We start from the raw sequence: 576,716 nt of genomic DNA on the forward strand, positions 1-576,716 counted from the left end.
CATTTTATTGGCGGAAGAAAATGGTATGTAGTGCAAGAAATCACAATGTAACCAGATTGCAAGGTGTTGGGTAGATTTTAACATTTGAAGAAAGAGAAACAAATGCTTCTGAAAAACAAAATCAAACCCATTATACCCCCATCAAAAAAACCCCAAACAAATCCAGATTGTTTTCATTTTGTTACTTTGCCTTTGAACAAAAATCTTAACTTTTCTTCACCACCTGATTATCAATAGTTTCTAAGGACCATATTAAAGTCAGCTCTACCAAACAGACTATCTGCAGTATACTATTACCAGGCTGATTTTCTTTTTTTGTACTGAGGCTCATGGAGAATATTTAGTATCCCTTTAAATGGTCATGATAGAAAATTGGGAAGTTCATACACATAGGAAGGGCCAAACTAAAACTTGACCTATAGCCTTGTCATTGTGGTCACTGTTAGTAGTATGTATGTTTTTTTTCTCCAAATTGTTTGTTTAGTTCCATGGGGTCTTTGTGGCCTGTGTGAGAGTAATGGGATGGCACAGAGCTTCCCTTGAAGGCCTCTGGGAAGAGGTTAGCCACCCTTGTGATTTGCCCCCTCCTCCCTTGCTGTAGGTGGTGGAATTGGCAGCCCCCAGAAGCTCTGGGAGGTCAGGAGGGAACTCTGCTGGGGAGAGGCTTTGCTTCCTAACCAGGTGGCTATGGGTGAGGGAGGAGGAGACCCTGACTCGGGGGAGGCTGCTGGCGCTGAGAGGGAGTGTGGCAGCCGAACTGGTCTGGTGGGGAGGAGGATTTCAGGGCTGGACAGTGGATCCGAAGACCAAAAGCATGTACTTCAGACTTCAGGGTGAGGTGGCCCTGCTCCTTGGGCAGTCCCTTAATGCACTCTGGGCCGCAGTTTCCCCATCCATGATTTAAGTGAGAGGTAGGCCTACATGACATCCAGGTTCTACCCAGCGGGAAAATGCTTCGGTTCTGTGTTGGTCGGTGAGGCGGAGGCCCAACAAATCTTCATGCCTTTTTGTAACTTTGTTTATTAGGGCAACCTTTAAATCTTTGTGTTTTTCAAATATAATTTTATTTTTCAAAGTCAAAAGAGTTAAAACGAGATGTTGCTAGTCCTGCTCAGGCAGGCCCCATGGGTCCTCTTTACAGGAATGTAATGGCTGCTGCCTGGCCCCTGGTTCAGGGCACCTTCTAACTGCTCTGAGAGGCCTTGGCCTGCATCTTGTCAGATTCTGGGGAAATCTGATGACCCTAAGACACATGGTCCCTTGCCCCACTGAGCCCAGAGAAGGAGTGAAACAAGATACAAGTACCACATGTGTATAAGACTGTGGGTCTCATATGGGAGGACCAGCAGCTGTAAGACTGTGGGGGCCATTATGGGAGGACCAGCAGCTGGGGCCCCAGGCCAGAGATGAACAGTTCAGAGGAGTGAGATGAACTGCCACAGTGATAGCACTGAGATCTGTCTTGGCACACAACCAAGGACTAAAGGATGTTTTGGGGGGATTAAAAGGAAATTCTAACAGGCATCTAATGTCCCCCTGGCTTTTTCCTATGTTACAAGTGCTTGTGGCAGGAGGGGCTTTGTAGATATGGTCTGAGGATTGATGTGCAGTCAGCATTTGGTCAGTGTAGCTGTTCTCATAACTGTTGTCTTGTTTGTAGAGGGGCCCAAAACGACACAGGATGCAGAGCTTCCTGAAGTTGCTGAGAGGGAGTGTGGGCACCGGCCCACCCTTGGTGGAGCTGGTGACCCTTGCAGGCACGCTGTGCCGGGACCTTCAGGATGACCTTGCCCAGGTGCAGCCATTAGTCACAGCCATGCTGGACAGCCAGCTCCACCTCTATCTCCTGGACAATGCAGATGTGGCCCTGATGTGCGCCCGCATGCTGGTCCAGCAGGAGCAGCACCAGGCTGCCTGCCAGCTGCTGAAGGTAGGACTGGTCTGCAGGAGGGGTACAGAGAGAGGTGCAGAGGCCACCACCATCCTGAAATGACAGAAATGCCCAGAAGCCAGCAAGAGCTATAAACGAAGCCAGGATGGACCACTCTCTCATTACAAGTTCTAAATAGCTTAGTAACGTGAGCCAAAATTACCCATTTACCCAACCTGTATTGCATATTGGGTCCTGGCTTGGAGATCTGGCATCCCAGTCAGTGAGACAGTTAAACAGACCCAGGATTTCAGTCCCTTAGCCACAGGTCTGCAATGGAGTACTCTGGAACCAAGAGTATCTTTGTCACTCATCTAGTGGTGCTTTGAACCATAACCCATTTGGCATCAAAACCAGACCTGCAGGGATGTGAAGCTATTTATGGTCTTTATTTATTGACTTAATGTGGCTGTGGTATATCTTCATACATAAATACTGCTATTTTGTATGGCAGGACACTGCCACAGATTATACTGGGATGGTGCTTATCATGCAGTATATTCCTGTGTTACTTCCTGAAATCTGAGAAATTCTGAATTCCAAAATGTACCTGGCTCAGAGGGTTTCCAATAGATTTGGGGATGTTTTCCCTCTTTTAACCCATAGTAGAGAGCATGTGTCATTCACACTGAGGTTAGGTTCAGGTTACTCAATTCTTCTGAGCTCTGTTTTCATTCCATCCACTGCAAGCCTTGTGGCGTCCTCCTGGCCACTCTCCCCAGGTCCTCCCCTGCCTCCTTGATCTGTTCCTGTTCACATAGCCATAAAGTTTCAAACTGCAGGTGCTATCATGGTATGTGGCTGGTGCAGGTGCCCCAGAACCTGCCTGCTCCCCACTGTCTTCTCCAGACCCTCCCTTGCTTTCTCCCCAGTGGCTATACTGGCTTCCTTGCTGTTCCTAGAACTCGTGTGATATTTCTCTGTCTCAGGACTTTTGCATGTGTCATTCCTTCAGCTCTCTGTGACTGGTGCCTTCTGACCTTTCTGGTTTCTGCTTTAAATGTCAACCCATCTAGGTAGTGTCATTATAGCCTTTTGTTCCTCCTACAGCTCCTTTCTCAGTTACTAATTAGAATCTTATTTATGTTTCAGTCTGTTTCATCTGCCGCCCCTCACTGCACTGCAAGTCCTCTGAGGGAGGAGCCACCTCAGTTTCGTTTATTACAGAATCCACAACACCCAGCAAATCACCAAGTTAAGGGGCATTCAGTTTTCAACTCCATCAGCATAAAGGGATGAAGCAAACAAGGCAATGTGCAGAGCTGTAGTAACTGCAGGGAAGGCAATCACTGATGAAGTGTGTGGATTACATCGGTGTTGAACAACTCACAGGAGAGTGATTATAAACTGTCAAGATGGTCTAGAAATGTCTCTGCAAAGGTGACACAGAGCTGAGAGTTGAAAGCCACACCAAGAAAGGGCATTTCCCGAGGCCGTGTCTTGCAGACGGGGGTTCCCATGTGGGATCCCTGATGGTTGTGCCCTAGATGGATGGCTGCATCTTGGTAGGAGACTGCAAGTCACAGCCCAGGAAAATGGGCTTTCTCAGGTGTTGTGGAGAGAAAGCACAATGATGTTGAGCACCTCCCTTGCTAAGATGGTCCTAAGAACACTGGAGTTAAAGGCCAGAACCATGCACACTGACCACAGGGGGCTGTGTTGGTAGGGTTGCCAATGCCAAACATCCTTGGCTATCTCCAAAGTGTGGTTATGTGAACAAGTCACACTAGGTCAGTAAGCTGTCACCAGGCACAGACTAGGATCAGTTCATTCCATTTAGCTCAGAATGTACCTGGTGGGAGATTGGTGCACTGGTCAGCTGGCTCAGGCCCTCGCTGCTTGGCACATCAATGAGCAGCTTCCCAGGGGTCAGGGTGGGTCACGTGGCAGTGCTCCAGGGTGGGCGAAGGCAGCCTGGTCTCAGGAGGCTTTTGTCAGCAGAGTTGCCGGGTGCCAGGAGGCAGCCAGGAGCTGGTGCAGCTCTGGCATGACATTCACTACCATCTGTTCATGAAGAAGATGGGTGTGGCTGTGCTGACCCCGGTGCAGAAGTTCCGCTGCAGGAAGAGGTAGGCTGCTGCCCTTTATTTTTGCTTTTCACCTGGGGTTCCCAAGGGATGTGTTATGTCCCAAACCACAGAAGGGCTGAGGTGCAGCAGAGGCAGGGAGATATGGCAGGAAAAGTCAGACAAAGCAGTAATAGTCCAAAGCTAACACCTTCAACATCAGCCAGTGTGCCCTACACAGAGCTGTGCCCTCCAGCCGCTCAGCTCACCATGGGGTGCATTCCTTCCTGTGCCTGGGGGCAAGGAGAGGGAGCCATCCCGGGACCCAGGCAGAGTTCTGTCTGCAGCAGGAGCCCCTACCTACCAGTGACGGCCTTGCATGGAAGAAGCCAGCATGTGGGCACCCTGACTTTACTCCCAGCCACCCCCACATCCCTCTCCTGTGGAAGATGCCCAGCACAGTCATCAGATTCTCACAGTGAGGCTCTGCAGGCCACAGCCTGGATCTCAGCTCCGTCCCGCAGAGCTGCAGGACCTTTTAAAGAGAGATGGGAGTGCTGTGAGCATTAGATAAGATATAAGTAGTACTTAGAAGATGGCATACGATAGACACTATATAGATGTTAGTAATTGCCACCGTGACATCACCGGTACTAGGAAATGGTACAACTGCCAATTATTATTACTATCATCACCATTCACGGATGAGGAAACAAAGGCACAGAAAGGCAGTGACTTGACTGGGGTTACTCAGAGAGATGCAAAGCCAGAATTGCAGTCCAGACACTAAGACTGTAGAGCCTTTGTTCTTAATCTTGGGTGTGCTCACTGGCCAGGAGGGAATATCACTTCCATCTCCTGACAGCCCAAATGGTGGGGATTCCTGAGACATGGGTGGGGCCTGGTTGATGGCCTGGTTATTGGAAGAAGAGATGGATTCCTTTTGGACCAGAGAATCTTTTTCATGGTGCCTACTAAATAGGGTGAGATGTGACCTCAAACCTGACAGTTAATCAACCTTGGGGTCTTCAGGGATGTAGTTATGTCCCTCTATATAGGTGCTGATGGCCTGCTGGAGTGCAGTTCAGCAGTCCCCCTGATTTGGGGCCCAGCCTGCCATTTCTGTGAAGATGCTCCTGGTTGCTGGACGCTGTTGGAGCTGACATTGGGAGTGGATGACAGACAGTAGACAAGGAAACCAAGTAGATCCCTTATTTCAGAGCAAGAAGCACTAGACAGACATAGTGTTAAGAACTGTGACACACTGGTTTTTTGCTGTGGGGAGGGGGCTGCAGCACATGCTTGGAGAGACCTGAGCATGGGGATGGTGGTCCCTGGCAGCATGGAACAGGGGTGGCAGTGGAGTTAACAGCAGATGGTCATTGCCAGAGCAGAGGCAAGAAGTCCTTGAAGTCTCGGATTGACTGGAGAAAGGGTGTGTCAGAACAGATCCTGAATGATTGACTGATGGGTTGGATGTATTAGAGGAGGTAAAAATAGAATAAATGCAGACTCCAGGGCTCTTGGCCCAATTGCCTGGAACATGGTGGTTTCTCACCGAAATGCACAGGATTGGGGTTGGAGGAAGGTTTGGAGAACAGGGGATCAAGCTCCACCTGGGTTGTGGGATGTATGGGATGCATTTTTGACATCTGTAGGGATTTATTCAACTGATAATTGGACATCAAGTGTTTTATAGGCAGGTGCTATTTGTTTTCATGTCACTACTTTCTTCTGGAAAAATTCAAATATACACAACAGTAAAGAGGACAGAATAACCCACCTCAGTAGCCTCACCATCCAGCTTCCAGTTATCGGCTGCTGATCAGCTTTGGCATCTCAGTGAGTGGTACTGGAAATTCTGGGAGACCCCTGTGAGAGTGTGGAGCAGAGTAAGGGCCCAGCCCACTCTGAGCCCCTCTGCCATTCAGAAGATGGACGCCTGGGACTTTGCAGTGCACAGTGGGGCGAGGAAAGGCCACCAGTGAGATGAGAGGAAGTCCGAGGGGTGTGTGGCATTTGGGAGCACATGAAGTGCATCCAGAAGGGATGTCTGTAACCGCCTCAACATTGTCCTCATCCAGGAACCCACCGCCCCCCTCCCTCTGCCCTGATGGCCTGAAGAGCCGGAACTTCCCCAGAGAAGTTCGCCAGAAGCTGCACGACTTTGCCTCGGGCGTGAGCACCAACCCCAGCAAGGCTGAGCGGGTAAGAGCAGAAGACAGTGGGGCCAGGCAAAATCCCCCGTAGCTGAACCAAAGTCCTTAGGGGACTCAACCCTTAGGCCACCCTCACCATCTCTGGAGTGCCGCTCTGCCAGGGCGCCGCCTCCCTTTGACTTCTGGGACAGGAGATAACTGGCTGGCTGCTCATGACAGTCAATCTTGAACACGTGGAGTGTTTAGTTTTCTCACGTGGGGCCATTAATACCCCACAGCGGCCATGCCGGCCTACTAGGGTGAGGAGATTCGAATCTCTGGATTCGCTGAGCTTCCAGGGTGGGAGAAGCGGACGCCCACGGCACTCAGTACCTGCCAAGGCCAGGGTGCAGGAAGGAAGGAGGCTTAGCGCCCCCGGGGTGGGGGCCCAAGCGGCAGGGTAGTTTGCCGCGGCTCTTTTCCGGCCTGCGTCCTCCACCCACGTGTCTGCTCTACCCAATAGGCAGGTTCTCCTGTGTTTGCCCACCCTCTTCTCTACCCATCCACTCAGCAGAGCTTTCCCAAGAGGAGCTTATGCTCTTTCCTATTTTGGTGCCTGTTCAATCTAGAAGGTTGCTCCACCCACCTAGTTTCGGTCCCGACGGCAGGGGTCTCGTAGGGGCCCCGCGCCCGCCTCCGTCCCATTCCAGCCCTTGGGGTCCCTGCGCCCGCCTTGGTCCCCTTCTAGTCGCTGGTGTTCCTGCGCCCGCCTCCATCTAGGTCCAGTCATTGGGGTCCCCGCGCCCACCCTATCCCGTTCAGCTCCACTGGCCTCTCACAGAGCTTCTGTGCTGTGGTCCTTGGACAGCGGAGCCTGAGGCTGACTCCTGGGGAAGGAAAGGGCCTGGCCCCGGGTATGGGTCAGCGGCCAAGGCGCTTCCCCGCCGGGCGGTAGTTCTGTGCGGCCCGATTCCTCCCCAGCTCTGGTGACCATGGCGGCCGCGAGGGAGGAGACCGGCCGGAGGACGTGCTGGGGCTGCACAGATGGAGGCAGTTAAGTGCCCCTAGGGCCTGCGTGGGCTCTCTGAGAGACAAGCCGGGCTCAGAACACCGTTTCGATGGACGCGCTGTTGGGCTGCCCCTGTGCACCCCTGCGGCTCAGGGAAGCAGGGCTAGAGGTTGTGTCGTTTTGGGGCAGGAGAACCTGGCCTCAGAGACGAGCTTGACCGCAGAGCAGGTCTACAACTGGTTTGCCAACTACCGGCGGCGCCAAAGGGCCTTTCTACAGCACTTGGAGCCAGTCCCAGAGGGCACTACAGAGGATTCCAGCACCTGGGAGAAGGGTCTGAACCCCCCGCAGCCCTCAGATCATCACCTTGGCTCTGGGTGTGTGGATAGGCCTCAGTGGTCAGGTGAGTGGCCCGAGGGTCCCAGCCTTCTTGTGGTTAGGGGCTCATTTCTGTCACCCCTTTCACTGCATCCTGTGTCTAGGGCCAGGCCTAGGTTGGGTCACTCATGTTACAGGGATAGCCCCCCTTCTTCTGCCTCTAGTTCGCTCATTTAGGACCTCACCCAGTGGGAGGAATCACTGAAGCTGAGGATCAGGTTGCCGTCAGGATGGGCTTGGGTGGAGCTGCAGTCACTGTTTTGCATTGACAGGTCCTGTGTGGACAGGTCCAAGAGTCAGTGAGATTTGGGAGGAGAGCCAAGTACTAGTATTAAAGGCAGCCTTTAATTATGGATTGCTGTTTGGACCAAAAATGGATTAAGGGAGAAACAAAGAATATTGGGATAATTCAGTGGTGACACTTATACAGCTAACAGGGTGGCTCTTCATCTGTTGGGAAGGAGGCTTGGACTCTGAGCCTCCCCTCTCATTTGGCCGGTTTTCTGCAGGAGGTGAGGAAAACAGGCCTGCACAGTCCCCAGTGACCACCCGTGGGCCTTGGGAGCCGCTGGTCCTGGCCCAGGACTTCTCTGGAGATGAGACTATGCCAACGCCACTGGCTTCCAGGTACTGCCGTCCTCACAGGCCATGGGACCATCTCCCTGTTCAGCTCCCCCTTCGTCTGTCGGAGAGACCAGGCCTAGAGTGCAAATGGGAATGCCAGGGCTGACACTGGGCCCAGGACAGTGACAGCTGAGAGCAGAGAGAGCTGTGACCCCAGGGGCAGGAGAGCCACTGGCAGAGCCCATGTCGAGAACCCCGCTTTGGCTTCCCAGATTCTGGCTTACAGCCTGACTCCATGTATATTTTAGAGAATGGGGAAAACAGGAAAACATTCAGACCTGCCTCCTTAAAGGCAAACCTCACTGTCCTGTGGTTTCTTTTTAATATTTTGTATGGTTTGTATTTCCTTCAGCTAGTAGCAGCCAGCATTTCTTGAATTTCTACTACATAGTAGGCACTGTCCAACCATTTTCCATCACCCTGTGCTCCTCCTGGGATGAGACACATACCTGATGTAAGGATAAGGGAAGTGCGGGCCCTCAGCAGGACTAGGTCTGAATGCAGGGGAGGCCTGTGTCTTGTGTAACCATCAAGCTGTGTATATTTTTTCTCTTTAGTGTTGTGACATTAGCATCTCTCATGGCACTACCTGGGCCTAGCACCTTGTGTCCAGGTGTGTGAACTTAGGCAAATTCCTGTGACCTCTCAATGCCTCACTTTTCTTACCTGTGAAATGGGAGGGACCTGTCATACAAGTTATTGCAAAGATGATGGTTGTGGGTGTTAATAAAGGTCCAGGAGCACAATCTGAGACACTGAGCATTTGTGGAGTGTAACTCTTTGAACTATTATTAACTAGTAATATTCACATAAGACCAACCATTATTTATTCACTCAATTATTAGGTTCTTTCTAATCATTTTCAGCTTTCAGTTACTGTAAAACAATGCTTCATTGAAGGTTCTTGAAAATTAACTGCTGATGTTTCTTAGGTTTCCACTGATAGTGTTTTTTAATTGTCTCTAGAACACTTGCAGCCACAGGAAGAACAGTGAAGGCAGCAGTTTTAGGAATGTGGTGGGCTCTTCACTGGCTGAGTTGAGTTGGGAACCCATTTTCCCAAACTCCCAGGCCCCACTGCCCCACCTGAGGGAGCAGCTGCCCACCAAGGGATGGTGTTTGCTCTGTTTCCCAGGTCTCTGCAGAGTGGTGAGATGTACCGGGAGGAGCCTCACCACAGTCCTGTCATCTTACCCCAAGTCTGCCCTGGCTCTAGCCTCCACTCTCTGACTGCAAGCAGTGACATGCTGGACCCATCTCTGGCTGCCCCGAAGTCATTGCTGATGTCTCTTGCAATGGCATCCTCCAGGGAAGTTTCCTTCCAGAATGAGCAGCTGGTCCACGATCATGGGATGGACATCATGATGCGTCCTGCAGATGCTACCATGTCTGTGTCCGTTGCCACCTTTGGTGAGCCCAGCTTCACAGGTGGGTCCGCTCCAGACAGACCATGAGTTTCTGCATCAGATGCTGCAGTTACCTGGGTCTTGTTTAATGGGGCACAAGTGTGGGAATGGCAAGGACTTTCTGCTTAAACTCCTGTATTTTATTAGACCCAGAACCTAGTGGTGCTAGAAAAGAAGCCCTTCCCACAACCATCCAGATAGTTCTCATTTATTTTAGTTTGCAAAATAACACATGAATATGAATAAAAAACAAGGTAGCGAAGAAAGACTTAAAATTAAATGAGACAGCCACCACCCCTGTGCTTAGTAATCCAGCTCACTTCACTTACCTGTCAACACATGCTGCAGCAGAGGAGGGTAGAGCTTCTGAGACCCACTACTTCTCCCCTCTCATTCCATGATACAAACATCATTATTTAGTTTCTTTCTTAGTTACCATGGTAGCTGTAAGTACCTTCAGGGAATTTATATTCAGATATATATTTTGTCCACCAAATAAAAAGCATCTTGTGAAATCCCGCCTTGTAAGGAGAATATGGGCATGATGAATCCATCCCATCCCCTAAATTTCTTGGTCTTCTATGGTCATACACATGTTTTCTTGGAGTTTCTAATGGCCTATCTTTCTTACATTGTCTGCTCTTACCACATCCTTGACGTCTTTCAGTGTTGCCAGTGTACCCTCTGAGGACTGGCTGCTGGGAGCTGACTTCTTCCATTTCCCATCCAAGTAAAGCCTCCCTTGGCCTGGGTGCAGCCATCACCCTGAGAGCTCCTTTAACTGCCGCCTGGGGTTTGCTCCTGGGTTTCCTGAGTTGCAGCCCTTGTTTCTTTCCTGACTCTTGTTATATTCAAGAATGTCCTCCATCAGCTTTGCAAGAAAGGGTTCCTGTGAAATAAATCTCAAGTCCTTGCATGTTCTGAAATTGTCTTTAATCTTCCCCCACAGTTGATTAATCAGTTGGCAGGCATAGGATGCTGAGTTTTATATACTTTTCCTTAGAAGACCTTCTGCCGTCTGTAGTGTCCAGCATCGTTTTTGATAGTCTGATGGGATTCTGTTTAGTCCTTTGCAGACCATCTATTTTTTCTTCTTGGAGTTTGTCTTAATTTTGGTGTTGTGAAATTTGACAATGTGCTTTTGGGGGTTTCTTAAACTCAGTCTTGCAATACTTTATTTTGACAGTTAACATGTTCTAAGAGATTTCCAAGCTCTTTTCTCTTGTCTCTGGGTTTTCCGTTCATCATACATCATGTTACTTTTTATAGATTCAATATATTGTATGTTTCTGAGTATTTTCCTTTAAAGGTTTCAAAAATGTGCTTCATTTTCTGAAGGTGGGAGTAATGAGATTGTGGATTCTGGCCTTTCCTTGATTAGAGAAGGACAAAGGGCCAGAAAGAGGAAGGGGCCTGGGCAGTCAGCCCCCTGGAGGCAGCTTTTCAGTTCCATCACTTTGGCCTTTCATTTCTTGCTGTTTTTTGTTTGCTTGTTTTCACCGCTGGAGACTCACATTTGCCTGCCATATTTGCTAGCAAGGCTGGAGTGGGGTGGTCACTGGCCAGCTTCACACTGGGATGAGAGGAGGTGGTCTCCATACCAGGTCCAGCACGTGAGGGGTGATGTTCTCTGGGGATTGGTGAGCTTCCCTGCTGATGCCTGAGCACTGTCCCCCCTCAGTACAGGGATATCATCCCTTCCCTGTACCCCAATTCTTTTCAGATGCTCTCCCACCATAGGACTGGACATGTGCTCTGAGTCTCAAGGACCACGCACCTCTCCCACCCGCCGAGTACCCCTCCCTGGACACTCCCTTTGTCCTTGGCTTATGGCATTTTACTTCTCTTTCTCTCCGAAGAAGAAGATGTAACCCATTGATCTATTATGTTTGAACCCAAATGTTCAGATTAGCATGTAAGCTTTAATGTGCCTCAGAGTATCTTTAAAGTTCTGCAGAAAAGAAGAAACAGTGGGAAGCAGAAACATACACCTAGTGGTCAGGAAGCTTCTTGATCTGAGAAGGTCTAGACAGCTGGCCAGCTGTAAGTGCTTGATCTGGCAGATGGGAGGCAGGATGGTGTGAGCCTGGCCCAGACTGCCTGTTGTTTTGGGTCTGAAATGAGGGACTCATATGCTAGCTGTACCACCTGGTAAGCTCAGGTCAGAAATGGACCTTCCTTCTCAATTCACTTTGCTCCTGAATGGCTGTCAACCCCACACTGATAAAGAGTAGAAGATACTCTGGCAGTATCCTCTGAAAAATTTATTTTTTTAAATTTTGTTATCATTAATCTACAATTACATGAAGAACATTATGTTTACTAGGCTCCCCGCTTCACCAAGTACCCCCCCCATACCCCACTACAGTCACTATCCATCAGTGTAGAATCACTACTTGTCTTCCCTGTGTTGCACAGCCCTCCCCATGCCCCCCCCACATGCTAATTATACATGCTAATCATAATACCCCCTTTCTTTTTCCCCACCCTTTTCCCTCCCTTCCCACCCATCCTCCCCAGTCCCTTTCCCTTTGGTAACTATTAGTCCATTCTTGGGTTCTGTGATTCTGCTGCTGTTTTGTTCCTTCAGTTTTTCTTTATTCTTATGCTCCACGTATGAGTGAAATCATTCAATACTTGTCTTTCTCCGCCTGACTTATTTCACTGAGCATAATACCCTCTAGCTCCATCCATGTTGTTGCAAATGGTAGGATTTGTTTTCTTCTTATGGCCAAATAATATTCCATTGTGTATATGTACCACATCTTCTTTATCCATTCATCTACTGATGGACATTTAGGTTGCTTCCATATCTTGGCTATTGTAAATAGTGCTGTGATAAACATAGGGGTGCATCTGTCTTTTTCAAACTGGGCTACTGCATTCTTAGAGTAAATTCCTAGAAGTGGAATTCCTGGGTCGAATGGCATTTTTCTATTTTGAGCATTTTGAGGAACCTCCATGGTTGAACTAATTTGCATTCCCACCAGCAGTATAGGAGGGTTCCCCTTTCTCCACAACCTCGCCAACATTTGTTGTTTGTCTTTTGGATGGCAGCCATCCTTACTGGTGTGAGGTGATATCTCATTGTGGTTTTAATTTGCATTTCTCTGATGACTAGCGATGTGGAGCATCTTTTCATGTGTCTTTTGGCCATCTGAATTTCTTCTTTGGTGAACTGTCTGTTCAGCTCCTCTGCCCATTTTTTAATTGGATTATTTGCTTTTTGTTTGTTGAGGTGCATGAGCTCTTTATATATTTTGTATGTCAACCCTTTATCGGATCTGTCATTTATGAATATATTCTCCCATACTGTAGGATACCTTTTTATTCTATTGATGATGTCCTTTGCTGTACAGAAGCTTTTCAGCTTGATATAGTCCCATTTGTTCATTTTTGCTTTTGTTTCCCTTGCCCGGGAAGATATGTTCATGAAGAAGTCACTCATGTTTATGTCCAAGAGATTTTTGCCTATGTTTTTTTCTAGAAGTTTTATAGTTTCATGACTTACATTCAGGTCTTTGATCCATTTCAAATTTACTTTTGTGTATGGGGTTAGACAGTGATCCAGTTTCATTCTCCTACATGTAGCTGTTCAGTTTTGCCAGCACCATCTGTTAAAGAGACTGTCATTTCCCCATTGTATGTCCATGGCTCCTTTATCGTATATTAATTGACCATATATGTTTGGGTTAATGTCTGGAGTCTCTAATCTGTTCCACTGGTCTGTGGCTCTGTTCTTGTGCCAGTACCAAATTGTCTTGATTACTGTGGCTTTGTAGTAGAGCTTGAAGTTGGGGAGCGAGATCCCCCCCACTTTATTCTTCCTTCTCAGGATTGCTTTGGCTATTCAGGTCTTTGGTGTTTCCAAATGAATTTTTGAACTATTTGTTCCAGTTCGTTGAAGAATGCTGTTGGTAATTTGATAGGGTTTGCATCAAATCTGTATGTTGCTTTGGGCAGGATGGCCATTTTGACAATATTAATTCTTCCTAGCCAGGAGCATGGGATGAGTTTCCATTTGCTAGTGTCCTCTTTAATTTCTCTTAAGAGTGTCTTATAGTTTTCAGGGTGTAGGTCTTTCACTTCCTTGGTTAGGCTTATTCCTAGGTATTTTATTCTTTTTGATGCAATTGTGAATGGAATTGTTTTCCTGATTTCTCTTTTTATTAGTTCATTGTTAGTGTATAGGAAAGCCACAGATTTCTGTGTGTTAATTTTGTATACTGCAACTTTGCTGTATTCCAATATTAGTTCTAGTAGTTTTGGAGTGGAGTCTTTAGTGTTTTTTATGTACAGTATAATGTCATCTGCAAATAGTGACAGCTTAACTTCTTTACCAATTTGGATTCCTTGTATTTCTTTGTCTTATCTAATTGCCGTGGCTAGGACCTCCAGTACTATGTTGAGTAACAGTGGGGAGAGTGGGCATCCCTGTCTTGTTCCCGATCTCTCCTCTGAAACATTTTAAGTAGAGAGAAGGTGCAGAGTAAGGTAGTGACACCTTGTACCTCCACAAAATTGTGATGGAACCTATGGTAAAAGGTAAAAATGAAAATGGCCCAGGGCTGGAGGCCCAGCCTTTGAGGAGCCTGTGGGCAGCTCACAGCTTCCTTACCGAGCAGCAGTGGATGTGGGGGCAGTGGAGGCCAGCATGAAGCCTGGAATGACAAAGCAGAACTTGAATCAGCAAAATTTGACTTGGCTTTTTTTTCTGGAAGGCTGAAGAGGCCGGTCCTTCCTTAGTTAGGAAGGGTGGAGCCCTTGTCTCTGTGGAGGTCTTGGCGTGCTGCTGCAAACTGTGTTTCTTCTTATTGTCGGGTTGTGCAATTTCTTTCCGTGCAGGATTTACTGACCCACCTGGCAGCAACCTGCAGAGGACATACCTGGAGTTGGGTCCAGGCTGCAGCAGTGGCCAGGCAGAACGACAGGTGGGCAGCTTCCTGGTGACACAGCCCCCATCGGAGGCTCCTGAGTTCTTCCTCCCCCAGAGGTAAACTCCACAGAGCTGCAGGGCTTAGGCAACACTTTCCATGGACCACCATCAGGGTGGTGCCTTGTTTATAGGTGTCCATCTCAGATTATGCAAATTGATTCCTGTCCTTACGGGTTTTTGGAAACTATAATGTCTCCACTGGCCTGCGTCTGTCCAGTGAAAAGAGTAGTTTTGCACTCAGCTGAAAGAACCAACTGGAAATGGCAGAGCAGACATGGGCATCCATCCTGTGGATGGTGCTCAGGCCTCACCTCTTCCCTGAGGTCACTCTGGGCCCCAGCAGCCTCTTTTTGGTATTACTTTTTTTCCCACACAAAGGCTGTCAGAGTTTCTGAGCAGTGTCAAGGTTCTGATTTTAGATAGTAAATTTTAGTTGCAAGGGGGTTTGCATGGCTGTGAACAGTGCAAGTGCTGTAGATTGTGGCCGTGTGAGCCAGGACGCTGAGGAGGCAGAGGAGGGATGGAGGAGTGTGACAGGCAGGGGGTCCTCTGGTGGACACGAGGTCTGCAACGGGCCACCACGACCAGGTCCATGGGGGTTTTGGTCTCCATAATATGGAATCTGAAGGCTGTCTCCCCACGAGGGCAGAATTACAGGGGAATGTGAGAGAGAGAGGAGCAGCTGTCCAAGTGAGAGGCTCTGCTTGCTAAAACCACCAGATGGTGAGAAATTGGAGTCCATGCTGATGGACTCAGTTTTCCACTCATGACCAGAAGCCATGATGGAGCCAACGCCACCACAGGGTGCCCTCGTGGCTTCAGACCTATCCACTGGCTACCTCGTCTGTGCACACTGATGCCTCAGCCTATCCCTGTTCTCTGATGACTTGATTCCTTCCTAAAAATAGCTTTATTGGGGTACAAATTGGCACTTGTAAACCCACAAGGGCAGATGGTACAAACGATAGTTTGCTGAGTGTGGCCAGGGTACCCACCATGAAGCCGTGAATGCTACTGCCCACCTCTGCTCCTGCCACCCCCAGGACTGTGGACATGCTTTGTTTAGCTGCATGAACGCATACAGTACATGCAAGTTTTTAAATTAAAAATTTTATTCTGGCTTCTCCCTGGGCTCCCTACTTTGAGTTTCCCCCTGTTGCTAGGTCAGAAGTGCACTCCTCTCTATTCCTGAGGCCTGTTTCTTGGTGTGGCTGGTCTGCTGGTGGGCATTTGGGATTCCCAGTTTGGGGCTTCTGTGAGCATTCCCAGATAAATGGATCAGTCTGCACACTTGCCTTTGCATCTCTGGGGTATGTGTACACCTAGGATTGGAATGGCTGGGTCACAGGGAAGGTGTGTATTTGCTTTTTAAAGGAACTGTCAGACTGTTGTCCTGAGAGGCCATACCTGTCTGCTTCCCTGCTCTCTCTGCTTCTCGCCCTGACTTGATCCTAATGGCTTCTTCTCGCCTTCACAGCCCCCAGGCCTGTCCCTTCATCTCGAACTTCTATTCCTTTGCTTTTTTGCTCACCAGCCACTTCTCTGTGAGCCTGCTCCAACATCTCCTGACCCACCCAAGCCACCTGTTGGAGGTGTTACATCGGCCCTTCTAGCAGCCTTCAGCACCTGAGGGCCCTGTGGCAGTAGACTCTTTCTGAGTAGCATCCAGGACTCGGAAGGGCTCCTGATGTGCTGAGAACTCTCAGAGCATGTTGCTTACATGGTGGACCTTGTGCCCAGTTGCCCCCTTGAGGCAGGCCCTGTCCTGACACCATCCCTTTTCCAGCCCCCCAGGACTGGCACCAGCCCCAGACACCTTCCCCGGCCCTGTGTCTGCTGTGGAGCTGAGCCAGCCCCTGCCCTCCAGCCAGGTGAGGCCTTCTAGCGAGGTGTGTGGGTTTCCCCTCCTCACTCCCGGGTCCTCCGCTTATGCCTTTGGAGTGAATAAACCAGCAAAGATGTACAAGGGCCTGGGTACCTTGAGGCGGGACATTGGGAATGGCAGCCGGGATCGCGTGTTTCAGGCTAATGTTACTGAGTCCAGAAGATGAGGTTCCCAGGGCTGGGGTCCCAGGTGCCCCAGGCAGAGAGTGACCCCGCGTGTAATGCTGTGTCTGCTTTCCAGGTTCAGTGGCCCGATGACCAGGCCTCCAGCGATGCCTTCTGGGGGGCCAGGATGCTCCTCGAGCTTTCAGGGAGCAGCCTGGGCTGAGCTGTCCCCCAGGGGCCCGGCCGCTGCTCCAGGGCAACAGTTGTGGGCGTTGGCCTTTCACCGCGAGTTACAGGCGTCCGGACTTGAAAGAGCACTTCCCCAGAGTTCCCTGGGGCTTCCACTGAGAGCACTGAGGGCACTGAGCCCCCTGCCATGTTCACATAGTTTGGTTGCCAATTCCCTGTGTTGGGGGAGCATTTAACGCTCATCCAATCAGAAGTCAAAAGTGGGTCTACTTCACTCAGGCAGTGGCAGGTTACAGAGCTGAACTCCTGGGGGTTCCTGCCAGGGAAGGCCTTTCTAGAGAGAGAAGGTGGTTCTGCTGGCCACCCTACCACGGACCCCGTGACAAGGCCAGACTTCTCTACCTGGGTAACTTTGTGAGTGAGGCATGGGCAGCGTTTGGACATGTCTGTGTCTGGGCCCTTTTCCAAAGTAACTGTAGTTAGAGTGGCCTGGGCAGGGGGCTGCAGGGTGTCCCCTGAGGTTGTCATTTATTGTGTTTTCTAAACAATGTTGTATTTCATTAAAGTTGGATGTTCTGGACTGCCCCAGCTTTATTCACATAGCCGTGTCCCAGACACCTGTCCTTGTCTGGCCTTGGCTAGTGTCTCACAACATGAGTGTGCATGGATTGGTGCAGCCGTACCCTGCTGATGGACATCCAGGTTGTCACGTTTTATAAGGACCATCACAGTGGGTATCCCTGCCCTCTGGCCTTTGTTTTTTGCTCTTCGCCTGGTTATGTTGTCGTGGGAACGAGGAACTAACCCTGGTAGTGGAAGTACTGGGCCCTGGGGACCCAGTGTGGAGTGACTCCTGGCACATCTGACTCCCTTCTGGATGGTGACTTTGACACGCAGGACTGTCACCTCCAGGTATAGGCCTTTGCTCCTTGGCTCCCCCCTTGTATTAGTCGACGTGTGTGCTAAGCAGCTTGTGTGATATGGCAGAGAGCAAAGTCAAGTTCGTGGCCTCAGTGCTCTTGGAATAGTGGGGCAAATAGAGGAATCAGTGAGCCATTATAGGTAGTTGCTGATAGGAGGGTGTGAAGCGAGGGGTGGGTGGGGACCTAGGATATGTGGAAGCCCTGGAATGGAGCTCCCAGCTTCCTGGGGAGGGGGCATCTCGTCTCGTCTGAGGCCACCTGTACTCAGCCACCACACAGCTCAAGGGCCTGCTCAGCCACACGCCCTTTACGCCCACTCTGCAGACCCAGGACCCATGGCTTCTCTGTTGCCAAAACTGCCTGTCCATGTACCAGTAATAATCTCCTTCCATTTGGGACATTCACTCCCATTATGTTCCCTAAAAATATGAATATTTGAGTTTTAAAATAATTTTCTGAAATGATCACAAACTTACATAAAGTTACAAATTGGATATAAAGTTCTATTTTTTTATCCATTTCAATATAAATTACTGGCCAGATGCCCCATTGTTCCCCCCATTTCCACATAAAATACCTGTATGTGTTCCCTTCCGGTAAGGGCTCCATAGCACAGCCACCAGTTAGGAAACCAATATTGATCCTTTACAGTTTTTTGACTGTCAGACCCCATCAAAATTTACTTATCCTGGGAATGCCCTAAACTGGGAAAGAATCCCATCCCACATCACATGCTGGCTGCATGTACTCACTGCATCTCTCAATACCCTTCATCCTAGGAACACTCCCTAGTCTTTGACTTACCTAACCTTGACACTTTTGAAAGATTACAAGCCAGTTTTCTGTAACATGTCCCTCAAAGTGGCCATGTCTGGTATTTCCTTGTAACTCAGGATATGCATTTTTGGGAGAAGGATTCCAGAAGTAACACTGAGTCCTTATTGCTTACAGGTAAGGTAGCACATGATTCTGATTGTCCCATTATTGATGGTGTTCACTTTGATCACTTGATTAGGGTGTTTTTTCCCCAATTGTCTCCACTGTAGAGTAATTCCTTTACTCAGTGTATAAGCATTTTGTGGGGTGGTGCTGTGAAATTTTGTTAAATCCTGTTTCTCATCAGATTCTGTATTAACTAACTGATTTCCCCAATCTGCTTACTTTATTCTCATAATCCATGAACACATTACTGTCTGTCTTATCTGAATTCTGGAATTTGAAGCACCATCAGCTTTCCTCCACATATATACACAGTGTACACCCAGTCACCAAGATTCACTCTTTGACTTTATTATTTCCAATCACCCTCATGGTGATAGGCTTAAATTAATTTCAGGAGCTGTTATTTCACCTACTTATATCCACATCATGCATTTTCATGTCACACTCTTCAAAGTCATCCAACCCTCATTCATCCCTGTTTTGGAGGAAGCATTTGAGAAATGCTCATCAGATCAGAAGTCAAAAGCAGGTCTGTTTCACTCAAGCAGCAGCAGATTACAGAGGTGAGCTCCTGGGGGCTCCCGACAGTGAAGGCCTTTCTAGAGAGGAGAATGTTGTGCACAAAATGTTACCATGCCCAGTGAACATGCAGGGTCAGAGTTTAGGGTTTAGTGCTTAGATTTAGAGGGTGAGGGTTAGCCCTTGGCTGCTACTGGTGTGCCAACCCTTGGATCTTCTCAGGGAACATGTGGCACTCTGGCCTCATCCCGGTCATGTAGCTCTTCATGTGGCCAGGAGAGTCTGGATGCCCATCAAGGAGGTGTCTGTGTGGGAGGTCATCCAGTCAGAGGCTAGACCCTTGGCAAACAGGCCATGTGACAGTCGGGGGCATTTTCCTCCCACCTACCCTTGGCAGACACTGGTCTCAACCCTGAAAATTCTACAGCGTTTACTTGGCCAGCTGTGTCATGCCCACTTGGGGGTAGACAGACTAAAGTGTCTGGAGCTGACTCTTGACTGAGATTGGACCTTGTGCAGAGGTCTACGCATGCAGTGGAGAGACCTTCCGTGTGGATGGAGGTGGGTGGCCCCTCCTTTCCTGCTCCACTCAGTGCTTGTGGGGAGCAACCTCCACCCTCTGCTTCCTGCCAATCACTTCCCTGCTTTCAGGCTGCCCACCACTTCCCTCCCTGCCTTCTGGCTGAATCCCAGGCCCTTCTGAGAAGAGGTGTGTTAGCCCTACAGCCTGTTCTGATCTGACACCTTAGAGAGCCAGCCCAGGCCCAGTGGACATGGTGAAATACTGTGACGAGACCAAGTGTCCCTTTCTGAGCACCTTTCCTCATTAACAGGGATAGGGGGCTGATCCAAACTGTGCATGGCTGGGGGAGGGGTTCCGAGGAGGTGTGAGGGGGTGTGGTCTGCCCATGCGTGGGCTTTCTGGGCTTGGGGGTGCTAAAGTTTTGCAGGATAAAATGGAGGCTTGTCTCTCTCTGGATGCTGAGTCTTCCCCGGGGCTCCACTGGTCCCTGTTGCCTGGGCAGAAAAAAGCACTCAGTCCCAGGCCCCCAAAGGCAAAGGCCCCTCCTGTCAGGCATCCCCTCCCCACTGTGTGCCTGTGGGGCCCCCGAGGTTTTGTGAGGAACCTCCGTGGGGCTGGATCCTGGCCAACCTGAGCAAGGAAAGACCCAGAATGTATCTTTAGTATCCAGAGAGCTGGAGGGGTGTGGACGACAGTAAGGTGAAAGCATCCTCGGCTCTAACCAAGTATAAAAATACCAGCATGCATCCACTTCCTGCCCTCTGGGGAGCCCCAGGCCAGTGTATATAATAACAATTTTTGTGGCTGGTGCAACTTCACATGGAAGCCAGACCACCTGCGTGATGAGCCACACTTGGGACACCTCGGGAAGGAAAGGCTGAGGGATGGTTTCTTAGTCTTTGTTCTGCAACAAAATAAAACTGACATAATATAAAATGAACTGTTTTAAAGTGTACAAATCAGTGACATTCAGTACATACATAAAATCATAACCATCCATATCTTTGGAGTTGCAAAAGATTTTCATCACCTAAAATGGAATACCCTCCCCATTATGCAGTCACTCCCCATTCTGCCCTGTGACCTCTGGCAACGACTAATCTACTTCCTGTTTCTAAAGATTTAGCCATTCTGAATTTTCGTATAAAGAGAGAGCTTGTGTTCACCTTTTTTCTGTTAGCATAGCACTTTCGAGGTTCATCCCCACTGCAGTATCGGTACCTCAGCCTTCTCCTGGCTGAATATTGCAGTATTTCATTTTTTGGAGATACCATATCTTGTTTATCCATCCACCCTTTCACTATTGTGAGCAGTGATGCTATGAACATTCATGTACAAGTTTCTGCTCTCAGTTCTTTTGTGTATATTCCTAGGAGTGGAATTGCTAGATCATATGTTAAATATTACAGTTTTGAACTGCCAAACAGTTTTCCACAGTGGCTGCAACATTTTATATTCCCTTTTTTAATGTATTAGCATTCCAATTTCTAAGATATGTAATTTGCAACTATTTCCCCATTCCTTAAGTCATCTTTTTAGTTTCTCAGTAGTATCTTCTTTAAAAAAATTATCAAATGTACATCACAGTGGTTCAACAGTCCCCTCCCCCAGCCTCCACTCACTCTCCTCCTCCTTGGTAACCACTAGTTACTTCTCAGTGTCTGTGAGTCTACTGTTGTTTTGTTCCTTCTGTTATGCTTTGTTTTGATATTCCACAAGTGAAATCATATGGTATTTGTCTTTCTCCACCTGTTGATAGTGTCTTTTGATGTACAAAAGTTTTAATTTTTATGAAGTCCAATTAATTTTTTTCTTAATCTGCCTGTACCTTTTGTGTTATACCCAAGAAATGATTGCTAAGTTCAGTGACAAACACATGAAAAAAATGCTCAATATCACCATCCTACAGGGAAATGGAAATCAAAAGCACAATAAGACACTTCACATCCATTAGAATGGGTGTTATATAAGCAAGTAAAAAGATACACTCAAGAATTGGGGACGATATAGAAAATTGGAATTCTAATCGTGGTTGATGGGAATGAAAAATGATAGCAATGATAGTTATGTCACAATGTGAATGTACTTATGCCACTGAACTATACACTTAAAAATGTTAAATATTATATTTTTCAATGATGTAAATAATAAAACTTTTAAAAAGAAACATTTTATGTATATTTTAAACACAAAACATCCACCTCAGAGCTGAAATAGTTCCACATGTGAATGAAGAAGATCCTTGTCTTCTAGAGAAGTAGCCTTCTTGTGGACCTGGTACTGCAGACCCCAGGCTTATTCACACACTCCCAGCCTGGTGTAACCAACCCAAGGGAGTCCACTCCTACCTGGCCCATTTGTATTATTTTATTTTCCTATCTTATTCTCTATTTAGCTCCCCTCCCCAAAAAGCATTATAAGTCACTGTTTTGTTTACCAGCATGGCAGTTTTTCCTTTTCTATAATGTCATATTGGTGGGATCATACAGTGTGGAGTCTATTTAGATTGACTTCTTTCACCAACTGAGTAAATGATATAAGATTCATCCGTGCCTTGCCGTGGCTTGATGGATCCTTCCTTTCTATTGCTCAATAGTATTCCATTGTACGGATGCATCTCACTTGGTTATTGATTCACCTGCGGGTGCACATCCTGATTCTTTGATGTATGTGGCCACAATGAAGAGAGATGCTGTGCATACTTGCATGCTGGTTGTTGCTTGGACATAAGATTTCAAAGAAGTCCAGATGGCTAGGAATGCAATTGATGGATTTATATGATGATACCATGTTTAGTTTTTGTTAGAAAAGACTGCCAAACTGTCTTCCCAAGTGGTTATACCATTATGCATTCCACCAGCAATGACTTTAAGTTCCTGTTTCAATTGCTATTTTTTCCTCTAAGATCTTACCCATTTAAATACACATACATTGTTATGTCACTGCTGTTTTAATTTGCTTTTCCCTCTTGACAAGTGATGATGAGCATTATTTTGTATGTGTTTTTGTCATCTGTGTATCTTGTTTGGTGAGGTGTGTGTTCAGGGCTCTTTCTTGGGCAGACTTCTTGTGTTCTCACATGGAGGAAAGGGACTGAGGTCTCTTACAAAGCAGACTAACCCGGGTATGAGGACTCTATCCTCATGATCTAAGCACCTCCCAAAGGCCCCACGTTCTAACGCCATCTCATTGGGTGTTAGGATTGTTAGGATTCCAAGATGTGAATTTATAGGGAACCCAGACACTCAGATCATAGTACTAACATCTAGGAAATCGATTGACTTTTACATATTGACCACCTACTTTGCCTTTTGTTATCGCTCTATTTCCCCATCAAGGCACTGGAATGGTAGCCTCTATTTCAGTTGGAATTTCTGAGCACCAAGTAGTTGGACACTGAACTTCTGCCGCGAGGGGTGAACAGTCGGCGAGGACAAAGCGCCCCCTGGCGGCCGGAAGGCCCGGGCCCGAGCTCGGCAGCTCCAAGGAGCCTGGTCTCCCCCTCAGCACAGGACCTCCTGTCCCACGGCCTCTGCGGCTCCGAGGCGTTTTCTCTAAGGATTTCATTGTGTCCCTACGTCCTGGCTTCTGCCACTGGGGACTGGCGCTGGGGCGGTTCGGAGAGCAGCAGGCGCGCCCGAGGCAGTCTCCTCACTGAGCTTTTTCGGTGCATTGTGAGCACAGTCGAGAAAGTAGATGGACACATGGAGAAGTAAGTGGGTGTAGCATTACTTAGGTTTTACATGTTATTCATATCCAAGCCAGAATTTAGTAAATATTAATTATTCTGGTTTTAATGGAAGTTAATCTTTTTTTGTTGAGAAAATCGCATTTTCATTGACAACCTATTTTTAATAGTACAATGTTTTCTAAACATTGACATCATGCATTGGAAAAAAATGCAAGTTTATGAAGCTTTGATATTAAAATCATAGTTTGTTAAATGTCAGCTAATACTCATCTGTTCACTGTAAATCCATATGGTTGTGGGTAAATTTCCAGTGGGATATTTGTAAACTCCACTGCAAGCTTTTCTGTGTTAATTGGTCTGTGTATATTTTCCTTATTTTAGGGTCCCTTTTCTCAATGTATTTTTTTTTATAGGAAATAACCCATTTCCTCTAGGTTTCCAGTTTGATTCAATGGGTTTCTATTAATTGGTTTTTAATTTCTTCTTTCTACTTTTCTCCGGAGTTGATACAATTCATGAACAAATATAAGGAAATCGTATTTATTAAGATTCCCTCCATTATATATTTTCCTGTTCCAGGATCCCATTTAGGGCGCCATATGACATTTAGTCATCCTGTCTCTTTAGGCTCTCCTTGGCTCCTTTCACAGTTTGTCAGACTTTCCTTGTTTTGATGAACTTGACAGTGTTGAGGAGGACCATCCAGATATTTTGTGTCACTGGGATTGGCTTGGTGATTTTTCATGATTAGACTGGAGTTAAGGGTTTTGAGGAAGCAAATCACAGAGGTAAAGTGCTTTCTCATAACTATCCTAAGGGAATATTCATCACTATCCTAAGGGAATATGCTCTGGAGGCAACTTATCACTGTTCATGTTTTTGATGAAAAATTCACAAAAATCACCCTGAAAATGAAGACAGATTTATTTGAGGCCCAGGCCCAGAAGATACATTCCTACTGTGGGGTAGGAGATATGTTCCAAAGAGCCCAAGTCATAAAATGGCTCTATATACTCAAAGAGATAGGCAAGAGTGACAGAATTCATAAAGATATATTTCATTTATGTAAGATGTATTATGTAAAGACAAGTCTCGGTTGGAGGGGGTGGCAGTACACTTCCTAGTAGTCACCTGGTGCAGAAGGAAATTAAGGGGAAAGGAAAACATTTTGCTATTCCTTTAACAGGAATTTGGATGCAAATTGTTTAGCCATTATCTCAATTAACAGATGGGTGTGATTTTTAGTTTGTTTTTCATGGGTGATCCTTTTGAGATTCCCAGAGTTAATGAAACCTTCAATGCTTAGGCCTTAGAAATGTTTTTGGTGGTCCCCAGTATAGTGGTCATCTTATCTTTGATTTCACAGTGTTATTTTGGTCACTGGTTGAGGTAGTCTCAGATTCCCCCTCTTATTTTTTCCCCATGTCCATTCTGTTTCTTTTGCAGGAGGGAAACAGTCTGTGGAGCTCACACCAGGAGAGGGTAGTTAGCTCCACCTCTGTGATGGATTCTGAGGGTCTACATCAATTATTTGCATTTCTTCTGCGTAGGAGATTTCTGCTCAACCCCATTCATAATAAATCAGTGTAATCACTTATTTTGATAGTTATGTTAGGCTTTGGGTGGTACTGCAGCAGTACAGTGTTTTGTAGTTCATGTCATGCCCACTGTGGCCTTGGGAAGCTCTTTGGCTCCTGGTTTTCTTCGACATATTATTGCATTATTCATAGTATTAGCCATTTCTTCACAGAGCTCTGAATCCTTTTTTTCGAGAATAGTATTAAAAACTTGCATGTAGGAGGTACATGTGCTCAGAAGATAATTCAAGGAAATATATGTAAGTCTTCCAACCTATGTATAATACACTACTGATTATAAATATTTTTATGTGGAACTTTCTGTATCCATGTTAAGCTAAAGACAAGTTTATACTGGTCTCTCTAAAAGGATCCATTATTACATGGATATCATTACTTTCTCCCCTTGCTCATATATAACCTCCCACTCCAGTAGGAAACAGTACGAAACCTATAAAGAAAATAACTTATATTTAGAAGAGTCCACTTTTTGTATAAAGTATATTGTGCCTTTACAGATTCCCTTCATTTCCAAAGTTACTTATGATGCCGTGGTTCTTGGTCACAAAGCCGAAGAATGAGCTTCACAAACACTCGTAAGAGAGCAAGGTACAGGCTTTTATTTAGAGATAAAGTGAAAGGACAGAGTTCCCGGCTCACGCCAGGAGGGGACAAGAGAGTCCAGGGTGGTGCATTGTCTAGGGGTTTTATAGGCAGTTGAGGATTTTTCAAGAACATGTAAAAAAGCTTAGGGGTGTGGACTTATTAAGTGGTCCCAGAATGTTTAGAATTAACAACACAGGCAACTTCCTGCTCTGATGATTTGTCCCTGAGATACCAGCATCTTGGTCTGGCGGCATTTGGAACAAGGCCACCTGCTCAGCCCCCAAAGTGGGCTGAAGTATTGTTTGCTAAAGAGTAAGTTAAGAATTTCTCACGTCTTAACTTCTTGGGTATGCAATCTTATCTTTAAGGTGGAATCCTTCTTGCCTTTTACTGTGTTGTTTATGCCTGGGCTTACCCCCTAAATTAGTTGCCCAGTTTGCAAAATCACCTCATCAGATCTGAAGGAGGAAAGACAGCACATAGGCCTGGGCCTTTTAGCATGCTCAGGTGAATCTTACACATGATTATAAATGATTAGCTTAATAAAAACATGTGCTACTCTTCTTTCTCTGGGGAATATTAACTGATTTCACTGAAGAATGACTCTAGAGCTGAATGTTTAACACAAAATTTTAGTAGGGGATTTCCTTGCATGTAGTTACATTGCTCTGACTGCAAATATCCTATCTTGCTTTTTCCTGAGGCCCCTCACCCTACTCTGACTACACCCACAGCCCCTGTCTCACTTAGGTCAGCACCTTTTACCCTACCACAGACAGTTTTTTAATACATATTTCATTTTTGTCATTTGGGGAGTACCTGTACTTTGAGGTTTCTTATCTGGGGAGTGTCTGTGCCCTTAAAGTCACTCTGTCTCTGTGGCTTTATTTAATCAATCCTCTGAGTCATCTCTGGCTCTTTGGCTTTATCCAGTTAACTACCTGAGTTCTTGGTGGGTCCCACTCTCTTTTCATCTTGCTGGAATCTGTCTTTCTGCTTGATGGATTCTTTGTGACATCTGTATACTTCATTCTGTGACACTCCCACATCCTAAGTAACAAAATTTGAATAGTTTTTGATTTCCTCATTGCATTGTGAAAATATAAGGTATCTATCACTGAAGTATCCCATGAGATACTCCAAACCCCAATGCATTCACCATCTCTGTAGTTTTGCCTTTCAGAATGTCATATAAATGGGGTCCTGCAAGTGTATGGCCTCTTCAGGCTGGATCCTTTTATTCAGATGTCTGTATGTAACATTCATCCACATCTTTGCATGGGTTCATGTTTCTTCCTTTCTGTTGCTGAATAGTATGCCATCGCTTGTGTACAGGTTGAAAATAATTTTTCCTCTGTCCTTCCAGGTTCTTGGCTGAGACTCTCCTAGTAATAAAATACAGATCAATAGGAGAAAAACGTAAGTTTAATAACGTGTATGCTTCCCGTATACATGGGATATTCCCAGGAAAAGGGAAGTTCTCCAAAGACCCAAGTCATCACCTTAGCCATTTTCATCTACAAACAAAAGAAAGATGTTTGGGGGAAACCAGTTAAGGGAGGTTATCAGGCAAATCTTCTGTAACCAAGGGTGTGGTTGTCATGCAAATTTAATTAAGTGTTTGCCTTTTCCATTGATAAGAGTTTCTACCGAGGGAGTCATTACCCTTTTCCCTGTGTAGACGGGGAGACAGCCTTACAAAGGGAGATTTCCCTAATACAGGTAAACATCCCTTACAAAAGGTTAAGTTCTAGTAGTTTTTCCTAGTTTGTGTCTGCAGTTTCTTAAAAATAATCAGTATGCCAAGGAGATATATCTTGGGATTGTCAAATAGGCGTCCCTTCACTTCCTTAACTATGAAGTAGTCAGGGAATATTAGGAGACCCGCTTCTTCCGGACTTGGGAGGCACCGGCGCTGGAGGAAAGGGTGCGGGAAGCGTCGTGGGCGCGGGCTGCTGAGGGCTCATTCTGAGAGAACAGGAGAGGAGAAGTCCGCCACGGAGGCCCTGCGGGTCGGCTGCGCCCGCTGTGGAACCTGTGGGTCGGTGTGTGGTGCGGCCCTGTGCACTGGGCCGGGCGGGTTCGCTGCAGGCCCGGGTCCCGCGCCCGCCTCGCCTCCCTGGTCCTTGCAGCGTCAGCCGGGTAAAGCTTGCGTTCTGCGCTCCTCGGGGACGCCCGACAGTGAGAGGCCCCTGCGGATCCACAGCGTCAGGGTGATTTGTTCTCTTTCCGAACAAGACGCCGTGGGGACCTTGGGGCGGGGGGTCGCCTAGAACCGTGGGCTGCATTCAGCCTGAGACCCTGTGCAGTTCCCGCTTCCTGTCCGCGAGGGCCTTAGCGCTCCATGGTGTCGCCTGTCACCTGTCGCTGGGTCTGACAGTGTCCTGAGCGCGGGCCTCTCCCCTCCTCGCTGGAATGCGTCGGCAGGTGTTTCGTTGTTTATGATGCAGTCAGTCGTACGTGGATCGTGTTCCTAACTTCTCTTGGAGATGGTTGGTTATTAGTGCAGAGAAACGACCGATCTTTGCATATCAGTGTGTTGTTCTTCAACTTCACTGGTTTTGTACATTAATTCTAACTTTTTTGGTGGAGTGACGTGAAAAATTGTGACCCCACCCCGCTGATTCTACCGCAACCTGGGTCATCACAACACCGCAGGCACAGTGCCTTTAGGATCCTCCTGCTGCACCCTAACCCATATCCTAACCCCAATCTCTAACCTCTAATCCTAACGCCTAACCCCACAACCCTAACCCATAGCCCTGGCCCTAACCCCTAACCCACATCCTAATCCAAACCAAAATTCCTAACCTGAGCCTTATATCCAAACCTCTAATCCTTAAATTCTAACCATTAATCTTCTAAATAAATACCAAACCTCTGAATCCATAAATTCACAAATTTTAAAGCTCTAAATTCACAAAGCCATAAGCATAACATCATGTACATAAACATAAACTTAAGCCATAAACCACAAACCTACTTTAAAAATAAACCATATCAATATCCGTAACTGTAAAACATAACCATAATGCATAACCATTAGAACAATGCCTAGCTATCATTAACTTTTATCCATAAAGTATATTCAAAACCATGAATAATAATCATAAACCAATAGCAATTACCATTACCTGTAAGTTCAACCATACAACAGTAACTTTTACTCATAACAGTATCCATTATTTATAACCATAAATCATAAAAAAACATTTACCTTTAACCATAAATCCTAGCCCTATCCTTTAACCAAATCCAAAATCTTTACTATAAGTCCTAACCTTAACTATTAGCCATAAATTTAAACCAATAATGTAATCCATTATAATCCATAAACATACATAAGTACAAACAACCCCCATGAACTAAAATAAAAATTAAACATGAACACCAACTGTTAACTATTACCGTAAGTCATAAACATTAACAAGTATCCACATTTACTGCACACTGTAACCATAAACAATAACCATTGCTCATAAATGGTAATGTTAAACCAAAACAATAAAGGATGAACCATAAACCCTGACCTTTAACCATGACCATAACTTTACATCATAATCATAACCCATAACCATAACCATAGCTGCTACCCTTGTCCCATTCTTGGCCCCTGCTCTGCAGCCCCAACCCTAGTCCTAGCCCTAATAGCTGCTGAGAACAACCCCTTTCCAATGAGGTGGCACAAAAATAACACAGAGAATAAAAAACCACAGACCAACATCCCTTATAAATATGGATGTAGGAATACTCCACAAAATAACAGCAATATAAAACCAACAGCACATGGAAAGGATTAGGCACCGTAAGCAAGTGTCTCTATACCAGAAGTTCAACAGCTTTTCAACATAGTAAGACTATGTAAGCAAAAAACAGTCAGCAAGGTAATACACCACAATAATCATATGAAAGAAAACCATGTGGTCAGATGAATTGATGTAGAAAAAGCTTTAAACAAAATCCACTAAAGAAAGTAGGCATAAAAGGAAATTTGGTCAATATGATAAATGGCATTTATACAAAACCCAAAGCAAATGTCACAGTCAATATTGAAAGGGTTAATTCTGAAATCAGGAACAAACCAGTATGTCTGCTTTCCCCACTGTTATTTAATATTTTACTGGATGTTCTACCCCAGATCAGTGAGTAAAGAAAGCCATCTTCATGTGAAAGAAATAAGTAAAACTAGTCTCTGCATGGATCACAGAGGACATCGTCCTATATATAAAATTTACTAAAAAATCAGCAAAAACTTATTACAACTAGTAAACTAACTCAGCGAAGTTACAAGGCAAAATATCAGCATTCAAATATCTTGTTTTATTTGTATACACTAGCAGTGAATAGTTTCAAAAATAATTTTTTTAATTACAATTAAATAATGTCAACATTCATAAAATGGGAATAGATTTAATCAAGGTGCAAAACTTGTACATTAAAAATTATAAAACATCGATTTAAAAAACTAAAGAAAAGCTAAATAAATGTAAAGACCTCTCATGGTGATGGAAAGACAAATACTGTTAAGATGGCAATGGGAACAGATTTAATGTGATTCCTATGAAAATTCCCAAAGCCTTTTGGGAAGAAATGTGCAAGCTGAGTCTAACTCATATGGAATTTCAAGGGACCCCAAAGAGCCCTTGAACACAGTCTTGAAAAAGAAAATCAAAGCTGGAGGCTTTTGCTTCCCAATATCAAATTTAGTAAAAAGTATAAATAAAACATTGTGACACTGGCATAAAGATACACAGTTGACCACTGGACAGCATGGGTATGAACTGCATAGGTCCACTTAAGCAGGTTTTTTCCCACAAATATATTTAAAAATTTTTTAAGATTTATGACAATTTAAAACATTTTATTTTCTCTAGTTTATTTTATCATAAGAATACAGTATGTAATACAGTATATGTAGATCAATGGAAATGAATGGAAAGCCCAGAAATAACCCCAACCATCTAGACTCACTTGATTTCTGACAAAGGTAGACAGCATTAATTTGGGGAAATAATGGTCTTTTCAACAAATGGTGCTCGGTAACTGGCTATCCACGTGTGGAGGAATAAAACCGAACCCTTAACTCACACCATATATAAAAATTAACTCAAAATAGATAAAAGGCTTAAATGTAACAGGTAAAATTATAAACTTTAGAAGAGTAGATGGAGATAATCTTCATGATTTTGGATTTAGCAATGGCTTCTTAGATGTGACACCAAAGTACAAGCAATGAAAGAATAGATAGATTTCCTCAAAATTAAAAAATGTTTCTGCATCAAAAGATGCCAACCAGAAAAAGCCACAGAATGGAAGAATATATTTGCACACTGTACATCTGATAAGAGCCTGTTACCTAGGAAACATGGAGATCTTGTACCTCAACAAGAAGACACCCAACTTTTAAAATGGACAAAAGACACCAGATAAGACGTATAAATGGTCAACAAGCACATGAAAAGGTGTAGTTATGGAAATGTGAATTAAAACCACACTGACACGCCTTCACACACACTAGTATCGTAAGTGTGAAGTGGTAAGTGTGGTAAAGTGGGACTGCGGGGAACAGAGGTAAGAGTATTTGTACTGACACTGCAAATTTTCTGTATGCCTGACATGTCTGGAAAGTAAATTACTTTTCAAAACAACCGCGTCAGTCCCTCAAAAACAGCAGAGCAGACATGACAACCCCATCATGGAGGCCATGCCCTCCCCCGTCCAGTTAACACGAAGTGGAGGTCTACTCTTCTTGCAGGGGTCCAAGTGTGATCAGGAGGCAAGTGGGAGGATTCCCCTGCAGCCACTGGGCCTTGGGTGTTGAGGAGGACCTGCGGTAGAAACAGTGAGATTTTAGAATTCCAGTGTCCCACATCACTCCACCGCAGGCTTCTCAAGAGAAGCGCTCAGCAGTCAGCGCACTAGAAGCTTCTCACCTTTCTCTCCCGCCGTCGGTCCTGCCTGCAAGCAGTCGCGGCCCCGGCTCCGGTCTGCCCTACGCGAAGCCCAGTCCAAGGCACCAGCGCGCATGCGCCGCACGGGTCAGGGGTTTAGGCACAGGCGCCCCCTGGGGGCTGTGGTGAACGGTGGAAGACGCGCGCTCTCAGCTCGGGAGGAGGCGCCCCCTCGCGGCAAACCTGCTGAACAACGAAACTTTGTTCATACGCAGTCGGCACGAATTTCCCGTGTTCTCTGAACAGTTAAGGAACAATTCGTAGGAGACCATACGGAATGTAGATATAAGCTTTACAACTTATACCAAAATTCACAAAATTATAAAAATCTAGATGAAACCAAGAAAATCTACACTATCTTGTATTTGCTGATGAGTTTTAACACCCAACACCAAAAGTTTATCCACAAAAGAAAAAGTTACGTGGGATTTACAAAATTAAAATTTTATACTACAAAAGACCTTTTTCATAGAATCCAAAGACAAGACACAAACTGGGAGAAAATATTTGCAAAATACATTTTTGGTAAAGGATTTGTGCTCAAAATATACAAAAGTAATAAAAAAATTAAAAATCTTTTAACATTAAAAATAGATAAGGTTCTGAACACACACCTCGCCAAAGATATGCAGATAGTAAATAAGCATACAAAAATATGCTCAACATCATGTATCACTGGGGAATTACAAATTAAAACAGCAACATAGCACTGCACACCTAGGAGAATTGATAAAACTCCAAAAAGATGACACCACCAATTGTCATGGGGTGAGGAACACCGGGAACCCTCCTGCATTGCTTCCAGAATGCAAATACAGCCCCTGTGGAAGAGAGTCTGGTAGTTTCTTTCAAAACAAGTCTCACCTTAGGATACAAGAATTGCACCTCCAGTATTTAGACAACTGCTTTGGAAACCTATATCCCAACAAAAATCACCATAGTCTGATTCAATAAATAATTCAAGAATGGACACAGAGGAGCCATTGAGTATTGATAGTTTATTTGGAGATTTAGAGTTGAAAGAAAGGAGAGTACAGGAGTTTGGGGCACGGGCAGACCCAGAGAGCCTTTTTTATATGGAAGATGAATATTCATTAAGTGGCGTTAGGTTTCAAAGGGAACAGGTGGAGTCTTGTGGAGTTCGGACTTGCTCCACACTCACTTCTGATGGAGGCGGTTTTTTGGTTACATTTAGTTCTCCTTGGAACTGTCATGGCAGGGGAGGGGTGATTTTTTACTGTGCTAGTGAGGTTGTAATGTATTTGGAGGTGACGTCAGCATCAACTCCTCTTCCATGTTTGAACTAGCCAGTTTTGGCCAGTCTATTATCTATAGACCCTTTGCCCATGCCAGTGGAACAGCTTGTACAGAATGTGTAGAATGTAAACAAGCATCCCACCAAAGTCCCCCTCCCTCTCGCTACTTCTGTCTGGCTATCTACTCTAAAAGAGGGGAGATCCATTGAGCTGCAGAAAAAGAAAGGTTTTTAAAGGCAGTGAGAGAAAGGAAAAACAAAATTATTAACAAAGAATGTATTGTTTTAGGCAAGGTTGCCCTCCTAGAGGGAATGGAAGAGGTCTATCATTGGATTACCTCCTAGTGTTGACCAGGAAATTGAAATTTGGCTGGTTAAATGTTATTATATTCCGGGGACAGGATGAGGGGGCAGAGATTCAAACTGCAGTTTCGTTAGGTGTTAAATCTCGGTTCACTGACATGGGGCCTTAATATAAATGACTTCATTTTGAACCTGTGACTTTATTTTTAACATATGTATAATGTTAAGTGAAAGAATCCAGTCTGGAAGGCTTTACACTGTAGGGTCCCATTTATAGGACATTATGGACAAGGCAAAACTACAGAGATGGTAAATATATCATAGGGTAGGCGGTTTGGAGTGTCCCATAGAATACTTTAGTGATGCATTTGTCTAAGCCCATAGATTTTTACAGTTCAACAAGGAAGTCAAAATCAATTCCAATTTTGTTACTTAGCATGAATACAAAGAGAAATACAAAATATGACAAAGAATCTAACTTTATTAAAATGTATGAAAACAATGTCTTGGTGGTGGGACAAAAGTTTTTGATATAAATAACTTTGGAAATGAATGGAATCTGTAGACTAAAGACAAACTGTACTGGACATAAACAGTGGACCCTATTTTATAAAGATCTCTCCCATGATAAGGAAAAATTCAAAGATGTCCTAAAGTAAAGTGACATATGGGCCAGACAATGAGGTAGAGAAGGGCAGGTGATCAGTCGATAGCAATGAAGTGTAGCTGACCAGAAACTCCCATGTCTCTGGATAAAGTCATTTCAACAATTATCTAGAAGGTCCCCAGAACCACCACATCCCTCTTGTGTGTGAACAGTGCCTGATCATCGTCAAAAACAATCTGTATTGGTGCACATGGTGTCACGGGGAAGACAGTGTAGCTCTGAGAAGACTAATAGGGACTCTGTGGCATCTTACTACACTGATGGACAGTGACTGCAATGGGGTATGGCGGGGGGACTCGATAATAAGGGAGAGGGTAATAACCACATTGTTTTTCTTGAGAAATCTTCATAAGAGTGTATATCAATGATACCTTAATAAAAAAAGAGAATGAAAATAAAGGTAAAGTATCAAGCCAAAAAAAACAAAAAACAATCTGTAAGCCTTCTTTATGGACTATCCACCTGTCCCCTGGACTTGCCTCACTTCACATTACCCTATTTTCCTTGTCTACAACCAATGTAAATTTAAAGAACTTTCTTTCCTTGAAACCCCTTATAAATATCTCCTGTTTCTTCAGTGTGGCAGACTAGTTGTTTCTGTTAACTGGCTTTGCTGCTGGTGAAGCAGAGACTTCTTGTTCCAGGATTCAGTGCTTTTTTGCTAACATCTGAAACAGCTCAACAAACCCTTTTACTTCTGACATCCTTAATCTCTATAGTTATTTATTTATCACCCATGAGGGTAGTAGCTAACAATCCTGAAACCACTTTATCTGTAAATTTGAATGGAACAATCAATGAATTAAATAAACGACAGGTGATGGGCACCAGGTTTCTCCATATTACGGTGGGAGCTTACAGATAAACAGAGGAAGATGATAACATCCATGTGATAATAGATCCAGGTGAATCATCAGTGTAAACGCACCTTTAGCTTAATGTGGATACAGAAAGTTCCACATAGAAATCTTTATAATTAGGTGTGTATTCAAAGGCTGCTGTGCATGCATATATTTACATGCATGGTCCACTGAGCACATTTAGCTCCAACATTTAAATTTGTAATACCATTCTTGGATAACAGGAGACAGGACATTATTGAAGTATAACAAAGTAGGGAAGTACAAAAAAAAAAGGGGGGGGGGCCTACAAAGATTGAGTATGTCAAAGGGAAACAGGAGCCAGTGGAAGGGGCTCTCCATAGCCAGAGCAGCCATGACCTGAGCAACCAGACTCTAGGGCTGGACTGCCACCAAAGAGTAAAATAATGAACTGGGCATCCACACTGGTAAAAATAAGTGATTACACTGATTTTTATACATGGGGTTGAACAGAGATCTCCTATTGCAGAAGAATTCTGAATAACTGATGTAGATACTCAGCCATCCAGCATGAAGGTGGTGCTAACTCCCCTTTCCTGAAATGGGGGATCCACGGAGCATCTTCTAAAGAAGATGCAAAGATTGGACCTGGGGAAAGGTAACTTCCCAGTAGGGAAACTGGACAAACACTACCTCAACCAATGACCCCAGTTAACACGAACAGTCATAATTTGCCTTGAGAGCATGTTCAGAAATGAACTGCATCAACCTGGAAGCCTAGAGGAATTGGGTGATTTCCTAGTAAAAATACACACTAACAGAATGGGTCCTACGACAAGGAAAACACAAGCATACTAGTTACACACACACCATCCAGAGTCCTCTTTCCTAACTTTTCCTTTCAGTATTCTGGGGAAGGAACCGGGACAGAGCTGTTGGGAGCCCCCTTGAGATCTGACTCCATGCAGTGTCTCTCCCCCAGCCATGCCCCATCCAGGGAGGACTTCAGGCGAGGGAGTCTCAGGGATTATTGATTCTGATGTGTCAGCTAGGAATTTTTTTTATTGCAAGACACTGGACACAGCTATTGGAGTAAAATACATTATTTAATGGCGAAAGTAAATTAATACTTGCAGGAGGCTTAGGGCCAACTATAGCATTAGAAGTTACAGATTCCACACAAGACCACTGTCAACTTATGATACCAGCTGTTCGGGGGTCTTCCACACACGTCCAGGCTTGACAATACACTGGAAGGACTCCCAGTGCTTACTGCAAGTGGATATAATCACCATTACAGTTTATTATGGGGAAAGGATACAGGCTAACATGACTCACAGGGAAAGAAGCAAAGGCCAAGCTCAGAGGGATTACAAACATAAGCTTGCATTGTCCTCTCCCCATGGGGTCAAGATATGTTACTCTCCCAGCATCAATGTGCCATAATACACATTGAGTGTCATCAATCAGTGAAGATTACCTAAGCCTTAGTGTTCACAGTTTTTATTGGCACTCTATTACATAGGCAGGACTGATGGATTAATAGCCTAAGTGGTTGAACTTAGTCTACAGGTCAAAAGATACTGAGGAGTTAAAAGATTCCATCCTAAGTCACGTAGTTGATCTTTCTGGCATGGACAGCTCCCACCTTAGCATCTGGTGAGGCCAGCCCCCACCCAGACCAAAGACACTCCTATCACGTATGACATAGGTTACCTTCCAGAAACTAAAGGCAGAAGCCAGACTATATCTTCAGGCAAAGCTAAATTCTTTACTACACAATCCTCCATATTACTCATACATGTAAAAAATGACACACACATAAAGCTTAATAACCACAGCATTGTTTGTCATATTAAAAATTTGGAACAACTTTTCCAAACTCAACTCCCAGTAGAGTGCTAATTGAACAAATTTATTATATATTTATGCAGTGTGCCTGAAAAAAGAATGAAGTAGCTCTTGTAGCTCTTTACATACCAATATGGAGCAATATATTTCTTAGGAGAACTAGTGTTTACTATCATTGTGCAAAAAAAAAAGTATGAATTTGTTTCCAAAAGCCCAGGCCAACTCTGGAAGGATAACCAAGAAGGTAATAATATTGTTTATCTCTAGGGAGGGCAGCAAGGTGGCTAGAGGATGGGCTGGTAGAGAAATTTCCATGCTATACCCCTGTTTATTTATGTGTTTTGAATTTTGAAGAAACATCATCTACTAATAGATAAAATAACTTAAAATTTAAAAAAAAGCTCAAAGCCCTACTTACTTGAGGTCTATGCTATGGCTAATTCCTCCTACTCTTGCTGCTGGCTTCAAATTTCTGGAAGATACCCACCATCAAGTTAAGGGAGTTTTCCTTTAATTTATTTTCCAGGGAATACTTAAAAAAAAATTAATATAGGAATTGATGTCAAATTTTGTCAAATAATTTTTCAGCATTTACTGAGATAATATTTTCCCTCTGTAGTCTCTTAGTATACTGAATTACAGTAACAGATACCTTAATGTTGAATCATTTTCCCATTTTTGGAATAAATCCATAATATATTATTCTTTAAATCCACTGCTGGACTCAGTTTGCTAGTATTTTATTAGGATATTTTTCATCCAGATTCCTAAGTAGAATAAACCAATCATTTTCTTCTAATTCACTAATAATTAGTATCAGACTTATGCCAGGATCTTAAATGAATTGGGAGATGTCCCTCTTTCTATATGTAGAACAATGTATGTAACAAGGAAATTCTCTTGTCCTGTTTGACTACTGAGCCACATAAGCTTTGTTTAGGGTAGATATTTGACTGCCTCTTCTTTTCTGGTTGTTTTCTGCTTCTTAAACCATTTTTTATCATCTGCATTGCCCTAGAAAACCATCCATTTCCTCTAGTTTTCCATATTTATTCATATAAAGTTTCACATAATTGATTTATCCTTTAAAAAATTCTTTGGTATTTGCAACTGCTTCTCCTTTACTGATCCTAATTGTATGTGTTACCTTTTTTCGTGATAAGGCTTGCCAGAATACTTTAAAATTTTGATTTAATTTTTTAATTTTGGGGATGTTGCTACAGTCAAACAGTTGGCATGCTCAGATTGGATAATTTCAGATGAGTTTAACAAAGGACTCTGCAAAGGCATAGGCAGATTATAGGGGGCTATAAATGCAAGGGGCTAGTAATTGGGGGGGGTGATCACTCCTGGACATAAATGGGTGAAGGAAGAGCACAGAGACCAAAACCTGGGAGAAAAGAGTCATGGAGGGGCTCACCCCGAGGGGAGCTCTGATTTGACAATGGGAGACATAGGCAGACACAGCCTGCAGAGGGAGAGACAGGACGAAATGCTCTGACCTGCCTGCCCCTCTTTTCTCCCTCCCAACTCTAGCTAGTGCTCCCCATTGGCCAAACTCAGCTGGGGACCTGTGGATATAGTCCATTGGTATCAGTCTCCTGGGACACAGAATAGGGTGGTGAGGGGTGAAGGCTCTGGTAGAGCAATGGAAGATGTCCAGTGCTTCTTAAAGAGCAAGCATTTGTTTGATGATGTATGTTAATGTTGTTTTCTTTTTCATCTATTTTTGCCTTTATGCTTACTAATTCCTTTCTAATTTCTTTAACTGCTCTTTTATAGACTTAGTTTACTTTCTATCTTTTTTGTTCTAATATATTCATGTAATGCAAAAAATTTACCTTTAAGTACAACTAGATTGTACATAGTTTATTTTTTTTTGTTTCAATACATTGCTGGATTTAGTTTGCTGATGTTTTACATACATTTTTATCTTTCTTCAAATGTTTATAAAACAATTGTGAAACCATCAAGGATTGTTACTTTTTGAGTACCATTGATATACAATTTTCTGGTTTCACATGAACAACATTGTAGTTTCAACATTCACCCATATTATCAGGTCCTCACCCCCGCCTCCATTGCAGTCACTGTCTATCAGTGTAGTAATAGGCTATAGAGTCATTATTCGTCTTTTCTGTGCTGTACTGCCTTCCCTGTGACCTACCTATATTGTGATTGCTAATTATAATGCCCCTTTATCCCCTTCTTCCTCCCCCCCCCCACTCCCCAACCCCTCCTCTTTGGTAGCCACTAGTCCCTTTTTGGAGTCTGTGAGTCTGCTGCTGTTTTGTTCCGTTTTGCTTTGTTGTTATATTCCACAAATGAGTGAAATCATTTGGTACTTGTCTTTCTCTACCTGGCTTATTTCACTGAGTATAATACCCTCTAGCTCCATCCATGTTGTTGCAAATGGTGGGATTTGTTTTCTTCTTATGGCTGAATAATATTCCGTTGTGTATATGTACCACATCTTTACCCATTCATCTGCTGATGGACACTTAGGTTGCTTCCATATCCTGGCTATTATAAATAGTGCTGTGATAAACATAGTGGTGCATATGTTTTTTTTGAATCAGGGATCTTTTTTTCTTTGGGTAAATTCCTAGAAGTGGAAATCCTGAGTCAAATGGTATTTCTATTTTTAGTTTTTTGAGGAACCTCCATATTGCTTTCCACAATGGTCAAACTAATTTACATTCCCACCAACAGTGTAGGAGGGTTCCCCTTTCTCCAAATCCTCACCAGAATTTGTTGTTTCTTGTCTTTTGGATGTTGGCCATCCTAACTGGTGTGAAGTGATATCTCATTGTGGTTTTAATTTGCATTTCCCTGATGATTAGCGATATGGAGCATCTTTTCATGTGCCTGTTGGCCATTCGAATTTCTTCTTTGTAGAAGTGTCTGTTCAGATCCTCCACCCATTTTTTTAATTGTTTTTTTTTTTTTTTTGGGTGTTGAGGCATGTGAGTTCTTTATATATTTTGGATGTTAACCCCTTATCAGATATGTCATTTACAAATATATTCTCCCATGATGTAGGATGCCTTTTCATTCTGCTGATGGTGTACTTTGCTGTACAGAAGCTTTTTAGTTTGATGTCTCATTTGTTCATTTTTTAGTTTGTTTCCCTTGCCCTAGGAGATGTACCCAGGAAAAAGTTGATCATGTTTATATTCAAGAGATTTTGGCAATGTTTTCTTCTAAGAGTTTTATGGCTTTGTAACTTCAGGTCTTTGATCCATTTTGAGTTTACTTTTGTGTATGGAGTTAGACAATAATCCAGTTTCATTCTCTTACATGTAGCTGTCCAGTTTTGCCAACACCAGTTGTTGAAGAGGTTGCCTTTTCCCCAGGGTATCCATGGCTCCTTAACCATATATTGATTGGCCAAATGTATGGGTTTATATCTGGGCTCTCTATTCTGTTGCATTGACCTATGGGTCTGTTCTTATGCCAGTACCAAATTGTTTTGATTACTGTGACCTACAGGCTTTTATATACCATGCTTTTATTTCTAATATAATAATTTGTACTTTCCTTTTTTTCTGGTCTATAGACTAGGAATTATTTAGAAATGGATTTTTTCCCTGTATCATTGTGTTTATTTAAAGTCCAAATATAGGCAAAATTGATCCATGGTGTTAGAAGTTAGTATATTGGCTAACTTTGGGAAAAAGGGGCCTTGGGAGGGGAAATGATGAGGTTGTTGGGATGCTGGTAAATTTCTATCTTGTCCCCAATGGTGATTACATGAGTGTATTCACTTTGTGGAAATGCATTGCACTTGTGTTAGTTAGCTTAAGCTCCCATGACAAAATAACAGAGGCTGGGTGGCTTAAATGTTGAAATTAATTTTCTCACAATCCTGGAGGCCAGAAGTCCAAGATAAGGTGCCAGTCAATTTGAGGGCCCTTTTTATGACTTGCAGATGGCTGCCTTCTCCCTGTGTCTTCACATGGCAAAGAGAGAGAGAGAAAGCATGCGAGAGCACACTTGGGTCTCTCTTCCTCTTCTTGTAAGGGTACCAGCCCTATAGGGTTAAAGACACACCCTTATGACCTAATTTAACCATTATCATCTCCCCATAGGCCTAATGTTCAAATACAGTCACACTGGGCCTTATTGCTTCAACACAGGACTTTTTGGGGGGTATACAATTCAGTATGTGGCAAGCTATTCACTTATGATATCTGCAGTTTTCTAAATGTATGTTATAGTTCAATTTAAAAAGTATATTCAGTAAAGTAAATGAAAGAGAATACAAACATCTGATATCCAAGTCCCATGGTCACATCTGCTCTTGGAGACATGTGGACCACATAACCAAGCAATGCAGAGATGGGCCAGTGCTCATACCCAGTGTATAAACCTCAGCCAGATTTTGACTCTCCAGGCTTGATCAAGCTCTTTGCCTGACTGCCTACTGTGGGGCATATCTTAGATTGGTAACAAAGTGCTCATGGTCCCTGCACAGGTACCTGTGTGCTATACCTCATCTCCCCTCCAATCTTCTCCATCATCAAGCTTATAACTCATAAACAGGCTGTGGTCTGTAGTTACTATGTGAATGGTAGTGGCAACTGCAGCCAGGGAGCGGGTCCAGGCCACAGGGACTATAGAAGAAAATGTAAAAGAAAATACATATCTTAATGACACCATCATAGACAAATCTTGTCCATCAGGTAGGATCCATGCAAGAGAGTGGTCCTGTGATAGGACAGTGGCAGGAAAGGATCTTGTTCTGGCCTAGTATACCAGACTTGTACCCACCTCCCTGTGGGAGTTACAGATGGGTCAATATATAGGGCTACGGGAGGTACATGCACTGGCCATAAAGATAAAACAAAACTTCCCCATAAGATGCTCTTACTTCCTGAACATTTTGGGTATGCTACTATGATCTTTGGGGTCCACTCTACTGTTACTCCAGGAATACACAGGAGGTCACTCCAGGGCTTTTCCCCAAGGTGCCAGAAGGGCCAGCCATCACTGATTCATGTGTCAAAATGTTCAATGCCACATCCATTCAACAGTATCTCCAGGGTTTAATGCAGTAGGAGCTGGCAGCAGGATGTTGCTCTGCTGGCCATACCCTGGCTTCAAGAACTCTCCTTTGGCTTGCACATACAGTTATACAGGAAAGGCAGCAAAGTGTGCTAGCATATCCACAGGGTGGAAAGCTCATTCATGGGGCTTCTCATTCAAATACTGTAGCACTGTCCATAAGCGAAATGACCAGCCCTGTAGACTACTGGTATCTGACTTCAGGCCAGATTTCAACAAACCATTGTACCTCTCCATCATGCCTGCCCCAGAAGGGTCATAAAACTTCCACTTTATCCCTAATTGCTGCACCCATCCTGGTAATGCATATCTAGTAAAGCCTCTGTCATTCTCAATCACCTGTGGCTGGCCATAGGCTGCAAAGAGATGCTCTAGGCCCCTCTTGGTGGTTTGCTGATTTGCACAACATGCAGGAAAAGCCACCAATGCTCCAGTAGCCATGTCCACACAAGTCACGGCATACTGATATCCTCCTGATATGGGCAGAGGCTCAATATAGTCTATCTGCCACCTGACAAGGGGTATTGGCCCTCTTAGTGTTGTCCCATGTTGCTTCAGGACTCGGTGTAAGTCCCTCTTAGAGCACACAAGGCACTCCTTCTGGCCTCTGCTGACTTCTTCAAAGGTCAATGGCAAGCCCCATCGATGGGCTACAGCCCACATTGTCCTTTGCCCTGAATGCAACAAATGCTGGTATAGCCATTGGGCCACATCAGAGGCAGGCTTTCCTTTTAGCCAGAGCACCTGGGCCAATGTGTGCTTCATCATTCGCTGGGGATGCCAAAGGCACATGGCCAGTCACATGATATACAGTAACAGTCTTAGCCTGACCAGAGGCACATAGGTCTTGCCACAACTCTTGCCCCCAAAGATGCCGGTGACTAACCATCCAGTTGGCATTATACCATGTTGGTAGCCACAGGGTCAAGCCCCTATAGACGGCCCAGCTGTCAGTGCAGATAACCATGTGGAAAGGCTCCTGAGTGATCATGAGATCATGAGCCATACTGCCTGCAACTCAGCCCATTGGCTGCTCTTCCCCTCTCCATTTCCATCCACATTATCTCAGTCTTAGGATGGAAAGCCACACAGTCCTCCACTTTGGGGGCTACCCACTATTGGAGCCATCTGTATACCAAGCATCTTCAAGTATAGGGGCTTTTCCCTCCTTCTAAGGCCTCTCACCTACCAATAGCTCAAAAGCAAGTTCTTCCTGCTTTCCACTAATATAGATCACTGGCCCCAATAAGCATTGGAGTTTTCCACTTAAGGGGCTAGTAGAGAGGGCACTATGCTTCTGTAAATATGCATGCCATTTGGCCAATGCAGGTGTCTGCCACACCACTCCATTGCCTTTGGGTCCAGTCTTGCAACCACCCCATGAAGGGATAGGTGGTTTTTACCTTGGTCGGAGCTGTTTCAGAGATGGGCTCCATAGCCAGCAAGGCATGTTACACAGCAGCCAGTTGCTTCTCTATCAAGGTGTACCGGACCTCTGCTCCTTTCCATAGTTATGACCAGAATCCAATAGTTTGCCATGTCCGTTTAGGCCATTACCAAAGACCCCATCCATAACCATCTTTGATTACATGAACATCTAGTTCACAGAGGGCCTTGATGAGTCCATACACTCAAGGCCTGTATGGCCTTGACTGCCCACTTATCAGCAGTAAAAGCAGCTGCACATGTCTCATCCAAGTCTCACCTGATTCCCTTTCATACCAACCGGTATAAGGGCTTCAGAATTTGTGCCAAGTGCAGGATAAACATGCTACAGTAGCCCTATCAGATCAATAGGCTAGACTGGAGAGCCAAGATATAAACCCAAGCATATATACTCAGCTAATATGTGATAAAGGAGCCATGGACATACAATGGGGAATGACAGCCTCTTCAACAACTGATGTTGGCAAAACTGGACAGCTACATGCATGAGAATGAAACTGGATTATTGTCTAACCCCATAGAAAGAAATAAACTTGAAATGGATCAAAGACCTGAATGTAAGTCATGAAACCATAAAACTCTTAGAAGACAACCTAGGCAAAAATCTCCTGAATATAAACATGAGCAACTTTTTCCTGAATGCATCTCCTCAGGCAAGGGGAACAAAAGCAAAAATGAACAAGTGGAGCTACTTCCAGCTAAAAAGCGTCTGTACAGCAAAGGACACCATCAGCAGAACAAAAGCATCCTACAGTATGGAAGAATATATTTGTAAATGACATATCTGATAAGGGGTTAACACCCAAAATATATAAAGAACTGACATGCCTCAACACCCAAAAAGCAAATAACCCGATTAAGAAATGGGCAGGGAATATGAACAGACAATTCTCCAAAGAAGAAATTCAGATGGCCAACAGGCACACGAAAAGATGCTCCACATCACTAATTATCAGGGAATTGCAAATTAAAGCCACAATGAGAGATATCACCTCACACCAGTTAGGATGGTCAGCATCAAAAAGACTAAGAACAACAAATGCTGGTGAGGATGCAGAGAAAGGGGAACCCTCCTACACTGCTGGTGGAAATGTAAACTAGTACAACCACTGTGGAAAGCAATATGGAGGTTCCTCAAAAAACTAAAAATAGAAATATCATTTGACCTGGGAGTTCCACTTCTAGGAATTTACCCAAAGAATGCAAGTTCTCAGACTCAAAAAGACATATGCACCACTGTGTTTAGTGCAGCAGTATTTACAATAGCCAAGATTGGAAGCAACCTAAGTGTCCATCAGTAGATGAATGGATAAAGAAAATGTGGTATGTATACACAATGGAATACTACTTGCCATAAGAAAGAAATCTTACCTTTTGCAACAGCATAGATGGAGCTAGAGGGTATTATGCTCAATGAAATAAGCCAGGCAGAGAAACACAAGCACCAAATGATTTCCCTCATTTGTGGAGTTTAACAACGAAGTGAAACTGAAGGAACAAAACAGCAGCAGACTCACAAACTCCAGGAAGGGACTAGCAGCTACCAAAGGGGAGGGGGAGGGGAAGGCAGGTGGGTAGGAAGAAGGGGATTGAGGGATACTAGGATTAGTACACATCATGTAGGGGGGGATCATGGGGAAGACAGTGTCACACAGAGAGGACAAGTAGTGACTCTCTGGCATCTTACTACACTGATGGACAGCGACTGCTATGGGGTATTGGGAGGAGGACTCCATAATATGGGTGAATGTAGTAACCACATTGTTTCTCATGTGAAACTTTCATAAGAGTGTACACCAATAATACTTTAATAAAAAAACTGTAAAGGAAAAAAAAAGACAGGGAGAGTGGGCATCTTTGTCTTGTTACCAATCTTAGAAGAAAAGCTTTCAGCTTTTCACTGTCAAGTATAATGTTGGCTGTGAGTTTGTTATATATGGACTTTATTATGTTGAGGTACTTACCCTGTATACCCATTTTGTTGAGAGTTTTTATCATGAATGGATGTTGAATTTTGTCGAATGCTTTTTAGAGTCTATGGAAATGATCATGTGGTTTCTGTCCTTCTTTTTGTTGATGTGGTGGATGATGTTGATGGATTTTCGAATGTTGTACCATCCTTGCATCCGAGATGAGTCCCATTGATCATGGTGTATAATCCTCCTGATGTATTTTTGAATTCAGTTTGCTAATATTTTGTTGAGTATTTTTGCATCAATGTTCATCAGGGATATTGGTCTGTAATTTTCTTTTTTGGTGGGGTCTTTGCCTGGTTTTGGCATTAGAGTGATGCTGGCTTCATAGAATGAGTTTGGAAGTATTCCCTCCTCTTCTATTTTTTTGGAAAACTTTAAGGAGAATGGGTATTATGTCTTCTCTATATGTCTGATAAAATTCAGCGGTGAATCCATCTGGACCAGGAGTTTTGTTCTTGGTTAATTTTCTGATTACTGATTCAATTTCTTTGCTGGTAATTGGTCTGTTTAGATTTTCTGTTTCTTCCTTGGTCAGTCTTGGAAGGTTGTATTTTTCTAGGAAGTTGTCCATTTCTTCTAGGTTTTCCAGCTTGTTAGCAAATAGATTTTCATAGTATTCTCTAATAATTCTTTGTATTTCATTGGTGTCCGTAGTGATTTTTCCTTTCCCATTTCTGATTCTGCTCATGTGTGTAGATTCTCTTTTTTTATTGAGAAGTCTGGCTAGGGGTTTATCTATTTTGTTTATTTTATCAAAGAACCAGCTCTTGGTTTCATTAATTCCTTCTATTCTTTTATTCTCAATTTTATTTATTTCTTCTCTGATCTTGATTATGTCCCTCCTTCTGCTGCCTTTGGGCCTCATTTGTTCTTTTTCTAGTTTCAATAATTGTGAATTTAGACTGTTCATTTGGGATTGTTCTTCCTTCTTTAAATAGGCCTGAATTGCTATATATTTTCCTCTTAGAACTGCCTTCGCTGTGTCCCACAGAAGTTGGGGCATTGAGCTGTTGTTTTTATTTGTCTCCATATATTGATTGATATGTTTTAATTTGGTCGTTGATCCATTATTTAGGAGCATGTTGTTAAGCTTCCATGTGTTTTGAGCCTTTTTGTTTTCTTTGTATTTGTACAATTTATTTCTAGTTTTATACCTTTGTGATCTGAGAAGTTGGTTGGTACAATTTGAATCTTTTTGAATTTACTGAGGCTCTTTTTATGGCCTAGTATGTGGTCTATTCTGGAAGATGTTCCATGTGCACTTGAGAAGAATGTGTATCCTGCTGCTTTTGGGTGTAGAGTTCTGTAGATGTCTGTTAGGTCCATCTGTTCTAGTGTGTTGTTCAGTGCCTCTGTGTCCTTACTTACTTTGTGTCTGGTGGATCTGTCCTTTGGAGTGAGTGGTGTGTTGAAGTCTCCTAAAATGAATGCACTGCATTCTATTTCCTCCTTTAATTCTGTTTATATTTGTTTCACATATGCTGGTGCTCCTGTGTTGGGTGCATATATATTTATAATAGTTATATCCTCTTGTTGGACTGACCCCTTTATCATTATGTAATGTCCTTCTTTGTCTCTTGTTACTTTCTTTGCTTTGAAGTCTATTTTGTCTGATACTAGTACTGCAACACCTGCTTTTTTCTCCCTATTGTTTGTGTAAAATATCTTTTTCCATCCCTTGACTTTTAGTCTGTGTATGTCTTTGGGTTTCAGGTGAGTCTCTTGTAAGCAGCATATAGATGGGTCTTGCTTTTTTATTCATTCTGTTACTCTGTGTCTTTTGATTGGTGCATTCAGTCCATTTCATTTAGGGTGATTATTGAAAGATAGGTACTTATTGCCATTGCAGGCTTTAGATTCATGGTTACCAAAGGTTCAAGGGTAGCTTCTTTACTATGTAGCCATCTAACTTAACTCTCTTATTAAGCTATTATAAACACAGTCTGATGATTCTTTATTTCTCTCCCTTCTTATTCCTCCGCCTCCATTCTTTATATGTTAGGTGTTTTATTCTGTACTCTTTTGTGTTTCCTTTGACTGCTTTTGTGAGTAGTTGTTTTATCTTTTGTCTTTAGTTAGTCATTGCATTAAATACATCATGCCATTCTCTTCTGGCCTGTAAGGTTTCTGTTGAGAAGTCTGATGATAGCCTGATGGGTTTTCCTTTGTAGGTGACCTTTTTTCTCTCTCTGGCTCCCTTTAATACACTGCCCTTGTCTTTGCCATTTTAATTATTATATGTCTTGGTGTTGTCCTCCTTGGGTCCCTTGTGTTGGGATTTCTGTGGACCTCCATGGTCTGAGAGACTATTTCCTCCCCCAGTTTGGGGAAGTTTTCAGCAATTATTTCTTCAAAGACACTTTCTATCCCTTTTTCTCTCTTCTTCTTCTTCTGGTACTCCTATAATACGAATATTGTTCTGTTTTGATTGGTCACACAGTTCTCTTAATATTCTTTCATTCCTGGAGATCCTTTTATCTCTTTCTGACTCAGCTTCTTTGTGTTCTTGTTCTCTGATTTTCTATTCCAGTCATGGCCTCTTGCACCTCATCCAGTCTGCTCTTAAGTCCTTCCAGAGATTGTTTTATTTCTGTATTCTCCCTCCCTATTTGCTCCTTTAGCTCTTGCATATTTCTCTGTAGGTCCATCAGCATAGTAATGACCTTTATTTTGAATTCTTTTTCAGGAAGATTGGTTAAATCTATCTCCCCAGGCCGTCTCTCGGGGGTTGTCTGGGTAATCCTGGACTGGACCAGATTCTTCTGCCTTTTCATGGTGATAGAGGTAGCTGTAGGCAGGTAGTGTGTGTGTCAGCTGGGAGAACAAAAGTCCTTTCCTGTTTGCTGGTCACCCTGCCCTTCTCTGCTGCCTGTGTCAGTTCCTGCACTCCTGGAGCAGCCTCAGGGTTAATCCCCTAAGCTGCTGTGGGCGGGGTCGCCATCAGGGTAACCCAGAGTCCTGTGGGGAGTGGCAGGTGCACTGGGTGTGCTCTCCTGTAAGAGCAGCGCCCCTCTGCGCCTTGTCCCGGTTTCTTCTGCCTGTGCTGGGCAGCTGCGCACTGGCAGTGGCCTTTGGGTCTGACCCGAGCGGCTGCGCGCTGGGAGGAGATTCTGGGAGGCTGCTGGGGGCGCAGCCACTCCCAGGTCGCTCAGTCCACCGCCACCGGTTCGCGCGCCCTCTTCCGGGCCGCTCGGCTGCCACTGCTGCCGGCTCACACGCCCTCTCCTGGGCTGCTCGGCCACCACCGGCTTGCGCGCCTGCTCCCAGGCCACTCGGCCTCTGCCACCGCTGGCTCACATGCCTGCTCCCAGGCCACTCTGCCGCCACCACTCTCAGGCTACTGGGCCACTGTGTTGGGGGCAGTGCCGGTGAGGGGAACAATTGGCAGGCTGCTTGTCACCATGAGAGCCTTCACAGCTGCGCTGCTGGGGGTTAGGCTCCTGGATTTCCCTGGGATTCCCAGCAGCTGGGCTGAGTGTAATGGGATGATATTGTCCAACTGTGAGGTCCTTGTCCCTTTAAGACTTTCAAAAAGCACTCCCTTTTCTTTTGTCCCAGGGGAGGTGGTTGTGGGGATCTGCTGGCAGATTTTGCTTTTCTATTTCTCTAATATGCAGCCCACTGTGCACTGTGTGTCTGAGCTCTTGGTGCAGATTACTAGAGCTGGTTGTTTAGCAGTCCTGGGCTTTCACTCCCTCCCCACTCTGACTCCTTTCCTCCCGCCAGGGAGCTGGGGTAGGGGGAGCGCTTGGGTCCCGCCAGGCCGTGGCTTGTATCTTACCCCCTTCATGAGATGCTATGTTCTCGCAGATGTAGATGTAGCCTGGCTGTTAGACATACTGTATCCACTGGTCTCTCTTTTAGGTATAGTTGTATTTTCAAAAATATATATGGTTTTGGGAGATTTCTGCTGCCCTACTCACGCCACCATCTTGGCTCCCCCCAAGCTTTCAGCTTTTTGTTATTAGGTATGATATTACCTATGGGTTTGTCGTATATGGCCTTTATTATGTTCAGGTATGTACTCTCTACACCCTTTTTGTTGAGAGTTTCTATCATGAATGGATGTTGAATTTTGTCAAATTGTTTTTCAGCATCTATTGAGATGATCATATGGTTTTTATCATTCTTTTTGTTAATGTGGTATATGATACTGATGGATTTATGAATATTGTACCATCCTTGCATCCCTGGAATAGATCCCACTTGGTCACACTTGGATGATCTTTTTGATGTATTTTTGAAGTTGGTTTGGTAATATTTTGTTGAGAATTTTGTATTTATGTTCATCAGGAATATTGGTCTGTAAATTTTGTTTTTCAGTTTTTGTCTGGTTTTGGTTATTAGAGTGATGCTGGCTTCATAGAATGAGTTTGGAAGTATTTCTCCTCTTCTACTTTTTGAAATGCTTTAAGAAAGATGGGTATGAGTTTTTCTTTAAATGTTTGGTAGAATTTGGCTATGAAGCCAACTGTTTCTGGAATTTAGTTTTTGGGGAGTTTTTTGATTACTAATTTGATTTCATTGCTGGTAACTGCTCTGTTCAGATTTTGTTTCTTCCTGGGTCAGTCTTGGAAGGTTACATTTTTCTAGAATGTTGTCCATTTCTTCTAGGTTATCCAATTTGTTGGCACTTAATTTTTCATAGTATTCTTAATTTCTTTGAATTTCTATGGTTTCTGCAGTGATTTTTCCCTTTTTATTTCGGATTATTTATGTGTGTAGACTCTCTTTTTTTTCTTGTTAAGTCTGGATAGGGGTTTATCTATTTTGTTAATTTTCTCAAAGAACCAGCCCCCTGTTTCACTGATTTTTTTCTATTATTTTATTCTTCTTTTATTTATTTTTGCTCTGATCTTTATTATGTCCCTCCTTCTACTGACTTTGTGCTTCATTTGTTCTTCTTTTTCTAGTTTCTTTAATTGTGATTTTAGAATGTTTATTTGGGATTGTTCTTGTTTTTTGAGTTAAGCCTGTACTGCTATGTAGTTTCCTCTTAGAAATGCCTTTGCCATGTCCCATAGATTTCAGGTTGTTGTATTTTTGTTTTCATGTGTCTCCATATATTGCTTGAACTCTGTTTTAATTTGTTCACTGATCCATTGATTATTATTTAGAACCATGTTGTTTAGCCTCCATGTGTTTGTAGGCTGTTATTTTTGTGTAATTTATTTCTAGTTTACTACCATTGTGGTCTGAGAAGCCACCTGATACAATTTCTATGTTTTTGGATTTACTGAGGCTCTTTTTGTGGTCTAGTGTGTCATCTGTTCTGCAGAACATTCCATGTATACTTGAGAAAAATGTGTATCCTGTTGCTTTTGGCACTAATCTATTCTTAAATTCCTCCATTATATGTTGCAGATACTGCATTCTTCAGTCTGAGTGCCTCTTTTTCAGGTCTTGTAGCTCTTTGCTGAAGTCCTCCCTGAGATCTTGAATACTTTCCTGCAAATCTGTGAGCATGTTTATGACTTTTATTTTTGAAATCTTTGTCAAGAAGATTGGTGATCTCTGCTTCATTTAGTCCTCTTTCTGGGATTCTGTCTTGTATTTTTGATTGGATCAAACTCCTCTGCCTGCTCATTTTGTCAGGGATTCTGTTTCTTCCTTTGTATGAGATATCTCTTCTGTGCTTTCTGATCTAAAGAGTAATAGCTTTATAAAGAAGGTATGCTATGGTGCCCAGATGTTCAAGGTTCTTTACTTTCTAATGCCCAGTTTTGTTTTGCAGGGGCTCTAGACGTTGGTGTGCAGCAGGTGTGTGCCTTTCAATCTGGTGCCTGTAGTGGCCCCAGTCTGGGTGGGAAGTTTGCTTCAGCTGCTGCCTTTGTGATCAGCTCAGGAGTCTCTGCTGAGCTCGCTGGGGGAAGGGCCACCCTCTGCCTGGCCGGCAGCAGTGGTGGGGCTGCAGGGTTAATGGGGTGGGGAGACAGATGTGCCCCAGCCAGATGCACAGTAGTGGGTTTGGACACCCACAGGGAGGAAGGAGCTCTTGGGGCTGGCTCCTCCAGGCATCTCCTTGGTTGGCCTGAAGTGGAGCCAAGCAAGCTGGGAGAGTCTCCCTCTACCTGTCAGGCAGCAGTCTGATGCTGTTGCTGGGCCAAGTGGGTTGGATCCTGGCAGCGCATGCAGGGAGGCACTTTGGGGCTGTGTTGCCAGCAAGGGGGATGGAGCTTCTGGGGCTCCCAAGAGTTTCTGATCTGTTGGGCTGAGGAAGGACTGGGGAGGTATCCTCCACGTGCCCTTTCTCCTGAGGAGAGAGTTCCATCCAACCCTTGCCCCTCTGATACCCCTCCCACTGCTGGCAAGTCTTTCAAACTGCCACCTCTGCTTTGGGTCTTAGGGCTGGTGGCACATGCCTGCCCTCCACACTGGCTGGACTCTCAACCTCCCAGAGTGTTTAGCATGTACTTGGTGTCCAGCCCCACTGTCTTGCCAATGGGTTTCAGCCCTGGGAAAGTTCGCTATGTATTCAATGTGACCAAAGAAATTGACAGCAAAATGTTCTTGGGGTGAAAGGGTTATACCCAACTTTATTTCCAGGTGGCAGGTCAGTCACTAAAATCCCGTTCAATCAGAGTGAGTCTGTATGCAGCAAGCCGGTCTCTGCCTCTGGGCCCCTCTGTCTGCACAGCCATCCGCCAGGCCTCTCTGCCTGCACAGCCATCCCACACAGCCGTCCCGCACAGCTGTCCTCTGGGCCTTTGTCCTCGGCACTGCCACCACTCCTGGCTCTGTTCTGCTCTCCTGCATCCTTTCAGCCCTTCACCATGTCACATGCAGAGCACTGGGCAGAGCTCTTTATATAGAGTCAAATTGCCCACAGGTGTGCAGTGAGCTAGTTAACCAGGGCCAGGTGAGAATCCTGGCCACAGGAACTCTCATTTTATCCACACTCAACCCCTCCAGGATTCTCTCCTCTCAATCTATGTGCCCTTAGTCCTCTGCAATGGTCCCTATGCAAGGAAGCTCGAACATTGTTATCCAGCCTCTCCAGCAAAAAGTCTTGCAGACACACAGGCCAGACTCATGGCTCTGTCTCTGACCTCTGCCTCTTTAGTCTTAATGGCTGGAACTGCTGCACTGGTTTCAGTTGTGGCCATAGCTCCAGTAAGATCCTATTTGGCTTCCCATCTAATTTCCTTCCATCTACTCCTGCCCGTATCAAATCAACCCACATCTGGGTCCTTGTAACCCACACAGGGCCCCTCAAATTCCTCCTGTGAGTAAGAGGTCTTATTTCTTTCCAGGTTCTCATTGCTTCAGCTACTGTACATGTCGCCTTGCATTCTGTAATTGCTGCCTCAAGGTGGGCTGCACTGTCAGGGAAGCCAGCTTTCCCATCTCTGATCCTGACAGAACAATTCCATCCACCCCTAGGTCCCACAGCCACCAGCTCAGCCTGAGTATGGGGGCCAAGCATAGAGTGCTCTACAATCTGGGGAGGGGGCTGCTCCTCTCCTTGGGAAACTTTCAACTGTTGGGTCTTTATTTTCTTTACAACCACTGGGCATGCTTTCAATACAGGAGGCGCCAGTGCCTCTGGCACCACCCCTTCATTCTTCCCCAGCTCCTCCATTTCTGGGGCTGATGGCACCTTTCTCTCCACTCCCCCAAGTGCCTCCTCTGCCACAGTGCCTCACAACAATGCCAGCTCAGTCTTCAGAAGCTCTCTTACCTTCACCTCAATGCTTCACAGCTGACGTTCTCATGCCACCTCTGCCTGTGCTTCCCTCAGGAGCTCGTCTTTTTCCTTGATGGCCTCTTCCTCCTCCTTCACAACACCTGGCAGTGCTGCCATCTCATCTCCAATGGCACTTTGCTGCCGGCGCTCTTGTACTGCCTCCTCTGGCATCAATGCCATCTCCTTCCTCAGGGAATCCACAGAGGTTTGCAGCTCATGTTCTCATGCCACCATTTCTTGGGTCTCCTCTGTAGACTTTTTTAATACTGTGAGAAGCAGCCAACCCACAGTCCCCGCTGCCTCACGGGCACTCTGCTTCTCAAAGGATCTGCTTACTATACCAAGAGCCACCCCTACAGCCTCAGGTGTCACCTCCACTTGCCTCCAGTCCTGGGGTGGGGCCCAGTCCTCTAGGAGGCAAGCCACCTCAGACCACATACCCATTGGGGGATGATCCACTGTGTCCTCATTCACAGGGGCAGCCCGCTGAAGCACCTCCCATAAGGGCAGCCTGTCTTTTTCCTTGGTCAACAATGAACCCTGCCGACTTTCACCAATTGTCTTGCCAATGGGTTTCAGCCCCGGGCAAGTTTGCTATGGATTCAATGTGACCAAAGAAATTGACAGCAAAATATTCTTGGGGTGAAAGGGTTATACCCAACTTCATTTCCAGGTGACAGGTCAGTCACTAAAATCCCATTCAATCAGAGCGAGTCTGTATGCAGCAAGCCAGTCTCTGCCTCTGGGCCTCTCTGCCTGCACAGCCATCCTCTGGGCCTCTGTCCTTGGCACTGCCACCACTCCAGGCTCTGCTCTCCTGCAGCCTTGCAGCCCTGCCACCGTGTCACGCGCAGAGCACTGGGTGGAGCTCTTTACATAGAGTCAAATTGCCCACAGGTGTGCAGTGAGCTAGTCAACCAGGGCCAGTTGAGAATCCCGGCCACAGGAACTCTCATTTTATCCACACCCACCAATCACCAGAACCCAATAATAATGTGGGCTTGTGCTCAGGAAGCAGACCTCTAGGGCCAGGTGTGCAGGGCTCCTGGGCTCCTACCCTCTCCCCATCCCATTACTCTTTTTCCCACCAGTAGGCTGGGGTGGGGGAAGGGCTTGGGTCCTGCTCAGTAATGGCTCTACCACTTTACCCTTTTCTGTGAGGTTTTCTCTTCTTCCTCAGGTGTAGGTGTCTGTTCTGCAGTCTTCAGGTCATTTTCAGGTTTAGTTGTATTTGCTGTATTTTCTTCCTTTATGTGTTTTTTGGAGGCAGTTTCTGCCTTGCCTTCCTATTCTGCCATCTTTTTCCAGAAGATCAGTACATTTGATGGTATGTATATTTCACTACAATAAAAAACTCCTTTTACATCTGAAACCACAACATATTCTACTCAAATTAATTTGATTACCTTTATATTTTTGCCTTTCACAATTAGATCTTTAATCTGGAATCCACCATCATTTATGGTGTGAAGTAGGGACCCAACGTTTTCTCCATTTAGCCAAGTTTCCCAACACCTTCAACTAGAGAATTCATTCTTTTCCCCAGTGGATACCCATTACATCATAGAAGGATTGTGTTAAGAGTGTAACTAAGTCTCATCCAGCATCTTGGCAGGCCAGGACAATGCTGGCTAATGGCAAAGGGGGGCTAGAACCCATGTCTTTCTAAGGCCCTGGTAGAATATGCCTCTGCCAGGCATTCTGCCAGCTCTCTTTCTCCTGGAATTGAATTCCTCTCTCTTCCCCTACTCCAGGGGAGACAGCATGGAATACAGAAGGAATAAGGAGAAGGCTAGCCAGAAATAACTGTGTTCATACAATCCTGTGACAAAAACCTTGGCTATCTCCCATTTCACGGATGCACAGACTGCTAACGCCCTCAACACTGGGAATAATCCACAGCTATGCTACATAATTAGACTGGAATCTCCCCAAGGCTGAGTGGAACACAGAGGAAGGGAGATTTAGTCATTTGCTCAACAAATATTCATTAAGCACCTACTGTGTTCCAAACTCTGTTCTAAGCACTTTAAGGGAGTTAAGGAGGCATCTTGGGTTGGGGTCTCTCAGAAGGTTGTAAATGCAAGTAATTTATCTGGGAGGCGAGCTTGGCAAGTACTGGCAGAAGTATGGGAAAATGAGGCAGGAAAGGAAAGGAAGACAATAAAGGGTGTTTTATTGACAGGTTACCATTATGGGCAACTGAGGTCCAATCTTGCTGGGGAATTCTGGGAGCCAGTACAGAACATGCTTCCAAGTTTTCCCCCTGAGGGTGAGGGATCAGGGATACTTACCAACTCCCATCAGTTGTTGATTGAGGGCCTCTGAAGCAGAGGCGAGGGCAGGTGTCAACTCCCCAGGACTTCCATCCTGCCCTGTGTGGGCTCAGGGTGCTCCTGTGACCAGAGAAGGCACTTGAGCAAAGGTTACAGACACTTGTAGCTGGAGCGCCCAGTGAACCAGCATGGGAATGTGAGTGCCAAGGGGATATGGAGAGGTACTGACAGCATCTCTTACAAACGTTTCTTACATGACTTATATATGTTAGCAGTGGGGAGATAGAAAGTAAACTGGCAAAAACAAATGAACAAGATATTTTTGGATAAAGATAACTATACCAAAGAGAGCAAAATACAGAGTGCCTCTTAACAGTGGATGGTGGGAGGCTTCTTTAGATGGGGTAGTCATGGATGGCCTCCTTGAGGTTGAGCTAAAATTGAGGGACAAGCAGCAAGATGGAGAAAGGGCAGAGCATCTGAGGGGAAGTGAACATCGAGTACACGTTCACTGTGGATGAGGACCAGTGTGTTTGGAAGTGTGGTGGAGTCAGAAGGGTAGATGGTGAGAACAGAAGGTAGGCAAGAAACAGGCCAGACGGATCCTGTAAGCCACTGTAATATGTTTGGAGTTAGTATTAAGCACAGTGAGAAACCTTCAGAAGATTTTGTGCAGAGAACTGATGTAATCTATGTGAATTTTATAAAGAATCCTCAGGCTTCTTTGTGTGGTCAGTGGATACAAGAAGACCATTTGGAGGAGTCACTGTAATAGTGCAGGTGAAAGATACTGGAGGCTTGAACTAGGCTGGACTAGTCAGGAGATGTGGGTGCGGGAGGATGGATATAGATATATTTTGCATATAGAAACAGTAAGACTTCATTAAATAGGATAGGGATTCAAGGAGTAAAGGAAAGGGAGATTCAAAGTTAAGTTTTAGGCTTGAGCTCTTAGGATGGTGGTGTCATCTACTTAGACAAGGCAGACTGGTAAAAGAGACTGTGGTGGAGGATGGAGTTAATGTTCTCACATCAGTTGCATTGATTTTTGAGATGCCTGTTACACATCCAAACGATGTCAAGCCGGCTTCTAAGTAGCTGAAGGGGATATGAGATCAAGAGAGGTTTTCTTTTCTTCTCTTTGAGATATTAAAGGGCATTTCTATCTGATGTATCTGATGAAAAGGATTCAGTGGGGAGGAAGAAATTGCTGATTAGAAGAGAGTAATTACAGTGGTAATTCATGGAGGAGAGCGGACATCACCTGGGACACAAATGGAGGGGTTGGTTTTGATGTTAGCAAGTACACTTCATCTAATACAAACAGGACAGAAGACAGAGTGCACCATTATCTTAGAAGGGAAGGTTTGGAGGTGGAGAAATGAGGGAGCCTCAAATACTCAGTGGTGGATGAGGCAAAGCCTTCAGCTGTGCAAGACTGGGTGGGAAGGGAAAGGAAGAAAATCCTTCAGCTGCTCTGAGTAGGTGCAGGGGTGGGGGACGGGGTGTCAGCGGTTGTTTAACAAGGGCTGGGGTTTTTGACAAATGAGTACAAAGGAAGGAGAAAGGATCAAAGGAGACGGGGTATTTGCAAGGAGATGATCATGCAGGTAAGACAGGGCCTCCATGAGCACCTGAATCCGCAGAGCACTCAGAGCTGCAGGTTACAGGGCTGCAGGTTAGTCATCTTTACTTTTATTGCCTGAGAAATGAGAAAAGGAGGGACAGTGCTTGGTAAGAATATGGAAAGGTTCCAAGGGTCTGTTGTTAGAGACAGAGTGAGTTTTCTTAAGTAGTGCCTCCCAAAGGGCTTTCCTGGTCAGGGACCCATCTTGTGATGCTGACATTGACTCATGTGGAATCAAATCCCTAAAGTACAATGTCCAGATTGCCATTGGGCTCTCATCAGGACCCCCTGCTTGTGAAGGTGGGACCTGCCAGAGGCTCTGAAGGTGGGTATATTACTTACAATTGGTCTTCCAAGTGAGTCCTGTGGTAGTACCTCTAAGGAGTGTGTGTCCAGTAGCTGAAGGCACGCTAACCTGTGTATTGAAGACCGAGGTTTAATTAAAATGAGGTTTACTTAAAATGAAAGCACTATATATTTAGGTTTTATGTGTGCATGTGTGAAATTCCAGATCATTTCCCTCAACAGGTGACCATTTAGGAGAAGCCTTGCTTTCCAGTTTAATCACCCATTCTCTGAAAGCCAAAAACCACTGTCTGTTACATTTGAGTTAAATTCCTTCTAGTAGTGTTGTAGCAGATAGGTGAGGGGGCTTTACATATCACCAGGGCAAGACTGTGAAGGCATTTTCTCTCTCCCAGGTAAAAGCAAATTGCAGATTTTTATGGATTGCAATAATAAAGGATTGGCTAGATCAATTTCTGCAGAATACTGGAGGGATGACAAAATTAAACTTGTCAGTTGGTGCTTTCATGCCTGCAACTCAACTACAGTAATTCACCATAACCTGCCAGGAATGTTTTAAGCCGCCACATGGGGGTGGTAAAGGGTTTTAATACTTGGCCCAAGGAGTGGGTAGCAGGTATCCCTGGTCTGATCTGAGTGCAGAGCTAATGTTTCCTGTTTTTAGCAAGTCAATGGCAATAACGCACTCAGAGTGGATGTCTGTGACCAGGGAGCACATAGGCCTTTCTCCTACTTCAAAGAACTGTACCTTTGCAAATGCTTGGCGACATCTCCGCCACAGAACCTGTCCTGGCTGACATGCATTAAAGTACTTCCTGACTCTCCCTCTACTCTCCAGACTGTACGCCGTTCCTTGTCCATGGACTTGGGAGGAGACGCCTGGGGTCCTGACAGTAGTAGGTGAAAGACACATGGAGACAAACCTGGGGGTTACAGCTAGCCTTTTAGACCATTCTGTAGGCCCAGAAACCCTTCAAAACCCTCTGGTCCAGGCTGAGGGCTGCTAGGTTCAAAATCATACTGGGGAGCTATGGGTGAGCCACCTGGCCTGCACTGGCTTCCTCACAGCCAAGGCTGAGTTCAAGTTGCCATTTCAGTGCTCTGTATAGGTCAGAGAATCCCACACGCACACGTCACCTGGTGCAGTGGTGCTGGGATCAGGGACACACCAGGACAGTTTGGCAGCCCCTTTTATTGGCACTAATTCTATGGTGGGTACTTTCCCAGGAGTGAAGGAACAGCAGCTCCTCCAACGTAACACTTTCCACTTTCCTTTTTACAAGTTGCCATTACCCAGATGAAAAGGGAGTTAAATGCCCACATAGCCACATGCAGGGCTGTCAGTGCTGGGGGCCCCTCACATGGTTTGCTTCTGCTTAACTCCAGCTGGTTTACTGGGCCTCTGATCCCAGACAAGCACGTCACCTGGCTACTGTCTGTCAAGTGAGGGCAGTTTGCTGCAGTCCACCACAAAGGATTCCCTGGGTTTTAGGTACAACAGGGCCATGCCTCCCAAACTCCCTCCCCACAGAGAATTCTGGCTTGGTAAGGGAAATCTTCATGGGGCCAATGGCACAGGTCTGTGTGGGCGATCTAATGAGGTTGGTTTTTCCTGAGATGCAACTACCCACTCCTTTAGCTGGAGCCCAGTTGGCGACAGGTGGCCAGAAGTCTGTTAGCATTGTTTCTTGTTATTTTGGATCACTGACATCCTGATTGGGACTAGAACCGTTCTTTCCATGATTCGAGCCACTCCCTTTTTAGGGTGGCTCAGAGAACAGCTACTGGCACTTGGTTTCCTAAACAGGTAGAGCAGGTGGCTTCCCAAGCTTTCCTCTGCCTCACGGGGGGTTAAGGCTGACGGGAAGAGGACACCACTGCTAGTGCTGGTAGCACTTTACAATGTGCCTCAACCATTTCCTAATGGCTTTGCCAAGACCTCCAAGTTGACAGGTTCAGATACAAACCTACTTGTCCTCGGGGACTCATTTTGCACCCTGAAAGTACCAACCACTAAAGAAACTACAAACCCAAATCTCCCCACGTAGGTGTGAGGAGGCACCGTTTGGCTACTTTTGCTACAGTTGTGAAGACATTATCCCTTCTCAGTTACGCTATCCTGTGGAGTCCCTTTTGTCCCTGAAGCAGATGAGCAGTCAGTCCTCTCCCAGTTTCTAAGCTGAGGCACCCAGAGCTTTTCCATGAGGGCAACATTCCAAGGTATCCTTTGACCAGTTTCAGTAACTGCAGAAACCTGTAGACATACTTAGCCATGTCCTTTATATTACTGCACAGCTCAAAGACAAAGGGTATGTGGTCTGTGCTTGCTCCAGGATGCCCTGGAGGTGAGATGTCCAATCAGGTGGCTAGGCCTCACAGGCTGAAGGGAGGATCCAGACAAGCCCTCCTCCTAAAACTCAGTTTGCTCAAGGATTTTTTTATCATGTCCAGTGGGAGTGCCTGCTACTCACCTTACCTGTGAGTGTCAAGACAGGGACCTTTGTCTTCCCATCCACAGGGCTCCCCTTATCCCTCTACCTGCTTGGTCCAGTCAACCTCACCTGAACAGACAATTCTTTCCTGGGCATTAATTAGCTCAGCTCTCAGCAGATCTCCTTTAAATAAACTTGTTAATATAAGTTTCTGCTTTTATCATTTCACAAACTATTTCCATAGCACCTCAACTGGAGTTGGAATCATTACAAAATGTTATAGGTAAAGAAGTCAGGATTTCTAAGTAAGTTGGAAAATTCTCCCAAACTTCTTCATATTCCTGGTCACATTATATTGTTTTTTCAGAAATGAGCTCAAATTTGCACTATATTCTGGTGTTCTCATTTCTTAACATCCTAGTCTTCCTTGATTGGAGTTAGGATAGGATGAGAAAGTAACAAAACCTATTTCTTTGTGTCTTTAAAAGGTACATTCTGTGGGGGTTGACTGTTTTACCACAAGCAGTATCAAATAGGGGCAAGGGTACAAGTGGTACAGACTATAGTGACCCAAATGAGACATTTTTCATGGAATCACTATCCCACTAAAAAGTATGAACTTATGGATGCATTTCTTTGCCTTGGCTAAATGGTTTCAATGACACAGCCTGTATAACTAAGCAAATGGTTACTAAATAAAAAGCAGAAGTCTGGTACTCAAGAAGATGAGCTGCAGAAATCATATAATTAAGAACTACAAATCTCATCAGTTCTCAATCCCAACCCGATGTAGTATCACCAATGGCTCGCATTTCTTTTGGTGAAGCATAAGCATAGAAAACCACGAGGTCAGGAACGAATACGGCTTTTCTGGCTGGAAGCCCTGGGCTGGCACCGCAACTCTGTCACTGTCTAGCACTCTCAGAAAGCTAACTTGAACCCCAATGTCTGCCATGTGAGACAATGATACCAGCCACCTACACTTACAGGGCAGTTCCTGTGACTAAATTTATTTTATGTCAGATCCTGTGTATTATTTGGCAGGAGCTAATGTTGGCAGCCCAGTAATGTAATCAATAAAAACACAGAAGAACTCCATGTGGTGATACTTTAAAAGCTTAAACTATACTTCCTATTCCTTTTAAAAACTTAATACTACATTCTGATAAATTCTCCGCTCCTGTTTCTATTCTTATTTTTAAGGCAGTAAATGAAAAATGCAAGTTACATATAACAAAGATTCTCCTCTAGCTTTGGATTTAACAGTAGCTGAGCTGAAGCTAATTAGAAAGAATACTTGCAGAATGAGAGCTCCAATTATGAAAAACAAAATATATACGTATCTTACTTGCTCGGATTTGAGAGCCTAACTACTCACAAGAGGATTCAGATTTTTTTTTTATTGTTAAGCTGCAACATACATGGTTTAATACAACAAAAAACATTTAATCAAGTGAAAAGTAATAAACTAAACAATAAACACTCAAAATATTTTCCATTGGAAACATGTTAAGATGAATATGGGGTTTCATTACCATCTTACTGCAATTTTCTTATGTGTTAAGAGCTTACATACCCCATGTTTCCTGTAATCATGCAGATGTGAATGGAAGTTTGAATGACTGAATAAATGAAAAGTCCGTTTACTGCAGGGAATCATTTCACAAGGCAGCCAAACTAGGTTCAGACAACAAAATTATTCAAGAAATTCTCCACGTTTTTAGGTTCATTTTAGAATCCATGAACCTTCAGCTGTTCCTCCTTGACAATGCCAACCTGTGAAATAAAATTTAATTTCCAGAATCATTCTGAGGAATATATAAATTCGTCCCTAAGAACATATGGAACAGAGATGAAAGAATCATGTTAACAGCTTATTGCAACACTATGACTTGTGGCACTGACTGTTAAAAACAAATAGTTCAACACATATTTGAATACCCTGACATGCTGAAAATTATCCTATGTAGCTACAGGAATGATCAGGTCATTCTAATGACAAAATAAACCCCATAAAGTTCCTACTGCTTTCAAAATAAGTACCAACTCTTTATTTCACTCAATTAAATAATGTACCCCATGGTACATTATTCACTTGGTTTTTAATAAGTAGAAAATAATTCACTTTGCCCTTAAAATACAATTTTAGAAGCAATCTGAAGGTTGTACATAAAGCACCCAATCACTCACCTCCAAGAGAAACTGGCAAATGTTTTTCCTTTGGTCACCTTGAAGCTGAATAACCTCTCCGTATTCGGGATGCTCAATCACAGTACCATTACAGGCAAATTTCTGGAGGAGTAAATAAGCGTTCAATCTAACAGTCATATGCAGCAAGGTTTTACTTTCACAAGACTCAAACCAACTATTTCAGTAGACTTCATTACATTTAAGAAACAGGTTTTATGTCCAGCAATCCCAATATGCTCAAGTTAATTTGCAGATGAATTCAGCAGGTCATAGAAAGGAAATATTTTACTTGGAACATCTAGAGCTAAATATCTCACATTTTATTTTGTTTGGAAACAATGTAAATCTTATTTTAAGACTGGACACCAGACATAAAACATATGGGTGTTTTCTTGGGTCCAATCATTTCCACCCCTGGCTAATAGGTAAGGATGTGAACCATAATCCTGTTTAGAGGTGTGCATCAGTAACTATATTTTAATCTTCCTAGCAGCTTTACCTTTTTGAAAGCTTTCACAAGTTTCTTTTTGTCATAATCATCTGCAATGCCCTGAACAGTAGTCAATGTCTTTCTGCCGTTCCGTTGCTGGATTCTTATATGAATGTAATCCTCAGTCCCTGCCGGGAGTAAGTCGTCACCCTTAGTTGCATCAGCAAAGGGGTCTGTAAATACAAATAAATCCAAAGCCAAAAAAGTATCTTTTAGTAAGCAATTTCCAGAGACCTGGTACACCACAATCTAGACAGTCAGCAAGGAAGGTTCTAGTGCCTCTGCTTTTTTCTGCAGGTGGTGGGGCGCTGATGGGGGTGGGGTATTGGATAAAAGCTTCAACATACTCCCACAAAAAAAAAAAAAATAGAAACAGGAATTTTCCATTGATATTTGAACCAAAACACTATGTTACAGGTAGATAATGCAATCGTTTAACATCATCCTGTGATGAGAGATTTCTAAAACTGTAATTTTATGGTCACTATAAGAATGTGCGTCATCTCTGGTACATCCTGATGACAACAGAAACCTTCAAACGTGCCCACCCCACAGTGATCATTTAACCTAACTGTGCCTTGCAAAAAAAGAAACGGACACACCCGTACAGGTGTGTGAACCTATCTACCCAGGAGCGTGACCTTACAAATGACTCTGCACGTAGAGCCCCGACTGCCCAGAGACAGCCCGATGGCCTGTACCCGCAGCGCGGTGACAAATTCCTTTCCTGAGTGCCCCCAAGAGCTGCTCAACAACTGCGCCCAACGCTGAAGGATGCCCGGCCCGGCCCCGCACCCCTGCGAGTAACAAACGGGGCAGGTTAGGTTTGGGGCCGGCGGCAGGGTCGCGGGAAGTCGGGGCAGGGTTGGGACAGCGCGACAGGGTGGGTGCCCGGGAGCCGGGGGGGCGGGGGGCCGGGGCAGGGCGCGGAGGCAGCGGCGCAGCCCGGGCTCCAGCGCAGGGTCCGCTCGGCCGCCGTCCTCGGGAGGGGTCTCCGGTGGTCGCCATTTTCGGGCGCCGAGACAAAGCGGGGTCGGAGTGCGGGCGGGCAGCGGGTTTCGGGGCGGTGGTCGCGGCGGCCGGCCTTACCGAAAGATTGGAGGTTCTGGATAGTGGACATGCGACACTAGTGTGAGGCCAGCGAGGGGGTAAAATTCCTGCGGGGCCCGCCCGGATCACCGTTGTCAAGAGGCTGCAGCGGCGAGAAAATGAAAATGCGCTCGGGGCCGCTTCGGCGGGGCTGGGCTCGGCGGGGGCGGCGGCGCGGGCGGCGGCGCGGGCGGCAGGAGGCAGGCGGCGGGGGAGGCGGCGGCGGCGGGCGCAGGAGAAGAGGCGGCCGCGGCGGGTGCTCCACAAAATGGCCGACAGAGGCTCCTGAGCCGTGCCGCCGCCCCTCCCGCGTGACCCGCCCGCGCCGGGCAACCTGGGACTTGTGGTTTCCGGGGGCCACGAGCCGGAGTGGGGGTCCGAGTGGGCGGCCCAGCCCTCCGCGCGCCCGCACGCTCGGCGCGGGGGCTCGTTCTCTTGCGGCGCAGTGGCGGTGGCGAGGCCTGGCTGCTGGCACCGCGCGGCCCGGGGTAATGCGAATAACATCGGGGAGCAGGAGCCCCTGAGCCCAGCGTTCGACCCCACTGCAGCCCCTGCACCTACCTCCCGCGTGGGAAGCACCAGGTTCCAGGCGGAAGCCTCCCGGGGTTGGCCCGTCCCGATTCCCTAGCCGAGGTCCCCAAGGTGCAGGGCGCGTTCCTGGGCTTCAGGAAAACCCACTGCAGACTTTTAGAGTTTCTGCTTCAGGGTCCAGGGTGCGACCCGAGAATCTCCAAGTGCACCAAGCTGCCAGGAGATGGTCACCTGCGCCTGGCGCCCTGGAGGCCACTACCTGTCCACAGAACGAGCCGGAAACCCGGCCTTTTGGCTCGAACGCAAAATCGGGACCAGCCTTGGCGCCGGGTGAGCTGCAGGGAGCTCAGCAAACAGGGTAACGACACTGATGCCTTCCTGCCCAACTACACAGAAAAGCAAACCGAGACCACGGGAGTGGCTTACCCAGGGGGTGCTCAGTTGTGAGACATATTTGGTTTTCTGGAAAATTTAGGTATTCTTACCCTTTTTGTGTGCCAGGCCAGTCTTGTGAAGCCCATGGACACCTCAGAATAATGCTCTTAAGTGCATAAAGTAAAACAGGTAGGATTACAAAAGAAAAAGGTCATATTGAAATTAGAAACGCTACATTGACAGCATAGTATTGTTTCTTTACTAATGCATTAATAAGCTCTAGCAGCAGGTCTAGTAACTCTGGAATTTCAAAAAAGGTGCTGAAAAGATATTTTGAGATGTCTGTAACATCAGAAATGTAACATGAAAATATCTGTGATTTATCTTGGTGCAAAATGACAGGTTCAACTACTCTTGATGTTGCCAGTATTCATAATGGAGGAAATAAATCTTGCTTAGAGGTTTGTGAAAATGTAGCTGTAATCTTTTTTCCCTTCCATTTTTTGAGATTTCCCATCCTGTGGTGCAGTTTCATCCATGAATCCAAGGTCTACAGACCCCAGGTTAAGAATACCTGGATCAGCAATCTAAGTGTTCATCAGTAGATGAATGGATAAAGAAGATGTGGTACATATACACAATGGAATACTATTCAGCCATAAGAAAGAAAGAAATCCTACCATTTGCAACAACATGGGTGGAGTTAGACGGTATTATCCTCAGTGAAATAAATCAGGCAGAGAAAGACAAATACCAAATGATTTCCCTCATTTGTGGAGTATAACAATGAAGCGAAAGTAAGGGAACAAAAATAGCAGCAGACTCACAGACTCCAAGAAGAGACTAGTGGTTACCAAAGGGGAAGGGTGGGGAGGGCCAGTTGGGAGGGAAGGAGAAGGGGACTGGGGGGTATCATGAATGGTGCACATGGTGTGTGGGAGGTCAAGAGGAAGACAGTGTAGCTCAGAGAAGACAGATAGGGACTCTGTGGCATCTTACACTGATGGACAGTGACTGCAATGGGGTATGGGGGAGGGACTCGATAATAAAGATGAATGTAGTAACCACATTTTCTTGTGAAACCTTCATAAGAGTGTATATCAATGATACCTTAATTTAAAAAATACCTGGATCTATTAATTAATCTTTTTTGAGTAATGATGGTAGGTCCATTATTAAATGCTTGCTAGTTGCCTATTAAAAGGCTTATACACAATATTATTAATCTTCATACCATTCTATGATATAGTTATAATTCTAAACAGATGTAGAAATGGAGGCATTGTTTGGTTAAGAAATTTGCCTAAAAAGAGAAAATCAAATTCTTAACTCAGGAATCTAACTACATTTTTGGTCTTCTAGTCCATATTTAAATGAGTAACACTTTTCTTATCCAAACTTAAGGTATAAAGTTTTAGAGAAAGGAGAATCAAAACTTTTTGTTGTTTTTTAAAATATATTTTTGTAATAAATATTTTGTATAAAATTTGTCATATATATCACAAACTTTTGTCCAGTGGTTTCTGTTCTTTGGTCTTAATACCTTTATAGTCATGCTTTAAAGTAATTTTTACTACTACTGTAGATGAAGTGAAGAATAAACAAAATGCATCTCTATTTCTGGATGTCCATAATCATTTTATATTACATTGTTTCTCAGAAGGAGCCAAGGGTGGTCCAGTGAAGGAAAGAAAAAACAATTTAAAAAAATCCAGAAATGTTAGGGTTTTCATGGTTGTTAACGCTTATCATGAGAACTCATCCTTTCTAATTCTTGGTGTTTACATCAGAAACCCCTATGAGCTCAGAAATCTTCAATCAAAGAAAACTATAAATACAGGTTAGGTGCATTTACGATTATTATGTTAAAAACTCTTCTGACTTTGGTCATTCATAGTCTTTGTTTTGAGACCTGCGCTGTCCAACACAGGAACCACTGGCCACATGTGGCCACCAAGCACTTGGTGTTGCTGGTCCAAATTGAGATACATGAGATATGTTTCTAAGTATAAAATGCATGCTTTCAAAGGCCTTTCTTAAATTGTTTCATGTGCTGCTTTTTACTTTTTAAAATGTGACTAGAGGAAATTTAGAATACATGTGCTTCACAAACTTAAATTTATAGCACTGGTTTAGAGTGAGGGGATTGACTTACATGTAAAGTTGTCATGAAAGAAATAAACTGAAGTACTTCAAGTCTAGTACTTTTCATTTTAAATATTGCCAGCCTAGTTTAACGTGATTATTTCCTGTCTTATTTCAGGGGCGAGTTTAGATCACTTGCAGAGAACAGTAGTATTGACTAAAGGAGTCAGGGAAGATTTAAAAAAGGAGAATAGTTGAAAAGTCAAAGCCCCCAAATCTGGCTCTTCACTTTCTAATGGTTAGGACAAAGAGAAAATCAGCTGAAAGATCTGTATGTCTACAGGATGAAAATGTACCAGCTGTGCAGGAGGAATGACTTGCCTGCCCTGAGCCACAGGTGTTTTTCTTGAGCCCTCATAAAGGGGACACTGTGAGGTAGTGAAAGCATCCCTAGCACTTTGCACACTATGAAGACAATGGGTTTTACACACCTGTTTCTTATATTTGCTAGTCACAAAAATGTGCTTACCTGGTTATACCCTCGGGTCCACATCCATCTTACTGTGATGTGCATGTGATAATGTGCCACTCAGATTTCCTGCCTCAGCGAGCGCAGTTGACCTGTGTACAGCCCAGCTGCTGTACTGTGAATTCAACATTGCATCCTGCTGAGGCCGCACTTCTCACCAGCTGCTCCCAGCCAGTGAGTGCATCAGGATCCTACTGCAGGTTTGTTCTGCAAGATGTGGGCCGCCTCTGATGGGTGACCCTCCTCTAGGACTCCACTGGCCTGGCCGAACTCTCTTAGACTTGTGCTGAATTCTAAGACTTCCTGCTAACTCTTCTTCCTGCTCTCCTTCCCAGGGTCATCTTCTGTGGCACTCTTTACCTCACAGGTGTTTCCCCTGGTAAATCTCTTGCACATCTAACCCCACCTTGATGCCCAGTTCTCCAAGGACCTAAATTAATAAACCTAGCTCCATCTTGGGTGGAATTCTTGGGAGATTTGGGAAGTAGCAGGACAGAAAAACTTGAGTAGCTGACTCACCTCTGTAATAAAGCAGTATTTGGGTCTGCAATTAATTACTCTACCCTCCCTGGATTCTGCTTCAGTTTTCTTTTGCATGAGCCAGGTGTGCATTTTTAGTCGCCAGGCTCAGAGGCAACAAGGCAAAAAAAGGACCTGGGTTTCCAGCTCATATTTGCAGGGTTCCAGCTTGCATCTTCTCTTCCTGACTTTGCCTTATGGACGTGATTTCCTTCGCTGTGGACTCTGCATCAGATACAGAGGTATCTGTATGGGTAGAGCTCTAGAGAGCCTTACAGTACTGTAGCAAATTCCTTCCTGTGTATTTGTGTTTTCAACCAGAGAAGAGGGACCAATAAGAGATATATACAGGCACTGTTCCTGGCCCTGTGTGAGTACTGTGTACTGTTCCCCCATGCCTTTGGGTGGTTCTTTCCTAGGCCTAGCATGGTTTCCTTACGTTCGTGTGCTGGTCAGTCCACCAGTGTATCCTGGAGGAGGACCTGAGAACAGCTAAGAGCTCCCTGTCTCTGAAGCTCTACCCAGTATTTTGTGAACTCTTGCACCTTGCTGTGCTCGGACTCTCAACCTTTCCTACCCAGTGCAGTGTGTCTGCTGGGCTCTGCCTGTGTTACCCTTGAGACCCTTTCAAGGCAGTAAGATGGGACTTACTCATCTTTTCCATCTCTCAGGGATCACTATCTTTTGTTTGATATTGAGAGTCTTGAAAAACTCTTGTTTCTTAAATTGTGGCCTGTGTTATTTTTTCAGGCGAGAGTAATGGAATGCATTTCTCTTGACTGAAAGCAAAAGTCCAGTATGTGTGTGTTTTGAGTGAGTGAGTTTCCTGGCATCTCTCATGAGATTAAAACTTTAGCTATAAATGTCTCACATGTAGGAAAGGAAAATGGACTTCTTCAGAGTGACTATTCTTTATCCACCCATGGTGTAAATGTGTGTGTGTGCAAATTTGTATCCACTGGTGCTCTAAATTTCTTACAGTCCTAAGAAGCTGCATTGAGAAGACTCTGGGAAATGTGCATTAGTGCTGTCCTCTAGTAGGGAGGCTCTGTGTTGTTTTATGGCAGGGAAAGGAGCCAGCCAACCTGTCAGTTACACAGTTGAATTTCTGTTATATTAGTTTGCCCATCACCCACTTTTATAACTGAGACCTTGCAGATTTTCTTAGTACTTCCAAGTACTGGGTAGGGAGTTAAACATACTATGAATACTTGGTAAACGGGAATTGTAGAGGAAATACATTCTAAACAGGCATGCTGCTTAAGTAAGCAAAAATAATTGCTACTACTGTTTTGTATCTTCCACTGTGGGCCAGGAAATGTGCTAAGCATTGTATGTTATTTACTATTAATAATTGCTGTTTTACAGGTGAGGAAAATGAGACCTCTGGGAGTTTATTACTTGCTCAAGAACATATAGCCAGTAAGTGGCATAGCCAGGATTTATACCTAGGTTTGTCTACCTCCAAATTTCATGTTCTTTCTCTTATATTCTTACTCCCTTATGGAGGTCCAGCATATACTTCGAGTCATGCTATGTTTATTAGTGTTTTTATAGGAAAAGAATGAGAAATCTGGCCAACTGGGGACATATAAGACTTGAACCAGTGAAATAGAGTTTCAGTGGTTGCTGATGAATAACCTAGTCACTCGTGAATAAAGAAGTCACTAAAGCTTGTTTAAAGTATACACCAAAGCTAAGTTTTCAAAATCATAGGGTTTTAGTTGATAACAAATTAAGTATAAAATCATAGTATTCTAATTAATTGGAAAGAAAAAAATGATTCGATCTCCCTCACCTTCATGAGAGCCAGGGTAATATTTCTCTTTCCTTAACCTTACCCAGGTCCTGAAACTGTCCAGAAATTCATCACCTTATCTTAGTTTTCTTCATATCGTTGGTCACACTTTCCAACTCCTAAGCTGGCTCCTTCTCAGCTTAGACTATGCCAGTGTGATCATTAAGCTAGGAGGAGGATAAGGAGATGATGGTGTCTTGGATGCCAGGGGAAGAAAGTGTGCATCCCAGAGGCTGGGTTAGGAGTGGTGGTCCTCCTCAGCAGAGCACAGCAGACTGGCAACCTCACAGTTGCACTCGGAGGCATCATGGTGTCAGGATGAGAAGGATAGAGCTGAAGTGGAGTAGGTAGCTCTTCCCAAACATTCATGAGACCAGGGAGGGTCTTAGATAATTTCCATTTGGTGCAATAAGCTACCAGCAAGAAGGAACTGCATTAGAACTTCCCCTTGTGCTAAAGAAGAATAAAGATGGAGAGGAGGTTATCCTGCATCAAAAACATCTTTGAGGAAGGGAAACAGGTGGGCAATTATGTAAATAAAGGCATTCAGCCTTGAGAAATGGGTAGGACATGAGAGAGCATGAGAAAACAGATTAGATTTTTTAAAAAAACCTATTCTTCAGCAAACCTTATTTCCCATTGAGTATGTTCTCTTTAATAATGACACTCCTTAATGGAAACATGAGAATTTGCAGATCTGTCAGTAACAGCAATGAATTCGAAGAGCAGCATCATTTCTTCTTGGAGAATAATTTCAAAGTAAATAAAGGACCCCAGGCAATATAACAAATAATATACTTTATAGCACTTTTCACATAACTGCAAAAAGGGATTCCATGTGGCTTTTTCTTACAGATGAAAAAGAATGAAGGCATTCACCTCTTAGAAATATCAAAAACCAATCTGGCTTTCAAAGTAGCATGGTATTTTCTATGTAATTGCTCTAATTAGCTGTGGGGACATCACTGACCCATTAGCAGAGAAAACAGATGGAATGAGATTTGTCTTCATGCATAAGCTAAGATGTTGTGAAAATATTATAAACTGTCAGCCATCAACTCAGCCATCATGTTTTGTAGCTGAGGTGCTGAGTTACGGTACTGGGAAAATGGTACCACTGGTGCATGAATGATTCTTCTAGTTAGTCAGAATGATACCTTAGGTGTCTTTCAGGGTAGCTAATCAAAATGTGTGGAGATTGCAAAATCAGATCAAGCAAAAATCTGAGCAAACTTCAGAGCAAAAGAAAATATTACTACATCCCATCTCTATTCCACTGCTTCAGCTAAGGGAGCTGCTGCTGACCCTGCAGCTCTGGCAGGAAATGAGGGGGGCCTTTCCACCCTCTCCTTCCCCCCTCACTCTGGCCTCTGTGACTGCTTCTGACTCAGCAACATCTGCTTTCAGCGTCACTGTTGCCTTGGGCCGGGTAGGGAAGTGGTTAGGGAACAGGCTAGTGTGAGATACTAGGCTTTTGGAAGGGGAATGGGCTGGCAAGTGTGTTCTTCAAGAGCCCCCCAGAGATTCTGGTTCTCCTCCCTGGCAATTAAGAGCCTCAGGGCACAATACAGATTCTCAAGATCAAAGGAAACACAAGAACTCTCACAGCAGGAACAGATTTCCCAGCCCCAAAATGTGTCATTCCAGAAAATAAAAAGGCACCTCGAAACCTGTGACTCCTCCACCTCATCCTTGAGCAGGATGACGGTGCTCTGTGCTGACTGCATCCTCTTGCATTATTAATTCTGTGTCTTTTCTCCCTTCCTGGACTGCAAGCTTCCAGAGGGTAAGATTATACCTTCTCCTTTTAACCTCTCCAATGCCTAGTACTCTACCTGGCAGAGGGTAGACACTAAGCATTGTTGCTGAATTCAGCCAGTGAACGTGTGTTTATTATCTGCATATGGTATGTCTATCAAGATGTTGTAGAAGCACTTAAATTCAACATGACCAAAAACTGATCTTCTTATCTAGATTCTGCTCAACCTGGTGCTTCCATTTCCTATTGGTTGGTGGAATTGAGTCATGATCCAGTGTTTGTACTACTACTGGATGTACTACAGTAGCCATTCACTCTTTCCATTTTAAACTTCCTTGTTTCCTGACATTATTCTCTTATGACTTGCCTTATACCCTTCTGACTGCTCATCGTCTGCCCACACAGAGTTGCACAGGTGCAGGGCCCTGGGTACTTACTGCATGAGGTCCTCAGTGAGCCATCCGTGTGCACCACTTCCAGCTCCATCGTGTCCTGGCAACTCAGACCTCTGGCTCCAGCTCTGCTGTCTACAGATGGTGACTTCCCTACCTCCTGGACCGATCCACCTGGCCAGTATCTCAACTGAACGTATCCAAAAGAACACTGTCTTCCTTCAGAGGGCTGCACCTTAGGCAGAAGAACCAGTGTTGTTCTGGGGTCTGAGAGTGTCCTTTGCACCACAGTCCTTTTCACTGCCCATTAATCCAACCAACTCCCAAACCGTTTCTGCTTCCACACTGTCTTCTCAGTCCTTCAAAATTTTTTCCCACTGCCCTAACCTAGGCTGTCTTGATTCCTTCCTGGACTCTATAGAAAGTCTCCTAGCTAATTTACCCACAGTCCTTACACTAAAAAATCACAGTGATTGACTAAGTAAACTCACAAATCTGATCAGGCCACTTTCCTCCTGAACTTTTCAGTGTCTTACCATTAATCATGATTAAAGACAATGCACTGTATCAGTCCAGACATACAAATAGATTATATATATTCGTGATAAATGGGATGATGGGGGGGACCATGCGCAATGCTCTGCATGCAGTGAAGAAGGGAACCGTGCAACTAGGTGGGAAATGCTGTTTCCACAGTGAGTCCCAGTGTCTGCACAGGTGGAGAACTGTCTCTGCATTAGAGCTTAGGCCAGACAGTGTGACCTATGCCCCAAGGTTTCAGCGGGGCCAAGTCATCAGGAAGGCCTGTGTAGTTGGTCAAGCAATCCTGGAGGACAGAAGGAGGCAGGGCGTAGCAGGAGACTAGGCTGTGTGGAAAGTGCTATTGGCTGGAAAGAGAACTTTTGAGGAACAGAAATGTCTAAAATGGACTTTCAGTTAGGTGACACGATGTACCCTCTGCCTCCCACCCTACCCCACCCTCTGCCAGCTCCTGCTGCCCATCAGCCCCTGCTGTAAGGCCAACTCTATAGGGTTGCTGATTGTTCTCTTTGTTGTTTTAAGTGAAAATGGTAAAGGGGTCGAATTTCCTGTCCGAATTTCTTGTCCGGGTTGATGCAGTGCAAAATGAGGCTGCAATGAGGAAGCAAAGACCAGAAACCTTTAACCTTTGTCCCCACAAATTCACAGGCTTAGAATTAGGGTTTGAACCAGTGTAGATTTGAACCTAGATTTTGAGTTCAACTATCTCCACCTCCAACCATCTGGGTTACACTAGGATTCTCCTGGGCTGGATTGGGGTCAGGGACCAGCAGAGAGCAGGTGACATTTGAGCTGAGGCTCCTTAAAGGATGGGTAAGGATTTTCAAAGTTAGAGGGACTGAATATACTGTGGGAAAATGCAGAATTGAGAAAGGTCCTAGCTCTAATGGTTTGTGACTCACGGAGGGTAAGTGGAGCTATGATCCTGAATTCTCATTTGTCACAGCCCAGCTCTGACAATGCCTGGAACGGGCTTCCTAACTGCATTTAGATCTGTCTTTTTAGCGTTAGCCAAGGTGTCCATTGCCTCCTGCAATCAGAGATAGTGGAGGCCAGGAGAACAGAACGTCAATGCCACAGGACAGGAAGGGGTGATGTGCTCCCTTGTCATCGCACTGTTCACCAATCAGAGGGCACCAGGCTGATGTCTGGCCGAGTGACACAGCAGAGCTGTTGTTCCATAGACAGCATCCCAACAGCTCAGGGCTGCTAGGAAGAGTCACTGCTGGACATGGAAAGATACTTACAGTGTCATTTAAAGACAAAGAAGAACCCAAATTCTGCCAGACTGAGGACAGCAGCCTGCTCACTGCCGGATGCTTCTCCAAAGACCTGAATTACAGATGGGTGGAAACTGTCAGTCATAGTCTGTTCTTAGTAGAACATTCACGACACATGGTCTATGTCTATCAGGGCAAAGAGAACCCTCTTAAAGACTGGCCTTCCTCAAGGATGAAAATCTGTTTCTGACTTCACAGTGGGTTTGTGATGAACAGAAGAGTAGGGCAGAATAAATCAGAAAGAACAGACTTTCTGTGCAAGTTACTGTCATTACCAGGAAACAGGCAAGGGTACATGAAAACACTACCACCACTGCCTGCTAATAGCCCTTTCACCCTCAATTCAGTGATTACCGTACCGCTCAGGGAATGAGGACAGCATCGCCGCCTCTCCTCCTGTCTCCTCACCACCTCGTACCTCATGGTGTTGGCACCTCGTGGCTCTGGGCCAGGGCTGCTGCTTGCCGTCTGGTGCATAGATACGCACACCCATGGAGAGAGGTGGCTCTCCCAGGCTCTCAGTCGTGTCTCTCTCAAACCTAATTGATTAAGTACAGAGCTGAGCACGTGGCATACTCGGTGGGCTGTCTGGGGAGCGCCTAAGGCCCATGGCCCAAACTGCTCTGAGAGGAGTGGAGTACAGGCTGTCCTGGGGCACACCGGGCCTGGGAGCTGACAGTGTGTGGTACGTTGGGTACTCCTTTCCTGTCCAAGACTTCCCAGAGCTTCCCAAGAGGCTGGGCTTTGGGCTCTGAGTGCAAGGGAGGCACCGCTGGGTGGAGGAGGGGCTGCCACCTGGTTCCCCCACCTCACAGGGCTGCACAGCTGTTACCCCTACTAGCAGGGAGAGGTAACCTCGGTGCACGTCCAGGTGCCAGAGAAAACTAGACCAGAAATCCCTGCACCTCAAGGCAGCCCATGGGGTTGTTTCTGGGCAGCAGTAACCAGATGTTCTTCAGAACTTCAGTTAAGATAGTTGGATAGTAAGTAGACGTTCCCTCCCTGCGCTGGGGAGGAGCAAGGAAGACAGGGAAGACCACGGGAAGCTTTTCCCTTAAGGGATGGAACAACACTCACCTGGGGCCCGACCGATAGCTGAGGCCCCGTGGGTTACCTGCCACCAGTGCCATTCTTCCCGCTGCCCCTTGAGCCTTGCTTCGGGTCACTGTTCCCCATGGGCGGGTGGGGTCCGAGTCCTCAGAACCTCACTAGGTTCTCTAGTAGGTAGTCTTGAAACTTTTTTGGCCACACATCCCATCAGTTTGACAATGCACCCCCAAATATATGTATATTCATTTATAGATTATTTACATGTGTGCTCATCTATCTATATATTTAATATTGGTAAGGCTTCTATATTAAAGATAAGCATAAATGGAGGGTCTCCTATTTTCTTTCACCTGCCCCCAATTGACCATCTTCTATACTCCTTGTATAGACTGTACCCTACTTGGGAAACCACTGCTCTCACCTGTGAGTTCCAGTTCTGGCTTTGTATGGGAAAAGATGAAGGAGAGAGATCCACTCAGAAAAGGGGTGGGTCCCGGCTGGGCCTGTGGCTGTGTTCAGAGAGGTCAGCGGAAACAGGTCTCGGTGTCCCCTGCCTTGTCAGTGATGGCAGGGGGTGGGGTGATGGTGTCCGAAAGCTCTGTTAACTCTCTCTTGGCCTAGAGCCAATGTTTTAAGATGCTCGGCTGAACTCAGTGGAAGTTGCTGGTGTCTCAGGGGGCCTGCAGGCCGTGTGGGTGTGTGGGCTCTGGGCAGCGGGTGCCTGGGCTGTGCACTGCCACCTGGGCTCAGCTCGCTGTCTCTAGGAGAAGGCTGAGGTTGAAGTGAAGATCTGGGGGACCTCCTGCTCCTGTATCTTGGTGTTGAGATTCCTCCATGTTCAGTGTTGGGAGGGGCTTACCCCCACCCCTGAGAGGGACCACTCCCCACTGTGCAGTCTTTATGTCACATGGGCAAGGAAGGGGTAACCGCAGTCTGCACAGCTAGGCCCACGTAGCCACCCTAGATGAGCCAAATTTGTTTCAAGCACCTGCTCTGTGCTGGGCTCTGTGTGGGATGAAGAGAACCCAGTTCCTTAGGAAGTTTTCAGGTTGTTGCAGGAGAAAGATGTGCAGATGCATACGTGCAGTGCTGGGGATGGCTTAGCTGGGTTTTCTCCAAATAGACTCTGTTTCGAGCAGTTAATTGGGAGGGGGAACATGAGAATGAACATGAGAATTAACATTAACATGTTGAGGGAGGGGGAACATGAGAATGAAGGGAGAGAAGTCACAAAAGAGGCCTCAGTGAGCAGGTAACCACTGTGGGTAAGGGGCATCTGAGGGCCTCTATGGAATCCTGCCAGTCCAGGTGCGGCCAGCAGCCATCATCACCTGGGGGCTTGTGGAAATGCAGCACTGTGGGCCCCAGACAGGCTGCAGCAGAAAGTGTTTGCACACTGATGTGTGGGAAACTGCTTTAAATGTTCCATTTTTTTCAAACATGATAACTTTGATTTAAAACATATTTTTCTATATTTTAGGACTTGATTCTGCCAAACTGGATCCTTCTGAATAGCTTATTTGAAGTTTCCCATGTTTGAAGTGGGTATTAGAGCTCTCTAGCTCCTTGAAATCTCTTTAAAATGCATCTCCATTTATTTGTACTTTATCATAATTGTAATTCAGCTGCAGAGACTGAAGGCTCACATAACCAACTGTTCTGTAAAATGCAAATTTTGCAGGGGAAATATTTCCCCTGAGAGAAAATAGACTGGCTGATACATTATTTTTAAAGGAACACACCTAATGTCTTCAGTGCTTTAATGTTTTATCAATAGTTTCAATGAATAGAGGGCTGTTTGTGAAAGATCAATACACACACACTAAGAGAGGCTCCCAGAAATGCAAAAGAAGTTTCATATAGAACTTGTGGAATGTCAAAACCAAGTGGCTCAATTGTTTGCTTATAATCCTTTTTATTTATTAAAGTATCATTGATATAAAATCTTATGTTTCACATGAACAACATTGTGGTTTCAATATTCACCCTTATTATCAAGTCCTCACCCGCCCCACACCCCCACCATTGTAGTCACTGTCTATCAGCTTAGTAAGATGCTATAGAGGCATTACTTATCTTCTCCATGCTGTACTGCTTTCTCCATGATCTACCTATTTTGTGATTGGGAATTATAGTGCTCCTTAGTCCCTTCTCCCTCCCCACCCACTCTACCCAACATCCCCTCTTTGATAACCATTAGTTCCTTCTTGGAGTCTGTGAGTCTGCTGCTGTTTTGTTCCTTCAGTTTTGCTTTGTTTTTTACTCCACAAATGAGGGAAATCATTTGGTACTTGTCTTTCTCCACCTGGCTTACTTCACTGAGCATAATACCCTCTAGCTTCATCCATGTTATTGCAAATGGTAGGATTTGTTTTCTTCTTATGGCTGAATAATATTCCATTGTGTATATGTACCACCTCTTCTTTATCCATTCACCTATCGATGGACACTTAGGTTGCTTCCATTTCTTGGCTATTGTAAATAGTGCAGTGATAAACATGGGGGTGAATATGTCTTTTTGAATTAGGGACCTTGTTTTCTTTGGGTAAATTCCTAGGAATGGAATTCCTGGGTCAAATGGTATTTCTGTTTTAGTTTTTTGAGGCACCTCCATATTCCACAGTTGTTGCACCAATTTGCAGTCCCACCAACAGTGTAGGAGGGTTCCTATTTCTCTGCATCCTCACCATCATTTGTTGTGTCTTGTCTTTTGGACAGTGGCCATTCTAACTAGTGTGAGGTGATATTTCATTGTGGTTTTAATTTGCATTTCCCTGATGATTAACGATGTGGAGCATCTCTTCATGTGCCTATTGGCTAACAAAATTTCTTCTTTGGAGAAGTGTCTGTTCAGCTCCTCTGCCCATTTTTTAAAAGGGGTTATTTGTTTTTTGGGTATTGAGGAATGTGAGTTTTAAAAATATTTTGGATGTTAACCCCTGATTGGATAAGTCGTTCATGAATATATTCTCCCATATTATAGGATACCTTTTTGTTCTGCTGCTGATGTGCTTTGCTGTGCAGAAGTTAATTTGATATAGTCCCATTTGTTCATTTTTTATTTCGTTTCCCTTGCTGTAGGAGATGTGTCCAGAGAAAAGTTGCTCATGTTTATATTCAAGAGATTTTGCCCATGTTTTCTTCTATAGTTTTATGGTTTCATGACTTACATTCAGGTCTTTGATCCATTTTGAGTTTACTCTTGTGTATGGGGTTAGACAATAATCCAATTTCATTCTCTTGTATGTAGCTGTCCAGTTTTGCCAACATGAGTTGTTGAAGAGGCTGTCTTTTCCCCATTGTGTATTCATGACTTCTTTATCATATATTAATTGGCCATATATGTGTGGGTTTATATCTGAGCTGTCTGTTCTGTTGCATTGATCTATGGGTCTGTTCTTGTGCTAGTACCAAATTATTTTGATTACTGTGGCTTTGTAGTGTAGCTTGAAGTTAGGGAGCTTAATTCCCCCAGCTTTGTTCTCCCTTGTCAGGATTGCTTTGAGTATTTGGGATCTTTTGTGTTTTCGTCTGAATTTTAGAACTACCTTTTCTCATTCACTGAAGAATGCTGTTGGTATTTTGATAGGGATTGCATTGAATCTGCAGATTGCTTTAGGCAGGATGGCCATTTTGACAATATTAACTCTTCCTATCCATGAGCATGGGATAGATTTCCCTATATTGGTGTCTTCTTTAAATACTCTCATCAGTGTCTTATAGTTTTCGGAGTAGAGGTCTTTCACCTCCTTGGTTAGGCTTATCCTAGGTATTTTATGCTTTTAGATGCAATTGTACATGGAATTGTTTTCCTGATTTCACCTTCTGCTAGTTTGTTGTTAGTATATAGAAATGCAACAGATTTCTGTGTATTAATTTTGTATCCTGCAACTTTGCTGAATTCAGTTATTAGTTCTAGTAGTTTTTTGGTGGAGTCTTTAGGGTTTTCTATGTATATTATCATGTCCTTTGTAAATAATGACAGTTTAACTTCTTCCTTACCAATCTAGATGCCCTTTATCTCTGTGTTGTCTGACTGCCATGGCTAGGACCTCCAGTACTACATTGAATAAATGTGGTGAGAGTGGGTATCCTTGTCTTGTTCCCAGCCTTAGAGGAAAAGCTTTCAGCTTTTCACTGTTAAGTATGATGTTGTCTGTGGGTTTGTTGTACCTTTGTTATGTTGAGGTACATACCTCTATACCCATTTTGTTGAGAGTTTTTTAAAATCACGAATGGATGTTGTATTTGTTAAATGGTTTTTCAGCACCTATTGAGATGATCATGTGGTTTTTTATCTTTCTTTTTGTTAATGTGTATGATATTGATTGATTTCTGAATATCATACCATCCTTGCATTCCTGGAATAAATCCCACTTGGTCATGATGGATGGTCTTTTTTATGTATCTTTGGATTTTGTTTGCTAATGTTTTACTGAGAATTTTTGTGTCTATGTTCATCAGGGATATTGGAATGTAAATTTCTTTTTTTGTAGTGTCTTTGTCTGGTTTTGGCATTAGAATGATGCTGGCTTCATAGAATGAGTTTGTAAGTATTCCTTCCTCTTCTACTTTTTGGAATGCTTTAAGAAGGATGGGTATTAGCTCTTTAAATATTTGGTAGAGTTTGGCTGTGTAGTCATCTGCACTTGGAATTTATTTTTGGGAATTTCTTTTTTATTACCAATTTGATTTCATTGCTGGTAGTTGGTCTGTTCAGGTTTTCTGTTTCTTCCTGGATTAGTCTTGGAAGGTTGTATTTTTTCTAGAAAGTTGTCTATTTCTTCTAGGTTATCCAATTTGTTGGCACTTAATTTTTCATAGTATTCTCTAATAATTCTTTGAATTTCTGTGGTGTCTGTAGTGATTTTTCATTTCTGATTGTTTATGTTTTTTCTTGTTAAGTCTGGCTAGGGGGTTATCTATTTTTATTTTTTCAAAGAACCAAGCTCCTGGTTTCATTGATTCTTTCTATTGTTTTATTTTTCTCAATTTTATTTATTTATCCTCTCATCTTTATTATATCTCTCCTTCTACTGACTTTGGGCCTTGTTTGTTCTTTCTGTAGTTTCATTAATTGTGATTTTAGATTGTTCATCTGGGACTGTTCTTCTTTATTGAGGTAAGCCTGTACTGTTATATACTTTCCTCTGAGAACTGTCTTTGCTGTATCCTGCAGGTTTTGGGCAGTTGAGTTGTTGTTTTCATGTGTCTTCATATATTGCTTGATCTCTGTTTTAATTTGGTCATTGATCCATTGATTATTTAGGAGCATGTTGTTAAACCTCCAATTGTTTGTGGGCTTGTTTTTGTTGCATTATTTATTTCTAGTTCCATACCTTTGTGGTCTGAGAAGCTGGTTGGCACAATTTCAATCTTCTTGAACTTACTGAGGCTCTTTTTGTGGCCTAGTATGTGATTTATTCTGGAAAATGTTCCATGTACACTTGAGAATGTGTATCCTGCTGCTTTTGGATGGAGTGTTCTAAAGATGTCTGTTAAGTTCATCTGTTCTAATGTGTTGTTCAGTGCCTCTGTCTCCTTACTTGATCTGTCTTTTGGTGTGAGTGGTGTTTGAAGTCTCCTAAAATGACTGCATTGCATTCTATTTCCATCTTTAATTCTGTTAGTGTTTGTTCCACATATGTAGGTGCTCCTATACTGGGTACATAAATATTTATAATGGTTATATCCTCTTGTTGGACTGACCACTTTATAATTATGTCCTTCTTTGTCTCTTATTACTTTGTTTTGAAATCTGTTTTGTCTGATATAAGTACTGCTACTCCTGCTTTTTTCTCCCTATTATTTGCATGAAATATCTTTTCCCATCCCTTGACTTTTAGTCTGTGTGTCTTTGGGTTTGAAGAGAATCTCTTGTAGGCTTGCTTATAATCCTTCATATTGACATGTGACTTTACTTTCGATATTAACTCATCTTCACCCCTTGTGTTAATAAGGATTAATCTAAGGTGATGAAAACTAATTTTTCAGTAGTGTATCAGTTAGCTGTTGCTGCATAATAAACCACCTGCAAACTCAGTGTTTAAAAGAATGATCGTTTCTTCTGCTCATATGTCTGCAGGTTGGCTGGGTGGCTTTGCTCATCTTTGCTGGACTGAGCTGAAGTTGTCTTCAGGCTGCAGGTTGGGTCTGAATCTGTTCCTTGGACCAGTGGAATACTTCGTAACGAACGGCAAAGTTTACCTACCAGTAAGTGGACAAGCCTAACTCTATAAACATATTTCAAGCCTCTTATTTAGCTATTTGGCTAATAATCTCATTAGCCAGAGGAAGTCACATGGCTAAGCCCAAACCAATGATATTAGAAGGTAGGGCATTTGGGAGGTGATTAGGTTGTAAGAGGTCTGCCTGCATGATTGGGGCAGTGTACTTTAAAAAGAGGCTCCAGAGAGCTTCCTCACCCTTCTACCAAGTGAGGCACAGTGAGAAGTTGGTAGTCGGCAACAGCTCTCGGTGGAACCCAGCCACACCAGCACCCTGACCTTGGACTTCAAGCCTCCAGGAACGTGAAAAAAATCTGTTGTTTATAAACTACTCTGTCTCTGGTGTTTTGTTATAGCAGCCAGAAGAGACTAAGACACAGAGCTATGCTCCACTGACCATGAGGCAAGCCACACAGCCAAGCCCAGGTTCAGTGGGGCAGGGAAGTGCACCTCCCAGAGGTAGAGTAACAGGAATAAATATTTTAGGGCAGTGAGTAGACTCTGAGGCACAGCGTTTTGCATAAGTCATGGTGCCGATATTTCAACGATTTTCTTCTCCTAAGAGAATCAGAAAACAAGCTCTGAGTGCCTGTGGTTACCAAGCATTTTACTGAATTTCTCTTGTTGATTCATTTAACCTTTAACAACACCATGAGGAAGATTTTTGTAACCCATTTTATGGATGAAGTGATAAGCTGCGGAGACAGTAAATGGAAATCTTTTCTGGCAGCCTTCAATTGCTTTTAATATTGGGTCACATTTTTTGTGTGTGTGTCATGGCAAATCAAACATTTATTTCTTAGGGAAAAATGTTATCTCCCTTCCACTACCCCCATCTGAAATGCCCTGTCAACCTAAATGTGAGCTTGTTATTAATGCTCAGCCAACATTACTGAGCTGGGCACAGGAGTGGTGGTGTAGAAAGGTAGACAAGGACTGGGAGCACTGATTTATCCCATGAATCAAGTGTTTACTGGTGGTTCTGATTCCCACTCAAGTGTGAGCACTGCTGTCTTAGGCCACCTGAAGGAGAAGACTCTCGGCTCTATTAGCATTTTTATTCACTTACTCATTTCAGGTTAGTGGAGGATTCCTTTCCTGTCTGGGGATGACAGGGGCCAGGCCTGGGCAGACCAGCCTCAGAGTAGTGACAGTTGCCACTGAGCCTATGAAAACCTCGGGGAGAATCACTGTGCTGATTCCTGCTCAGCTACACAGACCCCACAGCAATCAGGAGGGGCTTCTCCTCTGACATCCAGGCTTACGTCCAGGGTCTGACCTGGGGTTCTCAGCCTTGGCTAACCCTTTGGGGTGTGTCCTGGTCACTGTAGATGTTCAGCAGCTGCCGCTGTGTGCGAACAGCAACAGCCCTCACCTCATCTGTGACATCAGTGAGGTGACACCCTGCCCACTCCACTCCTGGCTTTGAGAACCTCTCTGTAAACGTGGTCACTGGGAAACCGTATTCTCAGGAGAACAAGTGATGCAGAGGCGAGTGGCTGGAAGGGCCAGCAGCGGCTTTGGGTCTCAGCCCCTCCAAGGGTCACCCATCGACATCTTTCCCTGTTTGTTCTTCGCTCCCAGTCCTCTCCGACCAAAACGGCACATGCCCACAAACGTGATTTTCATAAATGACTTTTACTTCTTAATCATGTCTTTTGACAGTAAGTCTTGGCAATGTGCATGTCACATGAAGGCAAGCATTTCAGAAATCATCAAGACATGGGCCTCTTTGCATTTTCTTAGATCATTAAAATATTTTCATTTATAAAAATTAATCTGAATATAAATATTGACACTGAAGATCAAAATCACTTGATGACAAAATAATTCTTCTGGAACTATAACATATGCTTATGGTTTCTAATAGTAAATTAAATACTTGCACTTATTTGGCACAAGGAACCCTTTATAAAATTTCAAATGCCATAGAGCAGGCAGCTGCTTTTTTTTTCCACAAGGCTTACACAGTACACATTTTTGTCAAAGAAAATTGAAATATTTTAACACCGTGACACAATAGTTGCTTTTCATGCCTCTTAAAGAAAAAAGGTCTGAGTTCTATTTGGAGCTCAGACCTTTTTTTTCATAGTGTTTTTAAATTTTGTATGTTTTCTTTGAATCACACCAACAGAACAAAAATCCAAAGATGTAGCTTATTTCAAAGGAGTCATTTCTGTTTACCACATACACAGCATTGGCAAGGAGTATTATTGGAAGGTAGGTAGACCCCCATCAAGAGTGGGTCATCACACACATTTCAGCAGAACATCAGGTCCAGTCAGGTGCACAGCAGCAAGAATGCAGAGTTGGAAACAGAGTGAGGCTTTTGGGAGGCATCCCAATTATACTTAGCTTAAAGGTGTGACTTGGGAAAAGTAATCTCTTTGGCCCTCAGTTTCCAAATCTGCAAAGTGGGCATACCTACTGAATAGGGTTGCTATAGGACTGAAATGAGGAGAGTATTGCCTCCTTCCACATAGTCACTGAGTAAACATTGGTCATGCTGTTTCCCTGCCTCCTGCTTTCTGTTTTCTTAGATTTAGAATATATCAGAGGCAAATTTTAAAAGGCTGTTAATGTTCAGTTAAGTGAAATTCAATTCCATGTGCTTAAACACACTCTGGGCCATCATACATTTGAGACCACAAATGTGCAGTTCATGTGGATGTTTGTGCCCATTAAATTTAGTTTGTTCTTGTTTTCTTCATACCTGTATGTTTTCTAAGGCTGTTCCTTAACAATTTTTATCTTTAAGTCATTTCATTTTACTACTTTTGCTGAATATTTATTGGGAAATAAATTTTGGAGGACATTTTCTGACATGGTTGAAGTTCATTTAGGTAAGGAACCCACTTACCTGACTCTCATCTGTGGCCATTGCTGGGCCGCATCATGTTGATTCTGGACAGGGCCCCGAAGTTAAGTCAAGCCCCCTCCCCTTCAGAGTGGGGAACCTCAGTAAGTCCAGGGAAGAAGTGCATGTCCTCAAGGGGATGTTGTTGCAGGAGGACCTGGGCAGGGCACGGGTACATCAGAGCTTCTATTCTGGCTTGACCGCAAGCCATGGGAATGGCAGGGAGGGCTGCAGGCAGTCTAGCAGGTAGGAGGTGGCTGAAGGGAGACCCGCATCCTGGATGGGTGAGTGTTCCCCAAAGTAGACAGTTGCTTGTGCATACAGGGGCATCTTCACTTCCCCTTAGCATTGGTAGGACAAAGGTGCTTGTGAGAGACTAACGAGAACTGGTGACAGATGAAATGATAATACCCATCTTCCTCCCCTCCACGCCCCCACCCCAGCCATTTTCCTTTGGAGAAATACTTGACATGTGATTCTAGTTGAACCAAGGGATTAAAAAAAAAAAACAACTAAGACAACACACAGCAGCAAAACAACCTGGGAAAAGGTGGAGCTCTGCTGTTGGCTGCCAGCATCTTGGATTCCCTGGGGGCCTAAGGCAGAGAGTGGACGCCAGTGCCGTGCTGGCTCTGGGAGGGCACTGGGCCTAGGTATCGGGCAGCCCTTGCAGTGGGCAGTGGCGCTGAGCCTCCCAGGCTCTCTCCTCAGGTGGAAATCCGTGCAGGCTTTGGTGGCTGTGGGTCAAGGCACTGTTGGGTACGGCTGGCGGCAGTGGGTCACTGGCAGTGGGGTTCCATGGCGCTAATACATGGCAGCCGACTCCTGGGCAGGCTCCTGAGGGAGACAGCGAATGCCTGCTCTCAGCCACTTGGCAAAACTGAGAAGAGGCGATGAAAACCATGTCTACTGCGCTTTTTTTTTTTATCTTAAAAGGTGTTCGTGCTCATTGACCAGTTACATATTTCACAATACTGAAAAAGTGATGCATTTTTTTACATACATACTTAATCCATCTGAAGCTTATTTTGGCATATGGAGTAAGGCAACTATTTAATTTTATTCCCTTTCCACTACTATCCATGGACAATTTGCCCAGCAGTTTTAGAACAATATATACCTTCTCTATTTGTTAATGTTTTAAAAACCATAAAACACGTTTTTCATATATGCCTGTATCTATTTCTCAGCATTCTATTCTATACCTTTATCATCAACTCATCTATAGCTCTTAATTTGTTTTAAAATCTGGCAGGAAAAATCACTTCAATTTTGCAAAATGCCTTTGCCTATTCTTTCTGGTTTATTCTTATATGAACTTGAGTTCAAAAGAACATCCCACTGAGAATTTCATGAGAATTAGATTAAACTATAAATTATTTTGGGAAGAAATTGCTTTTCTTAATAAATTATTGGTGCTTATTAGTATCTTAATATTAAAGGGATCCTTGCATTCCTGTAAATCCTGTATATCTGAAGAAGTACAACTGGAGTGTGGTTTGTGCATGTCTGTGTGTGCCTGTGTGTGAGGGGCATGGAGCAGATGTACATGCTTATCAGCCATGTCAGGCTCTGGGGGTTGGGGTTATAGTAGTTTCACAACATGAATCTTTCAGTTTGCAATTTTTTTAATGTTCTGGAATATTTTATACTGCATAGGAATTAAACATCCCTGAAAAATTTATTAGCAAAACCATTTTGCCAGAAAATCTGTCTTTGAAGTTTTAATAAATCAAAAACTTTTATTTGTCAGTTTTTACTAATATTCTGATTTAATTAGAATTCAGACTTTAAATTTATTAGCATAGATTTATATTACATTGAATATTTAAATAAAACATTTGCATCTTCACTAGAATCTCTTTTATTCTTTTTCTTGATTTGGCTCACAAACCACTTCCTCTTTCATATTTTTCCAAAGAGTAAGCTCTTGGATTCATGATCATTTTTATAGTTTTCTGGTCTTAATTGGTTTTGCACTCATCTTTCAAGTCTGGAATTCAATGTCCTGTTCATTAGTTTTGCTTCTTTAATAATGGAGAAAATATTCAATACTATGATTTTGACTCGGTGTAGTTTTATATGTATCCCATTTGTTTTGATATATGAAATGTTTTCATTTTCTAAATACTCTGTGGACTTGCTTTCCTCGTAATGCAGTAGTTACTTGGAAACGGCCCACGTGGTGTGCGTGTGTATGTATGGCCGTGTACCGTGTATGTGCGTGCACATACTTTCTGACTTCCAAGTAGAGTTTCTGTTGTAACTTTCATGCTAGTTTTCTACATTTGCTCTGTCCAGTATGGTATTCACTACCCACATGTAGCTGTTTACATCTAAAATAACTAAAATTAAGTACATTTAAAAAATCAGTGCCTTCAAGGCAGTAGTCACATTTCAAGGGATCATAGCCATATGTGGTTGGTGGCTACCATATTGGTCACTTCAAATATAGAACATTTCCATAATTTCAGAAGGCTCTATTAGACAGCACTGTTTGAAATTATTTTCCAAGTTGAGGTCACAGAAGGTAGTTTTATACTTTCTCCTTTTTGGAATTTATGGAGGCTTTCTTTGTATAAAACAAATTTTTATAAATGGTCCACTGATGTTTGGAAAAAAGGTGGATCCTCTGTAGAGTATGAAGTTAAATAAATATCTTAACTAAAGCTTAATGATCACACTATTCAAATTCTCTAACTTGTATTTATTTTTGGTATACTTGGGCTTTCAAGGGCTGACAAAGGAATTTTAAAGTCACCAACCGTAGCACAATAAATTGTGTTGCTCTGTTGTTTGCCAAATCAAGAAAGGATACCTACTTACTGTATCTAAATTGAAACATCTTCTCTCTTTGTTTTCTCTGAAAGCTTCTGCTCTTGAATTCTACTTTGAAAGTAGTGTTTCTGCCCTTTCCTCTTTGTTTGCATTTGGTTAGTAAATACTATCCATTCCTTAATTTTTAACTTCTTTGTGTGAATTTACTTTTAAAAATAATTTATTGAGGTGAAAATTCATATAACATAAAATTAACTGTTTTAAAGTGAACAATTCAGTGGCATTTAGTACATCCACATGTTGGGCAAACACTATATGTAGTTTCAAAACATACCATCATTCTTAAGTAAAACCTCCCCACATCCCCTGGCAACCACTGATCTACTTTTTTATCTCTATGAAAAATAATTTATACTAAACTCTCTTACTTATAACAGATTCTTCCTGGCCCTAGTTGCCTGCTCTTTTAGTGTGATAATGCATCTTTTTAGTCCTTTGTATTAATAGCCAGGAGCACGGTAAGTGGATGTTGAAGGGTCAGGGGCAATGGCTGACCGGTGGGGGAGGCCATGAGCAGCATGTTGCTACATGGTGCCCGAGAGATGCAGCAGCTTCTGCTCAAAAGGGGCTGCCTCCATCAGGCCATGACCTGGCGGTCTGGGCTCCTGACACAGGGATGACAACGGGTGGAGGGCAAGGAGGGGCAGGGAACGCAAAAAAGGCAGCAGAATACATTGGGCCTTGCTTATCTTGTCACTGCAGACACCACCACCCTCTACAATTGCTCATTACGGAACAAAGGCGGTTTAGCTGGATGGTCATCTCCCATGGCAGCGTCATCAAGCATTTGCCAAAATTTTGGAGCATATGTTGGTGTTTAGCCAAACAATCTGTAAGCCCTCTCTATATGATCTCCAGTTTGTGCAAATCAAACTCCCCCTTCCTTTGCCACATTTAGGGGCAGCTGCTGACTTTTTTCAGGAACACAAGTAATTAATGGCTAACAAGAAATTTAAGGAAGAGTGGATAGGGATCAAAGACAGAATAAAAACTTTTATACCTCAACCAGACCTTACATTCCTGTGTACATATTTCTATTTCTCTTACATCAAACCTGGTTCTTATAAGGAGCTGGAGATATTGTTGAGACGGTGTGTCCACATATCAAAGAGGTTAGCAATTCATTACCTCTCTTTACCCTCACCTCCCAACCAACAAACCATGAGACTATATGCCAGAAGACTATGGAGCTGCAGAGCGGAGGTACGCCAGGGACTGAGAGAGTGTGGGCAGCAGGCAGAGCCACTCACCGGCGAGTCCTTGCTGGAGCTTTTCCACTCTACAGTCCTGTCTATCGAGGAGCCTTGGAGAATGAAGTTGCTGTTAAATGTTTTAATGGTCACTGAAGATGCCTCCGTTTTTTCAGCTAACAGGAAACAAATGGGAGTAAGTGTTACCCAGAAGCTGGACTGTTTGCTCAGGAAGAAAGACCAGGTGCCAGATCACCCAGATTTTCACCCAAAACTTGGCATCGCATTCTAGATTTGGTCCATAGGTCTGATTGTGGAATCTTTTTGTTTTGTGTTTATTTTTATGATGAACCAAATAAATCAAGGCATTATTAGTGCTTTCTGGGAGACGGTAGCTTGAGGATAACCCAATACAGCCCGTAAGTTCTCACGTGCAATTCTGAAACATGGCAGGCTCTAAAAACTGCAAATTTTTACAACTTTGGAGCCAAAATTGTCTGATGGCAAAACCTGACTTGAACTGACATGCCTCCACTTGAAATCCTTGTCCATCCCACCAACTGTGAACATTCTCACACTTTGCTGCAAGGATATTAATGGGTTTATCAGACGATGGCCCAGACCTCTGGGGGAGGGGGCTGTTATGAAAATACAGGACATGTAACATATTACCTTTCTAAGGTCCCAGGAATTCTGAAACATGTACTGACACAAGGGTTTCTAACAAGGGATCATCTGTAATAAATTTTGGTTATATAGGGTTTTGTGGAACACAAAGTGGGCACTCCGTATGTGTTTGTTGGACAATGAATGGCAGAATCAAGACTCAAACATGCATCTTCTGACTTTCTACTCTTCTCATTTGTAGACCTAAATTTCTAGTTTGGTATCATATTGGATGGATCCTGAATCCAGGGAGATTAATGAAATGTCCAGTGGTGAGGGTGGCATAACTGGCATTGCTCACATCCCTTCCATGTTGGGCACCCACACCTCCCTGACAGTCACCATTCCAGCACATTCTGACAGCATCCTACTATAAGCACCACCTCTCTTGCTTGGCTCATGTGTGGGGCAGGTCAGAAGTACCAGGGAGTTAATGAGCCCCACTGCCCCAGAGTGACCTCCAGGTAATATCTCACCTTACTGCTCCTTGAGCAGCACACACCCAGGGCAGTCATATGTCTCCCACACATCCCCAGAAGGATTTAGCCTCAGTTGCCCAAAGTAAACTACTAATTGAAGTATGCTGTATTGACTTAATTTCTGTCCCCAAATAACTTCTCTCTTCCTCCACCAGCATTATGTGGAATCACCTCCCTATCACAGCCTTTCCTTGTCTCAGGGTCTGCTTCTTGGGGGATTCAAGTCAAGATAGACTTTCCACAAGAGCAACTCTGGGTGAGAACTCCCCCTTAGATCTAGCCCTCAAATTCAGATCTCCAAATAACTCAAAATAAATGGGTCCGGCTTCACTCTTTGGTAGCTTTGCAGATTTAATTTCAGCATACCTTTCCCAGGCGGAGCCGGCAGTTTCCTCCTCTGCTGCCTTGATGTGTCTATGGTTTGTACCTACAGACAGACATGGCAATCAATATGCCTCCATATCGATACCTTATTTTCCAAATTTCCCAGGTCGTGCAGTCTTCCAATGGAGGGAGGGAAGGACCAACGCACCTGGTTCCTTTGCTTCTGATCTCGTTTTCTGGTGAGGCGCACACATGGAGCTATGTTTAATCCTGCAATGGTCAGGGCTGAAATCCGGCTCTCTATATCAGATATCTTAGTGCAACAGAAAGACAGAATCAGGAGGGAGGAAGTGCAGGAGGGAAGAATCTTTGCTAACGGTGCCATGAGTCTACAAATAGCAGATCGCGTTAGTGTGCGCCCCTTTGTTCATTCTACCAAGCCTTTCTCTGTCTAGTGCTACAGTGAGAAAATGGAACACAGGCCTTTCCGTGTAAACTCACATGTCCAGTTTGGTAGCTAGAAGACCCAACACCCCTGCCGGAGGCCCCCTGGTGTAGAGGGAACCCTGGCCTGGACCATCTGGGAAGCCCGCAAGGGCGGTAACACTTGACATGAGCTTTGAAGGGCAAGTCCCCTTCATAGGTCCTGCTGTTTCTCCCATGACTCCATGAATCCTGAAACACAGCATCAAGTCTCAGAAGGGAGCCCTACCAGTCCTGGCTCAAGTCCATTTCCTCAATTAAGAGGCCAAATGGACTTAAGGAACGGCCTTCTCTCTCTGGGCCTCTGTCTCCTTGGCTATAACATTGGAGGGTCAGAGTTGCTCAGCTTTCCTTCCCACAGTGTCTTAAGGTGGATCCAGAGAGCAAGAACCCACCAGTGGCTGAGGGAACTCTGGTCCTGCCCTGGCCCGGGGATGAAGAGGAAGCCATCAGCCCAAGTACCTTAAATATGTGAGCCCGCCCGCAACCCTAGGATACCGGTGCCCTTCTTTTGGCTTTCAGATTAAGACACTGTGACTCAGCGCGGTGGGGGCATTCCCACATCTCACAGCCAGTCTGGGTCAGGGCTCAGGGCTCAGAATGAGTGCCGACCCTTAGGCCCAGCCACAATGCCACGTTCTCAGGGGACTTTCCAAAGCCTGGCCTGGGGATGCCAGAAGGGGCAGGAGGAGGCCAGCAGAGTCAAGGGAGGGCATGCGGATCACGGCGTCCTGCTCAGACTGCACCGTCTGAGTGTGACTGGAGCATCAAACGGGACCAGAATGTAGGCCCAGCACCCAGTACGTGCTCTGCCTGCAGGCCTCCCTGCCTCCCATACTTTGTGAATTCTGCTGCCATTTACTGAGGGCGTTTCTGGACAAAGACTATAGGAAATGCAGAGAGAAGGGCTGAAAAGCCAGAAAATGCGGAGATGCTTCCCCCAGCTCAGTAGCAAGCAGTTTTCCTCAGAAAAGGAGGAGGAGATAGGTGAAGGCCAAGACTGACGCAGCTGGCGAAAGAATCCAAGTTCAGCTGCCCTGGGGCCAACTGCCGGCAGGGGCCACTGTGCAGCCCTGGCCCCTGGGTGCCTGCCTGCTCTGAATCCTCAAATGTCTCACTGAGAGCTGCATTCCTTTGGTTTACAGACCAACACACAGTACACCCCTCTGAGAAAGGCTGTAGGCTAAACCTTTTTTAGTCATTAGCAATTGGTGTTGGTTAGAGGCCCAGATTCACTCCTGGAAGCAGTTTTGAGGGAGGGCCTTGCTCAGAGGGCCCTGGGAAACAGGTCAATGAGAGAACAAGCTGTAACCTCCAGATTTGCTGGATGCCAGGCTCAGGAATAAGAAACGGTTATTTTTTCAAGTTTTAGTCCATAGGTCAAAGGACAGAGAAAGATGAAAGGAAATGACTGAGGGCTGATTTTGCCAACATTTCGTTATCTATCTTCTCTCCACCGACCTCCCTACCTAATTATGTTCTGTTTCATTCTTGAGGCTGTATATCCAATGACCCTTACACTTTCTAGAAGGGGATGATTAATGCAGCTCTGAGTTTCCTGGGAGCCAAAGCAAGATCAGTGTAGGAAGTACTCAGAAGAACAGCCTTTCCTGGTACGTAGAGTTAAGATTGAGACCTTCCCCAGAAAACGCCCACAGAGATGGCCCCATGCGGCGCGGTTTTGACAACATCCTTGGCAGTGTCCCTATGGGTCATCCTGTCTCCTGCAGCCCCAGGAAAACCTGTCCCAAAGATAAACTCCAGGGGATAGTGTCCCTAGAATCTGACCTAATCCAAGAACATAGTATTGCACAACTACCCTCTCCGTGTGGACACTTCCCCTCCCTGCAGGGCACCATCTGTGACATCCTCTGTGAGATTCAGCTTTGGATGGGAACGGACAGCAGGGAGTCTAAGGTTTCATTCTCTGGCAGCAACTGGCATTACAGGGAGAGGCCCCATGCTAAGGACACTTCCAACGCTGAGAAGATCTAGGGTTGACAGCCACTCTTGCAAATTAAGGCCTCTTTGTAAGTGAATATGTGTCTGTTGGCAGGACAGACACATTTCTCAGGAAACCACACAGCACAACTGGTGCAGAATGTGGTTATGTGGTCAGAAAGATGGGTTCAAAACATGGTTTCATCACTTTCTTGCTACTTGACCTTGGGCAAGTGGTTTAACCTTTCTGAGCCTCAGTCTCCCCAGATATAAAAGGGATAAAATATCAGTAGTCACCTCATGGGGTTGCTGAAAGGATTAACTGCAATAAAGCTTTAAACACAGCTCCTGCCACAAAGTAAGGCTCACTAGACATCAGGATATATATTGGGTAAATATAATATTATTATGAATATTTTAAGATGAATAATAAATTAATAGGCACATTGAAATACACGTAAAATGGACATTTTGGACTCTAGGAATTTCTGCCACAAAACGTGGCTCATAATGTAAGCCTAGAAATGCTTGGGAGCAGGAATAACTAATTGTCCAGTAAAATCCTTCCAAACACCCATAAATAATATTAACTTCTTGCTAAACCATTCAAGAAGTATTTGCTTCAAAAGGTACCCCAGAAAACAAGTGATCTGATTCTACCTTATATAACTTTGACTATAAATTGATTAAATGTTGGGTGTCATTTATGGAAAATTACTTGATTTGAGGAGAGTTGCTCTTTTGCCACTCTTGCTGATAATAAATAGTCAGCAGGGCATCTGTGATGCGATCATTCCTAGCACAGCATTAGCTTTTCTGCACAGGAGAACCTCCCCCATGCTTGTATTTCCAGGAGTGTTAATGTCAGTGGTGGTTGTGACTTTTGATTCTTACAAATATTTATTTAAAAAATAATTACCACCTGAGACTGTTGCTTTCCTATCAGAGGTAGTTTCCACTGACCCCAGTTGTCCCAAGGATGTTGTTTAAGATGCAGAATCTATAGACATAACAGTGAGCCAAGGTATACTGAGCTTATGTTGCAGAGACCAGCATTTCTTCTGGGTCCCTGAGATGGGTCTATGAACCTCAGCTTGAGAGTCAGTGACTTAGAACACAATCAGTTCTGACCCAGAGTCAGAGGCCAAGGAGTTATCCATGAAAACTGCAAATAAGCATCTTCACAAAGTTATAGACAATGTAGTGATCAGTTTTGAAATGCTATATCTAAGTCATGCAAAATATTGGTCTAAGAAATCTATGCTTCCAATTTCACTCATTTATTCAACCCATTTTTTTCTGAGTGCCAAGCCTGTGTGAAGTATCATCTAGGTGCTGGAGTTACTGGGTATACACACAGCTACAGTCCTGTCCCCATGGAGCTTTCAGTCCATAGTGGGGTTAAGTGGCATTAAATAAGTGATCAATGGTGTAATAAGGGTTGGGCGGTCCTGGGGTGGAAAGGTGGTCTAAAGAAGGGTGTGCCATATATGGGAACCTATTAGCAAGGAGACCTACCTATGGGTCAGAGAATTTGTCCTAGGAAAGTGGCATAGGCTTTAAAGAGATGTCTGATCCATTACAAAGGCTATAGTTTGGGAGAAGAGCTGCACTTTAAAAAAGGATTCGTGGAACCCACCTGAAAGGACCATACACGCCCAAGTTACACTGGAGGTGGTGGGAACTACCGAGCCTTTGAAACGACTCCTGTGGAAGAGGGCGCCCTCTCCTTTTGCCAGGTGGTCCTCTGTCTGGGCAGAGAGGAGAGTTCTCACCTGGAGCTCAGCCTGGTGGACCTGGGCTGCAGCTGTGGCCACCTGGTCCTCCAGATGGGCCAGTTCAGTCTCATCAGTGCCGCTGTGGATGCAGCGGGCGGCATCCTCCAGTTCATTCAGCTGGCCTTCGAGTCCATACACAGTGCCTGCTGCCAGGTACACCTGTAGAGGAGGTATAGCCTTTGAGCTCAGGTTGTGGAGCCAGGACAGGGGTGCCCTTGCATGGAGTCCTGGTACTTCCAGGGAGTAAACAAGTGCCAGGCTCCACACTGGGGGCAAAGATAGGGAATGTCCCCATTTGAGACATGCTTCACCTTAAATGGTAGCATGAGGTCTTACCACCCCCTCAGTATCAGCCACACCACCTCCCCCCAACCTTCCTGCAAGAAAAAACAATTTGTAAATTTTGAAAATACAATAAAATAGTACAAAATACATCAGCTACATAAATTGTGAATGTGTCCAGTGACCCTAACAACCATAATATCAAGACAGAAGAAACAAAGAGAAAAGCTCATGATGTGGTTTTTTTCCAAGAAAAATTTTGGTCTTAAATAAAATAAAAAAAAATACATTACTTAATTTAGTAATTAAGAGAAATGCAGAACACATGAAAGAGATGAAATTAATTTAAAACAACTACAAATTTTTAGTGAATTATCTCTGCTTGATTACTTTCAGCTTGCTTGGAATAGGTTAAGGGAATTTAAATCTGAAACTTACAGTAGGGAAATACTTTCTTAGAAAATAGTGTGATGTTAAGAGAAGCATATTAAATCTATTTATGAAATTAAAAAGAACATCAGATAAGGACAGTGATCTGAGGAAAAGTTAAAGGAAAAAACATTTTGACTTTAAGAGTTTATAAAGTGATTCCCATAAAAGTGAGCAAAGTAAAATCGTTGGAATGATTCAGACTGAGGGATGCCAGCCAGGGTGAATGAAACCAGAGCTTCTGTGGCCGAAACAATAATGTGATGAAATAACCCCCACATAAGGAACAAGAAGCCTCTAAAGAAGCTAATTACTTAAAGAGAGGTTTTGAGACTTAATCAATGTATATAAAACTCTAAACATGTAATCACAACAACGTTGAATTTGAATGAAACGAGCGCAGTCACCCTTTACCAGTTCCTTTCACTTGGGTTAAAAATAAAACAAGATAAGCAAGAGCTTTGCATGCAAGTCAGGCACATCTGCTCTTGGCCACACTGAGGGTTGGTGAGGAGAAAGACTCAGATGCTCCTACTCTCATCAGTTCCTCGGCATGACGCGTGCATCTGCATTAAAAGGGGCAATTTTACAAAACCTTTCAAAGTGGAACCAAGGCAGGTGCGGGTTTGGTGAAAGCAAATTCGTGCATCAACGTGCACTACCGGCGGGGCTGGGGCTTCTGGTGGTGACTGACAGTGGGCTCAGTGCTTTGTAGGCCACAGAGGGGGGGGAGGGGTGCGTGACTCTGGCGCCTGCAGTGCCACACTGCTGTTCAGAACACCTGTTTCTAAGATCCTTGTCATTTAACACAGTCATTTACTCTTTGTCTTCAGAATTAGACTCAGTGCTGTATTATTTGCCATAGCAAGGAAATGAATATTTCAAAGATGTTTGGGTGGAGAAATCATTTAGTATTTGTCTTTTAAAAGGGTTGAAGTTAAAAGATGTCTCTTCAGAAGGAAGAAAAAATAAGGAGAGAATGAGAGGAGAAGAGAGCCAGGACAGTTTTGAGTTTGGCTGTTACTTTGCTACCCACACCAAATTTATCTTGATAAGGTAATTTAAAATGCAAATTTAAGTTTTGCACAATGAAACAAAATTTGGAATTGTTATTTGAATGAAATGGTTGAGTGTGGCTGTGGTTAAACCTAACTTGACATAACGTTGGTCTCAGAACCTTGATTTTTCCAGAAACACGCAAAGCTCAGCACCATCTCACTCTCACACCCCACTGCCGTCAGCCTGACAGCACTGGCCTCTGGTCTTCCACGTGGTCATCCGCTGATGCGGTTTTTCTGCCATGACAAAGCAATACGAAACAGTTCTGAGCCGACAGCAAGGCCAGAATGTTAATTTTTAACTTTGGGTTCCCTAAAAGACTGTTTTCCTGGCCTGGGGAAAGGAGAGCTTTGGTGGTTTGGCACTGACACCGGCTGAATAGGACCCTACAGAGAAGGCGAAGGTGTCTAAGGAATGGGAGGTGACAACCATGTTCACTGGGCCAGGCGCTAAGCCAAAGGTTTGATGTGGCTTACTTAATGCTCGCGGCAGCCCTTGATGTAGTAGGTACTCTTCCAGTCACGTGCTAACGATGAGAACGTCCTGTCCCAGGGGCTCGGTGCCTCCTGCAGTCTCATAGCTGGGAAGTTGTGCAGCCTGGGTTTGAGCTCTGGAGGGCTGCTGCCAGGTCTCAGGCCTCTATCCACCTTGCCCTGTGATGCCTTGATAGCTAATCTCAGTTGTAACGTTACAACTGACAGATTTTGATGTAAAGGTACTACATTGACATGACATCGGCTCTGCTGCTGGGCTCACATAAGAAGTTAACATGTTACAATAACAAAAATGTTATTCTAGCCTTAAAAAAAAATTTGGAAAACATTAACCTGATTGCTTGTTTTAGTGAGGGTCCGATTTTGGCAAGAACTATGGTTATTACCATGTTCGAGTAATCTAGGACTTCTCCACACTCTAGTCACAGGTGCCCATGACCACACTGACTGGCCCCTGTTCAACAAGCCTTTCTCAAAGTGGCTCAAGGGATGAGACTAGGTGTTCATTAGGAAGGACTTTGTAGCCAAAGCCCCCAGGAGAAAGATAATTAAACAGATTTCTTTACTGCAGGCTTTCTCAGAGTCTGCAATGTGCGACTGTATATATCTCAATTTTCCTGGAAAAAGTGTACAGACACACCAAACTTAATGTGATCTCTTAGATCCAAATCCTTGTTGGATTTGGCTTCTATGGAATATACTTTATGGGACTTGTGGTGGACAGGAACTGATAGCATCTCTCTTCTTGTTCTCTCAGGGCACAGAACTGCCTGAGTAACCGTGGCCACAGTTCCAGCGCCGCACCCTCTCTCCGTGCTGTGGGCTTGTACAGAAGCCTTGAGGAGGACCAGCATCCTCCATCAGGTCCCGGGTTCTCTGGCAGAGCGGGGCTTCCGTGTGGGGCACTTGCACTGCGTCTGCTGCCTGTGGGTGTACACACATGGGCCATGTATGTGGCATTCCCCAGAGTTGTAGGACAGCCGGAACAGCCCCCGGGACTGTCCCTCCACTGCCTCCAGGCTGGGAGCTGTGGGGTACCCCAGGTTGTCCCTTGTTTTCCCCTGATGAGAATGAGGAAGGTCCTCTGATGGGGATGGGCGGGTAAGGGAGTCAACTTGTCTCCCCCACGACTACCTCCATGCACAAGGTGGCCCTTGTGGGTCCCTGCCATTCACGCAGCAGGCCTAAGAATAGTCTGCCAGTGGTCCTCAATCCATTTTCCACCTCATTTGTTCTGTTTGCTGGGAGGCTGGCCTGTATGGACTTCGCTCAGGCCTGCTGGCTAGGCCTGGCCCATGGGAGACACCAGCAGGAGGTCAGGGCAGCAGACAGGGGGCAGCCCTTCCCCTGCTCTCTCCTCGTCCAGCTCCCTGGCGACTGCCCTCTAAGCTCCAGGTCTCCCTGCTTATTCTGCTGTTCTCTGGGTGCCCCAGCCCCCTTTAACTTATCCACACCTCATTTGACAGCTGGCCTCCACAACTGCAGTGGAGCCCACGCCTAACAGCCCTCAGGAAGAGCTGCAAATACCAGAGATCAAGACATTCAACCCAGAGACTGAGGCTGCTGTGTACGCCGGGGGCTAATATCGGCCCCAAGCCCCTCCGACTTTTGGGGGGACAGTAGCTGACTCCCGGTGCCAAAGCCAGGCAGCAGGGATAAGGGCCGAGGCTGGGAACTGAGGGGTTCCACCCCCTGCTCTGCGAAGGGGACTAGTAAGAGGTTACGAGAACAGGGTCGACCTACAAATGTGACATTGCTTGTTTCTTCTCATGTAGCTCTGAAACCTTCAGAAATAGTTTTAGAAATGAAACCTTCTCCAGTAAGTGTTCTCTTTCATCTCAGAGTCCTGGTCTGCAGCAGCCAGTGTTCAGAAGGCGAGGACAAGTGTTGCCATTTCTGTTTTTGACAGACAGTCCTGGGCCCTCAGCACCAGACAGGTGACTGGGGAATGGAGGAGGGCTCCTTGGAGCAGCAGACAGAGCCACTCATTAAATCGGCAGCGCCCAGCGGCCAGCTTAGAATCATCCCACTCTCCTGCTGCTCAACAGAAGTCCATGCTGAATCACGGCACCAGCAAGCCACCCAGGCTGTGATCCAGTAAACTGCAGAAAGACAAGAGCCGTCTCTTCTTCAGCCCAAAGCTCACAGAATTCAAAGAAAGATGAAGTTTCTCCTGAGGGGGATTTGAGAAGCTCATGAGAGGAAGGGCAGGAGGAGAAGCAGCCCTTAGCTTTTTGGGAACAGGAGCAGCACCTGGGAGGAGCTGGATAGGAGCAGAAAATGCCAGCCCCACCAGCACATGGCCCTGCGGGCTTCCTACCTCGTAGGTAGGTGGACAAGCGGTGTTTCCACCTGAGACTGTTAACAGACCCACGGGGACAAACAAAAATGAAGACTCCCAGAAGGCCACTGTGTTTTCCCACACACTCCTTGGAGGAAGAAAGAGGCATTCTGTCTTTGCTCTGAGAACTGATGATTGTCTCTTAAATCTGGATATTCCACACACTGGCATTCTTTAGATACGATGTTAAAGAAAAAATACATCGCTTTCCTGGTGAACCGTATCTTCACTTTAACCTTTTCAGTCCTGAGTGTCCAGGGTTAAGGCCATTACAGGGCTCAACCTCAGGAGAACTGTGTTACAGACACTGGAGAACAATGGCCTTGTACATTACAAGGAAAACATTTCTTTTAAAAAAGGACTTCATTCATTGGTGTAACCACTGTCAGATAGACATTTGTTGAGTCCCTGGCCTGCCTTGGGCCAAGGGTTCAGATTGTAGGGGAAAGACAGCAGGGCCTGTGCTGCGGGGACTTGTACATCTGGCTTCCAGCCTAGGGTGGCTGTGCCTGCATCCCAGCATCGACCCTCCAACATTTGACAGTGGGAAATTTTTGCTTGGTCATAACTAGGAGGGTGCTACTGGCATCTCATGGGTGGAGACCAGGGCTGCTGGTAAACAGCCTACAGTGTACAGGACGGCCCCCAGCACAGAACTGTCTCACCCAGCTGGCAGTGGTGCCAGCATACAGAAAGAGCAGCAAAATGAGGTAAGTAGCCATGTAGTCACAGCCCATGCTGAACATTTAGCAAAAATTACCTTTAGTGACAGTTCCTGACTTCTGAGAGCTGCACTCATCAGAGCACCCCCAAGTCGGGGTGGATTCTGTTTGACTTGGTCTGACACCAGTTCATGGGCAGGGCTGTGCTACCTGTGATGGTGACAGGGGCCTGAGTGGCTAATGTCCAAATGTGTGTGTCATTCCTGGTCAGCAGTGCTGGAAAATTCTCACCAGACATTTAATGAAATGCTTGGCAATGATTGTGGGTATTTATACCTAAGAATCTATTATATTCTTCCTTCCCTTGCAAGTCAGGATAGAAAACTCCATGACCTGGGCACATCTCTGGGAGGCAGGGCAGACCCGCTGCTGTAACCTGCATTGATTCCCAGATTCCTTTTACGGCTTCTGCATACTCCCCTCCCATGCTCCCACTTCTGTCACCCACTCAGTGCTTTTGTTCCCACCGGCTCAAACCTATACAGGAGGCTGCTTTGAGCTCATGTAGGTGCTGTCCCTGTGCAGAGTGAAGCGCCTGCTGGTGTCTGGGAGGCCAGTTCCTTTGCCTTCAGTGGGATCAGGCAACATATACCCCAGAGCCCCCTGTCTCAGGACAGGGTCAGATACTCTGTCTGAGACAGTACATGGCTTGGCCTCCTCCCTCCCAGTTTCTTTCCCTACTGCTGGCCAGCCTCCCCAGGGAGCACTGCCCTAAAGGACCACTTGCACCCAAACCCTGGGGACATAGCCTGCTTCTGGAGCACCCAACTGAGCCCCTTGCTGAGAATGCATGCTGTGGTGGTGCTGACATGGGGGTGGGGTGTCCTCCCACTCCTGTGATGACTTAACTTCATCAGCTTCTTAGCACATGTGCACAGGCACATTTGCCTCTTACATTTTCTTCCAGGGAGGTCAGCTGCTCATCCAGTCTCACTTGGTCTGTCCCAAGAGGAAATGTCCCCGTCTCTCTGTTGGGAGGGGCAGGTGGGCACTCCCAGGGCCCCGCCGACTCTGCTATCAGCTCCTCTGTGGCATTGATGACTTTCAGGACTTCTGTGGAGATGTTGCAGAGAGAAACAGCAGAATACTTCTGTTTGGTCCAATAACAGAAGGGGACAGAAGACAAGAACAGCACATTAACAATGACATGGAAATTCTGCATTATCATGGTGCTCACAGTGAGACTGATTCCATTATGACACACACATCTTTGTGCTGAAGGAACTGGAGGCTGAACTCTGCACAGCAGGAGGAGGGCTGGCTGACACCAAGCCTCGGGATTTGCCCTGAGTTATTTTGGATCCTTGGGGAGAGAGGAGAGCTCAGGTGGAGCCACTACATCCTCTGCCCACTGCTGACCGATTTATGCCCAACACTCATTTTTTGGATGATATTCTGCTTCCTCAACAGAGCTTCAGCCACAGACTCTGTCAAACTGCATCCACAGTGTGGCCCAGCAGTAATACGGCCCAAGGTGTGCACCTGCGAATTTGGGTTCTAACCAGTGACGTGTTTCAAGAGCATTTGGAATTTTAATGCCTTTGGTACCTTGTAAGGTATCCATTTGACTCATATATCCTGGCCAAAACATTCATGACAGCTTTAATTAACAGTCTGATTTTGTAATGTTTGTTCTCCAAGCAGGCTGTACTGTTTGTCCCGAGAGAAGTTTTCCATACCCTCCTACTTCACTAGAGAATCAAAGTGTCTGTGTGTCAAGTTAGAGGATGAGTCCACGGTCTGGAAGCTGGCTCTGGGCTTCCACGCTGAGGCCTGGGTTCTCACATCTGCCAACCCGTCCTAGGGTTAGGGCAGGTACGTGCTCAGGGGCCCCTCTCTGGCATCTATGCCACAGCAGCTCTTGACTCGTGCTTCTCTTGGTTCAAGGGACTTCGCTACAATCTGAAACAACTGGGTCTGGATGTGAGAGAAATGAGATGGAGGGAAGGTGACACAGACCCACCAGGATAAGGGCAGTGTCCAAGGGGGCATCCAGGGCCACCTCTGCACCCTAGGAAAACCTGCAGAGGCTGTACCCCACTCTCTAGGACCCCACAGCTCAATACGGCAGATTTTGGAGATGACTTGGGCGCAACAGGATTTGGGCCACTCTCTAAGTCCACATTAGAAAAGGCAAGGTTATATGTGTGAAGGCAGATTTGTTCCCCTATAGTAAACAGTAGGTTGTGTCTAGTAATAGTAATGAGCATTAGGAAATTTCCCACTTATGTAGTAAAGAAATGCCTTCACATGTCATTTGAAAAGAAAGATTAAGAAGAAAAAGTTAAACCACTGCAGTAGAATGGAAAGTGAAAATTTACCCAAGATCCAATTAGTCCAGGGTCCTTAAAGGGGTAGAGTTACTAATGGGAAGGGCTGAAGAGGTGCTTAAACAGAGAGGTCTCTCATCCTGAACCCAGTGAACATATATTGCCAAAGCGTTAAGTTGGACATCAGTGTTGCTTGGCAGTTATTATCTCATTCCACCCACAAATAGCCTGCTGACTCAGTTATAGGAATTGCAAGCTCGTAGCCAACTATTGCCCAGAGGCCTACTTCTGTGACAAGAATGCCTTCTGTGAGAGGGGCAGAAGATGGCAGCGTGAGTAGAGCAGCGGAAATCTCCTCCCAAAACAACATATCTATGAAAATATAACAAAGACAACCCTTCCTAGAATAAAGACCAGAGGACACAGGACAATATCCAGACCACATCCGCACCTGAGAGAACCCAGCGCCTCGCGAAGGGGGTAAGATACAAGCCCCGGCCCCGCGGGAGCCGAGCGCCCCTCCCCCCAGCTCCCGGCGGGAGAAGAGCAGGCAGAGCGGGAGGGAGACGGAGCCCAGGACTGCCGAACACCCAGCCCCAGCCATCCGGGCCAGGGTGCAGGGCGCTTGATACTAGGAAAACAGGGCAGCAAAAACAGTGAGCAGGCACTGGAGGCTGGGCGACAGAGGACATAAGAAAAGCGCACGACCATTTTTTTTTTTGCTTTTTTGCTGTTTTGTTTTGGCGAGCGCTTTTTGGGAGTTTTAAAGGGATAGGGACCCCAATACTAGGGAAACAGGGCAGAAAGACCGGTGAGCAGAGGCCTGAGGCTGGCACCGGAGAATAAAGAAAAACGAACGACCACCTTTTTTTTTTTTTTTTTTTTTAATTAAAAACTTTTTTTTTTTAATTAAAAAAAAAAATTTTTTTCTTCTTTTTTTTTGGTGGGCGTTATTTTGTTTTGGCGGGTGCTTTTTGGAAGTCTTAAAGGGGCAGGGCGGGTCACTTAATCCAGAGGTAGGGAATCCGGGACCTCTGGGCACCCTAACCCCTGGGCTGCAGGGAGCAGGGAGGCCCCTTACGGAGATAAATAGCCTCCCAGCAGCTCCTGCTCCAACGCGACTCCACCATTTTGGAGTAGCTGCCGGAGCCAGGCCACGCCCACAGCAACAGCGGAGATTAACTCCATAGCAGCCGGGCAGGAAGCAGAAACCCTGTCTGCGCGCAGCTGCGCAGCACAAGCCACTAGAGGTCGCTGTTCTCCCAGGAGAGGAGGGCCACAAACCAACAAGAAAGGAAGTCCTTCCAGCCGTCACTCGTCCCAGTTCTGCAGACTATTCCTATCACCATGAAAAGGCAAAGCTACAGGCAGACAAAGATCACAGAGACAACACCAGAGAAGGAGACAGACCTAACCAGTCTTCCTGACAAAGAATTCAAAATAAGAATCATAAACATGCTGACAGAGATGCAGAGAAATACGCAAGAGAAATGGGATGAAGTCCGGAAGGAGATCACAGATGCCAGAAAGGAGATCGCAGAAATGAAACAAACTCTGGAAGGGTTTATAAGCAGAATGGATAGAATGCAAGAGGTCATTGATGGAATTGAAATCAGAGAACAGGAACGCATAGAAGCTGACATAGAGAGAGACAAAAGGATCTCCAGGAATGAAACAATATTAAGAGAACTGTGTGACCAATCTAAAAGGAACAATATCCGTATTATAGGGGTCCCAGAAGAAGAAGAGAGAGGAAAAGAGATGGAAAGTATCTTAGAAGAAATAATTGCTGAAAACTTCCCCACACTGGGGGAGGAAGTAATCAAACAGACCACGGAAATACACAGAACCCCCAACAGAAAGGATCCAAGAAGGGCAACACCAAGACACATAATAATTAAAATGGCAAAGATCAAGGACAAGGAAAGAGTGTTAAAGGCAGCTAGAGAGAAAAAGGTCACCTATAAAGGGAAACCCATCAGGCTAACGTCAGATTTCTCAACAGAAACCCTACAGGCCAGAAGAGAATGGCATGATATATTTAATACAATGAAACAGAAGGGCCTTGAACCAAGGATACTGTATCCAGCACGACTATCATTCAAATATGACGGTGGGATTAAACAATTCCCAGACAAACAAAAGCTGAGGGAATTTGCTTTCCACAAACCACCTCTACAGAACATCTTACAGGGACTGCTCTAGATGGGAGCACTCCTAGAAAGAGCACAGCACAAAACACCCAACATATGAAGAATCGAGGAGGAGGAACAAGAAGGGAGAGAAGAAAAGAATCTCCAGATAGTGTATATAACAGCTCAATAAGCGAGCTAAGTTAGGCAGTAAGATACTAAAGAGGCTAACCTTGAACCTTTGGTAACCACGAATTTAAAGCCTGCAATGGCAATAAGTACATATCTTTCAATAGTCACCCTAAATGTTAATGGGTTGAATGCACCAATCAAAAGACACAGAGTAACAGAATGGATAAAAAAGCAAGACCCATCTATATGCTGCTTACAAGAAACTCACCTCAAACCCAAAGACATGTACAGACTAAAAGTCAAGGGATGGAAAAACATATTTCAAGCAAACAACAGTGAGAAGAAAGCAGGGGTTGCAGTACTAATATCAGACAAAATAGACTTCAAAACAAAGAAAGTAACAAGAGATAAAGAAGGACACTACATAATGATAAAGGGCTCAGTCAAACAAGAGGATATAACCATTCTAAATATATATGCACCCAACACAGGAGCACCAGCATATGTGAAACAAATACTAACAGAACTAAAGGGGGATATAGACTGCAATGCATTCATTCTAGGAGACTTCAACACACCACTCACCCCAAAGGATAGATCCACTGGGCAGAAAATAAGTAAGGACACGGAAGCACTGAACAACACAGTAGAGCAGATGGACCTAATAGACATCTATAGAACTCTACATCCAAAAGGAGCGGGATATACATTCTTCGCAAGTGCACACGGAACATTCTCCAGAACAGATCACATACTAGGCCACAAAAAGAGCCTCAGTAAATTCCAAAAGATTGAAATCCTACCAACCAACTTTTCAGACCACAAAGGCATAAAACTAGAAATAAACTGTACAAAGAAAGCAAAGAGGCTCACAAACACATGGAGGCTTAACAACACGCTCCTAAATAACCAATGGATCAATGACCAAATCAAAATGGAGATCCAGCAATACATGGAAACAAATGACAACAACAACACTAAGCCCCAACTTCTGTGGGACACAGCAAAAGCAGTCTTAAGAGGAAAGTATATAGCAATCCAAGCATATTTAAAAAAGGAAGAGCAATCCCAAATGAATGGTCTAATGTCACAATTATCGAAATTGGAAAAAGAAGAACAGATGAGGCCTAAGGTCAGCAGAAGGAGGGACATAATAAAGATCAGAGAAGAAATAAATAAAATTGAGAAGAATAAAACAATAGCAAAAATCAATGAAACCAAGAGCTGGTTCTTCGAGAAAATAAACAAAATAGATAAGCCTCTAGCCAGACTTATTAAGAAGAAAAGAGAGTCAACACAAATCAACAGTATCAGAAACGAGAAAGGAAAAATCACGACGGACCCCACGGAAATGCAAAGAATTATTGGAGAATACTATGAAAACCTATATGCTAACAAGCTGGGAAACCTAGGAGAAATGGACAACTTCCTAGAAAAATATAACCTTCCAAGATTGACCCAGGAAGAAACAGAAAATCTAAACAGACCAATTACCAGCAACGAAATTGAAGCGGTAATCAAAAAACTACCAAAGAACAAAACCCCCGGGCCAGATGGATTTACCTCGGAATTTTATCAGACATACAGGGAAGACATAATACCCATTCTCCTTAAAGTTTTCCAAAAAATAGAGGAGGAGGGGATACTCCCAAACTCATTCTATGAAGCTAACATCACCCTAATACCAAAACCAGGCAAAGACCCCACCAAAAAAGAAAACTACAGACCAATATCCCTGATGAACGTAGATGCAAAAATACTCAACAAAATATTAGCAAACCGAATTCAAAAATACATCAAAAGGATCATACACCATGACCAAGTGGGATTCATCCCAGGGATGCAAGGATGGTACAACATTCGAAAGTCCATCAACATCATCCACCACATCAACAAAAAGAAAGACAAAAACCACATGATCATCTCCATAGATGCTGAAAAAGCATTTGACAAAGTTCAACATCCATTCATGTTAAAAACTCTCAGCAAAATGGGAATAGAGGGCAAGTACCTCAACATAATAAAGGCCATCTATGATAAACCCACAGCCAACATTATATTGAACAGCGAGAAGCTGAAAGCATTTCCTCTGAGATCGGGAACTAGACAGGGATGCCCACTCTCTCCACTGTTATTTAACATAGTACTGGAGGTCCTAGCCACGGCAATCAGACAAAATAAAGAAATACAAGGAATCCAGATTGGTAAAGAAGAAGTTAAACTGTCACTATTTGCAGATGACATGATACTGTACATAAAAAACCCTAAAGACTCCACCCCAAAACTACTAGAACTGATATCGGAATACAGCAAAGTTGCAGGATACAAAATCAACACACAGAAATCTGTGGCTTTCCTATATACTAACAACGAACCAACAGAAAGAGAAATCAGGAAAACAACTCCATTCACAATTGCATCCAAAAAAATAAAATACCTAGGAATAAACCTAACCAAAGAAGTGAAAGACTTATACTCTGAAAACTACAAGTCACTCTTAAGAGAAATTAAAGGGGACACTAACAGATGGAAACTCATCCCATGCTCGTGGCTAGGAAGAATTAATATCGTTAAAATGGCCATCCTGCCCAAAGCAATATACAGATTTGATGCAATCCCTATGAAACTACCAGCAACATTCTTCAATGAACTGGAACAAATAATTCAAAAATTCATATGGAAACACCAAAGACCCCGAATAGCCAAAGCAATCCTGAGAAAGAAGAATAAAGTAGGGGGGATCTCACTCCCCAACTTCAAGCTCTACTATAAAGCCATAGTAATCAAGACAATTTGGTACTGGCACAAGAGCAGAGCCACAGACCAATGGAACAGACTAGAGAATCCAGACATTAACCCAGACATATATGGTCAATTAATATTTGATAAAGGAGCCATGGACATACAATGGCCAAATGACAGTCTCTTCAACAGATGGTGCTGGCAAAACTGGACAGCTACATGTAGGAGAATGAAACTGGACCATTGTCTAACCCCATATACAAAAGTAAACTCAAAATGGATCAAAGACCTGAATGTAAGCCATGAAACCATTAAACTCTTGGAAGAAAACATAGGCAAAAACCTCTTAGACATAAACATGAGTGACCTCTTCTTGAACATATCTCCCCGGGCAAGGAAAACAACAGCAAAAATGAGTAAGTGGGACTATATTAAGCTGAAAAGCTTCTGTACAGCAAAAGACACCATCAATAGAACAAGAAGGATCCCTACAGTATGGGAGAATATATTTGAAAATGACACATCCGATAAAGGCTTGACGTCCAGAATATATAAGGAGCTCACATGCCTCAACAAACAAAAAACAAATAACCCAATTAAAAAATGGGCAGAGGAACTGAACAGACAGTTCTCCAAAAAAGAAATACAGATGGCCAACAGACACATGAAAAGATGCTCCACATCGCTAATTATCAGAGAAATGCAAATTAAAACTACAATGAGGTATCACCTCACACCAGTAAGGATGGCTGCCATCCAAAAGACAAACAACAACAAATGTTGGCGAGGCTGTGGAGAAAGGGGAACCCTCCTACACTGCTGGTGGGAATGTAAGTTAGTTCAACCATTGTGGAAAGCAGTATGGAGGTATATCAAAATGCTCAAAACAGACTTACCATTTGACCCAGGAATTCCACTCCTAGGAATTTACCCTAAGAACGCAGCAATCAAGTTTGAGAAAGACAGATGCACCCCTATGTTTATTGCAGCACTATTTACAATAGCCAAGAATTGGAAGCAACCTAAATGTCCATCAATAGATGAATGGATAAAGAAGATGTGGTACATATACACAATGGAATACTACTCAGCCATAAGAAAAGGGCAAATCCAATCATTTGCAGCAACATGGATGGAGCTGGAGGGTATTATGCTCAGTGAAACAAGCCAAGCGGAGAAAGAGAAATACCAAATGATTTCACTTATCTGTGGAATATAAGAACAAAGGAAAAACTGAAATAACAAAACAGCAGCAGAATCACAGAACTCAAGAATGGACTAACAGGTACCAAAGGGAAAGGGACTGGGGAGGATGGGTGGGTAGGGAGGGATAAGGGGGGGAGAAGTAGGGGGGTATTAAGATTAACATACATGGGGGGGTAGGAGAAAAGGGAGGGCTGTACAACACAGAGAAGGCAAGTAGTGATTCTACAACATTTTGCTATGCTGATGGACAGTGACTGTAAAGGGGTTTATAGGGGAGACCTGGTATAGGGGAGAGCCTAGTAAACATAATATTCGTCATGTAAGTGTAGATTAGTGATACCAAAAACAAAGCAAAAAAAAAAAAGGGCAGTTCCTGTGTGGTAACCTCCAACGAGTTCTACACAAGGGTATAAAGGGCATATAAAAGTGTAGGCAAAGGGTCTGTTTGTGTTTATACAGAGGATCAAAGCCTAATTGGGCTACCCCGAAAATGAACTAAGATACGATATGAAAAAGAACTTCCAACATCTGCACTCTCTGGAAGACTCATGCCAGAAGATGATCATCAAAAAACCCCAACAAAGATCCACGCACTGCTACAGCTGTAGATGCACTCATCCCACCAGTTCCTGGACTTGCCATGGGAATGAGGAAGGAGATATCTAAGCTGGCCTGTGCATACAGTAAAACAACAAATTTGACTGAATCTATACTGTTGGAACTCAACCAAGAATTTGGAGAAGTGCAAATTGTAGCGCTCCAAAGTCTTACAACTACAGACTATTTATTGTTAAAAGAACATATGGCATGTGAACAGTCCCCAGGAATGGGTTGTTTTAATTTGTCTGATTTCTCTCAGACTGTTCAAGTTCAGTTGGACAATATCCACCATATCATAGATAAGTTTTCACAAATGCCTAAGGTGCCTTAATGGTTTTCTTGGTTTCACTGGAGATGGCTGGTAATTACAGATATGCTTTGGTTATGTAAATATACTCCTATTATGTTAAGGTGTGTGCGCAATTTAAGTAGTAGCTTAAAACCTATATATGCTGAAGTTACTCTACAAGAAGATATGTCAAAGAAATAATCAATCTTCCCATGTTTTCTTCTGCCTGCTACTTCTATAGCTTTTCTTCTTCCTTCCTAATTACAACCCTTAAATAGAATTCGTGCCTCATATCAAATTTACCGAGTATCATAACTCCTCCAAGTGGTAAAGACACCTCAAGACAAATGCTGGGCATAGAAGCCACAGGGCATAAATATGCAAAGAAGTAAAAACCTAACCTTTTCAAACAATAAGGCTTCTCTCTCACTTACCAACTTTACATTTCCCTGTATGGCCCCGGAAGATGACTGGTTAGCCAGAGACGGGTAAGATTCCTCAAGGGAGGAACAACCTAAGACAGGCACAGTCGCAGGGGGGCCATCAGGTGAGAAATTGGGGATCAACAGAGGTGAGGCTTAGAACCTCACCCCCCCTGTTCTGAGAGAAATCTTCTGCATACGTGGATGTTTTATTGCCCTGGTCTAGCTTGGATTAACACATAGTCTACAGGCACACACCTGATCATCTACATTTGCTCTCTTACAACACTAAACTCTGTTTTCTACCTTTATCTCGTATCTACCTCCCACTTCAGCATTTTATTAAAAATAATAATAATAAAGAGAGAAATGTGGTATCCACATATAAATCAAGTATAAAAACCAAATGAGTATTCATATTTGAACTGACTGTTTAGAGTTCATAATGCATGAGCAAAACCAAAAGTTTCTGTGATGACTGCCCTTGTACTGTTCACCATGTAACTTATTCATTATGTAAGAATTTGTTCTACATGTAAGAACTTGTTTGTTATGCCTCAGAAGATTGGAGACTGACGAAAATTAGGCTTGGGGTGGATTAATGATTGTACATTGAGCATTGACTCCCCTATACAGAATTTTATTGTCGTTAACAACCATTTGATCAATAAATATGAGAGATGCCCTCACAAAAAAAAAAAAAAAAAAAAAGGACAGACTTCCAATGGTAAAATAAATAAGTAACCGGATGTAATGTATAGCATAAGGAATATAGTCAAGATATTGTAACAGCTTGGTAGGGTGATAGCTGGAACCTAGAATTATGTATATAAATGTTCTACCACTGTGTTGTACACTTGAAACTAATGTAATGTAATACTGTGCATCAACTACCCTTCAATAAAAAATAATTAAAAAAAAAAAAAAAAAAGAATGCCTTCTGTGGAGTGTACCCCCAGTCCTGTGCAGTGCACACCCCTGGTTCCGTACCTGTTCCTGGGCCATGCTGTGCAGGCTCTGCTCCAGGTGCTGGCAATGCAGTGACAATGGGTGAAGTCCCTGCCCTTGTGCCCACCTTTGGTCCTGCCCCAGGCACTTGGCACTGGACATCATTTCCTGGCTCCAGTCTGCTGATTTTCTCCACATTCCCACCGCTCCCTTACTGGAGACCACAGAACTGTCAGGTTTGGTCCACCTTATCCAGTCAGTGGCTGCAACGGAGCGCTCTCTCTGGCTCTCAGACTATGCTTTGTGCCACTTGTCTTGTCTCTCTGAGGCTGTACGTAAGGAGAGGCAGAAAGGACCCCTTAGCTTTTCATGGCCCCCACACGCTGGGCTCCCTGCTGGCAGCCAGAATCCCACCAGCTTTTCATCTGCACACAGCCCTGTCTAGTGCTCAACACAGCTTTATGTGACATAACTGTAGAAGGTGCTTCCTATTTTTAAATCATTTGCATCTGCCATTAAGTCAGGGTGTGGAGTCCTGGCAGCTGGTCTGAGGAGGGCACAACAGCTCCACTTGGAGGGTCTGTGGTCTGGTTAAAGCCCTGAACTAGCTTCCGGCTAGACAAAGTGACAGAAGAAAGACTGAAAACTGGGCAAGATCTCTCTGTTTGGTGACTCAGCTTTGCTGGACTAATTGGATCTTGGGTAAATTTTCACTTCCCATTCCACTATACTGTGGTTTAACTTTTTCTTCTTAATCTTTCTTTTTAAATGGGCAAGATCTCCCTGTTTGGTGACTCAGCTTTGCTTTCCACAGGGAAACACACACCAGGATCCACAAGTACATGTACGGAATCCATGCCACTTGTGGCCATCAGGTGCCTGCCTGTTACACAGGGTGGCTGCCCACATGGGGGGGTGGGAGCAGACAGTGCACCCCTAGACATTAGGTAATGAGGCTGAACTAGCTCCGTGGCAGGAGCAGGGCACCCAGGCTCCCTGATCCTTGGTTTTCTCACTGGCTACAGGGCTGGCACTGACTTAGGTGAGTGTCCTGCTCCCTGCTCCATCTAGATTTAAAAATAGGAAGCACCTTCTACAGTTACGTCACATAAAGTTGTGTTGAGCCCTGGACAGGGCTCTGTTCAGATGAAAAGCTGGTGGAGATTCTGGTTGCCGGCGGGGAGCCCAGCGTGTGGGGGCCATGAAAAGCTGAGGGGTCCTTTCTGCTTCCTTGAGGATGGCCTCAGACGAACCAAATGGCACAAAGCATGGTCTGAGAGCCAGAGAGAGCTCTCCGTTACAGCCACTGACTGGATAAGCTGGACCAAACCTGACAGTTTCGTGGTCTCCAGTAAGGGAGCGGTGGGAATGTGGAGAAAATCTGCTGACAGAATAAAGGCTGATGGACCAGGAAGGTTGGCCTCACAGGTGAGGAATTAAAGGGGCCGGCAAACCCACGAAGCAACAAATTAGTGATCAAAGAAATACAAATTAAACAACAAATGTTAAGTGCCAGATGCATCGTGTGATTCTAGGTCAAAGTGCGCTGTGTGCGGGTGTGGCTGCAGATCCACTGTGGACGTGTCTGCCCTGATGCACTCATGCCCCTCAGCCCCTGACCATGGGGGACAGGGGGCAGGTCACTGCCTAGAGCCCAGGGTGCCCTTCTTGGCTCCAGTCTGTGACAAAGCCCCATGTGAACACCAAATCCATGCCAGCTTCACCATCACTGGGCCGAGGCCAACAGCCTACACTCAGGGCCTGGGAGGCGATGAGAAACACGCCAGCGCATCTTCCCCGTGGAGGACAAGCACCCTCGCCAAGGCCCATGCTTCCTGCCTGACTAAACCACAACAGGGCTGATGCAGACCCGTGAGGAGGTTACTGCCTCTCCCAGTGGGGCCTGGCCACAGTGGCCATTTCAGGGGACCAGGAGAGAAGGCCAGGTCAGGCCCAGGTCAGGCTCTGGTCATAAATCCTACCTGCATCATTCTCTACTCTGCAGGGCCTCAGGGCAGAGAAAGCCTTCTCAACTTTTTGTCTCACTACCCACAAGCTTCAGCCCCAGAGATCTTTCCATCCCGTCCCATGCACTTCCTCACCATGTGCAGGAAACCTCCATTTGCTCTTACCCATAAACAGTTTTCCAAAGACATGCAGAATGCAGCCTATTGCCTGGGAGAGATTCTGAGTCTACAGAATCCTGAAGAAGAAAGTATTTTCACCCTAAACACTAGACACACCTATTTATTAACTATCCTTACAAATTCTCCTGAGAATTTTTCAACATCATCATTAATTTCAAAGCCCTGTTGGTCAAAGGAATGCAAACCCATTTCTAGCTGGAATAAATGGAAATGCTCCTCACCAGAATATCTCAAGCTTGTGAAATATGGGCAGCAGGAGAGCGTTAGATGCCTGGCTTGATAGTAAGGGAGCACCCCCAGCCTCAGTCCTCTCCGAGCACATGCACACATGTGAGCTACCACATGCGGCTGGACCTAAACAGATTCAGTGTCTGGCTGTGTGTGAACTGGGCTTTGACGGAGGCTGGCGGTATCTATGATGTGACTTGATATGAAATGTCTTGATGTGGTAATATGATGCTGGAACAAAGCTTGGAGGATTCAGTGATGTGTATGGGTGTGTGGGGCAGAAGAGGGATCTTTCTAGCTCCACTTCAGGGCATGTTTAAAGCAAAACAGCTCCACAGGTGGAGGCTGGGGGACACTGACAATAGGGTTTTGTGGCATCCAGAAGCAGACAGCATGCCTTGAAGTCATGGTTCATCTATGAAACAGGGAGGGGCAGCGGCATGGGACCTGGCATGTCTGGCAAGGGCCAGCTGGGGCGGGGGTGGGGGCAGGGAGCCAGGGCCCACCGTTCTTTTAGGGGCCCATGAAAATGTTTTAGTCTCTTTTAAAATTGGAAGAAACAAGGAACTCTTAGGTCTGGGAACATGTTTTAATACACACTAATGTATTAATCTTGAAAGTACCAGTTGTAAAATAGGAATTTAAAATGTTTTTGAAGGAGGGAGGGGCCCACAAAGGCCAAAGTTTGGGCCCAGGAGAGCTGTGCATTGGCCCCGGGCTGGCTCACCTGAAGCCAGGCCTGAGAGGGCACCGGGGCAGGGCCCAGTTCCCAGTGGCCCCTCCTCATACCCTTCCCTGCTGGCTCTACATGGCACGCTATCAGTGATGGCATGGTGGCTTGGATGCCTGCATTAGAGGCTGTGTTCTTCAAAGACCTTTCCTTGCCTACTTGGTGTTTTGAAGAATATTTTTTCCTGTTCTTTACAAAAAATTAAACACTGCTGCTCTTTGTTTCCCAGTTTTTTCCCTCTTGCCAAGTAAGCATATTTAGAAAAGAAAGTCACTATGATCTACTGCTGCCTACCAGCACCATAATTTCATAAAGAAGAGATTAATTTAACACCAAAGAGGAGAGCATCGTATCAGAGCACAGAATGGCCTGTTCTCAGACATGACAGTAAGCGACCTGGAACTCAGACACACCCACACAAGCCCACAGGACTCTGTATTTTCCTTCCACTAGGAGTAGGCTGAACCGCATGTACTGATATGCAGTAAAAACTCAGAATGTCATTGTCTACCTGGGAAACTGAGCAAACCAGGCCCTCAAACATCATCTCTTCCCCAACATCACTAATTTAATTCATGCCTTCCAGAAACATCAGTAGATGCTGAGGCCCTGCAGGGGATGCAGAAGTGAGTAAGCCACAGGCCCTGCCTTCAAAGAGCAGAGGTCAGAGAGGGAAACAAGACCAATAGCAGGTGGCCAAAGACAGGTCCTGTTCTGCACTGTGAGCAACAGGCTGCAGACCTCAGAGGGGACAAACAGGTCCCACTAGCATGTGATTTTGGGGTTACTCTGGATGCACAGGAAAGATATGGAGAAGGATCATACATGAGAAGAGTACTTCTGGCTGCAGGATGTAAGGACACAGGCCTGGAGGTGTGCAGGGGACAGCACCGCACAGTGTACAGAGGACGGCAAATGGGAAAGGGAGGCAACGCTCTGAATGCCACACTCAGGAGTTTGGGTTTTGTGTGCTGGCCATCTGCAGCTTCCTGCTGCTGTCATCAGGTCATTTACTGAGCACTTAACATGTGCCAGGCTAGGGGATAAGCACTTGCTTCATTTAACTCCTCATGACCCTCCATGTGGGTATGATAGCTGCTCTTATTTCACAGATGAGGACCTGGGGCTTGGAGAGGGGATGTGGTTTGCTCTGAAGGGGTTGGGATTTGCACCCAGGTCTGCCTGATTTCAAAGCTCTGGTAGTTTAGAAATGCTCTAGAAAGGGAGCTCTGAGTGCACAGGAGGGACAGATTTAGGACTGGGGGGTCAGAGGCAGAGAAAAGCACAGGAAATGTACTATAACTGGAATCAAAAGTCACGAGGGCCTGAGGCAGGCAGTGCCCTGGGAAACAGGGCGAAGTCACTGGAAAGAGAGACGAGTGGGTGCTGGGCCTGTGCAACAGAGGAGGTGGCAGACGCTGCCATGCTTGTGCCTGAGTGATCTGGGGGAAACTGACACCACCAGGGAGGTTCAAACACTAGGAGAGAAACAAGGGTCTATTGTGCTTTTGAAATAAGGAAAACAATACATCAAAGCTCCTTTTTCACAACCCAAGAGACTGAGTGGTCACCAAGTGCCTGCATGGGGTCACCTTCAAGTCTTATGCTCAGTCTGTGTTCTGAATCCATGATTTTTGATGTCATGTTTCCTGAGCAGATTTCGGGGATCACAAACTTCATAGCTGGCTTTAGTAAAAATGAGAAAATGGTAAAAACGTGAGGCCCTCCCATTCTCCTTTCCACCCTTTGATTAATGAATGTTCCGTAGGCAGCCAGTAGGGGCAGCGGAGACTCAGAGGCTGGGATCTGAGCCCAGAGACCTCGGTCTCCAAACCCCAGGTTCCTTCCCAACTCCTCCAGGTGCGTAATTCCTGGGATCCAAAGGACCATAGAAAGTGATGGTGAAACAGAACTGGATTGACTCATCAGATCAGTGAAAATTAAATAAGTGAGAGCAGGTTCCAATACAGGGTGCCCTAGGCTCGTTCTGCGCCTTCCACCAATAAATGCCAATCATAGTGAGCCCTTGGTTTGGTGCACCAAGGCACCCATCAGAGCTGGACTCCACCGAGGGACAAACTCCTGTTCTGAGCCTCCCTGAGGCTCCCTGGGTGGAGCCACCAAGGACAGTCAGCATGGAAGGACTGTGGTCTGTAAGAACTCTGCTCGAGGGAGCCAGACCTCACAGGCTGCTCCACACATCTCTGTCCCCTATTTCAGATGCTGTCATGCTTTATGAAATGCTTTTATCAAAATACTAGAGCAAGCAAGGAAATTTGTCCAAATGCCCTGATTTCATGTACTTTTTTTTTCATTTTCGAAGGTAAGGAAAGAAACTCCATATGTCCTCTTAAATAGCTAACAGACATTTGCAAGACAAACATTTTTCAGCTCTCAGGAAACATAAGGAGCTCTGGCAATGTCTCTATGACAGTCAAAATACATTCCCCATGGACAGACTCAGGTCTCTGAAGAGTGGTCTGATGAAAGAGGGCGGCACAGAACTGTGGAAAGAAATTGAGCACAAACCTAATAAATTAGCATATGTAATAAACTGAGCTGCAACAGAGATTAGAGAACTGATCTCTAGGGATGTTTGAATCCTTAAATCATCTAGGTCTTGATGGTCAAGGCTGTTAATGAAAGAAAGAAGATTTTCTTTTTTTAATGGTGATTATAGAAATGAATTTTTTAAAGGCACTATTTGCAGTTCAGTTCTAGAATTAAATCTGCCGGGCTGCATGCTTCCCTGAGGTCATTTCCTTGCCTGGGTGGAGTCCTTGTCTGATGTAGGCCACCTGGGCACGGACACTTAGGACCTGGCAAGGGGAATCTGGCCAGACCTGCCCTGGCAGGTATGCAGCAGGCAGGACTGCCTTTCCTGGCAGGAGGAAATTAGGTGGTCCATCAATCTTTGTTGGGTTTTCATACTACCCATTCCTCAGAAAAGCAGTTCCTGATACCTATAGGGCATTTCCCCACTGCTGGCATGAACCACCTTCCAGGTTCACTTGGGAAGTGTGACCTTTGAAACGCAGCCACGGTGACCTTGCCTATGTGAGGTCCTCCTTCTAACTTCTCTTCTGAAACCCCTGGCAGAAGAAAAGCTGAAGCTCCCTGCCCGGCCCGCGTGGCCCTGCTTGCTCCGGCTCTGACGTCTCTCACGGTTCCCACCATGCTCCCCTTGGCCACGTTGCCCCGGCCGCCCTGGATCTTCAATCCATTCCTTGAACTTGTCGGGCATTTCCACCTCAAGGCCTTGCACGCGTTGCCTCTCCTGGAAGTCCTTCCTTTAGGTCTTTGCCTTTTTCCTCGTAGCCTTCAGGTCTCCGTCTTAAGGACACTTAGTTATAAAGGGGTCTGAAAGGCCTCTGAGGACTCCTGCCCCCAGCTTCCTTCCCACTACCGCCCCGAGTAATCTTCCGAGCTCCTGTCTCTATGAGACTGCAGCTCCTAGACTGGCTCCACAGGTACTGTTGGCGCTCAGACTCCAGAGCATCCGCCACCCTCACAAGGGAAGCCTGCAGTATCGCTGGGCCTGCAAGTGGGAAGGTTCCTTCAATCCTTCATCGCAGTGAAATCGAGGACTGTCCCCAGGTGCTACAGCCTCTCCTCCCAAAGAACAGGTGAATATTTGTTCCTTTATCATTTAATAAGAAGGGTTTCTTCCCAACCAAGAAGAAAGGCAGGTGGGAATCATGAGATAAATCATGAGTTAAATTTTAAAACATTCTAGAATGTACTTCTGGGTTATTTCATTATATCTTGTATCAACATCCCACAAACTTCATCACTGTGCCTTTAAAATATAATGTAATGCCTTCATAGCTAGGTCCTCTCCATTCCTATTTTTTCTAAACTATTCTTGATGTTCTTCTATCAGATGATTTTTAAAATCCTTTTGAAAACTTCAAAATGTCTGTTTAGATTTTGAATTGAATTACATTAAACTTCTACACTAATTTTGAAAGAATTCATCTTTACGTTGTCTCTCCTACCAGCAAACTGCTAGGTTTCTTGGAGACCTAGTTTTCTTGTTAAATTTTAATGTCTCATTTTTTGTTTCTATTATGGATGGAATTAGTTCCCATTGAATCCACATACCCACCCCCTAAATCTGGTTTGAGATTGATTCATCTGCAAATTTTAGTTCTTCACGAATTAATGGCCAAACTAGAAACCGCTCATACAGGGGGTTCGAACGTAAATCCCAGAACCACTTGAGCTGTACTGTAATTATTCTGGATGATGTGGACTAATGAATACATTCTGCTATTACAGACCTTGTCTTAAAATAGGATGGATTTTTATTTTGTATTTATTTGTGTTCAAGGTTGCTGAATCCTTTTACAGGCTTTTCATATCTCAGTAACTGCTTGTGATCTCTGGCCCCATCGAGGCCTTCACTGCACTTGGGGGGGTCCTTTGCACTTCTCAACATTGCTTTCTCTCCCTTCTAGACAGTAACTCTTTCAAATCTTCTCCACAATCTTGATTCTTGCTTTCAGAAGACAAACTTGCCTTCTAGTTCACAGAGCTGGCGAGACGCGGAGAGGCACAGAACACAAAACCTTACCAACCTCCTGACATCGGATCTACACACTCACTTTACCTGGACCAAATCCATGTTTGCCATTCCAATGCTGATGCCCTGTCTGTTTCCTGGACCTCATCCCCTCCACTTCCCTGAGAGTCCCTTATTGTTGGACACCAGGTTGTTTATGTTTCCCTGCAGTAAACATGCAATGCTCGATGAACTGCTTTTTTATACTCTGGGCCGCTTGTCCAGCTTCTCCTTAGGATACATGATTGAAGGTGCAATTGCTGGGTCAAAGGGTATGCACACTTTGATTGCTCCAAGTTACCAATGAGCTAATATGTGCTCCAGCTATACTGTGTGTATTAGACTGCCTGCTTCCCTGAATTCTTATATTAACTATGGTCCTTTTAATCATCCAAGTGATTAGGCAAAGTGGCATTTATTTCAATTTACATTTTTATTGCTTGTCTGAAAAGGACAAATATTACCCTGCTCATGGCTATGTTCCCAGTGTCTCAATGTGTGTTTGATGAATGGGAAAGATGAATGCGTAACCATATGTTAAGTTCCGAGCTAGGTGTTTGTACTGAATACAGTTGAAACACAGTTGAAATTGAATATTTTTTCAACGTGCATATTGGTCATTTACATTCTTTTTTTTGGGGGGGGGTGAGTTGCCTGTTTATGTGCATTGCCCCTTTATCTAACAGCATTATAAAGTTATTAATTATTGCCCATCATATGTGTATGCAGTATGTCCTCTGAACTATTGTTTGCCTTCTATATGCTTTTTAAATGAGCATGTCTTTTACCTCCAGCTTTATAAAGATATAATTGGCAAATAACTGTCTGTGTTTAAGGTGCACAAGATACACCTATATAGTGTAAAATAATTACCATAATAGGTTAGTTAATGCTCCCGTCACCTCACATAATTACCATTTTTTGTGTGTGTGGTAAGACTAAGATTTACTCTTAGCGACTTTCAAGTATATAATACAATATTGTGAGCTATAGTCACCATGCTGTACATTATGCTCAGAACTTACTCATCTTAGAACTGGAAGTCTGTGCCCTTTGACCAGTGTCTCCTCATTTCCTCCATCCTTGGCAATCACCATTCAACTCTTGTGAGTTCAGCTGTTTTATATTACACATGTAAGTGCTAATATACCATATTTGTCTTTCTCTGTCTGACTTATTTCACTTAGCATATTATGCTCTAGGTCCATCCATATTGTCACAAATGGCAGGATTTCCTTCTTTTTCATAGTTGAATAATATTCCATTGAATATATATAACCCCTCTTCTTTACCTAGTCATCCATAGATGGATGCTTGGTGTTCAAACAACTTCCATCATCTTGGCCACTGTGAGTAATGCTGAAATGGACATGGGGGTGCAGGTGTCTCATCAAAAACCCAATTTCATTTCCTTCTGATAAATAACCAAAAGTGAGATTACTAGATCATGTAAAATTCTATTTTTAATTTTGGGGGAACCTCCATAATGTTTTCCATAGTGTTTGCACCAAATTACATTCCTACCAGCAGTGTACAAGGGTTCACTTTTTTCCACATTCTCACCAATACTTGTGTCTTGTCTTTTGGATAGTGGCTATTTCAACAGGTGTGAGGTGATAGCTAATTGGGATTTTGATTTGTGTTTCCCTGATGATGAGTGATATCAAGTATCTTTCTACATATCTGTTGGCCATTTGTATGTCTTCTTTGGAAAAATGTCTATTCATGTCCTCTGCCCATTTTAAAATTGGATTGTTTACTTTTTTGCTATTGAGGTATAGGAGTTCCTTATATATTTTGGATATTGTTGCCTTTTATTTTATTGTTTGTAGCTTCTGCTATGCAGGACCTTTTAAATTTTATTTATTTTAGCTTTTGTTACTGGTGCTTTTGGTGTCATATCCAAAAAACCATTGCCAAGATCAATGTCAAGGAACTCTTTCCTTATGTTTTCTTCTAGGAGTTTTAGAGTTCCAAGGTTTTATGTTTAAGTCTTTAATCTGTTTTGAGTTAATTTTTGTGAGCAGTGTAAGATGGGCCACTTTATTCTTTTGTAGATGATTATCCAGTTTTCTGAATACCATTTACTGAAGACACTACCCTTTCCTCCATTGAGTATTCTTGGCTCCCTTGTCAAATTAGTTGTTAGGGGGTTATTTCTGAGCTCTTGTTTCTGTTCCATTGGTCTGTGTCTATGTTTATGCCAGAACCATGCTATTTTGAATATTATAGCATTGTAATATAGTTTGAAATCAGGAAGTGCAATGCCTCCACTTTTGTCCTTTCTCAGAATTGCTTTGGCTATTTGGGGTCTTTTGTGGTTCTATACAAAGTGTAGGATTGTTTTTTCTATTTCTGTGGAAAATGCCATTGGAATTTTCATAAAATTTTGGTAGAGATGCACTGACTCTGTGGATGGCTTTGGGCAGTCTGGGCATTTTAACAATATAAATTCTTCTGATCCATGAACATGGGATGTCTTTCCATTTGTCTTCTTCAATTTCTTTCATCAAAGTCTTATAATTTTTAGTGCACAGATCTTTCACCTCATTGGTTAAGTGCATTCCTAAGTATCTTATTGTTTTTGATACTATCGTGAATGAGGTTTTCTTTGTTTCTTTTTAAGATATTTTATTATTATTATATAGAAATGCAACTGATTTCTGTATGTTGACTTTGTATCCTGCAATTTTACTGAATTTGATTAGTTCTAATAGAATTATTCTAATTAATGTAATCTAATTAGTTATAGGATTTCTTTTTCAATATGAGCTTATGTCCTCTATAAACAAAGACAATTTTACTTCTCCCTTTTCAACTTGGATGGCTTTTTTTTTTCTTGCCTGAGTGTTCTGGCTAGGACTTCCTGTACTATGTTAAGTAGGAGTGGTAAGAGTGGCCACCCTTGTCTTGTTCCTGATTTTAGAGAGCAGCTTTCAAACTTTTATCCTTGAGTATGATGTTAGCTGCAGGCTTCTCAGGTATGACTTTTATTATGATGAAATATGTTCCTCCTATACTCAATTTATTGAGAGGGTTTTTTTTTTAATCATAAAAGGGTGTTGAATTTTGTTAAGTGCTTTTTCTACACCTGTTGAAGATCATATGATTTTTATCCCTCATTCAATTAATATGGTATATCACACTTATTGATATGTATATATTGAACCATCCTTCCATCCCAGGGATAAATGCCACTTAATCATCATGTGTGATCCTTTCAATGTGCTGCTGGACTTGGTTTGCTTATATTTTGTTGAAAATATAGCTGCATTTATTTTCATCAGGAATATTGACCTGTAGTGTTCTTTTCTGATAGTGTTTGTACCTGGTTTTGGTATCAGGGTAATGCTGGCCTTGTAAAATGAGTTTGGGAGTATTCTTTCCTCTTCAGCTTTTTTGGAATTGTTTAAGAAGGTTGGCATTAATTCCCCTTTAAATGTTTGGTAGAATTCGCCAGTGAAACCATCTGGTTCTGAGATTTTTTTCTCTGTTAGAGATTTTGATTACTGATTCAATCAGTTCATTCATGACTGGCCAGTCCAGATTTTCTGTTTCCTCATGGTTCAGTTTTGGTAGGTTGTACATTCCAAGAATTTAGCCTTCTAGGTTATCCAATTTGTTGGTGTATAGTTGCTCATAGTAGTCTCTTAAGACCCTTTGTGTTTCTGTGGTAATAGCTGTAATGTCTCCTCTTTCATTTATAATTTTATTTGAGTCATCTCTCTTTTTCCTTAATCTAGCTAAGGGTATGTTAGTTTTCTTTGTTTTTTTTTTTTTTTTCAAAAAGACTAGCTCTTAGTTTTGTTGATCCCTTCTGTTGCTTTCCTGGTCTCTATTTCACTTATTTCTACTCAGTTCCTTGTTATTTCTTTCCTTTTGCTAAATTTAGGTTAAGTTTATTCTTTTTCTGGTTCTTTGAGGTGTAAAGTTAGGTTGTTACTTGAGAGCTTTCTTTTTTCATCATGTAGATATTTATCACCATAAACTCTTAGAACTGCTTTTGTTGTGTCCCACAAGTTTTGGTATCTTGTGTTTCCATTTTCCTTTCTTTGAAGATATTTTTTGATTTTCTTTTTGATTTCTTCTTTGATCCACTGGTTGTTTAGGAGTGTAATTTCCACATACTTGTGAATGTCCCAGTTTGCCTCCTGATTTATAGTTTCATATCATTATGGTTGGAAAAGATACTATGATATCAATCTTTTTACATTTATTAAGATTTGCTTTGTGACCTAACATGGCCTATCCTGGAGAATAGCACCTGCGTAGTTGAGGAGAATGTGCCTTCTGTTGCTGCTGGGTTGAATGTTCTGTATATGTCTGTTAGATCCACTTGATCTAAAATATAGTTTGATTCCAATGTTTCCTTATTTATTTTCTGTCTGGATAATCTATATAATTGTTGAACTCCCCTATTATTATTGCATTGTTGTTTATTTTTTCTTCCTTTGGATCTGTTAGTATTTGCTTAGTATATTTAGGTGTTCTAATGTTGGGTGCATATATGTTTATGATTGTTACATCCTTTTGATGAATTGACTGCTTATCATTATATAATGATTTTCTTTGTCTTTTCTTATAGCTTTTGAGTTAAAGTCTATTTTGTTTGCTATAACTATAGCTATATCTGCTCCCTTTTGGTTTCCACTTGCCTGGACTATCTTTTTCCACCCCTTCACTTTAAGCCTATGTGTGTTCTTAAAGGCAAAATGACTCCCTTGTAGGTAGCATATGGTTGGGTCTTGTTTTTGTTTGTTTGTTTATCCATTTGGCTACTCTGTATCTTTTGATTGATGAATTTAATCCATTTACACTTAGAGTAATTATTGATAGGTGAGGGCTTACAAATGCCATCTCAGTAATAGTTTTCTGCTGTTTTGCTTTTCCCTTGTTCCCTTCTTTCTCTCTTGCTGTTTTGAGAATTGATGCTGTTCCACAGTAGTGTGCTTTGGTTCCCTTCTATTTATCTTTTGTGTACCTACTATAGGTATTTGCTTTGTGGTTACCATGAGGTTTACATATAACATCTTAAAGATCTAACAGTCTGTTTTATACCGATAACTTATCTTCAATGGTATACAAAAGTCTACACTTTTACTTCCCTCTTTTATGTTTTTGATATCACAGTTTATCTCTTTTTATATCATGTATTCATTAACAAATGATTATAGCTATAATTATTTTTAATACTTTTTTCCTTTAGTCTTTTTACTAGTGTTAAGTGGTCAGCACACTACCATACTGACTATAAATTTACCTTCACCAGTGTGTTGTATATTTTCATATATTTTCATGTTACTAATTATTGTCCTTTCATTCCAGCTTGGAGAACTCCTTTTAAGCATTTCTTGTAAGGCAGATCTAGTGGTGATCAATTGTCTCAGCTTTTGTTTGTCTGGGAATGTTATAATCTCTCTATTTCTGAAAGAGAACTTTGCCAGGAAAAGTATTCTGGGTTGGCAGTTTTTTTTTCTTTTTAGCACTTTGAATATATCATCCACTCTGTTGGGCCTGTATCATTTCTGTTGAGAAACTGCTGATAGCCTTATTGGGGGTTCCCTTGTAAATGGTAAGCTTATCTCTTGCTGTTTTTAAGATTCTCTTTTTGTCTTTCATTTTTGACAGTTTCACTATAATGTGTCTTGGAGATTTTGAGTTGAATTTGTTTAGGGGCCTATGAGCTTCATGAGTTTGGATGGCCAAATCTCTCCCCAGATTTGATAAGTTCTCAGCTATCATTTCTTTAAACAAGCTTTTTGCCCCTTTCTCTTTCTGGAATTCCAATAATTTGCAGATTGCTTCTCCTGATGGTGTTTCATAGCTCATGTTACATTTCCAGACCTGCTCCCAACCATGCACTGTGGGGCACAGACTGCTGTGGCTAGATCCCAGGGGAAGTTAGTCATTCTGATCCTGATGATGGGAACCTAGGGGCCTGATGCAGTGCTTCCTCTTACATGCTGCAGAACATGATGCAGCGCCGAATGAGCTTACAGAGCCACAGCTTGACACCATGAGGGCTGGCTGGCAGTAGCACTAGACTCCAGTCAGCACTGGCAGCGGGGTGCTACTTCACAGCAGTGAGGGCTTTTCCCCGGGGTTGTTATGGGGGGCTGCAATGACTGTTTTCTGAGCTCCTGCTCTGTGTGCTTTATGCTGCCTGGTTAAGTCCTCACAGTTCCATAAAGAGCAAGATGTACTTTTCTACGATGGACACCTGGGCTGAGTGATGGGCTCAATTTTAAGAACAAGGGAGATGCAGGTCTGTGAATATGCCAGGATCAAGTCTGGGGCTTCAGGGAAGCTCCTGCTGCAGAATGGAGAACAGACTGGAGGGGCCAAGAAGGGCCTGGGAGGTCAGTGAGAACAGTTCAGAGACAGGGCATAGTAGGTGGGCAAGAATGACACTGGCTTGTTTTAAGGAGTGCTATAACCAGTCCAGAGTTTGCAAATTGCATGGCTGTGTTTCAAACTCAATTTAATCTTAAAGGCTATCTCTATATCCTTCTTCTTCTAAACAATATTCAATACATAAACCTGTATTTCTGTTTTCCTTTAATCAGAGTAGCCCATGCCTGATGGGGAAAAATATGTTATCTCTTTTGTTTGCTACATCAGGCAGCCATTGAGGCCTGCAGGCTGATGGGGGGTGGTGTGCATGGCTCATAATGGCCTAGCATGCCACTGTGCAGAATGAGTTTGTGGAGCCTTGGGACCATGGGCAGCAAAGCCAGCTGTAAGAAATCAGGTGTTCTTCAGCTACCATCTGGCTCTCAGCTCCAGCACTCAGGTATGACTATAATGGGGAACTGGTTCTAGGAACAGAAAGCATCCACTTGTTACTTGTGATCACACCCACTGACACTGAGAAAGCAATGGGTCGGAGCCCACATCCCAGGGAAGGGCTGCCTGGGAGAGCCATGCTCTGCTCTCTGAGCCACGGACATGCCAGGAGAAAGACATGCGCCACACACGGGCAGAGCACCCTGCAGGTTTACGAGTGAGGACTCAGTAGCTGTGGAGGCTGAATGGGGTGAGTGACAGGCAGTTTGGGGTGTTGGAGGGTTCAGGGGCTCAGCAGGAAGAATGGGCTCAATTCTATCTGGGCCTGCTCTTGACCCTCTGTGGTCATCCTGGGTTGCCCAGCCCCTCCTTGCACCCCAGGTTGGCTGTTGAGCAGATGAAGGGGGGTTGCCAGCAGCTTGTTAGCCTATGCAACTCTCTCAGAATAGGGTGAACTGGTTGCTAGTGCAGACACATCTAAATGTTTCCAGATGAGACAGAAGGGCAGGGGCCTGTGATTTGAGGCCAAGCAGTTTTGCACGCAGTCCCATTTCTGAAACTGACTAGCTGTGGGCCTTCAGTAAGTACCTTATGACTAGCCTCAATTTCCTCATTTGCAGAAAGGGGCTGCATTTACTTCAGAGGGTGTTATTAATTAAATTGACTAACACATGCAAAGCACCATCACATAGACCTTCAGCAAAGGTCAGCACCCCCCTGACTCTTAAGTGGCCAAGTGTAGCATGAATGTGTTCTGGGAGGCTGTGCAGGGGACCCAGGCAACTGCCCCAGGACAGTGGGTGGAGCACTGACTCTGGGTGGGAGGCTGGGTCCCTCCTGCCAGAGGTTGGGCCTGTCTCCTGTGGTTGTCAATGTCCCTCAGAACTCAGGGCTTGGCTTGGGAGATGGGGAGGGAGAGGTTGGGACTGGAGATCAAGGGGTTTGTCCATGGTTCCTAGATGCTCAGGGACCCAAAGAGCAAGGGTGCTCTATGTAAGGCTGGAGGTACTGGAGGGAGGAAAATGAGGACAGTGCAAACGGAACAAAGACAGCACCAAATAGCTCTGTGCCATATAAGGAAGGAATGGACAGCTCTTCCTGGATTCCAGTCCTGTGACGTGCTGACAAACCCCGGATGTAGACCCCCTCCATCCGGAAGGAGGAGACCCCTGGTTGTCCATCACCCAACCATGAGCCAATAAAAATTCCTCACATACCCCTGGTGTGGCCCACTTCCCCCTCCCTTCCCTGTGCTTATAAAAAATCCCCGCCTGTCTGGCTGAGCGCGACTTCTCCGGCCTGTGTTTGTGCAGACTGGTGAACCTTGCCCGGTATTGTGCTCAAATAACCTGCCTGGCCTTTTGTTGCCTCTCATCGCCTGCTCATTTCGGTTAGAATTTATCTTACACTCTTGCCTGTTTAAAATTCTGGAGTACCACATAAGGTTTGCTTGAAAATGGATTCTGAGGCCAAGACAAGCCAAAATCTGAAAACTGCAGAGAGCCACAATGGCCACTTTCAACACAACGACCGTGGAATGAAGCTTCACTGTTGACTGAAGAGGACCAGCTAGATATTCTCAATCCACAGGCGAAATTCCTCCCTGCTCTTTACCAGCAGGAGAGATCATGAGTACTAAACAACAGGCTCAAACTAAAGGGCCATCTTGATGAAGCATAGTTAGAAGGAGACAAGAGGCTGGGAGGCTTCCCCAGGTCATGTGGAACTGTTTCCCTGATTGAACCACGAGTGATAAGATGGGTTTTCCTGGGCTTTCCCAACTACACAGGGATGGGTAGTTTAGAGATTGCTCTTTGGGGACCCAGCACATCTCTGTACAAATACAGGACCTTCCCGCCCACCCAGTGTAGAAGCTGAGCTGTCCGCAGGTGCCTGCACGGCTCTTACCTTCTGCAGCTCTTCCTGGACACTCTGGCTGTTGTCCTCAGAGAACAGATTTTCCTTCTGGTTCTCAGGCTCTGTCTTAGGCTCAGATTCCTGGTCCTCCCCTGAAGAAGTGTCCTTCTCATTCATTTGCGCCGCTAGCTCATACAACCTGTTTCTCAGTTTCTTGTCCGTGGTGACTGTGTGGGTCTCCGGCTGCAGAGCCTCATTAACGACATCATTCTCTGACAAGTCAGCCCACGCCTAAATGAAAGCAGAACCATAAGCTGAGGACTGCTCTGCTATGGTGGAGTTGCTCATTGTCCCCTGTAGCCCCTGAGGAAGGACCCCAGGGAAATAAAGCTCTCTTCCCTCATCTACTTTCTCTATAAAAGGGCTCACATTTTATTCTCTCAAACACATGCATCTGAACACTCTTCTAAGTGTTCAGGCAGGCGAGCATCTGTGCTCAGAAACGGATTTGGACTCATTCAGTTTTTCATTCACAAAATACTAACTGAGCGCCCACCAGGGCATCCCTGTGCTGGTGCTGGTGAGGCAGGCTGCACAAACCTGGCTCCAGCGCCCCCTGGCCCACGGCAGGAGACAGGAACCCACACTGTCAGGCTGGTGGTGCAGAGAGGGCTGGGAGGGAGGCTCCCACAGCCAGTAGGGCCCACGATGGGGTCACGGGAGCTTCTTTGTGGAAGTGAGGTTGAGCTGAGACTCAAAGTGTAGCAGTTACCCAGCTGAAAGAGGGAGGAGGAGCAGTATCCTGGGCAAAGGGCAAAGGTCCTTGCACTTATGTGAGGGTCGCAGGGTGGCAGTCCCTTGACAGAGACAGTTCTGGCTTGAGAATTGTCTCCAGCTTCCCCCTCCCATGTGGTGAGTATGCATCAAGCTCCATGAGTAGAGCCTGCCAGGCCTGGGAAACCCCAGGAGGACATGGAGAACGTTGCTCACTCTGTTCTCACTGATAGTGGGACAAATGTGTATGGAATTTTAACAAGGTGACCTTCACTGTACTGTTGAGGCCCATAGATCCAATTTTAGTTTTTGAGTTGTACTATTTATGAGGCTTGGTATTTCATGGCCTTTGTTCTTTCTTAAAGGGCTTCCAAAGAACAAAGAGAAAATTTACCTATTTTTACAATAAAATAAAACTCTTATTTTGTAATTACTATATGGTTTCATGGACCCTTTCATAAATATACATGATGGAAACTTTGTGATCTTATTTTTCCTATCTTTTGAAATATTTTGCTATTTTATCAGTCTGGGAATTGTCCTTCATTATTACTCATCAATTATTTCCGATTAGGCTAAAAGATTCTAAGATAATAGGACAGCGGAATTGCCTAGAAGGGTGATTCAATAGCGACATAAATCATCACCATTTTAGTCTATTTTCAGCTCAACACATACAGTTGACAATTCAAATTTTTTTCATAATTGCAAAGAGAAGAAACTGACAGAGAGTAACATTTCACAATTATTGGATGACTCAAAAGATGCATTCCAAGAGAGCAGCTCCCCAGACTCTAACAATAATAGTGAAGTTGACTGTATAATCTCAGACTAGGAGTCTCCATGTGACAGCATCGTAGGTGAATTTTCTTCAGCTCAAGATTCGATGAGTAAACAATGTATTTGTAAGGACCAAAGAAAATATATTTATTCAGTTAGTCACTCAGGAGAAAGGGCTTCACCACACATCTGCAACCAGAATCTGGACCATCCTGTTTTGCTAAAAAGATGTGAGATATCATTTCATTCCCTAAGATGTTTGTACATCATGTTTGCTTGATACAGTTTGTAACTGGACAAGTACTAAAGGCAGCTGTCTGTATTAAGGTGATTAGAAGGTAACAGGCAATATAGAAATGAAAAAAGAATCACTGGACTGATAAAGAAAAAGGGCCCATTGGAAATGACTGTTTTTAAGAGGCATTGTTACTCAGCAAATATCTCGCTCTTTTCTAGACTGTTCTCCACAGTTGGTTTACTTTAGAGGACATGCCCAACAGTTCTCATGTCAAGGGGAATTGATTGACAGACACTTGACCAAGGTTATTCTTCTGTTCAGGGGACACTGGTCACACTTGCTTTAAACTGTTTCCAGATTATTGTTTGTGTTTGCTTAGGCTGCTGTAGGGGTGGGGTGGGAGAGAGGATGGCCTTGTCTCAGAACGGTCCCTCTTTCCGCTCTATTATTGTCTTCTCTTCAAGTTTTCACAAAAAGCAAGGTTTTAGCCTAAAAAGATCTGCAAATCAATGGTGAAGACTGGGGATGGGACTGCAGGGTTTACCCCCTTTGGTCTGTGTACTGGAGGAAATTAAAATGCAATCTGAGTAGATTTGAAGTTTGCTTGGCACACGTCAGAGGTAGGCATACCTGTTGGATGCCTCACTGTCCACAGGGTGGGTGTGTCATACTACCCTCAACATGCACAGTCTTGCAAGCACCTGTCAGAGAGCATCCCCTTGAATTCAGAGCTGCACTCATGAACCAGGGCTAGGGAGGCAGCCATCTGCTCCTCTGCATACTCAAAACCTAATCCTGGACCAGCCTAGACCAGCAGGGGTCAGTGTCTGTTGACCCCTCATCGGCCTGGCTTGACTAGACTGTGCTTGGGTGTACTGTCCACAATAAGTGGTGCTGAGAAGCAACTTTCCAAGGGTATTCATCTGAAGTGGTTTAGGGTGGAGGAGCTGTGTTCTGCATTCTCCCCACGTGGACCCACGAGGTAAATTTCTTGGTTCTCAGCTCCAGGAGCAGCATCCTTTAAGGCATGCATTCACTGTTCTAATATGGCTTCCATGGCTCAGGACACTGCTCATGACATTCTTCTAGAAAACTCAGAGCCAAGTGTTTGAGATCTGCAGCCCATGAGGTCCCATTATGACCTCATTGCACCCATTTTGTGAACTAACATCATTCCTGGCTTCATTTTATTTTTCCTATCCTTATTTTTCCTTTGTCCCACTTATCGTTATATTTTCATTTTATTCTCTCCTGTTTGTATTTACATAAACCACTTTATATTCTTTCTGTAGCAAGGCATAAACATAAAATATTTACAGATTATTAGTTATAAAGAGTTGGTAGCTTCTCAATGTGGCAAGATTCTTAACACGTGTTTTAAGAATAATTGGGACCTAGAAGGCTAGACAGGGGGCAGATTTACTCCAAGGAAACAAGTTTCACTAATGAGTACAACAAAGAAAATGAAACATCAGAGAAACTAAAACAGCAGCCTTCTGCAATCCTGACATGTCAATCAACAAAACAAAAAGTAATTAGCAGGATCCGTTTAAAAATGGTGTCTGGGAAACATCTCTCAACAACCTCTCTAAATTTTTCCACCAAAATTGCATGGGAAGACACAGAAAAAAGTGAAAAACTACATACCTCAAAAAGTAATGGCCAAGAGCTTGTTGCCAGTAAATGGATGGGGAAAACTTACATTAAATACAGAGTCCTTCGGAATGGACTGAAAAAAAAAAACTCCATTCTCTCCCGCATCTAAGTAGGATAAGTGCTGACCACTCCCCTCTGCCCTGTATTCTGCCAATCTCAAGTCCTGGCCCAGGAAGTAAGATAAATGCTCACCACACAACAAAATGAACAAAAACTAACCAAACAAAAACCCCACACCTGAGCCTTCTATTGTGGGGTGGGCTGTCCAAGCATCCAAGCCCTACCCCCAACTCCCTTTAATTCCTCTTTGTTTATAGCCACGTAGAAAATGTATCTCCCCGCAAACATCCAGGTAGGCAGAGGGAAGACCTGGCGTGTGGCCATGAAATGTAAAGGTTGGGGTGGAGGCTGCAAAAGCCAGGCCGGGCTGCAGGGCTTTTATTGTTTCCATCCACCCACTCATTCACTGTATGCATTCAACAGGTGGCTAGGTTTGCCTAGAAACACAGAGGAAGACAATGAGAATGGGAAAAAACTCCTAATTTAAGCTAGCAGAGGGGAAATTGGAATATGCTGGATACTGGCAAACTAATGACGATGCAAGGACTAACAGGAAAAGTTAGCAAAGAACCTATGGGAAAATACCGCAGAGCAAAGGAAACAAAAGTGTGCTTGAAGACATCAGGTATATTCTACTAACAACCAGGACACACTGTCTGGTAATAGTTTTGCATATTCATCGGGGCATAATAATGCAGTGTCAGTGAAGAGGTGTAGAGTTATAAGGGATCAGTACCCAGACTAAAAGACTATGGATGAGACAAAAAAATTGCAGAGAGACTGAAAACACTGCAGCAGGATTAGAACCTGCATTTGAAGATTGTATCAGCAGAATTAATCTTGGGAAAACCAGTAAGTAATGTGGAGGACAAACTGGGAAGGTTTCCTAGAGGGTGGAGGAAAAGATCAATATGGGAAAACAGTAAGAGAAGGTCACAGACATGAAGACAGAGAACCGAGCTCACCATGAGAATTGTGGGTGGCCTGGAAGAGGTAATAATAACAATACAGAAGAAAACACTCCTGCGTTGGAAAGACACCTGAGTGTGTACATATCATGTGCAGCAGCATGAAATGAGTACACACTTGCCCTTGTGTAAACTGGCAAAATGTTGGCTCTTTAAAGATACAACATGTCAAGCAAACATGTAAAAGATGAGAAAATTTCACACATAAAGGAAAAGTCAGGCTGTTTTCAGGCCTCTCTTCAACACTAACTGCTGAGAGGCCATGAAATATCTTCTCAGAGCGCTGGAGGAACAGAGATGCAGACACAGAGACTTCACCCCATCTGTGGGCATCAGGGTTTGGGGTTTCAGAGGATGGGAGAGTGTGTTCACTGGCCTGTGAGGACGAGTTACATAGAGCTACATGTGAACTGAGATTTAGGCCGGGGATATGGCTGGAGACTGTGGGAGGGGACTTCTTGCTCTCAGTGGCTTTGTCTGGCAGTCACGGCTGGCGAGGTAAAAGGTCTAGAGTGGGGGGAATGGCAGACACATGCTGCTACGTCTTCTGGGTAACTCACCAGATTAAACACACAGAAAGGAAGAAAACTACAGAAGGATAAAGACAATAGTAAAAAGAGTGAGGAATCAGGGAAATGAAGACTACAGACATGGAGGCACTGTCTGTCCTGTTAATGCCCAGAACAATGTACACAGGTACATATGGCTTGTCCTCAACAAACAGAAGAATATATGTGTTTTTCCAACACATGTGGAACAGTCACAAAACTGGCCATGTATTCGGTCATACAGGAGATCCCAACAAATTCCCTGCAACGAAATCACATAAGTCGTATTTATTACCATAATACTAAAAACTAGCCAAGCAAGCAAAACCAAAAATACAACAAAGCAAAAACCTATAAATCCTTCTAATTATCTCATAATTTTCATTAAAATAAGACTTGCATTGGACATGATAATTAGAAAAGTTTGACAATGCTTACTACTCAGAGCCTATGGGATGCAAACAAAACTGCATTTGAGGGAAAATTTATTTTTCACATATGCATGTGTATATGAACCAGCTTTTCATTTTAATAATCTCAAGGGATTTTGCTTTTACATTAATAACTTCTTCTTTCTTGTTTTCTATTTCTGATATGTTTTCCATATATTCTAATATATATAATATTTCATATATAAAATTCACCTATGACTGTTAGTAGAGGAGACTTGGATAGCTTTATAGGTGAATTCTTCTAAACTTTCAGAAAATTATCGGTCATAGAAACATTCTAGAAAATAGTCAAAAATAGAGAATCCTTGACCCAATACCCAAACTGAACAAGATAGCATAAAAATGGAAGCCTGCACATAGAAACCAATTTTATAGAAAGGAATCATGATCCAATAAAACTTACAAAACAAATAAAAAGATGTTCCAGAATTAAGAAATCTATTAATGCAATGTACAACATTAACTGAAGAAAAATATGATCCTCTCAACAGATACCAGAAAGCAGTAGATAAAGCTTACATTCCTGATTTGAATTGTTTTGGAGGCTAGGAATAGATAGATATTTCTTTGTTTTGATAATGTCTACTACACTTACAGAAGGCATCATATTTAATGGCCAAACACTGGAATCAAGTGACTAAGGACAGAAGCAAGGCAAAGACAGGGTGCCAGGTGTCACTGCCAGGCCACAGCGTGGCACCGTTGTTGCCAGTGCAGAAATACAAGCAAGAGAAATGAGCATAGGTAATGGAAAGGAAAATAGGAAAATGTCCTAACTTGTAGACAATATGATTACCTACCCGGAATAGCTAAGAGAACCATCTGAAAATTAATTACTAATAAGATTAATAAGAGAACCTACTAGGTGCTGTTATAAAATATAAAATCAGTAGTGTTCTTTTTAACCACTGAAAACCCATTAGAACAAATAATAGATAAAAAAGGGATCTCATTCACAGCACCAACAAAATGTATGACATACTTAAAAGCTTTTTAACCAGAAAGGCATAAGAGCTTTGAAAAAAATCTGTAAAACTTTACTGAAAGTAAATAAATGGAGACAAGATGATACTGTTGATGGGAAGGCTCAATATTATAAAGACATAAATTACTCCCAAATAGAGAAACACATTTGGAGCAATCCAATCAAATGTAAAAAGTTTGCCACTTGAAGAGCAGATTGTAAAAATCATTTATATGAGTAGAGGATTGAGAAAAGTCAAGACATTTTTGTGAAATATCATCAACAGAAACAACAGTGAAGGGAAGACTATCAGATATCAAAATATGTTATAAAATTTTATAATTGAAATTGTATTTGTACAAGAATGGAACTTCTAGGTCAATGGAACAAAACAGAGTAAGAATCCAGATTCTTGGAAATAAAAGAAGGTTAATGTACATCAAGGGGAGCACCTGAAGCCAGCAGATAAAGGATGAATCATTTAATAATGATTTAGTGACAAATGTTTAACTTGAAAATAAGGTTAGATATTATTGCTTATCATCCAGAAAAATAAAGTACAGATGGACAAAAGGGCTAAATTTAAAATTAAAAACTGCAAAATATTAGCAAAAATTAGGAAAATATTCTTATAATCTTGGGGGAGTTTAAAGCCTTCTTATGGCACAAAATTAACAATGGAATAACTGATAAATTATTAGTAACAAAAATTTTCCTATGTAAAATATACTTAAGGCAGAAGTGATAGGCAAGAAGAGAATATTTTCAATGTGTAAACATCAAAGATCTAATACCTACAAGATAATTAGAAAAAAAATTCCTAAAAATCAGTAAGAAAAAGACAAATAGTCCAATAAAATAATAGAAGAAACATGTAAAATGTGCCTTTACCAGAGGAAAAAATGTAGATAGCTTTAAACATAGGAAAAATGCTCAACCTCAGTAGTAGGAAAATGTTGACTAAAAAGAAGTATTTTTTTTCTCCCATAAAGTTGGCAACAACTTAACAGACGGACAACCCTGGGTACTGTGGACGATACCAGAATGCACGTTTGGCAGCAGTGGCCTTGTAGCTGTGAGGCTCGGAGCCTAACTTGGCAAGTGCTCAATGGAATTTAAGACCCACATATGCTGAGTCTACAACTCTACTTGCAGTTGTATAGAGAGGTCTGCACAGTGACATGCTCTGCGGTGCCGTTTACAACACCCAGCACTGAAAAAGTCCTGAACACGGCACTATAGGAACTGTTGTGGCTCCTCCTGTCCACACAGCAGGTGGACTGGGGTTCGGAGCAGCCGCCCCAGCGTCACCAACATGGCTTGGAATTGTCCATGCACAGTGCCGAATGTAATGGGATGACTGACTTGTTTAAATTCTCTTTGGGCAACGCACCCTTACAGTTGCCCTGACAGAAGCTCCTGCGGGGGCCACGGCGACGCAGTCTTCTGCAGGAGCTGTATGTGGATGTGTGCTGATAACTCTGGCTCACCGTCAAGGGGAGAGGCTGATGGATGTGCAGAGCACAGGCCGATTCCTCTAACACATGGACACTTAAAGAGCCTATTTCTAAGTGTCCTATACCTAGTGATGTACATACAACTGTAGTCATTTCAGGTGATAAAAGGATTTAGGGCTGTGGTCAAGGGAGGGCTATATCTGTATGTCCTAAATTTTTAAAATTACATTCATTTATACGATTAAAAAATATGCAAACAGTTTAAAAAAACATGCATATAAATGCAGGGACCAGGGTTTTGAAATCTCCAGAAGTACCACACTTCTGCCACCTACGGGGAGGAGAGGATGCTGCCAGCAAGGCCCCTGCTCTCCTGCTGGCCCTGCCTTCTCCCCATTGATGCCTTGCAAAGAGTAACACCAGAAGACAATTTTCAAACCACCTCAAATGAATAAGAAGATTTGGGCACCTAGCTCTGGTGGAGACATAGCTTTTTTTGCCTGCAGGTGAGTCATGCAGACAACCCTCAAGAATATGCCTTGAGGCAAGTCATCAAAAGTGGCTGCAAAAAACTACACTTGAGCTAGATAATGAGTCACAGTTTGACAGAACCTTCTATCTCTGTGATCACAACAACCTCATGAGGCAGATTTGTACTGACCTTGTTTCAATGAGGAGAAAACAAGAGCTTGGGCTATGTAACAGACATTTTCTAGGCAATATTAGCAGGTTAAACAGGCCTGATGCCATGTTCTGTGGCCAGAGTCAGAGCTATCCTCCAGGGTCAGGGGTCAGTGTCTGGCTGGTACATTCCCAGAAGGTCACTGTAGATGCTGGCAACATCGGCCTGTATGGCCTGGACACACAGGAGTTGTTCACAGCCACGGGGAACAGTTTCCCTCTGCAGACCTGGGTCTGTCTGCTCCATTGGAGGGATTTCTCAGGCCCATTCACGCATGCCTGGCTAGAGTCAATGCCGTTCCTGGGCGGGGCCCCTCTCCACCAGCAGTAGGCTGTGGATGAGCACTCCAGTCCTGGGAGAACCCTGCGATGTGCCCCTCAGGGCTCCCAGACTGTCCCAGGTGGGAAGTGCCAGCTGCTGATAGCCCACTTTACCTGGCCATTCACTTCCGCATCTCTGGGGCCTCCTGGGACCTGCTCCCACATAAACTATACCAATGCTTGGCCTGGGGCCTGCTTTTGGCAGAACCCAAATCTGGAGTGCAGAGCAGGTAGCTGAGTACTACTGGGGATGGTGTGGTTTTTGCAGAGCCAGAAAGTCAGGTTGACAGGAGTGTGAGCATGACTACACACCTGCAGAGGCAGGGGCCACAGAACTAAGTCTTTTGCTAGACCCTGATAATGTCACAGTGGCACTAATGGAAGACCATTTAAGCTTTCCAGTTCAGAGAATGTTGCCATGGGCGAGCCACAGTGCACTCCACAAAGTCGGGCCTTCAAGCCAGTGATGCGCTTTGCCAGGAAGAGGGCAGGATTGGGTACCATGTGGTCCCAGGTGCACAGCTGGGAGTCGGTGGGTGTATTCAAACTAACCTGGTTGGAGGCCTAGGAACCACCGGAAAAGTGTAAGCAAAATGGTGTGAGTGCATGAGTATGCATGTGTGAGTGTACAGGTGCAGTTTTCTAAGGCAAGAGTCCATAGCTTTAATCACATTCTCGAGGAGGGGTCGTGATGTGGACCAAGGAGTCAGAGTATCAGTAAACCATGCCCTGAATTATCATATTAAGATAACATTTTACTGAGCACTCATGTATGTCTAGGACAGAGCTTAGTCCTTCATAAACACTGTCTTATTCTCTCATCACATCCATTATTCGAAGCTGTAATATTATCTCCATTTTACCGATGCAGAAACTGAGGCCTAGAGGGATGCCTTCCCAAGGCTGCACGGTGGGACAGGCACCCAGGCAGGCTGACTCTAGAGCCATACCCCCAGCCCTGAGCCAGTGGCCCTGGAATCTGGGCACAGCAGAATTGCCGGGTGCACCTGGCCCAGCAGAGATGGCCAGGCCTCATCTCCAGAGTTTCTGACTCAGCAGGTCTGGGTGGGGCCTGAGAATCTGCATCTGTAACAAGTTCCTGCTGCTGCTGCTGCTGGCTGGGGGTGGGGATGGGGTGGGAGAGTGGGGTGGGACACATAGAAACCCACTCTTCATAATCCCATCTCCAGAGGGTCAGACATGGAGCCCAGGGCATGGATGTGGGCCGCTGGGTCCCTCAGAATGTAGCAGCCAAACCCAGATGAGAATCTGGGTCTGTGGCTAACCCAGGACCTGCTAGACCAGCCGTTTGGAGAGCACATCCTGCCCAATGTGTGTGCCTGTAGCCCCCTGGTTTATTACCTGATGTGCATCCAGCTCCTGGGAAGGGGCGCTGGGGGAACATAATTCCTTGCTTGGCTCCTCCGAACCCACTTGGGCCCTTCTCCCCACCCTGGCCTGCTGGTCTGCTGCATGGGGCGCCTCGCCAGGGTCGCTGTTATCTGAGGTCTCCCTGCTGGCAGGCTGCGGGTTGAAGTTCACGTCCAGCTCTCCCTGTAGGCACATCTTCTCAGCTGCCAGGTCCCTAGGGGTCTTCCTCTGCCACCAGGACGGTCCAGCCTGGCCCCCCCCTTCCCGGGAAGACTCTGCTGAGGAGGTCTCTGAGTCAGAAAACATGGCCTCGGGGCTGGGGGAAAGGCCAGAGGGGGCAGAGGAGGCTGAGGGGCCCTGGGCTGAGCCCTGGGCCTGCCTGAGCCAGGGCTGGGGGTCCCTGGGCTGGCCTCGGGGCCGCGGGCACAGCACGGTTGAGGTCTCACTCCAGTCCAGGTCCTCCTCACTGTCAGAGCCCAACACATCGTAGGCAGATGCTGCGCTGGAGGCGGCCTCCAGGGCCTGAAATGTGCCGCTTTTGGGTGTGGCCAGCAGAACGCCACCCCTCAGGGCCAGCCAGTTCCCGTCGGGGCTCTGCAAAACCGGGGCCAAGTCTGTGGAAGGAGGGAGAAACCAGAGAGGGGCAGTTACCACCTCACAGCCGGCAGGGCCGCCACCCATCAGTTTCCAGGACTGCGCAAAGGGTCTAGGCAGCTGACCTATGAAGTCCCAGGGGGCACATGGGGTAGGGGTGGGGACACCCCCCCGATGTGGGGGGGCACGCCCGGTGGGGGAGAGCACACTGACGGGGAAGTCCCTGGGGTCTCTCAGATGGAAGGAGCTCCCTTGGGGCTGGTCACCTGGGTCTCCTGAGGATTGCCTCCTCCCACGCAGGGCCCCCTTGGGTGCAGAAGGGGGAGAAGAGGGAGCTGTTGGCAGCCCTGGTTCTGGCTCTCTGGCCTTCTGTCCTCTGGTTGGATGGGAGATGAGTCAGCCACTTGCACATCCTCTTACAGGTGAGCACACCTACCCTTGGCACCTTACAGATCTCACTCACATCCACACATGCACACACATACACATACTTATGCACACTGCAGACCCTACAGTAGTGAGCTGTGAGCTGGCACGTGGAAAACAAGCTATATATGCATGCATATGTGTGCACATGCCGATCTCCGTCCCCAGTTCCTGCTACTACTTGGTCTTCGACCCCAGTTCCTACTCAGACCTCCTAAATCTCTTGGAATTTCCTGGGTGGTAGGAGCATTTTTGTTCTAATGAAGCCACTCTGGGCCGGCCCACGGATGAAGGCTTGTCTCCAGAAAGACAGAGCTGTGATCAGCGACCCGAAACTCTCAGCCCCACCCCATGCTGCAGAGCGGAGAGGGGCTGGTTGATCACGCCCCCATAAATCCCCAAAGTACGGGGTTCAGAGCTTCTGGCTGGTGAACACATCCATGTGCCGGGAGGGTGGTGCGCTACAATCCGTGGGGCCACGCCCTGTGCACCTCTTCACCTGGCTGTCCGTCTGTGTCCTTTATCATGTCAGAAACCAGTAAATGTGTTTCCCTGACTTCTGTGGGCTCTTCTAGCAGGTTGTCAAACCTGAGGAGGGGTCATGGGAACCCTGACATATAGCTGGTCAGTCAAAAGTACAAGTGACCACATGGCATCTGAATTCCTGCAGGACTGAGCCCTTGACTGTGGGGCCTGTGCTCCTTCCAGAAAGGCACCTTGAACCAGATTGGGTGCATGACACACACCTGGTGCCGGAGAGTTGGTTGGTTGGGGAAAAACTCACACATCTGGCCAAAGGAGTGTTCTGTGTGAGCTCGGCATTCAAGTTTATCTTCAACTCAAGGAACCTGCCTCATTCTGGAATGATCACAGGGAGAGAGAGAGGTGGGCACTTCTGATCTCATTTTACGGGTGAGGGAACAAAAGTGAGTAGCAATTTGTCAAAGGCCACAGGACCGTGATGGGTCGGGTCTGAAGGAAGCACCTCTGACACCGAGGCAGCTCGTGGTTGAACTGCCGCAGGAGCCCAGGCCAGCGCTGGAGCACGTGGGCAGGCTGGAGCGGGCCTCAGGCTGGTGTCGTGGTCCGGAGTGGCCTGAACTGGGCTCAGTTCTTCCCAGAGCATCTGCGATGACTGGTGGCTGGGCTCTGAGGGTTTAATGTGAGTCAGGGGCAATACTTGCTTTGTCTTATTTTTGCTGAAGGCAAACAGGAAATATTTTCTGCCCATGTGGGAGGAAGGTTCCCCTTTAGTTGTGGGTTCCTGGCACCCCGGGGGCAGGGTGCTGGCCTCAGGCACACCAGTTGCCAGCAGAACTATTTTCCTTTATTAGGAACCTCTCAGGTCTACCTGGGGATGGGTGAAGAGTGCCCCAGGGCTCTGGCGGGGGTCGGGGGCAGGGCATTCCCTAACTTGCATGTGGACACGAGCTTCTGGGCTTGAGGTCTACAGGGGCACAGCTCTGCAGTGCTAGGACTGTGAATCAGGGTTTTCAACCCATTAGACGGTCACTGCCTCATGTGATGAGACCTAAGTGTTCAGGAGTCCACGAGGCTGTTCACGGGCACCACACCTGCCAGACCTCTTTCAGAGCCACAGCCTCGGGGAATTCAGATGTTGGGCGAACATATCTTCCACTCAGTGACCCAGTTCCACCCCAAATGCCTGACGACAGCCCAGGCTGGTGGGACACCGAGTTTCCTTTCTTCAGCGGGTGGAAGGGGGCTCTCTCTCCTCCAGGAGGACCCTGGGCCCCGGGGCTGGTTCAAGCACCGTCCTCCTGATGGCCCGTCCTCTCTCCTGCTGCTCCGCAGGGTTGGCTCCACCGCCTCCATGAGCCCTCAGCTCCTCTGCCTCCTCTTCCTAGAGGGTTTTCTTGCCTCCCTGGCCAGATGGGCCTCCTGCGTCCCTGAGTCCCCTGGAGTCACACCTCCCTGGCTCATTCCACGATCCAACTTGTGCTCAGGCTGAACAGGCCACAGCTGAGCCCTCCTCCCCTGAACTAGGCCCTGGGTCAGGATCTGAGTCGCCTGGTGAGCCTGCTGCACCCCAGGGCCACTTGTGCAGTGGGAAGAGCAGAGGCCATGGGGGAGAGCCTGAGTGGGAAGCCCACTCAGCCTCAGCCTTGGCTCTTGCATGCATGTGGGGGGCAGAGTCAAAGCCTCCCTGGGCTTCTGTGAGGACCACGTGTGGCAATGCTCCCAAAGTGCTGACCCCTGCCTGCGTGGAGCAGATGGCTTCTCAATAGTATTTTCCCCTCATGTGAAAATGCACCTGCTTTAGTGCACGGCAGAGAACGGGGACTCGGGGTTAAGGCAGATCCAGGGCTGAGCCCAGTTACTGAGATTCCTAGCCGGCCTTGGGCAGAGAGAGCCTCGGGGCCGCTTCCCGACTGCAGGTGGGGCCTGAGACCGGCTGTTGCTGTCGATGGGTGTATTGTTGCCAGCCCACACATGTAAAGCATGGATCCCTGAGGACCTCAGCTGTTTTTATCTTGTATCTGTTGAGTTGGATTACAATACTATTTCACATTTGACTATGGATCAGCCCCCCTACGTATGTACATGGAAAGCATGCAGAGCTCCGACAGTTACTATTTTCACTGATGGTAGGAGGGAGTCTAACTTCGATGTGTTTACCATGTACATGTTATGGCCTCTACTTGTGGTGGGAACAGTAGTCTTCTAGGGAAAAAGGTCTATTTCGTTGGCATTTTCCCAACGCTGCATCTCAAGACTGTCAGACAGGTGGTGTGGATGGCAGGCCCATCCGGGATTCTCCAGAAATGCTCAGTCTCTCAGTGAAGCTAAAAATGGCTGCTCAGTGGTGATTGTGGCATTCCCTGGAGTGCCCCACGTGCGGCGCGGGCCTCACTCCTTGGTGTACACTCTCTGGGCTTTGACAGCCTGCACATGCAATTCTTTGCCTGAGGCTCCTGGTGGTTCCCCGGACTGGCTGCCCATGGCAGGTGGAGCCACTGCCTCCTGAGGGCACCCTCAGCCAGCACAGGGGCAGGGGTTGGGCAGGTGAGCCGGCTGTGCTGGCTCTCAGAGTCTCCAGCAGGGATAAACCCAGTCACCTGCAGTGGTGCCCTGCTTGGTAACAAGGCATATATTGCCTGCCTCCCCTTCCCTGTGTTTCTGGGCTCACCTCCAAATAAACTACAGGTCCCCCAATCCTTATGTTAGAGTCTGAACACAGAGGCAGCCACGCCATGCAGACTCAGCCCCACCAGGCCATGCGTTTGCTCCAAGGCAAGAGGTATATCCACTGCGCCTTGGCAAGCCTGCCGTCAGCACCATCCTCAGAGACCTGACCCCATGTTGCTCTCAGGGGCACACCCTTGGCTTTTCTTCTTGGAGGCACTTGTAACTCTGTTCTCTGAGCTCCAAAAAGCTTTCATTTTAAGCACTTAAACTATATTACAGTTTATTTTCTTGGCTGTCTACTCCAACCCCCAACCCTGACTACAGGCTATGTCTTCTTCGCTGCTCAACCCCAGCCCCTGGCCAGTTCTGGAACCCATCCTGGACTCATAAAAATGACTCATTAATGCATTCAAGCCCTGAAGGCCCAACTGCAGCCTCTCCCAGGCCATGGAGAAGCCAAAGAGGGAAAGCCCTCAGTAATGCCACCCTGCCCGGCTTGGGGCTGACCATGCTGAACATGTCCTGCACTTGCCTCCAATGTCCACCCCTGATATGTGGGTTCAGCCCACTGTCGGCTCCTCTCTTCTACTGCTTACAATCCCGGTAACTGTGTTCCTCTGGGGAAGCTAGAAGTTGGCTAAATTTATCTCAGAAATGCACAGATGGTCCCTGAATACCAACCCTGTGAGAATCCTGGGCACCAGGCCAAGTCATCAGAGCAGCTTAAAGCTGTACCTGGGCTGCAATGTCACATTCTCTTGGTCCCTGGGAACATCCCTCTGGGACCCTCCATTCCCTCCTTTCCAAAGTTGCACCTTTCACATTGTGCAGACAACCATCAGCGAGCAACTCAAAGAGTAGGGACTGTCCGTGGTCTTTATCCCGGAGCCCTGAGCACATGCTGTGCATACAGAGATGCCCAGGCAAGGTCTATAAAGTGCAAATGTGTTTAGGGGAAATCCATTAACTGCCATAAATATGGTCAAGCCTGAAAACGGACCTGCTGTGGCTTACTCAGCCCACAGTGTGCCTGGGCTGACCCCATCCATGGACCTATAGGCTCAGGAACTATCCCTTGTCCTGAGACATAAGCAGAACTGTTGAAAATAGCCCTGAGGACATTGGCCTTCTAGATGCCCTCCGCCTCTGCTTCTCCTCTGTTCTCCATTCCTGCTCTGCTGAGACAGCCATGCCCTTGGGAATAATCTGCTTCCTGCTAAGCACTTCAGACATCCGTCAAGACTTCTGGGGTTGGTCTGAACATCTCAGCATGTCCTCAGAAAAACCAGCAGCTTTCTAAACAAGTGCTTTATGTTTTTCATTTTAAATCTTCATCTTGAGAGAGGCATGGAGTTTTTAGAAAAGCAAAGCATGAAGTCTTTCTTATGTGTCATGCTGTTGACTTGAGCTTTATGTTTATATACAACTGATAAATTACACACAGGTGCCTTATTTTATAGAAAGTTAGGTACAAAGTCATGTTTGAAAACCAAAATCCTTTACAGATTTATTTGGAATGCTCATAACTTGGCATGGGACTATTTTGTGAAATGGGATGTCTTTTAGAAGTTTTAATAACATCCTCTAAATGTATTGGTTTCTAAGTGTGAATTTTGAATTGCTGATTTTTTTTTTTTCATGGTGAGGAGACACCTGTTATCAGGCACTTGAAAAGCCTGATGACTGGAGCTGTAATATGTGGTTTTGGGGACCCCATTAGCTGTGGGATCCTGGACAAATCACTGTCACTCAAGGTTTCTATCTGCCACACAAGATGATGACAAGGCTTAGTAACTGAACACAACAGTGCCACCGATGGACCGTGCACCTTGTAAAGTGATTTTTAAAATGCAGTTATTGTTTATTAAAGACCTATTATATGACATTCTCATACAACCTGTGGAATCTAAAAGTCCCTTCTCTGTCGGAATTTTCAACCCCGATAAGAGAGAATGAAAGAAAGAAAGAATATGGGTGAATGAATTAGTATGGATATGCTGGGCAGCAGGGGAAAGAAAAAAATGCACTTAGAAGACAAACAAAAACCATATACATAAATAAGGAACATTTCATGTGCTCACAGAATCTCTGCAGTTTCTACTGATAGGTACTAAAAGGTTAATGTGGAATTGCTCTCTTTTGGAAAAATCTTAGAATGAGTGTTAAAAGATACTTAAAGTTTTCGATTCTTTGTGCTGTAATGCAGTGGGATTTGTTTATATGGCTGTTAGTTTACATCTTTTCCCTTATTATATAAAGTAGAAATGATAGAACAATAGCATGATCTTTAAAAGCACATTGCTCAGATGAATATTTTGCTAATTGTATTGTTTAGGAGAGGGCTGTAGATTTGATGTTAACGTGAGTTGAGAATCCTTCTAGTGTTTCTTCTTGTGAGGACAAACACCCTGGCTTCCAGCTTAAGTATGTGTATCTCGGTGTGGGAAGGACAGACCTGTGCTGGTGGCAAAGGAATCTTGAATAGGTCACCTGTCTCCTAGATGTAACTTCTAAGTCATATTTACCTGGATAGTCAGCCACGGAGCCCAGGAGACCTGGCTGGGATGAGCTCCTTTGTCCATGTGACCCTGCAGCTGACTTGGAGCTATGCAATCTCACACCTGCCCAGGAGCCCCATCACCCCACTGGTCTGGGAGGAAAACTCCCCCTGGAAGACACGGCTGCCTTTACGTACTGTGTGTGGGGCCAGAGGCTGCCTCAAATGGGCACAGGCCACCTCAGAAAGATGGGAGGAGGGGCCGAGCAGCCTCAGAATAGCGCCTCTGAAACTCACAGAACAACTGACGCTGCTCAAGACAGTAACTTGTCTCACCCAGCCTGTCCGCGAGCTTCCAGCCAGGCAGCGCCAGCTCCTCCCTCGGCTGCTGGCCCCGGCCCCTCAGCAGCCTCGATGCAGTCTCCACGGATGAGGTCTTCAGGGCATCTTCCCTGGTGAGTGAGAACGCAGACCTGGACCGCTGTGGAAAGAAGAGCACAGAGCTGAATGCACAAGGTCTGGGCCTGGAACTCCGCACAGCGTGTAGAAGGCATGTTGGAGGGACTGGCTTTCCTCATGTGGAGGCTTCAAAGCTGCAAGTCAGAAAGTGGTGCTGTTTGACAGGGCACATGGTTTCGTCTGTTTCATTCTAAGCAAGCCAGGCTACCAGAAAGCATCGGGGATGTACTGGAATCCCACAGAGCCCATTCCATCTACTCCTCCTCTGGCCAGTCTGCCGGCCAGTACTTCTCGGGGCTGACTGATGAGAGGGGCAGCAGCTTCTCCTCAAAGGCACCCCACCCTGAGAGTTTCAGCCACATACATAGAAAGCCATAGTGTGATGCAGATGGTACAGTGGATGAGTGAGCCATGAGTGGTCAGTCCACAGAACTACAACTATTTCAACGTATCTCCATTGGTGCCCGAGTCAAAAGGGAAAATAAACTCCAACCTAAGAAGTGGTAAAAATAAGATTTCAGATAGCAGGCAGGAAACATTCAAATTATATTTTAAAATATATTTTATATATTTATATATTACTATGAAGTATTTTGTATTGTAACAAATGTATAGAGAGAATTTCATCAAGCAGAAAGAGACCAATTTTTCCTCTGTCATTTCATAAAAGAATTATCTCCTATTTATTTTGCTCTTTTTATATTGATAAACTGAGGTGGGGGGGCATTGCAAAGCCCCTGAAAGCACCTATGACCAGAGTGTGAAACTGTCTCTAACTGGCCCACCCCACACCAGCAGCCCCATGGCCTCCTCACCCAGGAGAAACGTGCTCATCTTGGAAGCTTTGGACTTTCCCAGCACAGATGCTAAGAACAGGAGATGAAAGGAGAGCGCCTGGAGGGCTGTTGGCAGGGCCCTGGGCTGGTGGGCTGGGCTCGGGTCAGCTGTACCTGTGCTGCAGCACCTGGGCCCGGGACTCATTTCTCCAGAGGTGTGGATGCTGATCTTGCCGGCACAGTGCACAGGAAGTGGGAGCTTTACAAAGGCACTGGAGAGAAATAGTGCAGACCCATGCCGGGATGTCTGGTGACAGAACAGAGCTGCAGGGATGGGGTCTGGGAGAGCACAGCGCAGTCCGTGGCCTTAGCCAAAGCGTGGGGAAACCAGTGTGAGAAAAGACACAGAGGGAGTTGCGGACCATGGTCCTGCGTCCCCATGGTCACCGGCTAGGACCCAGGAGCCCCGAGATACAAGGCATCTGGCACACTGGTTTTGGAGATGGTGGTGCATGCCCCCCAGTTCTGGTTCAGACAGAGTCATAGGAAACTTCGGCTTCCCCACAGGAGGAAGATGGGTTTGCAGAATAAATATGGAACTCTAAGCTGTGTACCCAGGGTGGCAACTTGCCCCCATCCTTGTGAATACAGATGACAGCATGGTGGGCCACTAGACCTGCCTTTCATGCAGCAGTCACAGGTTAGGCCCCAGGGAGATGAGCTCTCCCGCCTTATCAGTTCAGTAAGATTCTGTGTGCTTCTGCCGGGCAGGAGTCCTGGGCTTCCTCCAGGCTAACTTGTTCCTCACTGCATGCTGTCACAAACATCTGTTTTTTGCCTAATGTCCCATTAGAACGAGAGCAACTGAGGGCACTGAATGGCCTGTAAACAGTGACATCCTCAGCCCTGGCCCAGCAACTGGTACAGAAGAGAAACAGTGGGTGTGTGCTGTGGGGTCGATGATTTGGGGTGGGCTGCAGGATGGGTTTTCAGAAGTGCCTGTTTTCTCCTACTAATTTTCTGGATAAAATTGTGGGGCAAGAAGGAAGAAGAGTCCAGTGTCATCCTCATGCACATCGTGGAGGACAAGGTCTAACTTGGAGGAGGGCTATGCCCACACGTGCAGCAAGTGGCCTCCGCCACACACAATTCCTTCATCCCCAGGGCACAGCAAGCACCAGCCAGACCCTCACATCCTATTAGTTTTGATGCTTGACAACAACCACAGTCCTCCCGGGGCTGGGTATTCAGGGAGCTGTCTGTGATTTTGCTAAATCCTTGACAATGATGAGCAGCTGTCAGGACAGAGATCAAGGCTGGTGACCAACTGGCAAGTGAAATTATTAAAAACGCAGGGGAAGATCCTTCTCTGGAAAAGTCATGCATATTCAGGGAGCATACTGTAACGTTTCTTCCCTGTGGACTTTCCATATTCTGTCACAGCTGTCCTACAGTTTGCTGACTCTCCCACAGATGGTGAGCTCCTTGAAGGTGGAGATGGCCCTTGGGTAGGATCTTTGGTCACAGGTTTGTGACTGAATTTACAGGATGTAAGACGAGGTCTGGCCCTTAAGGAGCTGACAGCCTATTACCCCACGGAGTATTACTACAGCCTCGGTGAGCTATTGTGTACGTCCTAGGCTTCTTTCTCATGTCTCCAAGCTCCTTACTGTACATCACAGTCTTCAAAAAGGGGGAAATAATATCTGTTTCATTTTGCAGTGGCTCAAATGGCTGCAGTGGCTTGTGTGTGTACATGTTTGTCTGCAGGAGGTGGCTGGGGTCCATTTCTATGGGACAAACATGCTCCCCGCCTACAGAAGCCATAACCAAGAAAAGTCCCTCTTTGGTCCCAACAGCAAAGATGGGATCTGTGTTCCTGAGTTAGGTGTACCAGGACTACAACCTATTTCAGGCAAGCCATTGTTTTACACTAGAAAACACTATACCCTGACAATCACAAAATGCCCCAAAGGGCCACCCCCAGCAGGCCTCAGGTCTAGGCTGGCCCAGTATGCAGGGTGGAAACATGGGTCAACCTGACCTGATGGGCACCAATTGGTTGTGATGAACACATAGCCCAGCAGGTGGCGCCACCACAAGGCTTTTTTATTACCGGGTTCAACCTGTGGATCTAGGAGGTGATGGGACCTAAGTGATCTGTTTGCTCATTCCTGTGGCTGGGCCCTCTGCGCCTGCTCTTCGTTCCCACCCACGGCCTCTGATTTTTTCTATTCCCTTCCTCTTACCCTCCCAGGGTCCACGGAAGAAGTAGTGCTGGTGACACCAGGGAGGGATCCTGGGTGCAGGGTCTGCACCTTGCGGGGAGAGGGTGTCCTGGGTACAGGGTTTGTACTGTGCAGGGAGGGCTGGTGGGTTGGTGAGGTCCATGGTTCTAGGGATGTTAGCATGCCAGCAAACCTTTGCAAAGATGACTTGAGGTTTTGACCTTTAAACAGGCCACCTGTGGCTCTTCAGGCGCTAACTAGCACTGTGGGAGGTGGTGGATCAACACCAGATGCTCCTTTGCCACATGGGATCTTGGGGGAACTTGAGCTGTGCTAAGCCGGTTTCCTTGCCCATAGGGGTCAGTGTTGTGCCTGCCACATGTAGATCACAGTCAGAATAAGAGCATATTGCCAGGGCAATATGACCACTCCATTGCTTGACCTGATCGAGTGCGCAGGAGTAAACCGAGGCAGCACTGAATAGCACACAAGAGGTGGGGGCAGAGGCAGGAGTTGAGCCCTGGTCTTCTGGCTCCAAGCTGCTTTCCTCCGTGCCCCTTGGGCTGTGCCAGAGCCTTTGCTGAGTCAGGGACAATGCACTTCTGGCCAACCTGCTCCAGCCGAGCAGGACTTGCCCTCTGAGCCAGCTGGCTCTGAAGCTCTGGGTGAAACACGCAGCACAACCACCAGTGACCTTCATTACACGCTCTTTGCAGTCACTGTGTCCCCGTATGTCTTTCCTGTACCTCTTGGAATGGTACACCATTGCTGTGACTGCTATCATGACCCTTGCCACCAGAGGGGCAGGCTCCCCGAGGCCCTGATCATGCCTTCAAAGCAGTCCTTGCTCTCAAGGAGCCTACACTATAAATTGGGGGGCAGAAGTTTTTAGTCAAGGGTTTGGGGCAAAGGGATCAATAACAGGGTGCATACGAGTAACAACTGAGACATAACTTTGCTTTGAATTGTTAGGGTCAGGCAATGGCTATTAAATTCAATCTAGTAGTTATAACAATAATGAAGAATACTTTAGGTCTATAAGATAGTCATTCAAAGGAGGGAGAAAATATGAGGGAGGAAATGAAAGAAACACAAAGAGAAAAGGCTGAGGAAAACGGAAAGCCACAGAGACAGAGTCAGGCAGAGACGTATCTTAGCTACCGGGCGCATTGTAAGTGCCCAGCCCCTGCTGTCACCATCAGCAACAGCATTGCCAAGTCATTGCAGAGATGACCTTGTATATACACACACGCCCAAGGAGAAGGGCCTTAAATGAATTATAACCCTGTACCAGTCCATATACACACGCCCAAGGAGACAGGCCTTAAACAGATCATAACCCTGCACCAGTGCGTCATAGGGTATCATATCTCGAGGTTGTGAAAGGTGGATTGCAGAGAGCCACATAACCACAGATGAAATTAAAGAGAACACACACTGAACTTTCTCCTAAGAAAATAGATGAGAAATCCTGTCTGACTGGGAATGGATGAAGTCTGGGTGTTGCAGTTAAGCCCAGGTAGTGGGGGTTGCTGTGCTGGAAATTCTGCACGGATATCCCCTGAGGTCACTGGAAAACTGAGGAAAAAGGAGGGAGCATGTGAGGAGGCCACAGGTTTGGGAGCCCCTGGTCTGGTGGTCAGGGAGCCCTCCTCAAGTTAGAAAGAGGCTATCCTGCAATGTAACCTGCAGCCTGCTGGCATCTCCTGGGAGGTTTTGGTCAGTATACAGATGCCGTCCCCAGAACTGGGAGTCAGAACTTCTGGGGGCAGGTTTGCATGGTGATGCAGAAAGACATCCAGGATGAGAAGCCCCCCCAGAGCCCAGGCTTGGCCTGCTGGCTCTTGTTCCAGCTCTGGCCAGGGTCCAGGTGCATTTCTGCTTGTATGCCCTCTGCTCACCCCTTCTTCACCCGAGCTCCTAGACCAGGGCTGTGCAACAAAACTGAGCTGATGGACATGTTCTGTATCTGCTCCTAGAGCAGCCACCAGCCGGGGATATTGAACACCCACAGGCCACCAATGTGACCGAAGACCTGGATTTTAAATTGAAATTAAGTGCAAACAGTCAGTGTCTGGTGGCCATTGTGTTGGATGGTGCAGCCCTAGAACCTCTGAGCAGAAGAGACTGTGGAGATCAGAGGCCACTGCCTCATTTTACAGAGGATGAAGATACAGCAGGGGCTTTGGAGCGGGAGAAGGGTGTTTGACTCCTGGCTCCACCAACCACTAGTTGTGGGGCCTTGGGGCCTTCAGCAAGTCATGTCAAAGCTTTGGCTTCAGTTTCCTCATCTATAAAATAGGTCTGATAACACTTGAATCCCCACCTTGTTGGGAGGAGTGAGAGAAATGACATGACGGGCAAGCACAAGCTCCCTTCCCAGCGGTCCGTCCCTGGGCTCAGCAGCAGCTCGCACGGTGCCATCACGCTGCACACCCAGGGGGCACCTCTCACACTGTATCCAAAGAGGGGCTCCTGAGGTGGGCAACGTGGTGGCCTCAGCCATGGGCAGCCTCTCAGGCCCTAACTCCTGGGGGTGAGCCCAGCACCGCTCCTCCACCACAGGGCCGAGTGCAGGCCAGGCGCAGGGACAAGCATCGGCTGAGCCCACAGGTGGGCAGTGTGCCCAGTCACTCTGCGTGGTGTGTTTGAGAAGCTGACCTTGTCCACTGGGGTGTCTGAAAGGCCCAGGCTGGCCCGCAATGGTGTCATAGCCAGTACCACTTGGGGCTGAGACCTGGGCATTACATCAAGGGGAGTCTTCAGGCAATAGAGGGGGTGCAGGACAGAGACAAGGATGAAGGGAGGAGGGGGACCACCATGAGAGGAGGCAGGTCAGGGCCACAGGGGTCCAGCCGTGTCCCGAGAGCCCCCTCGGAGTCTGTGGCTCCTCTTCCTGGGCCGGTCAGTGTGGCATCTGAGGGCTACCTCAGTTTCTCCTATCAGTCTGTTAATATGGTTGGAACCAGACGGGGATGCCTTCAGACAGGGGAGGTGTGCCAGTCTCTTTGTCCCCAGAACAGCTGGAACTTGGTGTAAGCCTTTCTGAGCAGCCAGCTTCTCAGGAATCAACGGATTCTTATTGCTGACCGTGAGGTAAGGCACACACTCTACTTCCAGATGCTTTTTAAAAGCTCTAATCACAGCACTTATCTTTAAACCAAACTGGGAGCTAAAAATGGTCATTTATGAGGGTGTGGATCCTGGTGTTTTGCTGGGAATTTACTACATTCTCCTTTCTTCACAGGTGTCCTGGGAGGCAGACGGGAGGGTTCAGATCCAGGTCATCACTAAATCTCCACAAATCAACACATTCTGCCATCAGCTGTATCTGCGGGGCATCCACCACATGCCCAGTGCTGAGCTGGCCCAAGGCCAGAACACATGACCACTGACAATTGGGGGCTAGATAATACTGTTTGGCCAAAGGGACAAACTGTGTCAGGGACCCAGTTGGTTGCTGGATTTCTCTTTATTTCCAGATTCAGGCTGCTTTGTTCAGGTGTCCTGTGAGTACAAGTGTGGAGGGAGAAATTCATGTCTTCCTGACTGATACTGTAGACAAACATATGCTCTTTATGTGTCGCAAATCATGGCATGAGAGAACTCACAGGGAGATGACAGGAGGGGCCCTCCTTGACTAAACGTCCCAGTTAAGAATGAGGCTATAGTTTTAGGAGCCTGCCGCTCTCGTCCCTTCTGTAAGGTGCCAGCTCCCTGGCAGGCCACTTGGGTACTTGCCCAGGGGGTGTATCAATGTCCTTTATGGGGGCTTCTCAAACTCTGACCTTAAAGTTCTCTCTGACACACCCCCACAAAGGCTGGCAAAGGAGGACATTGCTTGTAAAGTCTTGCACATCAGAGATTCAGAAGATCCTGAAGAATCAAGAGAGGGACTCCCACTGGGCCTTATTCTATATCAGAATCTAGGACTAAATCATATTCTGTTATTTTCATTAGGAAAAAACTAAGAAGTGCATCAGCTCTGCCTACACTGGTGTTGAAGCCGAAGTGATGATCCTGTCGTGCAGGAGGCAGGCTTTTGGCAAGACAGATTTTCTGATGAGAAAATAAAACCCAGAGAGGTCCTGTTGTAGCAAACCAAACAGGAACCGAGTGACTCTAGGCACACCCCCAACGTTGCCCTCGGTGACGGCAGCCCCCATCCAGGCCTGGGTCCTGGTGGGCCAGCTCTTCCCAGCCGGCCCAGAGCCTGTGGAGGCATCGTGGCTGCCCACTTCCGGCTGGTGCCGGGCTGAGGACCCTGGATGAAGTGCTGGCCCATCCTGCTCTGTCCACCAGACTTGGCAGCCATGTGCGCTGTGCTAGAGCCCCCAGCCACGTCCCCTGTGACACATGGCGTCTCTGGTCTCTGTGAGGTGGCAGTGGTACCATCCAGGGGTAACTGTGTGCATGACAAGGAGACCAGAGGGCATCTGGTAGGAAAGCAGGCATTTCGTATCTGAGAACATGAAGCAGGAGACAGCAGAGTGCTGGAAATGCTCAGAGCCAGGAGACCTGGGTTCTAGTCCTGGCCCTGCTGCTTGGTCTGGTGACTCGGGGTGGCTGGGCCTCAGTTTACTCCTCTGTAAAATGGGGACGATGCAGGGTGCTCAGGTGGTCTAACGAAATAACATGCATGAATATAAAGTTTATATAAAGGAGAGATATGGGTCATATTCCTGAATAAACAGATTGACAATCCTGTTATTTTCTACAATGACTCCCAAGCCTCTCTCTTCAGGGGTTTACATGAGAACTTGGGTCACTGTGCTGAGCTGCAGCCAGGTGGTGTGAACAGGAAGCACCGGGAGAGGGTTTCTGGGCAGTGAGGTCTCCTCGGTGTGAGGGGAGGCAGGACAGGGAGCTCTTGGTCCTCCCTGAAGAGCAGGACAGTCCAGGGTGCAGTGAGTCAGAGACACCCAGTGGTGATGAGATGGCGGAGATGCATCTGGCCATGTGGGGGCACCCGCGAGGACAGAGCAAGCCGAGCTGGTGGGGTTGGGTGGCCTCCAAATTGGGGCAGGTGGTCAGTGATGCATAGAGAGCTGCTGCCTCTGGGTCTGGAGCCAGACGTGGTGAGGCTCAGCTCCTAACTCGCGGGGCTACTCTGATGGTGCAGACCTTGCTTTTAAAAAGTAGAGATAAGGTAATAAGAACAACAACCATCATTTAGGGTAGACATCCATGTGCCATGTGGCCAGTATCCACTTCTTATCTGTCACTGCCCTCCAGACAGATGACCACAATTCTACTCCTTGACCATGTCACGTTTTTTCCTGCTTAGAGCCCCCACGTGTGCTGTTCCCTCTATGGGAATGCTTTTCCTCCCACTGCTTCCAAGTCTCATTTTTCAAGCCTTAGTGTCAGGTCACCTCCTAGGAAAGGCTTTCCCTGGCTGCCCCCAGACAGGACTTCACCAGCCCCAGGACCCCCTCCTCCACCCTCAGGGCCCCCTGGGCAGTGACTGGAGTTTGCACCCTGTATTTGTGGCTTAGCATTCACCGTGCCTCCCCACGAGACTGTGGTGGCATGCACAGCCCTGCAAGAGCCCTGCCCCTGTGGCACCGAGCACTCTGTGCACAACAGGAGCTCAATGACAGTGGTGACCACCAGGAACCCTCAGAGCCCTTCTTTGGGGTAGGTCTTGTTATCCCCCTTTTACAGACAGGACCTAAACTGTTGCTTAAGGTCATAGTTAATGGCAGGTCCAGACCCCACCCAGCACGCTGGCAGCAGAGCCTGTTCTTCCTATACTAGCCTGACCCCTTGACTCAAGGCCAAGTCTGGTGCTGCAGGGACTTCCACCGCAAAAGCCCCTAAACTTGACCTGTGGTTTGCAGAAAATGTCTCAGAAAGACTCCACTGAATCACTGGGAACTGCAAGTCTGAGTTGGCAAAGTGTTTGAAGACAGGCTATGTGGAGGCCACGTGCCCTCCCTGCCTTCCCTGGGTCCCAGTCCTTGCCAGTACCAGCCTCTCAGCTGTGGATGGGCCCACATCCCCTCCTGCTTTGTAATGGGATCACAAGGCTGGGGGCAGGGACTAAGTCTTTTCATTTTGTTCCCCGTGGTGCCATGTGCACGACCCCAGCAAAACAAGCTGACAGTGCATCGAGGGGAGCATCACACCAAGGAATCAGGGCAGTTACATCTCCAAAGAGCCAGAGAGCCGGTTCTTGTCACCCTGGGCACCTGGCGGCTGGTGAGGACTTGGAGAACTGATCCGCCACGAAGCTGCCTGCACACCCTCTCAGTGAGCTCACTAGGGGGATGAGTGCCCCCGGCCCTTTGGACGGGCAGGGTAGCATGTGGCGCAGCTTGCCCATGCCTGAGTCCACACTTCACCTGTGTGCACCCATGTGCTGCCTGAGCCCCAGGCTCTGGCCGTGGGCACCTGCAGCTGACAGGACTCTGGCCCTGCTGGTCTGTCCCTCCATTTCTCCTGAATCTGTGCACAGAAGGCCCAGCCACACAGACTCAGCCTCTGCATGTCCTGTACTGGAACCATTTAACCAACAAGCAAGGTTTTTACAGGCTCGGCGACTCTACTACAGATACAAGCAGACCCAGACCTTAGAGTCGCAGGAAGGCCACTGTGCTTTTCAATGTGGCCCTTGGCTTCATTTCGGGGTGACAAACAAAAAGGTGGATCCACATCAGGCCTTCCCAACCACGTTTGGTGGCTCCAATGGCAATTCTTGGTTTTGGCAAAGCAAGAGATCTAAGCTGTAGGAATACACATAGTCCTCATCAAACTGTTCCTGTCAGGGACTCAGCACAGCACTTCAGAATGAATAAAAAGTGCCCATCGATACCAATTTTTCCTAAACTGGTCTGTGTGTGCAGACCACCTCCACATTCTTCAGGGCCTATGCGTTTGCACTCTGCTCCCCCTTCTACCCCCTGAACCCACCCGCCCACGTTTTCTCTTGGTTACCCCCCTTCGGGAAGCTTTATGCTGTTTGGGGGCATGGGGTCAACCACAGACGGTTGAGCATGAGGCTCCCACTCCTACGTGACTCATGTGCGGGGCCCTGTGGGACTGGGCGGGCACTACCCAGGGACTCACCCAGAAGGTGGAGGCTGGGAGGCTGCCTGGAGAGGCCATGGCCCCCCCACCGGCTGCCTTTGAGCTGCTGGGCTGTGGCCACTGTGGCTCCTCTTCCATTGGCTGCTCACTTCTGCTCTTCTGTTTTCTTATGATCTGGGAGGGTGGTGACAAAGGGGCAAGTTACTTCAGGGCCCCAGGGGCTAGGGAGGGCAACCGGGGCCATCCTTGGGGCCTTGTTAGCCAGGTAAGAGCTGAGTTTCAATGGGATACCAGCCTGCTGCCCATCTGCCTTATGACGGAACAGCACAAGCACGGTCTTGAATGTTCACAGCACTTCACAGTTTACAGGTTATCCTTTTATGACACCAACAACTTCTGTTCAGGAAGTGGCCCCCCACGTGCCAGGCCATGGAGACACAGCACATACTTGCCTAATCTGTACAACAACTAAGGGCTCCAAACCACAACCGCCTCATGTTACGATGAGGAACCAGGCTCAGAGAGCTTATCAGTTACGGCCGCTGGCTCGGAAAGAGTGGAGCTGGGTCTCAAACCCAGAGCTCCTGACAGTCTATCTGACTTCGGGATGCTTCTGCAGGCCCTGTGGAGGATCACCAGGGATGGCTCCAGCTTGTTTGCACAGCTTGACATAGGATTTACTGAGCCCACGTACACAAAGGTCTCTGGGTTCCCTCCCAACTTCTGACAGCAGGAAGCAGCCAAGAAAATAGTGGGCATGGCCTTCAAGCCTTTTTAGACCAGAAGGGATGAGGAGGAGGAGGGCCACGGGCTGGGAGCCAAGGTGATGGGTCAGCCACTCCCACCTCCGAGCTGCCCAGCGGGCCTCTGGTCTCTGCAGCCGGCGGCTGCTTTCCAGGCGTGTATCTCACGGCATTGGGTACATGGGAACAGATGAGTTCTTTGCTTAATCCAAAGGTCCCCTGCTGAAAAGGAGCCAGATCTGCATCAAACGGCCTTTGAGCTGTAACTGGATGAGCCCCTGGGGGTCTTCGGTGGGAGTCCCCGGCATGTGCCGGATGTGAGTCACCGTTACCAGAAAAGGCTGCACATGGTCAGGGCTCCCAGCGGACCTCTTGCTGTGGGACTGCACGTGTTGGGGTGCTCCTCAGACGCCCTTTTCATGGGACTGCATGTGTTTGGGGTGCCCCTGGATGCCCTTGTCATGGGACTGCACATGTCAGGGCTCCCAGCAGACACCCTTCTGGGACTGCATCCCTCCAGGGACAGGGAGTGTGTACCTCCCACCTCGTCTCGGGCTGACTGTGGGCCTCACTTCGGCTGACCTCAGCTGGACTGGTAGCAGTGCAGGCTGGGCCCAGACCACTGTTGACAGCACTGGATCCCACTGGTCTCCTGCTTCATCAGGGCTGTGAAGCACTGGTGTGGGGAGTCGGGCCCCGAGCAGACATACTGCATGGATGTGATCCCACCCATAGCTTGAGATGGAGCCACTGAGGTGCACAGTGAGAAAGATACTGTAGTTTAATAGAATAGTATTTGGCCCCGACTCTGGTTCCAGCTCCTTCAGCAGAGGATTTGCTGAGTGACAGGAGTGTCTCTGTTATGTTAATGAGGTGGCTGTGGCCAGGGCCATCAGCTGGATGGAGGCTAGAGGCTGTAAAAGCCAAGCACGTGGACTGTGGGGCTTGCAACTCCACCCCAACCCCTGGAGGTTGGGTTCAGTTAGGTAGGCAGCCATCCAGGCAAATGCAGAAGCCTGGATGAAAATCTGCCACGGTGAGGCTCAGGCAGCTTCCAGGCCGGTGCAGCACTGATGTGTTGGGAGGGTAGGTGCCAGAAAGCATGGGAGCTTGGCACACCCCTCAAACTGCCTGTGGGGTCCTGTGCACCTCTGCATGCGCTGTTCATTCACATCCTTTATAACAAACCACTAATGGTATGTGTGGCACTTCCTGATTCTCTGAGCTGCTACCTGGACTCCTCCGCAGAGGGGTTTGCCGTTGGCTGGACAGAAGTGCTAAATTGGGGAAACTGGAGACCTCACTGCATCGAAAGTGGGGTGGCCTTGCGGGACTGAGCCCTACTGTGTGGGGTCTGTGCTAAGTCTGGGTAGCTATGCCAGAACTGAACTGAATCGCAGGGCACACAGCTGCTGGGGAGCATTGGCTGCGGACACAGAAGTAATCCTTGTTTACAGCCACACTTTGGGTGGCTGGTTTCTGAGTAGGGGCTAAGCGATACACCAGTAAGGGACAGTTTAGGGCATGGTGGAAGCAGGGGACAGTTCTTCAGCAGAAGACTGAGAAGTATGAGGACGGCACACACACACACACAAATACACTCAGCCCAGGGCCAAAAAGCCCACGAGGAACCTGCTTGGGAACCAGCTCAGCCCCCGACGGCAACCACCTTCGATCCCTCTGCTTAGATCTTGCAGGATGACACCTCTGCACCAGCTCAGAGCACAAGCAGCAAGAGCCAGAAGGCACAGAAATGGCGCCCACGGCTGCTCTGCCGGGCGCCAGGCCTCCCACCTTCTGCAGGATGGCGGCGGCCAGCTCCTCGGTCAGCTCCTCCTTGTGGTCCCGCAGGTAACTGGCCTCATTCTGCTTGTCCTGCAGAGGAGAGAGCAGGGCCACATGCTGTGGGGGACTCTGGGGGCCTTGGCAATACTTCCTTGGGGGTCCTGACCACAAACCCGGGGGAGATTGGCACTGCTCCGGCTGAGGGCGACTGTCATGACACCCGGTTCTGGACAACCCACCCCTCCCGGAGAGGAGAAGGAGCCGTACCAGGCTGTCCCCATAGGCTTCTGCTTTGGAAATCGCCTCCTCAATGGCCTCTTCAGCCACCCGCAGGGCGACAGCCAGCGTGTCCATCATGCTGTGTCCTGGGCAGGAAACAGAACACAGACAGCTTTCTGACAGGGAACAAGGAAATGTGTGCATCTTAAGCTCTCCTGTCTAAATGTTTCAGGGGCTGCCTCAAATTCTTTGTAGAGTGAGCCAGGTGTGATTGCATCAGCTCATTAATTAGTCAATTGCTCAATTAAAAACTTTAATTCAAGGTTCTCAGGCTCCTAAAAACACAAATGTGGACAGAAAGTAGCATTTGGCAAACATAACAAACTGTCCAAACCCAACCCAGGGAAGGTCAGAGTGATGGGCAGTGAAGGGCGCCCTCAGGCCTGCTGAGCAGTTGCAACAGAGCCTTGAGGGCAGAGCCAGTCTGCACCCAGTGGTGGCTGAGCACTCGGTTTCCCCGACATTTCTGGAAGTACAGCCCATGACATCTATGTGCTCCCTGGAGGTAGCCTTGGTGGTCCCCATGTTTCTTCCTCAAGATGCAGTCAGTACAAGAGGAGTGCTCTTCACAGAAGATGCCAGCAAATCCTCACTGGATCACAGTTCACCAGGTGCCACCCAAGGGCTCGGCTCCGAGAGGGCTCCCCGCAATGCCCTGATGACAGCTGTGCCCCACTCTCATGGGCTTTCCATGCGACCGGGTGAAAGGTGCACGAAGGATGCCATGGTGCGTGTAGTGGATCCTGTAAAGAGCACAGCTCCTGAGTGCCTCAGGTCCGGGGAGAGAAAGCTCCTGGCCACCCCAGAAGGCTCTGAGCCACGTGGATGACTTCTGGATGAGGGTGAGGTGGATGCTGAAGGTGCTTCTGCTGGACATGAAGGCTCAGGTTCAGGAGTTGGAGAGAAGACAGGTGGGTGTGAAGGAGGATGTGAGGGCAGAGGCAGATAGGATGGGAGTTTATGCATTGACCTAGACAGGCTCTTGTTCCCAGTTATTTAACTGAACCCTAATCTAGGTGTGGCTGCGAAGGCATTTTGTAGATGTGACTCTAAGTACTGGAGATGATCCTTGAAAACATGGGTGGGCCTCATCCAATCAGCTGAAAGTCCTTAAGAGCAGAAACGGAGGCTTCTTCTAGAAGAAGTCCTGCCTCAGGCCTGCAACATCAACTCCTTTCTGAGTTTGCAGCCTGCTGACCTATACTACAGATTTGGGGCTTGCCAGGACCCCAATTGTGTGAGCCATATCCTTAAGAAAAATGTGTGTGTGTGCCTCAACACCCAAAAAGCAAATAACCTAATTAAAAAATAGGTGGAGGATATGAACAGACACTTCTCCAAAGAAGAAATTCAGATGGCCAGCAGGCACATGAAAAGATGCTCCACACAGCTAATTATCGGGGAAATGCAAATGAAAACCACAATGAGATATCACCTCACACCAGTTAGGATGGCCAACATCCAAAAGACAAGGAACAACAAATGCTGGCGAGGATGCAGAGAAAGGGGAACCCTCCTACACTGCTGGTGGGACTGTAAGCTAGTTCAACCATTGTGGAAAGCAGTATGGAGGTTCCTCAAAGAACTAAAAATAGAAATACAATTTGACCTGGGAATTCCACTCCTAGGAATTTACCCAAAGAAAAGAAGATCCCAGATTCAAAAAGACATATGCACCCCTATGTTTATTACAGCACTATTTACAATAGCCAAGTTTAGGAAGCAACCTAAATGTCCATCAGTAGATGAACGGATAAAGAAGATGTGGTACATATACACAATGGAATATTATTCAGCCATAAGAAGAAAACAAATCCTACCATTTACAACAACATGGATGGAGCTGGAGGGTATTTTGCTCAGTGAAATAAGCCAGGCAGAGAAAGACAAGAACCAAATGATTTCCCTCATTTGTGGAGTATAACAAAAAGCAAAACTGAAGGAATGAAATAGCAGCAGACTCACAGACTCCAAGAAGGGACTAGTGGTTACAAAAAGGGAGGGCTGGAGGGGGTGTGTGGGGAGGGAGGGAGGGAGAAGGGGATTGAGGGGAATGATTAGCACACATGGTGTGTGTCTGTGGTTGGGGTCACGAGGAAGACAGTGTGGCACAGAGAAGACAAGTAGTGACTCTGTGGCATCTTACTGCACTGTTGGACAGTGACTGCAACGGGGTGTGGGAGGGAACTTGATAATATGGGTGAATGTAGTAACAACAATGTTTTTCATGTGAAACCTTCATAAGAGTGTGTATCAATGATACCCTAATTGAAAAAAAATGTGTGTGTGTGTTTCCTGTCGGTTCTATTTCTCTGGAGAACCCCGACTGACCCAGATGGTCAGTGGGATTAATATTAATGCAGGACAGTTTGGGGTAGTTAAGTTCTCAGCCATGGGCCTCAGAACAGAAAAAAAGAATAGGATGGGAATAGAGCTATCAACGGGGTGGGAGCAGGGAGGGAGGCTGAGGGAAAGATAACCTTGCTGGTGGACCTAAGAGGCTGAGGAGCTTGACCAGGACACGCTCAGGTTACGATTCCCCTAGACCTACAGGTCTTGATGGCTGAGATTCAGAAATCCGAGTCTAGAGCTCTGGGCAGATCTCAGAGCTGGGCCTCAGAGGCAGGGAGTGGGGGTGCTCTGAGGCCACAGGATGCTGTGTGGTGACCACAGGGAAGTTTTAGGCAGCAAGGATGACTGAGAACAGGAAAGCACCCAGCCAAGGACAGAGCACACAGAAGCCTCAGGGCCATGGAGCAGGTGGCTCACCGTTCTCCAGACCCAGGACTTTGGGGGAACTCAGTGTTGGTGAAGGTTTACTTGAAACTGGAAGTGTTTTGCTTTTACCTCTGCTCTAACGGGACTATTATGTTGGCAGAAAGAAGAAGAAGTCAATCAGTCTACATCTTATACATTCTGTATAAGAATATTTTAATATGAACTGCACAAGTGTGCTGGTCATTAATTCCAATCCAGAAGGATACTCCAGTTCACGACAGCCTGGCAGTTGGGTAGCAGATGCGCTTCTCTGGGCACACCTTGGATACATACACTCGCCTACTTGGCGGGTGAAGTCACACAGATGGCAATAATAAGACCCTTGTGGGGACGTCCGCACAGCATCAGCAGTGGTGCCCCAGTGGCTGCTATGTGACCGGGAGACCCTGCGCTATGTACGGTCCCCCTAGCTGTGAACTCCTGGCAACCTTACCTTCCAACTGCCTATGAAATGTTGAGTCGCTGCCTGAAATACTTCCTTCATTCTCCAGGTTCGCCTCAAAAAAGCTTCCTCCTAGAGGAGAGAGGGAGAGCATGATACCAATGGTCTTCAGTGAGCGTCCATGTGGCCAAGCTGGCCAGCACTGTGCCCACCATTTGATTAGGTCAGCCTTGCACTGGGTTCATGATAATGCTTGTTTTCAACTGATCACATTTTTCTCCTCGCTCTGATTCCTGGTGTAGCATGGCCGCACCTCCACCCTCCTTCCGTACTTTCCTTGGAGGCGATGTGGGGTCCAAGACGGAGGGACAGATTCAAGTCAGAGAAGCAGGCCTTTAGTGTGCATCCTGCATAGAACGCGGTCTGCCCAGACAGTGTTCTCTGTGTGCGTGTTTTTGTACCAGGCTTTAAAAGGCCTGAAGTCCGCTTATTCCAGCTCTGTGATCCTGAGGAAGTGACTCTGCCTTTCTGGGTCTCCTCACTTATAAAATAAGGCTTTAGGATAAACCGCCCCCTCGGATCCTGCCCACCCATCTAAGTGCAAGTGCTTTGCTTCTGCATGGCTACACCTGCCATTCACTCGCTCATCCGGCAGATATTCCCTGAGCACCTACTGGGTTCCTGGCCCCAGGCTGGGTGTTTGCATAACCTGGTGAGCAAAGTCAGAAATCCTCGCTGCCCCCCAAAACTGGATAGTCTGGTGGGAGAGAATTCATTCATCAGAGATTTGTATAAATCAATATAAAATTGGTAAATGTGTAAATGTTAAGTGCTGATTGGGAGCTGCAGAGCATAGGGATGGGAGCAGGGGTGTGTGCCATCTCGGACGGGTGCAGGGGTGAGGGCCATCTGGGACAGGTGCAGGGGAGCCACACAGAACAAGGACCCAGCGGGGGTGCTACACCGTCTGCGGTGGGTGCAGGGATGCGCTCCCCTGTGAAGGAGGGAGGGCATCTGCTGAGAGGAGGGGCGACTGGTGGGAGCATGAGGAGACACTCTGGTATCACACACTGTTGAACGTTCAGTGAACACTCTCCTGGCCCCGTTAAACCACAGGTGGGGCTCAGGGATATTTAGGACTAGGTGACTTTCCCAAGGGCTGAAAGCAATCGAGCTGCTCTGGAAAGCACCCATGCAGCAGCCAGGAGACAGCAGGTCCTGTCTTCCACGGAAGGAGGAATGTCTGATTTCATGTGGATGAGCATTTTCCAACTATTGTCAGTCAAATCCCAGATGTAATAGATTTTTTCAGATCATGTCAGAGATAGACACATAGTACTGATAGGTGAAGGCCGGGTTCACTTTTCCCATTCTATTTATCCAATATTATATATTATTTATCCAATTGTCTAGAGGTTTCATATGTTAATAACAGCCACTTTTATCATTTCGTGGAGTGCTTCCTTTTAGGATAACTTAAAACTGTCATGCTGCATCTGTCAGATAAACCACATGAGCCCTCAAAACCATTGGACATCATATTTTTTATAAACTTATTTACTTATTTATCTGACTTCTCCACTGGAATGTTGGCTCTGAGATGGCAGGGTCTTGCCTACACTGTCACCCACAACTCTTAAACCAAGTGGGCACATAGTAGGTGTTCAATAAACATTTACTGAAGGAATGAATACATCTCAGCTGACAAAACTATGGGTCTACCTTTAGGCCTAGCCTGGTCACCCAATATGGCAGCAGGGAGAATAGGGCTTGGGAGGGCTGGGAGGGGTGGGTGGCAGTGCAGGGTGTGTGTGGGATAGGTGACCCCCGGGATTCTGTAAACTACATGAATCCTCAGTGGACTGAGTTTCATGGCCAACTACACTGGTCCATGCAGTGGAGACGTTTCATAGGTAAAAGGCGTCTTACACTGAGACTTCGGGAGCACATGCCTCACACACTGTGGATGTTGCACCCTAGGCTCTGTCAATCAAACCCTTAGATAGAGTGGAAGATGGAACCATCTTACTAGAACTGCTGAACAAATCATAGTGAAGTTCTATCTGAGGTTCTCAGCCTTGGTGTGCCCTGAAATACCCAGGGAGCCTTAAAAATGATCTGTCCTGGGCCCACCTGCAGAGATTTGGAAGTAACTGGGTGCGCAAGATGATCTGGGATGTTTGCCAAATCTCCCCAGGAGATTCCAGTATGTAGTCAGGACTGAGGTGTTGGGTATTAAGCAGAAGCTACTGACTCCCAGTCATAAACCTGGGCCAGTGAAGCACTGGGAGATTTCTCCATTCTGGAGGTATAACTAAGGTTTCTAAGTGGTGTGAAGAATAAATCTCATCTTAGGACCATGACTTTATAGGATTGACTGCCATCTATAAAACTGTCTCCTGTCTGCTTGTTCATGTTTATCAAAAGGAAATCTTTGATGATGGGGATAAAAATCCTATTAAAAGCAACTGATTCTAATGTTTCTATGCAGTGTTGTGGTGCCCAAAAAATGCTTTTAATATTGAACTAGTACACACTGAGGACCCCAGATAGGCCAGATTTTGAGCCATGCTTTGGGAACTGTGGATAAAGTGAAGGTTCCTATGGCCATGATTCTCATCTGGCCCTGGTCAGGTAGCTCACTACACAAGTGTGGGCAATAGGGACGAGGCAGGGGTGCTGCACAGTGCTTTTGCGACATGGTAGCATGGCTGCACGGCTGCAAGAGAGCAGAGACTGGAGACAGGAGGGCAGTGCTGAGGACAGAAACTGAGGTGGCTGTGGGGGCAGAGAGGCCCAGAGGCAGAGACCGGCTTGCTGCATGCAGACTCGCTCTGTGTGGACAGGATTCTAGTGACTGACCTGCCACCATGGGAATAAAGTTGGGTATAAACCCTTTCACCCCAAGAACATTCCATTGTCATTCTTTGATCTCATTGAATCCATAGTGAACTTGCCTGGCACTGAAACCCATTGGCAAGACAGGAACACAGGTAATAGAGCTATTGCCTCCACATGGTCCAGCAGGGGAGTGACTCTGCAAACATCAGCTGGGCGCTGTGTGAGAATTGCTTTAAGTTCAGATGGAAGACCGTGAGTTCCGAGGCCCAGAACCTAAGCCTGCTTTGGTCGTAGCAAATGATTCGCTGGAAACAAGACTTGAAAATGTTGAAGGCTTGCACTAGCCCACTGGGATTCACATCCACCTGCCTTCCTGCGGTGGGAGAACAGGACGGTTCTCACCTGTTTGTGGGTTCCCACCTGTTTGCTTTCCCCTCACTTTGCATTAAACAGAAGCCATCTGTGGATTCTGCTTTTGGTGACATGTAAAGGGGGTCAAAGGAGGGGGTGCAAATGAGAGAGCAATTCCCTTCTGGAACGTCCCTGGGATGTCTTGTTGAGTTTTAAAATGACTGTTAACAGGATTACTTTTAAGCTTTACTTCTTTTTCACCTCCATTTCTAGAGAAAAATTTTAGAAGAATCAGCAAAGAGAGGATAATATATGGAGACCTTGGGTTTGACTTCTCCCTGCTGTAGGCTTCCTGAGTAGGTTGCAAGACAGACATTTAAAAACTACCACAAAGGCTCTAATGCCTCCGTGTTTAAGGCCTTCATCCCATTTTCCTCCTGCCTCAGTGCCTGGCATAATTTTAGATGAGACACAACCGAAATCTTTATTGAGAATACAGCAGTGTAAAATAACGAGTGAGAAAGCTCCAAATGAGATGGGTGGCATTTTTTCCCCTTCCCTGTTTCTTGTGGATAAAAATCATTTAGCTGTGTCAGCAAAGTGATGAAAAAAAATCTGCCTCTAAACAGAAAAAACAGCCTCCTTTGAAGGACACTGCTGTGCATATTCCAACGACCATTTCTTGCTCCTGGCTGGTAACGACTAAAAATGCAATTCCTCATTCCAGCTACATGCTCATCTTACTCCCTCAAGAAGCACTGGTAGAATCCCCCCTCCAGGTTCCTGGGAGGGAGCTGATACTCCTACAACTTCCCCACTACGTCACACTCTGGCCCGGGTACGAATGATGTCGGGGTCAGAGGGAAGGGGAGTGGAGGGCACGTCCTCTGAGAGCAGACAGTCTACACAACCAGAGATGACTTTCCATTATTTTAATCACTGGGGGAAGATGATCAAGGATCTTTCATTTCTAGGGGTCTAGAGTTAAAATGTCCACAATCTGCAGCAATCCTTTGGTCTCCCCAGCTCTTGACATCCAAACCAGGGGGGATGCTGAACCAGAGCACTTAACAGAATCCTTGATATCTGTCTTATGTCTGCTCCTCAGAAGAGCCAGATATTTAAGCAACTATCTCTGTCCCAGATGAGTGTGCCCCCGTGTGCAGGGCCTCCAAGCCCAGCCTTCCCCTGCCCCACCGCCCACCAGAGCCTCCCAGGGCCGTGGGCGGCAGCATACCTAGGAGGTCGACGCACGTGCCGCTCTCCAGCCGGTGCTTCCGGTACAGGTTCTTCAGGACCTTGGCGCTGCCAAAGTGCCTGAAGCGGCTCTTCACGCTATTGTAGAACCATTCGAGAGACTGGGTCTTCAGAAGCCTTTGGGAAACAGAAAATCAGAATTAAAAGATTGCATTACTGACAGGTGGTTGCAAAAGCTGCCACTGTGCTGTGCCTCTCCTTCCATCAGGCTGTGGGGTTCAGCTCTCTACTGCGAGACTCCAGGCTGGTCCTGTGACCCTCTGTGAGCATGGGGGCTGGTGCCTGTGACTGCCTGTCTTGACCGCGACCTTGTGGCTTCCTCTTCTGCTGCTCTCGGAAGTCCTGCACACAGTCCCACGGGAGCAGCCCAAGTGGGCCTGGGCGATGACCAGGGACACTCGGCCAGCCATTCCTGTGCCTAAACCTGCACCAGCCACCCCCAGACCGGTGAGTGAGGCCATCAACACCAGCTGTCTGGCGATGTGTGAGTGACTGAGTAAGACCAGAAGACCCAGGTCTCCCATCCACCAAGGGCAAGAGCAAACGCCTGCCATTTTAAGCCACTGGCTGATACGTCTGCTTAACAGCAGGCGTTCTTTTGGACACCCCTCCTGCATTAACAGCAATTCTGATTGAGCTGGGAACACACAAAGCGCCAGTGAGGTGCTGGGACTAGGCAGTACTCTCCCGCCTGCCCCTCGTTCAGCCTGCAGTGCTGTGGGAAAGCTGATTCCCGGGAGATGTCATCACCGTCCGTCCCAAACACTGCCACGAGCCTGCTCTTCTATGCTTGACAAGAGATTCCAAATCCCTTCCATTTTAAGAGTTGCTGTTTTTGTTATTTTTCTTATGAATGTAATAATGTACACTCATTTGGAAAATTCAGAAAAAGGAAAGACTACAAAGGCTTCTAAGTCAAAAGAGGAACACGTACATGTGCTCTTCCAGATGCCAGTGAAATGTGAGAAGATATCCACAGGGAACAAAAATCTGTAAAAATGGAGAATGGGGGTGAAAGCAGAATCAGAGATTCTAACGGATTTCTGGAAAATTGAAAGTGAAAGACAGCATAAAGCCAACAGCAAGAACCTCATCCTTCAAAACAGGCCGAGGAGCTGGGACACGCAGACTGACCGGTTCAGTGGGGAGCTGGTGGGGGCGGGAATAGGACCGGAATCCAGCATTCAGAAAGCTAATTTAATGGTGTGTAGGCAGCCGTGAGGCCTCTGGTCCCCATCCCTGCTCCCAACCGAATGGACAACTGCTCCATGGATGCTTTGTCCTTAAGCCAAAAATAGAGAACAGTCCTCTAATAAAACTGGAAACCTATTTGAATAGGAGCAGGACTCTAACATGAGCATTGCCACCTACAGCCAAGCCCTTCTTGTTTGCCACTGGGGAGGCACATGCCTGCTCACCAGACCCTCTCTGTCTATCCTAAAGCCAAGCCTGCCAGTTGCCTGCTGGCTTTCAAACTTGGAGCTCTCAGTCAGCACCCTACCCCACTTTTCAAAGAAGAGACCTACTGAGAATACTAACCTGCTCATGTTGCTCACCTTATTAGTCAGCTAAGTCTTTTGTTAAAAATCATGAACAGACAACAGGGGCCATCAGACATTTGAAACAATCCAATAGCAAAAGAAAAAATCCAAAGGACCAAGATAAACCAAGAGCAAAATCTTAACAAAGGAAATGAAGGTAATACAGGGTAACAAAAATAACTTTAAAATTCTAATGAATAATAGTATCAGAGGACAATGGCTTCTTGGATATAGAACATTTGATGAGTAAAAAAAGTTTAGTAGAAGATCTTAAAGTTAGCATCAATATAAAATTTTCCAGAACGTAGTAAAGAAGTTAAAAAGATGGGGCATATGAGAGAAAGGGGTATGTGTGGGTCATTCCAGCAGGTTCAGCGAAAGGAAGAAAAGAGAAAATGAAGGTGAGGACAAAAAATCAGAGACACAATAGAAGAAAACACCCCAAGCTAAGAACATAGGTTAAAAGGGCCCCTACCAGTTGCCAAGAAGAACAAATGAAATACAAACAAAGCCCACAAGCCCACCTACATCTTCATGAAAATTCAGATCCTTAAAGACAAGGAAACGGTAGGGGCTTCCAGACAGAAAAAAAAGGGTATTCTGAAAATGAACAAAAATAATAATGACATTAAAATTTTAAACCAGTGTACTAGAACAGAGTGAGCATGGGTTTCCTCAGCACAGAGAAGAAATGACATGACTTAGATTCCTGTGCTCAGCCAAATGCTCATCAGATGAAGCCAAAATAAAGACGTTTTCAGATATGTAAGGTCTCAGAAAGTTTATGTGCTTTCTGGGAGAAAAATCTTAAGTTGTACTCTAGGAGATCCAAAACGATCCAAGAAAGAGGAAATGGTGGGGCTCTAGAAAGAGAGAGTTAGTGCAGGAGCACAGGGGACAGAGGTCGCAGGTGACAGCTGCATGGCCGACCTGGAAGAGAGGTGCACAGAGGCCCCTCGGAAAGTGTATAGCCCAGGAGCTGACGGGATGAAGGGGAACAAAAGGAGGACCCACATATTTCCTCTGTTGATAAGAATGAGGACAGATTGTTAGAAGCCCCAGGAAAAACAAAAGCAACACTAAAGAGCAGCTCCAGGAAGTTGTGGTCTAAACAGGAAGTAAATTAAAAGCTGTAAGGTTTTGTCAACCAGTGGTGTCGGGAACAGATATCCCCCATTCTTGCTTGGCAACCAAGGCCCAGGGCCAAGGAGCACATTTTATTCTCTCTGTGGACTTCACTTCCTGACGTGGTCTGCAGCCAATAATACTTACATAATTAAAATGCTGTTTACTTTTCACATCCTATTAATAGACAAAGCATGAAAGGCCCATGCCATGAAGATACTTGCATTTTTTGCTGAAAGCAAAATTAAATCATCAGATTGCCTGATAGAAGCCTGGATGTAAAGAGAGGGAGGGAGAGAGCGTGGTTCTGAGATGCTAACTCCTCATTTTTATTATACCATTTTATTTTATTTTTTTTAACTAGTTACATGCGTTACTGTAAAAGCACTGAAATAAAAACAAACAAAAGAGGATTGAAAAAAACACCCAAAGTTCTACCTTTGGAGCCTGACATCTGCTGGTGTTTGTTATAGAGTGTCAGTGTTCCCCCAAGTTCACATGTTGAGACCTAACCCCCAACATGGTGGCATTTGGAGGCGAGGCCCTCAGAATGTTAGTGTCCTTACACAAAAGACCCCAGAGAGACCTCCACCCCTTCTGTCATGTGAGGACCAACAAGGTGGCTGACCATGAACCAGGAAGCAGCCCCTCACCAGACACCCAGCCCACGGGCACCTCCATCTTGGACTCCAGCCTCTGGAATGTGAGAAATCCATACCTGTTAGTCACAAGACCCCAGGCTGCAGAATTTTGTTACAGTAGCTGGAATGGACCAACTATGTGTGTACGTGTGTGTGCATAAGTAATCCTGTGTACATGAGCATCGGTGTGCATGGGTGTGTGCACAAGCATGTGTGAACACGAGTGTGTTGTGTGTGCATGTTTTGTGTGTGCATGAGCATGTGTGTGCATATAACCATGAATGTTGTTTCTGTGTGCATGTGTGTACAAGCATGTGCATGAAGGTGTGTTGTGTATGTGCATGTTTTTTGTGTATGAGTGTGTGTGCAATCGTGTGTGCATGTGTGCGGTGCGCACATGTTAAATTGCTATCGACTTCCCTGCTTCAATAGAACATGACCTCATGGAAGACAGGTTTGTTCCCATTCCTGTATCCCAGGACCTAGACCACTGTGGTGCACACAGCAGACAATCAAAGCCAGTGAGTGATGGACGTACACTCTTTTAGACCTATTTTTTCACTTAATATTTCTGATTGACTTTGTGTGGAGAGGTTGTCCCCATGGCCTTTTAGGAATCCCCAAGTTCTTCAGGTATGGATCAGCGTGCCTTTTGTAATCAATCTCCTACCTTTGGACATTGAATATTTTCCATTTTGTTTGCTATTATAAACAATTCTGCAGTGCATATATTGGCAGTTAAATAATCACATCCATGACTGTGCATTCCAGATGCAGACCTGCCAGGTGTGAAGATATTAATCTTTCAGAAAGCTGGTACACACTCCATTCCTCACCCGTGGTGTGGGTGTAAGTCCTTAAAGTAGCCTCACATTGACAAGAGACCCCCAAAGGAGTGGCCAGTGACTCCACACCAAAGTCCACTCTGGTCCCCAAGTGCAGCGCAGGAGGGAGACTCAAGGGCAGGAGGACAGCCTCAGGTGTACAGTCTGGCTCGATTGAAAGATGGCATTCAAAAGCCTGCCTTCTTCACTGAGGGAGAAAAGCAGTTTTGAAAATAGAATGTACACCTGTATCATTCCTTTTTGTTTTGTTTTGTTTTTTCTTTTTTCTTTTGGTATCATTAATTTAGAATTACAGAAAGAACATTATGTTTACTAGGCTCCCCCCTTCACCAAGTTCCCCCAAATACCCCTTCACAGTCACTGTCCATCTGCATAGTAAGATGCTGTAAAATCACTACTTGTCTTCTCTGTGTTGCACAGCCCTCCCTGTGCCCCCCATGCACTATACATGCTAATCGTAATGCCCTCTTTCTTTTTTCCCACCCTTATCCCGCCCTTCCCACCCATCCTCCTTTTGGTAACTTTCCCTTTCCCTTTGGTAACTGTTAGTCCATTCTTGGGTTCTGTGATTCTGCTGCTGTTTTGTTCCTTCATTTTTTTCTTTGTTCTTATACTCCACATATGAGTGAAATCATTAGGTACTTGTCTTTCTCTGCTTGGCTTATTTCACTGAGCATAATACCCTCTAGCTCCATCCATGTTGTTGCAAATGGTAGGATTTGTTTTCTTCCTATGGCTGAATAATATTCCATTGTGTATATGTACCACATCTTCTTTATCCATTCATCTACTGATGGACACTTAGGTTTCTTCCATTTCTTGGCTATTGTAAATAGTGCTGCAATAAACATAGGGGTGCATGTGTCTTTTTCAAACTGGGCTGCTGCATTATTAGGGTAAATTCCTAGAAGTGGAATTCCTGGGTCAAATGGTATGTCTATTTTGAGCATTTTGAGAAACTTCCACACTGCTTTCCACAATGGTTGAACTAATTTACATTCCCACCAGCAGTGTAGGAGGGTTCCCCTTTCTCCACAACCTTGCCAACGTTTGTTGTTGTTTGTCTTTTGGATGGTAGCCATCCTTATTGGTGTGAGGTGATATCTATTTGTGGTTTTAATTTGCATTTCTCTGATAACTAGCGATGTGGAGCATCTTTTCATGTGTCTGTTGGCCATCTGAATTTCTTCTTTGGAGAACTGTCTGTTCAGCTCCTCTGCCCATTTTTTAATTGGATTATTTGCTTTTTGTTTGTTGAGGTGCGTGAGCTCTTTATATATTTTGGATGTCAAGCCTTTATTGGATCTGTCATTTATGAATATATTCTCCCATACTGTAGGATACCTTTTTGTTCTATTGATGGTGTCCTTTGCTGTACAGAAGCTTGTCAGCTTGATGTAGTCCCACTTGTTCATTTTTGCTTTTGTTTTTCTTGCCCGGAGAGATGTATCATCCCTTTTATGTATGTCACCAGCATCACTGCTACCAATGAAAATGGACACAACTAACCGAGAGCTCCTCTCTCGGGCACTGGGCCCAAGCTGTCCTTGCCTCACTTTGATTCTCATCAAGTCGCATGCAGTGAGCATGGGAGCTGGGGTGGAGGGACTGGCCCAGGCCCTGGCATTCACTACGTGGGTGGTCATAATCCCTGTAAACCTTGGGTTCTTTGTAAGGTGCGCTGATGAGAGCAACAGCCTTCTCAGGCTGAAGGTCAGAGGATATAACGTAAGCAGTAAGGTGTCTGGCACAAACTAAGGCCTCAATGATTTCTCATGAAACTCTACAAGGATGAGTCTCATTTTTACTGGTGATTGATCAAAATGTAGCACGACTGAGTAAGAAGAACGTGCCTTAGTAGAGATTCAAATAAGGGAGCTCAACCATGCACGTGTGTGTCCTCAGGCACGTGATGTGAAGGGTGGCTGGCTCTCTTCAGCCGATTTCCCATAGCATTTTAATTTATTACAATAAGCATTTGCCGTTTTAAAAAAATCCCATAAAGCTATTTTCAGAATTTAGAATACTAAAGCAGAAAAGAAAAAAAATACAGAGAACTTTGTCCTTGGGAACCACAACCTCTGGGTTTATGATTTATTTGAAAGCTTTAACAGCAGACAAGAAAAGTGCTTCTAGAAGAGAATGTTCTCAGGACTGCCTCTCCTGCCCCTGGCCCTGCCCCCTGGGCAGCTGGCCCCCAGGGGGACCTGCTGGTGGCTCATCTCTGCAGCTGGGAGGGCCTACAGCGGCTTTGGCCGGGGAGGGCTGTAACTGTGCCCTTCATTCTTTTGACAGAAGACGTTCCTTTTCCTTTTGGGACCCTCTCCCCTCCTCCTCAACTGAGCCTTTATTCTGGAAAGACTGATAACCACCTTGCACCTGGGGGTGACCACATGACATGACACAGACCTTGCCTGTCAGTGTCTGCTGGCAGCCTTTACTGCTGCCCTTGGAAAGGGACTCCCTTTCTGCTTGGCAGCTGTGTGAGAGCTGCTGGGCCACCTCACGAGGTGGTATGGTTCTCTGAACAAAAGCTGATCTGACAGTGGGAGGGGTTGGATCCTGTGGATAGACTTTGAACACCTGCATCTACTCCAGCCTGAGCTCAACACCTCACTTTTTCATTACATGAGCCAATAAATCTCCCCTTTTAAGCCTTTTTGAGTTGCATTTCTATTACTTGCAACCAAGAGTCCTAATACTCCAAGTCCACCATAGGATGGGGTCTCCATTCCCTGGTTACATCAAAACTCAATGTCATTCAGGAGCCCTAATGACCTCTAAAACAGAAAGGGTCAGCTTGCAAGTCTGGGGCTGGAATTGGGGCACGGCCTGGGGCCAGGAAATGGAGGATGGACTGAGTCCTTTGGAGCCTGCTTTGGAGAGCAGCAAGCTCTTCCTTTAAGGTCATGTGTGACTTAGACTTGATGTGGACAGCTTTCCTGGAAGCCCCAGAAAGCTCAGTCATGATTACCCTCATTTGATTACTGCTTTTATTTCACTTACTTTAAAATCCAAGGCTCCCAGGAAACTCACAGGGTGCACATGGTTTGTGGGGCTGGGCTGAGAGGATGCAGCACCCAGTGATCTCTGACCCACACATCGGCCCACCCACTTTTTGCTGATTCCCACCATGAACTAATGGTCTATTAGGCAACACAAGCATGTCCATGGCAGTGTGTTGGCTTCAACAAAAGCAATCTGCAGCAAGACCCTGAGGGCGGAGGGCTGGACTGGGTTGGGGAGAGTGTAACGCTCAGGCTGGACCACTAGCACATGCGGTGTGATCTTGGTGGGCTCTGCTGCTGGAGCATGCCCATCTCTTTGCATTGCCCTCGTGCCCCCATGGGATGACACGAAGATTCTGCACCATCCCTGGAGAGAGCCAGCTGAGGGACAATCCTCTGCGGCCAGTGTTCAAGTCAGAGAGGAGGGGCTGGCAGCAACCTCATGACCCCAAGGTCAGGCTTCTGGAAGAGGCCTGCCTGTGTCAGATTCACTGAGGCATCAAAACCCTGGGGACCCCAGGGACCTTCTGGTCTAGCCCAGGGCCCTGGCCCGGGGAAGTATCTCAAAGTTGATATACCGTCCTCACTCCCACAGCTTTCAGGTGTCTGGGGACCTGCTGAGCCACGGAAGCATTCCAGTTCCCAAGTATTAAAATGCAACAACATCTAATTTCTGGAGTTACAGGGGGACGTGGAGAAGGGCTGGCAAGCAGCTCCAGTCAGAGCGGAGCATCTCTTTTCCACAGCCACAAGGGCTAATCTGTTTGGTTTGCAAAGTGGGGAGCGAAGAACATTTGCTTGGGAACTTCTTGGAGGGCAGCTGGAACCCACTCTGGATAAACTGTCTTCTGCAGTGTAATTCCATCCAAGGCAAAAGGCAAAGCCCCTTCTTGCAGCTACAGAGAATCACTTTCTAAATCCTCTAAGGCTTTTTTTTTTCTTTCTCTCAGCCTTGTCTCATCACCTAGTGTCAAATGTCTTCCCTAACTCCCAGCTCAAGGAAGCCATCTGGAGGAAAACTGATGATTCCATAAGCATTAAATAAGTTGATCTCTTAAATGATATGAGCACATTTGGGATTCATTTGGCCACCAGTTACTGAGGGCTCCAATCCAAGCTTTGTTGGTGGAATTGGTCTGCATGGGCAGAGCTCTGGCTTCTGTGTCTAGAACTCCAGAACAGCCTCCCACACAGAAGGCAGAAGGGATGGAGAGAGTTCTCATGTTTTAAAAAAATTAGGAACTTTTCTCTAGCTAAGAGAAGTTTGAAAAAGAGAAAGCATGGGGCAGGAGGAAACTTGTCTCATCAGATATTAAATTACAAATGAATAATAACTGAAAGAGTATGGTGCATCAAAAACCATAACCACAAATAGGAAAAGTACCTTGAAGGGAATGTAGGGCATGAAACTATTTTATTGCTATCCCTGAATAACATCATGGGTGGTCACATTCACTTTCAAGTTCCAGAAACATACACTATTTTATAAACATAAAAGAATGGCACTACCTCATTTCTAAGCTTTCCAAGTAGAAGAAAGACAGTACTCCCTGGTGAGTTAGGAAGGCTACAGCCACAAGGGAGAGAGAGGTGGCCCTCCAACACACTCTCAGCTGTAGGTGACACTGGGGAAGTCAGTAATCACTCTCTTTGAACCTCAGTGTCCTCATTTTGGAATGGAGTTTACAAAATAGACTTTGAAGATTTTAAAATGAAAGACAGCCTCCTCAAGCGCCTATCATGATGTTGGCACATAGTGGGAATGCATGCAAAAGGGAGGGAGATGGGCTGCAAGAAATGTGGTAAGAAAAAAATACAAAATATATAGATACATAATATGAAAATAAGAATTAAAAAAGATCACAGAGTATAAAAATAAGATCACAGAATATAAAAATAAGAATTAAAAAAGCACCAAGCTTTGCTCATATGGATTGTAGATTCGTGGGAATTCACTGTATCCTGCCAGTAGAAGTAACAAAGAAACTCATCAGGTCATTCTTCACAGTTCTCAGAAAAAATTCTGAGTTGTAAGGATCATTCATGTTTGGAGTTTAGTTCAATTCAGGCACATTTTTAAAGCATTTTGCTGCATCATATCCAGTGCAAGGTCCTGGGGCCCAATCACTGCTCACAGTTTAACAGTGGATGATGCCCCCTGCCAAGATGAGGGGGTTGTGATCGGCACACGACTCCAGGATGGGGAGGCAAGTTTGGAGGGAATATATAAGTTCATTTAGGACACCTGAGTTGGGGTACCCTCATGTCCCCAGTGGCAAGACCTGCTGGGCATTTGGCTATACTCCTCTGGGACTGAAATTTAGACTAGAAATGTAGGCATGGGCATCGTTGGTCCACAGGTAGCACTGAACCAGTAATTGGCATACTGGAGTACAAATCTCCATGTCCATCTCCATTTTCCTGAGGACACTGGAAACAAGTAATTTCTGGGTCAGCACCTTCATGTCCGATCAGGCTGTCTTCCCTCCAGAAATCCTACTCAATGTTCTTCATGCAAATCAGGGCTTTAGCTTCCAAGTGTAAGGGAATAGGAAGCCCCATGAATGAAAGAATATGAAAATAAGAATTTAAAAAGGTCAAAATTCATAAAAAGATCACAGAATATAAAAATAAGAACTAAAAAAACACCAAGCTTTTTGTGTTGTTTCCCTAAAAAACCTACTTATCACACTGTAAGTGCTATTCAAGGCACTTATTGTGAAGGCAGTTTTCTAATAACTATGCTCTGACATGAGTACATTTGTAAACACAATGAATTCTCATTAGAAGACTGACTGGAATCACGCACCTCAATGCAAGAACAGCACTGAAATTTCAATCACGTGAAGCTTTACCCGGAATGCCAGGCTGGCTGTGGTGCATTAGAAGGAGGCAAGGCGGTTGCGCAAAGCGTACGTACTGCTCAGCTCCTGGCCCCAAGTGATGACGTGCCCCCAGCCCTGCATGGCCGGCACCATGCACCTGTAGATGTCGTTACTCCAGTATGGTGTGGGGCAAGAGTGGGGCACCTGCAGGAGGTGACTGGAAATGTACAACCCTGGTCCTCCAACCAACCCCAGACCTGACAAACCAGGTTTTGTGTTTTAGCAAGATGCCCAAGTGATTACTGGCCCACCAAAGCTTGGTAAGTGCTTGACCAGCAAAATCAGCTGAGCCTTTTCTGAATCCACCTGCTTTTTATTTCTTTTAAATTTGAACCACAATTCACACAGGCAGAACAAGAGACAAGCTGACTTGCTTCATTCCTTTCCATTTTTCAAGGAAAAAGAGCTCAACTGAGTGATAAAGAGTTTTGAAGACGAATATTTAAAATGGTATCCCCAAACTCAGGTGCATTTGTTATAAAAAATAAAATGCCAGAAATACTTTTCATACAAATTCCGATCATACACAGAAGGCTCCTCAATACAACCTACAACCACCAAACTAATAGTGAGGAAGAGACACTACATCACTTTGTTAGTAAAAATTAAAACAGCAGTGATTAAAACCCACAGCCAACTAAAAGTGCCCCTGATGGTGTATGAACAATGACACATCTCTCCTGAAAATGGTCAGAACATCTGTGATCTGTGAGCTCAGCCCAGTCTGCATGGAGTACAGCGTGAGCAGGCCCAGCCTGCATGGCACCTGCAGCAGAAGGGGAGACTCCGGGTCCCCCCAGAAGACGAGCTTTCACACAGGCAGTGGTTACACAGACAAGGAAGCCACCAGGACCCCAAAGAGGACAGCAGACCTCCTGGAGACTAAGAACGGGGAAGCAGCTCTCACCCAGGGCAGAAGGATGGAGAGAGGTGGCATCACTAGGACCAGACCACAGAAAGGATGCAGCTGCCGCCAGGGATGCTGCCTGGGGTGTGGGTGGTGACGCCTACCCTGTGTTCCCTTTTCCTCTTGTCTCCCTCCAGGGCCTGCCATTGGCCAGGTCAGAGGGGAACTTGGGGACTCAGCCCCAGGCACAGAGCATAGCAAGTAAAGTCTAGGACGCAGGGGCTGGCTGCACACAGCAAGTGGCTGGCACACATGCCAGTTTATGAACTGAGTGTTAGTTTATGAACCCAGATTCTAGTAACCATTGGCAACGCTATGGATTTTTACTGAGTAGCCTTAATTTTAAATAGGAATGTAAGTCTTCAGAATTGTGACCTGGTTGCCCACAAGAAGGGAAGAAAGGAACAGCCTCTCAAAATGTGTCTAGGACACACTAGGGAAACACTGACGTGGGGCAGAAGCTGGGGTGGGACTAGACTGCATGTCAGCACTTACCACCCCTGTGACTGAGGGCATGTGCCTGATCATTCTGGGTGTTGTTTTCCTCTCCAAAATGGAGACATTAATATTTATCTGGCTGAGTCTTAAGAGGCATTGTTTGCTTACTACGCTCACACGTCACCTGTAGAACTTGAACACAGTAAGCATTAGGACAGTGGTACCTATCTAATCTCAGAACTAAGCATCCATTAAATGTAAGTTCTAGTACAAGAAAAGTTGTTTCCTCTAAAGAAGTAAAATCAAAGAGCCACCCTCCCCCCCAGACCACAATGCAGAGTCAGCAGGAAGACCTTGGTTTGTCCATTAGGGATGATAATAATACCAGTTTGGGCCTCACGTGCAGGCCCAGGCTTCCCTGGTGACAGCATGCCGCAGCAGAGGCCCGTGGAGCCCAGAACTCTCCAGCTGTGTCTGCCACCCTGGTGGTGGCAGCTCATCCTCATGCACGCTCGGCACTGAGGCCAGGTGCAGGGGACCTGCCCTGCTAACAGACATACTCAGTCCCTCAGTCCCGTTTTGCTTAGGGAGAGCCAGCGCTTAGGAATCAAGATTTCTAAATAGCTCCTTGCATACAGTGTCCCTAAATCTAATGCAAGGTGTGATTACTCCACTCACCACACACACCACCGCCCCCCAAAAAACCAACCAACTTATGCTCAGTGAAATAAGCCAGGTGGGGAAAGACAAATACCGTATGATTTCACTTATTTGTGGAATATAAAAACAAAGCAAAACAGAAGGAACAAAACAGTAGTCGATTCATAGACACTGGGAAGTGACTAGTGGTTACCATTGGGGAGGGGTTGGGGTAGGTGTGGGGGTGGGGCAGGGGATGAAAGGGCAGAATAATTTGCAATCACAATATAAGATGATCACGGGGATGGTTGAACCACTGTGATGTACACTGAAACCAACATAAGATTATATATCAATGATACTTTAATCAAAAAATAAATAAAATAAAAGCACAGGCAGTTCTCAGCCTTAGTCTTGACTGGGCCAGCATTCACGTTGCCCTTGGCAACAGAATCCGGAGCTCAGAGAAGCATCATCTGCTGCTCTTTCTGCCACTGCATCCCGAGCTCATGGCCTATCAGTGCCACGCTCAAAACCTTACACATCTAATTATTTTCAAAATAGTCCAAACATGCAGGGTTTTAGCCATTCAGCACCTGCCTGAGCTGCATATCCCACAAAATCAGGCTCCTCACCTGCTGGCCCTCGATGAGGCAGAGTCTGGTGGTGACGAGGCCGGGCCGTGGGGCTCCAGCGCTTGACCCATCACAGCGCTGTTTGACCCTGGGCTTAGGACCCCTCCCCGAGCCGCCACCCAGGGGCAGCTCCGGACAGACCCTGCAAACGGGGACTCCCCTCTCCTGCAACCCAGCCATGCCCTGCCCCTCTGTGAAGCCTCTGGTGGTCTTACCTTCTCCCTAATCAGCCCCAAAGCCCTGAAACCCTGGCACAAGGGACCTGTGGGGCTATGACCTAACCCTGAGGGGCAGTAACTGCCCCGCCACCAGGAAAATTACCTCTGTCCGGGGAGGAGGATGAAATGAACAGCATCATGATCCAGCACAGAGCTTACCTGGGCTTACAGTGAAGCTGTAGTCTGCTGTGCCCGTTCTCAGTTAGGGGCACTAAGCATGCAGGGGTACACCGCAGGTTATGAGACAGTGATGTGACCGTAGTCTCTCAGACAGTCACTGGGTGAGCCCACAAAACCTTTCAGAAGGCAGGAAGGTCCCTCACTTGCTGATTCTCAGGTGCAATGTCTCACTGCCTCAGGTCAATGCTGGGAAAGAAACTATAGGAATTAATTATAAGACTGAGTCATTTTCCTGTGCTGAAAAGTGAAGTCACACAACTGAAAAAAATGCCTTCGTGTGCCGAGGCAGTAACCCATGCTTACTAGGGGAGGGAAGAGCTATTTGACACCCTCAGAATGGAGACAGTCACAGAGCAGCTGTCGGGGGTCTGCAGCACAGCTAAGTGGTCTGCAAGCCCCTCCCCCTTACCTTCGCCTGTTCAGGGAAGTCTCTTTACTGCCAAACTCAACAAGGTCGGATAAGCTGCTCAGGTTAGTGGCTGATCCAGGACTCCAATCCAGATGTGTGTGATGGAGGCCACATGGACTTAAAAAATGAATGTTGGTGGGAAAGAACCTCATGAGATCACAGACCCATCCTTCCTCGGAGAGGCGCTGCCTGCAGAGGAAGGCCCAGCTGAGGGTCCCCACTGTCCTGATAATGGGTATCAGGTTCCATTATCCACGTGTGCTACCAGGTTAGGGAGGGCATGATTATGGGGCAGGGACAGTCACCATAGCCCTTGGTGCCTTGCTCATTGCCAGCACTGTCTCCTCCCTGGTTAGGGGACCGCACGCACACAGAATCCACCGGCATGAACAGAGCCACTCCCTGAACAGCTCTGCTGAGTTCCAGAAGAGGTAGTTCTCATTCATCTCCTGAAATCCAGCCCCTTTGAAAGGTCTGCTGTCCTGAACTCAGGCTTAAAGGAAACAGGAAGAACAAACAGGCTCCAGGCAGCCTTTGCCACAGGGCTTTGTTTAGGCTTCCCTGAAATCTTAACTGAGGCTTTCTGTGCATCCGGGGCGTGCATCTGGGGCTCCCCAGGACGAGGCAGGCCTGGGGGGTGCTGGAGGGCAAGGGTTAGGGTGGGAGGTGGGGGGCATCGATACCAGTATACCACATGCCCCAAGGGCAACACTAACCCGAGGTCAAGCCCAGCAATGACACGACTAACTTCCTGAGTCAGGTGCAGACATGACTGGACAGGTGGGCTTGGTCACCCTCCCTTGGCGTGTTGAGCGGAATGTGAACGCAGACAGGTAGTTCTGTGGTCTGCTGGCTTCAGGAAGGCATGCAACCTGCTTAGTTTTAGGGTGTGCTGTGTGGCTTCTCAGCCCATCCAGGCCCATCTGTTCGGCCAAAGCTGCTTAACAAGCTCTCACCTGTTCAACCTGTTCCTGAACCTCTTCATGGCCGGCTTCCTGCTCTGACCCCACCGTCAACAGCAGAGCCACTACTCACCATAATCCAGAGCATTGCCAAGCACACAGTATTATGTAAGTGGCTGTGATCTAAAATTCTAAGTAAAGCTTCTCCTACGGCAGCTGAGAGAATGGCCACATTCTTCCAGGAAAGAAAACCATGAGCTCAGAGAGTCTGGAGTGGGGAGGACTCGAAGGACAGATGACAAGAAGGTCCTTGCCATGCTGGATGGGGTCAGAAGGGGGTATAGGCCTCCAGCTCCAAGCCAGAGGTCTAATGTTAGCAGGTACTAAGCTGAAAACAGCCCACGTGTCCTATCTTCTCCATCAGGAAAACTGACAGTGAGATTGTGGAATGAACACTGCCAACAGGGACCTGAATCACAGGATGGGTGTGGGCTGCGCCCCCTGCCCCAGTCACCCTCAGGTTGTCATACCCAGGAGCAGAAAATGCTGGGAAGCAAGGCTACTGGTCTTCTGAGAGCCACCGAGCTCTGCGCAGAGCCAGAGGCCTCCTCCCCACTGCCCGGCTCCCCCGCACATCCTGCACCCTCGCTGTGCTGGGCCCCCTCGTGATTTCCTCAGCTTCAGCTGCCCTCCCACTCTGCATGGGGAGGCTGCGAGCACCCCACGCCGCCAGGCAGGGCGGCAGAGAGTGGAACTGGCTCTGCCCAGGTCCTGTGCCCATTTCTGGAGGTGCGGTGCCCAAGAAAGCCTCCTAGTGGCCTCCGTCCCCAGGGCTGTGGACGGAGCAGGGTGTGTGCCGGCAGAGCGTTTGACCTCCCACCCCACCACCTGGCCCCTCATTCGCACGGGGGGAAACCAGACTGCCTCGACTGCCTCGGCCGGGATCAGCGGCTGCAGGGGGATGCATTTTCAGTGTCACCTGCTCTAGAAACCGCTCACTTCCCTGAAACGCAATTTCACAGAACACTTTCTACAGATTTTCTCCCTAAATTTAAGTGGTGCATCAATTAGGGGCTGAAGGAGGAACATTCTCTATGAAGGCAGTTTAGTTCTCATTTGATAACCTTGTTTCACTGTTTGATCAAAAGATGAAATTTCCCTTTTTATTTACTTTTTCCCCTAAAACCTTAGAGCACATTGTGATATATCTAATACGTAAGCCACTTATATTTTCATCCCAGCGTCACCATGCTGTGCCAAGCACTGACGTGGTTGGTGGGCATGTGCTCTGTTAACTATATGCTAAGAAGGTGATGAAGGGAAATGGCTAATGGCCTCAAATTAGAGGACAAAAATTTAAGTGCCAGATTCTAAAATGGTTAAAAAGTTGGCCTTTTTCCCCCTACCATGTCAATGGGCAAAGCTGATGACAACGACATCCACTAGGCTGTCACTGTTGAAAGAAAATGGTGCTGAAGCCCCATGTCTCCAGCCCCACGTTTCCTGTGGCCCTGGGTCTGCAGTTGGCAGGAACGGGGCTGCTGGCCTGAGTGAGAATCTCAGCTGCTGGGATTGCAGTACGGGTGCTCCTGGCCTTTGCAAAGGCCAGGCCCTGCCTGCCTCTCCTCCATCCCTGTAGGCCCTCAATCCCTTTGTAACCCACATCTAGTTAGTGCACCTGGATTTTAGAAAATCAGAAAGTCACCAAATCCTTTCCTTGTAGGTTGCATTTGATTACTGGCTAGGCCTGCCAATCGCAGATGCCGCACTGAAGTGTGAAAGATCAGAAAATGGGTTCAAAGCCACAGGAGCTCCTGCTCAGTCCCATACCAGGAAGGCCGCTGGCCTCTCCACCATCTTGCCTATGGTTTCTGCCTTTCAGCTCTGATGGCATGATCTCTGCTGAGCTGGTTATGTTCTTTGGGTCCTGTTTTAAGCAGAAGAAATGGGCTCTGGATAACCTCTGTGAGGAGGTGGTTTGATGGTAAGTCCTGGTGGCTACAGAGCTGAGAGGAAAAGCTGACAATCCAAGGCCAGGGACCCCAGGAATGGGAACATTACCCATAGCCATCATTTGTCACTGGCCCCAGCTTAATTGTCCCCATTGACATGTGGCTCCATCTGAGGTCCAAGTTCCCAGAGGATCTGACTGATCCACAGTTTGGGTCATGAACCCGCTTACTGACCGTGGTGGTCCACTCTATAATTTTTCAATATCCTGTTTTCCTTCCTCCCTGTTTTGCCCAAGTCAATGCCTGCCTTAATACTACAACCTGAATTTCCCCACATGCTCCCAGCCTGTGGGAAATTACACATGTAACAATTCCAGTGTTATGGTTCTGTGCCTTTGCCTGGCAAAGCAGGGCATCCTCTCCACCCCTGAGGTCTCCTGATCTGTCTCCCAGCCCTGGGGAAGAGTCCTGGGTAGTCACCAAGGGCACCTCTCCCCTCCAGCCCCTGCTGTGGCCCAGCTGCAAGGAAACCACCGGGTTGGGAGTTTCCTCTGCTGGGCCCTGCTCTCCAAACAAATGCCAAACACTGCCTGGGCCCCTGGGTGTTTCCAGGCCCAGAACTCTCCCACCCTTGAACTCCTGTCCACGCAGCAGAGCCCCCATCTGTATCATATGCTGTCCACTCGGCTGCACAGCCTCAATGTTTCCCCACCATGAAAATAGCTTCCTTACTTTCTACATGTAGCCCCTCTGGGACTAGGTTGAAGAACACACCATGCGGCCCCCCTCCCACTTTTCTTCTCTCCTTCCGACCTCCCCTCTCCCCTCTCCCACGGTCCTACATTCTTTGAAGACCCCTGTGTTAGTCAAGGGTCTGCAGAACCACTGGGAGTCTCACCTCCCATCTGTCGGATATTTATTGTAAGGAACTGATTCATATGACTGTGGAGATTGGCAGGTCCTAAACCTTCAGGGGGGCCAGCAGCTGGGGGCACAGGGAATAGCTGATATTGCAGCCAGAGTCCAAGGGCCATCTGCTGGCAGAATTCCCTTTTTCTGGGGGAATCAATCCTTTGGCTCTTAGGCCTCCTGGGGCTCACACGCTTTAGGTAGATAATCTGCTTTACTCAAAGTCCACTGATTTTTAGTCATCTTATCTAAAAATATCTTCACAGCAATATCTAGACTAGTGTTTGACCAACTATATGGCAGCAATGGCCTAGGCAGGCTAACTCATAAAATTAACCATCACAGCCCCTTAAAGAAACTCATATCATTGAAGACCTGTGGCTGCCAGCCTAAAAATGTATCCTAAATGCTCAGGCACTGTTGATACTCCAGATTTAACCAGGAGCCTATCAAACTTTGTAGGTCAAGGTAAAGCTTTCTTCTTCCTTTTTTTAACCTATTAAAAGGTGTGTCAAGAGGCCAATGGTTTACCAAAACACCTCAGATTTGGTTCACGGTCCTAATGTGCACGTCACAGTCTGTACTTTCCTAAAAACTCAGTCACTCATGGATACAGCACCCACTTGCCCCCATGGACCAGAAAGGATAATGTTAGAGCCAAAAGGCCTCAGGTGGAGCAGACTGTGGGCTGCCAGAGTGCAGGGCTGAGGCGGCACCGATGCTCAACATGGTGGGGGCACTGCGGGGCCACTCTGCCTGTCCTCCCTGCGTCCACCCCTGTGTCCTCGCTGCCTGGCTGCACAGGAAACCCAAGGGTGCAGTTACCTGCCTGTGGACACTCGGTGCCTGCAAGAGCAACAGAACCTACACTATCCTTGTGACACCACTTTGGAGCATAGGGCGTCCACTGCTCTACAGACTCAAAAACAGGGTGCAGGTGGCTGGCTGAGCAAAGTGCCCAGATGCCAAGGCTATGCTCATGGAAGATGGTAAGGAGAACCTAACTTGGGACTGACAAGGTGACGTGGGAAAGCCCCATGGTCTTAGACTTCCCTGCCTTGAAATGGGGGCTGATCAGCCCACACAGATTTCTTACAAGGATTCAAGGAAATGACTCCCATGCCTATGCCCATGGCAGGCACTCTTGATATATTTTACCTATCAACAGTAAAGAGCTCGTGAACAGGAAACAGAAGCTTAGCTTTCACTGGGGAGGAGTTAAAGAATTCCCAGCTGCCTCTGGATGCAGGTCACTCTGACAGCGATGAGGCTGAGTGCTGTGTGTGTGGCCTGTCTCCATGGAGATGTGTCATGGACAGGCTTCTCCCTGTGACCTGGGCTGCCCATCAACCAGGCCTGCAAACGACACGTCCCAAGTGGCTCCATCTGCCCCGGGAAGCTGGCTGTTTTGGCTCTGTGGCTTAAGCAGCGGGTTCAGGAGGAAGAGCCACACAGGGTGACGGAGGATAGGACTTCAGCATGGGGAGCAGAGAGAGGAGCAAGCCCCAGCTTATGCTTGTTTTACTTACACCTGGTTATAAAAGCACACATGTGAAATGTGGAAAACTTGGAAATAAAGTAGAAGATAAAGGTAAGTGAAAAACTATCCATAAGCCTACCTCCCAATGCCATGTGAATCTCATGTTTTCTTTGTTACATAGAGATTACATAGACATTTTGCATTGCAGTTTTTAATCTAACATTTTAATAGGAGAATTTACCCGTGCAAACGCAATATGCACATTATTTTGAAGGGCTCATCTTATACTGTCAAGTTAAATGTGCCCTAACTTCTGACTATCCTTTGTTGGGCATTCAGATTATTCCTGTTTTTTATACTACAATTCATTTACTACACCTCATTTTTGAACAGTATTTTTAAAAATTCTGTTGTTTCACACAGAGAAGACAAGTAGTGATTCTACAACATTTTGCTATGCTGATGGACAGTGACTGCAAAGGGGTTTATAGGGGGGACCTGGTATAGGGAGAGCCTAGTAAACATAATATTCTTCATGTAAGTGTAGATTAATGATAACAAAAAAAAAAAGAAAGAAAGAAAAGGGGGATTACTTCCTGATAGGATAAAACTAACTGTAAATCAACGATTAATGCATGCTTTAAATATCCTTAATTTTGATCACTTAAAGGGTGTCAGATGATCTGCTATGGAGGTACATTTCTCTGATAATATTCCTTTCTCTTAAAAAAAAAAAAAAAAAAGCAGTTCCTGTGTGGTGACCTCCAAGGAGTTCTACACAATGGTATAAAGGGCATATCAAAGTGTGGGCAAAGGGTCTGTTTGTGTTTATACAGAGGATCAAAGCCTAATTTGGCTACCCAGAAAATGAACTAAGATACAATATGAAGAAGAACTTCCAACATCAGCACTCTCTGGAAGAGTCATACCAGAAGATTATCATCAAAAAACCTCAACAAAGATCCACGCACTGCTACAGCTGTAGATGCACTCATCCCACCAGTTCCTGGACTTGCCATGGGAATGAGGAAGGAGATATCTAAGCTGGCCTGTGCATACAGTAAAACAACAAATTTGACTGGATCTATACTGTTGGAACTCAACCAAGAATTAGGAGAAGTGCAAGTTGTAGGGCTCCAAAATCTTACAACTACAGACTATCTACTGTTAAAAGAACATATGGGATGTGAACAGTTCCCAGGAATGGGTTGTTTTAATTTGTCTGATTTCTCTCAGACTGTTCAAGTACAGTTGGACAATATCCATCATATCATAGATAAATTTTCACAAATGCCTAAGGTGCCTAACTGGTTTTCTTGGTTTCACTGGAGATGGCTGGTAATTATAGATCTGCTTTGGTTATATAACTGTATTCCTATTATGTTAATGTGTGTGCGCAATTTAATTAGTAGTTTAAAACCTATACATGCTTAAGTTACCCTACAAGAAGATATGTCAAAGAAATAATCAATCTTCCCATGTTTTCTTCCGCCTGCTACTTCTATAGCTTTTCTTCTTCCTTCCTAATTACAACCCTTAAATAGAATTCGTGCCTCATATCGAATTTACCGAGTATCATAATTCCTCCAAGTGGTAAAGACACCTCAAGACAAATGCTGGGCATAGAAGCCACAGGGCATAAATCTGCAAAGAAGTAAAAAGCTAACCTTTTCAAACAATAAGGCTTCTCTCTCACTTACCAACTTAACATTTCCCTGTATGGCCCCGGAAGATGACTGGTTAGCCAGAGACGGGTAAGATTCCTCAAGGGAGGAACAACCTAAGACAGGCACAGTTGCAGGGGGGCCAACAGGCGAGAAATTGGGGATCAACAGAGGTGAGGCTTAGAACCTCACCCCCCCTGTTCTGAGAGAAATCTTCTGCATCCGTGGATGTTTTATTGCCCTTGTCTAGCTTGGATTAACACATAGTCTACAGGCACACACCTGATCATCTACATTTGCTCTCTTACAACACTAAACTATGTTTTCTACCTTTATCTTGCATCTACCTACCACTTCAGCATTTTATTTAAAAAAAAAAAATAATAATAAAGGGAGAAATGTGGTATCCACATATAAATCAAGTATAAAAATCAAACGAATATTCATATTTGAACTGATTGTTTATAGTTCATAATGCGTGATCAAAACTGAAAGTTTCTGTGATGACTGCCCTTGTACTGTTCACCATGTAAGAACTTATTCACTATGTAAGAATTTGTTCACCATGTAAGAACTTCGTTATGCTTCAGAAGATTGGAGACTGATGAAAATTAGGCTTGGGGTGGACTAATGATTGTGCATTGAGCATTGACTCCCCTATACAGAATTTTATTGTTGTTAACAACCATTTGATCAATAAATATGAGAGATGCCCTCTCAAAAAAAAAAATTCTGTTGTTTCTAAGTATATATAGGTCTTCAAAAATGAAATCACTGGGTAAAAGGCTGTCGATATGCTACAGCTCTTGATAAATGTTAGTAAAGTTCATACCCGTTTAGACTTTGCTAGCAATGAGAGTGCCTTTTGCAACCTTTCCTTGCCAACACTGACTAGAACGAGGGGAAAAGTCACTAATTTAATGAGGGAAAAAAGCTACTTGAAGCATAAATCCCTATTCCCTTGCTTTTTAGTGAGGGTCAATAGTTCTCCATGTATTTGTTTATTTGTATATTTGTATTCACATATATCCTGCGAATGTCTTTATTCCATAATGATTTTTTAATAGTTTATCTTCTCCAGGGACATGGCAAACCCCTTGGGATGTCTCTAAAACATAGTGTGGTGTTGATATCAGAAGGGCAGTATGCTAATTTAGGAATTATGTGGTAGTGCAATCAAAGTAAAAAGGATGTTCAATTCCAAGAGAAAAGAAAGGAAGCCCCAAGCTATCTTGAGAAACTGCAGCAAATGCCACAGCATAAGGAGATGTGCTTCGATTTTGGTTCCGAGGATTAAGTTCTCATTCCCTAAAAACAGTCTCCCACATGGCCTGTGTTAAAGGTGTAACACAAAATGACAAAAAAAATGGAAATCAGAGAAAACAGTCTTTATAATGAAGCAAAGGACTAGGAGCCAATTTCGTCCTGAGAAAAGTGCGAACATCATTCTCGAGTCAATTCGACCCCAGCTGACGAAAGCTGATACCGTCTGAGCTCACTCTTAAAACACAGCTGCTCTGTCCCTATTTACAATGTTTGAGTGAATCTATGCAATAAACTGTCAAGAAGATAAATTTCAACCCAATAAAAAGTGACAAAGGGAATACCCAAGGGGCATTCCGTTGCTTGTGTCACGTCCGATACAAGGAACAGTGATCCACCATTCACCTACGATCGAGGCATCTGAAGTCTTTTCACCTCTCAAAGTTAAACATTTTAAATTGACAACAGAAATACATGACAATACAATACATATGGCACAAAAAACTGACAAGAACTAACAGGTGATCCTAACTATAACAACAACCCTTACAAGGGACTTCTCATTTTAAATTTACATGCTCTTAACACAATAGATAACCAAACACAACAGGGGACATGCAGGCTCTTTTTGATAAACTGATAAGGAGATGGCAAAGCAGAAAGCTGAAGTTATGGTTGCAACCATTTCCAGTGACCGGGCACTATCTGGTCCTCTCCGGTGAACCCGCGTTTCTCATTCAAGTCACTCACTCAGAACTGCACCACAGACAGGCTGTGGTGCTTGATACAGTCACATATCTCAGATGCAATTTGGGAATATTTTGCATGATGTCTACCTTTACTCCTAGATCCTTAATTTTTTTGTGGGCAAGAATTTTTATTATTACAATTATTTGTGGCTCCACAGTATTTTGGAAAACATGTATATGGTAGCCCCTGGATAAACAGCTAGAAATTTAACCAATGCAACAAACATGGGATTAATCCACATAGGAAAGGTCAAGTACACTCTGCAGTTGGGTGAAACACAGGGCTGAAAGTGGCCTCACAAAAGTGGCTGTGTCTGCAACTTCACGACAAGCTGCCATTAACTACTTCATTGGGATCTCACATACACACACACATACACGCAGTGTGTTCTTTACAGAATCTGACATACATGATGTTTTTAGATCCAATTGCTTGAGTGTGCATATGCTGCAAGAATGTCCCAAAGACTAATACCCAAAGGAGGTGAATTTCAGATCCTGGGAGTGCAGAGAAGCCATGGACAAGGGTGGCAGCACAGAGAACCCTATAAGGCCACCCTGCCTGGTAAGATGTGTATTTAAAGTATAAATAATCTGCTGTAAACTTTTTTTTTCTGTTTCAAGAAATGGGACAGGCTTGAAAAGCTATTGCTTATCTGAGAGTTTCCATAGTTGCTCCAAGTCAAAATAGTCCTTAAATGTTTCACATGATACATTTGGCTCTGCAATAAGGGCTACACAGCTAGTTACTAGATACATAAAATAAACTCTTCTGAGGTACCCTTCAAAACATAAATGGCCATCGGCCCACGGGCCACGAATCTGAGGTGCCTGGACCCAGACCTACTTCTTCATCATGTTGGGCCTTAAGAGTTTAAGAAGCAAAACCCTGCCAGGCACCATGGATTTCTCTCCTGAACAGGCTCCCGTGATGGATGTAACATGAGAAACAGAAGCAAGCTCAACGTTTCCCCGTCCTTCAGTTCAGACAGTAATAATCACAGGACTCCACAAGACCTCAAGCGGGCCTGAGGACCGCAGCCCAACCTCTCAGCGTGGAGGCTGGGCATGCTGTGTGGGGGAGGCAGCAGGTGCAGGCCCCCTCAGGGACCCTCCCCTTTCTTGAAAAAAATGCAAATGTGCACCAGCTTTTTGGGTGTCATTCAGGTACCCTGCCTGGAATGGCCCTTTACTTCCTGGCAACCCATGTCAAAGACGGAGTTGTCAAGGAATGACACAGAAACGGCCCTGGTGACTTACGTTCTCTGCACCCTGTGAGAAGCGCAAAATGGGAATCCAACATGTAGCCCTGGGAGCCATCTGCTGCTGGTTTTACAGCTTATTTTTCAATATCTGGCTGTTCCTTCAAACAATCCAGTACGAATGAAATAGTGCAGGATTCGAAGCAGAGACTGGCCCCTGGGCGAGACTCTGGCGATGACCCGTGACGCGGTCCTGCGGTCGGACAGCGTCGCTGCCATGGGTTAAAGGAGTGACTGCCCCGGGCCATGCACACACAGGCAGAGGCTGGGGGCCGTGGCTGCCTGACTCGCTGCTACCGCCCACTCAGGAGATGTGGAGGCCTTCTGGTCCCGGGAGCAGAGGAGCAGAGGAAAATCTGAAGAAATGACCGTGAAGGCACCATCGCTTCCCACCAGGGAGCACAGTGAAGGACAGTGAGGAAGCGTGAGTTTAATGACTGCCGGGGGTGGAAACCAGTGATTTCACAACCCCTTGAGGAGCAGACCCAAATGCTTCACATAAACTGAACGACCGCATGTGGTCTGCTCCGGGCCTGCCCCCCGGGGCCTGTCTGCTCCTGGCACACCTTGTCCTAGAACGCCCTGTGCCTCCTCTCTGAGTGCCATCTGGGGCCCCCTCCCACAAAACCTCTTTTGGGCACCCTGACACTCCGGATCCTTTTCAAGGGTCCTTTGTAAGGTTCCTGAAGCCTCAGTGGTACCATGCATTGGCCTGTCCTGCTGCTCAGCCCACCGTGATCTGTGTGCCTTCCACATGCCAGGCACTGGGGCTATGAGCAGGCAAGAAAAGGAGGATCCCTGTGCGTGAGGTGTTTGCCCTGGGCTGGGGACAGGCAGCATGGGGGGCACAAGGGAGTCAGGAGATAGTGACAGGCAGTCGGGGGGCACAGGGAGACATGGGCTGGTGACAGGCAATGGGGGGCACAAGGGAGTCAGGGGATAGTGACAGGCAGTGGGGGGGCACAGGGAGACATGGGCTGGTGACAGACAGTGGGGGGGCACAGGGGGCCACGGGCTGGTGACAGGCAGTGGGGGCGCATGGGGGAGCCATGGGCTCATGACAGGCAGTGGGGGGCACAAGGGAGTCAAAGGATAGTGACAGGCAGTGGGGGGGCACAGGGAGACATGGGCTGGTGACAGACAGTGGGGGAGCACAGGGGGCCACGGGCTGGTGACAGGCAGTGGGGGCGCATGGGGAAGCCATGGGCTCATGACAGGCAGTGGGGGGCACAAGGGAGTCAAAGGATAGTGACAGGCAGTGGGGGGGCACAGGGAGACATGGGCTGGTGACAGACAGTGGGGGGGCACAGGGGGCCACGGGCTGGTGACAGGCAGTGGAAGGCACAAGGGAGTTAGGGGATAATGACAGATAGTGGGGGGGCACAAGGGAGCCATGGGCTGGTGACAGTGGGGCATGGGGGAGCCATGGCTGGTGATAGGCAGTGAGAGGCACAAGGGAGTTAGGGGATAGTGACAGGCAGTGGGGGGGCACAAGGGAGTCAGGGGATAATGACAGGCAGTGGGGGGGCACAGGGAGACATGGGCTGGTGACAGGCAGTGGAAGGCACAAGGGAGTTAGGGGATAATGACAGATAGTGGGGGGGCACAAGGGAGCCATGGGCTGGTGACAGTGGGGGGGCATGGGGGAGCCATGGCTGGTGATAGGCAGTGAGAGGCACAAGGGAGTTAGGGGATAGTGACAGGCAGTGGGGGGGCACAAGGGAGTCAGGGGATAATGACAGATAGTGGGGGGGCACAGGGGAGCCACGGGCTGGTGACAGTGGGGGGTCATGGGGGAGCCATGGGCTGGTGACAGGCAGTGAGGGGCACAAGGGTGTCAGGGGATAGTGACAGGCAGTGGGGGGGCACAGGGGAGCCACGGGCTGGTGACAGGCAGCATGAGGGGGGCACGGGGGAATCAGGAGACAGTGACAGGCAGTGGGGAGGCACGGGGGAGCCACAGCAGAGCCGTGGGAACTCATGCAGCTGGGGGCAGGCCTGAGGCACGCAGCCACTGCCGCCTCCTCTCCTTGTGCTGCTGCCATCTTGGTCACAGCCCTGGCCTCCGCATCCTGTGCTCACTACCAGGCTGCGCCCTGCAGAAATCACCAGTCCGAATGCCTTTCCACACAACTTGCTGGGAACTCCCCACTGACTGCTACTCCCTTCCGTCCCTTGTCTTTACCTCCTGCTTATCTGGATTAGAGTCTATCACTTTAATTTCCATGTTAAACTGTCTTAAACTCCATTACCCTTGCATCTGCCCCAAACCCCTGAAAAGCCCCACCCCAAGAAGAAGCCAAGGGTTCACGTTCCTCACGTCTGCCTCTGGGAGGCGGAGTGGGGCCCAGCTCTGTGGGTCCTGTCGGGCTGCCCTGGACAACAGTCAACACACCACTTTGCCTCTATTGGTGTCTCTGGACTACTTTGTTCCTTAAGGCCCGAGAGCCATTCCTAGGTGTCCCATTAACTCGTCTCTGTGGTCTCTGTGCTCATCCCAGTGGAGGCTTCATGGAGGGAGCAGTGACCTCGGGCAGCTGCCACGCGAGGACCAGCAAAGACGGAGAATTCCACGGACCAGCGCTAGGCCCTGGTCTATCAAACTCCTCAGCCTCAAATACTCCGTGTCTCAGGGGTGCTCCCAGTCAGAGGCACAGCGAGCATGTGCACAGGGCTGCACGCCAGCCGTCCACCATCCCTTCATGGAGGCCACTGTTCCCTTCCTCATAATTAATTCTTCATCTTTCACCTGCTGCTTTTATTTCTTGTTCTCTAGGAAGCTTTTTCTCAACCCTAGGCTATGACTCCTTGCTCCGTGCCCAGAGCCAATGGGGAATAGGTCAGGCATGTGTCACCACGTACTGGGACGCACATGTGCATCCCATCCTCACCAGAAGTCTGCCTGGCTCACCTGGTTCCTGTGCCCCCCACAAGCATGAGAGGATGCAAGCAGGATGGCAATGTGGTCCCTGTGCAGGAGGCCACAGTGTCCAGGCAGCACAGGCTCGGTAAGCACTGCAGTGCTGGACCCCGGTCCCCCAGGTGCCCCCCACTCCCCATCTCCCAGTCTCTCTGTCCCCTAGTTCCCCCAGGGCCCCTCAGTCCACCTGTCCCCATGTACCTCCCTGCCCCATTCCCTGGTCTCTGCAGGTCTCCAGGTGCTCCTGCTCCTGTGCCCCAGTCCTCCCAGGTCCTCAGGTCCCCGTGTTCCCTGTCTCCTATCCCCTTGTCCCCCCAGGGCTCCTGGTCCACCTGGTATCCCCTATCCCCAGATCTTTCATCCCCCATCGCCTTGTCCCCCAAGGTTCCTGGTTCCCCCAGGAACCCCATCCCGTCCCTGGTCTCCCCAGTCCCCCGTCCCCTGTCCCTGGTCTCCCCAGTCCCCCGTCCCCTGGTCCCCCAGTCCCCCTGTCCCGGGTTCCCCAGATACCCCTCCCCATGCCGTCCCTGTGGTGGGGTGAGGTGGTGGCCCAGCCTGTGCTCACCTGGCTTGCTGGCAGACGCAGCAGATCCAGGCCTTCTCGCGCCTCTGGAAGGAGCAGCAGCTCTTGCAGACGCTGAACCTGCAGTCCCCGCACTGGCGCTTGGTGTTGACCAGGAAGGCGAAGGGTGAGCAGCAGCGCATGCAGCAGCCTTCCACGAACGCCCGGTGCCTGGACAGGGTGCTGCTCCTGCCATGCTCCTCCGCCAGCTTCCGCCTTATTTCACTGGGCAGTGGGTAGGGGAGAGGACAGGGCATCAAGTGGGGGCCTCCCCCTCAGCACCCACCGCCCTCCCCCTCCAAGGCATCCCCAGCGCCCCTGCAGGCAGCAACTCCTCATTGTTTACATTTCAGACATCAGACAAGGTACAGATTACTGTGAGGCTGAGCACATTTCTGAAAAATAAAACCCTAATTTATTTAACGCCTTTTTAAAGGAGTGGGAGATCATTTATGCTAAAACTTGATCCTCACAACAGCCCTGTAGGAAATATGGTAAGTCAGCTGCGGCCCCATTTAACACCCCTGAGGCTGAAGCACCAGGGATTTGAAAAGCTTTCAAATCCTGGAGGTCAGTGAGGATTCCCTGGGAGATGCAAACCAGGGTACCCTAGTATCTCTCTGCATTGAGTTGCAAATGGGGTGCTGCAGGGTATGTAGGTTTTGTACTTCTCCAGAAAGCATACTTTCAATCTGCAAGACAGTGGATCCAGAAGAAGCTTACTTAGCCATTACCAGAAGCAGGACCCATATACTAGTTTCCGGCTGTTGTTTGTGTAGATTTCTTTGCTCATCATTGTTTCTTGCAACTGGTTTTTTCCTCTTCTGGTAATTTGTTTTATTGCTGAAGTCGTTCTGGTGATTCTCTCAGCAAGGAAATCTCTAGCAGCTTTAATGTCACCCTTGTATCTGAAGGACAGTTTGGATGTGTACAGGGTCCTAAGCGGCAAGTTCTCCAAAAGCCCCACATAGCACGGACGGTGCCGGCCCACCTGCCCACCTTCTTTCTTCCTGACAAAGTGGTGCGATGTGAAGTTTGTCAGTCTAGTTTTTCCATTATTGGGAGCCTAACTTTTCTCACTGGTTACTTTTAAGAAGTTTTGTCTAGTGTTTTGCTGTTTCACTGTGAAGCATGCAAATGAAGATGTGTTTGCATTCCTCCTCCTCGGGACTGGCCCAATCACATGCGCCCATCCCTGCTCTCCCAGGCCTCCCACTCCGTCATCTCTGTATTTCTGGGATTCAGTGCAGAAAAGCAGGTCTGATCTAGCTTCTGGCTCAGCAATTCTTTCTTCATTTGTGTTTTCTCTACTGTTTAACTCTTTGAAATGTTGCTGCTTTTAATGTCACTCCCACCTAAATCTGCCTGTTCTCTCTGTGTGCTCTTCCTTCCTTACAGTTCCTACTTATTCCTTTATCTTTTCAATTATCTTAAACACACTTAGTTTATACCTCCTTCCTGGTCCCTACACTATCTCAGATTCTTAGAGCTGGTGCAGCTCCTACTGGGTGCATCTTGTTAACTCACATCTTGTTAACTCACGTTCAAGGGGATTTTCCCCTTTCTGGTTCACCATTTTGACCACGGTCATGTTCAACCAGGACTCCTTTTCCTGTAAGTGCACTTTCTACAGAAAGGTCATCACCTCCACATGGTTTCATATTTGTCTCCTAGCTTGGGAGATCCTGTACCACCTGCGTAATGAGATTTTCATCTCCAATCCTGTGTGAACTGGTGACTTGGGTCTTTGAGCACTGAGTCCCAAGTCCTTGGGGGAGTCTTCCTTCCTCCCATGCAGGGGTCTAGGCAAACATCCCCGGAGCTGGAACTCCTTGCAGGCCAGTGGGCAGAGATTTTCTAGTCGCCCCTTCACTGACAGCAAAACCTTCAAAGCTGAACTTTATGCAGGCATCTCATTTTCAGCTGCGTGTCCTCCAGGCTTAAGGCCACATCTCCTGCCCCTGCAGAAATTACCATGGAGCCACTCGCTGCCATCAGAGCCTACAGCCCTGCCTTCCCATTGGCCAAGGCTGCCCACTCTGGTTTTAATTTCTTCTTCATGTCTACCCCCTGGGAATTTCCCTTTCTTATTTTTCCCCCTGGCTTAAAAAAAATTGAGATATAATCCACATTCCACAGCATTTACCCTTTTAAATTGTACAATTCAGTGGTTTTTAGTATATTTGCTAAGTTGTGTAACCACTACTTCTATCTAATTCGGAACATTTTCAGCATCCCCAAAGGAAACCCCATGTAATCACTCCTCATTTCTGTCTCTACTATAAAAGGAGTGATACCATATGTGGTCTTATGTGCTTGGGTTCTTCCTTTGCATGCGTTCAAGGTGCATCCGTGGTTTAACATGTATCAATGTTACATTCCTTTTTACTGCCAAGTAATATTCCACTTGTGGGCACCCCACATTTTATTTATCCATTCAACTGATGGACGGACATCTGGGTTGCTTCTAATTTTTGGCTATTATGAATAATGCTGCTATGAACATTCACGCACAAGTCTTTGTGTGGACTTATCATTTCAAGATCTCCTTCATTTCTGATTTGTCCTGAGGGTGTGACTGACCTGCTCTGTGACCCCAGGAGGGGCCTTGTGCGTGGGGACGGAGCCAGGACAGTAAATGGCTCAGGTGGGCCGCCGCTACAGACGGTCCCACCTGATGAGCCTGCCACCTGGAGGGCGTCCGTCCGCTCTCGGCGGCTGGATGGGTTAGATTCCCTTTGGTTTTTCTTGTCCAAGCCCTGGACCTCCGTGTTTGTAGGGAGGCTCCTGCCTGCTTCCTCCTCCCCTTGCCCCACCACTCCCCCAGCTTCCCCCCTCCGCCCACACTCCACGGCCTCCCCACCCAGCACCCCCAGCCCTGCTCCTGTGTGGTCTCCGGAAATCAGTCTTGAGGCAGTAGTAGGTGGCCCTACAGTGGAAACTGGGTCCTGCTCTCTTCCTGCTCACAACCCGGGGTTACTTCCCACTGCATGAGAATAAAACCCAAACCTGCCAGGGCCTGGGCTTTGCCTCCTTCCCCTCCCCAGACTGGTCCCTTTTCTTCTGCGGGTTCCTCTGCACTGTATGCGGTTTCCCCATGGGCTGCCCCTTCTAACCCAAAGGCTTAGTGAATGTGTCACCTCTTCTCTGGGGGATGTCTCGGTGCCCCATCTGCAGTAGGAACACCTGGTCCAAGTGCTCCACCCAATCTGTAGTAGATGCCCCACAACTTAAAGTCCCTGTAGACTTCACATAGGTTTTCATCATTTGATCACCACTGGGATATATGTTTTGTGAGGGGAGAGACTGTGTCTTGTCTTTCCATTCTAGTGCCTGGAATAGCAGGTTCTCAGTAAATGTGCGTGAATATGTGGCTGTCTAAGCAGTCATGCCTGTGGCCACGAGCTGGATGTGACTCACTGTGTCTTTGACAGCAAGCACATGACATGCACGCTGTACCCATGCAGACACACCAGGGCCCCTTGGGCCCAGGTGCAGCCTCCCCACTCATGGTGCTCACCCCCTAGTGCCACTTGGAGTCAGTGTGTCTGCATGCAGAGCTGGCAGGCCAGGAAGCAGGGAATGCTCACAGGCTTTCAGACTCACAGTGAGGTGTCAGGAGGAGGTGAGATCAGATGTCAAATGGCACTGCTAGAAACCAGACTGGCCATGTCCAGCATCACTAACCATTTGGGAATTTGGGAAATGCAAATAAAACTACAAGGGGATAGCACTTCCCACCATTATCTGGTGCTCAGGCAGCCAACAATTACCCAGATACTGTCAAAGCCTTGGCGTAGAAATAAGTATGATCAGACAGAATGGGTACTCAGACTGATGAGCTTCTTGCCAATCCAAATAAATAGCCAGCATTTGCTTATTGTTGCTTTGCTCACTTAAAATCTCTAGCAACTCTTGGAAGAAGGAATTGTGATCACCACTCAGAAAGCAGATACTCAACAAAAGTTGGGGGCTGTTTGGTGAGTGGCTGAGCCCAGCCATAAACCTGGCCTCTGACTCTAAGTCCCCCACTCTTTACCACCAATTGGGGGCCTGGCTCTCCCCCAGACAATTCGAAGCAGGAGCTGCTCTTGCATGATTCTGGCTGATTCCATGAGGTGCAAAAAGGCAGTAGAATCTGGTTAAACAGGAGCGTGTCCACAGGAAGGGCAGTCTGCTCTTTCACGGAGCCTGTGGTCCACGATGCTCTGTTGGCTTGGAACAAACCGGATGGGCTGGCACAGTTTTATTATTAGACACTAGTGAGTTTTAAAATGCCATTGGAGTTTGCAGTCCTCTGCATCGGGAGAAAAAAACTCATAAGGCTAAGTGCCTGTGCATGGAGTTTACAGAGCTTTTTGATCCCCAGAGACTTTCCTTACTGCATGTTTTATCCCGTTTAATTTAGTGTCTCTGAAATATCAACAAAAGCTAGTCGATTGCTGAGGCTGTTCTATTATTGTTTGCAGAAGTCAGAGCCTTGATGGTTTAGCTCACCTCCTGGTCTAAATCTAAGGGACTGGACAACAATGTCTTCATGCCTTACAGAAAAAAACCTCTATCATGTTCCCCTGGAAATATTCTGTTAAGCCAAGTATGTACATACAGTATATATTCCCTGCATAATTATCAGCTGCCTGATGAAGTCTCCCTTCCAATTGTGGATCCAGCCAACTCTCATGTAACACACAGGACAGGCCTCTATGCAGAGCAGTACCCTGCTGGCCTACTGGCAGGCATGTCGGCCAGCTCAGCACACCTGAACATCGATGCTGCAAACACTCCAAATGGTCATGGAAGATGTTTATGTCATGCTGTTATGAAGTAAAAAAAATAAGGTTATAAAACTACATAGATTTCCAATTCTAGGAGCAGGACAAGATGAGGAGCTGTGACCCTTCTTTGTACTAAAATCACATAAGGTTTAATGTGAAGAGAAAATATTTGCAAATCATATATCCGATCAGGAACTTATATCCAGAACATATGAAGAATTCTTACAATACAATAATAAAACAATCTAAATTTAAAAATAGGCAAAAGATTTGAATATACTTTCTTCCAAAGAAAATGTACAGATAGCCAATAACTATATGAATGAAAAGATACTCAACGTTGCTTGTCATTAGGGAAATGCAAACCAAAACCACAGTGAGATACCACCTTACACCCCTCCAATGGTTATGATAAAAAGGCAGACATAACAGGTGACCGTGAGGATGTGGAGAAGTTGGAACCCTGATATATTGCTGGTGGGGATGTAAAATAGTGCAGTCATTCAAAAAATAGTCTGGCACCTTCTTAAAAGTTTAAACAGCATAACCAAATGAATTGAAATCAAAGCACATCTCCTTATGCTGTGGCATTTGCTGCAGTTTCTCAAGATAGCTTGGGGCTTCCTTTCTTTTCTCTTGGAATTGAACATCCTTTTTACTTTGATTGCACTACCACATCATTCCTAAATTACCATACTGCTCTTTGATATCAACGCCACAGTATGTTTTGTATCTAACTCTGTCATGGCACCAACCACGTTGAATTCTGGTCATTTGTCTGTCTGACTCCTGCAGCACAATGGCTGGTAGCAGACAGCGGGCCTCCTTCCTCCCAGGACAGAAGGACCACCCGGATTGCAGGGCCTGGTGGGTCTTCCCTTTCTTCCCAAGCAAGCTCAGCCAATGGGCAACAGATCACCATGAAAAATGACCACTAGCCAGATGAAAACAGAAACTTCCTGGCAATTGTTTAGGCTGCTGTCATTATGGAAAACATGTAGGCGAACCAGCCGAACATGTGGCCAACTCTCACTTCGCACCTGTAATTGCAATCATCAGAGGCAGGACTTTCTGCCTTCAGTGGCTTATAATCTACCTGAAACTAAGAACCACAAGAAAGCTAAAAAATAAGAGTTCAAACATCTGTTATGAGGAGACCTGGCAAGGAAACAGGATTCTTCTTTGTTTCTGAATAAGAGTATTTCAGAATCTGCCGTGCTCTTATTCCTCATTCACATACTAACATGTGCAAACAGAACTCTAATATTTGCAAATAAATGTTTCTCCAGTCCAGGTCTCAGCCTGAGCACAGGCACCACTTGCAGAGCTGGTCAAACCTGCAGCCCTTGGCATCCACAGAAACAGACACGTTGCCCTGGAGAATTTTCTTCTGCTGTTGGGCTTATTGATATAGATCTGACCTTGAGCAAGAAAAATGTCCCCCATGAGCCTTGGAACTGCCATGACTATTCGGGCTATAAATAAAATAGAAGTGTTTCTGATGTTGTTTTCTCATCTACCTAGGATGAACACAGGCTCGAAGAATCTACAGTTCAGATCATCAAGTATATTCTGACATTCTGCATCATGCACTATGTGTGATTTCCTGTTTTAATTCAATTAATATTTAATTTCTCCATCTAGAAGAAGTCACCATACAGGTAGATGTCAGCTTGCGGAGAGCTGCCACATTTCACTGGTGACGCACTGTGGCCTCTGAGGCAGCTCCCGCTCTGACGTTCTTCTACAGCTGACCCTTCTCACCTGCAGCCCCCTTCTTACTATGATCTACCTTCTTCAATTCTGATACAGAAAGGAAACCACTGGAAACCTTCAGTAAAATTTTTTAAAAGCATCTGAAAGTATTTTATTTCTGTGACATCTCCCTTGCCAGAGCAAAGGGAGGTGAAGACTTCCTCTCTCTACTCACACTTTCACAAAAGAAGCAGCCGTCACATTGTGGAACGCATACCATGTATGGCATTTGGCAGAACTGATCCCTCCAAAACCCTCAGGCAGAGAGGATGCACTCCCACACCCTGTGGGCTGGCTCATGGGAGGACAAAACATGGCTAATCTTCTGTCTCTGGATGCCGAGCAGCTCGTGGACATGGGTGGAGTGCTCTGCCCATATGGCACCTACAGCCATGCTTGTGCTCATGCATTTGGTAAGAGTGCATGGCTTCCAAGGGCTTTGGGGAGGATATGCGCAGCCAGCTTTAGAGTACACAGTGCAAATACCAAAATTACAAATCAGGAAAAAACACAGGCCCAGGAAAGCGATTATTTACATTTACAGTATTTTTTGATAAACTGACAGCTTTCCCTAATGCATCTAATCACACTTGCTGATACTCTGTGCCCTGAATGTCTGAACTCAAGGACAAACTTTTGATTTCCTGGCCCAGCCCTCCCCATCCCACAGACAGGGAAAAGGTGTGCAAGATCACACAGCCCTCGCTTGTCCCCTCATGTCTTTATCGTTCATTTCACTTGAAATTTAACTGGTGACTTGGAGGACCTGTCACACAAGAGCTGCCCTTGGACCAAACACACTGATTCCCAAAATTCAAAGGCATGAGGAGTGAAGCACAAATTCTGTTTAGAAAAATACTCAATTAAGGTAAACAACTGCAAGTATTTGTGGAAACTGTTGCATGTCTGAAAGTTAAGTAGTAAGTAGGTAAGAATAAATTGGTATACAACACAAACATACTGATTCAAACACAAAAGCAACTTTGAAATAATCTTAAAATATGCCGGTTCGAAACGTATCTTTATCACCTATTGTGTTTACTGACTCCATTTGAGCATGTTCAAAAAGCTTCTCTTGCCAAAATAGTGTCTCTAATCTGAATCACTTGCAGCACTTCTAAAAATATACTTTACACGTGTTCTCTAGGGAAAGAGAAAAGATTTCAGTGGTTCCGTTCTTCCTGGGACATTCATTCAGCCAGCCCCACCAAGCTCCTGCTGTGTGCCTGGCTCTCTGCCCCCAGCTCCCAGACACAAGGAGGCGGCAAATGTAAACAAAGATGCAGCTGCAGTCAAGGGTATGAAATGCCAGGCAGCAGGTCAGGACAGGTGGGGTGTGGACTGAAAAGCTGGGGAGCTAGGTCTGCACGGATGCAAGGAGCTCCTGCAGGAGGATGGAGGAACACTTTTTCCAGTTTTACAGAGGTATAACAAATAAAATCATAATATATTGGAGCACTGTGGTTTGTATGTATATACTGTGAAAGGCTTCCCAATAACACATCCATCACCTTGCACGTTTCCCTTTATCCTGTTTTATTTTATTTCTATTTTTGGTGAGAAAAATTTAAAGTTTTACCCCATTAGCAAACTTCACATGCAGCACAGTGTAATCAGTAGTCACCATGCTGCACATGTGATCCCAGGCCTCATCCACTCACCTTAGAGTTGAAAGCTTGTGCCCTTTCACCACCCTCTCCCCCAGCCTGGAAGCCACCATTCCATTCAGTTCCTATGAGTTCGACGGGTTTTGGTTCCACATGTAAGTGATGCCACGAGGATGCTGAGAGCAGGAGTGCTCAGAAGTGCAGGCTTGTAACTGACGTGTTTGAGACGGGGTGAGCTGTGGGTTGGGTGGCTGGCATCAGAAACGCAGGGAACGAGCCAGGGGAAGCTGGTGACTGGTCCCACAGGGCCCAGCAGCCACCCACAGAACAAGCATCTGTCACAGTAAACGGTGAGAAGACACTGACAAGCTCCACTGAGGTTAGATCTGTTTTCAAAAAGGGAACCCCCGACACAGGCGAGCGTGTGGGAAGATGCTGGGTGGACCAGGGGATGGAAACTGGCCAGGACTTTCTGTCCCAGTGATGGCTCCCAAGGCCGGCCCGTAAATATAGACCTGTAAGTAAAAATGCAGAAGGAACTGAGGGGGAGAGGCTAGTTGGAGAAATATCTGGAGAATTTAGGGACTTAGGACTTAAGGAATTTAGGACTTAAGGACTATCTGGAGAAATTTTTTAAGGAGTGTTTGGAATCAAATTGGGCTTCATGGGAAGATGATGGCAGATGGCTCCCGGCAAGGGCTGCCAGGCAGGTGGCGTGTACCACTATTCAGGAGCAATTTCTTCCAGTCTTTTCCTCATGTTATTTGTTTTTTGTGGCCACTTCACTGACTTGATTTTCGGAATGTTAAAGGCATTGCCTGTGGAGTAGCCTCGTCTGGGATCCCAGAACTGCTAAAGTCCCGGGCCTGTGGGCTGGGATCAGAGGACCGGTCCCGCCCGGGCCTGGACAGTGAGGTGGCAGGTAACAGAGGCCGAAATGTGTGGGAGAGACACTGGGACAGAAACATGGCAGACGACTTGGGGCTTAGAACATCAGGACTCTGGAAACGGGCATCTGAGGGCCCTGATGCCCTTAGCTCTCATGACTCACTGGTAAAAGGTTCATGGGTGAACATGAAATAAAGTCGGAATGAGGCCAAGGGGGGAAGGTGGCAGCATGGGTCTGACCCACTGAGCCCAGGGAAGACACAGAGCAAGTGTGCTTCCTGTGACAAGGAAGCTGGGGGCCTCTGCAGAGATGCAGACATGGAGCTTCGCCATCGCCCCAACCCTATAAAAGTGGGAGCTAACTCTGAGCACCTTTTTGAGGAACAAAGAGAAGAACTTTGTTCAAATGCCTGAAGGAACAAAGGGAGGGGGCTGAGGACTGCACGTCGGGGAGCCAAGGAAGAGCACACAGCATTGACAGAGCCAAGAGCTCTGTGGGTGTTGAGGATGTGGCCACATGGAGGCCAGAGAAGGGGGTGGTAGGGAAGGGCTGGGAGACGTGACCCACGTAGAACAGGCTGCCAGTCTAAACTGCCCAAGGTCTCAGTTCTCTTAGGACTCATTTGCATGATAAATCCATTTCTGTCCGCTTCTACTAAACTGTTACATGGCTGATTAAAATGCACAGTCAGCCCAACTCCAAAGGAATACTCACAAATCAGCAAAAGACAAATGAACAAGCCTCCACGAGGTAATCACTCACTTGGCCAAACAGTGAGAAAAAGCAGTTTTAATTTGCTGAACTGAAAACTAAATAGAGCCCTCCTCCAAGAACTCAAGGCTTGGCCCATCAAGCAAGCTGGGTGTGACTCGGGTTCCCAGAATAAATCATCCTTGCCCAATAGTGCTTACAATCAGGAAAAAAAAGCAAATCATTTGTCTAGATTCTCTACTGCTTTCCAGGAAATCTATCCAATTAAGTGGACTTGGAAATTATGCAAAGTTCCTTCAGCATCGTTGCCAACGAAACTTCTTGCGGTAGAGATGGAGATATGTGTAAAGGAAGCTCGAAAGAACACAGGCTCAGTGGTCAGGAGGGCAGGGCTGGAGAATTGGCTTGTCCACTGACAGGCTGTCCCACCCTGGGCAAGGTTATCCTCATCAGAGCTTCCTCTGCTTTTGAGTTCAATAAAGGGATTGAGCTGTAAGGGCAATGAGTAAGTTCAGTTTATATTCAATGTCTATCTGTATCTTCCCGTGTATCTATCTATGCGCCCATGGCGGGCACTGGTCACCTAGAGGACCTTACTGAGAGGATCTGAGGGCATGTCTAACACACCGAGAGAGCCTGCCACAACGGACGGATTAGTGATGTCTGTTCTGCTCCTGGAGGTGTGAGCGTGACGGAGCTCGCATTTGGAGCTTATTACATAATCTCTAAGTCCCCTTCCACTTTTAAAGTTTTATAATCTGTGCATATAGGTCCAACATGTTGTTAAATTGCTTTGGGTAATAAGTTCCAAAAGGAAGAAATCAGAAATGACAAAATCCAAAATACAGCAATTTCATCTTTGTACCTATGTCAGTGAAGGGAACTGCATTTGAAGCATCATATCTACTTTACATGTATCCTGTCATGATCTCAGTTTCCCATCTGGAGAAGAAATTCTTACCCATGAGCCTGGGCCAGCTCTTTACAGGAAACCTGGGCCATGAAATATAGCATCATCTGTAACTCACCATATGGCACCAATTTCAATGGGGTGCACTCAAGGTATGTGTGTATTAATAAGACACTCTGTGAGGGGTGGGGACCTTTAGGTTTTAGGCATAGCAATTTTGAGTTACCAATATGACAGTTGTTCTCATATCTGGTTCTAGAAGGGAGCCTGAGATGGAAAATTCTCTGGAAAGGAGTTCCGTCCAGACAAGGGAAGAGGGACAGTGGACAGGGCAGGGGAGCAGGCCGAGCATCCCATGGGAGTTGTGGGGCAGGAATGGCGTCGCGGTCATTCCCACTTGGGGAACCAATCCATGTCCGCTGGCCACCAGCAGGGGTCTCCCCTCTGGGAGGGGTGGGGAAGCACAAAGGAGGCTGACCCTGCTGGGTGGGGGGCAAGTGTCTGAAAAAGGGGCTGCTAACAGCTCACAGCTGCCCACATCTTCAGCAGCAGGGGTATGGATAAGCCTGGCAATGATGGGATCCCGGGGGTCTCCAAGAGCAGCTACTAAAATATCAATGCAAAGCGTGCAATGGACAAGAGCAGACACAGGCCTGACCCTCAGGAAAAATCTGGGCAGCAGATATGAAAACAGGAGTCACCAGAACGAGATGGGGTGCATGAGATTGTCTAGGGAGAAAGGACAGAGGTTAGATAAGGCAGTCCAGGACTACATCCGGGTTCTTACTGCTGCAAGGTTGGTACGAGAAAGGAAGTGCAAACACGCAGCTCTCCCCGGTTTGGCGCCCTGCCAGCCTCCGCCAAGGCCACATGCACAGAGATGCCAGGGCCAGGGCGTGAGGACGGGAGGGAAGCTGTACAGTCTGGAAAGCAGAAAGGGAGCATGCTGACAGGATGGTCAAGAGGGCAACATCTGCCCCGCTTCAGGGAGACACAGCAGCACAGGCGGGAAGGAGAGTGTGACCCAGGTGACCCCAGTGAGAGGGGATCCTGAGATGCGCCCTCGGAGCCGCCAGAGATGCAGCATCCCAGGAGTTCCGTGACTGCTGGGTTTTATTTCATTTTTAATACATTTAACTATTTGTAAAGTTCTAAGAACAAACACATGCAAACATGCTATGTACTACATTTTCACATTTTAAAGGCACCAGTGTGGGTTAAGTAAATCGGCAGAGGGGTCACTCACCACTGCGCCCTCAGCAGTCAACACACAGAAGAGATGCCTGCAGGTGAGAGGCCGGCTGTGGGTGGCATTATCTGCGTAACGCAGCCATGTGTCCACATCCAGGAATTATGAGACACACCATGGTATGTATTACACACACACACAAAACCAACTGGCATAAGGCTGCACTTGTCAGTTGTTACTTCAAATAGTTATTCCGGTTGGTACGGCTTCATTTCATTGTTTAACTGATGGGGTTTATAGGCAAAATCATACACCTGACTGTATAAAGTAAACTTGTGGAGATAAAATACCACTTGTGTATCTTTACATACTGGGAATTGGCCTGAGGTGGTATTTTTAAGATATTCCTGTACTTTGACTGAAAGTCACTGAACCATTGAGGCCTTGAGCAGGTAGCTTTTGAGCTTTTACATTCTGTGTATCTATTTACTTGTTTTTGCCTAAAGAGCTTCTAAAGTGGGAGTGAGGCGTGTTTATCTTCTAGATGCCCCAGGACTTCTATTTTCTTGCTTCTAACTCTATCTGTAAAGGTTGATTCATTAAACAAAACCAGAAAAGAATTCAGGACAGAAACTGCATCCGTCCACAGCTGCTGTGCTGGTCTGCTTCCCTGGGGTGTAATCACAAACGGCAGGTGTCTGGGTCCACACAGGGGGCCTGGGCAAACACGGTCCGAGGCATCTGTCCCTGCAGAAAGAGGGACAGGCTCAAAGCCTGGCTGTGACCTTAGCAGTGAGGTATGGTTAGATGTGTGTTAATTTTCTTCCAAACTCAAACAGCATAAGACCCCCGAAGGAAAACCCAGACCATGACGGAGGTGAGCCTGGACACTGCAGAACCTGCCTTCTGGCTGGGCCACTGTCGCCCAGATTAAGACCATGCTTCCCAGCACCCCTGCAGCTGTGAGCCACGTGACTCAGCTGGCCCGTCAGACAAAAGTGGAAGGGACATGTGAGGATGGGATGTTTAGAGAAGCCCACTGGTCTAGGAGGGCACCCCCTGCCTTTCTGCTTTTCCTCCCCATCTGCGCTCATGACGGCTGGGCTCCCACTGCCCTGATCTATGACTTGACCTTGGGAGGCTGTGTGGATCAGAAACATAAGAGCTTGGGTCCGCAGTGACCTCACAGAGCCCCCACACAAGTTCTGAACCCACGCCTGGATTTCTTTTACCCGAAACAGAAGTCAACTTCTACCCTGTTTATTCCCTGCCTATTTTTTATCCACTGTTACTTGGGGTTTTCTCGTGTACACAGACCAGCTGAGCTCTGAGAGAGGGAGCAGGGCCAAGCCGAGTGAGTAAAGGGCAGGCTGGGGGGACAGCGAGCAGCAGCAGCTGGAGCAGGCTGCAAAGGCAGACAGTGGGGGCAACAGCAGGGGCAGCCCGGGGCTGGGGCCCCCATCCTGAAGGGCTGCTGAGAGCCCCTACAACATGGTGGGGGTGGGGGAGGTATGGCACCCTGAAGTTTCCTTACTGGGCTGGGGAGCCCATCAAAGTGCAGTACTGGGTGTGGGAGCATGTAAGCCACTGGCGTGGGCCGGGTATGAGCGTGGCCTCAAGGGACCGCTGCTGTCGGGCAGCCTTCCCTGCATGCGCTTCTGATGCCTCTGGTTACGGGCTCGCTAGGGGCTGCTCTATGATCTTGGGACCACGGCGGGGGGGTGTACGTCTGTCTGTCAGGAGCCCTCATTTCAGGACTGTAGGGTTTGTAACTGGTCACAGCTACTTTGTCACCTCTGCGGCTCCTCCTAGAATCCCGGGGTGACCAGCATCTCTGCCCTTCTCTCCCCCCAGCGCTGGCTGTCAGAGGAAGCTCTGCTGCTATCATGGCAGCCTCCCTCACGGGCTGGGTTCCCACAAGTTCCTGGTGCCTGAATCCCAGTCCTGGTACTGCTCTCTCTGTGGCACTGTGGTCCAGCAGAATTCCCAGAATTCTCCTGGCTTTGTGCTTCAAAAGAGCCAGCCCAGCCCCATTCCCTTGGCCTTTCCCTGCCTAGATGTATAGCCACCCTGCTTGGCTGGCTCTTGAACTGCAGGCCTTCTTGGGACGCCCACTGGCTGCCTCTCCTTCCTAGCTCTCAGGACCACATCTCTTTCCTTGCACCCACACTATCCTGGAGAAAAGAAAATGTCTTTACTGAGCAAGCAGTGCATGAAGAGCACAGGTTTTGGCACCAGAAATGCCAAGTGGGTGAGAACCCTGACCTGATAAGGTACTTCTATTCTTGGGCTCAGTTTCTCCATCTGCAGATTGAGGCCAGTGATGCCCCCTCAGAGAGGCTGGGGACACCAGACGTCATGGGCACCTGTTGTTAAAACTGTACCGCATGCATGTGACCATTCCGTGGAACCATTGAGAAACATAGCCTTTTTCTAGGGCTTGGCATCTCATGAAGTAAGGGACTTCAGAGCCCAGGAAACAGCCCCATCTGCCCAGAAGACTGGTGTCCCTGTGGCACCATCTCACACTGAAGATGATCAGTGCTGCTGAGGAAGCCCCAAGCCATGGCTGGAAGGTCGAGGTGATCCCTCCATCCACTGTGATGGCCTGCTCAGGACATCTGGGCCCTCCACCTGTAGGCCACGCACCTCTAGGCTCCCTGCTTGCCTGTCACAGCTCCTGGTCCTGCTGGAAGCCTTGCTTCAGCAGAGACCCCGTGTTGCCACATTGCTCCCCTCCCTGTCCCTCACTGCCTCAGCTTTCCGGGCAGTGAGTCCCAGGCAAGGGCAGGCAGGAGGAGCTTCAAACAAAGGGATGGAAAGCACTCAGGAAGAAGACTGACTCAGTGGGGTCTCCTGCATAAGCATCACCCCATGTCTACAGACCTAAGGTTGCCTGGTCCTGTCTTGGCACAAGGAAACGAGAAGAAATGAGAAGGCAAGAGGCAAAACCAGTTGCAGAGAGCATACAATTGCACAATGCTCATCCCCTTAGCAGCGCTGCTCAGGACGCTGATTGGCATGAGTGTATTTTCTGGCCTTGGGTCTGTCAGGCGGCCTGAGGCCGTGTCCACGTGGAGAGCCTGACGCTCGGTGTCCTGCAGGGCCCTGCTGTACTCACCCAGGTGGCTGGAGAGCCCCTCAGCCCAGCTCCTGTATCCGAGCCATCTCTGGATTCTGGGATCACAGTGACAGTGCCCTCTCGTGTGCCACCCTCTGTTTCCCCAGAGAGATAGCTGGGGCCCAGATGGGGACTTAGCACCCAGCTGAGCCAGAGGACAGGTTCTGAGGTGGAAAACAGGAAAGCCCGACTGGGAAAGGACAGTGTTAGTTTAATGGGCTTTGTGGGCTTTGGTTGTATATTTTTATTTTCACACTATGTTAAAACTTGTGTCCTGAAGCTTAGATCTTAATTTATGCCTTGCTTTAAAATTTTTACTGAATTAATTCCTAGCTTGAAATTTCTCTGTTTTGCTTGTATAAATGAATCCTACATAATTTATGTGGTCCTTTGTTAAGCAGACATATATGGAGATGTCACCTTATGCTAATAATGTCCTAAATGCAGGGAGACAAAAAAGACAGAGTCAAAGGCAAGTAACAGGGAACATGAAAACCCAGCCTAGGGCTCCTCTGTCAGTGAGCGGGGCATGAGAGCCGGGGGCCTGCGGCATCTCTGAGGACCCAAGTGACGCTGCTTAGATGTCCATGTGGCCAGACCATGATACCCAGAAACATGTTTGGATGTTGCTGTCATCTGTTTTTAGATGAAATTAACAGTTACATCAGTAAATTTTGGGTAAAGCAGATTACCTTTTGAAATGTGGGTGCACCTCATCCAACCACTTGGATTTTTAAGAAAAAGACTGGCCTCCCTCTTTGGACTTGGCTGCAACCTCCCAGACCTCCAGTGTGCAGCCCACCCTGCAGTTTGGATTGTCAGGCTCTGCAATCATGAGCTGTTCCTTAACATCTCTCTCTTTCTTTACACGCTCATACTCACACGCACACACACACACGCATGCTCACCCATTGGCTATTTCACTGAAGAACCTTGACTACTTCCACCAGAGAAGAGCTGGCAGTCCGGTCAGACATGCCACGCATGCTGCCAGCTCATCCAGAAGGAGAAACTGGATTATCTTTCTCTTCATGGGGTCAGTGAGGGCTTGAGAGCAGGTCTGGTCGGAGGTTGTGTGCACGGTGGGGCCGGACCTCTGAGCTGAGTCACCTTTCCTGTCCCTTTCTTCCCACAGCTTCCAGTTGGCTCTACCAGCTTAAAATGACTCCCTGTGTATGTTTTATGTTTAGTATATTTATATAAATATATCTGTGTGTATGTTTGAACAAAAACATTAATATATATTTGTATAAATTTATCTGTGTATATATTTAAACAAATGCAAAGTCAGAGGACAGACTGCTCAGTAGCTCATAGAAGAACAGTGACCAGCCATGCCTTGGTGCTCTTGTCTCGACATGAGTTGTCCCCTGACCATTGATCAGGTCCATTTTGGAGCTGCTTTTTCCATGGCGGGATGCATTAGCGTGAAACAGGAGCCTGATAAAAATAAGAGGCTGCCTGTGTTTCCAAGTGAGCCTAAACACTAAGCCAATATAAGTTACTTCTCCAAAGCAAGGAAATCTTCCCCAAGTATTTGCTGAGGCCAGCGCACACATGGGGAGATGGGAAACTGGCCTCACGACAACATGCCCCCTTCAATCAGGCAGCATGCTCATGTCTTGAATGGTACCCAGAACCCGTGCAAATGCCAGACAGTGAATGTTGCAAATAAAAAAAAAGTGTTCTGGAGCCACGCTACTAGTGTTTATATTTATGGGATAGTGTGATTAATAACATGAAAACTTCCAAGAATAGTGTGGCTCAGTCACATTCCTGGAGTGAGTAGGTGGGCGCCATCCCACAGATGCCTCAGATTTAATGTGCTTTAAGTGTGAGGTCAGTTCCTGCAAAGCCACTCTTACCCAGGCTTCGGGCTCCCTGAAAGGCCCCTCCTCCCACCCAACTGCTGAGCCAGACACAGGGCCCTGCTGTGGTCTCTCCTCACTATCTACCACAGTCAGTCCCGGCGGCTCATTGTAAAACACCTGGTGCCACCCACGTGTCTCCCTCCTGGTCCCACCCAGCCTCATTCCCACTGGGCCTGGGCTCCAGCCTCCAGCCTCTGTCTAGCCTAGAGATGCTTCTGCGTCTGCCCTAGTCTAAACTACGGCCAAGGACCTTTGAAAAGTCAGAATCTGCCTGGGCCGCCCCCTGCCTGACATGCTTTTGCAGACGCCAGTTTTCCTCAAGCTGTGGCACTGTGGCGGGAGCCCAGGCAGGGCCCACTCTCACCGGTGGCCCCACAGTCAGGAGGTACACAGCCTCCAGACTCAACCCCTGCCCACCATGTTCCTGCCACACCACCTGCCCTATTTCTTGCTGGGCTTGAAAATGTCATGCTGGGGTCTCTGAGGCTTTCTCCTGGGGTCCCTTTCTGTGAGAGCCCCTCTCACCAATGCACAGTCAGCCTGAGCCCACCCAGCCTCCTCCCTGCCCCCATGGAAAGGCCTTCCTCATCCCCCAGAGCAGATCAGTCACCCATGATTCTCTCTCCTGGCACTTCATTTTTTTTCCTTTGTAGACTTTTTGCAATTTCTAATTTATATACATGTGTGTGCATTATGTTTACATTTTAGTGTATTTTGTTTAATGCCTGTTTTTGCCTCTAAAGACTCAGTTGCAAAGGAGATTTGCAAAGTATCACATGATATTATATATATATACTGTGTTGCAGAATGTACACAAGACGCTCGGAAGATGGGCAGGATGCGTGTCCAGTGCAGGCAGTGAGTCATCAGAGGGGAGCAACCCTACTGTTCCCATTACTGAATGTTCCATTCTGGTGCCCAGGAAGTCAAACCACGTTGCTCCAAGTCACCTGCATGAAGTCTGTTTCCAGTTTTAATCCTCTCCTCTGTATCATTGGAAAGCCATGATCATTCTGGCTTATAAATTAGTGCATTCACTTTCCCTCAGAGCAATCAACAAAGAGAGAGTATAACAGCCAATACAGCCAGAGAAGGAACTTAATTAATTAGAAATAACATGTGATGGTATAACCAGGCCTGAGACAGAAGTGTGTTATTTCATGCATTTAGCCAATATTGACTTCATCCTGACCTCCCAGTCCTTTTCAGGTACTATGGATCACAGAGGTGGATTAGTGAGACAGGAGCCTGCAACATCCAGGTGTGGATGAACACAGAACATACGGAACATGTAGGAATTAGGAAGCAGCAGGATGCGGGCCGCCGGGTGGGCTCTACTTGGGGGCGGATGCAGTGACCCCCCCCAGCTCAGGGGCGTGCAAACCCTTCCTGATCATCAGAGTTCTTTCTGGCAAGGCTTCTGCTCTGTGGCTCTAAGTTCCACCAAATTTCTTGGTCCTTTGACTGGTGTTAAGTCCTGCAGGTAAAAGTAAAAAATACAGTACTTTCGGAGTTGCTTGCAAGAGAAGATGTCAGGTGGTACAGGAGGAAGTTCAGAAACTCAGAGTCCAAAGTGCCTGCGCTGAACACCATGGCTTGAACGTGCTCATGGACACCGAGGCCTCTCAAGAGGCAAGGCCCTAGGGGAGCTGTGAGCCCGCAGACACTGTCTGGAAGTGTCTGCATAGTAAAAAAAATGTCAAAAAGGAAGGATGGCAGGTGAGAGTGCAGGAAGTTCAAACAAACTTCAGTCAGACTTGGGCTTGATCAACTGTGTAGCATTTGCCTGGCCCTGAGCACATCATTCATGAACAAACCTCTCAAAGCCTGAGTTTTGGGGTCAGAAAACAGTATGAATTACACCATGTGGCCAGAGGTCAGGGTGTGCACTTTTCAGAAACAGAAGCAAGAATATAATAATTGCCAGCACTAAGTGAACATGGGTCTGACCTGGTTAGTGAGGCATCTTTGAAAGGGTCTAAGATCAGACTAATGTAACTTAAGCCTTAATTTCTCTTTAAAGAACTCAGTACAGGAGGGAAAAACTGAGTGTGGTGGCTGGCTTTTCTCTTTGGGCCAATTTACCTCTAGTTGAAATTTTAATTACCAGTTCATGCCTGGAAGGATGGGGCTCCTCTATTAATAAAACATGTAGCTTTGTTCTTAGCTTGAAATAAATAAATAAAATTAATCATCAGGCCAAAAAAAGGGAAAAGGTTTAATTGCTGAGAATGAGACAAGGCGCTGCAGGGTGGGGCATCAAGGAGGGGACACGGTGTGAATGACTGAGGTCCTGGGGAGGGGAGAGTGACTTGGGAAATGTCCTGGGGGCTCAGCCACTAACTTGTGGCCATAAATTCAGAGGTGGCCATGATGGTCAACCCCTCCTTCCACACTCAGCTACTCACGAGCAAGAGGTGGTACAGAAGGCCGGGGGCTACCCAGCGTGGGGCCCGCCTGGTGAGCGTGGCTGCAGAGGCCGAGCCTAGGGGCTGAAGGGGAGTGGGAAGGAGCACGCTGATGGAGTCCTGGCTAGGCCTGAGGCAGCACAGGTGGGAGCCTGACAGAGAAATGTGTAAGTCAATGGTTCGCAGGGATACAGAATTACTGGGGAGAAGGCAGGAAGCAGGGGCTGGGGTGGGCATTGCGGGGATGACAGGACTAGAGACGGCCATGCTGGGAAGTGAACCGAGGCAAAGGACTGAGACCAGGAGGCGAATGGGTGCCCACAGGGATGCGGAGGACGCCAAAGAGGAATGGGAGGGCCACAGCGACAGTGGGCAAGACTAAGAAAGAGCTCCAGGTAACAAAATGTGAGTGAGGGGACAGGCTGCAAGGCTGACAGACCATGGGACAGGGCAGTGTGTGTTGTAGCAACACGCAGCAGACGCTACGAAGGACCTGAGGTTCCTGTCTGCAGGGCTCAGAGTTCTTCAAAGGACTTGAGGTTCTGGCCTGGGAGGCCCAGAGTTAGAGTGGGGGAGGGAAGAGACAGCCTCCATCTGAAAAGGCCTCGGGGTGGTGCTGTCTCTTGGGAAGAGGCAAACTTCAGGTCAAGGCTGCAGCAGTGACTTTGAGAGGGGAGGCTGAGAACAGGGGCTTCTGCTGATACGTGAAGAGCTCCAGGGGGCAGAGCAGAGGGTCCGGGGGTAGGGGGCTTTTAGAGGTAGGTCAGAGAAGGGGCTGAACTGCCCTCTGGGGATAGAGGAGGCCTGGCCTTGTGGGCGTAGTGGGACCACAGAGGGGACAGGCTCAGTGGGGCAGGGGGATCCTGGAGGCCTCTGAGAGGTGGTGGGTAAGGGGTCTCATTACAGCCTCCCCCTCAAGATGGTCTCTTGGTTCAGTTAAGTAGCATGGCCTGGTTTCCATGGGGCTTGGGAATATCATTCAATCTCTCAGCCATGTGGAGCCCTTGCACTAAGTGACAACTCATTTTGGAAGGTTAATTAATTTGACACATACCAAGTATGTGTGTGCTGTGCACTTTTCTAGGCACATGACCATGTCATTATATCACATAAGGCAAAGAATTGTGACAGGTGCTGCAGGGAAAAGAAAAAGTAGACCAGGGTGAGGGTGATCTGGATTGCTGGTGATGGGGCCCTCAGTATCAGACAGGGAGATCTGAAGGGGGTGTCTGAGCAAAGGCTCGAAGACAGTGCAGGGAAGAGCATGGCAGGCAAAGGGAACAGCCAGCACAAAAGCCCTACGGTAGGGAGCCTGTCTGTTGTGCTGGAGGAATAGTAAGAGGACAGAGTGGCTGGGGAAAGGTAAGCAAGGGGGAATAGGAAGGTACCCACAATAGCCAGTAGTACATGGGGTCAAATAAATGGGAACTATTCATAAAGAAAGAATCCAGGTCTGCCTGTGCTAGAAACCAGGGGAATTCAGTCTCCATTTACCACAAGAATGGATCAGGCTGCTTCTCCTCTGAGTCCTGAGTTTCTTCTCTGAAAATGGGAGGTTGGAACAGAGATGTCTGTAGCTTCCATCTGGCTCTAAACCCAGGTCTCAAGAGAACAGGGACAGTATGCTTTAAGACAACTGGCTGCTGTGGTTGGTCTTTGGCAGCTGCTAAAGCTTGGAGTCTGAAGCTCAGATGGACCAGTCTCGCAGTTTGCCATGTGGCCACAAGAGCTGTGTTCCATAAGCCTGACTGTCATACCATGGTCTAGAGTCCACCAGAGGGCAGCCCTGCACTGGAAATGGGGACGCTCTCCACTCAGCTGCGGCCTGTAGGCCATCTGTTGTGTGGTGATGCCAGAACAACAGAGTAAATAACAAGACACTCTGAAAGTTCTCAGTAAGGCTTTAGTTTTTCGACATTTCTTTAGTCATGGGGTGTGGCCAAACTTCATAATGATGGTTAGTACTAGCTTTTTAGCTCTTTCTGGGTACTATACATACATAATTTCACTTACACCTCAAAATAATTCTATGAGTTAGGAACTATCTCCATTTTACAGATAGCAAAACAAAGGCTGGAAGAGTAGAGCCTGAGGCAGAGATTCTTGTGCACCTGATTTATTTTGAGAACACTCTCAGAAGGAGGGAAGGCAGTGTGACAGGAGAAGAGGAGGCAAGCAGGGGTGCACTCGCAGCTGGAGCGTGACCCCCACAGAGCTCTAGGGAGTGGGCTGTGCTGCAGAGCTGGTCTCACTGGGCAAAGAGGGAGACTTCTGTGCTCTTGCATCAGTGTCTTGGGAAGCTACTCCACTCCCACCTCGGGGGCTGCAATCTCTAGAGAGGAAAACCCACCCGAGAAGGGAGTGGCTGTGAGCCCCTAGCACTCAGGGACATGGGGTGCCGTGTGTGCAGACCGGCAACTGGGATCCACAGGGGGCTCTGCAGTACCCACGGCCCAGAATCCTGTCCGGGCAGACTGCTGGCTGTTACCAGAGCAAGGGTCCGACTCTCTCACCTCAGGTTCTCAGGGAAGCCAAGAGAGGGATCGGTCTGTAGTCACCACCGATGTTCTTATATATAAACATATAAATACAATAAAATCAATATTCCAGGAAAAGAAGTAACAAGGGAAAAAGACAAAAGGATGAGGAACCAGAAATGTAACCAGAATGAGGCTGGCTTCTCTGGGACATCACTCTGACTCTGGCTAGATTCAGGCAGCCACAACAATTGAATGCATCCCAGAAACACAAGTCAGATCCCACCAAACATCAGAGTAGGGTCGATTTTACTGAGAGTTTTGCGTGCAGAAATGGAGGTGAGTTAGTGGTGCACACGATGCTAAGAAACTTCCTTTTAAAGACTTCCCATCAAACATCTCTGCTCTGGACTGAAAATTCTTTTCTCTGGCCCTGGCCTGCTCCAGAACCACCCACTATCTCATCTCCTTTGGGGACGACTGAGGTGCAGGGGCCAGGGTGGTGGTTAATGCATCTGCTGCACAAATACATGACCAGAAAGAACACTTTAATGCTTTCATTGGCATCAAAGGTTTCTCCAAGCTTCCTGGCAACCACTGCAAAAGAAAAAAAAGAGAAAGAAAATAGGGCAAATGACATAATTATAGTTTAATAAAGAAAGAAGCTCACCAGTTCCTCACAGGAGGTCAGCATTCTCTGGCCCCTGATTCTAAATCTCTCATGTGATGTTTACCTAGGGGAATCAAGTGACATGAAGGCCCTTGCTGTCAAAAATTTTGTGGAGAATGCGACCCCGTGAATGTTCATCTTACAGCTCTATTTCTTTATTTCCCAGCCCTTATCACAACCTGTAACAGACTTTACACATCTACCCGTTTGTTTTCCTGTTAACTGTCTCCGCCACTAGGGCTCCCTGAAGGCGGGGCCTTGCTGGGGAGGCTCCTGAGCTCCCGGATGCGCACCCGGCCCAGCACCGGGCTGTCAGCTTTGTGTTGAGTAAACAAACAATCCAGCATAGAAAGAGTAAGTTAAGTGGTGCGGCCGGAGACGTTTCAGGGACTAGAATCAGCAGCATCAAAATGGTTGAGGGAGACTATCAAACCCAGGTAATTTGTAATGGAGAGAACTCTAATCAGTAACTCATACCACTCCAACTTCAGGGTTAAAAATTATTATACAGCAAAGAGGTATAAATATATGCACACACACCGGATATCCAAAGGAGACAGTTTTGACCAAGGAAACTAGTATTGCCTTTGTTTTGCTTCCTTCCTTTGACTGCAATGCTATTTCCATCTTCCTGACACGGAGTTTAATTTGGTGCCCTACGTACTGTACGTTGCTGGCAGGGTTAAAGAGACCAGGTCACATAAAGGTGAGATGGATTCCAGGCCCACCTTTTCAAATACCAGAACCTGTATTTCAGGCTTATGTTTAGCAATGATATTTGGTTATGGATTAAACTTTGTCAACAGTAAAATTTCAAAAAGATTTCTGAAGAAGTCAGTTACTATGACTGTTTAGATTTTGAATATTACTGATCCTTAGCTAAACACATAATACCCAGTCATCATCACAGTAAATGCTTTTCTGTGTTATTCTAGACAACTCAAACTTATGGAAAACAGAGTTGACATATTCTTATCTACGAATTTGACATTACTGGATAAACAATGCTACAGTGGTTTTTGCTGATGTACCATGATAAATTTTTACCTCAGGCACCAGAAAGTTTTTTAAGATTCCATTTTCAGGGAAACAAGGCCTCATAATTAGGATCACGATTCAGGTAACAATAACAAAAAAACAGAATGCAGAGCCAATACTAAAAGACACACACACCCCTCCTTTAAAATACTGTTTAAGATTAATAATATTTACTGGTGGGTTTTCCCTAGATATTTTGTGATGTTAAGATTACTAAATGTGTTGTGAAAATATTTGATGTCATCCCTAATAGACTTGCAGGTCGTGGCTTCTGAAACACAATGATCAGCAATTATTGTTGCATAACACAACGAAGGCCTTCGAGTATTTGTAAGTAATGTTTAACTGCAGTTGCGAGTGTTTCCTTTGGTCATTTCCTTTGGTAATAAAACTGGCAATTCCATTCACAAAAATGTCAAGCAATTCTAGGGGATCAAACCTACGTAGAGGGGTCCAGTTTTCGTTTATCTTTGTGTCCTCCAGCTCAGCCGGTTCACCTTGATCCCACCTACACATATTTCCTGAGCTCCTCCTAGGGGCCAGAATGTTCTATGTTCCCCCAGGTTCTCACCCCTGGCACCACAGCCGGCGCATAGTAGGTGCTCCATAAACATTTGCTGACATGTCTTAACCCCCAATGTTAAATGAGTCCTTAGCTGTGTATGTCTTATAAGTAATGTACATTCCTGCAATTGGAAGAAATGTGTCAGATAAAACAGTCTCTTCAGGAACTTGGATATGTTCCAGATCTAACAGCCAGGCTGATAATGAAAATGACTGAGAACATCTCAGAGAAAGGATCACAGTGTCTTGAACACAGAGCCTCTCTACACCAAGACCCCCAACAACATGAATCATGAATAATGGAGAAGGGAGCATATTTTTGACAAAGGACAAGATTTCAATGACCTCCCTTGATTTGCTATATAATGGGAGCTGAGCACTAAAAAAACTAAGAAAGGTGAAGAATGCAAGGAGGAAAAAATTAATAGATACCAAATAATAAAGAGAAGTCTTTATTGAAAAAATTAGAGAAAGAGTCCAGACAGCAGAGATCTAAGAGGCAAACCTGAATGTGGAAGGACAGGCAGCTTCAACAGGGCAGGGTGAGCCCAGAGAGGGAGCCCGCTGCATCTAGCAATCTTTTTGTGTAAAATTAAAAAACCTTTTTTGACCTCAAAGACTCTACAGTTTTCTATCTTTTACTCTGGGCTAATTTCAAATAGAGACAGTAATTCTGATCATGTTTGGTGAAGGAAAAAAGATTTCTCTGAAGCCAGTAAAGTCACTCATATGTCAAGTTTTAACTTAGGGCAAAATTCAAGGACACTTAGAGATCTTTGGGAAAAATGTAAGACAACAAAACTGGGTGCCTCAGCACATGCTAAGGAAATGTGAAATAGCGTCCAAAATAAACATGGCTGTGTAAATAGAAAAGACAACTGAAAATCCAGCCAGGACAAGGCTAACCGGAGGAATAATGGGTATCACGTTGAATGATGAGCACTGGGCAATGAGACATCCATGACCTGAGGTCAAAGTGGGAGCCAGTCCCCCGGCCTTGGCAATCTAATTCAAAGATTTGGCTCTTTTTCTGAGTGGTATGGAGGCCATGGGAGAGTTCCGGACAAGGAAGATGTCGCACTGTATGTTCTCTTGGCATCCTCAGAGGATGCTACTGGTGCCACACTCAACTGGGGGCCTCACTCTCTCAGTTGCTGCCCTCCTTCTCTGGAAAACTGCCTGTGCCTAACAGAAGCCCCCTGCCCAGGGGCCACACCCATCCACCCCAGGTTGGACCCTAGTTAATGTCTAACTAGCACAGAGGGGGGGACTACAGAAGCCAGCCCTTTGCCTTAAGGTGGTCACCTTTCCTCCTCATCTGCTCCTGTGGGACCAGGCTGCAGCTCAGTCCCCCTGTGACCTCACCCTTGCCTGCCCCAGCCTGATTTGGACACTCCCCTGCTCCTAAGAGCTCTTCCCCCAGTAAACCAGGGCATCCAAATCCCTGTCTCAGGCTCTGCTTCTGGAAAACCTGTCCTAAGCAGCATTCTGACCCTTTTCCTTCATAACCTGTGCTATAGTTAACAATTTCACACTTCCTTCTGTGCTTCTGTAACTAATTTCTGCTCCCACTGGAGTGTGAACTCCTGTGCCCACCTTTGTTTCCTTAGCACCAACCACAACGTCCCCATTCACTGGATGCCTTCAACAGATCTTGTAAAAATCTCTGCACCGCTGGCGTTAATTTTCATTACAAAAGTATCGTGTTGATGCTAATTAAAGGTGACAAAGTGTTTCTGTAGTGGCTGTGTTCATTTGAAACTATAACCAATAGGCAATTTACTTGCCATTAAAAAAATTATCTATTAAATGCCATGAAAACAAATGCTGCCTGCATTCTCCAGCAGACTGTGTGACAAAAGTCATTCATCGGATGATATTCGGCAAGGTAGCTGCTGCTTAGGTTTAATTACTCAACACTGCAAATCCCAAGAGGGACAGACTTATTAAAAATCTGGGTTGAGTGCTCCACAAAGCTCTAGTACGTGAGAAATGTCAGGCCCAAGCTTTCTGTAGCTATTGAATTTGTTTTCATGCAGCGGTTGCCACCAAGGGACAGCAAACTCACAGGCCCTTTCTATAGAGGGCCTCCTCCTCCCCTGTAATTTCCCCTATTTAACACTATTTTTCAAAAGTAGGGTAATTAGTACTCCTGCATCAAGCATTGTGTTGACAGTGGGAAAATACAATTTAGAACATAAAGGAGGCTGGGGTCTAGGTGACCCACATGAGGATCCTGGTACCGTTAAAAAAAAAAAATCAATGCAGAGTTCAATAAAACACAGAGATAAGTATAAAGCACTTTTCTTCCAAATAAACATCTTTGAGGTTATGGAGTTACCCACTTGAAGATTAGAATTAAACTCAGATTCCATGATCTGATCAACGCTGGAGCTGGAATTGAGTTTGGTGACTGCTAAGACATCTCGCCCCCAGTCAGCATGTGGCTTGTTCCAAATTTCTGGGGAACTGTTTACATCAGCACAAACATATGGCATTGAGGAATCATAATTCCAAGCAGAACAGAGTCCCCGGTTATTTTTACAGTGTAAGAGAGACAAGATGCATCCATCAAGGAGGGGCCCCAAGGTTACCTGAGGGCAGGCAGACAGAACAGACTTCAGGGGACTTCAGCCAAACCCCACCGGTGCCCACAGTGCTCACCACCCACCTTTCACCTAATGTTGCAAACTGAGCAGCTGCCTGCCCAGTGACCATGCCAGTCCAGTACCCGCCCTGAGGCGAAGGGCCGTGCTTCCGGAAGCAGGAGACAGCAGCCTGATGCCATGTGGCCATGCCCACATCACCTCCCTACTACATCTCATCACATGGACATTTTATTATCTCACATCATCACAAGAAGGGTAAATGCAGCACAGCGAGATATTTAGAGAGAGGCCCATTAACCTAACTTTATTACAGTCTATTGTTATGATTGTTCTATTTTATTATTAGTTGTTATTGTGAGTCCCTTGACTGTGCCTAATTAATAAATTAGACTATCACAGGTATGTATGTATAGGAAAAATCATAGTATATAAAGGGCTTGGTACTATCCATGATCCAGGCACCCTAGTAGAACGTATCCCCCAAAGATGGAAGGTGGATGACTGTGAAAACTCCAGTGCCACACAGATATATTGGTCTGATACATACCAATGCACAAAATACAGCTTGTCTAAATTTTTCGTTATATTCACGGTCTCTGATGGACATTGCTAATTCCATGGATGCCACGCTGGTCTCAGCTTAAGAGCCAGTCAGCAGCAGCCCTCATCAGGGGCAGCATGGGACCAAGCCTGCCAGACAGTGGCTGACAGCTCTGCCACATGGTGAGCTCATCTCTCAGGGGTCCTGAGGAGGTAAGGGGTGGGGGGTGGAGAGGCTTTTTGTTAACAAACAGAGGGCACATTTATGGGTCCGTACTAACATTACCTGGACACTGAGGAATGAATGAATGAATTCCCAGGAAAAGCTGGGCCCGGATTGGAAGATGATGACCAGCACTGACCATCTGGGGAGAAGGAGGGAGAGAATGTTATACAAGGAGCCTGGGAGTTTCCATCTGAAGAAGCCACAGAGGAAGTAGTCAGAAGCTGGGAAGGACAGAAGATAAAGGTTGACTTGGGAATTAAGTAGCCTCAAGGTCAGTGGGTGTTACTCTTTCTGTTCTAATGTGTTCTATGCAGATCCATTTTACAAGGCTGGCTTCATCCCAGTCACGCTCAACCACAACATGTGGAACATTTTAACGGGGGCCGGGCAGCCCTCTGGTGGAAGGCGGTCAGCTGGAGGGAGAGAGCCCCACCTTGGCTCTGTGTGCACTGAACAGACATCAGTAGGGGAGGGAATGCACCATTACGGCAGGGGCATTGGCCCCAAGAGCGGTACAGCCCCCACCAGTGGGGCCCTGTGCTCTGACTTTCTGGGAGCCTGGTCTTGGCCGTTTTCCCCTGCGGAGTCAGTGAGCTGAGCAGGCCACCGCCTGACCTGAAGGTCTTGCCTCCCTCACACTCTCCCTGACTGTGGCCTGACTGCCCCCTCAATGCACACCTCCTCCATGTTTCCATAGTCTTCCTTCAGACAAGTACAAAAGGGAAATAAAAAAATCATGCAGAGATAATCATTTTCAATTTCTGGCAATATTCCCTCCAGATGTTTTAAAAATTGATTCAAACACACATATACACATTCTCTAATAATTATAAAATCAGGGTCTCGCTATACATGCGCTTCATTCTCTTACTTTCAAAATACAAAGTCCAGTAACAGTCATACTCCTTATGTCAGCTGAAACAAAAGATGAAGTCAAAGGTTTTGGGGCATGAATTTTTTCCCAGCCCAAAGGAGATGCTCACCAGTGGAGCCTCGCTCCTCTGCGGCTATGGAAGGGGGGAGGTCTGTTCTCTCATTTCAGACAGAAACACTGAGGGGAAGGAGGAAAGGACCAGCAGGTGAGTAGCATGCCCTCCTACCACCCTTAGCGAGCTTCTTGGGTACCCTCATCTCCTGCCCTGAGCTTGTCCTGGGTCAGGAAATGATGAGCAAGAATGTTTCAAAACAAAAATGTCAAAACAACAAAATTCTGACTGGGGTATCATACTTTTCAGGGTACATTTATTCCCTCATTCTTTTCAGCATGCTCAGGATTCAGAAAAGGCAATATTTATAGTTCTTGGAAGTAACTCAGAACTTTACAGTTCGAGTTAAACTCCACGTTAACATCGTTTTGGGTCAGTGATGCCGTAAAACGATGCTCCTGTGCTGACCTGGTGCAATTTTCACCCAACAGAAAAGGAGTTAAATTACCATGTGAACTGTTACACACTGGCAAAGACAGTGGTGCTAGAAATAAGCCTCCAGTACATTCGAGATAAGAACCAACTGGTCAAACATTACTGCCTCAGAGAGAAACTAGTGCCGTTAATAAATAACTAGGCTGTAGGAGGAAATTCCAGGCTGAATGTCCATATTTACTTCAAGTTGTCTTCATGAGTCATTAAGTCTTGCTCACATGAATATAAGATTTTATAAGAAGTGACAATTGAAGTTTACAGCCAACAGTCCCCGAAATGCGGATGCCCATCCTGTGATCAACGCTTAGGAATGGTGACGGCCCATCACTGACAGGTGCATTATTCTGGAGTTTTACTGCTCCGTAAGGTCCTAAAGCCAATCCTGCCTTACCACAGACATTTGTTAGAATTCCTTAACTAGCTTCCTGGTCAACAGATGGCTCATGAATTATTCACAGTGTAATATGATAAACTGGCAAGACCTCTGACCAGGTCTTACCAATGGCCAGGAATGTCATCCACGCAGACAGAGCTTGCCATAAGGAAGAAGAATTTCTTTCAAAATCAGTGCTTTGATGGTGTCCCCAGGACCTTGAAGGCTCAAATTTCATTCTTGCAAAGACAACAGATTCCCCTGGTTTCTCTGAGCTGAATCTGTAAGATTTGGCTTCCTATTTGCCTAACACACAAAGTTCTACTACCTCTATGTACACTACCACTTATACCATTGTACCTATAAAACTTCGTTGTAACCCTGAATTCTGTAGAGCAGAACAATGACAGATGTGTACTGTACCACGGCCGTTACCTGACAAACAGTTTTTACCAAGTCACATCAAATGTAAGAACAATGTAAGACCTATCTGTCATGAGACTGGTAGGAGGGGAATGAGATTCAAATTAGGGTAGGTCACTAATTTTCACTTTTATCCCCAGAAAGTCAGTAGAAGCAAATGTACCCTCCTGAGCAGCATCTAGAGGACACCGGAGTTCTGCCTCATCTGGGGTCAGAGGTGAAGCTAAGGTGAGTGTGTAAATACACATGTAAGGTGCTATGGTTATTCTTAAGCAGGTTAAAAGGCTCTTGACTGTCTTGGCTCCTTCCCTACTGGCAGGTGAACCTCATGTTTACCTTAGGGCTTATCTGAGATGACAATGGGGGTGGCAATATGACAATAACAAGAGCAGCTATTACATTAAATACCATCTATTCTTAGAAGATATTTACATATACTCCTCTGCCCCTAAGCTAACCTGGCCAGATAACTATGATTATTACCCCATTTTAACATGAGAAAATAGGCTCAGAGCAACCGCACAGCTTGTTCAAGCTCACCTACACGGAGCTGCTTATACCTCCTAGGGAGGGCTGACGGCCCTGCATTTGCCCCTCTGAGGCCTTCCCTATGCCCACCAGGTGACTGACCTGCAGGGACCCCATGGGCAGACTCCTTGGCTCTGTGGTGTCTGGTGGGTTCAGCCAACGGGAGACAGGCAGTTGATCACAGGAGAGGGTGAGGTCTATTTCCAGGGTGGGGTGTCTCTTCCCAGCTCCTCTGCAGAGGACTGGTGTCGTTCCCTCACCAGTCTGAAGGCAGTGGCTGCAGGGCACCACCCACAGCTTTACAGATGGGCCTTTTTGTTAGCCCCTTCTCAAACTATCCTAAGTTGAGTACCCTGTTTATTGCTGGGACCCAAACCAATCCAGTGCAGGGCTGTTTGCGTGGCACACTCTGAGGACGCATGCCATCCTAGAGGTAGAGCAGAAGCAAACAAACACAGTTGTTGCTCAGCATTTCAAATGCCTGGCATCTGGACTGCTTTCCTGGAAACTGCTGGGGAGCCATCCCTTCAACATTGCAGGTATTCTTGGTAAAACTCAGGCTGTCCTCCCCTGCCTTCCAAAGCTTCTGGGTTTCAGATAAACATTCAGCAGCAGACACACCGGGAAGCCAAGAAGACATAGTCCTTCAGAAAGGCTAGTCCCGAGGAGCTAGAGAGAAGGACGTCCACGCGGACCTACTGTGGACCCTGGAACATCCACGTGAGCCTGCCCTAGGTCCTAGAATTGCCCAGCTGCTTGCTGTGGCTCAGGGCTCAGACTCTCGGGACAACCACCCACACCACCTCCTAAGTGCCCTTTCTGTCAGCTGAGACAGGAAGGACTGGAGCAGTTACTAAGATGCTCTCACTGAACACTAGAGGAACAACTGGTTTCAACTGATATTAAACAAATACAATTAGGCATAAATCTTTATTATTAGTTCTGCTGAACTTGAAATGTTTTGCCTTTAAATACTGTGATGGTCCATTTTATGTGTCAGTCTGGCTTGGCTGTAGTCTCCAGGTATTCAGACATTAATCTAGTGCAACAGTGGCAGCATTTTGTAGATGTGACTGAAGTCCAGTATTCAGCTGACATAAGTATGTGGGCTATCTTAGTCTGGGTGGGCTTGATTCCATCCTGGGTGAAAGGCCGTTAAGAGCAGAACTGAGGCCCCTGCAAAAGGAAGCCCCACCTGTAGGGGGCAGCATCAGCTCACCCGCGAGCTCTAGCCGCCCCTTGACCGGCCGGCCACATGGATTTGGGACTTGCCTGACCAGTGTGAAATAAGAGGATGTTCTTATGGTCCCCACGGTGGTCCCCCAGGCAAAGAAAGCCATGCACTCTGCAGAGGACCCAGCCGGCCAGCACAGCTCACACGGAGCTGCAGAGATGTCCTGCAAGCGTCACCTGTCAGCAAGTCTGCCGGAGCCCTTCACCGAGAGAAGGGAACCTGCCTGGAGTGTTCAAAGGAAATCTGAGCTGTTGTTAAAGAAAAACCTGAAAAACCTGGACTGGATAGCTGACGGAAGAACCAAGCGGCACTTGGAGGTCTTGGAGTATTGAGGTTTTAATTTTACACCGACGGGCTCAGAGGGGAGTAATCTCCCAAGGTCTGAACCCCGAACAAAGGCAAGGGGAGCAACGTATGTCTTTCTGCTTCTGTATTTGCAACATTCCTACATACATAGCAAACAAGCAGGCAAGGGGGAGGGAGTTTAGGAGTAAGTGCCTGGCAGAGCGGGGAGTGAAGGGGACGGGGAAACTGGAATTCCTGCTGTCCTTGTTAACCAGAGAAGCAGAAGGGAGCCACCTGGACTAGACTGCTGTCCTTGTAAACTTTTCCCTATCACTGGAGCCTGGTTCCACGTCCTTGGCAGAACCCTCAGGAGGACGAGCAACAATCCTAAACCTCGCCTTCTCTCACATAAGGATAGCAACAGAATGTGCCGAGTTTGATCTAATTAAGACACATGTGTCCTGACACACTACTCTGCTGTGCTGGTTAACGTGTCCCCTGTTGTGAAAAGGCATATAACCTGTTCTTAGACAAAAGGCTGGCAGAACAATCTGATCAGAACCCTTTCTCTGATGAGCTGTTTTGGGGCCATGGTCCTCAGTAAGACTCTGAATAAACCTTGCCTTTCTTGATAGAACAGTCATGCTGATTTCAGTTAACACCAGCTCTCAAGAATCACAAGCTAGTTCTTTGCAATAAATCTCAGTACATATCCCCTACTGGTTTTGTTACTCTGGCTGATCCTGATGGGTACCAATATCTACTAGGAAGAGCGAACAGTTGAGATTCAAAAAACACTCTTCATTATTACAATGAGGTAAAAATAAAGCTACTGATTGGAGGCGAGGCAGGGGTGGGGGTTGCAAACTAGCAAATCATGAAGTAGCTCCAAATGGGAAGAATGCAAAGTTTAAATGAAGAGAATCACATTTAGTTCTAAAGAATGCTTTTGGTTTTTTTTCATGCAATTCATAGTTAGGTGGGTCCCAGAAAATGGCCTTAAGGACTGCAAAAGAATTCATGCAAATGAGGTCACCTGGAGGCCTCTGGGATCCACAAATGTGTACACAAAGGTTAGATCCAATTGGATCACACTCCTAATCAATTCACTGAAACAACATTTAATATGTAACATGAGCACTTGGGGGATTTATGGGACGACGTGAAGAAAAATTACAAAGAATAATTTCTGCTCAATTTGTACCTGTCAGTTGTTACCCTGTGCCTCAGACTTAATTGCAAATACGAGTTTTATTGTACATTTATTTAATGTCCACTGTGTCTCAAAGGATGTGGTATTAAAACATTGTGAGTCTGTAAACTGTCTTTTTATTAGCACATTTAGCAAGTACCCCTGTCTTTTTTCCTCTCAAAACTAAAACAGGGCCAAATCAGAATGACCCAAGATACTTATTGCTGACATGATTTTCCAAGCAGTTATCCTGACCAGGTGAGTCCACAATGAACCAGGATTAAAAGAAAAGGTTCAGTTTCTTCAAAAATTGTCATCTTCCATAAAAACTATGATAAATTCTATTCCAAGTCTTTCTTGGAACAGTTTCATGACAATTCTTGAAAGGACAGACGCTCTTCTGGATGATGTTATTATGCCTGCAGCCTGACCCTGAAGGACAAGTTCAAAAACGGCCTCAGGGTGATCTTGTCACTAACATCTAAACGAGAGGGTGAGAGGGTCGCAAGGAGTTCTTAAAGCGGGCAGCCAAATGCTTGAGGGCTGCCAAGTATTTATCTGTAACAACCTAGTAACAGAAAGGCTCCAGAGCACAATTTTTCTCCAGGCTCCCAGGTTGGGACAGCAAACACGGCCGGGAGGAGCCCCACGCTGGGTCCTGTGGACGGATGGTCCACAACAGTGTCTTAACTCTTCTTATTTGGAATCCGTGCCAGCGACTTCTCACCTGCTCTATTGCCATGTATGCCAAACTCATAGTGCTTTGGAAAACAGTTCTTAAAGAATTTTTTCCAAGTAAAACAAAGAAAATAAACTTGAGTTGCTCATAGTGGTAATTAGAGCTGAAAAGTAATTGGGGAGGAGTGAGCTATTGGGGGAAAGAAAATAAGTATTTGGCCATTGCAAATTCACCAGGTGGTAAACAGCCAGACACTGACACAAGAAAGAACTTACATGGCTCAGAAGAGAAACCTAAAACGAGAGCTGCTCAGCACCACATACTGCCCTGGCTGGAAGACAAGCAATGGAAGGCAGGGAACTATCTTAATACTGAGTTTTAAAATTAAGAATAGCTTTTAAACATAAACCTAAAATAACTCATCTTTGAAAATGTGGATTTACATCTAAGATATTACATGTAATATGATTTCATAGTAATATGAATAGATGACATGTTCATATTACATGTAATATGAAAATGTAGATTTCCAGTACATAGTATGAATATGCAGATTTATTGGTAAAGCAGCAAACAACAAGCAAATGAGGTCACCTGGAAGATCTGGCTTACACTTTTAATACAATAAGCGATTTGTATGAAGTTACCCATGTTCACGCCTATTCACATAGACCATCAATCTTCTTTGGGTATCTTTGATTCTAGGACTAAATTGATACCTTTAGTGTGGCCATGTTTCTATATTTAAACACCATACAAGGGAGTGCATAAAGAAGCAAGGGGCCATCCCTGCATCCACACAAGAATTCACAAATTCCAAGCAAAACCACTGGTTGCATCAATAGCATCTTGCACACTGCAAAAATACTCAGTAAAAAAGGGCTGGATGGATAAGCACATGCCCACATGTCTATATGAATAAATACAGTGAAAGATGGGGGGATGGACCGAAGTCAGTAGGATTGGCCTAATGGCAACGATATGACAGGCCCACATTGAGCTCTCTCCTCATACCACCAGATGCCCCTGAGCCCTAACCCGCCCCGGCCAGGAGAAGGGCCAGAAGCTGGCTTTGCGGGCAGTTCACACGTGTATCTGCACAGATGTCAAATCAGGCAGGTGCTCTGAGCGGTGACATGCTCTGACACCTGTTATCAGAAGGTACTGAAGTCGGTTCAAATCCAGGCCTTTTCTAACACTGGTGTGTGTTCTTTCTGTTCATGTTTCTACAACCTCTAGATGGTGTGAGGTTCTTCTCACATGAGTTTATCTAATTATTTGTACGTAAATGTATGCACTTACCTTTGTCTTGTCTTAGGCATATGATATAAGACTGAGGTGTGACAACTTTACATATAAAGCCAAGCTGAAGACTCCAACGTCCACAGGCCACAGCTCTACCACAGAAATTGTTTCCAGGTCAAGGGAGTTCTGGCTTCCATCCTGAGCCTCTCGGCCAGAATGTTTCCCCGTTCCTACATGGGGATTCTCAGCCATTCCACCCCACTCACGGCTGGCCTTGGGAATCATTTAGGAAGCCTGTGCATCCTCTGTTCCTGAGACAGCAGCCCACAGAGGGCACCCTGCCCCCACTGCCCCACGCCTGCCACTGGCCACCACATACCCCTGGCCTCACCTGAAGTGTCCGTCTGTATTTTCTACTCCCCACTTGCTGACTAATGGTCCTGTTGCTGCAATGAGAGGGGGGCATGTCACAGCAGAAGAGGAGATGTGCCTGCTGAGGAAGCCAACTCCAGACTAGACATGATGGGATGGGACTAAAACATGCAGTTTTGTGGACCCTGACATCAGGTATCACAACTAGAAATGGAAGGATTAGTCCAAAATCCAGATCTGGAATTTTCCAGAAAGAGAGGCCAGAAAACGAGGGCACTGAGGCTGACCAAACCCGTAGGCCTCAACCACCAGACTCGGCGCCTCCCTTTCCTGCTTGGACTCTCCGCACCCCAGCGGAAAGTGGGCAGGAGTCTCCTGGACTCACTCCAGAGCAAGGCCCGCTGAGCCCCTCCTGCTCCGCCACCCGCACGGCCTTCCTGGCTCTTCCAGCTGAACTGTGGTTACAGCAGTAAGTCACTTCGCGTCCTGTCTGAAGCAAGACTGAGGTGCAAGTGAATAAACATCACCAGGGAGATGTGTGTGCGTCCCTTGGCCCTCTGGGTCTCCTGCTACCATTTCCCCTCCACCGATAAGCACCAGTCTAGCCTCTTCAGAAAAAATCTAGGAAAACTGCCAGGAAAACGTGTGGGAAACAAGGATTTCAGCCCTGGACACAATGTTCTAAGAAGGAAAGCTAGATTTCCTTCCAGAATTCAGCTTGCATAGGTCTGCCAGATAAACATTTTGCTTTTTTGCATTCCAACAATAGTTAGGCAAACATTTGTAGGCTTAGGTTTGAAAGAGAAGAGGAAACACTGTGGTCGAGAGATTGCAAGGTGAGCTGCGTCTAGCAGCACATCAAAGGCACAAACAATCAGAGCCACCCTTGTCCTCACTGTGAGGCGCCTGCCTGCACGGCTGCCCCCTTGCCAGGGGAAAGGCACCGCTTAAAACAAGCCCTGGCCGATGTTCCATGAGCTCCCAGTTAAGGAAACGTCTGCCTCTATCTTAATTCCCTAATTAGCATCCTGATGTGGCTAAACCACCACAACACCCCAGAATACTCAATTATTTCAAGTTGTTACTTTGCCAAAAGAAATACCCGACAGACGTATGTGGTGCCAAGTGCATCACACGACCTGTGAGCCGGTTGTGCTAGCTTAGCTGTAGGCATGGTACTGTCTTTACGTAACATAGTTCCTCTGTGAAGCTTATGGGTTTCTTAAAGTTCCATCTGCTGGAGAAAAGGAGAGCAAGCCAAGATGTTAATGAACTACAAGTGCCACATTTAAGGAAATAAAGGAAAAAGAACAGTCCTGCAATCACAAGCAAAACTACTTAACTGTTCGCTACTACTAAACTTTGCCTCCCTCCCTAAAATTAAGCACCTCCTTTATCACTGGGCCCATGCTTTTTACACGATGGTCTCAGGAATGGGTGCTGGATGAGCGCTGATTCCCACCCATGGGGTGGCCGTTTGGAAGGACAATGCCGAGGGGCAGGAGCATTACAAACACTCTGACTGTGGCCATGACAGGGCCGAGGGGCCTTGGCTTCTCAGTTACTTCCAAGACCCAGACCCACTGACGCTCTCATGTCCCGGGCCTAGCGATGGGGGCTGGAGCGCAAATCACCTTCACATCTACTGCTGGCCCTGCTCGTTCCCAGGAATGATGCCAGGACAGAAAGGACGGCCTGCTTCGGGCTGGGCAGGGGGAGACACAGGGTGCTGGCGCCGGTTCCTGCCTTGGTGCCAACGGCCTTTTCTGCTGTCGTCTTCATACCTGCCATGGAGGGTGCTTGGTTCAACCTGCCCACTGGTGGGTCATGGAGAACAGGGTGAACTGCTTCCCCATTCTTCCTTTCTCCCTCAGGCCCCCAGGAGAGCCCTGCAAGATGAGGAGACATCAGCCCCGCAGGTGCACGGCCATTCAGCAGCAAGCTGTTCTTCCCAGACCTACTGAGCTCTGTCATCAGTTATTCTTTCTATAACCTTGTAATCATTTAATATTTGCCATCTTCCAAACCTACTTGCTGTCTTACGGCATTTTTGAATAATGTAAATAAAATCCAGTAAGTTTTCTTGAGCCAATAACCCTGCTACAGATTTTACTGATAGTAGCATAAGAAAACGGACTTCTCACAAGCTGCCTAAGAATGGAAGCATTAATTAATAAATGACAACATTGTGGTGTAGGACATCTAAACCACCCCAAAAAGCAATGACAAAACTCAAGACAATTGTCAAAGACAACTGTTTCAGGACTCTGGGCCATTTGGAAATGGCCCAAAAGCTCATGGCAAGTTGAGAAGCATTTGTTCAGTGAAATTACTGAAGGTCAGGAAAGAGCAGTGATAACACGGGGTCTGTGATTTAGCTTGGGGCTGCTCCCCACCACTCCGACAGCTGGTGGTTCTCCAGGGTGAGGCAAGCCATGAAAACCTGCAGGTTTTTAAATTGACGTATAGTTGATATGCAATATTATATTGGTTTTAACCAACACAGTAGTTCAACACTTACCCACATTAGTAAATGCTCACCCCAACTAGTGCAGTTACTGTCAACATAGAAACATGTTACAGAACCACTGAATGTATTCTCTATGCTGTGCTTTCATCCCCATGACTAATTTATATTATAATCGAGATTTTTTGCCTCTTTAGGCCCTTGACCTATCTCACCCACCCTAACCCCTCCCCCATGGTAACCAGTCACTTCTCAGTGCCTATTAGTCTATTGCTGTTTTCTTCATTTTGTTTTGAAAAACCTCAGTTTTGCTACCGAAGGAAGCGCATCTAATTTGGGGCAGCATACAGCAAACCTCATGCCCTGCGGTACAGTCAGAAACAGCAGCCATCCCAAAGGCAAAGAATGGGGAAAAGGCAAAGATGTTATGATCCTTTGTGGGACGAACAGCAGACCACCAGGTGAGCCAGAAATCCACGAGGGATTGCGGGGAAGGAGACAGCCAAAGTGGAGGGTGCTCCGCTCCCAGAGATTCGGGGTCTGGAAGGCTGTGCACGCAGCAGATGGGAAGGCCCCCAGCTATCCCAATACTCCTGTCAATCAAGAACCCGACTGATATCCAGCAAAACTACCCTTAAAAAATGAGGGCAAAATAAAGACATTGCCAGACAAACAGTGAGAGAATTCATTGCTACCAATCCTTCACAAACTCATTCATAACATAGAAAGCAAGGAACACTTCCTGGCTCTTTCTATAAGATCAGTACAACGTGATACCAAAGTTACACAAGACGTGGTAATCAAGGAAAACTACTGACCAGCATCCAGCAAGAATACGAACACAAAGAGCCATGACAAATATTACAGCCCAAACCAGGAACATGGGAGCGAAATTATACATAGGATAATGACTAAGTGGGATTTATAACTTGAAAATCAACTACTGTAATGCACCATATCGGTGGAAAAGGCCAAAACAATGCACGATTATTTTAATAGAAGCAGAAAAGGGATTTCACAAAACCCTACATTCCTTCATGATAAAAAAGAAAACAACTAGGAATAGAGAGGAATTTCCTCACAGCAGCACTGTTCATAATAGCTGCAGAATGGAAACAATCCAAGTGGACAAACTACCCACACAGGAGAATACTATGTAGCAATAAAAGACAATCAATTAATCTTAATTGTGCATGCAACAAGGAATAACTTAAAAGGAGTATAAAGGAAAGAAGCCAAGTGCAAAAGACTACATATTGCAGGATTCTTATGTGTATTAAACGTTCAGAGAAGGCAAATCTACAGAGACCATAAGCAGATTAGTTTTTGCCTACCACTGGGGCAGGAAAAGAAACTGAATGCAAATGAGCAAGAGGGATTTCAGAGGGTATTGAAAATACTCCAAAACTGGGTTGTAGTGATGAAAGCCCAAATCTGTAAATTTACTAGAAATCGTGAAAGTCTAGTTAAAATGTGTTAATTTATGGTATGTAAGTTATACCACAGCAGAGATATTTCAAAAGAAAAACACCGTAGTACCTGAAAAGTGATGTGTTTTTTTTTTTTAAAAGGTGATGGAAAACTCTTCCCAGACCATAGGAAAGTGTTTCATTCCAGGTGGGGAGCTTTTGTCAGCGGGGGTCTAGAGCAGCAGTCAGCAAACAGCATCAGCCAAATCGAGCCCACCTCCTGTTTTTGTATGGCCGACAGGCTGAGAATGGTTATCACATATTTCAATGGTTGGATAAAACCCAAAAGAATAATATTTCATGATATGGGAAATTACATGAGATTCTAACTCTAACATCTGTAGATAAAGTGTTTGGAGGCACAGCTGCACTCCTTCCTTTACATACTGTCTGTGGTTGCTCTTGTGTGACAACGGGGGTTGAATGGTTGCAGCAGAGACCTAGTGGCCTGCAAAGCCTAACATTTTTACTACCTGGCCCTTTAAAGAAAAAGTTTGCTGACCCCTGCTCTGAAGTAGTAGATTCTGGTCACCAAGACTAAGGATGGCTGTTCTAGTTCATCTGTGGAGCTAAGACCAGGGGGTTTGAGTTTTATTTTAATACACTGACTTTATAGCAAGTTTTGACATTCAGTAAGCACAACAGCTTCAGAACAGTGATCCAAATCTAAATCACTGGGAGATTAAACATGCCTATTTGTCACAAAACTACCTTGTCTGTTTCCCGAAGAGGAGAGACCCATGTGACCACTGCTCCTTGGTCATAAACTGGGCTGATCACTGATAACCAGTCTCTATGCCAGAGCACTTCCACAAGGGGGGCTTCTTCTAAGAGCACTAAACCTGGAAACAAAAATGTATAGTTGGAAAGAACATACTGTGCCAAAGTTTTGATTATTCCACTGATATTCTTCACTTTAGATTTATGTACCATGTAGCCCAATACAGTCAACAACTGTTGGGAAAATAAGAGAAACTGGATAACAAACAGCATATGTGGTAGGTTAAGCATGACCACCGGTTCTTTGCAGCTCCTCTCATGAGAGGTGGAGTGTGTTAGCCCAACCCTGAACCTTGCATCAAGAGCCCTTACAGCTTCTACTCATGCTTTTCTTGAAATCCTGAGACCACCACACTGCAAAGCAGCTCAAGATGAAAGACCAAATGGCAGTAGGAACTGAGGCATCCCGGCTATGCCAGATGAGACCAGACATTAAAAATAAAAGTCTCTGTGACACTCAAGTGCCAGAAACCTTGCAAGATCATGTCATCTTGGAATTCTAACAGTGAATAAATGAAGAGTGGGCATAATCAAATGCAGTAAATGACCTCGGGAAGACATGTACAAAACATGTACTGTTAAGAGGCAGGGTCCATGATGGAATACAACTCAACCAGGTATAGAATATTTAAATGAAAATGGGTAATACAATTGTGAATGATCTTGGTAAGAAACAAAGGGGAAGAAATCTTAATAACTAGTGGCCACATAAGGAATATGTTTTGCCTCTGTAAATCCAGGGAGAGGAAATCCCAGGGCAAAATACCTCTAAAAACTGAAATCAGTCAAAGGGAGAAATAAAGTTTAAAACATATTTACTGCTTACAAAATACAATCCAGCGCCATCTCTCTCCCCTGCTCCCGAAGAAGCAAGTAAGCCTCTCCCTTTAACCTTTCAGCTTCAGACATGCCCTCGGTTGCCCAGGTAATTACCCATTGACATGGAGATGAACTTCTCTCCACTCCTGAGGATATGCAAATGCACCAAAGCCAGGGAGATATTCTGGAAATGTTACAATTTTACCCACAGGCCACCCCTCCAGAAACATCACCTTAGAATCTACTCATTCCCCTTCTTCCGCAATGATCCCTGGGAGAGAAAACTGGAGCACTGTGACCAGACTAATGACATAACAATAGCAACAGCAATAAAATCATGACAATCCTCAAACCAGAGGATTCAGCTAGGTTCAAAGTCTTATGCAGATTAAGTCCATAGCACACCCATTCCATAGGCAGGCAGTAGCTGAGGGTTCAGAGCAATCATCATGTGGCAGCTGCAGCCAAGGGGGCACATTCAGGCCACAAGGACTGTAGGAGAAAATGACCTTAAGGGCGGTAAGATACATGTTTTAATGACACCAGCACAGGCAGATCTTGTCCATTAGGTAGGATGCATGCAAGAGAGCGGGCTTGTGATAAAACAGTGGTGGGAATGGGATCTCGTCCTGGTCTAGTATACCAGACTTTCACCCCCCTCCCTGCGGGTCAATATATAGGGCTACAGGAGGTACATGCACTGGCCATAGAGATAAAACAACACTTCCCTGCAAGATGCTCTTACCTCCTGGACGTTTTGGGTACACTACTGTGACCTTTGGGGGCCATTCAGCTGTTATTCCAGTAATACACAGGAGGCCAGCTTCCAGGCCTTTCCCCCAAGGTGCCAGAAGGGGGAAATGTCCAGGGCCGGGTCCATTCAACAGTGTCTGCAGGCCTTAGTGCAGTAGGGGCTGGCAGCAGGATGTTGCTCTGCTGGCCATATCCTGGCTTCAATAACTCTTCTTTGGTTGAACATACAATTGTATAGGAGAGGCAGCAAGGTGTGTGAGCATATCCACAGGGCTCAAAGCTCCTTTATGTGGCTTCTCATTCAAACGCTGCAGCACTGTCCATGGGCGAACGGACCAACCCCGTAGACTATTGGTGTCCGACTTCAGGCCAGACTTCAACAAACTGTTGTACCTCTCTATCATGCCTGCCTTGGTAGGATTATATGGTACATGAAATTTCCACGTTATTCTTAATTGCTGCACCCATTCTTCTAACACACATCCAATAAAGTGGGTGTCTTGATTGCTCTCAATCACCTGCGGTTGGCCAAAGGCTGCAGAGAGACACTCTAGGCCCCTCTTGGTGGATTGCTGATCTGCACAATGTGCAGGAAAAGCAATCAATAGTCCAGTAGCCATGTCCACACAAGTCAAGGCATACCGATATCCTGATATGGACAGAGGACCAGTATAGTCTATTTGCCATCTGACAAGGGGTACTGGCTCCCTTAATATTGTCCCATGTTGCTGTGGGACTTGGTGAAGTCCCTCTTAGAGCACACAAGGCACTTTTTCTGGGCTCTACTGACTTCTTCAAAGGTCAATGGCAAGTCCCACCTACAGGCTACAGCCAACATTGTCTTTCGCCCCATGTGCAACAAATGCTGGTGTAGCCACTGGGCCACATCAGAGGAAGGCTTTCCTTCTAACCAGCACACCTGGGCCAATGTGTCTGCTTCATCATTCCCTGGGGATGCCAAAGGCACATGGCCAGTCACATGATATACAGTAATAGTCTTAGTCTGACCAGAGGCCCATAGATCTTGCTACAACTCTTGCCCCCAAAGGCGCCAGTGACCAACCATCCAGTTGGCATGATACCATGTCGGTAGCCACAGGTCAAGCCCCTATAGACAGCCCAGCTGTCAGTGCAGACAACTATGGGGGAAGGCTCCTGGGTGGTCATGAGACATACTGCCTATACTGCCTGCAACTCAGTCCATTGGCTGCTCTTCCCCTCTCCATCCTCCACCCATATTGTCGCAGTCTTAGGATGGAAAGACACAGCCCTCCACTTCAGGGGCTACCCACGACTGGAGCCGTCTGTGTACCAAGCATTTTCAGAAATAGGGGCTTTTCCCTCCTGATAAGGAGTCTCAGCTACCAAGGGCTGAAGAGCAAGTTCTTCCTGCTTTCCACTGGTACAGGTCACTGGCCCCAATAAGCGTTGGAGTTCTCCACTTAAGGGGCTAGCAGAGAGGGCGCTGTGCTTCTGTAAATATGCACCCCATTTGGCCAGTGTAGGTGTGTGTGCCATGCCACTGTGTGGCCTTTGGGTCCAGTCTCACACCCACCCCATGATGGGATAGGTGGTTATTACCTTGGTCAGAGCTGTTCAAGCAATGGGCTCCATAGCCAGCAAGGCATGGTACACAGCAGCCAATTGCTTCTCTGTCAAGGTGTACTGGACCTCTGCTCCTTTCCATAGTTGTGACCAGAATCGAATAGGTTGGTGTGTCCGTTCAAGCTGCTGCCAAAGACCCCATCCATAACCATCTTCGGGTACATGAACATCTAGTTCACAGGGCCTTGATGAGGCCATTACAGCCTTGACTGTCTGCTTGGCAGCAGTAAAAGCAGCTGCACATGTCTCATCCCAGTCCCACCTGATGCCCTTTTGTACCAACCAGTATAAGGGCTTAGAATTTGTGCCAAGTGTGGGATAAACACTCGCCAGTAGCCCCAAAGACCCCAAAACTCTTGTAATACTGCCACAGCCTGGTAGGGGTAGGGAAAGCCTGGAACTCGTCTATGACTGCTTCAGGAACAACTTTAGTTTTTCCTGACCAGACAACCCTCAAGAATTTAACAGACAAACCAGGTCCCTGAATCTTGGTGCTGTTCACAGCCCATCCTTTTTCCTGTAGATGTTGCAACAGTCTAGGAACTGCCCCTTCTAAATCTGCAAGAGAATCAGATGTGAGCATAATATCATCAATGTAGTGATACAACCACACTGTTTGTGGTTTCTTCCATGTGGCCAAGTCCTGGGCTACAAGCCCATGACAGATGGTGGGACTGTGGAGGTATCCCTGTGGAAGGACAGTGAATGAATGTCCACTGCTGGCCTTCCCGTGTGAAGGCAAACAGCTCCTGGCTTTCCTGTGCTATGTCAATAGAGAAGAAAGCATTAGCAAGGTCTACTACATAATGATACGTTCCCAGTTCATGGCTGAGGGTGTCCAGAATGTCTGCTATAGAGGGGACAGCAGCATGCAAAGGAGGTGTGATTTTATTCAATTCCCTGTAGTCTACAGTCATACGCCAAGAGCCATCTGGCTTTCTCACTGGCCACATTGGGGAATTAAAAGGATTATGAGTGGGCTTTATGATGTTCACCCTCTCCAACTCCTGTAGAGTTTCTCCAATTTCCTTGTGCCCCCCAGGCAATTTATACTGCTTAATATTTGTCACCCGCCAAGGTACAGGCAGAGCTACAGGTGGGTGCTTAGCATGTCCCCTCAGAACTGCCTTTACCACACATACCCTCAGTCTGAACTCACCTGCAATGGTCTGTAACCACAGGCCCTGCAGGATATCTACCCTCTAAATATATTCAGGGATGGGAGAAATGTACACAGTATACTCCTTTGGGGATAAACACCCTATCCCTAATGGGATTTGGTCTTTCTTCACTCTAACTGCCTTACCCCCATAGCCATCTATCATAGCAGGGGCCCTGGGAAAATGCTCAGGGTTGCAATGAATCAGAGAACACTCAGCTCCTGTGTCCACCCACGCCCAGGACACGTTGTACATTTACAAGGGACCAATGAATTGCTAATTCTACATGTGGCCTCTGGTCCCCACCATGATCCCCAAGGTGGGGACTTTCACAGCCCCCTCAGTAGAACCGCGATGCCCAATCATCCTCCTGTGGGGGTGAGGGCCCAGGCGAATCCTGAGTACTGTCTCCCATGAAGTTTTGCAGGGACACAGGCCGGGCATGAGGCCTTGATTCTGGTTTCCATGTCCTGGACCTCAGCAGCTGGAACTGCTGCTCTGGCTTTAATTGGTGCCACAGTTCTAACAATATTCTATTGGGCTGCCCATCAAGTTTTTCTTTTACAACCCTGGCCTTTATCAAATCATCCCACATCTGGGTCCTCGAGACCTTCACAGGGCCTTTTGCACCTCTCCTTTCAGTCGTGGCCTGTACTTCCCTCCATGCCCTTATTGTTTCGACCTCCCCCAGATCTGCTAAAGTACGAATAGCCTCACTTATGGGTTTCCCTAGGTGGGGGCAAGAATACTCACTAGGACCAAAAGAGAGACGTGGGAGCCATATGCGGCACCAGGTTTCTCATTCCTATAGTGAATGCCTCTTCATCAGGGCCCTGGGGGTCCACATTATAGATGATATTTTTCATAACCAATTCCCGCAGTACCTGTTGGAGCTCTGCATATGTTTTCCAAGTACTGGGAAAATATAGTAAATCACCCTGATTAGGCCAAACTACCCTGATGGCAGCTGTCAGCCTTTCCAGGAGTGTGATTCCCTGGGGCATGACGGGCATTTTGCTACTGCTGCTGGAGGGAAAGGCGAGTCGTCAGTGAAGCCAGTCTACTCATCTCAGTACCCAACACAACAATGTTTTCCACCCCCATATCCCAGAGATGTAAAAGCCATGTAGGCCCAGATTCCAATGGCCTCTGCCTATACTGGACGCTCATGTCCACCAGCTTGTCCTGGCTATTGGGGCGGAGCATGGAAAGCGCCACAACCTGGGGAGGAGGCTGCTCCTCCCCAAGGAGCCACGGTTGTTTCGTGTTTTGTTTTTATTTTCTTAATTACAGCTGGGCGGGCCTTTAAAACAGGAGAAGATAGCATGTTCCGCGGTGGCCCGGGCAGCAGATCCACCAATGGCCCCACCTCCTCCTCTTCTCCTTCAGGCTCCTCCACCAACGGCTCCTCCTCCCCCATTTCCGGGGCTGAAGGCACCACTCCTTCCTTCCCCTCCCCCACGGCTTCCTGCAAGGCGGCTTTTCCTGCTGTCTCCCCCCATGCCACTAAGGGGTCTTCTAGGAGCATGACCTGTCTTTTCAGTAACTGTCCCTCTTCTTTAACAGCACCCATAGGTTATCGCCCAGCTGCTCCAAGCGAGGCTGAAGTGTGTCTCTCTCCCACCTAAGTCCCTCTCTCTCCTGTATAACATTTTCCACTCTCTTGATGAAAAGAGACCCTACAATGCCAGCCACTACACGACCCCCTAAGGTCTCCAAGCAGTCTTCCAACTCACGGAGGGCTAATTCTGCAGCTTCCAGGTCTGGGGAAGGCCCCACCCCTCTAGGAGGTACATTACCCGAGACCAATTCCCCTCTAGGGGTTCCCAAATTGGAAGTCCCACAGCTGGAGGGATAATAATAGGTGAAGCTGCGCCCTTTGCGCCGCATCCACTGAGGCGTCCCCGCCATCCACAGGGGGGCTTCCGGGCACAGGTGATCACGGGGGCTGAACGGATCTGTAGTCAGCAGGCTGGAGGACCCGCAGGAGCTAATATGTGGTTCCAGCTCAAGTCTGAAGGCCCGAGAACCAGGAGGTGTCCAAAGCCGGCAGGCCCAGGACCTGGGAAGAGCTGACATTTCAGTCTGAGTCTAAAGGAGGGGAAAGACCAGTGTCCCCAAGAGACGGGCAGGAGTTCCCACACACTCAGCCTTGCCGCTCTGTTGAGTTCTGCAGGCACATACAGCAGGGAGGACAACCTGCTTACTTCCTGTCCACTTACCCAAATGTTACTGCTATACAGAAACACCTGACCGGCCAGCCAAGCTGACCCATAAAATTAACCACTACGTGTGAAGTGAGAGTGGGAGCAGGGCCTAACCTTGCCACATTCCTGGTTTTAAGAGAATTTCTATGTCAGCAGTATATTAAACAACTTTTATGCCAGTTTTGTTCCCATGGTCCTGGGTGAGTAAGCAGAGCAGAAGGTGCCAGAAAGAAGTTATCCAATCTTTCAATATTCCAAGCCAAGCTTGATCTGGTTTCTTAGTTCAAGTTAGCTAACACTTGTCATGCTAATAAAGCATCTTATTAATCCTACTTTAACTAAAAGGTTTTTCAGAAATTAACTTGAATTTTATCAAATGTCCTTTGGGACATTAGACTCTATTAAGTAATCAAGTACACTAGGAAATTTGTTTATATTGAACCATCCTTGTATTTTAAAAATACAGCCTACGGGTGTTATTTCTAATATAAAGTCAGATTTGACTTGCCAATGTTTTATTTGGAATTTAGAAATTTACATTTGTAACTGTAAATGAGTTTCTGGGCTATTTTGTCAGGCTGGATGTTAGGAATATGCTGGCTTCATAAAAAGAACTGGAAAGCTCCCCGTCTTTTACTTGCTTACTGGGAATGTTAAAAAGCACAGCATTTAATGTTCTTTGAAACTCAGCTGGGATGCCAAAGGAATCACTTACCGTTGGGGAGGGTGTCATTTGACATACTTTCAGTTTGTTCACATTTGATGGTCTATTCAGATGATGGATCACATTTTTCTGGAAAGCCATGCATTGCATTGAGATTTTAACATTTATTTGCATAGAATAATTTAAAGCAGGGTTCTCAACTCTGGCTTCACAGCAGTGTCACCTGGGCAGTTCTCAGAAATCCTGATGCCCAAGCCAGTGAAATCAGGTTCCCTGGGAATTTTTTTTTATTTTAACTGAGAGTGATTATGTGTGTGGCCAAGGTTGAGAATCACTGATTCAGAGCAATGCTATCCACACTTTAATGTGCACAAGACTCCTCTGGGGAGCTGATTAATGCAGGTTCTGAATGCAGGTCTGGGGTGGGGCCTCAGAGCCTCCATTTCTAATAAGCTCCCAGATGTTCCTGGTCTGTGGACCGTGCTTTGAGGACCAAGGATTTAGTCTAGTTTTCTCTTGTAAACTTTAATCTCCTTTGCTCCCTCCCACTCCTGATGTTCTCCACTGTTCGTTTTCTGTCCTAGAATAGACTGGTCAGGTTTCTGTTTCTTGTTTTGTTTTGTTGACACTTTATTCTTTTTAGGGGATCTTATTTTATTTTATTTATTTATTTATTTATTTTTTTGTGAGGGCATCTCTCATATTTATTGATCAAATGGTTGTTAACAACAATAAAATTCTGTATAGGGGAGTCAATGCTCAATGCACAATCATTAATCCACCCCAAGCCTAATTTTCATCAGTCTCCAATCTTCTGAGGCATAACAAACAAGTTCTTACATGGAGAACAAATTCTTACATAGAGAATAAGTTACATAGTGAACAGTACAAGGGCAGTCATCACAGAAACCTTCGGTTTTGCTCATGCATTATGAACTATAAACAGTCAGTTCAAATATGAATACTCATTTGATTTTTATACTTGATTTATATGTGGATACCACATTTCTCTCTTTATTATTATTATTTTTAATAAAATGCTGAAGTGGTAGGTAGATACAAGATAAAGGTAGAAAACATAGTTTAGTGTTGTAAGAGAGCAAATGTAGATGATCAGGTGTGTGCCTGTAGACTATGTGTTAATCCAAGCTAGACAAGGGCAATAAAACATCCACATATGCAGAAGATTTCTCTCAGAACAGGGGGGGTGAGGTTCTAAGCCTCACCTCTGTTGATTAGGGGATATTATTTTAATTTGCTAATTCTTCCTTTTTGTCTCGTAGAACATTAATTTCTCCTTGTATTTTTATTCATTCCTTTCTTTTAGTACTCTGAGTTTACTTCTGTTACTCTTTCCTTTTTCTAGCTTTTGAATTGTAGTGTAATTATTTCTGTGTTTACTTGCCTAATAATGAAATCACTGAAGTGAAGACTCTTCACCACGGTCCTGGCTGCATGTCACAAAGCATTTTTATTAACCTCATTTTCTAAACAGCGAGTGTGTGACTGCAGTTATTCAGGAGAGAACTTCTTTTGTTTATACTTCGGTAATTAATTTTTAGATCTTTGTGATCCAAGAAAATAGTCTGTACAATTTCTACATTAGATACTTGATGAGGATTTTTTTTTTTTGGTGGTGGTGGGTTGCTGATATAACTAAGTTCTTAAGTGTTTCATGAAATTTCCAGGGAAAAGCCTGTCTCTCATCTGTAAATTATAAAACATCACTTGTTTCCATTCTGTCTTATCTGTGGGTCCAGAGACTTCCACTGCCCAGGTCTGCATTTAGGCTTAAGTATGTGACTGTGGCCTCCCTCTTCCTGTGCTGTGCAGCTCTGAAACCTTATAGAGCTAATAAAAATTAATATTTTATCCACACCGCCCCATAAAAGCAGAAGAATTAAGACTGCAAAATATTAATGAAGTCTGCTTCTATGTGTTGAAAGATTCAGGTCCGACAGTGATGCACAGTAAACATGAAAACCAGTATTTCTTCCAATGCACTGCTGAGAAGGTAAAAGAGAAATTCATAAACGTGACTCCTTCAATTTACCTGTATGCATTGTTGCATTGGTTCAAAGTCTGGGAAGCAGGAAATAAGCTTGTGATGAACCTTTATATCCATCCAGCAATGCCGCACAAGCAGTAAGACACACCTGGATGTTCTGCAGGCTTCATTTTCAGTGCCACGGTTCAAAATTTAGAAACTGTAGAAGGTTTACGGTGAAGTCACCCCCTTAGTTCTGTCCTTTAGCCACACGATTCCCCACCCACAGCCAGGCAAAGCTGCGACCTCACACAGGTCCTCCCAGGGGTATTTCACACACATGGAGCTCTCTCCTCCTCCTCACTCCTCCTTGTCTCTGTCTCTGCCTGTACTTTTTAATTTTTTTGTCCCTTTTTAATAAAATTAAGGAACTTTATCTCTTACTTAACCTATCTGGCAAATTCTTGTGTGTCAGATCTTGGGAGAGCTTCTTCTACATTCTGCTCTAACAACACACATTCCATTGTCCAGACACACGGTCATTTAACCTCAAACCCAGGCCATCTCAAATGTGTGGGTGGACTTGTAGGATAATTCTTAGAGACGAGGAAACCACTGCTTCCAGGCTGCACACGTTTGCAGTTTTGATCATTCGACCACATTGCTCCCCATGAAGGAGGTAACACTTCACACTCCCACCCAGTCACGTACGCCCAGTGCAGCACAGGTTTTAATAGTTCCAAAGCACACCACATGTAGCTTTCAAATTCCTGTCCCTGATTTCTTGTTTGTTTGGATCCATGGGCTGTTTGGGGTGGGAGTGGGATGGTTGGATGGGTCCCAGTTTATGCCCAAACAATCCTGGTTTGCCTCTTTTTTCCCTAAGACACATGAATACCACAAACACACACTATTGCTATAAAGTGTCACAAATTTTGGACATACTGAAATGACCAGGGTCCAGGGTCCATCCAGCTTGAGTGTGTCTACAAAGCCCCACCTAACGTACCAGCCGCAGAGAGCTGGCGAATTCTCGGTCCTGTGAACTGACGTCTACTGAGAACTGATCTGACAGTCTCTGAGGGACCTTATCATATTGCTAACAAAAGAAATCTCATAGATATTAAACAAGCCTTGTGATGACTAGGAACCAGAAAAGTTAAGTAAGAGGCCATTCTAGGGGAGTGTGTTGATCTCACAGGGCAGTCAGCTTCCACAGGATAAGCAAGGAGAGGAGAGTGGGTACCAAACGCCAAGCACTAGGCAGAGGCCTGGCACCATGCGGAGCCCACAGCCCCAGGCCCAGCCAGGCCAGTGGCAGCTGAGAGCCCTCTCCTAACATGGAAGGGATGATGGCTTCCACTTCACCCAGGGACCCTCTCCAAACACAGGACACTGCCTGGCAAAAAGGACATGAGACAATGTGAGGATCTGCCACTTGCTTTTCTTTACTGGATGGAGCCATCATAAAACTTTAATAATATTAAACAGAGGGACAAGGCTTATAAAAACATAGAACAAATGAGTGTTGTCATAAATCACAGCCAGATGTAAAAGCCATTATGCCCAGGAGTTCAGTGAGCCATAGCTCATCTGAATCAGAGAGAAGAGTCCCCAGGGCCTTAAGCTGCTGTTGCACTCTAGCCACGGCCTCAGTCACAGGGCCCTGGCTGAGTCTGTGGGACACCGGCGCCATGGCTGTCAGAGCTACAAGTGTGCTCCTCCGTGGCCACAGCCAAAGAGCCATTCGAGGGCAAACATGTGCCTTGTTTATTTTTCCAAAAAATTGTCTTGTTGATTACCTCAATACATCTAAAATAAAGGAGAAATTTGCTAATTCCTATTTCTATAAAATACAAGAATCTGACCTGTCAGGCCTGAGGATCAATGCTAATGCCTCAGGGATATGTAAAATACAAGGTTTTCAGCTGGGTTCATGTAACAAAATTTTAACTCTGGCACAAAGTCTCCAGCACTTATTGTTAAGAAACAAGGCTGATGGTCCTTCTTGCCTTCCTGCCTGCCACACACTGACATTAAAGGAAACTCCAGTGACGCGGCTCTTTTTTGATTTTCTAACCTGCACTTGACACATACTTCCTATTCTGAAAGTGCCAAGAGGTACCAAGTCCATGGGGCTACCAACACAGCCATGTCATGTGTGGACTCAGCTCTGTTTCCTTCAGTGACAATAAACAGAGAGCCCTTGCCAACAGCACCTGCCATAAAGAACAGGGTGTGGGGCGCAGTTGCTGGGATGCTGGCCAAGGTTTCAGAAGCAGCAAGCATGCAAGGTCTCACCAGTGGACAAACAGTGCGTGCCTGGGGTGACCCTCTGGAAACCAAATCCCTGGAGTGTCTCAAACAGCCTGGGAAAGTCTCAGTGCACGCATTTAACCAGTCATTCTATTTTAGGAATGGGCTTCAGCGACAAACGATTGGAGGAGAAGACAAAATTTCATGATGTATGAGGACATTGTTGCAGCACTTCATATATGATAAAAATCATTAAAAGATTAAAAATGGTGACGTGAGAGGTGAGACAGAGGCATCCTCCTAAAACCGCATAAAATACAAAAATATAATTAATACAATTAATCCTGAAAGAGCAACAGAAAAGAGGGCTGCGCCAGACTGCATACACCTGGAGAAAAGAGCAGACCTCACAGAACAGGGTAATGTGCCAAACCTGTGGGCTGGTGGAACCCAAGCCCTTCCCCTACCCCAGCTCATCAGCGGGAGGAAGAGAAATGGAGTGGGGAGGTAGTGGAGATCTGGGACTGCTGAATACCTAGCTCCGCAGATCTGCTCTGGGAGCACAAACCTACATTTCATGGTGCTTGCATGGTACTCTCATTAGGGGGTTGGAAAGCTAAGACGGGCTGAATTCCTGGAGAGACTGAGATTCCAGCTGCTTGTAGAAAGCAGGGATCCATATCTGGCTGCTCTGGAACAAAAGAAAGGTGGGCAGTCTGAGAAACTTCCTAACAAGGAAGCCATTAGCAAGAGGCAAGAGGGCTGCTAAAGGGGAAAGACTGCACAGATCTTACTGCTCAGGAGAAAGGACTGGTAGACAAAATTATGCAGGTGCACTCTGCCCAGCAGGTTGGGAGCTTTCACAATCTTCAGGTGCTCCAGCTCCCTGGCTGGCTACACAGCTTCAAGGACCCCCTCCGTGATACACAGCCTACTGCACCTTTCTCCCGGTCAGCCCCACCTGGCTTGCAAACCGGCAAACCCTACCCTGGGGTTAGGCCAGCGAGAGGGAAATTCTGTCTATAGCAACTACAAACGCAGAGCATACAGGCTTAAACTGGTGTACTCAGCCCACTGGTTCAGGCAGTGGAGACAGGCATAGCAGCCAGGAAGCAGGAAACAGCTTTCCTCCCCCCAGGCACCAATACTACTCCCCTACCACCCACTACATTGCTTCAGGGGCTGAGCAACTCCAGAGAGTAGAGCTTCTGGGTACTAGAGGGCACCATATACCAATATGAAACGCCAAAGGAATCTGGTTCAAAGTGAAATTATTAACACAAATCCTGAGAAAGATTTAAATGTCCTCGACCTCATGAATCTTTCTGAAAGGGATTTAAAAATAAAAATCATTAACATGCTAATGGAGGTACGGAAAGATATTCAAGAACTCAGGAATGAATTCCAGTCAGAGACCCAATCATTGAAGAGCACAATGGAGGGCGTTAAAGGCAGATTAGATTTGGTGGAGGAGATGATAAATGAAGTAGAAACTAGAGAAGAGGAATACAAAGAAGCTGAGGCACAGAGAGAAAAAAGGATATCCAGGAATGAAAGAATGTTGATAGAGCTGTGTGACCAATCCAAATGGAACAATATTCATATTATAGGGGTACCAGAAGAAGAAGAGAGAGAAAAAGGGATAGAAAGTGTCTTTGAGGAGGTAATTGCTGAAAACTTCTCCAATCTGAGGAAGGAGATGGTCTATCAGGCTATGGAGGTGCACAGATCTCCCAACACAAGGCACCGAAGGAAGACAACACCAAGATATAGAGTAATTAAAATGGCAAAGATCAAGGATAACGACAGACTATTAAAAGCAGCCACAGAGAGAAATAAGATCACATACAAAGGAAAGCCCATCAGGCTATCATCAGACTTCTCAGCAGAAACTTTACAGGCCAGAAGGGAGTGGCATGATGTATTTAATGCAATGAAGTAGAAGGGTGTTGAACCAAGATTACTTTATCCAGCAAGATTATTTGAAGGAGGGATTAAACAATTTGCAGATAAGCAAAAGCTGAGAGAATTTACCTCCCACAAACCATTTCTATAGTGTATTTTGGAGGGACTGCTATACATGGAAGTGTTCCTAAGGTTTAAAAGCTGTCAGCAGAGGTAATAAAACCACAGTAAAGAAAGTAGAACAGCTAATTATGAAGCAAATGCAAAATTAAATTAACTATCCCCAAAGTCAATCAAGGGAAAGACAAAGAGTACAGAATATGATACCTAATATATAAAGAATGGAGGAGGAAGATAAAGGAGGAGAGAAAAAAAATAGAACCTTTAGATTGTGTTTGTAATAGCATATTAAGTGAGTTAAGTTAGACTCTTAGATGGTAAGAAAGCTAAACTTGAACCTTTGGTAACCATGAATCTAAAGCCTGCAATGGCATTAAGTACATACCTGTCGATAATCACCCTAAAGGTAAATGGACTGAAGGCACCAATCTAAAGATATAGAGTCACTGAATGGATAAAAAAAACAAGACCCATCCATATGCTGCCTACAAGAGACTTATTTTAAACCAAAAGACATACACAGACTGAAAGTAAAGGGATGAAAAAAGATACTTCATGCAACTAATAGGGAGAAAAAAGTAGGAGTTGCAGTACTTGTATCCGACAAAACAGACTTCAAAACAAAGAAAGTCACAAGAGACAAAGAAGGACATTACATAATGATAAAAGGGTCAATCCAACAAGAAGATATAACCATTATAAATATTTATGAACCCAACCCAGGATCACCTACATATGTGAAACAAATACTAACAGAATTAAAAAGGGGAAATAGAATGCAATGCATTCATTCTAGGAGAGTTCAACACCCCACTTACTCTGAAGGACAGATCAACCAGACAGAAAATAAGTAAGTAGACAGAGACCCTGAACAACACATTACAACAGATGGATCTAACAGACATCTACAGAACTCTACACAGAAAAGCAGCACAATACACATTTCTCAAGTGCACATGGAACATTTTCAAGAATAGATCATTTACTAGGCCACAAAAAGAGCCTCAGTAAATTAAAAAAGATTGAAATTGTACCAAACAGTTCTCAGACAACAAAGGTATTAAACCAGTTTTCAGAGCAAAGAAAATGAAAAATCCCACAAAGACACGGAGGCTTCACAACATGCTCCTAAATAACCAATGGATCAATGACCAAATAAAAACGGAGATCGAGCAATATATGGAGACAAATGATAACAACAATTCAACGCTGCAAAATCTGTGGGATGTAGCAAAGGCTGTGCTAAGAGGAAAGTATATTACAATACAGGCCTACCTCAGGAAAGAACCATCCCATATGAGCTGTCTAAACTCACAATTAATGAAACTAGAAAAAGAACCAATGAGGCCCAAAGTCAATAGAAGGAGGGACCTAATAAAGATTAGAGCTGAAATAAATAATATTGAGAAGAATAGAACAACAGAAAGAGTCAAGGAAAGCAGGAGCTGGTTCTTTGAGAAGATAAACAAAATAGATAAGCCCCTAGCCAGACTTACCAAGAAAAAAAGAGTCTACTCATATAAACAGAATCAGAAATGAGAAAGGAAAAATCACTACGGACACCACAGAAATACAAAGAATTATTAGAGAATACTATGAAAAATTGTATGCTAACAAACTGGATAACCTAGAAGAAATGGACAACTTTCTAGAAAAATACAACCTTCCAAGGCTGACCAAGGAAGAAACAGAAAATCTTAACAGATCAATTACCAGCAACAAAACTGAACTGGTAATTAAAAACCTACCTGACAACAAAACTCCTTGACCAGATGGCTTCACTGTTGAATATTATCAAACATTTAGTGAAGACCAAATACCCATTCTCCTTAAAGTTTTCCAAAAAATAGAAGAGGAGAGAATACTTCCAAACTCATTCTATGAGGCCAGCATCACTCTAATACCAAAACGAGGCAAAGACACCACACACACAAAAAAAGAAAATTACAGACCAATATCTCTGATGAACATAAATGCAAAAATACTCAACAAATCCATATCATAGATAAGTTTTCACAAATGCCTAAGGTGCCTAACTGGTTTTCTTGGTTTCACTGGAGATGGCTGGTAATTACAGGTATGCTTTGGTTATGTAACTATACTCCTATTATGTTAATGTGTGTGCGCAATTTTAGTAGTAGTTTAAAACCTATACATGCTGAAGTTACTCTAAAAGAAGATATGTCAAAGAAATAATCAATCTTCCATGTTTTCTTCCACCTGCTGCTTCTATAGCTTTTCTTCTTCCTTCCTAATTACAACCCTTAAATAGAATTCGTGCCGCATATCAAATTTACCGAGTATCATAATTCTTCCAAGTGGTAAAGATACCTCAAGACAAATGCTGGGCATAGAAGCTACAGGGCATAAATATGCAAAGGAATAAAAAGCTAACCATTTCAAACAATAAGGCTTCTCTCTCACTTACCAACTTCACATTTCCCTGTATGGCCCCGGAAGATGACTGGTTAGCCAGAGACGGGTAAGATTCCTCAAGGGAGGAGCAACCTAAGACAGGTACAGTCGCACGGGGGTCATCAGGTGAGAAATTGGGGATCAACAGAGGTGAGGCTTAGAACCTCACCCCCCCATTCTGAGAGAAATCTTCTGCATCCGTGGATGTTTTATTGCCCTTGTCTAGCTTGGATTAACACATAGTCTACAGGCACACACCTGATCATCTACATTTGCTCTCTTACAACACTAAACTATGTTTTCTACCTTTATCTTGTATCTACCTACCACTTCAGCATTTTATTAAAAATAATAATAATAAAGAGAGAAATGTGGTATCCACATATAAATCAAGTATAAAAATCAAATGAGTATTCATATTTGAACTGACTGTTTATAGTTCATAATGCATGAGCAAAACCAAAAGTTTCTCTGATGACTGCCCTTGTACTGTTCACTATGTAACTTATTCACTATGTAAGAATTTGTTCTCCATGTAAGAACTTGTTTGTTATGCCTCAGAAGATTGGAGACTGACGAAAATTAGGCTTGGGGTGGATTAATGATTGTGCATTGAGCATTGACTCCCCTATACAGAATTTTATTGTTGTTAACAACCATTTGATCAATAAATATGAGAGATGCCCTCACAAAAAAAAAAAAGTACACACTTCCAATGGTAAAATAATAAGTAACTGGGATGTAATGAATATAGTCAAGATATTGTAACAGCTTGGTATGGTGATAGCTGGTACCTAGAATTGTCATGTATATAAATGTTGAATCACTATGTTGTACACCTGAAACTAATGTAATGTAATACTGTGTGTCAACTACCCTTCAATAAAAAATAATTATCTACAAAAAAAAAATACTCAACAAAATATTAGCAAACCGAGTTCAAAAATACATCAAAAAGATCATCCATCTTGCTCAAGTAGGATTTATTCCAGGGATGCAAGGATGGTACATTTGAAAATCCATCAAAATCATCCGCCATATCAACAAAAAGGAGGACAAAAACCACATGATCATCTCAATAGATGCTGAAACAGCATTTGACAAAATTCAACATCCATTCATGATAAAAACATCTGAAGAAATTCAGATGGCCAACAGACACATAAAAAGAGGGCAAGTACCTCAACATAATAAAGGCCATATACAGTGAGAAACTGAAAGCTTTTCCTTTAAGATTGGGAACAAGACAAGGATGCCCACTCTCCCCACTTTTATTCAACATAGTTCTGGAGGTCCTAGCCATGGCAATCAGACAACACAAAGAAATAAAAGGCATCCAGATTGGCAAGGAAGAAGTCAAACTGTCCCTGTTTGCAGATGACATGATATTGTACATAAAAAACCCTAAAGAATCCACTCCAAAATTACTAGATCTAATATCTGAATTCACCAAAGTTGCAAGATACAAAATTAATACACAGAAATCTGTGGCATTCCTATACACTAACAATGAACTAGCAGAGAGAGAAATCAGGAAAACAGTTCCATTCACAATTGCATCAAAAAGAATAAAATACCTAGGAATAAACCTAACCAAGGAAGTGAAAGACCTATACTCTGAAAACTACAAGACACTCATGAGAGAAATTAAAGAAGATACCAATAAATGGAAACACATCCCATGTTCATGGATAGGAAGAATTAATATTGTCAAAATGGCCAGCCTGTCTAAAGCAATCTACAGTTTCAATGCAATTCCTATCAAAATACCAACAGCATTCTTCAACGAACTAGAGAAAATCATTCTAAAATTCATATGGAACCACAAAAGACTCTGAATAGCCAAAGCAATCCTGAAAAGGAAGAATAAAGCTGGGGGGATTATGCTCCCCAACTTTAGCTATACTACAAAGCCACAGTAATCAAGACAATTTGGTACTGGCACAAGAACAGACCCATAGACCAATGGAACAGACTAGAGAGCCCTGATATAAACTCAAGCATATATGGTCAATTAATATATGATAAAGGAGCCATGGATATACAATGGGGAAATGACAGACTCTTCAACAGCTGGTGTTGGCAAAACTGGACAGCTACATGCAAGAGAATGAAACTGGATTATTGTTTAACCCCATACACAAGAGTAAACTCAAAATGGATCAAAGACTTGAATGTAAGTCATGAAACCATAAAACTCTTAGAAGACAACATAGGCAAAAATCTCCTGAATATAAGTATGGGCAACTTCTTCCTGAACACATCTCCTCACGTAAGGGAAACAAAAGCAAAAATGAACTCATGGGACTACATCAAAGTAAAAAGTTTCTGTACGGCAAAGGACACCATCAACAGAACAAAAAGGCATCCTACAGTATGGGAGAATATATTTGTAAATGACATATCCAACAAGGGGTTAACATCCAAAATATATAAAGAACTTACATGCCTCAATACCCCAAAAGCAAATAACCCAATTAACAAATGGCAGAGGATATGAAGAGACAGTTCTCCAAATAAGAAATTCAGACGGCCAACAGGCACATGAAAAGATGCTCCACATCACTAATCATCAGGGAAATGCAAATAAAAACCACAATGAGATATCACCTCACACCAGTAAGGATGGCCAGCATCAAAAAGACTAAGAACAACAAATGCTGGCAAGGATGCGGAGAAAGGGGAAGCCTCCTACACTGCTGGTGGAATGTAAGCTAGTTCAACCACTGTGGAAAGCAATATGGAGGTTCCTCAAAAACCTAAAAATAGAAATACCATTTGACCTGGGGAATCCCACTCCTTGGAATTTACCCAAAGAATAGAACTTTTCAGATTCAAAAAGACATATGCACTCCTATGTTTATCGTAGCACTCTTTACAATAGCCAAGATACAGAAGCAACCAAAGTGTCCATCAGTAGATGAATGGATAAAGAAGAGGTGGTACATATACACAATGGAATACTATTCAGCCATAAGAAAGAAACAAATCCTACCATTTGCAACAACATGGATGGAGCTGGAGGATATTATGCTCAGTGAAATAAGCCAGGTGGAGAAAGACAAGTGCCAAGTATCATTTCCCTCATTTGTGGAGTATAACAATGAAGCAAAACTGAAGGAACAAAATAGCAGCAGACTCACAGACTCCAAGAAGGAACTAGTGGTTACCAAAGGGGAGGGGTGTGGGAGGGCGGGTGGGGAGGTAGGGAGAAGGGGATGGAGGGGTATTATGCTTAGTACACATCGTGTGGGGGATCACAGGGAAAACAGTGTAGCACAGAGAAGGCACATCGTGAATCTGTGGCATCTTACAACGCTGAAGGACAGTGACTGCACTGGGGTATGGGTGGGGACTTGATAATATGGGTAAAGGTAGTAACTACATTGTGTTTTCATGTGAAACCTTCATAAGAGTGTATATCAATAATATCTTCATAAAAAATTTAAAAAATAATAATAATTTCACACAAAAAATAAAACAATGGTGGTTGGTTTGATTTCTCAATTGGAAATGAAAAGTCAAGACTGGTTCTATGTTCTCCATGACTCAGACCGGCCCCAGGCGAACAACCTCACTGTGTACATCTGGACAGGACACCTGCTAGGGGCTCACTGAGCACGTTACCTGTGTGTGGGGGACAAGACCACTGGCCAACGGTGAGGTGTCAGTAATCACATACAAACCCGCAAAATGAATGGCTGTTATTTGTCAGTTCTGTGCTATAGGGATTTTCAAAGCAGGAAACAAGTTTTGGAGGTGGGAGGCTTCTTCCATTTTCTATAAACTCATGCTACCTGGGGGCTCAGAGAAGTTGGCAGGGAGGATGGACACAGAGGGCAGCAGTTAGGGGCCAAGAGATTTGCATCAGACTAGGAAGAGACCACAGGTCCTTCGGCCTCTCCTGCTCAGGGTGGCCCTATGGGGTGGTAGCCCTTGGGCTATACTTGGCGGCTACAGCATCGGTCAGCTCAGCCCTGGGACATAAACTCTGTGCAGCAAAAACATGTTTGCTCACTATTACCCAACAGCTGGAATAGCACCTGGCACATGGTATGCAGATCAATTCACTATTAATTAACAGATTTCCTGCCTTCCATCTAACTGGCACATAATGAATACATACAATATGGGAGGGAAAAAAAGAAAGACACCCAGCGAAACAAAAGTCTGAGGTACCCCGAGGGGAAAGGAAGACCATCCCTCCCAGTTTTAAGCAGGTGGGGAAGGACACGATCAGAGCTGAGCCAGCCCACTCCTGGCGGCAGGGTCTTTGGAGAAGGGGAGGCAGAGGGCGGAGGCCAGGGGCCATAGGGAGGGCCACTGCAATGGCTGGGTGACAGCATAGAGGCCGTGTGGGGTCCAGGCCGGGGAGATGGTGAGGAGGCAGCCCTGTGTGGGTACAGAGTCAGGGGATTGTAAAGACAGGTTTTGAGCCCAGTGTCTAGGGAAGAGGATGGCACTGTGATGTACTGACAGAGTGCCGAGGGATGACAGAGTTATGGCCACGGAGAACTAACAGCGATTCACCACCTAGTTCTCAGGTGAGGCTCCAAGCAGGTCCTAACTGTCGTCCCTGTGCTTCTCTCAAATTGAGCTGTTTCTGCCCAACGAAGCTGCAACAGTATTTCCCAGAGGAAATGGCAACTGTGGAGGAATCAGAAGACCCCTCTCCGGGCCTCAGTTTCCTCCTCTGTGAAATGCAGAGGGTGGTGCTGGCCCAGCCCCGAGGCCACCTTCCTGCAGAGGCAGGAGCTTCTTCAGAGTGTTTCCTGCACGGAGCAGAGGAGCGCCAGTTACCCTGCAGGAGCGCGGGGCCTAAAGCACAAGCAAGCTGGGCCAGCCGCCGCCATCAGACTCCACCCTTCCCGCAGCCGCACAGCACCGGTGAGGAGCCTGAGGCGGCGCGGGGCGGGGGCCACCTTTCCCTGCTCATGCTGCGTGCCCACGACAGAAACACTCTGAACTCGGGGCTGGAGGCCGGAGCCCGCCGGGGTCTGCCCAGTGTCCCTGTGACCGCCACCTAGCGGGGCACCCGCGGCGTCTCACCCCAGTCGCTCCTCCTCTTTCCGACGAAGATCGAAGTCTCGCTGGACCACCCGGAGGATATGCTCTGTCTCATCGTTGGTCAGACCAGACAGGTCCAGCTTCCTGCCCATGATTTAAGGCCAAACAGCCGGTGAAGCGAGACCTGAGAAACCAAGGACAGAGCACAAATTGAGGGCAAGACAAAGGCCCTACAGGGACAAAAATCAACCACCTTGTCATTACAACGTAAGTAAGGGCGGTGTTTGTGAGGTAGAATCCTGCTCTACTCTTGTACCCAGCAGACAATTAGGGGACGTCAGCAAGGTGCATCATCATCCCACCCAACTCTTCGGTCGGAAAACATAAACAAACTACTCTTTTCAACAAAATGGGCATAGGGGACCCAGGGTGTATTTACACAAAATGCCAAAAGACTATCCAGAAATTCTAAATTTCTGTGGTTTGAGGCTTTAAATTCTTTGTATGTAATTGCAAAATAAAATGAATTATAATACTTTAAAAATATCCCATATACACTATAGTCCTTGAACTTTTCATCACATTACTGATATATAAATTAGAAATCAATAAACTCTTCTGCAAAAGGTAAAAATAGCAAAATTTTATTTAGCCATTTTAGGCAGTAGAAAAGATGGTATTTCAAAGAAACCTCCCACAGTGCATACCTAAAAGTTATGGGAAACTATATATTTAAAAGTCATTTTTAATGAATGGCTGCACCCAGGGATGAAATCAATAAATAATACCAGAAAATTGCCCAGAACTGAAGGCCATCAAAAACAGGAATGCAAACATCCTCCATAAAACATTAGTGGAACCAATCAGCAAAATTTCAAACTTTCAGAATTATTACATATCATGACCAAATGGGTTTTATCTAAGTGACATTCAAATATCAATCAGTGTAATTCACCCTATTAACAGGTGATAACTACATTAATCCTGGTGAACATCTATACTGCATGTAACCTGAAACTCATATAATATTGTATGTCAGCTATACTTCAATAAGTTGAAAAAAACCAAACAAACAGAATGAAAGGGAAAATCATATGATCATTTCAATAGATGCCGAAAAAGCTTCTGACAAAATTCAACACCCATTCATGCTGGAGACTCTCTGCAAAAAAACACTGGAAGGAAATGTCTTCAATCATAAAAGACTTTCTCTTTAAAACAATTAAAACAATAAAAATCCTATAGTTACCATACTTGATGAGAAAGGCAAAATGCTTTTGCCTAAGATGGGAACAAGGTGGGAATATCTGCTCTCACTACCTCTCCTCCACACTGAATGTCTTCACACTAAACCTACATTAATCAAGACAGAGCAGGGCTAGTGTGTGGGTGGTGTGCTCCTTAGCTGGGCATTATAGTGGGGCACCACAGGCCGGGTGACTTGACTAACAGAACTTTATTTTCCCACTGGCTGAGGCTGGAACCATGATACCCAGGTGTGGGTAGGGCTGGCTTCTCCCCAGGGCCCCCTCCTTGGTCTGAGACACCATCTTGACGTGTGTCTTCCAAGGTCTTCCCTCTGCCCATGTGTGTCTAAGTTCCTTGTTCTTGTAAGGACACCAGCCACAGGGCATTAGGGTCCATCCTAATACCTCATTTTAACATGGTGCCTCTTCAGTGTCCTATCTCCAAATACAGTCACAATCTCAGGTGCTGAGGTTGACACTGGGACCATGAGATTAGACAGAATAGGACACGGGCCTCTGGAAAAAGCAAGGCAAGATATTTACAGTCAGAGCAATGTAACTACATGCAAGGAAACCCCCTACCAAAACTCTGTGTTAAACATTAAACTCTAGGTCATTCTTCAGTGAGACCAATTAATACTCCCCAGATAAAGAAGAGTAGCACATTTTTAGTATGCTCATCATTTGTAATCATGTGTAAGAATCACTTTAGCATGCTAAAAGGTCCAGGCCTACGTGCTGTCTTTCCTCCTTCAGATATGATGAGGTGATTTGCAAACTGGGCAACTAATTTAGCATGCAGACCCAGCCATAAACAACATAGTAAAAGGTGGGAAGGATTCCACCTTAAAGATAAGATTTTATTTTAACACCCAGGAAGTTTAAGAAGTAAGATTCTTGACAGGATTCAAGATGGCAGTGTGAGAGGTGAGATGGAGAGCTCCTCCCCAAACCACAAATAGTATGAAAATGTACTTAATTGATACAACTAACCCTAAACAGCAACAAGAAAGAAGGCTTAACCAGATTGCATACAGACCTCACAAACAGAGCAGACCTCAAGAAACAGGGGAATGTACGAAAGCCTTAATCCAGTGGGACCCAGGCCCTTCCCTCAGCTCACTGGTGGGAGGAAGAGAAACAGAGCGGGGAGGGGGTGGAGGCCTAGGACTGCTGAACACCCAGCCCAACGTCCTGGGGAGCTCAACAGGTGGAGTGCTTGAGAGACTGAGATTCCAGCCATTTGTGCAGAGGGGTTCCACATCCGGCCACTCCGTGTCAAGAGGAAAGGCAGGCAGTCGGAGAGGCTTCCTAGAAGCAAGAGGGCTGCTGAAGGAGTGGGGTTTGCATGGACCTTGGAGGGGAGAGCTGGACAAGGTTGTCTGGGCACACTCTGACCAGCAGGTTAGGAACTTTGAGGAGCTTCTTGTGCCCCATACCCCTGGTTGCCTACTCAGCTCTGAGGCCCCTCACTGACATGCAGCTTGCTTGCACCTTCCTCCTAGCCTGCCGGCACCAGCTTGCAAACCGGCAGTCACTGCACTGACGTCAGGCCAACCAGAGGGAGGACCCGCCCACAACAGCTAGAGACATGGAGAACAGAGGCTTACACCTGTGTGCTCGGCCCACTGGCTTTGACATTGGTGACGGGCACCACAGATGGGAATCAGGAAACAGACCTTTCCTCCCCCCAGGCACCAGCACCACTCCCCTACGACCCCCAGCCTCATGCTAGGGCTGAGAAGCTCCAGAGACTGGACCTTCTGGGCACTAGTGGGCACCACACAGAAACAGGCAATGTCAAAATAACATGGTTCAGGCCAAAATCTCACAAACCCCAGAAAAAAGGCCAAATGAAACTAAACTCACTAATCTTCCTGAAAGAGAGTTCAAAATCAAAATTATAAACATGCTTATGGAGGTACAGAAAAATATTCAAGAACTCATAACGAATTTAAGTCAGAGATTCAATCATTAAGAAATTCCATATCTAAAATCTGAAATGAAACATACAATGGAGGGATTTAAAAGCAGATTAGATGTAATAGAAGAGATGGTAAATGGAATAGAAATTAGAGAAGAGGAATACAAAGAAGCTGAGGCACAGAGAGAAAAAAGAATCTCTGAAAATAAAAGCATGTTGAGAGAACTGTGTGACCAATCCAAATGCAACAATATTCGCATTATAGGGGGACCAGAAGAAGAAGAGAGAGAAAAACCGATAGAAAGTGTCTTTGAAGTGGTAATTGCTGAAAAGTTCCCCAATCTGGGGAAGGAGATAGTCTCTCAGGCCATGGAGGTGCACAGATCTCCCAATATAAGGGACCCAAGGAAGACAACATCAAGACATATAGTAATTAAAATGGCAAAGATCAAGGCTAAAAACAGACTTTTAAAAGAATCTAGAGAGAGAAAAAAGATAACATATAAAGGAAAACCCACCAGGCTATCATCAGACTTCTCAACAGAAACCTTACAGGCGAGAAGGGAGTGGCATGATATATTTAATGCAATGAAGCAGAAGGGCCTTGAACCAAGAATACTCTACCAGGCAAGGTTATCATTTAAATTTGAAGGAGGGATTAAACAATTTTCAGATAAGCAAAAGTTGAGAGAATTTACCTCCCACAAACCACCTCTAGATGGTGGGACTCCCATAGATGGAAGTATTCCTAAGGCTAAATAGATGTCACCCAATGGACAGACAAAGAGTACAGAATATGATTCATAACATACAAAGAATGGAAGAGGAAGAAAAAGGAGAAAAAAAAAAGAACCTTTAGGTTGTGTTTGTAATAGCATATTAAGTGAGATAAATTAGACTCTTAGATAGTAAGGGAATTACCCTTGAACCTTTCGTAACCACGAATCTAAAGCCTGCAATGGCAACATACCTATCAATAATCACACTAATGTAAATGGTCTGAATGCACCAATCAAAAGACATAGAGTCACTGAATGGATAAAAAAACAAGACCCATCTATATGCTGCCTATAAGAGACTCACTTCAAACTCAAAGACATGCAAATACTGAAAGTAAAGGGATGGAAAAAGATATTTCATGCAACTAATAGGGAGAAAAAAGCAGGAGTTGCAGTACTTGTATCAGACAAAATAGACTTCAAAACAAAGAAAGTCACAAGAGACAAAGAAGGACATTACATAATGATAAAGGGGTCAGTCCAACAAGAGGATATAACTATTATAAATATCTATGCACCCAACACAGGATCACCTACACATGTGAAACAAATACTAACAGAATTAAAAGGGGAAATAGAATGTAATGCATTCATTTTAGGAGACTTCAACACACCACTCACTCTGAGGGACAGATCAACCAGACAGAAAATAAGTAGAGACAGAGGCACTGAACAATGTATTAGAACAAATGGACCTAGTGGACATCTTCAGAACACTTCATGCAAAAGCAACAGGATACACATTCTTCTCAAGTGCACATGGAACATTTTCAAGAATAGATCATATACTAGGCCACAAAAAGAACCTCAGTTAATTCAAAAAGATTGCAATTGTACTAACTAGCTTCTCAGATCACAAAGCTATGAAACTAGAAATAAATTACACAAAGAAAATGAAAAAGCCCACAAACACATGGAGGCTTAATAAATGACATGCTCATAAATAATGGGTCAATGACCAAATTAAAGCAGATATCAAGGAATATATGGAGACAAATAACAATAATTCAACAACACAAAATCTGTGGGACGCAGCAAAGGCTATGCTAAGAGGAAAATATATTGCAATACAGGCCTACCTCAGAAAAGAAGAACAATCCCAAATTAACAGTCTATACTCACCATTAATAAAACTAGAAAAGGAAGAACAAATGAGGCCCAAAGTCAATAAAAGGAGGGACATAATAAAGATTAAAGCAGAAATAAATAAAATGGAGAAGAATAAAACAATAGAAAGAATCAATGAAAGCAGGAGCTGGTTCTTTTAGACAATAAAGTAGATAAACCCCTAGCCAGACTTACCAAGAAAGAAAGAGAATATACACAAAATAAACAGAATCAGAAATGAGAAAGGAAAAATCACTACGGACACCACAGAAATACAAAGAATTATTAGAGAATACTATGAAAAATTATATGATAACAAACTAGATAACCTAGAAGAAATGGACAACTTTCTAGAAAAATACAACCTTCCATGGCTGACCCAGGAAGAAACAGAAAATCTGAATAGACCAATTATCAGCAAAGAAATTGAATTGGTAATCAAAAACCTACTTAAGAACAAAATTCCTGGTCCAGATGGTTTCACTGCTGAATTTTATCAAACATTTAGTGAAGACCTAATACCTCCTTAAAGTTTTCCAAAAAGTAGAAGAGGAGGGAATACTCCCAAACTCATTCTACGAGGCCAACATCACAATAATACCAAAACCAGGCAAAGACACCACAAAAAAAGAAAATTACAGACCAATATCTCTGATGAACATAGATGCAAAAATACTTAACAAAATATTAGCAAACTGAATTTAAAAATACATCAAAAAGATCATCCATCATGATCAAGTAGGATTCATCCCAGGGATGCAAGGATGGTACAACATTAAAAAATCCATCAACATCATCCACCACATCAACAAAAAGGACAAAAACCACGTGATCATCTCCATAGATGCTGAAAAAGCATTTGACAAAATTCAACATCCATTCATGATAAAAGCTCTCAACAAAATGGGTATAGAGGGCAAGTACCTCAACATAATAAAGGCCATATATGACAAACCTACAGCCAACATTATACTTAACAGCGAGAAGCTGAAAGCTTTTCCTCTGAGATCGGGAACAAGGCAAGGATGCACACTCTCCCCACTTTTATTCAACATAGTTCTGGAAGTCCTAGCCATGGCAATCAGACAACACAAAGAAATAAAAGGCATCCGTATTGGCAAGGAAGAAGTTAAACTGTCCCTGTTTGCAGACGACATGATATTTGTACATAAAAACCCTAAATAATCCACTCTAAAACTACTAGATCTAATATCTGAATTCAGCAAAGTTGCGGGATACAAAATTAATATGCAGATCTGTGGAATTCCTATACACTAACAATGAACTAGCAGAAAGAGAAATCAGGAAAACAATTCCATTCACAGTTGCATCAAAAAGAATAAAATAACTAGGAATAAACCTAACCAAGAAAGTGAAAGACCTATGCCCTGAAAACTATAAGACACTCTTAAGAGAAATTAAAGAGGACACTAATAAATGGAAATTCATCCCATGCTCTTAGCTGAGAATTAATATAGTCAAAATGGCCTTTCTGCCTAAAGCAATCTACAGATTCAATGCAATCCCTATCAAAATACCTACAGCATTCTTCAATGAAGTAGAGCAAACAGTTCTAAAATTCATAGGGAACCACAAAAGACCCTGAATAGCCAAAGCAATCCTGAGAGGGAAGAATAAAGCAGGGGGAATTATGCTCCCTGACTTCAAGCTCTACTACAAAGCCACAGTAATCAAGACAATTTGGTACTGGCATAAGAACAGACCCATAGACCAATGGTACAGAATAGAGAGTCCAGATATTAACCCAAGCATATATGGTCAATTAATATATGATAAAGGAACCGTGGATGTACAATGGGGAAATCACAGCTTCTTCAACAGCTGGTGTTGGCAAAACTGGACAGCTACAGGTAAGGGAATGAAACTGGATTATTGTCTAACCCCATATACAAAAGTAAACTCAAAATGGATCAAAGACTTGAATGTAAGTCATGAAACCATAAAACTCTTAGAAAAAAATATAGGCAAAAATCTCTTGGACATAAACATGAGCAACTTCTTCATGAACACATCTCCCTGGCAAGGGAAACAAAAGCAAAAATGAACAAGTGGGACTATATCAAACTAAAAAGCTTCTCTACAGCAAAGGACACCATCAGTAAAAAAAAAAAAAGACATCTTACAGTATGGGAGAATATATTCATAAATGACCTATCTGAGAAGGGGTTGACTTCCAAATTATATAAAGAGCACACCCAACTCAACAAACAAAAAGTAAATAATCCAATTAAAAAATGGGCAGAGGAGCTGAACAAACACTTCTCCAAAGAAGAAATTCAGATGGCCAACAGACACCTGAAAAGATGCTCCACATCACTAATCATCAGAGAAATGCAAATTAAAACCACAATGAGGTATCACCTCACACCAGTTAGGATGGCCAACATCCAAAAGACAAGGAACAACAAATGCTGGCAAGGATGCAGAGAAAGGGGAACCCTCCTACACTGCTGGTGGGAATCTAAACTAGTTCAACCATTGTGAAAAGCAGTATGGAGGTTCCTCAAAATGCTCAAAATAGAAATACCATTTGACCCAGGAATTCCACTTCTAGGATTTACCCTAAGAATACAGCAGCCCAGTTTGAAAAAGACATATGCACCCCTATGTTTATCGCAGCACTGTTTACAATAGCCAAGAAATGGAAGCAACCTAAGTGTCCATCACTAGATGAATGGATAAAGAAGATGTGGTGCATATACACAATGGAATATTATTCAGCCATAAGAAGAAAACAAATCCTACCATTTGCAACAACATGGATGGAGCTAGAGGGTATTATGCTCAGTGAAATAAGCCAGGCGGAGGAAGACAAGTACCAAATGATTTCACTCATACGTGGAGTATAAGCACAAAGAAAAACTGAAGGAATAAAGCAGCAGCAGAATCACAAAACCCAAGAATGGACTAACAGTTATGAAAGGGAAAGGGACTGGGGAGAATGGGAGTGAAGGGAGGGATAAGGACGGAGAAAAAGGAAAGGGGCATTATGATTAGCATGTGTAATGTGGGGGGGGCACGGGGAGGGCTGTACAACACAGAGAAGACGAGTAGGGATTCTGCAGCATCTTACTATGCTGATGGACAGTGACTGTAATGGGGTTTGTGGGGGGGACTTGGTGAAGGGGGGACCCTAGTAAACATAATGTTCTTCATGTAATTGTAGATTAATGATACCAAAATAAAAAAAATTTAAAAAAAAGAAGATGTGGTACATATACTCAATGGAATATTATTCAGCCATAAGAAGAAAACAAATCCTACCATTTGCAATAACATAGATGGAGCTAGAGGGTATTATGCTCAGTGAAATAAGCCAGGCAGAGGAAAACAAGTATCAAATGATTTCACTCATTTGTGGAGTATAAGAACAAAGAAAAAACTGAAGGAACAAAACAGCAGCAGGCTTACAGAACCCAAGAATGGACTAACAGTTACCAAAGGGAAAGGGACTGGGGAGGATGGGTGAGAAGGGAGAGATAAGGGGGGAAAAGGGGCATGTCGGGGGGGACTTGATAATAGGGGGAGTCTAGTAATCATAATGTTGTTCAAGTAATTGTACATTAATGATATCAAAATAAATAAATAAGTAAATAGATAGATAAGATTCTTAACTTATTCTTTAGCAAACAATACCTCAGCCCACCTTAGGGGCTGGGCAGGCAGCCTTGTTTGATATGCTCCTAGACCAAGACCCCGGTATCTCAGGGAGAAATCAGTGCAGGAAGTTTCTTGTGTTAATTCTAAATATTCAGGGAGCACTTAAGTCCATGCCCCTAAGCCTTTATCCGGTTCCCAAAAATCCTCAACTGCCTGTAAAACTCCTAGACAAAGCACAACTACAGGCTCCCTTGTCCCTTCCTGGCGTGAACCAGGAACTCTGTCCTCTCACTGTTCCTCTCAATAAAAGCCTCTCCCTGGCCCTCCTACCTTGGGTGTTTGTGAAATTCATCCTTTGACTCCACAAACAAAACACCGGCATCAGGGTCAGGACTTCAACATTCAAATTTGGGTTGACGCAATGAAGCCCACAGCACCCCACCTTTTGCCCCCCAAATTCATGTTCTTCTCATGTGACAAATATATTCACACCATCCCCACAGACGTAAAAGTCCTACCTATTCCAACAGCAACTTTAAGTCCAAAATCTCCTTTAAATATCATCTAAATCAGGTATAGGTGGGACTTGAACTATGGTCCATCCAGAGACAAAAATATTTTCAACTTGTGAGCCTGTAAAACTGGGCAATAAGTTATCTTCTTCCAAAATACAACAGGTGGGACAGGCACTGGATAGGTGTTCCCATCCCAGGTGGGACTAACTGGAAAGAAGGAAGGAGTCTTGCGGTTCCACTAGGTTTGAAGTTTCCAGATACTCCTCTGTGGCTCCATGCTCTGCCCTCTGAGCCCACCGGGGTGGCTCTGCCCTCTGTAACTGAGGAGCATCCCATCCCCCATGCAATTCACAGAAGGCTGAGCCTCAGACAAGCGGCTTCTACAGACCTTCCCTAGACAACAAGTCTCTTACCTGAATCATGAGTCTCTGTTCCTGATTTCTGCTAAAATGGTCGGATGGATCCTTGAGTCACACTCTGATCTTTTCAGCAAGTGGAGTCCACCCACACCCTCGATGGTCTCTCCAGATGTGCCTTCTCATTTCTGCAGTATGGATAGACTGACGCCTTCCCAAGTTTTCACTTTCTGGTTTCTTTTGCTTAACAATTTCTTGCATTTCTCTCTCTGCTCTCGTCTTTTACTGTAAGCAGTAGGGACAAACCATGGCGACACTTCAACACCTGGCTTAGAAATCATCTCAGCTAAATACCCAAGCTCATCATGTACATGTACTGCTTTGCACAAAACACTACAACCCGACTGGGCCAGTTCTCTGCCACTTTGTAACAAAGTGGCCTTTCCTCCGTTTCTGATAGCATGCTCCTCCTCATTTCCATCGGAGGCCTCACCAGAAATAGCTCTAGCATTCATTTTTCTGTTCATGACGATAAACGTGTCTCTAAGGGGATAGACGCTTTCTCTGCAGCTCTCCTCCTCCTCCTGAGCCCTCTGCAGGATCACCTGCCATGTCTGTAAATACCTACACCTACATACCTGCATAAATGTTGCACCTACAACAGCCTCCTGCAGGCAGCTGGGCTTTCCCAGCACACAGGCAAAGCCCTTCCAGCCTCCACCCATCTGCCTGGCTCCAGGGCCACTTCACATTTTTAGGTAGAAGAAGAAACACAAACAGCAAATGTGCATATGAAAAGATGCTTAATTTCATTGGTAGTTACAGAACTGCAAATTAAAACCACATTTCACACCCACCATAATAAAGTCTTCATCAAGGGTTGGCAGAAGGTGGGACAACGGTTAACTTTTACTAGTGGGTCTGAACTGCCATAGTCTCTTTGTGACACAATTAGGTATCGTTTTCAAAGAAAAGAAGAATGTTCCCTAGAACTAACATTGCTGCCACACGCAGGTATATTCCTCAGACATAATCTTGTAAAAATACACCTAGAGATAAGAATTGGGCAGAATCATATGACATCCCTAAATATTAATAACAGTCACATTTCTAAAGTAAAAAATAAAACAAAATAAAATAAACAAAACCCAAAAACTATCCCAAACATCGGTAAGCAGGAGGAAGGATAAACAAATAGTACATATTTGTTCTTACTGCTGTGAAATCACACTGAAAGCATGTTCATCAGCAGGCATGTTCATAAACATAGATGTTGAGACAGAGACGGCACCATATGTGCACACAACAGGATCCTTTACATAAAGATCAAAAATACAGAAGCCAAAGCATATATATTTTAAGGAATAAATGTGGTAGAACTATGAAGAGCAAAACAGAACCTCTGAGAGGAGAGGGGCTAAGACTAAGGAATCACGGAGGGGCTTCGAAGCAATCGGTAATGTACTGTCTTGCTGCAGGACAGCATGCCTGCCTCATTATTATCATTATTAAAAGGCTCAAGCTACATACACTTTAGTCAGCATACAAAGTAAATTAAACCTAACACTAAACAAAAATGATCTAATCTCATCACGAGTAAAACAAATGTTTGAAACTCTGTTCCAGGAACATGCTGAGTGAGAATTACAATAAAAAGTAAGGGTGATAATGGTTCTGATAGCTCTCCTATTTTAGATGAACATATACAATGTTCCAGATAGTTTAGCTTTTTATATATACATCTGTAGGTTACATATACAATTGACTCTTGAACAACATAGGGGCACTGACCTCCCACACAGTCAAAAATCCACATATAACCTTTTACTCCCCCAAATTCAACTACTAATAGCCTACTGCTGACCAGAAGCCTTACTGATAACATAGTTGATTAATACGTATTTTGTATATGTATTACACAGTCTCTTCTTACAATAAAGTAAGCTAGAGAAGAAAAAATGTTGTTAAATCCCCCCAAAATTTTCCAATGTATTTACTGAAAAACATCCGTGTGTAAGTGGACCCATGCATGGTTCAAGGATCCACTGTATATTACATTTACTATTCTTAACTTTCACAAAATCCTACAGGCCATCTGTACCACTGCCACTGTGTACAGATGAGAGAACAAAGGCTCACGGCTACATGATCCGGCAGAGACAAATGACAGGTGACAGCTAGGGTTTGACTGGGTCTCGGGGTGGCCCAGAGTCCATGCCTTGACACCATACACACACCTTTCTGTGAGATGCGACAGGAAACTGTCCTCAGGTTTGCAAACTTGAGGTCCCGAGGTCCCTGACTTCTTTCTAGCACGAGACAGCTGAACAGGAGACCCAATTAGTTGGTGTTCTTCAGAAGAAGGTGATCTTCCTTTTTAATTTCCAAATAATGGCAATAAACAGAGAGCATAGAACAGTTTCAGTCCATAAAAGTCTTTTGTTAAATGACTTAAAACCTCATGACTGTATGATGCAAACTAATCTCAAGATTGAACCAACAAATTCCAGCAGGAATTCTATTTTTTAAAAAGATGTTTTCTTTCATGCCACTATTGCTATTTGTCAAAAGTAAATATTGAGCCCACTTTGTCCAAGTGATGGTGGGGGCAGGGTGAGGACCTGTGACCTGCTGGTTTGCAGCAGTAAACTGGACACAAGACTCCACTGCAGGCCAAGCTAAGGGGGAAGCTTCTAGGCTGCATCCTGCAGTCTCAGGATGGGCAGGAAAATCTGTTTAGATTAGAGGGCAAAGGGAACATGCAGACGGGCTTCTGCCTTTAAAATGCCCCAGTAAAGGTGATAATGGCACCCTACAGTTTCCTGGAAGTCTATCCACTTCACTTCACCACTTTGGTTTCTGAGAATTCCCAACAGGATTCTAAGATGCCCAGCTGGTGAAAGACAGAAAGCCCAGCTCTGATCATATCAAATCTAAATAAATGATTGGGACTCAAGTGAAACAAATGGTTTCCATAAAGAAATAAAGTTCTCAAAATGGACAAGACAGAGAAGAATGGGAAAGCCCTTTTGGGAAATGGTGAAAGTTTCTTCCTTTTGGTCACAACCAGACTCCCTGTGCATCTTAGGGCTGGAGAAGCCCCAATGTCTCTGTGACAGGAGTGCAGGCCCTGAGCAAGGGGGCAGTTTCTGGTGTCTTCCAGACCAGGGCTCCTGGACCCCTCTGGTTAATGCCAACTACAATAGCAGCAGAGAGAATCCAGTGTAAAATTAATAATGAGAAAATCAATACAACCTCGAGATTTAATTATATCACCATGCTCTAATGTGTGTTCCTCAGCTTGCTGTTCCCAAGTGGTCTAGGAAAGGGGGGCTCTGTGATGAAATACATCTGAGAAATGCTCAAGCTGCATGGCCCTCTTGGGGACGCATAATGCAGGTAGCTTATCAAAGTCTCCGGGAAGTCTGTTACAAAAGAGTTTGATTTTGTTTAACCCTGATTTCTCTGCAGATACCTCTTTCTTTAATAGCAGCTACCTCTTGACGTCCAAAGAAATGACCAGCTGGGAAATACCACTGTAAGTCCTTCATGACGGCAAACGCCAGTAGCTATTTCTAATATGATTACTGAATTGACTTCGCTGTTTTTTAAACATAATTAGCATAAGAAGCTACAGAGTTAGATGAAAGCTAGAAGCTAATGACTTAAAAAGGAAAGTAGATGGATGTAACTTTAAGGCTAGAAGACCAAAACAAGGGTAGAGCCATCCGTGCTCTTCCTAGATGGTAGCAAACGTGGGGAAGGACCTAGACCTTTAAGAAACTGGTTAGCAAGCCTTGCAGAAGAGGAAATCAGAAACCCCAAGAATACTATGTCCATACATAGCAGAAGGTTGAATATTAGAGGTCAGTGTCTACACAAGGACATTGGAGAAATTTACCTGGAGCAGAAACAAGTCAACAGGTGGCCTTGGAGCAGCCAAAGTCCTAAAAGCAGTAAAGGATGAACACTGCTGTGGCCCCTCTCTGAGCACGGCCGCATCTTGATTGAGATGCAAAGAAACTTATTCTTCTAAAGGAATTTGAATGTTAGCACTCTACCATGTAAGGCACTTGCTATCAGAGAAAAAAAGAAAAGAATGTGGCCTAGGAAGGAAAAGACGCACACACTCACGCACTCATGCACACACGCACACACTGTGCCTTCACAGTGTTCTTTGGAACAACTGGTACTTGAGCTGTAGCTCCCTGACCTTCATGCCCTCACCTTCGAGGATGTTGCCCTTGCCACGGACAGTCCCCTCTGTGAGGCCATACTTTACTCACACATGGGAATGGCCCAGAGCAGACATGGTGACGCCCCCAGGGGACAGCTGACAGGACCGGGATGTCACCTGAGCCACGCTGGATCAGAGTATCTCCTGGGAATGACACCAACATTCAGCCAGGGTGTGCTTATCTTGCTGGCCCACTGCAGCCCCTCTGAAAATGCCACCAAATGCCCTTTTATGTCTGCAATAAATTCTCCATTTTGCTTTTGTGTCTTTTTATCACTTCAGTTTATTTAACTAACAACTGATCCTTAGACATCTCAAAACCTGCACGGTCAGCCAGCTCTCCCAATACCATTTATTGATCAGTCTGGCTTTGATGGCCCATGAACAGACAAAGAGATAGGTGACAGAGAGACAAACAGACACATGCACACACAGGACTTTCTGTCCTGACCTGTCCTGAGCCTGTGATCTACCAGCTGATCACATGTCATGAACACACTTGGTATTGTGAATAAACTCCCATTATTTTTCCTTTTCAAAACTGTCTGGCTAACATTATCCATTGATGTCCCCAGATGAATTTTAAAATAATTTTACCAAATTAGGAGTAAAACTTCAAATATATTTTTTATTTATGAAATGCATATCAATTAATTTGGGGAAGAACTACCATCTTTACAATATTGGGTCTTCTCATAAAGGAACTGAAAATAGGCAGAGGTTTACGCAGACTTGATGGATAACCCCAAAATAAGACCCAGCCTTCACTGCAAAAAATAAGAAAGTACACATAGCAAAAAGCAAAAAAATTAAAAGGCAAGTGACAATCTGGAGAAAAACAGGACAGATGATTATTTTAATATGCTAAGTATCCTTTCAAAATACTAAGAAACATACAAAATTCTCTAGAAGACAAAATTCAAAAGGTCATGAAATAAGATAATTCAGCAACTATCAATGTCCAAAAAAAAAGGGCAAGGATATTCATCTTAGTGTTGTTTATTATATCAATAAAAAGTAGAAAATACAGTATAAACAGCATGAACCCATGTAAATAAATGAGAAATACACTGAAAGGTAGTTGTAAGAAATATTACCAATGGTTTTCTTTGAGTAACATTTCAGATGATACAATTTTAAAAATCTACTTTTGCATATATTTTCCCTTCCTTCTACAATAAATATTGTTTGAATGAACAAAAATTGTCAAGGATACGTATGAGGACATTCACATTTGTGCCTTTATAACAGTAAAATGGTTTAAGCAGCTAAAATGTCCAATGATAGAACGCTGGCTAAGTCTGCTTTGCTGTGTCTCTAGGGAGGACATTACACCATGTAAAAAATAATGCATGCTGACATGGAAAAAGTGTTTACAACATATTTCCGAATGAAAATTACAGATTGAAACACTATATAAAAATGATCGCAATTGTTTTGGTTTTCTAAAAATGTTTGTGTGTGTGTGCGCGTGTGTATTTCATTGAAAATAACTGATCAACCATATGCCAAATGCTCACAGTTGTTTCTTTGGGTATAATTTTTAGGTTTTTTTTTGTGTGTGAATTTACGCTTTCCAATTTTCCCCACAATGAACATGGATTACTTTCTTAATGAAAAAAATAAATGTTATTTTGAACACTAATGAAAGCTAATAATAACGACACAGGAATAACTCAAGATTATAGAATAGTAATATGTCTTGACATTGCAAGAGGACCACAATACCTAAAATGTCAACAGAGAAGCCTAGTATTGATGTTACAGGAAACAGCCTGAAAAATGGTCACTACTCAATTAGATTTGATTTCACATCAGTTTATAGCTGCAGAGACCCTAAAACAACAAAAATTACATTACTAATTACTAGGTTTCTATTATGCTCTAAGAAACAAAGAATATTTGTATCTCAGGAACTGGAAAACTTTCAAAAACCAGGGCACATACAAAGGATAATTGGAAATTTTAGTGTAATTAATGCAGAAATGAGCAATGCTTCTGATATGAATAGGCCAAAAAATGAAAGCATACAATTTAGCCTGAGGCCATCTGTAAACAGCACAATTCATAAAAATCTGTAAAACAGAAAACCCACCTGCAGAAGAGTTTTGGGGCAACATTTACAAGGCCATGCAACTCACTCGAGACTGAACTGTGTTTAATTCTGTTTGGTCAAATCTGATTTGACAGTAGCAGCTGAGACAGGAAGCAAAACGAACGGTCACCATAGTCAGATTGCAGGACAGTCTCAGAACACGAAGAGAGGGTCCATTTGGAGATGCCATGTGACACAGAGGGGCCACGTGCTCAGCACATTTATTTACCTGAACTTCCACAAGACCTTACGGGAAAGGCATTTTATTGCCAGCGTTAGAGAAAAAGTGATCTGTGTCTGCCACCTGAGAAAGCAAAGCCCGAGGAGGGTTATGACAAAGTGGCGGATGTCTGCCAGCAGTTGTCCAGGAGGGACTTCTCTTACTTCTCCGAAGTTCTCTATAACATAACTGTATTAATGTTACAATTCAAAAAGTCACTTTTTAAAGCTGCCTGATTTATCGGTCCTCACTCATGATTGCTCAGCTTCCACATCGTGTTACAATTTACTTCTCAACTTAATAGAAAAAAATTCACACTTTTCGAGGTATTCTGCTCACTCACTAGCAGGAGTCAAACTAAAATTAATTTACATAGAATTTCTACATAGATTTACATAAACTCTAAATTTCTAGTACCCTACTTATATAAGATGCTCTTTCAAGTCCCAAACTTGGTCCATAACTGAACCCCTAAGAGCTTGTCCCCTGAGGCCCCTGACCACCCAATCTCCACCCAGTGATCTTCCTCTCACCGGCCACCCTCAGGAAGTTGCTCTCACTCCTAAGAAATCCTACCTCCAGTGGCTTCAGTTCTGCCTCCTCCATCCTCCGCCTACAACCTCTGCTTGCTGCTGGGCTCTCGCCAGTTCACACTGAGTGGAGCAGAGTATTTCCAGCTGCCTTGTTCTCCAAATCCATCCTCACCCTACAAGCATCACTCACAGAGCCAGAGTAATGGCATCTCCATGTATTTACAGTGAATGAAAAACCTACATTTTTGAAAATAATAAAAATGTCAGAATAATTTTTAATTAATATTTATATAACTTCAGGATTGGAGAAACTTTCTGGAAGAACATAAGAAATCCATAAATGCAAAGTACAATGTATTTGTCTATAAAAAAATTTCAAAGGATGTACTAAAGACATCATAAGCAAAGCCATTATACATAAAATCAAAAGAAGAAAATACAGAGAGTACATATGACATGCAAGAAGAAACTATTTGTAGTCCCAATATTCACAAGGACCTTTCTACAAAATGATGAGAAAAAAAGACAAAAAATTGACAAGGGACAGAAAAGATTTTCATCATAGGGTAACACAAATTAAAGTAGAGAGGTCATCATTTCCCTCCCTTGAATTAGCAAATATAATAGAGCTGGTTGCTCCAGTGGTAACACAGATGTGGAAAATGGGTTCTTTCATTGACAGTGGGAAGATGAGCTGATACGAGTTTTTGAAAAGTAAACTGCTATTTATTTAAATAAAGAACCTTTAATCAATCCAGCAATACCAATTCTGGAAAGTGACCTTAGAAAAATGAAAACACCTGAGTGTAAAGATATATGTAAATTACTGGTTCCTTCAACTGTTCATAGCTGCAAAAATCTGGAAAGAATCTGAAAGCCTATTAATAGTGAATGGCTCAGTAAAATGTTATATTTGTCCCTGCATTATGCAGATATTATCAAGAATAAGGCAGATCGATTCTCATTGACACAGAAGGAAGCTCATGAGACATAGTTAAAAGAAAAAACTGCTGAACAATGTGAATATCACAAACTTTTATACAATAAAACCTATATATGTGGGTTTATACACCTTCTTATGAATATGCATAAGAGCAGAGAAATGTTAACGAAGCAGATCAAATGTTAATATTGGATATTTCAGGAAGGCAGCCTCTAGTAGGTCAAGAGGAGAGTTTGAAAATTTTCTTCATACTACCCTGTCCTTTAACTTTTTAAGTAAATACGTATTATTGGGCCTTTTACAGCTTAAATCAAAATGTAGGCTGACTTCTAGTTTGAACTTGGTGTGCAAAAGCTAACATTTCTTGCTTCTCATTCTGGAAACCGTCCAAAATGCAACAAGAAAAATGAGAAACAGAGAAATTCACTTCAGTTAAACCAGGAGACAAAACTTCAGAGACCAAACCTAAATGGAAAGGCATCTACAGTACAGGAGCTGGAGCTGGAAGAGATGAGAGGTCGCAGAGAGCTGGCAGAGGCTGCAGGGTTTGGCAAGCACCAGCCAAACTAGCTCTCCCCAAGGCAAGGCACGCAGGCTGAGGTGCCCACCTTGCTGGAAACAGCAGAGGGGGATCTACTGGCTCACCTGCCTAGACCCAGGGTTGTGTCTCTTGTTTGTTTCCCCCCCAAAATGGTAACAAGAGATAAGGAACCGCAGAGAAAACATGTTTACTGAAAGCTGCCTTTCTTTCATACAGCAGAGAAATGACAGTCTTTTCATGACCCCCAAATTAAAAAGTCAAATCAAAACAAAATTTAAAAATGGTCCTTTCTTCATTGGCTTTGGTGAAATAAAGGTCACTCATAAAAAAAGTTCCAGCCAGGCTTGGACACATCCCCATTCCCTATGAACCAATAACTATTCAGGAAAAATTAAACTCCTTTCATGGAATTAAAAAATGAAAGAAACTTGGGAACTATACAAGAGCACTAGAAGATAAAAATAAATGAGCAATAAAGGCAGGCATCAGGGACGCTCTCTCATTGTAAGACATTTAAGGAAACAGTGGGGTGACCAGATATGTTTTAAGAAATTAGACTTAACGATAGAACCATACCCATGAATGAAGAAACAGGGGAAACTACCAAAGCAACCACAAATGATAAAATGTGAATTGACAGTTTGGGAAATTGACAGGGGTAGGGGAAAAATAATAACCATTGCAAGATTATGCCAAAAAAGGCATCCAAGGTGGTTGAGAAAACTAATGGAGCAAAATAAGAGACATAGTAGGGAGCAAGACAAGAGAAAAGAGCCAAAATGAAGTAGAAACAGAGCTTTTAAAAATTGGGGAGGAAATGGTAGATATGGAGAAAAAATAGAAGAGACCTCAAAAAGAAGGAAATGGAAATATTGGAACAAATAAGTAATTAATTCATGATATTGTTGAGACTACATTGGGTCCCAGGAAAAAACTTATTTTTTGACTTTTCAATTTTTTGAGCTATAAAAATAATGAGGAATGTAAGCATACATCGTGTACCACCAAGATAATTCCAAAATGGGTGACAAACTCAAAGGTAAAAAAAACCCACTAAGGTAATAAAAGAAGACATCAGAGAATTCTTTCACAATTTCCAAATGGGAAAAGCATTCCTAAATATGACACAAAATTCAAAAGTCATTGAAAACACCAGATAAATTAAACATAGAATTTAAAGTGTCTGCATAATAAAAAAACAGAACATTATAAGCAAAATGACAAATATGGGGAAAATATTGCATCTTGTATCAAAGACAAAAGGATAATTTCCCTCAATATAGAAACTTCAACAAGTGGATAAGAAAAAAAGAGCAAAAAACCCAATAGGAAAATGGATGAGAGATTAAAAAACAAAGGAAACAGACTTCACAAAAAGAACTATAAATGCTCATAAGCCTATCAAACACATAAAAAGACAAATACAAATTGAAAGCCTTTTTTTTGACCTGTTGGGTTTGCAAAGGTTCAAAAACTTAGTACCACAGTGTGCTGGTAAGTCTGTGAGGAACGGGGCACTTTCAATCTTTGCTTTTAGGACTGTAAATGTATACCATCTCTAGGGAAGGGGATCTGCCCAAATCTGTCAGTACTATTAGGAAAGGGTAGGTAGGTAGGTAGGTAGGTGGGTAGACATACAGATGGATGATAGAGAGAGAGAGAGAGAGAGAAAAAGAGAGACCCTTTGATTCAGCAATTCCACCTCTAGGAATTTATCCCACAGTGATGAGATACTTTTATTTATGCAAAATGACATATTTAGAAATATCATTAGAGAATTAAGTGAAAAACAATGATGGTATAGCCATTCAGTGGAAAACTATGTAGCTGTAGAGGACAAACACAGGATGAAAAAATTCTTTATGAGCTGTATGGAAAATTCCTTAAGATCCAGGGGAAATACAGGTTGCACAGCAGTGGGTGGACCATGCCACCATTCGCATGTAAAAAGGAAGAACAAAATACAGGCTTCTAATGTGCTTGTGTCACACATCTGCCTGTATATGCATAAATATTTATAGAAAAATTCATGGGAAAAGCCCAGTTACACGTATTACCTAAAGGGAATGATGGCTGTGGTCAGGTCCCTGAAGTATCCTTTTAATGCTTTTGAAATTTTGAAACATTTTAATGTATTGTCTAATTCAAAATTTTCAATTAAAATCATGAATCTCATCTTCTTTAAAAGAGAAAATCTGATCAAGTTACCCCCAAGCATAAAATCCTTTTATCATTCTCTATAGCTTGGGGAATAAATGTCAAAGGACTGGGCTTACACCTTGGCCCTTGAAGACCCCTGCCGAACCTGTTCTCTCTTCAGGCCTGATGTCCGCCCTCCTCCTGGGACTCAAATCCAGCCACGCTGAGTTGCTTATTAGAACACATCCACCTCTCTCCTGCCCATGACCTTGCACATGCTGGACCTTTTGTTATTGTCCCACAGGCCCGTGAGGCCCCATTCATTAATTTTTTCAGTCTATCTTCTCTCTGTTGTTCAGACTGGCAAATTCTATTGCTCTGTCCTCATCTTCACTTACTGCATTCTGCCACCTCCACTCTGGTTTTTTGCTCATCCAGCAAGTTGTTAAAAAAATTTCTGTTGTGAAATTTTTCAGTCCTGTAATTCATTTTTGGTTCTTTTAACTATTTCTTCATTGTAATTTTCTGTTTATGATTTGTTTCAGGAGAATTTGAAATGATTTGTTGAAGCATCTTTACTTTAAAATCAGTTGAAGCTGCTTTAAAATCCTTGTCAGATAATCCCGACACCTGATTGGGTCTGAGAAACCCACCTGACTCAGCTCGGTGGTAGCATCAGTTAATTGTCTTTCCTCATTCAAACCATGATCTTCCAGTTCTTGGCTTGACGAGTGCTTTTCATCTGTATCCTGGACATTGTGGCTTTTGTGTTAGGAGACTCTGGGTCCTATTTACTATACTTCTGTCCTGTCCTACTTTTCTAGACTGAGGTTCCAACAACAATGTATTTTCATAGCTTTTGCAGCATAATTTTCACCCATTTGGTTTATACAGTGCCACTGAGGCTCACACCGGTCCCTGTTGTGTTGCATGAGGGGACAGATGAGGTTTCTCCAGGCTGGACTACTGGGTTCCTCTCACTGGGGAAATTGGGCTGTGTCTGCGGATCCAGCCTGCACAGGTGCACTGCTTGCTATGGTAGGACCTCCCTTGCTGGTGCAGCTCAGTAGATGAGGGTTTCTCAGACCCAGCAGGGAGGGAGGAACTTTACCTGCCACTTGATTCCCAACTGGTCCCCCTTGTGTGTGGTGCCATGCTCATCCTGAGTCATTGTCCAACTTCTGTTCAGCCTGGGGAAGGAATGAGCCTACCAACAGGCTGGAATTCAAGAAACACTGGGCCTGAGTCATTTTCTGTATCAGGTGGGGTATCACAAGATGCCCGCCTGCTGTGTTGTTTCCCAAACTAGTTTGCTCTCCTCCCAGAATTCTCCTCTGGTGGTTGCATGTGTCTCCAGAGCAAGCTGTTGCAGGGTTCTCCAGGGAAACAGAACCAACAGGAAACATTATACACACATACCTGCTTTAGGACTTTGCACATACTGATTACACTTTTCTCACGACAGCTCTAGGAAGTGGATATTACTATTTTCCTCACTTTACAGAGGAACAAACTAAAGCAAAGAGAAAGCAAATAACTTGCCCAAGATCATGCGGCTTGTAACTGGCTCCCAAGTCTATACTCAGCCACCAGCAGAGCTGCCTCCCCTAGTCAAAATCATACCCACAGCCAGAAATAATGTGTAATCTTACTCTAGCATAAGAAAAGAAAAAATTTAATTATATTCAAGATAATTTTCAATGCCATTACATCTCTGTTCTAATATGCCACCCAACTATCTTCAGGCTGGCGGTAGGATGTCATGTGTCCAACTGGCCTAACACAGCCTGAGTGATACTGATAATGATGATGATCACGAACCAATAGCAGCAGTGGTGACATTTTCTCTGGATTGTGCTATCTGTGGCAGGCTGTGCTCCAAAGTCTCTCAAGAATCATATTTGAGTTATAGTTCCTATTCTTTCATTGGGGAAAACTGAAGCACAGGGAGTTAAATAAGTGGCCCAATGTCACCAGCTGTAAATGGCTGTGCCATCCCACAAACTGAAGAGACTTGACCCCTGAATCTATGTTCCTAACCTAGTTACCATCCTACCCTGCTGTTCAAAAGGTCATTCTAAGAAGCAACCACATTGACCAGCTCTTTCCCTCCATGTGTATGTATGAAAACAACTTTAAAAGGGTAATCCTAAAGTCCATGCTCTTTTCAAATATGAACGTGAATCACGAGCCCACATTTATTTAAATTTTAAGTGACTGACATTCCAACTTGCAAAGAGTTTTATAGACTTGAAACCCTTGGCTAAACCAAATGATCTAACTCAATTAGCAAATATTCAAGCATGTGTCTAGAATCTTCCTGTTGGTGGTTCCTATAGTACAGTTTGCTTCCTCTGAAGGCATTAGCTTCTTAGATTAGATTAGCCCTCACCGACTCCCAGCACAGGATATAGCTCCAGAGAACTGCAAGGTCCCAGGGGGTATGCATCAAATCCCATTAAATCTGCAGCAGGTCCTAGAGCCCATCTAGAACACAAGAAAGGACACTGGAGAGGATAAAATTCTCAGTGGAATATTCAAATTATCATTGCTTTGGCAGAAATCAAGATCAGAAAACCTGAAGACATAATGACAGTGTTCATCTCTCACTAACAGATGTGTTGGTCAGCCAACCAACTAGACTATAAGCTTCTGTGCAGATGCAGAGAAACTTCAGTTACCACATTCCCGATGCTCAAGGAGCTTATGAAGCTTTTGCTAAAATTAAGCTAATACATAAAGGCTGTTTGAATGTGGAGTTTCCAGTGGAGAAATGCCAGTTAACTAGGCATAAGGTGGATGAAAAATAGTAACTTTTTTTAACTACCTGGATTTCGCATTCAAGTTTTTATTTTGGTTTCCTTTGACTTTCTTCATTTGTAGGATTTGGGAGAAAGGCATGAATACTAATTGAAATACCCTTATAAATAAGTACTTCCTAAAATAGAAAATTAGAAACTAAAACAAGAGAAAAAACTCTACTAATCTTAAGGCAATCCTGCAGTCTAGGGGAAACATCTGTTATGAAACCCAGGTTTAACTCTGGCTAAATGCAAACATTATCCCATCTGCATCATTTGAGAATTCGGTGTCATACCAGCTGTGACTCTGGAAAGGAACAATGGCTCTAGCTGCCCCCCTTCAGCCCTTTCTGGTATCCATATACCTGCCTACTATCCAGGCTACTCCAGGTATCCCCTGCCTCCTCCTTTCAGGACAGAGATATCGGGAAAGATGACACGTTTCCAGGAACAGGAAAAGACAAAACTTCCTGGCTTGAGATCCCAAGTCCTCCTCATCAAATGAGCCTGGCCAGCTTCCTGGCTGTGCCCCGCCTCACCCTGGTGCATGACTATATCTGGTCGTGTCCAAGCACCTGCCATCCCCCTGAACACTGTGTGCCTCAGGCCTCCCCCCAGTCAGGATCCATCTCTAGAAAAGCTCCTCTGACCAGGCTGGGTGCTCCCCTTTCCTACTGCTCAGCCCTCTGCTTTGGCACATCTCATGCTGCTAGCCTGCAACTGTCTGCTTAAGACAGAGTTCTTTGAGGGTAGGGACCCTACTTTGTTAGTCTTTATTTCCTCAAGGCCTAGTCAAGACGACATTGAATAACCTTTTTGGAGGCTGGTGAGAAGTCCGGGGAAGATGTATCAGCGCCTTGGGTTTCTCAGAGGATCACTAAGTGCTTGGTCATGTCCTTTAACACTATTCAAACTTAGGTGGACTCATGAGTTCCATGTTACAGATGATAAAACTGATGCTGAGCTCGATCAAACAAGTTCCTATGTGATGTCAATGGAAGTCAGAGATGGAGTTCAGCTGTAGGCTCTCCACTTCCTTCTTTTGAGTGACTCCCTTGCATCCCTCTTGATAAACAAGTATCAGATATCTGCTAGATCCTGAAGCCATCTCCCAGACAAAATGACTTTTTTACCATCCCACCACTACTTTATAGATCTTCACCAGGTGAATTTCCAAACACTGGAAAAGATTTAGAGGGTGAGGAGAGGTTTCTTACAGCCTCTGAATTTAAAGAGTAGGGTTTATTCTGTTCATATCCAAAGGCCTCTGCCTTTCACACTTTGACCATTCTTGGCAGTGACCATACATTGCACTTTGAGAGGAGACACATGCTATTTTCATCTGCCTGATGTCCACCATTCCCCCCAAAATTTAGTGGCACCACCCAACCTCATTCTTGGGAACTTATTTTCCCACATTCCATGTGGTCTTGGTGAAGCCATTCACTCTGAGGTGTTTATCACTCCAGGCACAGGACTCATACAGGTTGATGAGACTTCTCCCCCTAAATCTGAATTCTATGCCAATTAACCCAAAAACGGTTTGCAGTTGGAGCTGAGTAATTGTGAATGCCCCTCCATGGAGAGGTTCTCCATCTGTTCATACGACCAAGTACGGAGAGTCTGAGGCCCTCTCTCTGAGGCCTCCAAGTCTCTTTCCAAAAATTTCCTTGTTTTGCTAAACTGAGCTAAAGGTCATTCCTGTTCCTTGCAACCCAAAACCTCCAGCTGGCACACTCACATGTATGAATAATAGGACTCTTGCTTCTTCACCTAAAGAAGAGGAGATGAAATCATCTAGGTATTTTAAGCTAAAGCTTGAAAACATCAACTGCTATTACTAAGTATACATAAAACATTTTAGAAATAACCATGTTAATTCATTGATTAGACAATGTTGGGATTATAAAACACAGGGGCAGATATAAATGTTTGTAGTAGAGATTCTCTGTGGGAGGTGGAGGAAATAAATATTTCCAGTAAAAGTGAAGTGATAAAGACAAAGTTGATTTCTCATTTGTACAAACAGATAAAGGAAGTCGACAGCAGCAATTATATGAGTCCCAGTATTCCTGTGGTGAAACACACTTGGAGAGATTCAATAATTTACCCAAGGTTGCAATAGAGTCATTCAAATTGGTGTTGGTCTTGCTCTGCCTACTACGACACACTGCCTCCAAATAGCATAATTCACTGCAGTCCACCCCAAAGGCTCCAACATCATCTACCCCATATCCCAGGCTCTTTGTCCACAAATGCAGTAATTAAAGTTTCCTAAGATTGCAAAAGTGGATCCTAGCCCCCTGTATGCCAGTGTCCCCATGGCTGATAAATAAGTGTGTAGGTATCAGGGAGGAGGACATAGACCCAGAGAGTTGGGACAACCCACAAACTGACTACATCCTCTTTCAATACCTAAGAGAGTGTAAGCTTGCAGGATTCAGTATTAAAAATACAGTCCTTTAGAGATAAGCTGCACAACAATGTGACTATACTTAACACTACTGAACTGTACACTTAAATATGGTTAGGATATTAAATTTTGTTATGTATATTTTATTACAATTAAAAACTGAAATCAATCAATTACTTAATTAATTAATTTAGAGACTGTGAGGCAGGTTGTCTCCCATCACATGTCCCAAAGGGCAGCTCTTTATCTCCTGATCTCCTGGCAAATGATATCAAACTTTCATTAACAGATGTGGCTTTGTTTGAAAAGGTCAGCTCTGCTGAACTGAGAGCCAGCAGCTCTGTCACACCAGCATCAGGCACTGGAGGATATTCAGAATATTTCAAGAACATAAATAACTCCCACACTTCAAATGCATGCCTGACAAGTGAGAGATCAAAAAGAAAGGTTCATCCAAAAGGAACTCCTACTTTGAGTGCCTAATAAATGCTGAATGCAACATGGTAAATAGAACACCATATAGATGAGGAATTTTCCTTATGTTACAGAGTCCATAAATACTTGTTTGCTTTGTTACACAAACATATGGGAGCCTATTACACAGCTTCAGATGCAAAAAGAAAAAAAATATTGATCACTGTTCTCCATGAGCATCATCATTTAGAAGGGGAGACAGGCAAGCCAGTGGACTTGGAGAGTGAGCTGCGCTCAGTCTGGGAAGTGCACAGGCCCCACAAGCAACAGAAGAGGATCCAGAAAAGGCATGGAATTACCAGAAGAGACTACAAGGGGTTGATCAAAACACTTAAGACTGGGGGGCCAGATCTCCATAGGAGGCTTTGGAAAGCTCCAATGTGTTCTTGGGAATCAATAAGGGCACATGCATATACAGAGCTGTGTGTATGCTCAGGAAAGAGATAAAAAGACTGATTTCTCTTCTCTAGATGAACCTTCAGGCACTTAAGCAAGCAAGAAGTGAAGGCTAAGAAAAATGTGTGAACTGCCTGCCCATAGCATTGAAAACATACTCCAACACAAACTAAGCCCCTTTGGCAAAGGCTTGGAGACTTGTTGATTCATTAAGGAAATCTCTGTCCAGTCAGGAGACTACTAAGCTAACCAAGAAAAATGTCAGTGGCCATACATGACAAAGAATACAGAATTCACAGACATAGTCCAGAAAAGTTACTAAAAAAACAAAGCAACAACAATAAACTCATGGTAAGGAGAAATCTGATTTTCAGAGCTGCCATATTATATTATTTGAAACATATAATTAAAAATATAAAACACATAAAGAAACAAGAAAATGACTCACAGGGGAAAAAAGTATTCAATAGAAACTGACCCTTAGGAAGACCATATAACAGAGTTACTAGACAAAGACTTTAAATTAACTATTTTAAGTATGATCAAAGACCAAAAGGAAACCATGTCTAAAGAATTAAGAGAAAGAATGAGAATGATGTTTCACCAAAGAATATCAATAAAGGGAGAGAAATTATAGAAAGGAGCCAAATAGAAATCCTGGAGTTGAAAGATGCAATAATGGAAATGAAAAAATCATGACAGGCACTCAACAGTATGTCTGAACTGGCAGAATAAAGAATCAGGTAACTTGAAGACAAGTTTTGAGATGGTCTGGAATTGAGATTACCCAGTATGAGGTACAAAAAGAAAAAAGAATGAATAAAAATGAAGAGAGCCTCAGAGACCTGTGGAACACCATCAAGTACCAGAAAAACAGGACTGAAGAAAGGTACAGAAAAAATATCTGAATAAATAATGATGGATAATTTCCTAAATTTGATAAAAAGTATAAATCTGCTCATCCAAGAATCTCAATGAACTCTGGGAGGATAAATTCAAAGAAATGCACACTTGGACATATCATAGTAAAACCATCAAAATCCAAAGAAAAGACAGATTCTTGAAAGCAATAAGAGAAAGAGACTGATCAAAAAGGATCAAAATCTTTGATGATAGTCCTCATCAAAGAAAAGGACTATTAACCAAGAATTTTATAACCAGAAAAGCTGACCTTCAAAATGAATGATAAATTAAGATGATTAAGACACTCCAGATAAACAAAAAGAGACTTTCATCACTAGCAAACTCACCTTACAAGAAATACTAAAGTCCCTTTTGCAAAAAATGACAGAATTAAAGGAAGAAATGCACAATTCAGCAATAATAGTTGAAGATTTCAATATGGACTTTCAATAACAGAACAATTAGCAAAACATCAACAAGGAAATAGAACACTTGAATGACATTATATGCTAACTAGACATTCAGACATCTCCAGAACACTCTATACAACAACAGAACATTCATTCATCTCAAGTGCCCATGGACAAAATTCTCCAGATAGACCATAGATGAGGCTATAAAATAAATCCCAATAAGTTTACAAGAATTGAAATAATAAAAACTATGTTCTTTGACTACAATAGAATGAAATTTGAAAGCAATAGCAGAAAGAAATTTGGGGAATTCACATGCATATGGAAATTAAACAGCACTCTCCTAAATAACCATGGGTCAAGAGAAATAAAATACTTTGAGATGAATGAAAATGAAAACACACATACCAAAACTTATGAGATGCTGCTAAAGAAATTCTTAGGGGTAAATTTATAGCTCTAAGTACCTATATTTAAAAAAAGAAATCTCACAAATCAAGAACCCCATTTTCTACCTTAAGAAATTAGAAAAAGGAAAGCAAACTAAACCCAAGTAAGCAGGAAGTAGATCATAAAGATGAGAGAAAGTAAGTGAAATAGAAAAATAGAGAAAAATCAACAAAGTCCAAAGTTAGTTCTCTAAAAAGAGCAAAGAAATTGACAAACCTTTAGTGAGACTGACCACATACAAAACCCATAAGATTCAAATTACTAAAATAGGGAATGAAAGAGGGCATTAATATTGACCATACAGACATAAAAAGAATTATGAATTATAAAGCAATAATCAAGCAATCGTATGTCAACAAATTAGATAATCTAGATAAAATGGAAAAATTCCTAGAAAGACACATCCCAAAACTGGCTCAAGAAGAACTACAAAAATAGATCTGTTATTAGCAAAGATCTTAGATTAGTAATCAAAAAACTTCCCACAAAGAAAAGCACAGATTTACATGGCTTGACTGGTGAATTCTACCAAATATTTATATAATTAACACCAATCCTTCATAAAATCTTCCCCCCAAAAATAGAACAGTAGGAAATACTTAACTCATTTTCCTCATTATCAGAAGCCAGCATTACCCTGATAACAAAAACAAAGATATCACAATAAAACTATAAAATAATATCCCTTATGAATATAGATGAAAAGAATCTCAACAAGATATTACCAAACAAAATCTGGCAACATATTTTTTAAAAAGTTGTGTACACCATAGTAAAGTGGGATTCATGCCAGGAATGCAAGGTTGGTTGAACATGTGAATATCAATCAATGCAATGCAAATCAATGCAATTGATGAAACAGAATAAAAGACAAAGATGATGTGATTATCTCAATAAATACAGAAAAAGCATTTGATAAAATCCAACATCTTTTCATGATATGAACACTCAACAAACTAGGAATAGAAGGGAACTTTAACTTGATTAAGGCTGTCTACAAAAAAACTCACAGCTAACATACTTAATGGTGAAAGAATGGATATTTCTCCCAAAAATATTATGAACAGAACAAGACTGCCAGTCTTACCACCCCTATTCAGTACTTCACTGGAGGTACTAGCCAAGGAAACTAGGCAGGAAAAACAGACTCTCCTGAGATCCCATGGAGGTTCCAAGTTCATGCTGTTTTAGGCAAAACTTTCTTCCATATTGAACAGAAGTGACACTATGATTTTATTTCTGGCAAATGAGAACATGTCTGGAAGTTGAAAATTGGTTGGGCAATCTCATTATCTCCATCTGTATAAAATTTGATTGCATTTCCTACCTATTAGATAATGTTGGAAACTTCCTCAGAAGCAAGGATAGGGAGATGCCCCATGGCTTCTGCTGGCAGCACTGGTGGCCACAGGTCCCAGAGACAGTTTCAAACAGTATGGGATGGGCACGCACATGCCATGGGCCAAAGTGCTGTGGGGCAAGAGATGGTTCTGAACCGAGGGCTATCTTGTCTCCCAAGGGACATTCAGTAATGTCAGGAAAAGTTTTTCGTTGCCACAGCTGGGGTGTGCTACTGGCATCTAGTGGGGAGAGGCCAGGGATTGCTGCCATGCCCAATGATGCACAGGAGGCCCCCCATCTAGAAACTATCTAGTACAAAATGTCAGTAATGCCAAGGCTGAGAAATGCTGGTTTAAACAGAAAGCTACAAAGCACATCAGTGCCCCTTAAAACCAGGCATGCTCAGCAGAGTCACGGGAGGCCTTCACCACTGCTACTGTGCGGGGTGGCCCCCGGGACAGGGATTCTGGGCATGAAATCACCCACAGACTCTGTGATGGTTAATTTTATGTCTCAACTTGCCTGGGCCATGGGGCACCCAGTTATATGGTCAAACATTATTTTGGGTGTGTCTGTGAGTGTGGCTTGGGGTGAGATTAATATCTGAATCAGCAGACTGAGTAAAGCAGATTGCCCTCCCTAGTGTGGGTGGGCCTCATCCAATCAGGTGAAGGCCTGGATAGGACACAAGGGCTGGCCCTCCTCCAATTAAGAGAGAATTCTTTCTGTCTAATGTGCTCAAACTGGAACCTTGGCTTTTTTCTGCCTCTGGGCTCAAACTGAAACGTCATCTCTCCCTGGGCTTTAAGCCTGTGGGCCCTTGGACTGCAGCTGCACCCTCGGCTCTCCTAGGTCTCCAGCTGCAGATCTTGGGATTTGTAAGCCTACATAATCATGTGAGCCAATTCTTTATTTAAAAAATCTTTACTTTATACATATGAATATGCATGTAAATATATGTATTAACACACACACATCCTACAGGTTCTATTTTTCTGGAGAACTTTAATACACACTACTGGCAAATAAATGACCTATTTTATAAACCTTGACTGTATTTTTCTGGCTTTATAGGCAATGCCTACACTTACAGGAAACAAGAGGCCCAGTTTCCTCTTCCTGTCCTCACAGGAAGGTCCTGAGATCAACCAACACAGGGGAACAACCTCAGGCCCAATCTTTGGATGGCCCTGTGAGCCTCACCCACACCAACAGGAGGGACCAGCTCCCAAGTCACTGCCCTACCCAGGGTGGCTCTGAGGGTCATGGTGAAGGGCAGCCTGTCTGGAGGCAGGACTGCAGCAGGTCACTGGTTTTCCATGTTGTCTGGACTGAGAGGGGCCTGGAGGAGTGGACCCATGCAATTCACAGCAGCAAACAGATGGCAGGCAGGAGGGGAAAGAGTCTGGGGAGGTCAGTCACCAGGTCAGAGGATGAGGTATGTGGACACGGAGCATCTCAGGGCAGCACAGAGAGACGACATGTGATGTCTGTGTGGAAGCTCCCGATAATCAGGTAGGCCAGGTGGACCCGGGCAGTCAGGCAGCCTCTCCCCGGTGTTTATTCAGCAATGTGGGCAAAATGGATGTAAAGGAGGGCCCAAGAACACAGCCCATGGGCCAGATGCCATGGCTGCACTTGTGTCCGCCCTCCCAGACGTCCTCTTTGCAGGCCTATGCTGACTGTCACCACCCAGGGCCTGTTCTCCAAGAGCCAAGGCAGTGCTTATTCCTCCTGATGTGGAAAGAGATCAGGCACCACCTGGGGCAGTGATTACACCCTGGCACAGAGGGGTAATGAGTCCTCCTGGGAACAGATACGTATGGGTTTGCCATCTCACCAATGCTACAGCCTGGACCATCACTCCCAGAAAACGGCTTCCCCATCATACTGTGACCAACCAAGAAACTGATTTTACAGTAAAAGAAATCTGTTCTTGGATTCAGTAGTCTCACTGGCGCACTGCATCACTTGGTGAAGAGGCCGAACCACCCAGAGATGGCTTTTGGCCCACTGGTTTTCCACCTCTGGACCGGATGATTTTCAAAACACCTCTCTGATCTGCTCATTTTTAATGCTGTGTTTTCTTCAGTAACCCAAGGCCCCAGTGCCATACATAGGTTTCTTTCTTCTGTACTTTTGAACCCTCAATGTAGTGAAAGTTGAAATAAATGCTTGAACTAGAATGGAGTGTACATTTTCTGAAGGAAAGTAGCTTCAAATAGAAAAGCTTACAATAAAATATTGTGCTCAGCCAGGCCTTTCAAACTGTAGTTATATTCAAAGATACATAAGCAAAAACATTATAAAGAGATTTGACCCTACATAATATCCTACTGGATAGATAACAAAGCAGAGTAACAGTGGTTCTGGGCAACAACAGGAGAAATCTCCATTTCAGTACCACAGGCGGAGGGAGACAGTCTACCGATCTTTACCAGGAACCTGCCCTCGGTATGGCAAACCCAGCTGCACTTGAGCAATGTGCCCTCCCTCAGCAGAGGCCAGGGACGCATGCTAATTACAGTGAGCTTCTTCAAGGACAACCAAAGGCCTGTTGCCAAATTCTACAGACAAGAACTCTTAAGCAGAAGCTAACCCAAATAGCTGAGCTTTATTCTAAAGAAAGCGGCTCAGCAATTGAGGAGGGCTCTCCCAGGCATGGAAGGCAGCTTAGAATGGAGTAGGAACACCCCAGGGATATTTCATTCAAACTGGATGGGAGATGAAAAGCCAATTTTCTTCACTTTTTTCCCTCAAAATCTGAAGGTAACACTTTGAAAAGTGTTAACATTCTCAAGAGCCTAATGTAAGTATTCTGCAACGTGGCCACTGGAATTTGTGATAGTCCCTATCCATTGATTCTATCAACAAACTCTGCTTGGGGGCCTACTGGTCCCTGGAGATATGTCAGTCACAGGAGAACCCAGGACTAAGGCAGGCAGGCCTGCTCCGAATGTCCAGAGACAGCCTCCCAGCCAGGCATGCCCCCATCTGGCCCAGCCAGGCCCCCTTGCTGTACCATCACTTTCTTTCAGATCCTCAATTTGGCAAAGCAGTTGTAAAAGGGGGATATCCCCCCGGTGCTCATCAGAGGGAACTGCTAAAGCTCTCTGTCTTCTTTCTTTCTTTTGAGTTTTTCCTCTAGAGTTTTTGTGTTTTCAGCACCCCCAAAAATTCCCATTTAAGAAAAGTTTAAAAATATGGTAATGTCATAAAAGAAAATCAATCACCTGCCACCAGCAAAGAAATGTAACCAGTGTGGACACATCAGATCATTTAAGTCTTCTTAACCCCCATTCTTTGTAGGTAGTTACTGTTTTTGCCTGACTATACACAGAAGAAGGCATCTGTACTCACTGGACACCTTCTCCCCAGCGTATTTCCAGGTTAGTACAATCACTCCTGAGCATCACTCCTAATGGTCACACTATGTCGTATCAGATACACACACTGACCTGCTCCTGGTGGTATACATCTGGGTCGATTCAAATCTGGGCTATTTCATAGACCACTATGATAAACACCTCTGTGCACAAAGCATTTTTCACATTAAAGAAGTTTTTCTCTTGGGCTAGATTCCCAGAAATAAAACGACTAGGTTGAAGATTAAAAATATTAAGGCTTCTGAGACACATTTTCAGGTGTCTGTCTGAAGGACAGCATCCAAATGGTGGCAACTTGAATAAGTAAACCTTACACAGCTGACAACATACCTGCGGTGACCTGTTTGATTTGTACAGGCACCAGGGGCACTGCTTTACTCTGACATTAGGCCTTTGCTTCCACACCGAACCCCAGATTCTTTAATAGGCTATTTTATAAGGGACTTTTTGCTGCTGGTTAGAAGAGTACCAGTAAGACCCTATGTGGCCCCTGGTTTGTTCTCTCACTTTACTCCATATTAGTAAAGAACCCACATCTACACTGCCTAACTAGTTTTGCCTGACTGCTAAATTCCTGTTAATAGTGAAATTATTTTATACAAAACATCAAATATGTATGCTTACTACGGTTAAGGAAATAAGAGTTTATCAAAGTCTACCTAATGAACAAGAAATACTACAAAGATTACCACACCTATTTGAAAAAGTTAATAGAAACTCAGTGGACAGATTGAAAAACAGAATAGACACAGGAGAGAAAATAGGTAGTGGATTGAGCTGGAATAATAACCGGAAGGCAGCACTAAGAGAGGCAGTAAAACAGGAAAGAGAGTTTAGAGGTCTGGCACACATCTAACCAGTTTCAGGAGGAAGCAGCAGAGAATGCGGAGATGCAATATTCAAAGAAATGCAAAGAAATGGCTGAGAGTTTTCCACAACAGATTAAACATCAATGCTCACGTTTTAAGAAGTTCAGTGTATCCTGAGTGGGACAATTAAAAAGAAACCCATTACTACAGACATCATAGTGATAGCATAACACATGCACTGAGAAGGGACTGAAATCAGCCAGGAAGGAAAGACAGATCATTATGAAAGAACAATAATCAGATTGCTGAGTTCTTAAAATGCGGCAGTGGGAGCTGGAAAACAGTGGAATAACATTGTCAACCAAAGGCATACGTGTGAAAAAATAATAAGTGTAAACATAAGTTTTTAAAAAATCTGACTAAAATGCCAGACAATATAAACATATAATTGGGTAGGGGAGATCAGAGTTATGCAGAAAATCCTTGAATTGCTCAGGAGGACAGAAATATCTCTGAATGAGCATGTATTGTGTTAAGGTAAATGTGTATGTTAAAATTACCTAACTACTAGAAAACAGAATAAAAAAGTTTTGCATAAGGGAGGGATTGAAATGTAAGGTGGGGTAGGAGAGAGGATCTAAATTAATAAAAATATTACTAAATAGAGTAACCAGGTATATAAAATGTGGGACAGTGAGAGAGAACAAAGTAAAATCATAAAAAATCCAAGTATAGGCATTGGAGGATTAAAGATGGCAGCGTGAGAGGTGAGACAGAGGCTTCCTCCTAAAACTGCATATAATATGAAAATATAATTAATACAACTAATCCTGAAAAAGCAACAGGAAAGAGGGCTGCACCAAACTGCATACACCTGGAGAAAAGAATAAACCTCACGGAACAGGGTAACGTACCAAAGCTGTGGCCTGGCAGGACCCAAGCCCTTCCCCTACCCCAGCTCACTGGCGGGCGGAAGAGAAATGGAGTGGGGAAGGAGTGGAGGACTGGGACTGCTGAATACCTAACTCTGGAGATCTGCTCTGGGAGCACAAACCTACATTTCATGGTGCTTGCATGGTACTCTCATTAGGGGGTTGGAAAGCTAAGACAGGCAGAATTCCTGGAGAGACTGAGATTCCATCTGCTTGTGGAAAGGAGGGATCCATATCCAGCTGCTCTGGGACAAAAGAAAGGTGGACAGTCTGAGAAACTTCCTAACAAGGAAGCCCTTAGCAAGAGGGCTGCTAAAGGGGCAAGGATTGCACAGAGCTTACTGCTCAGGAGAAAGGACAGGTAGACAAAATAGTCTGGGTGCACTCTGCTGAGCAGGTTGGGAGCTTTCACGATCTTCAGGTGCTCCAGCTCCCTGGCTGGCTACACAGCACCAAGGACCCCCTCCGTGATAAGCAGCCTACTGCGCCTTTCTCCCGGCCAGCCCCACCTGGCTTGCAAACCGGCAAACCCTACCCTGGGGTTAGGCCAGCCAGAGGGAAGATCTGTCTACAGCAACTACAAATGCAAAGCATAGAGGCTTATACCTGTGTAGTTGGCCCACTGGTTCAGGCAGTGGAGACAGGCCTAGCAGCCAGGAAGCAGGAAAGAGCTCTTTCCTCCCCCCAGGCACCAATACCACTCCTCTGCGACCCCGACACTGCTTCAGGGACTGAGTAGCTCCAGAGAATAGAGCTTCCGGACACTAGAGGGCACCATATACAAATACGAAATGCCAAGGAACCTGGTTAAAACTAAAATTATGAATACACCTCCTGAGAAAGATTTAAATGACCTCAACCTCATGAATCTCTCTGACAGGGATTTCAAAATAAAAATCATTAACATGCTCATGGAGGTACAGAAAAATATTCAAGGGCTCACAAATGAATTCCAGTTAGAGATCCAATCATTGAGCACAATGGAGGGTATTAAAAGCAGATTAGATTCGGTGGAGGATATGATAAATGAAATAGAAACTAGAAAAGAGGAATACAAAGAAGCTGAGGCACAGAGAGAAAAAAGGATCTCTAAGAATGAAAGAATATTCAGAGAACTGTGTGACCAATCCAGATGGAACAATATTCGCATTATAGGGGTACTAGAAGAAGAAGAAGAGAGAGAAAAAAGGATAGAAAGTGTCTTTGAGGAGGTAATTGCTGAAAACTTCCCCAATCTGGGGAAGGAGATAGTCTCTCAGGCCATGGAGATCCACATAACCCCCTACACAAGGGACCCAAGGAAGATAACACCAAGACATACAGTAATTAAAATGGCAAAGATCAAGGATAATGACTGACTATTAAAAGCAGCCAGAGAGTGAAATAAGATCACATACAAAGGAAAGCCCATCAGGCTATCATCAGACTTCTCAGCAGAAACCTTACAGGCCAGAAGGGAGTGGCATGATGTATTTAATGCAATGAAGCAGAAGGGCCTTGAACCAAGATTACTTTATCCAGCAAGATTATCATTTAAATTTGAAGGAGGGATTAAACAATTTGCAGATAAGCAAAAGCTGAGAGAATTTACCTCCCACAAACCATCTCTACAGTGTATTTTGGAGGGACTGCTATAGATGGAAGTGTTCCTAAGGTTTAATGCTGTCACCAGAGGCAATAAAACCACAGTAAAGAAAGTAGAACAGCTAAGTACTAAGCAAATACAAAATTAAATCAACTACCCCCAAAATCAATCAAGGGATAGACAAAGAGTACAGAATATGATACGTAATATATAAAGAATGGAGGAAGAAGAAAAAGGAGGAGAAAAAAAGAATCTTTAGACTGTGTTTGTAATAGCACAGTAAGTGAGTTAAGTTAGACTCTTAGATGGTAATGAAGTTAATCTTGAACCTTTGGTAACCATGAATCTAAAGACTGTAACGGCAATAAGTACATACCTATTGATAATCACCCTAAAGGTAAATGGACTGAAGGCACCAATCAAAAGATATACAATAACCGAATGGATAAAAAAAACAAGACTCTTCTATATGCTGCCAACAAGAGACTCACTTTAAACCCAAAGACATACACAGACTAAAAGTGAAGGGATGGAAAAAGATATTTCATGCAAACAATATTCATAAAAAAGCAGGAATTACAGTACTTGTATCAGACAAAATAGACTTCAAAAGAAAGTCACAAGAGACAAAGAAGGACATTCCATAATGACACAAGGGTCCATCCAACAAGAAGACATAACCATTATACATATCTATGCACTCAACACAGGAGCACCTACATATGTGAAACAAATACTAACAGAATTAAAAGGGGAAATAGAATGCACTACATTCATTCTAGGAGACTTCAACACTCCACTCACTCTGAAGGACAGACCAAACAGACAGAAAATAAGTAAGGAGACAGAGGCACTGAACAACATATTAGAACAGATGGACCTAACAGACATCTACAGAACTCTACACCCAAAAGCAGCACAATACACATTCTTCTCAAGGGCACATGAAACATTTTCAAGAATAGATCATATACTAGGCCACAAAAAGAGCCTTGGTAAATTCAAAAAGATTGAAATTGTACCAAACGGTTTCTTAGACCACAAAAGTATGAAACTAGAAATAAATTACACAAAGAAAACAAAAAAGCCCACAAACACATGGAGGCTTCACAACATCACCTAAATACCCAATGGATCAATGACCAAATTAAAACAGAGATCAAGCAATATATGGAGACAAATGACAACAATAATTCAACAACACAAAAACTGTGGGTTGCAGCGAAGGCCTGCTAAGAGGAAAGTATACTGCAATACAGGACTACTTCAGGAAAGAAGAGCAATCCCATATAAACAGTCTAAACTCACAATTAACAAAACTAGAAAAAGAAGAACAAATGAGGCCCAAAGTCAGTAGAAGGACAGACATAATAAAGATTAGAGCAGAAATAAATAAAATTTAGAAGAATAAAACAATAGAAAGAATCAATGAAAGAGTTGGTTCTTTGAGAAAATAAACAAAATAGATAAACCCCTAGCCAGACTTATCAAGAAAAAAAAGCAAGACTACACACATAAACGGAATCAGAAATGAGAAAGGAAAAATCACTACGGACACCACATAAGTACAAAGAATTATTAGAGAACAATATGAAAAATTATATCCTAACAAACTGGATAACCTAGAAGAAATGGACAACTTTCAAGAAAAATACAACCTTCCAAGGCTGACCCAGGAACAAACAAAAGAAAATCTGAACAAATTATCAGCAACGAAATTGAATTGGTAATCAAAAAACTACCTAAGAACAAAACTCCTGGACCAGATGGCTTCACCATTGAATTTTATCAAACATTTAGTGAAGACCTAATACCCATCATCCTTAAAGTTTTCCAAAAAATAGAAGAGGAGAGAATACTTCCAAACTCATTCTATGAGGCCAGCATCACTCTAATACCAAAACCAGGCAAAGGCACCACAACAAAAGAAAATTACAGACCAATATCACTGATGAACATAGATGCAAAAGTACTCAACAAAATATTAGTAAACCAAATTTAAAAATACATAAAAAAGATCATCCTGAACAACATATTAGAACAGATGGACCTAATGGACATCTACAGAAAACTTCATCCAAAAGCAACAGGATACACGTTCTTCTCAAGTGCACATGGAACATTTTCAAGAATAGATCATATACTAGGCCACAAAAAGAACCTCAGTTAATTCAAGAAGATTGAAATTGTGCCAACCAGCTTCTCAGATCACAAAGCTATGAAACTAGAAATAAATTACACAAAGAAAACAAAAAGCCCACAAACACACGGAGGCTTAATAACATGCTCCTAAATAATCAATGGATCAATGATTCAATTAAAACAGAGATCAAGCAATGTATGGAGACAAATGACAACAATAATTCAACAACACAAAATCTGTGGGACGCAGCGAAGGCCATGCTAAGAAGAAAGTATATTGCAATACAGGCCTACCTCAGGAAAGAATAACAATCCTAAATGAACAGTCTAAATTCACAATTAATGAAACTAGAAAAGGAAGAACAAATGAGGCCCAAAGTCAGCAGAAGGAGGGACATAATAAAGATTAAAGCAGTAATAAATAAAACTGAGAAGAATAAAACAATAGAAAGAATCAATGAAAGTAGGAGCTGGTTCTTCAAGAAAATAAACAAAATAGATAAACCCCTAGCCAGACTTATCAAGAAAAAAAGTCTATATACATAAACGGAATCAGAAATGAGAAAGGAAAAATCACTATGGATACCATATAAATACAAAGAATTATGAGAGAATACTATGAAAAATTATATGCTAACAAACTGGATAACCTAGAAGAAATGGACAACTTTATAGAAAAAGACAACCTTCCAAGGCTGACCCAGAAAGAAACAGAAAATCTGAACAGACCAATTACCCGCAATGAAATTGAACTGGTAATCAAAAAACAACCTAAGAAAAAACCTCTGGTCAAGATGGTTTCACTGCTGAATTTTATCAAACATTTAGTGAAGACCTAATACCCATCCTGCTTAAAGTTTTCCAAAAAGTAGAAGAGGAGGGAATATTCTCAAACTCATTCTATGAGGCCAACATCACTATAATACCAAAATCAGGCAAAGACACCACAAAAAAAGAAAATTACAGACCAATAACCCTGATGAACATAGATGCAAAAATACTCAACAAAATATTAGCAAACCGAATTCAAAGATACTTCAAAAAGATCATCTATCATGATCAAGTAGGATTCATCCCAGAGATGCAAGGATGGTACAATATTCGAAAATCCATCAACATCATCCACCACATCAACAAAAAGAAGGACAAAAACCACATGATCATCTCCATAGAAGCTGAAAAAGCATTCAACAAAATTCAACATCCATTCATGATAAAAACTCTCAACAAAATGGGTATAGAGGGCAAGTACCTCAACATAATAAAGGCCATATATGACAAACCCACAGCCAACATTATACTTAACAGTGAGAAACTGAAAGCTTTTCCTTTAAGATGGGGAACAAGACAAGGATGCCCACTCTCCCCACTTTTATTCAACATAGTTCTGAAGGTCCTAGCCATGGCAATCAGACAACAGAAAGAAATAAAAAAGCATCCAGATTGGCAAGGAAGAAATCAAACCATCCCTGTTTGCAGATGACATGATATTGTACATAAAAAACCCTAAAGAATCCACTCCAAAATTACTAGATCTAATATCTGAATTCACCAGTTGCAGGATACAAAATTAATACACAGAAATCTGTGGCATCCCTATACACTAACAATGAACTAGCAGAAAGAGAAATCAGGAAAACAATTCCATTCACAGTTGCATCAAAAAGAATAAAATACCTAGGAATAAACGTAACCAAGGAAGTGAAAGACCTATACTCTGAACACTACAAGACACTCATGAGAGAAATTAAAGAAGATACCAATAAATGGAAACACATCCCGTGATCATGGATAGGAAGAATTAATATTGTCAAAATAGCCGTCCTGCCTAAAGCAATCTACAGATTCAATGCAATTCCTATCAAAATACCAACAGCATTCTTCAACGAACTAGAGAAAATCGTTCTAAAATTCATATGGAACCACAAAAAACCCTGAATAGCCAAAGCAATCCTGAGAAGGAAGAATAAAGCTGGGGGGATTATGCTCTCCAACTTCAAGCTCTACTACAAAGCTACAGTAATCAAGACAATTTGGTACTGCACAAGAACAGAGCCACAGACCAATGGAACAGACTAGAGAGCCCTGATATAAACTCAAGCATACATGGTCAGTTAATATATGATAAAGGAGCCATGGACATACAATGGGGAAACGACAGCCTCTTCAACAGCTGGTGTTGGCAAAACTGGACAGCTACTTGCAAGACAATTAAACTGGATTATTGTTTAACCCCATACAAAAAAGTAAACTTGAAATGAATCAAAGACCTGAATGTAAGTCAAAAAACCATAAAACTCTTAGAAGACAACATAGGCAAAAATCTCCTGAATATAAACATGAGCAACTTCTTCCTGAATGCATCTCCTTGAGCAAGGGAAACAAAAGCAAAAATGAACTTATGGGACTACAACAAACTAAAAAGTTTCTGTACAGCAAAGGACACCACCAACAGAACAAAAAGGCATCCTACAGTATGAAGAATATATTTGTAAATGACATATCCGACAAGGGGTTAATATGCAAAATATATAAAGAACTGACATGCCTCAACACCCATAAAGCAAATAACCTGATTAAAAAATGGGCAGAGGATATGAAGAGACAATTCTCCAAAGAAGAAATTCAGATGGCCAAGAGAGACATGTAAAGATGCTCCACATCACTAATCATCAGGGAAATGCAAATTAAAACCACAATGAGATATCACCTCACACCAGTAAGGATGGCCAGCATCGAAAAGACTAAGAGCAAAAAAAAAAGAAAAGAAAAGACTAAGAGCAACACTGGCGAGGATGCAGAGAAAGGGGAAGCCTCCTACACTGCTGGTGGGAATGTAAGCTAGTTCAACCATTGTGGAAAGCAATGTGGAGGTTCCTCAAAAAACTAAAAATAGAAATACCATTTGACCCGGGAATCCCACTCGTTGGAATTTACCCAAAGAATACAACTTTTCAGATTCAAAAAGACATATGCACTCCTATGTTTACTGCAGCACTTTTTACAACAGCCAAGATATGGAAGCAACCTGAGTGTCTATCAATAGATGAATGGATAAAGAAGAGGTGGTACATATACACAATGGAATACTATTGAGCCATAAGAAAGAAACAAATCCTACCATTTGCAACAACATGGATGGAGCTGGAGGATATTATGCTCAGTGAAATAAGCCAGATGGAGAAAGACAAATGCCAAATGATTTCCCTCATTTGTGGAGTATAACAACGAAGCAAAACTGAAGGAACAAAATAGCAGCAGACTCACAGACTCCAAGAAGGGACTAGTGGTTACCAAAGGGGAGGGGTGTGGGAGGGCGGGTGGGGAGGGAGGGAGAAGTGGATGGAGGGGTATTATGTTTAGTACACATTGTCTGAGGGATAACTGGGAAGACAGTGTAGCTCAGAGAAGGCACATAGTGGATCTGTGGCATCTTACTACACTGATGGACAGTGACTGCATTGGGGTATGGGTGGGGACTTGGGAAATATGGGTAAATGTAGTAATCACATTGCTTTTTCATGTGAAACCTTCATAAGAGTGTATATCAATAATCTCTTACTAAGAAATTTAAAAGTAAATAAATCCAAGTATATTAATAGAAGCACTGGAAATGAACAGACCTTTCACATTAAAACTTACAGGTTAGAAAAAAATAAAGCAACTTTACGTTCTTTACAATAGTTTCACAAATGAAATAAAAAATATGCAATACTCTTGACAGTGAAAGGATAAGAAAAGAGACAAAAGAGACAGGCAAACACTAAGCAAAGGAAAACTGGTTTTATTTTCCTAAATAAGTAATTATTTATTTATAAGTTATCATTCATTATTACATTTCTTAAATGAATAATTTATTTATTAAAAACAGACTTCAAACCAAGGGGCATTGCTAGACATTAAGAGAGTTGTTTCATAATGATATATGCTTAACTGATCAGGAAAAAAAATTAAACTAGAATGCACCTAATAGCATATTGCTTTGAAATATACAAAGCAAACATTGGAAGAAGTCGAAGACGAAAAGGACAAATTCAGTTCTATATATTTCTCCTTTGATAACTGGTTAGCTGCAAAAAATGAGTAAGAAGATAAGAGATTTGAATAACATAATTAACTAGCTTAAGCTAACGAACACACACAGATCACTGCAACCAATTACTTTCTTTTCAAAGAAACATGGAACATTTGTAAAAACTGACTATGTACCAGGCCAGAAAAGTATCAATAAATAAATCTCAAAACAACTGGAATCATGTAGACCACATTGCCTAATCGCTATGTATTAAAATAGAAAAAAATAATTTAAAAAACATCCTGGGAATTTAAAAAATAAAGCAACAGTTTATAAATAAGTCAGAAATCAAAGAAGAAATCATAATGGAAATGCTTTAAAAAAACCTTACATGGGAGCAATAACAAAATCACTACATATCGAAACTGTGGAATACACATATTGGTAAAGCAACAGTTAGAGGGAAATTTACTGTGCTAACTGCATGTATAAGGAAGAAGAAAGGCCAGAAGCCAATGGGCTAATCACATACATTTGAGAGGTTAGTGAAAGAATAAAGCCAACAAAAGTACAAGGAAGGTAATAAGGATTAGGGCAAGGCTGATAATATAAAATGGGCCATAGGGATGTGAAAGGGAGAGGCTGGTGCTTTGGAAAGTCCGAGAAGAACGTGTAACAACTCTGGAGTCACTGATCAGAAGAGGAGGGTGTCCGTTCTTGTGCCAGCACCATTCTGCTTTGATTACTGTAGCTTTCTACCCAAAGTGTCCATCAACAGATGAATGGGTACAGAAGATGTGCACATATACACAATGGAATATTACTCAGCTATAAAAAGGAATGAAATCCTGTCATTTTCAAGAAATGGGTGGACCCAGAGGGTATTATGCGAAGTGAAATGAGCCAGGGAGAGAAAGACAAATATCATATGATGTCACTTATATGTGGACTCTAAAAACAAAACAAAATGAACAGAACAGCAGTAGACTGATTCACAGACATTGAGAAGTGACCGGTAATTACCATGGGAGAGGGTCTGGGGTGGGTGAATCAGGTGAAGGGGATAAAGGGGCACAAAATCTCAATCATCCTATATTTAGTCACAGGAATGAAAGTACAGCATAGTGAATATAGTCAATGGTTCTGTAACATCTTTCTGTGTTGACAGTAACTACACTAGTCAGGGTGAGGATTTAATAATGTGGGTAACTGTTGAATCACTGTGTTTTACACTGGGAACCAATATAACATTGCAGATCAACTAAACTTCAATAAAAATATCAAAACAGGAGAAGAGGGGTGACACCATGATAAGGTGTAGGACATGGTGGCACCTCTGCAGGCCTCCCCATCCACTATGACCCCAAGGGCACCCTTCATAGCCCCACCTTCCCGAGAAGTCTTAACCTCCAGACATCCTCCCATGCCCCCCATCTCACTTATTTGAGGGGCCCTCCTGCTTTGTTTAGGAAGCTAATTGAACCATCTCCCAGATTTGCCCACAATGGTGTTGGGGCTTTTGTGTTTCTCATCCTCATCATCGCTGTTGTTCCACTTACAGAAGAGAAGGGGGAACATCAGCACTGCCACCATCCAGCAACCCAGCAGCCATCTGCCAGCCTGAGAGAGGCGCCTGATATTTACTGTACCGCAGAGCCGGAAAACCAACTGGCTAATTGCTAAGGGCTTTACACAAGGATTCGATTACAACAGCATTGTTTATTTTTCTTCTAATGAGCCATAAAAGAATGAGACAGATCTCAAATACCTGGTTACATGTCATTCTAGTAAATCAAAGTCACGAATGATCCATGAGTTGCTTTCCAAAAGGTGCAAAACAACCAAACGTCATTTGTATAACAAACATAGAAACAACACCTGCCATAATTTCTGACTCTGGAGCTACACAGATAAAGTGAAATGATGCTTGAGACCATGGTTAGGAAGATGTTTGGGGCTGGAAGCACTGCTTAGGCAGACTGAAAAAACACAGACTCAGGTTACTGTCCTTTTCTGTGATGAGTCGCAGGTTTCCAAGCCTAGAAAATGACCCTGCACACTTGGAAGTAGTTACATTTCTTACTAAGGAAGAATCACATAGGATGGCATGGTTGTCTGAGCCATGTGCCAGTGCCAGAAGATTATTTGGGGACTCTGGCAAACAGCTGCATGAGACCCCAGGGCTGTGGCCACACCTGTCCTGTAGGCACCCAGCCTTGCTCTCATGTTGTGTGTTGGTCCCAAGTGCCTGCCCCTTGAGATCTCACGGTCGGCCCACAAAATGGACCTGTGCATCCCAGTGGCAGACCCACAGCTGTCACATCCACAGCATTACAAGAGGACCCAACGACCTTCTCCAGAGTGCTCTTTCCCCAGCTGATGATAAATAAATATACACAAAAAACTAAACTCATCATCACCCAAGGAAGGTAATGGGGAAAAACAACCTGTGGTTGAATAGAAAACCAAGCACAGTTTCAAACAGCATTTAGCTTCATGAAGAGGCCCTCCTCACACAAATGCAGAACTGAGTCTAGAGGGAGTCTGAGGTGGGTGGGGTTTCTCGCAGCAGGGTCCAGCCTGTTCCCCAGCCAAGCTCATCTTTGAGACTTTTCCCAATAACCAACCTTCTGGTGGTTTCCTGCTGTTCTGGGTGTGTGTCACTAGCAAATGATCACATAAACTCATCTGCATTAGGGTATTAATGGCACAATATTACCCTGGAGATACCCCAACAAAGGTCTCCTAAATTTAAGAGGAAGAGACAATGGAAAGAAATTTAGTATTTAAGTGTCCAGGGTGGATCCCACAGGGATGGGAAGGGGGGTTGCTGGCCCTAGGGGGGTTGCTCTGCCCACCTTAGACAGGTGCTCACAGTCCTGCAGGCTGCCTGAATAAGGGCACTACCAAATACTAAGCTAAGTCAATATTTATCTGGTGTTTATGGCTTATACTTACATATAATCATTTATGTGATGCAAGATTCAAAAGGAAAGGTCAAAAATCTCTGAGTTTTCTAAGTGAACTTCAGGACATTTACATACATGAACATGCCTACTTATCCTTGAACACATTCATTCTTTCTTCTTTAATATTGTGCCCTTAATGTGACAGTGTCCGCATTCACTGGTTTGGAAGTTTAAATGAGTATAGCCACTTCGGGGAGCCATCTGCCACCAGGTGGTCAAAATGTAAGTTTATGTACAATATGACCCCCAATTCCACTTGTGAGCACACATCCCCAAGCTACTTCTTTTGCCTGTACAGAAACACATTCCAAAGACATGTTCTGCATATATCGATGCCATAGCCGAAAAAGTACAGAAACAATCTACACATTGAGGAACAGATTAATAAAACTCACTGGTTTCATATGACGGAGTGATATTTAACAGCTAAAAATATAAACATGATTTGTACAAAACAACCCCACAGAGTTCTCAAGACACCACATGGTAATGCAAATTTATTTTACAGAAAGTAGAAGAGAAGCAATCCTCATGGAAAATGCTACAGTGAAATGTGCTCTGAAGAGACAATAAACAAGAGGCTGCTTCTGCCTCATGAGAAAAGAAAAGTGAAAATCAACATTCTGGTTTTTTATCCTTTGCCCATGAAACTGGCAATGCCGGTGAATGATCACATTGATTGCTGGGGTGGCCTGGGGATCTGGCGCACACACACACACACACACACACACACACACTAACAGCAAGCTTAATTTATAAACTTTCCTGCAGGGTTATTTGGCAATGTGTATCAAAAATGTAAAGAAAAGTAAATAAATTTTAACAAAGTAATTCATCCCCCCAAAATAAAGATGTGTTACAAAGATGAAGTTACAATAAAAAGGGTAATAAAGCACTTAATGTTTTAAAAGAATGGTTTTGTTGAATAAAATTATGGTGCATGATGAAAGAAATTATTAGGAGGAAAAAAATATTAGGATAATCAATAATAAGTGTTGATTAGCACTGTGCTTGAAGAAAAAGAAACAAGCAAATACACTTTATTTGATATTTTACCAAATTTTGACTTTTCATGGGAAGGCTAACCAAGGATAGCCAAGAGAATTGTAAAGAAAAAGGTTAAGAAGGGATTTATTATAAAGCTTTAATAATTAAATGAAATGGTGTTAGCTTAGGAATCACAAAGAGATGGCTAGAACATAAGGAAAACAATTCGATCCCAGTGTCACACAATAGAGAAATAAAAATTTCAGGTGATTTAAAGATCTGAAAGGTTAACTAGTAAAAAAAAATGGCAATGCATAGCAGAAACCTTGAAAACCAAAAATTTTTTAAAGATCTCTAGCTATTCAACTTCTGGGTATGTACGCCCTCGACACACATCCACCTTTCTACAAGATCTTATCAAGGATATTCCATGAAATACTTTTCGTAACATCTTTTTGTCCACCAAACAGGGAATATTTAAACTCTGATATGCAACCAAAGAAGTACTAAAATGAATCAGCTGGACATATAATTATTAACATATGTTATCAATATACATCAAAAAAAGATGCTGGGTGAAAAAAAGCAAATCACACAAAAAAATGACATGCCTCTATTTACAGTGCCCCCTGCCCCGGGGCCCCCCTGGGAGTCTGGCCCCCAAGGGAAGGACACAAGGGCATGTGTCCAGCAGCAGCCTGAGCCACACACAGCTGATTTGTGCTTCCATGTTCACTGTGGCAGTGCTTTGTGAAAAGAGAACCCATCCAATCACACTTTTGGGGGAATTCTGGGGTGAAAGGGGCCAGAAGGATCATAACACCCCTAAGATGGCATCTCAGTGGGCCTCTGAAGTTCCAGGGACATGCCACAGCTCCATATTAGCGGAGAGGACAGTGGTGTCTCAGTTCCACCTGCCCCAGCACACAAACCACCCTCTAAAAGAGTTGCGGTGGCTCATCGTGGACTCAGGGGCAGGCACCAGAGGGGAGGCCTGCCTGCCAGATCTCAGAAAAAACAATGTTTGGAAATCCCTGGAGATACTGGACCACTGGAATTTATTCCTGGGACTTCCGCTTGAGGGCCTGGGAAAAGATGTTGGGCATTTCTGTTCCCGGGCCAACGTGTCGCCACGGTGTGGTAACAGACAGACCATAAACCACTCAGCCTGAAATTCTGTGATTCTCCACCAATTTTTAACTTTGAGGAAGTCAATATTTCCATTTTTATGTTTCAAATGAGAACTTATTCAGTTATTCTTTCATATTTTATTATTGCACTCTTTTGGATTTGCGTTATTCCGATTTGCTCCATGAACGAACTGGCCTCTGTTTATCAGTGGCAGCCCTGTGCTATCTGGACTTTGGGTTGTCACACCACCCCTGAATTGATTATCAGGGGTGGGGGGCAACCAGCTCGGCTTCCCCCCAGACCTTAAGATCAAATTCTTCCTTCCAGCTTCTTGGACTGCCTGAGTTGTGGCGACCTCCGGTTTGCAGGCATAAGAAAGGAGGTAGAAAAGCATCAAGCAGTTTCGTTTTAGCATTGAAACAAAAATGGCGAAACAAGTAATAATAAAAATAAAAATAAAGCCCGCCTGACAAAACTAAGCAGGATGATGTAAACCTTGGGGCGCAGTGTCTGCCAGGGGGAGGGGAAGGCCAAATATTCTAGGTCTTAATCTGGGTACTGGTTGCACACAAATGTGTTCAGTTTGAGAAAATTCCTTGAGTGTACGCTTCAGATCTGTGCAGTTTTCTGTGATTATGCTATACCTCAAAAGAATATTAAAACAAAGTCACCAAGGTTAACCAGTCTTTCCTCATTAACTTGCCTTTGAGGCAAAAGGCTGTGCAAACACAGGAACGACCAGGAAGGCAAAATCAGGGGATGTCCAGTTTTATGAGGTGTTCAGTCTGTGCGAACCAACTGCTCTGAAGGCCAAGCCACAAATAAGCTCCCCTTCTGTCCCTCTGGGGAGGGATGGAGGAGACAGGACCCAATCTAGACCTATAGTATATAGATCTATGCTAATCTGTTGGTTTAAATTGCTGAGCATGGTTCATTCACTTTCTCAAAACAGCAGATCTTGTAGTAGACAATTCCACCTCCCTGTCCACACACAAAACCTAGACGCCAAAGAGAGCCTCACCATTGAGACATACAACCATCTCCACAGAGACAGCCCCTAGCCCCACAGACAGCCTCCCACCCACAGAGACAGCTTCCAGATCCATACAGCAGGCCCCTCAGAGGAACAGCACCCAGGCACACAGGAACAGCCCCCACCCAGAGACAGCCTCCAGACCCACAGAGACACCACAAATAGGAGAGGGATCTTTAGGAGAGGCATCTGCCCATGGCCAGGCAAGGAACATCAGAAGAAGATGGAAAAGTATTTTCAAAGTCTTAAACGAAATTTATTTGGGAAGAAGGATTTTTAAACCTGTAAAGAGGCTCCCAAAAAGGCTGCTATAAAATTTCCTCAATCTACGATTTCCATTTCCACCCGCAGCTCGGAGCCTCTCGAACCATCTTCCTCCTAAGTCCACACCTACCATGTTCCCTGAACCGCAACTGCCTCGGGAAGACTAAAAGGCACGGATGATTCCGTTTTAAAGATTAAAAAGCTGAGGCTCAAAGATGTTTACCACGTCACCAAACTCTCTCAGTAGTTATCTCATCACTGAGTCGGGTGGGGCAGACAGAGCTGGAGCACAAGGTGACAATGTCTAAAGGGGCGGGGACACTCGCCCCAGCTGAACGCTCTGAGAACACCCAGCCCCACGGGAGCTGCCCCCGCGGATCTGGAATAAACGATTCGCGTCTGGCAGCATTTGCACCCTCCCCTGGGAAAGCGTGAAACAAACCCAGACCACGGGGTGGGGAGTAGGGCAGAAACGAAGCCAGACTCAAGGCGTTTTCTAAGAGCAGACGGGAGCCAACCGCAGAGCGCGCCGCTCCTTAGAAGTCCCTAGGCAAACATGCGCGCAACTAGTCTCCCGGATCCTCATCCTCCGGGACAGGGCTTCTTCGGGGCAGGAGTGAGCTCAGGGCAGGCACCTGGCAAATCCCCCTGCCCCGATAAATTAAATTAAATTTGCACCTGGCAAATGTCGCTACCCTGCTAAAAGTAAATTAAGCAGCTGGGAATGGAAGGGATGATGCAAATAGCGCAGGTCCAGGGTTTCCCACAGCGGAATCGCTGAGCTCTGCACTCACCCGTCAAGTCCCCCGTGACCACAGCAAACCCCTGTAAGGTCCCTTGGGGTAGGCTCCCGACTCTCCTAAGCCGGCGTAAATGCGGGGGAGCGAGAGGAGGAGACCAGGGTGAAGTGTCCGCCCCGCCACCACCAGCAGCAGGCCCCTCTCCAGGCAGTCAGGTACTCGGGTCTACTCCGCGCACCGGCCGTGACCTTGAGCGAGTCACTGATTAGCCCCATTTTTCAGAAACTAAGAGTCCAAAAGAGTCTGGTCCGCGGCGTGGGGCTGCTCGAGGCTCTTGCCCAGTGGTTTAAGGCGCCGCACCGATGCGCGCGTGGGGAGCAGGAGCGCGGAGAGCCGCAGTCCGGAACTACGCGGCCGGTGGGCATCGAAACGCGGGGCAAGTGCGGGGACGAGCTCGGCCCCAGCAGCGGAGAAGGGGTGCCTCCGACTCCGCGACCATCCCAGTCAAGTCCAACGCCCCCGGCCCCCACAGAGGCGGACGAGCCGTGCCGGAACTCCGGCACAAGACTCTCACCCAGTGTGGGACTTGGGAGACACCAACACACCCACCCCCGAAGTTGCCGCAACGCAGGGGGACAGCGGCGCAAAGCCTACGGAAGGGAGGGGACGTCACTCACGCTGGGTGCTCGGCTGGAGCAGGTCCGTGGCCGGGATCCTGGATGGCGGCCGGGTTCAGGCCGCCGCGCCACGGGCACCGTCCTCAGCGCCGCGCGGCCAGATAGCTGGGAGCCCCGCGCCAGAGGCGCTGGAACCGGGTCTGGGGCGCGCGAGAGCTGGGCCGCAGCGCCGCGGGGGCGCGGCCGCCGGAACCGCAGTCGCAGCGGGAGCCGGGAGGAGGCTGGAGGCGGGCGCGCGGCGGCGGGGTGCAGGGCCAGCCTGTTACAGCCGCCGCCACCTGCCGGCGGGCCGCGGCCAATCAGAGGCGCCCGGGGGCGCGGGGCGGGGGCGCGCGATCGCGGCCGCGCTGGTCCGGGGGTTTGCGGGCCGGTTCCTCCCCGCCCACCAGGGGGCTGCACGCGCGGGGAGGGGCGGGGCTCGTGGGGAGGAGGAGGAGGGGTGGCGACTCGCGCCCCTCGCCCGTCTTTCCAGCGCTGCGCAGTGCAGTGCTGGGCGGCGCCCAGGACCCCCAGGCGGACCCAGGCTGCTCCCAGCTTTGAAGTAAGGTCTGTCCTGTCCATTGCCCCAGAACGCGGAGAGGCGGGTGGCCCGGGTCCGGGCAGGCTGGGCTCCCCAGCCCCACCGAAACCGGGGGCGCCTCTCCAAAGACTGCTTGCTCTTCCTCCCGTTACAGTCCCTGGGCATTTAAAGTCACCGGTGACCCATCCCTGTCTGATTCCTTCGATTCTCCCACGGACTTACTGTGCTGGTGACGCTCGTTCGTTGAACTCGCCCTGGCTGGGTCGGCACTCAGCGGAGGGCTGTGCTCCCAGGTCACCCGGAGTCCCTGCGGCTGCCGCACAGCCGGTTAGCGACCGCAGATTGCTGCGGGCGGGGAACGCTCGGCTCCTGCCGGTGGGCTCCGGGTCCTGCGAAGACGGCTGGGGTTGAAAGGCTCCCCTCCCAGCCTGGCTTCAATGCGCGTCCCCGTCCGTCAGGCGCTGGGCCGGCATCTTCCCAAGACGCACCGCCTCCGCACCAGCAACGCGGCGGTAAAGACACATGGTCAGTTTTAGCTGCAGGACGGAAATCCCTCCACTGAAATAGAGCGTTGTGGCCTGCAGTGGTTAGCCGGAAACCCTGGGATCCTCTCGGGGGTTGAGGCTGTCCTCTCCGTGTACATTTGCACAGTGGAAATGCATAGCTCCTTTGCTCACCTGTCCGCAGCAGCAAAAAAACCTTTCAATGGGGAACTTGGAAGGTAAAGGAGCTGATTTCTCTAAAGATCTGGTTTCCTCTCTTAAAGGGATTTTATTATCCAACAACTGGTTAAAGTGGAAGAAAGTCTGTGTTTTGCTTCTTTTTTACTTACACTCCATTTTAATTTTGTGTACCTATGCTTGATTAGCACTGGCCCTGACCCAGACTCAGGGAGTACAAATGGGCGCACAGTGAAGGAGACTCCCTCCCACCCTTTGTCTCTCAACCTCTCAATTCCTCTGCCTGGAAGCAACCATCACTGTCATGTTCTTGTGTACCCCTCCTACAGAAAATATACCAAATGTATTTGTCTAGTGTTCTTGTTTTTACCTTTTGTTATACAAAATAATGGTAGGTTTAATTTAAGGCCCTCATGGATGTTGGAAGTACAACTGGAGTCTCTGTGTGTGTGTCTTTCTCCATCTCTTTCCCTCTTTGCTTGCATCCTCTCCCTCCTCCTCCTTCCCCCGTGGGCTTCCTTGTTAAGCCCACTTACCTCACATGGTGGTAACCTGGTAGCACCAAGATTGTCTCCTCCTCAGTGGTCCAGATCCAAGAATGAGGGGAGCCTTCTCTTTCCCTGAGCCTATGTTAAACCACCCGAGAAAACTCATTTGCCCTGCTTCAGTCATGCTGACCCCTGGTCAGTCCAGGACTTGGGTATTCTGGTTGCTTGTGGGGGAACAGGCACAGTGGTGGGAGTAAATCCACCCACGTGTGTGCAGCCTTCTGGCTGGTAAGCGGTGAGCCACATGTCAGCACTTACGTTCATTCATGCCCAGACATTGTGAAGACCTCTGCTTCTGCAGCTGCAGCCCAAGCCAGCAGGTAAAGATTTGAAACTTAAGAGTGTGAAAGGACTACTCTCTACATGTGGCCTGACAGTGTAGAGGCCACTAATGACAAGAATGGGGGCTGGGTTCAAAGGGCAGGGTGTCATCATGCAGGTGTTTGCAAAACTGACCTAATACATAAGTTCACTTCTCTACAGACTCTTTCAGAATCAAGGTCCTGTTGGAAGCTCTAACAAAGCCTAACTCACTCCATTTTGAAACAAGCTAAGAAGTGAACCTCTCCCTCTATGTAGCCCCCTGCAGATAAGGACATTCCATTCCCGAGACAGTTTCAAGGCTCCTGGATGCCAGCACAAGACACTGACTCCATGAAGTTCCCCTTTAAAACACTCTTGCTCCGAATGGCACTTCAGAGGTGATCTTGGGGCACTGATCCACCACCTCTGGGCTTCCTGAATAAAACAAACTTTGCTTGACACCAAACCTTGTCACTCAAGTCTTGGCCTTTTGAGGAACAAGCAGCCAAACTTGGGAGTCAGACTGGGCTACAATAACAATCCTAATATCTCTAAGTTATGAACATTTTAAAAGAAAGACAAACACAGACAAGTTCGGTGATTCTAAAGAGATCACAAGACAGGATGAAAGTACAGGTGCAAATCCAGAGACATGAATGGGAAAGATCCCAGTTCCCTATTTGTCATCCTTCAGGTCAGAAGCAGGCACAACTTCGGTTCCTCACCAGAGCTGTTAGCAATTTTTTAAAATGTTCTTCATGAAGGGGTGAGCATTTGAAGATGACTTGGGTAACAATGTGCCTACAAGAAGATGGCCTAAAATGCTCCATCCTGAGCTGTCATCCAGCAAATTTTAGTGAATTCCAGCAAAACCCATCTGTTCGTTTGCCCATGACTCACAGGCAGTCCTTGTTTTTCCATTTTCTGCACAATCTTGACCACTGTAGGAGTTTTAAAGGATTCTTCCTTAATCAAGAAGAGCCCATTGACTTTTGGTGCACCAAGGAAATGTACTGAATCTTCTTTTAAAATGTGAGTCATACAGTCAATTTCTCAGCCAGAAGATTGATGAGGTTATACTAGCAGGAAAAGGATGTGTCTCAGGAGGCTCCTGGGTAGAATTAAAAGAGCATTAATCACCAGACTGGGGTACCAGTCTGACCCTACCATTTCCTGTCTGTGACCTTGAGTGACTTACTTAGCTTGGCTGAATCCTAGATTCCATAAATATAAAGTATGATGGAATCCTTCTCCACTGCCCTGGAAAATTGTTATTAACTGATACAATGTATGTGAAATTGCTTTGCTCATAATGTGATTTAATATATGGTAGCTATCTAAAAATTATAATTTTTAACCTAGAAAAAGTGAGTTTATAAAGGAGGTTTCTATGCCGTACTGTGTCTCTGACACAGAAGTGGTAAGACCTCCACTCACTACTTTCCTATCAGCCAAAACATGATACCTGCTTGAATTAAAAAAAAAAAGTATCTCAAGATCTCTTCCATGCCACTTAGCACCTGTAATATTAGCTACTTGGGTATATCTCCAGTCTCCTTAACTAGACTGCAGATGCCTTTGAAGTTGGGACCATGTCACATATTTAATTCCCATTAAAGATGAGTTCTTGGAACATTATCTTGATAATTATAGTCATCCAATGATTATTTTTTGAGTGGAAAGTAAGTGGGCAAAAGGAAAAATTGATACATTGGGCCTCATCAAAATTAAAATAACCTTTTTTGCTCTTTGAAAGACCCTAGTAGGAGGGTGAAAAGACAAAGGATATGTTGGGGAACGTATTTTCAAATAGCATATCTGACAAACAACTTGTATCTGGAATATACAAAGAACTCAGCATCCTGTAGTAAAAACTGCCAAAAAAAAATCCAATGAGAAAATAGGCAGAAGACATGAAAATATATATCCTTGAAGAGTATATACAGGAGGCAAATAAGCACATGAAAAGATGCTCAACAGGACTGGCCATTACGGAAATGTAAATCAGAACTATAATAAGATAGCACCACATACCTTTCAGAATGGGTAAGATAAAAAATAGTGACAAGCAAATGCTGGCAGAGTCAGAGAAACTGCCTCATTTTTGCATTGCTGGTACAAATATGGAATGGTGCAACCACTCTGGAAAATAATGTGGTTATTTCTTTTTAAACCCAAATCAGACGTATCACACAACCCAGCCATTCAGAGAAATAAAAACTCACTTCACACAAAATCCACACAGGACCAGTCCACGGCCCCACAGGAGACAGCAAGAGAGCACAGGGCCAGGACATGCTCCAATCTGCTTGCTGTATGAGGAACAGGATGGACCCCCACTGGACTAAGTAAACACTCATTTTTTGAGGGGGGCAACTCAAGGGAGGTGGAAGACTTCAAAACAGAAATTCTGGATTTCCTGCTCTTCAGCAGTGATTAATGAGAAAAGTAAAAGATGCATGACCATGTGAGTATCTTGGATTGATGAAACATAATACTGAACTAAATAGAAATGGAACTAGAAATGCAGAGAAAAGAATTTGTTTCTTGCTAGTATAGTATTTTTCTCCAAGGTAATTTTTAGGACAGTTAATATTTTATAATGCAGCTTTTTGTTCCTTACTAAATAATGGCTTTTAAAAAGCTCTGCTGCTTTCTTTAGTAAAGTTAATTCAATCTTGGAAGGACAATGTAGAAGTAATAATAGAATCTTGTCGTTCACTGACTAGAGTATCAACAAGAGATCCTGATGCTGGGGAGAGATTTCGGTCATAGCCGTATTGTTTTTCAGGTGTATAGCAGATCACTGATTTACTGAATCTTGATTTGTGACTCTTTCCTCTTGTGATTCTTCTTACTGTAAACCAAGTCCCTACAATAATGCCCAGATGTGGTTAATGCCCTCAGAATGACACATGATACTTCTCTGAATCCTGAACCAGTTGAGGTCCGTGGCAACTGACCCAGCCTGCAGGTGTGCAGGGGTTAGTAAGTCAACAGTACGCTCCAGAAACTTAGCTAGGACCCCGTGTGTGGGTGCTTCTCCTTCAAACAATCCTCCAGCCCTGGAGGACATTTTAATGGACATGATCCGATTCCCTGGGCTTAACAGTAAGGCTGCTGTTGGAATGGCAGTCGGGCATGGCCAAAGAAACGGAGGCGAGGAACCTGCCCTCTTTCCTTCCATGCCTTGTCTTACTTCCTGCTCTGCATTTTCTTTATTCTATAGCACTTGACAGCCTTTAACACCCTGTTAACTTTCTTATTCTGTTTGCTGCTTATTGCTTGTCTTCTCCATTAGAATGTAAGCTGCACGAGGGTGGAAATCTTTGTTTTGTTCACTCTCTCCACGTGCCTTGGATGGGACCTAGCACAAGGGAAGTGCTGGAGAAAGTCTTTACTGAATAAATGAAGATGCTAGAGAAAACGCTTGTCCAGCAACACCTACAATTCAAAGACATTCCGAAGCTTTTGTGCACACTGAAGATTCACACTGATTTCCTTTTCCTTCAAGAGAAAGTTCCTTTGAGAGGTGAAGACTCTGCTGGTTGCAGTGATATCACCAGACAGTGGAGGGTATTTCTCCTCTTTGCAAGGCCTATTTTTAAGGTAGAGCCAAGAGGCTTATGGCTTCAGGAGACAGAATAGTGGATCCTCCCCAGAAAATAGAAATGTAAAGGTGGGGAAGAAAGGAGATGTAATGGGGAAGAAGCTTTTGCTCTATAGCCAAAAGACAGCAGCGCAGAAGAGGACAGAGAGCAAGTATTCATTCACCATTCTGAATGGAGGTGAGCAGGAAAAACACTATTTGGTTCTGCTAAGGGGCCAGGACTGAATCTTTTGTGGTCCCCAGGGGTCCCAGAATAGGAATATGGGAGGGTACAAGAACCTGGGTGTGACAGAGCAGTTGAGGGGCCCCTGGATGCAGAGGGGCTGATAGAGCTGAGCCCCCCAGAGACTGAATATAGAAATGGGTGGTGGCCAGACCACATACAACAGCAGGACTCGGCCCCACGACTTCCCCAGCCATCAGCCAGGAAGCCAGCCCACAGCCTCCACAGTCATCAGCCCTCCGTGATCAGGACTTGGTCAGTGGCTACTGGCTTACCTACTTTTCGGTCCCTGCTTCCAACTTAGGACTGGAGAACATATGCTCCCAAACCAACCACATGGGATGTCTTACTCTAGTCCGCCCCCTTCCATCCTCCCCACACTAATAGCGTCCAGTCAGGGCATGCCTGGAGCCTGCCATGTTTTCACGGTAAACTCTCCTGCTCCCCTGCCTGCAGTTGAGTCTCTGCCAAACACAAGCAGTGAAGAAAAAGCTCCTGCTTGTTCTCCTTTGGGTGGTCTTTCCTTGTTTCCACGGGTTTCCTAAAGGTTCCATCAAGACACACCGCACTGCCCACTGCCTCAGAGCCCAGCCTCCGTCCAGGCGGCACACCACAGAGGCTCCCTGTACCTCTCTGCTTGTGGCTGATAACATTCCCACTGATGTTTGTGCTTTGTGCTTCTGCTTTGTGTTGTGCTGTCCACAGGTGGTGGTCATGTGAAGGAGCATCCCAGGGTAGACACAGCATAGAGTCCCACCAGCCTGAATTTGTGGCTCTCACTAACCAGAGTTCGTTTGGACAAATTCTGAAACCAATGAGGTTTGCCTTCCATCACAATTTTCTTTTTCTTTTTGTTCTGAGAGCTTGGCTTTGATCCAGAGTGTTCTCTTTGTGAATGTTCTCTTTGGTTTTCTACCTGCCTGGAAGTGCTCATGGTCAGGTCTGCATCCAGGGGCAGCCAGCCACCAGCTTGGATGTCCAGCATACAGATTCACAAGGATTGCTTCTAACTCCCAGGGCCTGCCCTCAAGGACCCTCTAAGCCTGAATCCTTCCCCTCTTCCAGGAGCAACTTGCCCGCTTGTTACAAACCTAATTCTCACATCTGTTGCTCTAATTGCTCTAAATGCTTCACTTCACCAGTGAGGATTTGGATCTCCAGCAACCACTCTAATAAAATCGTTCACCTCAGAGGTAACGTAGTAAAGAAAACAACTAAAATTTCTCAGATTTAATGGGCAGCATTTTTTTATTTGTATGCAGAGACCTCCAAGTGAAATTCTGATGGAAAAATTGCTTCACTAAAAGATTCTTTGGCCATAGTTTAACAACAATCTGAGGAACTTAAGCAACCACAAAATAGACTCATTTCCCACATGAACCCGCCTGTCCTGTGATCGCCACTCCGCATGCTGCTCTCCCCCTTCTCATCCTGCTCAGCTCTCTCTTTCCACTCGTGTGTCAGCCCCTCTCTTCTTTCCCTTGTCCAGATGCCCTACCTTTTCCCACTGACTCTCCTAAGACCCTCAAATGCCAGTTGCTTCTAAAAAAACCATCCCTCCCGTGAGGCAGTATACCTTGGACCTGAACTGAATTAGTCATTGTAATTCAGAATTTTCCTACCTGGACAAGGTCAGCCACTGTTCATAGAATTGAGACATCTTTGGGATGCTTATATCCTGGGGTTACCTGAACTATATTAACTTGTACACATATTGGTCAAAACTTCAGATGCTAAATCCTGGATGGCAAAAACTGACACAGAAATGGATCTACAGAGTCCCTCTTTTTACAATAAACTAAGAAAAGGCCTAAAAATTAGGAGACAGTCTACTAAAACCCTAAGTATTTCCAACTAACTTTGATTAGACCATAGTTCAATTATACACACAGACAAAAGCTGGAACTACCAGAGATTATGGCCATACCGTCCACTCCCCCAGGGACACATCAGGTATCCCCTGTGATCTGGCAGGTGGAAGAACCGAGCACTTCGGGATTTCACCCCTTATGTTCTGCCCTACTGTGTGTGGAGATAGTGACATATTGCAAGGGGCTCGTGGGTCAATCCTATCCCCAACCAGCCAAGGCTGCCTTCCCGCATCTTCCTGAACAGGCCCCGGACCCCTTATGACCTTCAACCAGGAGATTTCATCTATTAGAATTGACATCAGAGGAAAACTACTCTTAAGTTGCATGGGAAGGGACCTTATCAGGTACTGTTAGCAACAAATACAGCGATAAAGTACAAATCCTTGGGGTCACATTTCACAAGAAGTAATTCAGTTCCATATGGTTGACGGGCTCCTCCATCAAGGGACTTCAGATATGGATTCTCAGAGATCCCCTAGGAGCAGCCAATCTTTGGAGTATGTGGGTGCTGTAGGGTAGGGGCCACTGCTGCTTAAGGCATGGGGCTAAGGCCCTTGACTAGTTCCTGTTTTGTTACTCATCTACTTGCTTATAACCATTCTCATTTTCTATAGACCACTGCTCATTGTCCACCCACAATGGGCCTTTTCCTCTTTATTAGATTGCTAGGTCAGAACATACTTGTTCTAATACCATTCTTAGACAATCCCAAACAGCTGTCACTGCCCCCTGTCTTCCTGATTGGCGCATGTGCCATCCATCACCAGGTCATTGTGATGAAAGCCCCTGGACAGCTCCAGTCTCATCAAACCAGATCGTGGGGGGATTGCAGCCAATGGCACCAGCATCTACACAGACAAATGACCTTAAATAAGTCAACATATGACTTTGGTGGTGCCTTTCTCTCTCAGCAAAAGAGCCAGTTATTACAATCAGCTGTCTGTTGAATTCAACAGAGGGTGATGGGCCATTTACCTGCCACCTAGCCAACACTAATGGAGATCCAAGTACGCAGCTTGGCTAAGGTAAGGGCTTTCTCTCGTTCCCATTGTCACCTTTTCTCCTGGACCTCCACATACCCTACTGGTTATATTTCTTTTGCAGGCAGGATACCTGATCCTGTTTGCCTCAAATACTTCATGCACTTTAGGAAGAGTATTCTAAGACTTATCTGTACACAGAGACCCTAATCTAGAAATCACCAACCTAGGAAATTGCAACTCAGATGCAAGTTCCCAAACAAGTCCATCCCTGATTATTCAGGCAGTTCAACTGGGGAAAATGCTAATTGTTTATGTGAACAATCAGGGCAATGTTCCCAACGGTGGGAATCTTACAAGTAGAAAGTACTTTAGGAAATTTATCATTAACTTTGACAGAAGGTGTTAGCAATACCAGCTCCACCATGGATGAAATACAACCCCAACTCATTGACACAAGGGGTGATGGGCGATCGCATCGCTCTCGCTCTTTGCTGGCTGGTCGAGGTCGTGTCTGTACAGAGCTAACATCTCTTGCTATATTTAGATCAATGAAACAGGCAAAGTAGAACAGGTACATTACTTTCTAGAAGTATCTATTGGCTTTTTTAAGGTTGATCCTCATGGCCCATGGGATGTGTTTACCTAGTCTGGGTTGGACACTTAGAGCTCCTGGTTCAGAAGTGTCTTATAGAACCATTAATTAATGTTTTTGTCAGTGGTCATGGTGCTGGTTTCTTGTATTCTTTCCAGACTCTTGAGTCCTACTGCAGAGCTGCTCTCCCGACAGGTGATCACCATGATGACACAGCAACAGAAAACTCAAGATGATCTCGCAGTACAGTTGACCATGGGGACCACTGAAAAGTCCCCAAACAGTGACAATCTGGATCTGCAGCTTCCCCTAACTGGTCACCCTTTTAAGTGAGAGGGTGACCAAAAGGAAGACTGAGAGCTGAATATACAAATGGAGAATGGCCAGTCCATAGATGACAATAAAATATTCACGGACTTTGCAGAAACCAGTTTAGGAAGTGAAAACACAATCTCTAGAGCAATTGGCCCAGAACAATTAGCACTTTGTTAATAATTGCTAGCTTTTCTATTTTTTGCCCCAGCTTCCAGCTCAGGACCAACCAGAGAAAGCCAAATAAGCTTTGCAAACCAATTGCATGAGATGCCCTACTTGTAGTAAGACTGTGCCCAGATTTCCTATGCCCACAACCTCCCATCAGAGCCTACCTAAAGTCTTCCTTTTCCTTTCTTATGAAGCTTCCCTAGTCCCCTGCCTGCCTTTCACTCTACCAGACTCAAGTGATGGTTGCTTTCTTATCTACATAGTCTTAATTTATCTTCACAGTCCATCTGGAACTCTGGAAGGAGACAGCCTCGTGTGGCTCCCATCTGGCAGCACAGAGCAACTGCTGCCTAATAGAAACAGAATTGTGGCAGATTTAAGGTGAGAAAGGAGAGGACATGACACCCTGACACTCTCTTGGCTCTTATTATATGGCATAGAAGAAATCCATAAATCCCTAGGTACTCCCTATGAAAGGACGTAGAAGGTGGGAGTTGAGAGCCAGCAAGCCTGCAAGGGCCGCTATTGGGAGTGACTGGGCAATGCTGTGACGGGGGATGTGAGGAGTTTGCTAAGGCCAGGGACCTGATGTGAGATTTGGCTGAAAGTCAGAGGTTTTCTATCAAGACATTAAGAACCAAAGTGAGGCCTGGTCACCAAGGGAAAAACTCCAAATCCTCACTGTGCCAAGAACATTGTATCAGTACACATAATAACTTAAAACAATAATCATTTATTGGCTTACTCTTATAAGGCTTAACTGGGTCGGTCTTTGGAATCTGGCTGGCTCTGCTGATCTTGCTGGGCTCATTTAGAAATCCGGTCAGCTGGTGACTGGATGATCTAGACTGGCCTCACTCATGAATCATTAAACAAGTTGTCAGTCAGAGGCAGTCTGACAATTCATCTTGGTGATTTTCTATGTTTTTCCTTCACTATTCTTAGTACCTCTCCACTTTCTGAAAACAAGCCATAGTTGCAATTCCAAAGCATTCTCAAACATTTTTGAATGGTTATCAATTAATTACATCAGCATACAAAATGATGCTCTTAGTAATTCACCTGTCAGTCTCCTAACATGAAGTTTCAACTTCTTTCCATATATGACCTTTTAACTCAACCAGATACACACTCTATTTTTTTTGAAGATCAGCATGTACAGGAAGCAGCGCTGAGAGGGACTGTCTGCCCTGACTTTTGAGTTATTTGGACGTGTCTCATTTCTTTGCCATATGAGAAATGAAAATGTAGCATCATTCTCATGCCATGGCCACCATGTCTTTTGCTTTAAATCACTGATGACAAGCTCTTCCCTATGCTGATTTGGTAACTGTGTGTATCATATAGGAAGTCCTGCGGTTCAACAGACCAAGCTCACCTAATAGTACCAGAAGGAAACACTTCATGAACAGTAAACCTCCCAAGGTTCACTGTGCAGGGAGAGAGAGAGCTCCTGCTGGATAGAGTGATGTTTTAGAGGCTGTTCCTATCCCATCACCAAGATTTATTTGCCCTAGGAGTCATGGCTGCCTCTACTGTGTTGACCTTAGTAGATTGTTACTTTTCATCTAATAAACCTATTCAAATATGGATATAAATACGCTCCTTGTGTCTCCAGAGGACACTTGAGATAAGGCTGGGATATTAAAAAATAAATCACTGGAGTCTAGGGAAAATGGTAAAAAGTACCATTATTTCAGGCCAGTGTTTCCTGAATTATTTTCCATAGAACATTAAGTTGAGGAGCTATAAGAAGTTTCTCCATGAAAAAGATGTTCTGTGCTTGACAAAGTTGGGAAATGGTGCACACTGTAACTACTCCTTAGATACTAAAATGTACATGAGTATAATAAAGGCTCTGAGAAGTCCTGCAACAGACCTCTAACTTCCCCTAATCCAGTGATTCTCAAGCCTATGAGAGCATGGAGCCTCTTATTTTAGCACAAACCCATATCTTATGGACAGCATGCCCTAGATTAGTTTGCTTACCTGAATTGTACCCCAACCCTTACAAACGGGAACCCATAAGGCAGATTGTGCTGGGGTCTCCTTTCCCATGCTCCTTTCAGCTTTACATGGTTAGATGCTGTCCTCAAAGTATATTCCTCATGAACAGACAAGTCAAGGCCTCATTGTACAGAGCTCTGCACTCACAGCTCTGCTTTCCTCTCTGAGAAGCACGTCCTTTTCAGATGAGTGATACCTGAATGTTCTCTCTAATAAGACAGGAGAGAACTGTGGAATGGTTGTCAAGAGCAAGGACCCTGGAGTCTGACTCCACCACATCTTAATATCTACATGCTTTAATTTTCTCATGTGTAAAATGATAGCAGAGGTAACTACCTCATAGGATGTTGTGGGTGGTGCATGCGTTAAAACATGTAAAATACCTAGAACCGGGTCTGACTTATAGCGTGTATGCTGTAGATATCAGTAATTATTTAGGCTAGCTTAGATCTGGCAGCCCTCAAAAGAATATTCCCATCAGACTATGATACTGATTTAAAAATTAATACAAGAGGGACACATTTTGAGGAGCTAAGGAATTGTTTTTCTCTTGTTGCAAATATTTTGTCAGCATGACTTTCTACATGGTATTACAATAGTTAATTGATATACTTTGCATTTTTATATTTTATAATCACAAAAGTAACACAGTCTAACACGGAGAGCCTATAAAACAAAGAAGTATTAAGGAAGAAATGAACACAATTTCTCTGTCTTTGGAGACCCCACTGGTAATATTTTGTTATACATATAACATATATTATGAAAATGAGGGCACAATACACTTTTGGAAGTAAATATTCTGTGCATGTTCCCATGTTACTGTTCTAATTCCATCCTATTTCTTGATTCCTGGGTGGCTTACTCACTGGGGTGATGTGGTGAATCGCCAGCCACCAAAGCAATGTTTCAACAGGAGGAACCCACACTATCTTCATCTGGTGAAAGATCATCAATCCATCAGCCCTTCCCACTCATACTCTGTGACTACCTCCCAGTCTTCATTATTTTCTTAGGGTAAAAGAATTCAAGTCAAGCACATCCATAAGTCAGCACAGAAAAGCAAAAGGCTAGAAGATAGAGCTTATTGAGTAAGACTAAAGGAAACAGTATTCTTTTGTCCATTACCTGTCAATTCTCTATAACCATTCAAGCAGTGACACCTCTTTCTTCATTGCTTAGTGTTCTACTTTCCATGAGAACAGGCATTTCCGATAGTGTGTTTCATTCCATAACATGTCAGGGCATAAAATCCTTGCTTCATTTTCAGGAAAAAGAGGTCTGGTTTGTTTCAAGGATAAAATACAGAAAATAAGTTATCCAGAAATCCAAACACTAAAGCATCCAAAATACAAAATATTTGTTCTAAATGGACATTTTTCCCCCTAGTGACCATTTATGTTTCAAAGCATGTGAGTAGAACAATTAATTGAATTGGAGGCCCAGGAACTAAAGAGACAAGTGACATGCAGCTGGTGGCTCTGAGACCTGGCAGGGCAACCACACAGTGTCCCCCTCAAAATAGTCTATCAAGGACAAGGCACACTGTGAGAACTCCTGTAAACGTCATGACCAAAGGACATTGTTGCTGCTGCAAGAGGTCATCAAGAGGACGTGACCCTGATTGTCCCTCCAGCTGGACCTCGGTAATCAGAGGTTCCTCCCCATTCTTGGGGTGTCCACTCCCCCCACTTACACTCAGGAGTTGTCCCCTCCCCGTCCTTGGGGTGTCCACTCCCCCCCACTCACAGGAGCTGTCCCCTCCCCATCCTTGGGGCCCACTCCCCCCAACTCACACTCAGGAGCAGTCTCCTCCCCATCCTTGAGGTGTCCACTCCCCACCACTTACGCTCAGGAGCTCTTCTAAGGATGCAGCCCCGAAAGCCAAGTTGCTACTGAGACCACCTGGACTGAGGGGGTGACTGAGCCCCCTTAAGTCCTCTTTATAAGCTTTTGGGATTCTGGCAGGTGAGTTGGGTATCTACTGTCTTGAGACCCCTAGAGACAAGCCTCATATGAAATTCCCTTGCTTTATAACCTGCAACCTCTGGAGCTGGGAGGCCGGCCCCTCTCTCTGGTCTCTCCTGGCCATCTGTGTATAGGACCAGCTGGGGAACCAAGGATCACAGCAGAAGAGGCGGCAGATGTGCAGCTGAGGGGGATGGTTCCAGCAAGGGGCCATGCATGGTACTGGGACACTTTTTAAGTAGCTTTTTTCTTCTTTGGTTTCTGCAGGTGCTGACACACCAAATTCTGATTCCTATTTACAGATCCACCAGGATTGTCTGGTGAATAAAGCATTCATGCATTTTTTAAATACTTGTGCATGATCCTTTTGTTGGACATGTCTCTGCAATTTTAAAGCATATCCTGGATCTTGATATTCGGTGCAAGACCTGAGGAGTGAAACATTTACATTATGTTTTATCATTGAGCATTTAGGGCTTCCCATAAAATGTTACCTTTTTTGTGTTTCCTACTAAGTCTAGATGAGCTTAGACACTGTGAGCTGGTAGCTACTTACTATATCCTCCTACATAACCACTATTTTGGCGTCTAATAGTGTAGACTGGTTTAGCCTGTTTTCTATTTGATGTTAGTGGACTCATACACTATAGCCTTGTATCTGGCTTCACTCTTTGAATATTATATTTGCAAGATTCACTCGTGCTTTTGTGTGTAGCAAGGACTCTTCATCCTTGCCGCTGTATCCTACTCCATTGTGTGAGCAGGCTGCTATTTATTCATCCATTTAACTACTGAAAGGTATTTTGAAAAGTGCCAGTTTTTGACAAATATATATTGTTTTAAAACTAATTTATTTCTTATCATACTTGATATCCCAAGTTACATATCATACCATACCCTTACAAAAATTTTTTAAGTTAAAGCATCTAAATTTTGGAAATTTTGGTACTCTGGAACAAATCACATGCTAGGCATTATTAAGGGAAATATTTTTTCTGGTAGCTTCATAAAAAATGACAATCAGGCCACTGATCCTGAGGATGAGGTTGGGGCAGGGGGAAGAGGAGCTCAAGTTCAGAGCAACTGTTATTTATTGAACCCCAGTGACTGAAAGGCACTCATAGCTCTGGAAATGTGGATAAGGAAGCTTGGTGCCCCTGAGAGGTTGCCAATGCCTTTCTGCTGTTGCTGGATGTAGTTTCCTCTCCTTGGGCTGACATATGATCTAATGGCACCTCCTGCAGGAAGGCTGCCTCTGATGAGATCTGGGCAGTGCCCCAGAGGAGGAGGCAGAGGACCTGCACCTGCTTTAGGTCTTTGTCAAGAACGTATGAAAGTAGGGGTCCTAAAGTGGTAGCAAGGTCTTTAAATTTTCTCTTACGGAAATCAACTGGGAATAGAGGAGTATTTTAATTTTTATTACTGTGTGCATACTTATTATTTAATAAGCCATTGCAATAAACTCAGACCTATTTCCAAGAAAATTTTAGCTGATATTTGTAAAAAATGATATTTCAACTACGGGGCAATGCTCTAAGCACCTTGCCTAATTCAATAAAAAGGCAAAGCAAAGCTCACACAAGCTTTTTAACCGTGCTGTTACCTCCTGACTCCTTTAGACTGTTAGCCAGTTAGAGAACAATGAGCCACTGAGTCGCTGGATTACAGAGCTTTAGCATTTAGAAGCCAGCCTTTTAAGTTTGTTTCTTGTCCAGCAGGAAAGTCCCAAAAGAACACATTTTTCACCATATTTATCCATCACATGCTAAAATAACCCAGAACAAATGTACAAGATTTCCCACTGAACTACTTGTGCCTTCCTGTTAATCTGTCTCAAAAACCCTTTGCTGAGAAGGATTTGTAATGGGTTATCTCACAGTAACAGAAGTCTTTTTCTCTTTAAAATTCCCACTTACTCATCTGGGAATGCCAATATTACAAATTCTTGTTTCAATAAGTATGCCTATTGTTTAAAGGAAGCTCTGCATCTCTTTTTGTAAAGCAAAATGTGTATACCTGTTCTTTAAGACTACCTGAGTGTGTGCATATTCACACATAGCAGAACCTGTCCACCTGTCTGGTATGGATCTAGATAGATAGGCACACATACATTCATGCACAGAGTATGACATATATGTATACACACAGCCACCTATACATGCATACAGTACAAAGTGGTGGTTAAGACCATGGACTCTGCAACCAGTCTCCTTAGATTTAAATTCCAGACCCATATGATAACACAGGCAAGTTACTTCACCCTTCAGGGCCTCAGATTTCTCATCCTACCATGAGAAGAATACGTGCATTCATCTCACGGGGTTGGTATCAGGGCTAAACGGGTGAAAACAAGCAGAGCTCAGCATGAACCTTAGAATAGCAGCCGGCCCCTGGAAAACACTCCTAAAATATCTGCTGTAATTAATCTGTGTATTGTGTATATGGCACAGGGATAAGTAATTACCCCCTCATGTGTCTCTTTCACATAGTTGGGTTTTGTATGCTAGGTTTCCTTTGGGTGCAACGTTCCTATACACTTAAAAATGGTCAAAAACTTACTTCTTCTACTTGCTCTTCTCCCAACTCTACTCCTCCAGGCTAAATAAATCTAACTTAACTTTGCCTCATATATTTTATATTCCAACCCCTCAAATCTTTTCATCCATCTTTTCTTGAATCTCCTAGAGTCCTCTAGAACTGTCAAACCCCAAAGTGTTCACAGTATTCAACTGGGACGTGGTGGTGCAGTTGTGAGGCCCTCGGCCAGGCTGTTAGTGTCTCAAGGGGACCCAGACCCATTGCGGTCCCCAGGTCTCATCCCAGAACCTTCTACTGGGCTCTGCCCAGACTGTGCATTCTTTCAGTGTGACCCCGCTGCTAACACTGGGGATTGTAGACCAGCGGCTGGTTCCTCAGCTGCACATTAAAGTCACCAGGGATCTTTAAGAAGTACTAATGTCCAGGCTCACCCTAAGCAGATAAATCAGCATCTCTGGGGTGTGGCTGTACACTGCTGTTTCTTAGAAGCTCCTGTGTAGGTCTAGAGCACAGCCAGGATTAACAACTAGTGCCATGCAGGGAGGACATTGCTAGCAGAGTGTTCCTCATCGGACAGGGGAGGCAACATCTTCCCAGCTCCTTCTCAAAGACCAGTGGACAGCTTCTTGGTGCTGTGCTCCCTGCTTTGTCTCAAAGATCTCCAGAAAAAAATATCTCCACAGTGGAGCTGGAAATTCTGTTTCAGACCAACTGTTCTCAAATTTTTCTTCTATTGGGACATATGTGAGGGACACTATTCATATGCATGAACTGTTCTGCTGTGATAGGCCAGGCCCATTCCCAGCTGTAATTCCATTTAAGGAAGCATCTGAAAACACAGGTTAGTGACAGGGTCATAATTACAGGGACAATTTGGGCTGTTATTAAACAAAATAATTTGCAAATTAGGTACTTCACTGGTCATTTACTAATGTGTTTTTCTAATGTCTAGTCTCTCCAGGCACTGGTCTAGGTGCTGGGCATGACATAGCTTTTAAAACACACACAAAAAAAATTTTCTGCTATCTGTGGAAATTACACCATGGGGTAATTAAACTTCAGTGAGGAGACAGACAATAAAAAGACAAACCAATGTGTTTCTGTGTAGTGACGGTGATTGCTGGTGAATGTCACAAAGAAAAGGTAATGAGAGATTGCCTTGTTCAAGGGGGTGACCTGGGAAGACATCTCCGAGGAGGGGGTATTGGAGTAGAGAGGGATCCAGGAGAGGTAAGAAGGAAAGCCTTCTGGGTGTCCAGGGAGAGTGGATAGAGGCTGAGCAATTGCAAAGGCCCCTGGAGAGGGACATCAAGTGAGTTTAACTCCTAGGGCCATAAGAAGCCATGGGAGGGTTTTGAACCAGGGAATACTCGGACCTGCTCCATGCAGGGCCAGCCCCAGCTCCGGCTCCAGAGTCGAGTATACACTGCAGCAGGGGGTGGTGTTGGAAGCAGACCTGTCAGATAGCTGTTGCCTCCAAGTGAGCGGTTGGTGCCTGGCAGAGCTACAGCAGACGAGGTGGAGAGAAGTGGTGGTATTTTGGATGCACTTATAAGCAGAGTTACCAGGATTTGCTAATGTGGGTGCGAGAGAAGAGAGGATGAGGGGGATGGAGTGCCATCCACTTATTGAGATGGAGGACACTGGAAAAGAGGGTGCAGAGTGGAAAGCAAGACTTCAGTTTGGACAAAAACAGATATAGACCCATAAACCCCGAGAATAGACTGGTGGTTGCCATGGATGGGGGTGCAGTGAGATAGCTGATGAGAATAAAAGACAGACTCCCGATTATAAAATAAACAAGTCACGGGGATGGAAGTGCAGCATAGGGAATAGTCAATAGTATTGCAGTCACTCTGTATGGTGACAGCAGGTGACTACAACATGCAGGGTGTTGCCTAATGTATGCAACTGTCCAATCATTGTGCTGTACACCTGAACCAATGTAAAATTGTATGCCAATTATACTCCAATATAAAAAAAGAGTTCCATTTGGGATATACTAAATTTGAGATAATAGACATTTTCTGGGAGTTGACAGTTAAAGGGTGAGGGTGGGACCAGTGATCTCAATTTTATAGTCAGTAGAAGATTATACATTTATCTGCTCATCTATTTTTTGAGTCTTTCTCCCCTAAGAATTTGAGTTTCATGAGGACAGAAAATGAATCTGTTTTGTTCTTTACTATATTCTAAGCACCTGAGACATTGCCTGGCACGTGGGAAGTGCTCGATAAATATAGGAGTGAATGAAAAATTAAATACCAATTCAGGGCAATATAACTTCAGTGAAAAATAGCAGGACATACTAGGCACTGAAGTGAGAGGGGAATGATCCATGTAGGTCAAGAAAAGAAGTCTTGGCAGAGATTGACCTTTACCTGGTCTAAAAATAGGGAAGGGAAGCTGGGAGGAAGGGTCAAGTTTGGGGGAAAGGAATGACTTTGATTTAGGTTATGTTGAATTTGAAGTGACAGAGAACCACTTGAATTCAATAGATGTTTAAGTTAGTTCTTTAGGTGATTTGAGACCTGGGCTTGCAGAGGACAGACACCTGCACCCCTCCTTTTGAAAACAGAACCCATAACACTACATTAGGATATGGACCTCTCAATGTTTCCAGAAAATTAAGTAGAAAGTTCTGACTGAGACACCAGGAAATTGTGGAAAGGGCTTCTACACAGGGCTTATCAAAGCTTAACGTGCTTATGACTCACCCAGATCTTGCTAAGGTGCAGGCTTGAGTTGTGCGGGCCTGGGGCCAGACCTGAGCTCCTCGGCTTCCAACAAGTTCCCAGGGGCTGCTGATGCTGTGGGTCCTGGACCCCATGTGAGCAATGAGGTGCTAAAGCAAATGAGACATTTCAAAGGAAGCAAACACCAGCTACAAACACTGATGTCAAACTCCTTGTTGACATCGAGCGCATGGAGGGATGGGGTGTCTGGGCATCAGAGGATGCTTCTCTTAGAACTTCCTTGTGGGGAGCTGTCACCAAGCTGTGGTGAGGCTATAACGTGGGGTGCAGCTGCTGTAATCTCACATCAAGGCAGAGGACGTCGGCGGAACTCCTGCCACCCACAGCGGGAGACAAGGAGGGCTGAGATGGCAGAGGGCCAGATGCCAGCAGGCTGCTGGCTGACAAGCCCAAGTGGCCGCTTCGTAAGCAGGCTGTCCACACAGCGTGTCAGGCAAAGGAAACTCAGTAGGTCAGAAACCAGGCAAGTGGGAGGAGGAAGAGCCTTATGAGGGAAGCAAGATTTAACTGTTTACTTATTATTTATTTGGTGCAATGTGGTTTTTTATTGAGAATAAGAATTGAATAAAGTGCAACTTATTAAAAGCTGATTGAGGCCACAAGTAGCACAAACAGGAGTAAATGAAGTAATAATATTCATTGACTGACTGACACGACCCTGGCAACGCTTGTTTCCTCCGGGTTTGGGCTGGTAACTTCTTGACTGCATCTTCTTATGATGGCAGTTCTGCGAATCATTTTCTGTAGAGAGAATTAAAAAAAACTTTAGCCCTTAGAGTTGATAGATTTTTTTTTGATACTTTGGGGATGGTTGTTTTAGATTTACAATCCATTATTGGCAATATCACATAGATTTTTATAATCGTCTAATCTGGGAAAACATTTGTCAAATTTCTTTCTTAAAATTTTTAATTGATGTATAGTTGGCATATAATATATTAGTTTCAGGTGTACAAGATAGGAATTTGACAGTTTTATAGGGAAGATTTAATGTTAAATCAAACTTGGAACCTAGATTATTATATAGGACTAGAATTTTAATTGCTAAATTGAGAATCTAAGTTTTATTTTAAATGTTCATTGGAGCTCCCATTACCCATGGGTGATCAGAAAGTAATTTACTGAGTCAGTTTTCACCTAAGGGCAGAGAATTTCTCCCACTGTGCACTTTAAAGAGACAGAGGGAAATGAAGTACAATCTGTGTATGCTTATGCCATGAGTTCTGCTCATTCAGTGTTTTGGTGATAAGTGGACATGAGGGAGAGGCAGAGAGTCAGCACGGATCTGTGTACCTGTAGCAATTTACCCTTCAACAGTGTTGTCATTGCATTCCCTTGTCTGGCAGCACAAACCATAATGAGATGATTTATTTCCTAAGTGCTAATCTCTGAGGTCTTGGATGGCCCTGGGTCCGCACAGCCCTGGTAGGTGAGCCCCTCTGTCTGGCAGAATGGGCAGCTCAAGGTGCTCCCACGTGCAGATGTGGCGCAATTTCACTCCCAGGTCTGGCAGCAGCTGCAGCATGAATGGGTGTTTTCATATCATGTGCTCATCAGGGCCAAGGGGGCTCAGCAGTGTGTGTCCTGTATTGCCTTCTATGCCCAAAGGGGCTGTGAACTTGCACAGCTCAGGAATCACAGGTAGTTCTTTGCCCAGCAAGGCACTTACCCCTGACACAGACAGAGACAATGTGTCAAGTACCAGGTGGAAACCTGGGAGGTTCTGCAGGAGATGGAGGAGCAAAGGACCGTGTGCCCTCCTCCATCCACCCTTCCCCAGCCTTCTCCCGGGCTCCCAGTTCTGCCTCCTGCACCACACGGGCAAGATGCCCTGCAGTGCCCCCTTCATGACCCTGCCTCCCGAGAGCCTCCCTGGTCCTGTCTCCTCCAGGTAAGGCTGGCCAGGGGAGGCAACCCTCTGGGCCCCTACAATGCTTGGGACAAAAAAGAGCTTCTCGCTGGCTGTGTTAACAGATATTTATGGGAGGGAATGGCCTCTACTTGGGTAACTTTTCTTTCATTGGAGGCTTGATTCATTGTGTGGCTAAGACATGTTAGACATACTGATGACCTGCAGGTTAAGAAGACTGGATGAAGAGATCCCAGGGCTGTAGCAGAGAATCATGAAGGGTCACGCTGTCTAACAGTGGGGTTGCAGGCCGGCGAGTCAGGAGTGGGAGGCAGGCATGCTGGCATTCTAGGGCTAGAAAGGAGGGCCTCAGCCTGCAGATGCGGGCTGACATGGATGCCACAGCATTCTCTGAGAAGCCAGGCTTCTGGAGCACAGATATATTTACTGGGCTAGAATTTCTTGGAATCATAAAAGAGCCCCACCTACTATTTCTTTCCCACTTTTCCTGTTTTTCAAGACAGAGTCCTCCTTTGGTTGGAGTTCTGCAATCTTGGGGAATTATGCATTTTCAGGTCTGGTGTTGGTACCCCGCCATTGCTGAGTCCCCTAACTATTCAACTGGGGAGGGGGGTGTTGAGGGGCTAGTTTGGATCTGCATCGTGTATTCTGGACCTTTCAGACAACAACGGACTGCAAGGGGTTCACACAGTGAGTAGGAAAGGGGCTGTATTTGGTTCTTCACCCTCCTGATGTCAAAGACAGGCCAAGCCCTTGAATAGTGACAATAGTGTGAGTTGATACATGGAGTTGTTCTAATGGAGATTGTGAACAGCACTTCAACTCAGACCAGTTTAAGTACAAATGGGCAACATGTTGGCTCACATAACCAAGCTGCAGGAGAGGCAGGGCTGGAGCTGGTATTAGGGACACCTGGGGCGGGGGACACAATGCCTCCTGCCCCTGCTTCTCTCTCGCTTATATCTGGTCCCTACAGGCTTTCATCCAGACACTTGGTTATTGTGGAAGAAAGGACACCTTCCCTCTAGCTAGAGCTGGAAACTTGGGGAAGCAGCCTGGCTACATTCCTATCCCTACACTGACGAGTGTGGCCCAAAGGATAAAGAACCGAGTGGTTCTGCCTCTGTGGTCAGAGGTGTGGGATCTGTGACAGTAACCCATAGGCTTTTCTCCATCTTTCTTTCATAAGCTGTTTGCCCTTTGCTTTGTTGCTGATGTTCCTGCTCTATGCACTTTCCAAACTGGACAGCTCTAACTGGACTTGCCCTCTGCCCGATTATAAGGCGAAAGAGTTGCTCTCACCCATGCTTTTGCCCCCCGGTCTGAGCCTCTGTGTACAGTGATATTGATGGTTGGTACTCTTCCAGTTGTTTGGTTGTATATCTCTTGGTGAGTGTAAGAAATCAGAGGGTGGAGGGTGTAAGGGGCTTCCAGGGGCGGAGGCAGCAGTGCCACGGCCGGGCACTTTCCAGTGAGTGCGCCATCAAAGGAGAAACTAGCAGCAACCCTTGGGTGAATGTGGCTGCAGTCCGGCTGTAGGCCTGCGAGAGGCCTTGAGTGCCATATACTCCCTAGCAACATAAATTCAGCACAGTCTATTCTCTTCTGTCTTTGCAAGATTGTATCAATGTACCTAACAGCTTTATTGAAGTATGATTTACAAGCATGGCATGCACCCATTTTAAAGAGCATGGTGATTTTAGTAAACTTACAGTTAATATTCCTATCATCCCAAAAGATCTATCCTGCCCATCTGCAAGTAGTCCCTGTTCTCATCCCCTGGCCTTTCATCTCCATACATTTTTATTTTCTGGAGCTACTACTGCTTCCCAGGAAGCAATCCCAGCTTTGCTCAGACAGGTTGATGATATTTCATGGGCTTTTGGAATAGTTCTAATGTTTCCTGTTGTGGCAAAGCTTACTTTCAAATTTATCTTTTTTGAGAGTTGAAAATACCCTGCAAGATTATTTGCTTCCTGGCCATCCCACACTCCTTCTGTTTATTCCTGCTTTAGGCTTCCCAGCTGAGATGCATATTGCCTTTGAAATCTTTACAGTTTAATGTATTTAGAAAGTTGACATTACCACCAAAATCACAGCAACTGAAGCCATTATATAATTTCTTCTTTTTTCCTTTCTAGAAGTTGGAAGGAAATATACCTTGGCTCTATTTACAGATGTCAACACTGTATTTTACTAGGTGCAAATTCATCCAAAATATCCAGCAGTCACAGAAATAGCTGAAAGGGGAGAGAGGCTCAGTTAACTGGACTTCAGATGCCACCTCTCAGCACACTGACTAGTTTTCCGGCTGTGTAGTCCTTACAGGCAGCGGCTTTTGAGGCTGCTTAGCTTGAAAGACTTTGATATAACAACATAAAGCCACTGTAAATGTAAGGTTTACATTGAGGGAAATGAAGGGAAATGTTGATCAGGAAAAAATGGTTTCAAGGAAAAAAATGAGATCATGTAATTGTGCAATGGATTCTCTTAAATTCTCAGATTGAAAATTTTATGTTCTATACATGATGATGTTTTTGCCTGTGCCTTTCTGATACCTACTACTTATGCTTTTTTTCTTTATCCCTTTGTACTGGGTATTCGTTATATGACATTTATTTGTTACATAATTACAGGAACATAAGAATTCTTAAACTCTTCCTGCCCATAATGTTTTGTCACTATACATCAGATTGGTCTACTCTTCCCTTACTGGACATGCTGTTTGTCAGGTTTTGGTATGTGAGCTATGTTGGCTTTAGAAAGAGTTTGGAAGCCTTCCCCCATGCTATGCTCCAGAGCGGCTCAGTTTGGGGTTAACAGCGCCCCCTCTGCTTGTACGGAAGCTTAGTGAGAAAGTGCCTCAGACAAAGGTCTCAGACCACTGGCCAGCACATAGTAGGCACTCAACTAACACCTGCTGTGATGGGGCATGGTTAGACATCAGTTCCAGGCTGTTTTATGTTTTTGACATGAATGACAAATGAAGAAGTCAGTTTAGGAGCAAGAGGGCACAGGATTCTTCCTAGGAAAGAAAGAAAAAATACCATTGCTTTTAATCCACTCATCAGAAGACATGCAAAAAGGGGTGTATAATTGTTCCAAGACGTCTCTCCAGTGCTTCCACCTTGCAAAGTGACTCAATACCCACCCTTTCAACTGCTTTTCACACCTACTCAGACCCCATAACTCAGTTGGTGTCCCCCTTCTCTTGGTACCCTGAGTGTAGGCTGCTAATGGCTCACAGCTGCTGCTCTCCCAAAATGCTTCCCTCATTTAGAGGGGAGCTGCCTTGCTAGGAGGTGACAGCCCCCTGCCCAGGAAGCCCCAGAGCAACAGTTGACTGACAAGGGGATTCAAATGGCTGGCTCCCTGCCTCACAGGGGGATCTGCTCTGTAATGCCATTCACGCCCCTGAGGTCCCCACGGGACCAGGTCAAGCCGGACTACAGCTGAGACCACATTCCTGCTCAGCTCCTTCCTACCTATCTTGCTTCCCTTGCGAGCTTCCCCTGGGAGCTCGTCCTTATAGATCCCCTGAGAGCTCATCCTTATAGATAGAGCTCGTGTTTACAGATCTCCTGAGAGCACGTGCTTATAGATCTTGTGCACATGAGTCCCTGTCTCAGACTCTGCCTGGGACCAACTGAAGATGGGGCCGGGGAGGGGTCCTGTTGGCTTGGATTCCAAAGGAATTAAGACATAAATGGAAAAGTGCAAGAGTGGCTTCTGAGGAGGAAAGGGGGGGAATTAGTTGTTTGGGTCATGAAAGGGGAGATGGAGAGTTACCAAGCATACTGGACCTCAGGAAGTGCCCCAAACCTTTCAGCAAACGGCTACATCGCAAATAAAATAGTTTCTACCATAGTGCCATGCTTAGCATCTCCTAAATTTCACTCTCTGAATCCCCTTTCCAAATTCGTCATGTTCTAAAGGCAACCAAAGCCAGGGAATCTCTCTGTGGAGGTGGCAGTTAACTCTCTCTGACTGGCCTCCTTTTATGGCTAATATTCCTTTTGTAGAGGGGGGAGCTGGCCATAGTTAAATTTGACTATGAGAAGATGCTCAGGTTTCTGTAATGTGGGTTTCAATGTCCACAATTGTTAAATCACTGTCATTAACACCCACCTTTCCTGGGGAACAAGAAGTGTTTTCCATATACCTACTCTATGATCCAACAATCCCTAAATATTTACTCAAGAGAAGTAGAAACACTTACACTCAAAAGGGCAAAGATTTTCACACAGTGGAAATGGAATACCACTCAGTAATTAACAGGATGTGCTGCTGATTCATGCAGAGACAAGGATGAATCTCAGCAACATTATGTGAATGGAATAAAACAGACACAAAAGAGCATCCATTTTATATGAAGCTTGAGAACAGACCACACGAGTCTGTGGGACAGAGATCAGATCGGTGGTTGCACACGGGGGTACCTGGTGAGCTGAGGCAAGAGGCTGGAGCAGGCTAACTGAGGGCACAGAAGTAGGCAAGATGGAAAGGAAATGGGGGCCCAGGTCATGAGAGCTCATGGGCCACAGGAGGGACTGGGGTTCTCATCGGAGTGAGATTTTCTTGGGATTGAGACCACTGACAATGACCCAGCTCAGGCTCTGCTTCCGCAGAGACCACATGAGATGGTTTCCTGGGCTCACTCCCAGCCTGTTGGATGGGTGCGAGCAGATCCAGGGACTAATCTTGCCACAGCCCTTTTCTACAGGAAAGGACAGGTGTTCTAAGGAGAGAGCCCGCAGGGAGTGAGCACAGGGAGGGAGAGGACATGGACAGGGGCCTCCTCCTAGAATCTTAGAGGCCCTCAGCCTGTCTTAGAAGTTAAATGGAAACTTGACAGAATTCACCTGCTTGACAAGGAGAAAATGCTAGAGGAAATCGAACTTGTAATCAGTTTGCTACTGATGTGCTTCGGCTTTAACTTCTGACCTCTACAAAGGGCTTAAATCCACCTGGGAAGTGGCCCTGAATTCTTGGATGAAAGCCCTTCTGCCCAGGCAGGCAGTGCAGAGAGCTGAGTCCCCTCAGGCGAGGAGCTTCCGGCCCCTGAGCACAGGGCCTCACGTCCAAGTTGTCCTGGGTGGAGTGTTTTTGTATGCATTAGCAGCCCTTCATTAAGAAGATTGGAGCAATTAATGTTATCTTGAGTAATGAAGCTGAATTCGCTTTGTGCTCTCTATTGCTTCTTCCTTCTCACTAGGCAAGAATTTGGAACCCCCTTAATGCAGCCCACCTGGCAGGAGGCCTGTTGTAGCTGCTTTTCAGTGGGGTATTCGCCAAAGCCAGGCCTGGCCAACTGGGGTACAAGACGAGACAAACACAGCCTAGACTTTAAGGGCTTGCAGCCCCAAGTACCAGTTCTGGCTTGGTCATCACCAAGCCTCCATCTATCAGTCTATAACGCGGGAATCACTGTACCACCATCCTCAGAGCTGTTCTAAATCGACGGTTCTCTAAGTGAGGTCCCCAGACCAGCAACACCAGTTGCTCCTTGGGGACTCATTAGGAAAGCAAATTTGTAGTTCCCATCCTAGATCTACATAATCGTGAACTCTGAGAGTGAAGCCCCTTCAGAGCGTCCTGCCACCTGCTAACGTCTGAGCACCACTGTTCTCGGCTGTTTATTACAAACAGGTAGTGAGTTTTAAAAATGTGCTGATGCCAAGTTCCACCCACAAGCCAGTGTAGTATAACTGATTCAGGTGGGACCCACCATATGTTTAAAAGCTCCCCATGTGTAATCAAGGTTGTTCTGAAGAGTAAGGGCCAGGCATAGCATACAGCCATGGTCATCTCTCAAGTGTTACTTAGTCCTCATCACTAATCATGTGAATGAATTTGTAGTGACACTGGGATAGCTGTGTTTACTGTGTGCTCCCACCTCTGCAGGAAGCTGCACCCTCTCCCAGCTGCCTGCCAAGTACTGTGCTTGTGTAGGGTTGCAGAATGGATCTGTTACTAGTTTGAGAGTGAGTCCAACCTGGTTTGAATCTGAGCTCTATGCTGACCTGCTAAACTACCTTGGGAAAGGCCACTGACCTCTCTGAACTTCAGGGGCATTGCCTCAAAATGAAGATGATGCCAGCCATGGGCTGGGCCACAGGAAGCACCCGATCCTTCTCACATTTCTCCCTCTCTTCCTTGGGTTCCATGAAGCATGGCACTGCAGTCACAGGTCTTTTCCCTGGACCCTATGCTCCAGAGCACCTGGGCCACATGGGAGCCCCAAGACCCCTGGTGCTCCTCCATTAAGAGCTTCGCCTGAGCCAGCCCTCAGTAGACAGACTTAGACTGGAGGCTCCCAGAGCCTGGGCCTGCACGTCCCACCCCTGCAGCAAGACCCTCATAGGCAAAAAGCACTTCCTGCAGGACAGGGGTGCGTGGTTGTGCTGCTGGAATCTCGCCCTCCTTTCCACCAAGTGTGGGGGAGGAGACCAGGGCCCTTTCTCCATGGTGTGCCCCCCCAACCCCCACCATCCACCACACGGTCCAGGCAGGTCTTCCTGGGAGTCAGAGGGAAGGGTTTCCTAGTAAGTTCTGCCCACACCCCAAGGGCACGGCTGAGCAAATGTCACCTTGTGACGTTTCCAGGAGCAACCTCTGACCTCCCTCCTCTCTGGTCCAGTGGTACCTACAGAAAACAAAACCTGAATGAGCAGCACATCTGAAGATGATGCAAGGCCAGAAAGAATGGGAAATAAATGAAGTGAGCAAATAAAGTTAATATGCTCCACATTTCTCTGCACTGGCCAGAGGAACGTGAGTGGGGAAGACTCTGGTTTGCAGGACTTAGGATTCAAAGACGCACAGTGGTACCACCACTTCCTGAGATGAGAGGCAAAACCCACTATGCACCCTTTTTCATTTCTGATGCGCTTCCTTTCTGGTTTCTGTCTGAGTACTGAGCCGTATGCACAAAACCTGTGTGCAGAGTGAAACAGAAGCTGTGAGTGCCTGTCGGCAGGTCCCCGAGGCCTGACCATTTCAGGGCACGCCTGGCCAGCATTCTGCTGCACCTCCGGCAGCTGGGCTCCTCTGCGGTGTGCAGAGCGGAGGAGTTTTGGAACAGAGATTCTGAACTGCAGTGGCCTTGCCCACCAGGGGACACTGGGCAATGTCTGGAGTCATGTTTGGATATCATGACTGGGGGGTGAGTAGAGGCCAGGGATGCTGCTAAATGTGTAGAGTGCTTAGGACAGGAATTTCCCCACCCAAATGCCAGTAGTGCCATTGCTCAAATTCCTACTTCTAATTTACTCAGCCCCTTTATTGTTCATAATCAAACACATTTAGAAGCACCAAGAGAAGAAAGCATTCATTAATGCCACATGTATTATCTGCATCCTTTGCCCAAAGCCACATGCCCCACGTCTAAAGGTTTGCAGTAATGTCAGGAGGCTCACTGTCTTTTCCTAACTAGTCATAACAATGCCATCGTTCTTCAACACATCTTCCCTAGATGGAGAGCCCCCTGGCACCCCAGGCTCACCTCAGCCCCATGGGCCACTATCGTTGTGCTCAAAATATTTCCTTCTCGTCATTCACACTGACGACGATGGTCAGCTTCAGGGGGAACGTCCCCACTGGAACGTCAGCATTATCTCACAACTATCTATGAGAAACACATTCTTATCCCAGCTTACAGGTGAGAAAGCTGATATTTAGAAAGGTTGCATGCTTGGTCTCAGACCACTCAGATGACATGTACAGGGATGCAGGACCTGCTGGAGTAAGCAGTCCTGAGAGCACATGCAATATTACCAACACAAAAGGCAAGATGGAATATCTGCTTTCTAAGTGTTTTCCCTTAAGTACTTAAATGACAGCTCTGCTGAAATCCCTTCTTCCCGCAGGTCTATGGATAGAAGCAGACCTGGTCTCAGAATCATCTCCAGCATATCCAAAGCCCTTCTCTAAATAGCTGTTAGTAAGAAAAATGCAAATGAGAATGTCTAATTGCAAATTGTTCCAGCTCCACTTTGAGACCTGCAGTGACTCAGCCAAAACTTCCTCTCGAGCAGGCAAATCTGCTGGCTCCTCTGTTCGGGAGCTTCGCCGCTCCCTTGGCAGGGAACCAAGCTATGGCGAAATGACATTGCCATGCCCACTTCAGGATGTCTGAAGATGGGGCCCTGCTAACCCACCCCTGAGGGCACTGCTGGGCACAGGAGCCCCTCTGTGCCTGCTGAGAGTACGGGGCCAAAGCATTGGCTTTGTTTTTAATTATAAACAGTTATGTTCCCAGGTTAGGAGCAGTGAGTAAAAATACCATAAACAAGTATGGAGACATGTGTTTACACACACAGAGTCACATGCCCCATGAGCTACATACATACAGTACGCGTATGACTAGGAAGGGCAGGCCCTCCAGTAATGAAAGCACAATACCTGGGGGAGAACCTTTCTTACAAATTCCACACAACTACAATCAACAGTATCTGGTGTCTTGGTGTCATGTAGGGCTTTTCTGTATTAAGTTAAACCAAATGAAATTGGCATTTTTGTAGGTAAAAAATGTGGTTGAATCTAATATGTAATCAGCAACTAGCCGAGTGGAGCTGGGAGGCAGAGCCTTCCCGGGGCGCCCAGCAAGCTCAGAGGAGATGGGGAAGCTGGCAGATCATGAGAGGCAGGATCGCATGCGTGCGGTGAGAAGTGTCAACATGTGCTGTCTGGTGAGAGAGCTGGGCTGAGAACAGGGCCAGTGAGAGACGGCCAGAGCTTCACTAGGCTGCTGCTGAAAGAAACCGTCCATCCCGCAGGAGGAGCACCAGACAATGGGGGCACCTGCAGGGAGGGGCCTCCTGCTGGGAGGGGCCCAAGGGAAGTGGTGTCCAGAGGGCTGAGCCCGTCCACGGAGCTCCGAGCAGTGACCCTCAGGAGGGGGCACCCCTGCCCGAGGCTGAGGGCAGGATGCCAGCCCAGGGTCGGGGTAAGGACTACAGGGAAAGGGGCCAGACGCTGATGAGGGACTAGATGAGAGTGGCCTGGAGAGACTTCAGGACTGGCCGTGTCCCGAGAGCCAGGACAACCTGTCCTTTTCAGTGGGAAGTGCTGAAGTTGCAAAAGATGATCAAGAAACCTGGAATCTTGTTTCAAACTTGCTTTCAAACAGCTGTGCTCTTTGGCAGACTGCCTGAGCTCACAGAGCCCCAGTTTCTGCCATCTATAAAGCAGGAACATGTGCAGTTTCTGGGGCCAGGTCACCGGGCAAAGGACTGATGCCAGTCAGAAAGTGGTGCACTGGGGAAAAGAAAGTGACACTCCAGAACATTTCTACCCATCTCACCCAAGGATAGAATTTCAGGGGATAATACCAGAAAACCAAGTCATGGCATGCAGGCACGTTTTAATCTAAGTAGACTTCTCAGCATCCTAATTTTGTGGTCTGACTGCCATCCCACTTGCTGAGGTTTCTTTAGGTCCTTGCTGGCCATTTTGTAGCACAGGTCCATGGTTCACAGGACATGTTTAGACTCTCTCTTTTTAAGACATCTGCGTGGCCACAGGTGAAAGGAGTCCCCTTTTCCCAGAGCAGGAGACAGGCACCCTCCCCCAACCCTCCCCAGGGGAAGGCCCAGCAGCCCTCACTGAGGATCCAGAGGCACCTGCACAATCGCCTTCTGCAGGCGCCGAAGTTGGTGCTAAAACTCCATTTCCAAGAGGCCTGTACACAGCCTTGGATTTATGTGTACTCACTGTTAAAGCCAGAAGTGATATATGAGAAAACTGAATAAGGTCCTACATGTACCAAAAAATCCTCTTCATTGAGGAATTAGATTGATCACAATTTTCAAAATATTTGAAGATTGGCAGACCATTATATATGCTCATAATTTCCCAGTGTGTGGAAGTACAGATGTGATGCACAAAGCTCGAGGACACAAAAATGAAAATGCATCTTCCTGGCCCCACCATCCAAAGTTAACTATTATTAAAATTTTGGTATTTAGATCTCTGGTCTTCCATTCATTCCACAAAGATTTATTGAGTGACTGCTGCATGTCAGGCACTGTGCTGTGTGCTAAGGAGAAGGCAACGATGCTATGGGTCCATTTCTCTGTTTCCACACCAGTTTGCAATGAATGAAAGGCGCTGTGGGGAGAGGCAGGAGTTGGCCTCACTCCAGCCTTACAGGTTGTTGCAGATCACAGTGAACGACTGTAAGGAAGCTGTCCCCCGACTGGCACTTGGCAGGCTCTCAGTCAGTAATGGCTACTGTTACTTTTTACTATTGTTATTTTTATGTGAGACTTCTTATTACCAATTGGGGCTGATTTTGGCTCTGCTTCTACAGTTGTTGCAAATGCATTTTTAAGCACTCCGTCTCCATCCTTGTCCTTCCTAAGGGGCACAATGTCCTTCAGTGCTTCCTCCAAATTCTTGTTGCTATTTATTACCCCCAGAAATGGTTTTCATGCCATTTTTAGAGTTTTTTAGCCTTTAGATTTGCTGCCTCCCACTCAGCAGGCTGCTTGCTTTGTCCCAGTCATGGTGTGGTGCTGGTAAAGATGCTACACCTCTCGGCTCTGTGCAGACGAATGACCCCAGGCGGGCTGTTAGGTGAAACTGAGAAAATGGCTTCTGGGGGGAACCAAGTCCTCTTGGGAGCTCCGGTGTCCTCCTTTTCAGACTTCTCTAGTCCCAACTCAGTAGTCTGACCACATAGTGGTCAGTCGTGGGGGTGGGTAGCACGTGTACCAGGCATTTCCCAAGTGAGGTCCCCTGGGACAAGGCATCTCTGCTGCGGAGAGGGGGCAGCTGAGACTGAGCAGCCAACAACATTCACAGAGCCGGGGTGGGCCCCCCGACCCCACAGAGGGGTCTGGAGCCACAGCCCCAGCCTCGCCCAACCAGCCCGGTGCACAACTTGCTTCCCCCAGGAATGGACATAAAGGAGAAATCCGAATATTCTCGGTGTCACTTGCTGGAAGTAATGTAACAACTGTATGGACAACAATTATGACAATAGTAATTTCTGGAATTCCACTCAGGGAACTGGATCTGCTTCAACAAAACGGGGAGACTCAGCGACAGGGGATTTGGGCAGAGCTGCCCTATATTAAAAAGGGGGTAGAGGTAATGTCACCTCAGAAAAGGAGGGAGTGGAGGAGTGAGTCAGTGATTCTCAGACTGTCACCAGGCCCACAACCACCTTCCCAACACTGCAGGTTATTTGAAACACTATCTAAATAACAAAACATACAATTTAAACATATGTTGTTTGAAGGTAGCCAGTGGGACTTTATGGGTGACAAAAGGCTTACAAATCACATGCCTTCACCTGCATGGAGCTATTTAGAGCACTGCCTGTGGACCCAGAACCTACCTTACTGCTCAGCTGGAGCTGCCGCGAGACCGGGCCTCTGCCCCTCTCTCTGCTCCCTGCCTCCCTCTCACTATCAGCCATGGCTGCTAATTCGTCCAGCTCTAAAGCATTCCTTACGTTTGTGGCCCCATGCCAACTGCCCCTTCCTGATTCTCAACAAAGCTAAGGGAGGACTCAATCCATTTGCCTTTTTACTTTTTACTGGTCAGGGAGGCCTTGGATGCTGGAAACACTCACCATGCCTGGTTTCTTAAAGGAAGAAAAACAGACACTTCGCCACATTTTAGTCTGGATAGCCTGATTCTGAGATCTTCAGCAGCCATTCCAGTTTCAAATTATGAGTCATTATCCTCAAATTATTTACAAACCATATGTCTTCATGTTGGAGTTATAATGCTGTCACTGTAGTCTGGGCTGATCTCAAATAGAGTGCCATTCAGTTCTTGGGGTCTATTAGAGATTGCTGTCCCCTTTATGGTTGTCTTAGGACACAAAACAGTATTTGGTGTGCCTGGTAACCAATTAATTAAACAAACCATTAGGCTGGGAGCAAAATGGTCAACATTATTAATTTCCTTATCATTGTCACACAGTGAGACACAGTGGTTGTCTAGCAACTGGAAAATGGAAGGTCCAGATGTGTATCTGAGCAGCCAGTGCAAATACAGACTGGGAATTTCAGCCTTATTACCCCAACTCTGCGGGGGATACTTCAAATGGCAAACAGAAGACAGCAAATGAACACAAACATATAATCCTATTCAGGATCCCTTGTGCTCATCATTACCACTGGGTCGAACTCCTAGAAGGAAACCACTAAAAAAATCAAATTAGTGACTGTTTCCCATTTCCTGAGCATTTACAAGGAAATGGTTGGGAAATGTACAGAAAAGTTAGAGAATTTACTGGAAATTGTTGCAAAATTATTTTTATCCTAAGCAATCTGATGACCTGCAGCGGCCCCCCTAGTGACAGTGCAGGACGGGACAGGTGGTAAAGCTGCCTGAGTCTGTAACCCTCCTGTGCGTCTTCACATCCAAAACCCACCCCCCCGTTAGGCTGCACATTGGTATTAGCATTCAAGGAGCGCATGTGATTTTAATAGGTATGCCATGCTGTTGAAAGTTCATCACAGGAACGTATTTTGAGGGGGCTTAAATCTGGGGCATTCACTTTGGATCAGCTGTAGAGTCCAGAAGGATAGTGGTAGTTAGCTCAACATCTATTCATTAGGGATTTATTGAGCCCTCACTATATGGTGGCAATCGTTTATGCACTGGAGACACAGGGGGTGTAAAGTCAGCGCGGCTTCTGCCCGAGTGGAATTCACAACCTAGTGGGAGAAAGGAGCCCAGGAATGGAAGACGTGCAGATGTCAGAGAGCAAATCATGTTCAATACAGTGAAGAAACTGTGCTAAGGGGTTGGGGAGAAGGGTGAGGGGGCATGTGCTCTGGGCAGGCATTCCTGAGGGAGACCTTTCATTTGAGACTTGGAGCGTGAACAGGAGTTAACCACAGGGAGTGAGGGGAAGACACCTCAGACCGAGGGAGCAGCATGTCTGAAGGCATGAATGTTAGGAAGGCTTTATGAATTTGAGAAACTGAAACTGTGACTGGGACACAGAAACAAGGGGCAGAGTCACCGAGAAGGGGCTGGCGCTGAGGGGCCCCTGGGCGGTGCTGAGAGTGATGTGCAGACACAGTAGAAGCACGGCTATTGTCCGCCGCAGGCCCTTGTCATTACCAGGACAGACCAGCCGAGCTCTGCCCCGGGTGTTGCAAGGAGACTCCCGGCAGCTGCTGTCTCGAAGGCCAATGCGAGAGCGCGTGGTCCTGAGACCACGGGGAGCCGCCCCAGAGTTAAAGGAAGGAATTTTGCCAAGGAAAATGTCAGGGACTCATCTCTGTTGTCTCACAGTAAGAGGAAGTCTGAGAAAGTATTGTCAAATTTTCAGCAGCAGGACTTTTTTCAAGTCACGAAATGAGATTCACAAGCCTCATTAAACATTATCAGGAGTTTGGAGGCACCTGAGCTCTCCAATCTCCTCCTCTCTCATTCCCTCAGATTTCTGTGAAATGCTGATAACAAAGACAAATGCTCTGTTACAAATGCAAAGACATCTGCCTCCCCACCTCGCATCCTCCCATCCCCAGCAGGGGTGGGCAGCTGGATTACGAAAGGCTTGTCCAGGTGAGGGCCTGTGCCCATGCCACCCTTATTCCTTAGAAGGCTTCAGCAATCGCAGCTCACCTCTGGCCAGGTAAGGATCAATCTGCTGACAGGGTCTCTCTGCTCTGAGAACAGGGCCAGAGGCCGCCCCTAGATGCTATTGGGATGGAAGCACCATTCATTTTCTGCATCTATGGAGATGATCCTGATGTTTCTTCTTTACTCCTTTAATATGGTAAATTATATTGATTCTTCTTAAAATTTTGAACCAACCTTGCATTCCCATAATAAACTTGGTTGTGATGTGTTAATCCTTTTTATATATAGCTGAATTTGAATTGCTAATATTGGGGGTGGGGAGAGTTATATATTCATGAGGGATACTGGTCCATAGTTTTCTTTCTTATTTCTTTAAGAAGTGTTTCCTTTTCAAATATTTTCTTACAATATTTGTGTAGAATTAGTGTATTTTCTTCTTTACATGTTTGATGGAATTTACCAGTGAAATCTGGACCTACAGTTTCCTTTATTGCTTTAAAACAACAACTATGAATTCAACTTCTTTAATAAATACAGCAATATTTCAGTTCTCTAGGTTTCTTAAGTGAATTTTGATGTTTGTATCTTTCAAGGCATTGATCCACTTTATCTAGGTTGACAAGTTTATGGACATAGCATATTTTGTAATATTCCCTTATTATCTTTTCAGTTCCCTTGTTACTTCACTATCTTTATCACAGGTAAATTGAGTGTCTTTTTAGGATGTGTTAAATCTGTAGCGATGGCCTCATTCTTATTCATTCTATTGTTAATTTTTATCTTCTCTTTTTTTCTTACTGTGTCTAGAGAATTACTTTTATTAATGTTTTTTAAGAACCAGCCTTTGGTTTCACTGATTTTTTTTTTTTACTGTATTTCTATTTTTAATTTCACTGATTTCTGCTCTAATTTTTTATTAATTCCTCTTTTCTGCTTGCTTTGGGTATAATTTGCTCTTTTTCTAGTTTCTTATGTTAGAGTAGATTATTGATTTTAGAACTTATATAATCAGGTAAGCTATAAAATTTCCTCTAAGCTCTGCTTTAGCGTCAGCCAACTAAGTACTGGTGAGGATGTGGCAGAACTGGAACTCTTGTACAATGCTGTTGTTGGGGGAGTATTGTGTATTTTCCTTGGTCCTTGTCTCTACTGCGACAAAGAATCGAAGGGCAGAGACACAGTAGTAAAGCAGAGTAACAGTTTTATTTAAAGTTATTTAAAGAGAGAAGTGCAGCAGGCAGCCTCAGCAAGGAGAGGCGCCCTGAAAGGTTGAAAAGAGAGAGTTTAAAGTTAAAAGGTTATGCACTTAGAAAGTGCGGGCAACCTCAGAGAGAGGAGCGCCCCAAAAGGTTGAGGGTTTCCCCTTTTAAGGATTGTTTAGGAATGTGACTAAGGGCTGGGGGTGCAGATTTGTTAAATGGTCTTTGAATACTTAGAATTAACTTAACACAAGGAAAGTCTTGCTCTGATTCCTCCCTGGGATACTGGTGTCTTGGTCTGGGAGCATATCAAACAGACTGCCTGCCCAGCCCCCAAGGTGGACTGAGTTATTGTCTGTTTGCTAAAGAGTAAGTTAAGAATCTTCTCAATTTCCTGGGTATTAAAATACAATCTTTAAGATGGAATCTTTCCTGCCTTTTGCTGTGTTGTTTACGGCTAGGCCTGCATGATTAACACAAAAGGACATGGGCTATGCTGACTACGCTCCTTTATCTGGGGAAAGTTCAAACATTCCAGGCCAAGTTGCTCCTGGCTTTTTGAGCTTTAATTGATTAATTTTGGGTCTTTTTAGTGGACTTTCTGGCCTTTTTCTTTTCCTACCCCGCTCATATCTATTTTCCTGCCTAACAGCTTCTTAAAATATTAATCATGACCTATTATATGATCTACTTATTCAACTCCTACATACTTGTGCAAGAGGAAATAAAAGAAAATTAACTATTATTATATATTACATACTTATTAAAATGTGTCCATTCAAAGACTTGTACACAAATATTCCTAACTGCTCTATCTTTAATAACCAAACAACCTAAATGTACATTGGAAGCTGAGTGGAGAAGTAAACTGTAGCATACCCATCCAATTGAACACCATTCATTAATAAGGTGTGAAATGTTGATATATGCAATGACATGGATGAATTTCAAAGCTATGCTCAGTGAAAATAGTCAGACTGAAAGAGTACATTTATGTAAAATGCTAGGAAATGCAAAGAAGAATTTAAGCAGACAGGAACAGAAAGCATTTTCTATAACAAACTTAGTTCTTTGGAGTCCTGTGTTCTATGCCAAAAGCTACTTTTTAAATGCCCCATCAGCTTACCATGAAATGTGTAAGCCAGTGGACGCCACCCCACTGATGGGCAAGCATGCTTCCACAGTCTTCAGGCCCATTTGTGCCCTTGATAAACCTTTGTTCACTCCTGAACAAAGTGCGCCTTTTGTTGAAGGCTGGTATAAAACATTTATGAAATAATATCTCAGGATAACTATAAGAACAGAATGCTCAAAATATTTTTCTGTTGTCTGTAAAAATAAAATTTGGCAGGTTATAACCTTTGTGGGGCAAAGAGATAATAAATGGTTCTTCTTTAGAGGCTTCCTATTGTCCTTTGGGGTATAGTATTTCCAGAGAAATCTGAACCCAGTCTGATTCCCACTCCTAATTTTTTTCTCTTATTTGATGCTTACAGAAATCTCTCTGCCCACCTCTTTCATCTATTTGTTTGTCTGTCTGTCTTTATCTAGTGAGCTACATATTTTCATTCTTTAAATACAAAATTTGCCCAGGATGTTTAGTGTTGATATGCACACCCTGGTGTTATTTTTGGTTCAGAAATTTTTCCTTCAACTACAAACTGACAAATTTTTATTTAATATTGTGTGGCACATGCTCTAACGTGTCCATGGATAAGGAGACTTGGGCTTTCATGTCCTACTAGCTCTCTTTTGGCTTCATAAGGCTCCACAGTTTTAAAATTTTTATTTTACCATCTAAGCAAGTCATTTTTTCAAAGACTATGTTTTTTTCTAATCTTTAAGATGATGGTTCCCCTATTAGCTGTAATTTTTAAAGGACACATTTAAATTTTTTAAAATTTTACTGTGGATAAAACTGTAATATTTCCAGAATATCTCGCCTGGCTTTAGTCCATCTGCATATCAACAGGTGCTCAGGGGTGGAGAGGAGTATGGCTTTAGTGAATTTGCATCATTCCTCAGGGGTGGAGAGAAGTTCATTTCCATATCAATGGGTAATTACCTGGGCAAGGAGGGCTTATCCATACCTGAGAGAGGAGGGGGAGGGCTGGTTTTGCTTCTGCTGGAGCAGGAGAGAGAGACAGCTGGGACTGCAGCTTGTGAGCAATAAACGGATTTTAAACTTTATTTCTCCCTTTGACTGATTTTGGTTTTTAGAAGTATTTTGCCCCAGGATTTCCTCTCCCTGGACTTACATTACTCATTTTGAAAAGGAGACAGCTGGCAACTTTGTACAAGAAGAGACACTTAGCACAGGTAGATTTATTACTCCCAGTGCACAAGATACGTAATAGAATAATCATGGTGGTGGAGAGAATCCTTCTCTGATACATTTATAGATAAGTTCAAATGAATTTTGGCATTTTCATGGTGGCTTGGGTCAAACAACTTTTTTACGGAGGTGGGGAAGGAGACTGAGGTATGGATGGTTTATAGCAAAACATTGTAGAACAAATACTGGAAGTCATACAACTGCATGGTTTCTTGCTGCTGGCACATGTGAGTTCACTAAAACTGGAATATTATCTCTACTTCTGTAATCCATGCTGAGGCAAGATAGACAGACACAGTAAAATTGCATGGATGGGACCCACAAAGACATGATATGTGTCCGTCAGCAGAGCAGACATTTATTTTTTTAGATAAAACATTCCCTGTAGTGATTATTTTAATACTGTCTGAGTGAATAATGACTTCATTGGAAAATTCTGCCTCCTATGAGAACATAACACTTTGTCTCAGATAACTTATTTTTTGGAAGATAATTTTTTAAAAAAGATTGTATAGATCATTAAAAAAATCCACTATTCCTCTCTCTTTCAATTCCATTTCATTGACTACATGAAGGGATTAGAATTTGACTTTATTGCCTTGAGTAGTTAAAGTTTTATATCTAATCTTGAAGAAAAGGAAGTTTTATATCATTGAAGAGATAATTATACTTATGAGAGCTCTTCGAATAATCAAAGTAGAAATTATTAGTAAATGACTTTGTGAGAAATTACTTTTGATAAGATAATGCAATGATCATACTGCGTAGGTATGTGAACCACCATTGGTTTACTTATATAGAACTTGGGTCAATATTTGTGCTGAACCAGAACAATTAATATCTAGTGATGAAAAATTTCTACTCATAGGTCAGCAAAACATTAAGAAGCCTGCATCCTATTGGCACACATGGTGTGGGAGGGGACCATGAAGAATACAGTGTAGCACAGAGAAAACAAGTAGTGACTCTGTGGCATCTTACTATGCTGATGGACAGTGACTGCAATGGGGTATGGGGGCGGACTCAATAATATAGGTGAATGTAGTAACCACATTGTTTTTTCATGTGAAACCTTCATAAGAGTGTATATCAATAATAATACCTTAATAAAAAAAATAGAAGCCTGCAGTCTAGAAAGTTAAGATCTTTTCTTTAAGTGAATGAATGCATTAGGAAGTAAAAGAGGCTGAATACCAAAGGGGTGAGTTCATTGACAGTTAAATACAGTATCTCATACAGCTTGAACCTAAGTTGGGAGGGTGGGAAGGGGGATAAATCTGCAAATGATTTTCAACCAATATCTGTACAGCTTATTTATGGGGGTCATTCTTTTGGAATGGTTTGTGCTGAACTTTGTGTATTGTTAAATATTTTTAATGTCATCATTGGGTGCGTGAATTTGTTCTGTGTGCTTTGCATTTAGCCTCATTCACTTATTCAACTGCAATGCAGTGAACACAGTATATGTTGGTGAAATATCACATCCAATAGGGAGGTGTAATTTAGGATTGATGGTACATGCCTGACTTTTAGGTGAATAGGTCACACAGGAGAGAAGATAAATGACAAGGAAATTCAAAGATTCATGGACTATTTGACGAGGCTGAGTAAAAATTGACATGTGCCATCACTTTGTCTACGAAGTTCAGATGGCCAATCCAAGGCCTTCCAATCCATTCTGTTAAGAGCGCACAACATTTAAAATTTTATTTTAGGAGATGGGCCTCTTGATTATGACAGGAGTATAGGGGCCTGAGAATAAAAAATGATAGTAGCTTGGTTCCCTTATAATCAGGGTGGTATTAAAACAATTCCAAGTAGACATAGTAGAAGGTAATCTGGGAGCTTTAGCTTTTTTAGAAGCAAGCAATTTTGTTGTTTGCTTATAAAATAATTCAAGAGCATGACAAAAGTCAGCACAAAGTCACAAAACTATTGAGCGCCCAGGTAAGGGTTTCTGGGATAAAAGGAACCTCTGTTCTGTGAGGAGATTACACAAACTGCAGGGGAAGCCTTTGTGACTTCTTATTAAGGTCTCACTGGAGGGGGGCATTACTATTAGCAGACCTAATGTAGCGGGGGGCACGGGGAGGGCTGCACAACACAGAGAAGACAAGTAGTGATTCTGTAGCGTCTTACTATGCTGATGGACAGTGACTGTAATGGGGTATGTGGGGGAGACTTGGTGATAGGGGGAGTCTAGTAAACATAATGTTCCTCATGTAATTGTAGATTAATGATACCAAAATTAAAAAATTAAAAAATTAAAAATAAATAAACAACCAAGAAAAAAAAAAGAAAAAGATCTCACTGGATATTTCACATATGTTCTCTTTCATCATCCATGAGCTTCCTTTGTTCACTAATTACAGTATGCCTTTCTATGTGTGCTTAAAAATATACAGTAAACAGGTGACATTATTTAAAGATTTCAACTCTAGTTTTAAAATGAAATTAACTTAATCTGCATATTATGAATCATGGCATATACACTTTGATTTTATCATTTTAATTGAGGTGAATTTAACTCTTGGAAATGGGAAGGCCTCAATACATTAATCATTCTTCATTAAAATTAAAAGAAAGTCTCCTGTAAATGTAAGTATATTTTACAAAGGAAATAAACTTTGCAACTCTTTTTATAGACATAACAACCCACATTGTAGCCAGGAACAAAATTTGGGAAGAATGTTATGTAGGCACCATTAGAAAACCAGGTTTGAAAAGTGTTTGTAAACTGGAATTCCCAAGGGGAAACTGACCGGAAATAACTCAGTTCCCAGTGCAAGGTGCGGAATCCGGTGATGGCAAGAGGTGCAGCAACAGGATGCTTACCACTGACAGCCACTGTGAGCTCTGCAGCACGGCACTGTGCGTTTCCAGCACCTGCCCATCTCCAGCACCTGGGCATCTCCAGCGCCCAGTGAAGCTTATAGGGCTCAGGTGAGGCAGGGCTGAAGCATAGTGGGGTGACTGGGGAGTGCCATGGCTGGGCCTTGTGGGTTGTTCCTTTCCATGGATCAGGCTGAGGCTTTGTCCTTCCTTGGCTCTTTCTCCTTCCCTGCGCTGATTCCCTCTTAACTTACACCTTTTTCTGGAAGAGCAATAAACCCCATCACCTTAAGTCTCTTGCAGGCTCTGTTCTGGGAAACCCAGCTCGGGATGGATGAGCATGTGTCGGGTAACCTGACCCACTTACTGTCATGGAGCTGTGTGTGGGGCCTGGCTGACAGCCAGTAAGGACAGGGGGCTTCAGTCCCACAACTACTGCAAGGAACCAAATTCTGCCATACATACAGACTTCTGACCCACAGAATGGGGAGCTAATAAATGGGTGTTACATATGAAGCTGCTAAATTTGTGGTGACTTGTTATGCAGAAGCAGAAAACATATATGTAAAGATCAAAATTTGAAAATATATAATACATATAAATTTTTAATATAATAAAGTAATATATATTATATTATATTATTTATTTATTTTAATTTCCATTACTTCCCTGGGGAAGTGGCTCTAATTTCTCTTTAAACCCACTGACATGGTGATATCACTTCATTTCTTTAGTTGGATGGGCAAAAGTTGGTATTTATTAAGCAAACTCTTGGGAGACCCTTCGATTATCTGCTCATATCCCATTACACTTAAGAATCCTGGTAATGTGGACCTAAGGCCTGCATCCATGGGTTCTGTGCACTTTCTAGCTTCTAGTACTGCTCTTCAGGATGCAGCCCGAGAAGGGAGATCATGAGGTGGAACCACACGGGCCGACGCTGTTACCACAGGCAGATTTTTGTCTCTCTAGCTCCATCAGAAGCCTGACCCTGCTTTTAAGGGTCAACTGATTAACTCAGCCTGACCAGATCATCCGGGATAATCCTCCCTTACATAAAGCAGCCCATTAGGGACTTTAATTGTGTCTGCAAAAATCCCTTTGCAACAAAAACTGGACAACTACATGCAAGAGAATGAAACTGGATTATGCTAACCCCATATAAAAAAGTAAACTCAAAATGGATCAAAGACCTGAATGTAAGTCATGAAACATAACACTCTTAGAAGACAACCTAGGCAAAAATCTCCTGAATATAAACATTAGCAACTTTTTCCTGAATGCATCTCCTCAGGCAGGGAAACAAAAGCAAAAATGAACAAGTGGGACTACATCAAGCTAAAAACTTCTGTACAGCAAAGGACACCATCAGCAGAACAAAAAGCATCCTACAGTATGGGAGAATATATTTGTAAACAACATGTCTGACAAGGGATTAACATCCATAATACATAAAGAACTCACATGCCTCAACAACCAAAAAGCAAATAAACTGATTAAAAAATGGGTGGAGGATATAAACAGACAATTCTCCAAAGAAGAAATTCAGATGGCTATCAGACACATGAAAAGATGCTCAACATCGCTTGTCATCAGAGAAATGCAAATTAAAGCCACAATGAGAGATACCACCTCACACCAGTTAGAATGGCCAGCATCAAAAAGACTAAGGAACAACAAATGCTGGTGAGGATGCAGAGAAAGGGGAACCCTCCTACACTGCTGGTGGAAATGTAAAGTAGTTCAACCACTGTGGAAAGCAATAGGGAGGTTCCTCAAAAAAATAAAAATAGAAATACCATTTGACCCAGGAATTCCACTCCTAGGAATTTACCCCCAAAAAAACAACTTTTCAGATTCAAAAAGACATATGCACCCCTATGTTTATTGCAGCACTATTTACAATAGCCAAGTTATGGAAGCAACCTAAGTGTCCATCAGTAGATGAATGGATAAAGAAGAGGTGGTACATATACACAATAGAATTACTATTCAGCCACAAAAAAGAAACAAATCCTACCATTTGCAACAACATGGATGGAGCTAGAGGGTATTATGCTCAGTGAAATAAGTCAGGCAGAGAAAGACAAATACCAAATCATTTCGCTCATTTGTGGAGTATAACAATGAAGCAAAACTGAAGGAACAAAATAGCAGAAGACTCACAGACTCTAAGGGACTAGTGGTTACCAGTTTGTGGGGTCACGGGGAAGACAGTGTAGCTCAGAGAAGACAAATAGGGACTCTGTGGCATCTTACTACACTGATGGACAGTGTCTGCAATGGTGTATGGGTGGGGGACTCAATAATAAGGGTGAATGTAATAACCACATTGTTTTTCTTGTGAAACCTTCACAAGAGTGTATGTCAATGATACCTTATTAAAAAAAAATTCCTCTGCAGCAACTCCTGGGTTAGTGTTTGTTTCAATAACTGGGGACTATCACCTCAAAAAGCCAATACATAAAAAATCCACCATCCTCCCTTAGCACAGTTATTAGCTCTAGCCTCCTGAATTTTCTTTTTCTTTTCTTGAAATATCTCTATCAGGTGTTCTAAGGGCAATGCTGTCCTCAAAAATGAGTTGTAAGTATTCTCTCCTTTTCCATTTTCTGAAAGAGCTGGGTGATATTGCGGCATTGGTATTATTTGTTCCTTTGATGTTTGGTAGAAGTCACTGGGAAAGCCGTCTGGGTCTGGAGTTTTCTTTGTGAGATGTTCCTTTCCAATTTTGATTTCAGTTTCTTGGATTGGCACAGGGCAATGAAGACTTAAGTTCTTTTAGTGTCACTGTTGGTTATTCCATCTTTCAAAGAATTGTCCTTTTCACCTAAGTCTCCAAATTTATTGATGTAAGTAATTCACTAACATTCCTTATTAACCCATTATTGGCTGCATGTTCTACACAATATCCCCTCCTTCATTTCTGATTATTGGTAAGTAGTGCTCCCTTTCTGTCAGTCCAGCCAGAGGGCCATTTAGACAGGGTCTATCAATTTTATGGATCATTTCACATAACTCACTTTTGGTTTCTTTGATTTTTCTCTATGTCATGACTCTCTTCCAGTACAACGATTTCTTTCCTTTTGCATTTTTAAAGTTTAATTGCTCTTATTTCCTACCTTTTTTTAAAGATGAAACTCAACATCACTGATTTTATAGCATTCTTCTCTAATAAAAGAATTCTAATAAAAGCATGCTTCTCTAATAAAAGCATGGGACTATAAAGTCCCATCTTCTTTAGCTGATATAACAGGTTTTAATTGTTATTAGTTCAACCCTTTTGCAATTTCCTTTCAGATTTTTTTCTTTGACCTGTGGGTACTATAGAAGTGTGTTGTTTAATTTCCAAAAACTTGGGTATTTTCTATGTATCATTTTATTATTTATTTTTAATTTAATTACATTGTGGTCAGAGAACATAGTCTATGGGATTTCAATCCCTTTACATCTGTTGTGTTTTTATTGGGCCCAGCCCGTGGTGTACCTTGGTGGTTGGCCCCTGTGCATTTCAAAAGACTTGAGTATTCTTCAGTTGTTGAGTGAAGTTTTCTCCAAATATCAAGTTGGTTAAATTATTTGATAGTGTTGCAAATCATCTATACGTCACTTTTTAATTTATTTGTTCCAACAATAACTAGATGGAATTCTTAAAATCTCCAACTGTAATTATGGATTCATCTATTTCTTTTTTTAGTTCTGTCAGTTTTTGCTTTACATATTTTGAATTTCTGTTAATAGATAAATCATTGCATAATGATTTAGGATTGTTAATGCATTTTTATGAACTGAGAGATCCCTTGTGTCTTGAAACATACTTTAATATTAATGTGAGATTTTACCTTTCTTATGGCTGGTGTTTGCATATCTATAACTACTCACAGCATATCTTACTATAATATTATAATTCTTCATATTTAACCTAAGAATCTTATGACAGAATGCTTTCATTTATCCCTTTCAGTTACCCATTTTATTTCTACATACATTATACACCCTACATTATTACTATTCTTTGTCTTTTAAACGTTATGAATAAGAAAAAGCTTTTCTTTTACCCCTGTATTTACCATTTCTAGCAATCTTTGTTCCTTTGTGTAAATCCAAGTTTCTCTCTGGTGTTATTTCATTTTTTTCCCTTGAGCCTGAAGGACTTCCTATTGTGCAGGTTGGCTGGCAATAAATTCCCTCAGCTTTTGCTAACCTGAAAAGCTTACATTCCATCTTCATTTTTAAAAGATACCTACGCTAGAGATAGAGTTCTAAGTTAACTTCTACTCCTTCAGCACTTTAGAGACGCTGCCATGTTGGCTTCTGGTAGCACTGTATTCGACAAGAAATAAGCAGAACTTCTTGTCATTATTCCCAAATGTAATGTACATTTTTCCCTCTGCTTCTTTCAAGAATTATTCTTTATTTCCCCTTTCTCCAATTTGAATATGATGTGTCTGCATGTGATTTTCTGTGCGTAATTTGCTTAGGTTTGTTGAGTTTCTTGAACCTCTGGACTAATTTTTTTAATCAAAATTAGAAAATTTTCAGACATTTCTTCAGACATTTTTTTTCTGCCTAATCTCTTTCCTCTCCTAGGATTCCAATTCCTCATGTATCAGATCACTTGATGTTGTCCCTAAGTTGCTGAAGATGTTATGTTTTCAATATTTTTTCCTTCTGCTCAATTTGCATAGCGTCTATTGATCTATTCACAGATCATGATTTCAAGTTCCCTGGTTGTTTCTCTCCCAGTGTCCACTCTATGCTAAACTTACATAGTAAAATTTTAATTTCAAATATTGTACTTTTCACCTCTTGAATTTCTATTTAGTTTTTCTACAGAATAGGTTCCATCTTTTCACTGAGATTACTCATCTTCTCATTCAGTCTCTCTTTTTCTTTATATCCCTTAATTTTTTAATACAAAATTTTAAAGTCCTTGTCAGCTAATTCCAGCATATATATTCTCTGTGGGTGTGTTTCTATTGGCTTTCTTCCCTCCTGGTCATAGCTCACTTTTCCTGCCTTTTTGTATGTGTCAAAATTTTCCATTATGTTCTGGACATTGTGGCTGGTATGCAGTTGAGAGTTTGCCTGGTGACATTTTAAAAACATGTTGAGCTTGGTTTTGACTGACAGTTCCTTTACTAGGGACTTAGCTTGATCCTATCAAATCTTGACATTAGTCTTTATTTGGATGGGTATAAAGGATCCCTACTCTAAAGTTGTGCCCTTCATAGGATCTCAACTGAATTTCCAGGTACACAATGAGGTGACTCCACTCCAGCTGGTCAGAATTCCAAACATCTCCTACCTGTCTCTCCTCCACAGTCTGTTCATCGATGAACAGAACCTCTGCTTGTCTTGCAGCCTGGTTGCTGTTCTCTGCCAAGCCTTGTGGAGTCTCACTCTGCGTATGCACATTTTAGCATTTGACCAGAGACAGAGGGGCCTCTATGCTTGGGTTCCTTCTCTATAATGCTCCCACTTCTCTGCTTCACTACTCAGAAACTTCCAGTTGCTTCTGAAGTGCAGTTTTCAATTCAATTTGCTCTGGGAAATAAGTGCTTTCTCCTAGGGCTCTCTTCCTTATGCCACTTTTTTGAAAGGAGGAAAATGCAATGTCAAACCACAGTAAGATACCCCTCTGTGCTTAACTGGAATGGCTAAAATCAGAGGCTGATTATAACCAAGAACTGTTAAGAATGAAAACAACTGTAACTCTCCTTTCTTGTTTCAATGTAATTGTAATCAATAGGGTCATGTTTGGCAAAGCTCAATGGCTGCCTACCCAGTGGCTCAGCAGTTCCATCAGAGAGACATATCTAAGAGATGCTTGCAGATGGCCACCGAAAGACAATAGATGGATAATGAAATCTTGATCTATTCATACAATCAAATAATATCGAGTGATGGGAACAAATGAATCATAGCTACAGGAACAACGTGGGTGACGCTCAGAGACATAATACTAGGTGAAAGAAACCAGACATAAAGAGCACATAACAAAAATTCCCATTTTTATGAAATTAAAATGGTCATAAAGTTTGGAGTTGTATTTATCTCTGGGGCCATGGATAATAAGGGTTAAGGTCAATCATATAGGGTCATAAGGAGGTCTTCTGCGATGTTGGAGATGTTGAGGTGACCACACAGACGCACATGTGAAAAATCCATCCCCTGTATGCTTGAGGTGCATGTTAGACCTCAATAAATTTTTATCCTGAGTAGATATCATGCAACAATTTTTTAGAAAGAAAATCTAGCTCTGATCTGTTGAAATATGAATTAAACCATCTTAACTTTGATTTTGAAATTAAAATGTTTTTAAATTCCTCTTTAAGGACGAGTCTTTTCATAGAAACAAAGCAATGACCCATTCCTTCAAACACAGCAGCCACAAATAATACCTTTATGCCTCTCCCAAAAATTTATATTTTGGGCTTTACAGACTGTAGGAACAAAATTCACTTCACACTTGAAAATCTTTCCCCTGCCAGGGGTAGGATCTGCCTGTTTGCCACTGATAATTCAAAGGTGCTAAATTCAGAAACTTTCAAACTGTGTTTCTCTAGCGATCACCCTTCTTTCTACAGATGGGGCAATTAAAAATGTGCTTCTATTCTGCTGCCACTGGCCCTTAGATATCAAAGTTGAGAACTTAACAGGTTTGGAAATGAGCTACTTAATGGGGTCAGGTAAAGTGTGTCTTCCACCAGGAATTGCACTGTCTCATTTATACCAGAAGAAAGATGATTTGGTTTTGAAGTTTACAGGAATCAGATATTTGACGGTATTTTACCTTCTTAGAGTGTGCTGTATGGGATGACCCCACAGATTCCTCAGTACAAATATGAACAGTATCTGTTCTTGAAAATTTTTGCCTGTCCTTATTAAATCAGAAAAATAAATCAAAGTTTTTTTCCATATCAACCATGCCTAAAATACCTCTGTATCCAAAACCCACTTCTCCATCTGAAACTTCTAATCTCCAGAACCAGGAGACAAAGCCTTTCCCTTTTGATTAATGAGTTGATAAGTTGGTGGCATTAAGTCTTGCACATTCCTAGACATAAGCATTTGGCATATTTGGGGAAAGAGTCAACAGCAAACATATTTTGGGTTTATTATTTGATTTGCTCCTATCTTTCTCTTTCCCTTTGACGTGCCCCACCCTCCTCCTCTCAATCTGTTCTATGGCCCAATCTCATTCCCACCCTGTGCGATGTGTTTTCCAAACCAGGTGCTTTGTGTCTGCTTGATGTCACCCTCGTGACCCTACCTGACGTGTGGGAGGTGGGTAGGGGCGGGACAAAGCCCAGACCAGAAGTCTAGCCCAGTGTGAACGTGGACTGACGTGTCAGGATGGGGTTCTCGGCCCATGCAGTGAAGACGAACAGTATCAGAGACTCTATTGCTGTTTTCTGCACTGTGCCTCAGGTGCTGCCGGGAGGAGGAGGCAAGACCAGTCGGCCTCCTATACACATGCACCCCCTCATCACACATCACTCACTCTATTGTCTTTAAATCTTCATGGGTTGCAGATGTTCGATATATAAAGAAATTTTTAAAAATAATGGATCTTGATGATCAAGAGGCCCTTGATGAGGTTTCAGGGATGTTATGAGCAAGCCTCCCCCACAGACTAAGAAGCTTGCCTTGGATGGAGCAGGCTCTCTGACTCCAGGTCCCCAGGGTGCCTGTGCTGGAGGGAATGAAAATCCCTGTCACCTTACTGAGGCATTTTCCGATGCCCATGGAGCGCAGGGAGTGTCTTGAGGGGGGAGCATCAGCACCCCTGCACCCCTCCCCTCTCCAACTCCCTGTGGCCCCAGGAGGCAAGTTAAACACAGACCCTGAAAGGGCATTGCCTGCCTGAGTAACCACGAGCTCCAAAAGCTGGTGCCGCCTTGTTTATGGGAATTATTGTGTGGGATCTTTCATTCCCTTCCAGATGCCTTTCCAGCCCTTCCCCTCTGCTGTCTTCCCCAGTGCACTGATGTCTGACCTTGATAGAGTCTCCTGTCCTTCTGGCTTCCAGTGGGTTTGACCAGTGGGAACTCCCGGAGATGAGACTGGGAGATGGGCAGGAGTCCTATCATGGCCCCTGAGGAAGGCCTGGACTATACAGTCTGTGTCATGGTAAACGGTGCTAGGATTCCAGGCCAGGGGGCCCGTGGTCTGTGCACACACGGCAGCCATCACCCTCCTGCCGCCCTGGCTGGCAGCTCAGCGGGCCTCGTGCTTCCCCACTTCCGGTTCCTCCATCGCTGCCCCTCGCCAAGGAGAGTGAAAGCCTGAGAGGGAAAAATGAAACTAGAAAATATTTGATCGAGAATGTGAATCAAAGTCCAGATACGCTCCTGCTTCTTTGAGTCCCCTCCCCCACCAAGACGTGGCTGCCATTTGTTTATTTTGCCTCCAAGGTGAGAGTAGGAAAACTTTCAAATGAATTCGTCTCATTTTGCAGAGAAAAAGCCACAAGGAATAGTAGCTTGTTGACAAAATGAACATCTTACTTAGACCAATATACTTAAACTCTGAGCGAATGTTTATACTGAGAAGGATTATTCTCTCATATATTCCTTTTTATAAATGTGTCATTTTCTTTGGAAAAACAATACATACTCATTAAATATAATTTAAAAAGTAGAAAAATGGGGGGAAAATCATCCATGGTCCTCCTCCTCCTCTCAGTCATAAATGACTACTCTTGACATTTTGGTTAATTTTCTTCTTTCTTCCCTAATATGTGAGAATTTTTAAACACAGTATTTGTATTTGCATTGTAATTATATAATATGATCACTAGATTTTTTTCAAATACTGTATGTAATAAGTATGTTTTCATGTTTTTACATATCTGGTAAGCATTTTAAACAATATGGTAAACAAAAAATTTTTTAAATATACTTGTATTAATTTAGCATATTTAATCTTTTACCCTTACCTTTGAAACTTTTTATTGCAGTAAGATTTCTATATAGGTAAAGTCACCCTATTTAGTATCTAATTCTGTGAGTTTTGACAAACACATGACAAATGCACGTGACCATCACTGTAGTCAGCGTAGAGGAGTTCCATCAGCCAACACTCCCTTTGCAGGGTTTTACAGTCAGCCTTTCCCTCCTCCCAGTTCCTGGAAACCACCCATCTGAGTTTTGTCCCTGTAGCTTTGCTGTTTCCCAGTGTCATGGAAATGGGAGTGTGTGCATGAAGCCTTCGCATCTGGCTTTTTCAGTTTAGCCTAGTGAATTTCAGACTCATCCTGTTGCACGAGTCCATATTATTTTCTTTTTACGGTGCAACAGTATTTCAGTGTGTAGCTGTACCACTGTTTGTTTATTCATTTTTCAGCTGAAGGACATTCCAGTAGTTTCCAGGTTGGGGAGATTATGAATAAACCTGCTATAAACATTTATGTCCAGGTTATCTTGTGTTCATAAGTTTTCTTGACTCTCGGGTCATACGGCAAGTGTATAAGGAACTACACATCTGTTCTGCAAAGAATCGCTATGCATTCCAAGCTGCAAAGCCCTCTGCTCCTTCACCAGGGGATGGTATTGTCCTTTTCTTGTTGTCATCATTCTAGCAGGTGCATAATGGTGTCTCCCTGTGGTTTTACTTTGCATATTTCCCTGATGAGTAATGACTATGACTACTTTTCCACGTAACGCATTTAAGTTTGGTGAGTACAACTATAATCTCATTATAATATTTTCTAATTTTTGAAAATGTGTTTATCATTTTAACTGTTATCAAAGTGATATATATCTTTCCTTATAAATGGATCGAAAAAGACATGTTTTAACACACTGGATAAAACTATCCAAGTTAATTGTATCAAGCGTTATACCCATTAAAAACATATGAGTAGAGTGATAGTTTCAGTACCTTTAAAGCATTTTCTTAACAACTTTTTGAACATAACTCACATTTCATGCAAGTCACCCATTTAAAGAATATAGTCCAGTGCCTTTTAGTGTAATCACAGGCACGCATCTTTCACCAAATTCAATTTTAGAACATTCCCATCAGCCCCGAAAGAAGCCCACATCTCTCAGTTGTCACTTCCACCTCCCGTTCACCTCAGCCCAGGGGCCCAGTAATCTCCTTTCTGTCTCTCTAGATTTGCCTATTCTGGGCATTTCACATAAATGTGGCCATATACTCTCTGGCCCTTTGCATCTGCTTCTTTCAATGAGCACAATGTTGACAAGGTTTGCCCCTGTCATAGCAGGTGTCCTCACTTCATTTCTTCCAATTGCTGAATCATATACCATTGCATGGACATCTCATTTTATTTACCCAGTCATCAGTTGGTGGAAATTTTGTTGTTTCCATTTTTTTAGCTATTAATAATAGTGCTGCTATGAATATTCACATGCAGGTAGTGTAGATACATCTTTTCAGTTCTCTTGGGTAGCTGTCTAGGAGCAGAACTGCTGGGTCGGATTTTAATTCTATGTTTAACCTTTTGAGGAGCTGCCAGGCTGTTTTCCAAAGTGGCTGCACCATTTTGCATTCCTACCAGGGATGGGTGAGCCTTGCAATTTCTCTGCATCCTTGTCAACCCTTATTACCTGAAATTTTTTTATTGTAACCACTCTAGTGAGTATGAATTAATCTATCATTGTGGTTTGGACTTGCCTTTCCCTGATAGCAAATAACATTGTGCGTCTGCCATGTGCTTGTTGGCTATTTGTACATCTTTTCTGGTGATATGTCTATTCAAATGTTTGCCAGTTTTTAACTGGATTGTCTTTTCACACTGTAAAGTTGTAAGAGTTCCTTGTATATTATAGACACAAGTCCCTTATCAGATACATGATTTGCAAAATTTTCTCCCACTCCGTGGGTTGTCTTCTCACTTCACAGTATTCTTTGAAGCACAAGAGGTTTTCATTTTGATAATGTCCAGCTTATCTATTCTTACTCTCATTATTTGTCCTGTGTTTCTTCTAAAGATTGTACAGCTTTTGCTCTGTCATTTAGATCTTGGATCCATTTTAAGTCATTTCTTTTATGTAGTACAAAATAGGGGTCCAACTTTATTCTTTTACATGTGAACAGTAGATTTAATACATTTTCACCTGCCCTGAATCTTTGCTAGTTTTATCAACTTAAAAATGGTATTTTGGTATAGTTTCATATAAACTTTTAGTTGCTAAGAAAAATGTGCATCCATATTTTCAAGATGAGGGCAAATATTGACCTCTCAGATATTGATATTCAAGAACAGTTCACTAGGCCAGACTTAGCAGGAAAGAATCCCCTCATCAGTGAGTAGTGGGAATTTGAACTAGGTGGCATGAGGCATCTTCTGCTTCAATAGTCTAGGCATGAAATGAGCAAAAAAGTGCTTGTCCCATCTTATGTTTTCTACAAAAGAAATAAAAAAGCAGAGCAAAGAAAACAGAATAAAGCACCCACATCCCCATTCCACATTATTTTACCACTCAACACAATTCAGAGGATATTTACTGATTTTTCACTATGTACCAAGCACTGTGATAAAGACTGAGAAGCCAGAGTAAACACTGGGATCTCTCAGTCTAACAGGGGGAGACAAATAAATAAGCATTTGCATTACTGCAGGAGACACACTCTGAAGGGGGTACTAGCAGCAGGGGACCCTTATAGTGTGGACGTCAAGGCCTGGCTAGTAGGTCAGGGAAATTTTCTAAGTGAGAAGCTGGTCAGATGAAGGATCTGGGAAGAGTGCTCCTGGGAGGTGGGGCTGGGAAACATCCTCAGGGGGTGTCAGGGAGTGTCAGGTCATTCGGCGCAGCTGGGACCAGAGGTGAGGATGTGGTGGGAGATGGAGGCAGAGCCACAGCTCAGAGGAAGGCCACCCAAACCTGGGGTGCTAAGGGAGCAGGATGTTAAATTGGGAAGTTGAGGCTGAAACAGATAGTATGAAAGAGTTTTCCAAAATCCTGTCAGCAGGGCAAGAGAGTTCCAGGTGTTTCCGTCCTCGCCAGAACTCCGTGTTGTTGCCTGTTGAATGAAGAGCCTGATTTTCATTTTCCATGTTTGGAGCTGACACGATTTAAGCTTCATTCTCGCTCTTCCCTGCCCCACCTGGGGGGCTGAGAAGAAAGCCCGGGTGCTCCCTCCTTTGCACCAGTGGAAGTCCAGACCATGCACGGGGCTCGCACCCCAGCCACAGCCACAGTTTTTATTAACCATGATAAGAACACTGAAGCTGCGCTATGTCCGCTGTGAACTCACTCATACCCTCTCGGTGGGTGGGAAGCATCATCACCCTTGACTTCTGAACCAAATTGGGGTGAGGTTCCATCCGTTTCTACAGAATGGCAACAACCGTTTGTTCCTAATTCTAGCTGTTCTTCAGAGTGTAGAGAGGTATATCGTGGAGGTCCCCATCCTCCCCTCTGCGCCTCCATCCTCCCTGAGTGGGTCCCCATCCTCCCCCCAGGCCTCCATTCTGAGTGGGTCCCCGTCCTCCCCCCTGGGCCTCCATCCTGAGTGGGTGACCATCCTCCCTCCCTGGGCTTCCAGCCACTGAAGTCCCCAGTTGCATGTGGTACCCCAGAGACCACCCTGACACTGCTTTAGAGCCTTTGTTTTGGCTATGCTATCATTATTTGACCCAGAAATCTCATTTCCACAGATCTTTTCCAAAAATACACTAGAAAATTTGAAATGACCTAGGAGTTATAGTCTTGATAGAAAAATATCTTTGACTAGGGTTAACTTTACCATGTGCAGGTACATTCTAGGTACTAAAGAAAGAGCAGTTTTACTGTTTCTGAGCAAGATCACCAAGCAAGAATGTCTTAGAAGCAGGTGATTTGAAGTGGGATAAGGACAAGTGTGAAGATGGAAACTGCTGAAATGCCTCTTCTTCCCCGGCCCTTGGCGCTCCCAGCACACCCTCTGTGATGTTGCCAGGCCACCACTGCATGGCATCTAGCCTTACTGGGGTTTCCTTCCCTTTCACAGCAAAGGCCTCCAGGCTCAGGGCAGAGCCAAGCCCTGCTGGCCTTGTGTGAGTGCCCCCATGCCCACTGCACTGTGTCAGCCCTTTGGGCTGCAGTTTGTGGGCAAAGCAGCCCGAGGGCGGCAGGACCCCAGCAGCTCAGCCCAGTCCTGGCTGTGCGGCAGGGCAGGCACTGCGGGCCTAGACTTGGGGTCAAGCTGTGTAGGCTCTTCTCCTGGGTAAGAATGGGGGCGCCCTCACCTTTTCCCTGTGGACATGCTCTAGGTTGTACTCTGGGGCTGCGGTGGGCTACTGCCAGACGGTGCCCAGGATGTAGGTGCTAGGCCTCACCTTCAGGCCTGAGACAGCCTGAGCCCAGATGTGCTGCAGGTGGCAACATGGCCCAGGGACATACTGCCAGGACAGGCCCTGCTGGTCTGCTGACCCACTACTCCTCTGCAAGGTTGCTAGAAGTGCCTGCTCTGCGGATGACGGCCGCTGGGAATGTGCAGAGAAGGCGGCCACCCCCCAGGGTCCTCCCCTTCCTCAAGGTCTGCCCCAGGGCCTGTGGTCAGTAGACCCTGGGCCAAGCAGCATGGGGACAGTGGAGGTGGCAGCAGTGGGATGGCCGGGAAAGAAGGGCATGGGGTGGGGGGAGCCGTGGCTGGCCTTGCCTTGCCAGGACAGAGAGAGAGGAGAACCTTGGAGCCAGCTTCTCCTTATAGTGCGAGAAAGACCACAAGCTCTGCACCACCTCTCTTCCTCCTCCCTCCCTCCGCCCTTCTCTTTCTCCTTCCTTCCTTTTGTCCTGTTCAGGTTTTCACTGATCAGGTGAGGCCCACTGCATTATGCAGGACACTCTGCTTTACACAGTCTAGCAGTTTAAATGTTAACCATCCAAAACACCTCCACAAACACCCAGAATAACATCTGACCAAATATCTGCGCACCCTGTGGACACACAATATTAACCATTGTACCCACCTTACATCAGGTTAACTGCTGTGACCACGAGTGCCCCAAGCGCTATCCAGTCACACCCACCGGTCTGGCTACTCAACTATTAACCCTGATGGTTGGTTGGAGGAACTATCATTCCTTCTCCAAGGAAATAAATTCCAAAGCCAGCAGGGACAAGCAGCTTCCACTGAGCTTTATCACAAGCAAGGTTAAAATGTTCCTTGAGACGAAGCGGACCATGGCATCCTGAAAGAGCTTGCTGGCTGACACGGCACGGGCTCGGGTCCCGCTCCAGCACTGCCGGCTGCATCACTTGGAGCAAGTGACTTAACATGCCTAAATCTTGGTTTTCTCTCCTAAATTAGGGTGGTGACATCTCCCTCATTTGCCTGTAAAAAATAATTGAAGTAATTCCAAAAGAGTGTCTGAAAGATGCTGGGCTATGCCAACACCCCTATACTGTGATTTTGAGAATGGGGGGGTATTCATTTTTATTTACCCCCAGCATACCTGCTACATGACAGACACTGAGAAGACACTGAATGAATAAACATATCACGAATTTCTAGTCATGAGCTTTTAAAAAGCAGGTGCCAGATTTTGTCTTTCTATGTTTAATATAATGCTATGTTCATATATGAAGCCCCTGGAAAAGTTTTATGACAGATTATCAGTGCTTGGAACTCACAGAAGAAGAGTTTGTTCATAAGCAATTCAAGTCTTGGAGGTTGACTACACTATAAAAATGTGCCATGATTCATTTTCTAAGTCATTCCTCTTAGTGTGTCAGAGATTAAGATCATATTTAGTAGCCTGTTGTTATGTTCGCACCACACAGCCACATTTCCATTCAGTACGTCACCTGCCCCAGAGGTCACTGGCTCACACGTGGGGGAAGAGAGTGACTGGGAGGGTGCGCTGGTCGGTTTTACTTCCTTCAATATCACCCGTAAGATGACTTCTGATTTTCTGTTTTTCAGTTTAACATGACCTTTCTCTGTAATGAATAAAAATGAGTTCATCAAGTAATCTCAGTGACTTTTCTTTCTGAAAATGAATACTATGAGAATTCTTCCTTATATTAACAAAAGGAAAATGGTTGAGTCACTGTGGCGTGTGACACCTTGACTGAGGACAGTGAGTCCGTTGGGCGCAACTGGAGATGGTTAGCATGGCAAGGGAGCAGGAGGGTCTCTGCTTCTGGAGTGAGGAGCAGGGGAGCAGGTCTGCGGCAGGTCGGGGAGGGAGGCTCTCTGGCCAGAGGTGGTCGGGCTGCCGGTGGGGCAGCCAGTGAAGGCAAGGGCGCGCCACGAGGACAGCCCAAGGGCAAGGCAGAAGGTGAAGTTTCAGAGATGGCAGAGCCAGAATCAGTCACATGGGGCTCGTTCATGAAGTCTGGAACCAAGGTGGCATCAGCCCCTGGAAAAGTCTGCAATGGCATATAAGGCAGTCCTTGTCAATAGAGTGCATGGTGCAAATGGAAAAAACTCATCCCTCAGGGACCAAAAGGCAGAAAACACAATTGAGCTCAAGAAAATTAGAGGACAAGAAACCTTTAGCAAAACCTACTAAATGGGGTACACATGTGCATCTATTCAGTCTTCAACCTTCGACGATTATGGGGAAGCAAATGTCTTGGGCAGGATGTTTAATGGCAGAGCTCAAGGGTGGGGGGCCCAGGTCCATCATCTTCCGCACACAGCTGGTGGGAGAGCAAATGGGCACAGCTTTCTTGGAGCAAAATTCAGCAGTATTATGCAAACTTGTCCGGTGTCTACAGAATGTGGAGATGCACATAAATACAGCAACAAGGATGTACTTTATGATGTTAATGATATAAAAAACATAGAAACGGCTTGGTGATGGAATAAGATAAGTAAATTAAGTCCAGAAAGTGTAATAAATATAATGAAACACTACCTAACCAATGTAAAAAGAAAATGTAAGGCTGTGGTGAGGGAACATTTGCAATACACTATTGTGTGAAATAAGCTACAAAGTAGAGTGGACAGTGTTACACAGTTAGTACCGACACAGTAGTGAGACAGGGACCATGGGTGTAGTCAGAGTAGGGTGAGGGCCCCCGGAAAAAGACCGCTAACAAAACTCCGTATTAAATAATCAAAGTCAGAGTCACATTAATTCTCTAAAGTAAAATATCAAACTAGGAATATAAGCATTCTTCAGTGAAGATTAGTTAAAACGAAAAAGCCAGGAATAACCTGCCCTGGAATGTTTGAACATCCCCCAAATAAGAAAATACCTCAGCATAGCCCATGTCTTGTTTGTATCAATTAAATAAAGCTATTGTAAAATTTACTTTAGCCTGCTAAAAAGCCCAGTTTATCTTTAACTTTACCCAGATGCTGCTTTTCCTCCTCCAGCCCTAATCAAGTCAGTAACTCAGCTCACCTTGAAAGCAAGAAAAGCAGCCTTGACTGATATACTCCCAAAGCAAGAAACTGCTACTCTGAGAAAGGATCAAAGCAGTAAATTTATTATGTTAACTCTGCAAAATAGTCCAGAAACCTGATAAGAAACTTAGTGTCTCCTTAAAAATAAACATTTAGAGACCATTTGGTGGGTCTGCACCCCTAGCTCTTTGTCTTTCAACCGCCTATAAAACCCCTAGAGAATGCACCACTACGGGCTCTCTTGTCCCCTCCTGGCTCACGCCAGGAGCTCTGTCTGTCCTCTCACTGTGTCTCTCAATAAAAGTCTCCCTGGCTCTCCTACCTCGACTGTTTGCTAAGTTCATTCTTCGACTCCAGAAACAAGAATCCCGGCATCAGTAGTATCCCAATACCTTCCCATTGGCAGAGGATAACAGAATATGTTGTACAGTTCAGCCCACGGGGCAGCATCTCCTGATCTTCTACCTGATCTGGAAGCCAATGGTTTCCTTTTTTTCCCTTAGATACAGTTTCCTTAGGTCTCAGCTCAAATGTTACCTCCATAGAGGTTTATGGGCTCTTTTCCTTGGCTGGGGTTTCTCCTTCCCTTTTCTGTACCCCAGAGCACTTTGTTTTGACCTCCCTTGCAGAATGCCCATCCTCCAAATTTATTAGGCCTTATTTCTTCTACTCAGCTGTAAGTTCTTTGAGAACCTACAGAATTCTGCTTTCGAGTTCCCTTAAAGAAACAAAAATACGTGTTCTTTCAGAGTATACGCGCTCTCCTCCTCTCCTGGCTCCTGTGCCATTGACGGTTAACCACCAGTTCTATTCAGCCATCAGGGTAACCCATCAGTCTCAGGGGCTGCCTCTTGGTCTCTGTCAACCTGAGTCACCCAACTCCATGATCTCCCTTTCATGGTCCTGTGGCTCGTCCCCTCATGGCACCACCAGCCTTTGTTCCAGCGATGCCACCTTTGTGCCAACTACTTCCACGTTATTTGCACATCCTGTGATTTTTAGCCCTCTTGACTCATTGCAAGAATGGCAGTTGCATGTAGTGTGGAGTTCGGTTTTGCTGTGTGATATAACCCCCAAATTGTGTTCTTGCAGTAGATGAGTTGCAGCCATTTTATCCTTTATAGGACTGAGTTGTTTCAACTCTGTCATAGATATTATATTAACTTCTGTGGCATGTCATACTCCTTTATGGTCCATTTTCTCTGCTATTGCTTTCTGTATTCCTTTCAGTATTTAGAAAAGTTTGTATTTTTGTTCTTGTCAATACCTTTATATGAATGCATTTTATAATGTCCTTATGTCCCTTTCTCTACTTAGACTTCCAATAAGTGGTTTGTTCAGCTCTCAATTACCTCCTTTTAGTCTTAACTATCACACAGGTGGCAATCAATTACATTATTTTATTTTCCCCTTTCATCTGCCTTTTTTTTCCTATTTTTAAGATGTTCTCCTGGAGAACACCTGTTATTTTTGAAGTTTAGTAGGATTTATCTTGACTATAACCATTTTGGATCAATTTTCAATATTTAGATTTGGGTCTTTAGTTTTGAAAATATGTTTTAGATTATAATTTCATATATTGTGTTCAAAGTTCAAAAGAGTCTTTAAGGGCTGTAATCACACATATGTTTGCACTTTCTTATCTGTTTTTATCTTTATTACTTTCTCTTTGATTCTTTTGCCTCTTTCTTTTTCTTTTGTTCTTTGGCTATTTTTATCCGTCTCCTCCACAGTCCTCATATTTTTGGTCAAATCTGTTCTCTCTTGTGTACCTTACAATTTAGTTCATTTCTCAGATGATTTTTGCCTTTTTTTTTGGCAATTTATTTCTTGAATTTGGTCAACTTCCATTTCACATTTCCTGACTTTTGTCCATTTCCAAGTTTTAAAATTTCTTACTCAAGATGATTTTTCATATTCATAAATACTTGTTTATTCATATGTACCTTAGGTTGGAATGCCACATAATGATTTTTCTCTGCTTCATGGCTGGTTTGTAGAGAAAAATGTTATTTGGTGAAGTGTTTTATTCCCCGTTAAGATTTTCTTCTTAAGGCAGCTGTGTACAGATGTGGCTGCCGCTTTCTGTTCATTTTTTAAATGCTTATTCTTTTCTGCAGCAGAGATAACACAGGGCTAAGGAGTTTGGAGAGCTCCCTAGCAACCTTAGTTCAAGACCACCCTCAGCCAGTGCTCTAGGTCTGCTCTCGTTTTTCCCTACTCAGGATGGGGGCCATCTCTTTCTGGGGTGCTTCATCTATGTCTGGTCACAGCTGGGCTCCTGCTGTCCCCTTCCCCATGCGGTCCCCCCTCGTGCTCCATTTGGGTGTGGGATCTGGAGCTGGTTCTGGAGTTGCTGTGTGAGCACTTATTTCCCTCCTTACATGTAGATTTGATGTGTTAGTAGTCTCTGTCTCCTAGTTCACTGTGCGTGACTTAAATGTGGTTTTGTTTAATTGCTTTAATTGTCTGTATGTTTTCTGGAAGATGTATGAATAGATTCTAATTTAGATGGCTGCCAATAGTCAAATGCCTGGGAGCTCTTTCATAATGGTTTTGAGGGCATTGGCATCTTTCAGACAATCCCAGGTGTAAATCAGATACACAGTTGACCTCTGGCATAACCTTGGGAGTAGTATGTTGGGGGCCTCCATTCTTCGATGGCCCTGGGAGGTTCATGGGATCCCCCAGGAGCAACATAAAGATCTCTGGGCACATAGTGCTTGATTAACAAGGTGGTCCAGCTACAAACACTAGCACATGCAGGCATGTCAGCTGGTGGTTCTCTAAGTCTCCTCCTCTCCATGGAACTCTATGTTACCTTGCAAGTAATCATAGAGGCACAAGGAGTGGGGTACAGTGATGAATCACTGTCATGTGCTGTGACCCTCTATAGTGTGCTAAGCTAATCCCTAGATGTCAGGACAGTTGACATTCTTCTACACAGAGTCCCTACCCTGAAAAAGAGTTTTAGAATTGCTTTCTCCAGAATCACCATTTTCTGAAGGCTCATGCTGGCCCTGCCAAAATGGCTCTACAAGCCCCCCTCATGCCTCCTGCTCACTGGATTCCATAAGCTCTGTCTACATGAATAAGCTTGAATTCCCTCCTCAGTGTCTGATCTGCTGTTCTTTATAAAAGTAAGAAAACTGCCAATCCTGGTGCTTCTTAGCATGAATACAGCCTTCACTCCTCCCTCAAGCCCTTTCAGGCCCACTGCCTCATCAGACCCGCTCTCCTTTAGCCTGGCAGGTGTCCTCAAAGTGTCTTATTGTTTATAAGGTAAAACAAAGGCCAAGTGAAGTGATTTGTCAAAGGTCTAGTTGAGAAAACTAGATTTACAGTTCATGTTTCCTCATGCTCAAATGCACACTATCCTCTAGATTCCCCCAAATCTGTGATTAATGTTGATTAAATTAACCTACATTTAATTTTCAACCACCAATCATAGCAATGTATTGTGAGTATTAGGGACTATAGTTGCATTAGCTGTGGGGAGGGCCTTTCCATCTCAGATGTCTGTTTTTGTGGTTACTGACGTTTTGGGGTCCCTGGCCATATGAGTTGTGACCTTCTAATTACTTAAGATTCCTGATGCATTTGGTGGGCTGGTGAGGTAAGTCACAGGGCCGTGGGGGTGGGGAGCAGGAGAAAGAGGGGCTGATTTAATGATCTGGAAGGCTTCGTGGTTCCTCCGAGGCATCTGGAAAGCTGACCCCATCCTCTGGTCTGTGAAGGGTAAGTACCAAGTGGACAGTGTATGATCATGCTATTGTGACTCAGCTGGGGACAAAACCAGATGCTAAATCAAAGCAATTATCTTTGTGCTTTCATGCCAGGATCTGACCTCAGGGAAGGGCAACCTGCCCTGAACACTCCCTGGAGGTGCTGGGAGGGCCGATGATGGTCACGCACAGAAGATGTGGCTGAGCACACTGCTGGCAACAAAGGTGGCCCTAATGGGGACACATGGGATGAGCACATGTGGTGTGCTAGGGAAGGAGAGCCCAATGGCCCCATGGAACCAGCTCGCCCCCATTGCCCCCCTGGAGCCTCACACCACCTCTGAGGTGGGCACGATTACCCCAGCCATGTGGGTAAGGAAACCAGGGCTTCAAGAAAATAAATTGCCCAGCATGAGAAAGTCAGTAAGTGCTGGACCCTGCAGAGACCAGATCTGTCTAACTCCAAAACCTTGACTTCACCCACATGCCAGACTGCCCAGGGTCCATCTCTCTCTCTAAAGGGTGGGGGCCCTTCACCATCTGAACATGTTACTTGTTTAACCTCACATCCTTCATCTGGGAGCACGGGTAATGCCGTCTTCCTTACAGCAATGGCTTGAGGAGTGAATAAAAGACGTAGGGAAACATCAGGCACCCAAGCCCATAATTCTTCACTGACTGATTTTATTTGGCCATCAGGTTTTCATATCATTAATTCAGAAACTGCTTACTGAGCTGTAGTGTCAGCTACCACTTATTTGTTGGTTACTTTCTACGTGCTTGGTGATTTCTATTTACTGTTTTATGTAATCCTTACGATAACCCTCCAATGTAGGTATTATTACCATCGTCATTTTGCAGATGAGGAAACAGACTTGAAAAGTTAAGTGATAAAAAGCTAAGTCTCTGAAAATTAATTCCCTGAACCCATTCCACTAAAAGAGCAATTTGCAAAATATCTAAGGAATTTTTTTTAAGTTTAGCTTTGCATCCACCCATCTGTGCCCTTGCTCTTACATTCTCCTGTCTCTATTTCATATAGGAACAGATGACATTTCCCTTAAGCACAAAAATACAGTATTTTATTGTGTTCTGCAAGGCTTCGCCTGCACTGGCCCTGCCTGTTGTGGGGAAATTGCTCAGGAAGCTGTCTTACTCTAGTTTTTTTTTTTACCAAAAGTTTATGGTGAATTGTTATTCTGTTAAAATATCATTGATTAATTGGATGAATTAATTAAAAGCTACTTGTTCACAGTTTATTTCAGCTAACTGACCAGGCCAGGCTGGTGGTCAGCTTTCTGTTGTGTTATTGTCTCTGGCGATGTTTTGCCAGATGGCAGGTGACCAACACTGAATACCTGAGTGATACCAGTGTTCAGTGTGTTTGAAATTTAAAACATAACTGATTTCTCTTGCTCTCAGGGCTCTGTGTCTAGAGCAGGATGATCTCTGGGGAAGCGGCAACTGGCAGCTACTTGATTCCATGTTTATGGAAAAGCCAATAACACACACAGTTTGTTTCAGCTTGGACTAGTCTCTGGCAAAATCTGCCTATTGTAATAGGAAGAACAAGGTGGCTCTGTTTTCCAGTTTCTTGTCTAAGCTGCAGATGCTCTGCTCTTTCTCTCTCCGTCCACCTTCAAGCGTCAATTTCTGCTGCTTGAACACCTCCTGACACTCCATTCTGTCTACCCTTCCCCCACCACTCTAGAGAAAGCGGCAGATACCTCTTACCTAAGCACTGAAGCAGTCTCCCCAAAGCTCTCCCATCTCTCCCTCTCCTAACCCTTTCTGTTTTCCCGAGCCACAGACAGAATGACCCATCTGAAATGTACATGCCATGTGGTGTCACTCTGCAGCTCGGAACCCACCCAGACTCCCGGTGACCTGGAGAATAAAGTTCAAATGAAAGTGCACGGTCTCGGATCTCTGGCAACTTGCTGCACTGATGGACAGTGACTGCATTGGGGTATGGGTGGGGACTTGATAATATGGGTAAATGTAGTAACCACATTGTTTTTTCATGTGAAACCTTCATAAGAGTGTATATCAATCATACCTTAATAAAAAATTTAAAAAAGAAAAAAAAAGAAAGTGCACGGTCTCTGCCGGGGAGAGTGGCGAGGACAGCTCGGGAGGTGGAGCTGGCGCTCCGGGCTGAGGTCTTGCCTGGCTGCTGGAGGGGTGGTCTTCGGGGTGCTTGGCCCTCTGCCTGCACAGCACCCACAGCTCCGTGAGGGAAGAATCAGAGGTGACCAGTGCCAGGGTGGCCAGCCGGGCCTGGAGAGAGAAGGGACGCCGTCGGCGCTTTCCCTCAGGGGTGGGCCGCCGGGTGGAGCGGGAGGCGGCTGGCTCCGGAGGGACACTGGCGGCTGCCGGGCATGGGGAAGCGTGGGTCCGCTTGCTCTAAGGCGAAAGGACTGGTTTGGCGTGTAGCTGGAGAACTAGCAGCATTGGCACCACCTGGTAAAATGCAGAACCTGAGCCCAGCCTAGGCCCACCAAGTCCCTGCCCTGTAGAAGGTCCCAGAGGTCTGGGCCCACATTCACAAGTGAGGAGTCGGCCTCAGTGCTTTCGGAGGTGCACACGCATTGGCGACACCCGCCCCTCACTTCTAAACCCCACGCTGTCTGCAGCAGGGGGCCGGCTGCCTGCCTCCCTGTGTCCCCAGGGCTCCGCCCGCAGACGCCCAGGACAGCTTTCCTGAGAGAAGGGCCTTCCTCCCTGCACGCCTCTGAGTCTCAGGGTGGTCCTGCAGGAAGACCGCAGAGGGGGACAGGAGATGGCAGGAGAGGAGCGGGCGCAGGCAAGCACCACTTCAGCTGAGCAAGGATGCAAATCTGCGTGAGGCGTGCTTTCCATCCTCGAGCCGCGCAACCTCGCAACTACCCTCGAGGAAGTCGCTGTGCTGACGCTATTTTGTTGATTAAAAAACGAGAGGCCAAGTGCCCTGCCCAGCGTCACATAGCAAAGTGGCTCTTTCCCTTGCTGCCTACAGGTTCAGGTTTGGTGTTCGGGACCCGTGGTCAGGGCCATGGCCCCACGGCCTTAGGACCTTCAGGCAGGGCACAAGGCTGCCCTCACTCCAGGGCTGGGAACCAAGGGTTGCGAATTTAAGGATGCAACATGCAAATAAGTACGAGCTTCAGCAATAGCCGAGTGCCCAGTGCCTGTGGGCTGCTCATCAAGCATGTGCGGGACAGATGGACAGAATAAGGACAGACAGCCTCCCGTTCTCACCCTTCTGCACAGTGGAAGACACCTGCCACCTGTCTCCACTGTGTCCTGTGAGCTTGGAGCTGCCGCTGCCTTGGTAGAAACCCAGGAGTCAGAGGTCCCCTCCCTGTGGCAGCTCCTGGCTCTCTGGGAAACGTCTGCCAGCTCAGAAACACTTTCTGGAGAATAAAAAAGACAATTCTGGTAATGGAGACGTTTAACGAAGTTCTGGACAGTCAGAGATTCCAAAGATTCCATCCGATGCAATTGTGTCCCCACCTTTTTTTGTCTGTCAAGAACAAGGAAGCCCGAGGTTCTGTTACGGGCTTGGCCTTGTCCTGTTGGTGCTGTAACTGTAGCCACCCAGTCAGGTCCTGTGGGTCCAGTTTATACCGTGGGACCCCTGGAAGGTTAGCTTGACCTAGTCCCCTGGAAGGTTAACATGACCCCCTGCCTCCATTTTGTGTCCTCCATCTTGAATAACTATGTCCCCTACATGACCCCCCTGCCTCCATTTTGTTCTGTGTCCTCCATCTTGAGTAAGAAGTTTCCCGCTCAAGCTACACCCATTCCCATGGAGACCATGGCCAGCAACCTGTGCAACAAGACCCTGACCCTCCTCAGCCAATCAGCTAAGGCCACAATAAACCACCCCCCTCCCTTGGAAAGCCCCTTCCTGTTTCTGCTGCATCTGCTAATTGTATAAAAGCAAAAAGGGAACTTTGTTCAGGGTCTCAGACCGAGTCCTGTGTTCCGACAGGCCACTGAGACCCTAGTTCAAACTAGCAATAAAGACCTGTTTTGCTCTTGCATCTCGCTACTGAGCCTGGTGACTGCGGCTCCACACGGGGGACTCAAGGAAACGGGACACATCAATACTTCCTCCATGCTCCCGGGGTTGTTTGCTGTTTTCTGTCTCTCAGGCAGGCCCTCAGAGCCTCCGTCTCTCTGGAAGAGGACCTGAGGCTGGGAGGGTCCCTGTTACCTTTTTCCTCCTTTTTCTCGTGTTCTGCTCAGAAGGCAGCCTGAGTCACAGGGAAATCTGTCTCTGGCCAGAGGAGCCAGGAAAAGGGGGGAAGCTGCTGGGAAAGAGAGCATCCCTGTGGGGTGCACACCTCATGGTGCAATGGATGTCCTAGAGGGTGAGGTTTCCTGTGATTTTAATTTGCATTTCCCTGCTGTTGACCATACTTCATATATTTTATATCTTTTTATGTAAAGTGCCCATTTTTCTATTGCACTGTCTTTTGTACTGATTTGTGGACATTCTTTATGTTGGTAATATATGTATTGCAAACATTTTCCACTGCTCTGTGGGGACATTTCCACTTCCTTAGTGGAGTTTTGATGAGCAAAAGTTCTTAATTTTTATCTCTGTTTTTTGTTTGTTTAATGAGAAGATTAGAAAAGAGGCTCTTCTCTAGAGTTCACTTTAATGAATTCCAGCTTATCAGTCTTTTCCTTAAGTATTCATGCTTTTTGTGACCATTGAAGAAACTGTTGCCTATCCTAAAATCATGAAGATATTCTCCTATATAATCATCTCCTGGAAGCTTTGAGGGCTTACTGTTCACTTTTAAGTCAATAATCTTCTGGAATTGGAATTTGTGATTAGGGTCAAGTAGGGGATCCAATGCCATCCATGAAAAGACGCTCCTCCCCACTGTACTGTGCTGTTACCTTTGTGACAATCAGGGGATGTATGTTGGGATCAGTTTCAGGACACGCCATTCTGTCCCACCGATCTGGTCACTCAAACTTTCAGTGGTTAATGTAATTGTATGATAAACCTCAATACCTTCTCATCTTTGGTCTTCAATATTGGCTTTGCTGCTCTTGTCCCATTCATTTCCTTAAAACACCAAAAATCAGTTGTTGATTTGCCCCAGGAAACAGCCTTCTGAGCTTTGACATTGGTTGCATGAAATCCACAGATCAGTTTGGGGAGAACTGACCTTCTGAAGATACTGAGTGCTGTATTTCATGAACATTGTATATTCCTCTGTTTTTATAGCCCTTCTTTAAATCTCCTGTTGTGATTGTTAGTTTTTGATGTGGAGGTCCTGCACCTCTTTCATTGTATTTATTCCTAAATCCATGATACATTTTATGCCATTGTAAATTGTTTTGTAAAATAAATTTTAAGTTTTAGTTTCTATATGATTTGTGTAAAGAAATACAGTTGATATTTATATATTGACCTGGTATAGCTCAAGGACTTTTTAAATTCACTTACTGATTTAAAAAATTCTCTAATTCATTCTATTAATTCTATAAATTCTACATCTATATGCTTGTCTTCTTCCTCAGCCCTCACCTCTGGCCAATTTGGGGGCAATGCATGGGAGAGAAATGAAATGAAGTCAACCCACCCCGCACCCCCTAATAAATCAAGAGTAATGGGTGTTGGGGCAAAACATGGTCTAAAATGAGTCTGGGGTTTATGAACAAATTTAGTCTCTGTTGTCACTTATTAGCATCCTGAATTATACATGGGTTGAGCTCATGAGGACGCTTTCTAATGTGTTCTTATGTTCCTTAAGACATGAAATGGGAGGTATTTGTTGGGATGGTTATTATTGTAGTCAGTTTTAAAAGGGTTAATTAATGAGGAACCGGAGTAGACCCTTGGGAGCCAGATGCTGCCTCAGATAAAAAAAAATGGCGCCCTTACTGTGTTCTGCAGACCAGGACAGGGACATCTCCCTAACTTGGCTGCATTTTCCAGCCTGCACTTGCTTTATTAGCAGGAAAAGCCCAAGTCGTGCAAGCCTGACTCTAATTAATCTTGGTTTGTTGTCATCCTGTGACGCCGGCAGGAGGCTGCATCTGTTTCCAATTAAGGCTTGATTGGCTCCGAAGCAAGAAACTCAGGTGAAAAGCTGGCAGTAGAGAATCAGGGGCATTAAACCCAGGTAGAGCATAACAGGGCATTTAGCAAACTCACAGCATCCTTCCTCTGACTTGCCCTGTACCTGTGGCTCTGCCTCAGAATGACAATAGGAAAAAATAGCAAATACAAATTTTCCAAGTCTCTGTAAGGCTCTGCAAACCCTGCTCCTCCCCAGCCCACAGACCCTTGACAAACACCCGTGCCAGGAGTGGAGTATGCTCAGAGACAATGCGGCATGGGGGAATGACTGAGGTTCAGGACTTAACCCTCTAAATTACATCTTTCACTCACTAGCTGGAGTGAAAGACCTGGAACCCATTGCTACCCTCACAGAGACTGTTCCTCCAGCTACAGAAAGGTGACGGCAGTACCCACTTGGCAATGTCAACCCCACACCTGGCATGGCATGAGTTGACAGGCGCCAGTCTCATCCTGGGCTCTCCAGCAGGCTTCACTGATCTTCACAGGCTGCCTGGATGCTTCGAGGGCTGGAGTTTGGTCCATGTACCAGGCCACTTACTGCTTCTTTGGGGAAACTGAGGCCCTGACAAGTGAGCTGCCAACTGCAGCAACTTCTTCTCGTTTTCCGTTGACAATACCCCCTCGTCTGCATCCCTGTGTGCCCCCAAGGCAGAAACTGTTGGAGTCCAGTGGACCAGACTACCTGAGGGTGGCCCCCAGATCAGCAGCATTGGCATCACCTGCACTTGTTGGAAATGTGGGTTCTCAGGTGCTTGCAGGGACCTGATGCTGCAACCCTGGGTAGAGCCCAGCCATCTGCACCCTGCCAGCTCTCCTGGCCACTTCAGCATGCAGAAGTCTGAGGGTCCCAGGTCTAAGCAAGGGCCAGAGACCACACACACCTCCTGCCTGGGACATGGAGGTAGTGGAGGAACTCGCGTGCACAGCCAGGGTCCTGGGCAGCCCTGGCAGAGCTCACAGGCCTCTCAGCAGGAGGCCCACGGAGGAGCACAGCGCACAGCTTCTCATGTGAGTCCAGGCCCTTCAGCCTGGCGTTCAAGGCTTTCCAGGTGACAGCCTCTTCCTCCCGGTAAGAGTTGCTCTGTACTGGTAAGGCTGCTCTGCCTAGCTCCTTTTCTCCCTTCTTCCCTTGTGTTGCACACTACCTTCCCCCTTACTGTATCCCGCCACCTTCCACAGAAATTTCACACCCATGGCAGTCCTGCCAAAATCTAGCGGTAGATCAGCATTCCTATAATGTAGTCCTCTTCCTGTCAGGGTGTTATTGGATAAGTTCTGTGGTCAAGTGACTGTGGGAAATCGTGGCTGACATGGGTTACCTACTGCAGGATTTACAAAAATGTTTGATAAATTAATATCCAGCGTAAATCCCAAAGGAGCAGAGATAAGGGACAATTTTCCAAATTGATTTAAACATAAAAGCCCTTTCATGAGGTATTTTGAGGGGCCCTTCTGTGGGCCACACTGTCAGCCCTGGATGCACATATTTTCACGGACTCCTTGTAGTTTTTTAGGATTATTCATGAATCCAGTCTCCCCATCCAGACTGGTGGCACCGCTGCTCCTTTTGCACTAACTTGGGCTTCACGTGTCTCAGGTGTCCAGGAAGACTTGGGGCTGCTGCTGTTTTCCATTTGAATAACATTTCTAAAGCAACCCCTTCATCCTCACCCTGTCTCTCCTTAATCGCCGTGTGAGGAGGTCATCTTCTGGGTGCCTTAAGATCCAGGTGAGGCTGTACGTTCACTGAGGCAAATGCACCTGGCTTATGACCCACCTACAGTGCATCTGAAGGCAGAGAAGACTGCCAGCCTCCTTGGAACCAGTGCATTGTGGGGCATCGAGCAGCTGCCACACCCAATCCACACCCTGAGTAGGAACATGGTTAGGGCTGCATTCTAGCTTAATAGGCTGTGTTCTTTTTTTTATTTTTTAGCAGCACCCTCCTGCATTTACCTCAGTCACTAAGTGTACCACAGTTTCTTCCACATGAGTTTCTAAAGGACTTGGCTGTTGCTTTGAAAGAAAGGTGAAATGGCAATCATTTCTTAAGCAAATTTTTTGCCTCATTAGTATAAAATACATGCTCCACTGCTCCGTTTCCATGCTTTTTGGCAAACACAATGGCTCTTTTGTCTGATTGCCAAATCATTGCGAAATCTGTCTGAAGATATCTTCAACACCAAACTCAACATTTGTAGCTCTGATAACGCATCCAGCTCAGCCAACGGAGCAGCACTAAGGGCAGGCGTGGCCAAGTTTGTTCATGACAAGGACAAAGTTCTAAGCGGCAGACAGTGTTTGTGAAACCCATCCTGACTACACAGGTGTCAAACCATGAAGGGCAAAAAGTATGTTTTAGAATCAAAGAAATACATGAGATGTGCTTCATTTCTGCAGTCCGCTTTTCCTTCTTGAGCACTTCCTAGAGCAGCTCTGCCTCCCACTCCCCTCACCTGGCCGGTGTGTGCCCGTGTGCCCCGCACACTGCTTTGGCTCAAGGCTGGGTGGTTGCTAAGGCGGTGGTTGCTAAGGCGGCCTCTTGGCTCTGGCAGCGGCCTGGCCTGACTGTGCCTCCCACCGTATCACAGTGGGGCAAGGAGCTGCCCTGCTCAGGCTACACAGACCAGCAAGGAACAAAACCTTCTGTGCGGGTTTAAGAAGAGGGGGATGATTTACCAGACCCCCAAAGGTAAAGCTCGGGCTTCCAAGGGCCAAACATAAAGCCAGCCAGGCCCTTGAGGCAGAGCTCTGCAGAACATCCAGTGAAAAGCTTGGTGACTCCACAGGACACACCATCTGCGCTGCAAGCTGAGTAAGGACAAGGATGGCGACTAGTACAGCTTCCTTCTCCGCATCAGACCGCGCACCCTGCTCCGGGGTCTGCGCCTCTACACCTTGGCGCTCCTCGCTCCCTGCCTTCCCCTCCCTTTCTCCACCCTCTCTTCCTGCTGCATCCCCGCAGCAGCAGCCTGCACACTCTGGAGATGGGAGCGTTTCGGTGACACGGGGATGCAGTCAGAATGCTGCGTGTGCACGTGTGTGGAGCCAGTGTTTTTCTCATTCCTAGTAAGGTGTTCATGTGAAACCATGAGTGTCTCTCCATGTGCAAAATGTGATTAAAGACCTATCAAATATATATATTTTATATATATGTGCCCTTGATAAAGCTTCCAGTAAAATGCCTCTGTTCATACCTGTTAAGAATCCACCTTGAACAGTGTAGCACAGAGAAGGCAAATCATGAATCTGTGGTGTCTTACTACACTGATGGACAGTGACTGCACTGAGGTGTGGGTGGGGACTTGATAATATGAGTAAATGTAGTAACCACATTTTTTTTTCATGTGAAACCTTCATAAAAGTGTATATCAATTATACCTTAATAAAAAATTTAAAAAAAAAGAATCCACCTTGATGTATGTGGAGGCTGGAAACTTCTACTGCCTTGTCTCAGACAAAAAGCAATCTAGCCCAGCGTCGTATGTGAAGTGAACACCTACCTGGACTGAAAAACCGACTTTGTCATGGGTCAGTTCTCGAGCACTAAGATTTGTGCATGGCCCCCAGACTCCTATGCCTCCTATTATACCAAAATCATACTTGTAATTTCAATAGGTTTATATGGTAAATCTCAGTGGCTGATAAAGCAAATATGAAATTCCCATTTTACTTTTCAGAAGTATCTTAGCTCTTCCTTATGAATTTGTAAGGTGATTTGAATCAGTTCATAAAAATGTTGGGATTCTTAATGGAATTGGGTGTGTGTGTGTTTGTGCACATGTGCACGCACATGCATAGTTTGGAAAGTTTAATATTTTCATGGAATTATGGTTTCCCAACCAAGTATACAGTGTATCTCAGCTCATATTTTCTTAATTCCAGTAGTGTTTTGTGACTTTTCTCCATTTGGTTTGAGTGGCTTTTTTTGCTATTTTACACCTTTGTTGCCATTGAAAATTGGGTATTTGTTATTTTCATTTCTAATTGATTATTATTTATGTAAAGAAAACCATTATCATTTGCATATTACCAGTTAATCCAGTCACCTCACTATGTTTTTTAATTCTCATGTTGTCAGATAGAGTCCTTGGGGTTTCCTAGGTTTATAAAAACGTTTGTTCTCATCTTTCCCAAAATTTGCATTGGTTTAATTTCTTATATATCAAATTAGCTAAAATCTTCAAAGCAATTTTGAATCATACCCACCCCTTTCTAATTCCTGATTTTCATAGCATCAACTTTAAATTTTTACTGTTTATATGATGACTGGCATTGGGTTTTCATGATTAACTAATATGCTTATGTTTTATTTTTGCTTATAAGTTTGTTTTTAGATTATATTAACACAGTAGAATGTTCAGATGTAAGTATATAATCCTACAGGTTTTGCCCAATGTACATGCCCACATAATTAATAGGCTAAAAGTTTTAGTTATTTACTGCTGAGTAACAAATTACTTCAAAACTGAGTAACTTAAGAAAATTTATTATTTCTCAAGACTCTATGGATTTATGGTAGGTTGTTCTGCTTCACGTGGTGCAGCTGGTGACTAGGATGGCTGGAAGGTCCTAAAAGGCTGGCAGTGGGGACCAGCCAGCACTGGGGCTGCAGGCCTTGGCCATTCCACCCTCTGTGTGGGCAGCTGGCTGCCGAGGAGTGTCCAAGAGATGAAGCCCTGTGAAGGCCCAGTCTTGAAGGTCATACAGCATCACTCCTTCACCCGGTTGGCCAAGAAAGGTCGCAGCACCAGAACACATTCACTGGAAAGAGAAACCATGTGGGTGAGTGACAAGGTCACACTAAAAAGAGCATATAGAGGAGAAGGGGTTGTTAGGACCAATTTTGGAAGCATTGCCCACCCCGGTCTAATTCAGAACATGTCTATCATCCTAGAAGGTTTCCCTGGGCTTCCTGCCAGTCATTCCCACCCATCATCAGGCAGCTTGTGCTCTGTCCCTATAGACTAGTTTAACCCATTCTTAAACATCATATAAAAGGAGTAATATGTTCATGCATTGTCCTATTGATGGGTATTTGGGTTGTTTTAATATTTTGTCTGTACAAGCAAAATTTCTATGAGCATTCTTGTGTGAGTGTTTTGGGGGATGTACATTTTCAATTCTCCTAGGAAATACCTAGGCACAGACATGCTGAGTCACATGGTAAGGATAGATTTAACTTAATAAAACTCTAAAATGGGACTATGTCAAACTAAAAAGTTCCTGCATAGCAAAGAGAACCATCAACAAAATGAAAAGGCAGCCTACTGTATGGGAGAAGATATTTGCAAATGACATATCCAATATAATAAAACATAAAAAAATATCTTTGTGACTTAGGGTAGGCAAAGGTTTCTTAGATAGGATACAGAAATCAGCCAATAAAATAAAACAATGTACAAACTAGACTTATTCAAAATTTTTAAACTTTTCCTTTTCAGAATAAACCATTAGGAAAATGAGTAGGTAAACTACAGACTGGAAGAAAACATTTATGAAACATGGATCTCATCAGCACTTACATTCATGATAGAAGCAATTTTATTCTGAAATACATGCCACAAAAATGAATACTCTTTTTCATGTATAATTGCTTGTAATAGCAAAAAAAAAAAGGAAAGTTGAAAAGAACATAAATGTCCACCAAAAAGAGACTGGCTAATTGTGTTATGTTCATATAATGGAATAGTATCTAGCAGTAAAAAAGATCTAGAGCTATAGATATTAAGATGGATAATTCTCACTGGCATAATACTGAAAGACAAGAAATAGAAAGAGGATGCATAATATATGAAACCATTTATATAAAATATTAAAATATAAATATATAATTTAGGGGCAGATACACAGGTAGTTAAAATATAAATACATTTTTTAGGATAATAAACACTAAATAAAGGAAAATGGTTACTTCTGGGATGAAAGAGAAGAGTGAGCCCTCAACTGTATTTGTAATATTTTATTTTTAAGCTATGGGTAAGGATGGTGCATGGGCATTTGTTATAGTATGCTGTTCAAATTTTTAAGAGATATAAACTATGCTGCTCAGTTGCATTTAGGGTGATTAACCAGAGTTCTTTTTTAAGAAAAAATTCTTCTTAGTTCTTTTAGCATATACTGCTCACCCAAGGCTGTAAAAATTATCTATTATAAAGATATCAAATAATTTCTCAGAAGTGATGTAAGCACAGACCATCAAAAGATTATTGTTAAAGCTGAATACAACTCATTCTAACCTTCTGAGCTGTTCAAGTTATATTTCACTAAACTAATTCCTTGAGTCTAAGACATTTTAAAAGATTCGCACCCAAAGAAAATTTGGTGTGACTAAAATTTCTATAATAACTCATAAGACTTTCAAGCATTCTCACAACTCTTAGGCCTGGCCTAGACTCCTGAATCCACTGTTGTTATCCCTTAAAATGTTTTGTCCTTTCAACAACAGGAATTTTTTCTTTTAAGTAATGTTGTACTCCCTTTTCAGTTCCTTTCTCAGAGAATATGACCATCAGTGTTTTCATAAGCATCCCAAACTAAGAAAGAGTCCAGACCTACCACCCCTCCAGTCTCCATTAACCAAGCTGCTCAACAGGTCTTCTCATTTCTGCCTTCCAGATTCCTTCCAGTCCACCCCAACATCCTACTGCCTTTCTCTAGATGAGCCATACTCCTGCCCGGCCATGTCCTCACCAGCCCTCCACTTAAAAGGGATTCACCCACTGGGGAGCTATTCATCAATCAAAGGCCTTGTTTTACTGGAAGGCATGTGTCTTACACTATCATGGAAATTGGGCAGTTAGCAAGTATTCATTTTCCTAAGGAAATTTTCCCAATTATAAAATATTCATTAAATTACAATGACACAGACTTTTGGCTTCAAGATAGAGAAAGATGGAAAGAGCATTGCTCCTACCTTACAATAACAAAAGCTGGATAAACTTCACATTAACAATTTTTCCTGAAGCCATCATGGGGAAACAACTAATGGGAACTATGGAGAGAGAGAAGCTTCTCCTTGGAGAAACAGAAGTCAAGCATTTGTTTACTTGGGACAGACAGCCAACTGCCATAAAAGTTGGTAAAAAGATTCAGCTAGGAATTTTTAACCTGTTGTTAATGGTTAAGTGTGGGCTAATGTGAGAGTGTAAAGCCCCTAGGGTACACAGACATGGGACTTCAGTCCTTCTTGCAAGCTTTTCCTCCAGGAACACTACCAAGCACTCTAAGGAAGATCTAGAAGAATCCTGAGAAAGCTCTCTCCTTGGGGCCAAAACTCTGTCCACTCCATTTCCTCCATCTCCTCTATGAAACAGAAGTCTTGATCTGCAGGTGGGCTGAGCAGCAGTCACTGTCCAAACTCATCCTGGCCCGCATCCTGTCTCCCCTAAGGAAGCCAGAGACTGCAGGGGAAAGGGCAGCAGAACTGAGAGCACTGACAGACATCCCCCTACAGCTGGTGGAGGGGAACCAGAAAAGGAACACAACCCGACCCCAGAGACGATCAGCACTATGTGCTGGGCACACCATTCCACCTGGAGGAGACGCAAAAGCACTTGTGAAGGCCACACCACAGAGACTCGGGTTCACAGAGCCAAAACTGAGGCCTCATCAGAACAAGAGCAAGTACCCCTCCTCTTTCCACCACCATGCCAACCAGTGCTGAGTAAAAATAAACAGTGGAACACAAATGGAAGAAGTGAAGGGACAGATTTTCTCTTAGGAGCAGTGTAAGAAAAGACCCAAAGCTAAGTAGGGAGCAGACCTCAGACACAGATAACTCCTCATTAGATCAGCACAGACTCCTAAAGACCTAGCAGAAAGAAGGTGTGTTCATCTCTAAGCATAACACATATTTGCTTTGGTATCTACTGTCCTATACATGTCCAGTTTTCAGTATAAATCATGAATCACATAAAGAGGTGGAAAAAAAAAAGTCTAAAGAGACAAAGCACTGATCACAACCATATTCAGTTATGGCACCGATGTTAGCATTATCAGACAGGAAATTTAAAATAACTATGACCAGGATGTCAAAGGCTCTAATGACAAAGGTAGACAGTATGCAAAGTCAGATAGGTAACTCTATCAGAGATGTGGAAACTATACGAAAGAATCAAATGGAAAGGCTAGAAATAAAAAGCACAGTAATGGAAATGAAAAGTGTCCTGGATGGGCTCATCAGAAAACTGACACAACAGAAGACATAATCAGTGAGCTTTTAAAAAGGTCAGTAAAAATCACCTGAGTGGAGAGGCAAAGAATACAAACTTGAAAAGTAAAAAACAGAGGAGAGTGTTTGAGAGCTGAGGTTACTATCAAACGGTGTAATGTAAACATAATCGACATAATGAAGGAAAAGAGAAAATAGAACAGAAAAAATATTTGAAGAAATAATGGATGAGAATCTTCCAAAATTAATGACAGATACCAAACCACAGACTCAAGAATCTCAGAGATCACTAAGCAGGATAAATCTATACACAAAAGAAAAAAGAAAACACACTTCAGCATATCGTAGTCAACCTGTGGAAAACCAAAGGCAAAGACAAAATCTTGAAGGCAAAGAGGAAAAGACAAGTTGCCTATAAAGGAACTAAGAATTACTGCCAAATTCACATCGGAAACCACATAACCATGACTTTTTTAAGGTCATGAGAGAAAAAACTATTGCATTATACCCCTCGAAAGTGAAGAAGGAATAAAGACTTTCTCAAACACTGAAGAAATTCATTGTCAGTAGATTGACATGACAGGAAATGTTAAAGAAAGTTTTTCAGACCGAAGAAATCTGATATAGCCAGAAACTAGTGTGCACACAAAGAATTGAAGAGCACTAGAAATGAATAAGCAAAGCTAAAGTAAAAAAATATTTATTTTTAATTGCTTCTCTTATCTATTTAAAGAAAAAATTATAACAATGTATTGTGTGTTTATGGCATATGTGAAAGTAAAATATATGACAAAATGGCACAAGGGATGTATCTTAGGCTGTTCCGGCTGCTATAACACAATATCACAGGCTGGGTAGCTTAAAAACAAAAGAAATTATTTCTCACTATTCTGATGCTGGAAGTCTGTCATCCGGATGCCATGGTGGACAGGTGAGGGGGCCTATTCCAGATTGCAGACTTCTCATTGTATCCTCACATGGTGGATGGGGCTGGGGAGCTCTGTGGGGTCTCTGTTATAAAGGCACTAATCCCATTCAGGAGGCTCCATCCTCATCACCGAGGCACCTGCCAAAGGCCCCACCTCCAAATACCATCACCTTGGGGATTCGGATTCCAACATAGGAATTTGGGGAGAACACAAACATTCAGACCACAGCAGGATGGGTGGAGGACTGGAATATACTGTTTTAAGGGTCTTATACTACATGCAAAGTGGTATGATATTTTTGAAACTAAGTTCATATTTTTAATTGTATTTTATAAACCCTAGAACAACCACCAAAAACATTTACAAAGAGGTATAACAATAAGTCAGTAGAGAAGATATAGTGGAATCATGAAAATATTCAATTCAACCCAGAAAGAGGAAAAAAGAAATAAAAAACAAATGGAATAAATAGAAGACAGATAGCCAGCTGGAAGATCTTAAGCCAACCATATCAATAATTACTTTAAATGTGAATGTTCTAATATACCATTTCAAAGGCAGAGATTATCAGATTGAATAAAAAAGCAAGACTTAACTATGTGTCTCAAGAAAACTCACATTAAATATAAAGACATACATAGGTTAAAAATAAAAGGATGGAGAAGGACATGCCATTTTTTGTGCTAGCCAAAAGAAAGCTTGAGTAGTTTTATTGATTTTAGATTAAGTAGATTTTTAAATAGGGAAGATTGACAACAATAATAAGAAACAAAAAAAATTAAAGTCTAATTTAAAAATGTATTACAATATCACAGAAAAAAAAATTAAGTTTAGGGACTCTAAATGTTCAAACTGAACTGTAACATCATATATGTTTTTACTTAGATTTTTCTTACTGTGGACATACATTTATTAAATAATCACTGACATTTTGTCACCGGGAAATATTAACCAAGGCCATTTATCTTTCCAATTCCCACAAATTGTTACTTTGCAGGAAGATTTTGTCTTTTTAGACAAATTAGTAGGGAAACATAGCAGCAGTCCATTGAAAATATTTTAGGCTGTAGGCTTTTAATGTGTTTTCTTTAGATTGCTGCTGGACAGAAGAATAAGCAGATACCGAGGAGGCGTGAACTAAATTACATTCTTTATCTACTTGGAATGCTTTACATGCTTGTCTGAAGATAGACAAGAGAAAGGAATTTATGAGTTTGTTTCCTATTCTTATAGTGTTTTTCTCCCTTAGGAGATAATAAAATTCATGCAAGAGCATTTGTATGCATCTGCCAGTAAATTTTTAAGTCACTTTATGTTTGAGTTAGAGGGTAATATTATTTATGAACTTATGTAGGGTAAATTGACTGGTAATCCTTGATTTCAAGGCTGTGTTAATGACATATTTATAAGCATATTTTACTGCTAATGTATAGTACTATTCAAGGGCTTATAAATAATGAACATACATTTGCAACTTAGGGTTATTTATTATAAGGCCTCAGAAACCATCTTTAATAATCTGATTTAATTGACATTATGTTAAGAGTTTTGAAGTTCTTAATAAAGGGCCAAGAGTAAAGGATTCCCAAGAGTAGTAACTATAAGTAGTAATAATTTCAGTATGCTCACTAATCCATTTATAATGAAATAGTTATTGACTAGATATTATGAATGATAAACTACCTAAAAGAAAATAGTGCATATGAGCAGATTGTTACCTTGGAGCACCTGAAAACAGATTAATGGGTGTTGACATGCAGGACTGTGTGCCAATACTTACTGCAAATGGCACAGCTCCTCTTGGGAGAAAAAAAACCTAGCTGGTGCTAGAGAGCTTGGATTTTGGTTTTGTTATTACTATTATTTTTATTTTTGTACAATTTCAGGCAAGACATGAACACTGCACATGTGTGCATGTGGGCCTCAGTTTCCTCAACTGTAGAAAGGTGTCAAACAATTTCCCAAAGCAGTCTGTAAGGAAAATTAAATGAAATGACAGATAAAAACATATATGAAAGCAGATAAAGAGTAACATTGCAAATTCAGTGAAGAGCACAGGGCCACCTCATGATTCAGAAGCACAGATGCTGTGGTCTCACTGATTCACATGCCCGCCTAAGCAACGTGGCTGTTCTGATGCCAGGCCAGGGTTTGTAAGACCAACTGCCTTTTTACCAAACCAGAAAATACTTCATAAACATCAATACATGATAGTGGTGTTCCTGCTAAGATATCCTCAAAATAAGTAACTTTCCTTATTTGGGGGATTAAAAGTAGACTCCAAATTAATCCAAAGTGCACCATGTGAGGAAGATGAGAGGTGGTGGAGATTAAGAGCAAAGATCCAAAGTGCGATATAATGAGTCATAAGAAATACATCTGTTGGTCATTCAGGTGACCAAATATATATTTCCCAAGTACATCTGATCTTCATCCACAGTTCCTAGAAACACTACAGAGTCTTAAGGGTGAAATGGGTGTCTTGTCATGACAATGAGACTTTTGGACCCCCAGGCTGAATCAGCCAATGGCCAATAATTTAGTCAGTCATGACTGTGCGATGGAGCCTCACAAAACCCCCTAAGAAGATCTCATTGGTCTCTTGGAATCTGTGGCTCTGAGAGCTCCATGGCTGGGGGGCCAGAGCACTTCCACGTGCCAGTAAGCCAGACCCCAGGACAGAAGCTCCCATATTTGGGACCTTGTCCTTTGTATCTCTTCATCGGGCTATTAACTAGTATCCTTCACGGTGTCCTTCATTAAACTGGTAAATGTAAGTGTTTTCCTGGCTTCTGTGAGTCACTCTACCATATTAATTGAACCGAAGGGGGGAGGTCGTGGGAACCTCCAATCTGTAGCCATTGGGTCAGAAGCACAGGGAACTGCCTGGCGCTTGCCACCAGTGTCTGGAGTGGTGAGTGGAGGTCAGTCTTATAGGACAGGAGCCCTTAACCTGGGGAATCTGGTGCTGTCTCTGGGCAGATAGTGTCAGAATTGAGTTGAGTTTTCGGATACCCTGCTGAGGTTCAAGAATTGCTTGGTATTGTGTGTGTGGAAGAGCCCCCCCACCCCAGCACACGCACACACACACAAACACTGGAATCGGGTCCAGGAATCTGAAAGGAATTGTACTATTACTGCTGTGTATACTACTGTGAAGGAGAAAAATACACAAAGTGACAAAAAATAAAAGAAGGTAAAGATGCCAAAGGGAGGAAATTAAATTTGCTGACAGCTTCATGCATTTTATGCCTTGACTCCTAACATTGTCACCCACATTTTTACTGTTAAGTCAAACAACATTCAAAGAGAAGTAAAACCAGTTGTCTAAACCCCCTTGAATGGACCTCCTACTGGCTTTGACCAACTCCAAGCTCACTCAATTTCTGGGGAAGAACCAAAACAGATGGCCAAGAGCACAGATTTCTTTGAAAACTATTCCATTTCTCTGTTAAGAACACTGTCCCCAAAATATTGACATTTAATAATTTCAGTCTTCATTTCCCATGGTGTACACCGAGTCTTGAAAATTTTAAAGCTCTTCTTAATCTTGACCTATTTCTGATTGAAGAAATTGATTTTACAGTCAACAGACTCTAGAAAGATGCCAACATGAGTACTGACATGCCGAGGGCTTCCAACACCAAGTCACTTCCCCCTATTTTAGTTGAATTTCAGGCAATCAGAGCTCTTACCCAAATGCACGTAAAGTGAGAGAGAAACCAGGAATTCTCCTTAGGGTTAAATCAAATTAGAAACACTTGGCAGAGACTTTCCTGACCTATGAATACCCGCAAATTTGAAAACTCTCAATTGCACTGAAACCAGAATTCAATAGGAACTTAATTGCCAGGTACTCGATTTCTCACTAGAGAAAAACATTTTGCTATGAGGTAGATGGATAGAGCCAAATGAAGGTCAATAGGGTCAATAGTTATTCCATGTACCAGCTCAGCTTTTCCTAAGAAAATAAAACAACTTTCCTCTCCTGCTGTGTGTCTTCTGTCACAATCACACATCCAAGCACTGTCTGTCTGCAGGCCATGCTTTTATCCCAAGGGAGCCTTATGTACCTACCCCTTTGGAGCTGGAAACTTCTGGGAAATATCACAAGACACAGAGAGGGACTGCTGAGGCCTCATGGCTTTCTAAGAAGTTTGGGGTACATATAAGCATTGGGGGTGGGAGAAATAAGGCTTTGCCTGAACAGCCAGACTAAATTCAGTGGGTAATGACATGGAGAAAACTTATCTTAAGGAGTCAGCACAGATTTCTGGCAGGTCCTCACTCTGACCAGATTGAATGTGGTGGCTTCTAATCTCTCCCAGAGGAGAGCCGGCATCAGACACGCAGAACAGGAGGGAGCAGGTGGACCCTGGGACAATGAGAAGCTAAGCTTCATGCCCAGTAGACCTGGAGCTTCGGGGCCACAGCAGTGCAGACATCTCCACTTTGAGGATGGGAGCAGACACGTGCTCCAGTGCTGCTCTGGGCCGTCCAACCACAAGAGGAAAGCCTCCCGCTGCAACATCCTGATGGCACTGAACATTCCCACCTACGTCCATGTGCTTTGCTTCTGCCCTTACCAGTCAGCCCTTGGGCCCCCAGCTTCCTGCATGAGCTGCCTGCAGTGAGCAGATATGGATCACTGGGCTTCAGAATCTCCCCACTGTAGAGATTTCTCTTTGCAAACCAGAGCTGGGGCCCTGATTATGGTTTAATGTTCAGGTAACTCTGCTCCAGGGAAAGAGCATGTGCTACTGGTTTGGACTTCTCAGATGCTTCTTGAGATGGTCCTTGTAGACTGTAGTCTGGTTATTTATTTTATTTTCAGCTTCAGTCTGTTCATAGGCTTTATTGGTGTGGGGCCTGCCTGAGAGGAGAACCATTCTCAGGGTGCTGATGAATTAAGTCCAAATAGAGGCTGAGGATCTGTGAAGGAAGGAGGCCCTTTGGGGAGGACTTCGTGTCCCCTCAACACAGCCTGCTGTCCCCACAGGCCTAGAACACGTCGACAGCAGAGGCATGTCTCCACAGGTGGGGACAGAGAGCAAGCACAGGAGCGGCCTGGCTCGGATGATCACGCCCCTGCCACTCATCAGTTTGGAACATCGGAGAACCAGGCATTGGGGTGGGAAGCTCTGGATGCGTGGAGCAGGGCTGTCGGTTAGACTCGGGGGCCAGGAGACTGGGGGCTGCATCACAGGGCACAGCTGCACCTTGACAAAAATACTGCATAGCGAGCATGCAGGACATCTGCTCAGAGCAAGCTCCTGTTAGACATCAAATTACAGCAGCACCCCATGACCCAGCATCCATGAGTCAGCCCCAATATCAGCACCCTATGACTTGGCACCCACGATTGGTAAAAGGGCTCCTGACATCAAGGAAGATGCAGAGGAGATGATAAACTTGCTCCAACAGGTGGTGAGTCTTCTGCTCGTGGGAGCAAATCTGAAGGGACAAGGAGAGGGTCTGGAGGGAAAGGGAGGGGCTCATGGCCAGAGACACAACTGTCCCTAAACACAGGAGGTGGCATGACCCCCTCCCAGAGCCCACCATCCTCGCCCACCTCCCTCGGCTGCAGGGCTGACCTAGAAGGTGCATCCGAGTGGGATCCCATGACATGGGGTGACAGCAGTTTCTGCCCCAGGGTTCAGAGGACTGAGCACATGAGACAAGGGGAAGATGGTGGGTCTGCAGGCATCTAGGGGGTCTGGCTTGCCCCTGAGCAGGGAGAAAATGATTCAGAAGGCAAGGCTGGGAAGCAGGGGACAGCCCACCCAGGACACATGGGGACATTTTGATCCTGCAGCTGAAAAGGTGTCTGCTGTGCTTACTTCCAGGACTTAAATATGAGCCGCACCGTGGACTGTGTCTCTCGGGTTCAGCCGAGTCTTTCTGTAAGCCTGAGGGAAACAGTCTCCAAACACCTTATATGGTAAAATTTGACACTGGGGAATCCAGGGCTGAGCAGAGCCTCAAAGAGCAGGTTCTCCACAGGGAGGGCGGGAGATAACTGCATGTGACAGCCAAGCAGAGGCACTTGGGGAATCCAAATGGCCACTGGGGACACTTAAATGGGGCTCTAGAGGGCATGCAGAGTGGGCCCTGCAGAGCTTCAGACCTGCAGAGACCAGCGTTTTAAGGAGTGTGGGGTGGAAATGAAACAGTGGACAGGAAGGCCCAGCAAGGGGCCCATTCATCAGTGCAGACCAGCACTCAGGCACTGCCCGCAGCCTGGGCGTTGGTGCCAGAGCCCCAGCAGTGCCCTTCGTGCCAAGGCTCCAAACTCCAAATCCATCTCACTCTTCTCATCCACACACCCCAGCTCTGGAGACCCTGGATGCGGGAGAGACAAGCCTGAGAGGGCCAAGCAGCATTGCAAGTCTGTGCATCGGGGGGCACATCATCCACAACACACCCCGGGCGGGTGGCTGTGAAGCTGTCCAGTGGTATGTGCAACTAGGGAAAACCTTGGTGTATTAGTTTCAGTTGCTGCTGTAACAAATCACCACAAACTTGGTAGCTTAAGAAAGAGCCCAAATCTATTACCTCACAGTCCTGTAGGTCAGAGGCATGAGCTGGTATAGCGGGGCCCCTGCTCTGCTCTTCACAGGTGAAAATCAGGAGGATGGCAGGTGGGTCAGGTCAGGCAGCTCTGGGAAAGAACCCCCTTCCCACCCTGCTCAGGGTTCTACAGCCCCCAGCTCCTTGCAGCTTTGGACTGGGGGCTTGCTCCCTTGCTGGCTATCAGCTGGGGGCCACCTTGGCCCTGAGGCCATGAGGCCGGTGCACACAGCCCCTCAAAGCAGGGGGACCATCCAGTCCTCCGGCTTGCAGGTTCCTGTTGCAGCTTCTGCCCATCTCCCTGACTCCAGCCAGAGGAGGTTCGCTGTTTTTCAGGGGTCATGTGACTGCTCTGGGCTCACCCAGATAATCCAGGATGACCTCTCTATTCAAGATCCATAACTTTAATTAATGTGCAAGTTCTCTTTGCCATATACCCAGGTTCTAAGGATTAGAAAATGGACACCTTGGGGGGCCCTTATTCTGCCCTCCACACCGGCTTATGTCTCAGTAGGGTTCCCCAGAAACAGACCCCAGTACGCGAGTTAGGGCAAAAGTGGTTAACAGGTGTCCCTGGGAAGAAGCTGGAGGGGCGAAGGGACACCGGCTCAGAGCAGGTAAGTAGAGCATTTATACCCCATGCCCATTAATCATTGGCCAAGGGCTGACCTGGGGGGCACATAAACTCCCAATGGTGTCCGGCTCTTCACAGGCCCAGCCAAGTGGACCCCAGAGCCCGAGGGCTGACTCTAAAGGCGAAGTGCTGGCTAGGGAGAGAGGCATTCTGAGGTCACCCACTGATGCCGGGGTTCTTGTTTCCAGAGGCAAAGAATGAACTTTGCAAACACTCAAGGTAGGAGAGCAAGGCAGAGGCTTTTATGTAGAAATAAAGTGAAAGGACAGAGCTCCTGGCTTAGGCCAGGAGGGGACAAGAGAGCCCCAGGGTGGTGCATTGTCTAGGGGTTTTATAGGCAGTTAAGAGAAAAAAGGCTACTGTGTCAGGATGGCTGAGTGGTCTAAGGCACCAGACTCAAGAGACAAAGGGCTAGGGATGTACACCTGCTAAGTGGTCCCAAAATGTTTATCTTTGAAGAAACATTAAATTTTTTGTTAGTCTTCCTGGGTATTTACAAGAATTTTACTGCTCTGATTTCTCCCAGGATAGAGCTTCCCTGGTCTGGGAACATATCACTCAAGACTGCCTGCTTTGCCCCCAAAGTGGTCTGAGTTATTGTCTGTTTGTTAAAGAGTATGTTAAGAAGTTACTTTTTAACAAGTTGGGTTTTAAAATGCAATCTCATTTTCAAGATGGAATCCTTCCTATTTTTACTGTGTTGATTGGGCTTGCTTGCTGCATTGCCCAGGTTGCAAATCATTTGTTTAGGGCTAGTAGAGTCAGAAAAACAAGCTGGGTGAAGCAAATCCCACAATGGATTAGCTTGCTTTGTTTTTTCCAGAGGTCGTCACCCTACTCTGTCTAAGCCCATGGTCCCTGTCTCACCACCACAACTTTTCTGCACAGGACTTCCAGGAGGAGGTTACAGGGCAACAGCCTGGCAGAATCATTTTTGGGAAAACTAACAAGCTGGGAACCAAGGAGACATAAGGCTCCAGAATCATGCAAAACGGTAAACCTTAGCTACCAGCCTGTGGCGGAAGCAACAGAAAAGGCTGCCGGACTGGAGCTGTTGGCCCCCACCCCCACTGCTGAGTTTTGAGGAGCCTTTAGTGGACACACTCTTTGCCATGAAGTCTAGGTCTTATCTTTGTGCCTGAGTCTTACCCAGCGATACTCTCATTGCCTTTTTATCCAAATCCCACACATCGTCTAAGCCTTGCTGAAATGCCTCCTCCCTCATGAAGCAGAACCTGGTATCCCCGGCCCCGGATGCCCCCCAGACTTGTCAAAATTTCTCTGTGAAACACGACTTTGTATTTTGCGATGTGCTATGTGTGTCCCTGTCTAATGTGCCCGGGCAGACGACGGTTCGGGGCAGGAGCTGGGCTGTGTCGGCTCCCTGCCCCTGCCCTGGGTGCTGGATCAGCATCTGGGGGAAGTCACCCTGCTCCACCTGAGCTCAGGCCACCCGCACTGCCACTGGGGCACTCACATCTTTCCTTGCTGTCCCACACTCCCACTCCCAGCTTCTTGGAAGCTGCCACAGTTCTCTCTCCCTGTCATTGCTCCATTCTGGCCTTCCCACCCGGACCAAGCAGAGTTCCTACCTTTCCAAGAGTTTCAGCTCCCAAAAGGCAAACAAAGGGCAGCGCAGAGGAGCGCTGACCTCCCGAGCAGCACCGTGGGCTGCCACTGCTTAGCGTGAGGCCTGCGGAGAAGAGAGCCTTGGGCCACCAAGTGGGGAACTGGGGGCAAGGCCTCTGGCTCCTGCTTGGCCTCCTGCCTTGGGAGCCACCCTGAAGAGTGAGAAGTCCCACTGGGCAAGAACTCACGCCTGCAGCCCCAAGCCTGGGCTGCACTGGCTGGCAGCCCACATTGGCTCACTACCTCAGGAGCCCTGGGAAAATTACTCAGCGTCTCTGTCTGTGAAAAAGAGACTCTGTTGCCAAAAGGGGATTCTCAAGGGTGTCTGCCTCGTGGCGGGATGTGAGGCTCAGCTGACACAACTGACAGGTGACATGTGCAAAGTGGTGAGTGCACGTGGGGCGGTGGTCAGGGAGAACCAGCCCACTGGCCTTTCCTGGGTCAGTGGGCCAGGGAGGGGGAGATGGGGAGGTGAGTCACACCCTCAGTTCCCTCCTCTATCCACAATTGTTGAGCACCTGCTACATGCCAGGCACCTGGCCAGGTGCTAGAACAAGTGTGAAGGCAGGAACGCCAAGGGATATGGTTCTGGTAACCGAGGCAAGAGGTGATGATGCCCTGAGACACTGGCAGCAGTGATGAAGACATGACATTTGAGAGGCTGAGGTCACAGGAGGAGGCCAGGATATGCAGGCTCCAGGTAAGCTGTCATCCAAAAATAGCTACTGTCTCCAAACTCCCACACAAGACCTGAGAGTTCTGCACAGCACCCCGTCCTTGGCTGTGTGCTCTGGGAGCCATGACGGTGGGTCTGGGGGCCGGTCAGGGGGGGCCATGGCTGGGCTGGGGTGCAGAGGACTCTCTGAGCATCAGGTGGCCACCGGCCAGCAGGAAAGGCCCCTCCTCCCAGTGACCTGAGGTCACTATGGGTGAATCTATCTGCTGAACCCAGATTCCTCTTCCAATTTCTAGACCTTGTTGCTTGATGAATATTTTTCATCTGATGTCCCACAGGGACTGTGGGTGAGCACAGAGTAGCTTCTCTCACCCCCCAGTTTGTATGATGCTCTTCTAGCATCCTAGGTGGCAGCTTGCAGGGAGGGTACCTGAGGTACGGGCAGGTGAGGAGCTCTCTGGGCTGGAGGGGAAGACCCAGCGTTGGGGAGGCCTTGGCCTGAGGAGGTCTTCCGCAGCCTCATGGCCAGAGCTCTTTCCCCTGCATCAGTATCATCCTGTGCCTGGCTCCCAGGGGACTTGAGTCTCCACGGAGGCAGAGAAATGAAGCAGGAGAAGAGAGAGCATTCCGTGACAGCCCCCATCAACCTGAGCGCCCCCCACAGGACCCTGCTCACTTTTTGGATGGGGGAAGCGATGGTAAGAGGAGTTGGAGTCAAGGGAACTCCTATGTCTGCCTTGAGCACAGGGGTGGATGATGGTGCCACCGGAACTGACCCCTGGATGGGGAGCACTTTGGGTCATGTGAGTTTAAAGTCCCTGTGGGACATCAGATGAAAAATATTTGTCAAGCAACTAGGTCTAGAAATTGGAAAAGGAATCTGGGTTCAGCAGGTAGACTCAGGAAACATCCACATACAGACAGGAATGGATGGCATCATCCACTGAGGATTCATGGCACATACACATGCAGGGAGGAGGGTCTCTGCCCTCAGACACAAGAGTCGGCCCTAATATGGTAACAGTGCACAAAGGGCCCACAGAGGCTTGTGGAAACCCAGGGAAGGGAGAGATTAATTCTGCCTAGAAAGGGTGCAGGAAGCTTCCAGCAGACCTGACGTTTGCTCTGGGCCAGAAGGTGTGCCAGGAGATGAGGAGGCTGGGGGTATGGACACAGCACGAGGAGAGGGCAGAGAGACTGAGGTCACAGAAGGGCAGCACTGAGGCATTTGTGTGGGTGCTGGGCTGCGGATGGGGCTGCGGAGGTGTGTGGAGGCCCAGATGGGCAGGCAGAGGGGCAAGGCGGTGACTGTGGCCGCTGGAAACTCCCTTTGTTTGCTTGTTTGTTTCTGCTGGCTTATCTGTTTGTTGTGTAGGCAATAAACCTGGCCACATTGGCAGTTTCAAAGGATCACCTTGGCAACATTGCGGAAGCTGGATTGGAGGAGACTGGTCAGGGCCTTGATGGAGTGGTCAGAACTCTCCATCTGCTGTTTGATTTCCTCACTTGCTGCAGGGCTGGGAGAGAACCAGGTGGCAGCCTGTCCCACGACTAACCCTTTATGAGTCTGTGCAAAGCACTCTACCTTTTGTGGATTTCTGCTATAAAATGGATGTCATGGTAGCCTTACTGTCCTCAGTATACTCTGTGGGTTTGTAACAATCAGTATGTAAACATTACTAGAAAACCCTCAGTGGGCTTTATGGTGGGTCCTTTCTCATGCATGGTCATGCAGGGTCTTTTAGACTATTAGAAGCTATTAAATAATTCTCCCTGTTTTGGATCTTGGTTAATCTGACTGTCTAATACCTAATTTCACTGTACTCCTTCCCCATTGGGCTCCTGGGGTGAAAATCTTGCCCAATTTTCCACCTGTTACTGATTCACAGTTCCCTTTGCTCCAGGGAAGGACACATGACTGTTTCGGGTCAGAGTTGAGCGTGTGGCAGATGTGAAATTCCACTTTAGTCTGCATTTGCTGACCATTTGCCCCTTCGTCCAGTGGTTTGGACACTTTAGCCTTGGCCATGGGTGGGCAGCCAAGTGGGTGGGTAGGTGGATTCCTGGAGGAAGAAGAGAAGGTAAAAGGGAAAACTGGATGGGACATTTCTAATGTGCTACTTCTCATGGGAAGAGAGACAGGGCTGTGCCTGGGACCCCTGAGAGTCCTGCGTCCTCCAAAGTTTTAATATCCTGTGAAAGCCCCCGGAGTCGTGGGTGGGAGCAAGGCGCTCTTCCCTGGGGTCCTGTGGCCCCATTTAATCCATCCAGAATCCATCTCAGATGGGTACAGATCCTCCTGCCTCTCTCACTACCACCTGCTCCCCCTCAGCACCCGCCCCACCTTGCCGCAGTCCCTTGGAGGGGCAGGAAGACCTAATCTCAGCTGCTTTCTGGGAGGGGCAGAGCCAGTTTATGAGATAAATAAAAACGTTCTTGATAAGATTGATTGCCTCACTCAGCAAAAGTTCAGGTTGACGGTTCTCAGCAAGGATAAGGATGGCAAAGAACAAAGGCAGTGAGAGAGACTCCCCTTCCCCTAAGATGTGAATGACCCCGCCCACGGGAAGGCCCAGGAAACCGTGTCTGCTGCACTTGTCCTCTCCTTTTTGGTCCCAAACCATTACCACACTTAAGAGCGTGGCATGCAAATCTCTTCATCTAATTCCAAGGCTTGCTTAGCACCTGGCTGCATGTCCTCTTCTTAGCATCTTTTTATGAGTCCAGACTTTGACTTACAGCCAGGCGAGCAAAAGCAGCTCAGAGCTTTACCTGCCGGCAAAGGGCCTCCAGCCGCCGTGTGTGGAATCGTGTGCTTTGGCAGGAAAGACCAGCCGGCCAAGTCAGCACAACACAATCCATGCCCAGTGATCTCTGCAAATGGATTAACCTCTTTGGAGAGCTTTCCTACTAAGCCCGTCTCTTTTCCCCCGCTCCAGCCGGGTTCCAGGAGGGAACAGGATGGGTGACTGCCCGAGGCCCAGTGGGCTCCTGGCCGGCAACAAGGAGACGCGCAAGGGGCAAGTAAAGACCCGATTAGCACCCTCTTCTTGACCTGATGCCTTTTCTGATAATAGATCAGAAGCAACACGCAAGACTGCTTTCATTCACGTTAACAAGTTTAATGTAGGGGGTGATGCTGTTTTGCTAAACTAAACATTGATGTGGGTTTAATAATAATAATAATAAAAATTTGTTTGTGAGCCTGTCTGGTCTTTTTGACTCAGCTCACTTCTTTTTTTTTTTTTTTGAGCATGCTGAGTCATTAGTATTTTTCCATTTATCAATGACCCATTATCATAAAGAATCAATCAACAATATAATGAAAATGTACTGAAAATATTCACAGCTACTGCTGCTAAACTGTTTTGACAGCAAAAAAGAAGCTCTGTGCTCAGCTTTTACCTTCCGAAAGTATTTATCTGCGGCTGTGATCTAGGTCTTCTGCGTTTGTCTTATATCACTTGGTGTGTGAGGAGGACTCGATTCCCCCACCTTTTTGCAGACCACCACAAAACTCCTTATTGTATGGGGCTTGTTTCACTTGCACGGAGGCATTAGCTATGTCATACTGTTCTCTTCTCATCAGCCAAAGAGTGAAAGACGCAAAATGAAAGTAGTCAGCACCTTCCTCTTCTGCAGTGATTTTTATGTCAACTCAGAATCTCAGTTTGCAAAATGACTCATGACTCCAAAGCCTTCTTCTCTGACAATGCATATTATCTCTGCTGAAGAGAAAACGTGTCTTGGTAACGTGATTACAAAGGTAATTATAAGTCAGCCCTTGTCATTTTAACACCACCAACCACAGCTATCCAGAAAGGCTTCTGACACATTCTAAATGCAATGCTGTCACTTCTACACAGGGGTCACCTGCTACCAACATAACTGTCAACACAGCTCAGAAGCTGCAGGTGGAGGCTGGCTTTGAGTGTGGGTGTGCCGTCCCCCTGACTGAGGATACGGTGAACAGAGTCCTTCCAAGACCATCCGCTTGTAAGAACATAACATTTCCAGAAGGTTGTCTTTTGAAAAAAAATTTTAATTCTCCTAGAGTTCTGCCATCCATAGACCCCCATGTGTGAGAACCACTAATCTCCATCCTCTTCACCATTCAGGAGAGGGACCGGGCCAGGAGAGCGGGCAGCACCTGCCGGGAGGCGCCCTCTGCTTCCGCAGATGCGGGAACTCAGGCGCAGCCCCCAGTCCCGACTTCCTGTCTGTCTCACGGCAGCTCTCGTTCCCCATGAAGCCTCACTGACTTCCTATGTACAAAATGGTGATGTTAAAGGCTACTTATTACTTTTTCATTTCTTTTTTCTAAATATATATTCTCTGTGTCTCTATTAGAACATAGAAACTTGGAGTTTCAAGTTAGCATTATTAATTCATGGAGAATAATATTGTTTTAAGCTGCAACCGGAGCGCCCTCTAATGGCTATTTACTGCACAGTGAATTCTTAGGAGAATGAAATACCCCTGATCTTTAAAAGGGACTTTTAAATTATTGTTTAATGAAGCATTGTTTGCATTTGGATCCCATTTCAGGTTCTAGAAAAACATGACATCCCCACCTCTGAAAATCATATCCATATAAGTGAAAACAAAATTTACTCAATATGATAGTTAATTTTATGTGCCAACTTAACTGTGTTACAGGATGCCCAGATGTTTGGTCAAATATTATTTTGGGTGTATCTTTGAGTGTGTTTGGGGATGAGATTAACATTGAATCAGCAAACTGAGTAAAGCAGATTGCCCTCCCTAGTGTGGGTGGGTCTCATCCAATCAGGTGAAGGCCTGGATAAGACAAAGGGCTGACCCTCCTCCCCGTAGGAAAGAACTCCTATCTGACTGCAGGAGCTAGGACATCAGTGTTCCTGCCTTTGGAGTTGGACTGAAACATCGGCTCTTGGGTCTTGAGCCTGCCAGCTTTCAGACTGAATCTTAACAATGCCGGCTGTCTTGGTTCTGAGGCCCTCAGACTCGACTAGAACCACACCATCAGCTCTCCTGGCTCTCCTGCTTGCAGTTGCATATCTCAGGACTGCTCAGCTTCTATAATTGTGTGAGCCCTTCGCATATATTCATATATCCTGTTAGTTCTGTTTCTCTGGGGAACTCTAATAAAGTCAATTTCAAGGTGCTTTAAAAAAATCACTATTACACAGTGTGGGGTGGCTCTCCTTGAAGCATCAGTCCGCCTACCATCATGAATGGTTTTGACTAATCAGTCGTCAAGTCATGCTGACAGTGAAGAACAAGAAAAGTGAGATCTGTGATCACTGATTTCTAAAAGTATCACATAAAAATAAAATATAAAATACTCAATAAAAGCAGGATGAGCTCTAGAGGTGTTGCATTTTACCTTCATGTTTGCCCTTACATTGGGCTTGATCCTCACAGCAATTCTGAGAGCAGAGCAAACATCCTCAGCTCAACTTACAGACTCGCAGCTCCATAACCTGGTCCCACAGATGGCAGCTGACCTCTACTTTGTGCCTTTCCCATTATAACCATGGTATCACTAAGTCATTCTCTGCCACAAACCAGTAGGGCAGCATCTCCAGCTAGTTCTCTAACCCCATGACTGGGGGTGATTTTCAATGGGTAGTGTGTTCCCAGTGGCTGTTTTCTGGCTGACCTGGCCCAATAGCCTAGAACAGGATATAAATAATCCCAAGCACAGGTTTTGGCATTTCTGTTTAGAACAAGTGACTTTCCTCCATCCAATGGGCCTCTAATATACCCCACCACTGTACAAAAGAGTGATTGGGATCCAGTGTGATTTGGAGTCTTGGTGAAATAGTTAAATTATTTACATAGTAAAATGTAGTAAAAAATAATAATAACAGTAAAAATGTGTGAAGTAAAACTTTCTAGAAGTCAGGAAGCAAATCTTAGTCATCTCTATCCCTGAAAGCCCTCACACAGAGAAGGTGCTCTGTAAACATCAAGTATATAAATAAATGGATGGATAAATCATAATAATTTTACTGTCTGATTATCACCTGTTCTGCACCTACGAGATGCCAGGACCTGTGCTAAGTCCTTTACATTCATTACTTCTAATCCTCTCTACCACCTTCCTGAGTGATAGTATTTTTCATTATACAGCTGAGGAAACTAAGGCTCAGAGAAGCTATGTGCTCAAGGCCTCACAGATGAAATAATAGTGCTGGGACCAATGCCTCAACTGTTTGGTTCCAAAGCCCACATAGTCTGCACCTCAACCTGACAGTTACCCACCATTGATGAGTCACAGGACAACTTCACAGCCCATAGGAAGCATATGAGTGGCTTCATGTTGGTGTATCATTCTCAGACACGACCAAATAATCATGGGTCAGGATTAGAGCCATCCCATGCTATCTCAGGACCCTGGAGAGCAACTCCTCTGTCATCCCTGCATTTGCAGGACACCCAAGGATTGAGAAGGCCGAGTAGCCTCTCTGAAATAGGGAAACACTGCACGTGTTCCAAGGGCCAGGAGCAGGACAGGGGCCTGTCCCCTCCCCAGGTGTGTGCCCCATGCGTTCGCTGGCTTACCTGGTCTGAATGCTCTTGGAGATGATGCCTATGGCTTTGGGCAGTTGCTCTCAGAAATCCTACTTTATAATAGAGAAAGTCCCTACAAAACTTAGTATTTGGCTTCTGTGAGTTTGTTTATAATATTTAAGTAAACCTATCTTTACTTAGAGACTCTTTGATGCATCCCCAATGTGCATTTATTAACAGCTTTTTTTGTCTCTGATCTTTCCCTTTCTAAGTCACATTTTAGCTACAGAGGTTACAGTGATGAGCATGTGTCAGCAGATTTCACTGTCTTCCAGATGACATCAGTACCTGCAGACAGAATTTAGCAGAAAGACCTCTCCTTCTTGGAGAAGAGAATTCACAGAGTAGGTTTTTCAGGTTATGTGAGGTAGTTAAGATAAATTGTTACAAATACCTATAGAAAGTTGACCACTGAGCAAATAGACCAGTATTTTTAAAACAATATTTTTCATCTTTTGAATCAACTCTTGCAAAATGAGTAAACTCTGAGACAGCATATCCCAGGATGTGTTCCATGGGGTATTAAGAGATGTTCTGGGTAACAAGGATTCTGTGATGAATCAGTTTGACAAACACTGTGGTAACCTGTTTGCTTAAAATGGTAGAATCCTGCTCATTCTATTACGGGGAATACCATTACTCCCCATAAACAGAATACATTGCATGGTGTATTAGGATTCTCCAGGGAAACAGAACCAGTAAGATAAATACATATAAAAGGAGATTAATTATGAAGAACTGGCTCACATGTTTACAGAGGCTGAGAAGTCCTACAATCTGCTGTCTGCAAGCTGGAGACCCAGGGAAGTCCATGGTGTGATTCAGACCCAGTCCACAGTCCTGAAATCCAAGGCAGCAGATCATGTACATCCCAGGCTGAGGACAGGAGAAGGTGAGATGTTCCAGCTCAACAGTGACGCTCTCAGCAAACTGGATGATGCCCGCCCGCAGTGGGGAGGCCCTCTGCTTTACTGAGTCCACCAACTCAGAAGCACCCAGAAATCATGTTTAATCTGGGCACCCCATGGCCGGTCAAGTTGACATAAAAAATTAGCCATCACACGTAGTTTTTTGCCCAAAATTGTTCAATCACAGAACCACTCTGTTTATAATTGAGTGAGCTGAAGGACTAACACTTGAAAAATACGTTAGGGAAAGGCACTTCTAGGTCCTTTGATTTTTAGTGAATTCCTGTCTCAGCTCACAGTGTCATCCACGCTCTAGCAAAGCAGGGGACAGATCCAATAAACGTCGGTAACTAACACGTCCTCTTCACAATCCAGCAAGCTGCCAAGTGGGAGTATGGATTGTCTTGAATTGTCTTGGGATTTTTCTTCAGTTTGTTACAAGCTTGCAACATTTTGGGCTGGGACCCACCCTTTCTGTGGACCATCCAGGAAGACACTGAGGTTTTTCTCTTTTCATATTCATCTCTCCCTTCCTCTGCTCTCCTTTGGATTATTTGCTGTTGATTTTTAAACATTTGAGTAGGGTGCTTATTCCCTCTACTTTCATTCTCTTTTTATTGATGTAAGAATTTAAGGCAGTTCACCTCAGCAGAGCTTCACCTCTGTCCGTTACGATTTGTAGTGTTTTCATGTTTTCTCAAAATACCAAACTTTTGGTTTATAGTTATTCTTTGGCCAAAAAATTGTTTGAGAGAAATGTGGTGGTGGTAGCATATTTCATTTCCATGGGGAAAGGTCTTCCTGCATTTTGTCATTGCTATTAGCCTCATTTTTTTTTTTCATTATGGAATTTAAAGTATACGATGTGTTGACTTGATAAACATTTTACATTGCCCATCACCTCACAGTTACCTTTTTTTTTCTTTTGGTGAGAAAGATCTACTATCTTAGCAAATCTCAAGTAATGCAAGGCAGTATTACTGCCTATAGTCACTATGCATGATTTTAAAATAACATTTAATAGACTTTCCCCTCATTTGTTGCTTGCTTATAATATAGAGAAGATTATTGTCTCACACCAGGTTTGTATTAGAATTCCAGGTATATTTTTCTTCAACAAGATTTATCTTGATCCTTTCTTTCCCAAAAGCTGGGGAATGGAAACCCAATTACATGGCTCTCTTAAAAGGGCTGTATTTCTGGGCAGGGAGCAAAATGATCCACATCTTCCTGTCTTACTGTTTCCCCTCACCTAAAATGAGCATAGTTATGAATGGAAACCAGGACTTGCTCTTTAAACCAGGCTTCCACACTCGCAGTTTCCCTGGGCCTCATTTTCTTTATTGTGTGTGTGTTTTGGAGATTATTCAGTAGCAACCAACAAAGCTTTAATTCATTTTCCAAGTATTGTATTTTATTTCACTGTATGAATTTCCAATAATTAATCTGGTAAGTTTTTTTAGTGCAATTCAAGGAATCTTTATTCAAATTTGAAGACAGAATGAAAGACATAAATTAGTTAATTAGTGATGAATAACATTTAAAGATAAACGAGGAAGACCCAGCATTTACTGAGACAAGACACTTAGAAATAGAATGGTTTTTATTTGCTCTGTCTTCACGAAAAAATCCATAACTAGAATTCCATATAAGCTTGGGTGCCTACATTTTTCAGTCAACTACATCTATAATGTGCCTACTCACAGGAAGGAGATGAGGTTACCCACATTGCAATTACAGAAATTCCTACATAGGAACGGACGATGTCCAGGGTGCAGCCTAAGACCTGTAAAATGTTGGCAAATGTTACCCAAATGTAGGCCTTTCCTCAAAAACAAAACAACCTGCTATCTTCCCATTTTCTCCTCCAGCTATGTACAGAAAGACAGAAGCACTATATACCTTATCATTTTCTATCACATACTTTGTATTATTAATCACTTACTAAGTTCTTTTCTGCCACCTTCCTTGGAAGGTGTAAGAAATAAACACCCTCAAAAGAGTAGAAAACTGTAAGTATATAAATGTTGAGCCCAGAAAAATGAAGTACAGCAAAATGAAGAAGATGTTAAAATATGAATGTGCCGGCTATTACTTATCAGCAGTGGACAGTGGCAAGAGCAGTTTATTGTTCACCAAAATGTTTTTCTTCTTCTTGGCTATACAACTACATGTGTTTCCCAGACTCCCCTGCAGTTGGAGGCCCTCTGTTCAAATTTCTGCCGATGGGATGTGAACAGAAGTGCTACTTCCGGCTGTGGTCCATGAAAGCCCTCCTGGGACATTCTCCCAAACTCTTTCCTTCTACTTGACTGAGAGGACATGGCAGAGCCTCTGTCACCCTAGATCCTTAAATTACTAGATGGAGGAGATGTGTCCAGCCAACACACACACCTGCCAGGACTGTCACCTGAGCCAAAGCACACACTTTGATGGTCTTCGAGCCATTAATCAGCTGTGGGTGCATTTGTACATCAGCCCAGCGCAGCCTAAATAACACACGACTGACACAAAGCACAGCAAGCCCGTGTTTTCTGTTTGGGTTTCAGCAGGCCTTTACCAAAGCAGTCTAGACAGATGTCCACTCAGTCAGCTCTCAGTTGTTCAGGCATGCCTAGTGTTGGACCCGAGTGAGACCTGGCTCCCAGCACTGGAGGTCTCAGCTGGAACAGGGGGTCAGTTCATTTTCCAAAGGAGTAAGCCCAGAACTCTTGGACAGTGAGCCTCCAGAAACTTCTGGGGCAGCAAGTGTCCAGTTGAAGGACATCATCAGTTCAAAACCACAGGCCCATAACCTGGAGTTGAGGGGCGCATGCTACTGGTGAGTCATTGTGTTGAAATCAGGAAAGAGAGCTGTGGTCAGTGTCTGGAGTCAGGCAAGTCGGCCACACCAGGAACCCCAGGGATGCAGGCCAGAAGCCAGGGTCTCGGCTGCTGCGTTCAAATTCCCAGCTGCAGACCTTACTAATTATGGAATCTTAGGCAACTTATTAGTGTCTCTGAGCTGATTTACCTCTTCTATAAAGCTCAGATAATGAAGCTACACAGCTCTAAGGTTTGTTGTGAAAATTAGATGTACTCAAAGGGCTTAGTCTGGCACATAGTAAGCACTCAGTTAACGATGGCTATTTTTATTAAGATGAGTGAGAAGGATGATCCTGGGAGTACTCAGGATCTGGCACAAGCCAGGAGCCTGGCCAGAAAGGGTGGAGAACCAGGGTTACACTCAATGCAGAGGCTCCCATCTGAAGCTGAAGCAAAGCCCCACCTGGATCTGAAGTGTGGGGAAGCTGGGTCTTTCCACTACTCTGCAACCCTGTGACTCACCACCAATGGCCAGCACAGGCCAGACAGCATGGAGTGTCCTGGTCACACACATGGGGGGAGGGCAGTGACAGGGACCTCCCCGACCCCTGAGGGAAGCACTCCGAAGGCCTACCAGCCCTGAGGGGGGCCCAGGCAGAGTCAGTGCATTGAGATTGGCCAGGGAAGGAGGGCTGAGGAGTGGACCTTGCACGTCAGCATCTCAGATGCTCTAAGTATCAGCCATGTGACTTCTGGTGAGTCTCTGAACTTTATTTTTTTCTCATCTAAAATGCTGTCTTAAAGAGCTGCATTAGGATTAAATACAATAGCACATTATCTTAGGAAATACCTAATAGGGCATAGCTCCGTAAACCTTCACTGCAGGTCAGGGAAGGGAGGACTGATGTTTATGTGGTCCTGTGCTGATGGGTAAGTGGCTGGGCTGTGCACAGGAACCATTCAATTTGCTACAAAACCACTCGGAGGCCCTGTTGGTTGTGATTTACCATGACAGTGTCCAGTGTGGTGAGCTGGCTCAGCTATAAAGTGCCTGTGAACGAGCAGTGGGCCAGCCCCGGAGCCCCTGCTCCCAGTGCCCCTCTCTGCCCCAGGTGCGCCCTTGCGGCCCATCTCAGTTCCTCTGGCCGCTGTCATAGCCCTTGGCCCTCAGATGCACATCCTTTAGCACTGGGTGCTCAGTAGCTCCACTCTGTGCTGGACCCTCATGGGCAAGCTCCCACGGCTGAGTTTTTAGGTATAAGATCATCTATTGCACACTTGGCAAGGAAATCCTAATTCTCAGGAAGTGGCCTTATCTCCGACCCACCCCAGGTGCCTCTTCCACCCCATTCATGCAGAAGCCCTGGGAGGCCCCATCCGTGCCCCTGCAGGGTCATACCCAGCGCCATATCCTATACTCAGCAGGGGATGTCTGGACTCCAGACATGCAGGATCGGGTGGTGGCTCTTGTGCCGTCCGCATGGGTGAGCTCTTTCAGCACTGGCCTCTTTTCCTGGACTTTAAGGACAGCCTCTGTGTTTTCCTGCTGTCTTTCTCCTCTCAAACCTGTCTCAATGACCTCCCCAATGATATCAGTTGCTACATTGTTCTTAAGGATAGAAAGTGTCTTCAGCACAGGGTCCAGGAGAGAGGCTTCTCTGAGACCCAAGGCCATTCGTGTACCTGTTCTGGGACTGGGTTTGTTGCTTGTCATTTAGGTATGTTGGACCCTGTAAAGTCAAACGTCTGTACCTGTGCCAGGTCTGTGACTCTAAGGAGCCTTCACTGTTCACAGCCTTCACTGTCTTAGACTCAGAGGATCCCTCTGCATGGGGACATTTCTGACTCCAAAACTTTACCTGCTCTTGCAAGAATTTCTGTGTAACACTATTGTGCCTGGGGGTGGCGTGGGGGCTGACAGGCACCAGAAGTGGGCTAGGAGAGCCCGGTCAGAGGCAGAAGGTGGCCCAGAGGCAGAAGGTGGCCCACATTCTCTGTCAAGAAGCCACTGCCTAGGACCCCAGGAAAGGCCGGGCTGAGGTCTACACCAAGGCCTAGGAGGAAGCAGGGCAGCACTGAAAAGCCACCTGATAGAAAACCACCTGGTCTGAGGAAGGAAGCAAACCATGGGGAGCAGGACAGAGGGGTGCCTTGGGTGGGTCTGGATGGGGGACATCACTGCTACAGTGGCTCAGCAGCCTGACACAGAAATGAGACAGCATTTCTATCCAGGCCTGAAAACCACTTCAAGTCCCCAGCTTCTGAAGAAAGGAATTTGAACTCCTCAAAACACCCCTAAGTTTTGCCAAGTCTTGGCCACACCACAGATGGAAAATTAGGGGCCAAGGCGGCCTCACAAGCACACCTGGTGCCTTTATTCATTAGCTACCTCGGCCCAAATGCTGCTCAGAATCCCCTTCAAGCTGAAGGTCCCAAACCTAAGTTTTCTTTGTCCTATCAGTTCCTCATAAATCTATTGCCTGTCTCAAATGTACAAAAACTGCCTGCCGTGTCGATTTCTTGGGGTCTCAGTTTCACTGCTGGGCCCCCACGCACACTAATTAAACTCAGGTTTTGTCTCCCGGTCATCTGTCTAGTCAGTTTGATTCCTAGACCAACCGAAGGGACCTGGCAGAGGAACGGTCTTCCTCGCCAACGTGAGGGCCGGGGCAGTTTGCTCGGGGCAGTGACGATCTCTGCTGCTGACTCCAGCTGGACCTGCACGCCCCACAGAGAGAGTCCTCCCCGTGGCACCCCTGGGGAGAAGACCAGGATGCAGGCGCAGCAAACCCGCCAGGCCTGAGTGACTGGAGGCACAAGGACTTCCTTCCCTGTTGATCGTGTGTTCATATCTCAGAGACATCTGCAGACATTACGGTGCCACGTTTCTCTGCTCGGTTTTTTGTTTTTCACGCACACGTGTTTCCATACATATTCATGAACAAAGTCACCCTTGCTCTTGGTTTTCTGTTTCCTCACATATCCCTGTGCTCCCTCAACTTTAAAATCTCCTTAGGAATAGAAGCTCAGTTAAAGCTTGCATTTTTGTGGCACATTTTCCCTTTATTTTGTCTTTCTCCTTTTACTTTTTAAGTAGCTTTGAAACACCTTCCCCAGCATGTTTTTTCAGTCTGACATTGCCCACTCAAAATTTCCTGTTCCTCAGAATCCCCTTAATGCTTTCTGGCCTCTGCAGGGTCTTCTCCCTTGAGGTGAGACGGGTGGTGCCTACTGTGGGTAGAGAAGCTGGTTCTGATTTCCCATCAGAGGCCTCCAGCCACACGGTAACAAAAACGATACAGACATAGGATGGAGAACCCCTGCCTTTCATGGTGGAATGTGGCTGCTGTCGGGTAGATGGCCAGGTGCAGCCTGGTATGACTTGCACCAGGGCACACACGCTGGCTCGCTGCTAAGATTCAGTGCAGCTTGGGGACACTTCCATGCGCTATACCACCACTGCCGGCAACACTCAGCGAAGGTTGTGACTTACGCCAGGAAGATTAGAGGGACAGCTCTGAAGGCCAGTCCCAGCATCACCTGAAGTTGGATCCCCCCAGCCTGCTTGTACCCTCTTCCATCAAATAAACCACATTTCACGGAGCTCTCTGGAATTCGGGTGATGTCCATGATACCCCCTCTGACTAGGTCCTGCTACGGGTTCATCTCCTTACAGAGAAACAGCACCCTGCATTTTCAAACTGTCGGTTGTAAAAGTGTAATGTGGGCCTCACATGATTTGTGTTTTATTCAATATATGACCTTGTCAATAAACAACTTCAGAAGCCAAAAACCCCACCAAAAGTGAAGTCTCTCTTGCATCCTTACAGATTTATGGTTCTCTGATACTCTGATGCTTGCTTTCAACATCCAGAATTCACAAACTAATCCTGATTTTTCTCCCTGCCCAGAAATATGGCATCAGCTATCCACTGAGGGCATTTTCCTTTCATTGGAGAACAGTTTTAGAATCCACAGGCACTAGTTCTACAAATAAGCTCATTCCACATTCTGGCTGGAATTTGGCAGAATGGCAGCAAAAATATCCAACAGCATAAATCACTGAGGGAACAGAGCGGATAAAACCTTCTTTAAAAGACAAGTCCATGGATTCTTAAAGACATTTTCAATTCACCTCTATTTTAATAAGTTCTTCTTGCCTGACTCTAGTAGAAAAGTTTATTAATTTATTTTCTCACTCTTTGAACAACTAAATTTTTGTTGTTTTTATTAATGTTAGTTTTTTTAAAAGCTCTATATTTTCATACCAAACCAATGGGTCTAAATGTCAGCATCGCCTCCCCAAAATTCAGAAGATGCCACATTTTTTCTTCTGTCTTGACACAGCTTGGCTGCCCTGAAACCGGCTCCCTGGTGGGCAGGAGTTGATTCTTTGGTAAGTATTACCTTAGCACCAATATCTGAAAGGAAAGAAGGTCTGGCTAATGTGTAGGGGACACCAAAGAAACTGAGTTCAGAGCACTGAGTGCGACACACAGATTCCTTGTTTGCTTAAGAAAAAACAATAAATGCACAACATAGACAAATACCACTTCTCAGTGTTTAAAAACCAATCTCCTCTATCAGTTTTCTCTCTTTGAGCTCTCCAACTTGAATTTATTTTCCCTTTGTTTTTTCTTTCACTGGTGCCTTGTATATTTATGGCACAGAATGTTTAGTAAAGATAGCAATTTCACCCAGGCCCGTGGGTACGGAGTGTGGCCTCAGGCGAGTTAACTATGCACACTTCTCGCCAGCCCCACACTCGATCAGTCACAGTGCATGTGTTCACACCATGGAAATGGGCCAACACTGTAAATCATGAATTTCCACCCAGACAGCCAGTTGTTAGCATCTACCAGGACAAGTCTGGGTACACACCTCAGCCTGCCCAAAACAAAAGGTCAGAACCTATAACCAGTTAACACACAGAAGGATCACAGTTGCATGCTGAACGCCGTATTGGAGAATTCTCCCACAAGAAGTTTACCTAGACTGGTGCTGGGAGCTTTGTATAAATTTGCCATATTCACTGCTCAGTGCTCCCCAGAACCAACCCTTACAAAACAAAAAAATACAACTGGGTTACAACACATTTTAGTTATCCAGAGTTTCAAGTAATTTCTAGATATCTTTTACCCGTCCTCAGAGGGTTTTATTTTCACAACAGACAAACATGGAGATTCAGTAATTTCTAGTTATTAACATTTCTGTGCTAATATCCAATTTTTTTATATGAAAAAACACACGCTGTGCTCTCCCCTCCCCGATTCTGCATCCTGGAGTAACTCCGCGTCTTCTGGGGGATACGGGGTGGGTAGAGCCCTGTGAGCTCTGAGTACGGGCTTTGGCTTTGCCAAAATCTCAAACAGGCTGCAGGGCCGTTAAGTCTCCTTGTGGGGTCAGGTGGGTCTGGCCCTCATTTGTTCTTCCTAGTGGTCTGTCGTGGCCATGGTGGCCCCGGGATTATTCCTAGGAATAAAACGGCCTCAGCTATTTCATCTCTGGAAACCATTTACATTGGAGGTTGTCGTTTTGTGGCTCTTTTAGCACCTGAATTTAGGCAGGAGAAACGTTGCTGCCTGAAGGCTCTGTGCAGCTCGGTTTCCTTGCCTTTGTACTGTGACTGCCACAGAGAAGCAGCTTCCCCTCAACGAGGAAGCCAGGATGTCAGCCTCGCCCCCGGGGGTGCCCCGGGACAGCATCTGGCTTGACCCCTCTGGCTGGGGGTGCAGCGTGCATGCTGCCTCTTGCCTGGCCAGCGCTCTCCCTGCTCTCTGGCCCCCCGCTCCCCCAGCCCCATGCCTGGAGCAGGACTTTCTCTGGCACTGCCCTCTCTTCTCATTTGTCTTTTAGCCCCAACAAGGTCTGGCTGTGCTCCTTCAAGGCCATGAGCCTGCCTGGCCCCTGCTCCCAGCACAAGACGACTCCCACGGCCTTGCCTGCCTCTCCTCTGAGCTCCCCTCTCCCTCATACTGCCAGTTTTACATCCGTCCGCATTCTACGACATTCTATGACCTTCTGCTGTGTCTTCCTGCCCATTACTAAAGGAGTGCGAGGGAAGGAGTATCAACTCTGTCCCTCTTCTCCATGTCAGAAGCCAGCAGAAGCCACAGTAACCCAGACCAAAAATGGCCTTAGAACAAGTGTTTTTGTTTTCTAAGACTAAGAACTTTGGAGAGACCCGTGGCTTTTCATTAGACTTCCACTTATCTCCCCACAAACGTCTGTATCTAGCTAATATTGTTGACCATTTCTATACAGCTTTTCTGTTATTTCTTCAAAACAGGAATTATGTCAAATCTTTTTGATACGGAAGAGGGTAGACATTTCTTGAATAGCCTTTTTGTGCTGTTGTCATTTTTTATTCTACTGCATCACTGAGACTGTGAGATTTTATGGTTTCTGCTTATTGGGAAATTACAGTATCGTGGGTTGTTAAATTTCAGGCATGGGGCATCTTGTTGCAATTACCATCTACTATTTGCTTTTTATATTCCACATTTTGTTTTCCAAATTTATCTACCTGATGAAGCATATCAGATTCATTGGTTTTAACTGCTGTTTAGGGTTTTATTTGTGAATATACCAGTATTGGTTTATTCATTCTCCCATTGGTGGATATTTTGATTAATATCTTTCTATCTCTCTCTCTTTTTTTTAATGGCAAATAGTGCTTCACTGAACAGATTTAAATGTCTCCCCTTTTTCCATGAATGAAAGTTTTCTCTAGGAAGGGTGCTTAAAATCACACTTTCTTGATCATAGCTTATGCAATATCCCACTTTACCAGTATTCTGAGATTTCACTTCAAAGGTGTTGTAATAGTTATAAATTCTCATCAGTAGCTTATGAGAATTTTTCCCACATCCTCGCCAACACTTGGTAATTTTTAATTTTTGCCATTATGATGGTTGTTCAATGATATCTCTTTTTTTTTGCACATCCCTGAAGAAAAATATACATCTTCAGATTGAAGAAACTTGAGTCCTGAGCAAAATACATAAAAATAAATCCACTCTTAGTGACATCATAGTAAAACTTCAGAACACCAAAGATAAAAAGAACATCTTAAAAACAACAGAGGGAATATAAAATTTACTTACAATGGAAGAGCAAGCAGACTGAGAGCAGATTTCTCATTGGCAATTACAGAGGTCAGAAGACAGTAGAATAATATCGTCCAAATGCTGTTGGGGGAAAAAAACCTGTCAAACTGGAATCCACACTGTTCTCCTAGGAGTTGTAGTCTGTTCATCCTCAGTTGGCCTCACACACCTCCTCAGAAATAGACTCTGCTTCTTGGCCAAAGGGATAGGTGGGCATGTGAGGCCGGGAAGATCCCAGAACGGCATGCCCTCTGGTCATATGACTGGTCCAAAGCATAGGTATATAAATAAGGAAAGCCAGGAAGAGCTCTGGACGCCCTGGGCCATGCCCTCTCTGCACTGCGGATGCGGCCTCTTTGTTTGGCCCCTTGCATCTGAAAGTCTAGAGAGGAAACTTTTAGAGAAAAGGAGAGAGAAAGAGAGAGGCTCTAGCAGAGTTCGTTTTTAACTGTCTGGAGGTGCAGGAGTGGTAGAGGGCAGTGAGGCGTGGGGAGTGGAAAGACGGGAGACGAAAGCATGAGATGAAAGTACTGCTCGTCAGTGGGTGAATCAGGCGCCACTTATCAAAACTTTCCACTCAGAAAATAGAGCATCTCAATTTGGGTGCACTCCCACCCCAAGCCAGAGCTGTGTGGATCTGCGTGTCCTGGTGCTGTACATCTATGTTCTTTTTATTCAAACCAAAGACGACATAGTCCATTCAAGTCACAGAATTTCAGAACTGCATGAGAAAGTCACCATAAACCCTTGTTCTGAATCAGTTACATCCCGAGGGGGATCTAAAAGGTTCAGAAAACAGCTGCCTCAGGAAGCAGCTTTATAAAGCTTTGTTGGGTGATAAATGCACTAAGGATTTTCATTTTCACAACAACTTGGGTGTCACAGGTCAGAAGAGAATGGAAATTAGAAATCGGAAAGACATGCCAGCCCCACCTCCTTCCATATGTGGACGGAGCATCACGGGGTATCTACCAGCAGCCCTAGGCCCCCCAGCAGCATGTTTGAGCAAGGGGACCACAGGGGACGGAAGAGGCCTAAGCCACTCCTCCCAGAGCACAAGTGCAGCAGAAGGAAGGAAGCCTCAGGAGGGGAGAATTCCTCCCTTCTCTGTCTCTCTGTCTGTCTGTCTGTCTGTCTGTCTCTCTCTCTCTCACACACACACACATATTTTGGTGCCAAACACTCCTGGCTCCTCTTTTGGACTCCAGAGAGCTGAGCAAAGGAAAACTTGTAGAAGAAAAGGAAGATGTCACATGAGAATCTGGGTTCAAATATTTGGCTGAGGGCTTTTGGAGACCTGCAACAATGAGTAACAGCTAATTAAATCCAGGCGAAAGCAAGTTTAGGCAGTAGATTCAGCAACGGTGTAACCATTCCCACTCAGGTAAGCTTATCTGCAAGGTGCAACGGCACCCTGGCAGCGTCTTCTTGGCAAAGAGAAGAAAACCAGGACTGGGAACACCTGGAGCCAGAACGCCGCTGCTGTGGGTCAGCACCCCATCTGGGGCTGCTCTTCGTCACCTGACAATAGGGACCTGCACGAATCAAAGTGGTGCTGGTTGGGCAGAATCTCAGTCAACACCTGGCAACAAGATCTGGGAAGGCAGTGGACATTGTGTGAAGAAATCTAAAACTAAGCTATTTTGTGAATTTAAGTTATAGAAAAGGAGATGAGTGAGCAAAAGAGATGGGAGGAAGGCAGGAGCTGGAAGAAGAGGAAGGCGCAGCCATTGGAGGGGCAGGAAACAAACAGAAGGCTGTGGTCTCCATGCGCTCAAGCTGCTCCCGCCTCCCACCCCTACCTAAGAGTTCTGTGAGCGACCCAGATGAGATCTCAAGTCCCAGAAGGAAGCTTAGGAAAATAATGGACAGACGTGCTGAAGAAATACGCAAGGCAGCTGAAACCACTTGATCTTGATTTTTGCATCAGAGAAAAATCACGGGCAAGGAAATGGACAGGATTATTCCAAAAATAATGAGTTGACTGGCAGACTACCATAGTAATAAGAAGATAAAAAGTCAGATGGCACCAAAATGCACATTACCAAGAGCTGAAGAAAACAGACATCATTTACATTCTAAGCTGAATAACGAGGTGTCAGCAAGGCATCAGCTGGAAGAAAAAAGTTGGAAAATGATCTTTTTTTTACTGCTTGCAGCCAAAGCTCTAGCTGGAAATAAATGCAAAACCTTGCAGCTGGCAGGCAGTCCTTACCAATCCCCATCACTGGAAAAGTAAGACTGTTAAAGGGTCTGACTCAGAAAGCTTAAGAACAGAAGCCGTCAGCTGCAGAAGGGGATGTTCACAGGAATTTAAGAAATGGAGAGTGAATTACAGTGAAAACAGATTATGTAAACATCCGTTGGATCACCATGCAGAAAAGAAAAAAAACTGCCCAGGACACCAGGCATTTTCTTTTTGATGCGCCAAGATTTCTTTCTTTAGAGAAAAGAGATGTTACCTTCCTGAGACAGAAATGGCAGACAGCAAACCCAGACTGCTGTGCTTCAGAGATCTCAGAAATAAAACCAAATCCAGGGAGATCAGCTAAACATCTCCCATCCATTACAGGCTCTGAAGGCCACGCTGGTTCCCATGGGACACACCTGTTGAGGGCTGGCGTCACTCTGCTCCCCACTGCACAACCCACCTTTTTGTTGATACAAAAGGCATGCCTAGAAGCAAGGTAGTTGTGAATGGGCTTGTACCCAGGTGGAGGGACATACGAGGTGTCAGGAAAACCTTTACCCTCTGATCTGTAGGCAAACATGATTTAGTTGATATAAAGTTGGCAGATCATCTGCTGGGTCTCACACCCTCTGAATGGCAGATTACCCCACCCTCGTTGGTGATGGACCCAACAGGAATATCTCCATTTCATCACTAATCAAATAGGTTTGCCTGAAGGTCATACAGGGCTGCGCATGGATCACCACCTGGGCCAAAGGACCTTTTTTTTTTTTTGGTATCATTAATCTACAATTACATGAAGAACATTATGTTTACTAGGCTCCCGCCTTCACCAAGTCCCCCCCACAAACCCCATTACAGTCACTGTCCATCAGCGTAGTAAGATGCAAATAATCCAGAAATGCAGTGAAATTCCCATGGGGGTAGGAGTCACTACTTACCCTTACTAAGTAAGAATCACTACTTGTCTTCTCTGTGTTGTACAGCCCTTCCCATGCCCCCCCCACATTATACATGCTAATCATAAGGCCCCCTTTCTTTTTCCCCACCCTTATCCCTCCCTTCCCACCCATCCTCCCCAGTCCCTTTCCCTTTGGTAACTGTTAGTCCATTCTTGGGTTATGTGATTCTGCTGCTGTTTTGTTCCTTCAGTTTTTCTTTGTTCTTATACTCCACAGATGAGTGAGATCATTTGGTACTTGTCTTTCTCCACCTGGCTTATTTCACTGAGCATAATACCCTCCAGCTCCATCCATGTTGTTGCAAATGGTAGGATTTGTTTTCTTCTTATGGCTGAATAATATTCCATTGTGTATATGTCCATATCTTCTTTATCCATTCATCTACTGATGGACACTTAGGTTGCTACCATTTCTTGGCTATTGTAAATAGTGCTGCGATAAACACAGGGGTGCATCTGTCTTTTTCAAACTGGGCTGCTGCATTCTTAGGGTAAATTCCTAGAAGTGGAATTCCTGGGTCAAATGGTACTTCTATTTTGAGCATTTTGAGGAACCTCCATACTGCTCTCCACAATGGTTGAACTAATTTACATTCCCACCAGCAGTGTAGGAGGGTTCCCCCTTTCTCCACAACCTCGCCAATATTTGTTGTTGTTTAAGGACCATTTTTAATATCTGATAAAATATCTTCCTCTAGTATCATCCCTAGTGTGGCTTCATTATAAAGCATGGCCCCCAAATCTCTTACCTTCTGCATCCAGAGCTGGTTTGGCTAATGCTAATGCAAATAACTTCCTATCTTTACTAGAAATATCTGTCATGAACGTACCACAGAAAGGACTCCCACGTACAATAGCCATTTCCAAATATGGATCCAGGCCCTCTTTCCCACCCTTTCTTCCTGGTGAGCTTCCATCTCCTGGCTAAAGAAACCTCCCGAAACTTAGACCCTCTTGCGGTAAAAGAGTACCTTCTTTCTTAACTCAGATTACTTGAGATTATTTACCTTTCTCTCTACAAAGCATTCGCAGCCCTTGGATTCTAGAGAAACGCCCGCCAACCTCTCCAGATGCCACCACTGGGTCCCACAGGCTTCCAGCCTCATGGTCAGGAATGGGCTCTTCAACCATTCACGGGCTTCAAAATCCACTGTGAGTATTACTTTTGTAGTTAAATTAACACCACATTTAAAGGCCACCACTGAAGCTGTAACCTCTCATTTTCTCCACTTTCCTTAAATTTATTTTGCATATTAATGATTTTATGTAGTTTATGTAGCATGTGCAGCAGGAATGGGTTTGTGGGGCCATGTTGAATGTAATACTCTCACCTAAGTTCGTTCAGCAGTACAGCTATAATTAACAGCCAGCTGATCAACCTGGTGGTGGTGAATTGCTGCCTAGGAGGGAATAAGTAGTTGCTGAAACAACAGTCAACTGAACTCAAACTGACGATGTTATGCCAAAGAACACACTCTTCAATTCAGTAAATCATTTAGAAAAGCACTAAAAACAGTTTCTATCAAAATTTGCTTCCGGTCATGAAAGTGGAGATGGTCAGACTCACCCCAGCGGAGCCCTTTCCCTGTGCAGAATCAGAAGTCAGCCTAGGCCCTCGTGGCTGCCTCTGTTGATGCGGAGGTGTGGCCAGGAGCCCTGGTGGCTCTGCTCCCCTCTCCTCCCCTAAGGGGGCATCTCCAAGTGCCCAGGGCTCCGCTGTGCTCAGATTTGAAATTTCTAGGTTGCAGTGTGACAGCAGTAAGGTCAAGGGCATGGTTTCAGTGGCCATGGGGTCCAGGAACAACATCTCCCATTTACAAACGCAAAACGCTGGGTTTGTAACACCATTACAAACATCAACATCAAGGTTCATAAATACCAACACCACAGTTCATGCTCAATAAAAAAGTTATTTTTGTTACTATCCTTAACCAACATTCCTGCAAGTGTGTTCCTGTGTTACAAACAAGAAGAGTGAGTATGCAGAATCTCTCCAGATTACAACTCTAGTAGTACACCCTACTGTTAGGTCAACAGAGCCATCTTTTCCATTAAGAACATTTCATTTCACTTAAACAAAAATAATAAGTACCTCTTAATGGTTTTATTAGTGGGGCTGAGACATGAGAAGCCTTCCCAGGACACTTCCAGACCTGAATCTCCGCATTTCTCTGATGTCAGAACAGGAGCCCAGACAAACGTCCAGCAAATTACTGTTTCACAGCCTCACACATCTCACTATCATCTGTCAGAATTTCTGTAGTTTCCCACAGCCAAAGCCTCCTCATGATTATTCCTTGGGAAGATTAGACTAAGCCTTTCTTTCTCCAACTCTGTCACCTCCTCTCTGAGACCATATGTGTCTCAAGTTTAGATTTGGGATTGACATCTAAATATGAAGTTTTAGGCAATGACGCAGTGACAAAATATTGCCTTGAATTGTTACTTAATTGACTATATTCATCTAGAGAAAGGGTTTTTTTTTAGAAGATTTCAAAGACCTGAGATGAAGTGGTTCCTTTACAATCCTCTTACCTCTGACCCCAGCACCCGACCCCCATTGTGCCCAGAACACTTCACCGCCCACTTCCAGAGAAAATCAAAGCCAGAGCAGCAACTGCCTCAAGCTCCTGCCACTGACCCAGAATCTGCGCTCTCCCTCCTCCGCCTCTATTCCAGTGGAAAGGAGGCATGCTCTGGGCCTGAGGACCTCGCCTGCGCCCTGGATTCCAGCTCCCAGCGCTTCAGTCCTGACTGCACCAGCCATCTCCTGGCCCCCCACATTTGCGGGCACCCCACCTACTGCCCTGTCCTCGGCTTCTCTGCATGGCCAAGCTTAGCCGAAGGAGTTGCAGGGCCAAGCAATGGACAAGCAAATAAATGAACAGATACCCAAGGGGCTGTAGAAGACAAACACTAGTGTGAGGGCAAGACAGTAACCGCGGAAACCATGCCTCGTTTCCAAGGGACACGCCTCTGTCTGAGATGATACTTGAGCTGAAGTCACCAGAGCAAAAGGTCTTGGGAAGAGCATCCCCAGCAGAAGGAAGAGCAAGAACAGGGCCCCAAGATGGGCACAAACACTGTGCAGATGTGAATTTTGTTTGCACGTGGGAAAGGACAGAACAGAAAGAAGGCAAAAAAGTCTGGTCCTTCTGGGTAAGAAAGGCCCTTGTGTGTCACAGTGAAAGGGACCAAGCCCAGCAGAGCAATAAGCTCATTGCCCTGGGGGCTGGGGCCTGGCCCCACTTCCTCTCCTAGGTAGAGAAGGGTTGGAGGAAGGGGCATGGGGGTTATCTATTGCTTCACCTCTTCAATCCCAGCCCCAAGAGCCAGTAAACAAATCAGCACTTAGGGACTGAAAGCCAGCTTGGATGACTTCTGCACCAGACCCCCTGGAGCCCTAAGAGAGACTCCCCACTCCAACCCCGCTTCCTCCCCAAGCACTGAATCCACAGGAAAGTGGCCCAGGATGGGCTCCTGTAAGTAAGGCCAGGGCCAGGTGCACACAGAACTGAGTCAGGGTCAGGCCCAGCAGGGAGTGTCCTACAGCGCCACCTTCCCTCCCAGTCAGCTCTGCTGGTCAGGGTCCTGGGGTGGGGGGTGGGGGGGCACAGAGCTGACGTGGGCTTTGGAGGGGCATTCCAGGATTTGCGCTGGGGAGAGAAACCGGCCAGGAAGATGTTCTTCCAAAGCTAAATTCCCCCACACACACATGCACGTGTACACATGCATGCCCACATGCACACACCAACCCACAGGAATGCAGGGTGATCTGAGGGCCCTCCGTTTAAAGGGGACAGCCTCCCAGAATGTGTACGTGTGTAGGGGGTGTGGTGGAAGCAGGGTGGAGCCGGGCGGGCCGGGGGTTCCCGTGGCCCTGGTTCTGGGAAGTGCCGTGAGGCCAGCTGCCTGTGTAGCTGGGTGGGGGGCAGCGTCTCCAGCTCCACGGAGGGCCCCTCACAGCAGCAGCCACCGCTAAGTCTGGGGGACCCCTCAGCAGAGTTGGGAGAGGCATCCGCCTAAAGCGATGAATTCTGGAGCTGGGTGCGGGCGGGCTGGAGGGGCTGGAAGGCAGTGCCCTGCAGGGTCTGCTCCGTCCCTACGCAAGCCCTGGTAGGCACCCTGGAGGGAGCTGCCTCGTCAAGCCCTTCCCTCAGTTCTGATGGCACTTGCTGCCCCTCGGTGGGGTGTGGATGACTCCTACCCCCATGGGAATTTCACTGCATTTCTGGATTATTTGCATCTCTAATATCTTCCTCGGAAAGAGCCTGGATACTTTCCAGAGTCCGTGGTGCCTCTGACTGTGGGCCAGTGCCAGGAACGGACCTGAGAGGCCAGCAGAAGCACACGGCAAAGGAGAGAGGAGCCAGGCAGAGGATCCACCACAAAGAGGATGGTCAGGATCAGAAGCTGGGATGGAGGGGCTGGAGGCTGGAGGGCACACATGGGCTGGCCCTTGAGCCACCCTGACCCAAAACCCTGGTGGCCTGCACACATGCTGGGGGGGAAGGTGCTGCAGCAGGGAACAATGTGCACTGAGCTCTGGAGCCCAGGGGCCCCGCTGGGGCCCAGGCTGCAGGAGGACACCCTCCAGGCCCCTCACCTCCAGGCAGGCTGCCGGGCACCTGGCAAGGAGACCCTGGGCGTCGCAGTGTCACCTGTGTCACAGTCACAGTAGAGAACCTGCCCCAGGGCACGTGGGTGGAGCAGCAGGGACTGTGGGAGCTGAGGCCACCCATTCATGGGAGGCTCCTGTCACTTCTTCCGGGGGGTGGTCGGCTTGGTCCTCCTTTTCAACCTGGTTTACAAAGAGAAACATAAAAATCCATGTTGCTACATGGCTACTCTCTCCAGGCTCAGTTAACAGAACTGTGAATTTGTAGACCATCTTGGAGGGAAGTCCAGCCTTAGGATCCCTCCTTAAGTTCTCAGTTCTGGCAGTCTCTGGCCAAAATAATAGGATAACATTTTTCTTCCTGGCTTGAGCCTAGGAAAGATATTCTTTAAAGGTTTTACTTTTATGTGCAATAACTATTGCTTATCTGTTCAAACAAGCAGAGAATTTTGAAACACAGAAAAGCACAAAGGAAATCAAAGTACTACTTCACTCCTAGAAAAATCTAGTTTTGCAGCCCGTAAGACATAAAGATGTGAACATACACACGTTTACACACAGGATATATGCACTCACATTATAAAATCGTGAGCATATTGATGTGTTCCTATTTTGATGGGGAAAAGACTGTGTTCAAGAAGGAAATACCTACAACTCAGTAAAGACATCATAAATATGTGGCCCCAGACACCTATTGCTTGGAAGCTTACTCTCCAGTTGAGGGATTGTATTATATAAGCTGCAATTTATTTAGACAGCAAACTCCATGTGGCCACTTTTCTTTTTTTTTGGTATCATTAATATACAATCACATGAGCAACATTGTGGTTACTAGATTCCCCCCATTATCAAGTCCCCACCACACACCCATTACAGTCAGTAGTAAGATGCTATAGAGTCACTACTTGTCTTCTCTCTGCTATATCGCCTTCCCTGGGCACCCCCCAAACGTTAATGTGTGCTAATTGTAATGCCCCATGTGGCCACTTTTGAAATGAGGCCAGGTAGGAAAAGTTTCAGAACAACAAATTTCAGAACCAAAGTTCTCAATGTAAAAAGCAAACAAGAAAACAAAACACCAAGATATGTGCATTAGGAATATACTAGAGACAGCTTATGGGGCTTTTCCCATAATTTGAGGGGTTAAAATTAGAAATAAAATTCATATTCAGGTGTTAATAACAGCATTTTCCAAAGCCCCAAATTATATATCAGGCTAACAGTGCTGGTGCCTTTCAGACATGATTGAAGATACCAGGAAAAATAAACAAATATTTTACGGGAGTGGGTGGGGGGGATGAACACTAAGATAAATTAGTTGCTGGATGGAAGTAAAGCACAGGGAAAATAGTCAATAATAATGTAGTAACTTTGTAATGAAGCAAAACTGAAGGAACAAAATAGCAGCAACTCAGAGACTCCAAGAATGAACTATTGGTTACCAAAGAGGAGGGGTGTGGGTGGGCGGGTAGGGAGGGAGGGAGAGGGGGATTGAGGGGTATAATGTTTAGTACACATGGTGTGGGGGATCACAGGGAAGACAGTGTAGCACAGAGAAGGCACATAGTGGATCTGTGGCATCTTACTACACTGATGGACAGTGACTGCATCGGGGTATGGGTGGGGACTTGATAATATGGGTCAATGTAGTAACCACATTGTTTTTCATGTGAAACCTTCATAAGAGTGTATATCAATCATACCTTAATAAAAATAGGTAATAATAATAATAATAATAATAATAATAATTTGGTAACTTTGCATGGTGACAGCTGGTAACTCCACTTATTGTGGAGAGTATTTCTTAATGTATAAAATTGTCAGATCATTCTGTTGTACACCTGAAACCAATATAATACTGTGTGTAAACTATACTTCAATACAAAAAAAAAGAAACATGCAGAGTGAATCATAGCCTGGAAGTTTGGAACACACCCCTTGATACTTGGGAAGAGCATCTCTTCATGTCTTCTGGGTTGCCTTGATGCCCTCCAGACACAGGACAGCCTATTCATATTAGACTCCCCTCGATCCTGCTTCATATATACCCTGGGGCTGACACTAGTATGGAAGCCCACAGACCCGGGGCACTGCCCTGGCAGGTACCACTGCAACCAGCCAGTGTGGCACCTTGGGTGATATGAGCACCGAATTGTCTAAGTGGCACTCCCCTGGCAATGGCATGATACCAAGGGGATGGGGTATAGCAGCAGCCCCTGAACTCCAGTTCACCCAGGAAGCAACTGAGTGAGGAAGATCTGCTAGCTAGGATTAAGTGACACATGTGCCCATGGTAGCAGTCCTAATACCATCCACTTACCTGGTACTATAAGATGATGAGCGAAGGCCTGCATAGTGATAATTAAGGAAGTAGATAATTCTACAATTTACACATGGGAAAATCTGGTTTTGAGAGAATAAGTCACTTGGACCAGCAGCAGAACTCAGACTCAAACATAATGCCAGAGTCCTGGACCTTTCTTTGTGCCAGACTGCCTGCTAGGTGTGCATGGAGATCTTGTTCAGTCAATAACATCAGCCAAGCCCTGAGTCAGGCCCAGGGAATATGTGTGTAAGATTCAGCAAGAGAAATGAACACTAGAGGTCTGAAATGAGCAGTGGAGGGAAAGCTGAGTCTGGAGAGAGGTGACCATCTGCTCAGCATGAAGTGTGCAGGATCTTAAGGCAGACAGCTCCTTAAGACGGACACAAAGATGATTCTGCAGACACAGGAGAGAAGTTCCCTGCCTGCACCCCAACTGACCGACTGAATACAAGTCACTGTGATGCAAAAATCAAGCCCTGTATAAAATGTCCTTGTCATCTTGCAGCACAGCTTTGATGAAAATTATCAAGACTGTCCACATATCAGAGCAGAAGACACATACAGCTCAGGCCCAGGTAGGGCTGGAGAAGGAAGAGGCCCCCTCATGGACCACCATCACATGGCTGTTGCTCAGAGTGTTATCTCTCTCCAAGAGGAGCTTGGCCCTGAATGAGGATTGCAACTGAGTCTGTCATGAAAAGTCCTGACAGCTTTGGTAACCATTTCTCATAAGCATCGAGGTGGCATCGGTACCTGGTGATCTTGGGCATTACCATGATAATAATTCTAGCAGAAATTATAACTTTTTTGATTCTTTAAATTCAAAGCACATTCATACCTATTCTTGAATTTGATGGCAGAGCATGTCAATCAATGAACCATGAGAACCATATCTTGAAAAGAGGATGTGAAGAAATGATGGGTATGAACCTACAACCCAACCCAAGCACCTTATCTGGCTGGGCTCAGGTCTTTGGGCTTAAACCCTTTTAATGACCCAGAAAGACAATTTGTCAAGGACTTAATCTTGTCCAGGATATTTCTAGAAAAAGAAAATGTTCTAAGTGAAATGGCACTTAAATAAAAGCTATGTGTACAGATTGAAAAGGAAAAAATTAAACTATCTCTATTCACAGATAACATGATTGTCAGTGTAGAAAATCCCAGAGTCTACCCCTCAAAAAAGCTAAAAGTGAGATTAACAAGACCATAGGATACATGACCAATACACAAAAATCAGTTATACTTAAATACTAGCAATGAACAACTGAAAATTGAAATGGAAAAAATACTATTCTTAATAGTACCTAAAAGTATGAAATACTTAAGTATAAAGCAAACAAAATATGTGCAAGGTCTGCAGGCTGAAAACTACATTACCAAAAACTCCAAAGGAGAGGAGAAGGTATACCATGTTCATGGTTCAGTGTTGTTAACAGTTGTCTCCCAGTTGATTTATAAACAGCACAATCCCATTTGATCCTACTGGGATATATTGTAGAGACTGACACGAAAATTTTGTGGGAAAGCAGAGGAATTAGAAGACGTAATAGCAAGTTCAAAAACAAAGAACAAGGGGGGGCGGAAGATGGCGGCGTGAGTAGAGCAGCGGAAATCTCCTCCCAAAACAACATATATCTATGAAAATATAACAAAGACAACCCTTCCTAGAATAAAGACCAGAGGACACAGGACAATATCCAGACCACATCCACACCTGAGAGAACCCAGCGCCTCGCGAAGGGGGTAAGATACAAGCCCCGGCCCCGCGGGAGCCGAGCGCCCCTCCCCCCAGCTCCCGGCGGGAGAAGAGCAGGCAGAGCGGGAGGGAGACGGAGCCCAGGACTGCCGAACACCCAGCCCCAGCCATCCGGGCCAGAGCGCAGGGCCCTCGATACTGGGAAAACAGGGCAGCAAGAACAGTGAGCAGGCACTGGAGGCTGGGCGATAGAGGACATAAGAAAAGTGCGCGACCATTTTTTTTTTTTTTTTGCTTTTTTGCTGCTTTGTTTTGGCGAGCGCTTTTTGGAAGTCTTAAAGGGACAGGGACCCCAATATTAGGGAAACAGGGCAGAAAGACCGGTGAGCAGAGGCCTGAGGCTGGCACCGGAGAATAAAGAAAAACGAACGACCACCTTTTTTTTTTAATTAAAAATTTTTTTTTTTTCAATTAAAAAAATTTTTTTTCTTGTTTTTTTTTGTGGTCGTTGTTTTGTTTTCGCGGGTGCTTTTTGGAAGTCTTAAAGGGGCAGGGCGGGTCACTTAATCCAGAGGTAGGGAATCCGGGATCTCTGGGCACCCTAACCCCTGGGCTGCAGGGAGCAGGGAGGCCCCTTACGGAGATAAATAGCCTCCCAGCAGCTCCTGCTCCAACGCGACTCCACCATTTTGGAGTAGCTGCCCGAGCCAGGCCACGCCCACAGCAACAGCGGAGATTAACTCCATAGCAGCCGGGCAGGAAGCAGAAACCCTGTCTGCGCGCAGCTGCGCAGCACAAGCCACTAGAGGCCGCTGTTCTCCCAGGAGAGGAGGGCCACAAACCAACAAGAAAGGAAGTCCTTCCAGCCGTCACTCGTCCCAGTTCTGCAGACTATTCCTATCACCATGAAAAGGCAAAGCTACAGGCAGACAAAGATCACAGAGACAACACCAGAGAAGGAGACAGACCTAACCAGTCTTCCTGACAAAGAATTCAAAATAAGAATCATAAACATGCTGACAGAGATGCAGAGAAATACGCAAGAAAAATGGGATGAAGTCCGGAAAGAGATCACAGATGCCAGAAAGGAGATCGCAGAAATGAAACAAACTCTGGAAGGGTTTATAAGCAGAATGGATAGAATGCAAGAGGCCATTGATGGAATTGAAATCAGAGAACAGGAACGCATAGAAGCTGACATAGAGAGAGACAAAAGGATCTCCAGGAATGAAACAATATTAAGAGAACTGTGTGACCAATCTAAAAGGAGCAATATCCGTATTATAGGGGTCCCAGAAGAAGAAGAGAGAGGCAAAGAGATGGAAAGTATCTTAGAAGAAATAATTGCTGAAAACTTCCCCACACTGGGGGAGGAAGTAATCAAACAGACCACGGAAATACACAGAACCCCCAACAGAAAGGATCCAAGAAGGGCAACACCAAGACACATAATAATTAAAATGGCAAAGATCAAGGACAAGGAAAGAGTGTTAAAGGCAGCTAGAGAGAAAAAGGTCACCTATAAAGGGAAACCCATCAGGCTAACGTCAGATTTCTCAACAGAAACCCTACAGGCCAGAAGAGAATGGCATGATATATTTAATACAATGAAACAGAAGGGCCTTGAACCAAGGATACTGTATCCAGCACGACTATCATTCAAATATGACGGTGGGATTAAACAATTCCCAGACAAACAAAAGCTGAGGGAATTTGCTTTCCACAAACCACCTCTACAGAACATCTTACAGGGACTGCTCTAGATGGGAGCACTCCTAGAAAGAGCACAGCACAAAACACCCAACATATGAAGAATCGAGGAGGAGGAACAAGAAGGGAGAGAAGAAAAGAATCTCCAGACAGTGTATATAACAGCTCAATAAGCGAGCTAAGTTAGGCAGTAAGATACTAAAGAGGCTAACCTTGAACCCTTGGTAACCACGAATTTAAAGCCTGCAATGGCAATAAGTACATATCTTTCAATAGTCACGCTAAATGTTAATGGGTTGAATGCACCAATCAAAAGACACAGAGTAACAGAATGGATAAAAAAGCAAGACCCATCTATATGCTGCTTACAAGAAACTCACCTCAAACCCAAAGACATGTACAGACTAAAAGTCAAGGGATGGAAAAACATATTTCAAGCAAACAACAGTGAGAAGAAAGCAGGGGTTGCAGTACTAATATCAGACAAAATAGACTTCAAAACAAAGAAAGTAACAAGAGATAAAGAAGGACACTACATAATGATAAAGGGCTCAGTCAAACAAGAGGATATAACCATTCTAAATATATATGCACCCAACACAGGAGCACCAGCATATGTGAAACAAATACTAACAGAACTAAAGGGGGATATAGACTGCAATGCATTCATTCTAGGAGACTTCAACACACCACTCACCCCAAAGGATAGATCCACTGGGCAGTAAATAAGTAAGGACACGGAAGCACTGAACAACACAGTAGAGCAGATGGACCTAATAGACATCTATAGAACTCTACATCCAAAAGCAGCGGGATATACATTCTTCTCAAGTGCACATGGAACATTCTCCAGAATAGACCACATACTAGGCCACAAAAAGAGCCTCAGAAAATTCCAAAAGATTGAAATCCTACCAACCAACTTTTCAGACCACAAAGGCATAAAACTAGAAATAAACTGTACAAAGAAAGCAAAGAGGCTCACAAACACATGGAGGCTTAACAACACGCTCCTAAATAATCAATGGATCAATGACCAAATCAAAATGGAGATCCAGCAATATATGGAAACAAATGACAACAACAACACTAAGCCCCAACTTCTGTGGGACACAGCAAAAGCAGTCTTAAGAGGAAAGTATATAGCAATCCAAGCATATTTAAAAAAGGAAGAGCAATCCCAAATGAATGGTCTAATGTCACAATTATCGAAATTGGAAAAAGAAGAACAGATGAGGCCTAAGGTCAGCAGAAGGAGGGACATAATAAAGATCAGAGAAGAAATAAATAAAATTGAGAAGAATAAAACAATAGCAAAAATCAATGAAACCAAGAGCTGGTTCTTCGAGAAAATAAACAAAATAGATAAGCCTCTAGCCAGACTTATTAAGAAGAAAAGAGAATCAACACAAATCAACAGTATCAGAAACGAGAAAGGAAAAATCACGACGGACCCCACGGAAATGCAAAGAATTATTGGAGAATACTATGAAAACCTATATGCTAACAAGCTGGAAAACCTAGGAGAAATGGACAACTTCCTAGAAAAATATAACCTTCCAAGATTGACCCAGGAAGAAACAGAAAATCTAAACAGACCAATTACCAGCAACGAAATTGAAGAGGTAATCAAAAAACTACCAAAGAACAAAACCCCCGGGCCAGATGGATTTACCTCGGAATTTTATCAGACATACAGGGAAGACATAATACCCATTCTCCTTAGAGTTTTCCAAAAAATAGAGGAGGAGGGGATACTCCCAAACTCATTCTATGAAGCTAACATCACCCTAATACCAAAACCAGGCAAAGACCCCACCAAAAAAGAAAACTACAGACCAATATCCCTGATGAACGTAGATGCAAAAATACTCAACAAAATATTAGCAAACCGAATTCAAAAATACATCAAAAGGATCATACACCATGACCAAGTGGGATTCATTCCAGGGATGCAAGGATGGTACAACATTCGAAAGTCCATCAACATCATCCACCACATCAACAAAAAGAAAGACAAAAACCACATGATCATCTCCATAGATGCTGAAAAAGCATTTGACAAAGTTCAACATCCATTCATGTTAAAAACTCTCAGCAAAATGGGAATAGAGGGCAAGTACCTCAACATAATAAAGGCCATCTATGATAAACCCACAGCCAACATTATATTGAACAGCGAGAAGCTGAAAGCATTTCCTCTGAGATCGGGAACTAGACAGAGATGCCCACTCTCTCCACTGTTATTTAACATAGTACTGGAGGTCCTAGCCACGGCAATCAGACAAAATAAAGAAATACAAGGAATCCAGATTGGTAAAGAAGAAGTTAAACTGTCACTATTTGCAGATGACATGATACTGTACATAAAAAACCCTAAAGACTCCACCCCAAAACTACTAGAACTGATATCGGAATACAGCAAAGTTGCAGGATACAAAATCAACACACAGAAATCTGTGGCTTTCCTATATACTAACAATGAACCAACAGAAAGAGAAATCAGGAAAACAACTCCATTCACAATTGCATCAAAAAAAATAAAATACCTAGGAATAAACCTAACCAAAGAAGTGAAAAACTTATACTCTGAAAACTACAAGTCACTCTTAAGAGAAATTAAAGGGGACACTAACAGATGGAAACTCATCCCATGCTCGTGGCTAGGAAGAATTAATATCGTTAAAATGGCCATCCTGCCCAAAGCAATATACAGATTTGATGCAATCCCTATGAAACTACCAGCAACATTCTTCAATGAACTGGAACAAATAATTCAAAAATTCATATGGAAACACCAAAGACCCCGAATAGCCAAAGCGATCCTGAGAAAGAAGAATAAAGTAGGGGGGATCTCACTCCCCAACTTCAAGCTCTACTATAAAGCCATAGTAATCAAGACAATTTGGTACTGGCACAAGAGCAGAGCCACAGACCAATGGAACAGACTAGAGAATCCAGACATTAACCCAGACATATATGGTCAATTAATATTTGATAAAGGAGCCATGGACATACAATGGCGAAATGACAGTCTCTTCAACAGGTGGTGCTGGCAAAACTGGACAGCTACATGTAGGAGAATGAAACTGGACCATTGTCTAACCCCATATACAAAAGTAAACTCAAAATGGATCAAAGACCTGAATGTAAGCCATGAAACCATTAAACTCTTGGAAGAAAACATAGGCGAAAACCTCTTAGACATAAACATGAGTGACCTCTTCTTGAACATATCTCCCCGGGCAAGGAAAACAACAGCAAAAATGAGTAAGTGGGACTATATTAAGCTGAAAAGCTTCTGTACAGCAAAAGACACCATCAATAGAACAAGAAGGATCCCTACAGTATGGGAGAATATATTTGAAAATGACACATCCGATAAAGGCTTGACGTCCAGAATATATAAGGAGCTCTCACGCCTCAACAAACAAAAAACAAATAACCCAATTAAAAAATGGGCAGAGGAACTGAACAGACAGTTCTCCAAAAAAGAAATACAGATGGCCAACAGACACATGAAAAGATGCTCCACATCGCTAATTATCAGAGAAATGCAAATTAAAACTACAATGAGGTATCACCTCACACCAGTAAGGATGGCTGCCATCCAAAAGACAAACAACAACAAATGTTGGCGAGGCTGTGGAGAAAGGGGAACCCTCCTACACTGCTGGTGGGAATGTAAGTTAGTTCAACCATTGTGGAAAGCAGTATGGAGGTACATCAAAATGCTCAAAACAGACTTACCATTTGACCCAGGAATTCCACTCCTAGGAATTTACCCTAAGAATGCAGCAATCAAGTTTGAGAAAGACAGATGCACCCCTATGTTTATTGCAGCACTATTTACAATAGCCAAGAATTGGAAGCAACCTAAATGTCCATCAATAGATGAATGGATAAAGAAGATGTGGTACATATACACAATGGAATACTACTCAGCTATAAGAAAAGGGCAAATCCAATCATTTGCAGCAACATGGATGGAGCTGGAGGGTATTATGCTCAGTGAAACAAGCCAAGCGGAGAAAGAGAAATACCAAATGATTTCACTTATCTGTGGAATATAAGAACAAAGGAAAAACTGAAGGAACAAAACAGCAGCAGAATCACAGAACTCAAGAATGGACTAACAGGTACCAAAGGGAAAGGGACTGGGGAGGATGGGTGGGTAGGGAGGGATAAGGGGGGGAGAAGTAGGGGGGTATTAAGATTAACATGCATGGGGGGGTAGGAGAAAAGGGAGGGCTGTACAACACAGAGAAGGCAAGTAGTGATTCTACAACATTTTGCTATGCTGATGGACAGTGACTGTAAAGGGGTTTATAGGGGAGACCTGGTATAGGGGAGAGCCTAGTAAACATAATATTCGTCATGTAAGTGTAGATTAGTGATAGCAAAAAAAAAAAAGGGCAGTTCCTGTGTGGTAACCTCCAACGAGTTCTACACAAGGGTATAAAGGGCATATAAAAGTGTAGGCAAAGGGTCTGTTTGTGTTTATACAGAGGATCAAAGCCTAATTGGGCTACCCCGAAAATGAACTAAGATACGATATGAAAGAGAACTTCCAACATCAGCACTCTCTGGAAGACTCATGCCAGAAGATGATCATCAAAAAACCCCAACAAAGATCCACGCACTGCTACAGCTGTAGATGCACTCATCCCACCAGTTCCTGGACTTGCCATGGGAATGAGGAAGGAGATATCTAAGCTGGCCTGTGCATACAGTAAAACAACAAAATTGGACTGGATCTATACTGTTGGAACTCAACCAAGAATTTGGAGAAGTGCAAATTGTAGCGCTCCAAAGTCTTACAACTACAAACTATTTATTGTTAAAAGAACATATGGCATGTGAACAGTCCCCAGGAATGGGTTGTTTTAATTTGTCTGATTTCTCTCAGACTGTTCAAGTTCATTTGGACAATATCCACCATATCATAGATAAGTTTTCACAAATGCCTAAGGTGCCTAACTGGTTTTCTTGGTTTCACTGCAGATGGCTGGTAATTACAGATATGCTTTGGTTATGTAACTATACTCCTATTATGTTAATGTGTGTGTGCAATTTAAGTAGTAGCTTAAAACCTATACATGCTGAAGTTACTCTACAAGAAGATATATCAAAGAAATAATCAATCTTCCCATGTTTTCTTCCGCCTGCTACTTCTATAGCTTTTCTTCTTCCTTTCTAATTACAACCCTTAAATAGAATTCGTGCCTCATATCAAATTTACCGAGTATCATAATTCTTCCAAGTGGTAAAGATACCTCAAGACCAATGCTGGGCATAGAAGCCACAGGGCATAAATATGCAAAGAAGTAAAAAGCTAACTTTTTCAAACAATAAGGCTTCTCTCTCACTTACCAACTTCACATTTCCCTGTATGGCCCCGGAAGATGACTGGTTAGCCAGAGACGGGTAAGATTCCTCAAGGGAGGAACAACCTAAGACAGGCACAGTCGCAGGGGGGCCATCAGGTGAGAAATTGGGGATCAACAGAGGTGAGGCTTAGAACCTCACCCCCCCGTTCTGAGAGAAATCTTCTGCATACGTGGATGTTTTATTGCCCTGGTCTAGCTTGGATTAACACATAGTCTACAGGCACACACCTGATCATCTACATGTGCTCTCTTACAACACTAAACTATGTTTTCTACCTTTATCTTGTATCTACCTACCACTTCAGCATTTTATTAAAAATAATAATAATAAAGAGAGAAATGTGGTATCCACATATAAATCAAGTATAAAAACCAAATGAGTATTCATATTTGAACTGACTGTATAGAGTTCATAATGCATGAGCAAAACCGAAAGTTTCTGTGATGACTGCCCTTGTACTGTTCACTATGTAACTTATTCATTATGTAAGAATTTGTTCTACATGTAAAAACTTGTTATGCCTCAGAAGATTGGAGACTGACAAAAATTAGGCTTGGGGTGGAATAATGATTGTGCATTGAGCATTGACTCCCCTATACAGAATTTTATTGTCGTTAACAACCATTTGATCAATAAATATGAGAGATGCCCTCACAAAAAAAAAAAAAAAAAAAAAGGACAGACTTCCAATGGTAAAATAAATTAGTAACCGGGATGTAATGTATAGCATAAGGAATATAGTCAAGATATTGTAACAGACTGGTAGGGTGATAGCTGGAACCTAGAATTATGTATATAAATGTTCTACCACTGTGTTGTACACTTGAAACTCATGTAATGTAATACTGTGTGTCAACTACCCTTCAATAAAAAATAATTATTAAAAAAAAAAAAAAAAACAAAGAACAAGTGGAGAATTCACACTAAGCTGCTTTCAATACTGTAAGCTAGAATAATTAGGTTGGTGAAAGGAAAGAGACATAACTTAGAACAGATGGAAAGTCCAGAAGCAAACTCACACATTATGATGAACTGTTTTTTGACAAAACGACAAAAGTGATTCATTGGAGAATCTTTCCAACAAATGGTGCTGGAAAATTGAATATCCATATGCAAAAAAACTGAACCTCAATCCATACCTCTCAGCATTTACAAAAAATTAATTCAAAATGGATAATAATACAAATATAAAACCTACGCCATTTGTGGGGCACAAACCCTTAGCAAGAGGCTTTCCCAGCTGTACTCAGCAGGTTCCCTGCATCTGTGACCAGGCTGAGCAGTCCTAGGTTCATGAACTTGCTCTAGATGAGGGCCCCATGGGATGAGTGTAGCAGGAGGATGGTGCCAACAGGAAAAAGCTGTTTGAGCAGGAGTACTTGACTGAGTGGCAAGGACCGTGAACATGGGCCGGGCAACAGCTGTCAGGCTGGGAGGACACACAGTCCTCAGGATTAGAGGTCTCTGGTGCCAAGTGCAGCTCTGCAGAGGCATCTGCTCCCATGTGGGAAGGAATTTATGACTCAGGCAGAGCAGATTCAAGGGTTCAGTAATCGAAACTCATCAAAGCAATAACACAATCTGAGAGGTAGGAGGGCAACAGCCTGCTCCGATATCAAACTGCCCAGGCCCTTTCCTAACTCGGCTGTTACCTGGGAAATAACAGATGAATTTCTGATTTTGTCTGGCTGACAAAAATAGACTGCTAGGGTATAACCATTGGAATGAAATTAAGCATAGTATCTGCCTGAATAAAATTTTTCTACAATGTAAGAAAGTTCTGAGACATGCCTACACAGTCAAGTGTTTGTAGCTTGGAGAAACAGAGGCTCAGAATAGGGGCTGGAAGGGCTAGTTTACAAATCCTATGCAAAGACAGAGGGTGTTCCACGGTTTTCTGGAAGCAGATGTACCTCTTGGCATCAGGAAGGACAAAAAGAGGACAAGTCATGCCATAAAAAGGTCTCCAGTCCTGAAAAGCAGACAAGCTACCTCTAACAGCCTGAACCTCAGCAGCTGGCCCCCAAACCTGGTTCTGTTGGTACATGTTCTCAGACCCCTCATAGTAATTGCTTATGGGTCAGCACCCTTCTGAAGTCAATTCTAGCTGGTCAAATATACAAGTGTTTGTAATTGAATCTTCCCGATAATTCTAAACAAACCCGAAACAATGTATAAATATGAATCTTCTACAATTACAAGGGAACAATAGCGTGGTTTCTACTCTATTACTAATGTAGTCATACACTCATACACAGTCATTCAGGTGGTGTGCTTGTTCGAAATTTTAGGAGCAATGCCCTGTTGGGTCTAGTATAGAGTGTAGACAGCCAATAAAACACCAAATTCAGCTTGCCTGAATTTGAGACTCAAAGCTAGAGCATTCTCTATCTCTGGAAGAACAAATTCTGTGGACGACATGAGGCCACTTAGAACATTTACCCTCTAACAGTCAGTCTTCTTTGCTGGGCTTAGATTTTATCATCTGCTGAAGTGAGACAAGGGAATAAATAAGAGGCTGGAGGAGAGGGATCTGGCAGGTGGGACCTGGATATGGGCTAAGGATGGAAGCAGCACGGCTCAGGATTTCCTGGAGAGAACAGGAGCATTGCCAAAGGATGGGCCACAGAAATACCATCTGAGCAGCGGGACCAGGGGTGCACATCCTTTCCCTTGAGCTCCCAGAGCTTGGCTCAGTGCAGTGCCCATGGACTTGAAAATACACGTGAACACAGACCAGTCCCCAAGGCTTCTGGCGTGCAGGTCTCAGCTTGGTACCAGTCACGCTGTGGAGGTATGAGCTGCTCTACCCAGATATGTGCGACTGGCCACACATCAGCCATAGCCACAGGGGTTTTCAGAAAACCACAGGCCCCCATTTCCAAATACAGAGCCCTCAGGCGCCAGAGAGGCTGAGCCCAGGAAACAGCATTAACTTCATGGCAAGGCTCTCACTAATTCTTAGCCACGTCCACAACACCTTGTATCTTGAAGAACTGAGTGTACAACTGACTAAAGGAGATGCCATCAAATACGAGAATGTTACCATGTCACCAGGATGCAAGGAATCACACCAGTTGGATCCTTGGTTTTAAATATTCTTTGATCTTTGAGAAAATCCACCCAAGGGAGTTACTAAAGACCCAAATGGGCTTTATCAAAATTTGTTTAACCTCTAAAGGTCAGACCCGAGGAATGGCACCACTCCAGAAAGCAAGGCTGCTGCAGAAAACCTTTTCTGACCCTTTCTTCAAGTGCTCTGCTTAAGAGTGAATTTTCCCCATTAATCTCCCTCCCATCCCTTTGATTTGGGAAGTCAATTCACATCAGTAGAAGTAACACACGAGGGGAAGCGATGGCATTATGCATTACCTTCAGAACACTGGGCACTTGGGAAGGAAAACCGAGCATTTCCGGAAACACTCAGATGGTGCACCTGTGATTTGTGGGATGTCATGAACGGAGCCTTTCAGGTCCCCATCGCAGGTAAGTGACAATGGCTGGGCAGGCCATGACAGCCTGTAGAGGTGCTCCCTCTGGTGCCAGCTGAGAACAGGTAACTCAGGGAGTCAAAACATACCAACACTAGGATGTCGCCTGAGTTTAGATGAACAAAACCAGCAAGGCTGGGTCAAGGCAAATATGTGGCTCAGATGAAATTCCCTTTCATTGTCCTGCCAAGTCTACTTCCCAAGTCCCGCTAGAATTCCCAACCACCCATACACATCATGATGGTGCACCTCATATACAGTTAATTTCTTCTGCTCTGCACATTTCCTAGCTACTTGCACATATCAAAACTTACCTGCCTCGGGCCCCTTAGGAGGCTGTAAATTAATGATGGGTAACCTGGCACACACTTCCTAATTAAAGTTTCAATGACTGGCACCCAGGTACCTCCTTCACCAACTCACCTCACTGACTTTGAATATATTTTGATGTTTTCACTTTAGTACCACAGAGGTGATGCCTTCCACATTGCCTTGCTACATATCCCAGAGAGTGTGGATCATGTATTTATGGATGAATTAAGTCAGTGTCTCTCAAAGTGTGGTCTGTATACCACCATGTCACCATGCCAGGGTTGTGTGTGTGGGGGGGGAGGGTACTTGTTGAAAACACCCATCTGTAGACCTCAGCATGAGCATTACCCAAGGAATTAGGTTCTGGGGGTGTCTTTCCAGGCTCCTTGTTGACTCCTCTGCACACCAAACCTGTAAACATCATGTGGCATACACACAGCCATAGCTGCCCAGGTGCCGGGGATCAGAGAGGATGAAAGCTTCAGAGACGATTAATATCCACTATTAAGTTGTAAAACAGGTTCTCCTCCAAGTAGTGAAAAGCCTATAAAGTTGGCCTGCCATGTGTGTGGGCTGGGCAGGGAGTGCAGGGAGCTCTCTGTGCCTTCTGCTCAATTTTGCTGTGAGCCTAAAACTGCTCTAAAGAATAGTCTATTAAAAAAAACATCTGACCTGCTGAAGACGGAGCCAATAAGTATGTGGCTCTGTGGCTCACCTGTTCTGCCTACATGGGTCACCCTCCCTTTATCTTCTACTGATCCTGGCCTGACCTCCTCTGTGAGCCCCAGGCAGAGCCATGATGACAGTATCAGGGCACCCCTCCTGCTTGGTCCTGGTGAATCCAACATTCTGGCTTTCTCTGGCCACATTCCCCTTCCCAAGGTATAAGGAACTCTGTAGTTATGCGGTCAAGTTTGTTGAATGAATGAATAAGGGAAGGAATGAAGGTTCATCTGCTGAGACAAACATGGACACAGCGTGTTGGGCAGGGATGAGCTGGCTGGATCTGTCGTTTTCTATCTCTGAGGCCCGGGATTCGTGCGCCTCACATGTGGAATCTGTTACTATGTTCAATAGTCCGAATTGTTAAATTCAGCACTTCCAGTCCCAGTGGACAAACGAAGCAAAGGCACTGCCCAGTGCCATGGGGACAAGAGTGGCCACCCGAGTATTTCACGGTGGGGGAAGTGGGGGGCATCGGTCGGGGCGCTGGGGGCACGGGCTTGGTAAGGCTGGAAGAGCGCCAGACGGTGCCCGCGCGGGCAGCCCCGAGCGGTACTAACCTGAGGGCGGGGACAGGGGAGCAGGTGCTACCAGAGTCTGAACCCTCTGCCGGGGAACCCCCCGCGGCCGGCGGCCGGCCCTTTCGGGGGGCTGCGGCGCGGCGGCGGCGCGGGCTTCGGGGGGGTGCGCTGCTTGGCAGGCGGGTGGCGCTCCGGGCGAGGGCGCGGCTGGCGCTCGGGCCTCGGGGGGGAACGCGGCTTGGCTGGCGCTCTGACCACGGCTGGGGGCGCAGCTGGCTGGACCTTGGGCCTCGGAGGGGACCTCGCCCGGCGGCTGGTGCTGGGGCGGGGACGGGGGCAAAAGAAGTTGGAGGCTGGGCGGGGCTGCCCCGGGGCCAGGGCGCTGGAGTCTGGGGGTCGGAAGCCTTCTTCCAGCACCTTCCGTCCGCAGCGCCAACCCGGCGGACTTGGGGGAGGGGAGCCGCTGCCCCCGGCCCGGCCTCCCCAGGGGGGAGGAGGCGCGCGGAGGTGACCACAGCTGGGAGGTGGGGGGCGCGAAGCATCACGGACCCGGGAGGGCGTGCAGACCCTCTCGCGGAGCAGGTGCGCGGTGTGCGCCCGGCCCAAGCTGAGTAGGAGAGGGGGCTGGGGGCTGGGGAAGGCCGGCCCTGCTCCCCGCCTCCAGCCTTCCAGACTCCCTCCGGTACCCCCAGATGGCGGGGCCTAACGACCCAGCATCACCGAGCAAGGAGACCAAAAGCTGCCCCTGCTCCCCCCACCCTCAGAAGGCAGAGCCTAACGGGGCTGTAGGGGGCGGGGCGCGCAGACCCTTTGGGGAGAGGGTGGGTGCGGGGCGCGCAGACCTTTTGGGGAGGTAGCGGAGGAGGGGCGCGCAGATCCCGCGGGGAGGGAGCGGGGGAGGGGCGCGCAGACCCTTTTGGGAGGGAGCCGGGGGCCGGGGGGGCGGGGCGCGGAGCCGCAGGCCCCCACCTGGTCCTCTGGCAGGCGCAGCAGATCCAGTCTTCCTCCTTCTTCTGGTAGAAGCAGCCGCTCTTGCAGATGCTGTACTTGCGGTCCACGATCTCGCGCGTGGAGTTGAGGAAGGTGAAGGGCGGGCAGCAGCGGATGCTGAAGTGCTCGGAGAGCCTTTGGTTCTTGGAGAGCCGGCGGCCCTCCTTGCGCGCCTTCTGACTCATCTCACTGCGGGGCGGGAGAGGCGGGGATGAGCTTGGCCGGCCCAGCGCACTGCCACCCGCACCCCGCTAATGGCCGTCCAAGCACTATGGAAAGGGACTAGATTAAAAGTGAATAATTTGTATTTGTGAGGCTTTTAATCATGTTTCCTGAAAATGGACTCTTACTTATATTTTAGTGATCCATTTAGGATAGAAAAGATTACAAAACCACACAGTCGTGACAAAATAATAACCTAGACTTAGGAAAGGCCTTTTCTCTAAATAATAAAGAATAATTAGTTATTAAAAAACAATCACTATTCATACAAAAGAAATACTATTAAATAATGCAAAAGAACAAAATCCTGCTACATCAACATATTTGACCCCACAAACACGGTATCAGTCAGTGATTCAATTTGAATGATTCAATTTGTACAAGGTTCAAATTTGTCTATCCGGTGATAGAAAGCAGAACATAGCTGTGTTTGGAGAGGGTGGGGTCTAAGAAGGGGCTGGGGGAGTCTACAGGGTGGAAAATGTCCGGGATTCTGATGGAAGAGATGATTACTCTGGTGTATACATAGGTAAAAGCTCACTGAGCTATGCGCTTGGCTTTTGTGTTGTTTTACTGTTTACCTCAGTTAAAAAGGAGGAAGAAGTAGAGATAAGGAGACTGAGAAGGGACCAAAGAGAGATGTCAGTATTAAGAAAGTTCCAAAGGGGAGTAAAAACTGAATTACTCCAGCATCCTTTCTGGGAATGTGACAAATGCAGAAATACCCTACCACTCCCAGCCCAGAGCACACCGGGACTTAAGTGACTATCAGTCAAAAAGTCAGCAAGTATAGATGGGTGATGCATGTATGCTAGACACTGAGAATGTCCCTGCTTTCAGCAAAGTCAAGGTCAAGTTGGACACACGGCTGTACAGCAAGTAATTGCAGAACAGAGATGGCAACCCGACCTCAGGAAACATGTGCAAAGCTCGGGACAGCATGGAGAAGAGCCAGATTCTTTGAAAACAGAAGCTGTGGTCTGGGTTTTAAGGATGAATATATTAAAAGCAACTAAGTTACCCTGAGGGCATGTTTTAATTTTTGTGTTTTGATGTGGCTGTCTGCTGCTACAAATGTAAATGTGGGCTGAGGAGCAAGTTGAATCATGAAAAGAAAATACAGTATTTCCCCTCCGTTTGTATAGCTGGAATTATGTGTGTTTTTCCCCTCCATTCATATCCCCTGAATTATGTGTTACACATATTATGTGTGATGCAATTTTTCTTTCCCAGTGTTTCACCTGCTTTTACCATGCAAAAATAATTTTCATGTAATTAAGTTTCTTACTGTTTGGGGTTGTATATTTTGGCTAGGAAGGTCTTCCCCACTCCATCATCTTTCCTTATTGAAATATATTTGATATACAATATTATATTGGTTTCAGGTGTACAACATAGTGACTCAACAATTAATATGCATTACTAAATGCCCACCTGTAGGATTAATGGGATTAATACATAAATCAAATAACATAGAAATCAAATGTACAAATACATATGACTTGATTGTTTTTCCTACAACTCTTAATGCATGATCAAAAACAGAATGATTAGAGCCAAAACAGTTCCTAAAACTCCTGACTGCCCTCGCTTGGTTTTGGTGTCCTTGAGGAGGGTCATGCCCTAGGGCTAGACTCAAGGTCAGATAATGATGGTGTGTTGATCATGTGTTGAACCCCCTACTCAGAATTCTTGAGATGTTTAAGTTCATTTGCTCAATAAATATAAGGAGTGCGTTTTTTCGGCATTACTCTTGTGCTGTGATGCCTTGAGTCCCCTGGCTGGTCTTTCATATCTTCACCGTTCCATTATGTATGTTCCCTCCAAATCTGTGGGTCAGAGGCCGAGGGGAACCCACACCCACCACAGTGAGTGTAGTTACCAGCTGTCACCATACTAAGAAGTTACTTCCATCCCTGTGACGAACTTAACAATTAACAAGTTTGTCCCTCTTGGTCCCCTCACCCCTCACCCATCCCCCACATCCTTTATGACAGCCACCAGTCCATTCTCTGTATTTATGAGCTTGTATTCCCCTCTATCATCGTTTAAACATACTCTTGTATATCTCATTATAAAGGAGAATCCTCTTTGGACCCCACTTTCACATCTGTTTTCCTCCCTGTAACTCCTCCTCTCCATAGGCAAAGTTCTTACAAATTCGTCCATACTCTTGTTCGCCATTTCGACATCTGTTCCTCCCCAGTACGCTCTAGTCTGGCTTCTGTTCCTTTCCTCTCAAAGAAAAGCGGTTCCCCAAAGACCCCCCTCCCACTGCACCCTTGTTTTATTTGATGCCTTTCTCCATCTGAACTCTGCCCTTTCTTGCTCACAACACTTTCTCCTGGATTCCCAACTTCACCTCCACCCTTCCTTCTCAGTTTTTCTGACAGGCTCACCTACTTTATCCAAAACTTTCAATTAACATCAAAGTTCGTCAGGGTGCAATAAATACTAAGTGATGAATGGGGTTCTGTCAACCACAGAATTCAGCATTTATCATACCATTTATGATGTGCCTACACCGTGCTCAGCTGTGGGCACAAAGCTGAATCATGCTCAGTCCAGTCCTCAGAAACTTTACCCACAACTGGGGATACAGGCAAGGATGCACGCACATGTTAATGGCCAAAAAACACATTGATAGAGCCCAAATACGTCCACGACCCTAAGGGGAGGGAGTGAAGGGGATGGCTCAGACAAACATCCTGGTGGTAGCAGAAACACAGCATTTACTTCTTTGGTTCATCAATTATTTTGAAAAATCGGTTGCGAAATACCCAAGCACATGGAGTTATTTGTTACAAGGACTTCTAATTTTAACACATTCTAGTTGGAAAACATGGTGTGTCTGGTGATAGCCACTCGCGTGTTGAAATTCACTTTGTGGCCCAGTTCTCGGTCGATCTTTCTAAACGCTCCTCGAGTGCTTGAAAAGCTTGTGATTCCCAGTAACAATGCGGCATTATCTAGTGAAAATAAAAATGTGCACAAACTGCGCATCTATTCTTGGGTGCAGTGGCCCCCTTCGAGTCACGTTCAGCCTTGCAGATGAAGCCACCTGGTTAAGCACAAAGCGGTGTTGCCCAAGTCCTTGCTGGCTGCAGCCACTCTTCCAAGCCTGGGCCCTGCAACACTGAGCACCTTGTACACCAGAGACGACCTCCCATCTCATTGGAACCACTCTTACTTTCAGTTATGAGCAACCAAATATGATTCCAAATTAATAGGCCTCGTTTCCTCACCTAAAAGAGGGTGTCTCAGTCCATTCAGGCTATGATAACAGAACAGCGTAAGCTGGGGACTTATCAACAACAAGCATTTATCTCTCAGATTCCGGAGGCCAGGAAGTCCAAGTTCAAGGTGCCAGCAGATTCAGCTCCTGATCCAAGCGGCTCCTTCCTGTGTCCTCACGTAGTGGAATAAGAGAGGGAGCTCTGGGGTCCTCGGAGGAGCACTAAGCCCATTCATTAGGACTCCACCCTCACAACCTAAGCACCTCCACAGGGCCGCCTCCATACACCATCACAATGGAGATCAGATTTCAACATGTGAAAGTTGGGGGATGTAAACCTTTTAGTCCATACAGAGGTGAATAACAATATGCTTAATTAGGAGAGTCTTTCAAAGTATCAAATAAAACTAAGTTAGAGAAAGAACCTAGTTAAATATGTACAACTCCCCATGTGACCACGCTCTGGCCCATGAGATGCAGGCAGACGTCCAGGGCAAGACATCTTTTCCTTAATAATAAGGCTTTTATCCAGGAAGGGGCTCTCCCCTGGTGAGTGCAGCCGTCCCAACCCAGCTGGCCCTGGCCCCTAAGAGGCAGCATTATTCCAAGCCCTCGTCCCATAGAGCTCCTTCCCCTGCTGCCTCTCACCCAACAGCCGCACAGCACAGGCCTCCAGTGCCGCAGGGCTCAGCCCAAAGCCAAAACCCTTCTACAGGAGACTTCGCAGAGCCTCCCCTTCCCCCAAGGGGAAATGCTCAGTCCCCCTTTAGTGCCCTGACCTTGTGTGCCTGGAGAGCACTTGGAAACCTCAGTGTCACCCACTGTTTCACTGTCCCCTTGACTTTTCCATCCTCAAAGCCCTGTTTACTGCCTGGTGCAGAGCAGGTATGTGTTCACTAAATACTTGATTAAAATGAGAGAGTGGTCAAAGGCTGCCTCTGGGGGCTGCTGAGCCCTGCCTGTGGCTGCTTGTCCCTGCAGTCTCTGCAGCAGTCCTGAGGCCCCTCGGGGACTCACTCAGGCAACAGCGTCTGTTCAGTGGAAAAGGTGACACAAGAAGGGGCCTTTCTATCCAACCTTAAAAGTTATAAAACTGGGCTGTTTGGGAAAAAATCTTAAAAAGACTTAAAAAAACACGCTACACTTTCTCCTAAGTCATACAAATTAGTTAGCAAGCTTTAATCAACACACCCACTTGAATTACACGTTCTGGAGATGGCACTACCACCTACGTAACCACCAGTGTCGCTGGTGCCCTTAAGCACAGCTTCACTGTTCCCTAAGGAGGCTGCAGGAACCCTGAATGTAAAATGGATTTTCTTCTGTCCTTCCTACCATCTCTTCCCGAAAGGCAGCAGGGACGTGGGGTAACTGTCTAACCAAGTAGTGTGAGGCCCTTAGTCCCGTGCAGTCTTCGGGGGAGGAAGGACAATTCTAATAGTGAGTGACACATGCCCTCCCCATGTGCATGGCACCACGGAAGGCAGACTGGACGTGGGTATGCACTGCAGGGTGGAGGGCAGTTGCATTCATTGCTCTATACATCCTTAAAGCAGGCTGGCTTATTAAAAGAGGGAAGATGGGCAAGGGAATTGTTGCGTTTTTGTGAAAATACAATGGAAGCAGTACAGCTTTCTTATTTAATTATTAACATTCTTATAACCGATTGATCATGGAAATGTTAAGGAACCATCTGAAGACCTCTTGGACATTGGGCAGCATTTTAAAAGATGCTCATCAAGTGCATCTTTGTCTTCACGTGAAAACAGCAGGAAGCTAGGTCACTGCAGGGTCACAGCTCCAGGTAGCCAGCCTGCCAGCCCATGTGGCCCAGCCCCCAGGTGCACCCACATACCTCTGGAGGAGCACCCTCAGCTGGGGGCCTGAGCAGGAGCTGGGGGGGGAGGGTCCCGGGCAGGAGCCTGGGGTCAGGCAGGAACCGGGGGCTAGGTAGGAACCTGGGGATGGGTGGGCCCTGGGCAGGAGTCAGGGGGCCAGCAGGAGCCAGGGGTAGGCAGGAGCCTGGGGGTCAGGGTCCTGGGCAGGAGCCAGGGGACCAAGCAGAAGCTGGTGGCCCGGGCGAGTGTGGGGGGTGGCACAGGGAGGGCCACACACTCGGACCTTGCCTCCAATCCAGGAGACACTGGTACTCTGAAGACTTCCCCAGTCCTGGGGCTAATTTCCAGGCTGGTGAGGGCCCTCTGAGCTGTCTGTGGGAGCTACTGAGACTGTGACCACAGGGCAGCCCACTGGTTAATGAGGCCAGGTGACACTGGGCTACATGTGTAAGGAATAAACACAGGAAAAGACTGACAGCGAATGCAGCCAACACAGTTCTAACACTCAGCCATGTGTTCAGATATTTTGGGGGCCCTTACTAAGTGCCAGTGTGAAAGGACAAAGGAAGTCTCCACTCACGCTGCAGGGGACAGTGAAAGGGACTCTAACCGATGACCTGAGCAGGACAGCCAGGGCACAATCATCATGGGATGTGACCAGGGCTCTAAAGGAAAGGAGCCGGGTACCAAGACAGAAGTCAACAGGGAGACACACTCAGATGGAGGGACTAAGGAAGGGCCCTTCAGGAGAGATCTGAGGTCAGTGGGTCTCAGTAACCCTCCACCGTGCCCGGGGGAGAAGGAGCTACAGACAGTCGTCCCTGAGACTCGATGTGCTGGAGAAAAGAGGGGGTACGGCGGAGCTGAGGGTGAGACTAAGCCAGACCACACAGCACTTGGGGGTGCTGAGGAACAGGAAGCACGGGAGCATCTGGCCCAGAAAGAGGAGGCTTCCCATTTATGTTCTCTGAAGATCACCCAGGCTTCGTGCAATGTGGATTGGAGGGAGGGAGGCAGGTGTGGAAGCAAGGAGAACCATGACAGAGGACAGGGACTTCAACTAGGGCAGTGGCAGCAGAGGTGGACCTCGGAGGCCAAACATGAGGACTTAAGGATGGACTGGATGTGGGGTTGACTGGCAAGGATGGCCCCCAGGTTTACGGATTGAGCAAGTGCCAGTGCAGCAGCTTACAGAAGTGGGGGAGGCTGCAGGGCAGGGAAAAGGGTGCAGTTGACAGGGAGGCACTGAGCATCTGCGTGTGCCAAACATGTTAAATCTGAGATGCTTGGAGGACCCAGTGCTGTTGACAACACGAGGGGGCTGGGAGCCAGTGGCACATGCCTAATGATGCTAAGGGTAAGAGTGAGCAAGAAAGGAAGCCCAGCCATCAGCAGGACCTGCAGAGAGACTGGATGCAGGAGGGAAAGGGCACACGCGGGGTTTTTCCAGGAGAAATTAGGTTAGATGATGAATCTTCTTCCTAAGGCAGGGGGCAGGCTTAAGGGGGCATGGAGGAAGGCAAGAATCAAGAGTTCAGTCTCAGGTGTACCCAGTTTGAGGAACATACAGATAAGATTCATTTAAGAATATACAGATAAGATTTACAGCCAAGGGAAAAGGTGAGACACTCAGGGAATGCAGAAGTGGAAATGAATAGCTGGGGAAAAAAGCAGTCACAACAGCAAGAATCCTAAGATAATTAGAAACAAAGCAAAATTAAAATATGGAAATCCTTGTCGGGAAAAGTTTCAGAACTGCAGTGAGGTATGAAAGAACATACAAATCAATAGAAGGAAAATCGTTTGTAGATGGAAAAGATCCATATCATAAGGATGCAGTTTTTTCCAAAATTAATGAGTAGATTCCATGCACGTCTTATTAAAATCACCAAAGAGACTCTGTGGAACGTAACACTCCGATCTGATGAAAAAGCAAAGGAAAAAAAAGAGCAAAGGACCAGGAAACCTAGAAAATTCTGAAAAGAATAACAGACTTTTCAGACCAGATATCAAAACATATGGTTAAGAGAAATTTAGGTAGTTGGCATTGGCCCAGAAATAGACAACTAGGCCAGTGGGGGAGAAAATAGAACTCAGAAGAAATCCATCCATATAGGCAAACTTGGTGTATGACAGAGATGGCATTCAAAATGATGTTGACATAATTAACTTTCCAGATGATTGCTTTGTCAAGATTGAAAACGACTGTGCATCAAAAGGACGAGAAACATTATCAAGAGATAAGCAGCACTGGGAGAATAACACACACACACAACATTCAAAGAATTACTCTCTGGAATCTTGAAAGAACTCCTAGATCAGTAACAACAATCCAGTAGAAAACTGGGCAAATGATGTACACAGGTAATTTACAGAAGAGGAAGCAGTAGATGACACATTAGCATATAAAAATACATTCAAACTCATCAATTCTCAGAAAGATACAAAGTAAGACACCCATTCTAAACAATAGTTAGGTACAGCATGGCACTGCTGGAAGTCAAATAGGCTACATCAAGTGCAGGGGACATGGGCACACAGGAGCTGGGGGGCAGGAAGTCAGAAGAGCCACGGGGGTGGGTAGGCCCACCACATCCCGTCGGGCTGTGCACGTGAAGGCCCTGGAACCACCCTCCTGGGCATGTCTTAGAGAAACCATAGTGCAGGTACACAGACAGGCAGGTACAACAATGCTGACTGCAGCTTCATTTGAAAAATAAACAGACACAAACATAAGTCACATGCTGGGTTGAGAAATGGATAAAGTGTGATGGATTCATGCAAAGGAACTGAGTGGTGGTTTAAAAGAATTAACTAGATCTCTGCACAGAGGCCAGAAACCATCTCTCAAAAACATACTTTCAAATGAAAAATGTTGAAGAAATAAAAATAGCGACTGTGTGTAGGTACACCTTTGACAATATCTGTTCGTTATCAAGAAGCCCATCATGTGTTTATTATTTGTTTACTGTGTCTCCTTCATGGAACACAGGCACTGCTTTCCATTCTATTCTCCTGCCTTCCAGACTTCTCAGTGCACAGAAAACCTTCAATAGATACTAGTTATCACTGTGTTTTTGTGGGTATGTGTTCTTTTTGCCACTATTTTTACATAAAGGCATAAGTACACCTTACCTTCTCACTTACTACATCTTTCCACAGAGAGTTCCTTCTCATCACCTGAGAGCCTGTCATGAGGCAGCACCGTAAGTTACTTAACTAGTGTCCTGAGAGAGCAGTTTGAGTGTCCCATCCAATCTCATTCCAAAAGATGCTGTAGTGAATAAAGTTGTGTGCCCATCATCTCAGACATGTGCAAATATCTGAGGACAAATCTCTCAAAGTGGGTCACTGGGTCAAAGAATCAACATATTTGCAACTTTTTAGAGTTTGTTAGATTTTTTCTGACTCACTGTTCATGGACTTTGTACCAATTATCGCTCTATGAGCCTGGTGTGTGATGATAATTTTCCCATCTCCTTGGCAATAAAGTAGGTTATTGAACCCTCGGATTTTTGCCAATCTGTTTGGTAAAATGTTTCCTAATACAAGCTACATAAAAAAATCTCAAAATGTTTTAGATTTGGAAAGTCTAGAAGCATGCTTTTTCATATTAACAGATTTGGCAGTTGGGGGGAGAGGACATGATCAGTAATAAACACTAAGAGAGCATTCAGTAAAATTCAGTGCCCATTCACAATAAACACTCTTAGCATAGTGGGAAAGGAAGGTTCTTAACATTCTAAAAAGCTAGCTACCAAAATGTCTACAGTAGCAGCTCACTGCTAGTGAAATCTTAGAACATTTCATCCAAATGTTCTCAGTGGGTCTCAGTGCCGCCTCCTGCAAGTGAGGAGTACACAGAGGGGCTTCCTTGTTTCTAGGATAAAAACTGGGGGCTCAAAGGCTCCACTCCAGGCACCCCCATGCCTTCACCCCCCATATCCTTCCAGTGGCTGCTCAACCCCAGGCCCTCTTCTATGCAAATAGTATCAGCACAGAAAAGTCAGGCCTCATCCACTGCCTGTGGATCCTCCCTCAGGAGGGGCCTGAGGCTTTCCCGAGTGTAGATTTATACAGTACGAGACAGTGGGATCTGCCCAGCAAAGTGCCTGGCGGAGGGGAACTGGTCTAACTACTTCATACTTTCCCTAAGGCTGCATCCATCCACCTCCTCACCTGTCCCTCCATCTAGTACTAATTGCAAATTAGTACTACAAATTAGTATGGTGAGTGTTGAAGAGGAGATTCTTCTTGGAAAACCAGTTCAGGAGGTGGGACTGAATACAAATATCTACTTTGAATCAGGGTGCTTCTCTAAGGGCAGCATCTCGCCAAAATGCGGTACTCGTCTGGAGACCTGCCAAGGCTGTGAGCAACAGCTGCCTAAGAGGGCCTTGACTGTCTTGGAGGTGGCATCCCATTTAGGGCTGCTTTGCTTGGGTCCGAGCAACAAGGACAAATTAAAGTGGCCCAGGGACCTCACAGCCCACACAGCATTACCTCCCAGACCTGTGCAAAAGCCCTTTCAGACTAAACAAACTCTACCCGAGCCCAGCTATTCTAGGCAAAGGAACAAGTATGGCCCAAGATTGGTGTCCTTAGTGAAGCAGGACAGGGGCAGGGGACAAGCATCATGATAAACTTCTCCTGTCTATGATGGAAATGCCAAGATACAAACAGTATAATAAGAACAGGAGGAACTCCATCTTAAGGCTAAGATTCCATTTTAAAAACCAGGGATTTAGGAGGTAAGATTCCTAACATATTCTTTGGTAATCAGCCAACCATCTATCTTAAGGCAGGGCAAGCAGTCCTAACTGATATACCAGTGCTTGAGGGGAACCACTATCTTGGAGAGGAACTGGATCAATAAATTCCTGTGTTATCTTACAGAATTATCTAGAGGACTGATTGTGGGTGGTGATATAATGTCTCTCACCTGAAAAAGACATCATGAGACCACAAGTCAAGGCTATGCCCAACAACACCTCCACCACTCCCTTTGCCCCATTCCTGAAAGCCTTAAAAGACAGAATCCTAAGCCCTAAGTGCACCTCCTCTCTGAGGTTGCCCACACTCGCCTTTCTTCGAGTGTGTACTTTTCAAACAAAGCCTTTTCACTGCTCAACTTATGGCATTTTGTCTCTGTGCTCTTCCGATGGTTAAGTGTCTTTGTCACTTTGCTATTTCATTCTATTTTCCAGTTTTAAGCACAAGTCTTCACTCTGTCTCTGTTCTTCTCCAGACGAGAAGGGAGGGGCTGCTAAGAGCTCTGATTTGGGCTTGCAAATTCCCATTGCCTGGGTGACCCAGGCAGGACTGCAGCTGTACAATCATGCTCTTCAGTAGCCTGCCCGAAAATCTCCTTTCTCTGACCCTGGGAAGTTCTCAGAACACAATCTTACCCCATCCAGTGCTCTATGGCTCCCCCCAATCCTGGGGTGGTAGGGGCTTAGTTCCCACAGCATGCAGATTCAAGCGGACACTGGCTGCCAGGTGACCCTGGCTTTTGGAGCTGGCAAGGGATCTCAACTCCTGTGCGGAGTAGGAGTTCAAAGAACTTCCCTTTCCTCCTTCTGCTTTTCCTTGCTGTCTGCTGCCCACACAGCTGCTGCCATTCACTGCTACTCTCATTTTAATGAAATCCTTCCTTCCCTACACTTGTCCGATCTTCTTGAGAATTCTTTCCCATTCAGACTCAAGAACCCTCCCCCATCCAAACTGAGGTTTCTCCTAGTGCTTCACCTAATGCGCAGGGAGAGACCTCCCCAGACGCACCTGCCCAGCAACATTACCACACAGATAATATATTTAGCAAGCGTTTTAGGAGTAAACACCTTTGTTATTACAGTGGAGCCAGATAAACATGTAAGAAGTACAGGAATTTCTAAAGTTAATTTTCATACCATGGCATCCTCATTTTCCTACACCTGAAATTATACAACATATGTTTTTATCATATAGGTACATGAACTTATACTAGAATTGCATGTGGATGAATAATTTCACAGTTTTCTGCAGTCAGGGGCAAGAGGTCCATGAAAAGAAACCAAAAACATGTTTGTCTCATGTATCCACCCCTACCCAAAATTTCAGAGGCTCTCCCACTTACAGAGCTAAGTCCTTGCTCCATAGTTTATCTGGCACAGAAGACTCTTCACAACTTGTACCCTGTCCACCTTTCCCATTACCTCCTGCCACCACCCGTCAGTGCTGTTGGTTAGAAACTTCCACTATGATCTCATATAAGCCTTTGAATGCCCTGTTCCCTTTTCCTGAAGTGCATCTTCCCTGTGGTGGTGTGGAGAACTCCTGTTCATCCTGAACAACCCAGCTGAAGTCTCCCCTCGTCAGCAGATCTGCCCCTCCTCTGCCTCTAACTGCACATTCACTGTATGTGGTGGACACGTCACACCACATCACAACAGCCTGGCTGTGTGTCTGTGATCTCAGCTTGAACTCTTTGAGGGTTCTGCTGGGTACTCCACTCAATGAAGGAGCAACTCCCAGTGACCGTGACTAAATGTGCCTTAAAAACCCAGGTGCTCTGTGCCCGGGTTATGTGGGACCCAGGCTGCTGGTCAGAGTCTCAGCAGGGCTACTGAGAATTAAGGTTTTACTGCAAAGTGGTCTCTGTAGAAAGACATGTGTTTGTCTCATGTATCCACCTCCTACCCAAAATTTCAGAGGCTCTCCCACTTACAGAGCTAAGTCCTTTTTTTAAAGGTGTACTACATTTCATAATTATTCGTCTTTCTTATTGTGGCGTTTGTGATGAAAGAAATAAGGCTTGCATGTTTCTCCTCCTCTATGAAAATGGTGGGATATTGAATGTATATGTATGTAGTTAAACCAGTCTTCTCTCTTGAAATTCCTTCCTGAATGACCAGGACAGTAACCAATCTTCCAGATTTGCATTGTCTTATAGGATAATCTAAATGTTAATTTGGTCTACGGCCGTATCAGGGGCCTAAAGTGACAACCTAGATTACCCAGTAGGCTTTTTACTGCTCCACTGACAGCTGATGGGAGGAAGAGCTGCTAGGCTGCCTTGGGTTCCCCAAGGACATCAGTCTATGGGGGACAGAGACCAGGCAGAGATAAGCTGAGATAAACCCTGGATTGCTGGCCACCCCTTTCTCTGAATTGTGTGTCCAAGGCCATAGTCTGTGTGTGTCATCCAACAGCAATTACACTGGCAGATTTCTTCAGTTGGGTGAAATGCCACTTATCTTTGTTCCATTTTGCAGTTCATGTGCCTCTATCTTGATAGTTACCATATTACACTGAAATCACTCATCTAATTAAATAAGCAGGAGGAGAAAGCAAGGGTGACTCCAAGGTAGACAGTTTGAGCAACTAGGTGGGGGTGGGAGCATTGGCTGGAGAACATTTGGGGGAAGAGGCTGAATCATGAGCTCAGTTTTAGGTGCACTTGAGTTGAGGTTTTGCAGGGCATCTAGATGGAGAGGCCTAGTGGACACTTCAGAGGGAAGTGTGGGCAAGAGAGAGAAGTTGCAGTCTTTGGAATACAGACAGCCACTGAAGCCTGGGATGAATGGAGTGCCTGGACAGCAGCAGGTGGTATGGGAAGAGGTTGTGGCTGTGACCTGGGGTACTCCCACATTTACAGCTTAGGGGAGGAGTGACTGGCAAAGGGTAAAGCTTTGAGAGACAGGAGGGAGCCTGGAACATGTGGTGTCATGGAAGCTAAAAGGAAGAAGTCTTTAAGAAGAGTGAGTGGCCAGCTTAGTGGAATGATTCTGAGAGGCTGTGTGACATGAGGCCTGTAAGAGTGAGCACACTAGACTAAGGGATATGGCAATAAATGGTGACATTGGCAAGAACGGTTCCATGGACTGGTTGAAACAGAAATTAGGTGAGAGGATTTGTGGGGTGAATAGGGGCTGAGGAGAGAGAAACTGTAGGCAACTCAGGCCAGAGATGTGAGGATAAATGGGGAGAGAGTGATGGTGGGTGGAGAGTGTGTGGTTTCCAGAGGGTTTGGGGAGCAGGGATGATTTGTTTTTGTTACAATGAGACAGACAAGAACATGCATAATGCTGTGGGAAGGGTCTTGGAAAGGGAGGGAGATCGAAATGAAATAAAGGAAGAGAAAGTACTTAGTGTCCTAAAGGGAAACCTGAGGACACAGAATGAAGAGCACATGTAGGAGAGTCAGCCTTTCTTGGAAGAGGAAAAATGGTTGGCTGTAGAAGTGCCCATCTAATAGCTCCCATTTCTCCAGGGAAATGGAAGGCAGAGCTACTTGAGAATAAAGAGAGTTGGAGATTTGAGGCTAGAATGGGTTTAAAGGAGATTTTGCAGAAATTTGTAGGCCAAGCTGCCCACTAGTATTGATGGCCTAGTTGAGGTCCCTGACCATTTATTTTCAGGGGTACCAATCTTCCCTGTTGTGATTTTCTCCAGTTGTTCTCAGTAGTCTGGGTGCAGATGTGGAGAACATAAATGGTTCATCTAGGGTTGGGATTTGCGGGAAAATATTTGAAACAATGGATCCTAGACTCTATCAGTAATAGGCAGAAAATAGAAGGTAGAAAATGGTGACTGATGAATGGGTAGGTAAATGGATTCATAAATAGGTGGGGAGATGGAGGGGAAAGTCAACCGGAGGTGCTTGGGGGAAGAACAGGTGTGCTACTAGCTATACTGTAGCCATAAGAAAGCAAGTTGAGACAAAGGAAGGTTGTGTCTGAAATACTCCATGTTTGCCCTGTTTGAGTCAGAAATGGAGTAGCTTCAAGTAGCTGCCAAGTTCCACAGCGTGACAGTGGATGGGTGAGGCGGAGACGACAATTCACTGGAGCTCCTAGGTTGGAGCCCAGTCACCAGTGAAGGAGGACGGGTGACTGACGAGGCACGGCGCCTGAGCTTCCAAGTGCACATTAACTAGAGACGGGAGGGGCAGCGGCCTGGGAGTGGCAGTGGGAGGATGCAGACCCCACTCTTAAATCTGGAGCCGCCTGGCGCGCAAACTGTCCCCCAGTTGACTGGCTGACAGTTGAAGCCTTGTTCTCAGAAGACTGTCCGGATTCAGGGAAGACGAAAAGAGATGGAAGGAGTCTCCTAAGGATACAGGGGGAGGAAGTCTCTTTCTCACAGAATGGCTGTTCCACTGCCTTTGCCAAAAGTGGACAAAGGGTGGCTGGGGTCATAATCCTCCTGATGCAGAGAAAAGTTTTTTCATATTTCCATTTCCCCACCCTAGAATACAGTGGAACACCTGGAATTGTTTTTAGAAGTGTTTGAACTCTTATTGGAAGTTGAATTACTCAGCCTTTTGCTGATTCTACATCCTACTTTGACATTCTGAATACCAGCAATCATTCTATAGTCATTTAGATGCCGATCCGAAAGAGCAGAAGAGGTTCGTTTGTACCTGTACTTTCATCCGTACACATCTGCTGATTAGATCTCTGTTACGAGCTGGTCTGGGTATCATTTGCTTCTTTTTTTCCTGAAAGTGAAGCAGTAGGAGACGTTCTGGTTAGTTGAATGCTTTGGTCACTTAGGTGGTTGTTAATCCAAGTAAAATATACACAGAACTTCAGTCCCAGGAAGGGTTATGCTGTTTGGATCTATCTGCCAACTGGGGCACAGAGGGAGGATACAATCACAAAGTCACATGCAAGCCTCTTACAGCCCATCTTACCATTATAAAGGGAAAAAAGCTCTGTGTTCAGTTAATTCACTGTCATTAAGTAAAAAATCTTTAGTCATTTCTCCTAGTAAATCTGAGTTCTACAAACCTGATTTTTGCTTACTACACTTACAAATGAAACTCCTGAAATGAAGAAATTTCAGAGTCTGGCTCTAAAAATGCAAGTCTTCACAATTCAGTAAAACATCTTGAGAAAGGAGATGAAGGGATGACCTCCCCTACAGGTCAGGGAGAGGGATGTGGTTTTTGCATTATAAACTCAATAAAGCAATCAAATTTGGTGAGGTATTGACTTGACAACTTCTTCAGAATATCAGCTTGTTTTTCCAGACAGTATGGAGATTCAAGTGACTATTCATTACCATTAGCCCCATTCTTTTTCAATACGTACCAGATCGTGGAAGTGTAGTTTGAACAAAGGAGTCTCATAAGATTACGAAGAGTCTAGATACAAAAATAATCCCCAAAAGAAGCCTGTTATTCTGATTGGTTGTTTCAGTTGATAATTTGGTTTTTCACTAATAATGATGCAATTGATAACTCTGTATAACTAACTGTATAAATCTTTATAACACTTCTCTGTCAAATCAGATGAGCGTGTTCCTCTCCTCCCACCTGCTTGACAGAGTTGAAATGCAAGCTTTCTTAAGAAAAAAATTGGTGTAGCAGCAAATGCAGAGCTTCCACTTCCACTGAAAACAACTATAAAAGCTGAACAGAATGCACAAAGCATTTGTTTGCAGACACTGAGTGGCAAACATTGCAGGGCTATGATCCTTGAAAGAAAGAAAGAAAGAAAGAGAGGTGAACCCTGCACTGATCCTGGTTTTCTCCCTGAAGGTACTTTTCCAACTGTTACACAGGGAGAAAGAGCTCAAGCAGAGAGACAAAGAAACAGAGATCAGGCTAGGGTTGCTAAGACTGCAGGGACCTGCAAGGGGGTGGCAGGCAGAGCAGCAATACTGGGGAACTACTGAGAAGATACAGATAATCTCTCAGATACTTGGCCAGTTCCAAAGTTGTGCAATTTCAGGATGAGACTGTGGGAAATCCAAGAAAAAACAGTTGCTAAGAGGCTGATAACCTAGTAGAGCTCACACCTTCACTGGAGAAACACTGTGAGAACTTGGTGAACGCCCCAGGCTTTCAGAGGAGCCTCAGCAAGAATCTTACCATAGGAGTAAAGGCAAAGACAGAGCAGGTCTGCCCTCATGAGGCCTACAGCCAAGCCCTGACAGGACAGAGGCGATTCTCCAGCAACTTAACATAGCCCACAACCTCTGCAGTCTATTATCTACCATGTTCAGCATACAGTAAAATTACCAGACATATGAAGAAATAGGATAAGGAGACTGAAATCAAGAGGAAAAAATGATCAACAGAAGTAGAACCAAGGGTGATCATCACTGATGTTAAAGAAAGTAGAGAAAAGATGAACAGAATGGGCGACAAGATGAGGCACTGAAAAAGAAGAAGAAAACACGCTTAAAACGAACAAAAAATCCATCCGGATGTGGGGAAGGGGAGGACACCCAAGATGGAATGCAGATTGTGCCACACAAATCTGACTGGCTTACAAGTTAATGGCATGACCACCCTGGAGGGACGGGAGGGGAAGAGAAAACCTAAGTAACTTTGGATAAGAGCACTTTAACTGGATACATGAGGCTAACAACAAAAATAACTACACACAAAGGGTATGTGTGTGCTGGTAAGTTTGTTTTTCACAGTAAAAATACATAGAGTTTTCAACTCTAAAACTATGTATGTATACCAGGATTGAGCAAATGAGTAAATACATTGTAGATGCTGAGAATCAGCTTTTTTTTTCTTTCAGAATGATATTACAAATAAGGAAACAAGAAACACAGGCATGAGGCTGGAGACTGAGGTGAACAGAGGCGTGAGCATCTACAGATTAGTGTACATACATGTATTTCCTAGACCTGTCTGCCTAGAGAGCTTGGAAGAGATGACATGCCAGTCACGAAGAATATACCTAGGGCCCAGATCTTGGTTTCTAAATACCATTGTCCAGTAAAAGGAACCATGGCTCCCTGAAAAAGTGGTTGATTTTTAGGCTAACGCAGAGAAAATGCAAGTTGATCTTGGAGCAAACTGTAGTGATAGAAAGTAAGAAAGTGCTCATAAAGGATGAGGACGTGTTGAAAGGCCCCAGGAGCCAACCAGAAAGTATTTCCAATGGCTAAAGCCATTTGAGCAAGAAAACAATTGCATTGGGTTATAAACCAAAGAATAAATAAGTATCATTCGATCCAAAAGGATATAAATAACTGAAGAAAAGAGGAAATAGGGTAGAAGAGACACCTTTCCTTAAAGAATAATTCCAATTAGTAAATGTAGAAGCAATGAGGGAAATAGAAAAATCATTACTAGAATACTACAGTAATAATTTCTGCAGGTAACAGTCACTAATGGATGCTCAAATTAGCAGGTGAATGTTTAAGGAAAAACTGGGTATTTGCACAGTCTCAAAATATGCCACCCAATAAATATTTATCTACTAAAAAGAAAAAAATAGTAATTTTATAATGGAGAAATCTGGCAAATACCACTTTATCCAAGTGTTTGATGTTTTACATTTATCATAAACGTCCCTGTGGTAGACAAAACGGCCTTGCCATTCAATTTCCAAATCCCAGTTGCTGAAAACCGTGAATTTGAAGTACTATATGGCATTCAAAGGAACTTTGCAGATGTAGTTAAGATTATAGACCTTAAAATAGGGACATAATTTCAGATTATTCGGGTGGGCCCAATCTAATCACATGAGCCTTTTAAAGCCAAGAACATTCTCCAGCTGGAAATCAGAGAAACGGGACATAGAAGAGGCCAGAGAATTTCCCAGCATAAGGACGGCCCAGACCATGGTGCTGACTCAGAGATGGAAGGGCCCGAGACTGAGTCCTACACCCAGAGGAGATGAATTCTGCCAGCACACCGAATGGGGGTGGGTGCAGACACTCCCCCAGAGCCACTAGAGAGGAGCCTCGCAGCAGGTGCACCTTGACTTCAGATTTGTGAGACTGACCCTAAGTAGAGTGCCAAGCCCACCGGATGCCTGATTTTCAGAAGCGCAAGATAATGAATGGTAAGTACCACTAAGTCTGTGGTAATTTGTTACACAGCAATATGAAACTAATAAACCAACTGCTGTGGATCACTGAAAATCCATTCCTCTATCTTCATAATTAATTTTTGGACTCCCATAAGAAATAGACACACATTCCATGAGCCTGTCCATATTAGATATCCCAGGGCTCCAGATCCAAATGCTGCCCTCCTTTCCCCAGGCCTGTTCACTCCAGACTAGATACTAATTGTACGTTAATTATGTTTTTCTTATTTTCTGTGTTCTTGATGCTCCGGCATCTGGGGCCTTGCTGAACCTGGACAGACTGTCCCTTCTGCGGCTAGCCAACTCCCCAAGGCAGCAAAGGACCCCCCTGGAGTGTGCCTCTCATATGCACCCCAACCAGTCCAGAGCCTGCACCTAGAAAAGGGGGATTCTTTATCGAGTTCTCACAGACTGAACCAATATTCCAGTGTCCTCATCACCAAGGGCTGGGTAGCAGAGACTGCTGGACAACCTTGCACCCCAGAGCCCCCTGAAGTCACTGGCTAGCCCATCCAACTGCCTGCCCATCTATCCCACCTCCTCCATTCACTCCTCCCCACAAACAGCACAGCAGAGGCTCTGGCACACTCTCCCATCACCCCTCTGGCACCGGACTTCTGGCTCCACGTGGGGCCCTGTGGGGCCTGACATGTGCCCTCTTCTCGGGACCTGCCAGCAACAAACTATCTTTTCAATGGTGGTCATTTCCTGACCTATTGGCCTCACCATTCCTGAATAAAAACAAAATCCTGGGTTCATTTTAAACACGTTGGTCCCTTAACCACTCAGAGCCCAGCTAACATCAGGTTTTGACCTAGTGCTTTAGCGGTATAATAAAGCAGCAGACCCAGCACGGCCTACACAGCCGACAGAAGAGATCACTCAGTGGAACGTGATCCCCCTCGGAGCCTGGCCAGCCCAGCGAACTTCCTGGTGTGGGAACCAACTCAGCTCCCACCCGCAGGCCTTCCTGACCTTCCAAGCCATGCATGTTCCGGCCCCCAGTCCTTCTGACTGAGGGAGAAAAGGAGGGTCTCATTTCCCACCCCAGGTGGCCCTTCATAGGGACACGTAATCCTTTAAGTAGAAAATACTTTCCCAAACTCCCGGGTGGCTTCTATGGCCCTGATAAGGTCATCCTAATAGCTAATGGTACATTTTCCCAAAAGCTCAGCTACTCAACTTTAAATAGCACCATATGCAGAACCTAAACGTCTACTCTAATTCCATATACAGGAAAGCAAACCTTTTCCACCTCATCCAGGGAACAGTCCTGGGAAAGCCACAATATTTTCCCTTGAATGCACAGATCATGTAACAAGTCAATCATCTGCCGCACATTCAGATGTGGGGCAGCTTTGGAGTTTTCTCTGAGGAAAAAATAAATGGTTGTCTTATACTTACGAATCTAAAGAATCTACCTCAGTAGCTTTCCCCCAGAAAGGAAGGTCTCTGGGAAATCAGCCTCCACCCCGGAATGATAAAACTGGCGGTCACCTCTAAGCAGAAGTTTTCCCACTTACAAACAAACAAAATGGAAATTATTTCTTTACTCAGCACCCAATCAACATGCGAACAGTCACCAGTAAGCCTGGAATGGCCACTCAGGAGAGCTGTTCATAGACCTGTATCCATCTTCAGCAAATGGCTTTGCTCAGGAAGGAACCATCACACTTAGGAAATTAATACTCAGAGCAGCAGACATGAAGCCAGGGCTCACGAAGAATCCACATCAAATACTTTGCTATACACCCATCAAGTTCATGGACATGTCACTGTAACTACCATTTATAATTAAAGAGCAGCACTTACACACTTTTGGTGACTGCCTGGGAACTAGCTTAAAAGATCTGGATTTTCAATTTTTGGATTTTCTTGTAAAATCTTACATATTCATCTAAAACCTTTGTGACCACTAGATAGGACCTCAAATTAAAAGTTTTTACAATTGGATTCAAGTGTGAATGTGGATATGACCTAAAATGCAAGCACATTCCTGCCCAAACTGCATAACCTGAACCTAATCATGAGACAACACTGGACCAATCCAACCTAAGGGACATTTAACCAAATAAGGGGCCTACACTCCTCAAGCTTGTCAAGGTCATGAGAGACCAGAATGGTGTCAGTACTGCTCCAGACCAAAGGAGACCAGATGGACAGGGGGAGTTCTCGGCCCCAAACTGACTCCTCAATGGCTCATGATATCAAGATGTCTGCAGATGAGATAATGGTGTCTCCTAATTGTTAACTTTCTGATTTTGATCATGTCTGCAAATTAATGGCACAGGAAAATATAATATGTATATGTGTGTATGGAGAAAGAATGATAGAGCAAATGTGGTAAGATGTCAGCATCTGGGTGACCTGGGCATGTCTGGTATTTTTGTACTGCTTGCAGTTTTTCTGTAAATCTGAAACAATTTTTAAAATCCACTCAGTAAGGCATTGCCCTGCTTTTCTAAACAGGCATTAACCAGCCTGGCGACAGACCTGACAGGAGTCTGTTTTCTGCCTCCCTGTGTTATTCACAAAACACTAAAATTTTTTTCCCCCATTTTCCTCCCTGTATTCTAACCAAGTTCATTACTTGACACATAATCTTTTCCTTCCTTTTTCCCAACAACCACAACACTGAAAAACTCTGATTTCTAAAGGATTGTGGACAAGACAAAGCATGAACGTCTTTCCATTTGAGGTTGCTAGTCTCCAGGGGGGCAAAATTCCAACAAGATTCAGGCTTTTCTGTCTCATTAGTATCCTCCACCCATAAGCCCAGCTGCATGAGGAAAGAAGTTGTTCCCAGATAAGAAGAAAAACTCATTTTCAAATCATGACAAATATTAAAAGAAGGAAAAGAAAAAGAAGATGCCAACACCACCACTGGCTCAGTCCCAGGAGCATGCGCTCGACTCCTCGGAGAACCGAGTCAGGGTTTGGCCCCTCTCCCCAGGCCAACGGCTCCCAGACTTGAGCCCAGGAGGGCCCCCCACCTTGGCAGAACAGTCTTAGTGGCCCCTGCTCTTGTCCTGTCCATCACTCTGCATCCTCCCAACCTCGGCTGCTAGTTCAGCCGGTGTCCACTGGGACACAAAGGAATGGGTGCTGGCCACTGAGGATGTAGTACAGCAGAAGTAAGAGGAAAATCTGTAGGAGCCCCTTCCTTACCTTGGGTAGCAGCCGTTCGGAACAGGTCCCACGTCTGTGCAGGACCCTGCGTGGGGGTGGAGGTCTCCTCAGTACACGCAGAATATATAGGGAGAGATCATATATCCAGGTTCTTCATTGCACAAGGTGTTTTTGATGGGTTCTCAGCCAAGATGCACTTAAAACAAAAGCTACACAATGACCACAAAAAGGCCACACAAAGTTCAAACAAAAGGCTAAAGAAAGACCAAACAAAAGCCAAAGAAAGTTTGAACAAAGAGTGAAACAAAGACAAAACAAAGGCCAAACAAAGACAAAAACAAAGGCCAAGACAAAGGGCAAAAGAAAATCTGCACAAAAGCCAGGCTAAGACAGCCACGTCACACACACTCACAGTCCTGCAGCCAGGAGGCCCCGCACCAGCTCCCCACACCAAGCCCCAGGCGGTCCCGCCTCACCACACCCCTGGGCTGTAGCCCTCACGTTTGCACACAGGCCTGCGCAGAGGGGACCAAGACCAGGTGACAGGGCATGTCCACAAGCCAGCCAGGGTCTGCACAGGTCCTTCTCTCGTGGCCTCAGAGGGGCCAGCCCTGCCGACGCCTGGATCCCGAGACCATGAGACAGCAAACGTCTGCCACTTAAGCTTCTGGCACATTGTCCTAGAAAATGAAGCCTTACAGTTCCTATAAACACTATTTTAATGAGAGTTTATATTTATCAAAACAACATTTTCACAAAGTTATAGTGGAATTAAAAGTCTCCTTCAGAAAATCTTGGCTCTCAATCATAATCCCGCTTAACAGAGGCAACCACATGAAACTTTTTTCACTATTTTTCTATAATTATTTCCGTATTGCTAAATAATTCACACAGCCACTTACACTTATTTGTGGGAGGCTTTGACTTCCTATGAGGGTTCTTGTTCCCCTTCCCCACCCGCCCCTCACTGCCAAGTAGTTAGATTGGTAGTATTTTATGTTTTACCATAAATGTGTAAACATTATTTCCTACAGAAACTTGTGATTAGCTATGATTGTTTTTTTTTCCTCTTTACAACATTATTTTTCCTGGTACTAATAATTATCCTGTTTTTGTTTTTATTCATTTTAATTTGCTTAGATTTCTAATTACTGCACACTCACTTTTTTCCAAACATTCCAATAGATCTGTCAAATACATATCAATAATTTCTTCAAGTATTGCAATACATCAAATGATTATTTGCTCCTACTGTCTTGAGTAATTCTCTGTTCTCTTGTTCTGCTTCCAGACTGCTTGTCTCCTAGCTTGAAGCAGGTCAGGGACTTCCCTTCATTGCTCAGCTGTAACAGATATCCTGTGTCCTGGACCCCATGACATTCTCATTTTTTATTTGCTCCCTCATTTTCCTGAAACACACCCTGCAGTATCTTCCTTGGAAAGGTGTATATAGGTGAATCTTTTTGAGTGCTTGCATGCCTGCAACCTGCTTTATTCTTTCCCACACTTGATTGCCTATTTGGGTATAGAACTCTAGGTTGAAAATTATTTTCCCTCAGAATTGTGGATGTATTGTTTTTCTGTACTTTTTCCTCCAGTGCTATTGTTGAGAGGTTCCAGACTTTTCAGATTACCTTTCCTCTGTAGTTTTAAAAAAATCTTTATAAGTGTTTAAGTTCTTACTTTAACCCAATTGTCCCGAAACCTCCCCATTCCTTCAATTAGTCTTTTTTATCCTCAGTTGGTAGACCATTTTTATCTGGAAATTTCAGACATTCTCTTCTGTGATTTTTCTTTTTTGCTGTTTTTATTAACTTATTCCCCTCTGTCTTTTTTTTTCTGCCTGAAATCTGAATTAGTTGGCTATTGAAAACTAATAAATTGACCCTCTGACTTGTACCTCATTCTTCTCTCTCAGCTCCTAATTCTTTGCATTTCAACTTTCATGAAGTTTTCTTATTTTATTCATTACACGTCTCCTGCACAATTTTATATATTGTTTTGGCAATCATATTTCTAAATTCTGATACCTCATTCTTGTTTTCTTGTTTTCCTTTTTCCCTTTTTCAAAGTACATAGTGTTTTCTCTAATTGTAGGAAAATAGAGATTATACTGTCTTGGGGTTGTTTGCTTACTTTTGTTTGTTTGCTTCCTTGTTAGCTTCATTCCTTGCACACAGCTGCCTTCCTTATACCCGGTTCCTTCACCCTGGTTTGTTTTCATGTCCCCCCCTTGTGAAAGCTTTCCCCTTTGGTGATTTTGCATTGGCCATTTTTGTTTGTAGGGCATTCAAGATTGGGTGCTCCAAGGACAAGCACAGAGCTTGCTGATGAGTGGGGTCCTAATTGTCCTTTACCTGGACAGACCTCCCTGGGGTCATTCAGGGAACAGAAATCCACCCTCCAGCCTGATGGGGGTAGGAAGATGGGGAGTGTGAACATACTGATATTGTGTGATAAATGTAGGGGGTGCCCCTTTTCTAAGCCTGCCTATCAGCCCTGATCTCCACAGTTTCTGAGTCTGCAAATTTCTCCATAATAAACTTCTAGTGACCATAGCTGAAAGAGCCCGGATAGGAGTACCGCCTTTTTGAATATGCCAACCTGCATACCTGGTTTCATCTTACTTAGGCTACAAGCATTCTCCAGAGGACAGGTCGGCAAACCACAAGCCCACCTTTTCCCTGACCTATCCCCTCAAAAGCCTGTCAAAAAACCTGGCCATAAAAAAACTCTTAGCCTGTAAGAGATGCCTTCTTTGTTCTGCTTGCCAAAACAGAGAGGTCCCTCTCAGGTTTAGCAATAAACCTGTTTGAACTGTTGAGTTTGCGTCCCTTCTTTTCCTTTTAATAGCAAGTTGGTGCATGAACCTGGGAGTCCATTTGGAATGTGCAGCTTCGTCATGCCCTGGACCTCATCCCCACTACACCTAGCTCTCCACGAGCAGAGCTCTCGGGGTCCTCACACTTACTTTGGGCATGCTTGTCCCTGGCATCAGCCTGGCAAGCCCTTAAAATGGAACCTCCTTCCCTCTGCCAGAACAGTTACCACCTCCACCCACTTCCTGTCTCTCAAATGTGTTTCAACCTCTCATCTTTTGGTATCTCCTTTTCTTTGGGGGCTAAAACCTTTCAAATTCTCCACTGCCCCTGTGGAATAAAAATACTTTTTAATCCTTTACCTTTTAAGAATATTTTACTACTATAATTTTAGTAATTTTTTAGAAAGGAGAGTAAAGTAAGCATTGTAGTTAACCTGCCACTTTTAACCAAAAAACACAGTAACTGTTTTTATTGGGAAATAATTCACATACCATAAAATTCACAAGTTTTAAGGTGTAAAACTTAGAGATTTTTAATATAGTCCCAAGGTCATGGAAGCATCACCACTGTCTAATTCTTCCATTTACATCATCCTAAAAATCAGCCCACACTCATTAGCAGTCAGATCTAATACGATTTCATATCAGCACACAGAGAAAGCCAAGCATAAAATGAGTTTGAGGATATGGCAAACATGTGATGGGGGCTTACGGAACATTACTGCACAGCAAGCGAACCACCTGTGGAAGAATGTCTTGGGTCAGATAAGGCCATCCCCATATATCACTGAGACACTTACATGTATATCATGTCAATCCACAATTAGACAATTGTTGTTTAACTAACAAAATGCTGTGTCCAAATATGTGTCATAAAAGTTGTTTATTGATTTAAAAGACAAGAGACAAGCCAGGGATTTTCAGAGTCATGACAACAATGGTATTTTTCCCATGGAGAATGAAAAATAGAGTTTTACAAATAGCTATAAGGCCGTTTAATTATTGAAAGATAGACCGTAATGATTTGGCTGATCAAATCTCAGAAACAAACCTAACTGGTTCCTCATTTGCCCTTCAATCCTCACTTTCTGAGCAAATCTGTCTCCTCCAAGACTTTGACTTTGATCTTCAACACTTTTAGCTGCACAGTTCCCAACTTCCAATGGTAAACAGGAGTCCGCCAGCCGAGCTGCCAGCCCCTCAGACAAAGCCTCTTTGTCTCCCTCGCTCCACACCCACCTCTGATGTGCTGGCCTGTCACAATTGTGTTCTGGCCAGTGTGACCAGTAATAATGTACACTGTGTTCCCTAATCCAGGCCTGGACTTTGTCCAACTGGCTGTGCTAAAACTCACCCTGTGTGACACACTTTGGCTGTCCGGCCTCCAGGCATTAGAGAAGGACAGGGTGCCTGGGTAGCAAGGGGCAAGGATTCCAGCAAAAGGCAAGACTTGGAGTGAGAGTACACAGTGTGGTGAGAGCCAGAGCTGGACAGCAAAGTGTTAAAAACAGATTTTGTCCAGCACTTTTGCAGTAGGAGAAAAGAGACGTCTGTATAAAACCAGGCTCGGTTCCAAGTGCACTAGGGACAAGGGGGGATGTACAGGCAAGGAGCGGGTCAGGGAGCTGGTGGAGGGAATGCGATCAGACATCAGAGGGAGGTCAATTCTCTCTAAGCTGACTTAGCAAGACTCTCATTAAAACTGGGCAATGCAAAGGTGGACAGTCAAGTCCACGGTAAGGCCAGGTTCCAGGAGGGTGTCACACATCAGCATGCCACCAAGGGAGCCTGATTCTAACCCGACTCCAGTTATCTAGAGACCAGAAATAGGAACAAAGCAGCAGGACCCAACTTTAATGGAAATATTCTTTGAAAAAAACAAAACAAAACTATCTTCATTTTAATTCTGGGTTTGCCAAGCGGCCAAGCACCCACCATTTTGTAATCTGGTGCTTGTTTAGGAAGTGCCTTGGGGAAACCACCGGAGCTGTGTAATCTGTCTAAAAAGCAGCCTGGCACACAATCAGATCTATTGTACTAGAAGCTTCCTTCTCTAATTTATTGTTCCTTACCAAACTACGAATCTGCTCTCTGACCCTGTTCATCTGAAGTCCACCTAAGTGTAGACAGCCCACCTGCAATAATGTGGGACCAGCCTGTTTCAGCATAACATTTACTGCAGGTTTCTCTGATGTTCCCACTGGCCTTCTTGCCTTTCTTTGCTCCCAGTTTTCAACTGGGCTGGTGGCCTGGTCCGAGGAGGATCCACACCTGCCCCGCGAGGCCCAGCTGACTCACCGGGGAGCACCCAGGGCTGCGGGCACTGCCCTCTGCTCTGTCCTCTCAGCAGCAGCGCCTGCCTCAGGGACTCGGGCGGCTTTCCCAGAGAGGGTGAGGAGCACAGCCAACCCCTGCAAGATTTCTCGTTAATAAAAATGTTCCCTGCAAGGGCGGGGAAAAAGAAAGGGGGCATTACAATTAGGACGTATATTGTGGGGGTGGGGCACGGGGAGGGCTGTGCAACACAGAGAAGACAAGTAGTGATTTTATAGCATCTTACTATGCTGATGGACAGTGACTGTGAAGGGGTATGTGGGGGACTTGGTGAAGGGGGGAGCCCAGTAAACATAATGTTCTTCATGTAATTGTAGATTAATGATACCAAAATAAAAAATAAATAAATAAAATTAAAAATTAAAAAAAGGTCCCTGCTACTAAAATTGTTCCAGAGTTCAACACTGGGTGAGGCTTGTGATGGGGTTGGGGGGGTTATGTGGACAGATACCTGTGCAGGGTGTTGTGGGGACATTCACTGACCCCTCACCGGGAAAGCAGTGATTGCCTGAGTCCCCAGTGTCACCACAGATGTAAAGAGGTAGCAAAACTGGAAGGGACAAACCCATTTGGCCTGAACCCATTTAGCAATACAGAGAACTCCACAAGCTATTTGATGCAAAGAATGACGTCTTTCCCAATTTGTAAAAAGAAATCTCGGAAGAAAATTCTGTCTTGGCCAAACCCACATTCAGCACTTGTCATAAGCAACTGCTGTGTAAGGGAGAGGCTCCGCTCACTGCCCTGGGGAGCAGGGGAACCTGTGTCCTCTGCTCTTGTCTGTTGGGCCACGTCACCGTGGCCATGACCTCGTCCCCACATAGTGCTCCCAGTCTCAGGGAACAGGGGACCGGCACAAGGGGCACTCCCCAGCTTCAGCCTTGTGTGAGGACTTTCAGAGATGTTTGGGAAGCAGAAAAGGTTTCATTCGCCCGGGAGAGCGCTCATGGCCGCATCCTGCTAGCCTGGCTTCCTCCACCCAAGCCAGCAGCTGCAGTGGCGTCTCAGGGAGTCACAAAGCTCCTCTCCATGCAAGCTCGTGGCTCCCAAGCCCTGCAGGAAGCCTTGGTGCCCCACAGCTCGCTCACAGGGCTGCTGTGGCCTATTTAAAATTTCAACAAAAACACAGCGATGGCCTGGACTCTGCCCTACACCCCATGGGCCAGTGGCTTGAGACAGTTCGCTATTTCAACAGTAGACTGTGTTATGTCCCCTCAGATGATGTCATTTCTTTATGGTGGTGGCTTTTTAGATGTTTGCCTGATAAAAATCAAATGTCACAGGAAATTTAATGTCAAACAGGAAATGAAGATGATGGTGTCAAAAATCTGATTCCAAATTTGAGCAGCTGTGCTATGTCCAGGAAGGGTAGGTTCTGTGGTTATTTAAGAATGAAATAAAAACACTATTACTTCCAGTTTCTGTGTGTTTTTTAAATCACTACAAAGTTGTTAGAACGCAAATGCTCATCAAGTTCTTGGGCCTAACTACTCCGTAGAAGGAGGTGTTAAGTACGTCTGCTGGCCCACAGAGATCCAAAGAGCTCCTGGAATTGAGATGTTCAAGAATGTCTGGTATAAACCTCACGAAAGTGATGGTGGTGTTCCACAAGAAGGTTAAACTTTCGCTTTTAGTAGAAAATAATCTATTGTCTGTGGAACCCCTAGAGCAACCCTGAAGAGCCCTATGCTTCCTCAGTGAAAGGTATGCAAAACTAACAAACAACATGAATTTTTCTACACCCTGGATGGAACACATCAACCTCAGCCTGGGGGTGTGACAGCAGGAGGTCAGGGCAGAGCGTCAGGAATACCCTGGACTCTCTGGGAAGAGCAGTCTGCCAGAAACCACTGGCCAACGGGGGCCTCTCCCGTCCCCCCTTGTCCAGCCCTCTAACAGCACAGGTGTGCGGTGCTCAGCCTTGAGAAGAACCTGCATGTCCCAGCCCTTGGAGGGTGGTGGCAGGTGATGTGGAGGCACCGCAGTGGCCACACTCATAGCCTTGAGACTAGAACTCAGGAGGGCAGAGCACAAATGTGAGGACCCTGGAACACTGGAAGCACCTGGAGCCTCCGAACAGTCCCTGAGTCGCCAAGCTCAGGTAGTCACTTCATAAGCTTGAATAAAGAACCCCCATCTTCATTAAGCCACTGTCATTTTAGCGCTCTCCAACTTGCAGCCAGTTTCTAAGGGGTACAAGTTGGTCTCCACAAGGAATGGAAGAGAGGCAACATGGTTGGGACTGACTCTTGTTTGTAATAAATACTCATATCATAAAACTTTAATACATCAATTATTAAATGTATCACATCCAAAACTCTGTGATCAACTTCAGTCACAATATAAATGGTGAAAATGCTAGCTATCACCAATATGTCAAATATATTTTCATATATGTTAGCATGTATTGTATATATATTTTAGTGTAGGTTATATGTAACACATATGATATATAACATACATATACACAGAATGTGTGATATATCATGCCTGCAGAGTATTTCTTTTCTTATTGTGTGATAAGGAGTATGGCAGTGTGCTGGAGACCATTGCTGATGTTGCAGTGTCAGAAGCTTAGTGGCTTAAAACAACACAGATTTATTCTTTTATGGTTCTAGAGGTCAGAAATCCAAAATGGGCTAAAATTGAGATGTCATCAGGGCTACCTTCCTTCTGGAGATGTTAGGAAGGAAAGGACTTGGCTCAGTGTCACAGGGAAGTCAATAGTGAGACGAGAGACCAAAGTCAAGAAAGCAAAGTAAGTTTTAATGCACTCTGCAGAGAGTAACGGAGGGGGCCTGCCTAAGATAAGATAGGCAGGCCCGGATGCTCATTCTGAGGCTTCTTTTATGTGGTTTTGGCAGGGCAGAGAGGTCCTTGATTGACAGCTGTCAGCTCTCTAGACTTGTTCTGACTGGTGAAATGAGGACAGGGGCTGGGCTGTGACTGTGCCTCTGATGCTTCTTATCTGAGGGGACCCTGGACATTTCCCGAGTCAATCTTGGACCCTGTGGCTTCATCTAATTAACTCTCTGAGTCATTTCTGGCTTTCTGGTTCTATTTGATCAACTCTCTGAGTCATCTTTGGGGGGCCCTTTCTCCTTTCCATCCCGCTTATTTCTGTCTTTCTGCCTAACAGAGACTCTTGGGGAGAGTACATCCCTCACCTGTGCTAGCTTGCATTCCTTGAGAAGGCTGCCTGCCTTCCTTGTGTAAGAACAAATACAAATTAAAACTAAGAATTTTTAAAAAGAGGCTTACTTCTCCCTGCTGAAAATAAAGAGGTAAGACTTCTCCTCCTCTTCCTTCTTAGAGCATTTCAGAAAACTTGTTTAAGTGCATCTTTGTCTCTTTGAAGTGTGTATGAACCTTTACAAAAGCTAAATAAACCTCTTGCCAGCTCTGCAGGCTCGGGCTCAAGGACCTGGGAGCCATCTCCTTGAAGTGTGTTCACCAGGGGAGATAGGCCCCAGTGCCGTTTCTGGGGGAGAGTCAGAGCTGAACTTACGTGGGCAGCTTGCACCATGAAGATAAAGGACATTCATTCCTCCTTTGGATAAAGCCAGTCAGCTAATGCAGCTGGCCGCCCCAATCACAGGTGAACTTGGGGTGCACTCTGCGTGACATGGGCTGCAAAGGAAATGCACTCATGATACCTTTGAACATTCTGTAACATTGTTATTCTCTTTCTTCCAAAATATCTGGGGAGGGGGAACACTCTGAAGCATCAACCCTGAAAAGAATCAAATGTTCTTTTTCTGCTTAGAGTCGGGTCATTAACTGTCTGACTTAAGAGGTGCTGTCAAGTTCTTTTACTTGAGGACCAGTTACTGTTTACCTTAGGATCATGTGTGTAATGGGTTGCGTCTGCTTGGCTACAGGCCAGGGACGTGGCCGGGCTGTGTCAGTGGAAACGCTGAGAGTAATCACTGGCTGGCAGGTGGTGGTGTTAACGTATGGGTAAGTAATTAGTATTGTTGGCTTGGGAGTGGGATGTCCCTAGATCTCAGCCCAAGCTGAAATGGTGAGATATTAACCAAAGCAGCTTCCAGGCTCCACCAAGGCTCCTGAGCAGCTGTGGCTGAGCGGCGTGGCCACAGGAGGCGCAGCCATTGGGGGCTGGACAGCCTGGTTTAGGTCTGTGTTCCCTGTCCCTTCTGGGTTATCATTTGTCTGATACTTTCATTTTGTAATAAAATATTATTCTTAATCACCACATTAAATTAAGCACCATGGGTCCGGTGGGCCTCCACTGTGCCCATCCTGCTTCTGCCACAATCTCTGCTGGTGGCATGTGACATGGAAGCAGCGAAGGGAACTCTCACTTAGAGGTGCTCAAGTCGGAAAGAGGACCACTGGGCCTCTCTGTGCTCTTTCCAGAAGCAGCAGCTTTATCTTTACCTAGGCTGTGTGCCCGCTGCCTGGGGCACACTTCTCAGTCTCCCTGCCTGCCTAGTTCATTTGGTCAGGAGGCCATTTAAGAACAAAAACCGGATCACATTCCTCCTCTGCTCAGGAGCCGCGCATGGCTCCCCAGTGCCCTGTGGAGAAAATCCAAGCTGCTCTGTCTCCGCTGACCTCCCTGACTCCCCAGTCCAAGGGGCCCCCAGTGCACCTGTAGTACTCTTGACCCCGTTTTATCTCAGGAGCTAACCACTCCTGCACGTCTTGACAATTTATTTACTTGTTTGTTGCCTGTCTTCACTGCCAGCCTCCCCTAGGCGAGGGAACGGACTCTGTCCCAGGGTGGGTGACAGCAGATGACCCCTCCCCTGCAGCAGACTGTCTGGGATTCCCAGGGGAACAGAGCCCAGGGTCACCCGCACAGCGACAGCTCACAGACCTGCCCAGCGTGGCCCCCTAGAGGCCATACCCGGGGATGCCCCACACATAAATCCATGCTCCCCGAGCCCCAGGCTTGGGCCCAGCATGGAGGACCCCACAGTCACACCATGGAGTGTCTGCTGTCTGCGGCCCAGGAGCATAAATGCGCATCTCGCAGGCCTCACACATCCTCCTTCCAGATTCTGCCATTTACAAAAGACCTAAGAATATGGGTCTGGGCACAGAAATGAGGTCAGGAGGCAGGATATGAGACAAACTCCAGAACCCATGGGGCTGCCCCTCATCCCACAGGGGGACCCAGGATCTCAAGAGTTCCGGGCATGGGATTTGGGAATTTGAGGATCTCAGGACCTTGGGTCTGTGATTTTTGAGTTTGCAGCTTTATTCTCCTCCAGGACCACAAATGAGCCGTGGAGGGGGGCTGACCCTTCCCTCCCCGCTCCTGAGCCTCACTGGCTGGGCTGGCCATCGGGACCCACATCCGAGGGAGGCCTGCAGCCCTCGTCACAGGGCCCTCATTATAACAGCGACTAACATCTTCCTCTCTGTGGTCACAGCCACTGTCATCCACAGGGTCATTGTTCCCCATCTACAGGATGTAAATGGTGGGCAGTTGCCAGAGGTTGCCTGACAAGCCAGCGTTGAGGCCAGGATTCTCAAACTCCAGCCTTGGGTGGGGACTCCTGGTCTTGTGGCCACTTCTAACACATGTAGAGAACCAGGGCCCTCCCCTGCTCTATGACCCGCCAGGGCTCCCTGCTGCCCACAGCATCATGTCCTGGGGCCTGGCCCTCAGGGTACACACAATCCCTGCCTTGGCAAAGGCCGTCCCTGTCCACCTGTCCCTGGCTCTGAAGGCTGAGCTCAGCCCCAGGGGAATAGGGTGTCTGGGCTGCAGAACTGGAGCTCCTCCTGTCAGTGGGCATGTCTGTGAGGGTCCTGGGGAGGCCCAAGGGGATGCAAGGGCACATCCAGGTCCCAGGGTCCTCAGGCTGCAGGGAACTTGTGTCGAGCCCCTCTGGGAGACCTGTGCACTGCTGGCCAGCTGCCCCGAGGTCACCTGCCCTGCTCAAAAGTAAAACTGCATCACTGGTCTGTCACCTGCCATCAGTGAACCTCCTGATCCCAACTTTGGTTTCTGTCTTTCTTGTATCTGTATTTTTCTTCAACCTCCCACCCACCCGTCAGGTTCAGCTGGATTGCAGAGTCGGCCTCTGCAACGGTGCACACATTTAATCCTACAGTTTGGAGGTCATTCAAAATATTTCATTTAGAGAAGCATTAATTATGTTTTTCACTTAACCCACTCAGCCTCAAAAGAAATGCAGTAAAGTGATTTTTTCCCCCTTATTCAGTGAAGTCACCCTTCACACACACAATGACCAAGAAACTGCTCAGTAAATTCACAAAGATTGAGATCAAAGTATATAGTCTTAGCTACACACAGAGAAAAAGTGGGTAGGATACACAGATGAGAGAAAAATACATAATTTGATGAATATATGCTTATAGAAATATGACTTTCTAAATTTAATTTCCATTCATGCTCTTTATTTCATCTGGAACTAAGTTGTTCTAGAAATGTCTGATGACTCAGGATGCTAGAAATGGGTAGGGATGGTATTTCACAGAAAAAAATGGGAGCCCTATTTATTCTCAAAATGTTTTCTCTCTTCCACTTGCCCCTGAAATTTTGGTTATTGACTGTATCTGGGGGACTGGTCATTTTCCCTTATGTAATGTTTTAAGAAATGGAGAATATGTGAGACTAGGGTTCAGTTCTTGAAACAGAACTTTCTTTAAGGTGTCACACTTGTCCACTAAATACACACTTGTCCTGACAGAGGTAGTGGGACCTGAAGTGGGCGGGGCTGCATTCACTCTCAGACTTCTATGATGCGCTGTCACCATGGGCGGATGTGCAGGGGGCGAGAGGCTGGGTGGCACCGGAGGGGCACAGAACTCCTCGGCAGCATGTTCTGGGCTGGAGGAGGCTGCTCAGAGGTCAGCAACACTTTCACTTCTTACCTGCCTTGTGGGAAATGCACCCTGACATAACAGATTGACTCCCACCTGGCAGCTGCTTACCCCTTCCTGCTGCATCTCCAAGTCTTCAGGTGCCAGATGTCACCTATGGATTGGCCACAAAACTGACAAATAGCAGAACTGTCACCAACAACCTATTTAAACTCTGAGCTCTACAAAATTTACCAACAAAGGATAACATCAACTTTGGAAACACATTCCTTGGGTTACAGGCAAGCATTTCCCTGCTTTCAGAGCACAGATGTTCCTTACACAGAAAAGAAGCTCCAGAAAATGCCCAAGTGCAAAGCAATACACTTTATCTATAGTGGTTTTTTTAAGTAAAACCTGTGTCAAGGGACTTCAAGTAATCCCAGGCAACCTGAACAGAAATAAATGGACATAACTTCTAGAAACTGTTTATTTTCTGCAACCTTGTTTCCTTTCTGTTTAAGAGTCTGAGGAACAGCCTAGGACCACTCAGTGGTGGTTCCTACCCACTCGGTGGCCTGAGCAGTGGGAGCTGCGGACCAGTCTTCAGTGGCAGGCTGAGCACTCCAGTCTTCTGTTAAGAAACCAGCAAAAATGACCATCAGCTGCATCCCGTCTTTTTGTCATGCCACCCAACGAGCAACAGGCTCTCATTCTACCAGATACACATTCCAAAGGACAAAGACCAAAGCTAGAGCCTTTCAGATGCACCTGAATGAACCTGTTAAGTTACTGGCACACCTTTAGCACGCACATATACAGCAGATCACTACAGCCAGCTTAAGCACCACATGCCTAGGTACGCACCAGTGGGGAACTGCTGAATAGGCACGGAGGGCACCTGCACGCCTTCAGACCAGTCTGCGACCTCTGGCTGTGCAGCAGTGAACTCTGGGGCGGGAGCAGTCCATTCACCCTGGAATTCCTCCTTGGTCACGGCCTTTTCAGCAGCAGCCTGCTCTTCCTTTTCAATCTGGTAGAAAAAAAAAGTTTGTAGGGACAGAAACACTGCATCTCCAAGTAGCACAGACTGAAGTGCCTGCCTGTTCATGGGACCCCAGGCTTTGTGAAGGAAGTAAGCACACCTCTTCAGGATCTCTGTAGAAGTAGAGATCAGGCATGACCTCCCACGGGTGTTCACGGGAGATGGTGCCGCGCATGCGCAGAACTTCCCGGGCCAGCATCCACCACATCAGACCCACCGAGTGAGCTCCCTGCAAGAGCACCAGGTTACTACAGTGACATTGGTCAAGCAATCCACAAGCAGCGCCCCCTTGCCTCCACATCATCTAGGTCCTTGGCACTAAGAGGACACAGCTTAGTTTACATGTTTTTCCCACAAGGTTTTCTTATGAATCGGTAGTTTTGAACCTGGATTGCTACCAGGACCACAGACACTCAAAAAACCTGTTGTCAAGACTCCATGAGAGCCAACAAAATCAAATACCTGGGATTAGTACCTGGACACTAAAAAGAAAGTCTGGGTGATTCTTATGCAGAACTAGGGTTGAGACCAGTGAACCAATTTAAACCACACTTGACACACCTTTTTAGGATGTTACAGCAGGATTCATCAAGTTGGTCTGAAAACACAAAGGCCAAGTACTGCCCGAGAGGCCCAAGCATAGTTAAGAAATACAGAGACAGGCAGAGGAAAACACAGGCCACTTTTAAATGGTTTTATCTCCTTCAAGTGCTCATGCACTCAAATTGTCCTTGTAGCAAGGCTTACTACCCAACTCCACTCATTGGGCCAGAGGCCCTCATGGTGTTAGCGAAAAGCTTGCCTCTCGTGTAGCACACTACCTACACTTGCGAGCCACTGGCCAGCCAGTGGCCTCAACTCCAAGCTCTAACAATGTGCAGCATCTCGGCTCTTTCTAGAGCACTTGTTCTTGAACCCTGGTTTCCATCAGTACCTTGTTGTTGCACGGGATGGCAATGTCCACGTAGCGCAGAGGGGAGTCCGTGTTACACAGGGCAATGGTGGGCAGATTAACATAGGATGCCTCTGTGAGAGGCTGGTGGTCAGCCCTAGGATCAGTGACCACCAGGAGTCTCGGCTCCCGGAAGGCTGCCTGGATCTGGTTAGTGAAGGTTCCAGGTGTGAAGCGGCCGGCAATGGGAGTGGCCCCAGTGGCCGCAGCAAACTTCAGCACAGCTCTCTAGAAGCACGAACATGGAAGGTTAGCAGTACCCCAGACAAGCCTACATGTCTGATCCCACGATGCAGCCTGTGTAGTCAGAACCCCCCAATCCCCCTCAAAAATGAAAGCATCAATCCGACACTTATCCTTGTCCTCCCCTCACCTGAAATGTACTTAGAAAAGTGCCCCCCAACCCTGCCTTTTGCTTAGAAGGCACTGTAACCCCCATTCCCCCATATCTGCAGTGCCCTGGCCACCTCACTTCTGGAGGCTCCAGAGCCACTGCCTAGCTTTGGGTACCAAGCCGGTCACCTTGTGGGCAACTTAGGCAAGTTACTCCTGTGCCTCCAAGTACCTCCCCATGAGGGCAATGAAAATTAAATGCATCAATACAAAGAACAGTGCCCAGCACAAGTGATCACTCCATGCTCTGGTCAGATTCATCACAACTACACTGTGTAATGCAGAAATACACCCAACATTTTTTTACTCTTTCCTCCATAAAGCTTATTTCCTGCATCAATCTAGATGCTCAGTAATTAAAACCTTCTTCTCCCATGCACCAAACTTCGGGGAATAGTACATTTTAAGTTCATGGGAACCAATTTTACTGTCAACCTAAACAAAATACAAAGGAGTCTTACAATGTTAAAATCTGTTAAAATCCAGGTCAAACTTTTTTCAAAACAGAAATGGGGTGAATAAAATCCTTGTCAGTGCTCTTATAAAACAATTCTCAAGAAATCCTCAAGTTTTCTCAACAGGATATAAGAATTGTCAAAATAAATAAGGCAAAAATGACTGGTTTTTCCCTCTCAGCTACGAAAAAAATCAAGCTATTTGGGCTGGCAAAGATTCTTACTCTTGCTTGAGATGTGCACAAGGACTGGTACCCTACTCTAAGACACCTTACCTTTCTGAGATACTTTGTAGTTTCCGTAAATTTAAGTTTTTGACCCAGCACTTCATTTTAAATATGAAAAAATCTGACTAGAAAAATATGAGGCATTTAACAGTGTCATTTCAGTAGCACGAGCCAATACCCCAGGATGTGAAGAGTGAAGCTCAACAAACCATCATCCACCAAGTGATGTGTATGCTGAAAATGCCAAATACTGGCAATTTGAGATTTCTGGACAGTGAAATTATCAACTGCTTCTTCTTTATACTTTTCTATACATCTCCAAATAAGGTTTTTAAATAATAAAAACCAAGCATAAGGTCCACAAACCTGGCCAGTGTTCCTGGACGATATGACACTGACATCAGCCGGGTTTTCAATGGCAACAATGGCACGAGCTGCCAGCAGCAGCTTCTCCCAGGTTCTCTTCAGATTTATGATGTAGATGCCTAAGTGATAGCAGAAGACTTTGTAACCTCACCTAACTTTGCAAATGGACTGACTTCTAAAAAGTTCAATGTGGCAGCGAGTACTACCAAACTCCAGTCACAGAGGCAAGCTCTACTGGTGTTAGCGAAAACCCTGCAACTTGTATAGCACACTTCCGACACTCAGAAGTTCACTGGCCAAGCCTGGCCTCCACCCTGAGCTTTAATAGTGTGCAGCTGTGATTCAGCAAGCAAAGATGGCTTCTCTGTTCTGTTCAAACTATGCCTCCATCAACCGTTTAGATTTCCTCCTTGTAAAGTTCTTACCCACTTTTTCTGGCCACCCTTTCCTCTTACCATCGGCCTTGATGTTAGTTTAGATTCACCCCAAAACCACTTCCGAGCATGCCACTCCAGGACTTAAGTCCTTTAATTGCTCTGCCTCTATAGCAAAGCACTGCCTTATCCACAGTGAATCCTTATCAGTACCTAGGTGTTAAGGAACTACAGGAGGTTAAGTCAGTAGAAACTCAGCTAATGAGTTTCCTCACCATGTTCACCATCTCCTGCCTCCTTCACTGCCCATTACCTAGCAATTGCCATACTCTCCCACTGGAACCCAGAAAACTTTCCTTTCCCAAACCAGATCGCTTTTACTTAAAGCTTATTTCCAACCTCAGGATCTGGTTTCACTCATCAATTCAGAGAAAGCCTTCACAGGCAGATGCACAAATTACTTCACCCAGCACTACCCATCAGAATATGGCAGGGCCAAAATTTGTCCTTATAACTGGAATGGCAAAAAAAAAAAAAGGCAAGCAATGACAGACCATCGCTTTTCCTTTTGTAGATGTACTGTTCCATTTGGAAGTCAAGGTTGGTGCCACCTAGGTGGGTTCCTGCTGCAAGGAATTTGAGGACATCTTCCTCCTTCATTTGCAGGACATCAAGGGCTCCGGACATTGTGAAAGTTTCCCTTTAAGTTACGACGGGACCCTGCAAACAAGAATCAGCGACCTAGCTTTCATTCCAGCGGCTTAATGAGGCGGAGGGCCAGGCACATTCTAACAGTCAAGAAGCGCCTTCCTATTCACACGCGGCCGGGGGCTACACCCGCCTTCCCCGCGCCGCACCTTCCCAAAGGTCGTGCGAACCCGAAAAAATGTTGCCCTGAGACGCAACGCTTCCTGCAACGCTCGGGCCGTAGGGCAGCTACGGGGCAGAGGGTGCGGCCACGCGAGCAGGTCCCCTTCCTACCGGACCGCGGTGGACACACAAAGCGTCCTCAAAATCCTGCCCCCGCACGCCACAAGCTGGGGCTCACGCAGACCCGCCCGTCCGCCGTGATCTGTGCCGGCCCCGCTTCCCAACCGGGCACCAGGGAACCCGCACCCACGTCCTCACGTCCATGGGAAACCCGCTCCCGCTCTCGCGGCCGTAGGGTGCGGGCACCGGACGCCTACCAAACAAACCCACCCAGAACAACGCCACATGGACCCCTCGCCAAGCGCGGAAAGGACAGGGGGCCGGAAATGACGTCCTTATATTTACCGCCGCCAGCCAATAACAAAGCCGAGCGATAGTCAGGCGGAACTGACGGACTGCCGGAAGGCGGGCTTGCCGCGCAGGCGCAGACCCTCGAGAGTGGCAGAGGGGGCGACCTTGTTTGAGCCGCAGTTTGCGACTACGGGGCTTTCCGGCGCTGCAAAGCCCTTCCGCGCCGCGCGGTTGCCCCCGGTCGTTTCCCGTCAAAAGCGGGTGTGACTGGTTCTCTAGATGAGACCACCTCAGACGGTGCGCCTGAGATCGGGGCACTTGTGACCCTAGGCGGCCCGCATCCGAGCTGTACTTGGAGGAGCGTTGAACATAACAAGCTGAAGTATTCGATAAATAAAAGGCGCAGAAATTGTTATTCTTTGAAGAACAATTTAATAGAACGTAATTTATATTTTAAAAGTTGACTTACCGGAAATTTTCCTGAAAAATAAAAAGGAACAGACTGCACAGATGGAATGCATGACAATATTTCAATGTGTGTAAGAGAAATTGCAATACCCATCACTAGATCAAAAATGTATTTTTATTACTGTGGAGAAAGTGAAGGTTCCTATGGGCGGGAGTCTCACCTGGCCCTGGTTGGCTTGCTTACTACACACGTGTGGGCAATACCTTGTTAATGACTCTATATAAAGAGCTCTGCCCCTTGCTCTGGGCTGCTGCAGGGCTGCAGGAGAACTGAGGCTGGCGTGGTGGCAGCTGCTGAGACGGCTACCGGGAGCAGAGAAGCCAGCTTGCTGCATGCAGACTTACTCTGCGTGGAGGGGATTCTAGTGACTGCCCTGGCACTGTGGGAATATAGTTGGGTATAAACACTTTTACCCCAAGAATGTTCCACTGTCGGTTTTTTCAGTCTCAATCCATAGTGAATTTTTCCAAGGCTAAAACCCATTGGTAAGACAATTACATACAATACTAGGCAGCCATTAAAAAGCAAAATCTACAGTACAAGAAAGAACTGCGGGATGGGGCAATTATTTAAAGAAAAAAACAAAAACTAGCCTTCTGCATCAAAAGATTGTAAACATAGCCCAAAACCAAATTATTAATAATTACATAGTTTTCAACTTTGGCTGCATTTATAATCATTTGGAGAGATTTTAAACATATGCTCAACCCCAAAGCAAAAAGAAAAAGATAAAAAAATATTGAGGTGTAATTGACATGTAGCCCATTAAGTTTCAGATGTGGAACAATGATCCAATAATTGCATATATTACAAAGTGATCACAGAAGTCTAGTTAACAGCTATATGTAGTTAAGATATTTTTCTAGTGGTTAGAACTTTTCTGGTGTACTCTTAGCAATTTTCAAATATGCAATATAGTATTAGCTACAGCCACCATGTTTTAAGTTACACCACCATGACTTAAAAAGTATGATTCTAAAAAATAGTTCCTGTGGGGAAGCTGGGGTTCCTATGGCCAGGATTCTGACTGAACTTAAACCACCTGATGATTTAACTAGCCTGTTGCTAGGCTACCACTTCCATACCTTTAAGGCAATAAGTTATTATTGCACTATATAGAGAACTCGGCCCAGTGCTGGGGGGAGACAGAGACGCACTGCCGGGAGAACAAGCCGGGTAATAAACCCTTTCACCCCAAAGAACGTTTTGCTGTCGATTTCTTTGGTCACATTGAATCCATAGCGAACTTGCCCGGGGCTGAAACCCTTGGCAAGACAATTGGCAAAGTCAGCAGGGTTCATTGTTGACCAAGGAAAAAGACAGGCTGCCCCTGTGAATGAGGACACAGTGGATCGTCCCCCAGTTGGTATGTGGTCTGAGGTGGCTTGCCTCCTAGAGCACTGGGCCCCACCCCAGGACTGGAGGCAAGTGGAGGTGATACATGAGGCAGTAGGGGTAGCCCTTGGCATAGTAAGTAAGTCTTTTGAGAGACAGAATGCCTGTGAGGCAGCGGGGAGTGTGGGTTGGCTGCTTTTCACAGTATTAAAAAAAGTCTATGGAAGAGAAGGACATTCTCCTGAAAAAGACCCAAGAAATGGTGGCATGAGAATGCGAGCTGCAAACTTCTGTGGATTCCCTGAAGAAGGACATGGCATTGAGGCGAGAGAAGGCAGCGTGAGACCGCTGGCAGCAAGGTGCCATTGAAGAGGTAAAAGAATCCTTAGAGAATGAGACAGCAGCGCTGCCAGGTGCTCTGAAGGAGGACAGGCCATCAAGGAAAAAGACAAACTCCTGAGCGAAGCACAGGCGGAGGTGGCACAAGAGCACCAGCTGTGAAGCACTGAGGTGAAGGTAAGAGAGCTGCTGAAGACTGAGCTGGCATTGCTGCGAGGCCCTGTAGCAGAGGAGGCACTCGGGGGAGTAGAGAGAAAGGTGCCATCAGCCCCAGAAATGGAGGGGCTGGGGAAGGATGAAGGGGTGGTGCCAGAGGCACTGGCCCCTCCGGTATTGAAAGCACGCCCACTGATTGTAAAGAAAATAAAGACCCAGCAGCTGAAAGTTCCCCAAGGAGAGGAGCAGCCCCCTCCCCAGGTCGTGGAGCACTCTTATGGTCTGCCCCTACTCAGGCTGAGCTGGTGGATTTGGGCTCCTGGTAATATAACCCATTCTTGCAGTGTATGTCCAGTAAAATGGGTGCCCTGATCACTCTCAGTTACCTGTGGTCAGCCATAGGCGGCAAAGAGATGCTCCAGGTCTCTTTTGGTCGTCTGCTGGTCTGCACAACGGGGAGGAAAAGCAACCAGAAGTCCAGTAGTTCTGTCCACACAAGTCGTTGCATACCGATATCCTTCTCACACAGGTAGAGGCCCAATATAGTCTATCTGCCACCTGACGAGGGGTATAGGCCCCTTAGCTATTGTCCCATGTTGCTGTGGAACTAGGTGTAAGTCCCTTTTGGAGCACATGACACACTCCTGCCAGGCTCTACTAACTTCTTCAAAGGTCAAAGGCAAGCCCCACCGACAGGCTACAGCCCACATTGTCTTTTGCCCTGCATGCAACAAACACTAATGTAACCATCAGGCTACATCAGAGGCAGGCTTTCCTTCTAACCAATGTATCTGGGCCATTTTATCTGCTTCATCATTTCCTGGGGATACCAATAGCAAATGACCTGTCACATGGTATACTGTAATTATTTTTGTCTGACCACAGGCCTATAAGTCTTGCCACAATTCTTGCCCCCAAAAGGGTCGGTGAACAACCAGCCAGTTGGCATGGTACCAGGTAGGTAGCCACAGGGTCAAGCCCTGATAGACAGCCCAGCTGTCAGTGCAGACAACTATAGGGAGGGCTCCTGGATGATCACAAGCCACACAGCCCACAACTCTGCCCATTGGCTGCTCTTCCCCTCACCATCTTCCATCCATATTGTCTGTCTTAGGATGGAAAGCTATGGCCCTCCATTTTGGGGGCTGCCCGTGGCTGGAGCAGTCTGTATACCATGCATCTTTGGGTATAGGGGCTCTTCCCTCCCAAAAGGGACTCTCTGCTACTAATGGTTCAAAAGCAAGTTCTTCCTGCTTTTCACTAGTATATGTCACTGACCCAATAAGCATTGGAGTTCTTCACTCAAGAGGCTACTAGAGAGGGCACTACGCTGCTGTAGGTAAGCACCCCACTTGGCCAGTGTGGGCATTTGTGCCACACCACTCCTTGGCTTTTGGGTTCAGTCTCGTACCCACCCCAAGATGGGATAGGTGGTTATTACCTTTATCGGGGCTATTCCAGTGATGGGTTCTGTAGCCAGCAAGGCATGATAAATGGCAGCCAGTTGTTTTTCTATCAAAATGTATCGTACCTCTGCCCCTTTCCAGAGTTGTGACCAGAATCCAACGGGTTGGCAAGTTCGTTCAAGCCGCTGCCAGAGACCCCAGCCATAACCGTCTTCAGTCACATGAACATCCAGCTCACAGGGCCTTGATGGGTCTATCACTCTCAAGGCCTACACGGCCCTGACTGCCTGTTTTGCTGTAATAAAGGCAGATGCACAAGTCTCATCCAAGTTCCACCTGAAGCCCTTTTGTACCAACAGGTGTAAGGGCTTCAGAATTTGTGCCAAGTGCGGTATAAACACTCTCCAGTAGCCTAGAAGATCCAGAAACTTCTGTACCAATACTACAGTTGTAAGGGTAGGAAAGGCCTGGACTTTATCTATAATTGCTTCTGGTATAACTTTGGTCTTACCTGACCAGATGACCTCCAAGAATTTGACAGACAAACCAGGTCCCTGAACCTTGGTACTGTTCACAGCCCATCCTTTCTCCTGTAAATACTGCAGCAGTCTAGGTGCTGCACCTTCTAGATCTGACGTGCGCACGACATCATCGATATAATGGTTGGCAGTTTCTCCCATGTAGCCAAGTCCTGGGCTACAAGTCCATGACAGATGGTGGGGCTGTGGAGGTATCCCTGCGGGAGGATGGTGAAAGTCCATTGCCATCCTTCCCACATGAAGGCAAACAGTTCCCGACTTTCCTGCTCAATGTCAATGGAAAAGGCGGCACTAGCAAGATCTACCACATAATGGTATGTTCCTAGTTCATGGCTGAGGGTATCCATCAGGCCTGCAATAGAGGGGACAGCAGCATGGATAGGGGATATGACTTTATTCAGTTCTCTGTAATTCACAGTCATATGCCAGGAGCCATCTGGCTTTTTTACTGGCCACACTGGGGAATTGAAAGGACTATGGGTGGGCTTCATAATACCACCTTTTCCAGCTCCTGGAGTTTCTCCAATCTCTTTATGCCCGCTAGGCACATTGTATTGTTTGGTATTAGTCACCCACTGAGGCACAGGCAAAGCTATGGGCGGGTGCCTAGCATATCCCCTCAGAACTGCCTTCACCACATGTACTCTCAATCTGAACTCACCTTCAGTGATCTGCAACCATAGACCCTGCAGGATATCAATCCCCAAAATATACTCAGGGATGGGAGATACATACACAGTATACTCTTTTGGGGGTAGACACCCTATTCCCAAAGGGATTTGGGCTTTTTTTCACTCTGAAAGCCTTATCCCCATATTCATCTATGATAGTGGGGGTGCTGGGGAACCGCTCAGGGTTACCATGAATCAGTGAACATTCAGCCCGTATGTCCACCAGAGCCAGGACACATTGTATGTTTACTGGGGACCAATGGATAGCTACTTCAACATATGGTCTCTGGTCCCCCCCTGGTCCCTCAGGGCAGATACCTCGACCTTCTCCTCAGTCAAACCGTGTTCCCCAATCATCTTCCTCTGTGGGCTCAAGTGAAGTTGGCTCATTCTCCAGCAGGAAGTCTTGCAAACATACAGACCGAACTCATGGTTCTGTCTCTGACCTCTGCCTCTTTGATCTTAATGGCTGGAACTGCTACTCTGGTTTCAGCTGTTGCATTAGCTCTAGTAAGATCCTATTTGACTTCCCATCTAATCCTTTCATCTGCTCCTGCCGTATTAAATCAACCCACATCTGGGTCCTCGTAACCTTCATGGGGCCCTTTAAACTCGTCTTGTGAGTAGCAGATCTTCTTTTCTTCTTTCTGGGTTCTTGTTGCTTCAGCCTCTCCTAAGTCTGCTACTGTACGTGTCACCTCGCTTATGGGATGTCCTAAGTAAGGGGAAAGAATGGCCATTAGAGACCCAAAGAGGGATGTGGGAGCTGTTTGATGCACAATATTTCTCATCCCAGTAGTGAAAATCTCTTCATCTGGGCCATAATTCTCTGGACTATAGATGGCATTTCTTATGCCTAGCTCTTGTAACACCTGTTGGAGCTCAGCATGCGTCTGCCATCTAACAGGAGAGGATGGTAGATCACCTTGATTGGGCCACACAGCACAAGTGCAGCCATAAGCCAATCGAGGAGGGGGTGACTCCCTGGGGTATGATGTGCATTTTGTAATTGCTGCCTCAAGGTGGGCTGCACTGCCAGGGAAGACAGCTTTCCCATCTCTGATCCCGACAGAACAATTCCATCCACCCCTAAGTCCCACAGACGAGGAGCCAAGCTGATATTAGTCGGGTTATAAACCCTTTCACCCCAAAGAACATTTTGCTGTCAATTTCTCCGGTCACATTGAATCCATAGCGAACTTGCCTGGGGCTCAAACCCATTGGCAAGACAGCTCCCTAGATAATTTTATGTATCAGAGTGAGAACCGCTGATTTACAAGTAGAGAAACTGGGTGGGTTTTTACCCCTAACCTTTTAGTATTTAAAATTTTTTCTGAGTTATGTGTTAAAATTGAAAAAAAAAAACCCACTGCATTTAAACACAGCTGACATGGAAAGAAGTAAACTTAGTCATGGCTTTAAGAATCCTTAGAAACTGAAGACAGAAATAATGGCTCTCAAAGGAAAATAAAAGGAAGAGTTAAAAATGACTATATGAAAACGGAATGGCTGACTTATGGTCAGTGTTCTGTCACTGCAAAACTGTTCTGGCCGGCCTTTGGGGACACTCCCAAATCATCTTAACAGTTCCCTCCCGTACCCACCTCGGAGTCTCGAGAATATTTCCACTGTAACAACCAAGACTCCATACTGTAATTACAGGTGTTCGTTTCTCCACAGAATAACTGTCCATGAGAACTGATCTGCACAATGAAAATTCTTGGTGTGGAAACATATTGGACAGAGTCCAAAGATGAAAAACATGCCGGAGTGGTAGGAACCCACAGCGCAGAGGCCTTGGCCTGAGCACACCTGTCAAACAATGGCTGTAGCTCCCTGCTAGGTGTCCTCCCCACCTCTCAGCCTCCTAGCCCTCTGCATGAGTGTCTCCACCATTTTTAACTCATGCCCATTTTTGATAAAAATCTCAGAGCCTTCCTTTTGCCAGTTTTGGTTTCTGAGGTTTATATTTTTTTAAAAAAAAGCTTTAAAGATTTTATTTTTTGAATACTAAATTGTGCTAGGCACTAGCTTTTGGGGGCTACACTTTACCTGGCGTTGGGTGGTGTTGGGTCGTGTCTCACCTGAGGGTTTCATCCTCTGGAAGGTTCAGTCTGGATTTGGTGAGACCGAAAAATGACATCAAAACATTGTTGGGATAAAAGGGTTTATACCCAGCTTTACATTCGTGGTGGCAGGTCAAGCACTAGAATCCTGTCCGCCTTGGGACAAGTTTGCATGCAGCAAGCTGATCCCTGCCTCCAGGCCTCTTTGCTGCCTCGCAGCCCCAGAGCACTGGGTAGAGCGTTTATATATATAGAGAGAGAGAGTCAATAATAACTTAATGCCCACATGTGTGCAAGCCTGCATTGAGCATTGCACATGCACAGTGGGCAAGCAGATCAGGGTTAGGTGAGAATCCTGGTAAGGGGAACTCCCAATTCTCTACAGGTGGCTAGAAGGGTCCCTGCTCTGATTTGAAGCTGAGAGAATGTGGGGCACAGGCATCGAGTTCACCTTGGGCACTTCCCCACCTCCCTTTCTTACCAAACTTCCCCCTTATGTTGAGGGCGGTCGAAACCTAAGGGAAACTGAGGGAGGACAGCTGAGAGACTGGGGTGAAAGAACGGTCAGTTTTAAGAGATAAGGAAGTACACTAAGGAAAATAGCAAGTCCCGAATGTTGAGTCTGAGTGTGCTGAGATAGGATTTATCCTGAGGACATAAAATGCTTGTTTTGCAAAAGAGTACGTGAACACTCAGGCATGTGCTTCTTGACCCCTGGTTAACTTTCCCTCCCTGAGTGTGTATATAAAGAGGAGAATAAAAGCTATATGGCACGATTCCAGCTCGACTGCGCATCCTCTCAGAGTGATTTGTGTATTTGTTCAGCTCTACGCCTCCCCTTTGGGACTGTTTGACTTTGACAGGCACCGTCAAGTGGCGCCCGAACAGGGACCTGAAGTATGGAGGGAACGTGAAGAGCCACGGCGAGGTGACAGTGCGCACGAAGCAGGTAAGGGGCGGCGAATTATTTAACCTCTGAGAGTATCATGGGGGCAGGAAACAGCTGAGTCCTGTTCACACAGATACGTAAGCATATGCTGCGGATGCGCGGCGCAAAGGTAGAACAACCCATTCAAAAAGCTCAATTATTAAAAACTGACTGACACAAACATTTACTCTTATTAATTAACCTTGCTCCCCATTCAAAGCAGTCCTTTTAGGTCTGCACCATTTTCTCCTGTGTAATGTAAGTGGAGCCTGTAAAGTAATCAAGCTGAACCCTCAGACCAACATATAAATAGCTCTATTCTATTAACTCCTTTCCTTAGAGGCAGTCGTCCTGGAGCTAAGCATTTCCTTGTCTGCAGCCCCAGGGAAGTGATACAAGCCTGTGACTCAGATCAAGACTCTAGCAGTGAAAAGTCACACAGTCCCTGCACTTATCAGGCAGGCAGGGGCCTCTCAAGGAATGACTAAAGCTCGGGCAGTAAAAACTAGGAAAACTGAGAGTAATTCAATCCTTAAATTCTAAAAAAGAAGTGTCTTATCTTCTGCACACAAACCTGGCCTCAGTACAAACTCCCTGATTAGAGAGGTTTGGCCCCTGAAAGAAGTATGCAATATGATGTTATGCAGCTAAATATATTTTGCCACAAGGAAAGAAAATAGTCAAAAGTCTCACGAACTACCACAGTATGGAATTGGTTTTCTAAATTCTTTTAGTAAAAATCTATTCTATTTATTGGGTTCATTATTATCTTTGAAAATTGGGAAGTGTTAAACTAGACTCCCTGAAATAGAAGAAATTTATCTTCTACAATACAGCCTGGCTTTAAATAACTAGTGCTAGAATTGTACTTGCATTTCATTTCCAGCCCCCTGGATGCACACAGTCCCTATCATCAGTTCAGAGCCTTCATCGGCCCTGTTAGTCTGGGGCTGTCTAAAACTTAACCCAGTTATGTAAACTGCTTGCCCTTAGAGTGTATTCTTGAAAACTGAAGCACTTTTAATAAAGTAAGCTAAAAAGAAAGAAGGCAATTGAATATTAGTAACTCAAATCTTTATATCAGTTTGTCTGTGTATATGCTTTTATATGAAAAGTGTTGCTAACTGTAGTCATTACATCTCAGTCTGTATGTCTAAGTGTGTAAATAAAAAATATTTTCTACCTCCGGATGGTATATTAATAAAAAATGATTTAAAAACAACTGCTTGTGAACATTGGGCATTCTAAAACTTCCAGAAAAATCTAATAAAAAATATTAAGCATTAATGCTAACTTAAGTTTAAGTGAAATGGATATGTCCTTATAGTTATCAGCTGCCAGTTTACTTAAAGTCATTTAAGTTGATATTGCCTGTTAAATATTTCAAGAAGATGCTTAAAGAAAACTTTGTCTAATGTTTGGAAAAAGTTTTATAAGTAATCTGGTATGGTTGGTAAAAATAAGTAAACAAGTGTAGTAAATGAACATCTTAATAATAATACTGTATTAATGTATAACAGTGTATGTATCTGCAAACACCCTGAGAATTTTTGCGGTAACCAAAATTCTTAAAGTTTGCTAAGTTATATAGACATATTTTGTGCTTAATGAGAAATTGTGCTGTAAGGGACATTTTCAAAAATGATAAAATATGTTCATAAATGTATCAATCTGAAGACTGCTGATGTAACAGTTTACAATGATCCATTTTTCAGTGTTCACTGAAGGTTAAGGTACCAAATGGTTTTAAGTTCTAATTAAAACTACTTAATATAATAAGGAAAACATTTCAGTATGCTAAAGAATGTATGTTTTTTAAATTAATTAATTTATTTATTTTGGTGTCATTAATCTACAATTACATGAAAGACATTATGTTTACTAGGCTCCCCCCTTCACCAAGTCCCCCCCACATACCCTTCACAGTCACTGTCCATCAGCATAGTAAGGTGCTGTAAAATCACTACTTGTCTTCTCTCTGTTGCACAGCCCTCCCCGTGCCTCCCCACATTATACATATTAATCATAATGCCCCCTTTCTTTTTCCCTGCCCTTATCCTTCCCTTCCCACCCATCCTCCCCAGTCCCTTTCCCTTTGGTAACTGTTAGTCCATTCTTGGTTTCTGTGATTCTGCTGCTGTTTTGTTCCTTCAGTTTTTCTTTGTTCTTATACTCCACATATGAGTGAAATCATTTGGTACTTGTCTTTCTCCACCTGGCCTATTTCACTGAGCATAATACCCCCTAGCTCCATCCATGTTGTTGCAAATGGTAGGATCTGTTTTTTTCTTATAGCTGAGTAATATTCCATTGTGTATATGTACCACCTCTTCTTTATCCATTCATCTACTGATGGACACTTAGGTTGCTTCCATATCTTGGCTATTGTAAATAGTGCAGCGATAAACATAGGGGTGCATCTGTCTTTTTCAAACTGGAGTGCTGCATTCTTAGGGTAAATTCCTAGAAGTGGAATTCCTGGGTCAAATGGTATTTCTATTTTGAGCATTTTGAGGAACCTCCATACTGCTTTCCACAATGGTTGAACTAATTTACATTCCCACCAGCAGTGTAGGAGGGTTCCCCTTTCTCCACAACCTTGCCAACATTTGTTGTTGTTTGTCTTTTGGATGGTAGCCGTCCTTACTGGTGTGAGGTGATATCTCATTGTGGTTTTAATTTGCATTTCTCTGATAACAAGCGATGTGGAGCATCTTTTCATGTGTCTGTAGGCCATCTGAATTTCTTCTTTACAGAGCTGTCTATTTAGCTCCTCTGCCCATTTTTAAATTCGATTATTTGCTTTTTGTTTGTTGAGGTGTGTGAGCTCTTTATATATTTTGGATGTCAACCCTTTATCGGATCTGTCATTTATGAATATATTCTCCCATACTGTAGGATACCTTTTTGTTCTATTGATGGTGTCCTTTGCTGTACAGAAGCTTTTCAGCTTGATATAGTCCCACTTGTTCATTTTTGCTTTTGTTTCCCTTGCCCGGGGAGATATGTTCAAGAAGAGGTCACTCATGTTTATGTCTAAGAGATTTTTGCCTATGTTTTTTTCTAAGAGTTTTATGGTTTCAAGACTTACGTTCAAGTCTTTGATCCATTTCGAATTTACTTTTGTGTATGGGGTTAGACAGTGATCCAGTTTCATTGTAGCTGTCCAGTTTTGCCAGCACCATCTGTTGAAGAGACTGTCATTTCCCCATTGTATGTCCATGGCTCCTTTATCGAATATTAGTTGACCATATATGTTTGGGTTAATGTTTGGAGTCTCTGTTCTGTTCCATTGGTGTGTGGCTCTGTTTTTGTGCCAGTAACAAATTGTCTTGATTACTGTGGCTTTGTAGTAGAGCTTGAAGTTGGGGAGTGAGATCCCTCCCACTTTATTCTTCTTTCTCAGGATTGCTTTTGGCTATTCGGGGTCTTTGGTGTTTCCATATGAATTTTTGAACTATTTGTTCCAGTTCATTGAAGAATGCTGTTGCTAATTTGATAGGGATTGCATTGAATTTGTATATTGTTTTGGGCAGGATGGTCATTTTGACGATATTAATTCTTCCTAGCAAGGAGCATGGGATGAGTTTCCATTTGTTAGTGTCCTCTTTAATTTCTCTTAAGAGTGTCTTATAGTTTTCAGGGTATAGGTCTTTCACTTCCTTGGTTAGGTTTATTCCTAGGTATTTTATTCTTTTTGATGCTATTGTGAATGGAATTGTTTTCCTGATTTCTCTATTAGTTCATTGTTAGTGTATAGGAAAGTCACAGATTTCTGTGTTAATTTTGTATCCTGCAACTTTGCTGAATTCTGATATTAGTTCTAGTAATTTTGGAGTGGAGTCTTTAGGGTTTTTTATGTACAATATCATGTCATCTGCAAACAGTAACAATTTAACTTCTTCTTCACCAATCTGGATTCCTTGTATTTCTTTGTTTCGTCTGATTGCCGTGGCTAGGACCTCCAGTACTATGTTAAATAACAGTGGGGAGAGTGGGCATCCCTGTCTTGTTCCCGATCTCAGAGAAAAAGCTTTTAGCTTCTTGCTGTTCAGTATGATGTTGGCTATGGGTTTATCATATATGGCCTTTATTATGTTGAGGTACTTGCCCTCTATGCCCATTTTGTTGAGAGTTTTTATCATGAATGGATGTTGAATTTTGTCAAATGCTTTTTCAGCATCTATGGAGATGATCATGTGGTTCTTGTCTTTCTTTTTGTTCATGTGGTGGATGATGTTGATGGATTTTTGAATGTTGTACCATCCTTGCATCCCTGGGATGAATCCCACTTGGTCATGGTGTATGATCCTTTTGATGTATTTTTGAATTCGGTTTGCTAATATTTTGTTGAGTATTTTTGCATCTACGTTCATCAGGGATATTGGTCTGTAGTTTTCTTTTTTGTGGGGTCATTGCCTGGTTTTGGTATTAGGGTGATATTGGCTTCATAGAATGAGTTTGGGAGTATCCCCTCCTCTTCTATTTTTTGGAAAACTTCAAGGAGAATGGGTATTATGTCTTCTCTGTATGTCTGATAAAATTCTGAGGTAAATCCATCTGGCCCGGGGGTTTTGTTCTTGGGTAGTTTTTTGATTACCGCTTCGATTTCGTTGCTGGTAATTGGTCTGTTTAGATTTTCTGTTTCTTTCTGGGTCAGTCTTGGAAGGTTGTATTTTTCTAGGAATTTGTCCATTTCTCCTATTTTTTCCAGCTTGTTAGCATATAGGTTTTCATAGTATTCTCTAATAATTCTTTGTATTTCTGTGGGGTCCGTCGTGATTTCTCCTTTCTCGTTTCTGATTCTGTTGATGTGTGTTGATTCTCTTTTTCTCTTAGTAAGTCTGGCTAGAGGCTTATCTATTTTGTTTATTCTCTTGAAGAACCAGCTCTTGGTTTCATTGATTTCTTTCTATTGTTTTATTCTTCTCAATTTTATTTATTTCTTCTCTGATCTTTATTATGTCTGTCCTTCTGCTAACTTTAGGCCTCATTTGTTCTTCTTTTTCCAATTTCGATAATTGTGACATTAGACTATTCATTTGGGATTTTTCTTCCTTCTTTAAATATGCCTGGATTGCTATATACTTTCCTCTTAAGACTGCTTTCACTGCGTCCCACAGTAGTTGGGGCTTTGTGTTGTTGTTGTCATTTGTTTCCATATATTGCTGGATCTCCATTTTAATTTGGTCATTGATCCATTGATTATTTAGGAGCATGTTGTTAAGCCTCCATGTGTTTGTGAGCCTTTTTGCTTTCTTTGTACAATTTATTTCTAGTTTTATACCTTTGTGGTCTGAAAAGTTGGTTGGTAGGATTTCAAATCTTTTGGAATTTACTGAGGCTCTTTTTGTGGCCTAGTAAGTGGTCTATTCTGGAGAATGTTCCATGTGCACTTGAGAAGAATGTGTATCCTGCTGCTTTTGGGTGTAGAGGTCTATAGATGTCTATTAGGTCCATCTTTTCTAGTGTGTTGTTCAGTGCCTCTGTGTCCTTACTTATTTTCTGTCTGGTGGATCTGTCCTTTGGAGTGAGTGGTGTGTTGAAGTCTCCCAAAATGAATGCATTGCATTCTATTTCCTCCTTTAATTCTGTTAGTATTTGTTTCACATATGTTGGTGCTCCTGTATTGGGTGCATCTATATTTATAATGGTTATATCCTCTTGTTGGACTGAGCCCTTTATCATTATGTAACGTCCTTCTTTATCTCATTACTTTCTTTGTTTTGAAGTCTATTTTGTCTGATACTAGTATTGCAACACCTGCTTTTTTCTCACTGTTGTTTGCATGAAATATCTTTTTCCATCCCTTGACTTTTAATCTGTGCATGTCTTTGGGTTTGAGGTGAGTCTCTTGTAAGCAGCATAAAGATGGGTCTTGCTTTTTTATCCATTCTATTATTCTGTCTTTTGATTGGTGCATTCAGTCCATTTACATTTAGGGTGATTATTGAAAGATATGTATTTATTGCCATTGCAGGCTTTAAGTTTGTGGTTACCAAAGGTTCAAGGTTAGCTTCTTTACTATCTTACTGTCTAATTTAACTTGCTTATTGAGCTATTATAAACACTGTCTGATGATTCTTTATTTCTCTCCCTTATTCCTCCTCCTCCATTCTTCATATGTTGGGTGTTTTGTTCTGTGCTCTTTTTAGGAGTGCTCCCATCTAGAGCAGTCCCTCTAAGATACCCTGTAGAGGTGGTTTGTGGGAGGCAAATTCCCTCCACTTTTGCTTGTCTGGGAATTGTTTAATCCCTCCTTCATATTTAAATGATAATCATGCTGGATACAGTATTCTTGGTTCAAGGCCCTTCTCTTTCATTGCATTAAATATATCATACCATTCTCTTCTGGCCTGTAAGGCTTCTGTTGAGAAGTCTGATGATAGCCTGATGGGTTTTCCTTTGTAGGTGACCTTTTTTTCTCTCTGGCTGCCTTTAATACTCTGTCCTCATCTTTGATCTTTGCCATTTTAATTATTATGTGTCTTGGTGTTGCCCTCCTTGGGTCCCTTGTCATGGGAGTTCTGTGTGTTTCTGTGGTCCGAGAGGCCACTTCCTCCCCTAGTTTGGGGAATTTTTCAGCAATTATTTCTTCAAAGACACTTTCTGTCCTTTTTTCTCTCTATTCTTCTTCTGGTACTCCTATGATGCGAATATTGTTCCTTTTGGATTGGTCACACAGTTCTCTTTAATATTCTTTCATTCCTGGAGATCCTTTTATCTCTCTCTGCATCAGCTTCTCTGCATTCCTGTTCTCTGTTTTCTAGTCCATTAATGGTCTCTTGCATCTCATCCATTCTGCTTTGACGTTCTTCCAGAGATTGTTTTATTTCTGCATTCTCCCTCCTTAGTTCTTGCATATTTCTCTGCAAGTCCATCAGCATGGTTATGACTTTTGTTTTGAATTCTTTTTCAGGAAGATTGATTAAATCTACCTCCCCAGATTCCTTCTCAGGAGGGGATGTTGAAGGTGTCTGGGTTAGCCTGGTCTGGATCAAATTTTTTTGCCTTTTCATGTTGTTAGATGCTGTGGTATCCTATTGACTCATCTGTCAGCTGGGAGAGCCAAGACCTTTTCCACTTGCTCCTGGCCTTTCTTTACTGGAACAAGGCGACCCCTAGCGGCTTGTGTTGGGCAATTGTGTGTAGACTGGGTCTGTTTCTTGCCCAGCCGCTATGGAGGAAGCTCCCTTGCTGTGGGCATGGCCAGTCTCAGGCTGCTGCTATGCTATGGCAGGACGCTGGAGTGGGAACAGATGGGGGGGCTGTTTATCTCCGTGAGGGGTCTCAGAGCTGCAGCCCAGGGGGTTAGGGTGCCCGGAGTTCCCCAGGAGTCCCAGCTGCTGGGCTAAGTGTCCCGGGACGCTTCCGTCCAGCTGTGAGGTCCCTGTCCCTTTCAGACTTTCAAAAAGCACTTGCTTTTCTTTGTCCCAGGGGCGCTAACCGCGGGGACCCACTCACAGTTCGTACTATCCTGTTTCCCTAGTATCCAGCACCCCACGCCTGGGTGCGGATGGCGAGGGCTGGGTGTTCAGCAGTCCTGGGCTCCGTCTCCCTCCCCGCTCCGACTCCTCTCCTCCCGCCGGGAGCTGGGGTGAGGGGCGCTCGGGTCCCGCCAGGCCGCGGCTTGTATCTTACCCCCTTCGCAAGGCGCTGGGTTCTCGCAGGTGTGGATGTGGTCTGGCTGTTGTCCTGTGTCTTCTGGTCTTTTAGGGATAGTTGTATTTGTTGTATTTTCAAAAATATATGTTTTTGGGAGGAGATTCCCACTGTCCTACTCATGCTGCCATCTTGGCCGGGGCTCAAGAATGTATGTTTTAATGAGAAGGTATAAGGAATAAAAATGCATTGTGTTGAAAGTAAAAGAAGATAAATATTCAGAAGTACAGCTGTTTGTTCAAGGAAAGAAAACACTGAACGTTAAGAGGAAAGTTGTAAAAGGTTTATAAAAGATTGATATAATCATGCTATGTGAAATTAAAGCAAAGAAATCTTGATATCAAGTATATAGCAAGACTAGAATTTTTGTTTGTTAAAAGAAGAAAAATTTATTAGTCTACCTTTAATGTTGAGATTGCAAAAAGTTTTCTAATTGTTTATTAAAACAGTTTCTTATGCTTAAAGTCTTAATGAATTGTCTGAGTATTTAAGAAAATGAGATCTTAATATTAAAAAGACTAAGCTAAGTGTTGTTAACAACTATGTAACCTTCTGCATTTGCTTTTAAACTTTCTTATTATCATTCTGGTTAAATAATAAGTGTTATTTAATAACTATAATTCTATTTAGGCAAGTGCCTTAAAAACTTTTGACAACTTCCCAAGACCAAATTTAAAAAGTATTTTTACCTCTCAATTAACTCTGATATTTTCCAGAGGGCCCCTGGAACATGTCAGAGGAATTTCTTCTCCTCATCAAGGAAAATGTTTGATTAATTTGGCTTATTTACCTGATATATACTTACCTGGAAAGCGCTGTCAAAAAGAATAATGCTAAACTTTATTACTGAATGTTTTATGTTACAGAAATATCACTCTTCCCCCTAAGACACTTACTCCTGATGCCCAATTAAATTTGCTTGTTAGTACTACTATAATTACTGAATGTGTATGTATTAATTGTACTCATGTACCCTCTTACTGTAACTCTACAATCAATGTAAAATGGTCTTCTAGATAGAGACTTCCAAATGGTTGGGTACTTTTGTGTAATAACAAAACATATCAAGCCCTTTCTTCACACTATCGAGGTGTTTGTGGTGTGGGATGCATTCTTCCTGCTCTAATAGACCATCCTGGATATAAGCGCAAGAGACTTCTCCAAGCTCTGCCATCCGATTGTGATGAAACTTGAAACTTTCAGATCCTGCTGCTGTTGCAGTTGCAGCTGCATTCCTTCTGCCGGTTCTGGTTCCTAGACTTGTCATTGGAATGCAGAAAGAGATGTCCAAGCTGGCCTGTGCATACAGTAAAACAACAAATCTGACTGCTTCTATATTATCTGAACTCAACCAAGAACTGGGAGAAGTGCAAGCTGCAGTGCTTCAGAATCGCACTGCTATAGACAATCTGCTGTTAAAAGAGTATGTGGGCTAAAACTAATGAGACATTAGACATAGCCCAATTACTATATTAAATCAGATAAAAAGCATGTTCAAAGAACCCCTGAATAGTCTCTGGCACACTGTCACACCTCTCTTAACCCTAAGCATTTTATGTCTTTTATTGCTGTTACTAGGGCCTTGTGTCCTTTGCAACATGTGGAAACTCATCCAGCAAGCCCTAAGAGACCTGCATCATTTGAAATTGCAGACGGCTCCCCCACTTATAAATCATGAGATTTAAAGCCAAGTATGGTAGCCAATGACGGGTAAGATATGGTTGAATTGTAAATACCATCCTAAGGGAGTGGTCGACAGAGGACTATAGCCCCATGACAGGTAAGGATTTACTTCAACCATACAACCTAAGACAGGCACATACCTTGACCCAGTCTGAGTTGGGCTGGTTGTTTTATTGAAGAAAAAAGGGGGAGATGTTGAGGGCGTTCGAAACCTAAGGGAAACTGAGGGAGGGCAGCTGAGAGACTGGGGTGAAAGAACGGTCAGTTATAAGAGATAAGGAAGTACACTAAGAAAAATAACAAGTCCCTAATGTTGAGTCTGAGTGTGCTGAGATAGGATTTATCCTGAGGACATAATATGCTTGTTTTGCAAAAGAGTACGTGAACACTCGGGCATGTGCTTCTTGACCCCTGGTTAACTTTCCCTCCCTGAGTGTTTATGTAAAGAGGAGAATAAAAGCTATACGGCACGATTCCAGCTCAACTGGGCGTCCTCTCAGAGTGATTTGTGTATTTGTTCAGCTCCACGTCGCCCCTTCGGGACTGTTAGGTTTTGACGGGCACTGTCACCCTTGCTCATCCTCACCATTTCTCTGGTATCCAGTTGTCCTATAGTCCTCCCACAAAGCTGACCTGTACAGCAGTCTGAGAAGTGGTCCAAACTAATGTTTCCCTCATTTGTCCCTCAGTTAAACAGTAATGGTCCCTGCCCACTGAAAACATTCTTACAGCATGGCTCTGTCACCTGGCATTTTGTGTCTTATATTAGTTCAAGCATTGGAATCCCAGCTTTATCAATGTTAACTGACACTGAACAAGTCACTTACCCTCTCCCAGGAAAAAAGAGCAGCTGATATTTCACCAGCTGCCATCCTCTCTGAAATGAGCCCCTGTACCTGGGACCCTATAGGATGCAAGTGAACAGAAGAGGCTCACCTGATGTTCTTATTTTATGAACCAAAGAGACATTTTAATGTTCTATAAAAATAAACAAAGTTACAAATCAAATATCAAAACACAAAGGTTTAAAAATTAAATCACATGTCTGTACTTAAGTCACATTAACTAAAAAGGGACACAATTATTCCTGAAATGGAGACTGGCCTGGAGACTGTGGGTTGCTTCAGTCATTTTGGTCCTCAGTCTTCTGAGCACTCTTATCAGACACCTGTCTCCTCACCCAGGCAGCTTGAATCCCAGGCACAGCATCTGCAGGATGTGCATCCAGCAGGCTTACTAAGAAGTCAGAGCTCACTGAAGGCCCGCAAGATGAGTTCTCCAGCCTCAGCCAAGCCAAATCTCCTTTATAACGATGGGGAAACAGGTCCAAATACATTCTAAGGTTACACAAAAGTTAGACACAGCTGCAGTGATGACTCCTGCTCAGTCCAGAGTTTGTTACTCTAAAAACCTGGTCTACATGCAGGTTTTCTTCCTGGTGGGATGGGCCCCAAGTTGTACCCTGCAGAATGTGTGATCCAGAGAGTGTGAAGGGCACTGCAGGCAGAGATGAGAGAGCATTCATTCAAGTTCACTCACCCACAAGCCAATTCTGAGAGGGTGACTGAAGGGGCAAATCATAGGTGGGGCCAGGACCCAAGACAAACAGACCCTGCACATGTGGCATGTGGGAGGCCCTGGGGGACTTGGGAGTCTATTCTGCAGGTTGTGGGGAGTTCAAGGATTATTAACAATGGGGGTGTGTGTCATAATAAATTTATTATGACATGAATATCTTTATGAAGAGATTTAGGGGAAAGTTAGGCTAACTTTCAACTTGTTAAAATGGCTATTCATCATCCACGTAGTGAGGACAACTAGCAGGGGTAATGCAGAGATAATGGAGGATCTGAGGAATGGATAACATCACTGGAAGACAGGTACCAACAATCACTAAACATTCACCACAGAGCTTCTCTGTGTCTTAAGGCACAATGAAAGCTGGGGTACAGGACAGAAGGGGGCACATGGCCTCAGAGCTCAGGGCAGGTGCAGAGAGAAACCAAGCAGCCAGTACACAGGCATGCACCCCACAGCAGCACTAGCGCTACAGAGAAACACAGACGTCTCTGAGCCAGCGATGCTGGAACCAAATTCTGAAGGACAGCAGTAGTCCCAACATACTTAGGCAGCCAAGAGGAGCTGGGGAACAGGTGGGAGGTGGAAACTGGGAAGGCATCAAGGGTACCATGTACAGGCAGAGACACCCAGCATAGCTTGAGGATGGCTTACAGAGTCAGAAAGGAAACCAGTCTGGCTGCAGATGCCCCCAGGGGCCATCAGATGACACAGAGGACAAAACTACATAAAGCCAGTGTTTGAAATCTAAGCCAAGAAAATGAGAATCAAAGGAGTACCAAATTCTGAGTGGGAGAGGGTGGGGTGAAATCAGTAGAGAATCACAGGATGACAACAGTATACAAACAGAGTTGGAGTTCCATGTTTTGATAATAGTTCAGGAAAAAAATGTTCAGAAAACAGTGACCTTTTAAAGGAAGTCAAATTATTTACAAGTATTGAATAACTGTATACAAATCCAGTAACAAGTACACAAAACAAATCAGATAAATACTAGTGACAGAAATGAGCCACAAGCCAATTCTGAGAGGGTGACTGAAGGGGCAAATCATAGGTGGGGCCAGGACCCAAGACAAACAGACCTTGCACATGTGGCATGTGGGAGACCCTGGGGGACTGGGGAGTCTATTCTGCAGGTTGTGGGGAGTTCAAGGATGCTAGTATCAAGGAATGATAACTGTTAGTCCTATGCTACAAATGTACTTTAGAAAACAAAGTTTTTTATAAAGCAGTCCTTATTTTTAAATCTTCCTGGCATCAAAAGTACACAGATTTAGTTAAAGTTGATTCCATTACAAGCGATACTTTTATTGGTTCCTTGTGTAGGTGGAATTCAGTGTGTACCACTATGTTATTCACCTGTAAGGCAAAAGCACAAGATAAAAACACTGTCCAAAGGAATGTGGGGAACCAAGTGAAGCCCATGAGTGAGCCCAGGCGCGATGGCGGGATTCTGTGACTGCCAAGAAAACCATGCAACTAGCGCTCTAAGGAGCACATGCCACCAGGGGCTGGGGATGCAGCAGCGCAGGATGGAAGGGACACGGGGCTGCACAGCCCCACACCTGGGGCCAGCCTCTTCCTGCCCTGGGTCACCTTAGGCAAGGTGTTGGCCCTCTGAGCGTTGGTAACTCGAGGGAAAAGGAAGGGTTGGATTCTGTTACACCCAGTTTCCAATGGTTGGCAACCCCAGAGATTCCTGTAACGACCTCTCATCTGCCTCTTCATGGAGCTGTGGGCGCTTTTAGTGCAAAGGCCACAATGGGCGTGGTCTTGGGCTTGTGTTTTCAGTGTTTACTCAGCAAGAGCTTTAAAAATGCAGGGTGTTCAGTGAAGACAACATGCTGGTTGAGACTTAACTGGTCAGCAGAACTGTTCAGACAGCATTAGCCAAAATGGATTTCTATTTGTAGTTGGTTAAATCTGCCTTTATTATGACATTGCCCTGAGAACTGACAAGAAACTGTTTTCTTAATAAGAGAAATTGCACTGTGTGGGGTGCCTGGGTATGCGGTTGGCACGACTGTTGCAATCGTCTATGGTTCCTTCCTGAACATCTTCCTAACAGCCCACCTCCAATGAGGTGAAAAAGGGTTTGAAAGCTGGTACGCATCATATGTAAAGTATTAACGTTACTTTTTTAAAGAGATAGAAACAGTTACCATACGTTGGGGAAGAAGAGGAGGACCTAACACACTGTGGGGGCCATGAGCCCCACCCTGGACCACGGCTGCCCACGCCAGCCACCACCTGAGGGCTGCAGATGGCTTACCTGGGTTAGTATCTGCAGAGCGCAGGGAACAGTACAGGCCCAGGGTGAGCCCGCAGAGATGTCAGCACTGTTGTCACTGTGCTCATTTACAACCTTTCTAATGAGCTCTCTCGGGGTGTAAAAATGCCCAGATTAAGAACATTACTTGTCAATCCTGGTGTGATAGAACACGCTAATCAGCTATTCTCCAAACTGTGGTTCATGCATTAATCTGCAGCAATGGTCTCCAGTGAACACTTGTACAGGCTGGGGGGTGGTGCATGCTACCATGGTACTTAAAGAAGCCCTGGGGCCTCCCCTCTTCTGGGGCCATGGGGCCAGGCCAAAGCTGACAAAGGGCAGGATGACAGAGCTCGCCTACCATGCAAGTGACCACTCACGTTACCAGTGAACACAAAGCGCATCTCATTTTTCTCAGTTTCTGGTTAAACCACAGTTCCTGAATGCCACTGTCACCTAAACTCACAATCAACCATTGTTTCCAAGCCCCAACCCAGTGATGTCTTGTTTTCACGGTTTAAGTTTATCTCATGGAAATGTTCTCTGCAAGAGTGCTGGCTTTAGGGCAGATAAGTCCAGATTCACCTGGAATGTACTCACTCTGGTGAAGAAATCAGCGATGTGCCACTTATTTCCATACTGTTTAAAGACTTCAATCATCGCTTCAATCATCACAGAGCCGTTTCGGGGGTGCCGCAAAGCAACGTGATCTATGGAGTAAAATTGAAAACATTTCACCCATTTTCCTCCTGTTTGCATCTACCTTGTTCCTTTACACACAGTTAAAATATAGGAAGTGGCTTTGGGCCGAGAATGTAGACACTCTTGTATTAGACACAGGTACAAGCAGAGCCCCCAGGGACTACTGTGGCCAACAGCACAGAGTCTCTCACCAGGGCAATTCTTTTACATGCATTTTTTTAAAAAGTTTTCAAATATACACAAAAGTAAAAATCAAAATTTAACAAATCCCCCATATAATCATCCCCCCGATTCAAGTTATCACCATTTTGCCACATTTGCTTCATTTATCCCTTTTCTAGATTTTTATTTCTGACTTTTGCTATAACACTTTAAGCTAACTACCCCTAAATACCTCCAACATGGAATTTATTTTGGGGTCCTCAAATTTAATTTTTGAAATTATTTTTATTAGTTATATTAAAAGACAGGAAACAGTTTAGTGTGGAAATTCAATGAGAATATCAAAATTGCACCCTCTTATAGTGATGCTATATTGGAACAGAAAAAAATGGGACATGTTTGCAACCTCAGAATAGGCAAAGGTCTCTTTGAACAAGAAAAACATAAACCATAAGAGGAAAAATTGATAAAGTGGATTTCATCAAAATTAAAAACCTTTGCTTTTCTAAAGATATTTTTTAAAAAATGAAAAGCAAGACACAGATTGGGAGAAAATATTTGTAACATGAGCCAGACAAAGAATTTGTACCCATAATATATAAAGAACTCTTAGAACTTAGTAAGAAAATCAACAACCCAATAAAAAAAAAGTGTGCAAAGACATAAACAGACACTAAGCAAAAGAAGATAACATGAATGGCCACTAGGTACATGAAAAGGTAATCATTATTAGTCTTCTAAAATGCAAATTAAAACCACAAGGTGATACTATTATACATTTATTAGATTGTCTAAAATTTTAAAAACAGATCAAAGTAAGTGATAAGGAGGAAGTGGAGCAACTGGAACTCTTGTGCACTGCTAGTGGGAATGTAAAATGACATAACCAAATTGAAAAAGAATCTGGCAGTGTCTTTAAAATTTAAACCTACACCTACTCTATGAACCACCCATTCCACCCAAGGAAAACAAAAACATACCCGAAGACTTGCACCCATGTGGTCACAGCAGCTCTATTTGTAATTACCAAAAATCAGCAGAAGATAGGCCAAAAAAAAAAGAGGTAAAAAACCTAATAGTGTATAATTCTAGTTGTATAAAATTTCAGAAAATGTAATATAATCTGTGGTGACCTAGGAATAGGGATGGAAGCAGGGATGGAATAAAACAGAAAACTTTTTGGGATGGTGGAAATACTTGCTTATCTTGATCATGGTGACAGTGTCACACATGTATACTTATGTCATATCTGCTCAAACTGTCTACTTGAAATATGTGCAACCCACATTTCAATCACACCTCAATAAAGTCATAAAAATCCACAGGACAGATCTGTTCAGTGTGGGAGCTAGACAGGGATTTCAGTACTGCCCCTCTCAGAGTCAATCTAAGTTAGAAACCCTGCATCACAGTGATTCACAGTCATCCACCTGGTGTTCTTCAAACTGCAGGTTGTGGCCCAATAATCAGTCAAAAAATCAATTTAGTAGATGGAGACTGCTTCATTATAATAGGATAGAATAGAATGTAATAGAAAACATTAAAGTGTCTCAAATAGAGTAAGGGCAACAACTATTTATAAAACGAGTGTGTTACATATGTATTTATACTTTTAGATAATGTATGTAACAGATTAGAATGAATTGTGTATTTTATCAACTCTTAAGATCCAAGGTCTTTTTTTTTCACTTTAGCATCTCTAAAATCTGGATGTGCTGTATAATCTCTGCTATGTCATAGATGAGTGGGTAGCTTCTTGATGACACAAAATAATGGCATGTCTTACTATCAAAGAATTAGATTTGATGAAATATAATAGCCATTTTTTACTATGCATTATGACAAGTAACACTGGGAAGCCTCTGACCTAACATGGTCTGCCACCTCTTCGAAGAACCACACACTGATTAGCCAAACAAAAGTTAAGAGTAGCTGCCAAGGATTTTACCAAATGAAGATTACAAATTTCTCATTACTTGAAAGTGATCCGTGATGGTAAATCCATGGCTATGGGTTCAGTCTTTATGCCAGAGTCTAGTCCACAAAAAGGAGTCTGATAAAAACCGAGTCTGAAACAGGAGGACTTTAGATTCTAGCTGAAAGCTAGTGAGCTTTCACAGATTTGCCAAACAAGGTCAAAAAAAAGATTCCTAGGACTGGGATCCCCCATATTTGCACTGCAGAATCATTTAGAGAACTCTGGGCAATGGAGATGAGCAACAATCACTCACAAGACTAAATACAAATAGCCAATAAACAGATGAAAGCATGTTGTGGCTTCTCTTGCACACAGGTGACATGTCTCTGTTGCAAACCAGGAGAGACAGGCTCTAGAACTCAGAGGAGTCAGGTAGCTGGTATGTCTACAGAAAGCTAGATGTCAGAAATCTGAATTTTTGTGTGAAATCTCCCAAATTTTAAAAGTAATTAAACTTTAAAATGTTTTAAATTCATTTTTGGATAATAAAAATGGTTCAAAATTTAAATTACAAAAGGAACCTAGCAAAGTCTCCCTCCCCAGTTGTCCCATGCTCAAGAAAACCAATGCTAATGGGTTCTTGTATATCCTGGATTGTTCTGGTACAAAGCAGCGTGACCTGTATGCACCCCCCCACCCGCCGCCAATCAGTAGCATTTTGTACATGCTGTTTGATGACCTGGTGTTTTCTTAAACCAATTCTTGGAGGTTGTTTATTATCAGCTCATAGAGAGCCTCTTCCTCCAGTTACACAGTATTCCACTATTTAACCAGTCCCCTGTGCACAGACACTTAGCTTGTTCATAATACTTTGCTGGTTTTAAACAACATCAATGCATGAAGTTGAGCACATGTCATTCAGACATGTTCTAAATATCTGGAAGATAAATTTCTAGACAGGCATTATGTGTGCATTTGTAATTTTGCTAGATAATGCCAAATGTTCCTCCAGAGAAGTGAGACCAATTTCTAGTCCCACTGGTAATTAATAGGCAGTTATCAATTATCTATCTCTTCAGCAAGACTATACATACACTCAAACTTTTTGACCTCTGTCAACCTGATAGATGAAAAATGGTACTTCCATATTGTTTAACTTACTTTCTTCTCAGAAGTAAAGCTGAGCGTTTCTCCATGCTGTGTTCCCTCAGAATAGTCAGTTGGTAGCCTATACCCGCTGTTTTACGGGGCCATTGGTCTTTTGCTTACTGACTCGTGTATTAGGAAAATTGGCATCCACCTGTGTGTTCCCCCCAGTTCCCACTCTCTGCAGAAACCACTAGACTCAATTTTGATTTACCATTCATCTTCCTGGCAATGTCATGGTTTTACCATATATGTGTGTGTATCTCCTTCAACAATACATGTGTGGTCCTGCTTGTTTCAACTTTAAAAGAACAAAACAAAACCCATGCCTGCTGGGACTCTTCACTCAGTGCTGTGTGTCTAAGGTCGGTCCTTTTATTGATGTGGCTCTAGTACCACTCCTTTGAGTCCACAATTTTGTCCACATCCCAAATTATTCCTGTCAAGATCCCCAGTGGCCTCCGCATCTCTAAATCTAAGGGTGACTCCTCTGTCCATATCCTACCCAACCTGTCAGCAGAGTCGGAGAGTCCTTCCCTCTTTCTCAAAACCCTCTTTCCCGAGGCTCCCGGGACACCACACCTCCCAGCTCTCCCCACGTCAGTGGATGTCTTTCATGTCCACTGCTGGTTCTTCTTCACTGTGGCATCCTGTGAAATCCTATGAATGCTGGAGCAAGGCCCGTGGCCTACCCAGGTCACGACTGTAAGGAATATTATATTATAGATGACATTAAAGGATGTCACAAGCCACTGGCCCCCTCGGTTCTCTCTGCAGTGCATACCCCTCACCTGACTCCAGACTTAAATACTCAGTTGCCTTCTGAGCATGTCCACAGGGATGACCAATCGCCACATCAAACTTGACCCCCAATGTCTGCCTTTCCTAGAGTCTTCCCAATGCAGGAAAACAGCCACTTCTTTCTTCCACTTGAAAAATCAGCCTAATATAGTGTCTAAGGCCATACACTGACTATGCTCAAAATTTCAGCTTCTCCAGCTGTTGACCTATGTTCTCTCCTAAAAATCTCCCCTCTCTACTGGATCATTCCCTCAGCCTCTGCACTACAAACAAAACAGCTCTGATCCCTCATTGCCATCCAGATAGCATCCCTATTTCTCAACTCCCTTCAGAGCAAAACCCCATCAGTTAGCTATATTTGCAGCATCCGGTCCCTTTCTTCAATTTCCATTTCTTGAAAATCTTTATACCAACAAAAGAACATGAAACAGGGTAATGAGCTCCTGCACATCCACGCCCAGATCTAACAGCCACTCACATGTTGCTTTATTTGGCCCAGCTCTTCTTTCCTAGTGAAATCGAGTTGAAGCCTCCCTTGAATTCCTCCAAAATTACTTTCTGGCTCTTCCTTCCCTACCTTCCTTGCCTCTCCCAGAGGCAGTCCCTATCCCAAAGGTGTTAGTTATTCTTTCTGTCCATATTTTCATATTTTACTGGCTAATTATTCAGCAGTAATATACTGCATCTTTTTATGTTCTAAAATCTTTACATTAAAGGTATATAGTATAATAAGTATTATGTTAGAACTGTCTTATCTTCACTTGTTGTTACACTTAAAACATTCCCACAACAATTCTTTCAACTCTGGCACAGTTTCCCACTGCCTGAATATACCAAAGACTGTTAGCCTCCCTCCACTTCAATTCTCCTGACATAAACAATTTCAAAGAAGCACCCACATTAGCGGGCCCAACACATCCTGATTTGCCCATTTGCCCAGTGTTAGCACTGAAAATTCCAGTATCCCCAGAAACCCCTTGGTCTCCAAAAAACTGGGGCAGCTGGTCACCTTATCCATGCACATGTGCAGAAGGTTCTTTAGGACACAGGTTCCCAAACTTACTCAGTCCCGGTGCTCTCAGTGCCTCAGTGATTTTTCCCATTTATCAAAGCAGTTAGGGCTAAAGTTAGTATTTATATCCGAGTAACTTACTGGGGAAAGTTACTTCGGGAAAACGCCACATAAACTGAGAGAAAAAACAGCATTTTTATTTCATTCTTAAATAACCACAACTATTTACTCCTGGTGCATGCACCTGTTGGAGACTGCATGACTTCCCAGCCTAGGACGCCACTGGCGTTTACCCCTTGGCTCAGCAACCCTCTAACAGCTAGCTACACAAAAGATATGCTACCATTCAGGGAATGGTGCCCCATCTGACTGAAAAAACCATACCTACCTCAAGCTAGTGGTCCACAGAGTCAAGTACAGCTGTGAGGCCGCACTGTGGCCCCCTGGTTTGGGACCATAGCACTAGTCTATACCCAGAAGTGAAAGCACTGGGTCAAGGAACAAACATATTTTAACTTCACTGGGTATTGCACATTGTTCTCCAGAGAGGCAGTGCTAGCTTGCGCTCATTAATGACATGTGAAGCCGCTGTGGTGTCACATCCACACATACTTGGTCCTCCCAGACATTTTATGCGTCGTCCATCGAGATAAAAAAATGGATGACTTTAAAAGAATTTAACACAGATCCCAAGCTTCCCACTTTGACACTATACACATTAAGTACCCCTCCAGCTACAAAACTTGATTAAAGTAAGCATTTTCATGCTATCCTGTGCTGACAGGATAACAGAAAGCTCCAAGGTACCCCATTCTTCCAAATGAGGAAGTTGAAACCTGAGCTATGAGCAGAGAGCAAACATGGAAAACAGAGCCACAGGGTGCCTAAAGGGCCAGGCAGGCACCTAGAAGCAAGAGCATGGGAGGCATGCCCAGGGAGCAGGGGACACGACTTTGTTCACCCTGTGACCCTGAGGAGAGCTGCAGGGGTCCAGAGGGTGATAATTCTCCCTAAAGAGAAGTATTCTCTCTGTGCCCCCAGGAGTCCTACAAATTAAGATTCAAACACACAAACAAATGAGCCACAATGAGTAACAGTCAACAGAAACACCCAATGAGTGACCCCCAAAACTTCAGGTATTGCATTAGAAACAAAATAAATGTAACTGCATGAAATGTTTAAAGAAATAGACGATAGGATCACAACAAGGAACAAAGAAGGCACTGTCCAATAGTCAGCCAGGTTTGGGTAATAAAGTGAATTTACTGCCCATAAATCACCCTTAAATGAATTTCTAAGGGATACAGTTCAGGAGGAAAGAAAATGAGTCTGAGATTCAGAATGGGATAGAGGACAAAGAAAATGCTAAACACATGGGTAAATAAAAACAGACATAGACTGTATAAATTATTGGCATAATGTTCTAATTTGTGGGGTGCCCAGAACAGTGCTTGCCACCCTAAATGTGCCAACATACCTGATAAAAATGTGTTGGATTAACATCTTAATTCCAAAGAAATCAGGGCAGAAAAGGAAGTTAAGAATACATAAACACTTTTACATAAATGAAGAGTGCTAAGCAAGATACAAAAAGGAACAGATATAAATGTTAAATGGAAGTGGTGCTTAAGTGTGGAAGAAGGTGATGAGAATTAGTGTTCTAAGGTTTCTTGTATCATCAGAGAGAACGAATAAGCTGTTTGTTAACTACAGAGGAAGTGCACATGTATATAATTTCATGGAGGACCATAAGAAGATATAGGGAATGCATACCTTCCATGTCAGTAGGTGGAGAAAATTTAACAGTAACAAACTAAACTCACAATCACTCAAAAACAAGAACAATCAAGTAAGGGAAAAAAGCAAAGAAATATAAATAGCACAAAATAAAATGGTAAAAATGCAAATACATTAATAGTCACAACAAATATAAATTGTCCTAACTCACCAGTTAAAAGGTTGACAATATCAGACTGGATTAAAAAACAAAATCCAGCTATATTTTGTTTAAAAGAGACCCTCCTAAAACATCAGGGTCCAGAAAGTCTAGCAGAAAAAGATCTGAAGGAGACGTACCAGGCAAATATAGACCAAAAGAAGATTTGGGTACTGACATAAATACCAGACAAAACAAACCCTTTAAGAGGCTGCTTTTGGGTAGTAAGTTCACTAAACAGTGATTAAACTATTTCTCACACAATTCTGTTCGCCTCTACTAAAGTTGCCTCAAAGTATAGAAAGAAAACACAAAAAGACAACAGAATTATAAAAGAAACTGACAAATCTACCATAATAACACAACATGTTATCTTATTTCAATTACTGGCAGGCCAAGCAGGTGAACTTAGCAGAGATGTAAAACATTTGAACACAACTAATCTTAATTTATAGAAATATTTGGAATCCTGCATTGAACGACGGGAGAGCATGTTCTCAAGAACATGTAGAATGTTTATGAGAGTCTAATAGTCATTGATAGGCCGAGGCACAGATCAGGTCTTGACAAATTTCAGACTGCCATTATGATCCATAGTCCTTCTCAATTAAATCCCTTCACCAGAAATCTGGAGGTATGTTTCACAATAACTAATGAATAAAAGAATTGTGGAAATCTAAAATCCTTAGAAATGAAGAATAAAAATGTTACATGTTGAACTGTGAGGGATACAGTGAAAGCAACAGTCAGAGGGGATTATAGCTTTTAAAATGCTCATATTTTTAAACAGTAGGACATTAATGAACCAAGTACCTAATTGAAATGGTTGGGAAAAGAAGAGTAGAATAAACCTCCCCAAACGGAGACAAATGGAAATAAGAGAGCCAAATGAATGAAATCAGAAAAAGACATATGCTAGAGAGGATTAACAAAACTAAAAACAGGTTCTTAATTAAGTAAATAAATGCTGGCAAGATTCATCAAGAATAGAAGGAAGCGACAGACACTAGCGATAAGGAAGGAACACCACAGTTGAGTTTTGCCCGTTTTTGAACTTTATACACATGGGATTGTAAAGTGATCCAATGTGTATTTTCACTATGTGTTTGTCAGCAGCATTCCACATATGACATACCCGTGTTTGCTTGTTCACTTACATGTTGATGTCCTTCAGGATGTTTCCAGTCTATTTCAAATAGAGCTGCTATGAATATTTGGGTGCAAACCCCTGTGAGGCCCAGGCTTTCTACTCCTATGGGTAAACAACCAAGGAGCGGAATCCCACATATAACTTTAATGGGGACATTTTCAGTGTCTCACTCAAAGTATGTTTCATTTTAGGTGAATGCCCTTACTTTCCTGTGCTTCCATTTCTTCACTAACAATTTATCTTGAATTGCATACATATTTTCATAAACTACCTCAATCCTTTATGAAGGAAGTCAAGATTAAATAGATGTCCTTGACTACTAAGCTCTTTCTATCTTTCTTAAATTTTCCTGTTTCCCTTACATGTGACTCTGGTCCACCCCTTCCACACACAAAATTATTTTGGAGTTTAAGTTATTTTTAATAACAGTATTGGTAATAATGATGACAATAATGTTATTAGCATAATATGTTAGTAATCTTTTTGTATTTATATGCCAGTTATTATAAGCACGTCTGCAATACCTAATTCATCTCATATAGCATCCCAATGACCTACCTAAATTTTGGCATTCTCATTTGACCTGAAGAAACTGCAAGTCTACCAGCTAAAAAACACTCAAGGTCTCAAAGAAAGCAGGGGGCAGAACTAGCTTTTGGGCCCAGTTCTTTTTCACAGGAAAGCCAATTATCTTATGTATCTCCCATTGGACACTTTGCTAAGAGGTTGGCGCCTTCTTGGAAGAATGAACAGTAAGATGCAAAGCCTCCATATCTAAAAGTGGTAACATTTTTTTAAAGAGAGATGGGGGGATTAAGGCAAGTTTCTCCTTAGATACATTAATTTGCAGAGCACAGATAATTTTTAAAAAATGCTAAAAGTCATTAGGAAAAACCTAAACCCCCTGGAAGATTGTACCTTGCCCACTGTCTACCCTCCCTGTCTCACCTGCCTGGGTGGGATAGATGATGAAGTAATCGCTGAATGTGGGAAGCCTCCTAGTCTCTGATACGTCATCAGTGTCCATGGCTTCATCATCCGTTTCAACACCATTATCTTTTCTTTCTATTTTTTGTCAGAATGAAAATACAAACTATAATAGTATTACTGTAGCTGACACCAGTAATCCTTAATGAAAGTCACAACTAACCAGAACCTGTGCAAGACAGAGAAACACCCACAGAGGAGATATAAAAGGGATGCTAGCTTCACAAGCCACCTGGGTCATGCGGGTAGTGAGACATCCCTAGGAAATGCACAGTTGCTCTGCCCAACCTGCCTCCGGAAGTTGGAGACCCGGACTGCTCCTCAGACTGAATTAGCTGCTCTGTTCCAGGTAAGTTTCCTTCTATCCCCTCCTCCCAGCTCAAGGACTGTAGTATACCACACAACTGAAATTGCATCAGCTAAGGGTCCTCTCATTTTAAATAACAAACAAATAAATACACTGAATACACTTTTAAATTTACTTTCTTCTCTCAATCACCACAATGAGAACTTTCTGGAAACAAGACTATTACAAAGAAGCCTTCCCTTACCTCCTCTGCATGCCTGGATTATAAAGATCTTTGGTTTCTCTTGAAGTGCTGGACAATTTTTATTGTTAAACATTTCAAAAATGTCCTCCAGGCTGACCTTTTCACCATCTTTCATTTTAATAAAGCCTTTTTCTCCATGGGACATGAGAGTAACGATGCAACAGCCAATTTCATCTTTAATTGTATTTAGTTCATCACGAAATGATGTTATTTTTCCAAGTAACTCCTGTAAAATAGGATAACATATTAAAAAGAACTGGAGGTGGGAAAAACCAGAAATGCCAGAGATAGTCCCTTCACTAGGCAATCCGATGAGATAATAAATATGACATTAGCCACATCTCAGACAGTGTTAAGGTGAGGCAAACACTATTTCCTGAACAGATTACTTCCCTTTTGGTTGCTTTCAGAATTCATGTGATTTCTTCTTGTCTGACAAAATTAGGGCATTTCTGACTCTACTACAAAATACACCTGAATGATAACTCCCCAAAGGGCTAAGATATTTCAATTTCATGTTAATGTATTTTAGTCATTTTATAAAATGATATAAGAATTATCACTTTATAAAAATTAGTATCCTCACAAAGCTGGAATGGGAGGGAATGGAGCAGTCTACCCAATAATATACACCTGCCAGACTATCAGGCGATGTCACCAGGATCAAGCCCACGGGAAGAGAAGCAGGACAGGAATGGCTGCTATCACTCCTCCCACATATGGGAGCCTATAAATAAAGAGCCTAGTCATTTCACTAAAGTAAGTCAAAAGTAAATGCAGCCTAAATACTAGATACAAAGAACCAAAACTCATTATTTATAGACAATTTGACTCTAGAAATATAAAACAATGAACTAAAAAACTATTCGAACTAGAGACCAGACACGCAACTAACTTAACAAAGATCTCTATCTTCCCTGTTACCCAGCAATGATCATCTAAATCAAACAATGGAAAATGGGGCCCCATTCACAGTCACACCTGATCTAAAATAGTACCAGGCACACACCTAACAAGAAATACACATTAGCTAAATGGAGACGACTATGAAATAACTTTAATGAAGAGGCTACATAAACAGTGAAATGCCTATGCTTCTGACTGAGGCGACTTGGTGTTATGAATCTGCAAATTCACTCCAAATTATTTTCAATTAAATGCTGCCAAACTCCCAAAGGATTTATGTGTAAAATAGATTATTCTCAAGGTCATAGAAAACAGATAATCAGATAATGCTCAAGAATAGTCAAGAACAGGAGGATTAAAGATGGCGGCATGAGAGGAGAGACAGAGGCTTCCTCCTAAAACTGGATACAATTAGAAAATATAGTTGGCACAACTAATCCTGAGAGAGCAACAGGAAAGAGGATGGTGTCAGACTGCACACACCTGGAGAAAAGAGCAGACCTTACAGAAAAGGGTAACGTACCAGAGCTGTGGCTCCACGGGACCCGAGCCCCTCCCCCACCCCAGCTCACCAGCGGGAGGAAGAGAAACGGAGCAGGGAGGGAGTGGGAGGCCTGGGACTGCTGAATACCTGGCTCCGGAGATCTGCGCTGGGAGCACAAACCTACATTTCATGGTGCTTTCATGAGACTCGCATGACTACTGGGTTGGGAAGTTAATACAGGCAGAGTTCCTGGGGAGACTGGGATTCTGGCTGCTTGTGGAAAGCAGGGATCCATATCTGGCTGCTCTGGGACAAAAACTTATACCTGTGTGACCGGCCCACTGGCTCAGGCAGTGGAGACAGGCACAGCAGCCGGGAGGCGGGGAACAGCTCTTTCCTCCCCCCAGGCACCAATACTGCTCCCCTGCGACCCCCGACATTGCTTCAGGGGCTCAGCAGCTCCAGAGACTACAGCTTTTGGACACTAGAGGGCACCACATACAACCATGAAACGCCAAAGGAACCTTGTCCAGAGTAAAATTGTATATGAATACAACTCCCAAGAAAGATTTAAATGATATGGACCTCATGACTCTTCCTGAAAGGGAGTTCAAAATAAAAATCATCAACATTCCAATGGAGGTAGGGAAAGACATCCAAGAACTCAGGAATGAATTCAAGTCGGAGATCTAATAGTTGAAGAGCACGATGGAGGGTATTAAAAGCAGGTTGGATATGGTGAAGGAGACAATAAATGAAACAGAAACTAGAGAAGAGGAATACAAAGAAGCTGAGGCACAGAGAGAAAAAAGGATCTCTAAAAATGAAAGAATATTGAGAGAACTGTGTGACCAATCCAAGTGGAACAAGATTCGGATCATAGGGATACCAGAAGAAGAAGAGAGAGAGAAAGGGATAGAAAGTGTCTGTGAGGAGGTAGTTGCTGAAAACTTCCCCAATCTGGGGAAGGAGATAGTCTGTCAGGCTATGGAGATCCACAGATCTCCCAACACAAGGGATCCAAGGAAGACAACACCAACACACATAGTAATTAAAATGGGAAAGATCAAGGATAAGAACAGACTGTTAATAGCAGCCAGAGACAGAAATAAGATCACATACAAAGGAAAGCCCATCAGACTAACATCAGACTTCTCAGCAGAAACCTTACAGGCCAGAAGGGAGTGGCATGATGTATTTAATGCCATGAAGCAGAAGGGCCTGGAACCAAGATTACTTTATCCAGCAAGATTATCATTTAAATTTGAAGGAGGGATTAAACAATTTCCAGATAAGCAAAAGCTGAGAGAATTTACCTCCCACAAACCATCTCTCCAGTCTATTTTGGAGGGACTGCTATAGATGGAAGTGTTCCTAAGGTTGAATAGCTGTCACCAGAGGAAATAAAAACCACAGTAAAGAAAGTAGAACAGCTAATTATGAAGCAAATGCAAAATTAAATGAACTATCCCCAAAGTCAATCAAGGGATTGACAAAAAGTACAGAATTTGATACCTAATATATAAAGAATGAAGGAGGAAGAAAAAGGAGGAAAATTAGAAAAGAACCTTTAGATTGTGTTTGTAACCGCATACTAAGTGAGTTAAGTTAGACTCTTAGATAGTAAGGAAAGTAACCTGGAACCTTTGGTAACCACGAATCTAAAGCCTGAAATGGCAATAAGTACATAACCTATCGATAATCACCCTAAATGTAAATGGACTGAATGCACCAATCAAAAGACACAGAGACACTGAATGGATAGAAAAACAAGACCCATCAATATGCTGCCTACAAGAGACTCACCTCAAACCCAAAGACATGCACAGACTAAAAGTCAAGGAATGGAAAAAGATATTTCATGCAAACAATAGGGAGAAAAAAGCAGGTGTTGCAGTACTAGTATCAGATAAAATAGACTTCAAAACAAAGAAAGTAACAAGAGATAAAGAAGGACATTACATAATGATAAAGGGCTCAGTCCAACAAGAGGATATAACCATTATAAACATATATGCACCCAACACAGGAGCACCAGCATATGTGAAACGAATACTAACAGAACTAAGGGACGAAATAGAATGCAATGCATTCATTTTAGGAGAATTCAACACACCATTCACTCCAAAGGACAGATCCACCAGACAGGAAATAAGTAAGGACACAGAGGCACTGAACAACACACTAGAAAAGATGGACCTAATAGACATCTATAGAACTCTACACCCAAAAGCATCAGAATACACATTCTTCTCAAGTGCACATGGAACATTCTCCAGAACAGACCACATACTAGGATACAAAAAGAGCCTCAGTAAATTCAAAAAGATTGAAATTCTACCAACCAACTTTTCAGACCACAAAGGTATAAAACTAGATATAAATTGTACAAAGAAAGCAAAAAGGCCCCCAAACACATGGAGGCTTAACAGCACTCTCCTAAATAGTCAATAGATCAATGACCAAATTAAAATGGAGATCCAGCAATACATGGAAATAAATGACAACAACAACACAAAGCCCCAACTTCTGTGGGACGCAGTGAAAGCAGTCTTAAGAGGAAAGTATATAGCAATCCAGGCATATTTAAAGAAGGAAAACAAACCCAAATGAATAGTCTAACATCACAATTATCAAAATTGGAAAAAGAAGAACAAATGAGGCCTAAGGTCAGAAGAAGGAGGGACATAATAAAGATCAGAGAAGAAATAAACAAAATTGAGAAGAATAAAACTATAGAAAAAAATCAATGAAACCAAGAGCTGGTTCTTTGAGAAAATAAACAAAATAGATAAGCCTCTAGCCAGACTTATTAAGAGAAAAAGAGAATCAACACACATCAACAGAAACAGAAACGATAAAGGAAACATCACGACTGACCCAACAGAAATACAAAGAATTATTAGAGACTACTATGAAAACCTATATGCTAACAAGCTGGAAAACCTAGAAGAAATGGACAGCTTCCTAGAAAAATACAATCTTCCAAGACTGACCAAGGAAGAAACACAAAATCTAAACAAACCAATTATCAGCAAAGAAATTGAAGCGGTAATCAAAAAGCTACCCAAGAACAAAACCCCTGGGCCAGATGGATTTACCTCGGAATTTTATCAGACATACAGAGAAGATATAATACCCATTCTCCTTAAAGTTTCCCAAAAAATAGAGGAGGAGGGAATAATCCCAAACTCATTCTATGAAGCCAACATCACCCTAATACCAAAATCAGGCAAAGACCCCACCAAAAAAGAAAATTACACACCAATATCCCTGATGAACATAGATGCAAAAATACTTAACAAAATATTAGCAAACCGAATTCAAAAATACATCAAAAGGATGATACACCATGACCAAGTGGGATTCATCCCAGGGATGCAAGGATGATATAACATCTGAAAATCCATCAACATCACCCACCACATAAACAAAAAGAAGGACAAAAACCACATGATCATCTCCATAGATGCTGAAAAAGCATTTGACAAAATTCAACATCCATTCATGATAAAAACTCTCAACAAAATGGATATAGAGGGCAGGTACCTCAACATAATAAAAGCCATATATGATAAACCCACAGCCAACATCATACTGAACAGTGAAAAGCTGAAAGCTTTTCCTCTGAGATCAGGAACGAGACAGGGATGCCCACTCTCCCCACTGTTATTCAACATAGTACTGGAGGTCCTGGCCACAGCAACTAGACAAAACAAAGAAATACAAGGAATCCAGATTGGTAAAGAAGAAGTTAAACGGTCACTATTTGCAGATGACATGATACTGTACATAAAACACTCTAAAGACTCCACTGCAAAACTACTAGAACAGATATTGGAATACAGCAAAGTGGCAGGATACAAAATTAACACCCAGAAATCTGTGGCTTTCCTATACAATAACAATGAAGTAACAGAAAGAGAAATCAGGAAAACAATTCCATTCACAATTGCATCAAAAAGAATAAAATACTTAGGAATAAACCTAACCAAGGAAGTGAAAGACCTATACCCTGAAAACTATAAGACACTCTTAAGAGAAATTAAAGAGGACACTAACAAACGGAAATTCATCCCATGCTCCTGGCTAGGAAGAATTAATATCGTCAAAATGGCCATCCTGCCCAAAGCAATATACAGATTTGATGCAATCCCTATCAAATTACCAACAACATTCTTCAACGAACTAGAACAAACACTTCAAAAATTCATATGGAAACACTAAAGACCCCGAATAGCCAAAGCAATCCTGAGAAGGAAGAATTAAGTGGGGGGGATCTCGCTCCCCAACTTCAAGCTCTACTACAAAGCTACAGTAATCAAGACAGTTTGGTACTGGCAGAAGAACAGAGCCACAGACCAGTGGAACAGAATAGAGACCCCAGATATTAACCCAAACATATATGGTCAATTAATATATGATAAGGGAGCCATGGACATACAATGAGGAAATGACAGTCTCTTCAACAGATGGTGCTGGTAAAACTGGACAGCTACATGTAAGAGAATGAAACTGGATCACTGTCTAACCCCATACACAAAAGTAAATTCAAAATGGATCAAAGACCTGAATGTAAATCATGAAACCATAAAACTCTTAGAAAAAAACAGAGGCAAAAATCTCTTGGACATAAACATGAGCAACTTCTTCATGAAAATATCTCCCCGGGTAAGGGAAATAAAAGCAAAAATGAACAAGTGGGACTATATCAAGCTGAAAAGCTTCTGTACAGCAAAGGACACCATCAATAGAACAAAAAGGTACCCTACAGTATGGGAGAATATATTCATAAATGACAGATCTGATAAAGGGTTGACATCCAAAATATATAAAGAGCTCACACACCTCAACAAACAAAAAGCAAATAATCCAATTAAAAAATGGGCAGAGGAGCTGAACAGACAGTTCTCCAAAGAAGAAATTCAGATGGCCAACAGACACATGAAAAGATGCTCCACATCGCTTGTCATCAGAGAAATGCAAATTAAAACCACAATGAGATATCACCTCACACCAGTAAGGATCGCCACCATCCAAAAGACAAACAACAACAAATGTTGGCGAGGTTGCGGAGAAAGGGGAACCCTCCTACACTGCTGGTAGGAATGTAAATTAGTTCAACCATTGTGAAAAGCAGTATGGAGGTTCCTCAAAAAGCACAAAATAGAAGTACCATTTGACCCAGGAATTCCACTTCTAGGAATTTACCCTAAGAATGCAGCAGCCCAGTTTGAAAAAGACAGATGCACCCCTATGTTTATCACAGCATTATTTACAATAGCCAAGAAATGGAAGCAACCTAAGTGTCCATCAATAGATGAATGGATAAAGAAGATGTGGTACATATACACAATGGAATATTACTCAGCCATAAGAAGAAAACAAATCCTACCATTTGCAACAACATGGATGGAGCCAGAGGTATTATGCTCAGTGAAATAAGCCAGGCAGAGAAAGACAAGTACCAAATGATTTCACTCATATGTGGAGTATAAGAACAAAGAAAAACCGAAGGAACAGAACAGCAGCAGAATCACAGAACCCAAGAATGGACTAACAGTTATCAAAGGGAAAGGGACTGGGCAGGAGGGGTGGGATGGGAGGGATAAGGGCAGGGAAAAAGAAAAGGGGCCTTACAATTAGCATGTATAATGTGGGGGGACACAGGGAGGGCTGTGCAACACAGAGAAGACAAGTAGTGAGTCTACAGCATCTTACTACACTGATGGACAGTGACTGTAATGGGGTTTGTAGTGGGGGGACTTGGTGAAGGGGGGAGTCTAGTAACCATAATGTTCTTCATGTAATTGTAGATTAATGATAATAAAATGAAAAAACAACAAAAAAAATAGTTGTATTTACTATAACTGAATTCTAAATAAAAAATTGTAAAATCTGTCCTAAAAAAAAAAAAAGAATACTCAAGAACATTTAGGAACAGCACCTCCCCAAACCTCCACCCCAAAAAAGCAACGAAGTGGGTGGAGGATGGGTCCTGGCAAACATCAAAATGTACTAAATAACAGTGAGTAAAACAGTGATAGATACATGAATAAGTGACATACTAATAAGCTATCAATGGAATATTTTAGAGTCCAAAAGTTGATCCAAGCATACTATAGGAATTTATTTCATAATAAAGGTGGAATTTCAAGTTCATGGGGGATGGACATATCATTCAATAAATTGGTTGAGATAACCAACCATCCATTTGGAAATAAAGTGAGACCTCCTGCCTCATACTGTTCCAAAAATAAAATTCCAGAGAGTCAAAGGTAAACCTTAAATTATAAAAATATTACTGAAAAGTCTTTTTTTAATTTTAAGTTGTGGAAGCATGAGGTTTCAGCCAAGAAGTCAACAGACAGAAAGGTTGGCAAGTTTACTCACAAACATTAAAAGACTTCCATGTGACTTAAGACAACAAAAAGCCAAATGGCAAGTAACAGGGTAGGAGAAAATATTTGCACTGTGTTTCATAAATGAATGAATTCCAGGAAAATAACTATAGAATAAGAATAAGAAAAAGAAACCCCAGTAGGAAAAAGGGCAAAGGTTACAAACAGGTAATTTACAAAAGGAAAAAAAAATGGCCAAAAGAGGTACAAACAAACTAATAATCTAGAAAATGAAACTTAAACACTGAACGAGTTTTGCCTATAAGACTGCTGAGAGAAAAGAGCCCCCTTGCAGGCCTTTGGGAGAATAAGCCAAAAGAACATTATCAAGTAAGGTGGAAGAGATTCTGGTCCAGTCCTTGGAGAAAATGAAGGAGTCTATTTGTAGCTTCGAAATAAAAATGAAATGGAAACTTACTGAGCACTACTATAAAGCAGCTACTATTCTGGGACCTTTTCCACATAGCAGCTCATTGCAGTCTCACCACATCCCTACAGATTTAAGTTACTAGTATCATGCCCATTTTAGAGAGAAGTAGTTGATTTAATTTAATGTGGGGTTTCTACAACTATTGCACTGGGGCTGCCCTGGGATTCATGAGACGTTCAGCCACAGCCTTGGCTTCTACCCACAAGATGGCAGTAAGCACCCGCCGGTTGTGACAACCAAAAATGTCCCCAGACATTTTTCTCTGGGAGACAGTCACTCTCAGTTGAGAACCAGATTTAAGGTGGCAGCTAGTAAGAGACAGAATCCCAACTCCGGGGGTCTGTGCTACATCTCACCTTCTGCTCTGCTGTTCCTTACATTTCACTAGGTGTAATCCCTGGGATCTATGAAGGGCTACTGTCCCCAAATAAGGGCAGGTCTAGGCCATGACTCAGCTAGGGTCAGACAGGTCAGAATGCAGTTCCCACCCACCCACTACCACTCCTCTACCTTCTTTTCTCTGTGTCACCCAGTAAGGTCATGATGCACAGCTGCCTAGGGCTCTTGGCATCCCCTCCACTGACCCTTGCCAAGGTCCTGAGTGAGTCCCACAAGGGCTCACAGCTCCAGGGCTGCTGGCTCCCTCTGGCCTGGCTTCTCTTGACCTCTCACAGCGGCCTCCTGAGTCTTCCCCACTCCCACACGCTCTGTGTCTTTGCCCACTCTGGATTCACGGCTTGTCCTTGGGCTCCTTGCTCCTTGCTCAGGACACCTGCCTGGGTCCTTTTCCCTCTTCAACTGCACGGTCCAGCTATAGCTGGAGCCCAGTGGGCCCAGACCTCATACACTTGAAATTACAGAAGCATCAGCAATTTCACCAGGATATCCGAGCCATTGCTTAGCAGGTCCTGGTTCTCATTTGGCACTAAAGCCCAATTCTTAGAAAAAGGGGAGGAAGATTGTAAAATCCAAGTTACAGGTCTACATTTTGTTTTAAACCTGTTACCATTTTGTCAGGATCGATGCACAGTGTGTCCTCAAATTGGCACTGGCCCAGCCATTCCTTCATTAGTGCGATGTCACGGTTGGCCCCGGACCTGTTCTTCTTCACACACATGAGGAACGCCCTCCGCTGGCCACTCAGGTCATAACGGTCCTGTTTTCCAGGAAAGCCAAGAAACATTTAAACCAAACCAAACGTAGAAATGCAAATATGCCACATTCATGAAACACTGAGTGTGCTCTGGGATTACTGGTGAGATTTCCCAGTTCAGATCCAGGGTCCAAACTGACTGCTTCTCTTACCCGTTCTGGAAACAGGGTGAGAGGAGGCATGACTTGATTTATAATTCTTTCAAATACCTTTCTCAGACTAGGACTGCTAGGCCAGTCCCATTTCTAATTCCCATGTGCAGCCATAACTGCCAGCTTGAGGGAACATGGCTGGCAGGGGAACATGGTGAACGACCACACAGGGCAAAATCCAGAATGTGGCCGTTCCACAGACAACCTGGTTTCTTTAACAAATAAACGTCAAGAGAAAAAGGTTACAGGGAGAAGTTTCATGAATCAAGATCTTAAGAGAGACAAACCAGTCACATGGAACTGTGGATCGGCATCCTGACTCAACCCAATGGCACCTCTGCCAAGATGAAGGAATTTGTTTTCAGGAAAAATAATGGTGGTGTGGTTGTGTTTTGAAAAAACTCTGAGATTCATACTAAAGCATCCGCAGATGAAAGTGAAATATCTGGATTTGCTTTGAAATATTTCATAGGGGGAGCAGATAAAACAAGCCTGGGTGTGCCACCTGTGGGTACAGAGTGACAAGGATGTTGGGTGGAGTTTAGGAAATTCACTCTTCTCTTTTAGTATTTACACACAACTTCTACAAAAAAAACTTAAAAAATAAACCCCAAAACCTTGCAGCCTGCAATTTATAGACTTGCCCAACGCCATAGAGCCAGTCCTTCAACCTCAGACAATAACAGTGCCTGCCTCATTTGGTTAATGAATACACAGTGGTTTTTACTATTATAATGGAAAGCAGCGGTATCTGACCATTTGAGACAACCAGTAAGGTAGTCCCCTTAACCCAACAGGAACAGCACCAAAAATGCTCAAATGGCGGCTAAATACTCTACAGTCACCAGCGTGTGGTGTGGGGGTAAAAGTGAAAATATTTACCAGTTCACCTTCCACACAGTCAAAGCTTCTCTTGGAAATCTTTCTCGGAATCACTGAATGAATTTTCATGAAGAAGAGAATAAAAGAGAAAAGAACATTATTTCTTTCTCATGTTTTTCCTCTGTAATCAAGATCTGCTGCTGTTCCTACCAACAGGACACTCCTCCCAAGGAATTCAAGGAGTACCTCCTAAGGTTTTGGGTCCAGCAGTCTTCAACCTTTTTTTTTGGTTCCTGGCTATTTATTTATTCATGGTTTTTTTTTGCTATTATTAATGTAAAATTACATGAGCAACATTATGGTTACTAGACTCTTCCTATTATCAAGTCCCCACCACATACCCCATTATAGTCAGCAGTCTTCAATCTTTTTTTTTTTAATTTTTTTATTTTGGTATCATTAATCTACAATTACATGAAGAACATTATGTTTACTAGGCTCCCCCCTTCACCAAGTCCCCCCCACATACCCCTTCACAGTTACTGTCCATCAGCGTAAGATGCTGTAAAATCACTACTTGTCTTCTCTGTGTTGTACAGCCCTCCCTGTGCCCCCCCCCACTATACATGCTAAACGTAATGCCCCCTTTCTTTTTCCCCATCCTTGCCCTCCCTTCCCACCCATCCTGCCCAGTCCCTTTCCCTTTGGTAACTATTAGTCCATTCGTGGGTTCTGTGATTCTGCTGCTGTTTTGTTCCTTCAGTTTTCCTTTGTTCTTATACTCCACATATGAGTGAAATCATTTGGTACTTATCATTCTCTGCCTGGCTTATTTCACTGAGCATAATATCCTCTAGCTCCATCCATGTTGTTGCAAATGGTAGGATCTGTTTTTTTCTTATGGCTGAGTAATATTCCATTGTGTATATGTACCACATCTTCTTTATCCATTCATCTACTGATGGACATTTAGGGTGCTTCCATATCTTAGCTATTGTAAATAGTGCAGCGATAAACATAGGGGTGCATCTGTCTTTTTCAAACTGGAGTTCTGCATTCTTAGGGTAAATTCCTATAAGTGGAATTCTTGGGTCAAATGGTATTTCTATTTTATGCTTTTTGAGGAACGTCCATACTGCTTTCCACAATGGTTGAACTAATTTACATTCCCACCAGCAGTGTAGGAGGGTCCCCCTTTCTCCACAACCTCGCCAACATTTGTTGTTGTTTGTCTTTTCAATGATGGTGATCCTTACTGGTGTGAGGTGATATCTCATAGTGGTTTTAATTTGCATTTCTCTGATGACAAGCGATGTGGAGCATCTTTTCATGTGTCTGTTGGCCATCTGAATTTCTTCTTTGGAGAACTGTCTGTTCAGCTCCTCTGCCCATTTTTTAATTGGATTATTTGCTTTTTGTTTGTTGAGGTGTGTGAGCTCTTTACATATTTTGAATGTCAACCCTTTATCGGATCTGTCATTTATGAATATATTCTCCCATACTGTAGAATACCTTTTTGTTCTGTTGATGGTGTCCTTTGCTGTACAGAAGCTTTTCAGCCTGATATAGTCCCTCTTGTTCATTTTTGCTTTTATTTCCCTTGCCCGGGGAGATATGTTCATGAAGAAGTCACTCATGTTTATGTCCATGAGATTTTTGCCTGTTTTTTTCTAAGAGTTTTATGGTTTCATGATTAACATTCAGGTCTTTGATCCATTTTGAATTTACTTTTGTGTATGGGGTTAGACAGTGATCCAGTTTCATTCTCTTACATGTAGCAGCTGTCCAGTTTTGCCAGCAACATCTGTTGAAGAGACTGTCATTTCCTCAGTGTATGTCCATAGCTCCTTTATCATATATTAATTGACCATATATGTTTGGGTTAATGTCTGGAGTATCTATTCTATTCCACTGGTCTGTGGCTCTGTTCTTCTGCCAGTACCAAATTGTCTTGATTACTGTGGCTTTGTAGTAGAGCTTGAAGTTGGGGAGCGAGATCCCCCCCACTTTATTCTTCCTTCTCAGGATTGCTTTGGCTATTCGGGGGTCTTTAGTGTTTCCATATGAATTTTTGAACTATTTGTTCCAGTTCATTGAAGAATGCTGTTGGTAATTTGATAGGGATTGCATCAAATCTGTATATTGCTTGGTGCAGGATGGCCATTTTGATGATATTAATTCTTCCTAGCCAGGAGCATGGGATGAGTTTCCATTTGTTAGTGTCCTCTTTAATTTCTCTTAAGAGTGTCTTATAGTTTTCAGGGTATAGGTCTTTCACTTCCTTGGTTAGGTTTGTTCCTAGGTATTTTATTCTTTTTGATGGTATTGTGAATGGAATTGTTTTCCTGATTTCTCTTTCTATTAGTTCATTATTAGTGTATAGGAAAGCCACAGATTTCTGGGTGTTAATTTTGTATCCTGCAACTTTGCTGAATTCTGCTATTAGTTCTAGTAGTTTTGCAGTGGAGTCTTTAGGGTTTTTTATGTACAATATCATGTCATCTGCAAATAGTGACAGTTTGACTATTTCTTTACCGATCTGGATTCCTTGTATTTCTTTGTTTTGTCTGATTGCCGTGGCTAGGACCTCCAGTACTATGTTGAATAACAGTGGGGAGAGTGGGCATCCCTGTCTTGTTCCCGATCTGAGAGGAAAAGCTTTCAGCTTCTCGCTGTTCAGTATGATGTTGGCTGTGGGTGTATCATATATGACCTTTATTATGTTGAGGTACTTGCCCTCTATCCCCATTTTGTTGAGAGTTTTTATCATGAATATGGGTTTTATCATATGGGTTTTCATAGTATTCTCTAATAATTCTTTGTATTTCTGTGGGGTCCGTCGTGATTTTTCCTTTCTCGTTTATGATTCTGTTGATGTGTGTTGACTCTCTTTTTCTCTTAATAAGTCTGGCTAGAGCAGTCTTCAATCTTATTAGAGAATGGTTTCCTTGGATTATGAACACCCTGTTCCAAATGCATGTTGACCTTAAAAATGAACATCAGTTATTGTAATAGCAAAAATGGGTTTATTTGGGAATTGCAGAGAACTGCAACTGGGGACAGCAGGGAATTGCAATTGAGGACAGCAGCAACAGCAAAGCCATAGGCAAGTCGGGAGAACAAAGGAGGGGGACACTCTTTTTCAGAGGATGGGGAGGTGCGGGTTTGTTTTAAGCAAAAAGCCCACCGGAGGAAACTGGGAGTCCCAAGAGTGGTGGCTGCTCAATAGCTAAGTAGTGTCACTGGGCAGTTTGGGAAAGGGTGGAACCTGCCTTCCGCTGCTGAGAGCGGAGTTTTTAAAACAGTTTGGCACCGGCTCATCTCGTCGGGTTGGGACTGAGGCGGGATGTGCATGAGCGCTCCCCCTGCAGGCCTCTGCACACCATGTCAGTGAGGTTTCCCTTTATTAATGTTCACCCTCACCACGCTGAAAATTTCAAACGGACCTCCCTTAGACCCCTCAGGTTTAGGGGCAGAAAGACCCAGGCTAGCGAGGAAAAGGACAAGGATGAGTTGACAGTACTGTGCACATGAACGTCCACAGGACGTCAATAAAGGGAAAGGCAAAGGAAAGGAACTAGGCACTATTTTTTTTACTTAAGGTAACGTCTTAGCACTCAATTCAAGTATTTATTGGTTGCCTAGAGTGTGCAGCCATGATATGGTGAAGTTTGGATAATTCTGGAAAAATAAAAGACACTTTGCCAACAGCAAGGGACTCCCAGTGTAAAGGAGTGACCACAAAAAGTGTAATGGGTAAACTACTAAGCCTGCCGGGACGGTAAGACCGATTCTGGGCAGGTGCAAGTAAAGGGAGAGGGAACCAAGGCTCCAGGGGCCAGAACCCGCCTATCGGCTGCGTGTTGTGGGCCATTACAGTGGTCTCCCAAGTACAAACAGAAAACCAATCAGCAATAACAACATGCCTCAAAACTCAAGCAGCTCATAACCATGCTAAGGTGAGACCAGTCTATTTTAGTGTCTATCTCAACCGCCTCCCCATAGGTGCTTTCTCCTGCTGTACTCTCTCTCACACACACTACACACACATACACACTAAATTTGGGGGTGGGGAAAGCCCTAACGTCCCTCAACCTGTTACACATGGCATTTCTTGATCATAAGCCACATCTTCCAAAATTTATGGCAAATGGCATCATGGTGTGCAAGAAGAGGGACCCAACCATGGGCACATGCACTGGCTATGCTGCAGTAAGGGGATTCCAGGGACCCCACCATGGGCACATATGCACTGGAGATATAGCAACAGGGAGTTTCCGGGGAACCCCAGCGTGAACACATCTACCTGAGATGCGGCGGTAGGCGGATCCGCACACTGGGCTTCCCACGTATCACCTAAAACCTCCCACATCATAATCACTCGGTGGGTACTTGTAAAATGTGCCTGCTCAGATTTCTGAGCCCATCCCAAAATGAACTGGTGGACCCTGGTGACTACTCAGGATGCTCACTCAGATTTTATGCCTGGGGGAGGGCGACTCCCGGCTGCTCACCCCTGAACCCTCGCCCCGCCCTCGGCCCTAGCTTCCCCCAACCTCCCCGCCCCCGCTCACCGCCCCACTCCCCTCAAACCTCAGGCCCTGCTTCCGCCCCTTACCTCGCCCTAGGCGCCTGCCCACCGTGCCCCCCAAGCCCCAGGCCCTGCTCCCGCCTCTGCTCCCCAGGCTCCCTAACCTTCTGGCCCCCGCTCCCCCAGTCTCCGCTCACCAGCGCCCTCGGCAGTCTCGCCCTTCCAGCGCGCCAGCAGGTCGACGCGGCGCATCCGCTGCAGCACCGTGGTGAAGACGCGCGCGGCGTCCGGCAGGTAGTAGTGCCGGGCCAGCAGGCGGGCCAGTCCCGAAGCGCTGCCGCCCTCCAACTCCAGTTGCACCTGGCTCACCCGCGGCTCCTCGTCCACCTTCTGCAGGATGAGGCGGAAGTGGCGCAGCTCCTGCGGCGACAGTACGGCCAGGGTCTCCTGCAGACGGTTCTGCAGCTCCTCCATGGCGAGCCGCGCGCCCGGGAGGCGTTTCAGCTGCGCAGCCGAGGTCCGCGGGCAAAGCAGGCCGCTCCACCGGCCTCCCGCCTTCCTCCCTCGGGCCCCGCCCCTCCAGAGCTACGTCCCCGCCCGGGCCCCGCCTCCGCCCGGAGCCCCGCTCCCAGCCCGGTTCCCGGGCCCGCCCCACCCTGGCCACGCCCCCCGGCCCCGAACCAGCCCCTGCTGACCCCACGGAACCTGTTCCTAGCGTGTAGTGCGTCCCCGGGACTTAAGCGCGCTGGTCCGCGGCCCAGGCCGGTTCCGTTAGAGCCCCGGGGAGGCGACCCGGGCGTCGGCAGGGTTCAGGGACTCCAGGTACCTGGGGTGGCCGCCGGGCTTGAGAACAGCGAATCTACGCTCCAGGGCGTTTGTCAACTCCCTGAGCAGGTGGTTTCCAAGCAGCGGGACTTGAAAGCCGAAGTAACAGCCGCGGATGTTGCACTGGGCCAGCTGTTTTTGGAAAAGCCTGGTGACAAAGGTAAGGTTTGAGAATTGCAGTCAGCAAGAGGTTAGCAATGCACACCGCTCACTTGGTGTGTGGAGAGCCGTGCCTTGGTGAGACCTTGGCTTTGCAACCCAAGAGTCAGTACTGTGGGTTCCAGTTCCCTACTTGCTCTAATTGTGGTTTGGCTCAAAACGACCTACTCTTTCATAAAGCTGGTGAGTCCCAGGACCTTGTCTGAATCCTGATTCATATAAACCCAACTGTAAAAACTCGTTTTTGAGGCAGAGAAATGTGAGTATAGGTTGTTTTGGATAGTACGCAATTTAGCCTTTTCCAGGTGGGATAGTAACACTGTAGTTACATACGAAAAATGTCCATCATTCTTAGAGATGTATATTTAGGTATGAAGGGTGAGATGGTGTGGTGTCTGGAATCTGCTTTTTAAAGCATCATAAAGGAAAGCAAAAAGTGGGGGGAGAAGACAAGCAAGAATGGCAAAATCCTGGTAGTTGTTCCATCTCAATTATGTGGATGAAGGGCCAGCATACTGTCTGCTCTGCTCTTGGGACTTAAGTATTACGTAATATATTTTTGGAAATTGAGTATAATTGTTAGCTTGAAAGCTTTGCTCCTGACCTTCTAGCCACGCCTTCCTAGGCCTTCTGTCCTCAACAGATGACTGTTTCCTCCCACAAAGCCCTGCCTCTTAACAATTAAAGTATGAGGCAGCCCATTAAAGAGGCCTGGGCTGTGGTTCCAAAGTAGGGGAAGTTCAATAGCCATTTCCTTTCTGAAAACAAATTTTTGGGCCTGAGATATGCAGGCCCCCAGCCACTGGCCTGTCTAGAGTCTGGGTTAACAAATTTCAGCTTTCCCCATGTTTAGAGAAAATCAGGCCATTTCTCCAAATTTTATGATTATTTGCCACACAAAGATCAAATGAGCACAGGAAGGGGCTCTGGTGGCCAAAATTCACCCACCAAGTATAAGGTGAGCAGATCTGCCTTGGGATAAAGCCTACACTTCTGAGCCTCATCTCTGCCTCTAGCACTCCCCTCCCCCACAAGGGGCCCTCTGAAGGCCCTCACTGGCATTAAGACTCTTGGTCCAGGATGGGGGTCAAAGCCTGAGGCCCCGAGCCCCCCCCCCCCCCCCTGAGTCCCAGCCCTTGGGAGCCAGCACTCCCTGTTGTCCCCTGCTGCCCTCAGGCCTGTCCATGCACTATTTCCTGTCCTGAGTGCTCCCCACTCTCCCCAGCACAAGGCCTCACACACAGGTCACCAGGCACTGGTGGCCCGGGGACACTGACAGATTAGGACCCTACTTTGTCCTCTCCCATACTCTTCTCCATGTTATTTTGAATAGAGCATTTTAACCTAAAAGCTAAAGCATAAACTTCATTTATACTTATAAAACATGGGTTTTGAGTTGACTTGTGTTCCCCAAGGATATGTTGGAATTCTATCCCTGCTCCAGCTCCTAGGAATGTGACCTTATTTGGAAATACAGTCTTTGCTCAGTTAAGATGAGGTCCTTCTGGAGCAGGGAGAGCCCGAACCCAGTGCCTGGGATCCTGAAAAGAAGACAGAAATCTGGACAGGGAGAGCCTGACACAGGGGAGAAGGGGCTGTGAAGACGGAGGCAGAGATTGGCGTGATGAATGCCAAGAACAGCCAGCAACCACTAGAGGCAGGGAGGGACAGGAACTTTCCTCCCCTGGGGCCTTCAGAGTCTGCTGTCACTTTGACTTCAGACTCACAAGCTCCAGAACTGAGAATTGATTTCTGCTGTTGGAAGCACCCAGTTTGTGGCGATTTGTTGCATAGCCCTAGAAAACTCACACAATGTGCCCAAAATGTTTGAGGACATATTACTAACCCCACTTTCCAGGCACAATTTCAAGTGTGCCTGAGTGAGTGGACACCAGGCTTTCCCCCTGGATGGCCTGGATCACAGCCCATTCCTAACCAGGAGACCAAACTTTCCCTTCTGCTGTTGATTAATAACAGCCCTCTGGTAGGTTTGAAAGTTGATAGGAAAACTTGGGCACCCAAGAGAAGAGCTGTAATAAATAAAACAGTCAAGAACAAGTGTTGAGGAGGATGTGGGGAAATTGGACTGTCATACAAAGCTGGTGGGAATGTAAAATGGGGCAGACACTCTGGAAACCAGTCTGGCAGTTTCTCAAATGGTTAAACATAGTTACGTGACCCAACAATCCCACTCCTAGGCATACATGCCTAGGAAATGTATGTCCACACAAACACATGTACTTGAGCGTTCTCGGTGGTATTATTCCTAAGAAAATAGTGGAAATAACTCAAATATTTGTAAACTGTTGAGTATGGATAAATAGCATCTGGCACAGGCATATGACAGTATATTATTCAGCCATGAAAACAGTGTTAAACCTGCCACATCACAGAGGAACCTCAAAAACATGCTGAGCAAAAGCCAGACACAAGACCCCATCCTGTATGACTCCATTTCTATGACGTGTCCAGAAAAAGCAAATACATAGAGGGCAGATCGGTAGCTGTATGAGAATGGGGCTCAGAATGAGGATTATAAATGAGAGATCTTGGAGGATAAATGTGTTCTAAAACTGATTTACGGTGATGGTTGCACCACTTGGTGAATTCCTAAAAATCACTGAATTGTATATTTGTAATTGGTGAATTATATATGTGAAATAAAGCTGTTTAAAATTGTTTAGGTTTTAGGATCACACAGGGTCAAGAGCCAGCCACCTTAGACTATTTTGTTATTTTAGAATACAGGAAGGACACTGTTTAGGTTTTCCAGTTTTCAAGATAAAGTGCTTTATTTTATTCACCTAAACTTTAGCTCCTGAAAAATGCAAGAACATCTTAAGAGTTGAAACAGTGCAGAGGCCAAGATCAAAAACTTATTTGGACACTTAGAGGCTAGGAAGCTACTGTCCCCCTTCTTCAGAGCCTCTGAAAAGGTGACTAGGAGCTAAACATGTAACATCTTTTCTTCCTTATCCTAACATCACCTCAGCACAGACATCGGCCTGGGGAGAGTGACTGCTGTCCCTGCAGACCCAGCCCCCCAGCTGGAATGCCTCAGCCACGGCGGGCAGGCCATGGCTTCAGTGGCTGGATGAATCCTTGCCTAAGAGCAGGCCCAAAGGGGCCCTGTGGTGTAGTCGGTGGCTGGCAGAGCCCTCTCTGGAAATGCCTTTTCAAGTAGCTTTGCAGAGCAGGCAAACTGCCTAACTCCCAGTGTGCTGCTTGTGCAGTGACTCCTCTGCTGCGAAGTTCTGAGGCTTGCGCTGCACCTGTTTATTGTCTACCTGCATTGGGTAACTAGGGTGACCCATTGGCCCGGTGCTCCAGGTAGGACTTCACCCACTTTAGGATGGAGATGCAGCCCTGGGCACACCAGGCAATGCAACAGACCCCATCTCTCCCGGTCCCCTCTCTGTCAGGACTTCAGGCCCATCTTGGCCATCATCTCTTCATAGACTGTCCATGCCATGGCTGCCATCAGAGTTCTGCGCAGGACCCGGGGGACCCCACCTTGGAAGAACCCTCGCAGACCATAGTCCTAGGAGGAAACCAAACGTCAGAACAGTAGAAGTGAAGCAAGCGGCAATACAATTACACACCTGGTACAAGAGTGAAGGTCTCTCTGTATGTCACCCCATTTTTGGGTGTTAGTTTTTAAACTTTAAAAAATAATGCCCAAACTATGAATAATGGGTCCAAGGTGACAATGAACTTGACAGAACAATTTTTTGCATACTTGCTAGGCTTATCTTTTCAGCTTGTCTATCCTGGGACATTATTTCTTAGCTGAAAATCTTTGTTCAGGGCTGCTGTGTACAGTTGTACAGCTTGTAGGGTGCACAGGGGCACAAAGCCCCAAATGGCAGCTGAAATCTAGACCAAAGTCTGCTTGCCAAGCTGTAGGCCCTGGCTCCAGGCTTTAGGAAAAGGGGCCTTTTTGGCAATCTGCCTGGAGGGAGCATCTTTTTTGTAATTCAGTGTTTTTGGTGGCCCAATTTAAGAATTAAAGACAAAACACCTCTTACCCCTCCCTCGCAACCTGCACGGATGTATTCTTTCCTGTTGTTATCATTCCTGCCATTAAATAAACTAGAGAACACATTTTCAAACCTTAGGATCTTAGGTATAGAGAATAAGAAAGGAAGCGGCTTACAATGTGTGAGGAACATGATCAGATTCACAGATATTTGTTTATATCTAGGGTGAGAGAGGTATTTGATGCATATGCTTATATGCTTCCTCTGCTACACAGAAAAATTGAGCAGTACAGAAAAATCTAAAGATGTAGGCAACCAATTTGCCCTGAACAAGAATATCTGGTGTGGTAACAGTACTTGTTTCCAGAGAACCAACTCAGTGGCATTTAAATATAATTTACATCCACTGTACTTTCATCTTCAATAATACCATCTGTCCATTTGCATTAGACCAACCTCCTAGAAACGAAACAAGGTGTGTGTGTGTTTTTTCTGACTTTATTTCCTCCTAAGGCCTTGACTGCATTACTGAGTGCTCCCAGATGGCCTGAGTCAGTAGGTCTGGGTGAAGCCCAGCAATCTGCATATTGAATGAATACTGCAGGTTGTCAGAATGCAGCCTCACCAAAAACAAACAAAACCAACCATAGGTTTTGAACAGAGATTCTCAACCTTGGCAGCACACAGGAAGCACTGGGGAACTTAAAATGCTGATGGCCTGCCACCACGCCCCCGCCACGCCTCCGCCCCACCCCCGCTGCCCCCAACATTTTGACACAATCAGCCCAGGCTGTGGTCTGGGAATGGAGATTTTTAAAAGCTCCTAGGTAACTTTAACATGTAAAGGATGAGAGCCTCAACCATAACAAGAACGAATACTTATTCAACGGCCTTACTTTGAAAATGAGTGTCACCACCTGGCCGATCCACCAAGATTTCACTGGGGAGAGCTGCATATGAGTTTTGATAACATCTGCAGGCTGAGTTACCAGTGAAGCCAGAATGCCAGCAAATATCCCACAGCTGAAATTTACAATGGGAATAAGGACTGCATCCAACTGGTCTGAAACAGGACAAAGACAATGTTAGCTATAAATAAATCTCACATTCATCTGATAAGTATCAGTGCTAAATTGTCCACTAATTCTTCCCCAAAGCCTCCAACCAGTAAGGGCTCAAAACCACTTGGACAAAGACCACACCACGAGAGGGGGAAATAGTATTTTTCTTCTAGCTCCCAATCCACTGACATTCCCAAACTTGTCTGATAGGAATCACATCAACTTCTTGAAAAATACAGACTCTCAAAGCTTCTGATTTTAAAGGCCATACTTGCGTGGGACCCAGTAATCTAAGGATCTGGTAAATCTGGGAAGTCCCTCTGCAGTACCTATGCAAAGTGTACTTTATCCTACCCTCTGCCCAACTCAAAAATTAAAGTACTCTGAGCACTCCACCTCAACAGGCTACAAACTCGATAGGGTAGGGACCATGTCTGTCTGTCATATCCACCATTGCATCACAGCACCCAGCCCCATGACACAGTGCTGACATGGCTCAGTTCCTAAAATTCTGCCCAGGTTCTGGAGCTGCCAAGAACAATAAATGGTCTCCTATCACAGAGAAAGTGGTTAGGATGCAATGTCTTGGGTATCTCCTTCTCACCACCCCTGCCTCTGTCCATACCATGGGGCATGATGCTTCTCGTCTGGTTGTAAAACATCAGGTAGATTCCAGAAAAGGGTGCGTCACGAAGGAGTGTCGCTGTCAGACCACTGAAGAGGCCCCGGTGCCCCTCGCTGCAGTAGATGCTCCTCAGGGCTGCATAGATGCTCTCATAGCCAAACCTCCCGCTCTGCAAAGAAGACACAGGGGCCTTGGGTTTGAGCACTGGACCAAGCCCACCTCAGGGTACATGGCATCCAGGGCACCAGGGGCTACGGCTCACATGGGCTGGGCCTGCCCACAAGAATGGGTTCTCAGACCACATTGGCCTGTTTGATTTTAAGTCAGGAGTTGACATCAGCTGCCACTTGATGTCTTAAGAGCAGTGCCGCAGATGCCACAAGAGCCTCCTGCGTCTGTTTACCCACCCTGAGGGTCTAAAGCAGTCAAACTCACCTCATAACGTGTCTTGATCACAGTGATAGGTGACACGCAGACCCCTGCAACTGAGCGAGAAACCATCCCCAGGAGGACCGACTCCAGGCAAGTGGGGGGGCAGCCTTGCAGGAAGTACTGCTTCAAAGAGTAGAGTGTGCCAAAGTAGACCCCGATACCAGGGATGCACCTCACAATGGACTGCAGGTCAGGGGAGGAAAGAAAGCAAAGACTGACACTGAGGTGCCATCTCTGCTGGGTTTCCCCAAAAGCAGTCCCAGGATTTGCATGCAACTGGTTGGTGTAGGTGTGGAGGGCCCTCTAAGAGGAGTGGGGAAGTGAGACAGGAGAGAAGGCAGCCAGGAAAGAGTGTGCATCTGACTTGTTACTGCCATGCCCAACTTGTCCCTTTGGGGTCCCCTGGGAATGAGCATGGGACACGCCTCAGAGATGTTCCTCCATTTGAGAAGGGGGCGTAAGGTTTTAAGTATCAACTCTCATCTTCCGTTGGTTAAGGGCTGCTATGGAGTGGGGTGAGCGTCCATCCCCTGACACTCCAGCAAAGTCAGATCCTAGGGCCAGAAAAAGCCTGCAGGCAAAGAAATGTAGGTGAGGAGGTCTCAGCCCCCTGGCCCTGAAGGAGTGAGGGCTGGGGTGTGCTGACAGGTGGAGCGCCTGCCGCACCTACTCTGGAGGCTTCATGCAGCACTGGCAAGTCACACTGAGGGTGCAGGGACCCACTATCTCAATTATGTGCACAGAGGTGAGTAACGTATAGGGCAGGCAGAAGACCGTACAGGCCCCCCTACCACTTTCAGCTCTCATATATCCTTAAAGTGAGGACATGTGAAGTGGATGAGAAATGGAAAGGGAGCAAGACAAGACCCAAAAGGCAGCTTACAGGGGTCATCCCCTTCCAAAGGCCAGAAAGACTCTCCGTGCGAACCACCGTCGAGAGCATAGCCAACATTCCAACACGCCTGGATCTGAAGGCAGACAAAATGGATGGAGGAGTTAAAGATCACTTAGACCAATCTTCCTAATAGAACTCCCCACTCAAAGGCTTCTTTGTATGGACTCTTTTTCTAGAACACCTGTGAATCTCTACAATGCCTCTTGGAATTACTCCGAGTTCCCATGTGTTCATGATTTGGCACAAATGCATTTATCATTTATCTGTCCATTCACGATGCAAGCAGTGGGATAGCCTTCCATTTTACATACATTCTGTACACTTCCCACAGTGCAGAGCCAAAATGGGGCACAAAAGAGACACCCAATACTAAACATTTTCCCAGAAAACCACCCACTACACATTCTAGACAGCACAGCCTTACATTACAGGCTAGCACAATAAAATGCAAAATGTCACTGAGGCAAACCCTAGGAAGCTGTTCAGGCACAGACACTAATTAAATAACAAGAAAGGTCAAATGTGACAGGAAAGAATGTACACAAAGCCCTTGAAAGTTGGGCATGGCCAACAGAATGGAAGTGGACTTAGCACAGCACACACTCCTCTGAGAACAGTTGTGGAAACCAGCCCCTGGTGGAATGGGGGGCAGCAGGCCTTACCCATGGGCTGAGGGCTGGAGGGTCTGCAGGCGTGTTTTGAGGAGATCCAGGGGTTGGAAAAGGAGGGTAGAACAGGTCCCACTGATGGAGCCACACAGAAAGGCTTTGATCACCGGGTGCACCTGCAGGATGGGAGAACACTGTCAGCAGCTTTGCCGTAGAAAAGTGTCTTTCTTTGTCACGCCTAGACAAGCCAATTCCTTGGTAAGGGTCTCTCAGAAACTCACCTCGTGGTGCCCTGTATTATCGTCATACTTCAGAGAAAGGAAAAGTATACCCAGGAATTAAGAATGCTGGGGTGTCACTGAGAACACACTACACCGGCAGTGCTATGTCTCTGGTCTTAGTTATGGCTTTGCTCCCACCGAGCAACATGGCTATTTCCATCTGTGAGCACACCTCCCGACTTGTCCTGACGATAGGAGTTATTGGCTAACTCCTTATCTTCACAAAACAGAACCAACTGAACAGTGTTTTAACTCTGAACTTCTGGTTTCCAAGCTCCTTTTGTTGTAGGGCTGTAAATATTTACAGGAGCAAGATAAAGGAAGAGAAACCGTAAGTCTGGGCATTTCCTGTAAGCCCATGCGTTTCCTGAACTTACAACTTTCACATTCTGCTGGGACCTCAGCAGATGGCACACAGAAAACACTGAAGACCAGCAGCCACCTGGGTAGCCAGAAGTGTGACACATATTGGCTAATCTGGAGGCACCACCCAAAAGGGCAGGACTCCCCCAAAGACTAAATGTATTTCCCCAAGCACATGCCAGGGCCTCCCACCATGCCCCAGAACCCAGACCCAATTACAAATGTTGTGACAAGGCACTTTTAAAAGCCCAACCATGGATGGGTGGGTAGGGAGGGATAAGAGGAAAAAAAAGGGGCATTACTATTAGCAGACATAATGTAGGGGGGTGGCGCACAGGGAGGGCTGTACAACATAGAGAAGACAAGTAGTGATTCTATAGCATCTTACTACACTGATGGACAGTGACTGTAATGGGGTTTGTGGGGGGGACTTGGTGATGGGGGAGTCTAGTAAACATGTTTCTCATGTAATTGTAGATTAATGATACCAAAAAAAAAAAAGCCCAACCAGGAAAGAAAGCCTCTTCTCCAAAGGAGATGCTTGGCAAACCTCATCCAAGAAGTTCTTGGCTTGCTGTGAAATGGCACAAGCACCATTCTTTTTAATAAATGGCTGCTGCTGTTCTAAAACGCCATGAAGATAAACAGGCAGTTGACTGTTACATAGCATGACTACCTGTCCAGGAAAGCATTCATCATCTGTAGCAACTGTTTTCAGACAAGTAATCATCACACATTCCACCAAATAAGCAAGTCTCAAATAATACCTGTAACTATTGAAAAGACTGTTGGGAAAGGATAAAGAAGTCCAGATAATGAACTTGGGCTCACAACCGCGCTCCTGGTTTGTAGGGGTCCAAGGGGGTTGGGCTGGGAAGGAACACCACCCCAATAGGATGTGCACATGCCGCGGCTCTGGGCCCCACTTCCTCTCCCCAGATAAGGCTGTCCTGTCCCTTATGGTAGTCCCCTTTCCCGTTAATTGTGTTCCCTGGCCTCACTCTAGATAGGGAACATCAGTGTTCCCGCACTCTTGGCTCTTCCTTCCACTGGCACCTTCTCCTTTGCCTGGAAACAAGCTTGGAAGCCCATTTTCCAGCCTGCCGCCACATCCTTTCCTCTACTCCCTCTTTGCCAGCCAACCCTTCAGCTCCTCCCCTGAAGCTGCCCCGTGTGCTCATCTGGACCCGCTGTGCCCCAGCGCCCCTTCCCTGCCCATAGCCTTCTCTTACAGGGCCTCTCTGGTGCATCTGGAACAGCGGACCCCTCTCCTGGTTTCGGTTTCTTTCCTTTCCGGCTGCCCTCCTAAGGCTCCTTTTCTGGGTTAGGAGGTTGCCGATCCTTTATCTCGCCTAGCCCGGCCTGGGCCACCTCCCACACCTCCCACACCTCCTGCCCCGCCCCCTCCAAAGCTCACAGGGACTGGAAACCGCTGGTCAGCAGTCCTCCACATGCCTGCTTCCTCTACAGTTCACACTGAGACATTTCAGGGGATGTTTGGGAGACATGGGGCCTCTCACTCTACCTACTGCTTCATAACCAAGCCCTGCAGGCAACCCCTAAGCCTTCCCGAAGCCTGCCCCCAGCCCTCCTAGTGGCCTCCTGGCAGTCTCCTACCTCCACCATGCCAACCCCGCTCTGTGTTCCCAGAACAGCACTGGCAAGGGAGCTGTATACACCATCTCAAACTCACACACTCCAAGAACTGGGTATTTTAAGCCCATTTACAGACAAAACGGAGCTCACAGAAGGCACAGATATGTAGCTATTCAAGGGATTTCCGGCCAGCGGCAGGCTCAGAGCTCACTGGACCCTGTCTGCAGGGGAATCAGGGCATTGCTCAGGTGGCCCAGCATTCCATGTTGACCTCTGCCGCTGCCTCCTTGAAAGGCTCTCTTCCTTTAGCTTAAGGGACTCACCGCACCCTAGTCTCTCTTCCTCCAATGGAGAGGCTCTTTCTTCCTGGACCACACTCCCACACCCTTCATCGACACCCACAGCAGCAATTTCCACCCTGCTACTCAGACCTGCACCCTTTCTCCAGAACTTCAGACCCACACTTTCACTTTCTCAGATTACCCCAGGCACCTACAAGTTTCCAAACCCAGCTCCTCCTTCAAGTACCCTATCCCAGGGAATGCGCTGCCATGTACCTGTGCAGCCACCCCAGCCAGAATGGGGTACCATCCTTGACTTGGCCTCTCTGCACTTGCTCACTCTACCTCCTCCACAGCTCTCATGGTCACCTCCACTGTCACCCTCGCTCACAGCCTATCATTCTTGCTTTGGTGACTGCCAGCACCTCTTCACCCCTTATCACCCCCTCTCTCTGATCCCTCTAATTCACTTCCTCCCCTGCAGCCAGTCATCTTTTGAAACCGGTAATCTGATCACATTGCTTCCAGATGCAAAACCCTTTAACAAAATAAAACGTTTTCTACAATTTGAAGTTACCAATTAAAAAAATAAATTAATAAAAATGCAAATAGTGATAAATGTATTAGAGGCCATTAAGTATCACATAAATGTCATTAATACTCACTGAATTACAATTAAAAAACAAAATACCCTTACTTTACCCCACACTCCAGTTCTCCCTTACCTGATTAATCTCTGAGTCTTCTACTGAGATCTTGTGTGCTCTGGGAGGGCCCTGGCCCCCATTCGTGTCCAGTGTTCCTCCTCAGCACCTCCACCTGACCTAAGCCTATCTCCCTTATGACTGAGTATCTGGGACAGAAGAGGGCGCTAACTGTACCACTCATGGTGGTACCTTCAGCACTGACCATGGAGCTTGGTACAAAGTAGGTGCCCAACATCCCAGAATCAATGAACCACACTATCTAACAGGACATCTGCACATGGCTCCCCTTGAACACAATTCCACAGTATAATGCTTAGTGGGCCCTACATGCCCCATCCTAGAAGGGGTAATGTCCCCTAGACTGCCCTTAGCTCTTTGCTCCAGGAGGCTGCAGAAACCACCAGTCCCCTTGGTGCTGTTTCCCCAGCACTCTCCCAGGTGCTGTGTGGGATATGCTGCTTTCCCCCACCCCCACCCCCACCCCCCAGCACCCCGCTGCAGGAACTATGTTTTTTCATGTCTTTATTTCCACAGCACAATCCTGGGACATATTCTTGGCTCAATAAATATTTGTTGATTAACTGAGCAGAGCTCAACTTTTTAAACTTTGTAATTTTCCAGGTCCATTAGCACAAAATAGATGGTAAATACACACCAGCATGATAGCTTAACCTCCAATAGTTAAAAAAAATTGGTAACAAAAACAATTTATACTTTTATTTTGAATAGTCTTATGATATTTCCAGTAGTGGATGACACAACCTTTGATGGCATGCTCGTTTTTCTAATTAGCCTAAAGTTATAAGGTAAATAAGATGAGCCAACAGGTTTGTTTTTGAGGAGGAAAGGCAAAAACAACCAAAAAATACACAGGTAGGTGCACAAAGCAGCAAATAGTACTTAAACAGCAAACGAGTTCTACAGGCAATTCCTACTCCCCTTTAAAAATTTTAATCCTAAATTCAGAGCTCGAACCCAGAGCTGGAGGACCCAGAAAAAGAAATAGGTAAGCACACTGTCAAAGATGTAAACTGCTGCCGCCACTGAATTAAAAAAAAAAAAATCCACCCACTTCCCCGACGGTAAAGACCCCAGATCTCTGGGGAAGGTCCCACCGCCGCCAACCCTCCGCGCCCCGCCCGCTGGCCCTCCTAGTCCCCGTAGTCTACCCGCTCCGCCGCAGCAGTCCCGGGCCTCCCCGGCCTCCATCCCGCGCCTGCGGCTACTTCCCCGGATCTTCCCCAGGGACCTGCCCAGACCCGCTTCCGCCTCCGCCAATGGTGGCCAGGCGGCAGGACCGCGGCAGCCACTCCGAGACCGGGAGCGTGGCACAGAGGCACCCGAGGAGCCCTGGCCGGATAGTGGGAACTCACCGCGGCGCCCTCCGGGCCCACCCTGGCTCAGCGCCAGCCGCTTCTCAGCCTGGGCGCGTTGACGGGCCTCGCGACGGCCCGAGTACCGCCCAGGTGTCCTCCCACCCCGCCACACGGACCCCACCGTAGCTCGGGAGCACTCCTCAGGCCCCGGACAGTCCCTACCAGACATCGAGGAGGCAGGGAGGCTCCTGCTCGTCGGACCCGAGGGGTGGGCAGCGACTCCTCTTCCCTCGCCCCTTTCAGCCCCTGAGACACACTCCGTCTCTCCCGCCTCGTCCGGGGCGCGCAACGGCTTCCTCAAAGGCCGCCGACCCTTGGCAGCTCCCGGGAGCCCCTTCCCAAGCCGGGCAGTCCCGGCCCCAGCCCCGCAGCTCACCATGAGAGTTTCCACGCCGTCTCCCACATCCTGAGACGGCAGCAGCGCCGCGCGCGGCTTCTGGATCATTGGGGGAGGCCAGCGCGCACCCCGGGCCCGGGGCCGCCGGCGGAGAAGACTGGGTAGGCTCTCTCCGGCACCGTGCCCAAGAGCTACTTGCCGCTCTTCACGCGCTCCGCGGCCGCGATTCTGCGCGGCGCATCCTGCCTGCCGCACCTCTGGATCCGAGCCGGCAAGGCTGGGCGTGCCGGGGCGCGGAAGGCTGCAGGAAGTGATTGAACGGTGGGGTTGAGCTTCCGGGTTGGACGCGCGTCGCGCAAGGGCTTAGGGTGTCGGTGCCCCCGAGTGGTGACGTGAGACCTGCAGACGTGCGGTTTGTGGCTCCTGCGCGAAATGATGCTTCCGGCGCTCCAGGCGCAGCGCAACAATTGCGCAGTGACGCCCCTGGTGCTAGAGCAGGACTCGCTCCGCTGGGGCGTGTCCCTGAGGCACTGCAGGAGCCGCGGAGCGCGCTGAGCCTTTTGCCCAGGTTTAAACCGATTTACATCAAACACGTAAGCAGTGTGGAATGTTTCCCCATAAACACCTCTGTTTCGGCGGACCCGCGTCGGCCCTAAGCGCTCCCTGTGGCCGTCGCCGGGCCTCCGGCAGGGAATAAAACAACCGCCCTCTCAACGGCTCTCAGCCGCGTCCGGCTGATGTCTGGGAACACGGAGTTGGGCGGAACGTAACTAGCAGATCCAGAGCCTTCGAGCACAGCCTTGCGACCTGGGCCGCGGGGCGCTCCCGGGGGCCCGGGACTCCGGTGGGCGGCCACGCCTCGGCAGGGGAGCGGTCCGCGCCGTCCCGGCGCCTGCCGAGCGGGAGGGCGCGCTAAGACCGCGCCTGTGCAGGACAGACGCGGCCACGCGGGGTGCAATGGTCCGCGACCTGGGGGCGGTTGAAGGACTCCGCCCCGCCGCCTTTGACCGATGACCTTCCTTTGTTTTCTAGCCCTTAGTCTCTTAGAACATCTAAGAATTTTCCCTTATTACTAACGTCAATTTTCCTATTTCTCTTCACTTTCAACACAGCCGCTGGTGTGTTGAAACCGCCAGTGGACCACACTGTCCCGGATGGTGATGGTGGCAGGGTCATCTCATCTGGACCCTGGATGGTGGCAGTGATGGTGTCACCTCGCTTGGACCGTGTTAGTAACCTCTGTTCTCTCCCAACTGCCCATTCTTCCTGTCTGGTTGACCCATAGGAAAGTCTGCCAGGACCAACATACGTATTGAAAAAGCAGGGCCTCCAGCAGTCCCAGTTATCTGCTCAGTGAAGTCTGAACTTTCCACAGTGACAGTCTTCACCACCATCCCTTCACCAGGAAATCCAGTCCAGGAAAGAAATGGGTAATTTAGGGAGCAAGATGCTGTTTTTTAAGGTTCCCTCCTTGTGCTATTGAGGCCCAAGGAACAGGCAGGAAGGCAGTCTTTATCCCCAGAGGGGATTAATAAGCACAGCACTGACATTAATACATGTATGTGCCTGTCCTGTGATTGTTGAATGCTTTGCTATCCTCCGTTCTAAACTGCAGGCTCGTTTTCTTTGTGCAATGTTGGACTAAACAAACTTCTTTGTAAAGGAAGACCTACCTTTTTCTCTCCCTATAGGGCAGGGATGCCTACTAAGGAGAAATAGTGGGATTGGTGTATTGCTGAGGCTGCTGTTGGCCACTCGGGTGGGGGCAGGGGTAGGACTAGAGTGAAAGCCTATGGCCCACTGCCCCACCCTCAGCAGGTACAAATGTCGGCTGGGCTCCAGGCTCAGATGAATGGCTGGCTTTCAAGGGCAGTCAGGGCCTACAAGGGTTTCCTCCTCTGATTCTGTTCCTGCCATATTCAAAACCCTGGCACCAAAGTACCCCCTCATGCCCTCTAACCCTTCCCCCATATTCTTAGGGATGCAGACATAGAGGATGGTAGGAAAGGGGCATTACCATCAGCACACGAGAGAGAGTTTTGGAGTGGTATGTACTAAATAGCAGAACTTGGAGGAGTGAATTAAAAAAAAATGCATGGTGAAAACATTGTGTGTGACTGTTTCAAAACAAGATCGTGATCGTCAAGCAAGGCTTTCCTGACTTGTCTGCAGTCAGTGGAAGGTGACTGCTCTGTTAACCTAATTCCCTCTCAAGCTCAATCTTGCCCTTTTTTTCTCTCTTCCTGAGTTGGATATAAAGGTTACATGATGATTTCCCATCCCTGTGACTACAGACGCTCACTAATCAATTTGGATGCACGACTCCAAACTCTGACATCTGCAAGAGCTTCTAAGAAGGAAAGGGCTGGAGTAAACATGGGAGGCTGGAAACGAATGGGAGACAGAATCTGCTCCAAAGGAAACTGGGTCCTGCCCTCCAGGGCAGGAGTAGACTAGCCTTACAGTGCCTGGCACCTGTGTTACTTCATTTGGAAGAAGGTGGCTGGAATGGTGAGCATGCAGGTGACTTGTCCCCATGCTCCAGGAAAAAGAGCTTCAAGACCTTCCATGTCTGCCTGGAGCTGGAGCTGCTTTTGGAAATACTATTCCCTCTACTGTTGTCAAAGCAATGAGCTCACCATTGCCTTTTGGAAGCCACTAATGGGTCAAGGGGAGGTGGGGTGCACCCCCTGATGCCACCCTCCTCCCAGCCTCACAAGCCTCTCCCAGGGGTGGTTATCAGGATGTTCTCCATCTGTATAGACGCTTCTCCTCGTCTGAACATCCCTCCCACCTAAACAGTTGGAAATAGCAGTCTTCGGGGCTTCTAAGTGCAGGCGCTGCCCTCAATGGTGGGGTGGCGGGGTTGGTCCCCTCTGTGCCTGATCACAGGATGGGCATGAATAGGAAAGGAATTCTAATGGCTTTACCAGAAGGCTCAGCAAAGAGGACAGTCCTGTTGCTGCTTTGGACTTTGCAAGAGAGAACTTTCTTCTGTGCCAGTGACCTTGCCTCTAGCCTCACCACTGAGATGAGGGTGACTGGGCTGTGGGAGAGCAGGGAGGTGGTGGCTCATGGGCTGGTCTCAGGGTGGGTGACCGCCCAGATGGGGTGGGGGTCCGAGGGCCAAGACACCAGGCAATGGAAGAAAGGAGCCATTAAGTGAGTCCAGATTGTGTGACTTTTATGTTTCATCACCACGGAGAAGCCACAAGCCACTCAACATGTGACAAACCATTTCTCATGCTCTGCAAAGATCAAGCCCCTCTGAATTTTCCTGCCATCTTCCCAGGGAGGAAACATACAGTATGTTTTGGCTGATTCACACATGTAAGCACACAGTTTCTGTCACAGTTCTCCCTGGCCCTGGCAAGTCTGAGTCACCCATGGGGTGAGCAGGACCCACCTGCAGTGCCCACTGTCAAATAGCTCTGCCCACATGGGGAAGGCCTTCAGCTTACAGAATGAATCCATCTGTAAACAAGTACTCCTTGTGCTGGGGGGTTTCATGGGTCAGCTTGATGAGATCATCATCCTGTTATTCAGTCAACACTAGGAGTTGCTGTGAAGGCGTTCTTTAGATGAAGCAAAGGAGATGACCTTCAATGATCTGGGTGGGCCTAACCAAATCAGTTGAAGGGCCTTAACGCAAAGGCTTCCCTGAGGAAGAAATTCTGCCTTCAGTTCCTGTCCGAGTTTATATGTTAATGTATCACTATATATAATATAGTAGCTATGTTGGTTAATGTGTGTGTGTGTATACATATATATATATATGTATACACACATATACATATATATATATATGTATACACACACACACATACACTTATCTGGAGAAATAAATACACCTTATTTCCCCTCCTGGGAGGATAGGGGCTATGTCCTGCTCTTCCTGTGCACTTGGGAGCCCACCAAGGCAGCATGGTGTGCACAGAAAGTGGAATCAGGCAGCAATGGCTGCATTTAATCCTGGCTGTGTGTTCACCTCTGCTTCCTCATTCGTCAGATTGCAGAAAGTAATACCTATCTCCCAGAATTAAGATCAAAGGAAATGATGTGTATGTAAGTATTTAGTAGGAGAACTAATTAAATGTTCAGGAATTCTCATTTAGGGGCCCCATAAGTATTTGTGGATGGAGTTAAATACTTATACAGGCACACTGGTTGGCAATCAGGTGACAAAAAATAGATCATCACCATCCTATGTAGAATATTTCTATGTTTGAATACACAACCCATCTTCAAGCTTGTTACCTCATTTTGGGGTGTAAAAGGACCATCTAAAAGGAGAATGAAAGTAGATGCTACTCTGGGTAACAGGGACCACCGTGTGGGCCCGACTTCCCGTCTTAGCCCATGATAAGCCCCCACCAGCTTACTCCCAACCTGAACCCAGGCAAGGATAGACCTCTTGAAGGTGATGGTCATGGTCCCTGTAATGACTGCATTGGCACTGTTGTACTCTGTCATGGGAAATGTCAGTCACGGTCCCCAGTGCACCTCTGTGGATGACCCTGCAGGGCCAGACAAGGGGAGGAACGGAGAGGGAGCAGACCAGTGAGTGAAACAAGCTCGAGAGCACCTTGTTTGAGGCCATTGCATCTGCTCAGGATGGAGTGAGCTGTCCAGAGCGGTGGGACAAGGCCTCCATCCACCTCAGCTTCAAATCCTGATGAATCTAGGCTCCCGCCTGGGTCAGTCTCAGGTGGGTAGGGTGCAAGGAAGACAGGATGGGCCTTGCAGGCACAGAGAACTGACTGAACCCATGATTCTAGCCAGGTGACCTCAGGACATAACCACTTGGGACATCTGTTTCTTCATCTATAAGACTGGTAAAAGGGATATCTGCTAGGAATGTTCGTGAGCACTAAATTACCAGCCAAAGCTCTGCAGTCCGGCATATGCCTGTCACTGAGCACAGCAGTTCTCTCCCTCTCATTTGTTAACATCTGCTGCTTAACCCACTGTTTAGGAGGTGGAGGATCAGTGAAGGGTCCCCATCAGGGAGAGGCCACACCTGGATGGATGGCTGAGGTCCAGTGGAGCGTCCTGCCCAGGGAGCCAGGGGAATGATGCTTATGCGTAGGAGGCAGTCTCAGGCCACCACTTGAGCTGCCGCTTGGCTGGTCTCAAAGCCTCACCCAGGCAGCCCCTCCAGAAGAGGCCCAGGCTGGAACAAGCAGACACACGTCTTCTCTGAGGGACTGTGGAAGGTGACACACTGAAAGCCAAGCCCCTCCATCTCTGTGATGTGGAGAAAGAGGCATCAGTCTTCTGCGGCCTGGCCTAGAGAGAAAGGTCTATTCACTGAGTTCTACCTTAGGCTGGAGTCCAACCTCAGCTCCAGAAAGTGCCTGGTGGAGGAGCCCCAGGAAAGCCCGTGGCCCTCAGCTGCTGGCACCTGGGAGGAGAGGGGCAGCGGTGGGTATGACAAAGCCAGCGGTGCAAGGTGGAGCAGCTGTGAGGTGGGAAGGGAGCACGGGCCGGAGTAAGCAGGCGCACCCCTCTAACCAGCGGCCGAGGTCTAAGGGGCCTGTGCACTGTGGCTTCTGGGGAGCTGAGGGTTTAGAGGCCATAATCAGGTCAGAGGTGAAGCTTCCAATCCAAATCCTTTTCAAACAGCCACCTTTTTCTTTTTTTACATTTTTTACTAGGGTATTATTGATATACACTCTTTTGAAGGTTTCACATGAAAAAACAATGTGGTTACTACATTTACCCGTATTATCAAGTCCCCACCCATACCCCAATGCAGTCACTGTCCGTCAGTGTAGTAAGATGCCACAGATCCACTATGTGCCTTATCTGTGCTACACTGTCTTCCCCGTGATCCCCCACACCATGTGTACTAAACATAATACCCCTCCATCCCCTTCCCCCTCCCTCCCCGCCTGCCCTCCCATACCCCCCCCTTTTGGTAACCACTAGTCCCTTCTTGGAGTCTCTGAGTCTGCTGCTATTTTGTTCCTTCAGTTTTGCTTCGTTGTTATACTCCACAAATGAGGGAAATCGTTTGGCACTTGTCTTTCTCCACCTGGCTTATTTCACTGAGCATAACGTCCTCCAGCTCCATCCATGTTGTTGCAAATGGTAGGATTTGTTTCTTTCTTATGGCTGAATAGTATTCCATTGTGTATATGTACCACCTCTTCTTTATCCATTCATCTACTGATGGACACTTACGTTGCTTCCACATCTTGGCTATTGTAAAAAGTACTACGATAAACATAGGGGTGCACATGTCTTTTTGAATCTGAGAAGTTGTATTCTTTGGGTAAATTCCAAGGAGTGGGATTCCCGGGTCAAATGGTATTTCTATTTCTAGTTTTTTGAGGAACCTCCACATTGCTTTCCACAATGGTTCAACTAGCTTATATTCCCACCAGCAGTGTAGGGGGCTTTCCCTTTCTCCGCATTCTCGCCAGCATTAGTTGTTCTTTGTCTTTTCTATGCTGGCCATCCTTACTGGTGTGAGGTGATATCTCATTGTAGTTTTAATTTGCATTTCCCTGATGATTAGTGATGTGTAGCATCTTTTCATGTGCCTGTTGGCCATCTGAATTTCTTCTTTGTAGAACTGTGTCTTCATATCCTCTGCCCATATTTTAATTGGGTTATTTGCTTTTTGGGTGTTGAGGCATTTAAGTTTTTAATATATTTTGGATGTAAACCCCTTGTCAGATATGTCATTTACAAATATATTCTCCCATACTGTAGGATGCCTTTTTGTTCTGTTGATGGTGTCCTTTGCCATAGAGAAACTTTTTAGTTTGATGTAGTCCCATGAGTTCATTTTTGCTTGTTTTCCTTGCTTGAGGAGATGCGTTCAGGAAGAAGTTGCTCATGCTTATATTCAGGAGATTTTTGCCTATATTGTCTTCAAAGAGTTTTATGGTTTCATGACTTACATTCAGGTCTTTGATCCATTTCGAGTTTACTTTTGTGTATGGGGTTAAACAAAAATCCAGTTTCATTCTCTTGCATGTAGCTGTCCAGTTTTGCCAAACCAGCTGTTGAAGAGGCTGTCATTTCCCCATTGTATGTCCATGGCTCCTTTATCATATATTAATTGACAATATATGGTTGGGTTTATATCTGGGCTCTCTAGTCTGTTCCATTGGTCTATGGGTCTTTTCTTGTGCCAGTACCAAATTGTCTTGATTACTGTAACTTTGTAGTAGAGCTTGAAGTTGGGGAGCATAATCCCCCCAGCTTTATTCTTCCTTCTCAGGATTGCTTTGGCTACTTGGAGTCTTTTGTGGTTCCATATGAATTTTAGAATGGTTTTCTCTAGTTTGTTGAAGAATGCTGTTGGTATTTTGATAGGAATTGCATTGAATCTATAGATTGCTTTAGACAGGATAAACAGCCACCTTTTTCAAATTGCCTCAAAGGTGATTCTAATGACAGGTTAAATCCATAAACTGGAGATCTTCAGCTTCTGTCTCACAGTGCCACCTGCCATATCCCACTAGGCTTCCCACCCATTCTGCATGTCTGGGAAGGACTCACCTGAGAGTCTGTAAGCATTATACTAGTAGCAGGGCTACTATGCATCTCAGCCCAAACTGGATGCTGAGAGAGCCCATCTCCCACAGGTTCTGACCCAGCTAGGCCTTGAGGTGCCTGGCTGCCAGCCTTGAGGGAAGCAGATGAAGGCCTCTCCCCTCCCATTCCTTACTCGAAGCACCTGCCTGGTCCCCAGGGAATGGTGCCAGTGCCAGGCAGGTACAAGGAAATGCCCAAAGTGGCTGCAGATGGGTAGTGAGAGCATTGAACTAGGAACCAAGAATCCCTGTCTCTGGGCTCTGCCAAAATCTCAGTGTTCCCTGTCTAGGCCTCAGTTTCCCCACTCACCAGATGGGCAGGTTGAACTTGGTAGCCTCCAAGTTCCTCTTCTGGCCTAATGTGTCGGTCTAGGATCACCATGTCCAGACTACCTGTACATTCTCAGGATAATGCAAACCACCCTGGAGGCTGGAGGCGGCTGGGCCCAGAGCTCCCCGCAGAAAAGGTACACATGCAGGCACATTGTGCCAACTATTGCCTTATTTAAAGCCCTCTCAAGACCAGGTAAGATCTCAGGAGACAGGGCTTTGAACTTACCAGGGACTCTCTCAGCAATCCTGGCAGGTCTGCCTCTTTAAGGAACTGCGCAGAGCACCAAAAACTGGGGAGTCAGCCCATGACCCATCCTCAGTCTTCTCCATGAATTCATTACACAGCCCCACCGTGACAGGGCTCCAGCCGGCCTTGGGAGAGGGAATAATCCTTTAAATGGGACTGGAAGTGGCTGCTTGAGACCTGAAAAGTGCAAAAGAGGTGGCAGACTGAGCCTGATCTGCTCCCATGTGACCCATCAGTTCACACGTGTGTTTGTAGATGGGCCTGCATCAGGCAGAGCAGGGCCAGGTGCTCCCAGGTGAGAGCGTGTCAGGTTTCCAGAAGTGTACAAGCAGGTGTGGGTGGTGGGAAAGGGAGGCAAGGGAGAAGATTAGAGAGAGGGCCAGACTCCAGCAGCCGTGTTGAAGAATTTGGGCTTTCTCCGAAGAGGTAGCAGCAAGGGAATGAAATGGTCGGATTGCCTGTGGGAAGGACCCCTGCCTGTACATGGAAACCTGAGCTGGCCAAGCCTCAGTGGCCCTGGGGAGGCTGGCTGACAGCGATACCAAGGTGCAGTCTGAAGTCTTATCCCTTCTCCTCCCTCTCCTGCTCCCCGTGTCCTCCAGGCTCGACTCCCAAGACAGTTCACCTTGCCTGACCCTGTGGCTCATTACACCTCATTTCTGTCCCACTGCAACTGGAGCCTCGACCAGAGACTCTCTTTTCTGGGAGACAGAGGGGACAACCAGGTCCAGGCGGCCAGCCCTCCCAGGAATGCTGAATAATCCATCATGACATCTTGTTCCTTCTGCCTGGTCATTGTTAATACTGGTACCGATCATTCCTTCCTGTTCTTGTAGTTTCTACTTTTTTTCTGGCTCACGTACTGGCTAACTCACAGATCCTGTCTATGCACTTTGCTACCTATGCAGACAGAGAAATATAGGTTCTGAATTGTAGTCAGACAGGCTCTAAGGAGAAAAAAGCCCAAGGCCTAGGAATGATCTCCAATCCTTTCTGACCTCCAGCCAGGGCTCTTTTCCCAGTTAGTGGATGGTAAGCAGCATTTGGCATTTGAATTCAGTCAACTCCTTCCATAAACATTACACCTGCCACTCAGCCCCTAACTGCTCTGAGCACCAGCTTTCAAGTCTGAAATGAGAAGACCACTGCCTGCCCTGTGATTGCCATGAGGAGGCCCAAGGCAAGGATCTATGCACATACCTGGTTCCAAACCTGGCCCAGAGCCAACACTGCAAGAAACTAGTTTCAGCGGAGCCCACAGGAAAGTCTTGCCTTCTCTAATTTGAGCCCAAAGAATTCTTTCCCACTAAGTGTATGAAGCCAAGTCTGGATCCAAATATTTTTGGAATGAGGTCAGTCATCTTATGAAACTATGATAAGGGATGACATACAATTGATGCTACTTTTTGCCCTTAATTGGCATACAATCCACTTTAAATTTTGCCTCCTACTTTTTGTCCAGAAAATTCTTCATTAAGATGTGATTCCTGCTTTCGCCTGAGTTGCTGCTGGTCGGGTTTTCTTTCCTGTACTCTCCTCATTCTGGGGATCAGCAGCCCAACTTTCCAGTATGGTAAATAGTTGGCAGCATCAGGAAGACTGGAGGGGCCTCCAGATGTTGTCTCTGAGGTCCTGGTTCGAGGGCCCCACCCTTCAGTATAGGACAAGATCACCAAGGAATACATCTAAGAATCGGGGTCCTGGCTCTAGCCTCTGGTCTGTCAATAGCTCTGCTGGCCCTGGGCAGGCCACCTTGCATCTCTAGGCCAGAGAATGTCTGAGGCCCTTTCCAGACCTCCCACTCTGGGACACTGGAGTCACCCAGAACTCCCTGACATCAGGTAAGCACTGAGAGTACTCACGGTGACAGGCTGTGTGTCTGTCTGGGCTGACCTGGGTGGCTAGTGCTGGCCAGTGAGGGCTCGGGGAAGGGGTGCTGAGGGTCAGTGTCCAAGCAGCCACCTGAGGCCTCTCTGCAGCTTGGTGTCCTGTGGAGATTTGCCAGGTGAACCTCCTCACAGGGCAAGCCTCCCTCCCTGTAGGTGAGCACTGGACTGAGGCCGGAGCCTGCCTTTGTTCCCTGAGGGGCAGAGAGGTGCAGCTGCAAAACTCCCTTCTCCCTCAAAGCAGGGAGGAACAGAATTAGAAGGCAGAGAAGGCAACTGTGATTAATAAATTACAAATGCATTTGGTCTGGGTGGCTTCTTGTGGCTGGGGGGCTGAGTTGGGATCCGGTGCAGGTATCCATAGCCGATACCACACCCCAAACTGCCAAAAGCAGAAACATTCAGTCCAGAGTGGCCCCACAGCCCTCCCTGTCCTCTGCCACCCCACCCACCCACCATGGCACGGAAGGGGCTGAAAGCCTGCCTCCTGGACCAACCACCGGCCTCAGCACACCCACTGGCCAGGCCCACTCAGCCCCCACCTAGGCCCACCCTGCAGCCCTGAGACCCCAGAGTACCTGCCCTCTCCACCCCAGGCTGCGTTGGGAGTTACAGTCACCTCCCGGCAGGAGTCGGACTCGGAACTGTAAACCATCAGCTTCAAGAGCCTCCCCTCGTGGGACTCAATGAGCGAAAAGAAGTCCTCGGACTATGACAAACACACCGTGTCTGAGCCCTGCCCCCACGCCGGAACTGGAAGCCCCAAAAAGGAGGCCTCTCCACCCCACCCAGGCTTGGGGACTGCGTATTCCTCACTTCCTGGAGGATCTGGTCTGAGCCAACCACATAGTCTGTGTAGGGGCGCAGGCCAGCGAGGGAGGCAGGCGAGGAGGGCTCCACATCCTGGGAGAGAGCCGAGCCAGGCCTTGCCACTGGACCAGGAGGGCAGGGGAGCTGCCTTCCGGGGAGCATGCAGGACCCTGTCCTCTGTCCTCCAAGCCGGAAGGACCAAGCTCAGAGCCTGGCACGTCAGCAGACGTACGTGTTGTGTGAACAGATACTGAAGCAGCGCCTGGGACAGCCCCCTCCCCGAGACTCACTACAGTCCCATCCCAGCACCTAGGGAAAGAACACGCTGCTGGGAGATGACAAAGCTTCCCTGGGAAGACCCAGAGCAGCAGCCGCCCCAGCAGCAGGCGGGGTCTCGTCCCAGCCTAGGGGCCCGAGGTGGAAGGTGAGCAAGCCTGATGCTGAAAGCAGCAGGGTGCCCTCAGGGACGACCAGCTGTGCTCAGCAGGGGACTGGGCACTGGTCATGAAGGCGAAACCCCCCCCCACCCCCTTGCCCAGACACTCACCAGCACGCGCCACACGTGCTCACTGGCCCGGCGGAAGCTGCAGAAGCGCACGCTGGCGCCCAGCAGGCCCTGGCCGCCCCACATGTTGCTAGGCACCACCTCCACCTCCCGCACCTTCATGGTCTTGGTGCTGAACACCTGAAGCTTCACGGGCTTTTCCACATTGGCCTTCAGCAGGGCCTTCAGCGTGTCGTTCTCCTTATTCTGTGGGGACAGCACACTGACTCCAGGGCCCCCAGGAAGGGCAGGAGCTGGAGCAGGGGCACCACTCACAGCACACAGCCCTGGTGGGGGGGCCTCCCCCAGGACAGGATGTGCACGGCAGAGGCAGGGTCATGGAGCCTCACCAGTCACGAGTGCCCGATGGTGATGATGAAGTCGAAGTGGGGCTCCAGGCCTGCCTGCTGGGCTGGGGAGTTCTCCTGCACCTGTCCCACGGCAGAGGCCACAGTCACCGCGCCAACCCTGGGACTCTCTGCAAAGCTTCCCACCCCCAGGCTTAGGAGACACCAGCATGCCATGTCCCAGGGAGGACGTACACCACGTGGGCACACCAGGGCCAGTCCACCACCTCCCAAGCCCTTCCTGGGCACACATTTTCCTTTAGGTAAAGGGCTCTTTCCTGTTTGCCATCCGCAGACCACGCTTCCAGAGACGCCTCAGGAGAACCAAGGTAGCCTTGGGGCTACCAGGAGACCACATGGGCACAGGCCACAGCCACAGTGCTGCTGCCCACAGAGGGCTGGGCTGGGGCTGCCAGGAACCCAGAGGTGCCTTACCAAAAAGGCAGAGCTGTGCCCAGAAGGGTGGCACAGGCGGAGGAGAGCAGGGCTGGGCTCAGGAGGCAGCTGTGGCCAGACCCCAGAGGGTCCTGACCATGCTGACAGGCCGGGCCAGGCCGGGCCCAGGCCAGCAGGTAGTAGGAGCTGCTGAGGAGTGGGTGCACACCACAGCAGACCCAGGAACAGGACTGGGCCTGAGCCTGGTGCCCACCCCCCAGCCTAGGGTGTCTCCAGGAGCCATGCCAGCCGTAAGTGCTCCGGCCCTGCCCTGAGCTCACAGCAACTAGCCTTGCAGCCTCAGTGGAACTCCACCGCAAAGGCCCACTTATAGAGCCTTGCTCAAACAATACAATGACCTCTGTCCCAGGTCTCACACCCTCAGGCCTTTGGCTGTGAGCACCCGATGCTGGACAGGCATTAGTCAAGCCCAGGGGCACAGGACTCACATGGCCTCAGATCCTGGGTGCCTCAAAGGGGTGCTATGCCACCCAGCAGCCCTGCCACTCTTCGATGCCCCACGCTGAAGGAGAGCTTACCACTGAACCTTTGGATCAAGGCCAATTCGCCCAGCCTCTCTGGGCAGTGTCACCAGCTAAGTCCCTGCTTGCCACCTCCAGAAGCTGCCACGGCCAATGATGAGAGTGAGCCCAGAAACCAGTTCCAGCCCCAGCCTGCTTGGTCTGGAGGCCCTGCTACGGGGTGCTCTGAGCCCTCCCACCTCCCTTCAAGGGAAAGAAGGACAAGGTGTCCGGAAAACCATAGGGCAGTTAACCAGGGAGAGCTTGTGGGGAGGTGCTCCTCCCGGCTCAGGGCCACTTCCAACCCAATCCACCTCCCTCAGCCCAGGGCCCTGCTCCTGAGGCTAGTGCTACCCTCATCAACACTGTGTCGGCTGCCCTCCACCACCACAGAGGTCCAGGGGCTCAGGCCCCCCAGCCCCAGGCTCGGCTCCTCCACCCCTTCTCCAATGGCCTTGTCCTCCATTGGCTGTACTCTATGGCCTGTGCCCCAGGGCTTGGCCATCACTGTGGCTCTACAGCAGAAATAAGTACATAGCGGCCCACCACACCCCCACCCCGCAGCAAGCACAGCCTTCTGGCTGCTCCCCACTGGGAAGTATGACACTGACCCGGAAGCTATCCCAACACTCCGGCTATCTCGCCATCGGGGAACTGTTACCAGGGCAGCTCACACGCTGCACAGCTGGGCGGGTGCCAGCACTGCACACCTGCCACGCCTGCCAGGTCACCTTGTTACCACCTCACTCACAGAGGAGGAACACACTCAGTTACTCAGGAATCTGGCCCCAGGAGATCCAACCTGCACCCGCTCCTCCCTATGCCCTGCAGCAGCCATTTCCTGGGGACTCCATGGCTCCAGGCTCATGAGGGCAGGACTTCACAGCGGGCATGCCTCACGGGGACACCAGTGCGCACAGAAGGAGGCACACTTGCCCTTCAGTTTTTAAAAATGCAAGTAGCTAGAGTCACACCTCCAATTAAACCCCCACAGCTCTGATCTCAGAATAAGGCCCGAATCATCAGACAACACAGCCAGCCTCATTCTTCCCTGCTCTCCTCCTCAGACCAGCCACCCCTCCATGCACAGCAGCCTCGCCTCCTGGCCTGGCCTCAAACACAACATGCACAAACCCAGCCCAAGGCGCTCTTCTTCCAAATGTACCGCCTGCGCTGCGCTCTGCACTTCCCTGAGGTGTGTGCAAATGCTCCTTGGTCCGCGGCCTTTCCTGACCCCTCTATCCAAAGTAGCAGCCACTGGTCACTCTGTACCCCTTGCCCTGCTTTGCGTTCTCCAAAGCAGTGGTTGCCACCTACCCCCTTACATTGTGTGTCACCCTTCTCTGCCTGCTGACATCCAAACACCAGCTCCACCAGGGAACAGGGTGATGTGTGTCCTGCTGGAACTCTGCCTGCCACAGAGCACAGGCTTGTTTTCATGAGTGAGGACCTCCGGGCCCTGATCTCTGGTGGTCCCTCTCCAGCAGACCCCTGTCTCCCCTGCCACCACCGCTTACCCCTTGCTCCTGCCAGTACCCTCAATTCCTCTGTCTTCCATCAAGCCTGTTGGAAGACTCTCCTGGCTGGATGCATTCCACCGTCCACCTCTTCTGTCCGGTGTCTCACCATGACGTCCACTAGAGAATGTCCATCTCCAAGCACAATTCCTGCCAACTCTGGGCTTTGTACAGCTCTTTCCTTCCAGGAAACTCCCCTTTAGACCTCCTCATAGTTGATGACAGCCTCCAATCACAGTACAGGGCACTCAAAAGCCAGGCCCCAAATAGCCTGCCTGCCTTTATGGGTCCCAGCAGCCATTGGCTATGCACAAGAGAAGAGGGGTCCTTCCCCGGGGCGCTCTAGGGCAGACCCCCTCTGGTCCTTCTCACCAAAGTTACAGCCGCCTTCCCCCAGTATGGCTCTCCACCCGACACCTCCACTGGCTGTGGGCCCCTCCTCACCTTCATACTCTAGGAACCCCATTTTCCCAGACCGCTTATGCAGACCTCCTTGTGATACGAAGGGGACCTCACCCCGCCTTCTGCACTGTTCCACCAGGGGCCTCCCCTGATGCCAATGTTCCCACCCTTTCTAGCTGGTTCAAACTTGTTCTCCAACCCTGACCCTGAAGCCTTTCCCACTGCACCACCGGCGGGGTGCAAGGCGGGCTCCCCTACAGCCAGAGTCCACCTGGTCACCACGTTACCCAGTCCACCCAATCACCCCAGCCCAGTCCATCCGTCACCCCGACCCCCGGTCGCTCTGACCCCCGGTCCACCCAGTCGCCGCAGGCCAATCTGCCCTCGGAAAAAGCGACATCCCTGTACGCTGCGGTTCCCGCTTCGGCTCGGGGCGGGCAACCCACGGGAAGGAAGCCCCACCCTGCCACTGCCACCGACCCCGGCCCGGCCCCGGCTCGCGGACCGCTCACCCCGTACAGGTGGAAGCCCTTGGCACCGCCCGCGGGCCTCTTGGCGCTGGCGCCCAGGCCCATGGCAGCCCCGCTCCAGCCAAACGCGGTGACCCAGCTCGGCGCTCGACTGCCGCGCCTCGTCACGTGGCAGCCGCCGTCCCGCTCCAGCGCCGCCGCCCTAGCAACCGGTGCCGGCCCCGTTTCCAAGGACGCGCGCGCCTCCACTTCCGGCGCGGGAGGCCCACGGTACCCAGCCTTGGAACCAAAGCCGCGCAGCGCCCCCGATCTTGGACTACGAGCCCCGGACCCCGACATGAGTGACAGCACTTCCTGCCTCATAGTGCGTAGGCCCCCGCGTCCCCGCGTCGGCCCCGACCCCCAGCCTGTCCCCCGACCCGCCCCTCCCCCGCCCCCGAACCTCGCCCTAGTGCCGCCACACCGCCCAACGCCGCTCCCGACGGGCTCCAACGCCAGTCCAGCAGCCCCACTGCCCTTCGACCTCCTGCCCCATTGCCCGGCCAGCCCCTGACCTCTGGAGCCGCCGCCCGGCCGCCCCAGGATGTTCCGACCCCGCTTGCCCCCGCCCCCCGGCCCCAAGCTCCTACCCTACTACCTCCGCCCCTCCGCCCCTCTGGCCCTTCCACCCCTCAATTCCAGCATCTGAACACAACCGTCTCCCTTCTTAAAACGATTCCTCAGCTTCTTGCCCCCAGGATGAGGCCTATGCCCTTCCACATGGCCCACAAGGCTGCATGCGACCCGACCACATCTACCCCCAGCACCAGCACCCACAACCCTTAGGGGAAGGGAGACGGCTTTGAAATCTCAGCCCTATGGCTGTGTGACCTTATCAGGCCACAGTCCCCAAGGGCTCCAGCTTCCATACCTGGAGGATATGCAGAGCTGATGCGTAAGATAAAGGATGCAGAGCCTGACAGCGGCTCCTAGCTGACGGTTAGCCCACAGTAACCTGTCGCCCTAACTGTGGGCGCGATGCTCTTGTTACTGCACCTCTCTCCTTTCCCTCATTCCCTAATGAAGACAATGTCTGGGTGGAATTCTCCACCACGTCTGAACTAGAATCTGTGGATATTTCCAAAACAAACACTTCCAAACTCCTTCCCGGGGAGACTGCAGGGAGCTTCTTGGGGCCGGTGAACAGGGTGAAGCCTGGATGCTCTCCTTCCCTCTGCTTTGTAGTTCTGAGGAGGAGCAGGGAACTGGGGGTGGTCCGAACAGAGACAGAGAAGGGCCTGCAGCCCTACAACTGTGTTTTCCTCCACACAGGCTGGGATTGTTTACTACAGCCAGGAAAAGTACTTCCACCAGTTACAGCAGGCCGCTGCTATGGGCCTGGAAAAATTCAGCAACGACCCTGTGCTGCAGTTCTTTAAAGCCTACGGAGTCCTCAGGGAAGGTAAGGACACATCAGTGCTGGCCTCCTGACCCAGATGCAGCACCCCGGGCTCTGCCTGGATGCCTCTTTAGACCCTAGTTCCGTCCTCACAGAAACAGTCTTGCTCGCAGTGGCCAGATTCCCAGGTCAATCCACAGAATGGGTACTCCACCTCCAGCTGACTTTTGAGACCTCAGAAAGTTCATTGCCCCTCTTCCACACCTCAGTCTCCCTGTCTGCAAAATGAGCAGAAGGAGAGACGACTACATGGTATTGAGTGAGTCCTAGTCTTGGGAGCTGAGAGCCAGTTGTGCAGGAAAAGGAGGAAGTGGCAGGAGGTGGGTAAAGGCAGGTAAAGTACAAGGGCAGAGAGGGGTGGGGCCCAAGTGGGTGCTGACCAAGGACATTCAGACGGTGGTCCTGGGCTGGGGGCTGGCTGAGCTGCCCATGGCCAACATCAGAAGACATGGAGGGACAAATGAAATCTGTGGCTACTGAGCAGCCAGGTGAGAGTGCCCTAAGGTCCTTCTTCAGAACTGACCCCCAGTCAAAGGTCCTGGCCTCACAGGTACCCCAGTGAGTCCACACAGGTGTGTGTCTCAGCTCTAAGCCCTTCAGCCCCTGGCAGTTGACTCACAGTGGCAGCGGCCCCTAATGAGAGCTTCAGTCTTCAGGAAAATGGGCCACTGGGGACCTTTTGCATGGCACCAAGCCTTGATTCAGCCCTATAAAGGCTCAGCCCTGTAAAGGCCTGGAGCCCAGGAGCATAACCATGTGGGCTTTCTTTACAGAGCGCACCCAGGATGCCATCAGCAGCCTGGAGAGAATCCGAAGTCACCCAGACGTGTCCCTGTGCTCCACCATGGCCCTCATTTATGCTCACAAGCACTGTGAAGTCATAGGTGAGTGCGGCTGGCAGCAGAGACACAGCCCCTCGGGGGTGTACGCCCCTGGCCCCAGCTGCTGTGGGCCGGTGAGGAGTGGCTGCTGCTCCCTCCCTGAAAGGCCTCAGAGAAGATCCATGCCCGGTTCCACCGACTAGGAGCCACCAGCAGAGAACGCGACAGTGGAAGGGCTCCTCCCCCAGATTCCAGGAGTTGGGCGACACCTGCTTTCCTTGGCCAAGATCTTGCCAAGAATAATGTAGCCAATATAAATAATTCTACCCCTGATCTCCAAGAGACTATAAACTGCTATTTCCCCACCCAGAATGGATTGCAGACTGAGTGTGGGTATTCAGGTTTGGTCTTTTTGCTCAGCAAACTGCTGGGCAGAGGAGAAAAGATAAGTCTCAGACAGCAACCCCAGTCCAGGCCCAGGCAGCTGCTGTGGCACCGCAGGGACCGGGTTTGCTGGTTTCCAGGCCCTGCACCAGCGTGTGATGGGCTCAGTGTGTTGACCGGGCCCAGGGTGTCCAGAGGCCGCTCCCTGGCCCTCAGTGCCTCCCACAGAACCAGGCAGACCTCCTCCCCCTGACTTGTCCTGTTTCTTCTCTTGGATCCACAGACCAAGAAGCAGTGCAGGCGCTCAAGAGCAGCCTGAAGGAAATGCGCCAGATAGCCAGTGGGACTGCCCTGTACTATGCCAGCCTCTTCCTCTGGCTCATGGGCCAGCACGGCAAGGCCAAGGAGTACATCAGCCGCACCCTGAAGGCCTCCAGCAGCTCCAGAGAGGTGCCCGCCCCGGGCAGACACCTCTCAGCAGGGCAGCCCCAGGACCCTGCCCTCCCTGCCCCAGAAGCTTGGGACTGGGAGAGGCCACACCCAGGCCCTGGCAGGACCCGGGCCTCACAAGAGCTCCTGCTGCAGTCCCAAGGCCCAGTCGAGTACACGCTGCCTGTGTCCACTGAGTCCAGTCTGTGGCCCATGTTACATATTTTTAAACTGTGACTTAGTTGCTGGTATTTAGAAGTCAGACAATTCTTACTTAGAAGTCCAGAATTGCTGATTCTTTGGAAAAATGAGATGATCTGGTCACACTGGGCCTGCATTCCCTCCTGGCAGTGATGTGCTGGATGTCAGTGGATCTCGCACAGGCCGTATCTGTACTAGTGGTAGAATAGGGAGCCTCCATCTAGGCTGGTCTACCCACCACCTCAGTGGGGGTGATATTACCCCTCAAGGGGGTAAAAATGGGTTATTGCAGGAAGGGGTGAAAACACCTTACTGTTTATAGGTAAAACACAGTTTTACATTCAGTACATAGTTTATCTGTGATCGTAACATTTCATGGATGGGGAGAGAAAGGTTAGGGGAAAATATCTAGGGGCCCCTTAGGAGGGCAATGAGGGAAAGAGTTGAGAAATCCCACTCTAGTGAAGGCCGCTGCAGGGCAGGGTCTCCTCAGCGCCTCTCAAGCTCCCCTCCTGCACCAGACCTGCTATTTGCTAAGCAGCCTGGGCAAAGGCTGGGGCGGAGCCCACAAAGCCAGTGAGCTCAGATGGCTGCTGCTCCCGCACAGGCCAGGCCTGGGCTGGGCTGCAGTGTGGAGAGAGCAGAGTGGCCCCCAGGGGCCCATGTGGGCCTCCTGACCCTGGAGCCAACAGGCTGTGACAAGACAGGCGGGAGCAACTCAGAGGGGCAACAAGCTGAGGGGTCATGGGAAGGCCCAACCCAGCTTGGAAGGGCATGGAAGGCTTCCTACAGGAGGGGCCTCATTGGCTGAGTTGTCAAGGCCACTGGTAGTTACTCAGGGAAAGGGACTTGGCTCGGGGGGCACGAGCTGGGAAGGGCATTCCAGGCAAAGGAGTGGGAGGTGCGTGTACCTGGCTGTGACAGCAGGGCAGCCCGAGTCTGGTGGGCCTGGGACATGCGGCAGGAGGGGCAGGCTCTCAGCCAGGCAGGCCCACGGGCTCCCCACTGTCTTGTTCTCACCAGGGCTGTGTGCTCCGAGGCTGGGTGGACCTCACTTCTGATGACCCCCACACCGTGAAGAAATCCATCAAGTACCTGGAGCAAGGGATTCAGGACACCCAGGATGTGCTGGGGCTCATGGGAAAGGTGGGCAAGGGTATCTCGACTGGGCCTCTGGGGCCAGAGACCATCAGGGGCCCTCAGACCAGACCTAGTCCCCAGGCCCCTGGCCTGGCCGGTGAGGAGCAGGGCCGGGAGGGGTCAGGGTCACACAGCAGCCTGGCCCCACGGAGCCCCCTGGGCAGTTCAGGCTCTTGTGCTGGGCCCTGTCCCCTGGCTCTTGTGGCCTCTTGGTCCCTCTCCTCTACGTCTTTCACGTTCTCTTCCCACCTGTTAATTCACTTAGTGAGAGGAGGTGGGCATGGTATATGTTTTGTATTCTCTCAACCTAAGTTCCTTTTTTTTTTATGAAAATATCATTGGTACACACTCTTCTGAAGGTTTCACTAGAAAAACAATGTGGTTATTACATTCACCCTTATTATCGAGTCGCCCCCTATAAGTTCCTTTCTTCTTTTGTGACACGCATTGAAGTAATCTATGAGAGGAAAACTATCCTCCTCCTCTCTCTGTTTGTATATATCTTTCTTATAAAATCAATATGCACTCGTTTAAAATACAAGTCTGAAAATGTCTAAGGATGAATTAAGACGACATCCTTAGCCCTCCCACTCCAGACAGCTGCTGTCAGTGCTCTAGGTCAGTGTCTCCCGTCTATTTTCTGTGCATGGGACCAGGATGTGCCTTGGGATGGCCTTCCGGAAGCAGAAGCCTCGGGGATGATGGCTCAGGAGGCCTCTGGGAGAGCACCCAAGAGGAGGAGAGGAGCCTGGTGGAGATGCGGCTCCGCAAAGGGCTCCGTGCCTGCTTGAGGCCTGCAGGCTGGGCCGGCCCTTCACCGCCCCCACCCACAGGCCGCTAGGTGGAGGTGCCCTGGGAGGGGGCAGCCTGGCCCAGGCATCTCGCTCCAGCCCCAGGACCCAAGAGGGAGGCTTCCCTGAGAGCCGTCAGCTGCCAACGCCCTCTGCAGAGTGGCAGAGAGCACTGTTAAGACAGTTGTAATCATATAGCACCTGATCCTTTCGTTTCTTTTTCTTCATTTAAGATTTTGTAATAAGCAAATGTCATTTTGGACGTCTACATAAAGCCAATCCCCTGTTTATGGGCCTATAGCAGTCTGCCGACCCACTCTCCTATTTTTTGGATATTGAGTGTTCCCGGCAGTGCGCTTAGAGCGTGTGCTGCAGTGAACATGGTTTCGCAGAAATCTTTACTCAGCATAACCCTCCTCTGGTTTTCCTGTCTCACAAACGGAGGCTTACCTTAGGTTAACAGAAACCTTCTTTTCAGAGTGTTTGGCAGTTTTTTTAGGGGCAAGTCTTTCAGGGGTATTGCCCTGTCCCTCAGGCTCCTATGCCGTAACTCACCCAGGAGAAGCTGGTGGCTGGCACTGTCCTGCAGAGGCCATGACCCCAGCCCCTTGGGCCTTGGCAGGGAATGGGCCACCTGTGAAAGTGAAACGTACCCGGCTCTCCAAGTGCCCAGTTCTGCACTGGCAGCCCCCCTGGCCTACTCTGTCCCAGGCTGCCCGGGGCTCACCTGCCTCCCTGAAGCCCCTGCCTGTCCTGTCCAGGAGCCCAGGGTGGCTGTGCTTGGCCCTGTGATGACTCCTTCCCCAGGGCCCAGCTCGGTGCCCTGGGGCCCTTGTGCCAGTCTCCCATCCTGTCCTGGTGGAGGCACTGACACCCGCACTGGCCCCCGTGGGCACTGGCGGAGGCTCTGCCTGCGGGCTTTTGGCAGGCAACCTACCTGATGACGCAGCAGAACTACTCAGGCGCTCTGGAGGTGGTGAACCACATCGCTGTTGTCTCAAGGAACTTTGTGCCCGCCCTGGTCTTAAAGATGCGGCTGTTCTTGGCTCGGCAGGACTGGGAGCAGACGGTAGAAATAGGACACAGGTGAGGGGGGATTGCCCTGCATCGCTGCATGGTCCTGTCATCCTTGGCCAGCCAGGGGTGCTGCTCTGTGTCCACCTTGGTAGGTGGGGAGATAGGAGACTGTGGGCACTGGATGGAACAGGACAAGAAGGAAATGTCAGTAGAGGAGCTATGAAGACATAGCTACCTGGGGGCTGATGCCAGCCTGTGCACCTGTCAAGGCCTGCTACACAAAGCCAAGAAATAGGCCTACATGAGGGATCCAAGAGGTGGAGGGGCTCCTGAGCCCCCAGAACAGCAAGAGCTATTGGGGGTTGGGGGACAGGAGTGGCCCTCTGAGGAGTGGGGGTTGGGGAGAGAGAGAAGAGGGGGCTAGGGCTGGGGTATTAAGCTTTTTAGAACTATGGGTACCATGTGCTTGACTAGAGGAGGAAACAGGTCACTGGCCGAGAGAAGGCTTGTGGTCTAAGGCTGGGGGCATCAGCAGGCTCCAAGGGCAGGCTGATCTTGAAGCATTTTCCTGTGAACAGAAATAGAGGGCTTCAGGGGGAATCATGTTTGAGAAGCTTTTTTGAGGATGGAGTTTTCTAGGTAACTGAAGCTTATCTCTTTAAACTCTAATGCTTTAACTATTTTGATCAAGTAATTCTAAAATGGAGAGTGCTAATTTTCTCCCTAAAAAGTTAATGGACTCTTTTTTCTGAATGACCACGAGTCATCTAGGTATTATTAGATTGTAAGGAAATGTACAGCACAATTCTGAACAAAACACCAACTTCTTCCTTCCGCCTGATGATACCTCCTCTGAGGACTGGGAATCTGAGTCTCAGGGAGGGACTGGTGGTAAACAGAAGGCGGCTCCACTCTGCTCAGCCTGTAGGTGGGCCCTGCCTGAGTGAGCCTGGACCCCTCTCCCCTAGCTGACACCTGGAGGCTCAGCCCCAGGCCAGCAGGACTCCTGGAGGCCCCCACCATGGGTATGCAGCCCCCGTGCCCAGGCCCTCTGCCCCCTGTGGGCAGGGAGACAGTTTGGCGCCAGCAGGTAGAGACCAACACCCCACACCTTCCCTCAAGGCCCACACCTTCCCTCAAGGAGCCCACCCAGCTAGGGGCCTTGGTAGGATTCTTCCACTGTTTTCTGAATCTGTTCTCTCTAGATTTGTGTCTTTGTTATCAGCTTTGAGTCTTGTTGACGCTTTCTGTGTATGAGAGTAACCTTCCTTTACACAGAAGTCCATTCCCTGGCAAGGCTGAAAAACCTGAAGCTTCCTATAAAGAAACAGAATACTTAAAAACACACGGTAGGACCAGAAGTTGCCGCCACACCATCCTAGCCTTGCCTAGAGACACTCACTTCATGTGGCTCCTCTTCCTGTTTCAGAATCCTAGAAAAAGACGAAAGCAATATTGATGCCTGCCAAATTCTAGCTGTGCATGAGCTTGCAAGAGAAGGCAACATGACCACAGTAAGTCCTTTCAAGAATCAGAAGTTGAGCCTTGAAACAAACACAGCCACGGAGGAACCCCTCAGAGTGCCCACATCCCCATGACCTTGGAGGGCACTGCCCAGATCTCAGCTCCATGCCCCCATCCTCACCCCCCAACGCCCTGCCCAGCAGGCCTGCCCTGGTTTGGTCCTTGGGCCATACAGTTCCAAACACAGTCCGTAAGGTGACCCTGGTTCTGCCATGTGTTACCTGTGAGCCTGGGCAGGTGTCTACACCTGGATAACCCTCTGGGATCCTCATTTACAAAATGGAGATAATTCCACCCAGCTTGTGAGGTTGTTACCAGCACTAAATGAGATGACATATGGGAGAACTTGGAATAGTGCCTGGTGCACTAGAATAATTCCATCAAGTTAACTGATGGAGGGCTTGGTTGTGTTTCACATTTCACAAAATGCCACTGTTTTGGGGGGATGGTTGGAATCACTCAGGCATCAGCCAGGCAGTACCTCGCCCCAAACTTGCTCCTAGAACTCACAGTTTTACAAAGAAGCCCAAAATAGCTCTCCAACACAGTCAAAAACACCTAGAATTCTTAACGAAAACCCTCAAGAGTTTCTAAGGGGTCATGGTGGGAAGAGGAAGCTTCTGGTTCCTTCCTTGCAGCTCTGAGACTGTGGGCTTTGTGGGGTGAAGCAGAGAAGACAGTCCATATTCGGGAGGAACCCCGGAAAGGGCCCAGCGCCATCTCTGGGGCCTTGCCCAAGGGCAGAGGTAGCGTTTAATGCCTGTCCTTCACCCCACCTCACACCTGGGTTTACCCCATGCCTAGGCTGCCCAATTCTGATCTCCCACTTGCTGAGCAGGGCAGACCCACCTCATCCAGGTCTCTCTTCCCACACTTCTGTGCAACTGGGAACCAGAACTCCCCATTCCTAGGTAGGCAGTAGGCAGAGGAGGCAATCAGAAGAATGTAGGCTTTGGAGTCACCTAGTTGACTGCTAACCTCAGACAAATTCTGGCCCTTCTTGTGCTGGACTGGACAGTGACACTGCCTTCCTTATAGGGCAGGTGGGAGGATTCACAGGAATGACAGAGGTACCAATTCGGTAACTCATCAGCATGGAGCAGAGGCCAAGGGCCAGAGACTCACCCTGACCACCTGCTCTGCCAGCATGGTGGTGTGTTGCCAGCCTGGTGGGCTACAGTATGAATGCAGGGACAGCTGGCTCCTGGCTTTGTCTCGGTGGGTCTGAAAGGCAGCTTCTCAGCACAGACTCATGAACAAATGGGCAGTGCCAGCTCTTGGCTGAATAATGTTCCCAAAGGCTCCACCTGGGGGCCCTAAAATAATACTGATGGCTGGGCCCACCCAGGTCCATTTACCTCCGGGGCTGGCTCCTGGGCACAGGTATTTTGATGATCTTCTGGCTGATGCTAATGTGCAACCAGGGTCCAGAACCTCTCCCCAAGTCCTGTAGTACATACTGCCTTTGACATCTGTTTTGTCCCTGCAGGCTGCCAACCGTGTTAGAAATCTGATTAAGGCACTAGAGACAAGAGAGCCCCAAAATGCATGCCTCCATCTTAAAAAAATTCTCGTGATTAGCAGACTGGTAAGAAGGGTATTTCCAGGCTTCTGAACTTGTGCTCCTCCCGGATTTCCTGAGGGAAGCCCCGTGGTGCCCCTGGAAGGTCCCTGAGCACCCTGCCCCACCCCTCTCTGGCCCAAATGTGGCCTCTCAGGCTGGTGGCCCATGACCTGTGGACCCTACCTGCCTCTGGCCAACGACTGTGTCACATGAGCTTAGATTCCTTGGCACAAGTGCCCCTCACAGATGCCAGGTGATCAGGAGATGTGATCTGGGTGTGCTTTTAGAGTGGGGGTACCTTGCTGGGGAAAGAGGGTGGTGCCGGATCACCCCCAGCTCTGGCCCAGGTTAGGGGGGTGCCCAGTTCCCATGACCTGGAAACATAAGGCAAACTGACCAGAGGGCCAATCTGTCTGTCTGACCTTCAGCCAAGAAGCGAGGTTTACTAAAAACACTGAGCTCAGGACCACAGCTGCATGGTCCAGTGCCAGACCACCGTCTCTCCCACCCTGTTCTTTACCTGATTTTCTCTGCCTTGTTCTCCACACGGCCTGGAGCCGCTCACAACCTTCAGGGCCCCTCCCATCATGGGACACAAAGCTTCTCTCACCCAGCTCCAGTTTCTGAAAAACTCATGGTGACTCGTTGGATCAATTACTGTGGCCAGACGGGTTGGTCCCTAGGAGGGCCCTCACCTCTGTGAGGTGGTTCCACAGATGTGGCCAGTGGGATGTTCTCTGGGAGCTGGACAGCTATACAGACACGGCACCTCTTGGCTCTGCTAAGTCCCCAGGCCTGCCACTGGGTCCCCCCTTTCTGATGGTACTGTGCTACAACAGCACGTGTGGGACTGACTGGTCTCCCCCTTCCTGTGTGCCCATTCCTTGCAGTGTGGGAGGCACCAGGCAGTTCTACAGCTGGTGTGCAGCTTCATGGAGCGCACCTTCATGGCCACACCCTCCTACGCCCACGTAGCCACAGAGCTCGGCTATCTCTTCATCCTGCAGGACCAGGTGAAGGAGGCGTCTCTCTGGTACTCAGAGGCCATAAAGCTGGATGAGAGCAGTGTGGCCGCCTTGACAGGTCTGTGCAGGCTGGGCAGGGCAGGGCAGGGGATGTGAGCATGGGGTAGGCTTCATGGTTTCCAGAGGAGAAGGGCTGGAAAACACTCCCCAAAGAGGGTGTGGGAGTTGGGGGATGCACTGTATGATGGGGTGCCTTTCCATGAAACTGCAAGTATATATATAAGAGGCTCTGATGGGTGATCACAGCCACTCTGATTTACTTCTGACCCCCCAGAAGACTGACAGCCTGCCCTTTGTGTTCAGCCAGCCCTGCCTCTTCTCAGGTCTTGCAAGGCCAGCACTGGGAGAGAGTCCTGCCCAGGCAAAGCCCTGCCCCAGCCTCTGGCCTCACCTCTGTGGCCCCTGAGCTGAAAGGTTGAGTGACTAGTTCTGACAGTTTTACTTCCCTGTCTGTCCAGATGCTGCCCCCTCACCTTTGTGGAAAGGTCAGATGAATTTTCCAGAGCCCAATTTTCATTATACACATTTTTTAGATGCACTCAACTCTGTGCTCTCTGGTGAATTCTGAGCCAACAGTTTAGTTTGGGTTGAGGAAGCCGTATGGCCCAGTGCTCCAGGCAGCCACCTTCCTGCCCTGGCTCTGGGGGCTGCCTTTTTGGGCAGGTCACTTCTCTGCCCTGAGGGTCCTCATCTGTGTAGTGCAGTTGTCAGAGCATTTAGTCTCAATTTCTGATTCAACATGTCAGGCTAGCTCCTCAGCCCATATCTCTTCTTCCATCCCCAAATCCCATGAAAATAACGCAAGATGCTTTAACAAGATAATGCAGCCCTAGAAACAGGGAGGGTTGCCTTCACTGAACCAGGGACTTTGAGAACTTCATGTTTCTAGAAGAGAGAGAGCATAGCATCCAATGCATGGAAGCTCCAAGTGGGTCCGGAAACCCATAAGCCAACATAGGCAGAAATGGGTCAGCTAGAGAAATGAGTAGAACAGCTTTCCCCAGGAAAAAAAAAAATGAAAACACAAGCTCAGGGTCACCAGAGACTGGAAGCACAACATGCCAAGGGGCAGTCAGTGAGATAGCAAGGAGATTTTTGATAACCAGGAATGGAATCAAGGAGGCTCTTAGGGGCAGTGGGGCAGGAGGGAGCAGAGCAGAATGCCCGTGACTTACCACCACCACCAGGGACAAGCAGGACACAAAGATCCAGCTGCTCGGCATGTAGGCAAAATCCCCTAAAACAGTCCTCCACCAGGCTGAGGCCTGCCCCACTTCCTCATTCAAGGGAGAGCCCCAGCTGGTCAGCCTAAAGGCAAGTCCACGGGCCAGAATGTTTGTCCCACATGCTCCTGCCCAGGCCAAGGCCGCTCAAGCATGTGTCCTGGAGTCACCATCTTACCTGGACTGTCTGGGAAAACCAGTGGCCTTAACCATTTGGGGAATCTGCCCCAGCTGCCAGTACTCCTCAGTCCGGTCTGTCTGTAAATCTGCTCGCAGTCTGAAAGAGGGGCCAAGTGGGACATGCAAAGCCGTGGCTCTGAGGAGCAAAGTAAAGGCCAGATATAGAAAAGACGTGCTTCCCACTGAAGCACCTCTGGTGTGTGCAGAGGCTACTGGGTCAAAAATTAAAGGACATGCTACTGTGGTAAAAGGTGTAGAGAACAAAATAGAGGAGCTGAAAAGTAAAAATATTCACCGCAAGTTAAAAATTCCATAGATGAGCCAAATAGCAAGACAGATACAATTGAAAACCGAGGTGATGATTAGGAAGACAGTCAAGAATAAATACACCAGAAGGGCCAAGAAATACCTCCAAAAGTAGGAACAGAAGGGGTTTGTCCTCCCAAATTCAAAACATCACAAAACAACAGTAGTTAAGTCATCTTGAGGCCAACCCTGGAATCAACAAATAGATCAGCGGGACAGAAACAGGCCTTATGACAAAGACGAACTTTCAAACCAACAAGAGTTTCAGCAACTCATGGGTGGACGCTGGCTATCCATTATAAAAGGATAAAGGCAAGTCTCTATCTTACTACTTTACTCAAAAGTAAATTTGACTTGGTTCCCTGGGGGATTCTAATTCTAAGCATGACCAAACTCAGAAGCTATAACGGAAAATATTTTGCTGATTTGACTATGTACAAATGTAAACTAATGGATGGCAAAAGATATTGTAAAAATAGTTGAAAGGTAAATGGCAAAGTAAAGAAAATGTTCGCTACAAAGTGTTAATAATCTTAAATATAAAAAGGAAAAGAAAATTACCCTAAAAGAAAAACAGGCAGAAACTATGAATAGAAAACTTATAGAAGAAACAAAAAGGTCATTAGATATATTAAAAGATGTTCACTCTCCCTAATAATGAAAAAATGTGCATTAAAATGAGTTGCTGTTCACCTTTTAGACTGGCAAAGAGTAAAGCATGTCCAAAGGGTGTGGGGAAAGGCCACATTCAAATTCCCGGCTGTAGTATTAGTTCAGATTTCATTGAAGGACGAATTGGCCTTATCTATCAATATTTTAGATGCATGCCCTGTGACCCATCATCTTTACTTCAGGAATTAGAACATACAAAAATGTTCACCATGGCTCTGTAGTAGTTAAACACTGAAAACAAACCTGATGCGAAATGAGATGTCCTTCCATGGACAATAAATGGTTACGTCCACAAGTGGGACAGTGTGTCATCATTAAAGGGAATGGGGTAGCTTCATGTGAACTGACAGGAGACACCTGTATGCAGCAATAGCAGGTGCTTAGAAATATTTCTGAAGGAATACACCCCAACCTTTGAAGGCAGTGGCTCTGGAGCAGAGTGAAGGTGCTGCATTGCCTTATGGTCTCACTGCTTTACCAGGAGCACATGTCTCTCCTTCAGTTTATGAAGATGATTGGGAGAAGGTCCCCAGCCCTGACACCCATCGTTCCACTGTCTTACCCATGCTCCTTGGCCTGCTGTTCATGCTTGTTCTCTCGGGCCCCAGGGATCATTTGGTGCCAGATTTTAGACGGCCACCTGGAGGAGGCAGAGCACCAGCTGGAATTCCTGAAGGAGGTGCAGCAGTCCCTAGGGAAGTCTGAGGTCAGAGCTCCCTGGGGGCATGGGCTGCTCCAGGGTTGTGTCCCCACCTTCCTCCCACCCCGCTTCCCCCCCAGTTCCCAGCACAGAGCAGCCGAGATGGCCTGATTTGTGCTTCGTCCTCGCCTATCTATCAACTGCCTGGCTGCCCTTGGTTGCAGACCTGTGCCTGCCTCCCACAGGTGCTGGTTTTCCTCCAAGCCCTTCTGGCGTCCAGGAAGCACAAGGGGGAGCAGGAGGCCTTGGTGCTCCTGAAGGAGGCGGCAGAGCTGCACTTCTCAGGCTTGCAGAGCCTCCCACTGGGCCAAGAGTACCTGGAAAAGCTCGACCCCTTCTTCCTGATCTGCATTGCCAGGGCTTACTTGCTCTTCTGCCCCAAGCAGGTGAGGGGGAGGTGCGGCCCCATGGCAGGGGTCTGGAGTACAGGTTTGGACAGAGGTGGAGACTGCACTTGGCTGGTCACCAGGCTGGTGGGAGCCCCGGTTGGTTGGGAGGCCTGCGCCGCACAAACACACGTGCACGCGAGAAACAGCTGGGAGGCATCCTGAGGCCATTCCCACTCGGTGGGTGGAGCTCTGGGACAAGCTCTCCGTGGTACCCCTGCTGGTGGTCCAGGAACCACACCTGGAGGGCCCTGCCCACACCCCTGCCTTTATCCTAGAGAGGTTCCAGTCCCTCTTCGCCCCCAAGCCTTCTAAGAAGGATGTCTGTCTTCACTTGTTTGTCCTGCTGTCCTTGCCAGGCGAGATTCCTTGAGGGCAAGGATGTAGCTCAGAAACCCCAGGGCTGTAGTGAGTCAGTCCACAAGCATTTATTGAGCTCCAGGTAGGGCACAGCAGAAGCACAGCAAAGGCAGCCCCCTGGGGCTGGAACTCCGGCCTGGATGAGCAGTGGTGTGTGTGTGCGTGCAGTGCAGTCGAGGTGCCTCCCAAGCAGGGCTTTCCCAGCGCCCAGGAGCCTCTGTGGGGCTGCAGCCCTCACATAGCCAGACCCCTGTCCCCACAGCCCCAGTCACCAGGCCAGATCATGTCTCCACTTCTTAAACAAGTCACCGTCATCTTGAATCCTGTAGTCAAAGCTGCACCAGCGCTCACGGAGCCTCTTTATGTGATGGCTCAGGTCAAGTATCTCTCAGGTGAGCCCTGTTCATCCACCCAGACCCCAGGGGCTCCCTGCCAGGGACACCTTACACACACCTACGTGCGCCCCAGCCTCCAACCCCCAGAAACCATCCACTTCCCTCGGCAGCACTCTCGCCCACCCACCTTCTGGGTGCAGACCTCGTCATGCAAGGCAGGGCTCTGACCCTGGGATGCAGTGGAGCTCAGAACGGGCTGACACTCCTCATGTTGGCATGCTAGGAGTAGACCGAGGCGGGACTCCGAAGCACATCGTGGTGCTTGTTAGGACAGACAGTGCTATGGGGTGTTGGGATGGGGTGTAGGTGGGGTGTTGGGTGGGGTGTGAGTGGGGTGGAATATGGGGCATGGGGAGGGTGGGATATAGGGTGTTGCGTGGGGTAAGGGGGTAGGGGTGGCATGCTGGGATGGGGTGTAGGTAGGGCTGTTGGCGTGGTGGGGCTGTGAGTTTAAAGGTAGTGGAAGCTTCATGGGGAGGGGAGGCCAGTGCCATCAGGCTTCAGGGCCTCAGGATGGCCAGTAAAGAGCCTCCAGTCTCTCCCATTGCAAGGCCCAGATCCCCAGAGAGAGGAAAAGGGAGCAGAGCCCTCCCCAGTACCCTGCTGTGCCCTCTGAAGCACTCTCTCCCTGTGGCCTTTCACCCCATCTACCTGAAGCCAAGCTGATCTGGTGTCCTGGGAGTCGCTGGGGAACCCAGATGCATGGGATGCCCTGTGTGGGCCGCCCTCTGCTGAGGCTCCCGTCTCCATCCTTGGTCACCCGGTGCTCATCTGGGTGCCAGGCTTCCCTGGGCTCCTGGGCACAAGGCAGGGCGAGAGCACTTCCCAGGGGTGCTGGCAGCTGCCAGCAGGTCTCTGGCCAGAGCAAGGCCTCTGGCTGCTTAGGTTGCCATGGTGACATCTACCTGGTTCTGCCGCTCACAGGGAAGGAGCAGGGCTTTGAGACCAAAAGCAGGTGTTCCGCCCACCAGATTTTAGTCCCTGAGCAACAGATGTTGAGGGGCCTGGCTCCAGAGGGAGGGGGGCTCCCCACCAGCCCCAAGGGCCAGCCTGGCCGCACAGAGCCTCACAGCCCCATGGTGCCAAGGCATTCAAAGGCTCAGCCTCAGGTGCCCATCTACGGATTGAAATGCTGACTTTGTCCCTTGCACGCTCACTTACACCACTGGCATTCTAGCCCTACACCTAAAAGACAAGGACAGTAAGACCAACCTCGTGGGGCTGGGCAAATGTTCAACCAGCTGTTCTGAGAGCTTTGCCTATGTTGGGCATAGAGCCGGTGTTGCACAGGCTGTGACTCTGACAGCTGTTCTTACCCAGCTTTGTTCTGCTCTTGGGTGTGGGAATCGAGACTTAAGTGTTCCCCTGAGCTTCCACATGCAGCACTAGAGTGACTTAGCCACACCCTGAGAGTTACAGAGAGCCAGAGGGAGTTTCTCCGGGCTTTAGTTTCCTGGCTTTTGTCTGGGTTGAGGCAGAACTGTATAGTTCTGTTTTCAGGAAGAGACCCCTGAGTGAAACAGAATGGAACTGGGTGAAATGCCTAACTTGGGTATTTCTGGGTAATAGGATGTGTCAAATTCCTTTTGCCTTTACGTGTTTGGCCCAGGGAGTTCTGAGGACCCCTGGATGTAGAAATTTGTCTATTATTTCTAGGAGAGTTAGAGAATGCCCAGAGCATCCTGCAGCATTGCCTGGAGCTGGACCCCACCTCCGTGGATGCCCACCTCCTCATGGCCCAGATCTACCTGGCCCAGGGAAACTTTGCCATGTGCTCCCACTGCTTGGAGCTGGGCATCAGCCACAACTTCAAGGTGGGAGTCCGCTGTGTGTGTCACCCACTCAGCATCCTGGAGCCAGTGAGCTGCAGCCCCCAGCCCCTAAGAGAGCAGCCTCAGGAGCCACTGCACCCTGCTACCCTCCCGTCGGCCCAAAGGCAGGGGCAGGCTCTGTGGGCACCTGTGGCTTTCTGCACTCCAGGAGCTGTGAGCAGCAGCAGCAGGGAACTGGAGCCCCACACTCTTTCCTCTAGGTCCGAGACCACCCGCTCTACCACTTCATCAAGGCCAGGGTCCTCAACAAGTCTGGGGATCATCTAGCAGCCATAGAGACACTGAAAATGACCATAAAATTACCAACTCTGAAGATAGAAGGAGGCAAGAAGTTCCGTGGGTCCTCTGTGTGGCCCAGTGAGCGGGTTTCTATCTTACTGGAATTGGCAGATGCCCTCCGGATGAATGGGGAGCTGGTAAGGAAGGTGCCGCTCTCTTCCCTTAGGACTGGGGCACATTAGAGGTCCAGGGTAGGCCTGGCAAACAGGCCCTTTGGTTCTGCCTGATGTTTACTTGTGCTCTGACTTGAGCCTTTGCTCATTTGGGAGCATCTCTCTCCCCTGCCTAAAAAGGCTTCAGGGGCTCCCATTGCCCTCAAGATAAAGTGGAAACCCTACTGAGTCCTCTGCCTCACTGTGCCCCCCAAGATCTCAGGGAGGCAGAGTGCACAGGCCCATCAGGGCCACCATAGATGGTCATGCACATCGGGCAATAGGCAGCTCTAGTGGATACCAATCACATGTAATCTTTATGAACTGTGTCCCCTTGGAGTTTTGCAGTGTAAAACCTGCTCAACTGTTTGAGGCAACCCTGGGGCCTTGGAAGATGTGGCTGGGCTAAGTCAGGAAGCCCCTGGGCATCCTATGCTGGTGCACAGGAGCCATGAGGCACACAGAGGCAGAGCCAGGCCAGCACTGACTCCACATGCTCCCCTGGCCACACGGGCCTCAACTGCTCACTCTGAAGGGGTCTGGCAGCAGAGCTCCAGGACCATCTCTGCGATCCTCCAGTACTGGGGTACCTGGCCCTCTGTGCTGACCCTGGCGCTGAGGAGGAAGCAGCCTGTGAGGCCTTTCCCCTTGAAATTAACAATTGCCTTCTGGGCAAACATGGGAATATGATAGCCTGGTCTTGTATTTCCTCCTTTCAATCTGCCAAAAGGAAGAAAAGAGTTAAAAGTGGAGAAGGAATCTCCATCTGTAACAAAATTAGGGAAGAGCCACATCTAAGAACAGTCATTTCTTCAGCTCTTGATTGAGGCCTGCTATGTGCCAGGCACTGTGATGGTTGGGACAGAGGAGAACAAGCCAGCAAGGTCCCCGTCCTTTCAGAAGTTGCTGTCAGTGGGAAAGAGAAAGCAGGGTGGGGGGGCCTGAGGTTCCTGCATTTGCTCAAAACTTTCTCAACTGGGGATGTGGTCAAGCCAGGAGAAGCGGGGACATTTCGAGAGAAATCCAGCCCCACGCTCTGGAAGGCAGGCTGCTGAACAAGCGTGCCCTGCCGTGATGCTCCCTGGGTCTCTGTCATGGACTCCTTTGGAGGAGATGTGGGCCAGGGGAAAGTAAGGCGGCCTGTAACCTGAAAATCAGTGGTGTGACTTGCTTTGCGAAGAGAACAGGTCTGTGAGCTGTGGCCTTCACTGTGAACTGAATGGTTCCCTCCTGACCCCAGCTTCTCACAAAGGTGACCCCCAGAGGGAGGACCCCAGAAAGCGGGGGGGATGTGTGCTCCCAGGGCAGCTGTGCCAAGCACTGCCCCTCTCCAGTCTAGTTCTTGAGGGAAGGGCAAGGTTAGAGAGAGCTGTTCCCATCAGCAGGCAAGGAGTGATCCGAGGGCTCCTGTCTGAAACTGTAGGTGGTGATGAGGGAGGTAGAAAGGGGAGAAGAGGGAGAAAAGGAAGCAAAAAATAACAAGAAAAGGATGAGTAGAGATTATACTTTGGGAGAAAGAGTACTATGAAAAATATTTTTTTCAAAAAATATGTACACTCAATGAAAATAAAAAGAACATGAAATCTTGCAAAACCAGCTCAAGGCAGAGTGCAAGAGATCAAGAAGAGGCTCCCATAAACAGGGCGAGATGAAAAGTCCACTAGCAGAGTTAAGAAGGGGTGGGAAACAGTGGTGCCATGTAGAAAACAGACCCATGAGAAACAGTGGGAAGTAGCCCACCCTTGCCAGAGCTCTCAGACTGAGGAAGTGGGAGAGAACCAGGAGAACGGCTGGGGTGATTGGAGAGGACAATGGGTAAGGAAGACTGACAACAGGTCTCCGGCAAAGGTGTAATCAGTGTTCTTGCAGAGAAGAAATGGGACAGAGAAAACATAGGAGATGCAGTAGGAGAGCAAGTCCTTCCAGGAGGACAGGAATCAGCAGGTGGGAAGGGCACCCTGCTGGGGAGAGAGCAGTAACAGAGCACACGAAGTACCCTACCAGTGATGCCCTAAGGTGCTGTGGGAGCCCAGGGCTGTCTGCAGGGAAGGTCCCATGGCATCTGGGAAGAACGCATTACCCACCGGGGGGAAAAGTCAGCTGCACCTCAGAATTTTACTCAACAGCAAATTCAGGAAGGCAGTAGAACAAAGCTTACAAAGTGCTAAGGAGGAAAGGATGTTCCTCAGGGTGTCTTTCATGTATGAAAGCATCAAAGGACACTCTGAAAATGGAATTAGTCAAGAATTACGGTGCTAAACTTCCCTGAGAAAACCACTTGTAACTATAACCTGGACAACCAAATGCAAAATGAAGTTTTTGTAAGTAGAAAAAGTTTAAGGTATAAGAAGACAGAATTAAGTCAAACAGAGCTAATCTAAATAAATCTAAATATAATTACAGTTGAATAACTGGTAACTTTTATCTAAGCCAGTGTAATTGCTAAGCTCCTGAAAATAAAAGTTATTAAAGTCAAAAAACAGCACTACCCCATGAAAAAAGTCAGGGAGAGAGATGGGAAGGGGAGGTGGGGGAACTAGAAACATGCTAATTTTTCCGTCTTTATAGGGCAGAGTATGAAATGAAAGTTTATACAAAATATTGCTTGATAGAAAGATGACTATTAGAATGAGAAAGAGATATTTCCACCAAATTAATCAAGAGTCACGAAGGAAAGCCACATGTTAATGGCAGAACGAAGACTATAAAATGAAAACAAAATAAACTGACAGAAGCCCAACAACACATATCTGTAATAATAAAATTGTAAATGACATAAATGTACCTATTCAATAAAAAGACATTTGCAGTATTCAGGCAAACAAACAATGGAACCCTTATTGTCTATACTCCAAAAACCAAAGGGCCCAGAATAAAAGCAAAAAGATGGCCCAGACATACAGGCAAACGAAAAGAAAGCAGAGGTTGAGGAAGAAACGTCTGATAAGGGCAAATGCAGGACAAAAGGCATCAGGAAGGACAGGGAGAGCATCTTCGTTACAATAGCCAAGGCACGAATGTACAAGGAAGCTCTAACGCAAACAGCCCTGTAGGTGCCCAGTACCGTAATGTTAAGACATCTTTGACCGAAAGCATTTCAAGGCAGTGCATCCCTAGGTCTCCCACAGGAGGGCACTGCCAACAGCTTTGAAGTGTAAGGGCCAGGTAGGTCCTTACAGTTGGGGGTTTCTGTACCCCCAGCTAGCTGGGCACCTTCCGCCTGCCCTCCAGGAACAGTGGCCACGCACTCTGAGTGTCTCTTTCCTTCCTGCTGCCAAAGCCGCTCTGTAGGTAGGTTGGGCCCCGTGTCCTCGGCTTCCTTGGAGCAGGACTGCTCCTGGCTACCTCCAGGTCTCATTTCTCTCCCAGAGCAGGAGTGGGAAGGGGGATTGCTTTAGTTGCCTAGAATCGGATTTAAGTATTATCGGGCCACCTGCAGTGGGAGACAGTAAGTGGTAAGTCTGTTGGGTTCCCATGTCTTAGCACGAGGCCACCAAGGTCATGCAAGATGCCACTAATGAGTTCAGGGGAACACCAGAGGAGGTCCGCGTCACCATCGCCAATGTGGACTTGGCTCTGAGCAAGGGGGATGTGGATGTGGCACTGAGCCTGCTGAGGAACGTCGTGCCCACGCAGCCCTACTATGTGGAAGCCAAAGAGAAGATGGCCAGCATCTACCTGAAAGTCCACAAAGACGTCCACCTCTACATCGGATGCTACTGGTAGGCCCCAGGCTGCATACCAACAGCCTCTTCTCCAGAGGTGTTTTGGGGAGGGTTTTCTCCAGATTAGTGGTCCTTGGAGTGTGTTTGATGAGAGTATGGAGTTTCCCATGGGTTGGAATTTGAGCATGATAGGTCGGCCAGCCTGGCTCCTTGTTCAGTTGTGAGGATACAGACAATACAGAATTGAATCTGCCCTGGTCCCTGCTTGACCCCACGTATGGCACACATTCTGATGGGAGCCTTGTAAACGCACCTCTGCCCTGGCCCTGGGCTCTGCCTGTCCTTGAGGAAATGTCCAATGACTATAATGTGACCCATGTGAGGTATGCCTATGGTTTGACACTGGGACCTTGGAGGCACCCTACCCTGTCCATCTAGGCAGATCAGGTGGGAGGGAAGCCCTGGGCAGTGGGAAACCAATAAATGGTGGGTGACAAGGTCCTACTGGCATTTTAGAAAGAGCAAGATGGCTCTCTCTGCCTCATGGGGAAGGGTCTGGAGGGCTGGGAGTGCAGGTCAGATTAATGCGTGAAGGCCATGCATGGTCCAGAGCGCAGGGCAGGAAAGCCTGAACGAGGGTGGCTAGAACAGTGCCTCATGCACAGCCATCTTTCAGTAAGTACTGGATGATGAATGAATGAAACCAGCCAGCATTAGTGTTTGGAAAGAAGAGGAGATGGATTCAGGAATATGAAGGATGCCCAGGTCGGAGATGAGCATTAGGTTACTTTTGCAGGGAGCTCTGTGAACATCTGCCAGGCCCCCACACCAGCCTGCTGCTGGGCGATGCTTTCATGAATATTCTGGAGGTGAGTGAAAACCTTGTGGCCTTGTCAAGTCTCACTTCTCCAGTGGAAGAGAAGAGAGAGACCTGAACACTTTCCCCACCAGCCTGACAAGGCCCTAAAGGCCTATGAAGAGGCTTACAGGAAGAACCCGCATGACATATCCCTGGTCCTCAGGCTTGGGCAAACTTACGTGAAGACCCACTATTACACCAAGGTCAGGCTGGGCTGGGGTGGGAAGGCATGGGGAGGGCCAGCACAGCCGGACAGATGGAGGACAGTGCTGGGTGGGAGGGTCTAGATGGCAGGAGAGTGGCTGAGTTTCCACCCCAGCTCCCTGCTGAATGGGTGCTGAGGGGAGAGCTCAGCACCCCCCGAACATACCTGCTCAGGTGAGGCTTGAGCCCTGTGCCAGCCTGGAGGGCCTTTTCATCTTAGTCTCTGTATTAAGAGGGGCCCCAGGTATGTGATGCACTCGTGTAGAACCAGACCTGATGCCAACATTTCCTGTTTGCACCAAGGCGGTTAATTTTTATGAGGCTGCCCAGAAGATTAATGGACAGGACTTCGTGTGCTGCAGCCTGGCTGAACTGCTCCTAAAGTTAAAGAAGTTCAACAAAGCAGAAAAGGTTTTGAAGCAGGCACTGGAACATGACTTCTGTGAGAAACTCTCTAAGACACAACCCTGCGTTTAGAGCAGCCCATGCTCTCTTCCCTCTGGCATGGTGCAGGGTTCTGAACCCAGCTCCCTCCATCCCCATCTCAGCTTCCCAAGGGCCAGAGAACACTGATTTGAGTCTCCATTTTGCAGCCAAAGACATCCTGTCCATGATGAATGATGTCAAGTGCTTGCTTTTGCTGGCAAAGGTTTACAAGACCCAGCGAAAGGAAGATGTGGTGGAAACTCTGAACAAGGTAATTGACAAGAGGACGCAAGCTCCTTTCTGTCATTTCCCTATGGGAGCTGTAAAAGGAAGGATACGACACAGATCTGGAAGGCTTCAAGCCTGGTCCTCAAAAGGCAAGCAGGTCCCACCTCTGCACTTTATCCCCACACCCTTGCGCATCCATCCAGTGGTGGTGCGCCAACCTGCTCTAAGCCTGCGGGGCTGGGCTGAAGAAGCTGGGGCTTGTGAGGGCCTTTGACCTGCAGGCTGCTGCTGGGGGCAGTAATGGACAATGCCAGTAGCTTCTGTGCAGTGATTATACTGAGCTGGGCTCTGTACTTGGCTTTTGCTTTCTTACTTGTTCTCACAGTAGCCCTTTGGGATAAGCACCGTGACTTTCCTGTTCAACAGATACGAGCATGTGCCCAAAGTCACGCTGTCAGTAAGAGGTGGCCCTGAGGTTAGAACCAGGTCTGACTCATCCCCCACCATATGCTTTCCCCCCGGGGCTGCTCCTGATGGGACAGCTCCTGGCCAGTCTTGCTATAGACTCTTCCTCCCTCTTTCTACCCAAAGGTGTTCCTGGGGTGCATTCTGTGGTGGTATAGGAGAGCCCACTCTCCGACTGCCCGAAATGATTTATTCCCTTGTTACCCACCAGATTCCCATTCCTCTGGCCCGCAAGGAGCCTAGTGCTGAGTCGTGCCCACTTCCCTAGACTGAACCCTGGCATCATTAGTTCCTCTTGTCCCGATGCTCTCTGGTTCTCACTTGATCATTTTATATCATGGATTTTTGTGGGTGCTGCCCCGCATTCCTAGCAGGGCAATATTCAGAACAAATGCATCCATCAGAACACAGCCTGCACTGAGCGCCCACTGTGTGCTTGTTGTGGTCTGTAGGACTGTGGAGCCAATCAGCGGCAGGAGGTGTAGGGTGAGTTGGACGATGTAACAAGTAAGGTGCAAGAGAGAGTTTTGTTAGCACCTTCGCTTCTGCCCCTCCCTGCAGCCTCCTGAGCATTCTGCCAGCAGCCTGTCCTGTCCATAATGACCCAGATTTGCCCAAGAGCTAGTGCTTGGCTCTGAAATGGGAGCTTGGGGGCTTTTTTGGACTGGTCTGAGACCTAGCACATCAGGCTCAGCTTCTGATCTGAGTTTCCTGGTTTCCCAGGCCATGGACCTCCAGTCTAAGATAATGAAACGTGTTCCTCTGGAGCAACCAGAAATGATCCTGTCACAGAAGCAACTGGCAGCCTCCATCTGCATCCAGTGTGGGGAGCAGTACCTGGCAGAGAAGGAGTATGCCAAGACGGAGCAGTCATATAAGAATGCCCTCTCCTACTCGCCCACTGACAATAAGGTGGGGCCCTCAGAGTGGGGAGGGGTCCCTCATGGTGGGTCCTGCTGCTCCTCTCGGGGCATGACACCTCGCGGAGCTCCCTGACGAGGGGCAGAAGCCATCCCTCTGCCTCCCTGAGGAGCTGCACCTGCCCTCCTCCAAGGGGCATGGGACCCCTGCCGTGGGAGCCTGCTCTAGCGCACCCAGGGCCCTCACCCACTGCAGCCCTTGGAGCAAGGCCGGGAAGCTGCACTTTGGACACCTTCTGTGGAGGGTGGATTGGAGGGGATGTTGCTGAAAGTCATGTTAGTCTGACATTTTCAGGGCTCCCTTGGGGGTGGGGACACCGTGTGGCCACCAGGGGCCCTCTGGGCGTGAAGTCCAGGCTAAGCTCCCAAGGAGGCGTGGCTGCAGATGAGGGAACCAAGGCTGGCGTTCATGCTGAGAAAGTGGATGAGGAGCCTGGTGACAGACACATTCATTCATGTAATGTGTGCTCATTAACAGACGACTAATGTGCCAGGCCCTGGAGACCTGGTGGGGCAGGATGTGGTCCCTGTCCACATTTGGCCTTGGGAAGTAGGGAGAGAGAGTGTGCATACAGTTCCAATGCCATGGGACACAGGCCTGCTGTGGGTCAGTATGCAGCGGGGGCTCAGAAGGCTGCCTGCCCCGGTCTAGGGCAGAGAGGGCTTCCCAAGGAGGGGGCTTAGAGCCAAAGCTGGAGGAAGAGTACAGGGGAGCCCGGTCCCAGCTCTTAGAAGGTAGTTAGTAAAACGTGGTGTGGCTGGGGTATCAGTGGGAGGAGCAGAGAGCCAGAGGCATTATCCCTGGGGTTCCAGCCATATTTTGAAGGCGCAGCTGATAGTGCAGGAGTACAAGAGGAAGTGTCAGGTCCCCACATTTCCCATGCTGTGCATTGGTTGGCTTAGTGTGTCTGCTCCGGTTCCAGGTAGTGCTGAAGCTGGCACAGCTCTACCTGCTCCAGGGCTGCCTGGACTTGTGCGAGCAGCAGTGTGCCATCCTCCTGCAGACCGAGGAGAACCACGAGACTGCCTCTGTGGTAGGAGGCCCCGCTCCTCCTTGCCCTCCCCAAGGGCCCTGTGGCTGGGTGCCTCAGGGGTTGTCAAGCAGGGGAGCCGAGCAGATCCTCTGCCCTCCCACAGAGGGAGGAGCTGGCAGCAGGGGGCAGCCCCAGGGAGGCTGATTCACTGCAGGGGAAACCACACGCACCATCATGAGGGCAAGCATGGGATGGGCTCCTGGTCGTGCCTCCTCTTCTCCCCGTCACAGACCACCTCCGGCCACCCAGTAGGCCACCTGGAGCCTGCCATTCTCAGACGATCCTGGGGGGCCGGCTCTGCTGGCCGTCAAGGCTCCCACAGTGCCTACCCCTAGTCCTTGCTCTCCCTCGCTCCTCACCCTGGGCAGCCCCCACCCCTGGGCCCCTCCTGTGGCCGCCTCCACCAGGCCCCGTTCCCTCCTTGTGCCCCTCAGAAATTCAGAGCATCATGTGTTTCTGGTAGGTGATGGCTGACTTAATGTTTAGAAGACAGAAATATGAAGCTGCCATCGATCTCTGCCACCAAGTCCTGAAGAAAGCCCCAGGTAGCTGCCCGCTGAGGCACCTGCATTGGTTCCCACCGAGCAGGGGCTGCTCTCCCTGATAAGGGTGGGCCCTCTCCCCTCCTTTCTGATGGGCCCTTCCTCCCTGGTTGTTCCCAGAGAGGTAGGAAGCTGATAGAGCCCTGGTGGACCATGCTGACCCTTCCCAAGTCCAAGGGGTCAGTTCCTGATCTCAGGCAGGGCTGGCCATGCTTGGCACCCAGGACAACCTGTCTGTTCACAAATCCCAGCCACTGGGATTTGACATAGTCTCCTTTTGATGTCACAGCCACCTGGAGGACTCTAGGAATTAGCCCCTGGTATGTAGCCCCTCACCGCAGCCTAAAACCAGCTGGTCTTGCTGGGGAATGGGCCTGCCATGAGGCTCAGGCTGGAGGCCTGGCAGATCCCAGAAGTTGGGAGTGAGGCCCTGGAGCCTGCCTTGGGTCTTCCTTTATCAGCTGTGCAATCTTTGGCAGATAAAGTCTTTGTTTCTCTGTTTCCTCATCTGTAAAATGAGAACGATAAGAGTCCCTCCCTCTGTGCACTGACTATGTAGGCGCATTGCTGGCAGGCCCGTGCATGTTAGCTGCTGGTGCTGCTGTGATGACTTCCATCATTGTTCTCTCTGGAGACCCAGTGGGGCTGGGCTGCTGGGACTCCCCTGCTCAGCCCAGATGGGCAGTGTCTGCTGGCCCCCTGCTTTCCCCTGCCAGGCTACCACACCCCACCACGCAGAGCTGTCAGTTCGGTTATCACAGCCTGCAGATTTCTGCTCTTATTTTAGACAATTTTTTGGTATTGAATAAACTAATTGATCTGCTACAAAGAAGTGGCAAACTTGAAGATGCCCCTGCCTTTTTTGAATTGGCCGAGAAGATGTCCAGCCGTGTGGTTTTGGAGCCAGGGTTCAACTACTGCCAAGGCATCTACTGCTGGTGAGTTGGAGGTGGGAGCATGGGGGCAGCTGTGTGTGGAGGGCTGGTCAGGGAACCCTAGGGAGGCAGAAATGAAGCTCCAGATCAGGGAGCCCCTAAAGACCAGCAACCCAGCCCCCACCCTGTGCAGACTCATGGAATGACCCTGGAGTGTGCCGCACCCCTGGACCTGTTTCCCTGTCTGGTTCTTGGTGTTATTCTCCTCCACTACAGGCACATAGGGCAACCCAACGAAGCAGTGAAGTTCCTGAACAAAGCACGCAAGGACAGCATTTGGGGCCAAAGCGCCACCTACTACATGGTGCAGATCTTTCTGAACCCTGACAATGAGATCGTGGGCGGAAAGGCTCATGAGAACCTGATACCTGAGAGCAGGTGAGGGCACAGCTGTTGCAGGGAGCGTGTGGCAGGGTTGGCCCGGGGACAGGACAGGAGTTGGGGGTGAGGCCCCTGAGGACCACTCAGGCAGCTTGGCTCCCACCGCCTCAGTTCCACCTGCAGGAAGGAGTCATATCAGCAGGGCGTGGGCACGGCCGAGCAACTGCTGCAGGAGTGCTGCCCGAGCTCAGAGGGTGGCCAGAGCCAGCTGCAGCTGCTGCAAAGCCTGTGCCTGCTGGCCTCCCAGGACAAGGCCAGCATGGAGGCGGCGCTAGGCACACTCGTGGAGATGGCACAGGCTGAGGTGCACACCGGCGGGGGCATCAGGGGAATGCATGTGGATGGGGTGAGTTCGGGGCTGTGGGGCAAGGCTGGGCCCAGGCCCTAAGCCCACACCGGCTTCCCATTGCACAGAAGAACTGCGTCGCCGCCCTGCTGGCCATGGCACAGGCCTACATGCTGCTGAAGCAGGTCCCCAAGGCACGCACGCAGTTGAAGCGTCTGGCCAAAGTCCCATGGGCGCCTGCAGAGGCTGAGGACCTGGAGAGGGGCTGGCTCCTGCTGGCTGACATCTACTGCCAGGGCAGCAAGTTTGACCTTGCGTCTGAGCTGTTGCGGCGCTGTGTGCACTACAACAAGGCAAGGCCAGGAGGGCTGGGCTGAGTGAGACTCCTGGGCAGGGCAACACAGGGTGGGAACATGAGGAGAGGAGGTGGACACGAGGGGCATGTGGACCACAGAGCAAGATGGGGCTGCGGAGCACAGGGGACCCGACAAGGTGAGGGGAGGTGCACAGGGCCAGGCAGCTCCAGGGGGAACACAGAATGGGGAAGAGAGGTAGGAAGGGTTTGTGATGTCCAGGGACCCATGAGGAGAGTTTGCAGGTGTGAGCAGGAGGGCTGCGGGGCAAGGGTCATGTCAGCATGGGGGTAGGCAAGCGAGTGTGCACAGGTCACCCCTGCAAAGGTGCAAGATGCTGTGGAACCCCTGAGAGTGGTTTGGGTTGATGCAGCTCATCTCACCCCCTGGGTCCCCACTGGTGCTGAGATGGGTTGTGGCTCTCCCTGCAGTCCTGCTATAGGGCCTATGAGTACATGGGCTTCATCACGGAGAAGGAGCTGTCCTACGTGGATGCAGCTGCCAACTACGAGCTGGCCTGGAAGTACAGTCATCATGCCAACCCTGGCATTGGTAAGGCAGCCAGTGGGGTGTGCCTGGACATGGAGGGAGCAGGCAGGACCACACCCTGACCCCAGAACTCAAGGCCTGCACTCCGGCTGTTGTGGGAACCAGAGTGGCTCTCTGGTCATCAGCGTGCAGCCACCTGTATTCTCCCTGCCCCTGGACAGGCTTCAAACTTGCTTTCAACTACTTGAAGAGCAAGAGATTCGTGGAGGCCATCGAAGTCTGCCACCATGTAAGCCACTGGGTGCCACTGGGGGAGGGCCTTAAAAGGGCCCTGCCTGCTCCTACACATCCTATCTCTCTGTCCCAGGTCCTCACGAAGTACCCTGACTATCCCCAAATCAGAGAAGAAATCCTGGAAAAGGCACGACGGTCTCTGAGGCCCTAGCAGTTGGTGATGGAGACCATCAGCCTCCAGAGGCTCCTTGGAGGGCTGGGAAGTATGTCCATGCAGAGGGGACTCAAAATGGCTTGTTCTTCCCCAGCTGTAAATCGTGTGTTTATTTCAATCCCGCCTCATCTGGTCTAAGGGGCATCCTGTACCTTTCTGTTTTTAAGGCTCAAGAAGCAATTTTTCTCTGAAAGACATCCACCAACTTAGCTTCTGCTGGGCTCACTGGCACCATCTACCCGGCCCCACTTTCACCCCAGACTCTGAGGGAAGGGAAGGGAACAAAGAGGTGGCTACAAAAAACCCCTGCAGCTATTGTAACACTGTGTGTCAGCCCATAAATGCCTTCCCACTCCTATCTGGTCCAGACTCCTGGAGCTAAAGGAGCAACTGCTTCCCACTGCCATGCTGCCTTCGGCATCCTCCTGGCAGTGGGCATGGACAGGGGGACCAGCTGCACAAGGCCCCATGGCCAAGGCATGGTGAGAGACCAGCATCCTGCAGGTTGCAAGAGCCACCGGCCCCATGTCCCTGTGTTCGGTCTCCTCCTCCCAAAGTCTTCAGCTGGCCTCTGCAGGGCCTCATTGCTTTGGGATAAACCTGATAACCATTGCCTGGTGCAGAGAAATACATCCCGAGAAAAAATAGTTCCCTCACCAGATTCTGTAAGACACTGACCAACTAATAGATCCTCCAGAAACCCTTTTAACACCTCACCGGAGAAGAACGGTGATCTGTATTTAGATGAATAATGTTAATTGTAACTGGCAAGAAGGTGACAAGAGGTCACCTTTGCTGCAGCTATCAACACCTCTTTCCTGTTTTTCAGGAGGGCAACACTGGGCCAGTCTGGCTTCGAGGGGAGGAATGCTCAAGTGGGGGTCAGGAGGTTAAGCATCTCCCCACGTGATCTTCCCGATACCTTCCCCTCTCTGGGTCTCGGTGGGGCAGGAAATTAGACTACATCTGTGTTCCCAAGTCATGGCACAGATCCCTGACAGCGACATACAGCAAACATTTTAAGGTGTAATAGCTCTGTTTAGATAACATTTTTATATAATAGAGGTAAATAAATAGCATAACAAACTCATGAATTTGTGGGTGCTATTACATAGGACAGTTCTAACTTTTAAGCGTATTGATAGAACTGATGTAAAAATATGAGTAGAATGTAGGTGGGCCAAAGTTCTCAAGAGAAGCTGTCCCCTGACTAAGGTTTGGGGACAGTGAACAGGTAAGGGTCCCTTTTAGAACAGCCTGAGTTATCTGTCCTTAAGGAGCCTTGTTTTTATAACATTTTATAACTCTAGGTGTGAGTCAAAGGTCTGAAATGCTTTCCCCAGGTTGCTACTATCCTTCCATGGGAAGCCAGTCCCTTTATAAGATCTGCTTTACAACCCGGTTTCTTGGGGAACATCTGTTGGGAGAATGAGGCTGTGAAGGACTGTACATTAATCACATTTTTATTGCTGTAAAACTAAGTTGTCTTCATTTATCTAAAAAAAAGCCAAGAAGTGATCCAGTGGCCCTGGATGAGGAATGGGCAGGCTCAGTCCTGCCATGGGCTGTGTCTCTGGGGTAGGAGCCCGCAGGGGCTTCCAGCCAGCCCCCCAGGATGGCCAGAGCAGGGCCCCAGAGCCCCAGGCAAACCCAGATTTTGGATCAAGCACGTTGAGACATTCTCTGTAAAAGCTCCCCAGAGATCAGGGAGAGGGGAGCCAGAACAGCTGAATGTACTAGGACACTCCATCCTGAGAAGCCTCGGGCCTGGTTGTCCTGGCCAAGCTGGTTACAGAGACAGGCCGTCCTACCAGGCCAGACTCCAAGCCATGAGTCCTCTGATGGCCACTAACAATATGGCCACGTGGCCATGTCTGGGTATGGCCAGAGGCAAGAGACAGACACCTAAAGGGTCACAGAACCAGCAGAAAAGGAAGGGATAAAACTGAAATACAGGCAGGAATATGAAGACAGAATGGAAGTCACAAACATGCCGAGGTTTGCCATTTTCCAGGCACTCTTCTAAGCACTGTGCTTATATGTAAAGGCTTATGAAATGAGTGCTGTCACTATCCATGCAGTTCTGAGGCACAGAGGGGAAGGTGGAAGACACAGAGACAAAGGAAGAGGCGCCCAGCACAGACCTTTAGATGAGAATTAGAGCCAGAAAGGGAGGCCAGATCAGTCCCCTCCTAAAACTTACAAGGATCATTTTTATTCTAGGTGGGGGGACCCTTGCTCTTCAGGCCCCCATACCCAGCTCCCCAGGGCAGGATGTGCCTGCCCCTCTGGCCTACAGCCCAGGCTGCTCCCCGGGCAGGTCGGACAGCCTCATGGGGGCCAGGGATGAGGTTGCATGGCATCTGCTTCTCAGCCCCAAGGATCTCAGCTGCTCATCCCCCTGCCTGTCCCACCCAGTGGGGTGACCCACCCCAGGGCCAGCCCATTGGTGGGGTGACTGGGAAGGAGTGTATCCCCACCCACCCCAAGCAGGGAGCCAGCATAGAAGAGCACCCTCCTGCTCCCCACTGCGCCCACAAGAAAGATGGGCATCCAGAGGGAAAACGACTCCATCTGCCTGGCTAGTCTCTCGGCTTGCTGTCCCAGGCTGACTGCCCTGATGGGGGAGGTCCATGGTGCTGCGTCCCCTATTCCTATCCACACTGCCCTGCAGGGTTTGTATCCCTGACTGCCTCCTGCCTACTGACAATGTGCTCCCAGCCCACAAACACACACCACACTGTTAAAAATGGAGCCTCTTTATTGGAACCTGGAAGCTCAGGTACAAGGTGTTTCCACAAGCACGCAGGCTGGGAAGGCCTTCTAGGCAAGAGGGCCAGCCCACAGCCTGGGCTTCTTGGCACAGACACAGAAAAATGAATAAATTATAGTTCTAAGACTCGGGCACAATATGGAAATGATGCAGAATTCAGCATCAGCAGACAAAGGCGTAAGGGCCATGGGCCACCCCTCACCCCTGGCCTTAGGGCACGGCAGGCATCCACGCTGGAGCACAGTGCCCAGGAAGCCCTGAGATAGAAGCCGGGGCATGCTCCAAGCCAGAGGCAGGTCCGATACCACTCTGGACCTCCTGCTTCCCTTCCTACATTGGTGGGCTTTTGAATAAAGGCTGTGGTCTTGCAGGAGATGGGCAGAGGACAGGAAGCAGAGGGGGTATAGGGCAGAAGAGGGTTTTGGTCACACTTGGTCAGCCCAGCCCTCCCTCTGGCCAGAGGCTGTCCATCCAGCCCCTGCCTGCTCAGCCACCCGGATCCAGGCAGCTGCCATGGTAGACCACAGGGCTCGAATCCACATCTGGTTGGTACCAAAGCCCAGTCAGGGCAGAGCTGCAGGACCACAGGCAGAGGGGCCCCCAGGGATCTGGGCCCCACCCCAAGGCGAACCGAGCACTGCCCACCAGTCAGGAGAAGCCTACACCACCTAGTCCCCAAATAAATTACAGAAATAAATTATAGTCTTCACAGTCCAGAGGATTCAGCCATGGGTCTAGGGCTCAGGGTGGCAGGAAAAGCCCTAGGAAGTAGAGATTTCAGCCCTGTCTCATGGCCTCTGGCTTAGGATCACATGAGACCAAACAGGTCTACAAAGCTCCAGGGGAGCCACGTTTCCTCCTCTTCCCAGCATGCTCCGTGGGAGCAGAAGAAGTTATGTGGCACAGGGGCACAGGGGTCTGGGTGGCTGGGCAGGGAAACCCCTGCCCCACCATCTCTTCAGCACAGAAAGTTACAAAAATAAATAAATTCATCCAGAGTGTTACATGAAAATCGGGAGCACCCACACTGGGTGAGTCAGCCCATGGGAAGCTTGCATTTAGACCTCAGGAGCTCCAGATTACATGAAGCAACAGGGCTCGTGGGGCCAGAAAAAGTAATCCCCATCCTCACACAGGCACAGGCTCCAGCAGAGATGCTGGGGAGGTGTCCTCAAGCAGCTGGCTGTCCACAAAGGGAGCCAGGGCCTCAGCAGCCGGCTCCGACAAGCCCATGATGGACTCCAGGAAGCAAGTACCAGGATCCCCAGGAGGAGAAAAGGCAGGCAAGGGGTGGTGGGCTGCCTCAAGGTGGTCCAGGCTGTCAGACACCTTCCGTGAGGCATAGCGAGGCCCCAGACTGTAGTCTGGCAGGGCCTGGAGCAGCTCAAAGGAGTCGCAGGATGACAAGCTGAGGTCCACGGAGCTGCTCTGGCCGGCATCCATGTCGGGAGGCACTGAGGTGCCAGGGAGGCTGCTGTCTCCTGACCCTTCCACGCCACTGTTGAGGAAGCAGCTGGCATCCAGGTTGGCATTTTCATCCAAGATGCCCGACATGAGGTTAGAGCTGGAATAGCTGTAGGTCCAGCTGGCCAGACCACCAGGGTCACCAGTACCAAAGATGTCAGTTAGGTGGAAGCAGCTGAGGTTGTCCAGGCTCCCCACACCCCCTTCCTCCTCCTCCTCTTCCTCTCCACCCAGGTCAGAGTCACTGAAACTCAGGATCCGTGCCAGACTGTCATCACCCAAGCCAGGCTGGGAGCCAAGGCCAGACAGGGCGGGGAGGACAGGGCAGCCAGGGACCTCACTGGTGCCTGAGGCTGTGGAGGAATCAGTCATGCTGCTACAGCTGGTATCACCCAGTTTACCGCTCACAGGGGGTTTGGCCAGGTCCTGTGCACCAGGACTGGCCAGGCCACCACGGGCAGGGGCCTCCAGCTCCCCAAGGCCCTCAGCTCCCTGCTCCAGTTGCAGGCGAGTGAGCGTGTGGATGAAATGTGTCTGTACACGTGCCTGATTAAACTCCACGCGGCCCCTGGGGTTCTCACAGCCCTCCCTGCAGCAGCCACAGGGGAATGCTGTGTGGTCCATCTGCAGAGGAAGCAGAGGCATGGGTGAGAATTCATGGGATCCCAAGAAGTCCCCACTCAGGCTCCCCCTCCCAGCACCAACAACACTGCACCTGGCACTGGATGCCTGCCTGGCAGCAGCTGCAGGTCACAGGGTCACAGACCCTATCACAGCGACAGCCACAATCCTCCCGTGACCGGCGCAGAGCCTGCAGCTCCCGCTTCTCCTCACGATCGATCCTCCGCACGCCTGCGGCCCGAAGCAGAGCCCGCCGCTGCCGGGCTGGGTAGGGCTGTAGGAAGGTCATTTCCTCCAACTGACCGCCTGCCATAGCCACTGTCAAGGCCTCCTCCATAGAAGCATCATTGATGGCATCCACTGTAAGAGGCAGGTCTGCCTCGCTTTCAGGCACCCCAGCCTCTGCAAGCTACAACCACAGGAGAGAGGGATGTGACAGACATATAGTCTTGGCCCTGCAACCTGTCACTCAGTAAAGGCTCCCCACACTGTGGGCCAGGTACCGAGGATGCCACAGCGAACGGGACAGCTGAGAACACTGCCCCAGGGTGTGTGCTCAGATTTCCTGTCCACGTCATTCCCAGTTCATGGAAAACCCCACCCTCCACTGTCACATGGACCCCATGTCCTCCCCACTGGGGTCAGACAGATTTGAGCACAAGCCCCCAACCCCTGCAGCAACCAGGGGCACTTCCATGCCCTACAGATAATTGGCAGGACACCGGGGAACAGCCTGAGCCAACAGGCCCCAAGGGCCTCCTTCCCCAAACATAGCATAAGCAAATGACCCACCCAGCACCCCTCCCCTCAGAAGCCACCCAAGGCTGTGGCCCTGTGAGGGTCCCTACCTTCCAGCGCAGCCCCTCCAGCCTCTCCTCCTTCAAGCGCAGCCTCAGCTTCTCTTGCCGAGCCCGGGCTTGCTCCTGGGTGAACTCAGCCAAGGAGAAGCGACGGCAGGCACTGTGGCGGGAGGCCATTCCCAGAGTGCAGCCGCCACGGCGGGGCACACTGGTGAAGCCCTGGCACCGAGGGAAGTAGAAGACAGTGATGCCATCAAAGGCTACGTGGGCTGGGTGCTTCCGGGGAGCCCGCTTCAGGATGGACAAGGCTGGAAGGCAAGGGGTAGGGCATCAGTCCCCTGGGGCACAGGGGGCACAGCATAACCTCTCAGATGATGCTGAACTGTTCTCTTCACACCTCATCCTGTGCCCCTCCCCCCAGAAAGTCATGGATCTTACTTAGGGGTCGGCCTGGCTGGGATTGGAGCTGGTAGAACTGAATACCACCCCATGTCAGCGAGGGCTTACTGTTATTTACCAGTCCAAATGAGAGCATTTTGTAAGATTAAATATCTTTCCCACTTTATTTTAGCCATTTATGGGTCCCTTGTACAGTTTTCTAGTTTTTATTGATTTTTAGGAGCTCTTTACATATGGTATTAGAGATGTTAATCGTCTGTCTAACCTATCTGTGCAAATGTTTTAGTTTTTTAGTTTTGTTCATGACATTTTACAAAATAATTTCTAAAGTTTATGTAACTAAAAAATACCACTCTTTTCCTTTATAGAGTCTACATTTTACAACAGGCTTAGAAAGGCTGTTATTTGGAGTTGCCTTTGTAAGTTATTGATTATACACTGATAAGTAAGCTATGTATTGGCATATTCAATACATATATTTGTTGCTTTTTATCAGGTTGAATTGTAAGAAATTACCATACAATAGTTGAATATTGGCAATTCCACATATTTCAACTTAATATATTAATTTTGTACCCAACGACAAAATTAAAATGAAAGGGAATTATTTAAAGGGAATTCCCTCTAAAAGTTTTTATTTATATTCTTCAGTTCACCAGGCAGTCAGCCATCTGCAGATAATGGCAATTTTGCCTAGTTAATCCAGTACACAGAATTCTTACTCTCTTTGGTAACTGAATCGACTTCCTAAACAATGTTAGCTAACCCAGCTGAGACACAGCGCCCTCACCCTGTTCAGTGGGACCTGCTTCCAGTATCTCATCATTAATCAGAATGCC

General features: G+C 45.8%; 10 protein-coding genes, 3 long non-coding RNA genes and 2 other non-coding genes across 40 annotated transcripts in view; 4 read left to right on the forward strand and 11 right to left on the reverse strand.

Annotated features, from left to right (window-relative positions):
* Positions 1–710: 710 nt before the first annotated feature.
* On the forward strand, positions 711–17,179 carry ANHX (anomalous homeobox). Its single transcript, XM_057491879.1, has 9 exons — positions 711–1,930; positions 3,872–3,999; positions 6,021–6,144; positions 7,273–7,486; positions 7,971–8,088; positions 9,221–9,513; positions 14,337–14,484; positions 16,214–16,298; positions 16,553–17,179. The coding sequence occupies exons 1-9, from the start codon at positions 1,682–1,684 to the stop codon at positions 16,637–16,639; spliced, it is 1,446 nt and encodes a 481-aa protein (XP_057347862.1). The 5' UTR covers positions 711–1,681; the 3' UTR covers positions 16,640–17,179.
* Positions 17,180–29,691: 12,512 nt separating this feature from the next.
* LOC130680576 (uncharacterized) lies at positions 29,692–58,552 on the reverse strand. Of its 6 annotated transcripts, none has more exons than XR_008993583.1 (4): positions 56,656–58,552; positions 54,705–55,861; positions 31,320–31,520; positions 29,692–31,214 (listed from the first exon to the last, which is right to left on the reverse strand). It is a non-coding gene; the product is annotated as an uncharacterized LOC130680576 (long non-coding RNA). The 6 variants fall into 6 exon arrangements; XR_008993584.1 differs by lacking the exon at positions 56,656–58,552 and adding an exon at positions 52,405–53,751 and having other exon boundaries at positions 54,705–56,649; XR_008993582.1 differs by having other exon boundaries at positions 29,694–31,214; positions 31,320–31,523; positions 54,705–54,806; positions 56,656–58,545.
* A 1,884-nt stretch (positions 58,553–60,436) lies between these two features.
* On the reverse strand, positions 60,437–63,487 carry EIF1B (eukaryotic translation initiation factor 1B). 2 transcript variants are annotated; one of them, XM_036921714.2, is made up of 4 exons: positions 62,821–63,093; positions 61,741–61,904; positions 61,242–61,343; positions 60,437–60,827 (listed from the first exon to the last, which is right to left on the reverse strand). In XM_036921714.2, exons 1-4 carry the CDS (start codon positions 62,849–62,851, stop codon positions 60,783–60,785), a joined length of 342 nt encoding a protein of 113 aa, XP_036777609.1. In that variant the 5' UTR covers positions 62,852–63,093; the 3' UTR covers positions 60,437–60,782. The 2 variants fall into 2 exon arrangements, with proteins under 2 accessions (XP_036777609.1, XP_057348284.1); XM_057492301.1 differs by lacking the exons at positions 60,437–60,827; positions 61,242–61,343; positions 61,741–61,904 and adding an exon at positions 62,352–62,528 and having other exon boundaries at positions 62,821–63,487.
* LOC130680817 (uncharacterized) lies at positions 62,394–65,561 on the forward strand. Its single transcript, XR_008993866.1, has 2 exons — positions 62,394–62,550; positions 63,526–65,561. It is a non-coding gene; the product is annotated as an uncharacterized LOC130680817 (long non-coding RNA).
* Positions 65,562–81,527: 15,966 nt separating this feature from the next.
* On the reverse strand, positions 81,528–302,085 carry MYRIP (myosin VIIA and Rab interacting protein). Of its 9 annotated transcripts, XR_005032056.2 has the most exons (19): positions 300,668–300,877; positions 250,592–250,733; positions 217,244–217,322; positions 189,827–190,048; positions 162,670–162,806; positions 158,292–158,372; positions 155,069–155,166; positions 154,811–154,891; positions 152,313–152,447; positions 142,115–142,259; positions 135,103–135,725; positions 124,893–125,132; positions 98,684–98,878; positions 92,459–92,620; positions 88,468–88,572; positions 88,302–88,362; positions 86,851–86,966; positions 82,766–83,599; positions 81,528–82,345 (listed from the first exon to the last, which is right to left on the reverse strand). XR_005032056.2 is itself a non-coding variant. In XM_036921705.2 (18 exons), the coding sequence occupies exons 2-18, from the start codon at positions 250,662–250,664 to the stop codon at positions 83,567–83,569; spliced, it is 2,586 nt and encodes an 861-aa protein (XP_036777600.2). In that variant the 5' UTR covers positions 250,665–250,733; positions 301,410–302,085; the 3' UTR covers positions 81,528–83,566. The 9 variants fall into 9 exon arrangements, 8 of the variants coding, with proteins under 8 accessions (XP_036777600.2, XP_036777605.2, XP_036777599.2 ...); XM_036921705.2 differs by lacking the exon at positions 300,668–300,877 and adding an exon at positions 301,410–302,085 and having other exon boundaries at positions 81,528–83,599; XM_036921710.2 differs by having other exon boundaries at positions 81,528–83,599; positions 86,851–86,903; positions 300,668–300,878.
* Positions 302,086–400,697: 98,612 nt separating this feature from the next.
* MOBP (myelin associated oligodendrocyte basic protein) lies at positions 400,698–450,291 on the reverse strand. Of its 2 annotated transcripts, XM_036921702.2 has the most exons (7): positions 449,881–450,288; positions 443,292–443,369; positions 428,573–428,782; positions 427,643–427,922; positions 411,419–411,613; positions 403,658–403,741; positions 400,698–403,541 (listed from the first exon to the last, which is right to left on the reverse strand). In XM_036921702.2, the coding sequence occupies exons 3-4, from the start codon at positions 428,776–428,778 to the stop codon at positions 427,670–427,672; spliced, it is 459 nt and encodes a 152-aa protein (XP_036777597.1). In that variant the 5' UTR covers positions 428,779–428,782; positions 443,292–443,369; positions 449,881–450,288; the 3' UTR covers positions 400,698–403,541; positions 403,658–403,741; positions 411,419–411,613; positions 427,643–427,669. The 2 variants fall into 2 exon arrangements, with proteins under 2 accessions (XP_036777597.1, XP_057347454.1); XM_057491471.1 differs by lacking the exon at positions 443,292–443,369 and having other exon boundaries at positions 449,881–450,291.
* An 11,982-nt stretch (positions 450,292–462,273) lies between these two features.
* RPSA (ribosomal protein SA) lies at positions 462,274–466,887 on the reverse strand. Of its 2 annotated transcripts, none has more exons than XM_036921699.2 (7): positions 466,810–466,887; positions 466,164–466,329; positions 465,236–465,354; positions 463,777–464,022; positions 462,943–463,071; positions 462,665–462,830; positions 462,274–462,431 (listed from the first exon to the last, which is right to left on the reverse strand). In XM_036921699.2, exons 2-7 carry the CDS (start codon positions 466,294–466,296, stop codon positions 462,337–462,339), a joined length of 888 nt encoding a protein of 295 aa, XP_036777594.1. In that variant the 5' UTR covers positions 466,297–466,329; positions 466,810–466,887; the 3' UTR covers positions 462,274–462,336. The 2 variants fall into 2 exon arrangements, with proteins under 2 accessions (XP_036777594.1, XP_036777595.1); XM_036921700.2 differs by having other exon boundaries at positions 466,797–466,819.
* Positions 463,572–463,724, reverse strand: LOC118930556 (small nucleolar RNA SNORA62/SNORA6 family). The gene has a single exon (XR_005032113.1). It is a non-coding gene; the product is annotated as a small nucleolar RNA SNORA62/SNORA6 family (small nucleolar RNA).
* LOC118930557 (small nucleolar RNA SNORA62/SNORA6 family) lies at positions 465,421–465,571 on the reverse strand. Its single transcript, XR_005032114.1, has one exon. It is a non-coding gene; the product is annotated as a small nucleolar RNA SNORA62/SNORA6 family (small nucleolar RNA).
* A 9,285-nt stretch (positions 466,888–476,172) lies between the features above and the next one.
* LOC118930437 (uncharacterized) lies at positions 476,173–485,080 on the forward strand. Its single transcript, XR_005032054.2, has 3 exons — positions 476,173–476,339; positions 482,902–484,111; positions 484,922–485,080. It is a non-coding gene; the product is annotated as an uncharacterized LOC118930437 (long non-coding RNA).
* A 134-nt stretch (positions 485,081–485,214) lies between these two features.
* Positions 485,215–513,750, reverse strand: LOC118930434 (caspase-14-like). Its single transcript, XM_036921693.2, has 7 exons — positions 513,376–513,750; positions 508,708–508,760; positions 507,527–507,676; positions 498,300–498,525; positions 497,710–497,826; positions 488,535–488,644; positions 485,215–487,021 (listed from the first exon to the last, which is right to left on the reverse strand). The coding sequence occupies exons 1-7, from the start codon at positions 513,650–513,652 to the stop codon at positions 486,920–486,922; spliced, it is 1,035 nt and encodes a 344-aa protein (XP_036777588.1). The 5' UTR covers positions 513,653–513,750; the 3' UTR covers positions 485,215–486,919.
* A 3,177-nt stretch (positions 513,751–516,927) lies between these two features.
* Positions 516,928–527,060, reverse strand: SLC25A38 (solute carrier family 25 member 38). 2 transcript variants are annotated; one of them, XM_036921695.2, is made up of 7 exons: positions 526,744–527,052; positions 521,818–521,939; positions 521,144–521,228; positions 520,264–520,443; positions 519,829–519,997; positions 519,039–519,205; positions 516,928–517,703 (listed from the first exon to the last, which is right to left on the reverse strand). In XM_036921695.2, exons 1-7 carry the CDS (start codon positions 526,810–526,812, stop codon positions 517,581–517,583), a joined length of 915 nt encoding a protein of 304 aa, XP_036777590.2. In that variant the 5' UTR covers positions 526,813–527,052; the 3' UTR covers positions 516,928–517,580. The 2 variants fall into 2 exon arrangements, with proteins under 2 accessions (XP_036777590.2, XP_036777592.2); XM_036921697.2 differs by lacking the exon at positions 519,039–519,205 and having other exon boundaries at positions 517,615–517,703; positions 526,744–527,060.
* A 7,958-nt stretch (positions 527,061–535,018) lies between these two features.
* Positions 535,019–541,920, reverse strand: LOC118930436 (Golgi reassembly-stacking protein 1-like). The gene is given in 6 exon segments (XM_057492228.1): positions 535,019–537,102; positions 537,299–537,429; positions 537,537–537,623; positions 538,078–538,281; positions 538,425–538,505; positions 541,809–541,920. Coding segments are annotated over 6 exon segments (666 nt in total). The 5' UTR covers positions 541,872–541,920; the 3' UTR covers positions 535,019–537,002.
* TTC21A (tetratricopeptide repeat domain 21A) lies at positions 541,833–569,921 on the forward strand. 8 transcript variants are annotated; one of them, XM_036921688.2, is made up of 29 exons: positions 541,833–542,130; positions 543,078–543,207; positions 543,978–544,088; positions 544,693–544,859; positions 546,063–546,185; positions 547,899–548,056; positions 549,417–549,501; positions 551,001–551,099; positions 552,083–552,158; positions 555,090–555,187; positions 555,367–555,567; positions 556,190–556,319; positions 557,979–558,136; positions 558,355–558,570; positions 562,069–562,307; positions 563,047–563,119; positions 563,202–563,312; positions 563,617–563,755; positions 563,907–564,010; positions 565,156–565,344; positions 566,276–566,386; positions 566,850–566,931; positions 567,716–567,866; positions 568,080–568,241; positions 568,356–568,548; positions 568,659–568,883; positions 569,315–569,435; positions 569,594–569,661; positions 569,740–569,921. In XM_036921688.2, the coding sequence occupies exons 1-29, from the start codon at positions 541,870–541,872 to the stop codon at positions 569,815–569,817; spliced, it is 4,059 nt and encodes a 1,352-aa protein (XP_036777583.2). In that variant the 5' UTR covers positions 541,833–541,869; the 3' UTR covers positions 569,818–569,921. The 8 variants fall into 8 exon arrangements, 7 of the variants coding, with proteins under 7 accessions (XP_036777583.2, XP_036777578.2, XP_036777581.2 ...); XM_036921683.2 differs by having other exon boundaries at positions 541,834–542,130; positions 551,966–552,158; XM_036921686.2 differs by lacking the exon at positions 563,202–563,312 and having other exon boundaries at positions 541,834–542,130; positions 551,966–552,158.
* A 2,642-nt stretch (positions 569,922–572,563) lies between these two features.
* The window catches only part of CSRNP1 (cysteine and serine rich nuclear protein 1), an 11,025-nt gene continuing 6,872 nt past the window's right edge, over positions 572,564–576,716 (reverse strand). For both annotated transcript variants that reach the window (XM_036921690.2, XM_036921691.2), the window contains exons 3-5: positions 575,527–575,786; positions 574,773–575,087; positions 572,564–574,681 (exon numbers count right to left, since the gene is read on the reverse strand). In XM_036921690.2, the coding sequence (XP_036777585.1) occupies positions 573,722–574,681; positions 574,773–575,087; positions 575,527–575,786 (1,535 nt within the window). In that variant the 3' untranslated portion in view covers positions 572,564–573,721. The remainder of the gene's footprint in view (positions 574,682–574,772; positions 575,088–575,526; positions 575,787–576,716) is intronic.

The sequence above is a fragment of the Manis pentadactyla genome, chromosome 14, assembly GCF_030020395.1.
Source record: "Manis pentadactyla isolate mManPen7 chromosome 14, mManPen7.hap1, whole genome shotgun sequence".
Taxonomy (NCBI): domain Eukaryota; kingdom Metazoa; phylum Chordata; class Mammalia; order Pholidota; family Manidae; genus Manis; species Manis pentadactyla.

Excerpts from the sequence above, each read along its gene's own strand:
- ANHX (XM_057491879.1), top strand. The coding sequence starts at position 1,682 with ATGCAGAGCTTCCTGAAGTTGCTGAGAGGGAGTGTGGGCACCGGCCCA. Across the intron at positions 6,145-7,272 it reads ACCCCAGCAAGGCTGAGCGG|GAGAACCTGGCCTCAGAGAC; the intron begins GTAAGAGCAGAA and ends GTTTTGGGGCAG. Across the intron at positions 16,299-16,552 it reads AGCCCCTGCCCTCCAGCCAG|GTTCAGTGGCCCGATGACCA; the intron begins GTGAGGCCTTCT and ends TCTGCTTTCCAG.
- EIF1B (XM_057492301.1), bottom strand. The coding sequence starts at position 63,324 with ATGTTATTCGCATTACCCCGGGCCGCGCGGTGCCAGCAGCCAGGCCTC. Across the intron at positions 62,529-62,820 it reads CCAGAACCTCCAATCTTTCG|GGGTGCGGGGCCGGGCCGGG; the intron begins GTAAGGCCGGCC and ends TGTTACTCGCAG.
- MYRIP (XM_036921705.2), bottom strand. The coding sequence starts at position 250,664 with ATGAGACAGAGCATATCCTCCGGGTGGTCCAGCGAGACTTCGATCTTC. Across the intron at positions 162,807-189,826 it reads TGCGTCTGCCAGCAAGCCAG|GCTTCTGAAGACCCAGTCTC; the intron begins GTGAGCACAGGC and ends TGTTTCCCAAAG. Across the intron at positions 92,621-98,683 it reads TGACCTCCCTGGAAGAAAAT|GTGTACCTGGCAGCAGGCAC; the intron begins GTAAGAGGCAAA and ends CCTCCTCTACAG.
- MOBP (XM_057491471.1), bottom strand. The coding sequence starts at position 428,778 with ATGAGTCAGAAGGCGCGCAAGGAGGGCCGCCGGCTCTCCAAGAACCAA. Across the intron at positions 427,923-428,572 it reads TGCGCCTGCCAGAGGACCAG|CACCAGCCGCCGGGCGAGGT; the intron begins GTGGGGGCCTGC and ends TCCCCGCCCCAG.
- RPSA (XM_036921699.2), bottom strand. The coding sequence starts at position 466,296 with ATGTCCGGAGCCCTTGATGTCCTGCAAATGAAGGAGGAAGATGTCCTC. Across the intron at positions 465,355-466,163 it reads CTACAAAAGGAAAAGCGATG|GCATCTACATCATAAATCTG; the intron begins GTCTGTCATTGC and ends GCTATCACTTAG. Across the intron at positions 463,072-463,776 it reads CCATCCCGTGCAACAACAAG|GGAGCTCACTCGGTGGGTCT; the intron begins GTACTGATGGAA and ends GTGCTCTTGCAG.
- LOC118930434 (XM_036921693.2), bottom strand. The coding sequence starts at position 513,652 with ATGGAGGAGCTGCAGAACCGTCTGCAGGAGACCCTGGCCGTACTGTCG. Across the intron at positions 508,761-513,375 it reads CGAGACTGCCGAGGGCGCTG|TGATTCCGAGAAAGATTTCC; the intron begins GTGAGCGGAGAC and ends AAATTCATTCAG. Across the intron at positions 488,645-497,709 it reads CATCTATCCCACCCAGGCAG|ATCACGTTGCTTTGCGGCAC; the intron begins GTGAGACAGGGA and ends TTTACTCCATAG.
- SLC25A38 (XM_036921695.2), bottom strand. The coding sequence starts at position 526,812 with ATGATCCAGAAGCCGCGCGCGGCGCTGCTGCCGTCTCAGGATGTGGGA. Across the intron at positions 521,229-521,817 it reads CTCCAGCCCTCAGCCCATGG|ATCCAGGCGTGTTGGAATGT; the intron begins GTAAGGCCTGCT and ends GTCTGCCTTCAG. Across the intron at positions 519,206-519,828 it reads GAGAAGCATCATGCCCCATG|ACCAGTTGGATGCAGTCCTT; the intron begins GTATGGACAGAG and ends GTCCTGTTTCAG.
- TTC21A (XM_036921683.2), top strand. The coding sequence starts at position 541,870 with ATGGCAGCCCCGCTCCAGCCAAACGCGGTGACCCAGCTCGGCGCTCGA. Across the intron at positions 544,089-544,692 it reads CAAGCACTGTGAAGTCATAG|ACCAAGAAGCAGTGCAGGCG; the intron begins GTGAGTGCGGCT and ends TTGGATCCACAG. Across the intron at positions 563,313-563,616 it reads AGACCCACTATTACACCAAG|GCGGTTAATTTTTATGAGGC; the intron begins GTCAGGCTGGGC and ends GTTTGCACCAAG.